We start from the raw sequence: 564,557 nt of genomic DNA, 5'->3' as shown, positions 1-564,557 counted from the left end.
GATAGAGATAGAATAGAGAAATAAAGTGTGATATTGACTATGAGCATATACATATTTCATTTGTCCTGAACTGCTACTGCTGGTTTTGAAACCATACAACAGCAGTATAAAAAAACTGAAATACAAAACTGCCTCAATTATCACATAGTCAAATCTGAAACTATATAACGTTATACTCGTTTCCATTCTCTTGTGATCTCTAATGGACTCTAGGGTCAGAGGAGAAAATATGACTTCAGGATCATACAGAAGTACATAAGCCCTGAAAATGGTGTCAACACAGCCACAGAGGAAAGGGCAAAAAGGAAAATACTAGCCTGTGGATTTTCTGTCACAGAAATAGGCATATTTGCTGATGGTGGAGGAGATGTCAGTCTGTTGAAAGCTCTGGTAAATCAACAAAGCAGAAAGACATTTGATGTAATCTTTTTCTTGTAACTTCCAAAACCCTTGCTGGTTTTGGGTATTCTCTCACAGGGATGCTATTAACAGTCCATGAAAAGGGCAGCCGAGACCATCTTCTATTAGAACATGACTCACTCATATTTTGCCCTGGGGATAAAAAAAAGTAGGGAAGGTGATTCAGTAATTAGAAGGCTGGCTTCTAGCCCCAGGAGGTGGCTTAGGAGCAGATGGTTGCAGAAACCAAACCAGGGAGATGGGACTTCTAGATCTAATAATTCTATGTGGGACCCAGGGACCTGGAAAAGGAAGTCAGTGTTGTTGAGCCGATAGGGAACAGCCACCACAATGCTGTCAGATTCAGTATCTCTGCATGCTTAACAAGTGACAATTACTAATGTAGCTTACATTTGCCTTCAGAAAGGGAAATTTCTCAAAGATGAGGGGGGGGATAAAGCGAGGAAGCTGAAAGGGAAAATCAAGAGAGTCAAAATGTCCAAGGTGGCTTGGAGGTTATTTAAAAACACAGTCTTAAAAGCTCAGCTGGAAATGTATGTTCCGCGAGGGTTAGAAAGGCAGCCAGTTCAAAAAGAAAGCCACCATGGTTAACAAGGGAGGTTGAGGTAATTATTAGGAAAAAAGATGTCTTTTAGAAAATGGAAGTCCAACTTTAACCACGATGAAGAATACCAGAGAGAACACAAATGGTGGCAAAAGAGAAGCCAAGTTAGCTGCAAGGGAGGCAAAAGGATTATGAGGAACGCATGGTTGCGAACAGTCAAGACTAGCAACAAACAGTTCCTTCAAGCTACATCAAAAAAGCAGGAAGCCAGCTAGGGAAGCTGTGAGGTCCAAGTTAGACGATGAAGGAACAAAAAGTGTGCTAAAGCGGCGTGACAGGAGATTGCAGAGAAGCTGAATGGAATTCTTTGCATCTGTCTTCACCCAAGAGGAGGTGAGGAAAAATTTCTGCACCTGAACCAAAGCTTTAGGAGAGGTGAATCCGAGGAACTAGCGAAGAGGTGGTAGACAAGGAAGAAGTTCTGGCAGCTACTGATAAATCCAGTCGCTACTAAATCCCTGGCCCAGATTGCATTCATCCAAGAAGTTCTCAAAGGAGCTCTGCTACGAAAATTACTGATGTTCTCACATTAATATGCAACTTATCCCTGAAATCAGGCTCCATCCCTTGAAGACTGGAAGATGGCTAATGTCACACTAATCTTTAAGAAAGGGTCTAGGGGACCCGGGAAATTACAGGCCAGCTCAGTTTCGACATCTGTTCCTGGTAAATTAGTAGAATCTATCATTAAAGATAAAATTATTAAAACATGTAGAAAAGCAAGATCTGCTGAGTGAAGAGTCAGCATGGCTTTTTTGTAGAGGCAAGTCCTGTCTTTACAAACTTACGCTAGAGTTCTTTGGAGGGTGTAAACAGACATGTGGATAAGGGGGAACCAGTGGACATTGGTTCTACTCTACTTCCAAAAGGCTTTCTTGACAAAGTTCCTCACCAGAGACTACAGTTGAGGAAAACTCCCTCAGCAATGAAGGAATAAGAGGAAGTCCTCCCATGGATTAAAAAAACTGGTTGAGAAACAGGAAACAAAGAGTGGGTGTAAAGGGTAGTTCTCACAATGGAGAGAGATGTAGGGAGTGGTGTCCTGGCAAGGATCCGCTTTTCTTGGGACCAGTGCCTTTTTTAACTTCTATTCCTATAAATGGACCTGGAAGTAGGGTGGGTAGTGTGGTGGCCAAGTTTGCAAGATGATACCAAATTATGTAGGGTGGTGAGAACCACAAAGGATTGCGAGGAGCTCCAAGCGGACCTTGATAAATTAGGTGAGTGGGCTAAGAAATGGCAAATGCAGTTCAATGTAGCTAAATGTAAAGTGATGCAATAATAGTGGGGCAAAAAATCCAAACTCACATAAGACGCTAAGCAGGGTCAGTGCTATCAGTCACAGACCAGAAGGATTTGGGTGTCTTAGTTGATAGTTCCATGGGAATGTCAACTCCAATGCATGGCAGCCGTGAAAAAGGCAAACTCTATGCTTGGGGATAATTTCAGGAAAGGAATTGAGAATAAAACTGCAAAGATTGTCATGCCCTTATATAGGAAGACACAGAAGCGTAATTCCGCGATTCTGTAGAGTAACTGTACTAGTTCTGGTCGCCAAGCATCTCAAAGGCTAGAAGATATCAAGAGATAGAAAAAGTGCAGAGAAGGGCAACCCAGATGATTGAAGGATTGGAGCACCTTCCTTATGAGGAGAGGCTGCAGCGTTTGGGACTCTCTTTAGTTTGGAGAGGAGACGCCCTGAGGGGGGGGATATGATTGAAGTCTATAAAATCATATGCATGGGTAGAAATGTTGACAGAGAGAAATTTTTCTCTCTTTCTCACAATATTTCAGGAACCAGGGGTATTCATTGAAATGCTGCTGGGGAAGAATTATAGGACTAATAAAAGGAAACACTTCTTCACGCAACGTGTGATTGGTGTTTGGAATATGCTGCCACAGGAGGTGGTGATGGCCACTAACCTGGATAGCTTTAAAAAGGGCTTGACAGATTTGCGAGGAGTAGCTGACCTATGGCTACCAATCTTGGATCCTCCTTGATCTCAGGATTGCTAATGCCTTAGCAGACCAGGTGCTCAGGAGCAGCAGCAGCAGAAGGCCATTGCTTTCACATCCTGCATGTGAGCTCCCAAAGGCACCTGGTGGGCCACTGCGAGTAGCAGAATGCTGGACTAGATGGACTCTGGTCTGATCCAGCAGGCTAGTTCTTATGTTCTTATGTTCTTATGTCCCTTGAAGTAATTAGGAAGGCTGGCTCTAGCCCCAGGAGGTGTCCCTTGAAGAAGTAGCAGCAGAAGAGCTGGATTATACCCAGCTTTTCTCTACCACAAGGAGCCCCAAAGCACCTGACAACTCCTTCCTTTCCACAACAGGCACCTTGTGAGGCAGATGGGGTTGAGAGAGTTCTGAGAGAACTGTGACTGGCCCAAGGTCTCCCAGCAGGCTTCAGGTGGAGGAGTGGGGGAACAAACCTGGTTCACCAGTTTAGATTCCACTGCTCATGTGGAGGAGGGGAGAAACAAACCCGGTTCTCCAGATTAGAGCCCACTGTTCTTAACCACTGCACCAGACTGAATGAGATCATAAACCCAATAGTGTGGTTTCAAAGCAGGGCAAGCTCAGTGTCCTGGATTTCCATTGCTTATCTCTAAAACAGGAGCTCAGTAGGTGCTGAGACATGATGTAGTTTTTTAAACAAGGTTTTGCAGACTGAGCAAATCATGGGGAGATGCTAGTGATGCCAGTTGCCCACTAGTAGCAGGTGGTCTCCCCTCCCTCCCTCCCTCCCCCCCACTCTTGCTTTTTGGAGTGGCAGAAGAAAGGCCCAGGACTGGAAATTACATCTGGAAACATGTGATGTCACATCTTCCCCAAAACAGGATGTGACTTCAGCACATCAGAGACAGCCAGAGCGTTGTCTGATGTGCTGACATCACTTCTAGGTTTTTGAGCACCCCTGAACATCATTTTCACCCATCACCCCTCCAGGAAGCTCCTGGGTTCCTTGGCTGGCAGCCTAGAGTCCTTGGGAGGCACGAACATTTAAACCTTTTCATTTCATCACCAGAACCCACCTCGCAGCCACTGATTCTACCTCTGCTGTGGAAGGTATACAAGTACCCATTTTTTTCCGCAGCAGGTGTAAATGGACCTCAGGGGGTAGCTTTTCTTAACAAGAGGCAAGGAAAGGGTTACTGTTATTTCCCCCACCCCCACCCCGATAAAGCAGCCCTGACATCTAAATTTGAAAAAGAAAAATATGAGCCAGACCATAATTCTCAGTTGATCTGTATTAATATGCCTCTTGTGGAGCTCCCAGACATTAAGGTGCCTGAAGAAGAAAACTGAAATCCCATATAAACTGGTTTGGTTGCCAGGTCCTCCCTTACCTGGTGACCTTTACTAGGTAGACTATGTTTAGGGGGTGCTTTGACATGGCCTTCCCCAGTTGTCTACGCTTTGCCACCAGCAAGCTGGCTATTCATTTTAGTGACCCCGGAAGAACAGAGGGCTGAGTCCACCTTGAGCGGGCTACCTGGAACCAACTTCTGTCGGGGTTGAACCCGGGTCATGAGTGGAGTTTTGACTGAAGTACTGCAGCTTGCCACTCTGCACCACAGGGCTCCTTCACCGGACAATGACTTACTAGGAATCATTTCAGCATAAACATGCAAATTGTTCAATACATTTTTCTGAATCTTCGAGGTCTGCAACCTGCGGCTCTCCAGATGTTCATGGACGACAAATCTCATCAGCCTCTGCCAGAATGCTGGCAGGGGCTGATGGGAATTGTCATCCATGAACATCTGGAGAGCCGCAGGTTGAAGACCCCTAACCTACTGTTCTTGTATTATGAGAAACAGAGGGGGAAAATCGCCTCTATCCATACTTTACTTTGGCTCATTCCGCACATGCAGAATAATGCACTTTCAAACTGCTTTCAGTGCTCTTTGAAGCTGTGCGGAATAGCAAAATCCACTTGCAAACAGTTGTGAAAGTGGTTTGAAAACGCATAATTTTGCGTGTGCGGAAGGGGCCTTTGTTTGCTTCTGAAGGTGCAATCAGATGGGGGGGGGTTGTTGTTGTTGTTGTTGTTGCTGTCTATTTGTATCCTAGATCCAGGTTGGGAAACTCCCGGAGATTTGGGAGGGGAGCCTGGGGAAGAGGAGGACAGGAACCTCAGTGGGGAACGAGGCCACAGCGTCCCCCCTCCAAAGTATCCATTTTTTTCAGGGGAACTGCAGTCTGGACAGGAGCAGTAATTCTGGGGGGTCCCCAGGTCCCACCTGGAGACTGGCATTCTTACAAATGGGGGACACAATCACTTGCAGCACTTATACAAGAAAATGTCCTGGTGGATTTTGCCCTGGTGGTTCTGTTCTGCCTTTTTCCTGCTCTGATACCTTAATGCCGCTGCCCCCGCCCCCCCAGTCCTTTGCTAGTGGAACCTTCTCACCTTACCTCAGGCAGTAAAGTTCTTTCTGTCTCTAAAAGTGCTGAGAAATCGTTGCTAATTACAATGGTATCGATGTGACATGAGGCAGGAGAGCCAAGAAACCCTTTCGCACAAGGCTTCTTTGGTTTTAGCTCTGAATCAATGAAAGTACAATTTGAAGTACGATTTGATCCCTGTTCCCACATCCCCCCTCCCACATTTTTAAGGAACTTAGAAACTTTAAAACTTTAAAGGCCAATAATTATGAATTTTCATTCTGCTTCCTCTCTACCAATCTTATTTCTACATTTAAGCCGCCATAAAATCTGTTTTGGATTTGGATCTTCAAGATATTATGGGGAAAAGTTTTCTTGATGGAAAGGTCTCGGTTCGTCGAATCCAAGATTTCAACGGTGTCCCTCACAGAGTTCTTCATGCCTCTAAATTTGCCTGATAAGCAGAATGTCAGTTGGCCCAGCAATACTTGCAGCTGGGCCACAAATTGTGAGAAATGGGTCCTTTTTAATTTCTGATTCATGGGGCTGAGAAATGCAGGACAACCTGCCCAGGGAGGGGAAAACACAGACACCTTTCCTTGTCAGTTTAGTCTCCTCCATTCTGATCAAACTCACTTTCTTTGATATTTAGCTCTACCTTGCAGATAAGCCCAGAAATATTACCCACTGGTTGAATACTCTTTGTGTATTCCAAGTAGGTATAAGCAGTGGTGGGATTCAGCAGGTTCGCACCAGTTTGGCAGAGCCGGTTGTTAAAACGGTGCTTGCAAACAACCAGTTGTTAAATCATTTGAATCCCACCACTGGTATAAGCCAGACAGCATCCTGAGAGCAACACACACCCCTCTTCATTTTCAGCAAGCAGCAAAAGAGGAGATTGCATGATCAAGGAAGTGGTTTCTTCTCTTTAACTAAGAACAATTTAAACCACAAGGGGAAAAAATCATGAATCCCAGGTTGCAAGAGACCAAGCTTCCTGTTGTGATCCTTTTGCTGGTTTATGTGAGAGATAGGCCCCCTCTGCACAGCAAATGTATAATGGGTTGCAGTCAGGATAAAGAAACCAATTTCCCTGTTTTCGTGTTCACATGCATCCGTGCAGGCAGCGATCGGAGCCCAGGGAAACAATCCAGGTTGCTGTCGTGCCATCTCACAGAGACATGCCTTTTTTAATCACTTCCCACACATGCGTAGCTATGCAGGCATGCACAAATGCAGGCATGCCCCCACAACCATGCCAATGTCTCATGGTACAACCATCTGCGTCTGCGTAGCTATGTAGATGCAAGCCACACATAAATTTTTTTTAAGGAAAAGGGGGGCAAAAATAGCTTTTTAAAAGCAATTTAAAAAAAACGGGTTGGGGAAAATAACACATGGTAGACTTGTTTTGGGTGTGGGATTTGTGTGAAGTCCCCACCCCCAATGATTATTTAGTATCCTACACCCGTGTTTATTGGCCTGTGCAGAAGGGGCCATGGTTCTGTGCTGTGATTTTCAAGTGTTTCCCCCGACTTCCATTTTTAATAGCAATGTTTCAGGCCTACCCAACTGTAGTTGAGGCTGAGTATGGGTTTTTGAAGGGCACACCAAAGAAATATACAACCCACGTAACAAAGTTGCTTGAGCCCTTCTGTGATGCTTGTGGCCCATTGAGATTCTCTAGGAATATCTAAGATCCTGACTATGCCCCATACCCTGATTTCTCTTACCAGGGTCTGCGGTGCCAGCTAGGGTTGGTAACCCCTTCCTCTGCACTGTTTTCCTGACCTGGAATGGTCCTGGGGAGTGCTATTTGGCCTGTTAATGAAATCCCCCAAACTCACATCTAGCTACTACTGCAGGTGGGGGCTCTGAAAGCAACCTGTGTGTAGTATAGTGGTGTTGTGGTTAAGAGCAGGTGGACTCTAATCTGGTTAACCAGTTTAATTCCCCACTCCTCCACATGAGTGGTGGACTTTTATCTGGTGAACTGGGTTTGTTTCCCACTCCTCCATATGAAGCTTGCTGGGTAACTTGGGCTAGTCACAGTTCTCTCAGTACTCTCTCAGCCCCACCTACCTCACAAGGTACAATACAGTAATCATTATTAGGCATCAAAAAGAGAAACACTGAATTAAAAAAGACAGGATAAGAAAACTGGAAGGAATGTCGAAAGTGTACAAACATAATATATACAGAGAGGGAAGTCCAGAGGATTATTTCAGAGTATTAATCAAGAAATTGGCTACCATTTCCAATAACATGGGATCCTGGTTATTCAGGAGATAATTCAGTTTGGAGTTAGGACAAGGACCTGCCAAAATTGGAGCCTTAAGAAAAAAATTGGGTCTAAATTCCATAAATGTTGGTCAGACAAAATGTGCTCTAGTGACTCTCCAGAAGTTAGACCAAATGCGTTCTGGTGTAGAGATTTTCCTTAAATCTCTCTCTCTTGGAGATACAGGGGTGTCTGTTGTGAGAGAGAAGAAGGGAAAAGGAATTTGTAAGCTACCACATGACAGACTACTTACAGGTGTGAGAGAAAGATGGGGTATAATTGCTCAGTGAACTCCCTCCTCCTCCTCATCTTCTGTAACATGTAAATTGGACACTACCTGATATACAAAAAACCAGATCATTAAATCTTCAGTGAGATACATTCTCCCAGGAGTGGTGCAGTGACACTTGAGGTGAAGTCTTGAGACAGATTTCAGCTGTGAATGATTTTCAGGAAAGTGAAATGCTAGGGTATATGTGGGAGCATTTATTTTACTTCAGCATATTGTTCCCCTCCCCGTAGTCTGTAAATTGCAGTCTTCTCTAAACCTTATTAGCCACATGATGTTCAGACCCAAGTATACAGATCTATAAATTCATTTTGGTTCTTGCAGATCAACAAGGCTTCATTTCACATTCAGCTATCTTGCCTTCATCTTGTTTTTGTGCCCTTTTTGCTGACTGGTGGAAGATGTTCAAGAGGCTGGCCAAGCAGCTGATTCAGGAGCTGGACTCCGAAAGGAAGCTAATTCCTCTGACCAGCCTGGCATATGCGGAGAACTTCCGGCCCCTCTCTTTGGTGACGAAAGTCGCTTCCAGGTTGCCTTGGCATTCTAGGAAATATTCCCCAACCCCTTTCAAGTTGGCAGATATACTCCGGGAAGGAGCAACGATGGAAATAGGTGGGTTGTTCACAAAACACCTTTGTGGGTTCGGGGTAGGGGCATACCTGCCAGAGGGACATGGGGTATCCCATGTCCCTGAGCACCACCCACCTGGCCAAGTGTGCCCCCTGGGCGCTCCTTGGCTCAACCCCGCAAGACAAAGAGGCCCAGCAGGGAAGACGCAGGGCTGCAGCCACCCAGTGGAGGTTACAGAGGGCCAGCAAGGGGGGTGGCAGCAGTCGGCCTGCCACCTCTGCCACCTCCCTGCCTCATCTTCCCTGCTCACCCCCACAAGAGGAAGAGACCTAGAACCACCCACCTGGCCAAGTGTGCCCCCTGGGCGCTCCTTGGCTCAACCCCGCAAGACAAAGAGGCCCAGCAGGGAAGACGAGGTGGTGCCACCGATGGAGGTTGGGGCCAAAGGGGGGTGGCAGCAGTCGGCCTGCCACCTCTGCCACCTCCCTGCCTCATCTTCCCTGCTCACCCCCACAAGAGGAAGAGACCTAGAAGGGAAGATGAGGCAGGGAGCAGCGGGCTGCTGCCAATGGATGTTGAGCTGGGGCTGGGGAGTGCAGGGGCGGCAGTAGCCAGTGAACCAGCAGCAGGCTCGCTGCGACCCACTGACTTCTGCCACCCCCTTCCCCACGGCTCTGGGGTATATATTGTCCATGTCCCAGGGTGGGGAACCAATCAGTAAGCGTTTGGGTGGAATGTGCTATGCAAAGGTGTGGTTGAGTGCATTGTAATGTGGGTGGGGTTTTTCAATCCAGGGAGTGATTCACATTTGCATTCCCTGCAGCAGCAACAGTTTTAGTGAATGCAAACCCTGTGTCTTGGTGGAGTCCATTGTCCATGAACCCAGCATGCCCTTGGCCTTTGATTCTGGTGTTTTTAAGTACTGGTAACACTTACTGATTGGTTCCCCACCCTGGGACATGGACCATATATACCTCACTAAACATTCCCTTCTCACTGGACCAGGGGCGAATCTAGGAAAACTGGAGCCTGGGGACAAAATCTGAGTTTGGTGCCCCCCCCCCCCAGGTATGGACTGCACCTCACCTCTCCCCCACAACGCACTCAAACAATGATTTTTTGCACCCAGCTCACACAAACCCCTCCCACCTACCAGCAAAACATACATGGCTTTCTCCCCACCACAACTCTCTTTTCCTTAATTTGTGTCCTCACACCCAACCCTATGAGGTGCAGGCTTGTTAGGCCTCCCAGAAAGAGCTCCAAGCCAAAGTGCAAGTGGGAATTAACTTTTAAGCATGTAAATCTCTCACTAAGTCACCCCCATCTGAGAAGGTTTTACCAAACAAATCACCTACCTACTCCCCTGGCAGTGAATGCAAAACAGGCATGGCTCTCTCTCCCCACCACTTTCCTAATTGTGTCCTCAACCCAACCCTGTGAGGTAGGCTGCTAGGCCTGAGAGAAAACAACAGCTCCAAGCCAGTGCAAGGGGAAGCCTCTAACTTTTTTAAGCATGTAAATCTCTCACAAGTCACCCCCCCATCTGAAGGTTTACTAAACAAAAGTCAGCATCATCTTCAGTTCTGCTTGCTGCTTCCCTGGGCTCCCTGCTCCAGCTGGCCCTTTTCCCTGTCCCACTGCAGGTTAAGGCTAATAAGGCTTGTCACTATAGGGTTAGAGGGAGGGGAGGCGAGCTCCCCAGTCCTGCTCCTGGGCGCCCAGTGGGACTTCTCCCCGCCCCTGGACACTCCAGGCCCACCCATTCTGACCCAGAGTGGGGTGGTGGGCTGACGACAGGCACCTGGGGTGGGAGCAGTCAGCCTGCTTCAGTGCCTGCTTGCTAGGGCTTGCTCAATCCCTCCCTGTGTAGGAGGATGTTTTGGCGCCCCCCACGTGACCTCAATCGATGCGCCTGGGACAAGGGGTACCCCATGTCCCTAGGCAGGAACGCCAGTGCACTGGACACAGCGTATAACAGACTTCCCTCTGTGATACACCTCTGAAGATGCCAGCCACAGATGCTGGTGAAATGTTAGGAACAAGATCCACCAGACCACAGCCACACAGCCCGGAAAATCCACCAGAACCAGTTGAATCCGGCCGTGAGAGACTTCGACAATACATCCACTGAAAAGGTTTTTGATTCTTGCATCATGGTGTTGAGATATGGAAAGACACATTTTGGACATGCATTTTATTTTGTCTTGTGCTTTTCCAGAGTTGAAATACTCCGAGCCACTACTGTTTTCTGTGAGCATGTCCAAAAAATCCGGAGCGAGGCTGAACCTTAAGATCCAAAGTGCAGGAGTGAACATTGGTGGCTTGGGTGCCACTTGTTTATCTTCCTCGCCAGTTTTGGTGAGGAAAACCTACATGGACACCAGAGACCTGTGGTGAAGCGATTGCACTTCTTCCTTTGTTTCCTACCACCAAAGGTGGGGGATCAGGGGAAACATGATTCTTCTCCATGCTCTCTTCAGAACACTTGCAAAACAGGGCAAAGAACCACCGTGCTGGTCAATTTGTGCAGGACAGAGGCCTGCTAACAATGGCCCTCCAAACATTAATGGATTACTGTTGATTGCTTAACTTACTGGTAATATATTTAGCAGAGAAGCAAAAAAGAGCCCAATAGACAGTTGCTGGTTTTTATGAATGAATTTACTATTAGCAATTCAATGTGCTCAAACAAAGAAACATACTTTATAACTTCTGTCTACGTGACTAGTCTCACATAGGCAATGCTTGGGTTAGCTGACCAATAGCTTAATCAATGGACTGGCCATAAAACTCTGGTCTCAGTAGCTAATTAGCATGCACACAGTTAACCATGTCTGAATTGTGACAGACTCTTGCAAATACCAAGAATTACGATTCCCATCAGCTTGTCCAATTGGCCATACTGGCAGGGGATGATGGGCTCATAGTCCATGAATATCTGGAAGGCCATCGTTCGGAGACCCCATGTGTAGGATATTAGCCCTCTTGAGGCATTCAAAGCATGAGCACTTCGCATGCACAGAGGAGAATGGACCCCAACCACAGGCTATGAATGACCTTAGAGACTCATGCATACAGTAGAAATGCTGAACATTTTTGCAGGGAATGTCTTTGATGGATGAATTTATTGTGGTTGACTGACATTCTGATATAAACTGACGACCAGGTCCCTTTAGTCTGCCACCAAACACCTCAAATACCTGCTGAACAGGTTTGCACCCTTTTTTCCCCAAAACTGTGGCAACAGCGCTGCCAATCTGGACAGATTGGCAGCTATTAATATCATTAAGGACTATTCAGATAAACACTAAATGATAGGATTTTTAAAAAAAGAACAGTGTTGATTTATGATTGATTTATATGATTTGCGACTAATTTGGCTATCTATTTAGACAGTTCTCTGCCAAGTGGAAGTGGAGCTGTACATGGATAGAGGGAACAGAATTTATACAAGGGTGTGTATGTGTGTGCACAAAAAGTCAATTGTGCTATGCCCACTGTTAGGAAATGCTACAGAGAAGCAACCTGCCATACAACCAGAAACAAGTTGAAAATAGAAAAATGTTACTCCTGGGCCTCTGGGAACTAGGTTGGGGGAATCCATGGACTCCCCAGGTGTGTGGAGCCAGTCTGCATCCTGGAAGGGCATCAAAGCGCTCGAAGGACTCTGGCAGGCCACCCTGATCTGGCTCCTCATTGCAAGCAACTGAACACAGTGTTTGGGAGTTTTTTCGTTCTGGTAGTGGGGCTTAACATTCTTTGACCCTCTTATCACCTTTAGGAAAGTCAAGACATCGCTTGGCTTGATCCAACAAATCTACCCAAAGCTGCAGTTATATGTTGTGACGGAGGTCTTTGAGATAATGGAGCCACTACTGATTGAAGAGGCCGTCCAGGGCGGAGGCCAGGGAGAGGTGACGGTTGTGGAGATATTTAAGATAGAGGTTTGTGGCTCAGCCTGTTTCTTTCCCCTTTTTATTCCATTGTTGTCTTGCTGATCCTGGAAGACCATTGTGGAATTTTGAAAATAGAGAGCAGATACTAAATGGCTGTCATGGTGGAGGCAGTGGTGGGAGTAGTAAAAAAATAATGACTGTCATGGGTGAAAGGTAGAATTGCTAGCTCTGGGATGGGAAGTACCTAGAGATTTGGGGAGTGGAGCATGAGAAAGGCGGGGTTGGGGAGGGGAGAAACCACAGTGGCCTATAATGCCACAAAGTCCACGTTCCAAGGCAGTCATTTTTTGAACTGGAAGGAGTCTCAAAGCAGCTTAAAAACTCCTTTCCCTTTCCCTCCCCACAACAGACACCTTGTGAGGTAGGTGGGGCTGAGAGAATTTTAAGAGGACGGTGATTAGCCCAAGACCACCCAGCAGGTCTTGTGTGTAGGAGTGGGGAAACAAACCCGTCTCACCAAATTAGAATCTGCTGCTCATGTGTAGGAGTGGGTAATCAAACCCAGTTCTCCAGGTTAAAGTCCATCGCTCTTAACCACTACACTACACTGGCTCCAAAAGTACCAACAGAGTTTGCTGACAGTTGAAAAGTGCTCTCGGTTAACTTGCTAATTCAGCAGGAAAGAGGAGTGATTTCACTGATACCGCTATAGGGCGAGTGAGTGACAGGAAGAGCTGGGTCCCTGGGCCAGGGATGTGGGGGGGGGGGGGGCTTGGGTTTAACCCATTGCATGTCTGGCGGGGGCGGGCGCTTTTGTGCACCCACACAGGCACAGCCTGCATCGCATGCTTGCAAGCTGCAAGCCAGCCGGAGCCCAGGAAAGAAAGTCTCGCCTCTCGTGAAGCAGTCTTGCAAGAGGCGAGACTTTATTTCCTGGGCTCTGGCTGGCTTGCAGGCTGGAGACGGGGCTTGGGGAGGCGGGCCCCCATCCCCTGCGCCCTGCCCCTGAACCCACCCCATAAAATTCTATACCTACATCCCTGCCCTGGGCCCTGTCTGCACTCAGCCCCCCGAAACCTGGAACTGACCCTGCAGGTATGGAACCTGTCCTTAATCCAGTCACAATTTGGCGTGAGGTTCTTTGCCAAACCCTTAACAATTTGTCCTTCAATCTCCAGGGTCTGGACACAAGAATGAAAAGGAAGTACCTGCAGATTCCCCGTGGCACAGTGGTGGCCTATGTGGTTGAGAAACTCCGCACCGCTGAGGAAGACCTCTGTGAGTGAAAACTGTTGTGCACTTGTATTAAAATGGGATTGGAGGCAGGGAATGTTTTCACAAGGGCTATTAGGGCTGGCAGTCTGCCACCAAGCTCCCCCAAGAGGTAGGGCAAGAGGTGGACATGATGTTGCATGACATATTGACATCACTTCCCGGGCCCCTTCCGCACATGCAGGGCAATGCACTTCACATATTTGCTTCAGACTTGCTGGTCCTGGTTTCTGGGCCTGCCCCTGCCCCTTTCAAACACTTGTCTTTGTAAGAATAGGTGGAGGGCCAGGAAGTGAAGTTCAGGCCAGCAAATATGTGAACCACATGGAGTAGCCCTCATTGTGAATTATCTAGTTCATCAAGTCAGAACCCCAACAATGCCACTCACACCTTCTAAGACCAGGCTTAGAGAGTATAACTCTGCTTAGAGGTGCACTGTGAATTTCCTCCAATCCTGTGGAACACCTTTGGTCCAGTGCTACATTTTGGAAGGCACAGAAGAAGCCGCCTCTGCTTGCTTATAACTCTTTTATAACTGCCGAAGCCGCCTCTGTTTTCTTGTAACTCCTTTATTTCTCTTTTCTCCCCAGTATTTAATTGCCGTCTGAGTCAGGAAAAGTCAGTTTCCCGTCTGACTTACGATGGTATGCTTAATTTTTTTTTGTTACTGGTTCATCCTATATAATAGTTGCCATCAATGTACATTGAAGGAGGCCACGAGGAGAGAAGGGGTGGAGAGAAGGGCGGAAAAGGAGAAATCAGCAAGGACACGAAGTCCAGAGCAGAGGCGTGTGAGGGCCATATGGTGTCCAGAGACAAAAGCCCCTCTGGGCACCCCCCCATGTCACCCTGACATGGCACCCCAGCAGCTGCGGAGCCCCGCCCCCACCCCTTCACCCCCCCACTTACCTGAGTTTGTGGGTGATTCTTTCCGCCAGGGCTGCTGGGCAGGGAAGAGAAGATGTCTGCGCTGCAGCCAGCCCCTCTTCTCTGCCCAGCATCACCGGACCAGTGGTGCGAGAGGGGCGAAGAGGGAAGCTGGCTGGCCTTCCCCGCTTTCTTTCCCCCCCGAGCAAGCAGCCCTCTTGGGGAGAAGGGAAGTTGCTGGAGGGGCACCTTCCCCGCTTTCCTCACTCTCGTTGTCGACAGGCCGATGGAGGCTGAAGACTCTGGGGTGGGGAAAGGCATCTGGTCACATGGTGGACCGATTTTGCACCCCCCACGTGGCCAGATTACCCCATGTCACTGGGCAGATACGCCTCTGGTCCATAGCTCTGTTAGTGACTTGGTTCAGACATTACCAGACAACCATTGTTTACCTAAAGGAGGACAAGTGCGAATTCTCCATCCAGACCAGGGGTAGGGAACCTGCGGCTCTCCAATTGGCCATGCTGGTAGGGGCTGATGGGAATTGTAGTTCCTGAACATCTGGAGAGCCGCAGGTTCCCTACCCCTGATCCAGACCATTCCATTAATTATGGTTAGTTAGGATCCTGTCCCAAGCAGGATTGGAAACCATGTCATGAAGTTGGTTTTTAACCACTGCTATACCCTTTTCCACAAAAAGATCTCAGGAGATGTGTGAATCAATCCACCACATCTTCCTGGATCTTTTTTGTGGAGGAATGCTCCGCTGGGGTCCTAGTGCCTGCCTTCCCTATTCCCCTTCCATTTATCTTGCACTATTAAAGCCAGCATGGTGTAGTGGTTAAGAGCAGATGGAGTCTAATCTGGAGAACCGGGTGTGATTCCCCACTCCTCCACCTGAGTGGTGAAGGCTTATCTGATGAACCAGATGTGTTTCTGCACTCCTACATTCTCAAGTTGCCAGTGACCCTTTGACTAGTCACAGTTCTTTGGAACGCTCTCAGCCCCACCTACCTCACAAGGTGTCTGTTGTGGGGAGAGGAAGGGAAAGGAGTTTGTAATCCACCTCGAGTCTCCTTACAGGAAAGAAAGGTGGAGTATAAATCCAAACTCTTCTTTTTCTTCCATAAGCACTGCTTTCATCAAAACCATTATCCTCTGCACTGTTAAACATAGCATTTTGATAAAAGAGCATGTATGTTGCTTTGAACAGCTATCATCAATGTTGTTTTTCTACAGTTGCACCCTCCATTTTGTTTCCCATTCAGTTTCTGTGCTGCTGCAGGAAACAAAATGGCAGGCGCAACTGTAGAAAAATGGAAGTGTTGTTGATAGCCATCTGGAGCAATATAAATGCTCTTTTATCGAACGACTGTGTTGAACAGTGCAGAGGACTACTACATTTTTCTCTTCTGAATTTTCCAATGCTGGAACTTAACTGGGGCTATGCAAAAAGGGCGAGGACCTGGAGATAAGAATCTGTGTTCACTATTTTTGCTAACTTTCACTGTTTTTTGGAGACAGTACGACAGGGTTGGTTCCTTTCTGCTCAAGACTAGTGGAGTTGAATCCAAATCACTGAGCCCTTTGCTTCCGTTTCCAAATCCAAATCTGTTTCTCTCTTTTCTCTTCAGCCTTCCAGGATGAGCTGGGCTCTTCACTGATAGGTAAGTGATTTTGGAAACAGCAAGAACAATGCTTAGCACTTACAGACTCAGAGCACTTTAGAGCGTTCGCACATGTGATCTTGTCATTGTTACAACAATCCTGTCAAACAGGTCAGGATTTTGCTGATGGTGGAACGAAGAATGAGAGGAAGCGGCAGGGCTGAGGCCTGTCTACATATTACACAGTAACCCATCTGTAGACTACTAGATGCTGAGTCCTTTTTTTCATTCCTACACGCACACTAATATGGGAGAAGTCTATATCCAGTAAGGTGCCAAGGGATTTTCCCACTGAGTTGGTAGCAATTCAAATCTTTCATCCAATTGTACAGAAGGACTTCTATTAGATGCACAATTATTGTGCAAGAGTCATTGTGCAAAAATATGGAGCAAAAAATGGTTTTATTCATAAAGGTAAAGATTCCAAAGAGACTTCCTCTCTACCAAACCAATTCCGCTTGAAACAGGGACTAACTCTCTAAGGCCATTCTCTTCTTGTGTAAGACATCCAATAGAATGCCTTCCACAGTATTCAAGTGTTTTGGGTCATAATTCATCAGTATTATATCACAGCAGCCAAAATTACTTAAATGAGTTCTGATAACCTAGGAACAGAATCATAAAAAAGGATGGTAGATATTTTGAACTAAAGAAATAATCCCCATACATACCAAAATTAATAATACATTAACATGACTTTATACACATCCTGAAAATTCTTGGTGTATAAATACAGTTCATAAATACATCTTATGTAATGAAGTTATATAAATTACTTCACTGTACATCAAAATGTGGCCTTCTCTTGCATGTGATCCCTGTGGGAGCTGAGATTAGTTTCCTGTTAACAATAGCATGTGTGCACAGCCTGATATTTAACTCAGGGAAGTGATTGAAATCAGTTGTAAACCCACTTAGAAATCAATCATAAACCCAGGAGTTCTCCAGCCCCCACCTGGAGGTTGGGATGCTTAGATGGAGATGAGTTTAGAGCCGGGCAGTGGCTCATAGAGAGAGGGGCTTAATCTTTTCCCTGCACCATTTTCCTGACCTGAAATGGACCCAAAAGAGGTGCTGTTTGCTCCACTGTGGGAAGTTATCTTTGCTACTTATAGGTTTGTCCAATAGGGCCAATAGCAGCTGCATATGTGGGTGTGTGTGAGTGTAAGAGTGAGAGACAGAGGCTTCATTGTGAAATGAGAATTTGAACCAAGATCTCTCAGATCATGGTCTGGTGTTCTGCTATACTCTGTCTCAGATAAAGATGTTAAGGTAACTGCTCCAGTTGAGGTGCAGCAGTTGAGAAGACTGTATACTTCCATATTAGAATACAGCCCTGAATGAATTATGAGATATCTTGTTCATTTTTATGCACTGTTTCTGTCAAAACTATTATTTTGTGCATTGTTGAATGTGATACTTTGATACAAGTGCATTTGTAGTTGATTGAACGACTATCATCAAGCTTTCAAACGGATGGGAGGGAGCAGGGCTAGGTAGGCACTAGGACCCAGGAGGAGCATTCGACAACAAAGGAGGTCCCGCATGTTGATTTCTGTGGCAGAGGAATGTGCAATCTACTAACATCTTTTTGTGAGACAGAGTATAGACTAGTTTAGGCTGTATCCCAGACAGAACAGTCGGATTCCCAATTCAGGTGACAAAGCTGCAGCATTTAGCTGGGGTGAGAAGTGGCAGTGAAAGGGGTGTTGCCTTTTCCAGTTCCAAGGCTGTAGAGAAATTCCCAGCCATTCAGGGTTACATTTACTCTTGTTGGCTTCCCTGAATGAATCATCATTTGAGCAGCCCAGGCTACCAGCCTATCCTCTGCTTTTCAAAAGATGGTAACTCAACAGCCAAAAAATGGCTTCTCCTGCCTTCAACCAGAAGTGGCACAGGCTAGGAAGTGCTCTTACTTCTCATTATTCTCTTGATCACGTGTAACTGTCAGTCTAAACCATCTTGGTGGCAGGGTTGCCAACTGGGTTAGAAAAAAATGTCCTATCCCTTTGATAGTGGCTTCATAGACAGAAAAGGGCAGCTGCAGCTTTTTGTGGCCTGGAGCTAAAAAGTATCACCTGACATGGCCAGAAGATCAAACTTATATTGAAGGGACAGTGAGAGGGACCAGCTGAAAAGTTGGCAACCCAACTTGATGGCTGGCCATGGACAAGGTGCTGGTGCTCCCAAATGGGTATCAAACTACACAACTCACAGAGCTGTGTAGTGGTTAAGAGCAGGGGTACTCTAATCCAGATGCTCCACATGAGCAGACTTTTATCGGAGAACTGGATTTCTTTCCCCGGTCCTATACATGAAGCCTGCTGGGTGGGGTAGTCACAGTTCTCTCCAAACTCTCTCAGCCCCACCTACCTCACAAGGTGTCTGTTGTGGGGAGAGGAAGGGAAGGAGTTTGTAAGCCACTTTCAGACAATATACGGCTGAGAATGCTCCAAGCTCTTCAACACTTCTTCAATTACTCCAGTCTGAACCCATTCATTGCACCTGATAGAACCCTGGAGGCCTCCCTCTGTACTGTGCCACAAAATATGGTTTCATTGGACATGCTGTGTGTGTAATTTAAGGAAGTGCTGTTCCAAGGCAGATGTCTAATCATTGTAATACTAACTTCTTTTAGGGCTGTCCAGCAAGTGAAAGATGCAGTCAGCAAAGGGCTTATGAGCCAATGCAGTGTACCTGAGATCCCAGCCCTGAGGGCGCCTTCCACTTTCTGGGAGATACTTTGGGATTTTCTCCTGCAGGGAGCCCGAAGATGTGGGCCTCGCTATTGTTGTCTCAGTCAGTGTAGTAACGTACTCTTTCTTGGTTAATGGACTGTTCTGGGAGCCCCTTGCCCAGATCTCTGGGCTGGGCTGTCTTTGTGTCTCCTTCTTCTGCTCCTTCCTCTTGACACACACTTGTCCCTGCTGTTCACCCCTCTTTCTAGGGGTGACACAACAGAACAGCAACACAGCAACCCAACAGAAATTGCACTGAAGATGGCTCACAGCACAGCACAGAAATTGCACTGAAGGCCTAGCTTCCACTGGTTCTACTTTTAGATGAATTCTTTGTTATATGTATAACTCGTGCCCAAATCCATAAGCAATACAACAGTACCGCAAAGTATCTGAAATACACACCCTAATGACATTGATTAAAAAAACCTGTGTAATACAAAGCAAAGATCCTGTGTAATACAATGGCAGTCCACCAAGCTAAATCGGAACCTGGATATGTTCTGGTCTCATACAACCTTCAAGGCCAGAGGAACATAAATTCCATATGTTTGTGCATCACAATAAGACAATAGCTAATATGAATGGCAGTGATCTGAGACCGTCAGGGGCTGCAGTCTGCTCTGAAAACTCTGGCTGCTTCAAAGTGTCCTTTAAATGTCCTTCATGCCTTTTTCTAAGCCTTGATCTACACATGCACGGGAATGAGGTGGCTGAGTGGACTGTACTATTTCAGATGGCAGGTGGGTGATTTTGTTTTTCCACGTTCCCTCACAGAAAACGCTCCCTGCAAGGGCTGCCATCTGCACAAAAGTCCTGCAACTTTGACAGCAGTGCCTGGGGAGGTGGAGTTTGGAGGGGGAACACAGGCGTTTTCCCCACGGACCATATAGCCTGGGATAAGGAGGTGAATCATCCCGGTTTGTCCATAGCTTCTGGGTCTAACTTGGGCCCGCCCCACAAGATTTCCCTTATCCTGCGGCTTTCAAAAACTGCCAGATTGGCGGTTCTTTTGAAAAACCCCACGCCGCTCCCGCTCCCATTCCCACCTTGCCGCCTGCTCTCCCTGCCCCACAGCTACGGCCAAACCAAATGTCGGAAAAACGAGACCGTTCGCGCATGCATGGAAACGTTGCTGTGGAAAATGAAACTAAACCGGGGGCCGTGCGTAATCACCTGGAGTTCTTCCTTCTGGTCTAAACGCGAGAACAGGTGGCAACGTGAAGAGAGAAAGCGGGATACAAACATCCCAATATGTATGACCCCAGTTTCCCCCCGGGATATATGGTCCATGGGGAAAATGCCACAGTGGGAATGGGATATCTGCTGTTGCCACCCTCCAGGCAGCCCCTGGAGATCTCCTGATATTTTAAGTGATCTCCAGATGGCCAAGATCAGTTCCCATCCAGTTTGATTTCACTTTGAATACTTGTGCAAGGAAAACTTTTATCGACTGAAGCTTTCATCTAACTTCTTGCTTGTTTCCCCCCTGTTTTCTTGGCCCTGATTCTGTCCATGGTAACTTCATTGAACTAGTGGTGCTGTGTATGTCCCAAAAGCCTTTGCTATTTAGCAACAAATATTTATCTCAGATAAATAATTCTGGATTTAGCTGCCAGTGCTCCATATAAATGGCTCAACTGCTACAATCTCTTCCCCAGCTGGAGCTTTCCCTGGCTGGAGGCGTTGCCAATCGATCCATGTTGGAGTTGCTGAATGAGGACCTCCGGCCTCAGGTGGAAACCCTCCTTTCCCGCTTAGAGATCTTCCAGACTACTGAGAAAAGAGAGAGCTGTGATCTCTGGCGACCTCTGCATTTCCTCTGCTCCTCCGTGGAAGGTATTGTGGATGTTTGGGGTTGGTTAATCCTTGCTTTCACAGGGTCAGAGGGGTCTTGGGAGAATGGCTTTGACAATAGGGTTGCCGTGCCATGCCTGGCCCCCAGGAAGAGCACTGGGGAGGGAGGCATTGGCATGTATGCTGCTACATCATTTCTGGGGAAAAACCAGAAGTGATGTAGGGTAGTTTTTGGAATTGTTAGGAATCATTGGAAATTCTGTGGTAAACCATACAGTTCCTGGTTTCTGTGGGATATAGGAGCTTTTAATTATTTAATTGTTGAATATTTAATGCCATCCGGTTGGAACCGTTTTAGCAGACTTAGATTTTTATTGGAATAAAATGATTTTATTGTATTTTATTTACTTTGGAAGCCATCCTGAGTCTGCAAGGGAAAGGGTGGCCCATACATGGAATAAGTAAGTAGGTAAGTAAATAAGTAAATAAATAAAATTGCTGGAGCTACTCTGTGGGGGCTTTCACACATGCCGAATAACGCACTTTGCACCTGGATTTTACTGTATAAAGCGGCAAAATCCACTTGCAAACTCTTGTCAAAGCGCATCAAGATCAGCTTGGAAGTGCATTATTCGGCCTGTGTGAAACACACTATGTCACTTCCAGGGAAAACCTGGCAACCAGCAGGAACACAGCAGTCGGTGCAGTGTGATGATGTCACTTCCAACACAACCTGGAAGGCCTAGCACTCACCCCAAAACATTACATAGCAGGAACCAGCACTCCCCGAATCTGGCCAACCTGCTTCCACCTGACCACCAGCCGAGTATCAGCAGGCAGAGCTGTCATTGTTGGGAGTTTGCCTGCCATTAGTGGGCACCTGGTAAGCCTTCAGGGTCCCATGCATGTAGACCTGATCGCTTAAGGTGTAGTATGTAAAAAAGCTTTCTGCTACACTGTCTCTCAACACCCCCACCCCCCAAAAGGGAGATTAGTTAGGAAAAAAGTTTTGGTGTCCATGCCTGCTGATTTAGCCAGCACCAACTAGGGACATTGCAATTTTTTTCATTGAATGTGCTCAAAGACTTATCATGTGCAGAGGTATTGATCACACTCCGGGAATGACTATATCACTTTATTATCACACCTTTGGGATTTGTGTTCACAGACTTAGACTATGAGCTCATGCCCTTGTTAGAGGCCATTTTGGAGAAGAAGAAAATAGCCAAGCATCTGGAGATGGTGAGGCTCTTTCTTGCTTAGTCCCTTCTGTGTGTTGTTGTGGAAGATAAATGCCATTCAACCCAGCATGCAACATATATGGATTAAAAACTTGTTGAGAAACAGGAAGCAAAGAGTGGGTGTAAATGGGAAGTTCTCACAATGGAGAGATGTCAGGAGTGGTGTCCCCCAAGGATCCGTTTTGGGACCAGTGCTCTTTAACCTATTCATAAATGACCTGGAAATAGGGGTGGGTAGCGTGGTGGCCAAGTTTGCATATGATACCAAATTATGTAGGGTGGTGAGAACCACAAAGAATTGCGAAGAGCTCCAAGTGGAACTTGATAAATTAGGCGAGTGGGCTAAGAAATGGCAAATGCAGTTCAGTGTAGCAAAATGTAAAGTGATGCACATAGGGGCAAAAAATCCAAACTTCACATACACGCTACAGGGGTCAGTGCTATCAGTCACAGACCAGGAAAGGGATTTAGGCGTCTTAGTTGATAGTTCCATGGGAATGTCAACTCAATGCATGGCAGCTGTGAAAAAGGCAAACTCTATGCTGGGGATCATTAGGAAAGGAATTGATAATAAAACCCACCAAGATTGTCATGCCCTGATATAAAGCAATTGGTGTGACCCATACTTGGAGTGCCAGTTCAGTTCTGGTTGCATCTCAAAAAGGATATTGAGGAGATAGAAAAAGTACAGAAAAGGGCAACAAGGATGATTGAGGGACTGGAGCATCTTCCCTATGAGGAGAGGCTGCAGCGTTTGGGACTCTTTTTTTTTTAGTTTGAGAGGAGAGGCTGGGCTGAGGGGATATGATTTGAAGTCTATATAAAATTATGCCATGGGGTAGAAGAATGTTGACAGAGAGGAGAATTTTTCTCTCTTTCTCACAATACCTAGAACCAGGGGGGGGCATTCTGATTACAGAAAATGCTTGGGGAAGAATTGGGACTAATAGAAAGGAAACACTTCTTCAGCACGCTAGCGATGGCTGATTGGTGTTTGGAATAATACTACCACAGGGGAGGTGGTGATGGCCCACTAACCTGGATAGCTTTAAAAAGGAGCTTGGACAGATTTCATGGAGAGAGAAGTGGGTTATGGCTACATAATGTCTTGAGTCCTCTTTTGATCTGAGATTGCACCGTTCTGTAATGCCAATGGACCAGGTAGGATTCGGGAGCAACAGCCGCAGAAGGCCATTGCTTTCACATCCTGCCAGGTGAGCTCCCAAAGCTGCACCTGGTGGAGAACTGTGACTATTACGGTCTTGTAACCCGGCTTCATATGGAAGGGATGGGGAATAGAAGACCTAGGTTCTCCAAGTAGAGGCTGCCTCTCTTAACCACTCACATAATGCCGTGCGACTCTTTTTGTTCCAATGCTGCTGTTTTATTTATGCAAGATGGTAAAAAATTCAATTGATTAAAAACACATAATGCAGTTCAGGTGACTAAAGATTTCATTAGTTAACTGGTTTTGCTTTAATTGCACTGTATCTTAAATGCTCGAGTATCTGTTCTCCTCTTCAAGGTGGAAGTGTCCCCAGTCCAGCCAATTTTTTTCACTCAGTGTTTCCTAATTCTCCCTCCATATGTTAAGGCTTCTGCTCCTTGTGTCTTTTTGTACAGTATTAAGAACATAGGAACATAGGAAAGAGCACTGCCCTGGATCAGACCAGTCTCACATAGACCCAGCACTCTGCAACTTACAGTGGCCACCAGGTGCCTTTGGGAGAAGTCAACATTAGGAGGTCATGTTGGGGAAATTCTATATCCTCACAGGCCCATTCAGCTGGAACCACCTGAAATTAGACAAATAGGCACACAGAGAAAGTGTCTTTTATAGATTTATGGCAGTTTCGGGTTACAAGGAGAGTGTTTCTCAAACCTTAGGAGATATTAGGACAAAATCTCTCAAAGCAAATACAGAAACATAAAAAGGTTTTATACTGAGAATAAAACAGATTACATCAGTAATGCGTATATCAAAGATAGCCTCCTCAGTAGCCTGAAGATTTCAATTTTTTTACTGATGTTATTACAACCCTCCTAAAAATGTCATCACATTCCCCTCTAGAGAGCAAGATATGTTTTCTGTGTAAGTGCAGAAGATGTCTTTCTACTAAGGCTTTGTTTATCTATTCCTTGTTTTAATCATTTAGCCCCTGGGTACAGTATTAAGCAGCCATGTGGTGTAGTGGTTAAGTGCTTGCACTGCCACTCCACACTGTATCTAGGAGTTTGAGCCACCTGTGGGTCAGATATCCCTGGCAGCTGGCTCATGTATTTCTCTCAGCTCCAGCTACATCCATCCCATTTCCCTTGGTCGGTGAAATGAGTGCTACCTGGTCCTCATAGCTAGGGGTAAGAAGATAGCCGGGAAAGCAATGGCAGAGCTACCCACAGAAGAGGCTTACCTATGAAATTACTATTGCTTGGTGTGGAAAATCTCCTTAGGTACCCCCAGAATTAGGACCACCGACTGAAGTTGAAACTTTACCTTTTACTTTACAAAAGTAAAAGTAGATAGTCTTTATTGCAGAACAGGGTGACTTTTGATTCAGCAATTGTCCTGTTATAGTCCAGATAATTAAAGAGACCAATGTGGCTTCTGTCTGGCTATTTCTACACACATGACCCTGTATCCCTATTGATTAGCTAATTAATTGATAATTTCCTCCCATTAGTCAGCACTTTGATAGCCATCATCATAGATCATTTTGGTGGTCATAGGGACTATTCCTGCTACCTTCTTTACCAATAAAAAAAAGGTTTGGATCGATTCAACCCCAAAGACTTGGCATAGGGAGCCTCTAAGCCCAGTGGTTTCCCCCCACCTGGGGGGTCAGGACCCCTTGGGGATTGAGCTTGATCCTTTCCCAGGGAATTAAGCCAAAGAGACTCTCTGCATCAGTGTTCTCCATCTGTAAGAATGGATAAATGTTGGGGTTGGGGGTCACCCACAACATGTGAGGGAACTGTATTAAAGGGTCACATGACATTAGGAAGGTTGAGGAACCCCTGGCCCAGCTAGCCAGTGGCAGGAAATTGACTGCCAAGAAGTCCTCATGCCCAGAGAGTCTGGGAGAATGTTTTCACCATGAGAAATGGTATATGTGAGAATAGCCCCTTCCATGGTTTTACTCTCTGTCTTCTCTCTTTCCTTGATGTTGAAAGATGGCTGCAGATTTTGGAGATGGATTCTCTTCCGGGTGAAGAAGGGGAAGCACATTACGTTGATCCAACACATTCCTTGGCAGATGGCATCAGAAACAACTGGCAGTAGGAGATGTAGCTGCAAGTTGAGATGTTAAAAATTTGTGGGCTAGAGTCTGAAGCACAGAGCCAGGAGGCTCATTACCTGCCAGTGGAACAGCAAAGCATGTTCTGATCTGGCTGGCAACCTTTTGTCACTCAACCTTATATGCCCTGCAGATCTTAAGTGAGAATTGAAGTGGGACTAGGGTTAAAACAGAATCCAGACAAATTGCAGCTTCTCCTACAGAGGGTCAGTGGGAATTTCCCACAGAATTCAGCTACAGAGATTCAACAAAAAATTCAACAGCCATGGTGTAAGCAGGCTTGAATATGCTTTCACCCTCTCCCAGACCAGCTGGCATTCTCTCTGTTGGTGGAATGGAGAGACCACTGCCCACATGGTGGGCATTCCAGCCCTACTTAAGGTGAGGCCTGCTATCTCCTCCTGCCACCCTCAGTTCCACAATCCACCATCCCTGTTCCATCTTTGTGGAATTGCATCCATACAAAGAGGCCAGGATGCCTGCTCCTGGATCCCTAGGTCCGGGTGGTAAAATCAACATTTTTCAGAAAATCTTCTGTGAGGGCTTGGAAAGGTTTTCCTCACAAGCCAGCGCCAATGTGTGAACATTCTCTCCCCTCAGCAATCAATAAACCGAACTGGCTACATACACGGTTATCCCCATGTGGATCTCGATGTTGAATTTTATGGAGAATCTTGCTGAAATGTGGACCCAGCTCCAATCAGCTCCCCGGCAACTGGTCTGGAGGGATGGGTGAGAAAATACAATGATGAGTTGACTTCACAGTGACAGATTTGGCACTAACTTTGGTGAGGAGCTTTTCAAAGAGTTTCTAACTTTGTGGCATGGAACAACTATTTTTTAATTAAAAAAAAAGAAATCATTTTGATTTGCTTTTCGACTCATGGATAGCTCAGAGTCATTTGCTATTGTGACTGTCCTAAAAGTGGAGGTCTGAGGTGGTTTGCTTTATATGGAAAGCAGGTCTCTGGAAGGCAGTATGAGTACATTGTATAAGTAAATAAACTTGGGAATTTAGTTTAAGATTAACCTACCTTGAAGATTTATATCAATTGATGTACTTAAAGTTAATGCTAGACTGCTTCCAAGCCAATACTAGTATGGTTTACTCAATTCTATTTATGTTATTTTATTTAACTATGTTTTTCACAAGTCTTCCTTTCCTCACTGAAACTTCGTGGATTAGAGACTACAGGCATGAAGTAGAGAGGGGTTTGGATTTATACCCCCCCCCCCCTTTTCTTTCCTGTAAAAGGAGACTCAAAGGGCTTACAAACTCCTTTCCCTTTCCTCCCTCACAGCAGAACACCCTGTGAGGTGGGTGGGAGACTGACAGCTTTTAGCCACTGGAAGGAACTGTGACTGGCCCAAAGTCACCCTTGGCTAGTGTGTGTGGGAGGTGCTCAGACTATATCCTGAATCCCCCCCAGATAAGCCTCACACAGCCTGTAGCAGAGTGGCAGAGCGAGGGAATCAAACCTGGTTCTGCAGATTAGAGTGCACCTGTTCTTAACCACTACACCATATACTGGCTCTCTTTAAGGCAGTCCACTTGTCATTCTATAATAAGTATTATTCACTGAAAGAGTATTATTCTGAAATAGTATTATTCTTGGAAATCATTTGATTTTACAGTTCCAATCCAGATGGGGTGGGATAGCCCCCAGGAGGCTGACATTGGTTAGCAGTGCTGATGAGTTTGCCCTCAGCCAGCCAGCATAGGGAGGGCAAAAATGGGAGGCAGGGCAGTGGCTAAAAGCTCTGCAGTGCCCAACCTACTTGTGGTCATAGTTCTTCTACAGCTGCACCTGCACCTAATGTGGAGGCCGATGCAGCTGGGAGACACTACTGGAGAGCAAAGCCGACAGCAGTAGTCTGATTCCACTTCGGCTTTGATGCTGGGGAAGGCATGGCAGGACCAGTTGATGAACTTACAATGCACTTCTCTTTGTGCTGTGTAACTCTGTTAAAGCCCGTGCAGAGGGATTTTCAGCTTTTCACTGCCTCTCTAGGGCCACCTAGGAAGCCTTCTGGAGATAGCACAGTGATGCAGCAGCAACACAGGCAGCAGTGCCATCCCGGCCGCTCCTAGAGGGTCTGGGTTGAGGCCAGTTAGAATTAGGAGAAGTCCTAGGAAGAAAATAAAGAATGCCAAAATATTAATATACTTTTAATGCGGGGCCTGGAAATAGCTTGCTTTTAGAAGTGTTTCCCCAGACTCACATCTGGGAGTTGTTGTGAATAGGTCTTCTATCCCTAAGGGACTATTCTGCCGATGATGATAATTTTACTGGGCTGATGAATATTGTCCTGTGGCTTATTTATAATCATTTTTTTCATTCCTAGTAGGTTTGTGCGTTTGTTTGTTTGAATTTTATTATACCTGTATCTTTATTTTTTGTGATTTGTCTTGGAGCTGGTCTCCAGATAAGCACCAATATAACATTTCTAAATAAAATGAATGTGGATTTCTCTTGGCTTTGATCATTGTGTTTTTTGGGCTATCTGCATTCATGAGGCTAGAAACATGGACTGGGGAGCATACAAGATCACAGATGTTCCTTGGGTCCCACTACTCCCTACAAGAAGGGTGGATTATGAAAATTCCTTAGAAAGTCATCCTCTCTAGAGTTGGAGACAGGAGAGCAGAAGCGTGACTTTTCATTCATTTCATCCCTTTACTATTGCGTTGTACAGGGCCAATCCACTTAATCTTCAGAGGAATTCCCCTGATCTGCCTACTGTTTTTTCTGTTGGAAGAAGAGGGTCTCTTTAGGAGCAGTAGGAACTGTTGTTGCATGAAGAGCTGATAGTCTCAAAAATTAGGTACATGGAACACTGACTGAACACTGAAATAACAGAATAGGTGGAAACAATCTTAGGAGAAGATCTGAGGGAGGAAGATTTGCTTTTTATTATTATAATCAATATGATTTGCATCACATTTAGCTTGATGATCAGCTCACCTCTGATTCTTAATGATAGTCTTACTCTTTGTTGTTAGGGATCTTCCTACTTTTTATTCCCTGTGATATGATGCTGCTGACATTTTAGATCAAATGCGTTTTAGTGGCATATATGTGTTAGTTATAGTGGAATTTCTGAATGGACAACCTACCCCCAATGGGCCCAGGATGATGAAGAATGCTAAAATGAGAGAGAAGGGAATCATCATAAATGGAAACAAGTCTTTTCTTCTTCTACAACTGTGAGATGTCTTAAATGTTGATTACCTCTAGGAGTCAAGGGCCATCGTAGGTAGGGGGGGGGGGTCTTCTGGTTCTAACCCCATTACATGTTCGAGAGCCCCACCCCGGTTTTTTGTTTTTTTACTGTAAATTTTTTAGTGTTTTTCTCTTTTTTGGCCTGCAGCCGAGACACCTAGGTTTTTTTTTAGGCTACTTGTACCAAAATTTCAGGGATTTGTTGGGAGACTCTCTACCTGATGATGCCACTCAGGCTTGGTAGAGGTTTTGGTTCAGGGGTCCAAGCGTTATGGACTCCCAAAGGGGTAAGCTCCTATCCCCCATTGTTTCCAATGGCCGAGCTAATAGGAGATGGGGGCTACACATTTCAGAGGGGTCCATAACTTCTGGCCCCAAGAACTAAACTTATCCAAACCTAGGTGATATCATCAGGAGAATCTCCTACTGATACCTACCCAAGGTTTTTTTGAAGTTTGGTCCAAGGATGTCCAAAGCTAAGTGGACTCCCAGTAAGGGGTGCCCCATTGTTTCCAATGGCTAGAGCTAATGAGGAGGCAGGGGCTACACATTTGAGGGTCCATAACTCATTGGACCCCTTGAACAGACAAACTTCACCAAACTCCCTAATATGGGTATCATCAGGAGGAGTCTCCTAAAAGATACACACTGAACGTTTGGTGCTTCTAGCTTAGCAACAAGTGCACTCCCATTGATAGCAGGTACCCCCTGTTTCTCCCCAGATTCTCCTTTTAAATCCACCCCCCTCTCGAGCATGGATTTAAAGGGGAGAATCAAGGAATCCCAATTTAAACACTAGAAAGTGAGTGCTGTTTCAGGGTGGGGATAATCCCACCCCAAACAGCATCACTTTCAATCATTGTTAGCGAACTAGGGACCCCGAGTCTCCCTTTAAAGGTGGATTTGGGGTAAGGAGAATCTGGGCTCTAGCCTAGTTTAAACACAATTGAAAGTGATGCTGTTTGGGGTGGATTCCAGCATCACAGCTTGGCCGCCCAGCTGGGGAAGTGCTTGCATGCAAAACCGGGCTCCATTTTCCCCTAGCTATGCACTTCTCAACTGGAGGCCCAGGAGGGGCAGAAGGAGACTGTTGTCAGGAGCCCAGCCAGGCTGGGGGGCTGAGGGAGGAGTCTGCCACCCTGGCCTTGGAGAGGCTGCTTTTATAAGCATAGAGAAGGTTGGGGGGCGGGGCTTGGGAGAAAGGCAGGGCCATTGCCCAAAGAGGTGGAGTGGGGTGGCCCTGCCCCTGAATCCCTCCCATTAGAAATCTATACCCCTCGTCCCTGCTCTAAGTAGGGTAATATGTAGTGACTACATCCCAGTAGCAGAGAGTCAGGGTGGATGATCTGTGGTGCACATGCTGGAACAGACAGCAGCCACCAGACCATTTTTGCCTTGGCAAACCTGCTCCCTTCTTCCATCCCTAAAACCAAGGGTTCCAGTCAAGCTGGGAGAGTTAGGGGTTTTTCTGGACACTCAGGTCGAAGAAGGGGTGCCTTATTCTTGACCTAGAAAGTCAAGCTCGAAACCCTCCATTGGAGAAAAAAAAAAAATTCCAAGGAACAACAAACATACTTCTCTGCTTAGTATGCTGGAAAGCCACCATCTTGTCACCCAGCCTGGTGAGGGTCACTCAGCCCAGCTCTGCTTACCTTCTGAAGGGGGATCACTGCCAGAGAGAAGGGTGCAAACGAGAGCCTCCTGGCCTGTGTTTCCTCTGGTGGAGTGAAAACCAGAAGCTTTTCTCCTTGCAGCTCCAGGGATGACCAGAGGCAATCAGAAACACTTTCAAAGGGAAGTTCCACTCAACCTGTAATGTTTGGAAGTGAGGGAGGTTGGGATTCTTGTGCCCTGACTTGTGTCCTACACTGTAATCGTCAAAGTTTGGCTCTGGGATCAGACTTGTCAGGAGAGGTGCCAGCTCAAAGATCCAAAAAAAGAGAACAGCCGGCTCAATGGAAGGCCAGATTAGAAGGCAATGGGTGGATTTTCCCAAGAGTCCAATTTGGAAGCCATAGGCATCATGCTAGCATTTCTGTCTCTGTTTTGTTCCAATTATCTGCTTGGAGCTTCGGGGTGGCTATAAAAAAACACAACCTAGCATCCTGGCAGGAGAGGTGGACACTTACCGCTGGAGCAGCCACATCTCCAGCACTATGACCCTCACTTCTAGCAGGACCCTCGGAAGTCCAAGTCGATAGGCGCCATGGGAGTGACACCTCCTCCCGATTCACACCCAAAACAGGATCCATTCCACCTGATACAGGATATCTGCTTATAGGTGCACCAGAAATGACACCATCATGGCCTGGGGATGCTGATTGCCTCAATTCCACCTTGGGAATGTCCTCCTACTGCCATCCATCTGAGCAGTATGATGGAAAAGCAGCAGCAGTGGCATCTGCACCCCAAGATGGAGAGTAGGGGACCCTGGACACAACCCGGTTGTAAGGATTTCCAGTGGATTCTTGTTTCCCGCACAGCCTAATAACCTGGCCTTTGAAAGCCGGAGATTCCTTTGGCGAGGCGTCCGTGCCAGGACCTGCAACCCTGTACACCAACAGAATGCCTTTATCTCGCTTTTAGTATAGGTAGAGATTCCCGTTCCTCCATGAGAGCGGGGCAGAAGGATGGGTCAGTCCAGCATTATAACCTGTTATTTGAACGGCCGGGGTTGCTTCCACTGTTTCCATGCCATGTCGGAGTATTAGTAGTGCTTTCCAGGATACGTCTGAATAAACGGACTTATAATCAAAAAGCCTTTTATTTCTCTTTTGGGAGATTCCATTACATTATGGCAGGAATCCTAACTCATTTCTTTCTCTTGACTGTGTTTGGATCTCTGGTGTTCTAACATGCAGAGATTGAGTACTCTTGATGACCATGTGGAAGGAACGATTAGCCCCACTTAGAGGGGTTTCGAGCCTTCCCCTTCCAGGCTCGAGGATCCAGGGGGGATGATCCAGCCAGCTAGTGACTCTCTCCGACCTCGGTCCAGATTCCGAAGTCAGCCCTCTCTTCCCTTGGAGACTGATGCGACATGGTTCAGATGGAGTGTGGAGATGCCTTAATGAAATCTTTGGGAACGCTATCTATGATCGAGCTTACTGTTGACCGATTCATTTCCACCCGGCAACGTGTGGATTACCTGGAAAACCCCAGATGCAGCCAGTCCCTAGGGAGTTTGGATTATCTACCATTCATGCTGATACCTGCAGAAGTCCATTGAAAGGTTCCTGGACAAATACTTCGAGGATATTCCCAAGATCAGCACGGTAGCATAGTGACACGGGCTTTCGGCCCCAAAGTTACAGCCCGGAAGCAGAGGGGCGATAGCGAGGGTTGGATCGATGATCGGAAGAGGGTTCCACCACCCCACCTCGGCTGTACACAAACCCGAAGCCGAGCACGCAATGAATGGGTGGAAATCACTGGCAAGACAGTTGGGCGTGGAGGAAAAACCATCAGAGGAGGAACTGGATCCCCGATCCCTAATCGTTACCCATGCCCTCGAAAGCGAAGAAATTGGGACAATGCGCGGTGTTAGCCACCGTGCTGCCCGGGGCGTAAGAAACTGGTGCCTTGGGAGCGGTATGGCGAGCCAACTGTGGGAAGGAAGGGGAGAACGCGAAAGTCACCACCTTGGGACCGTGAAAACAGCATAAAGCAAGGAAATCCAAATGGGGAGTTGGGCCGTGAAGAGAAGGCCGTTAGCGTCAACAATATCAACAGAATCCTAGCGATTCATGACAAAGTGCTGGATCAGGTCAAACTGGATTTACAGAAGCGCCATATTGCCCGACAACTATCTGAAAGCCATTCAAACCCAGAATGAACTGGACTTTGGATTTCCAGCTCAACGAGCGAACGAAAGAGCCAAATTAGGTGGATGCGAGAGGTATTGCTTTACGCAGCATCAAGATACCTACAACAACATGACGAAGAAAGGGGAATTGTGGCTGAGGCGGGGAGCAAACTCTACGATTGCGGCAACGCGTGGGGAGAAGCGTTGGTTAGAGCCCCAGTGGTGGTGCCTACCACCTTCACCCTACACCGGCAGCCCCTCCCTCCTGCTGGGTATGGCGAAGCTTCAGCAGCCCAGTTCAACAGCTTTTCAACTTAGAGGCACCCTCCTCAACCCCCCTGCTCCTCAAGCGCCCCTACCCTGTCCAGATTTACAACAACCAGGTTACGTACAGCAGCAGCAAACCCTGGCACGCACCTGGAAAGAGCCGCATTGAAAGAGGGTTCTACAGACCCCCATCCCAGCTACGCTTTTGATGGTGCAGCACGTCCAAACTTCCCTTACTTTATTCTGCGGCTTTCGATGCTCATATGCAAGAATTTCATGATCCTATATACTGTTCTGAGCAGCCAAAAAAATCACGAGACATTGGAGTGCGGTGTTGGATGGGATTGCCCGCTAGAGTGGTTTATTCACTCTTTACGGAATTGAGTGCAGAGGGATCCCGATAATCTTTATCGCTTGGTAGCGGGCTTCCTCAAGCGTTAGCATCTCGCTTCCCAAGATCCCAATGCTTTAAGCGATTGCCATCCGTACAGTAAAATCCATCCAACAGGGCAGACGACGCTCCTTTTACTGATTTTGCCCGTGAATGATGCAGCGCCCAGCGACAATTAAGCGCTCCACCGGATCTGGCCCGAAGCGCATAGAAATCTGATATTATTTTTTGCGGCTTAATGGATATTAAACTTACGTGAAACAGTGATCCTTATTCCGGATCCCGCAAGCGCTTGCCAGTTGGATCGAGCTTCCGGCTGCGCTGGAGTTGCCTGCCCGTCTTGCCTATGCTTACGCTGGAGGCCGCTTCGCCGAAACCAAAGCCAACATGCCAGCGCCGGCCGCTAAGAAAACCAAGTCCGGCCCAGTGGCACAGGCCGAGAACACGTCGGAACGCCGTCGCCGCTTGGGGGATTGTGCCTCTATTGGAGGTCCACTGGCCACCTGGCTGCCAACTGCCGAAGAAGCAGAAGCCTCCCCCCCCTCGAGGCCCGCACTCCGGTCTGCCAAGCCTCCACGCATAAATCCAGCCTGCCAACTCAAGCGATCAGATCCAAGCTACTTTTGATGAGGATGTAGCCGAAGAGGAAGGCTTCAACTGCGATGCTTAGTCTTTCAGCGCACCCATGGATCTTAATCGCTTCTCTCTGCAGTCCGGTGAAGTGAAAGGCAGCACACCCATTACTATTTTGACTTCCTTAGCCAACCCAATGGCTGAAACATCTGGCGCATTTTAGCTCTACTGCACGCAATGGACTCAGGTTGTCTCACCTCGTCTTACTTGAAACCCGCATAATATGGCAGAGGAACTCAGTTTGAGACCGAGGGAGTTCCGTTGATGAAAATTATTCCGACTTTCGCAAATGGGTGGTAGCCCACTGGGTGGTGAGGGGTCCGGCCGGTTCAAAACCAACCCGGTACTTCTCCGTTTACCCAGCGATCATTGGGGAAAAGATTAGTTTCATTCTCTTGCTCCAGTTGCAAAACACTCCATTGTATTAGGTATGCCATGGCTACTTTTACGACACCAACCTTAGTTTGGAAGGAGCGAATACGCTGATCAATTCTCAGATCCCCCTACGGAGATCCTGCATGGATGGGGAAGATCCATCCCGGGTAGGGGAGGGGAAACGAACCATCGCTACAGCTTTTCAATGTACTAATTGTCGGCTCCCCTTGCTGCTTAGAAATCCAGAAGGCGTATCAAGACCTATCCAGAGTCTTCCAGGAACAGGAGTCTGATCGAAGCTTCCCCCCATAGAGATACCGATTGCAAGATCCTGCTACAAGCCAGAGCCCAATTTACCTAAGGGTAGGATCTATAGCATGAGTCCCACCGAGGAAAAGGAGCTCAGCGCCTTCTTAGATAAAAAATTTAGCCCATGGGATTCATACCGGCAATGCCCAGTACAAGAACACAACCCATGCAGCCCCTGTTTTGTTGTTAAGAAAAAAAGGCGGTTCGTTAAGACTTTGTACTGATTATAGGTGGACTAAATGCTGCGTTTCCATCTCCAAACAAATATCCTTTGCCCTTAATAAAGGGACCTCTTGGATGCCCTAGGCAAAGTATCGGGGATTTTACCACCAAATTGGATTTCTTGGGGAAGCTTATTATAGGTAGATCCGCATCCATGGAAGAGTACACAATTGATTTAACAGCATTTAATACAAAATTCCCGGGCAATATGAATATTTAATAATGCCCTTCGGTTAGCTAGAGACTAGGGGGGCTTTCACATAGCCCTCATAAAGCGAAATTATTACATGATTTGGTTGTACAAGGGAGTAGTCATTATATTTGGATGATACAAGTTTTGATTTCTACTCACAGACCCTATGGAAGAGCATGAGGCTTTTAGTCGGAAGTTTACAACGTTTACTCTGATAACTCCCTCTTTGTAGGATTGTCAAAGTGCTGTTTTTCACCAAACCCTCCACTTAGACTACCCTGGGCTGCTCAGATATCCTCTGACCGGTCTAGAAATGGACCCGGCTAAAGTAGCCGCGAGTGGTTGACTGGCCTGCCCCAACAATAGAAAGGGAATTACCAATCTTTCTTAGGCTTTGCTAACTTCGCCATCGTGACTTCATTCCCCATTTTGCCAAACTTGCCTTACCGGGCCACTGATCTTTTACTAAAGGAAAGGACGCCTGGCGGCCAGGCTTGACCCCCTCCCTGGTCGCCAGGAATTGCCAATTAAGCGTTCCAAGCAATGAAAACAACTTTCACAACTAGAGCCAATTCTGGCCACATCCGACCAGCCTGAGCTTCCTTTCATCGCTTCGCGTGGATGTAGCGGACAAGGCTGCCAAGCTGCCCTCTGGGTAGAAAGTAAAATAAAGAATAATAGAATTGGTACCCGTGCAGGCTTATTTATCCAAAAATTTTCTGGTTTGAACTAAACTGGACTGTCGGAGATAAAGGGAAACGCTGCCATCAGGCTTCGCGTTGAGCGCAGCAGCCATTAGTTTGAAGGAGCCAAGCACCCCTTTCATAGGATCTGGGTAGGATCATAAAGAATTTGTTTCGCGCTTTCCACACCCCTCAAAATGTCCAGCTAAACAATTACGTTGGGCTGAGATTTTTTTTTCTCTAGCCTTTCCTTCACGGTCCATTTTTTCCCGGTAGAAACAATAAACTGTTGGATGGACATTGTCCATACGGGCCCGGGGAGGCGCATCCCTACGGGATATTCCCATGCACCGCTTCTCTCTCCCTCCCAGCTGGGATTGGCTGTCACCAGCTCACAATCCTCACGTCACCCCTACCCACATCCCAGCCATCATCTCCCCTTCCTTCAAAGAACCTCAAGGAGAGGTGGATTACGAGAGCTGCCAACAGAGGAAAAGATGCACCTTCACGCTTTGGAGGATGGTGTCTGGAAAGGGGTGTTGGAAATTACGTTCCACTCCCCTCCGAAAACTTAGGTTCTTCAAGCATGCCATGATGTCTTTCGTCAAGGCTGGGCACCGGGTTTGTGAAACCCTTCATCTAACCCGCCCGCTCAGTTTTGAATGGCGCTCTATCGCAAGGGCGCTTTTGAGTCTTACACTTCAAAGAGATTGTTCCATGTAATGCGGAGGCCAAGTCAATACCTGGGAGAAGCCCTCGCGTTACTGGGAAACCTAATCCCGTTGCCTCCAAAACCCTGGCAGGTTATTTCAATGCGTTTTATCACTGACTTGCGGGACAGTCAATGGAATTACTGTTTTGTGGGTGGTGGTGGATCTCTTTTCCAAACGAAGCTTATTTCATGGCCCCTTTGCACCACCATGCCTTCCAGCTCCCAAACTAGTCCGGTTGTTCATTCAATCACATCTACCGCATACATTCCCTCTCCTGAGGTAGAGGTGGTATCGGATAAATGGCCCTCAATTCATTTCGATTTTGGAAGGCTTTCCTGGGTTATTGTTGGGAACCACACCACAGTCGTGCGCCGCCCACCACGATCTCAAAGTGGCGGGCAAAGTGAGCGGACGAACAAGAACACTAATTAGAGCAATATTTACGTTGTTATACTAAACTACCATCAGGACAACTGAGGGTGTGAATTTGCTTCCCTTCGCCCAGAGTATGCTTACAATAATGCAATTCATAGCAGTACGCAGAAAACCTCCATTCGAGTAGTCCTCTGGCCGATCCTTCCCGCCAAGGTTGCCCCAGCTGTCGGGCGGAGGGTAATGCAACCACCAGAATTCAATCAATGGGATTCGTCACTAGCTGAAGGCTGGAAATCAGTTCAGTCTGCAGCAAAACGGGCTCCAAGAAGCCCAAAAGTTTCGAACCCGGATGTAAACGCAGCTCAGAATTCCCTTAGGTGGTTGGGGCTTCTGGGTTTATTTGTCCACTAAAACCTTCCAGGCGTGCACAAATACTCAAAACTTGGCAAGAAATTACATTGGGTCCCTTTCCAGATTACAAAAGTGATCAATGTGATGTGTTACTGCTCTGTTTAAGATCTGCCTAATTCACTAAGTAACATTCATCCCTGTCTTTCATTTCCAGCTTGCTCAAGGGGAGGCTCCCTGCTTCAGATGCCTGGTACGGCCCTCCGGAGACAATTCCCCTGCCTAGTTATAATTGATGGACATAAGCGTATCAAGGAAATAGATGCTATCCTGGACTCCTTGCTTCTTTCATAGCGTCTACAATATCTGGTGTCATGGGTTGGCTATTCTTACAGCCATAATCAATGTGGGTGTATAAGGAGAATATCGATGCCCCTCTTTACAATTGTTGCATTTCACCAAGCTTTCGGACAAACCCGGGGAGGGGAAAAGAGGAGATTTCTTTAGAGAGGGCAGAGTGTAAGGGATCTCAATCGTTCTTGTTTCCTTCTTACAGCCCTAACCTGGCCTTGACGTGGAGATTCCTTTGGTCATACGGCGTCCGACCAGGATACCTGCACCCAACTTTCTTAATGAGAATGCTTATCTCGCTTTTGTATAGTAGAATTCCGTTCTCATGAGAACGGGGCAGGGGGGGATGGGTCAGTCAGCATTATAACCTGTTGTTTGAGCGGGGTTGCTCATTCCTGCCATGTCGTGTGTGTGTGCTTTCCAGGATGTCTGAATAAACGGACTTATAATCAAAAGCCTTTTTATTTCTGCTCTTTGGAATTCCTTACACCGGTGTTCTCTATAGTGTGTAAATCAGCTGTTTGTCTGGGCAATGGCCTGATTCCAGCTTTGCTCTGCTGCTGTTCCTTCGCCTTGCCCCTGATGTCTTTCTGCCTGTCCACCTGCTTGCATTGTAGTCCCAGCTTCTCTTTATAACCAGGCGTCTGAGCTTCGCCCCTGGCCTGCATTTGATTCTGTTTCCAGATTGGTCCTCTGGCATATACAGCAGGCATGCCTCTGAGAACAGAAGAGAGGTCATTACTCATAACTCGGCAATGAAAATGTCCTACCAGGATCCCCTGATGTTTCCTTTGCAGAAAGAGCGCTGGCGAAAGAGGCGGGAAAATCGCTGCAAATTGGCACTGAAATCTGCAGCAGGCAAGGCTGCTGTGATAAAAACCCTCTCAAGGAGAATTTCTGATCCATTGGCTTAGGAAGGCATTATTGTCAAGCTGTCTGCCTAGACTTCTTCCATCTTCAACCTCTGACAATAGGCTTGGTGGCGGCGGCAGGGGCGGGGCGAGGGATCCCGTGTCTCTCTCCTGTGTTTGGACTCCCTCTACCAGTAGGAGCAGAGTCTGTCCTCCCAGAGGTTTAATTTCACACAGCAAGCAAAGAAGGTGATTTCCCAACCCTGCTGCAATGTCATGCAAGATTAAGGGCGAGACTGGGAAATTCCATTTTTGGAAGCTATTAAAGTAAGCTCTTATTTCACTCTTATTTGAGTGTTCGAAGCACACTTTGCGTATAAAGCCAGAATAATCTGCCCAAGAATTTTATAGGGTGAGTTGCAGAAAAAGGAGGAAGGGGGCATTTAATAACAATAACAATACACTTTAATATCAATCTTTTATGATTTTGAAACTTGGTTAAAATATTAATATTTTGTGCCAAAAGATCTCCCTTGACTCTCTTTACAATATCAGTGCTCGTTATCAAAGGGTCCCCTTGGCAGGCCCTCTCAGAATTGTAGGTCTATAACAGGGGTCGCCAACCTTTAACACCCAAAGAGCCATTTGAACCCATTTTTCACGGGAAAAAACACACTTGGAGCCGCAAATACTTTTTGACATTTAAAATGAAGATAACACTATATATTTTGTTTTACCTTTATGCTCTGTATAAACAATTATATCTATATGTAATATATAATTATATTTACCCCCAAATGTCCTGGGATTTGCCCACCAGGAGTTGGCAACCCATGATAACCATGGCTGAGGATGATTCCGGCCTTCCTCCCTTCCATGATCTACAAGCTTACCCTCCACTGGCTAACTCTGAAGTAAACCTTCCAAGATCCACGTGCAAGGCTTTCCCCAAGAAGGACCTGGGGGAGGGGGAAATGAGGCCACCCAAAGCAGGGTCAACCCCTGACCCCTTCATTCAAGGGGGGCGGACTGAGGTTAGGATTGCGCTGAAAATCTGTGCTCCTGCAACTCTCTCCCGTTTCCCGCCCTTCATCGCTCACCTGTTCAAGAGGATCCACCAGCGGTGCTCCACCCCCACCCCGTGCCATGACCACCGGCATCAGCCAACCAGGCAGCTGGGACAGGGAAGCCGGAAGTGACTTGGGATAGCCATCTTGGGCTGTGCCTCTCTAGGAACGGGGACTCTTTCCTATTAACCCTTAGGGCGACTCTCCGAACGAGGCTGAGAGGACACAAGCCTCGCAGAGCCGCAGTACAAAGATGAAAGAGCCACATGAGGCTCTGGAACCGCAGGTTGCAGACCAGGGTCTATAAAAACCAGGGTCTATAAAAACTTGGCCCATCTGTCCCCTCCACCCTGTTTGGCCTGACAGGAATGTAGGAGTGCAGAAACACATCTGGTTCACCAGTTAAGCCTCTGCCACTCAGGTGGAGTGGGAAATCAAACCCAGTTCTCCAGATTAGAATCTACCTGCTCTTAACCACTACACCATGCTGGCTCTCTGCCATGCTGAGGTCCCTGTTCCCCCCAGGCTCCATCCCCTAATCTCTAGGAGGTTCCCAGCCTGGATCTGGCAAACCCACACTCCACCACCCCCTGGCAACTCTGGCATGCATCAGATTTGCCCCAGCCCTCTGGCCTCACTCCCCCCTGGACAATCTTTTTGGCCTTTCCTGTCCTTGCCTTGCGGAATCCTGCAAAAACTAGCACTGCAATAAAGATGGAAGAAGGCATCAAATGTTTAGCAATAGAGAAAGGCAAATGTTATGCTGCCCAAAGGGGCAACTGTGTATTTAGGTCTCTTCCCTCTTTGCTTCTAGCCAAACTTACCTATGATTTATTATCAGAGATAGCATCGTGATTTGATTTCACAACATTCTCCCTGCACTGACACGCACACACACACTGCAATTCGCACAGGAGGGAAATAACAAGGTTTTCTGCTGACAACTCTTCCCTTTTTCCTTCCAACTTTATTTAGCAAGATTTTGCTCCATAGAATGTAATCCGAATGTTGGTACATTTGAGACAAACCACCTCGTCGTTGGGGCTGTAGGTCCCTGGGTCACAGGCCACTGCAAAGTGAAAGGGCCAACAGACACCAGGTCAGGAAGAAAAGGGTTAAGCATCACTGAAGCTGTAAAAACTGAAAGGCAGAAAGGAGGACAGACGTGCTTTAATAGGCAGGCGGACAAAAGCAATCCAAGACCATTGTCTTGGGCTGCCAGTTCCTGGGTGGGAAATACCTGGAGATTTTGGGGGTGGAGTCTGAGGAGGGGAGGGTCTTTGGAGGAGTGTAATGCAATACAGTCCACCTTTCATAGAGATGATGTTGGAAAATTGCTGGAGATTTTGGGGGGGGGGGTAGAGCCTGGAGAATGTAGGGATTGAGGATGGCTGGGACCTCAGCAGGGTAAAATCCCATAGAGCTTTAATGGCATATCTTGTGGGGGAGAAGGGTCATTTGATCCAAACGCCATTTACCTAGGTCACTTGGGGGTCATTTGATCCAAACATTTACCTAGGTCACCTGCCCTGCCCAGCCTAACCTGTTCCACTCTTTGTCTAGGTGCTCCGCTCTCTCCCCGCCTGTCCTGACCAAGCCCTTTTGGACTTAAGAGTCTGCATGCCTTGGGAGGCAGGGGGGAGGGGCTTTCTTCCTGGATCTCTCCTGCAGCTGGACCTGGAAGGGGAGGGGGAGAAGTCTGGGATAAGCCCTGGGTGCCATTTCAGCTAGATACTCCCCATAGGGCTCACCCTCCAAAGCAGCCATTTTCTCCAGAGGACCAGGTCTCTGTGGTCTGGAATTCTGAGAGCTCTCCAGTAGTGCACCTACATCCTTGGTTGACAATCCTACATCCTGCAGTATTTTTACCTAGAGGAAGTATTTTCCACAATGGTTTTCTTGGAGTCCTGGCACACTACAGAGGACTCTGGAACTTCCTGTCCCTGTGTCATACCCCACCAGGCCTACGGAGCCTCAGAGCCACCCGGAGCAGTCAGAGTTTGTATCTAGAAGACACCCCTCAACAGTCTCCTATGGCAGCCTACTGCAGACGAAATGGGTAGTGGTGGGCAGGCTGATTTTTAGGGGAGCACATCTGGCATTAACTAAGACACTTCCGTTAAACTTCAGAGCTCTCTGGATAGGTATGAAAATTACTATCCTATACCAGTTTAATATTGTTACCAGTGGCCAAAAGAAAATCGTATTTTATTTTGTCTTATTATTTAGTTAGATATATTCTGTTAAGTTTTAAAAATCTGTTTCTGTAAAAGATATGTTCCTATAAGGTTTTCCTGCAGCCTGAAAAACTAGTTTCCTCCTCATGTAATTGCTCTCTGCACTGCTCCCATTGTACTCTTGATTGGATCAAGCTACCGAACAATACACTCTCATACACACCCCCTAGATAAGGTTTCCCTCCAAAGGAAATCTCATAGGAGCAGGTCTTGCAAAGCTGGCTTTGCTTAATGGTCCTTCTTTTGTTGTTTGTTTTGTTTTTCTGCTATAACACCCCAAAACACTATAAGAATCCTGGACTTTGCCCAGGAGGGGGGCAGTTGCTGCTGGAGGCTTGCTACTTTGGGTCCTCTGTTAAAAACTCTCCCCTCTGCTGGGCCGGGTTGCTGCTACCCAGAATTAGGAATAAATTATTTTACTTTATTTTATAAAATTGTGTTCTGGTTTGATTAATTGTTGCCCAAGCAGCGGGTAACAATATAACCAGGGCATTTCTGTGGTGCAGGTGTGGATATATCAGCAACTCAGCATGCTGGAGATAAATTCTCAAGATTAGAGATAATATTTAAATCACAGATTTGACTACTACCAACCCTTGTGAAATTCCCCTGTCTTATCTAGCAGGTACAAAATATACAGTGCCATCTTAAGCAGAGTTCTGCCCTTCTAAACCCACTGGCTTCAACAGAAGGGTATAACCCCGCCTGGGATTGCGGAGGAGGTGGTAGAAAAGAGGCAAGTTTCTCTAATGACTTGAACAGGGAACCCAAGTGGAGACTTAAGGATGTTCCGATCACTGGGTGTCTTTGGACAAGTTGTGCTTGTCTCAGCCTGACCTACTTCACAGAGCTGTGGTGAAGAAAGGGGAGGGGGAACCAGGTACCCTGCCTGAGGAGACGGGGCAGCAAAAATCGAAACAAACAAATACCACAGCAGTTTGTGCAGTCATTGTGAGTGACATCGTTTTTCCCAAATCCTGGGTGACAGCTGTCGAGGCGAGTGACTTGGAAACTGTGGTCTACGTAATGAATCACAGGGGTGTTCTGAAATTCATGTTTCAAGACATACGACTGCTTGCGGAAAAACTCTTCAATCAGCCATCGGGCCTAAAACATACAAAGATATCAAGACTCCTTATAGATATTTATATATATATTAACTTCTGGACATCCCTAGAAGGTTGCTGAGCGCTGAAGAATGGTGATGCTAGCCACTCACACTGACAAGTTTGAATCCCAAAAAGTATGAAACAGAATCCAAATCCAAAGAGTGTGCCATTAACTCTAAGTGTATCAAAGATAGCGGTCAACCTCACAGCATTCAAGCACTCCCAAACCGCTTGTAATGAACTCTTATATTGCTCAGTTTTTGTAAACTATGCAAACGTGTATTGATTAGTGCAGGGATCCCCAACCCTTTTGAACATGTGAACACATTTGGAATTCTGGCATGGCACAGCGGCCACAGCCTCAAACAGCAAAAATAGGGACAGGGATTTACCAGGGATGGAGACCAAAAAGCCATCCCAGGAAACAGGGACTGTTAAAATGGCTGTAAAGTGAATCCCCACCCCAAAAAGGTAGAGCATTCCAATTCCATTCAGTCCTTTCAGGACAATTGCAGGCTGTCTGCTAGGATTCCCAACTCGAGTTTGGAAATGCCTGGAGGTTTGTATTTCTCTCTTCAGTATTTCTCCTTGTGGATGTGGTCTTCAGTCCTGGTATAAGTAACACCCCATTTCCTGAAGCTATTCTCACGCTTCCTTATTACTTTGGTTAGCTCTTGTATGTATTTATGTGTGTTTTTCATTTTGTACCTCTTTCTCTACAAAAAAGCAACTTCCGGTTGAACATTGGCCTGGCTTATTTAGAAAGTTTTGCTGGGACAATCTCTGTCTTTCTGTCTCCACTACCACCTTTAGCACAATTTTTAGCTCAGCCTCCGGGCTAAGTCCCTCACCTCTCAAGAAGACTACCTACTTAGGATAACAAAGGCATAAGTTTGACCAACAAATATTTCTGACCTCTTGCACGCGGCTGTTTGTCACGTCTTCACAGTCTTGGGTGGTCTTCTGGCAGGCAACTTCCCAGCCGGGGGCAAAGGGGTTGACTGTAAGAGAGGCAAGAGAAGGCAGAAGGTGTTTTTGCCAATGAGCATTCACTTCCCTCTGAGTTATGCATCAGGTTATTAAAACACCACAAAGAAGAAGTTAGGTCTAACTTAGTTTCTGTTAAGTCCTGATTATCGGAAAGGGACTGACTCCCAGGTAAGTCGGTGTAGGAAAACAAGCCTCCCAGCAATGTCATCTCTGGCCTGCAGCAGTGTTGCTAGTAAAGGACTGTCGAGCCAAGAGATAGATAGGCTGTGTTGCAGCTCCATCTTTGGGCCAACGAGGGAGGAAAACATCTAAACTCTGATGGCGAGGAGGGAAGCAAGGGATGAATACAGGAAAGGGCTGGTTCCTATTTCCTATTTAACTATACCTGCACATCATGAAGGCATTTTCATCATTGCTTTGTGGTAGTGACTTTTAAAAACCAAATGCCTCTGAGAGAACATTTCCTGTGCTGAAAAGGACCCCTCTGCACTGCCTAGGACTCTGGAGCAGCAGATAATTTGGTGCTCGCTTAGCTGCTTCCCTGTAGTGAGGATTCTCCATTTTGCATTCATTGCTGCTTGCGTATGGAGACAGATGGGCACGGGCAACAGAGCTTCCATACAGGAGTTTTCTGTGTATTTTTCCACCTTCAGGTGCAATTTTTCCTACATCCCCCACCCGCAGCTATATCACTGTTACTTCTCTCTATGATACTCCTCTGAAGATGCCAGCCACAGATGCAGGCGAAACATTAGGAACAAGATCTACCAGACCACGGCCACACAGCCCGGAAAACCCACAGCAACCAACATGCTATGATGTTTATTGGTCCTTTTTTGTGTCTGCTCTAGGTTTGTCAGGCAAACAGGTATGGATATTTTCTTTTAAAACTTAGATTCACAGGTGTACAAGATCTCTGTTCATGTTGGGGCCACATGATGTGTGGGCTTACACTTCCCCTCCCCAGTGCTGGTATTCTGACTGGGGAACCATTATTTGCCTTTTTGGGGAAATCTCTATGAACGAGTGGGCTACATATAAGGGTTTCCAACAGGACAAATTGTGTATCCCTCAGTTCATATCAAGTTGGGAAAATGATGGGACTTAAAACTTAAAATGAATGTGGCTTAAAACACCCACTGGCGAATGCTCATTGCCATATGGGCAGCAGCCCAGGTATCACTTCTTTGTAAGTATATCAAAATGCTGGGTTCGTTTTGGCATTTTAGTGTTTTTTTACCCGTAATGCAGTTTGATCATCATTAGAGTCTACGCCACTATTTCCAATGGGTTAGTTAGAGGGTCCACCAACCAACTGTGCAGCACTGAACCTGGGTATCATTAGGTCTCTTATATTCCAGCGGAGACTGTGCTCTTCAGTCATTATAGAAGAAATCAGATTTTGCAGGAGGGTATTTGATTGGATTAGTTCGTACTTGTATCATCTGAATCAGAGCCTTCGTCCAAAGTACCTAAGAAACTAAAAGTTTCAAGCGGTAGCTGTTCCTACAGCAGAAATGTGGAGGTAAAAATTTCTTGCAGTCCATAACTGGACCCCTAAACAAGGGTGCACCAAAACCTGGGGTCCCATCTACAGTGTGATGTGCAGCTAGCCCAGAAATTTGGCGCTGATACATCAAAAAATGCGCCCCTTCAGGAACATCATCCTAGAGATTTGCCCAAGACTCTTTGTTCTGGCATTGAGGATCCCCACTGCCCACCCCTGCTCTGCAGTTCCCTGAAGATACAAGGTCTCAAAGTTTCATAATTATCAGGTAAACCTGGATTGTGGTTTTGCGCAGTTTGTTCAAAGCAGTTGACTCTCAAACTGTGGTGGTTCCTTAATCATTAGCTCCCATTGGTACCGGGGATGTAATCTTTGGGAGTCCATAAATTTGGACTTGAACCAATACTACTGACCAGACATGGGGAGTATATACATGACAGTATCCACATCATAGATGCTGAAATTGTGGTGCTGATATGTTTAAAAAATGCACTCTGCGGCACCAATGTCCCAAGTGCAAAAGAAATTTGGTCGTGAGTGTAATACCTGCTGGGGCATCCAACTCAGGGTTTTCCAGGGGTACAGTTTGCCCAGGGCTGCCTTAGCGCCCAGTCATCTACACTTTCCTCCAGCAAACTGGGCATTCATTTATCTGTCAAGCCCTGGATCTGGATCAATATCGGACTCAATGATTATGATCAGAAGTCTTTATTGACAGACATGGCCTAGAAGAAGCCACTTCTAAACACTGGCTCTTCTAGCGCCCTTTTAAGCTGAAAGCACAGAGAGACCACTCATGGGATCCCCACCCCCACCCCTGCTCTGCAGTTCCCGAGGAACTTCAAGGCCAGTCAAAAGGTAGGCGTTGTTTTGCGGTATAAGCAACGGGCCAATACTACTGACCCATGGGAGGACATTACAAAGCAAGAAGGTGAATACCAGGCAGACTGTGTTTAAGGGGTGGTTTGCCACTGCCTTCCCCAGTCATCTACACTTTCCTCCAGCAAACTGGGCATTCATTTATCTGTCAAGCCCTGGATCTGGATCAATATCGGACTCAATGATTATGATCAGAAGTCTTTATTGACAGACATGGCCTAGAAGAAGCCACTTCTAAACACTGGCTCTTCTAGCGCCCTTTTAATGCCATAAAGGTGTCCCCCTCCCTTCTGTCCCGAGGAACTTCAAAGAAAAGCATTACAAAGCAAGAAGGTGACAATTGTTCAATTCTCAAGCCGGTGGAGAGGGTTCTCAGCCCAACTGGTGCTTGGGCACAATCTACATACTATAGGCTACAAAGTACAAAGGCAGTAGGAAGCTGCAAGTCAGGGAAGCACATTAGCATTGCAGAAACCATAGCCCCGTTTGATGTTGGGGCGCTTTGATGCCAGGGGTAGTACTGACATTACCAACCTCGTAAAGATGGTAAGTTGAGTCAATCTTGAGCTGGCTACCTGAAACTGACTTCTGTTGGGATCGAACTTGGGTCATGAGCAGAGCTTTGACTGCTTATCATTCTGCGTCATGGGGCTCCCTGTAGGCCCCTTGCATAATTTCATGATGATCACACACACACACACCCCACACACACCCCACACACCCCCACACACACCCCACACCCACTCCATGCTGTTACCTTGAAAAGTAACAAACAGCTCCTCCATCAGCACATGCTTGGGTCTCTTGACGGAGTGACATTTGTATGATGAATCTATGACATGGCAGGTCAGGTGGGAAATCAAATGGTTCAGGACTTTCTCTAGATCTTTGAAGAATTCTTCATTGGCTTTCAAACTGCAGTCCTTGGTGGTATAGTGAACAGACACATGATATGTGTAATCCGGCTCCCGATATGCTTTAAAAAAAAGAAAGCAAAGGTGTTATATGGACACACCATATAATTTGTCTCTATTGATAATATTAATCTGTAAAACTCCTACAGTAAAATAGGATTTAAAGTAGGAGTTTAAAGACCAGCCAGTGTGGTGTAGTGGTTTAAGTGTCAGACTGGGGCCTGTCCAGACCTAGAGTCTGCCCTACCCCTGTGTAACACCAGTCTGGGAAAAGCCCGATCCAGAGGCAGTGAGGCCAGTTTGGGATTAGTGTGAGAGAGGGAGGCTTGTATGCCAGAATCTCACAGGGCATAGGCTGTGTGTGTGTGTATTCAGTGGGTTGTGGATCAGAAAGAACTAGTGTCTGTCTGTGAAGAAACTTAGTAGATCTAAAGCAAAATCACTCCTGAAGAGACACCTGCGTGTGTCTCTCTGTGTGTGAAACCCTATGGGTTAACATCTGAAGCTTCTGCTTAACTTTCTGCTAAGTGAAAAGAACCTCTCTGAAACCATCATCAAGCCGTTAGTACCTCTTCTGAGCCAGTGTAAAGAAGACTTTCAAGGTTTGCTTTTAAAATAAAGTTCATCTCGTTGTGTTCTGCAAGTTACTCCTCGTGAAGCCAGCCCTGGGCGCTTGTTTGTGTGTGAGAGGTTGAAGAGTGTCTGTCTGAGAGACTAGAATCCCAGCCAATTTGAGTTCCCTCCATTTTTTTGATTAAGGGACTCTGAAGGACATTCCCCTCAAATGTGAGGTGGGATCCTTTATTATGCGAATGTGAGGTGGGATCCTTTATTATATTTGGCAGCCAGCAGCAGTTTTGGGATTCCTCTTTAATGGTGGCAGCAGAGTAAAAAGCAGATCCCTGAACACTAGTCTAGGATATTTTGGGTGGCAAAGGAAACCCCACTGGTCACTCTGTTACACATGTCAGGGAGAAAGAAGAGTGCAGAGGGACACTCCCACCCAAAAAAACCCCACATACAATGTAAAGCATTCCTGTGTCTGTGAGGTGGAGCAAAGCCAGGACTGGTCTGGGAAAAGAAGGAAGTAGGCATCAGGAAACGAGCTGGTAAAAGCCATGATGTAAATGACTGGCTTATTGCAAGGCCGGAGGAGGGATAGGAACGGGTCAAGGCTCCGTTTCACTTACCATAAACCATAAATTTGTATGCCTGGACTTTTTCTTGTTCAACTTGCATGTCCCCTTGGACAACTCTGTAAGTAAGCGTGCAAGTATAAGATCCGGACAAGTTTTCGTTAAAATTGAGCAGCATCAATTTTCCGGTTTCTGTGATGTTCACATATTTCTGTCCTGAAAAAGAAATGTGAAGCCAGGTCAGGGGTGTAACTGTGTGGCCTTAGCCACATCATAGCAACACAGCCACAAAGGATCCAAGGTCACAGTCAAGTAAAAGGGGACTTGCTCTCTGGCCTTAGAGACTGGCTGCTAGTGGAAGCTTGTAATGCGCCCTGCATGCAGAAGGAAGAAGAATTCAGCCTGGTTTTTGTTCAGCGAAATGGCGGCTGAGGGTTTAATTGCACATTAGGATTCTTTGGGGTTATTTTAAGTCCTCCCCTTTGCAAATGCAGCCTTGGATCTGCTTTATCCTGGAAGAGAGGAGGAAACGAAATGGTGGGAAACTTGCCTCTCCTGCAACTGGAAAAAGCCAGCACCTTCACTGCTTTTACCCCCAGCTGAGGAGAAAACATGGGCGCTTGTAAGTGTTCCCAGGCTGAAGTAAAGACTTCCTGAGGGTGGCTTTTGAAAAAGGGGAAATGGGCAGGGAGGGGAGGGGAGGGGAGGGGAGGCTTTGCGTCTCCCCCTCTCCCCTCCCCCTCCCCCTTCCCCTCCACCCCACATTCTCTTTCTTATAAAGCAATACTGATAGCTGCATTAGCCAAATGTCACAGAAGCACAGAAGTAACTGGGAGAAGAAAGAGGAGGAGGAGGAGGAGGAAGAGTTTGGATTTATATCCCCCTTTCTCTCCTGTAAAGAGACTCAAAAGGGCTTACAATCTCCTTTCCCTTCCGCCCCCCGCCCTGCCCCCTCCCCCCGCAACAAACACCCTGTGACAGTGGTGGGATCCAAACATTTTAATAACAGGTTCCAATGGTGGTGGGATTCAAACAGTGGCGCCGCCGCACACACGCACCTCCAGTCCCTATTGGGCAGGGAGGTTGCTTTAGTAACCCCTTCTTGGCACTCGGAAAAAATTAGTAACCACTTCTAGAGAAGTGGTGAGAACTGGTTGGATCCCACCTCTGCCCTGTGAGGTGGTGGGGCTGAGAGAGCTCCAAAAAGCTGTGCCTAGCCCAAGGTCACCTAGCTGGTGTGTGTTGAAGTGCACAGGCTAATTTAGTTCCCCAAATAAGCCTCCACAGCTCAAGTGGCAGAGCAGATAATCAAACCCGGTTCTCCAGATTAGAGTGCACCTGTTCTTAGCCACTACACCACTGTTGGTCAGTTCATGCATGGGGTATGAGATCACTCTAGTCCAGAGTATCAAACTAATTTGTTATGAGGGCTGGATATGATATTAATATGACTTGGTCAGGCTGAGTCCAGATGTATGTGTGTGGGGGGGAGGGGGTGGCTGCCTCGGCTGGTGAATTCCCAGCAGGCTTGCCAGCCCCGATCAGCACTGGGTGGGAGGGAATGTCTGTCTTATGTGGTGAACCCATGATTGGTTCACTAGCCCAGAGTGGCACTGGGAAGGGCAAGGTTGTCGCCTCAGCTGGCGAGCATACAGCAGTCTCACCAGCTCAGATTGGGACAGGGGTGGGTCGGTGGCAGAGGTGGGATCCAGCAGGTTCTCACAGGTTCCTGAGAGTAGGTTACTAATTATTTGTGTGTGCCGAGAGGGGGTTATTAATTGGTGATTTTGCCACGTGATTTTTGCCTTAGTTACGCCCCTTCTCTCAGCAGTAGCGTGCAGAACTTAAGCAGTCTAGCAGGAGGTGCACCGGTGTGCGTGGCAGCCTGTGCCTGCATGCATTCGTTTCCCGCCCAACGACTGGCGCAGCGGCTGTGTCCTTCCCACAGCCCCGCCCAGGAATGCCCCACCCCCGGAATGCCCTGCCCCACCCCTGTTGTGCCCCGCCCAGCCCCATTGGTGCTACACCACAGTTTGAATCCCACCACCATGGGAACCTGTTACTAAAATTTTTGGATCCCACCACTGGTTGGTGGGATACACCAGGCCAGATCAAGAGCTGGGTGGGTGGGTACATGGGCTGGCAAGCCCACAGTGGGATTACCAGGCCAGATTGGTAGCTGGGGGGGGATGTTACCTCAGCTGAAAAGCCCTCTCAAGGGGTCAGATGTGACCCCTGGGCCACATGTTTGACACCCCTACTCCAGACTATAAATGTACAATGGACATTTAGGGGAGGGGTCTAGCTACTTAAAGGGGGGGGGGAAGAAGAGAGGTGAACAGTTGTAAATTCATCTTTTGCAACTCTAAGTAGGAAATCTGCAGGAGGGTGTAGCTCCGACTGCTTGGAAAGAGATGGGTGAGACTAAGCATTGCCATGTCCCTCCAGGCCACCAGGGGGGGATGGGGAGCAAGGTAGCCAGATACAGATTGGGAAACTACTGGATATTTGGAGATAGAGCCTGGGGAGGACAGGGACCTCAGTGGGGTACAAGCGGGCCATAAAGTCCATCCTCCAAAGCATCCATTTTCTCCAGGGGAACTGACACGTCTTTTTACCCAGGCATTTAATTTTTAAAATTCTTTTTCCAGATTTTTAATGTTCAATTTTTTTTCAGCTTTTTAATTTTTTTCCAGCTTTCTGATGGCCTGTTTCTGTTTTATGGACTGTTTTGTGTCTAAGGGTTCAGTTTTTAATGGCTTGTTTTTCAGTGGCTTCTTCATGTTGTTGTTTTTAAATACTGTGTTTTTGTATGGTAAGCCACGTAGAGCAGGACTCTGAAGAGACAGACCAGAAATATTCTAAATAAATAAACAGGTCACAGGCTGTCTTGACCATGAAAATTGTGGTTGTGTCTCAATTTGCCTTGGGGGCAATACTGAAAGGGGAGGGGAATTTAATCCTTCAATCCCCTCTTGACTTCCCTATTTGAAACTGCTGTATTAATGTTAAAAATTGCTGTACTAAAATATGTGATTTTTCTCCTTTTAAAAAGATAAAAGCAAGGTGTGTGGAGAGGGAAGGTAGATGGAGAGGACAAGGACCTCAGTGTGGTAGGATGCCAGAGTCCTCCCCCTGATCTCTGTAGTCTGGAGATAAGTTGTAATTCCAGGGGAACCCCAGGTTCCACCTGGGGGATGGCATCCTTAGCTCTTACCTCTTTCCATGTATAATTTGATTTGTTTAAAGGAGACACTCACCTCTTAGATCCTGTCCCTGTGGCCCAATCCATAGGTGATTGGGGTCTAAGACTTCACTTTGGGAAAGAGTCAAGTCCATGCAGACTAGAAAGGGACTATCTCGGTGCACTTTCACGTAGACATTTACTGGAAGACATGGAGAGGAAACAGAAACAAATGGTTGCTACAGGGGTCTCAGGGAAGCAGCAGGCTCTCCCAGGGAGATGGGCCCCTAAACTTCCCCTCAGTATATTTATTCCTACATGGAGAGAAATTCTTATAGTGCAGGAGCAGCCAATCTTGAAATCTCAACCTGCTCTCTGAGGGCTTAACACCACAATGCCCCATTTCCCAGTCCACACTAGTTTGTATCACACCAGGCATTCTGAAACACAATTCCACCCATTTGCAGACATTTTTCATTGAGAAAACAGTGTGTGGGGGAGAAAAGGCAAAGAGTACCCCTCTCCTTGTGTGCCATAATACAAATCCAGATCAGGGCCGTGTATGTTTAGGATTAATTTCCCAGCACATAACTGGCAATACATGCTTGCTGGGATTTGGAGTTTTTCCAATGAACTTGCACCAGGCTAGGAATGAGCTGTATTTTTTTTCCTTTGGCAATTTTCTGTACCTATATAAACACGCGCCCACTGTTTACACAGCCTTCATTCTTGAGATTAAACATAAAATGTTACCTTTATGTTCTGTGTTGCCGTAAATATAATTCTTTGTAATGAACTTAACAGAGTACGGTTCCTCGTCTGCTCCATTTTCTGCTGCAGGGGAAATAACAAGCATTTACTCCCATACAATAACATGTATACCATGTTGATGAACTGATTATGCTTTGACTTGAGAAGCTAGCATCCAGCCCCACCATAGGCTTTTCATGGAACTCCCTGGACAATTTCAGGGCTAGGGCTTCTCAGTCTAAGCTACCGTACAGGCTAGTGCAAGGATCAAAACTCCTTCATGGAACTGCTTGGACCTTACATTAGAAAAGTGAGAAATTAGCCCAAGGATAAGAGGCAGGAGTGGAGAGGTCATTTAATCTGCAGGTGGTAAGAAACTGATGGAGCAGGTGATGTCTGGTGACCAAAGAAGAAGAGAAGAAGACCCTGCAGCGGGTAGCCAGAGGGCAGTTAGGCAGGAGAATGAAATCAGCATCTCCTATTAAGTGTCTTATCTCCAGATAGATACTCTAGAGCAGTGGTGGCGAACCTTTGGCACTCCAGATGTTATGGACTATAATTCCCATCAGCCCCTGCCAGCATGACCAATTGGCTATGCTGGCAGGGGCTGATGGGAATTGTAGTCCATAACATCTGGCGTGCCCAAGGTTCGCCACCACGACTCTAGAGGGCAATATCCTCCTCCTTCTTTGAAGTTTGGCCCTTTCCACATAAATAACCTGAAATGTTTTTAGAACATTTTCAGTCCTCCCCTTTACCAGGATGTTTGTCCACATTTACCACCTCAAACCAAGTCATGGCTGCCATTAGGGGTCCCCCACCCCACACTTTTTGAATTATTTGTTGAATCGATGCTTCAGCACTTCAGTGCTCCTTGCTACAATTCTCTATAGCTTGTATAATTACATGCTCTTTCTTTGAGGACTTTACACAAGGCATGTGAGAAAGCTGTTGACTGTCGTCCCGGAAGAGCCACAGTCAAATATTATTATACACATATTATACACACACTATGAGAATTTTGTATATTAGAGCTGTCAGAATTGGACCATTGAAGGAATTTCGAAACCAAATGCACCGGAGTTTGGTCAGCCCAAACCCAAACATGATTGTGAAACTTGGATAGATTATTTACAAGGTGTCAATATTTGTATTATTTACATTGTAAGCTGATAGCATTATTTGGTTTAGAAGTTTCAAGGAGGACTTTTGTATGTATTTGTTGTTACAAAGATTTACAGTGCATTGCTGTCTCAGGACAAGCGTGTTAGCCTTCAGGGTGTAAAAGTGATTTGTCTGTATGTGCTCAGTGCACCCACCCCACATTTTTGGAATATGGTGGATCCACCTGGGGGTTGGCAGCCCCGACATTGTGTGTCTGAGTGTGTGTGCGCCTCATGTGCTGAATTCATCAAACAAATTTATTACCTTCGGCCAGGCCTGTGAGAGTCTTCATCAGGACTCCCACAGCGAGAAGGAGAATGTGGGGGCCGATGCGCAGGGGAAGGGACAACCGACTGCTGCCCCCTTGCATGGTGCGACAGAGAGTCCATCCCACCCTCCTACTCTGGTCTGCTCAACCTTCTGTCCATGTAGATAAGGGGAGAAGAGTCTCCCGTATCCAGTCACCCAGAACAGCTGTGCCAACCGTCGCCTTGGCCCCTGGTAACCATGCCTACCTCCCCCCTCCCCCCAGCTTTCACACCGTGCTCCATTCCAGAGAAGTTCAGGTTTCCTTGGAGGCCATTGTAAAGGAGCATCAGCTTGTTCTAGGGCAGCAGCCACACATCGCTGTGTCCTGTGTTTACCATTATAACTGTTTGCCACTGAGTGGTCTTGCTCACACAGGAAACCACTGTGGTGAATCGTCACTATGTCTGTTTTTTGACTGTAAAGTCACAGCTGACTTCTGTGACCCTGTACCGTTCTCAAGGCAAGAGATATTCAGAGGTGGTTTGCCACTGCCTACCTCCATGACATCCTTCTGGTAGTCCTTGGAGGTCTCCCACCCAAATACCTGCCAGGATTGCAGCTGTCAGTGTGTGACTGGCCCAAGGCACACAGCAAGTTTCCATGGCAGAGTGAGGATTCGAATCTGTTTTTCCCAGGTCCCAGTCTCATACCTTAACCAGGGCATATCGGTGGGGGGGATGGCGCCTAGAGACAACACCTTCTCTGGGCGCCCCCCACCCTGTGCCCAGGGGAGTGGCATGGAGCCGAGCCCTGCCTGCTGCCGAGCCCCGCCCTCAGCCTCTGTGCAGGCCGGGGGTGGGACTTGGCGGGGGCGGGTGCCTCAGCAGGTGCCCCAACGGCACACCATCAAGCCCTCCCCCCACCTCCCTGCAGGCTGGTTTATGTGGGTGGGGGGGACCCGGTGCCCCTCCATGGCCTGAAAGGTGTGTGCTCAGGGACATCGGTGACCTGACCCCATGTCTGAATAGAGACCATACGCCTCTGTCCCTTAGCCACTGCACCACCCTGGCTGTCTTATGATAATGATAATGTGGTATAGTGGTTAAGGTATGGGATCAGGATCTGAGAGTCCCAGGTTCAAATCCCCACTCTGCCCTGGAAGCTTGATGGGTGGCTTTGGGCCTGTTACACTCCTTTAGCCTAATCTGCCTGACAGAGCTGTTGGCTGGATAAAATGGAGGAGGGGAGAACGCATAGCCCTGAGACCCTTGGGGGAGCAGCAGGATGAACATCTACGCAATAAAGAAATCACAGGGCTGCCAGCTCAGGATTGGGAAACACCTGGAGATTTGGAGGGTGGAGCCTGAGGAGGGCGGGGTTTGGGGACGGGAGGGGCCTCAGCAGGGTTCAGTGCCAAAGATGTATGCCATAGAGTCCTCCTTCCAAAGTGGCTGTGTTATCCAGATGAACTGATCTCTGTCTCCTGGAGGTCCGTTGTAGTAGTGCAAAATCTCCAGCCACCACCTGGAAGATGGCAATGCTACTCTCAGTTCACATGGGAAACTGTAGGACACATGCAGGATTGTCTTGAAGGCATGGGGTCTTATCAGTTAACACCCTCCAACCACCCCTATTTGGAAAGTCCCATTTTTCCTCAACAGAAAGTTGATGAAACTTTTCCTCTGGGAAATAAATAATAAAAATCGTGTGCGCCTCTTGAGAGCTGACGTTTGCACTAGATCGGCCCCCTTCCCCCACCACCTGGGGGTGCTCTGTTCCTACACATCACACACCCATTTCCTGTCCTTGTCAAGTCCTGGTTGTCACTGTTACAATGCAACTTGACTCGTTTTTGAAGCAGAAGCTTTTCTGGTTGGGAATCTTCCTTTTTTTCTGAAAGGCAGAAGAATCAGAGAAGCTAGAAAAGGAGCAGCTATTGCTAAGCGTGATGGAAGGTGAGATTTTGCTGGAATTCTGGTGGGGTTCAGTTTAGTGAAACACATGTCCTCAGATTATTTTTATTTGCAAGTAATGCTTTGATATGCTCCCTCCTCGTTTGCTTCGTTTCAAAATGTTGCTTTTTTTGTATGTTTATCCTGGCTAGTAAAAAGAAATTCCACCAGGTTCAATTGGCCAAGAATTTTTTTAAAAAAACTAACAACCAAAAAGGGGCATAGGCAGCTATGTCGGAACGAAAGACCATCTCCCATTCTGTGAAAATTATGGGGAAATCCACTCTATTGTCTGATTTTTCATAATTTGCTTAAGTTTTCTCCCACTTCTGCTAAGATTATTGTAACAACATATATAAATAAGAAAAACTTTAAACCTTCTTGAATTACATGCAAAAGCTAGAACTCATTCAGAAATTGCCAGGTTTTAAAAAGTCATCCTCTGTCACCTCGATAGATGCTAGCTTATTCCTAGTTACTAAAATGAAGTGAATTTCTAGGGTAAGAAGGTAATATATAAGATGTATAAAAAGCCATCCTCCAAAATACTTAAGTTAAGGAGGCAAAGCATTGGCTCTGTTAGCTATATAAAATGTGCATTAAAATTGCAAGACAGGATGATCACGGGCTACAGTTTGCGAATTTAGTTTCTTTACTTTTTTTTAGTAGCCAAAAGTGTGATGGTTTCTATTTGTATTTCAACTTGTGCATATGTAATGGAGATCCAGCAACCCCCCCCTTTTGCAGATCAAAACTGTCATGTCAAGCGATTGTACACAAAACATATTACAAATATAATTACTTGCACACTTGTTTGAGAACATTGTTTGAGACATCAACCAAGAATGTGGTTGATGTCAGTCACAAGATTTACACTCAGGTAACATACGTAGGATTAGTCTGCATAGTTCCCATTCTCCTTTAATTTTTTTTAAAAAAACTTTCCCCCTGCATCCAAAACCACTGGTGAATTACAGATTTTAATTAATCTTTCTCCTTCCAGAGTCAAAAATTCAGGAGAGACCTTTGATTTTAAAATGTTTGTTGTTTACTTCATCAATGCTCTGCTTTGAGGACCCAAAGTGGTTTATATAATTTCCTCTCCCTCTATTTTAATTCTCACAACAATCCTGTGATGTGGGTTAGGTTGATCTCATCTTTGTATTTTCTCGATTTGACCAGTGAAATTTTGCTTGATCATTGATGATTTTACCAAGGACACTGTGGTTCCATCCACACTTAATTGGATGTTGCATTAATTTGTGATATTATGACATAGCACAGCAATAATTTGCAACTGAATTGTCTTGCCCACACAGGATAATTTACTTGCAAAGGGTCACACAATCCAATGATATGTGAATGAATCCAGAAGATCTATAGCACGTAATCTTCATTTACTTCATTGGTGATTCATCCTTTCTTTCTGAAATCTGATAGGGTGGTAAAACAGCATTGACAAGTTTCTCTGATTATTTTAAAGTTAAAAGTAAGGGAAATTTTAAAAGTTTCATTCCTTTGGTTATATTCATCCATGTGAATGTCTGTCTGTCTGTCTGTCTGTCTGTCTGTCTGTCTGTCTGTCTGTCTGTCTGTCTGTCTGTCTTTCTTTCTTTCTTTCTTTCTTTCTTTCTTTCTTTCTTTCTTTCTTTCTTTCTTTCTTTCTTTCTTTCTTTCTTTCTTTCTCTCTCTCTCTCTCTCTCTTTCTTTCTTTCTTTCCTTCTTTCTTTCCTTCTTTCCTTCTCTCTCTCTCTTTCTCTCTCTCTCTCATTACACTTGGCCTTTCAGATCTAGTTCTCTGCAGTGTTGTTATAGAAAAATTAGAAGTGACTGTGTTGTAGGTCTGTAAATCAAAGGCCTTTCTTTGTAATGCTATTCATTGTAAAATCTCCTTTAAAAACAGGCAGCCATTTTGCCGTTGGATCTTGGCAGGTCGCTATCCCTTGTCACGGCTGCCCTCCCTGCAATGCTCTCAGTTCTTCTATCCCCACCACAGACTGAAAAATGAAATGGCAGCCTCAGCCATTTGCAAACTGTAAATATTTTGAGGAGCAGACTCCCCACTATCTGTAGCATGAAGCTTTGACAATTCTCGATGAAAAGCAGACTTGGGGAAACTTTGATTTTAGATTAATGGGATGGAGGAAAAATGGGTCTTAACGGTTAATATTTATCACCTCTGCTCTCTGCCACCCATTCATCAGCTTCATCCTCTCCATGGATATTACATCTTTGAAGAGTAGAATTGCAAACCTGGAAATCTCCTGGGATTACAACAGATTTCTAGGCAACAGAAATCCATTGCCATGGAGAAAATGGTTGCTTTGGAAGGTGGACTCTATGGCATTTTGCCCCACTGAGGTCCCTCCCCTCCCCAAACCCTGCCCTCCTCAGACTCCATACCCATAACCTCCAGGTAGAATCATAGAGTTGGAAGAGACCACAAGGGCCATCAAGTCCAACCCCCTGCCATGCAGGAACACACAATTAAAGCACTCCTGACAAATGGCCATCCAGCCTCTGCTTAAAAACCTCCAAAGAAGGAGACTCCACCACTCTCCAAGGCAGTGAATTCCACTGTCGAACAGCCCTGATGGTCAGGAAGTTCTTCCTAATGTTTAGGTGGAATCTCTTTTCTTGCACCTTGAATCTATTAGTGTCCTAGTCTCTGAGGCAGCAGTAAACATATGGCAACCCTTCAGATATTTAAACATAGCTATCATTTCCCCACTTAACCATTGCTTCTCCTGACTAAACATCCCCAGCTCCCTAAGTCTCTCTTCATAGGGCATGGATTCCAGACCTTTTACCATTTTGGTTGCCCTCCTCTGGACACGTTTCAGCTTGTCAATTTCCTTCTTAAATTGGGGTGAACTAAACACAGTACTCTAGGTGAGGTCTGGCCAATGCAGAGTAGAGTGGTACGATTACTTCCCTCGATCTAGACACTATACTCTTATTGATGCATTCCAGAATCACATTGGCTTTCTTGGCTGCCATTATCACACTGTTGACTCATGTTCAGTTTGTGGCCTACTAAGACTCCCAGATCCCTTTCATATGTACTGTTGTCAAGCCAGGTGTCACTCATTCCTATATCTGTGCATTTCATTTGTTCTGCCTAAGTGTAGAATCTTACATTTATCTCTGTTGAAATTCATTTTGTTAGTTTTGGCCCAGCTCTCAAATCTGTCCAGATCATTTTGAATCCTGCTCCTGTCCTCCAGGATATTAGCTACCCCTCCTAATTTGGTATCATCTGAACATTTGATTAACATGCCCTCTATTTCATTATCCAAGTCATTGATAAAAATATTGAATAGCACGGGGCCTGGGACAGAACCCTGTGGCACTCCACTACTCACTTCTCTCCAGGATGAAAATGAGCCATTGATGATCACTCTTTGTGTTCGGTCAGTCAACCAATTACAAATCCATCTAACAATTGCATTGTCTAGTCCACATCTTTTCAGCTTACTCGCAAGACTATCATGGGGCACCTTGTCAAAGGCCTTACTAAAATCAAGGTATGCTACATCCACAGCATTCCCTTAATCTACCAAGTTTGTCACTCTATCAAAAAAAAGAGATAAGATTAGTCTGGCATGACTGGGTTTAGTCTGGCATGATTAGTCTGGGTTTTTGAGAAACCCATGTTGATTTTCATTGATCACATTATTCCCTTCCAAGTGCTTACAGACTGTCTCCTTAATGAACTGCTGTAGAATCTTTCCTGGTATTGATGTCAGGCTGACTGGGCAGTAGTTGTTTGGGTCCCCTTTTTGGAGACAGGGACAACATTAGCTCTCCTCCAGTCCACTGGGACTTCTCCTGTACTCCAGGAGTTTTCAAAGATTATAGCAAGCAGTTCTGAGATTACTTCTGCCAGTTCTTCTAATACCCTGCAATGTAGTTCATCAGGCCCTGGATATTTGAATTCATTTAAAGTATCCAGGCAATCCTGTACTAGCTCTTTATTTATTTTGTGCTGAATTTCCCCTACTGTATCTTCTGATCCATTTCCCCTCAGTTGAGCACTGTTTTTCTTTTGCGGGGAAAAATAAGGTGTTGAGTAGTTCTGCCTTTTCTCTGTCCCCTGTTAGAATTTGACCATCTTCTCTATGCAGTGACCCCATCATATCCTTTTTCTTCCTTTTGCTACGGACATAACCCAAAAATCCCTTTTTATTGTTTTTAACATCTCTCGCAAGTCTGAGCTCATTGTGAGTTTTAGCTTTTCTGACAGTCTCCCTACATGTCTTGGCTATTTGTTTGAATTCCTCTTTAGTAATTTCCCCCTTTTTCCATTTCTTGCACATGGTCCTTTTATATCTTAGCTCACTTGAGAGTTCTTTAGACATCAGTCCTGGTTTCTTTAGACATCTCCCATTTTTTCTCCTTATTGGAACTGTTTGAAATTGTGCCTTCAAGATCTCACTTTAAGAAACTCCCATCCATCTTGTACTCCCTTCTCTTTTAGTATTCTTAACCATGGGATAACAACCAGTAGTTTCTTAAGTTTACTGAAATCAGCATTCTTAAAATCTAGAATGCGTGTCCGACTAGACTTGGCATCCCCTTTCCATTGTATAATGAACTTAATTTTTACCCAGATGCTCTCAACCTGGTTCATAGGATTTAAGTCATGGACCTGCTCACAGGTGTAATCATCCCTCACATATAGTGCTACTCTCCCACCTTTCCTAGTTGATCTATTTCTCTGGAATAGGTTGTACCCCTCAATTATTATCTCCCAACCCAGACCTAAAGAGAGAGGGAGACATCTTCCACATGTAAAGATGTCAGCCTCCAGGAGGGATCTGAAGATCCTCCAGAATTACAGGCCAACTCCAGACTACAGAGGTCAGTTCCTCCTCCACATAAGCGGCAGACTCTTATCTGTTAAACTGGATTTGTTTCCCTGCTCCTATACATGGAATCTGCTGGATGACGTTGGTTTAGTCACATTTCTTTGGAACTCTCTCAGCCCCACCTGCCTCACAAGGTGTCTGTTGTGGGGAGGGGAAGGGAATGGAATTTGTAAGCCGCTTTACAGGAGAGAAGGGGGGTATAAATCAAAACCCCTTCTCCTCCTCCTTTGTCTACTTCATCTCTTCCTGACTATTCTATTATCCCATCCCCTTAATGGCATATCCAGATTGTAAATGTCTGCTGAATCTTAGCTGTTCCGTTATAATCAGGTCTATTGTGAGATTATGCCTTTGTTTGAGAACAGAAACATTTTCATTTAGATACATAAAATCATGGACGCAAAAGGTAGATAGCAACTGATTTGCCCCTAGTCTGCCCCTCCCTTTTTGAAAACAACTTGGTTGAATTCAGACAACATTTAAATTTTCAAATAACTAAAAACAAGAAAGAAAAAATATTGCCGGAATCCTTGGAACTGGGAGATCAAGAAGGTTCAGAATCCACCCCCTCTGATGTATTCATTTCTTTAAAAAAAATTATATCCTTCCAGTAAAATCAAACAATAGAATACCATCAGTAAAACCACAATGGCCAACATACAGTCACGATCGGCAGCAAAATATTCCCCACAGCACATGCACAGCCAAAGAGAAACTGAAAGGCAATGCTGGATTACTGCCTAAGGCAAGTGTATGTCGAATGTTTCCTTGACCTGCAGGGTTTCATTCAAATGGCAATGATTATCTTTTTTCCTGTCCACACCGTGACAAATGCAGAAGCAATTGTACAGGCAATGGAGCACAGTACAGTACACCTTTCCCAACATTTTCCATGCAGTCTTCTCCATCACACCACTGTTGGTCTTCATGGTATTTTCCCCATGGACAAAATATCCTGGGATAGACCCGGGATCATATATCCCAGTGTGTTTTTATCCCGGTTTCTCCCTTTGCACGGCTGCTCATCAGCGCATTCAGGCCGGGAGGAAGAACTCCAGTGAATTATGCATGAGCCCTCGGTTCATTTCCATTTTCCACATAAACGTTTACGTAGTTTGCATATGTTTACGTAAATTCTGTTTTTCTGATGTTCTGATTGGCTGCAGCTAAGGGGTGGGGAGAGCAGGTGGCTAGGCAGGAGAAATAAACCAGTCCGACTCCCACGGTGTTTGCATGGGAGCGGGAGCGGCGCAGGATTTTGAAAAGAACCATCAAAATCATCATTTTTTGAAAGATGCGGGATAAGGCAAATCTCATGGGGTGGGCCCAATTTAGGCCCAGAAGCCCTGCAGAATTCATGGCCAAACTGGAATGGTACATTTCCTTATCCCAGGATATATTGGCCATGGGGAAAATGCCTATGAGGGCTTTGCAACAAAAATCAGTTATTGCTAATATGCTACAGTGGTCTACAGTGTTATAATGATCTATTGCTGTTAGTTGCTGAGATATCAGGGGAAAGGTAGACAAAGGGAAATGGTGCCAGCGAGCAACTTTCCATCTAGATGACTATTTATTTATTTATTTGTTTATTTGTTTTTTATTATTAGTCTTATAGACCCCCAAAGGGCTCAGGGCGGTGAACAACCAATATAAAATACAACTTTAAAACACAATAAAAACTAATATCATTTAATTGAAACCAGGAACCATGTAACATCAGATGGCGTCATCCCTCCCCCTCCTCCCCCTTGTGCCCATGGGAGGCCAGATGGAACGGAAGCAATGTTCTTATCCAGGCTGGCCAAATGCCTGGTGGAACAGGTCCATCTTGCAGGCCCTGCAGAAACTCTATAAGTCCAGCAGGGCCCTGATCTCCTGTGGGAGCCTGTTTCACCAGGTTGGGGGACAGGTATATAAAAGCCCTGGCCCTTGTGGAGGCCAGCCTGATTGCTTTCGGGCCAGGAGTCACCAACAGGTCCTCCTCTGAAGAACAGAGGGGCCTGACGGGGCAATATGGGGAGAGGCAGACCCTCAGGTATGCAAGTCCAAAGCCGTGAATGGCCTTAAAGGTGAAAACCAATACTTTAAACATGACCCGGTACTCAATAGACAGCCAGTGCTGATGGTATAGGACCAGCATAATCCGGTCCCAACTTGATGTTCCCGTAAGAAGTCTGGCTGCCGAATTCTGTACGAGTTTCAGTTTCTGGATCATGGCTAATGGTAAGCCCGCGCAGAGCCAGTTACAGTAGTCTAACTTGGAGGTGACCCGCGTAATCCGCTAACATGCTTGGACTGAATTATTTCGGAAAAACTCATAACAAAGCAGATTTGATTGCATGGAGGACTGCAAGGCTTAGAAGGTCGACTATTAAAGGATGGTATTATTATTTATTTTGACTTAATATTGTGCAGATGTTGCAAAAACACCAGATACGTGGAATCCAAGACAGAGAAAAACATTCATAGGTATCCTAACATTGAGTGGTTGCATAGAATGTTAGCCTGACCTATGCTCTGTCTCAGATAAAGATGCTAGTTTGGTCAGTTGAGGTGCAGCAGTTGAGAAAATTGAATGTTGCCGCATTAGAATATAGTCCTAAACGAATATGAGAATTATCATTCACTTTTACATGCTGTCTTTGTCGAAACCATTATTTTGTGCATTATTGAGAATGGTACTTTGATATTGGAGCCTTTATGCTTCATTGAATGACTATCATCAGACTTTCAAGTGGATGGGAGGGAGCAGGGCCTGCATGTTGAGTTCTGTGGCAGAGGAATATACAATCTACTACCATCTTTTTGTGAGACAAAGTATAGAAACCGTTTTTCTCCTGTATCCTAAATATATAGCTACGAGGCCTGTATATAGTTATGGGAGGGGAAATTTTGTGCATGTTCAAAGGAATTGCTCATCTTAATTTTTTTTATTTATATTAAAATTTTCATTAACAAAAGTTAATAGAACAGGAAAAAAGATATAAAGAAATACAGATCCTGCCATTGTTATAGTTCTAAATACTGAGAGGCAACAAAATTATATATAAAACATTCTACAAAAATCTTAAAAACTCCAATTATATCCATCTTACTTAATGTAATTATCCATTTATCTGTCCCTCTTTAACCCATTTTTAATGTCATATATTCTGTATCTTTACTGTTGCAGTCCATGTTCCAGAACTGAACTCTCCCATTCTGGGGCTCAGGTTTGGTGACTCAAATGGAGCAGAATTATTCTGTGTTTCTCCTAATGAACTGTACATTTGGAAGCGTCAGAATTTTTCTGTCTGGAATGTTTGCAGACCCCCTTTCTAGACCTGCATGGGGCTCACAACCACAAAACCAAACAGGCAGGAAAAAATGAATGATCAGTTCAGGCAGGGATGAGTCACCGGTGCCCCGTCGCCACCACCTGTCTGGTTCCACCTCACTAGGTGAAGTCTTGTGTTGAGATTCTGAGGGCTGGCCATTCTACAGCAATTGAAAGTCTTTCTCCTGAAGACCTAAGCTGATTCCACTTGAGGGTTTTCTCCCTGGTAGTCCCCCCGCCCCCTTTAATTACAATAAGAGTACTTATAAAACAGCAGTCAGGGACTTAACAGATCTCTTGGCAGTATAATTAATCTTCACACACCACAGAGATCAGATCAGTTCCCTTGGCGGAAATGGCTGTTCAGTGGGTGGACTCTGTGGCAACATCTTCCCTCTCCAAATCCTGCCTCCAAATCCATCCCTCCACCCCCACTTTTTTGGAATCTCCTGTTTCAGAGCAGACAACCCTGGCAGCACCCCCAACTTGTATTATATTTCTCTCCTCTTTCTTAGCTAGAACTGAGGAGCATCTTGGGAAATGGAAGCCTCTGTCCATGCAACAGTGTTACATCACATCCGGGAAAACCTGGAAGAGATGTAAGTTTGCTCTAGGAATCACGAGAAGCTCTACGGTTTTACCATAGAATTTCTGGCTATTCCTAAGGCAGTCAGATGCCACTCCTGGGTTGTCTTTGGAAGTGTTACATTGCACTAAGTGCTTTTTAAATAGTTTTTTCTTCCATTGGCTGCCAGAGCAACAGCAGGACATAGGAGCAGGGGGTGGAACATTCCCTGCCCACAATAGGAACTGGCATCCCTATATCATTTCAGGGAAATGTGTTGTGGTCATTGATTTGTCTCCAAGGTAGTGTGGGCTACAAGGGGCTGTTTTCTCACCCGGATGAGAGTGGCTTGTTGGAGCAAGCAAAACCCTGTTTCTGTCTCAGCCTGCTTGAAATTTCCCTGATTTTTTGGGCCATTCCTAAACTGTACCATTACTAGACAGAGGCAGAGTTTGTTCCTGCATACATCAGTTCTGTGAGGGCAATGACGAAAATGTCCACATTCTAAAATATCCTGATGTGCTGGCTACAAAGATAATTTCCCTTGGGGGAAAATGGATGCTTTGAAGGGTAGACTCTTTAGTCTTACACCCCACTGGGGTCCCTGTCTTCTTCGGTTTCCATCCCCAAATCTCCAGGAGTTTCCTGATCCAGACTACAGAGATCAGCTGTCCTGGAGAAAACTGGTGCTTTGGATGTTATGGTGTCGTGCCCCACTGAGGCCCCTGTCCCCACCCCAGGCTTTATCCCCAAATCTCCAGGAATGTCCCAACCTAGATATGGCCACCTCCCCCCACAGCCCCTGCCAGTGGCCAGAGGAGAACTGGCAACCTTAGGGCTGAACCTTGTCTATTCTGGGGGCTGGACACAGCTGCTTCTAGCAACCCCAGACACATCCTTTCCCCTGACTTGTCCAGCTGCTGACCAGAAAAGAAAAGATCAATTACTGAATTGCAACACTAACCTGTCCCTATCCTTGACCACCCCCCCACCTCCCACCCCAGCTCAATCTTTGCAGGGGACAGGATATTGTGTTGTTAATGCACAATCCATGAAAGTAAAACTGAGAGGGGGAAAAATTAAAAGGTTGATGGTGGTTTAGAAAGGTCTCCAGTTACTGAAACTTTTGTGCTCAGATGTTACTTCGGCCCCAGCTATGTTCCATAAACCTCGGTGGTGAAGCAAGCGTAGCGGTTTGCACTTCCCTGCTGCTTCATGTGAGCAGATTTTTGCAGTTATGTAACAGCCAGGACCAAGGATTTTTCTTTTAAAAAAAAATCAACAAGCAGACATAAGATTCTCTGATAAGGAGATCAAAGGAAGAAATAGAGAGGCAAAGAGAGACAAGAAGGGAGGTCACTGCATTACATTGGAAGTGAGACCCATTCAATTTGCCTCTCTGACAGAGGAGCCATTTTCAATTTGTATTCATCTAAAGCTTATCGGGGGTTAAGGAGATCAGTCATGACTAGGCTTGGCAACCTCCAGGTCGTGGCTGGAGATCTTCTGCGATTACCCCTCTCTTCCCCCAAAGTGTGTCCTTCTGAGGTTCCATCATAGAAAGTGGCAGGTATTCCCCAACCTGAAAATAGACATGAAGGATAAACAACCTGTCAGACAAATTGCCTGCCGTTATTGGTCTTCCCACATAACAGCGAAAAATCTTTGCATTGCCAAATGATCCCAGGAAAAACTTGGCCTGGCTGGACTATTCATTTTTACATGCATGAGGAGATTTAGGAAAAGCAAAGGATGTATTTCTTCCAGAACAAGAAACAAAACTTGTGTAATAACTTTTGTTAAGGCCAACTAAAATGGAACATAACATTGTGCAAAAGTTAAAAAAAAAACAAAGAAGAGTTTGGATATATACCCCACCTTTCTCTCCTGCAAGGAGTCTCAATGCAGTTACACACTCCCTTCCTTCCTGAAGAGGGAGTATTGTGCGACATCTCCTTCACTTTCCCTACAAAGCCAGGGGGGAAAGTCACACTTCCCTTGCTTTTGGAAACTGAGGGGATTCTCTCATCTGTGGCACAGCGAGTTCAGGGGCAGGGGAAGTGTGTGCGCAATCGAAAATCTGATCCAAAGAAATGGTATGTTCACTGCGGAGCAGACCCCAAGTGCACAAATGGTCACTGAGATTACTTCAGAACTAGACAGAAATTAAGCTCTCTTTTATTGGCAATTGTGGAGTGGAAGCTCAGGAATTCTCCGGCTTTGGTTTCCTGCATAGAGCAGAGGGCTGAACTCTGAAGCAAGAGCTGCTCCTCTTCTTGCTCAGGGATGATTTTCACCTCCTCGTTCCAGGCAAAGCAGGGCCAGTATAAACTAAGTTACATCAGGGCACAAGAGACCTTTGTCAGTCCCATGCCTGTCAGTCACATGCCAAAGGCACATGTAGAGGGCCTGTCAAAACATAACTAAGGATGGCCTGGGTGGGGGGGTCTAAGAGGAGTTTGTGAGGTGTCATCAGGCACATAATGCAGAAAGGAGTGTTGTGGCAGATGGTAACGATTAGAGATAATCCCTTCTATTTCATCAGCTATCACATACAAAGCTGTTCATGCCCTTGGGCCCTTATATCTGCAAGACCACCTCTCCCCTTACGCTCCATTGTGACACTTTTGATCATCAAAGCAGGGTCTTTTTCAGGTGTCAACCTACAATTGGGTAAAATCAATGACTGTCTGTATGATTTTAGGCCCCTTAGAGAGGGGAGAGATTCAAAGAATTGTCACTGATCCTTGGACAACTTTTGGAGGCTGAAATGTTTTTGGATGGTTTTTTCCAGGGTCACCAACTGGCATGGACCTCAGCCGTTCCCGGGATCAGCAGGAGGCTACAGGTATTGTACCTTTCTAAGGTTGCCAAATCTGTGCTGGGAAATTCCTCCGCAAAGTTCTTTCCTAGCCTGCTTACTTGCACCTATTGAGGTAACTCACTTAACATAAGAACATAAGAACAAGCCAGCTGGATCAGACCAAAGTCCATCTAGTCCAGCAGTCTGCTACTCGCAGTGGCCCACCTTTGGGAGCTCACATCTGCCTTTGGGAGCTCACATGCAGGATGTGAAAGCAATGGCCTTCTGCTGCTGCTGCTCCTCCTGAGCACCTGGTCTGCTAAGGCATTTGCAATCTCAGATCAAGGAGGATCAAGATTGGTAGCCATAGATCGACTTCTCCTCCATAAATCTGTCCAAGTCCTTTTAAAAACTATCCAGATTAGTGAACATCACCACCTCCGGCGGCAACATATTCCAAATACCAATCACACATTGCATGAAGAAATGTTTCCTTTTATTAGTTCTAATTCTTCCCCCCCAGCATTTTCAATGTATGCCCCCTGATTCTAGTATTGTGAGAAAGAGAGAAAAATTTCTCTCTGTCAACATTTTCTACCCCATGCATAATTTTGTAGACTTCAATCATATCCCCCCTCAGCCGCCTCCTCTCCAAACTAAAGAGTCCCAAACGCTGCAGCCTCTCCTCATAGGGAAGGTGCTCCAGTCCCTCAATCATCCTTGTTGCCCTTCTCTGCACTTTTTTCTATCTCCTCAATATCCTTTTTGAGATGCGGCAACCAGAACTGGACACAGTACTCCAAGTGCGGTCGCACCACTGCTTTATATAAGGGCATGACAATCTTTGCAGTTTTATTATCAATTCCTTTTCTAATGATCCCCAGCATAGAGTTTGCCTTTTTTACAGCTGCCATGCATTGAGTTGACATTCCCATGGAACTATCAACTAAGACGCCTAACTCCCTTTCCTGGTCTGTGACTGATAGCACTGACTCCTGTAGCATGTATGTGAAGTTTGGATTTTTTGCCCCTATGTGCATCACTTTACATTTTGCTACATTGAACTGCATTTGCCATTTCTGAGCCCACTCACCTAATTTATCAAGGTCCGCTTGGAGCTCTTTGCAATCCTTTGTGCTTCTCACCACCCTACACTTCTTTCTTTCTTTCTTTCTTTCTTTCTTTCTTTCTTTCTTTCTTTCTTTCTTTCTTTCTTTCTTTCTTTCTTTCTTTCTTTCTTTCTTCCTCCTTCCTTCCTTCCTTCTTCCTTCCTTCCTTCCTTCCTTCCTTCCTTCCTTCCTTCCTTCCTTCCTTCCTTCCTTCCTTCCTTCCTTCCTTCCTTCCTTCCTTCCTTCCTTCCTTCCTTGCCTTCCTGCACAGGGCTGACACCTTTGAAAGCTTCTAATGATCTTTTGCTGGTGTCAAGACATCTGAATTATATTTATACTCTTGGGAAGTCTGAGTTTGAAACTGAAGTATCATGATTTGAATTGCATGGACCTGCTTTGTTGGCCATTGTTAGGGTTGCCAGTTCCGAGTTGAGATATACCTGGGGACTAGGGAGTGGACCCTAAGGAGGGCACAGTTGGGGGAGGGGAGGAACTCGTGCACATGTCCTCCTTCCAAAGAAGCCATTTTTGCCAGGTGAACTGACTCTGTCACCTGGAAATCAGTTGTAATCTCAGGTCGCCAGCCACTACCAGGAGGTTGGCACCACTAGCCATGGTAGGCCTCGGTTTCCTCCACCTGTGAAATGAGTGTATTGATATTATTTACTGCATTTATTTAGAATATTTGTTTGCTACCTCTTACACATTTCAGAAGTGGCTGTTTGGTGTTAGGGCAAACAATCTTAAAGCACTTGTAAAATGCTGCATACATGAATCAGGTTTGTGTTTTTTTAAAAAAAAATCTATTAGGTTATTCTTTAAAAAAAAAAACTTACAACCTTCTTCCAGAAGTCCAGGACATTTTGGCTGATGCTAGTTCCAACACATCCCATGAAATGGAAAACATAGACAGTGCTGAAGATACAAAGGAATATCATCTGACTAATGGAGGAGGAGGGCGAGACGGTAAGTAGTTTGATAAATAGCATGTGAAATTAGGGCTACAGCTTTTAATCAGTTAATCACACCAATTAATCAATTAAAGACATTCCAAACAGTTACCAAAGTGCCCTTAATTAGTTAGCCGCAATTTTAGATAAGGAAGTCTCTGGTTGATTCCACACAGTAAATAGGTAACAGGTTGCAGTCATGATAAAGTAATCCATTTTCCTGTTTACACGTGTACCATGCACGCAGTGATGGGAGCCCATGGAAACAATCCGGGGTCCTTTCCACGGAGACACTTCTCTTTTTAAAAAATTTCTGGCAACATGTAGCTACGTAGCTACACAGGCATGCAGAAATGAACCCCCACAGCCATGCTGATCGCCCACGATACGATAGCTATGCAGATGCAACACACAATTTTTTGTACCCCCCCCCCCCCCCCGCAATGGCAAGCAGATTCTCCCTGACTGTAGACAGCGAGGTGGAATGGAGGGGGGAATGAAGGGCACCAGCACCAATCTGGGATTTTTCAAAAGGATGCTGATTTGGTGATTTTTGAAAAACCTGGGTTGAGAGTAATAAAACAGGGCGGGATCTGTGCAAAGTGCTCCCCACAAAATGGGTTAAAGAGCATCCTGCACCCGTTGTATTTCCCCTGTGAGGAATGTCTCTCTCTCTCTCTCTCTCTCTCTCTCTCTCTCTCTCTCTCTCTCTCTCTCTCTCTCTCTCACACACACACACACACACACACACACACACACACACACACACACACACACACTCTTCATTAGCATCTGTGTAGTCTGGAGGTCAGTTATAATTCCGGGGGACCTCCATCCCTCACTGGGAAGCTGGCAACCCTATATTAAATCCATCATGAAAAGAGCACCTCTAGTGGTTGGCGGACTCAGCAGCACCCATTCATGGAAGTCTTTTTGCTGCTGGGCTAGAATCCTGGTTGGCAGATGGCCGGGAGGTATGGCTCCATGTGGCAGCAAGCCCTGGAGGCGAGAACAGAGTGCTGCCACTGTGGAACTTATGCCAACTGAAAAATAAAGAAAGATATAAGCATGTTTGAGCAGTCCCCTCTTTTGTAATGTGCCCCAAACTCACAGGTTGCCTACTAACTAATACTGCAGTTAAGTTGAGAGCTGAATAAACCTGGATTTGGGTGTGGGGAAGGGGATGTACCTCAGCAGGGTGTAATGCCATAGAGTGTACCCTCCAAAGCAGCCATTTTCTCCAGGGTCATCTAAGGAACAGAGCTCTCCAGGTGCCAGCTGGAGAATGGCGGCCCTCTGTGGAGGGAGGGGTCATCAGCCCTGAGGCAGGGACCAATTTCTCATCAAGAGATGGAATCTTTCTCTTAGGCCAAACCGCCTAAGGCTGCAAATGAATTGCAGCCTAGAAAACATGATGGATTTCTACAGGCAAGGACTATTTTTATGGGAGAGCTCGCAGCCTTCTTAGCTACCCCCTACTTCATTCTAGAGCCATGGTGGCGAACCTTTGGCACTCCAGATGTTATGGACTACAATTTCCGATTGGCCATGCTGGAAGGGGCTGATGGGAATTGTAGTCCATAACATCTGGAGTGCCAAAGGTTCACCACCACTGTTCTAGAGCCATAGCAAGGGGGAACTGCGCCCGGGGCACATGTGTGCCCTCCGCCCCTGCCATGCCCTGGACCGCCCCCACTATTCCCCTGCACCGGCGCACGCCAAGTGCAAGACACCCCCCTTCTCCCTGGGCGCTACGCCACTGCCTTCATCTAGGGTGGCCAGATATCTGCTTTTTCAGAGAACGGTCCCCTTTTTTGAAGCCTGGCCTCTGAAATGTCTGTTGCTTTCCTGCAATTTGGACTGAACTAATTTTGGAGGCCCAATCCCTGAAAAACCTCTGAATTCAGTGCAGGTAGAAAAAGGCCTCTTTCGAGTGAGTTAAAGATGGGGTTGTCAACTTCCAGATCTCCTGCTATTACAACTGATCTCTGGACAATGGAGAGCAGTTCCCCTAGAGAAAATGGAAGGTGGCTTGTATGGCATATTACCTTTCTGAAGTCCCTCCACAACCCCCGCCCTCCCCAAGCCCCACCCCTAACATTTCCAGGTATTTCCCAGCCCAGAGCTGACCACCCTTGTTAAGTAGGATGAGCCAGAAGGAGGGAGAACAGGGAGGGGCATTGCACAGGCCTGTGCCAACAGTTTGCACCTGGACTGTAGATGGAGCCAACACACTGAATTGCATTTCTAGTTAAAATATAGGAATACCATGTCTAAATCTGCATTTGTGAATATCAGCCTGTGCAAATTTTACCCCTCTTTCTTAGAGCTGTTCCCCTCTACCTGCCACTGGAAGTGCTGAACTCCAGTCTACCCCCCCCCCCCACAGCAGGGGATGGGGGTAGGGTTGCCAGATGCAGGTTGTGAAACTCCTGGAGATCTGGGGATGGAGCCTGGGGAACTCAGTGGGGTACAAGGCCTTACAGTCCACTTTCCAAAGCAACCATTTTCTCCAGGGAAGCTGATCTCTGTGGTCTGGAGATGAGCTGTAATTCTATGGGATCTCCAGGTCCCACCTGGAGGCTGGCATCTAATTGCAGGGTTGATCCCCTTCAGGAGAATGAGGCCTAGGGTTTCTGTTTTTCCACTAGCCTTCTAAAAGTCCTCCCACCTGCCAAAACTCCAGCTTCCAGGCCCCACTCGGCAGTCTATCCTCCTTGCCAGCTTAACTGAAAAAGGCGAGTTGTGATCTGCCCTCCTGCACTACCGCTCTTTATCCCTTCCCAATGTCAGCCAGCCAGTCCCTTTCTTGCCCCACCAGAAGTTGGTATGGAAATGTCAATTGTATCTCTTGCATCTGCAGAGGCAACAGGACAGCAACTGTCTGTACTGAGACAACAGATAAGGGGCTGAGCAGATAATGGGAAGCTTCTCCTCACCCCTCCCTCACCCAAGAAAAGACTCTGAGTGACGTGGCTATTTTAGAGATGCAAGACTCCCCTCAAAAGGCAAACAGCGCTGTTTTCTTTCACAAAAGAGCAATAAGGGCCAATCCACTTTTTACTGTACATAGGGCTATACATCAGCGGTGGGATTCAAATAATTTAACAACTGGTTCTGACTTTGAGTCTCCTTGCTGGAGAGAAAGGAGGGATATTAATCCAACTCCTCCTCCTCCTCCTCCTCCTCCTCCTCCTCCTCCTCCTCCTCCTTCTTCTTCTTCTTCTGACCTTCTCGTGTTCTTTTTCAATGACCCTGCTGTCACCGGGGACTGCTATGTCGATGATGCTCACTTTCTTGTCCTCGATCATGGTGATGTCTGGTGTACTGTGTTTCAACACTTTGTCCATTTGGATTCGAAAGTCCCACAGGATCTTGACCTTCTCATTTTCCATTGCTTTCTCTGGACAATGTTCCCACCAGTTCTTAGCTGTTCTTATGTTGCAATTCTTGCATAAATTCCAGTGGATCATCTTGGCCACTGAGTTGGTGTCTCCTGTTTTGTACTCAGTCTGGGCAATCCTTTCTTTGCAGCAGCTGAGGGACATGATCTACAGTTCATCCCATCAGCTTCTTTGCATCAATCTGCATTTTTCATTGTCCAAGCGATTTTTCGATTTTGGCCTTTGATCAAATTTGTTCTAATGGCTTGCTCTTGAAACGGTACTAAAACTGTGCAGGGGATTCAGTTTCCTTTTTCAGAGTACCAGTTGTTAACCACAGCCAAGCTGTTATTCCTTTTCTTATTGTCCACCTTTGTCCTTGATTTTCTCCAGAAATTGGCCCGATACAGTGATTTGTTGTGCCAGCTTTCAGTCCCTCCTCATTTTTTTAATCACATTTTTTTTCTGTATTCTTGTTGTTTGGTTTTCTGGGTTTGCAGCAAATGTCTGTTCTTCACTTCAATCAATGCCTGTTCTTGACTTTCCTTCACATAATCGGCCAGTGCATGCTTCTCCTCTTCCACTGTTTGCTGTACTTGCAGTAAGCCTCTGCCCCCAGACCTCCGGGGAAGGTATAATCTATCGAGAGTATTATCACTGTGTGTGGGTGTAAAGCATGGTGCATTGTCATAAGCGTCCGAAGTTTTTTCTATCCAATGTATCCAACTCAGCCTGTGTCCAGTTGATGATTCCAGCAGTGTACCTGATGACAGGTATGGCCCAGGTGTTGATGGCCTTGATGGTACTCTTACTGTTTAATTTAGATTTCAACATTTTCCTGACTCTCTGGGTGTACTCTCTGCTGACAACAGTCTTCACTTTCCCGTGCTTGATGTTATCTAACTGCAAAATGCCCAGGTATTTATAAGCTGCCTCTTGGTTGCACTTGATGAGTTGGCCATCAGGTATTTCAATCCCATTACTCTCGGTTATCTTGCCCCTCTTTATTGCCACAGTAGCGCACTTTTCCAGGCCAAACTCCATCGAAATGTCTGTGCTGAATATTTGGACTGTGTTTACTAGTGTCTGGATTTCTGATTTCCCATACAACTTCAAATCATCCATGTACAGCAAATGTGGGATTTTTTTCTGAGTCTTTGGCCATTTGATAGCCCAACTTTGTTTTCTTTAAAATTACTGTTAGTGGTATCATGGCAATGATAAACGGTAAAGGTGATAGTGAATCACCTTGGAAAATTCCTCGCTTAATGTTGACTGTTCCGAAGTTTTCATTTCCGACTGTCAGTTCAGTTTTCCACTGTATCATAGCTTTTTCAGTGAATACTCTAATGTTTTTTGCTGACGCCAATTGTTTCCAAGCATTTCATGATCCAACTATATTATTATTATTATTATTATTATTATTATTATTATTATTATTATTATTATTGTTATTATTATTATTATTATTATTATTATTATTATTATTATTATTATTAAGATTTCATAGACTGCCCAATCCCCCAAAGGGCTCTGTACAATGGATGTCAACCAGCAGGGTTTCCTTCGCCCTCAAACTCCACAGTTTGAAGCTCAACCCAAGTCTCACTGAGGCCAGGATCAAACTGAAAAGCTGGGGCTGACCGGCTCCAGATTCATACTGTTGTTCCCATAGAGCCAGTGGTGGGATTCAAATAATTTAACAACCGGTTCCAGAGGTGGGATTCAAATAATTTAACAACTGATTGTTTACAAGCAGCATTTAAACAACCGGTTCTGCTGAAGTGGTGCGAACCTGCTGAATCCCACCACTGCATTCTCATCTTTCAAAGCGGCCATTTTCTCCAAGTGAGCTGATCTGTGTCTCCTGGAGTTCAGCTATCATCTCAAGAGATCTCCAGCCAACCTTATCAGTGCTGCAGTTCCTTTGCCAACCTAGATGCTGTTTGTAAAATGGGATAGTCAAAATAACTGTGCCTTGGAGCTTCCTGGGGGCCAACTGGCCTGTGTGTGCATCTAAGAATGGAAAAGAGGGACCATCAAGCCTGGGGAATACACCAAACACTTGTTTGTGCACATGGCTGAGCTTGCAGCCTCTACTGCCCGAGATGAGCTGTTGCTGAGCTTGGGAAGGAAGTGCTGCTTTTTAATCAGAATATTATATCTCTCGTGTCTGCTAGTGGGACAAAGTGAAGGGAGGGGCTTATCTTGCAACCTTGGCAGCACTTTCCTTCAAAGCCTCACTGAACAGGGGATTTCACAAAAAACTGAAAAAACAGAACACAGTAAAATGCTGCGACTCTTGAACTGTGACTCCCTTTTCTCGTGGCTTCTGATCTGAAAGTCACAGCAAGGGCTGCGTGCTCTCTCTCTCTCCCCTACCCCTATATGTGTGTGTGTGTGCGCGTGCATGCGCGCATGCACTTACCCAAATTCTGCACCAAGGAAACCCAAACTGTGCCCAGAAAAGATGAATGATGCAATTTTTTAAATGTTTATTCAGGTAGTGTTATCTGTGTAGGTGACACTTTATGGAGTAGCATGAGCTAAACAGGAACTTTCCTTGAACAGTGAGGAGGCAGGGTTGTCAACCTCCAGATAGGGCCGGGAGTCATCCCAAATCACAATTGGTCTCCAGACTACAGAGATCAGTTCCCCTGGAGGAAATGGCAGTTTGGACAGTGGACTACAGTGTATCTAGAAGGAATGGAAATCCTAGAGAGACATCACATTCCTGCTAAGTGCTCACCCTTTCCATACCTGCTCTCTCCAGGCACTGCCTCCAAATCTCCAGGTATTTCCCAAGCTGGAGTTGGCAACCCTAGAGGAGTGGAAAGTGAACATGGCAACAGATTTTTTTGCTTTGTACAATTTTGTTTTCTACTCCATTATGCATTCTAGCAATCTACCCAGAATGCAACATTCCTGGGTTTTTCAGCAGCAAATTCATGGAGAACAGGTTCCTTGAAGCTATACTCTTTAAAAGTCTCTTACAGTGCAATCCTAAAAAGAATTACTCCAGTCTAAACACATTCTTTTCAATAGGCTTAGAATGGGAGTAACTCTTAGGATTACACTGTTTGGCCCCTTCCTCATGGGCCAATAAACACGGGTTAATGATGGTTTAAAAAACCCGGGGGGGGGGGGGGCTTTGCACGGATCCTGCCCCTACAGCGAGTCTGCCCTGTGTTATTTCCCCTAAACCTGGTTTTTCAAGAATCACACTATCCACCCATCTTTTTAAAAATCCCAGGTTGTAGCCACTTGTGAGTGAATGGCTGGGCAGAGAGGCGCTTTATTCGGCTGCGCTTTCCTTTTAAAAAATTTCCTGGCTGCCATCTGCATAGCCATGCAGATGCAAAGGGTCATATTGTGAGACATGGCTGTGGGAGTTCACTTTTGCATGCTTGCGTAGCTACGCATCCGTGGGAGGTGATTTTTAAAAAAAGATGCGCCTGTGTGCAAAGGCACGCCAGCAACCTGCATTGTTTCAATGGGCTCCGATCACTGCCTGCATGAAGGCATGTGAACGCAAAAACGGGAAAGCGGGTTACTTTATCCTGACTGCCACCCGCTGTACATGTGCTGTGCGGAAAGGGCTTTTGTGTTGTATTTACTCCTGTTCCAGAACATGAAACAGCGTCAGGTGCCCTCAAGACTTTCCACGGCCCAGTGCTGAATTCTCAGCGGTTAAAAATATTTTTTTTCCTGATTCTTTCTGCAATCTGCCTTGTTTGTTTGTTTTGTTACCTGAGGTACTCGGGGAGGGGAAACCAGTTGGCTAAGCATTCGTGCTCAGCCAGGAATTCAGAAAGCTTTGTTGCTATTTTTAGTACGGCAAAATTTCCACCAGGTGCTGTTAACTGTCTGTTTGGATTCACTGAGGCGTCACCCTAGAAATGAGTGGTTTCAACCAAACCCAAGAGATCAAAATATCCCCCCCCCCCTCCACTCCATCCAGCCCAAGGTACTGGGAGCACAAGAAGCCCAGTTCAGAACGAGGCCTGATCAGCAAGCTGGTATTGATTTGGGGTGTGGGATCTGGAAACTGTGGGGATGTGGCTCGTCCCCTTGCTGAGGCAGCACGCCAAAGATCTGGTTGCACATCAAATTCGTCTTGTGAAAAGGAGCCATGCACAAAACAACTTTTGGCTGATCTCTCAACTGATAGCTACGGCATTTTCCCCTCACAGCTGAGCAATGCTTTAGCGTTCTGAGCATGGGGAAGGCATGGTTACTGAGCATGCATGCTCTCTGCGATTCAGCTGCTGCCCTGTTCACCTGCTGCAAGCAGAGACCCGATTTTTCGACAATTGGCTCTACTGGTTGTTGGTTTGGTCGAGGGTGTTCGGCAGCCTGTTTCAGTGTATTCCTTCCTAACCATGCGGTTCAACACAATCAGCTTTTTGTGCATTTGTGTCTTCACAGAGCTGCCCCCTGTTCATGCTTGCTGCATAGCTGCTCCACCTCTATTCAACAAGCAATTTCTTAAATAGACAAAGAAAAATCATATAAATCAATCATTAATCAGTCCCATGTTTTAATAGGACTTGGCCCATCTGTGTTTGCCAGAGAGCCGGCAGCATGTAGTGGTTAAGCAGACTCTAATCTGGTGAATTGGGTTTGATTCTCCACATGAGCGGCGTACTCTAATTTGAACTACGTTTGTTTCCCCACTCCAACACATGAAGCCTGCTGGGTGATCTTTCACAGTTCTCTCCGAACTCCCTCGGCCCCTTCTACCACACAAGGTGTCTGTGGTAGGGAGGGGAAGGGAAGTTGATTGTGAGCCGCTTTGGGACTCTTTGAAGGTAGAGAAAAGTGGGATATAAAACCAACACTTTTTCTAACTAGTCCTTAGAGACAGTGGTGGCCACTGATCAGTTCAAATCTGCAGTGTCTTTGCATATTCGCAGATTTAGGAAAACCTAATGCAAACCAATTTGGCAAGTAATTGTGACTGCTTGGTAGAAACCAAACAGGCCAAGCGATTGGCTCACCTCCATTCGCCACCTTCAGACAGAAAAAGTTTGAGAGTCTTAGCAGAATTCCTAATGCCTGCAGTGCCAAGAAAGTAAGGCATGTATCTCCGAGTTGTGTCTAGTGATGGTCAATTGAGAAGAGGCAAAGACTCACCTCCTTGCAAGTAGAGACTTATAAAATATTTTAAGTTTCCCAACCATGTGGGCCAAAATTCTCAGCCACTCCTATTCTTGTCCAAAGAATAATCCAGTTTGTTTCTTTGGCAGAAAACAATGGCAAACAACTCTGTAAACAGCCTGGTTAGTAATATTGTGATGTGGCATCACCCCACGAGTCAGTAATGTCCCCATTCTTGCACCTGTACCTTTAACCTCCCAGATTCAAAAGTCTGACATTAACTATTGCACCAAGCTGGCGTTAAACCACACATTATACTTCTTAACACTAAGACTTCTTAACAGTTGCCAAGCAAGAGTTGTGCTGTGTTTTTCTACCAGTGATGATTTAAAGGACTGAGAACATTGGGGTAAAACTGGTGCTAGAATTAAGTCAGTTTTGGATCATGGTGTGTGGGTGTGTGTGTGTGAAGTGCCGTGAAGTCACAGGCGACTTATGACAACAGAATCTCTTTTACCCTGTGTCAGTTGCGTAGCGCCAACAGGGTGGGAGGGGGGTGACAACCTGGGCACATACCAGTGTGGGGATGTGGCCGGGATGTAGAGGGGGCGTGGCATGGCATTCCAGGGTGAGGTGGGGCGTAGCAGGGGCACAGGGGCACAGTTCCCCCTCCCTCCGCCCGTTTTATTTCTGTGGACCTCCTTGATGCAGCAGGAAAGTCTGCCCGGAAGACTGTGAATCATTTCTTTCTGACTTCCTTTGAGTTACTGGCACAAATTCCCTCCTGAAGCTTCTTTTATAGCTGTGATGGGCAGGGGAGATCCACACTAGTGTGAAATATCTGCCCAGTTAAACATACTCTGCAAACTTGACTGAGCTGAGGATGGTGGCTGTTTCAAGGTCCCTTTGGCCTCTGTGGTCACCTTGGAAAAAGCAAGCGAATTGTACATAGAAAAACCATTGGCAAATATATCCTTCTGTTATAGGGTTTTCAAGGCAGGAGACTTCCTTGGACTTCCTTGGGGTTGCTTTGCAGAGGCTGGCAATAGCAAACCGCCTCTGAACATCCCCTGCCGATGTACAATTATCAGAAAAGTTTAAAATGGAAAAAGATCTTATGGCTTTGAGCAAGCAAAGTTCTAGTCTTAAGGATAATTTCTATAAAATTAGCTAAAACATATAAAGGGATTTTGAATGCATGCTGGGAACGTGTACGACAGGAAGGGACATTTTATGGTGAACCTATAGCGAAGCCAAAAAAAACTGGAAACAAATGGACTCACTAATTCAGGAGATTCTACAGACTAATGTACAATTTAAACCAGAGGCTTTTCTTTTGGGGCTAATGGACAAACAGCTACAAGAGTCATGGAACTTTGTTTTTACATATCACTACAGCATTGAGATAATTGTATTCTCAAAATTAGAAAGGTCTCACATTACCTACAATAGAAGAATGGTTGGTCAAGATGATGAAATTTGCAGAGGTGGCAAAACTTCTTTGATCAGAGAAAAACAAACAACAATATATTTTTTATTTTTTTACATTAAAGAATCTTTAAATAAGAAAAAAACTCTATAAGTCAGCTGTGACATGATGTCAAAATAAACAAACCTCACTTTCTCTCTGAAGCGTTTTAGCTTCACCAACCCACCGGCCATCTCATATGGGTGGCCATTAGTAACTCCTTGTTTAAAAGTTGTCTCTCACACGTTCTTGTCCATAAATGCAACATTTTCGTTGTAGCATGAAAAGGCTCAGAGATGCTCCATGAAAATCTAACGTAACATCCTCTGTAGACTCTGCGAGACCCATTTTAAGTTCCCATCTGCCTTCTTTGTTCAATGTAATTCCTAGCATGTTCAATCTAAATATAAATTGCTTCCTCTTTTTCCTTTACTGCGCCAAGCTCTTAAATCTAATTAACTGCTGTCAAAACATTGTTAAACCATTTAGGCAAGCTCACTTTTTTTTAATTGGATAGTTAGGAAACAACAACGGACAAATAAAGTTGCTATCTATATCATATACTTTTTGGGAGGAGAGTGCATGTCTGGCTGAACATCTGCGAGGATAAGGTCTTTTTATCTCTGAATTGGTCTAGGAAATCAGATATGTCGTTAACTCGTCACATTATGATGATTAAATTCCTTTCTTATCTAGATGGCTTTAAACATCCCTGTTTTTATTTTTTTATGTCACATTTAAATGCAGAGTTCTGCAACTAGGGTTAACTAGGATGCTGTATCGCCTGCAGGCTGATAAATCCGATTTTCTGGAAAGGCCTCAGCAGTTTCCCATTAATGTGGCTGACATTCCTGCTATAGTCATGATTGGTGTCTGGAAGATGGAGGTGACCTAGTTGTAGGGATGCCAGCCACCAAGTAGTACCTGGGAATCTCCTGGAATGACAGCTGATCTCCAGACTGCAGACATCAATTCCCCTGAACAAGATGAATGTTTTGGAGATTAATCCATGGAATTATACCCGGCTGAGGCTTCTGCTCTCCCCAGTCTCCATTCCCAAGTATCTAGGAATTTCCCAATCTGGATTTGGCAACCCTAATCCCCACCCCCACCCTCTGTCACTTGCCCAGGTGATCTGGCAACCCTACTTAGATGGTAGTTAAGAATAGCTGTTCAGTGTCTTCTGTTGGGAAGAGCTTGCTTATCCCTGTAAGTCATGGGGCAGCTAGAGCTCATGGGAACACCTAGAGCACAAGGGAAGGGAAACTCAGAGGAAACACAACAGAACACATCTGAGAACAGAAATCGGCAGCCTTTCATGAGTTAAGAACCAAACGACATCAAAATTCACAGCAAGAGATCAGCATAGAGGCAGAATAAGGAAGCCTATTTGCATAAATGAAAGTATAACACTTAGCCTTGCTGACACAGAATAAATCGAAGTCCAGGGACACTTTAAAGACCAACAAAGTTTATGCCAGCATAACCATGATACTTAGCATGCTGATTAATAATCCATAAAGTGCCTGCAGCCCAAACACTGTTTATTGCAAGTTTTTTTTATTATAAAGTGGCAGACACTAGGTCTCACAATAAGTAATAAATGTACGCAGAAGCACCCTGCACAACTGTTTTAGTAGACAAACCTGTGCATGACTCACACTTGGGAATTGATAGAAGTAAACAATTTCCAAGAATCCATGTTACCTGCTTCTAGCCATGCAGGCAAACTGGGCAGTTTCCTAGGGTGCCAGGGGTTAAGGGTTGCCAAATTAAACAGAAGTGCATTTCTTTTCTCTATTATACACACAGCCACATAGACACACTAGTGGGGGACCCACAAGGACTTGCAGAGGCCATCTCATCCCGCCCCCCGTATTCCCCATCTCTTCTTTCCCTCCCCTGGTGGCTCCCATAACCTCTCCCCTTTTCCTGTTTCCTTTTCTCCTTCCAATTCACCAGCCAACCTACCTTTATAATCCCCACCCCCATTGTCTTTAGCTTTCCCTCCTTGCCTTGTTCTAACAACCTCTGCTCAATAAAAGTACGGCCAAGTTGCAAAAGCCACATACCTGCCAGGCTCCTTCTAGCAGGATACTCAAGACAGAAAGATGGCATCACTTTTCCTGGGGTCTATTTGTTCGCCCAGTCCACCTCTGCTCTTACAGAAACCAAGGCATGGATGGCTTGGCACTGTTGCTGTGGTTGCGTAGCAATCTCCAATATGGCCACTGAGAGCTCAGTAGCAATTCCTTTATTAAAGCTACAGTTGTTGTTTCTACTAATATGGGGAGTTGTAATCCCCCAATGTACTTCTTTTTAGATTTCTGGTTTTTCCCCCCTGCAAACCTGTCACTTCCTTTAAGTTTGTAGAGAAATTATCAATTTCTAGAAAAGAGATGTCAGGTGTAACTTAGTTTGGAAATAGGGTTGCCAATGTCCAGGTGGAGACTGGAATTACCACTGGTCTACGGTGAACAGAGATCAGGTCCTGTGGAGAAAATGTCTGCTTTGGAAATCGGTCTGTACTGTCAAGTAGTGCCCCTGACATCAAAACGCCCCGAAATCAAATAGGGCTATGGTTCCTGCACTGATAATGGGCTTCCCAGAGTTGTGGCTTCCTGCTGCCTTCATACTTTGTAACCTATATGTAGATTGCGCCCAAGCGCCAGTTGGGCTGAGAACCCTCTTTGTTGGCTTGAGAATGGACGATTGTCACCTGCTTGCTTTCTAATGCTTTGATGTTCCAGGGGACGGAAGGGAGGGGGGCACCTTTGGGGCATTAAAAGGAAACTCGGAAAGAGCCAGTTATTTCAGTTCCTTAGAATTGGCTTTGCAGCCTTCTAGGGGCCATGTGATGCTGTCTGCCAATAAAGAGACTTCGACTCAATGGTGCTACTTGAGTCCGATATTGGTCCAGATCCAGGGCTTGACATGTGCAGCATTACACTTTTCTGAAATCCTTCTGCCCCCAAGCCCCAGGCTCCCCAGGCTCCACCCCCCAAATCTCCAGGAATTCCCCAACCCAGAGTTGGCAGCCCTATCTGGAAACAAAGCCTCTGACTGGCTTTGTTTCCCCTTAGAGCCTTCCCCTTAGAGCCTGCCAGTGCTGAATGCCATGTTAACCACACCTAAGCCACGGGTGGCTCCCTCGACTCTAGACGGAGAAAATTGGAGGAGATAGAAATCGCAAACTCAACTCATGCTCATGCAGAGTCCTGGCTTGGTTTCCTTTCAGTATCTCTCTTCCCTTATCTTCTGAGAAGCTGATTTCCCTGCCTCCTCTGCCCCCTCCCAGATCCTAAGGAAAATGAGTTGCTCAGAAGAGAGATAAGGGGCCATAAAGAGGAAACAGGAAGTCAGCTACAAACCCCCTCCTGCCTTGCGTGCATGATCTCTATCCCCGCCACCTTTTCTCTGCTTGTGAGCGAGGAAGCCTTCAGAAGGCTCCCCAAACTCAGCTCTCAGTTGGTGAGACGGCAGCACTCGAGGCCTGCGGTGTGTGGGCTATCCTGACTCAGGGTTGCCAGCTCTGGGTTGGGAAATACCTGGCCATTTTGGGTGGTGGAGTCTAGGCAGCGCAGGGTCTGGGATGGGGAGAGACCTGAGCAGGTGTAAGGCCATAGAGCCCACCCTCCAAAGAAGCCAGTTTCTCCAGGGGAACCGATCTTGGTCATCTGGAGTTCTATTATAATAGCAGGAGAACTTCAGGTACTACCTGCAGTGGAGGGTGGCAACCCTATGACTCAGGGGTTAGGGGAAAGTACTCTGGGCCTCTTTTGGCCCCTTCATTTGGTTTTTTTCCTTAGCATGTTCCAGCCTCGACATTGAAAACTGATGCCAAAGAGCCCTGGGACAAATTCATAAATATGTATGCTATTGCTCATTCACATAAAAATGTGTTAATATGTTAGGTAAGAACCTTTACCAATGAACACGGTACAGAGGATGTTATAACACTAATCACTGCCAGACTGGCAAAATATGGGCAAAAGCAGAGGCGTAGATGCAATGGGGACATCCGGGGCGGCTCGCGTGTCGGGGGCGAGGGAGGTGTTAGGGGCGGGGGTTTCAAGGGTAGGGTTGGGCGGGAGGGGGCACGTGGGCAGTTTCTGGGCACAGTTTCTCCTCTTTTCGTAACTGGACAAAAGGCACTCCCACCTGGCAAAGAAATACAATCATACCTGAAAAAATTTAGAGGTGTGAGCCCAATAATCTAACAAAGAAAAACAAAACACTCTCCAACGGCCAATGTTGTGGTTATGCTGTTAATTATAATGTGATATAAAGTGCAACAAAATAATACATTGCTGTTAAATTAACAAATCTAACAATCAATCTAACAATCAAATATCTGTACCGATTGCCAAGCTGGGCTCAGTTGCAGAGCGGGACACCCAGCATGATGTAGTGGTTAAGAGCTATGGACAAGGTTTGATTCTCCACTCCTTCACATGCAGCCTGCTGGGTGACCTTGGGCCAATCACAATGCTCTCAGAACTCTCTTAGCCCCTCCTACCTCACAAGGTGTCTGTTGTGGGGAGAGGAAGAAAAGGCAATTGTAAGCCACTTTGAGCCCCCTTGAAGATAGAGAATAACGGGGTATAAAACCAACACTTTCTCTTCTTCAAGGTCTTGTATGGGGCACCTCAATTTCCCCAACACCCTCTCCCTCATTATTTCCCAGTTTCCTTTTCCTGGCAGCCCCCCATATCCTCCCCTTTCCCTGCTTCCTTTTCTTCTTCCCTCCCTCACCTGTATCTAGAATACTACTTACTGTGTGGTGTGGTGGGGAGGGTAGAACTTCGTGCCCCAATCTTCTCAGTTTCCAAGGAGATCCTGCTTGTCATCCTCACAGATGTATTCTTAGTTCTCCTTGGGCTGTGTCAGAAGGGCATCTCCCCGAAATCTTAATTCCCAGGCAGGAATTATGGACAAAGATAGTTTTTGAGATAACCCAGTCTGAAACCATGTAGGTCTTTAAAGGACAAAACCAGCATTTTGAATTGGACTTGAGAAGACATGCTTCCAGTAGCTGTCCTCAAGCAGCTGTCTGGCCTCAGCATTCTGCAGCAGCTGCAGCTTCTGAATACTCTTCAAAGGCAGCCCCAAGTAGAGTCCGCTAGGAAGTCTCCAGGGGCTTTGCAAACGGGGAGCAGGCAGGAGCTTAGCAGGCTCCCGACTCCTAGGTACTGGCCCAGGCAGAAGGACGAAACGTTGGCAGCGGCAGCAAACTGCTTCCAGATGTTGGTTTGGTCAAAGCTCGTTCCGCCAGGGTGGCCGCACCGCCACTCTGGCAGGAGTGGCGCAGCAGAGCAGGCAAGCTGAGATGGGTGGCTGCCGAGTTAGGCAGTGGAAATGATTGCAAGAGGCGCACAGAGGTTCTCAGGAAGCTGTCTCGGGAGTGGCTGCTTGCTAGGCGCAGCAGCTCTTGAGCTTGGCTGGCGGTTGCTTTGACATTCCCCCAGGTCATCCGGGTCCTTGGACCGTCTGGGCGTCGGTGGCGGCGTTTCCGTTGAGGCCGCTGGGACAGGATCCTCCAGAGAGATGCAGGTTCACATCTCTCGGGATGGGGCTTGTTTTTTTTCCTCCTGGCGCCATTCCATGGGCTGGCCTGTGTCATGGCGAAGTCAGGGATCCCTACATGTGAGATCTGTAGGAAGGGGAAGGACTGAAACACACCCCTTCCCCAGGTTATAGGAGGGGCCGGTCCTGCCAGGCTTGGAGAGCCGATGGCGGGAGGTCAAAATCAAAGTTTTGTTGGATTTAGTGCGTTTCCGATATAAGACGGCATCTTCATATTAATGGTTCTTCATCTTGCAGCCTGCGTAAGGGAGTTGCTTTTAATGCAAGTCTACTGGGGGGCAGCCCACTCCTCTTTCTTTAGATTGTTTTGACAGGAAGGGCAGAGGGTAGGCGCATCCTGATGGAAGCTGGCTTCAGAAGCCGTCATCAGGGTGTTAGCCAGAGCTGCAGGGTCCGAAGCCTCTCTCCCGAGGAGGAGGAAGGGGCAAGCGGACCCTGGGGGAATTGTGGTGGGTATGCATGCTAATTTGCAACATAAAAGAGGGCTTCTGGGATGCGCTTTTGGGTGGTGGAATGCATCCGGGGGACAAGGCAATCAGGCGATTTAATAGAAGGGTAAACTTCACACATACATAAAGGGAGGGAGGCCTTTCTTGGCAGGGAAATGTAATTTTACCGTGACCTTGGTGGTTAATGCCAGAAGGCTGGAAATGGTGCTGAATTTGGTAATCGACCTATATTGAGGAATTACATGCCGTAAAACAGCTAACCTTAAGGGCGGTTTCCGCTGCTTCGGCTTTGGACGTAGTATTGGTAAAAGTTGCCAGGAAACACTAGAGCAGTTACAACTCCAAACAGGTTTGGGTATTAGAGAGGGCATGAATGGTGGCATACCGCGCAGCCCTTTTAACCTGGGAGGCTCTGTCCTGTGCAGTGCTGCGGTGACCCAGGATGGGGCTCCAGATTTTAATCCTGAGGAAGGCCAGGGGTCAAGCCAGGTATTAGCCCTCCCGGGCCTTTGCTGGTTGAAAAATAGAGGGAAGAGAAAAGGAAAAGAAAAGGGGGAGTAGTTTCTCTTGGCGGAAGTTCGAAAATGAGTTCAGGAAGGCAGCACAATTAGGATCAATAATTCTGTGTGATAGGGTTTATCCATCCTGAAGCAGACTAGGGGTCGCTTTGACTCGGCCTGGCTATGAGGTCCCTTCCCCAGAGATTGACATGGATGTCCAGAATGATGGGGAAGCGGACTGTGAGCTGCCGCTCGAGCCCTGGGCTATAATGGACCGCGTGAGCAGGGCGGATGCTCCCGTCTCGCTGGGTTTGTTTTCCCCACCCCCAGATGTGCGGATAGGCCTCGCTGGCCCACTGGCTTCAGCTTGCCACTGAGCTGCTGCTCTGATGACGGTCACATCAGCGCGTGGTGTCCACCAGGGCTCCCTGAACAGGACACCTCCATGGTGAGCTCCAGATACGGGCGGGAGCTTCCGGATGGGTGTTTCCACCGGCCATGCCCGATGGTGGTATTTCTGGCTGCGCTCTGATGGCTGCCGGGGCCTCGCGGTGGCCTTTATGTGCGCTCGATGGCGGGCAGCGCATGATGGGGCAGGAGTGATCAGCTGTGTGCAGCGCTGGTTCCGCTGGGCAACTCCCTGCGCGGATGTCTCGGTCCAGACTTTGGGAGATGGATGTGGGTCCCCCCTGGTGCGTGGAGTCAATTATCTCCGGGGACGATGAACAACTCCCTGTTCAGCGGGCGAGGCCTTTGGCAGCACCAGCCCAATGAGTCCCGTGTAGGGATAGGGGTCGCCATAGTGGGTTGGGCAGCCACGAGGACACTCGTGGGGAACTTTGGAAGGAGATGGGCTGGGTGCACGTGAGCTTGAGATGTCCTGCCACGAGGAGGAGGGGTGTAGCTTGGGTGTGGGTCTTGGGTGTTTGGGCCAGCCTGTTCCTAGTATCACTCTCCTCCTTGGTCCTGGGCTGAAGGGAGATGCCCGGCGCGCCGAAGCCTTTAATTCCGGACACGGCAGTCGCTTCTCCAGTGAAAGCCTTCTGGCACCCGGGGCATCGGGTTTTGGCGGCCTGCGGGCCTTTCGCTCTTCTTGGGGGAGGATTCTCCTCCATCGGGATTGTAGACCCCCCCGCCGGGCTGCCTACACTCCCTCCGGAAGTGTCCTGACCTGCCGCAATTAAAGCAATCATCTCTGGGCTGTCCCCTGGCGGTGGAGAGTGCTACTTGCGGCAAGGGAGGCTAGATGTAAGGGGAATTCCATAGACGCAGAAATAAAAGCAAGGCTTTGGGAGTAAAAGTCCATTTATTAAGACATCTTAGAAAGCTCAAAGTAATAACGCCAGTGGCAGGAAATGGCACTTCCCCGCCAGAAGCACAGGTTATAATACCATTCACCCCATCCCCCTTCCTTCCTGCTTCCTATATGGGAACAGAGTCTTCTATCTCAGCTCGCTGCTAAAGATAAAGTCTCCTCGGCCGATGCATCTGGGCCCATCGCCCGGGCTGTGGGAATGTACTCCAAGTTACTTCCACTATCAACACCATTGAATCCCCTTTACAGTTAGCTTGGTGGGCAGAGGATCCACTGATGTCCTGGCAAAGCCTTAAGCATGTCGACCAGTTCAGGATCCTTGCTCTAGGCCATCGTGATTGCTCTAAGCGCACTCAGTGGAGGCGTTCTCCTTTACGGCAGAGAGCAGCATGAGGAGCTTCGTTTTGGGCCTCCCTGCGCTATCTACCTGTCCCTCTTGGAGAGCCTCCTGGAGCCTGTTCACAAATTCAGCCGTGAGGGGCTCTTTGGGGGGGTTTTTTTGTGGCCGGATAGGCATGGAGAAACTTTGGGTTGGCTGGTCGGGCATTGGGAACCTTGATAAACACCTTTGTAGAAGCGATTCAGAGGGCCACCCGTAAGGGTGGCCTCTGGCAGCGACAATCTGATCGTTGGGGTTGGCGAGTATAGGAGCATCGGGCTTACGTAAAGTTGCGCTGGCGGTGTAGGCGCCTTCAGAGGCGTCCCCTAGCTTAAACATTGCTGGTGGAAACTCAGCTTTCCCAGATCACATATATTGTGCAGGGCTCAAAAGCATGCGAAAAGCGTGGTCTTCCAGTCATCCGGAACCATTAGGGTGATTCCTTTGGCGACCGCTTCCCAGCATGCCTCTCACATAGGGGCTATGGTGATCTCCTACGTCCCGCCATGCATCGGCTTTGCGGAGCTCGGTGGAGGATGTTATAGCAGCCTAAAGGAAGCGTACTCGATAACCCTGGGCCGGAATAACGCCACCCTCCCCCTCGGTATCCGTGTGAAGTGAACGGGGCACAGGGGCGAGGATATCGGCATCGCCTATCCGTCAGGGGAAGTTTCCTTTTTTCGCGAGGTCGCGGGTTATTAATAACGCTCTTACAGGGTTTTGAAACCTCGCGCCATTACGCGGCGCTTCGACGGAGGTGCTACATGGCTTCAGAAAATGAAGGCGGAGCAAGGGGAGGCTACCGAGTTTCGCTGGAGAATTTGAAGGGGGCAGGGGAGCAAGGGGGGCAGAAGGAGGACAGGCATCCAATTTAGAGGATAGAGAAAATTCCGGGGGTGAAACTGAAGCTGAAGGGTCGAAAGGAGGGCGATCTACAGCAAGGGAGCCATAGACCTGCAGGCTGATGGCGACATAACACTGTCTCCACGTCAGTAGCAGTGACATCGCCGAGGCTCTGTGCGCTTAAGAGTGCTTCCGATGTTTTCCCAATCCTTAAGATTCAATGTCCCCCCCTCCGGGTACCATGGACATTGAGCTTCAATCTCCTCAACCAATTCGCGCAGCTCCCCTCTCTGTATGGGGCCCCTGCAGCGTTTAGCTAACGCTTTTAGTTCGTTAACGTGCTTGTGATCATCCCTGCTTTGCAAGCTCCCATACTTACCGGTGTTCGATCGGAAGAGAGAGTGTCCTAGGACTAGGGTCCCTGGATGCGCCGATCAAGCCGACGGGCGATAACGAGAGGTGGGTCCCTGGATGCGCCGATCCAGCGGACGTCGGTACCGCGGCCCTTTCCCAGGCGACGGTAAGCAGGGTGGAGGTTCGAGGATTCCCGGGTTTCGGCACCAGCTTGTAGTCGTGACCGCGAGGTCAGCGCAAGAACGAGACGAGACGCGGTGATAACATCTGGTGGAGAGCGCCAGCAGCGGGAGCGCGGGTGTCCGTGTTCCTAGCGACTCTCCCGCGTGCTGGTTCCTGGTACCTTTTATTATGATTCTAGCGGGGGTGTGTAGAAGGGCGGAACGGGGGGAAATCCGGGAGAGCGGGAGAGCGGGAGACTGAGAGATCATCATGTGATGCATGATCTCACCTGGCTGCTACGTGCGGAGAGGAGCATCAGCGTCTGGGCCTAATCCTCACCTGGGGGCAAGACCATTGTCCCTTTGTCTGGGACACCTGGTGGTTGTGAGCCAGGTGGTTCATGACCCGTGACTCATCGGGGGGTGAGGAGTGGGGGAGCGGTGCGACCAGAAGACCGCAGGAGCGCCGGTGTGCCAGCGCTCTACTTACGGCGCTGCTGGGTCAGCAGCTCATCCCTACAGAGTTCATTTCAAAATTCCAGTCAACATGTCTGGATCCCTATGGCTAGATCTGACTAACCCAGGAATGGATGCAGTTGATGCACCAACTGAAGCTGGGCAAAAGCATTCCAGACCACCACAGCTCCCTGGTTTCCTAAGGTGACTGCTCTGCAGATTAGCACTTCCGTCTTTGAACCTGACCTTTCAAGGAACATACAACCCCTCACAAAACAGGAGAGATCTGATGTCCTTCGTCTGCCTTTCTTGTCGTGGTTAAGTCTCAGCTTGTTCATCAACTCATTACTGCGTCCAAACACAACACTGATTTAGTATCTGACAAAGTGAATATCGAAAACATCAACTCTGGAAAGTTTTGTTTGGCTCCAAGGTGCTACTACAGATTAACATGGCTGCCCACCTGAAATGGATGATCCCAGTGTTCCAGCCAAATGCTGTATAATATAATCAGGAGGGGTTTTTAAAACTGTTGGATGCAGTATATAGTACGCTGTATTTTAACTGGGTTAGCTATTTTAATGTTACAGAGCCATATTTATATTTATGATTACGATTGTCCGATAACGATTGTGCTCTTCCTCTTATGTTATGTCATTTTATGTTGTACACCGCCCAGTGCCCTTTGGGTGTGGGTGGTAAAGAAGAGAGTCAGTAGGTGTTAGTATGGCGGGAATTGGCTGCTTAGCGGCCCTTGACTACATTTTCCATGAAGCCCGGGCGACGGGCCAGCTCCTACGGCGGAGACCTTATCTCTGCGAGGGAGATGAGACCTCCGTTCCCATGGGAAACTGGGTGGGGGATGGGATGGATAGAGTTATAATACCTGTGCTTCCTGGCGGGAAATGCCATTTCCTGCCACTCGCATGTCATGCATTGGAAGCTTTCTAAAGATGTCTTAATCGCGGTCTTTTACACACCCAAAAAGCCTTTTTATTTCTGCTTCTATGGAATTCCCTTACTTACATTTGTGGCGAGGAGATCCCTAGTTCATCTATATTCCTAGTGCAGTGATGGACCTCTGTGGTGATAATCTCGGCATGGAGAGGTTGAATATTCCTGTGCTGGAAGAGTCGAAATTGTAGCCCCAAAGAGGAGCTCGAGCTTTCCCTTCTGGATTTGGAGGAACCGGCGGGAGAAGCGGGTCGCTGGTAACTCTTTCCGATCCTACGTATCGACATATAGAGACTTCCCTATACTCCGTTGGCCTTTTGTGGCGAGGGGACGAGGAGGCGATCATGTGAGACTTACATGGAAAGTGCGTTTGGGGCGCTGTCTGTATGGATCGGCATACCTGTGGATCCGGATATCTGCCCGTTTCCATGTGGATTCCTCACAAACCTCCAAGGTGCAGCCTGTCACCCGGAGGAGCGGGTCTACTGACAGCCACACCTTTCATCGCGGCGACAGCAGGAGTCCATTGAGCGATTCCTGGACTACCGTATTTTGAAGTGATGCTCCCAAAGAATCCACCGTGCCCCCAGATCCCGGATTAGCAGCTGGATCTGAGATGCCCGATGGAAGCCACCCGATTGGAGGCCTTGCGGCGTCCTCGCGCGATTCAGAGGAAGAGGAAGTCCGGAGAAAGCCTGCACTCCCTTTCGGATCTAATTCCCTCTCCCATCGAAAGAAGGCTGGGATGAGGAAAGTGGGCCGACTGCGAGATTATGCCCAGAAGCCATGGAGCCCGTGAAGCGGCAGCTAATGGGAAGGAAGGAGCGAGAACAGCTGCACGGCAAGAGCGTACCAGAAAACCTGCAAAGAGACCGGGATGCATTGGCTGCGCCAAGGAGAGAGAGCTGGCTGCCTTGGAGAGGGAACTGGAAGAAGCAGCCAGAACAGGACAACCCAAGTTGGAGTCTGCAGCAGCTGTCACTGGTACAGCCGGCAGCCAGAGGCGGCGACGCTGCTGGGTCACCTTCCAAGGACCCGGCTCCCCACCCAGAAGCATGCTTGTATCACCGTAGGCGATTCAGGTACCTCCCACCTCCACCGATTCCAGCCCCCCCTGCGCAACCGCTGCCTCAACCTCGCGCAATAACCGCAGCACGCCCTTACGGGCGCCAAGGAGCGACGTGGAGAGAGGGATACCTGAAGCCATCAATACCTGCCACGTTTCGATGGGACCGCTTCCAAACTTCCCTCGCTTCATCTTGCGACTTTCGATGCCCACATGGAGGACTATGAAAGCGATTTATACCCGGTCCTGAAGCTGGCGAAAAAATACGGGACATAAACGGCTCAGTCCTGGATAGGGGAAGCTGGCCAGCCAACTGGATTTGTGACTCTTTGAACCTGCAAGAGATGAGGATACTCGCGCGGTGCGCGCATTCCTCCAAACGCCTTAAGGGCTTTGCAAGCTTCCAAGATCAGATTGCTGAAAATGAAGCTATCCGCACCATCAAATCCTATCCAGCGAAGGCAACGGCTCGTTTGCAGAATTTGCCCGTGAATTTGCGTCGCGAGAAACATCGGCTGCTCTCAGCTCCCCTCCTGGAGTGGTACCTGGCGCATGGGAAATCGGAGAATAACTTCTACCGGATGCTTTAATGCGGCGGCAGAGTTCGCGTGCAAAGCGGTGTTTTAATTGGATCCCCGCACCATTGCTGAAGTTAGGATACGAATTAGGATCCCCCAGAAGATAGGCGTCTCGTTTGGAATCTACGGCTGGCGTGCAAGGGCGCCCGCCCAAAGACCAGCCACCTCCCATGACCACTACTGCGACCACCAAACCAAGCCCAGCCGCCCCTACCGAGACCACCTCCGGCGTCGTCGCCGGCTGGGATTGTGTCTTTACTGCGGAGGACCAGGTCATCTAGCACGTCAAACTGCCCGAAAAGAGCAGAAGCCACTACGCGCCATAAATCCGGGCCGCCCCCAACGAAGCGTTCAAGGCCCAGTTATTAGAAGGCGACCCAGAGGTGGGGAAGCAGCTGTGTGCCTTTCTTCAGCCCCCATGGACGCCATGGAGTTGCGACTCCAAGGCAAGCGGTGAGGTGAAGGCAAACGCCCCCATCCCACAATCCAAGCGTTTCTGGCCAACCCGCTAAGCATACCGTGAATTATAGCCTCGAAGCCGCTTGTAGATTCTATGGCTGCTCCCATTTGTATCTTAATGCGGCTGAGTGCCCAGGTGAAGCGGAGGAACTGGAGTCTAGACCAAAGTCCCCTGGCTAAGCCCATACCATTCGCACCCAAATGGACGGCAGTCCTCTCGGGAATGAAAGAAGGGCGGGCCCAGTTCAAAAGCGCATACCCGGTTCTCCTCCGCTTCGCCGACCATTTGGGAGAAAAATTAAGTTTTATTCTGAGCGCCGGTAATACAAAACCCACTCCATAGTTCCTGGGCATGCGCCATGGTTATTTGTTACATGAACCAAAATTCCTTTGGAAAGAAAGGATCTTGGAATTCACTGAAGCCCTCCCTCGCGGGGAACACTTACATGAGATTGGGGGGAAAACTCGAGCTTCTCTATTTTGAACTTGGCTATCATCAGCGATTGCTCCAGATTCTACCCGGCATCCGCACGATACCAAGATCTAGCCAAGAGTATTTCAGGAGACAAGAATCACGATCGAGTTTACCACCCTATGAGAGACACTGACTGCAAAATCGTAATACCACAGCCAGAACGCAACTGCCCCAAAAGGGTAGAATCCCTGCAGAAGTATGAGTCCCAATGAGGAGAAGGAACTTCGTGCCTTACATATAGATAAAGAACCTCGCTTCGCTGAGTTCATCGGCCGGAGCTTCACCAAACACACATGCTGCTCCTGTATTGACTTTGTAAAAGAAAGATGGCTCTTTACGGCTCTGCACAGATTACCGCAGTCTCAGTATGCAGTCTCCTGTCCAATAGATACCCTTTGCCTTTGATCAGGGACCTTTTAGGCGCGTGTATTGGGCAAAGGGGCAACATCTTTACTAAAGTTGGACTTGAGAGAAGCTTACTACAGGGTCAGAATTGCTGAAGGCTATGAACACTTGATGACTGCATTTCTAACACCAAGAAGTTTGGGACAGTTTGAATAGCTTTCATAATAATGCCATTCGGGTTAGAGTGGGGCCCCGGAGGCTTTGTATGGCGCCTTTTATCCTTGACTAAGTTCTCCATGAGTTTATTGTACAAGGGAGTAGTGGTGTAGCCCTTAGATAGCGACGCTTTTGATTTTATTCACAAACCATGGAAGAGCAGCATGAAGCGATTGGTTCGGGAAGTATTGAAAGCTTCGCTTGCTCAACAACTCCCTCTTTGCCAAACTTTCGAAATTCCTGTTTCCACCAAACCTCTATTGACTATTTGGAGTTACCGGATCTCGCCCGAGGGGCCTCAAGATGGATCCTGCTAAGATTGATGCAGTCCCTCTCCAGTGGCCTGCCCCTACCAACAGAAAGGAGCTCCAATGAAATCTTTTCTGGGTTTTACTTAATTTCTATCGTGACTTTATACCCCAATTCGGCTGAACTGACTCTCCCCACTCACGAGACCTCTACTTCGCACTAAAGGAGTAAAGATCCATTGACTGCCAAAACCCGGGCCCCCCTTACTCCATGGTCTAAAGAATGTCAGACAGCCTTTCAGCTATTAAAATCAGCTTTTTACCACCAGAACCCTTATCCCTGAAGCACCCTGATCCGGATCTCCCATTTGTAGTTCACGTGGATGCCCTCGGACAAAGCTTGCTTGGGGCAGCTCCTATTTAGCAGAGAAAATAAAAGAAGATGGTAAGGCTGAACAAATTCCGTGTACTTATTTATCAAAGAAAATTCTCTCCGATGCTGAGCTCAAAGCTGGACTGCTAGGGATAAAGGAGACTGCGGCCATCAAAGTAGCACTCTCCACTTGCCGCCACTGGCTGGAAGGGGCTAAACACCCCTTTCAAAGTTGCTTGGTGGCGGATCCACAAAGAACTTGGCATACCTCTCCACCCCTCAAGATGTCCGCTAAGCAACTTCGTTGGGCCGATTTCTTTCTCGTTTCTCTTTCACGGTACATTTTTTCCCCGGAAACACCAATAGAACTGGCTGATGCGCTCTCGCGCCTGCCCGGGGAGGGGGGTGGTGCTGCCTTACGGGACATTCCACGCACTATTCTCTCCCCCTCCCAATTGGGGCTGGCTGTCACCCGATCTCAGACGTCCACCCCTCCTCCTCCGCCCATTCCCAGCCTGGTCTCTCCTTCCCTACGGGAACTCGAGGAGGCGGGCTGCACGGAAAGCCACCGGGCGGAGGAAGGTGACTCCCACCAGTGCGTTTGGAGAATGGTGTTTGGCTATCGGGAATGTTGGTACGATGCCTCTCCCTCCGTAAGCAGGTTTCTCGAGGCCTGTCATGATGCCTCGGCTCAGCTGGACATTTTGGCTTTCTCAAAACTCTACATTTGGCCCGCCGTCAATTTTGGTGGCGCGCAATGCGCAAGGACATTGAGACATATATTAAAGGTTGCTCTGTTTGTGCGGAAGCCAAGAACGTTCCAGGAAAACCCCATGGCCTATTGAAACCTCTCCCGGTGGCCTCCCGCCCTTGGGAAGTCATCTCCATGGATTTTATTACAGATTTGCCAGAAAGTCATGGCAACACGGTCTTGTGGGTGGTGGTGGATTTATTTTCTAAACAAGCCCATTTCATCCCTTGTACTTCCATCCCCTCCGCTCTAAGTTAGCGCGTCTATTCATTCAGCATGTTTATCGCCTACACTACCAAGTAAGGTGGTCTCCGACCGCGGGCCCCAATTCATTTCTAAGTTCTGGAAAGCTTTTCTAGGGTTATTGGGGTCAGCCCCGGCGTTAGCCGCTCCTACCACGTGCAAAGTGACGGTGAGTCAGAGAGAACGAACAGAACCCTGGAGCAGTATTTACGTTGTTACACCAATTACCACCAAGACAATTGGTGCGAGCTGATCCTGTTTGCAGAATACTTCTATAACAATGCGGTTCACAGCAGTACAAAAAAGACCCCCTTCGAAATTGTGTCTGGTCGCTCCTTCCCTCCGTTGCGCAACTACCTCGCGGAAACATTGGACCCACCGGAGTTTCAGCAATGGATTTCATCTCTGGCGAGGGGTGGAAAATGGTCCAGCCTGCTTTACAGCAGGCCAAGGTCTCCCAAAAGCCTCAAGCAGATAAGCACCGCTCGGATTTCCCTCTGCGTGTGGGGGCCTGGGTGTATTTATCTACCAAGAATCTCAGAGACGTGCATAAATTTTCAAAATTGGGCAAAAGATTTGTGGGACCTTTTCAGATTACCAAAGTAATTAATGATGTCACTGCCCGATTGGACTTGCCTAATTCTCTTAGTAACATCCATCCTGTCTTCCATTCCAGTTTACTCAAAGAGGCTCCCGTTTCCGATGCCTGGCACGACCCGCCGGAGAGACCCCCACCGACAATTATTGATGACCACAAGCGTTACGAACTTGGTGCCATCCCTGGACTCGCTCTAATCGCAAACGCTTACAATATTTGGTCTCGTGGGTGGGGTATTCCTCTGGGTATAATCAATGGGTCTATTCCGAAAATATTGACGCCCCCGCCCTCATTTCTGCTTTCCATCGCGCCTTTCCGCACAAACCCGGGGGGGGGGGAAGTCTTTTTTAAGGGAGGCAGAGTGTAAAGGATTCAGTGGTGTTGATGAGCGGGTCGGCTGCTTGGCCTTGACTACATTCCACAGCCCGGGTGACGGGCCAGCTCCTACGGCGGAGACCTTATCTCTGCGAGGGAGATGAGACCTCCGTTCCCATGGGAAGCCGGGTGGGGGATGGGGTGGATAGAGTTATAACCTGTGCTTCTGGCGGGAAATGCCATTCCTGCCACTGCGTGTACGTGAGCTTTCTAAGATGTCTTAATAAACGGTCTTTTACACCCAAAAAGCCTTTTATTTCTGCTTCTATGGAATTCCTTACAGGGTGGTATATAAAATTAATTAACAACAACAACAACAATAGTAATAAATGTGACCAAAGTATGATAGGGAACATAAGAACATAAGAGCCTGCTGGATCAGACCAAAGTCCATCTAGTCCAGCACTCTGCTACTCGCGGTGGCCCACCCGATTCCCTTGGGAGCTCACATGCAGGATGTGAAAGCAATGGCCTTCAGCTGCTGCTCCTGAGCACCTGGTCTGTTAAGGCATTTGCAACCTCAGATCAAGGAGGATCAAGATTGGTAGCCGTAGATCGACTTCTCCTCCATAAGTCTGTCCAAGCCCCTTTTAAAGCTATCCAGGTGAGTGGCCATCACCACCTCCTGTGGCAACATATTCCAAATACCAATTGCTTATTGCGTGAAGAAATGTTTCCTTTTATTAGTCCTAATCCCCCCCCCCCACCCAGCATTCTCAATGTATGCCTCCTGGGAGAGCTCAGGGGTAGGGTTGCCATATGAGAGATTTGGGGTGGAGCCTGGGAAGGACAGAAACCTCACTGGGGTGCAATGACTTAGAGACCGCCTCTAAAGGAGCAGTTTTCTCCGGGAGACCTCATCTCTGTAGTCTGCAGGTGAGCTATAATCCCAGGTGATTCCCCTCCTGAAGGTTGGTATCCCTTATGTCAAATACAGAAGCGTAGCTCCAAGGGGATGGGGGTGCATGATGCACCGGCGCATGCCCCTGTGTGGGTGTAGCAAGGGTGTTCCGGGGGCATGGCAGGGGTGTTCCAGGGCAGGGTGGGGGCGTTCCGGGGCGGGATGGGGCAGAGGACGCACCAGTGCACCGGGCGCTTTCCCCCCTTGCTACGCCTCTGGTCAAATATCAAATATTCTGCAAATCATCAGACACCCAGGGACTCCCAGCTTATGCAGAGGATATTATCAAAATCTGCAGGAGAAAATTGTAAGGATTTTTACGGAGTCAGTGGATAGGTAAAATCTCCCAAATGTTACATGGATGCTTTCTGTCTATCCAACAAGCAAAAAAAATGTAATTGGTTTTTGAGTCATCATTCACATTGCTGACTCATATGCAAAATGAGATTTGCTGATTACCTCTTGATCTTTGCCTGTGATGTTTGACCCAAGCCATGTTTCCCTGTATTTTGTATCTGTCTTAGTCACAGTTTGTTCAAAACTCTCTCAGCCCTACCTACCTCTCATGGTGCCTGTTGTGGGAACAGGAAGGGAAAAGAAGTGTGTAAGCCCCTTACAGGAGAGAAAGGGGGAGTATACGCTGGCGTACCATGGGTGGCAGAGGGTTGGCAATCAAGTACATAAATCCCTCACTATGGTGACTGGGGAAGGGGCCCAAGGCCACCCATCTGGAATGTAGGAGTGGGGACACAAATGCAGTTCATCAGATAAGACTCCACTGCTCATGTGGAGGAGTGGGAATTAAACCTGGTTCTCCAGACTAGAGTCTGCCTGCTCTTAACCACTACACCATGCTGGCTCACGGAAGCTTCTCTTGCATTTTTGATACCTCCCCCCCCCCCCGAATCTGGTGCTCTAGGCAATCAGCTAGGTTTGCCTAGTGGTTGGGGCAGGCCTGAAAAAGAAATGCCAATAAATCTGAGCAAATAATGTTAGAATGGTTTTAAACACCATTTCCAAGGGAGAAATAGTGTGGGTGTCTCCTTCCTTCTGCCTCATGACTTTTGCCCGCCCTATTTCTTTGCTTTGCTTTTCTGTGACATGTCTTCTTTCTTCCTGCCCTCATCTGCAGTCAAGGGCGAATATGCTGAAAAGGAAGTTTGCAGTTTGAATCCAGAGCCGATGGAAACCCGAGAAGATTCTGGGATCCTTTATAACTGCCAGCAAGATTATGGAGAATATGAAAACATCAAGCTAGAGAGACATTCCGGGCCGTACGACCTCGTCAGGCCAGCTGGCGGAAAGATGACTTGTGACATCTGTGGACTGGCCTGCGTCAGCATCAACGTTCTGATGGTTCACAAACGAAGTCACACTGGTAATTGTTTTTAGGCCTTTCCCAGGCAAGAGTGAAGTCAAAAGCATTTGATCAGAAGCCAGAACCATAGCGAGGGAGAACTGCGCCTGCCCTGAGCCCCTGCCATGCTCCCATCCATCCCTGCCATGCCCCGGAACGCCCCGGAACACCCCCACCCCCACCCTGGCGCGAGTCCAGTGTAAGACACACACCCCGCCCCCTGGGTTCTATGCCACTGTCAGAAGCAGTGGTGTACCGGTCATAAAATGGCACCTGGGGGTATGACCACCTCCCCGTGTCACCTACTGTCCTGTTCCCTGCACCCCACTTATGGGAGCCAGTAGGGAGGCTGGGAGGAGGGCAGGGCTCAACGGCAGGTGGCCACAAAGAGCATTGTTGGTTACCATTTGTCAGTAAGGTTCCCAGACCCCCAGTGGGGGCAGAAGATCCCTGCTTTGGGGCCCCTTCCCCAGTCACCATTCAGCTGACTAGTGAGGAATTTATAAGCAGTGAACTGAGGCCTAGGCAACGTTATCTGGCAACGTGGCAATATCATTTCTGGCACACACTAGAAGTGACATCATCATATTGTCGGTGGTTGATTCCCCACTGAGCATTAGATGAGTGCTTGTCACACAAAATGTCCAGATTTCCAGCAGAACTCCCCACTACACCAACACCGAACACGCTTTGATCCCATTTCTGCCCTCCCCCCGGCACGTGTTATTTTAGAACCTGCAAGAAAGTAGACCTTTTCAAAAAACGCGTGGGCAATCTGGAGTGGTGGGGAAGTTTAAGGTGGGGTGAATCCGGATTCATTTTTCCCGCTGCTGGTAGTGACGTGGAGCCTCCCATCCAATGAGAACGCAGTGGGCTGTGTGCGATGTGCGCACAGCCTTTTTTTTTTTGCGGACTGGAGATCCACGTGGATATGAAGCAACATGGGGCCGGTTTTAACTGATTGACTGAGTAGAAGGCAATACAAAGCAATGCTACACGTATCCACGTGGATCCGACTACATGGAGGTGCGCAGAAACGGCTTTGCTTTAATTGCCTGTTTCTTCATCTCCACGTAGAGTTGTTCTGCGCATGCTCGCACAGACATGGATCTGCAAGGTTAAAAATATTTTAAAAATTCCCACCTCAACACAACGCAGCAGCCAATCAGGGTAGCCCCTGAGCGGATCGCGTGTTCAATCTGCCTCAGTGGGGAATCCTTCATTGCTTCTGCGTTTCTGGGAACAAAGATCGTTTGTGGGGCAAAAGCTGCAGTGGGGACACTGAAACCATGCTCAAAAGGTCTCGGTTTTTCCCCAAGCGGTTAGTATCTACATTCATTTTTCCAGTGGGGAATTGACCGGTGTCTACAGGGATGCGCTGGTGTTTGGGCAAAACTCTGGTTAACAAAAGCTTCTACCATAGAGTTTTTGCCTAAACGTCAGACTGTTCCCACAGTGTCAGTGACATGGTGCTCACTGTATGTCACTGTATTGCCAACAACAGTTTGCTGCTGGTGCATCACTCCACCCATTCCCCACCGTCCTCTGGCGGCAACCCTACTTGTCAGACACATTCCTACAAAATTGCTAAGAGCAATGATAGGCAAGTCAAACATGATGGATGGGTGGCGTATTCACAGAACAGCTACAGTATCACATTCTCAAACTTCCCTCCTAAAGTTGGGTCTGGAATATTATCTAGGGCTGAAGCAGTCCACATGATCTGATCTGGCCTATCATCATTAAGATGCTTCCGGGCTGGCCTGACAGGAAGCCTGGTCTCAGCTTGATTGGCAATTCTGGTATCAAATCACATTCTGCTATTTGGGTGGAGACTCATGCCAGGCAAATCAGGTTTGTGCCCACCAGAGTAAAATTACATTCTGTCTGTATCAGGATCCTGCAGTTCCAATACAATTTTTCAGTTAAAAACCAGACATTCTGGGCTGGGTATCACTGTAGTCCAATAATCCCCCCCCCCCCCAACTGCATGCTGGGGCATACTGGAACTCCTGGGGGAAAAAACATGACGTGTATGTTACAAGGAATATAGTAAATCCAGCTCTCTATGATCTTCAAGTAACTCCTTGCTGGGAACCCCACCTGCTGCATCTCTGTATGACTCACTGCTCTTGTTTGGATCCTTCCAATCAGTCTCCACTAGTGTGCTTTCTGCACATGGACAGATATGTATAGTTTCCCACTGTTGCTTCTTCTTCGTACAATTGGTAAAAATATCCTATACAGGTAAAAGGGTAAAGTTTCCCGTTTTGAGGTCTCATTGTTTTCCTTTTCCTCAGCCAGAGCTGGGTACTGCCACACAGATTGACAGGACGATCCTGTATTAAGTTATTCTAATTTAAGCATATTGATTTCAGTTGATTTAGACTGGGCTAACTCCACATACAATAGCAATGCCAATTTACTAGCCGAATACCCTTTAGGGCAGAATTGGGTGTGGGGTGGGATATGCCAGAGTGGTGAAGTAGTTGCAGTCTCAGACTAGGATCCAGGAAATCTAGGTTCAAATCCCCAACTCTGCTACAAGACATAGAAACATAGAGCGAGAGGGGGCCTCGAGGGTCATCTAGGCCAACCCCCTGCATAATGCAGGAAATTCACAACTACCTCACTCCCCGGTGACCATCGGCTCTATAACCAGAGGAAGGCAAAAAACACACAACTCTCCAGGATCCCTGGCCAATCTGGCCTGAGGAAAATTCCTTCTTGACCCCAGAGTGGTGATCGGCATCACCCTGTGCATGTCAGAAAGGGCCACAAGCACCCAGCACTGACTCATCCCATCCTGACCCCCTTCTCATGATCTGCCTGAGCTCACAGGAATCAGCATTGCTGTCAGATGGCCATCCAGCCTCTGCTTAAAAACCTCCAAAGACGGAGAGCCCACCACCTCCTGGGGAAGCCCGTTCCACTGAGGAACCGCTCTGAGTGTTAGGGAGTTTTTTTCTAATGCTTAGCCAAAAACTCCTCTGATTTAATTTCAATCCGCTGGTTCGGGTTCATCATTCTGGGGCAACAGAAAACAACTCCGCTCCATAGACCTTGGGTTATTCACTCTGTTATGTCCTAGCCTGCCTCACAGGGTTGTTGGAGTTGAAATGGGGCAAGGAGAACGGTAGGAGAAAGGGCAGGCCAAAAGGTATGTGAGAGGAAGGCATTCATGGCTGTCCCACTAACCATTAAATGCTTCCTTCTCTCTCTTGCTGCTGTCATTTTTAAGGTGAACGGCCCTTCCAGTGCAACCAGTGTGGCGCCTCTTTTACCCAAAAGGGTAATCTCCTCCGCCATGTTAAGCTTCACACTGGGGAGAAGCCATTCAAATGCCATCTGTGCAGTTATGCCTGCCAACGGAGAGATGCCCTCACTGGTCACTTGAGGACACATTCTGGTAAGTGGCTTCAACAACGCATCCGTTCCCTGTAGGCTGTGTGGATCCACTTCCCTGTGCAAATCCACTTCCGCCACCCCTTTTTGTATGTTCTGTATTCCAGAACCTTCAAAGGGTTCATGCATAAGCACCCAGGTATTTGCTACTGAAGATTCACGGGGCAGTCCTATGCAGAGTTACTGAAGGGCAACAGATATATTTCTACATGATCCTGTTAGCAGAGTTAGCAGAATGTAGCTTTGTGCGCCACTTTACGATAGGAACAGTTATCTAGCTAAAGACCAGCCTTTTAACCTCAGAAATCATCAAACATAAGAGAGCTTTACTTAAACTGAGAGAGAAACAGACTATATATACATACAAAGTATCACTTATTTGCAGATGCATTCACAGTTTGTTTGGTTACAATTGCAATCATAGTCTACAATATTAAACATTTCAGTCAGAGCCTTTTGGTTAAAATAGAATGCATAACATCTTTCCTCAGCAAGAGTCAGGGAGCAACTGTTTTCAACAGTCACCTTTAGAATGTTCGTAGAGATCTCCCAGAATTCCCTGCTGCTGCATGCAAGCAAGGCTGTAAATTCCAACAGTTACTGCAGTTGAAGCCCATTGATTTCAGTGGCACTAGACTGGAGTAACTCTGCACAGGACTGCGCTGTAAGGAGATCAGTATACAGGGCTGGCTTGAGACATACTGGGGCCCAAAGCTATGTCATGTTTCAGGCGCTCTACAACATTAGGCCCCCTCACTGAAGTCTTAAGCCATGTGTCCCCAATGTGTTACTCATGGGCACCTTTTCTGCTGCCCACACGGGTTTTTAGGAAGTGAGTGAGGTTAGGTAGGGCTTTTGCCCAGTAAAACGTCTGATGGACTATTGGAGATTTGATTGGCTGTGCAGATGTTTTAAAATGTTGCTTTGGCAACAGCTGCTACCCCAACACAACGATCTGCACTGTGTGGCTGAAGTTAAGCAGTGGCTGGCCCCACCTCCTGTGGCAGCCATTTTGTGGCCGCCATTTTGTTGCTGCACCTGCCATGCCGTGTCAGAATTCCAAATGTGCTCACAGGCTCGAAAAGGTTGGCGACCCCTGTCTTAAACTATATTTAGCTTGTGCATAGATTTAGCTCTGTCCAAGTGATTGATGCTGATGTGTTCAACTTGCATGGAACCCTTTGAGGCTGCCAAAGAGAATAGGAAGAAGAGATTTGGATTTATATCCCCCCTTTCTCTCCTGCAGGAGACTCAAAGGAGCTTACAATCTCCCTGCCCTTCCCCCCCCCACACAACAAACACCCTGTAAGGTAGGTGGGGCTGAGAGAGCTCTGAGAAACTGTGACTAGCCCAAGGTCACCCAGCTGGCATGTGTGGGAGCGTACAGGATAATCTGAATTCCCCAGATAAGCCTCCACAGCTCAGGTGGCAGAGCGGGGAATCAAACCCGGTTCCTCCAGATTAGATACACAAGCTCTTAACCTCCTACGCCACTGCTGCTCCATTTTCTTTGGTCAAAGCAACACAGAGAATCAAGAGAACTGGTTGTTCTTCATCGTTCCGGATAATCTATACTGTATTATGCTTGTGGAGATAAATCCTCTGATGGCAACTGGCTGAACTGCTGAGTTCAAATGCATTGTTGGTGAATTATTTTGATTAACAATAGAGCTGTCAGTGAACTTACCAGGGAGCACAGTGGTTAGCGTGTTTGCAGTCCAGCTTCTGTGACTGAAGTGAAAGTTGTCAGTCTGGCTGGGAATAAAACTTGACACATGCTGCAGGGACAGCCGTAGATTTGCTGTGCCCATCAAGGACTGGAAAGAGATCCCAGGAAGTAAACAAGTTGAAAGAAGAATGAGATGCAACATGGAGTTCTGTTAACATTTTAAAAGGCTCCCCCCCCCCCTTTTCTAAATGCTAAAGCAGGAGCTTCGTTCCTCAGAGGCTCTGGAACCCATTTTCTGTCTTGCTGTTTTCCCACAGAAAACTGCTACTTCAAGTTGCTTTGACCCCCACTGAGGAAAATAATATTTTCCCCCTAATGGAGTACAAACAACTTGTGACGGCAGCATTTTCAAATAGGATGCAGCTGAGGAGGACAGGGTTTAAGGATCCCTCTTCCCCACCCTGTTCTCCCCCAGAAAAAGAAGATTCATCCACTGCATTTGGAAAAGGCTGGAAAAGGGAGAAAGAACCATTCTTTGCCCCATAAAGAAAGGAATCTAGAAAGAAGGTAGCCATTGGAAGCATGCAGAGAACACATTGGACTATGAAAGAAGAGTCTGAGGGAACGGTCAGAGTTAGGAAGTGTAAGGAATAGGTGAGAGAAGACAGGAAACAGATAGGCCCTACCTACATGATAGATTGTTTCTGGGATTGACATAAAATAGCCTTTGGGGAAATCTGCATGTCCTGATGGGCTGCATACTAAGAACATAAGAACAAGCCTGCTGGATCAGACCAGAGTCCATCTAGTCCAGCACTCTGCTACTTGCAGTGGCCCACCAGGTGCCATTGGGAGCTCACATGCAGGATGTGAAAGCAATGGCCTTCTGCTGCTGCTGCTGCTTCTGAGCACCTGGTCTGCTAAGGCCTTTGCAATCTCGGATCAAGGAGGATCAAGATTGGTAGCCATAGATCAACTTCTCCTCCATAAATCTGTCCAAGCCCTTTTTGAAGCTATCCAGGTTAGTGGCCATCACCACCTCCTGTGGCAGCATATTCCAAACACCAATCACACGTTGCGTGAAGAAGTGTTTCCTTTTATTAGTCCTAATTCTTCCCCCCAGCATTTTCAATGGATGCCCTCTGGTTCTAGTATTGTGAGAAAGAGAGAGAAAATTTTCTCTGTTAACATTTTCTACCCCATGCATAATTTTATAGACTTCAATCATATCCCCCCTCAGACGTCTCCTCTCCAAACTAGAGTCCCAAATGCTGCAGCCTCTCCTCATAAGGAAGGTGCTATACCTCTACTGATGGATAGAGGTGCCAAGGCTGGGTTAGGAAATACCTGGAGTTTTGGGGTGCAGCCTGGGGGGACAGGGTTTAGGGAGGGGAGGAACCCCAGCATGGTGCAATGTCATAGAGTCTACTCCAAAGCAGCCATTTTCTCCAGGGGAACTGGTCTTGGTCATCCCCTGTAATAGTGAGGAATCTCCAGGTACCACCTGGAAGTTGACAACCCTAGTCAATGGGTTAAACAGACTTTTTCCCAACAGGGACTTCTGGTCAGAAAAACAGAGCAGAGAGGAGACTTAAGCCCCAACTGTGCCCCAACTGGACCCCAAATGCTAGAGAGTAGTTTCTCCACAAAAGGAAGTTTTGAGGAACAGTTATCAAAACAATTGATGGAAAATGGGGGGGGGGGGGGGGTTACTACTTTGAAGAGAGATATTTGTGTCTCATACCAGCAGTCGGTAATGGTTTTATGTCACTTGCAGTGAAAAAAAAGGTTAAGGTCATGTGGAAAGGTCTTGTGTTAAGGTGGAAGGAAGTGGTGAGAGGGTGGATATGCAGAACACAAATGTTGGGTTGGATCCAGACTAAATTTTCCATCTGCTGAATGGAACTTTCTCGCCCTTCCCACCCCTAACTACAGCCCACTGATCTCCATGAGATGGAACTTCTGGGGGTAAGGGACACGGAGGAATGACGTTATAAGGGTCTGCAATAGAAAGGGGGGATTAAGGTAAATTGCCAAATTTAGTCAAAATCCAACCTATTGTATGGGAAAAAAATGGCAGCTTGAGTTTACCATATGTGCATCAGATCTTGACAAGGAAGAATTATCAGGAGTTATCGTTCTTGGTGATGATGCCATTTCTTTTTCTGCCTCAGTTTTCTCCATCTGTGAAATGGGGATAGGAAGGGGAATAATTCCTCATTGTTACCATCAAATATTTAGACTCATTAGACAACTGAGCAACATATTGAGGTACTTTGATGGACAGGTCTCAGAATTAACATGGTTAAGATGCTAGTGGCTTAGTGGTTAAGAGCAGGTGCACTTTAATCTGGAGAACTGGGTTTGATTCCCTGCTCTGCCATTTGAGCTGTGTAGGCTTATCTTGGGAACTAGATTAGCCTGTGCACTCCAACAGATGCCAGCTGTTAGGCTAGTCACAGCTCTATGCTAAAAGATCAAAACTACAAAGGGTGGGAGAAATTTAAAACTTATCTTAAAAAGGTGGGGGAGCTCAACAAAGAGTGGCTGCTCGGCATTCCCACTGGAACCATCACAGGGAGGGGGGTATAAATCCAAACTACTGCTCCTCCTCCTCCTCTTCTTCTTCTTCCTCTTCTTCATTTTGATGCCAGGATATGAAATTATAAGGAATAAAATGGTTCCTTTGTCTATTTATTTTTTCTAGTGGAGAAACCATTCAAGTGTGAATTCTGTGGACGGAGTTATAAGCAAAGAAGCTCACTGGAAGAACATAAAGAGAGATGCCGAACCTATTTGCAGAACACCAGTCTCGAGGAACCTAGTAAGAACCTCAAATATAATGAATGTTAACTGGGTCCTTAAAATTCAGAATTGAACTGAAATGCTAACAGAAAGCGTATGGGATGGAGGAATTGTCTCCCTGAAGAAGGGAGGTTTGAGGACCCCTTTTGGTGACTTCTGGGGGAATCAAAGAATCATAGGAATGTTGGGTGCATTTTATGCAGGAGTTATGGAAGCCATTGGCTTCGAGCCAGCAAAGTTCAAAGTTCAAATTACATTTAATGGCATTCATTCAATTTTACATACATAAAATTAAAGGACACATACTAACATTTGAAACAATACAATTCAGTGCATACAAGTTTCAGTTGATTCTCTGACTTAAAATTTCAGCAAGAAAAGTTACTGCGGACATGGTGAAGTGAGGGTCTTGATCCCTCAGCAAAAATTGAGTTGGCATGGGGTTACTGAGACTGTTCTTCCCATAATAATAATAATAATAATAATAATAATAATAATAATAATAATAATACCTTCCCCGGAGATCTGGAGGCAGGGGCTTACTGCAAGTACAGCAAACAGTAGAAGAGGAGAAGCATGCACTGGCCGATTATGTGAAGGAAAGTCAAGAACAGGCATTGATTGAAGTGAAGAACAGACATTTGCTGCAAACCCAGAAAACCAAACAAGAATACAGAAAAAATGTGGCACAACAAATCACTGCATGGCCAATTTCTGGAGAAAATCAAAGACAAGGTGGACAACGAAAAGACCTGGCTGTGGTTAACAACTGGTACTCTGAAAAAGGAAACTGAATCCCTGATTTTAGCCGCCCAAGAGCAAGCCATTAGAACAAATTCGATCAAGGCCAAAATCGAAAAATCCTCAGATGATGCAAAATGCAGATTGTGCAAAGAAGCTGATGAAACTGTAGATCATGTCCTCAGCTGCTGCAAAAAGATTGCCCCGACTGAGTACAAACAGAGACACAACTCAGTGGCCAAGGTGCTCCACTGGAATTTATGCAAGAATTACAACATAAGAACAGCTAAGAACTGGTGGGAACATTGTCCAGAGAAAGTAATGGAAAATGAGAAGGTCAAGATCCTGTGGGACTTTTGAATCCAAATGGACAAAGTGTTGAATACACCAAACATCACCGTGATCGAGGACAAGAAAGTGAGCATCATCGGCAGAGCAGTCCCCGGTGACAGCAGGGTCATTGAAAAAGAACATGAGAAGTCACTAGATGCCGTGATTTGAAAATCGAGCTTCAGCGTCTCTGGCACAAACAAGCTGAGGTCGTTCCAGTGGTAATCGGCACGCTGGGCGCCATCCCAATAACACTAGGGCAGCACTTGAAACATCTTCGAATTGACAAAATTAACATCTGTCAAATTCAGAAGGCAGCCCTACTGGGATCCGCATGAATACTACGCCGATACATTACAACTTCCTAGGCCTCTGGGTGAGGCTCAAATTGTAATGAAGGTCAACCAGCTAAAGATCTGGCAGCTGTGAAATCTACAATAATAATAAATATTCATTAAATAAAGAAGGGGTTTACGGAAATGATTGAATACAGAACATTCCAAAATTATATGGGAAACTGTGTTGAGGTGTTAGATCCGCAAGGGCAAAGTTACTCATGGGGGGAGAAGGGGATGCTTGCGAATTTTCCTGATAAAACACTGGAGGGGAAGACATTGGAGGGGAACACATAGGAGCAGCAGTGGCGTAGTGGTTAAGAGCAGGGTCACTCTAATCTGGAGGAACCGGGTTTGATTCCCCGATCTGCCACTTGAGCTGTGGAGGCTTATCTGGAGAATTCAGATTAGCCTGTGCACTCCAACACATGCCAGCTGGATGACCTTGGGCTAGTCACAGTTCTTCTGAGCTCTCCCAGCCCCATCTACCTCATGGGGTATTTGTTGTGAAGGGTGAAGGGAGAGGAGTTTGTAAGCCACTTTGAGTCTCCTTACAGGAGAGAAAGGGGGGATATAAATCCAACTCTTCTTCTTCCTCTTCCTCTTCTTCTTGTGATAAAATATTGGAGGGGAAGACATGGCTTTGGGCCAACAATTATGCAGCATGGTGCCATTCTCAGAGGGCACATTCAAGGACATGAGTGTCATACTCTAATATAGAGGTATCAATTTAAATTTCCTCAGGTAGTAAGATAGGATATTGCATTGGAAAGCATAATGTCTGCCTTGAGGTTGTCAAGGGCCCATAAAACAACAGTCCAGTGGCACCCTAAGGCATTGGTTCCTAATATGGCGCCATTGGACACTATGGCACAAGTTAATACCTTTCCGGGCACACGCCAAGCATTTTTTTAATGGACAGGGCCAGGGGAGGCAGTTGCCTAGGAAGGCTTCTGACCGATCTGTGGAGATTTAATTGGCAGGTCACATTTTCAACAAAAATAATTTTTTGTGAGAGCAGCTGCCCCCATAGCGTAAGGATCTTCACTGTGTGACTGGAGGTAAGCTGTGGCAGACATTTTGTGGGCAGCTCCACCTTCTGTAAGCAGCCATGCCCTGAGAGGAGGGGTCAGAAGGCAGCTTTCAGGTTAAGACAAAGAAGATGAAGAAAAGAAGAGTTTGGATTTATATCCCGCCTTTCCTGTAAGGGGACTCAAAGGGGCTGATAATCTTCTTTCCCTTCTCCCCCCTCTCCCCACAACAAACACCCTGTGAGGGGGGTGGGGCTGAAGGAGCTCCATAGAGTTGTGACCCAGGTCACCCAGCTGCAGTGACAAAGGGAGGGGGAACTGTGCCTGCAGCATGAGCTGCCCACGTGCCCCTCCCACCCCACCTCAAAATGCCCTGGCCCCGACATGCCCTGGCCCCACCCCCGACACATGACGGCAATGGCGGCACCTGGGACAAGCCGCCCCAGATGTGCCCATTGCCGCTACACATCTGCCCAGCTGGCATGTGTTGGGGTGCACAAGCTAATCTGATTCACCAGATAAACTTTCACAGGTTAAGTGGCAGGGCGGGGAATAAAACCTGGTTCCCTAGATTAGAGTGTACCTGCTCTTAACCATTACGCCAGTGGTGGCGAACCTATGGCACTCCAGATGTTCATGAACTACAATTCCCATCAGCCCCTGCCAGCATGGCTAATTGGCCATGCTGGCAGGGCTGATGGGAATTGTAGTCCATGAACATCTGGAGTGCCATAGGTTCGCCACCATGGCACTACACTATTCTGGCTCTCAAAGAGAGCGACATGCCATTCAAAGACACTTATATATGCTTAGAGTGATGTGGGGCCCCCTATGTCTAGGCATGGCTCTGCCTCACATACCAATTCCAGATTACAATTTCGTAATCATGGCTGAAAGAATTAAATCCATCTTGGTGACCATGAACAGGGTAGGCACTTGTACATAATTGACTTTGACTACCTGTGGGAATTTTGAATTGTACTTATTTCCTCTGAGGTCCATTGGCGCTTGCTGGTTTAAAGTGCCCTTCTGGAATTTGTTATTGATGACATTTGCACAACCACACTGATGGGAAAGGGGGGAAAAGCATGCCGCTGTGGCTCTGATGCTCAATCAGCGATGCTTATCGGGTCATTGACTTGTTTTTTTGTTCCATGTGCTATCCCTTACTGACCACATCTTTTGGTGTGACAGGAAGCAATGCCTGTAGTTTGGGTCTCACTTAGACTTTGAGGTTTTAGTAACCAGACCTGCTCGCTCTGAAAAATGTGAAACTGACAAAAGTCACACATTGGGAACTTTTTGAACTGCCTCCTAAGAACCCACACTTGCCACTGTGGCATTGCTAGAGTGAAGGACCAAAGGTTACAAAGAGAAAAGGAAATATAAAGCAAGCAGTTAAAAAGTAGAGAATTGGAGACTGGGCTTTTCCCAACCACTTGGCTCTCCTGCCGCTCATAGTTCCTTCTGATAACCCATCTTGAGCCTAAAACCACATCATCTGAACGTATTGTTCCTCACATCATCTGAACTTGTTAATATTCTATGTCTGTCCCTTTACATTATCCTTGAACATCTTGTGGCTCCACAACAGTAGCTCAGTGGATGGCTAGGAAGACGCGGGGAGCATTTTGTAAGATAATGTCACACTTGAAAAAAAATAAGACTGCAAACTTTAATTAGAGGCTGACAGCCAGACCCAGATGTAGGGGCTAAACATTCACAGGCGGAGGCTGTGCCAGTGTGTTTTACACCTCCACTGGCCACTGGTTCAGGGAGCACCTCTGCTGGCAGAAGGCCACGTCTCAGCTACATAGTGCCGACACACAGAAGTTCCGTTGGAGTGATGCCAGTATCTGCTTGGGCATTGGGGTGGGTGAGTGGGCTGAGGATGGAGTCAAAAGTGCTGCATAAATGGGGTGATTTGGGTGGTGGTGGGGATTTTGCATTTCCCTCCCTTCTGCACTGCTCAAAGTTCCTTTGGAAGTGGCATGGTGCTGCGTTCACCATGCTGCCTCTGGCCACACCATGAATGATCACAGGCCATAAAAGAATTGAAAAAGGGACCTGACGGTTCCAGAACCTGACGGTTTAACTGCAGAATATTACAAATGTATGGAAGAAAAATTAATTGTATCTCTTCAAGAAATGATGATTAAGCTTTGTCTTGAGGGGAACTTTCTCCTGACTTGGCACACATGACTTTAATTCATACAGAAAGAAATGATCCAGAATTGCCACAATCATGTAGAACAATATCACTGTTGAATGAGGATTACAAACTATTTGCAACTATAATGGTGATAAATTAATAAAGTGTATTCATAAAATGATACATGAAGATCAGACAGGTTTTGTAAACAATACCTGAAAGGCAATGTACGATTTGTAATTGATGCTTTGGAATTTGTTAAAATTAAGAAAAGGAAAACAGAGTTTATCTTCTTGGATGCAGAGAAAGCTTTTGACAATATTTCATGGACATTTATGTTAGAAACATTAGAATATCTGAAATGTGGACCTAGATTTTTAGACAGGATAAAGAGAATATACACCAGACAAAGAGTGAGAATATTAATCAATGGCAATGCTTGGAAATATCCCATGCAATTCAAGTTGTCTCTCCTTGGGCTGGAGAATATGCAAGAGGTTCTTGAAGCGCCTTTAAACTGACTCTGAAATCACATTCATATCAGCTCCAGTATCTATTCTGAATTCCAAAGTCAGGCCAAAAATTTGCAAGGAAACCATCCATGGATCAGTTATGGGTTTGGAGCAGCTGACTGGTCCCAAAAATATCTGATCAATTGCACCCTCTTTCAATGCAACTTCTCTTACAACAAGAGAGTTGCAAATAATAGCAAATTATAGTTACTTAATTTGCTCACTAGGGTACTTCTGGAAAGGTCTGGGACTTTTCCTTACTGGGGTGGAATGTTTAGGAAACTTTGCAGTTCTAGAAACCTCTTGAAGTCCTTTTGGAGAACTTTGTTCATGGACTTGTTCTTTAATCAGTTCAGAGTTTCTAATTAGTTGGATTGCAACATCTAGTGTTCGCTCACCTTTAAACTGCAGCTTCTGAGAAAAGTCTTTATCTAGAATACCCACGATTAATTGGTCTCTGATATTTTCACTTTTGCTAGCCCCAAAGCTGCAATCACCTGCTTGCTGATGCAGCCATCTTATATCAGTTTCTGCAAATTCACCAGGTTTCTGTTTCCTCTGGTAAAAGCAAGCCTTTTCATGGAGTTGACTGCATTTGGACACAAAATATTCTTCAAATTTTTACAGGACTAGGTCAAATCTATTCTTATCCCCTCCTGCTGCAAAGATGAAGGAATTGGGGATCTGCTCCATAGCATAAATCAGTTGTGTGCCGCCCACAGCTAGAAGACATTTAAAAATCAACATGCAGCATAACAATTCACATGACAACAGTCTAAAACACATGTTAATGGCACCCGGTCTTAAGGCTGGGAGGGGCTGGCAGCGCCCAAAGATGAAACCAATAAGGGATGACAAAATATGGCAGGGGCTTCATGAAGGGGCAGCCACTCTGCGGCCAGCCCCACCAAAAGCCCGGTGGAACAACTCAGTCTTACAGGCCCTGCAGAACTCACCAAGGTCCCACAGGACCTGAACAGATAGAGGAAGAGTGTTCCACCAGGCAGGGGCCAGAGCCGTTAAGGCCCTGGCCTGAGTAGAGGCCAGCCACATCATTAAGGGGCCAGGGACTTCCAGTAACTCCGCCATCGCCGAACGTAGCGGCCTATTCGGGACATATGGGGTGAGACAGTCCTGCAGGTATGAGGGCCCCAAGCCGCGAAGGGCCTTAAAGGTCAATACCAACACCTTGACGATGATCTGGAATTCCACCGGAAGCCAGTGCAAACGGCACAATACGGGGGTAATATGATCTTGATAAGTACCCCCCGTAAGAAGCCGAACTGCTGCATTCTGGACCAGCTTCAGCTTCTGGGTCAGCCTCAGGGGAAGGCCTGCGTAGAGCGAGTTACAGTAGTCCAACCTTGAGGTGACTGTCGCATGGATCACAGTGGCCAGGTCAATCTGGGAGAGGTAGGGGGCAAGCCGCCGGGCCTGGCGAAGATGGAAAAAAGCTACCTGGGTAACATGGGCCACCTGGATCTCCATGGAAAGGGAGGAATCTAGGCGGACCCCCAGACTACAAGCCAGGGAGGTCGGGGCCAACATGACCCCTTCCAGAACCAATGGCTGAAAATCCCTAGGTCTCTCACCACGGCCCAGCCAAAGGACCTCTGTCTTCAATGGATTGAGTTTTAACCTGCTTTAACCTTATTCAGTCTTATTTTCACAGCCATAAGAACTATGAGCTTCCTTTTAAAAATGGAGGCTGGGGTTCTCAGGGTGCCAAATTCTTCACTTCATTAACCAATTCTGCACTTGCTATGAACTCTAGGGGAGGTTTGGTGTGTGTGTGTGTGTGTGTGTGTGTGTGTGTGTGTGTGTGTGTGTGTGTGTGTGTGGTGTAGTTGTGTGTGCTTTCAATCACGGGAAGGTTCCAAAAGCGAAAGAACCGTCACACAGTGATTCAACCTGTCCCCTTCCCTTCATCCCTTCTGACTCATTTTCTGAGCGAGATTTGGGAGAGGCACGCTTTGATGGCCCCTGGCCTGTAGTTTCAAGATGTGGTGTGAAGTGCAAGCCTGCAAATTAAGTAATCTTTTGCGGGTCCTTTCTGTGACTCATTTCAGTGATGATTCAAAGAGATCTGAAGGAGGCGTCACCTTGAGCAGCCAAAACAAGCAAAGGGTTAACTTGCGGAATTGCAATTCTCGGTATTATGCTTTGGTTGGAGACAATGTGTTCTCTTCTCCCACCCCCCTAAACTCAGGATATGAATCTTTAGCCTTACTTCCATTTACAGCCCACTTCACCTGTTCAGCAAGGTGCTTCTTGTCCTCACCTGGATGGCCTAGGTTAGCTTGATCTTGTCAGATCTTGGCTGCTAAGCAGGATTGACCCTCGTTAATAGTTGAATGGAAAACCACCAAAGGAGTCCAGGGTTGATAAATACTTTGGCTGATTCCTCATGGTCAATTAATCGTGTGATACTCATGTGAAATATCAAGGATTCAGGAAGAACTCCTGACTGCCTGATTGATGAACAAGCATTCATCCCGGTTCTGGCCCTCATTCTCCCCCTTATCCCGCGTGTTTGCTGAACCTGCTTGAAAGTACTACTTTTTCAAAAAAACTCATCTTCGATCCAGTTTTGAGGGGAGAGTCGGGGGTCTCATCCGGGTTCAAATTTCCCACCGTGGAGATTGATGCAAATGCCTTACAACTAATCAGTGTGTGTGGTGCTGTTCTCGCAAGAGCACGAGAGAATGATAACCAACCAGAAACTTGGGTGGGGGAGATGTGATGATGTCATAATGTGAGCACGTTTTTGCGGGAGAAAAAAAGGTCCCGCCCCAACACGGCACAACAGGAGAGACCCACCAAGCCTATCGTGTGGTAGTGGGGATTGTTACATTTCTTGAATCCAAGATAGGCCTAGATGTCTTCACTGGAAACATGCTGCGGTGGGGAGGTTGAAACCTCGATGAAAAGATGCAGTTTATTTTCAAACTTGGTTTGATCTAGATTGAATTTCCCGGTGGGGATTCGGCCTTTGAAAACCGCTATGGTCAGTCGGATCTAACTTGACATCACTTTTCACCACCAACAGTATTTTTCAGTTAATTACAGTTAATTGGTCTTGTTGTGTGAGTGTCCTTCTGTGGAAAAATCAGGGTTGCCAACCTCCAGGTGGTTACTGGAGATCTCCTGGGATTTCGACGGGTCTCCAGACAACAGAGATCAGTTCACCTACCAAAAAATGTCTGCTGCATTAGAAGGCGGAATGTATGGTGTTATACCCCATTGACGTCTTTCCCCTCCCCAAACTCTCCCCTCCTCAAGCTCCATCTCCAAAATTTCCAGCTATTTACCATCCCAGAGCTGGCAACCCTAGGAAAAATCCCCCATAGCTGTTGAAAAGGGGTACTTGGTCATGAATATGTAGACTGATTTTGGAGGGTTCTTCCTAAGTCCTTGTGTTTGTCATCTGCAAGTTTAAGGATGCATCCGAAGTTTGTTGTACAGAGAGACGATGCCAGAAGGATGAAATTTTACATGCATTTTCACATTAATTCAAAATAGTATGGGGGCATGCATTAATGTTTGTGTTGTTTATTTTGTTTTTTCACTTTCAATTGTTTTGCAATGGAAATGAACAGCAAAATTAATTATGAGAAAAGACTAAGGCGTTTGTTGTGGTGTTCCTTGTCGTGAGCTGCAAGAAAGGTGCTCATCCTTAAGGTGACACCGGAGTATTGGTTTTTGCTACATTCTGTGGGGCATTCTAGGCTGACTTCTCAGCTTCTGTGCGGCCGCAGCCAGACCTTTCGGGGCTGCTATCCCCCTCTACAAACTGTCCTACAATTGGTCCAGAACTTCCTTCAACTCATAAAACCCAAATAGTCCTGCCAACTCTAGCTTGGAAAATTCCCAGAGATTTGGGGGATAGTACTTGAGGAGGGCAGGACATGGGGAGATAGGCCTATACCCCCTTTTATAGATCTTTGAATTTTTTCAGCTTTTATTCCATTTTAGTATTTATGTTTTTGTCCTGTTCCCTTTATGTTCTGATACCTTATTGTGTTCCCAGTCTCCTTTTATCACTAGGATTTTTTCATGTTGGTTATATACTTACTGTTTTAATATATCTTATCTTTTTAGTTTTATTTTATTTATCTTATGCTGATCTATGAGACCAAAATAAAGATTGAGAATTATAATGATGATGATAAGGGAGCTGAGTGGTGATACCATTTCTTGGAGCAAACTGATATCTATGTCCAGCTGTAACTTTGGGAGAACTCCAGAGGGCTGCAACAGTATTCCTTAAAGAAGAAAGAGAAGAAGAGTTTGGATTTATACACTGCCTTTCTCTCCTATAAGGAGTCTCAAGCCAGCTCACAAACTCCTTTTCCCTTCCTTTCCCCACAACAAACACCTTGTGAGGTAAATTTGGTTGAGAGAGTTGAGAGAGAACTGTAGCCCAAGGTTACCCAGCAGGAACGTAGGAGTGGGGAAACAAATCTCGTTCCCCAGATTAGTGTTCATTGCTCATGTGGAGGAATGGGGAAACAAACCTAGTTCTCAAGATTAGAGCCACCTGCTCTTAACCACTACACTGGGCTGGTATTGCCTTGCAAAAGGCTATCTGCTGTTCTGAATAATCTCATTAAGGAATCGCTGTTAATTTATCTGAGGGGCCCCCTCATAACTCACCTTTGTAGATAGGGGTTGGTTGGCCATTAAGGCCACTGGGAATAGCCCAATTTGATTAATGGTTGACAGTCCCTTTCCAGGGGGGCCCTGGCACCAAGCAGGTGGCCTTCACTCTGTGTGTGGTAGGTCAAAGCAATTGCTGCCACAGGTCAGTGGCTCAGTCCTGCATATCAGGGATGGATCTATGGGGAGCACAAAAGGGCAGGGACCCCAGGCACCAGTTCAGTTGGTCATGTGGGGATGCATTACCCCCTCCCAGCAGGAGCAAAGCTTCTAGGTTGAGTTGCACCCCTTGGCTTCCCCTGAGCTGGTGGCCTTGCGGCTGCATTCATTCTTTACTTTCCCTTCCTTCCTCCCCCACCAGCAAGGACATTGGGGTACTCCACCAAGGCCACCAGGTGGAGACTCAGCCTGGTAGCCTTGTGCCCCATGCATTCCCTGTAAAATGCCCTCTTAATTGTTGACTGTATACTTCAATGTCAAGAACCAGTCAGCCATTGCTTCACAACAGGAAAAGGTCAAGATTTCGTTCAAACTCTATAGTTTCTAGCTCACAAGGGTGATTATCATCTGAGGACTGAATGTTTCCTCTTTGCCTGCCTGCCTTTGATATATCTGGCCCAACTGCAGGTGTCTCGCAGTTTTACTCAAAATCAAATGGAAATTTGAGCGGGAGGGGGGAAGGGCCAAGGTTTCCATCTGCGTTGCACAAGCTACCAGCTCCAGACTTCATTAGCAAGGGGACAAGTACAATGGAGACACCGATTTTGTGAAGTTCTTCTTAACTCTGAGCTTTGCAACGTGTGTGTGTGCGCTGGCCATAGAAGTATGAGAATGCGGGAGAGGGTTATCCAGTACAATTTTACTGTCCTGGTGAAGCCACTGGGGGCAGTTACATGGACATTTCCTCTTCAACGTTTCCTTTTCTGTGTTTTCTTTTTCATCTGATCCCCAACCTCCCCTTTCCCAATTTAGAAGGTGTGGAAGGAAGGCACGTCAAAGTCGAGATGGGCACCGAACGGGCCCTGGTGCTGGATCGCCTAGCGAGCAACGTGGCCAAACGGAAAAGTTCCATGCCCCAGAAATTTATCGGTAAGAATGTTTTCTGAACAGACTCTCTTGTGTACGCTGCCTTTTAAAGGTGTGGAAAGGTCAGTAGTTTTGAATGGTTCTTCAGCAAAGCTTGATTCAGAAGCTTGCATTTGACCGGCGCAAGAATCTGTCCCCTGTTGTATGCAGGAAATTGTGTTCATTCACAGACAGAGTCCCGTGAAGTTTGTGAAATGTGCGTAGTGCCTTTGTGTCTTTGCAGTCTTTACTGTGGAGTGGACAGCTACTTTCTTTCACATTGCAGAACTGTTCCACCAGGTATATGACAGAGGCAGCCACAGTTACTATATCATCTGATGATCTCCCTCCCCCCTCCCCTCTTTTTTAATGTTTACATTCTTGATGGTGATGCCTAATATCAAAAATGTGTTTGCTTTTAAGTTGGTTGGTTTGCCACCATCTATGTTTTTTATAATAAAAATTTATTGTATGGTAATGAAATCAAATGTAGTAATCATTGGTGGATTCTGCCCAGCACAAGTACAATGTCTTTAGGACATTGTGTTTGGGGGAAGTTCACACAGCTGTCTTCCCCAATACAACTTAGGAACATTATATTTCTCTCAACCCAGGTTTTTCAAAGATCATTAAACTAGAGATACACCCCCCCCCCCCCCCGGGTTGAGAACAGTTCCAGCCCACTGCACAAATGCCAACAAGCAGGAAAAGCTTTATTCCTCCCGGCCAAACCACTTACTTTCATTTCCACGCTTACGCCTGCCATTTTGTGTGCTGCAGGAGATTCTCGTGGAGATTCCCCACAGAGGTTTCCTCTGCTTGCAGCTCATCCATTTGCTATTTTGCTGTCAAAAGTAAATGAATCAAGTTTGTTCAGCCTAGTGATCCTATGCATGTGCTATTTTTCCTCTTTTTTGTTTTGAGGGAGCTGTCTGCAAAGCTGTGGCAACATGACAAGAGAAGCTGCAATGTGCACACATGCACAGGATCACTAGGCTGAACAAACTTGATTTATCTACTTTTGATAGCAAAAAGTGGGAGGCCACTGTGAAACTGACAAGATCTCTGTGCAGTGGGTGGGGAAAAATCAATTTTGGTTGATAATGTATTCTGTGAATTTTGTTATAATGTCCTCAATATAACATTATATTTATGTTGTGCAGAATCCATCAGAGTGAATATATGTGCTGTTCACCCAGTTTTCCAACATCATTACATTCTATTTCAAATTTTTAAACATCTGATAATTAATATAACATTCAGAAATTTCTTATCCATGTTGCCCTTGATGTCTATGGTCGCCCAGATCATAATTTATAAGATTATTCAATTTATTGTTCACTGATTTATATAATCCAAAAAACCCCTTTCCATCTTCTCTCGTACTCACCACCATCTAGACTGTATTTTAAACAGAAATGTAATGTGATTTCATTGTTTATGTTGTACTGTTTTTCCATGTTGGAAGCCTCCCTGATCCCGCAAGGGGAAGGGCAGCATATAAACCAAATCAGCTAACGAAGTAACTAACTAACCAAATTCTCGGACTGTCGAAATTAATGGCAAAGCTCTTGAAAGGGAGGGGGGAGGTTAGTTTCACTCTGGGTGCCCCCACTATGCCCTGCAGGTATCATAAGGTATCTATTGAAGTCATTGGCACTTTTTCAAATAAATAGCCTGCTTCCTGAGAACCAGATTCCAGAATATCCATGGACTATTGGATGATGCAATTGAGATTCATACAGATTCTTAGGGAGTAGCAAATACAATTCTTAACCCATTGTTCCACCGCTGGATGCAGTCTTAGTTTGTGCATGCCCTTCTGGCTTCAGGTAATGTGTTTTTGATTAGGCTGTCAGTCAATTTAAAGCATTTTAGTTTGCCTATTAGCCTGTTAATTGGTTTAGTTGATCAGCATTGAATAAATTAACTTGTTTCCAAAATATGCTTTTGAAATATGGAAGCAAGTATGACGTAGCTTATAGTTTAATAAGATAAATCTCACGGTGAGAAGAGAAGGTTGGTTTTAATATTTTCTTGGCCATTCCCTATTGCAGTCAGGCACCAGAGCCGAAATAATGTTAAAAAATAATCAGTATTTGTCTCATTTATTCACAGCCCCCACGACCCAGTAATTAGAATTTACACACACTGAGTTCAAAGGTCACCCTACAAATTAATCAACAAAATCTAGGTGATTAATCTTAGCAATTAAAGTTTGCAGTCCTAGTTGGGGTTTTGTTTTTGTTTTTTGCAGAGAGGTTGCTTCATTGGGGCAATTTTCCGTAGTCATATTTGTGAATTGTTCAAGCTCTCGCTCTGTCTATAACGTATGCTTTGCGGAAAAAAATTTTTTTGCTTTCAGTTTGGTTGTTCTTTGCATGCTCTTAATACAAACTATTAACTGAGTATTTTTATAAAGGATAAAATCAGTTACAGAAGCTATCACTGATCAATTAACAGTAGGATCAGTTATTGTACCAAGTGAACCCATGATTATTTTTGTTAGTGTTCATGCTATCATGTACAATAAATATTGGCACTGTTAGTATTAATGTTAACAGCATTTGTACTATTTTCCATATTGTTTACTTCACTGGTGTTTGTATTGCTACAGTAGGATTCTTATGATATTCCATTAACAACATGTTTGCACAGCTTGAAGCCAAACTACTCATGGTCTTTGGAGATTCATAAATGGATCCCCTGCTTTTTGATAAGCATAAATAAAAGCTGCAGGAAGGGCACTGATTCAGACACAGTTCTTTCCAACGCTCTTAGCCCCACCTACCTTGCAGGGTGTTTGTTGTGAGGGGGGAAGGGAAAGGAGTTTGTAAGCCCCTTTGAGTTTCCTTACAGGAGAGAAAGGGGATATAAATCCAACTCTTTTTCTTCTTCCTACTTTGAATGCCTCAAACAAAAATGAAATTGACCTGAAAAATTTGCCCAGTCTTTGCAAAAGCCGGGAGCAGGGGGCACAATTGTTTACTGTTGCCAGGGGTAGGAGTGTTGCCAGGTGTTGCCAGGGGTAGGAGTGTTGCCAGGTGTTGCCAGGGGTAGGAGTGTTTTGTGGGGTTTATTTATAGACCCGTCCTGAAGGCAGTTCATAGCAAAATACAGTACAAGAAAATAAAAAAGCCCAGTAAGAGAGAATAAATACAGAATATATTAAAAAGCAATAAAATCAACAGAAATCATAAAGCACCATCAAATGAATAAAAAGCAGTATTCTCCAAAATCGAGCTGACTTCTTGATTATGACACTTTAAGGTGCAGAAAAATAAGAAGGAAATACATAAATAGGAAGGAAACTGTATTGGACAGCTGCTGCTATTAAATTCCCAGACTCGTCCAGTAGCTGCACCTTCCTTCACCCCCACTTTGGCTACCTGCCACAGATGGGCTTTGCCCCACTACCAGAGGGCCATTCATTTCTTGTACACATTTTGGAATGTTATTACTTCCACAGAGTTCTTGAGAGCTATTTCCTACAAATAAAATGCATTGAACCTGTCACAGCCCAAGACTAATGCAAAAGATCCATGCAGCACAGTTGCACACTGCATTTGTGCCTGTGGCGGAATGGGCTTGCTTTGCCTGGCAGGCCCTATTCCGCTCTCTGCACTCTCCCAGGGGTTGCCAACTTTTCCTGGGGAGGGCTAGCTTTCTCTCTGGGTAAACCGCTGCCACCACCTGATCATTTGAGGACTGCCCGCTGGGGAAGATCAGGATTCCCCAGCTTCCTTTCCAACCGTGAGGCCTCTGCCTCAGTTTCCCCTTGTTTTCCCTCTCCTGGGTTCGATTGGAGGTTCTGGAGGAAAAGCTGCTCAGCCTTCCTCTCTCTCCTGTTTGGAAAGTGCATCCAAGACAGTGGGGCATTCGTGGCACAGAGAACCATTCTCCACATCTAAAGTTTAAAAGTATTTATTAAAAATAAAAATGGTTACCAGTATATTTTAGCACAGCACCAGATTGAGCAAGGGTTTCCAAAACAAAGGAGATGAAACCGCAAATCCCCTGCCCCTATCTCTTAACTTGCTAGCAGTTGTTGAAAGTAGGGTTGGCCATTAAAGCTTAGAAGGCTTCAATGTTCAAAGTGTTCCCATTACCTGGCAGACTGAGTGAGCTCCCTGGATAAGCACATGGTCCAAAAATGGCTGCTGCCTTCACAGCCTAGGCCAGAGGTCTGCACCCCAGGAGAAGGGAAGAGAGAGGAGGCCTCGCCTCTCCATTCCCAGCAATTTACCAGATCCAAGACCCCACCCTCCTTTGACCTAGTCAGGCTGGGTCAAGATATCTTTCCCCCTAGGTCAGGTAGCATTTCCTGATGTTCATCTGGAATTTCTAAGTCCTCCAAATCTAAAATACCTGATAGGAGGAGGGGAGGAGGAAAGAAAAAGAAAATGAGGGGAAGGAGCCATTTCTCCCCAGTGCCAAAGTGTTATGCAGGAAGGCTACTGAATCACGATTTGGGCAGTGTGAAATCTTTATGAGGTTTCTCTTCCCTACTTTCGCTGTTTACAGTCTCACCCACAGAGACACCATTTTCTGGTCTGCCATTTCCCACAGTGACAATAATATATTTTTCAAAAGAAGCAAACTATAGTGATATATTCTTCTAAGAAATCATTGTGGATCATCCACGCAGCACGTGCCAATAAAAAATAGATGAGAGAAGCCAAAGGGGTTTTTTTAAGAAGCCAAAGAGGTTTTTTTAAAGCCCCACATCTTCTTTTCTAAAGGCAGGAAGGTTATTGTCCAATACAATCACATTTGGGTGATACTCTTGCCTCTGAGATCGATTTTAGAAACAATAAAAAAAACAATTCTCTGTCACATTAGTGATATAATGTAAAGGCAAAGACACAAACCAGGTCAATTATACTAGTTTTGTCAATTTTTATCATGATGTCACCTTAAGATGACATAACTCATTCGGGATGAAATTAACCAAACTGATACAATCAACCTGGCTTGTGTCTTTGCCCTTACATTACATAACTAATGCGATAGAATTTTTTTTTAAAAAAAAAAATCCTGTCAAAAACAGAGGATGAAGGGAGGTGGAAGGGGAGTATTATTTTTCTGGGCCAGCACCATTAGGAATAATACATTTTCGTCAGTAGTGTGTGAAATAAATGCAACAGAAGAAACAAGGGGGGAAATGACAAGAAGAAAGGAGGTGTGTGTAATGATTTCACAGAAAACATTCCCAACAAACAAGATCTGACCATTGGGAAAATGTGTGATAAGCTGTTCATGTGGAAAAGGTCTAGGCTGCTCAGTTGGAGTTGCCAGCTCCAGGCTGGAAAATGCTTGGATATTTGGAGGTGAGACCCGGAGAGGGTGTGCTTTGGGGAGAGAAGGGACTTCAGCAGGGTGTAATGTCCTAGACTCCACCCTTAAAAGCAGCCATTTTGTTCAAAGGAACTGATCTGGAGATGGCTCATAATTTGGGGAGATCTCCAGGGCCCACCTGGAGCTTGGCTGCTCATGCCATGTTTAATGGCTTCTTTGCTTTGTTTGGGTTTTTGAGTTGTGAGTCTCCTTGAGCAGGTCTTGGGATACACATTTTCGAAACCAAGAAATAAGCTCAGCTACCTGAGCTGCAGCTGGCCGAAGCCTGGTTTCTTCGGGCAATCAGACTTAGGGGCTTCGTGGCTTGCCGTTTCCATGCAGTGTGGATTCTTGCAGAGCGGGCAAGAAAGATAGATATATGGGGTGTCTCAGCAAGGCTGTTCTCTGAAACCTTGTTTTCTTTTTTGGATGTTGTGGTGATGTTGTGTAAGATGTGATTTTTTAAAAAAGTGTGACTCACTCGTGAGCTCTCTTTGATCCTTTATTGTGTGCTGCCACCAGCCCCCTGTCTGCCCTTAACTACTTCTTAGGAAAGGCTCTTTGTGCACAAAGGAACAGATTAGACACCATTGTGTGGGCAAAACAACCAAGGGTTCCTTGAATCTTGGCTCAGGGGTATAATGTGATCAGCCAACAGAGGCACATGATGATGCTGGAAGTTCCAGTCCTGCAGATTCTGAAATTCAACAGAAATTAGGGAGAGAAAAAAAATCAAGCCCAGCCCATCTTCTCCCCAGTGGTGCTAGTTTTCTGCTCGCCGGAAGTTTAATGTGTGGAAGAGTATTAAAAAATGTGATTTCCCCACCTGCAGCCTGAAGTAGTGCAGTCCATGCCTTTCTGTCTTCAGACTCTGCCATCTCAGGGCCAATAGAGATGCCTCGTAAATACAATGTGTGGTGTGAGATTATCCCCCATGTGTTGGTCATGGGGGCACAGCAATACAAAAAGAGATGACAGCTCCCCATACATGGTATTTTACTAGATGTTACCAGGCAGGGGGGCAAATAAAGCCACTACTGTGTAATGCTTAACGTAGGACTAGGATGCAGAAGATCTGGGTTCAGATGATCATGCTACTATGGAAGCTGATTTGGATCAGTCTCTCTCTGTGTGTGTCTCTGTCTCTGTCTCTGTCTCTCTCTCTCTGTCTCTCTCTGTCTCTCTCTCTCTGGTCAAATCCCCACCAGGAAATTCAATCTGGATCAAACCAAGTTTGAAAACAAACTGCACCTTTTCATCGAGGTTTCAACCTTCCCTCCGCAGCATATTTCCAGTGAAGACATCTAGGCCTATCTCAGATTCAAGAAATGTAATAATCCCCGCTACCACGCGATCGGCTTGGCGGGTCTCTCCTGTTTAGCTGTTGTGCCATGTTGGGGTGGGACCTTTTTTTTCTCCTGCAAAAATGTGCTCATGTTATGACGTCAGCATGTCTCCCCCGCCCAAGTTTCTGGTTAGTTATCGTTCTTTCATGCTCTTGTGAGAACAGCACTGCGCGCACTGATTAGTTGTAAGGCATTTGCATCACACTCCACGGTGGGAAAATTTGAACCAGGATGAGACCCCCGATCCCCCCCCCCTCCAAACTGGTTCGAAGACGTGTTTTTTGCAAAAGTAGTATTTTCAAGCAGGTTCGGCAAAGACGTGGGATAAGGGGGCGAATGAGCACCAGAAACGGGATTAATCCTTGTTCATCAATCAGGCAGTGGGGAGTTCCTCTCTCTCTCTCTCTCTCTCTCTCTCTGTTATTTCACATGGTTGTTGTAAGCATAAAGTGTGGGAAAAAGAAAAGAAAAACCAAAGGAGAACTTGAGCGCTATCAAGGAAATTTTGGGGGAAATGCAGTAGAGACAGCCAATAGCCCTTCACCTCCAGTTGCTTCCAATTGAGTCCTGAGAAGAATCCTGTAATGGTAAAAAAGATTGTACCACTTCAATTTGCAGGTGTGAAATTTTTGGGAAATTCTTGAACTTTCTCTACATACAAAAATCCTCTCCTTGCAAGCAGAAAGCTACTCAATCCAGAAACGTGCCAGGCTAGAACTTTCTCTCCTAATATGCTAGTTTTTTTAAAAAATGGCAAGTAGAGTTGTTCTATAATGCAAGGGAATATTTAAATATAGTATCTGTAAGCCTGTTTATATGCAGGCATATTTGTTAGAATGAAGCAGGTGGTAGTTTGAAGTGGTATCATTTTATGGTGTAGCCAGGGGGGTGGGGGGGATCATTTTTTTGACTAAAAAAACTCTCCATCAGTGAAAGATAAGATGCGTGGTATAATGGTTAAGAGCAGGTGGATTCTAATCTGGAGAACCGGATTTGATTCCCCACTCCTCTGCCTGAGTGGTGGAGGTTTATCTGGTGAGCCAGATGTGTTTCCGCACTCCTACATTCCTGCTGGGTGACCTTGGGCTAGTCACAGTTCTTCGGAGCTCTCTCAGCTCCCCCTACCTCACAAGGGGTCTGTTGTGGGGAGAGGAAGGGAAAGGAGTGTGTAAGCCACCTTGAGTCTCCTAATGTAAGACCGCAGTCCCAAAATAAAGCGACCTGTAGTTTTTCTTTAAAAAACAAAAGACTTTATTGAGGACTGAAGCATGTAAGAGATAGACGATTTCTGAGGAATATAGAAAGAACCAAACCTTAAATCCCTGCTGCCCTTGGCCCGCCCCTTGCCAGGCCTAAGAGCTGCAGTTACAGTAAGATAACAAAGGGAAGAATACCAACAGTCAAATACAGAGTTAACATTACAAAAGACAGGGGCTTGGCCACACCTTGGAGAGTTGTGGCTGCATTTTAGCTTTTGTTTCCTGGAAGGCTGGAAGGGGGAGGGGGGATGAGCCAAGGGACCCATCCTGACACCTAACAGGAGAGAAATGTGGGGTATGAATCCAAACTCCTCTTCCTCTTCCTCTTCCTCTTCCTCTTCCTCTTCCTCTTCCTCTTCTTCTTCTTCCTCTTCTTCTTCTTCTTCTTCTTCTTCTTCTTCTTCTTCTTCTTCTTCTTCTTCTTCTTCTTCTTCTTCTTCTTCTTCTTCTTCTTCTTCTTCTTCTTCTTCTTCTTCTTCTTCCCTGCTGTATTTGATAAATAGATGAGGGGTAGATGGATTGCTCTGAACCTGGCCGGCCCAACCTCAAATAAACCTTAGCAGAAGGGGGGGGGGGGAAATAAACATATCCTAAATGCATTCAAAACTGCCCCTCCTGCAATAATGTCACACACCACACACGTGCACAGTTTGATTCTTTTCTTTTTTAAAAAAATGCTCTTGATTGCAGCTGAGATGGTTCCCATGTTTTCTGGGTCATCTTGTGGTGTGCCACCTGTGATTAAAATACATAGGAATGTGCAGCTGGTGTGACCTGATTAAATAGATCCAACTGGGTTCAAGGGAACAGGTGAAAACTGAACTTTTCATGTCTCCCGTGGTTCACTGCCTCAACCTTTCCAGTTTGCCTTTGGGGGCAAGGTTTACACATTTCCGTTTTGCCTGTTTTCTGTGAATGCATCATATATGGGGCCTTCCTTTGCTCCGTGTTGCTTTTCAGAGGTGTTTCCGGGGCAGAAAATGGCAGAATCGGCACCCAGAGATGCCCAGCTATCCCTCTCCCAGTCTTTCCCTCTAATCTAGTGGGATTGGAGAGACAAACCTTCTTCCTACTAGAAAGGAATGCTTTACTCAAAGTTGCTCTATGATTCTTCATATTTTAATGAGGGCAATGCTAAATGCTTGCCTGTAATTTTTTTAAAATTGCATACTTCTGAATATTTGAGTATTCAAGAGTAACATTTTCCCCGCAAACAGTCCTCTGACAAAGACATTACAAAGGTAAATTACAAAGCCAAGATTGTTAATTTACAAACTTAGAACAATGGATGAACACACTCACACAAATGGGCTTAATAGAGACATAGGATTCATCTCAATATAGTTGCTAATTTTCAGCCCCCAAGCATTTCCTTTCTGCTCTAAACAATCTGATTACAATATACATTGTACCTGCTGCATCCTTTACAAGCGTTTAAAACACGCCTCCCTCCTTCTATCATGAGAGGGTACAGAGTTCTCCATTTCTGCTTGTGTCTGCTGAGGAAGAGAGTTTTGACTCTTAAAAGCTTATACCCGTAAAATCTTGTTGATTGCTAAGGTGCTACTGGGCTCCAATCTGTTTTACTGCAGACCAACACAGCTACCTTCTCAAACTATTTACCCCTTAAATCTCATCAGCAGGGACAAGATCCTGCCACAATTAAATTTTCAGAAAATCAGATTCACAGGGAGAGAGTAAGCCCCTCATTAAATCTCTTCCGCTAAAATCCCCAGGCCCTAAAAATCTTGACTTTAGGCAGCCAACCAGATTTGGCCATAGGAGGACATCCTCGAGAATGAACGTTTCAGTCTGGGATTCTTTCTCCTTTCTGTCCTCTTTCCTTTTGATGAGAGCCCTCCCTAAAGGTGACCAGAAGGAGGGAGGTTGCTTTCTGCAGCTGCCAAAAACCTCTTCTCTTTTAAAATATCTCAGCCCTGTTTTAATCGATGTCAAGACAGGTATTTTGATTGGGAATATTTATTTTATTTACTCTGTACTTTGCCTTTCTCCCCAGTCGAGCTTAACGTCATTCTCCTTTCCTCCATTTTATCCTCACAACAACAGCAGCAACAACAAAATTGCTTAGTCTAAGAGAGCATAACTGGCCCAAGGTCACCCAGCAAGCTTCCAGGGCAGAGTGGGAATTTGAACCCAAGTCTTTCCAGATCCTCGTCTGTCATTCTAACCACTATGCCACACTGGCATTTTCAGGCATCCCTTGAGAGGATCAGAAGAGCAGACAGGTGACAGAGTTTTCTGCCAAGCAAGGACCTCCGACTCTCTTGCACAGCATCACCAACTGTGAACCCAGAGGCGTAGCTGGGCCATACTGCACCCTGTGCACACTCCACGTTCCCCCTTTACCCTGTGGTGCCCCGCAGCACACACACCCCAACATACACTTACCTTAGTTCAGCCTAAAAGTGCAGGCTGGAAAAGCAGCCTTTTCACTTGCGGCTGAAAACGGTCTGGTGGGAACTACACTTCCCATGAGACCTTGGGGCTCACAATGTATAAACAGAGTTAGTGATAAGAGCCCCTGAAGGAAAACACAGAACATTATTCAGCACAGAGGCCATTTATGCACTTGTGGTCTGCTTTGCATTGAGCGTACATTCCCTTCGGGTTGGATACTCTGTTACTCACACCTTTTCCCATCTCCTGAACAAAATGTGCCTCAGTTCAGAGAATCTCTGCAGTTTCCAAAACCTCTGGAAACATGACTTTTCCTCTCACTTTGCAGGGAAAGCAAAGGGAGGCAGCATGTCTTTGACTTGCATCAGGTTTTCTTCCTCCTCCCTGCCTACCCCCACCAACAACCGTTTGTTTTTTTGAAGCAGCAATTTGGAGCAATTGGAAGAGCTTTCTTTCTCTCTTTTTTTAAAACTGTAACACTGCCAGTCTATCTCTGGAGAAATAGACCAATGCAATTTACATGGTCTAGCAAAATAATGCTAAACTCAAGATGGCATACACACAAACACACAAAAACAGCAGAGAGCAACCTCCCCAGCTAGAAGTTGCACAGAGAGAACAGGTGGGTAAAATGGCCAATTGGCTCATCTGGGGATACTTTGCTGTAGATGAATCCTGTTTAACCATGAGAAAAATCTCCTGCAAAGATGGTGACCGCAGGATAAGCACTGCATGCATACATAAAGGGCCAAGAGACCTAAAACTCTTTTGTGTGTGCCCATCAGAACAACGGACATTTTGCTAGCTAAGTTCCAGCTGCAGTTTCAAAACAAAGCAAAACTAAATGCTTGACATCCCTTGAAGTCCTCGCCTAAGAACTTTGTTGAATTTGCCTTTTGTAGAAGTGGTGTTATGAGTCACAGAGAAATATCATGCCAAGGGGGATTTTTTTTCTTTTGCAATTCCTTTTAACTGTCTGATGGAGCCCAAGATTTGCAGCTCTATCTCACTGCAGAAACGTGAGCAGGTGGTTTCACTCCTATCCACAGCACTGCTTGGTGAGTTTCATGGTTCTTGACTCACAGAACTGACCTTGATAACTATCTCGAGGGTTTGACATTCAAGTTTCAGTCAGCTTGGAGGATATGAATGCTAGCATGTGCAGTTATGTTTTGTACAAGAAAACAGCTGATCTGCAGAATTCCATTTTCTTGGGACCAAGGCTAACTTTGGTGATTCTGTGACTACAATCACCCAACATGCAGAATTTCATATTGGGTATGGTGTTAATAATCTTGAGATTCCCTCTATCTTAGAACATTAAGTCTAAGTGTCTAACATTACTTTTAAATATCCGCCACTTAACTTAAGTGCCCACCTTTGTCTTCCCCAGGAAGACAAGAACCTTCCTTTGTCCTGGATAGATTAAGCTCTGTTAGCTTGGCTAGAGAGTACTGATCTTCCCTATAAATTAGCTGTCCATCCTGGAGTCAGTGCTCAGCATTTCTGGACTAAACCTCTAGTCTAGTTGTATTGCACACAGTGTACTCTGGGATGCCTTGATTCAGTTATACTGCCTGCCAGCTTACTACTCTGTCTTCTAGCAGTGCTCAGCACAGTTTGCTGGACTCTTCTCAATGGACCATTCTGCTTCTAGATTAGTTGATTATTGCCTTTATTCCTTGCAGATCCCTCACTTTTCCAAATCTTTTCCCTCAACACTATCTATCCTAGGATTGTGGGAATCCTGTGTGTTCTGATTATTTGTGTGCAAGTACATTTATTATTTTTGCCCCTTTAATAAAAATCGTTAAACTTTTATACTTGTTTCCTGTGGATTCCTTGCAGAAACCTGTCTTTGTAAACTTTGGTGACAAAGATCTTGAGCTTAGTTGACCTCTCATTAAGGCACAGCAGCCATTTGCTAATTCCCCACTCTGAAAGGGACAGACCCCAGCATTTTGGGTAACGACTTAGTAATGTGTAGAACTGCTGTTTTAGGACAGGGTTCCCCAACATTGTGCTTACTGAAACCTTTACTGTCAGGAACCAAGTACTTTTAGAAAGTGGGCACTAGGTGGGAATTGGCTATGCAGATAAAAGCCAACATGGTGTCATAGTCAGTGGATTCTACTCTGGAGAACTGGGTTTGATTCCCCACTCCTCCATATGAGCAGTGAACTTATCTGTGAACTAGATTTGTTTCCTCACTCCTCCACATTAAGCCTGCTGGGTAATCTTGGGCTAGTCACAGTTCTTCGGAACTCTCTCATCTCCTTCTGCCTCACAAGGTGTCTGTTGTGGGGAGAGGAAAGGAAAGGTGTTTGTAAGCCACCTTGAGTCTCCTTACAGAAGAGAAAGGCAAAATATAAATCCAAACTCCTCCTCTCCCTCTTGAAATGTTGAAGAGGAATTATTAAAGTTACTAGCACTAAAGCCCATTTTGAATTAAAATAACATGGGCTCAGGGAGGGAGAGGGACCCCCTCCTCCTTCCCTCCAGGAGAGCAGTTCATATTGTTTGGGGTGGAGGAGGCTTCTGGGTTGGGGGAAGGTGGGTAGAGAATGGGATGGAATGTTGTGAGTCCTGCACACCCATTGGCTGAAGGTTTGTTGTCAGACATTCCATCCTCAGTTTGCAGTGGTATTCCAGCACTTCCAGATGCTGTGGACTGCTGTTTCATCAGCCTGAGACTTCCAGATGTTGAGTGGATCATACTTTTATCAGCTTTCCATGGCCAATTGGCCATGCTGGAAGGGGCTGATGGGAATTGTGGTCCATAACATCTGGAGTGCCAAAGGTTCGCCACCACTGCCTTAGGCAATCATGTATAAGGATATATAGTCTCACTACCTGCCATTTTGTGGTTGATGCTACCTTCTGTAGCAGCCATTTTGTGATTGGTTCCATCTCCTGTAGCAGCCATTTTGGGATTGTGCCCGCCACCCTGTGTTAGAGTTTCAAAGGTGCCCACAGGCTCAAAAAGGTTGGGCCCCCCTGTTTCAGAACATCAAATAACGGCTCAAGTGTCCTTCTCTTTGCTGTAGGTGAGATGAATTACAGCCCCAGCTTTGTATATGAAAAGGAGAGGGACCCCATGATGCAAGGATGCATAGTGGATCAAGCCATCAGCTATCTTGGCACAGATTCCTTGCGCCCTCTTGTGCAGACTCCAATAGCCCCGACGTCTGAGATGGTGCCTGTGATCAGCAGCCTGTACCCCCTTGCACTCACCCGCAGTGAAGCGCCCAATGGCAGCCCACAAGACATGGAGAAGAGCCATACCCAGCTGAGGGACAAGACAGTACCTTCTGAAAGGGATCTCTCTCCAAACAACAGTGGCCAAGATTCCACAGACTCAGACAGCAACCATGAAGAACCACAGAGACATGCCTATCATCAAGGCCAACTGGGTCCTTCTCCTGCACTGCAAACCCATAATGGTCTTCTGACCTTGAAGGAGCACATGAAGGTGTACGACCTCTTCAGGCCACCCCTGGTCTGTCCCCGTGATGTCTTGAAGGTCTTCAACAAGGACGGTGAACCCATTGGGGTCTACCGATGTGATCACTGTCGAGTCCTCTTCTTGGATTATGTGATGTTCACCATCCACATGGGATGCCACGGCTTCCGTGACCCTTTTGAGTGTAACATGTGTGGTCACAGAAGCCACAACAAATATGAATTTTCCTCCCACATAGTCCGTGGTGAGCACAGAATAGGACTCAAATGAAACTCCTCTATCATGTGTCGTTTTTTCCTTGGCAGATGTCAAGTGAATGTCTACACCACAAACGTAAAACTTGTGTGAAGCTTGTTTAAGCATTGTAGCTTCTCCCACAATCACCCTAGGAATCATGGTTTTGTGAGGCTGCTGCAGAGATTTTATTAACATCCTAACAGTGCGACCCTAAGTAGAATTATCCCCTACTAAATCTATTGAAGCCAATGGCCAATTTAGGATTACGCTCCATATTTCATTAAGATATTAAAAATGCAAACAGATTTATGCCCTTCTAAGACCCGACCTAGGTCAATTGAAACCAATGGACTTAGAATGGCACAACTCTGTTTAGGAGTGCACTGCTAATCTTTGTAGAGCTATAGTCTCCAGGATCCTTGACGAGCTCGGAGAATAAAACTGGGTTTGACATTTGTAGTGTAGACACATCTCAAACAATCTCTTTCTTTTCAAACTTGTCTCAACAACAGTATCTCCAGCGGGTTTTTTTCTATATCATTTATAATGTAGCTGTTCCACCACTGGTATCAGCATCGCATGCTGAATTTGCCTTCCTGGCATGTCATTTTTCAACCTACAGAGAACAGCATCAAGGCTCACAGTTGAGTATCAGATGTTTGGGAGTGGCTGAGCATATTCTCTGATGATGGGGAAGTACTTTGTACATGTCCCGAGATTATTTTTACATGCTCAGAGATGCTATTCTCTGATGATGGGAAAGTACTTTGTACATGCACAGAGATGCTGTTGTTTTAACTTTGTATTGTGTATTCCAAGACCTAGGACCAATTTACACAATCTGCAGAGGGAGCTAGCAAATCTTTCCCAATCTTGTTAGTGCTATCTTAAATAGAATTACTTTAGTAAAATTACTCCATCCAGAAGTACTCCATTAAGTAGAATTACTCCAAGTAGAATTATCTTAAATAGAATTGCTCCACTGACTTTAATGGAGTTAGAAGGGTGTAACTCTATTGAGGACTGTTGTCACGTTGCAAGTGTCCAGGGTTCAGATATAAGGTATCTGTCAGACCCAGGCTCTGGAAAGGCCCTCAACCTGATACCCTGGAGAGCTGCTGCCAGTCAGAGTAGAGGGGTCTGCAACCTGTGGCTCTCCAGATATTCATGGACTACAATTCCCATCAGCCCCTGCCACCATGGCCATGAACATCTGGAGAGCCGCAGGTTGCAGACCCCATTAGCTTGATAACAAAGGTCACCACCTGTTTGATGGAGCAAATTGTTGGATCTAGCCAGTTCTTTCACGCAATCTCACCCGATTCTCCTGGTAATGACAATCCCAATTCCATGTGGCTTTTGTCCACAACTTATGACCCTCAGGGCAGCTCTTTAGGTGGCCAAAAGGGGACTTCATACCTAATTTTCCCCTACCAGAAAAGCCAGTGGGATCCAACCCAATGAACTGAAATGTGTAACTTTATTCCAGCTCTCAAGTCAAATTTGGAGATTCCTGATTAGGCCTGAGCAATTTTGAATGTGAAATTCTTCAGAAGTGTGTGGGAGTGCAGTTGAGATTCCTCACATCATGAAATTGCCACCCACTGTGGCCCTAAAGTGACTTTTCAGATGGAATTGGAAGGTTTCTGGGGTGAAACAAATGGAGACATCTGAAGGCAGCAGAACCAACTTGTCAAAGTTGCAGAATTTCTGAGTTGGGGGAGAGGAGTGACAGTCTGTGGCTGACTGCTTGGGAAACTCTTGCGTGAATTCTTTTCAGAACCCTGGTCAAGATGAAACCTCTGCAAGACACGAGCGCCAGCGGTTGTTGGCATTCCGAGATTCCGGAGCAGCAAATTCTGTTCTGCTGCCTGCGATTCTGCTTACAAATGCCGCTTTGTGTGAACTTCTCCAAACGGCTGTTCAATTTTTTTTTTCAGACTCTTTTTCTTTTGAATGAAACTTTTTTTTGGAACTGTAGCTCTGCTTTTGGGTGTGGTTTGATTGTTTTGATAATGCTTTTCTATTGTGTAACATGATGGATGTATTTTTTTAAATACAAGTGTGCTTTTCAAAATGTGTGGCTCTGTGTTTCAATTTCAGAGTTTTTTTCCCCCCAGACAGGTAATGAAGGGCATAATTTTGGGAGGAACCGCCCAGTGACATCCTGAACTGAAAAGAGTAACTTTTGTGCCTTTTGGGGGGTGGGGATGGGGCAGACTGCTTCTCTAAGGCAACCTTGTAAGTTTAGGACTGATGTGAAACTGGACCTTTGCATTTTGGCTCACCCATAAGCAGTATATTCCCAGTGCCGTCCTAAGCAGAATTACACCCTTGTAAGCTCATTAACTTCAGTAGACTGAGAAGAAGTTCACTCTGGCTGGGACTGATTTCACTGTGTTGGATTCTGCACAAATAGAGTGTCTTTAGGATATTAAAAAAGTCATACAGCTCTCTTCCCCAAAATGGGTTTAGCCTGTTTTATTTCTCTCAACCCGGGTTTTTAAAAAATCACTAAACTAGCAAACTTTTCCTTCCAATCCAAGTTGAAGATGATTCCTGCCTGCCGAGTGAACTCCAGCAGGCAGGAAACGCTTTATTTTTCCCACCCAAACCTATTTCGTTTCTGTTGCTCACAACCACCATTTTGTGTGCTGCAGGAGATTCTCTGTTAGAGATTCCTCGTGGAGGTTTCCTCCACTTGCAGCTCATTTGTTTGCTATTTCACTGTAAAAAGTAGATTAATAAAGTTTGCTTAGCCTAGCAATCCCGTGCATGTATCATTTTTCCTTTTTTGTTTTGAGGGGGCTGTCTGTGAAGGTACAGCAACACAAATATGCACATATTGCAGTTTCTCTAGTTGTGCTGCCATAGCTGCAGAGACAATCCCCTCAAAACCAAAAAAAAAAAAAAAAGGAAAAACGACACATCTCCAGGGAGAATCTCCTGCAGCACACAAAATGGCGAGCCCCACTGTGAAACTGACAAGAACTCCATGCAGGTGGGAAAAAAGATCCATTTTGACTGACAGCACTTGTGTTCTTCCATGCTGTGCGAACAACAAAATCCCCAAAAGGATCTTTTTAATAACATCCTAAGGATGTTAAATTTATAGTGTGTGGAATCCACCTGTGCTCCAACTCTTCAACACCTGTATGGAATACACATTTTCCCACCAACTCAGCTTGCATAGATGTTCACCCCAAATCAGAAACTGTACCTCAGGATGCTCCATAACATAAATCACTCTGTTTGAAAGTCTGTCTTCACATCAGTCCATAAAAAATGCAGAACGGAGGGCAGAACTGGTTTGTTTAGAAAACATACTTCCCTCTATAGAGACCTGCATGAGTATCACAAGATAAAAATCAAACATTAAAATAATTTTTAAAAGCAATGTAATAATGACCAATATGATTAAACATGTCATGCTAACAACATAAAGCAGCCCCAAATTATACCCATATAACTTCTCTCATGGCAGTCAAAAAGCCTGGATCTCAGTGCGTGCTGGAGCTCACAGCAATAATCTTATGGCTAGCTAATGAAATACTATCACAGGTTTGGAAGAAACTCTGAGAAACCCAGTAGCACTAGCGATTAGAAATGAAAATTATTCTAGAAGAACCATACACTGCATCAAAGCAGGAGATTTAGGTATGAAATTGATTCTTAAGTACTGAAGGGTCTGAGCATGTATCAGGAGTCTACAACCTGCGGCTCTCCAGATGGTCATGGACTACAATTCCCATCAGCCCTGCCAGCTTGTTCATGGACTACAATTCCCATCAGCCCCTGCCAGCTGAGCTGAACACTGACTGGGAAGTCTGGCTGTCCAACAGTGGAAGCAGGGACACATGTTACCTGCCAGTAGCAGCTCATGCCCACCATAAGAGGCCTGGGAGGTGGAACGAACCTGTGAACCACAGGCCCAGGCAGGGGCTGCTGGTGGCTCACTCCCCCTGGCAGCAAGAGGAGTTCATCCAGAGGCATAGCATAGGCGGAGCTACCACAGAGCGGGAGGGACAAACATCCTGGTCGCAGGCATGGGAGGCGGAGAATCGCTCCCCCCACCCCTCCCCTCAGACCAACCCCCGTGGCCCAGAGCAGCCTCCTTGGACCAGAGCAGGCTGCTCTTTTAGCTTTTAAAGGTAAGTGAAGCATTGGGGGGGCGCACGGGGTGTGGGGGGTGGGCACCATTTTGCCCTGGGCACCAGTTTCCCCCCTCAAGGCACTGTCCAAAGCCCAGATGGCTCCCACTATCTTGCTGCTCCAGGCATTGGTGTTTTCCCCCATGCATTGGGCTGGGGGGGTGGAGTTATTACTGGGGGACAGCAGGCGTGCTGCCCAATTCTGGATCTGTCCCCTATGCTGCGCCCAGGGACGTAGATATAGATTTTTATGGGGTGGGTTTGAGGGGCAGGGCCAAGCCCCCGTCCGCCCCCGGGGGCATGCCCATGCCTCCCCAAGCCCCGTCCCTGGCCTCAGTGCTTATAAAAGCAACTCTTCAAGGCCAGGGAAGGCAGACTCCCCTGCCCCACCCCCTGCCCGTCCCACAGACTTGGCTCCCAGCCAGCAGCCGGCCGGCCCTTCTGCCCTCCCCTACAGGCAGAGGTGTAACTAGGAAAAATGGAGCCCGGAGCAAAATATGAGTGTTGTGCCCCCGTCTGCCCCCCGGGGGGAGCTGCTGTGATGCTGGAATCCCCCCCAAACAGCATCACTTTCAATGGTGTTTAAACTAGGGAGCCCAGATTCATCTTTTAAATCCACCTTAAAGGGAGAATCTGGGGTCCCTAGTTAAAACAACATCAAAAGTGATGCTCTTTTGGGGTGGATTATCCCCCACCCTGAAACAGAATCACTTTCAATGTTTAAACTGGGGGCCTCAGATTCTCCCTTTAAACCCATGCCGAAGGAGGTGGTGTCAGGATGATGAGATGTGTGTTCTGTCCTTGACTTTTTCCCGCCTGTCAGCCCTGGCTCTCTACCTGGACTGAGGCTGTTTTGCTTTCACGTTATCTCGGCTTGACTGTGTGAAACTATGTACTGTTGATTTTCATTTGGCGGGAAGGGGGTTAGCTACTGTGTTAAAACTATTATCAAAGTTCAGAGGATCTCAGAACTCGCATTGCCTGTATTCGACTATGACTGCCAGTGCAATAAAGAACTGAAAACAGTTACTTTTGCCTGGACTTTACTAGCTCATTACAGGTGGATTTAAAAGGAGAATCTGGGGAAATTTGGGGGTGCCTGCTGTCAGGGGTGCAATTGTTAAGCTAGCAGCACCAAACTTTCAGAGTATCTTTAGGAGACTCTCCTGATGATACCACCCAGGTTTGGTGAAGTTTGGTTCAGGGGTCCAAAGTTATGGATCCTCAAAGGTGTAGCCCACACCTTCTATTAGCTTCCATTGGAAACAATGGGGGATAGGGCACCCCCTTTGGGATGTCTATAACTTTGGACCCCCTGAACCAAACCTCACCAAACTTGGGTGGTATCATCAGGATAATCTTCCAAAAAAATCCCTGAAATTTAGGTGTTGCTAGCCTAAAAACTGCGCCCCCTAAAGGCCAACAACTGAAAAAACACTTTAAAATACAAAAAAACACAAGCAGGGGGCAGAGCTTCAGACATGTAATGGGGGGTAGAACCCGGGAAATCCCCCCTTACCTATGTCCTTGGCTGCCCCTCTGCCTCCTTTTGCCAGCACCCCAATAAAACAGTTGTGACCAAATTTTACCCACACATTGGAGTTTTCTGTGACTCCTTCTGCACTCTCGGACCGCTTCCTCCCCTCCTCAGGTGGCAACATCAGTTTAGTAGATACAGGAGGGATGGTTGTTTTTAAGAAACTCCTACGTATTCCATGAAGCAACACAAGAATACGCAGGCTCAAACTGATCCAGATCTGGGCCTGCCTTTCCAGTAACAGGAGCCGTAGGAAGACATATCGCCATTGTAAATCACTGCCTGTGGCAATGTTAATGCTTTGTGTATCCACAGCCAATGAGGAGGAGGAGGTGGCAGCAGATGAGGGAAAGCGGCAAGTGATCACGCAAAGGCAGCTATCTGCTTTCTGCAGTCAGACATGGTCATCTGTTAGCATACAGGCAAACAGTCTGTCCAACATTCAGTTGTGATCACTGTATGACCGCCAGATGAATGGCTGGATGCTCAAGCACCCTTAATGCCAAGGAACCCCTGGCCGCTGTAAAAAAAACTTGCTAACAACATTTCTTGTGTGGCACCCCTGTGTCTGTCCAAAGTACTGGTTACAGTACAGTCCATAAAGGGAGGTTTGAAAGCTTGTACTCCCCAAAGCTTTGTTGGTCTCTAAAATGCTACTGGAGTCAGCAATGAATGGTTGACTGCAAACCGACATGGCATCATTGGCTCATCTCTGAAACTCTGCAATGCAACCCATTTCTCTCCTCCTCCTCCTCCTCCTCCCTTGCCTGCCAATAGGCCAAACTGTGCTTTAAACCACCCCACCCACACGCCCTTTCCCACCATGGGAGAGCAATCTAGCAACTACTGCAGAGGTGATAACTTTAAGAGGGCTGTGATCAAAATCCTTTAAAGAGGTTTTCACAGCCCTTAGCGAATATCTTCCAGACGTGGGGTGGGGGCTGGAGGCAAAAACATAACATCTTGGTCATCCCACCAGACATTTTCTATAGATAGTATCAAAGAGAAATAAGACTGGCTGGGACATCATAAGGATTAAGGTTACCAACTTTGAGTTGGGGGGTTTCTGGAGGTTTGGAAGCAGGCCGTGGGGAGCCTGGGGAGGAGAGGAACCTCAGCAGGGCATAATGCCCAAGTGTTTTCTGAAGCCATCTCAGCCATCTGGTGAACAGCTGTAATTCTGGGGGAAAGACTTGGTTTTTATACCTTGATTTTGGTAAGGAGTCTCAAAGTGGCTTACAAACTCCTTCCCTTCTTCTCCCCACAACAGAAACCTTGTGAGGTAGGTGGGGCTGAGAGGGTTTGGAGAGAACTGAGGCTGGCCCAAGGTCCCCCAGCAGGCTTCATGTGTAGGAGAGGAGATTCAAACCTGCTTCTCCAGATTATAGTCTACCATTCTTAACCACGCTGGCTCCCCCACTTGAAAGTTGGCGACGCTACATAAGAACAGAAGAGCCTCAGTGGATCAGCAGGTGGTTCATTTAGTTCAGTTTCCTGAGTCATTATTTTATACATTTATGGGTTTGTATTTTGTTTTGTTTGTTAACTGTTCTGAACTGAGCCTGGAAGGGGAGGGGCAGTGTAGAAATTTAACAACAACAAAGAATAATAATAGCTGAGGTCGTCCCAGTGGCAATCGGCACCCTGCGCGCCATTCTGAAAACACCAGGGCAGCACTTGAAACATCTTCAAATTGACAAAATCAACATTTGTCAGATTCAAAAGGCAGCTCAGGAACGGACAGTGCCTTGTTGAGCAGTTCTCTAGGAATCCCCCAAATCTCTATGATGAAGACCATTATTGATTGGGGAAGTTACTAAAGCACTGCCCTAAGCAGCAACACCTTCACTTGGAAGTGATGTTGCCACATCACATGACACTCCTCCTCAATAAACATCTTCTATTTCCAGGCCCAGGCTTGTCAACTAGAGTTGCCAACCTCCAGGTGATGGCTGGAGATCTCCTAGGGTTACAACTGACCTCCCAACTTGAGGTGACAAAGATCAGTTCACCTGGAGAAAATGGTTGCTTTGGAAGGTGGAGTCTATGGTATTATGCCCCACTAAAGTCTCAACCTCCTAAACTCTGCCCTCTTCAGACTTCACACCCCCAAATTTCCAGACATTTCACACACACTGGTTTGACCAAAGAACAGCAACAGAACACATGAAATTATTGAATGTTTCACAGGGAACAATCCCTTTCTCGTTCTACTTCCAACCCCCTTAAAAACTGTCGTCTGCTTACAAGCAAAAGATACTGTGGAGGAACTATTGTGAGGGAGCGGGCATGAAAGGGTGAGAGGGGAACACAAGAGAGAAGCTATTGGGAGTGCCTGAAATGTGGAGAGATTGAGCAGTAATAAATGCCAAAAGAGGACTGGAAACTTAAAAACATAAGAACATAAGAACATAAGAACATAAGAACAAGCCAGCTGGATCAGACCAGAGTCCATCTAGTCCAGCTCTCTGCTACTCGCAGTGGCCCACCAGGTGCCTTTGGGAGCTCACATGCAGGATGTGAAAGCAATGGCCTTCTGCGGCTGTTGCTCCCGAGCACCTGGTCTGCTAAGGCATTTGCAATCTCAGATCAAAGAGGATCAAGATTGGTAGCCATAAATCGACTTCTCCTCCATAAATCTGTCCAAGCCCCTTTTAAAGGTTAGTGGCCATCACCACCTCCTGTGGTAGCATATTCCAAACACCAATCACACGCTATGAAGAAGCAAGCCTTTATTAGTCCTAATCCCCCCCCCCCCCCCCCGCCAGCATTTTCAATGAATGCCCTCTGGTTCTAATATTGTGAGAAAGAGAGAAATTTTTCTCTCTGTCAACATTTTCTTATCCCATGCACAATTTTATAGACTTCAATCATATCCCCCCCTCAGACATCTCCTCTCCAAACTAAAGGGGAGTCCCAAACGCTGCAGCCTCTCTCCTCATAAGGAAGGTGTCTCCAGTCCCTCAATCACCCTCAAGGTTGCCCTTTTCTTGCACCTCTTTTCCTATCTCTCTTTCTCCAGTATCCTTTTTTGAGGAATGTGGCTAAACCATGAACTGAACACAGTACTCCAAGTGCGGTCGCACCACTGCTTTATATAAGGGGCATGACAATTCCTTTGCAGATTTATTATCAATTCTCTTTCCTAATGATCCCCAGCATAGAGTTTGCCTTTTTCACAGCTGCCATGCATTGAGCTGACATTCCCATGGAACTATCAACTAAGACGCCCAAATCCCTTTCCTGGTCTGTGACTGATAGCACTGACCCCTGTAGCGTGTATGTGAAGTTTGGATTTTTTTTGCCCCTATGTGCATCACTTTACATTTTGCTACATTGAACTGCATTTGCCATTTCTTAGCCCACTCGCCTAATTTATCAAGGTCCGCTTGGAGCTCTTCGCAATCCTTTGCGGTTCTCACCACACTACATAATTTGGTATCATCTGCAAACTTGGCCACCACGCTACCCACCCCTACTTCCAGGTCATTTATGAATAGGTTAAAGAGCACTGGTCCCAAAACAGATCCTTGGGTGACACCACTCCTTACATCTCTCCATTGTGAGAATTTCCCATTTACACCCACTCTTTGCTTCCTGTTTCTCAACCAGTTTTGAATCCTTAGGAGGACTTCCCCTCTTATTCCTTGATTGCTGAGTTTGCTCAATAGTCTCTGGTGAGGAACTTTGTCAAACACCTTTTGGAAATCCAAGTAGACAATGTCCACTGGTTCCCCCTTATCCACATGCCTGTTTACACCTTCAAAGAACTCTAGTAAGTTTGTAAGGCAGGACTTGCCTCTGCAAAAGCCATGCTGACTCTTTCTCAGCAGGTCTTGCTTTTCTACATGTTTTATGATTTCATCTTTAACGATAGATTCTACTAATTTACCAGGAACAGATGTCAAACTGACTGGCCTGTAATTTCCCAGGTCCCCCCTAGATCCTTTCTTAAAGATTGGTGTGACATTGGCCATCTTCCAGTCTTCAGTCTTCTCTGGACATACTTCTCTGGACACAGTGTATAAAGACTTCCCTTTGTGATACACCTCTGTAGATGCCAGCCACAGATGCAGGTGAAACGTTAGGAACAAGATCCACCAGACCACGGCCACACAGCCCGGAAAGCCCACCACAACCAGAAAACAGTTATAACAACTACAAATTGTTATAAAAATGCGGTGCAGAATTCGCCACTGTCCCTTCCAGTGACTCAACTGAGTTGTTGTTTTCTTATGAACTCCATCATGGTTTAAAAAGAAGTGGAAGCCCCGTTCAGCTTCAAAATGCAGTTCCTCTGCTTTGCAAACCACAAACTTGGGTTCCTCCACCTATGCAGCACCTGCCTGTTCAGTCCAGGGCCATAAAAAAAAAAGGTTGGTCACCGCTAAGTAAATTCTTTATCGCTTTAACCTCAAACTGGCTAAAAATATCAGGTCAGGGTTTAATAATCAGCTCACAATGGAGTTATTTCTGGCTGAGACTTGGGAACTGAAACTCCTGAGCGCTCCTCACGAGCCGTGAGCCTCAGGATCATATGACTGAACCAGCACAGTGGCAGGATGGTGCCCTCCCTCCTTCTTGTCCCATGACTAGGGTTGTCAACCGCCAGGTGGTGACTGGAGATCTCCTGGAATTACAGCCGATCTCCAGATGACAGAGATCAGTTAACCTGGAGAAAATGATCACTTTCAAAGGGGTGCCCAACTCTGATGCCCCAGATGTTCATGGGCTACGATTCCCATCAGCCCCTTCCAGAACGGCCAAGGCCACCTTTCCAAGTCACTGTCTCCCATATGTTTAACATCCCATCCAATGAGTGACCCATAAGGTCCATAGCAAAGGCTGCCATTTCTGACTTCTAATTTTATAGAGTTTCCCAATCAAATGCAGTCTACCTCTAGATACCCGTGCTAGGTGGAAACATCAGGGGAAGGTCTTGGCCAGCCCTGTTTGCTGGCTTCCCAGGTCAGCTAACTGAATGAAACAGGATTCTGGGCCAGATGGACCACTGGTCTGATCTAGCGGGGCTTTTCAGTGTGGTGTGGTGGATAAGAGTGTTGGCCTAGTAACCAGGAGACCCAGATTGGAATCCCCACCTGTGCCATGGAGATTGGAATCCCCACCTGTGCCATGACCTTGGGCCAGCCAGATGCTCCCAGCCTAATTTACCTTACAGCGTTGTTGTGGGGATGCAACAGAGGATGATGTAAACTGCTCTGGGAAGCAAGGCAGGCTACAAGTGAATTAAACAAATAAAAACATTTGATCTGCTCTAAAAGATGGTAAGTTTGTCAGGCCAAAAGCCTGTTCATTCTTTTGCATGTTCCTTTGTAAAATACCATGTAGACAGTTGCCGTAATGCCGTAATGATAATTAAAAAATGAATTTCCAGTTCTTCAAAAGGTCCCTATCTCACCCTGATGGTCATGAGGCATTCCACAGCGGTTCTCACAGGGGTCGCCTAAGACCATTGGAAAACACATATTTCCGATGGCCTTAGAAACCGAGACACAAATAATTTTATGGTTGGGTGTCACCACAACATGAGGAACTGTATTAAAGGGTTGCGACATTAGGAAGGTTGAGAACCACTAAAGAGTCGGTCTTCAAAATTCACACTCAGGAAAGGGCCAAAGGCAGGTATGTCCAGGTGCCCTCCCTGGCCAAACCACATGTCTGCCCCCGACACATACCCACCTGCCCACAGAATTCATGCCAGAGCATCTCAAATGCAGGACAATTACATTACAGATAAAGGGTCACGGGGCAAAGCGCACCAGGTGACTCAGGCCTGCTAATTCAAACAAAACCATATTCCCAGTATTGCTCAAAGCGGCTCCCTTCCTGCGCATGTTCATCATCTGCAATTGTGGAGAAAACCTTGCAAAGGAGTGTCAAGAGAACTATGTAAATCAAATCATGAAAGGTAACCGACGAGCCCCTGTGGTATAGCAGTGAAGAGCAGTGGACTCTGGAGAACTGGGTTTGATTCCTCAGTCCTCCACATGAAGCCTGCTAGGTGACCTTTTGCCAATCACGGTCCTCTCAGAATTCTCTTTGCCCAGGCAGAAGCAAGCAGTGGCAAACTAGTGGCAAACTACCTGTGAATGACGCTTCCTTGAAAACTTCAAGGGATCACCATAAGTCTTAGCTGTGACTTGACGGCCCTTTCCATGACCACCGTGGACTCACTCACTGAAGGAGGCCATGTCTCTGGCCTTGTTCTTGCCTTTTACTAATCAGTTGGAGGTGGGCAATTCTACTGTATGTCTGACCAGCTATTCATTTCTCATGCAGAGAAGCAGCAGAATCCTCAGCCTTCAAAGGAAAATGCCTACAGCATAACTTTATGAGTTGCTGATCTTGATTTGCTTCCTTCTTGTCGGTTGCCCAGAACAGTGACTCAGACACATCAGAAGGTGGGTAATTCTTACTCTTGCACATTCTACCAAATAATTTTTTTAAGTGTTTGAATTAGAGTGCATCTAATTTTCATTTTAAAATGTGTACTTCAGCTTTCAGAAGCCTGAGAAACTCTGCCCTTCCAAATGTGAACAAGAGGAAAATGCCTTTAAGGCCCTAAATCTGTTGATAATTTAAGTTTGTAAGGAGCAAAATCCCACCCAGCGAAGTTTCTCAAGGAAAAATGGTGGGGGGGGGGACGGGGGGGGTTGTTTCCCTAGATCAGTGGTGGCGAACCTACGGCACGGGTGCCAGAGGTGGCACTCAGAGCCCTCTCTGTGGGTTCACGTGCACAGAGTTCAACATATGGGGGGGAATTGCCCCCCCCAGACACATCTAGGCTGGCCTGGGCTGCTGGACTTGATGTGCATGCACCTCAGCGAGCAGGGAGGACTCGGCTGGCAGGCCTGGTGCTTGTTTTCCAGGTGACTGCTGCCCGGGGAGGGGGGGGGCAGAGGCGGCAGAGATGCTAGAGAGGCACATGTGGGACTTGCTGGAGGCTACAGCAGGCTGGTCCCTGCTTGAGGGGGTTATTCAGATTAAATTGTCGTGTTGGCACTTTGCGATAAATAAATGGGTTTTGGGTTGCAATTTGGGCACTCAGTCTCGAAAAGGTTCGCCATCACTGCCCTAGATCAAATCAAGCCTGAATTTTACCCTAGTAAAATTACAAAACTGAGACTTTTGTATTTGGCCACATTGTGAGAAGACAAAAGTCACCGGAAAAGACAATACTGCTGGGAAAAGCTGAAGGCAGCAGGGAAAGAAGAAGACGACCCAACAGGAGATGGACTGACTCTATAAAGGAAGCCACGGCCTTCAGTTTGCAAGACCTGAGCAAATGTCGTGAAGAACTCAGGATTAGTACATGATATTCTTTTTTGAAGTTCTATAGCAAGATATTGGCACATAGGAAACCATGGACAGATCAAAAACACATGACAGGAAGTGTATTGATATACCCACAAGAGCCCCTCCCAAGCCAGGTGGACCCAGTTGAAGTAGACACTGTAACTTAACTGGTTGTTTACATAACGGCAAGCTAGGTTCTCAGAGGAAAGCTGCCTGGGTTATCACTACAGCGAGGCAATGGAATGTGAGCTAAGAGGTCTACGAGAGACAAGAGAGACAGCGCAGTGAGGCACACACACCCACACACACCCACACACACCCACACCCACACCCACAGAGAGAGAGAGAGAGAGAGAGAGAGAGAGAGAGAGAGAGAGAGAGAGACCCAGGAGAATTCCCAGACTCCCGGCAGAAGCGTCAGTAACAGACAATAGACAGCCTCCCAGGCCTGTAAGGAATTCCATAGAGCAGAAATAAAAGGCTTTGTTGGTTGAAAGACCGTTTATTCAGACATCTTAGAAAGCTCACGTACACGGCGTGGCAGGAATGAAGTCTTCCCGCCAGACCCACAGATTATAACTTTCTCCGTTCCATCCCCCTCCCGATTTCCCCCGTCCCATTCTCATAGTAGGAACGGAACGCCTCATCTCTCTCCATTGAGATAAGGCCTCTGCCAGAGAAATCGCGAGCTTGGCGATTCTGGCCCATCGCCTCGAGTCCCAGTGGAATCTACTCAAGGCCAAGCGGGTTGCTGTGCTGAGTAATCAACACCATTGAAATCCTTTACACTCACCAAAGCTTCCCCTAAGAAACACTTCTCCCTGGTTTATTATTGGGAAGGCACGATGGAAAGCAGCAAATAAGTGGGAGGGGCTGTTAATATTTTCTGAATACACCCATTGATTATATAACCAGCGGAATACTCCCACCCAGGAAACGGAAGATATTGCAAGCGTTTAGCGGTTAAAAGCGAAGAGTCCAGGGATGGCGATCAATTTCATAATGCTTGTGGGCCATCAATTATAGTCGGCGGGGGAATCTCTCCGGAGGGTCGCGATAAGCCAGGCATCGGAAGAGGGGAGCCTCACTTGAGTAAAACTGGAAATGAAAAGAACCAAGGATGGATATTACTAAAAAAGAATTCAGGGCAGATCTAACCGGGCAGTAACATCATTAATCACTTTACTGTAATTCTAAAAGGTCCCACCTAATTTTTTGCCCAGTTTTGAAAAATTTATGCTACGCGGCTCTCTGAGGTTTTAGTAGACAAGTAAACCCAAGCCCTAACACGCAAAGGGGAAGTGCCAGTCCGATGTTTATCCACCTGGAACTTTTGGGAATCTTTAGCTTGCTGTAAAGCGGTCTGAACCTTTTTCCACCCCTCAGCCAGAGATGAAATCCACTGCTGGAATTCTGGAGGATGCAGCGCCTCCGCGGGTAGTTGGGGCTAACGCGGTGATTGGGAAGGATGCTGACCAGACACAATCTCAAAGGGGTTTTTTTGCGTACTGCTATGAACGGCATTGTTATAGGCATACTCCGCAAATGGAATTAAATCGCACCAGTTGTCTTGGTGATAGTTGGTGTAACAACGTAAATACTGTAAATATGACTATAGCCTGTGCTGACATTTCATTTTATTTTATGATTTTACATTTTATGTTTTTATTACTATTGATTGTTTCCTGATTGCTTACTAGACCGATATGACAATCATTAAGTGCTGTACCTTATGATTCTTGACAAATGTATTTTCTTTTATGTACACTGAGAGCATATGCACCGGAGACAAATTCCTTGTGTGTCCAATCACACTTGGCCAATAAAGATTCTATTCTATTCTATTCTATTCTGTTCAAGAGTTCTGTTCGTCCTTTCTGACTCACCGTCACTTTGAACGTGGTAGGGGGCGGCAACCGCCGGGGTAGCCCCCAACAGACCCAGGAAAGCTTTCCAAAATTTTGAAATGAATTGGGGCCCGCGATCCGGACACCACCTTGAGGGGGGAGGAGTGTAGACGGTATATATGTTGAATGAACAACCGCGCCAATTTGGGAGCGGAAGGAATGGAGGTGCAGGGGATGAAATGGGCTTGTTTGGAAAACAGGTCCACCACCACCCACAAGACTGTGTTTCCCTGGTTCTCCGACGCAAATCCGTAATAAAAATCCATTGAAAGATGACTTCCCAGGGGCAGGAATGGCTTACTGGGAGAAGGTTTTAACAGTCCATGGGAGAAACTTTCCCGGGATGGATTTTGGCCTCCGCACAAACCAGAGCAACCCCTTGATATATAAGCCTCGAAATAATGCCTTGCGCATAGGCGCCACCAGAATTGACCTACGGGCTAAGTGCAGTGTCTTGAGAAAGCCAAAATGTCCAGCCCTGAGCGGGCATCATGGCGAGGCTTCGGAGAACCTGCTTGTGAAGGGGGGGCACGTTAATTCAACATAATTTCCCCGCTTCCAAACACCATTCACTAAAGCGCAGCTGGGAGTCACCCAACTTCCTCCCGCCCGGCAGCTCATGTGAAGACCAACCTCGCCTCTCGAGTTCCCGCAGAAAGGGGAGACAAGGCTGGGAAGCGAGGCAGTTGGAGGGAGGAGCGGATGCTCTGGGATGCGAGTGATGGCCAACCCCAGTTGGGAGGGGGAGAGGACAGTCGCAGCGGGATGTCTCGATAAGGCAGCTCCACCCCCCCAGGAAGGCTGGCTGATGGCGCATCCAGCTCAGTTTGTTGGTTTTTCCGGGGGAAAAAAATGAATGACGGTGAAGGAAAAACGGGAAAAGAAATGTTGACCCAAGCGTGGTTGTTTTGCAGACATTTTGAAGGGGTAGAGAGCAGCTAAGGTTCTTGTGGATCCGACCAAACCTGGAAGGGGTGTTTAGCCCCTCAAGCCAGTGGCGCCAAGTGGAAAGCGCTGCACTTGATGGCAGCAGTCTCCTTTATCCCTGATACGGTCCAGTTGGAGCTCATGCGCCGGAGAATTTTTTGGATAAATAAGCATACCGGAACAAGCCTACCATTTTTTATTTCTCTGCAATAGGGCTGCGCCAAGCGCTGCTTGTCCGAAGCATCCACGTGAACTAATGCGAAGGGAAGGGTCTGGGTCTGGGTCAGAGGTGTCTTTGAACGACAGGCTCGGTAGAAGGAAAGTCGATTTCAAAAGCTTCTGGAAGAGCTGTTTGACATTCTTGAGACCAAGGGAGGGGAGCTCCGGGCTTGGCAGTAGCTTGTGAGTCTTTACCTTTAGTGCGTAATAGGTCTGTGAGGTGGAAGGGGTTAATTCAGCAAAGCGGGGTAATTTATAAAGTCCACGATAAAAAATTAGCAAACCCTAGGAAGATTGTAGCTCTTTCCGGTTGGTGAGGGAGCTGGCCATTGCTGGACCTGCTTCAACTTTTGCAGGATCCATTTTTAAACTAACTTCGGATGAAAAGGATCCTGTAGCCCAAATGAGTCTATGGAGGGTTGATGAAAGCAGCACTTTAGACAAGCCTTTTTCGCGAAGAGGGAGTTGTTGAGCAAAGCGTTGTAATACTCTCGAACCAATCCAGCCTCATGCTCCTCCACGGTTTTGTGAGTAAATTAAAACATCATCTGGCAAGTACACAACTACTCGCTTTATATAATAAACGTCAGTGCAAAACTCTCCATTTATGAGAGCCATGAAAGCGCCGGGTGCCCCAGCTAACCCGAATGGCATAATTAAGTATTCATATTGTCCGAATTTAGGTGTTAAATGCTGTCAAATAGCACAAGTGAGCTTCCTTCTACTGAATTCTGACTCTGTGGTAATGCTTCTCTCAAATCCCTACAACTTAGTAGAAATCCGGGTCCCTTGCCCAATGCATCTAAAAGGTCCTTGATTAAGGGCAAGGGGTATTTATTGGACATGGAAACAGCATTTAATCCTCGGTAATCAGTACAAAGTCTTAAAGACCCGTCCTTCTTCTTTACAAACAGGACAGGTGCGGCGTGCGTATGTTTGGTAGCCCGTCGTATGAATCCGCGAGCAAGGTTTTATCTAAGAAGGCACGGAGTTCTTTCTCCTCGTTGGGGCTCATGCGATAAATTCTACCCTTTGGTAGTTGAGCCCCGGGCTGTAGTATGATTTTGCAGTCAGTGTCTCTATGGGGGGTAATTGATCACATTCCTGTTCTTGAAACACTCTGGCTAAGTCCTGGTAAGCTGGAGGAATGTCTGTGGAATTGAGAGCCATTGGGGTGTGCACCGCTGAAGAAACCAATGGATTTATCTCATTGGATGGGGGGTTCTCCCTCCAATTCATATGCTCTCCACAGGGGGGATCAGTGAATTCTAGAATCCGTTCCTTCCAAATAATATTTGGTTCATGTAGCAATAACCATGGCATGCCCAGGACAATGGAATGTTTACACCTGAGCAAGTATGAAACTAATCTTCTCCCAATGGTCAGCGCAACGAAGGAGGACAGGTTGCGTTTTGAATCGAGCCGGGCCCTCGGCTCCGAGTGGGCTGCCGTCCATTTGTGTGAACGGTATGGGCTTTGCTAGAGGAACTCGGTCTAAACCGAGCTCTTCAGCCACTTGGGGCCGCATTAAGCAATGGGAGCAACCAGAATCTATGAGGGCCGAGGCTAAAATACGTGTATGCTTAGCAGGGTTGGCCAGAATCGCTTGAACAGTAATGGGGACGCTGCCTTCACTCACCGCATCTGGAGTAGGGTCCATATCCATGGGCGCCGATGAGAGGCAAACTGCCACTTCCCCCTCCTCGGTGTCACCCTCGGTAACCGCTTTAGACGAACCCGTTGGAGGAGGGCCGGATCTCCGTGGTGGCTTGGCAGAGGTGGCGTGTGGGGTCGGTGCGGTGGGCTTCTGTTTTTTCGGGCAGTTGGCAGCCAGATGGCCTGGTCCCCCGCAATAAAGGCACAATCCTAAACGTCGACGGCGTTCAGAGGTGGTTTCGGTAGAGACGGCTGGGCTTGGCTTGCGAGTTGTAGAGGTGGTCGTAGTGGCGGGTTTCGGGCGCGGTCGCCCCCCCCAAGCGAGCGTAGTCCAAACGAGCCGCTACTTGCGATCCCAAGTCGATCCACTCAGCGATAGTGCGCGGGATACGGATGAGAAACACCATCTCTCGAAGTTTTACGTCGATGGCATCAGAGAAGTATTCACATTTCATGCGTTCAGGCCACTCCGGAGGAAGTCGAGCAGCCGCTGCCCGGAACTCACGAGCAAATTCGGCAAAAGAACGGTTGCCCTGTTGAATAGATTTTATGGTACGGATGGCTTCATTTTCAGCGTCTGGATCTTGGAAGCGGGCTCTTAGGGCTTGAAGAAAGGCAACCACTGTGCGAGTATCATCCGCCTGCAGCTCAAAAAGGGTCACAAACCAGTCAGCCGCCACCCCGTCCAGGACAGACCCGATGTCCTGTATTTTTTCACGTTCAGATCGATATAAGTCATCATATTCCTCCATATGTGCATCGAGTTGCAGGATGAAGTAGGGGAGTTTAGAAGCGGTCCCATCGAAACGGGCAGGGATCGGGGGCCTGTAGTATCCTCTCTCCACGGCCCTCGAAACCCGCTGGGGCTGCGGTTGCACAGGTTGGGGCGGTGGAGCAGGAGGAGCAGGAATCGGGGGAGGCACGGGGCCTGGTGCCGCTGGTTCCCGTTGAGTAGCAGGACCTTGGAAGGCGGCAGGAGCGCGAGTAGCAGGACCCAGAAGCGTCGCCCCGATAGGACGGGCAATGGTGTCGGGCGCTCGGGTAACGGTGTAGGCGCCAACTCGAGTCATCCTGTCCCGCTGCTTCTTCAGCTCCTGTTCTAAGGCAGCTAACTCCCTCTCCTTGCGAGTCAAGGCATCTTGATGCGCGTGTAAAGCTGCCTTCTCCCGCTCCAGTTTGTCAAGTTCGTCCCGTTGAATAGCTGCAGTCAGTTCACCTTGCGTCCGGATGGCCTTAATACCTTCGCGTTGACGTTCCAGGTCCATCCTAGAGTGCTCTAGGACCTTATTGTGGATCGATAAATCTTGCATATATTGCCGTTGCAACGCGTCTTTGGCTCGGTCCAATTCAAGTTGGACGCCTTTTGCTGTTGTTCCGCGATCTTTTTGCAGGTTTTCACGCTCCTTCTGCAGCTGTTCTCGTTCCTCCTCCCATAGCTGGCGTTCACGGGCCCACGCTTCTTGGGCATCTCGCAGTCGGGCCACTTCCTCGTCCCAATTTTCTTTGGACGGGAGGGGAAACAAATCCGGATGGGGAGGCAGACTTTCCTCGGATTCCTCCTCATCGGAAAGTAGCACCTCCAGTCCACCGACGGCCCCGCGGGGCGCCTCTTGCGCATCAGCTACCCTACGTCCGGGATCTGATGGGCCAGATTGGGTGTCGGCACGGAGCCCCCTTCCAATCATCGAACCCGATCTCGACAAGGACCCGGTGTTAACTGCAGTTTTAGGACGGGCTCCGGTGCTATGCCACTGAGGATTCTTGGGAGCATCATCGAAATACGAGTCCAGGAATCGTTCTATTGATTCCTGGGTTGCCGCATGAAAAGTGGTCAGGCCCATCTCCTCCGAGACAGGGTGCATCTGAGGTTTGTAATCCACACGTAAAACGGGTAGAGATCCGGCTCCACAGGCGCACGATCCATAGACAGCGCCCCAAACGTCTCATGCCACTCCGCATGATCGCTTCCGCGTCCCTCATCCCAACGAAGTAAGGGAAGACTCGTGTCGAGGCGAGGACGGGAGAGAGTTACCAGCGAGACCCGTTCCCCCGCTGGTTTCTCCAAGTCAGGAAGGGAAGGCTCGGAACCCTCTATGGGGGCTACCGAGCCTTCCTCAGTTTCAGGAATATTCAACCTCTGCATGCCGGAACACCAGAGGTCCACTGATTTGTAGAAGTAAATGAGGATTAGGATTCCTGCCACAATGTACGGAATTCCATAGAGCAGAAATAAAAGGCTTTGTTGGTTGAAAGACCGTTTATTCAGACATCTTAGAAAGCTCACGTACACGGCGTGGCAGGAATGAAGTCTTCCCGCCAGACCCACAGATTATAACTTTCTCCGTTCCATCCCCCTCCCGATTTCCCCCGTCCCATTCTCATGGGAACGGCATGCTCATCTCTCTCCGTGAGATAAGGCCTCTGCCAGAGAAATCGCAGCCGAAAGGTGGACGAGGAAAGCAACTATTTAGCAAGACCATCAGGGCATGACAGCAAGCCTGTTAATGATAGGACAGTTTGGAGGCCGTTGATTCATACAGTCGTCATGTCCGAAGCAACCTGAAGGCACTTAACACACAAATCAAGTCTGTGCCACCCACAACTGTGGCAAACCCCAGCAATGTATTGACATAGTTTCTGGGTGAATGGAGAAGTGAATGGAGAAGCACACTGGAACACTGCTGACGCTCATCCCATTTTGGCACCATTCCACACACACACACCCAAATACACACACACCTGCCAGTCAGCTGAGCAGCAGTGGGAGCTCCCCATAAGGAGTGGGAACCCTAGTTGTTAATCTTTAATGTGTCACAGGGATTCTGTTTTGTTTTTCTACAGTAGACTAACTTGGCCACCCCTCTGGAATATCATCCCTTTGCTTGGTTTTAAAGCCGGTATGAGGTAGCCATTCCCTATCACTGTTAGTCATAACTGGAGCAAATTTATACTTCTCAAATTTATTCATCTCAAAGGGCCAGGAAGCCTTACTTTTTCTTTTTCTTTTCTTTTTCGCTGGGCAAGTGTCATAGGTGGATTCCGCACAGCACAAATAGCTCTAGTGTGGAAATATCTGAAGCTGTTGATATGTTTTTGCTCGGTGTACTGCAAGTTGAGCAATAATGATCTTTTTATTGTATTTGAAATTCTTGGCACTGGTTTTATGCCTAATAAAGGTTTTAAAAAAAACAGCACAAATATAACGTCTTTAGGGGGCTCTAAAAAGCTCAGTTTGGGGTGTTAATGTTCTCACAGCATGGGAGAACACAAGCATTGTCAGCCAGAACAGCCCTTTTGTCCCGCCTGCTGCATGGGGCTCTTGTCAGTTTCACAGCGTGCCTGCCATTTTGCGTGCTGCATGAGGTTCTCTGTGGAGATTCCCCACGGAGGTTTCCTCTGCTTGCAGCTCATCCATTTATTATTTCACTGTGCAAAGTAGATGAATCAAGTTTGTTTAGCCTAGTGATCTGGTGCACATGTCATTTTCCCTTTTTTTTTATTTTGAGAGGACTGTTTGCAAAGTTACCGCAACACAAATATGCATATATTGCAGCTTCTCCAGTCACGTTGCCGTAGCTTCACAGACATCCCTCTCAAAACAAAACAAAAAATGGAAAAACCGCATGCTTGGAATCTCTTGGCTAAACAAACTTTATCTACTTTTTACAGTGAAATAGCAGATGGATGAGCTGCAAGCAGAGGAACCTTCCGTGGGGAATCTCCACAGAGAATCTCTTGCAGTACATGCAATGGTGCGCATCAGCAGTAGGAACGAAAGTTAGAAATTTGGGCAGGAGAAATAAAATGTTTCCTGCTTGCTGACATTTGCTCAGCAAGCTGGAACTGTCTTCAACCTGGGTTGAGGGGGAAAGATTGCTAGTTTACTAATCTTTGAAAAACCTGGATTGAGAAATATAATGTCCCTAAGTTGCTGTGCGAAGTTCTTCCCCAAAATGCTATGTAGAACACCCTGAAGAGGTTATATTTGTGCTGTGTGGAATCCACCGTAGTTAAATAGATCCCTGCCCTCTCAAGAATGGAGCAAAGCATTATCCAAAGGAACCGCTAGGTGTCAGCATACCCACGGGTTCATCCACCAAAGGCAGATGCCAGAGTTGGTTGGGAAAGTTTCTCAAGTTCCCAAGTTCCTGGGAGAACTCATCCCTGACTTTGAATTCTCCGCAGGGTGTTGTCCCTGTTTATGTTAGTGGAGTTCTTACTTCAAATTCTCAAGAACAAAGAAAAGCTCTTAGGCCTGCACAGTGGGTTATTGGGGAAATCAAAGCTTCCGGCCAGGGGGATGCAAAAGAATCCAAAGTCTGCAGCGAGTTCTGATTTTGTGCCTAAGAAAACTGAAATCTGCAACCTCAGCTAATGATGGAAATGACAAATGTAGATAGTGTTGTTTATATTGTGCCATATTTTCTGAGCCAGGCATCTGTGTCTGTCTCCCACCCAGTTCTGGTGCATTTGTTGTTCGTTTAGTATTTGTGTATTTCACATATTGATAGGCCCCCCTTTCTCCCAGCCATTTCTAATGCCTGACAAGAGACGTTTCTTGGAAATTCATGGCTGCACCAAAGACCCGAACTTGCTAGAGCACCAGTTTCCAGCAGTCTGCCTACAGAGATCCCTTTCCCAGTGGCGTAGCTACCACAGGGCCTGGTGGAGACAGCCGCCCCAGGCGGACACCATTGGGATCGTGGGGAGGGGGGGTGGAAAATTGTGGCCTGGGATGAGGTGGAAAACTCGGAGTCTGCCCTGGGCTCCCTTTTTCCTAGCTATATCCCTGCCCTTTCCACATGGATGTCTGCCATGGAACCCCCTATGCCCGTGGTGGTGAACCTATGGCACTCCAGATGTTCATGGACTACAATTCACATCAGCCCTTGCCAGCACGGCCAATTGGCCATGCTGGCAGGGGCTGATGGGAATTGTAGTCCATGAACATCTGGAGTGCCGTAAGTTCGCCACCACTGCCCTATGCATTGCTTGGGACATGTTCCACCATATACTTCCTCAGTTCTGCCAAAGTAGCAGATGGGTCTAGTGGACCTTAATGTCACCCTACAAAAGTTGAGAGTATACTATAGCACCTGTTGATGCTATAGTGCCAAAGACCTTTCCTGCCACACACCAAGTGTTTTTTGAAAGTGGGTGTGGCCAAATGGGGTTCTAATAATGGGAGATCTCCAGGTGCCATCTGGAGGTTAGCACCTAGGAGAATAGGAGTCTGACTCCAAAAGGGGGCGGCATATATGATGAAGCAGAAAGGGAAGAGAAAGCAGCACAGTACAAAAGTGGGTCAAAAGGAAGTAAAAATACTTGTATGCAAATTAGGGGGTTAAAAGGTGTGAACGAAAGGGAGGCTTACAAAGGCGTTTGTGTTTTATTTCTTCATTTGCTGTGCAACCAGCTCTCTTCCTTGTCTGCCAAAGGGGTCTTTGACAGTCAAAAGACGGTTCTCAGGTGGTCTCTTCCATCAGGCCCTGCTCACAAGCAGAGCTCAACTGCAGCTGCTCCCATTCCTGCAATTTTATTTATTCCAGCATTTACAATGTCGGTCATGCGGTTCTCCCCTCCATTTTATCCTCAGAACAATAACGTTGTGAGGTAGGCTTGGCAGAGAAAGAGTGAGCAAGATCCAAAGGCTGTGTCTGAAGAAATGGAGAGGGCTGGCTTTGATAGGGATCCCAGCCTGCAGATGGGGCCTGAGGATCACAGTTCATCTTCAGATCACAGAGATTAGTTCCCCTGGAAAAAATGGATGCCGGGGTGGATGCTGGCATTGTACCTCACTGACGCCCCTGTATCATCCCCCACCAGTGGCCATGGGGGACCTGGCAACCCCATCCTTTGACCACCCCAAAAAGCTATGCTGGGGATCCTGGAATCTGCAAGGACAATGCCATATGGGATGAAAGATGAGCTATGGAGGGAAAAACTGGATGGATCCAATTGAATGAGTGGTCCAAGGTCACCCAGCAGGGGTAGTTCAGTTAGGAGCAATAAATGAAACAAAAGGGTATATTGTGCAGCAGTAACTTAAAATAAACACCAGAACACTCTACCTAGTCTGCAACATTATGCAAATCCATCCAAGCAATGAGTATATATTTATTAAATGAAAAGCCTGCAAAGTGAAAACAGGCAGATCTGCAGCTCTCAATGTTCTCTAAGAGAACTGTCAGGTCTCAGATGCCGATCCTACAAAGAGAGTCCAAATTCATATGAGCTCCGCAGTTTATGCTCGTTTCATGGATGCCCCGTCCACTTCCTCAGCATCATATTGCAGGCTTGCCCATAATATTCCGGGATCACTATCGTTGGAATGTATTTTGCACGGATTAAACGCAGTCCTGTAGATGTGTCTCCACCTCATCGGGCAAAGCGACAGGCAGATTTGCTCTAGGTGATTCAAACTTAGGTCTCCCAGATTGTTGTTTGACACTTTTCACCCTCACATCACACCACCGACCCTGATCCCCGGCCATCGGGACAATACGGCCGGCTTTTGAAATGGAAAACGTTGCAGAACAGTTACTTATATGCTCCATGACCAAAATACATAAAAGCTATAAAATAGTAATACAAGATAATACCAAGACATAAAATCAACATCAGTTACAAAGATGTTACATCAAATATCCACCTAAACTTTAGGAAGAACTTCCTGATGGTCAGGACTGTTCGACAGTGGAATTCACTGCCTTGGAAAGTTGTGGAGTCTCCTTCTTTGGAGGTTTTCAGAGGCTGGATGAACATCTGTCAGGAGTGCTTTGATGGTGTGTTCCTGCATTGCAGGGGGTTGGACTTGATGGCCCTTGGGGTCTCTTCCAACTCTATGATTCTATGCTAGGTGTTGGAATTGACTGTATGTAAAATGTAAGGTGCAAAATCAAATAGCAAGCAGGTATAAAGAGTCTGGATTGTTAAAATACAAGGGTTAAAATAGGGTGGTTCAAACAGAAAGTGCATGAATAAATGACAAAGTCTGGCAAGGTGAAACGGAGCAGAACGGCTCCCTGGATAAGGCTGCCAACCTCCCGGTGAGGGCTGAAGGTGTCCAGGAATTGAAACTGCTGGACAGACCCCAGAGATCCGTTCCTCTGAAGAAAATGGCTGCTTTGGAGCATAGACTATATGGCATTATACTAGGGCAGGGGTGGCCAACCTATGGCACTCTAGATGTTCATGGACTGCAATTCCCATCAGCCAATTGGCCATGCTGGCAAGGGCTGATGGGAATTGCAGTCCATGGACATCTGGAGTGCCATAGGTTGGCCACCCCATACTAGGGTTTACAGCTCTGAGTTGGGAAATACCTGGGCATTTGGTGGGGGGTGGGGGGGGTGAAGCCTGAGGAGAGCAGGGTTTGGGGAGGGACCCCAGCAGGGTATAATGCCATCAAATCCACCCTTCAAAGCAGCCATTTTGACCAGTTGAATTGATCTGTCACCTGTAGATCCATTGTAACCCCAGCCACCACCTGGAGGTTGGGAACCCAACATTATATCCCAGTGAGTTTCTTCCCCTCCCCAAGTCTCACCCTCCCCATGTTCCACACCCCCAAATCTCCAGGGGTATCTCCACCTAAGTTGGCAACCACAACCGACTCTTCTGGCCTCGGGGCAGCCTCACCGGAAGCCCAGCAGCCGGGCCCCTTGCCGCATTTTGTGGGCCGGCCAGCGGATGAGGCGGATGGCCTTCAGGCTAATGTGCAGGAGGGTGTCGTACTTGAAGACCAGCTTGTAGAAGGAGTCGGTCATCAGGGCTCCGGTGGGGTCGGCGTGCTTGAGGGCAGTCATGGGGGTGTAGATGGCATTGGTCTGGTGGCGGAAAGGGGGCCTGGCCATGCTGAGGACTTTCAGGATGTGCTGTTATGGGGAAGAAAACAGAACGGTGGGAGGGAACCAAATGATGTTCATTCCAGGATCTCTCTTTCCGGCAGCTTTGGCGAAGTACGGCGACTCCTGCTTTCCTGGAAACTCACACCCTTCTTACCATGAGATCTCAGGCATGTGGGCGCCGCACTTCCTCACTGGTGGAGCAAAGGGACTCTGAGGGCTGCGACATCTGGATGAGCTAATTTTATGTCGTTTAACTGATTAACTGATAAATCAATTAAACCCGCTACTGACATTTGCTTATGAGTAAAACCAGTCATTCTGAAGGAGGAGCTTACCACGTATTTGGGTGAGGGGTTGGAAGGGAGGATAAAATGGAGGAGAGGAGGATTTTGTAAGCTGCTTTGCAGGAGAAAAGTGGGGTACAAAGGAAGTAAATAAATAAGAATTCTCCGTTTGCGAGGAATACTTAGTCACTCTTTAGCAGACCCCGTTTGTCTCTGCTTTTCCATCTGTAAAGAACTCTGCATGTTCTCATGCATGTCTGCCATGATCGCACTCACGCAGGGTGATGGGCTGTGTAGTGGGCATCATTTACCAGGGTCAGCTCTTTCTTGAGCACTAAGGCATCATGACCCCCCAGCTAAGTTTACAGAGAGCTGGAGGCAAGGAACTAAAACTCGGAGGACATTGTCCCGTTTTATATGCCAATAAAGGCTTGTGTTAAAAAAAACTCGGAGGACATCCTGCAGCTCAGAGGGGCTTAAAGCCCTTGGGAACTGGATTAGGAGGATTATGTATTAACAGGAGGAAGGAATTAATTTGCAAACTAAAACACAGGAATTGAGAGTTTACCTCTGAAACAAGTGAGGGTTTGGAGTAGCTGCATTTATTTCAGCGCCCCAAGTTTTTGTCAGTCACTAGTATACAGAAGCCCTGTCTCCCAAGATCTCTTCCCACTCCTCAGTCTCTTCTGTATCCAGAAGGTCTTGGTCTCTATGGCCTACCTGTGATCCTCCCCCCCCCCCCGCCCCGGGACTTCTGAAAGGGAGGAGAAATTACTCAGGTGGTTGCCAATTTCCAGGTGGTGAAAAGAGTTCTCCTGGAATTGCATCTGGACCCTGGACTACAGCAGTCAGCTCCCCTGGAGGAAAATGGCACCTTTGGGGAGCAGACTTCATGGTGCCACGTCCTTGCTGAGTTTCCTCTCCTCACCAAACTCCACCCTCCGTGTAACTACCACCAAAATCTTTAGGAATTTCCAAACTAGAGCTGGCAAGGCTAGATCATTGTGGGAGCCTGGGTTGCCAACCTCCCGTTGGTGGCTGGAGATCTCCTGGGATTACAGCTGACCTCCAGGCGAGGGAGATCATTTCATCATGACAGCCTTGGAAGATGGACTCCATGGCGTTATACCCAGCTGAAGTCCCTCCCCTCCCCTCCCCAAACCCCACCTTCCTCAGGCTTCACCCGCAAAACCTCCAGGAATTTTCTATCCCAGAGTTGGCAACCCTAATGAGGGACCATGGAACTAAGCAAGGTGCTCCTGCTTGTGTACGGTGATATTTCCAAAGCTCTGTTTTGAGAGAGAAAGCGGATAAGGAAGTGTGGACTCTTCTTTTTTGGAGATTTTAAAGCAGAGGCTAGATGGCCTTCTGAGAGGCAGTGGGGTATAGTGGTTAAGAGGGGCAGACTCTAATTTGGAGAACTGAGTTTGATTGCCCACTGCTCCACATGAAGCCTGCTGGTAACCTTGGGCCACTCATGGTTCTCTCAGAACTCTCTTAGCCCACACAGAGGCAGCCAATGGCAAACTACCTGTCAATGTATCTTGCCTTGCAAACTACAGAGTTGCTTTGATGGTGCTTTCCATCACTACCAGACAGCTCTCTGACAGCAAGGCTGATTCTGTGAACGTAGGTAGATCATGAGAGGGAGGGCAGGAAGGTTGAGTCAGTGCTTGGCTCTCATGGTCCTTTCTTACAGGTGCCAATCACCACTTTGGGGTTAGGAAGGAATGTTCACCTTCCTGTAGGCATAGAGCAGGGGTCACAGGGGGAGTGGGGGGGAGGCAGCTGTGAATTTCCTTCATTGTGCAGGGGGTTGGACTAAATGACCCTTGAGGCCCCTTCCAGCTTTATGTTTCAGTGGCCGTTTCCCCACTCACTGTTTGGTGTGGGGTACTCAGGGCAAGTAACCCGGGGTTGCGGTGCACTCCCCACTGCACCACTGACGACAACGCAGCCACCCCGATTCTGCCGCTCTTCTGGCTCCTCAGCGCGCGTCTTTTCCGCTTCTGCATGGAAGGGTGCCTTTTGGAAAACCTTGCGCAGAGCCTTTCCCCTCTGCTGGCTCTGGGCATGGATTGCCCTCCCCCCCCCCCCCGGGGTTGAGTCGCCGGCGCTGCAGGCTGGAGAGCGTGCGAGGGAAGAACGGTCGCGGGAGGGAGGGAGGGAGGGAGGGTGAAGGCTGACTGGGGTGGGGAGGCATTAACCCGCGCTCAAGAACACCCGTTTCTTATGAGCACGGTCTGCCTCCGCTTTCAATTGAAGTGGGAAATCGGCCTATGTTATCCTTGAGCTAATCATTGCCTAAGCTGTCTCACAGAAGGAAAATGGGGCAGGTGGTGGTGGTGGGGACTCTACAAACAGTGCCATAACCTTAGAAGAACAGAATGCTCCCCCTCCAGAATGGAGCACACAGAGTAAACCCTATTCATGCTGGCAACAAGTCATGAGATTCATAGTCATGTAATATCTGGATTGAGTCTGGGTGGCATGAATGAGGGTCAGAAGAAAACTGTGTCTGGAGGAAAACTTTGTCGAGAGGTTCAATAGGCGGCTCTCATTCCATTCAAACAATTTATCCTTCCCTCCCAGATACTGGACTGCTGACACAGCTTTGTCCTCTGAAAGTCTGGAATGTTCATGAACGTCATGCCTGCTCAGTCAACTGGTGAGAGAGATCAAGAGTGAAATGAATGGGATACCTATCAAAAAGGGCGCTTTAACTTACCCTGTGGCTGTTAGCTTTGCAGTGTTTTTCCCCCTCTGTGTGTGTGGGTGTGTGGGTGGGTGGGTGGGTGGGTGGGTGAGTCTGTGTGCTTAAAATCCACAAAGAAGGCATTAGGAGACCAAAAAGGGAGTCAAATCCAAATAGTGGGGTCGTTTCTGCATGGCAAAATTATACCTGTGAACCATCATTTTTAAAAACCTGGGTCTATTTTATCCTGGGATGTCCGTCTGCACTGCTGCCCACTTTTTGAAGGAATGCATTGAAAACCAAAAGGAAATACTCCAATTTCTTCTGCACGAGCATGCCCACGTTCTGATTGGCTGTTCTTTTTTTTAGTGGCAGCTGCAAGCATCTCTGAGCATGCCCAGTGTCCCACGTTCTGATCAGCTGTTGTTTTTGAATGGCAGCTGGGCAGGGAAGCATTCAGGCAGCTGGGCAGGAAAAATTAACCAATCGTGCTCCCGATTGGTTTTCGCATGGTAGCAGGCACAAGCAGGGTCACACTGGGATTTTTTAATAGAACCTCCAAACTGGCAATTTTGGGAAATCCCGGGGTAATGGAAATATCGCAGGGCAACACTGGGGCAGGCCCGCTTTAGCACCGAGAACTGTGCGGAATGTGCGGCTGCACAGGGATATTTACCTTGCTCAACCCACAATATTTTGACCATGCGAAAACGGCCTAGGAAGGGCTCAAGTCAGAAGTCTATTTTCTTCACTGTCAAAACTGTTAACATCATACAGCTGTTTCCTTCTTTCCTCCAGCCCCCCTTCCCCTTTTCAACGACCTCCTCTCTCCCTCTCTACAAAACCCTTCACTATCTTTCTCCAGTATCAACTAATGCAAATAAAAAACCACCATATCTATCCTGCTAATAATGTCACCAATTAACTTATGAAATATCAGGTGTTCTACACGAATGAAAGCACAATACATAAACAACAAATTCAGAGGTCCCTTCTGTAAGTTCTGCTTGTGGCCAATTTGTGCTGCCAGTGCAGTGAATGAATATGCAGCTATTCCAATGGTATGGCCTTACAAACCCAGATACCTCTATTAGGACTTCATAACTGTCCCTGTAGAATGACGGTCTGGAGGTCTGGAGGATATGCCTTAAACTCAGCAATACCCCAATAATAGGTGGACTAAAGCCAGTCTGTAGTCAGATTCACGATCTCCCAGTAAGTAAGCCCAGTATTACAAGACTTGGTAATTTACTTTCTTCTGTCAAGTTGGCAAGTAGCAAGAACGCTGTTCGTGGTAATCTTGCGTTTTCAATAATCTTCATCAGTTCTTATATCTGTCATGCTTCAAAATATAGGGGTAGTTATAAGAACTAACTTAGAGATCCCCTTCTAGAGCATATTCACCCCCTTTCTTTTGTGACTTACCTCGTGTTTAAAGGGACACCCCCTTTAAATCATTACACTCCCTATCTCTTAGAAGGTCACCATGCAGAACCAATGCACAACAGTTATGTTTCTAAGACAGTGATCCCGAACGTGCCCATTGATGGTATCTGTCAAGTGTTTTTAAGAAGTGGGCGGGGCCAGGTAGGGCTTTTGCCCAGCAAGGATTCTGATTAACTATAGAAGATTTGATTGACTGTGCAGCAGTTGCCACCATAACACAAGGATCTGCACTGTGTGACGGAAGTGATGCTGTGGCAATCCTTTGATGGTGGGCTCTGCCTCTTATGGCAGCCATTTTGTGGCAGCCATTTTTTTTTTCAGAACCCACCATGCTTTGTCAGAATTCCCAGGGTGCCCACAGGATCAAAAAGGTGGGGGATCACTGCTCTGGGGCTTCTTACATGGCTGAAAAGCTTACAAAAGGCCCCTCCTTCTCATGCACATATACATGAAGACAGTATACCTCAGCAATGTCTTCAGGCCTCTGACCCAAGCTGGAGAAGATGGCTTTGGAATTCTTCAGATATATATTGGTGAATATCTCGGCTGTTTCTTGGTCAGTCTGGGAGTAGTCAGCTTTTCCCGCATCTTCGTAGACCTTCATCTCAAACTCGGTCTCCACGGGGCCTGGCTCAATCATGCTGATGCTTCAAAGCAAGCAGATTGATAAAGCACAGCTGGAGGAGAGATGCCAGAGACTCAGTAGGTGGCGTCTGGCCTCTTGCTAGGAAGAGGTTTGCTTGGGGGAAACTCTGCCCGTCGGAACTGCTATGAGTGGTACAAAGAACAGTTTGGATTTATATCCCCCCTTTCCTGTAAGGGCTGACAATCTCCTTTCCCTTCCCTCCACCCCCACAACAAACACCTTGTGGGGCTGAGAGAGCTCCATAGACCTGTGATTAGCCCAAGGTCACCCAGCTGGTGTGTGCTGGAGTGCACAGGCTAATCTAGTTCCCCAGATAAGCCCCCACAGCTCATGTGGCAGAGTGGGGAATCAAACCCAGTTCTCTAGATTAGAGTACACCTGCTCTTAACCACTACACCACTGCTGCTCCCAGTCCCTCTTACTTCTCACCTTTTCAGACATATTTTCTTTCCCCCAATTTAAAACTGGGGGGGGGGGCACTGCTTTATTCTAAAAATAAATCTTCTAAAGAATACATGAAGTTCATCGTTTAACTGTGCAAATAGTTAATCGTTACCTGTGTAAACCATGAACGATTCAAAGTTACATGTTTGACTGTTTAATGTTTGCATCCCCTTCTGCTGGCCGATCGCAAAAGTGGAAATGAAACCAAGGAAAGGCTGCGTGTGCATTGTAGTGCTAATTGGTTGCCCGAATTCCACGTCCCGCTCCAGGGCGGGAAATGAGTCAGGGTTTCAACCCTCATCCTTCCCCTCGGATCAGCGCTGAACCGTGTTAATGGGGTCTATGCCACTTGCAACCAGGCCCTGCCGGAATGCGGATTAACGAGGAAAACGAGCGCCAGAAACGGAATCTGCCATGCAAGCAATGGGGAGGTCATCCCTCAAACCTGGTTAGTTTGTGTTCTGAAACCTGGCTAAGACGGTAGTGTGGATTCGACCTTTGTGTTGTAAGATTATTTTGGTTACTTATAAGTAAATTGCTACTCCAGTGGAAGACAAAATATTTGAAGCAATTATTGTAGCCTGGTTGGTACAAATTTTCTTCTTTTCACTACGTAGCTACCAAGACATGACCCCTAGAGAATTGCAGCATGAGGCTTTGAAGCCTTGTAGTATTGGAGCCACGGAGTTAAAAAACAACACCACCACCACATGAATGACAACAAAATGGTGGCCAGGAATTGCCTCAACGGGGTGAGGGCAAACGATGGGTTTGAAAACACTTTGCAAACATTTAGAAAACATTTTCAGGGGCTTGTGCGGAAAGGACATCTGCAACCTGCCGCCTTCTTAGACAATACATAATTTTGCAGCTTTCGTATACCAGGGTGACTAATGGTCCAGCTGATACAGAAATGGGGAGGTGTTACCCCATGCTCCCTGGAGACTTCTTAGAAGGAAGCAAGGCCTGAGCAATTAGTCAAGGATAGTCTCAGTGGACATTGGTGGGTAGTTTGGGCTCACAAGACATGTGGTGTTGCATACCTCAGGGTTGTTGTGGTCTCCCAGCCTCTGGCGGGGGAATAGGCTGTAGGGTTGCCAGCTCCAGGCTATTGCGGTAAGCAACAAATTGCAGTTAAAACTAGTCTAATGTTTATATCAGCACTGATGCAATCATTTATATTTTATAAATTTGTTTTGCAGAAGAGGGTCCATAGAATTTTTTATTATAAACCCATAAAATAAGGACATATTTCATTTAAAATAGTAAGTATAAGTGGCTAACATATGATTATATGTAAACTTGGGTTAACAATCACTATATACGTTTGATGCATTTTTGTTTATTTTAGGAGGGGCCTAAGAAGGCATTACAAGGTAAACCAATACCAAAGGTTAACTAGCCCCACCTTTTGTGTTTATTTTGAAGCAACAACTTATATATGAAGCATCATTTTGTACATAATTGTACTTACTTTAATATAAATTGGAAATGTACTTTGTATATGATTGTACTCATTTCAATACAAATTGTAAATGTATAAAGTTGTGAAAATTACATCATATAAATCATTGCTTATGCTGTATTGTCGAAGGCTTTCACGGCCAGATTCAACTGGTTGTTGTGGGTTTTCTGGGCTGTGTGGCCGTGGTCTGGTAGATCTTGTTCCTAATGTTTCGCCTGCATCTGTGGCTGGCATCTTCAGAGGTGTACCACAGAGGGAAGTCTGCTACACACTGTATTCAGACACACACTGTCTGTTACACACTGTGTTCTGGACACAGTGTGTAGCAGACTTCCCTCTATGATGTGTGGTCTGGACACAGTGTGTAACAGGCTTCCCTCTGTGATACACCTCTGAAGATGCCAGCTACAGATGCAGGCAAAATGCTAGGAACAAGATCTACCAGACCATGGCCACACAGCCTGGAAAACCCACAACAACCATTGCTTATGAAATTGTGTATTATACACTGTGGATAAAATTGCCCACATGGTTCGTGGTTTAAGCCATTGGATACAGATCTGTATTGTTGCCAGGTCTCCCAGCTTCTGGCAGGAGATAGGCTGTAGAGTTGCTAGCTCCAGGCTGTGAAACTCCTGGAAATTTGAAGGCAGAACCTGGGGAGGACACAGAGTTCAGTGGGGTATAATGCCACAGAGTTCATCCTCCAAAGCATCCATTTTCTCCAGAGGAGACGATCCCTGGAGTCTGGGGGTGAGCTGTAATTCTGAAGGATCCCTGGGCCTCACCTGGAGGCCGGCATCCCTAGTTAGGAACTTACGTGGTGAATTGGTTTCCTTTTCAAAAGTGATCCCTCAATTATTATTTGAACATATAACTCACAATGGCAGCTGCAGCCCAGCAGGAACCCAGGTTCTTTTGGCCACTAACACAGGGATTTGTGTATCAATCAACTCACAAGATGTTGAACTTGAGCGTCTGTACAACCAGGCTTTCGCAGAACCCCTCAATGGCAAATTTGGATGCTGCGTAGATCTCATTGAACATGATGCCTGAATGGAAGATACCAAAGAGAAGAGATTATTCATTCATTCATTCATTCATTCATTCATTCATTCATTCATTCATTCATTCATTCATTCATTCATTCATTCATTCAATTTATATGCCGTTCTTCCGAATTGGCTCAGGTGTGCAGCAAGCTCATCTTCAGACTACAGCTAAAGTCCTTCAGATGGACAGGTCAAACATTTTTGGTTCTGATATTTATAAGTGAATAGAAATTATTTTGGGGTATGATTTCAAATTTAGACCAGAAATGTTTCTGATAAATATGTTGGATCCTGCCATTAATAAAAGGAATGAGAAATTGGTATTGTGTATGATTTCAGCAGCTAGATTTATACTAGCGAAGAATGGAAAATGTCAGAAAATCCTCTATGTGAAGGAAACCTAACCAGCTTACCTTGCAAACCCATAACGCTGCTGATGACTAGAATGTGGCCGCTCCTTCTCTTCTTCATGTCAGGGAGGACTTCCTTAATCATCCGCACCACGCCAAAGAAGTTGGTCTCCATGATGGCCTTCATCTCCTCCATCGATTGGCATTCAATAGGCCCAATGAGGCCCACCCCGGCATTGTTGACTACAAGGGATGGCAAAGAAATCCATCTTGACTAGTGATGCAGCCTCCAAGTGGGACTTGGGGATCCCCTGGAATTACAGCTCATCTCCAGTCTACAGAGGTTAGTTCCTCTGGAGAAATTGGCTGCTTTGGAGGGTGGACTCAATGGCATTGTACCCCTCCAAGATCCTTGTCTTCCTAGGCTCCACCCCAGTGGTGGGATTCAGCCGGTTCGCACCGCTTCGGCAGAACCAGTTGTTAAAATGGTGCTTGTAAATAACCATTTGTTAAATTATTTGAATCCCACCACTGCTCCACCCCCAAATCTCTAGGATTTTCCCAACTTGGATCTGGCAACCTTACCACCCCACTCAGGGAGGACTTGGCAACTTGAGACGTAACCTACTCCCCATCCAAGGAAATAAAACTGTAAATGGAAATAGGCAAACCAGGCTAAGCTCAGATGTCCTACAAGCCATGGTTTAATTCAACCATGAACACAGGTTAGTCCTCTGTTGATGGCTAGGTTTAGTGTTTGTCAAACCAGGGCTTCAACCCAGGGGTTTCAGTTGGTATATTATTAACCACAGCCTTGTGTGTGGAGGTCTTGCTCCAGCTTCCTTCCTTCCTTCCTTCCTTCCTTCCTTCCTTCCTTCCTTCCTTCCTTCCTTCCTTCCTTCCTTCCTTCCTTCCTTCCTTCCTTCCTTCCTTCCTTCCTTCCTTCTGCACAACATGTCACCAATGTGGATTTTCTCCAAATGAACCACAACTTTCCCCAAATCTACTTCAGTACAATCTTTCTGGGAAGATCATACTAGCGAACATGAAATGTGACTCATTAAAGAGCTAGAATGGCATTCTGTTGGAGTGTCATACTACAGTCTGGGGGACCCAGGTTCAAATCCCAACTCATGCCATGGAAACTCAACTGAGTGACCTAAGAGCTGTCACTTACAGTCCCTCTAACCTACCTTGTCTGATTGTTGTGAAGATAAAATGAAGGAAAGGAAAATAGCATCGTAAGCTTCTTTTGGGTCCCCAACAGGGAGGCAGAAATTTTTAAAAAGATGCTAAAGCATTATGTTTAAGGAGATGCATGGAAATTCTGGTTATGTTTAACCTTTAAAAAACCTGTTTACCACCTGTAAATTGTCAATAAACCTGCTTATATGAAGCACTTTGCGGTAAACTGGTGAGCTGTGAGCTAGTTGGTGATTTCCAGGCAGTCTGACAGTTAAAGGTTGCTGTTAAAGTTTCTCAGTCCAACAGACTCAAGACTGGGTTTGATACGACCAGAAGTCATGAAAAGAGAAGGAATTGGGAGGGAGGACTTCTCACACCAGGCTCTGTTGTTATGTAATTAAACAGGAAAATCCTCTGCCCCCCCCCCCCCCACACACACATATACATTATCCCTCAAATCCCCTTTCCTGCTTTCCACACATTCCTGACCTAAATCTACCTACGGGACCGTCTCACCCCATATGTCCCGGGTTAGGTATCCCACTCCAGCTCTCTGCGGATGAAGCAAGAGCTTGCTAGTGGTCCCCTGCCCCTCTATGATCGCGGCTGGTTTTCCTCCCACATCGTGAGCCAGAGGCAAGTTTACTGCCCTGGCTCTCCTGCCTGGTGGGAACGCTCTTCCTCCAGCAGTTAGGGCCCCTCTTGGGACAACTTTGGGAGTTCCAAGCGAGGGCCTGTCAAACCGAGCTGTCCAGGCTTTTGGGCGGACCGGCCAGCTGATTCCATGCCTCTTCTTATTGCCTCCTGTTTACTGGCTGTGCAACCCGACCATCTGACCATCTGCCAGCCCCCTCCCAGAATTTGTCCACTCCCAGGTCTTGATCGCCAGGGTGTGATGCCAGACGCCCCTTATTATTAATTATTAACTATTTATTGTGGATTGCTGCTGCTATAGTTTTAAGATTTGTATTTTAACTGGGGTTATTCGATTTGTTTTATTATGGTTGTTCTCGTTTTGTTGTACACCGCCCTGAGCCCTTCGGGGGTAGGGTAGTTTATCAAATCGAATTAATAATAATAATAATAATAATAATAATAATAATAATAATAATAATAATAATAATAATAATAATAATAATAATAATATCTCTCAGATAACCATAATACGAAGGCTGCTCTCGTCTACTGATTTTTTAAACTGTACCTTGATACAAGAAGCTGGGACATTCCGAATTACAAAGGATCAGCTGAGCTCTTTTGCCTTTCCTGAAGCTCCCACCCACTTCTGTTCGCTTTATAGAATCATAGAGTTGGGAGAGACCCCAAGGGCCATCCAGTCCACCCCCCCCCATGCCGGCACACATAATCAAAGCACCCCTGACAGATGGCCATCCAGTCTTTCTTTAAAAACCTCTAAAGAAGGAAGAAGAAGAAGAGTTTGGATTCATATCCCCCCTTTCTCTCCTGTAGGAGATTCAAAGGGGCTTACCATTTCCTTGCCCTTCCCCCCTCAAAACAAACACCCTGTGAGGTAGGTGGGGCTGAGAGAGCTCCGAAAAGCTGTGACTAGCCCAAGGTCACCCAGCTGGTGTGTGTTGGAGTGTACAGGCTAATCTGAATTCCCGAGATAAACCTCCACAGCTCAGGCAGCAGAGCGGGGAATCAAACCCAGTTCCTCCAGATTAGAATGCACCTGCTCTTAACCACTGCGCCACTGCTGCTCCTCCACCACACTCCGAGGTAGTGCATCCCACTGTCCAACAGCCCTTACTGTCAGGAAGTTTTTCCTGATGTTTAGGTGGAATCTCCTTTCCTTTACCTTGAACCCATAACTCCATGTCCTAGTCTCTGGAGTAGCAGAAAACAAGCTTGCTCCTTCACCAACATGAGTTTGAAAGACTTGACCCCAGCAAAAGAGACCTTGGAGGCTAAATAGAATTCATGCACATTCTGCACCATTTGTCAGGGATCATCTTTGTGTGAGCCCCATTCCTAGTAAACCCCCATCTGAAATAGAGCCAAGGACCCCTAAGGATGCCTTGTCAGTGGTGGATTCCCCACAACAGAAATATAACATCTTCAGGAAGTTAAATACAATGTTTTGGGGAAGAACTTCGCACTGGTCTTTCCCCCAAAATGACTCAGTCCCGTCATATTTCTCTCAACCCAAGTTTTACAAAAAACACTGAACTGGCGACCTTTTTGCAGCATCCCGGGTTGAAAGCACTCCCGTGCTAACACAACGCTTTAGCTTCCGCCCCCCATTTCAAAAAGAATCTGCCCACCCGCCAGTTTGTGCAGTTCAACCAGCATGTTGTAGGCTGATTCTCTAAGCGGCCGCCATTTCACAAGTCCCCCCAACATGTTTTCTCCCCGTGGCAGCGACTATGATCACCATGTCACTCATAGATCTACAGCAAAACATTCCTTATTGCCTGAGACCATTGCAGGAAAGTGTCTTTTTTTAAAAAAAAAAATTGCATGTTGAACATGCAAAGCTGATCAAGTGCAGTCAATTAGATTGCGGGACAATCGGCATGGCTGCAAGGGTTCGTTTCTGTATGCCTCCGCAGCTATGCATGCGTTTTGAACAATTTTTTTAAAAAAAATAGTAGCGTTTTTGTGCAAACTCAGACAATCCCTCCTCGCCCTGCTCCAATCTGGATGCCAAAGCACATCAAAACCACACGTAGGAGCTGTGCATCCCATTTTGATCCCAGGTGATTCTGAGTGAAAGCAGGACTTTTGGGGTACTTACCAAGGATGTCTATATGCCTGTTGGGGATGCTGTTGATGCAGCTGCGGATGGATCTCTCATCACAGACGTCCAGCTGCTTGATCTCCAGGCTCCTGTTGAGAGCAGCCCCAGCAGCTGCTTCCAGCTGTTCCTTCTTGGTCACGTTCCTCAGAGTGGCAATCACTGCAACACAGGTGCTACGTCCCACAAAGGCCAAAACCATCCCAAGTCCAGATCGGATTTATTTTGCATTCAATGCCTTGATTTTTAGAAATCAAAACTGTGCCCAAGGTGACAAAGAAGAAGAAGAAGAGCTGGATTTATATCCCCCCTTTCTCTCCTGCAAGGAGACTCAAAGGGGCTTCCTTCCCCCACCCCCTCCAATAACAAACACCCTGTGAGGTAGGTGGGGCTGCGAGAGCTCAGAGAACTGTGACTAGCCCAAGGTCACCCAGCTGGCATGTGTTGGAGTGCACAAGCTAATCTAGTTCACCGGATAAGCCTCCACAGCTCAAATGGCAGAGTGGGGAATCAAACCCCGTTCTCCAGATTAGAGTCCACCTGCTCTTAGCCACTACACAATGCTGGCTCTCTCAAAGATTTACTTTCTTAACACCCTGGAGTCCAATGTGGGTTATGTCTCCAACTTTCAAGCTGATCTCTTTCAGCTCTGCTTTTTAAACAGCAGATCTGCAGACATTATCAGACAATAGTTTGCTAACACCTAACTCCAAACCCTGAAAAGCTTAACTTGCTGATAAAGATCAAGTTGCTGTTAAATGCACAAGAGCAAACCGAACTGGTTCTTCCTTATGAAGCCAGGCACCAATATATCAAGGGAGAAAAACCCAACACTATACAATGGCTATAAGTTATAACATGTGTATACTAATGCATGTGTTTTTAATATTTTTTAAAAGCATCCATATAAACATCTTCAGTACAAATCATGGAGGTCCAAGTATTAGACATCCAAACTGTAAGTCCATAAAATGGATAACAAATGGGACCTCAAGAAAACATTGGAGGGGGCTGGACTTGATGGCCCTTGGGGTCTCTTCCAACTCTACGATTCTATGATTTTGAAATCAGGTTCACAGAAGCATAGTAACAGGTTCATACATTCATAAAATTAAAGGTTCACGCATATAGATAGCTTCCAAGCACCGCTTTTGTCTCCCAACACATCGTATCGTTCAAGCTATTTTAATGGAATAAGTTGTTATTAAGATAGTGTTCCTATACTGCTATGGGAAGGACAATATACATTAATTACTGATGAAGTGGAACGTATGATCCATAAAACAGGAACGCTTTGGGATACTGGTCTATGTGTGTGAACCTGTAACTTTATGAATATGTATGTGTAAGGCAGCATCAAATCACAGTCTACTTCTAGTAACCCAGTAAGGTTTTCAGGGGAAGAGACCATCAGAGCTGGTTTGCCTTTGTCTTGCTCTGCGTAGCAACACTGGAATTCCTTGGTGTTCGCCCATCTGAGTTCTAACCTTAGCTTCTGAGATCTGACAAGATCAGGCTAGCCTCAATCATCCAGGTCAGCACAGTTTCTATATGAGCCTTCATCACTGTATAAAAGAAGCAGCGGTAGTTTCCGGCACCTCTTTCCAGTGAAGGTGTTCCTGCCAAAAATGCCCTCATCTATTCAGTTTGCACAACCTGTGCCTCTCCATAAGAACTAGCCTGCTGGATCAGACCAGAGTCCATCTAGTCCAGCACTCTGCTACTCGCAGTGGCCCACCAGATGCCTTTGGGAGCTCACAGGCAGGATGTGAAAGCAATGGCCTTCTGCTGCTGCTGCTGCTGCTCTTGAGCATCTGGTCTGCTAAGGCATTTGCAATCTCAGATCAAGGAGGATCAAGAGTGTTAGCCAAAGACTCCATGTTACTCTCTATACGCAAGGACCTAATTTTGTGGTGTGTGTGTGTGTGTGTGTGTGTGTGTGTGTGGCCCTTTTCGCACAAACCTTTGAAAATGTTTTGAGGCCAGAAATAAAAAGTTTTCTCATGGAGTTCCGCATTGTTCCATCCCTTACCTTCCAAAAACGTTTTCTTTCCAGCTTCAAAATGTTTTAAATGAACCCCCTTTCAAAACAATTCTTTAGCCTGAAATATTTTCAAAACATTTTCACCTGCTGGGCTGTCTGTTTACTATGTTTTTCATGCCTCTGGGCCATTTCTAAACTTTATACTCAGCAATATTTTATTGTGTTCCCCCTCGTCTGTTTATTTTTATCATTTCTGTGTTTAAAATTTTTTTGGGAAGGTAAAATATTTGATTCATCAGTTGTACGAGCTATGCAGAATTGCAGCAAGAAGCACTGATTCAGCAAATAAAAAGGGAGGGGGAGCTCCTCACAGCAGCCTTGAATCATTTTTTTTTGGGGGGGGGGGTGAGTGAGGACAAATATTGTAAAGGCGGGGATCGAAAATATTTTACAAATGTTTTAGGTGATTTGTGTGGAAAGGGCCCATGTCTTCCAATAAAAGATACACCTCCTACATCTGATGAGATGAGCTCCAGTTCACAAAAACTTCATGTTCCAATATATATGTAGTAAGTGTATCAGTAACAAATCCGTTCCAGTTTGCCCTTGTTACCTGAACCTTTACTTGGCACAAAAGCAGAGGCAGGCTGGGTTATTTAGTGGTGCTGGGTCAGAATTACTGGGGTCACTGGGATTTCTGCAAACATTGACTCACAAGATTGCCCCGTGTACCATGCAATGTGAGGCTTAATGCGAACAGTAGCGAAGTAATCTTTACAAAGGGCTAGTAGATGTCCTCAAAAGACCGTAACAACAAACCAATATCTGAACAGTGTTTAAAATGTAATTAAGTCTAACTTGGGGTGAGGAGAAGGAATTCTAACTTTTGTTGCACATGTGCAGCCACCAAAACCAATTAACATTCCATGGCCACGCATATAAAAAGAGAGGAGAATCTTATTACTACTTCGATGGATGTTGGGGAAACAGTAACTCTCCCTTCCCCACCTCCTGTTCATTAAAAGGTGGGAAAGAAATGAAAAAAAGGCTTTTTTGGTTATGTCCGTAGCAAAAGGAAGAAAAATGATAGGATAGAGTCACTGCATGGAGAAGATGGCAAAATACTAACAGGGGATGGAGAAAAGACAAAACTACTCAACATCTGCTCATCCAGGAGAAAATGAAACAAAAGATACAGTAGGAGAAATTCAGCAGAAAATAAAAAAAGAGTTAGTGCAGGAACACCTGGCTACTTTAAACGAATTCAAATCTCCAGGCCCTGATGAGCTACATCCCAGGATATTAAAAGAACTGGCAGAAGTAATCGCAGAAGAAGAAGAAGAAGAAGAAGAAGAAGAAGAAGAAGAAGAAGAAGAAGAAGAAGAAGAAGAAGAAGAAGAAGAAGAAGAAGAGGAGGAGGAGGAGGAGGAGGAGGAGGAGTTTGGATTTATATTCCCCCCTTTCTCTCCTGCAGGAGACTCAAAGGGGCTTACAATCTCCTTGCCCTTCCCCTCCCCCACAACAAACACCCTGTGAGGTGGGTGGGGCTGAGAGAGCTCCGAGAAGCTGTGACTAACCCAAGGTCACCCACTCACTATCATCTTTGAGAACTCCTGGAGAACAGGAGAAATCCCAATGGACTGGAGGAGGGCTACTGTTATCCCCATCTTCAAAAAGGGGAAAAAGGAGGACCCTAATAATTACCGATGGTCCAGTCAGCCTGACATCGATACCAGGGAAGATTCTGGAGCAGATCATTAGACAGATGGTCTGCCAGCACTTAGAAGGAAATACTGTGATCACAAAAAGTCAGCATGGGTTTCTGAAAAACAAGTCATGCCAGACTAATCTTATCTCTTTTTTTGATAGAGTGACAAGCTCTATCAAAGGGGATGCTGTGGACGTAGCACACGTTGATTTTAGTAAAGCTTTTGACAAGGTGCCCCATAATATTCTTTCAAGGAAGCTAGTGAAATGTGGACTAATGCTACTGTTAGATGGATTTGTAATTGGTTGACTGACCGAACTCAAAGGGTGCTCATCAATGGCTCGTCTTCATCCTGGAGAGAAGTGACTAGTGGGGTGCCACAGGGTTCTGTCCCGGCCCAGTGCTATTCAATAGTTTTATCAACAACTTGGATGATGGAATAGAGGGTGTGTTAATCAAATCTGTAGTTGACACCAAAATAGGAGGGGTAGCTAATACCCCAGAGGACAAAGTCAGAATTCAAAATGACCCGGAAAGATTAGAGCCCTGGGGATGGGGCGGTATAAAAGTTTAAAAAATAAATAAAATAAATAAATAGAGAGCTGGGCCAAAACAAACGAAATGAATTTCAACAGAGATAAATGTAAGATACTACACTTAAGCCGAAAAAATGAAATGCACAGATATAGGAATGAGTGACACCTGGCTTGACAACACTACACGCGAAAGGGATCTGGAAGTCTTAGTAGACCACAAACTGAACATAAGTCCAGTGTGATACAGTGACCAAGAAAGCCAATGTGATTCTGGGCTGTATCAATAGGAGTATAGTGTCTAGATTGAGGGATGTAATTGTACCTCTCGATCCTGCATCGGTTAGACCTGCCCTGGAATATTGTGTACAGTTCTGGGCACTGCAATTCAAGAAGGATATTGACAAGCTGGAACAGGTCCACAGATGGAACTACTGTTTTATATTTTATTGTATGTTTTAATTATGATGTACACTGCCCTGAGCCTACTGGGGAGGGCAGTCTAAAAAAATAATAATAAATAAACCAAAATGTAAAAGGTCTGGACTCCATGCCCTATGAGGAGAGACTTAGGGAGCTGGGTATATTCAGTTTGGTGAAGGAAAGGTTAAGAGCCATCTAGTCCTACCCCCTGGTCAATGCAGGATCAGGCTAAAGCCATGTTTAGATGTTTGAAGGGATGTCATGTTGGTGAGGGAGCAAGCTTGTTTTCTGCTGCTCCAGAGACTAGGACCAGGAGTAATGGGTTCAAGGTGAAGGAAAAGAGATTCCACCTAAACATCAGGAAAAACTTCCTGACAGGAAGGGCTGTTTGACAGTGGAATTCACTGCCTCGGAGTGTGGTGGAGTCTCCTTCTTTTTAAGTTTTCAAAGAGAGGCTGGATGGCCATCTATCAGGAGTGCTTTGATTATGTGTTCCTGCATGGCTGGGGGTTGGACTGGCGAGGGTGAGGGGGGGGCAGGAGCCTTCTGGGCATCCCACAGGTGTGCGCCTGGTGACATGGGTGCCTCTGCCTTGGGGTCTCTTCCAATTCTATGATTCTAAGAAAGAAAGTGGGCAAAATGAAAGAGGACCAAGGTGTTGAAAAGAGAACAAAAAAGGAGGAGGAAGAATGGTCGCTTTATTTGATGACAACATACTCCCTTTGCATGATCTGGATAAGCAGGTACAGAGTTGGGTGGAAGGGAAAGAATTGGAAAATAGACTGCTGGACACAGAAGCTCTGTTAGTATACTGTGCAACCTGTCAACTATGGCAGCAGCCACCAGCTGTAAATGCTTGCCTCGGGTGTAAACGTTGCTAAAAGGCACAGCCAGTGGATAGTCTGCCTCTGTTTGCTCTGCCTTTTCTGCACCCTAGTGGCTGCAGGGCAGAACTGCATTAAAGTAAAATAAAATTGAAATACATTAGAGAGTGACTGTAGCCTGATTCTGTCTTCACAGACCCTCAAGCTGACTTAGGGCCCTGAGAATTTTGTCCCCACTCCGGGCGGCCCTGTCTATATCTGGTTAGTTTGGTGGTTAGCACTGCGAAAGCACTGCTATCTAGTACAGTTAGGCGGAATACCTTATCTCCACTGAACGGTTCACAGAAAACTGGTTACCTGGCCTTTTTAAGTTCAGCCCTCATAGTATGATAATTTAGTTTCTTATGATTTGCAATGCACTTACAAACACAATTATGCTCTTCTAAATCCATTGAGTTCAGTGGACCTAGAAGAACATAGCTCTGTTTAGGATTGTAGTGGTACAGAATCATAGAGTTGGAAGGGGCCAAAGAGGCCATCTTGTCCTACCCCCTGGTTAGTGCAGGATCAGGCTGAAGCATCCCTGTCCAGTTTGTCCAGCTGTTGCTTGAAGGCTGACAGTGAATTTGAGCTCACCACCTCCCTAGGCAGCCGATTCCACTGCTGAAATACTCTTACACCCAATTCAGAGTGGGCTTTGGCATTGCCCAGGCCCCTCCAAAGGGCTTTGCCACAGCATGGGAAGCCTGAAAACATTTAAAACAACCCCTCACCTTAAAATACCCCAGGGACTGACTGGGCTCTGGAGGCTAAGGTCAGCCCTCCGCCCAGAACGTCCCATTGCACCAGTGGGCCTGGGTGACTGAAGACCCTTCTGGGTTGGGCACCATGTAGCTGCCTGGGTAAGTTGCCCCTCCATTGGCCCCTTGCTCCTGGGGAATGGGCACTCACGCCAACACAGGTGTGCACCAGCGAAAGTGGGGGATTTAGCTCCCCCACCCCAGGATTGGGCTGTTGGTGTAAAAAAAATACTGTACAATTTAACTGTACAATTTTTGTAAATATCCAGCCAGTACCATGATTTACACCCATTATTATGAGCCCATCTTCTGCTGTGAACAGGAATGGCTCCCAGATCTCCTTTCAAATCCTTGAAGAAGACAATCATGTCCCCCCATCAACCTCCTCTTTGCCAGACTGACCATTCCCAGGTCCCTCAGCGTTTCCTGGTGGGGTTTGGTCTCCAAGCCGCTGATTCCCCCTCCTTGCTCCATTCTTTTCATATCCTTGTCGAAGTGAGGCCTCCAAAACTGCACATAGGACTCCAGGTGCAGCCTGCGCCACGTTACCCCCACTATATAATCTGCATAGTGCAAATCTCAGTCGACACCTTACCTTTGAATCTCCTCTGCTTGTCTTGTGCCAATTTCACAGCCAAGGCTAGCCCAATGCCAGACGAGCATCCCGTGATGAGGACGGTTTTGGGAGCCATGGTGGCCGAGTGCAGAGACAGACAGTTTGGACTTCTAGCAGGTCTGAGCTTTACCCTCACATCTTCCCTGCAGGGTCCCCTTTCACGGCTCCTAAAAAAGGCCCACTTTGGGCAAATACAGGAGGCTTTAATCTCCTCACTGGCACTAAACCCCAAGCGGATCTGTGTGACTAAATCCCTCTAGGCTCAGCCACTCGTGATGCCTTAAGAGAACCACAAGACTTGGCAGGTTTGTGTGGGTGGAGGGAAAGGATATATCCCACAATGCCTTGCAAGCAGCAATGCCCAACATGTGCTGCACGATTAGGATCGCCACACACCAATGCCTGGATTCTCCCTAGATGCTAAAATGACTGAACTGAGGCAATCATACTTTGGTCACATTTGTCAGGATGTGCCATCTCCTGCCATCAAAGCACTGACCTAGATGCAAGGACTCACACCTGATGGTGGGAGGGGGGAAGCTGTCTTCACCTTCTGTTATGTTAATGGTCCTTTCTCTTTCCTTTGATGCTAGCAACTGTAGTTAACTAGAGGCAAACCTAGTGCCTTCCCCAGCGGGAGGGGGTGGCAGGTGGCTGAGAACTCTCGCTGTGCTGGCCTTGAGATGCTCAACTCCCAAACATCTTTCTTTCCTGTGCGTTATTCTCACATTCCATGGGAATCAGGGAGGGGGGGATTCTGGTGGGAAACTCTGAGGGGATAAAGGCAACTGTGTTTTCCTAGCTTGGCAGAACTGGCTTTCTGAAAGACAGGTACTTGCTGTTATCAATAAAGACCACTGATACAGTATCCAGAGTCTGTTTATTGCAGTCGCATAGCTACCATGGGGCAGGGGGCGGTGCTGCACCCCGGGCGCATGCCATTGGGGTCACATGGAGAGTGGAAAATCGCCCCCCATTGGGGCCTGGGGGGGGGTGTGAGGTCCAGGCACTTTTTTGCCCTGGGTGCCATTTTGCCCCCCCCCCCACTGGTTTATTGGTTTCAGTCTCAAGTCCTGACAAATGGTCTTTCCCCACTCAAAGCAATCCCCCCTATGCCGCGCGCTACTCTCAGTGCGCAGCATCCCTGGTGCGCGCCCAGGCGTCCCCACGACCCCCGCGCAGAGAGCGTTGGGTCATCAAAAGGCACAGTTTTCTCCATTGCCAGGGAAGCCGCGCGCTGAGGGGGCGCGACCGCGGCAGTGTCGGGGCGGCTTCGCTGTGGCCGCCCCTGTCATGGGGAGTGCCCAAGGACACCGCGCTACTTAAAGAGAGTAGCGCGGGGCTTAAGGTAAGTGGGGAAAGGCCCAATGTTATGAGAAGACAAGAGTCACTGGAAAAGACAGTAATGTTAGGTAAAGCGGAAGGCAGCAGGAAAAGAGGAAGGCCCAATATGACTATAAATCATTTTACAAAGGAAGTTGTAAGAAATCTGCCAGGAAGAAAAAATTCCTTTGAAATGTGATGGTGGAAGAGGATGTGATGGATACCGTGAACCATTAAAAAAAAAGTGGGTTCTAAATCAAATCAAGCCTGAACAGTCACTAAAGTCTGAAATGACTAAACCGAGGCTGCCGTACTTTGGTCTCATTATGAGAATACTGGAAAAGACAGTAATGCCAGGAGCTGAAAACAGGAAAAGAGGAAGACAAAACATGAGATGCATGAACTATAAAGGAAGCCGTGTCCCAGAGTTTGCCAGACCTGAACAAGGCTGTTAACAATAGGATACTGCAGAGGTCCTTGATTCGTAGGGTCACCGTAGTTTGGAAACAACTTGATGGCGCTTAACACACAACACAGGTCCAAGCTTGAGAGCGGCAACAGAGTTGCCTGAGAAAAATCAAGGACGTTTTGATGCAGTCTTTCACACATTAAGATACCTCAGTGATCCTTATTCCCCCTTCCCCAAGATGCACTGCAGCATCTGAAGATCCCCCCCCCCCCCAACTGTGGCACTAAACCAGGCGTGTCCAATTGGCTGATGGGAATTGTACTCCATGAACCTCTGAAGAGCCAGATTTGGACACCCCTGCACTAAACAGTCAGGCATCCAGTGGTGGACTCTTTATTCTTGCCAAAGGGAAACAAGGAGAGTATGAAACATAAACTTTTATTTACCAGTAAGAAGTTTTGTGTCTTAGATAAATAGAAAGATAAAATAATCTTTTGATTCTTTACACAGTGACACTGGCTATTCGTTTCAACAATTGCTGGTAATCTGCTGTAGCGTCTTCCTCTCACAATTGATTTGTGTACAAAAACCAATCAAAAATATGAAAAAATAACATTTTGTCATCATCACCTCTCTCTATATATATATACACACACAACTCATCACAGTTAAGACTGGCCAAAGATCGCTCTTCCGCTTCCACTCCTCCCTCTTTCAGGGTAATTTTTAAACCTCTTCATGCAGGAGAAAAAAACAGTTCTTCTGACCTCAGGTCACAGACCGAATCTGTGGTGCTCGAGGCTAAGAGTACCAGCAGGCCCACAATCTATCTCAGCAACTCAGAGGGAGAGATGGGGGGACATCACGGCGCAGTGATTTGAGCCCCATTTGCCAAGTCCCCAGTGCAGTGGCTAGAGGTGTAGCTGCAATGGGAACATCTGGGGTGGCTCACCCCAGGCGCTGCCATTGCAGTCACATGTTGGGGGTGGGTGTTTCAGGGGTGGGTCGGGGCGAAGGCGAGAGGGGGCACGCAGGCAGTTCATGCCCCGGGCACAGTTCTCCCTCCATCACTGGCAGTGGCCCTGGGAAAATCTTGAGAGAGTGACATGCAGATGAAATGGAGCTAAAGGGATCGCTCCAGTATGTCTGCATTGGAAATCCTTGGCATCAGAGCTCAGCCTCCTCTTGGCATGAGCCTCCCAGGACTATAGATTGAAAAACTATGATGCTCTCCTAGGCTCCAGAGTAACCCCTCCTTTCTTCCCAGACCTAGAAGGACCAAGGAAACTTCTGGGCCAGGTCAACAGCTGATGCCATCATCCCCGGCTCTGTCTGCTCTGCCTCTGGTCCAGGTTTCTCACACCCACGACCTCGCTAGTCACCCACAGCCCAGTGCCAATGCCAGGGCCAGACTTGGACACAGAGAGAAAAGATTTAGCAGCTAACAAAGAGGGCACCGAGAGAGCTGAACCCTGTTGGAGAGAAGAATTGCTTCCTATGATTTACACCCAACTGGTCACACCTGAACCTGAGCAGTCTGTTTGCCAGAGGCAAGAGTCAAATGAAGGCAGAAACCACAAAACAGACTTCGCCACCTTCTCTCCCCGCCCATCTATTCTCCTGCCTTGGTCTTCCATTTGCTAGACTGGACACAGAACAGATATTCATGGGAGACATGGATCATATTAAGATGAAGCTATTTTAATTTGGCCTTTAAAACAGGGATGTCCTCAGCCAATATACTTCATCACCACCAACATGGGACAAAGAATGTCATGACCTGCAAGAATCCGCATTCGGGAAGGGCACCAGAGCACTTCACCACTTCATACATCCCTTTCCTTGGAGCAAATTCTCACAGTTGCAAAACCAGGGACACTGAGCAATTCCCAGCAAATGGGGACTCTGTGGTGGGCAGACAGATTCAAGACCTGAAGAAGCAAAATCCCCCAAATGGGAGGACAAAGAAAGACTTCAAGTGGACACTGAGTGGGCTGTGGGGCACATTTCCCCCTTGAGAGCCACAGGCCACAAAAAGCACCTGCCAGACAATTTCCCCCTTCGGCATCACTGCGACTCCCACCCCCCAAATCCACACTTGAGCTTGCTAAGAATTGCGACTCTTCTTGGAAGGTGTTGGAATGAGCGGGTTCAGATCCTCGGACACCTGGTGCAGGCAAAGCCAAAGGCAAGGTCAAGGAGTGGCTGAACGTTCAGAGCCAGTACAGGGTGTTCAAAGGTGCCTGCCCCACTGCTCTCCTCCCCTGGTGGAGGGCCACAGCCAGCCACAGGGCGGTGTGTGGGGAAGGCCACCGATCACAAGGCGACGCATGTGCAGTAGTGCTTCAGTTTGCAAGGTAGGATGCCCCGGTTGATCTGGTGGAACTCCACAAGCTGGATCAGGTCAGCAAAGCGGGTCTGCCCGTCGTCCATGGTGTAGTAGAGGCGCCCCTCTTCCTCGCTCTGGAATCCACAAAGAGTGGCTGGTTATTGCCTCCATCTCACCCAGTTCTCCTCCTTACTACAGCCTCCATCCCACATGGCTTTTATTGACACAGGTCTCACAATTCCCAGGGTGGCCTTTTTTGTGGTCAAATGGGACACCACCCTCCTTCCTTTTGCACCGGCTGAAACTCAACTTTAACTAGAATGTGTATTAGACAGCCAGCATATCCCGGACTGTGCTGACACACATGAACCAGAGTCAGCATTCATTGCTGAGTAACTTGACCCCCACCCCGTCCCCCCATCTCTGTGTTCTTCTTTTAAAAGAAGAAGAGTTGGATTTATATCCCTCCCTTTCTCTCCTGCAGGAGACGCAAAGGGGCTGACAATCTCTTTGCCCTTCCCCCCTCACAACAAACACCCTGTGAGGTGGGTGGGGCTGAGAGAGCAGTCAGGAGCTTGACAATATTATCTAAAAGATGGGTGTCAGATGTTGGGGGGAGGGGCAATTTCAGTGCTTTCCCTGTGCACCATTTTCTGTAGATACATCCCTGACTATTACATCCTTCAATCTCTAGACACTATACTCCAGTTGATGCAGCCCAGAATTGCATTGGCTGTCTGGGCTACTGCATCACACTGCTGACTCGTGTTCAGTTTATGGTCTAATAAGACTCCTAGATCCCTTTCACATCTCAAGGCAGGCATCATCCATCCTATATCTGTGAATTTTCTGGAGGGTCGGTTTATCCTTGATTGAAAATAATGAGTCTACCCATTGCTTCTTAATGGGAAGTGTGTTTCTGGGAGGGGGTTGGACTTGATGGCCCTGGTGGCTCGCTTCCAGCCAGTTGTCACGCATGGCTTGGCTGGAAGCGAGTGCTGCAGGGTGATTGTTGTCGCCATGCATTCCATTCTTGCTGAATCATGTTTTAGGATGAATGGCCACAGCAGCTCTTTTAAAAAAAACCTGGGAGTTGCATTTTGTGAAGGTGAGATTATAATTCTGTGTTAGAAACAGCCTGCCCTCCAGAATTATGGTGTCCAATGAAATTCGAATTAGCTGAAGCCTGTAGTATAGATACCCCACAGGCTAACCACAGGCAGTCTCCTAAACCCACCCCTGTCACCATCTGAAGAGAAAAATGGGAATGAGCTAGCTTGCACTCGGGATCTCTGCCAAAGCAGTCCAACGGTCTTCAGAGCCTTCTCCCAGGGCTGACCTCTGCTGGCAGGTCGGGGATACTGCCCAGAAGTCTTCCCTGTTCAGGGTACCGGGAAATTATTACTACTTTTTGGAAGGGGCTGGGGTTTCTAGCCACATTTGTATTTAGAATCTCTCTTGCCAACCCCAAATACGTCAGGGCTTGCTGGGATCAGGGAAATGTCCTCCACGTACATTCATCCACACTCTGCCTCTAAGGGATTGAACACTGATACACAAATGAAATGCCAGGCCCGGATCAAACTAAAGGCTGATGCCGAGTGTATCTGCTTCCAGTATCTGTATGCAGAAGCAGGAGCGCTTACCGGAAGTATAAGATAGTGCTTCACTTTCTGCAGGTGACAGAGGGACAAGACAAAACCTTTCGGGTTCCGCTGGCTCTCCCGCACCAGGAACACCCTGCAGGGGCCAAGAAGCAGGAAAGCAGGGGGGTTAGAGAGGCAGTACTTTGCATGGCCACTTCTGCAACCACGGTCCCCTACCCCAGTTCCATCCACACTCCCCTCTCCCCAGATGTTTCTCCCCCATAGAAAACCCACAACTACCACAAGTGTTTAATCCCGGTCCCTTTCCAATTAATTTGTAGAGTTACTTGTACAGGTGATACCTCTTGGTATAATTTTGTATTTCTGGAAGGAAGGAAGGAAGGAAGGAAGGAAGGAAGGAAGGAAGGAAGGAAGGAAGGAAGGAAGGAAGGAAGGAAGGAAGGAAGGAAGGAAGGAAGGAAGGAAGGAAGGAAGGAAGGAAGGAAGGAAGGAAGGAAGGAAGGAAGGAAGGAAGGAGACGAAAAGGAGTAGGAGTAGGAGTTTGAATTTATACCCCACCTTTCTCTTCTGTTAGGAGATTCAAGGCAGCTTACAAACTACTTTCCCTTCCTTTCCCCACAGCAGGCACATTGTGAGACAGCTGGGAATGAGATAGTTCTGAGAGAACTGTGACTGGTCCAAGGTCACCCAACAGGCTTCATGTGGAGGAGTGGGGAAACCAATCCAGTGGGAGGGTGGTGGGAGGGTGGGCAGGGGAATGGGGAGGCTGTTACCAGGCCCCAGGGGGAGAATGGTGGCTTACTGCCGCTGTCCAGCTGGCCCGGCTTGATGTTGGGCCAGGGGTGGGTGTGTGGGGGAACGGGCAGAGTGTTGCCAGGGCTGGCTTGGTGTTTGGGCCAAGGGGCCCTAGGCACTAGGACCCAATGGGAGCATTTTACAAAGAAGGAGGTCCAGGAAGTGGTGGCAGATGAACTCACAATTCCATTGAGATCTTTTGAAGGAAAAGAGCAGAGGCCACCTGCAGATGAATTAGAAGGACCCAAGAATTGAACAGATACTGCAAGACTCTTACCCATCTACCAATCCCTGCTGGATGATGAGGCGCTGGGTATCTTCTCTAGATATGTGTCCGTGGAACCATGGCTGAGTTCTGTGGATGGCTGGAAAATAAATGGGAGGGGGTTAATTTGAGAAAAGCTGACCTTGAGACTAGGGAGGAGACTGTGCAGTTGCCACAAATATTTACAGCAACGAGAAATGCTGGGATCTGAGATGCCAGGGAGATCCATCCCCTCGCTGAAAAGGCCGCCTGCACATCCTCAGAGACCTGATTTTGCCTTTTTATTTTGCATATTACAAGAAATGTTGGAAGCCGCTCTGAGCCCGCTAAAGGAAAGGAACCATATAAATCAAATAAATAAGTAATGGCTCCAGAGTCCCTTTGGGTGGGCCTAGGCAAAGCTGCTGACTAAAATTTAGCCCTTCAATCTGTACATGTTCATAAGCACCCTTGACCACTTTGCTCCTTCCCACGTTGCAACAATGGGATTCATAAAAGGTCCCAGAGCTAAGTGTCAATCTGAGCCCTGACTTCAAACAAGCCCTTCAGAACTGCTTCAGGAATGAATGGAGGAGTGAGAACCAGAGAGATTCAGACCCTCTCATAGGAATAAGAACAGTTGGTTTTTATACCTCGTTTTTCTCTACCTTTAAGGAGTCTCAAAGTCAGTTAGAATCACTTCCCTTCCCCATAACAGACACCCTGTGAGGTAGGTGGGGGTCACCCAGCAGGCCTCATGTGTAGGAGTGGGGAATCAAACCGGGTTCACCCGATAAAAGTCTGCCGTTCATGTGGAGGACTGTGGCATCAAACCTGGTTCTCCAAATGAAAGTTTGCCAGTCATGTGGAGGCATCGGGAACCACACCTGGTTCACCAGTTTAGAGTACATGCTCATGTGGAGGAACAGATTATAATCCACCACTCATAAAGAGGAGTCGGGAATCGACCTCAGTTTTCCACATAAGAGTTCCCCGCTCACATGGAGGAGTGGGGAATCAAACCTGGTTCTCCAAATTAGAGTCCACCACTCTTAATGCTGATTCCTGCATGGAAATGCCACGTGGGATGGTATTTGTTCCATCCGTGGGCAGTCTGGCTTCCCCCATCTTAGGACCCGCCACCACTAATGGTCCCCTGGACATTCTATCTCGTTTTCAAGTTAAGGAACTCCGGGTTACATATAAAACCAATTTCTTATAACTGACACTCACCAGCACTGAGTGGGGAGCTCTGGAATGGAGTCGGCAGGCTGTACCGGTGACTTGTCTTCTTCTGTGGTACAGAAAGAAAAAATATCAAAGGGGCAGCAACGAGTTCCCTGGTGGCAATTCCAAGGAGATCAGTTGTGCTTGCTTTTGCTGCGGACCAAGACCAGAAGTTTTATTGTGCGGCAAAAGGGGTTTTTTCACCGCAGAGCATCATTGTCAGGTGTCTCTGCAGAACTGGGTTTCATAGCCACAAAAACTTGAGCCACAATCAATCTTTTTGCCATTAAGGGGCCACAAGATACCATTGCCTAGTCTACAGTTCATACCAACAACATACGTGAACACGATCAAAAACCCACTCCAGTAGAAGTGGTTAGGTCCAAAGTGATTCCCAATCACCACCTCCTGCTCGCCACAGTCTCTAAGTGCCAAGCAGTTGACTCACCCTCCATGCCTGCGCCTCCTCCAGAGCCACTGTCAGAACTTCGTTGGGGTTTTCAATCACTCGCCCCGTGCAGCCTGAGAAGTCCATGGCCACCAGAGTATTGTCAGACACACTCCGCTGCAGGAGTTTTTTTAAAAAAGGATTCAGCAAGACATCTCTTCAATAATAACCAGTTCTGGTCCCTAACAGCAACATATTTCTGCTTCTCATGATTTTTTTATTTATATAAAAACCTGATTACTGAGATAATAATTATTTAAAAGTCAATTATGATAAGCCAGGCAAACCTGAATTTTACTTTTTATTTTTTTCAATAAACAGGGGAACTTTAAACTCTGCTACCAGTGATCTTGGCCATCTGGAGCTCAACGGTGATAGCAGGATATCACCGGATGCCACCAGAAAGGGGGCGGTCTCATTCATGTGCTCAAGAAGGTTCTGCACTTGTGCAAATGTGGTCTGATCCCTAGCGTGGCTCTCACTCTTGGCCTGCCCCACCTCCATTTCATGACAGCTATCCATTACCTGATTAAAGAAGCTGCAGAGGCGAGATCATTTGTTTATATATTAATTCTTGCTTCTTGGAAAACAACAACCCTCTAGCAAACATTTTACAAACCAATGCAAAAAGCATCCAGGAATTGTGAAGGGTGCGGCAAGGTACATGGCGATGTTACAAGCACTGGCCTATCTGTCCTATCTCTGGATATCTTTGAGAAAGTTGTGATATACTCAGGGCCTTCTAAAGATCTAAATGGGAAGCAGACTTCAAACTGGAGATACCAACTAAACAATAGGAAAAAAATCTATAAAGGTATATATTGTCGAAGGCTTTCACAGCCGGAATCACTGGGGTGTTGTGTGTAGAGAAAAATGAGGTATAAAAACCCCACTGAGGTTTCTGGGCTGCATGGCCATGTTCTAGTTCTAGTAGCATTTTCTCCTGAAAGGTGTCATGCAAGGGACGGGACAGGATGGAAGGGGGCCCGTCATCTGGACATGGCCCACCCACCCTAGGGGAGGGAGGGGAGGGGTGGCATGCAAGGGAAGGGGAGGGAGGGAGGGGTGGCATGCAAGGGAGGGGAGGGAGGGAGGGGTGGCATGCAAGGGAAGGGGAGGGAGGGAGGGGTGGCATGCAAGGGAGGGGAGGGAGGGAGGGGTGGCATGCAAGGGAAGGGGAGGGAGGGAAGGGTGGCATGCAAGGGAGGGGAGGGAGGAAGGAGAGGGGAGGTAGGGAGAGGGTGGCATGCAAAGGATCTGGCATCTGGACATGGCCCATCCACCCTAGCAGAGGGAGGGGGAGGGGAAAGAGGAGTGGCATGCAAGGAAAGGGGAGGGAGGGGGAGGAGAGGGAATGTGGGGTGGCATGCATGGAAGGGGAGGGAGCACTTCTCCTTGTTCAAAATGAACCATGGTGTAATGAGTTTCTTCAGTGCTTGTCCAAGTCACATCTGGACCGATTGGACTTAGGATTTTTTTAAACTGCCCGAAATTCCTTATGTCTGTCTTTACCATCAGGTGATGACAATTGTCGCAATGTTATTATTCAGAAAGCTTACCAGAGGCATGGTGCCAATCCAGGCTGTTTCACTTTGCCGTGCCTGACACTGCTGGTAGTTCCGGTAGAGCTGTATGCCGTACTGTGGAAAGAGCAATCTTAGTTACTGTCTGGGCAGCAAGAACATCAGTCTAGGGTGAACAATATTCCTGACTGGGATCCAGAGGCCTGTGCTGTTCTTGTTTGCAGGAGGTGAGAATTTTATGTCTTAATATAGCTGTAAAAAGTCAGTATTTTTTTTGAAGATCATTTAACAACCTCCTTAAGTCCACAGATCTACAAATATGAATCATGCATGCATAGGAAACAGGCAATATGCTTCGTAGGTAGAGACTGATACCAGTGGGAAGCTGACTTTCAGGGAATGTTATCTGACTCTGCTGATCTAACTGAAGAATTCCTAATAGGCATCTGAGGAACCGTCAGCCTCCTCTGAAAATTGCTGGAATCTGCTTTAGAAATCAACAATGATGTGATCTGACTATGGGTTTGGTTATGGATACAGCAGGAGGCAGGGTTGGGGTCTTTGTTGGGGAGCCTGGCGTCATATTTAAGATGCCCTGATCGCCTCAGAGCTCAGGGCTGGCATCTTCAGAGGATCTGAAGATCCTCTGAAGATGCCAGCCACAGATGCAGGCGAAACGTCAGGAGAGAATGCTGCTAGAACACGGCCATACAGCCCGGAAACCACACAGCACCCAAGTGTTTCCGGCCGTGAAAGCCTTCGACAATACACAAATCCCTTACTTTACCATAAAGCTCACAGTCTGGGTCAAACTAGGAATCTGGCCTGCTTCACCCAAAACATTTTGCAGACTTGCTTGTTAGAAAGATGAGACAAAAATTATCATCAGCTGGAAAGAAAGCTACAGAAGTGGTACCATTATAGCTGTCCAGAGTAGACCATAAGGGTTTTTATTTAGTAATGAGTTGTCTGTTTCTACTTCCTGATCAAACTGAAAATTCTATTTACTGATCTAACACCTTAGATCCAATCCTACCTCAAGGTGCTCAGGAAAGCATATGTGCCTCCCCTGCGCCCCGCCCCCATTTTTAGATGAAGAAGCAATCTGTAAAGCAGTGGATGAAAAGGGAAGGAGGGGTCCCTGATGACCACACAAAATGGCTGTGCTGGGGATCGTAGGTCTTCCATGATAAAGGGCTTTCCCACATTCTCATTTTCCTCACTTGCAAGTTCCTATTTCTTAGGGGATGTTCCTGTTCTGCATAAGTTTTGCTCCCTCTAGTGGCTGATTCAATATTATGTCAGCTTATATCCAGCATATCTCCCTGCAAATTTAAACTGCAGGATTTTCCGGTGTAATATCGAATCAACTACTAGAGGGAGGAAAATACATGCAGAACAGACTGCCCCCCCCCCCCCCAAAGAAAAGAAACAAGAACTTACAAGCGAGGAGAAAGTGGAAAGGCCCTAGAAATCGTGTAGGATGCAGATGAGGCACAGTTGCCAGTCTCTCAGAATTAGAACTGGTCACCAGGTTATAGAGATCAATTTCCCTGGAGAACATGGCTGATTTGGAAGGTGGATCGTCTGGCACTGTACCCTGCTGAGGTCCCTCCCCTCCACAACCCCCGACTCTCCCCAGGCTTGTCCCCCAAAATCTCCAAGAATTTCCCCACCAAGAGCTGGCAGCCCGAAGTTGGGGTAAGGAGAGGAACTGAGACAGGAAAAGCTGACTGCACCCAATCCTGTGTCTTTTTACAATTGTTCAATTGCCAAGTATATATGAGGACATGTAGTTCATGCTTTCTAACCTACAACAGGTTTTACTTCCTTGTAGGATTGTAAGCTGCCTTGTGTTCCATCAAGAAGAAAGGTGGCTAATAAATATTTTAAATAAATAAAGGGCAAAATAATTAGAGTGGAAGAAGCTATGGAAATAGATCTAACCGTAGTAAGAGAAGAAGAGGAGTAGTAGTAGTAGTAGTAGGAGGAGTAGTTTGGATTTATACTCCACCTTTCTCTCCTGTAAGGAGACTCAAGGTGGCTTACAAGCTCCTTTCCCTTCCCCTCCCCACAACAGACTCCTTGTGAGGTAGGTGGGGCTGAGAGAGTTTGAAGAGAACTGTGACTAGCCCAAGGTCATCCAGCAGGAATGTAGGAGTGCAGAAGCACATCAAGAAGCACATCAAACACTCTGCCACTCAGGTGGAGGAGTGGGGAATCAAACTTTGTTTAGGATTTCACTATCAGATAGGGATAGAGGTAGTTTGGACTTGGGAGTCACTGACATCCTGTTTCCCAGAGACCTCAAGGAGAGGCAAGAATGAAACAGCAGAAGGGTGTGGTAGGGATTCAGTGAACCAGCACCTTGAAGAGACGGAAGGCAGCCATCCAACACGTGCGGCTCTGCTCATCTTCACTGCAGAAGAGCTTCAGACCTTTGGTCCCACTGCGTGCTTTGAAGGGCTGTGGAACAGAGACAAAATCAAGAACAGCCTCAGTGATAGTGCATTTCTCTCATTTCTAAAACATGCCAGCACTCTGCACATGCATAGAGGCACTGTGCTTAATCCATGGCTGCTTATTTTCAGTGGCTAAGGTACAGCTACAGAACAGCCTCCCTTGATCAATCAGATCAGAATCCTTTCTAAGAGAACGTGTAACAATGAAGCCTGCTCCCAATTTTAATTTTGGGTGGAAGGAAAACATCAGAACATGGTTAACATTCAGTCCACAGCTTAGATTTTTAATGGAGGGTTCCGATACCCATATTTTGGATTATGGTGCTGGAAAGTGCTGTCAAGTTTCAGCTGACTTGTGACAACCCTGTAGGATGTTCGCTGTCAGAGGTGGTTTGCCATTGCCTGCTTTTGTCTAGCAACCCTGGTGTTCCATAGTAACCAGGGCTGACCTGCTTAGCAGCCAAGATCTGACAAGATTGGGCTAGCCTGGGGCATCCAGGTCATGACACCTTAAGTAATACTGTTTTAAATTTAGAGCTCCCCTAACCCTTATTAGTTTAAAAAAACAACCCAAATGAGGTATGATTTTGGTGTCCGTCTTATCCATCTGATCACCTGCTTTAACCAGGGACATGTGAAGCTGACCCCAACCTGGATGGCTCAGGCTAGCAGGATCTCGTTAGATCTCAGAAGCTAAGCAGGATCAATCCTGGCTAGTACTTGGATGTGAGACCACCAAGGAATACATGGTTGCTGTGCAATGGCAAACCACCTCCATTAGTCTCTTGCAATGGCAAACCACCTCCGTTAGCGTCTTGCCATGAAAACCCTCCAGGGTTGCCATAAGCCAGATGCAACTTGACGGCCCTTCGCACACTCACACACCTGAAGCCCAGTTTAGCGTGGGCTCTACTGGGAAGGGCTCCTCCTCTTCTTACCTTGATGCAGAAACCAAACTCAGTGGGTGGGCTGTACTGCTTTTTGCCCTGGGTGATATAGTAGATGTTGGATTCATTCACATCAACGCAATATTGCAGATGCCGAGGGTCCTAGTGCGGGAAAGACAAGAAGACAGGTAAAGCTGTGTCCTCAGCATGTGATTTTGCCCCATCTCAATCAAACCAGAGGAGGAGCTGGGCTGCATACGCGTGGTTTTCTGCCTTCTGTTGCTGCTGCCCGCCGTGCTTCCTCCCCGGAGAGTTTGTTTTAAACTTTGGCAACTGACATATCCCTATAGTGTTATAGTATCATAGTGATTTACCTACTATCTCCATTAAATCCCCAGCTTCAATTTAAAAGCCTCCGGCCCCTGCCATTGTGGAGATTCAGTGGGAAAGGCCTATCTTCTTTGATGTGAACTTTCCCAGATCTGGCTTGGTATGATCTTTTGGGACAGAACAGAGTCAAAAGTCCTTTGCATGCCGTATGGATGGGAAGCTGTGCATTTTGGCAGATCCCTGCCCCAGACCCGCATTGGAACCACTTTCCTTTCTCCTGCCAGCAAAGGGCTTTTAAAAATCAGCATATTACTATATTTATTTATTCTCATATTTCTACCCCGCCCATTCCCTGTAGGGCTCAGGGTGGCATACAACCACTAAAAATGGATATAAAGATATTATAATGAGTTCTCTACTAGCTCCTCCACATTCACAACTTTCCTTTTTAAAAATCTCCAGCAGTTTTCATTCTGGAGTTATGAAGAGAAATGTTCAGACAGTAGCTTTCCACTTATACCTCCACAATAATTTGTCCTACATCCTTTTTTTTTTTAAAAAAAAGAACGCTGAGAACTGATATTTTGTTGTTATTGATCTTTATAATATTATAATACTATGGCAACCTAGTTATTACTTTAAAAGTCGAAAGTCCTCCAATGAGGGAGGGAATGGCCACTGTTGGGACTAAAAGGAATGGCTCCAATGTGGGCAGAACTTGCAAAAATATGGATGCTCCAGTCCAAACAGTGCTCAAAGGGTCTTTCCAAAAAGATTGCACCAAACCAGGTATGCAAAGGTGTGGGGGAAAGGGGAGAGGCACAGAAGCAGAACAAACAGGATGATATCACGTGAATGCTGTCCAATCAAAGAAGCTCATTTGGAGACAAGGTCTTTTCAGTGGCAGCCCCACAATTATGGAATAGTACTCCCCAGGGAGATGTGGCTAGCCCCCTCACTCAGTCTTGAAGAGACAGTTGAAGACAGTTTTATTTAGGATGGCATTTGATGAATTCAGTTTCCACATTTTATTGGTCTTAAATTGTGATATTTAATTATGGCTTTTTAAATGTATTTTTTTTGGTTACTGCTTGTTTACATTGTAAGCTGCTTTGTGTTCCATCAAGAAGAAAGGTGACTAATAAATATTTTAAATATATAAAGGAAGGGCAAAACAATTAGAGTGGAAGAAGCTATGGAAATGGATTGAACTGTAGTAAGAGAAGAAGGAAGAGGAAAAGCAGGAGAAAGACTCTCAAAGTGGCTTATAAATTCCTTCCTTTCCTCTCCCCAAAACAAGCACCTTGTGAGGCGGGTGGGGATGAGAGAGTTCTGAGAGAACTGTGACTGGCCCAAGGTCACCCAGCAGGCTTCATAAGTAGGAGCGAGGAAGCAAATCCAGTTCACCAGATAAGAGTCCACCAAGGAGTGGGGAATCAAACCCGTTTATCCAGATTACTGTTCGCCACCTTTAACCACTATGCCTCGGAGATGGAAAGATACCAGCTGAATATTAGGATTTTTTTTTTCAGTGAGAGTTGTTCAGCAGTGGAATCCGCTGCCTAGAGAGATGGTGAGCTCGTCGTCACCGGCAAACATTGGCTGGAGAAACACTTTGTCAGGGATGCTCTAATCTGGGCTCATGCTGCATCGAACAGAAGGTTGGATTAGTTCCAGGGGTCCCAGACCTTCTTTCCAGGGATAGCTGATGGACTGTTTCCTTATCAGTTCCCCTGCCACCATGGCCAATTGGCCATGCTGGCAGGGGCTGATGGGATTTGTAGTCCATCAACATCTGGAGAGCCGCAGGTTGCAGACCCCTGGACTAGATGGCCTGTATGGCCAGTGGTGGGATTCAGCAGGTTTGCATCACTTTGGCAGAACCGGTTGTTAAAATGTTGCTTGCAAACAACCAGTTGTTAAATTATTTGAATCCCACCACTGTGGGATTCCCTTCCAACACTATGATTCTTTGATTCTAAGGTAACAGAGAATGAGGTCAGAAGAAAGAAGAAACTATAAACTGGGTTCACACATAGAGAGAAAAACCCCTCCTCAGTAAACTGCCTTACTTTTGAAGTGCCTTTTGTTGAATAATACAGTCCGGAGCGCCGCAGGGAGAAGTAAAACCTTTTCCACACTTTACGCCCAACTTCCTTCATGTGCATGAACCCTTGGATTTCAGGGCAGCTTCCTGAATTTAGTACATTCTGAGCAAGAGAAACAGGGAAAGAGAAACAGGGTGAACAGTTCATTAGTAGTTCCATCTTGATTTCCGAACGTACTTCTATCTTGTCTTTCTGCCCACAAGGCTAATATGTTAGAAACACCTGCAAACCTTCCATGATGACATCAAAACATAGAACAACGGTGCAAGCCTCTGTGAAGCTACACCATTCTAAACAAGCTGACATCAGCTGACTCAGAAGGTTGTTAACCCTGCAAGTGTTAGGGTTAGGGTTAGTGTTTTATTTATACCACACTGTACAGGATTTGCATAAAACCAAACCACCGAAAAACAGTTTTTTATTTTATTTATTTTATTTTATTTATACCACACCCATTTCCGGCCAGGGCTGGATTTAGGGCGGCTTACAATAAATTAAAACATCAATAACTTAAAAACCGATATAACATTAAAACCTAACATTTAATTTTTTTGTAATAACTCTTTATTGAATTTCCACAAATATATGGAAATTCCAACACATCCCAAATCCACTCCAAAACACCAAGCAACCTATTTATCACTCAAAAAGCCATTATACACAATTTACACAACCATAAAAAACAACAAAACAAACAAAAAGCAATACACAACTAGTTCACTTCCTACTAGCCTCACATTTTCATTATAATTTCTAGCAATCCTTATATAGAATATTTTATGCTTTTCGCCATCTGATAGTTTTGATAATTCTGTAGTATCTTGTACTGTTTTAACTGTATTTATGATTTTATGTTTTATTTGTAAGTTTTAACGTATTGTGTACACCGCCCAGAGCCCTTCGGGGGTGGGCAGTATAATAAATTTAAATAATAAATAAACTTTTGGTTTAAAAAATGGCCAAATTGATGTAATATAGTGGGTATAGTAGGAGTAATTTAAAATATAGTTGCTAAGAATTGTTTATACACTAATTTAGAAAACTGTAATAATCTAGATCATAGGTGTCAAACTCGCGGCCCTGCAGATGTTATGGACTACAGCTCCCATCATCCCCTGCCAGCATCATGGGAACTGTAGTCCACACACACCCCTTGGCTCCATCCCATTCCCAGCCCTTTTGCCAGTTTTCAAGACCACCCCACTCCCTCATAAGGCAGAAGCCTTTAGAAAACTGAAAGTAGAAGATCATATTTTCTTTTAAAACCTACCTCCACAATTTTCAGACCAGGCATGAAGCCAAGATCGCCCCATTACGGCAGCCATTTTTGTTAAGGGCGGAAGCTATTTAGGGTTTTACTTGGCTATTACTGTACCATTTTTGTTAAGGGCAAAAGCTATGGGCTGCAGAAATGAGACTTATCTTAGGGATTGTCTGCCAATTCCTATCTCGCTCTGAAACGAAAGTAAGTGTGTGGGGGTGGGGGTGGGTGCCACGGGGTGGGGGTGCCATAAGGGCAGGGGGGCTGGTGGGAGCCCTGGGGGGTGATTTTGTATCCCCCACTTGACTAGATTTGGTGCACCCAGGGACAGAGATTACCCCCTTGTCCCTAGTGGAGTTAATCATTAACAACCGGTTCTCCAAACTGAGAAAATTTTAACAACCGGTTCCACCGAATAGGTGCGAGTAGGCTGGATCCCACCTCTGGATACAGTTCAAAAGGGGAAGACTCATGAAGGCTGCTAGTGATATCGGACATCATGTGGACATTCCTCTTAAATGCGGGGACTTCCTGCTCTCAACAGGGAAAAAAAATCCCTGCGTGGAAGCAGTGTGTATGTCTGTGTAAAGTGTCATCAAGTCACTGTCAATATAGGGCAAACCAGTAGGGTTTTTGAAGGTGAGGGACTAACAAGGGTGGTATGCATAATGGCTTTGCATAACAACCCTGGTATTCCTTGGTGGTCTCCCACCCAAGTACTAACCAGAGTGGACCTGGTTAGCTTTTGAGATCTCATGGGATCGGACTAGCCTGGGCCATTCCGATGAGGGCCACGTTGAGGCAGCCCCCTTTTACTGTCTTCATTTCTAAGCAAAACAGACCCAGTGTGTTGTCGAAGGCTTTCATGACCAGAATCAACAGGCTGTTTGGGATTTTTTGGGCCACACAGCTCAGAAAACCCGCAACAGCTAGAAACAGATCCGGTTTTGTTCCCGTTTCCTACAAAAATGCTGCACATGTGCAGTGGAGGGAAAGGACACCTGTAACAGGGTTGGGAGCAAGGAGGGAAGGGCAGGACAAAAACAGGAGGTCAGTACCTGGATGAGTTCGGAATGGGACATGCCCTTGTCGGCCGCATCCAGGCAGCTGGAGACCATGACTTCAGGGAACAGCGAATGCTGCGGTTGGGGAAGAAGGAAAGAACTGAAGTTTGAAGGCCCAACTAAGATCAGCCAGAGCAGGGTCCAAAATTTCCTTTCCCCGGTATAAAAGCTGAACCTATTCCACATGGCTAATCACACTCCAAATACTTGGTATAAAACAGCTACAAATTCATCATAGTATTCCAAACGCTTAAAGCAGCCGAAGGGTTGCCCAGTGTATTTTTGGTTGAGGTTGCCCCTTGGTGAAATTGTCCGCCCAGTGAGGCCAGGAAGGCTCCTGAACTTTATCATTCTGCAAAAAAATGTAAAACTGAATCTTCAGGAGGGCATTTTTATGAAGGGAGTAAGAAGAGTTGGTGGCCCTTTTAAGTCCACTGAAGTCAGTGTTCAGGATGGCACTGTTAATTGCTACACATTCGAAGCTGTCTCACTGCACTGATCATTGCAGGTACTATACTGTACCTGTGATGCTGTTTTTAAAAATGTAATGTCCACTTTTAGTGAGAAAGGTGAACTTTTAATGAATAACATAAAATCCCACAAAGTCTAGGAAGTAAAAAAAAATCTTGTTAGGGGGTTCGGGTTAGGGGACCCGTCATCTGGTTGTGGCCCACCCATCCTGGGGAGGAGGGGGAGGGGGTCCATCATCTAGTCAGGATTCACTCTGTGGAGGAGGGGGAGGGGGCCTGTCATCTGGTTGTGGCCCACCCCCTCGGAGAGGAAATGGGAGGGAAGGAAGAGAGGGGGCCCGTCATCTGGTTAGGGTTTGGGGCTCAATCTCCCCTTCTGGGTTATGGCCCATCCATCCCACGTACCGGTGAGTTCTTGAACAGCTCGTACTTGGCGTAGTTCTTCCGGAAGACAAACCTGCTGTCACCCCCGACAGGCCATGTGGCTTGGACCTCCACCACAGACTCATGGTCTTCCAGGCACCGCTCTGAGGAAGCAGAGTGGGGACGTTGTAGAGCATCCGAATATTCCTAGCAGCCCTTCCCTTACTGCACTTTGCACAAAGTGGGGAGCAAGGGCATTAAACAAGGCGACTAGAATTTTTTTAAAAGATGCACCTTCAGGAGAGCTGTGAGTGGATCTCCCCAGTGGATTTCAATAGTAAATCACAGTTGTGCTCGTGACCATTTTGGATCCCATCATTTATGGCTGGTGAAAACAGCCCCTTGTTGGGGTGTGCTGATGCAGATGCAAGGCACAGATGCAGGCAAAAATGTCAGGAGCTAAAACTACCAGACCGTTTTCTCCCAGGCCTGTTGGAAACCCTATGGAGGGCCTCATCCGCACACGCAAAATAATGCGTTGTCAAACCACTTTCACAACTGTTTGCCAGTGGATTTTGCCATTCTGCACAGCTTCAAAGAGCACTGAAAGCAGTTTAAAGTGCATTATTCTGCATGTGCGGAATGAGCCGAGGAGTTCGTTTATTGATTTGTTGTGACATCAGTTTGGCCTGTCTGTTTTAAATGGCCATGCCTCTTGAGTTATTCTGCCTTGACTTGCTCAAAAAGGGTCGAGTTAGATGAACCACGGGATGCTGTGCTATTCTCAGATGCTCAGGAGAAGGGCGGGCAGGCAAACTTTTAAATCATTGCACAAACAAGCTCTGTGATGGTGTCCTCCAACACACCTGCCACCATTCCCTCCCCCATTCCCCTGTTCTCATTCGGAGTTCTCTCTCCCCAACTCACCTAGAGCCAGGTGCTGATAGACCTCGACTAGGGACCAGCAGTCGTCATGCAAAGCATGGGTCTTCTGCACCAGCATCTCACAGACGTGGCGAGCCGTGGTACCCGCGGTGACCTCCAGTGAGCGGCACGTACCATCTTCACTGTAGACCTTGACCACCTGAAGGGAGAAAAGATGGGGAGAGGAAGGATGCTGAAGCAGGCAAACTTTTGAAGTCTGGTTTGGTCCTCTGAGAACGACGGCCCATCAAGAAGAGCCTTGGCCAGATCAAACCATTTAACGCAGGGGGCACCGTGGCTCCTGCCGACACCTTTTCTACTGCCCACCAAGTGTTTTTAGACAGTGGGTGGAGCCAGGTGGAGCTCTTGCCCAGCAAGATTTTTGATTGGCCATGGGATCTGATTGGCTGTGGCGATTTTTAAAAAGATTATTCTGGCAGCTGTTGCCCCCACAGCACAAGGATCTTCACTGTGTGACTGAAAGTCAGTTGGGGCAACCATTTCACAGCTGGACGCATCATGTGCGGCAGCCTTTTTATTCCAGGCACTGTGAGACTGTGCCCACCACGTTGTGACCTAATTCCAAAGGTAGACTCAGAAAGGTTGATCTAATGCAATAAGAGCAATTACCAGACTAATGCACCTCCCTCCATTTTGAAGTCTGTTAAAACTACCCACGGCATTGGCCCATCACTGTACCTTACAGTGGCAAATTCTGTGTAACAATCATGCATTGTATAACTTGCTCCCTTTCATCTGTCTTAAATCCCCTGCCCAAATATTGTTAAGAACATAAGAACTAGCCTGCTGGATCAGACCAGAGTCCATCTAGTCCAGCACTCTGCTACTCGCAGTGGCCCACCAGGTGCCTTTGGGAGCTCACGTGCAGGTTGTGAAAGCAATGGCCTTCTGCTGCTGATGTTGCTCCCGAGCACCTGGTCTGCTAAAGCATTTGCAATCTCAGATCAAGGAGGATCAAGATGGGTAGCCATAGATCGACTTCTCCTCCATAAATCTGTCCAAGCCCTTTTTAAAGCTATCCAGGTCATCACCACCTTTTGTGGCAGCATATTCCAAACACCAATCACACGTTGTGTGAAGAAGTGTTTCCTTTTATTAGTCCTAATTCTTCACCCCAGCATTTTCAATGTATGCCCCTGTTCCTTAAAAGGTTGCAAATTCTAAGTGTACAGCTTAATCCAGTCAATCACAGATATCTCCTGATGGCCTCCAAATCCAGACTACGAACACTACACATTTTTAGCGGGTATTTCCATAGAGAAAACTCTCTTCTGCCTGGTCAAAGAAACCTGTGGGCCTCTTTAAAGAAGAAGAGTTTAGATTTTTACGTCGTCTTTCTCTCCTGTAAAGAATTCCAAGGCAGCTTACAAACTCTTTTCCCTTTGTCTCTGCATAGCAGACACCAAGATATTAGCCCAAGGTCACTCAGCAGGGTTCAAGTGTAGCAGCAAGGAAACAAATCAGTTCACCAGATAAGAGTCCGTCATTCGTGTTGCAGAAGAGTGGGGAATCAAAACCGGTTCTCCAGATTACAGTCCACCTGCTCTTAACCACTACGTCATGCTGGCTCTCAAGTCCCTCCATCTGCAAACCAGGGAGATGGCTTCGCATGTGGGAAAGAGCGGTCTCCCCCCAAACTCGGCAAAGTTTTCCACTGTCACCTACAATCTGGGCACTGCTGTGACCAACCGTTCCACAAGAGGGAGTCAAACAGCCATCCAAACCATGCTGGTGAGTGAATGCCAGTTGACACAAGGCCAAGTATCCTAAATGAGATGACTGGGGGAGTCAGTGGCAAACCACCCCATAAAAAATAGTCTGCCTAGTAAACGTTGTGCTGTGACATCACCCTATGGGTGCTTGCATAGGGGACTACCTTTACCTTACCTAAATCTGATATGAGTTGTACACAGATAAACATTCCCCTCTAGTGAGCCATGAGCCCAGCAGCTACTTCTTTAAACCAAGTTTGCTCTCTTACAACACAACCCAGACATGCCAGGGACGGGCACCCTAGGCAGGTACCATGCTGTATGTATCAATTCACACATGATGGAATACACCAATTTTGTGGGGTCCCCATTTGTGGGGTCCCCATCCTGCGCAACAATCAGATGTGTGTCATGAGTTCTCCTCAATTCCAGCATGCACAGTACCCAGTTCGGGTCAGGACTGTGATGCACACTTGAGGTGTGTGGGCCTTCTCCCTCACACCACTGTCCATTAGAAAGGGCTGGGGAAGGGGACCCCTTTTTGTCCTATTGAGGAAGACGGAAGCTAGATGATCATTCCAGGACCTGATTTGGGCCCTGCTTGTGTGGGAAGCGGGGTGAAGCGACAACTCGTGCTTGACTACTACAGTAGATGGCACCCTAGAGCCAACCAACATACTTTGTTATGACTGAATTAGCCTCAGGGCATGCTGATACTGCATGTAGTATCAGGTAGTGTCCCTGGCATCAAAGCATCCCTGACATCAAACGGGGCTATGGTTTCTGCACTGATCGTGTGCTTCCCAGACTTGCAGCTTCCTGCTGCTTTTGTACTTTGCAGCCTCTAGTATGTAGATTGCGCCCAAACGCCAGTTGGGCTGAGAACCCTCTCTATCGGCTTGAGAACGAACGATTGCCACCTTCTTGTTTTGTAATGCTTTACTTCAATGTTCCTGGGGACAGAAGGGAGGGGGGCACCTTTGGGGCATTAAAAGGGTGCTAGAAGAGCCAGTGTTTAGAGCTGTCTGCCAATAAAGACTTCTGATCATAATCATTGAGTCCGATATTGGTCCAGATCCAGGGCTTGACATGTGGCAGGGCTGGGGGCCACACTAGAGGGCAATGCCTGACTCTGCAATCCAGAAGCAGCACTACGGTATCACATACACACACGCCCTATCTGACGAGGGCGAAGCGTCCCAGAGGAGGTCAGGGACCGTTTCTTCTTCCCAGAAAAGGAGGTCACAGAAGGTTGGGCTGACCTGGCTAGCCAAGAGGGGGACAAACTGCAGCCGATGCTACCTGGAACTAGGCCTCATCCATCAAGGGCAAGGACTCACAGGGGGAGCGAAGAAGAGCTGGACTTTGGACAGCCCTGTGTCCATTTACCCTGCTGGCCTATGCAGGGCAGCTCTGGGTCCTGGATCAACCTCTGCAGGCTGAGAGAGATGAAACTCGGCATATGAGGATCAACTGGCTTGACCAGAACAGAGAAAAGGCTGCCCGCCCCCCCGCTGCCCATTCTGCACCCACATACAAAGGACGGTCAGATACTCCAGAACCACACAGCCTGCTTTTCTGTTTGCACTGCTTAATGGTCCTATTTTGTCTGCTCCATACCACATACCCATCTCTAATGCACATAATCTGTGGTTTATTTATTTGTACTGCATGCACAGGATACTATACCCTTTAACCACCAGAAGACAAAGTAAAATTGGAACTTCATCTGCATTTCCTCCTCCCCCCCCCCATGCCCCCCATTCGTCATCTAGTCCGGACCAGGCTGTGATGAGTGGGGTGTGTGGATCACATGGAGGCAGGACAGAAGTGAGGGGGAACTGTGCCCGGGGCACCTGTGTGCCCTGCCCCCTTGCTACGCCCCCGTCACACCCCATAATGCCCTTGCACCAGTTTGCTCCCGGTGTGCCACCCCCCATCCCCTTGGCGCTACGTCACTGCGTGGAGGGGGGGTGCAGGAGGAAATGGTGGATGAAGTTCCAACTTTACTTAGTTTTTCTGGTGGAAAATGGTATAGGTGCTTTACAGAGTAACGTAAGCGGGCGCGGGGGCTCCTTCTATGAGATGAACTTATGCAGAAAAGGGTGGGAGAAATGCAAAGACAAAGGGCAAACTTCTGCTGTGTTTCAGCTGAGGAAGCATCGAATTAAACGTTTCCCCAGTTAGGTGGGTTTTGAAGGACGAGGCGGGCCAGGGTCACCGGCTCTGGGTTAGGAAATACCTGGATATTGGGGGGAGGGGGGGAGGTTGGGGGAGTGGAGCTTGAGGAGGGCGGGGTTTGGGGAAGGAAGGCACCTCAATGGGTCATAATGCCATAAAGTTCACTCTCCACAGCAGCCATTTCCTCCAAGGGGGCTGATCTCTGTTGCCTGGAGATCAGCTGGAATCCCAGGAGGTTGGCAAGCCCAATTGTGGGGCCGTCCACATGTCCGCAGGGCCAAACCTTGAGTCAGCTCTTTCCATTCTTGGAGCGATTCTGGGAGGGAAAACTGATACACCAAAGGGGTGGGGGAAAGTGTGGGAAAGTCATTAGCCTCTTTAAAGAAGCGGCTCCCGGAATAGCATCTGCCACCCTGGCTCAACTCCCAGGGGACAGATTAGAGTGCCCCCCACCCCCCCACGCCCCAGCAGCCCTCTCGCCCTACCCCAGATGAAAGGAAAGGCCAGAGTCTGGCTGTCATACTTCACATAAACACCTCCATGGTCATCTCTGCCTGCCAGTAAAGCTAGAAACTGGCGGGGAGTTCTAACAGCTTCAAAATACCAGACAGGCTGACGGAGTCGGGCTTTTCCTAGAAGAGGCCCGTACTCGCTCCCCTTCTCAAGATCAGGAGCCTGGGGGTTATTAACCTCTTCCCTACAACAGATGAAAGGAATGATGTTTGGGGCACTTCTTTCTGATCTGTTCTTTGGGTGGGTATGTATGGTTGAACTCGGGATCGGCTTAACAACTCCTCTGTGGTTGAAGCACCCAGCCAGGGCCTGTCCACAGTATTCTGTCCTCCAAGCACAGTCACCCATCGTTTGGTTTGCAAGGTCCCCCTGGCCATCGGCAGTGGATAGGGAGGTAGGGTTCCCAAATCTGTGAAGATTTGGGGGTGAAGCCTGGGGAGGACAGAGACCTCGGGGGGGGGGGGGCAATGCCATAGAACCCACCCTCCAAAACATCCTTTTTCTTCAAGGAAACTGATCCCGGTATTCCTGGGAATCCTCACCTGGAGAATGGTATTCCCATCTACCACTTTCTGAACCCAGCTGGTGGAAATGGGGGGGCATGAGGGGAAACTAGTCCATTCCGGCGCCACTTGATAGCTGAGAGACCCAGTAGTTCATTAGCTGTGTCCCCCCCCTCAAGCAGTTGATCAGATGCGTTGGTTGCAGAACTGTCCCTGATTTCCCACCCCTTTCCCCTTGTAGGTCACTAGCACGGGAACGCCCTGCTGAATAATAGGGATTCTCTGCAGACTCAACCTCATTATTTGAGAATTCTGCTGTCATTCCTTAACTTAGTGGGAAACCTTGCCTTTACAGCAGCGGGTAGGGCTTGCTCCTTCCAGATGGGCAGCTTCCACTGACCTGGCAGGGTGCTGTAGAGACAATGGCTCTTTGTGTGCTGACTGTTCGCAGCACGGCTGTGTGGTTTGCAATAGGGCTTCCCGGTGGTTTTCCATTTTATTTATTTGTTCATTAAATTTCTATACAGCCCTCCCCCAAGGGGCTCAGGGCGGTGAACAACAATAAATAACAATAAAACATATAAAATAGGTATTATAAAACAGCAGCAATTCAGTAATCCACTTAATAAAACAAGAACCATTATACATTATACATTTTGATTGGATTACCCCAGCCCCATTTTTCCTGCCTATCTAGGAAGCTGCTCATTGCCCTGGGGAAACTTGTATGTACTGATGGACCATTTCAGATTGGGGGAAATGGTGCTGGGAGGGGGCTCTCTCTCTCTCTCTCTTTCTCTCTCTCTCTCTCTCTGAGCTGCAGTCCTGCTCCTCATTAGATCAAGCCAAAACCAGATGGGGAGCCAGGGAAAGGTATGAAACAATAAGACAGGGGTCCCAAACTTTTTCAGCCCTTGGGCACCTTTGGAATCCTGGCACTTCAGCTTAACTTCAGTCAGTGAAGATCCTTGTGCTGTGGTAGCAGTTGCTGTCAAAGCAACGTATTTAAAAATTCGCATGGCCAGTCAAGTCTTCAAGGGTCAGTACAAAACCTTGATGGGCGAAATCCCTACCTGCCCACGCCCTCTTTTGAAAAACACTTGGCGGGTGCCGTGGTGCCCATGGGCACCATGTTGGAGTCCTCTGGATAAGATATGGGGATGAGGGTTTGGTTCCCCTCACCTGCCTGCATTGTCTGTTGTAGATCTGCCATTCAAATAGGAACAGGGCAGGGGCAGGAATATATAAATGGTTCCTGCCCCCCCACAGATCAAGTTTGGCTGTGGGAAAAAAGGAAAATCTGTGCAAAGAAAAAAATGCACTTTCCGGATGGCTGAACCCCGTCTGCTTTGAACGTAACTTCCCTGGACACAAACAGGTAGCAGAGAAGCTCCTTCATCTCTTAATTGGCTAATCTAGGTCATTCTTTTTGTTTACTCCAAATACAAAGTGAGCATCTCTTGTTTTCCTCCATCAGAGAGGGGAAGGTGTGGGTGAGGCATCTGTGTTGGGCCCTAAGAGGCCTCAGGTGGGTTGAAATACTTCCAACCCTGCTGCAAACTTCCCGTTCCATAATTACAGGCTCTCCAGTGGAGGCCCACAGGCTGGCCAAACAAAACCTGGGAGCCTTGTCAACAGTCCCCATGGCAACTGGCCTCGCCCTCCCATGCCTAGCAAGATCAGATCCTTCAACTGTAATTCTAAGGTTCTCTGTACGTGACGGGGGCGGGGGGTGGAGGACAGTGAGGAAGAGCAGAAGCCAGAACGTCTTGGTTCAGTTCTCAGTTCTGAAGAGAAACTGAGGTCCAGTACCAGGGCCGGATCTTGGGGGGCTGGGGGGGGGGCAGCTGCCCCAGGCGTGGGAAGAGAGGGTGCAGCAGCAGAAAGGGGGATGTGGCAAGGCTGGAGCTGAACCACTGGTCAGAGGCTCTGGGCCAAGGGCAGAGCGAGGGGGAACTGCACCCGGGGCATGCACATGCCCTGCGCCCCTGCCGTGGCAGTGCCCGCCCCCATTCCTCCACGCCCCTGCACTGGCGCATGCCCAGGTCATCACCCCCTGTCCCATTGATGCTACGCCACTGCTCTGGGCTGCTGTGCACCCAGCAGCTGAACATGCTGTCCTGCTGAGCATGTGAAATGGAGTGACAATCCCCCTCCCCCTTGTGGCCCGTGTATCTGGCGAGCAGCACAATGGGCCTACAACCTGGGTTGAGGTGCAGCTGGGCAGCCCAGTCTTGACCGTCACAGCCCCAGTGTCTCCAGCAGTTATGACCCAGCCCAACTTGTCTGGGGACTCCTCGGATGAGGACTCAGATGAGGGAGAGGGCACATCTTTGGCCCCAGAGTCCTACGTAAAGACCAGGCTCAGATCCTGCACCCAGTGGCATAGCACCCAGGGGTCAGTGTCTTGCACTGGGCGTGCGCTGGTGCGGGGTGTGGGGATTCCAGGGCCCCGGGCACAGTTCCCCCTCGCTACTGCTCTGCCTGTGCCTCTAGTTGTATCTGCAGGACCTGGCCCAGAGGCTCAGGCAGAACCTTCAGTAGTGCCTGCAGGACCAGGTCCAGAGGCTCAGAGCATGCAGGTTGGGAGCCACAGTCAGGCCCCAGCTCTGTAACTCCCCAGCCTCTGGTCACCGAACCAGGGAGGCCTTGCCAGCTCTCTCACCCCCTTTGTCTCCAGAGCCCCGGGAGCAACACCAGAGGAAGCTACGTGCCAGTTTGCAGGATGGAAGATGCAGTGGCAGGCTAGCAGCTCTGGGGCCAGCTGGTCTCAACGAGAAGTCTCTGAAGGAACCAGACTGAAGCAATGCAGCTGCGTGAGGTTTTGTACTGTGGGCGGGACATTTGGCATAGATGGGGTTGGAAGTCAAGCTGTGTTGTGGCAGCAATGTTGTGTTTGGGCTTGAAAGCCTCTGTTTGTGTTTCTGTGGCTTGAACCCGGTTTTGATCTAGCTTTGGACTTTGGACTCGGCTGTTACACCCTTCCGTAATTGATCCTTCAATTAAACTAAACTGCTGAACCGGCCATGAGCAGCCTCTGCCTCTGCTTGGTGAGGGTCTGCCAGCCCTGCTGTCCCCCACTTCTTAACTGGGGTCCAACTTCCTCCTGACTGGGGGTTACTTTAGTTTGCAGCCTGGGATGGGGGTAGGAGACAGTCAGGGTGCCTGAGGGAGGAAATAAGAGGTGACCCTTCTTTCGGGGAGGGGGGACGGGACGGGACGGTAGAAGAGGCTAGCCTGGTTTCTTTTAAAGGGTCATATTTCCTGTCTGCCTGCTGCATCCCACTTTCCTAGCCTTACTGCCTTTTCCAGTGCGAGGGTATTTCAGTGTAAACTTGAATGAAGGTCTCACCTACTAGAGTTCGATCCCAGATTTGTCATGGAGCCTGATTGAGAAAGCGGCGGCGGCGGCGCGAGCGGGGGGGGGGGGGGGGGGGTTAGGGGTAAGATTAGGTGATGGTTTATTCACGCACCTTGAAATCTGCCTTGCCCACCCCAGCTACGAAGTGGAAATTTGGGGGATTCTTGTGTGAGAATGAGATGGGTGGGGTGGGTGATTCAGACTAGATCTGTAGAAGACTTTTTCCCCTTTCATCCTTCATACCTTCAGCAGAACGATGAGACCTGAACATTTTTGCAGGGTGGGGGGCATTTTCTTCCCAGTAACCCTGCTTCATCATACTGTCTGATCGAAATCTGAACTGCAGGAACAGAACTGTTTTTCTATCATCTTTGTTCTCAAACTGGAGATGTCTGTTTCCATCACCAACCTACAGTTGAAACACCTTGTAGGTCTTTATCAGTGGGCTTTTCTAAATAATTTATTTAAAATGTTTTGCGGCAGGAAATGAAATGTTTCCTCCATGGAGTTCCACAAAACATTTTATTTTCCGAAATCCCCCTTTAAACGATTTTTGAGGCTGAAACATTTTCAAAATGTTTTCACTTGCTGCGTGTATCTCTTTAAAACATTTTAGAAGCCTCTCTGCCATCCCCGAACTTCCACCTGAGTACTATTTTGTGTGCTCATTCTCCACTCCCCCTCGCCTGTTTATTAGATGGTTCCTTTTATTTATTTGGGGGGTAGTCTTTGATGCATTGAGGATACGAGGCACGGAGAATCACAGCACAAGGATATGAAACATTGGAGCCTCGACTCTCCAATCATCTCAAAAAAGTGGGGAGGGACCACAGAGCATGAATCTTTTCCAGGGTGTGAGTGTGGACAAATGTTTTAGGAGATTTATGGGGAAAGGGCTATCCCAGGGGTCTGCAACCTGCGGCTCTGCAGATGTTCATGGACTACAATTCCCATCAGTCCCTACCAGCATGGCCAATTGGCTATGCTGGCAGGGGCTGATGGGAATTGTGGTCCATGAACATCTGCAGAGCCACAGGTTGCAGACCCCTGGGCTATACTTTTAAAATATTGCCCTTCCTCCTAGGAGTTCAAGGTGGCATTTTTCATTCTTCCCTTCTCCATTCCATCCTGTCAGGTAGGTTTGGTTGAGAATATGGGTTGCTCAAGGTCACCCAGCAAGCTCCCATGGTGGAATAGGGACCTGAAACTGGGACTTCCAGATCCAAGTCCAGTATTATGCCACTACCCTATTCTGGAAGGTAAAAATCTGAATCAACTTGCCATTATTATTATTGACATAAGATATACGAACATCAAAGCTCTATTGGATCAGACCAGTGATTGATCCAGTCCAGCGTGCTATCTCACATTGTAGCCAAACATTTCCTGTGGAGGTCAAACAACAGGGCATACAGGCTGAGAATAAAGACTTTGAATCTATTTTCTTTGTTTGGGTAGTGGGCTTCCTTGGTTGGAGTTTAAATTTATTCCATCATAATGAATTCTCTTCCACATTTTCATCTTACTGGGATACTTAGTGGCTTGAGCTTGCAAATGCTCTGGCTTCATGCGCTCCTCTCCCTTCCAGCATTCTTGCCATGGAATGCCTTCCATCGTGCCTCTGTTCATTAAAAGTCTGTCTTTATACCATCTAACATATTTGTCTGGCTGTGAACTCCCTTGGCTCCTGACAACAAAAGGAATTCTAGGAGGAATTCATAGATATTAGATGGATAAGGTAATGTAAAAGTATAATTATTCATTAACAATTCATAGAAGTCAACATAATTTATTCTATTGTTTAAAAGAGTTGTTGATATAATTTAAATTAGAGTTGTTGATATAATTTAAATTTAAATTAAGAGTTGTTGGTATATTATAAATATTATTTCTAAGCAGAGCTGCACTTTTCCAGCCCTACTGACTTCAACACAGCGGGGAACTCTGCTTAGGATTGTACTACCAAAGGCACATCCATCCTGGACGGTGGAGTCAGATCCTTTTATTGAAGCTGCGCATTTCACGGTTGCTTTTGCTTTGCTTTGCAGGCTAAAAGTCTGTTTTGTAAGCATTAACAGACGTATTTGGATTCTGGCCATTGCCTGTACTTTCCCCCTGTACTTTCCCCCTGTACTTTAAACAGAAGTTGGAGAAAAGAATGGTAGAAGGAGTCCTCCTATTATTATCTTGGCATGCTGAGGGAATTGTAGCTAATTTAAATTTTGAAGGTCTTTAATGTATTTGAGTGTATGTTCTTATGGTTTATTTCTTAAACTGTTGACCAATGTATGTTATGTTTGTTGTTAGCTGCCTTGAGCCCAGCTTGTGCCAAGGTATAAATTTAATAAAATAGAGTTTGGGAGACAGATTGTTAGACAAATAAAAAATGTGTCTATAATATGGGTCATTTTTTTTACTTTTGTCCGCCATTCCAAAAAAAAAAAAAAGTAGTTCAGGCCCTGCTCAGTGTTAAACCTACCCTTTTAAAGGTCTATTCCATAGTAACTCCTTCCCCTGTTCCCTAAATAACAGGGTTGCCACCAGTGTTTCTCAACCTCCCTAATGCCACGAGCCTTTAATACAGTCCCTCATGTTGTGGTGACCCCCAACCCTAACATTTATCCATTTTACAGATGGAGAAAACACTGATGTAGAGAGTCTTAGGTTATGACCCACAGGTTGAGAATCGCTGATAAACCTCCAGGTGGTGGCTGGAGATCTCCTAGGATTACTACTGATCTCCAAGTGACAGAGGTCAGTTTATCTGGAGAAAACTGCCACTTTGGAAGGTGGACGGCCTGGCATTATACATTATGGAAGTCCCTGCCCTTTTCAAACCCTGACTTCTTTAGGGTCCCCCCACCCAAATATCCAGGTGTTGCCCAACCCAGAGCCAGCAATTCTACTAAATCAGGGGTGTCCAACTCTGGCGTTTCAGATGTTCATGGACTACAATTCCCAACTGGCCATGCCAGCAGGGGCTGATGGGAATTGTAGTCCATGAACATCTGAAGCGCCAGAGTTGGACACCTCTGTACTAAAAAAACAGGGTGAGAGAAAGGAGCTGAACTAGGGAAAACTGGGAGGGTGGGACTCAGTTTCCTCCTCACTCAGATCCTGCGACCCCAGAGTTCTGGGATGGGAGGAGTAGAAATGTGGTTCCCACCTCCAGGTTCTCTAGCATACTCTGGTGCCTCTGTGCTGGTATCACAATGAATTAGCAGAGTAAATAATAGGGCAGAGATGCAAGTGTGTTGTTTTGTAGAGCTTTACTACATAACAAAGTAAAGGTACACTAAAGATAGGAACAGTAAACTCTATCTATGTAAGCGCTCAGCCTTGGTGTCTGTGCAGTCTATCTGTGCCTCTGTCTCCTCTTTTGCTGAAGAAGAAGCAGAGAGATCTTCCCAGAAACTCATATGATTCTAGGCATGTGACTTCAGTATTCTATCTACTTACTACAACAGTTAACTCTCGCTTGACTGAATGAAGCAGGCACTTGGAAAATCCTAACACTCTGGACATCTGACGGCCTCATAATCTGCCTCCAGGACCGATTGTGCTGTGTCAGCCCTTGGCTAAGTATTTGAATAAGGCGACAGATGGCTCCATTGGCCCTATCCCATCAACCTTCTCTGAGCAAAGTCTAATGTCTGCATCTTGCACCTGATGGATATATGGCACAGGTAGCCTGGCTGAGGTGGAGGGGGCGATCCATCGAATGGCCAACCTCCAGATTTCCTGGGATTACAACTGATCTCCAGGCAACAGAGATCAGTCCACCTGGAGAACATGGCCACCAAGGAAGGCAAACTCTATGGCATTATACCCCATTGAAGTCCCTCCCCTCCCCAAACCCCGCCCTCCTCAGGCTCCACCCCCAAAATGTCCAGATATTTCCCAGCCCAGAGCTGGCAACCCTACAATCTAACCCAACAACCCCCCACCCCTGACCTGAAAGCTTTGCAAAATTTAAGTCCTTTTAATTGATCATGTGTTTCTTATGCTCCAGCATGAAACCTGCCCCCCATGGAAAAAAAATGCCAAGGCTAAGCCTTGCTGAGCGTGATTTCAGACACCTTGACCCAATCTCTGCCCGCCAAATACAAATGAACGCACTTACGTGAGAGCCGCCTTCTCGCTGCGAACCTGAACCCAGGGAGGAGTTGCTAAGGATGGGCGAATTGGAGGGGCTGCAAAGCTCTGGGAAGGGGTTTGGAATGGAGGGCAGGGACAAGGCCCGGGGCTCCTCCTCCTCCTTTGGTTTCCTAGGGGAAAAGAAGAAGGACGTTTGGGAAGGTCATCAGACAGTACATGGGGGCCGCAGACCTGGAATGGTGGAATTACTAGGTTAGAACGTCAGGAAACAGGACATTTATACTAGAGATTCAGTGCTGTGCATCCTCCACTCTAACAGTACTAAATATTCCGTGGCCAATTCTGTATCCTGCCCCCTCCCGCCCACACCAAAGAACTGAATTTAGGATTTTTTAGGATATCTAGCAGGAACTGTACTTGCAGTGTAGGTGGGGTGGGTTTTAGTCCTAGGTCCTTTAAACTGTAGTGTTTGGTTAGGATGTTGCCATCTGAGTCCTTTCTAAGTTGTTATTACTTGATTATCTATAATGATGATGTTATTCATGTTTGATGTTATTAATTTTGATGTTAGGAAATATTTATTATAGTGGCTAGGATGGGATGATATTATGATGGTATGCTGTTATATTGGCTACATTATGAGCATTGTTGACAGTGATGTGTTATATTGTTGTTATGGATATTATGCTTACTAGTACTGTTTACTATGCTTATTATTCATTTTATATTGTTGTAAACGCCCTGAGCCCTCCGGGGAAAAGTGATATAGAAATTAAAAATTCAATTCAATTCAAAGGAATCCTATGATTTAAAAAATCACATAATTTTGCTGCATTTTCCGTATTTTGCACTACTTATTCTGGTTTTGCTAGTCCGGGGGCGGGGAGGGAGGGAATGCTCACACTCAGCCATTAGAAATCTCATTCGGTTGACTCTCTGAGATTCCAGCAAGCGTGGCCCACCCCCTGAAAAGCATGCCTTTGCAATAATAGCGTCCAAAAAACTCGCTTTTAAAGATCAGCCCAGAGTTTCCCAAGCAGTTGAATGGTGCACTAAAGGTCTTCTGCACTTTGCTGCCGCAAAGGCACGTCATGCATGCCTGCCTGTCTGTGGCTGAATATGTGGCTGGACATTTCAGATAAATTCAGCTCTGCCGTTTGCTTGCAGAGGCCAAAGGTGTTCTTGGCCACCACCACACTTGGCAACCTTACTCTGTCCCATCTTGCCCTAATGCTGTGAGCTAACCATTACCATAATCCCCTTTGCCTTTTCTTCCTGATGCATATCTATGCAGGGAATCAAAAGAAGAAGAGTTTGGATTTATATTCCGCCTTTCTCTCCCGTAAGGAATCTCAAAGCAGCTTACAAAGTCCTTCCCTTCCCTGTCCCCGCAACAGACATTGTAAGGTAGGCAGGGTTGAGAGCGTTCGGAGAGAACTGTGACTAGGGAAACACAACGGGTTCCCCAGATGAGAGTCTGCTGCTCATGTGAAGGTGTGGGGAATCAAACTCGGTCCTCCAGATTAGAGTCCACCGGTCTTAACCATTACACCACGCTGGCTCTCAAGTCTGAAATCACCCAGGATGGGCGTGGAGCAGGGAGAGAGTAAAATGGAGCTCCAGAAGCAGCCACAAAGGAAAACGAGCCACGACTCTGGAAGGCAATCTGCACCTGGAAAACTGTGGTGGAGGGAAAGAGTTAACTACCACCACCACCGCCCCCAGCCAATCCTAAAATGGCAATAATCTCTCCCTGAATCTTGTTTGGCACTTCATAGTGAAGCAGCTGGGATCCCTGATATCTTGCAAACAGATATGGATCAGGCCAGCTCGGGGATAGAATGAAGTCGGGTGTTTTCTACCGATGGATGAATCCTCCCTCCTCCAGTCTATTCCACCATCTTTATCAAAGCTCTTTTTCTTCCCCACAAATTCCTCTGGCATTTGACCTCAGAAGGAGTCACCAACTGGCAATGGATCTGGCTGGAAGCAGCATTCTGCAAGGGCTCCACCACACATGACTGGATTCAGATGTCTGCATTGGGGCCTTCCTCTTAAGCAGCCCAAGAGCTGCAAACTCATTCAGGAATCTTCCTATTCTAAAAGGGAAATGAATACAGTTCCTGCGAGGAGCAATTTCCTCCGTGGATTGAGGGGAAAGCGGGGTAAAAATTCAACCTTCATGATCTACGTCCTGGCTCTGCCCTGGCATGGAACCCATATGAGCCACGATACAAACAAAGCCCCTCTGTGACAATTGTTCCCCACATTTTCCTCTGAAGCAGAAGAGGCCTCCTCTTCCATGCAGGCAGTGGCCAGCAACACCCACCCTGTTTTGCCCCATCCCCACATACCTGTGGCTTTGGATGAGCAGGGGCTGAGAACGCTTGACAGTGTCGGCCGCTGTCAGAAGACTGGCCTCCTCGCCGTTGGAAAGGGTCCTGAGACTATCAGATTCGGGGCCCTCCTCATAAACGTTGTCCAAGGTGCTGTGAACGTTGTTTTGGAGAGTGCCCAGGTCCATGTCATTATCTGTGACAAAGGAGGAGAGAATGGGGAAGGTTATTTCCCCCCAACCATTACCTTGCCTGTTTTCCCACACCCAACAAACAACTTGTTTCACCCCAGCAGGAATGCGAAATCAAAGTCTGTGTCTAGGGATGCTGGTTCCTCTGGAGAAAATGGCGGCTACGGCATTGTAATCAACTAGGGTTCCTGCCCTCTCCAGGCACCACCCCTAAATCTTCAGGAGTTTCTCTGCCTGGCCAACCCTACCCCCTCCCCATCCTCTGCCTTGGGGTGGGGGGGTGGGAACCTGGCAGCTCTTTCTGTGTCTCTCATGTGCAACATCTGCCAGTGAAATAGCTGAGACTTCTGGATCATTGAAGGCAGCTATGGTGATTGCTGCCTTTTTCAGACCCTTTAAAAATGTAAACATTGTTTTAATGTTCTATTGCAGTGGTGCCAAACCTATGGCACGCCAGATGTTCATGGACATTAAAGCCAATGGTTTTCTTTTTTAAAAAAGAACACTATAGAGAAGACTTTCCAATTAACATAACCCCTGGGCCAAAGTTCTACTGGTGCTGGCATGTGCAGACTTGACCTGATCAAGTCAATCATCGATTTAAGACACTAAAAGCCCCATTCAACCAAATCAATGAGTAACCATGCGGTATGTAACAACTCCTATTTCTTAACCAAAGCCAATATTTTAGATTGTGTGGGATGATTAACCAGATGTGGCCAAGCTCTTTGAGGAAAAGCTGAGGGATTTGGGAAGGTTCAGTCCATGTGCGCCACATTCCCCACTCATCAGAAACGACATCCTGAATTTGTTTCGCAACACGACCAATATTTGGCTAAGGGCATTCAGCTTTGGCAACTCAGCCACCCGCAACGGGAACCCTCCTGGCAGGCACTGGCACCGTTTTGTGAGAATTCTGCCTTTGCTGCGTGCGAACAGCTCTGGAACGCATGAACATATTCCCTCACAAATCTGGTGTTCTGCTCATGTGTACCGAAACTATACGCAAGTGGGAAATATATATGGTGCTTTGGGGGATGATATATCCACAGGGGGATGGAGATCTACAGAACTACAGCTCCATACTACAGTTCCCCTGGAGAAAATGGATGCTTTGGAAGGAGGAGGAGGAGGAGGAGAAGAAGAGAGTTGGATTTATATCCCCCTTTCTCGCTTGCAAGGAGACTCAAAGGGCTTACAAACTCCTTACCCTTCCCCCCTCACAACAACACCTTGTGAGGTGGGTGGGGCTGAGAGAGCTCCAAAGAACTGTGACTCGCCCAAGGTCACCTAGCTGGCATGTATTGGAGTGGACAGGCTAATCTAGTTCACCAGATAAGCCTCAACAGCTCAACTGGCAGAGCGGGAATCAAACCCGGTTCTCCAGATTAGAGTGCACCTGCTCTTAACCACTATACCATGCTGGGTCTCTGTGGCCTTGTACCCCACTGAGGTCCTCGCCCTCCCCAGGCTGCATCCTCAAATGTCCAGGAGTTTCTCAGCTTGGATCTGGCAACCCTACCTACCCCGCACTGGCAACACTGGTGACCACACATATTGGTAGGATCACATGTGATGAGCTCTCACACACTGCCTGACTGGAGTGCCAAAATCTAATGTCTGAAAAGGACTAAAGGCTCTTCTAGCCTCTTAAAGATTAACAGATTAAACTGCAGCATTCAGCTTTCTTAGGCAAGAATGTGTCCATGCTAAGACGGTCATCTCATTAAAGAAATCTAATTTAATGAATCATGTTATTATAGGGACAGAACGTGAAGAAAAGTATCCTTCCTTTCTTTTGAGAAAATGTTGTTACCGGAGATCCCACCCTAGCAGAAGCAGCTCCAGTTGTGTGAGAGGAGGGGAGGCATACGTCTCTTGGCACCCGTCTTGCATGAAACGTGATTTCAAAAGTCTGCTGCCCCTTTTACGTCAATCAAGTGATCTCAGTCAGGGAACTGTCACCAATCAGTCCACTAAATAGCTCTGGGGATTATTCTGCAAAGGGGGATTTGAAACAGTAACTGGAAACAGATACCCTGTAGGAGTCGGTCAAGCAAAATAAATTGTATGCAGCTGACTTCGGCGTAGTCAGACCTTTCAGCCAGTCAGAATAGACAAGACTGTTGCAGATAGACCAAAGGTCTGACTCTGCTGAAGTCAGCTGCATACAATTTATTTTGCTTGACCAGCTCCTACAGGCCTTGACCATCTGCCTGACCCCTTTTTACTGGAGATACTGGGAATTTTAAAAAATATATATTTTTAATTTTCTCACACATAAAACAAAGAGTACAGACCAAAAAACAAACGAACAAAACCCACTACCCGTCATATGCCGACTTTCAGCTCTCTCATTTTTGATTAAAAGTTATCTCTAGGTTCATGCATATATAGCTAAGACATTAATTTAGCAGTTATTTCTTAAGTGCATTCTAATGGTTACAATCTACTGTTTTCTTTTAGATTTCAAACCCTGCCACTGCTTCCCTATTTGAACAGGTTTTCAAAAGGTATTCTGTAAAAGATTTCCAGTTTTCTAAAAAATTGTCCAAACTATCGTCTTTTAATAATGTCGTCAACATTGCCATTTCTGAATATTCCGTAACTTTCGGTATCCAGTTCTCTTTTGTTGGGATCTTATTGTCTCTCCATTTTTGCGCATATAAACTTCTTGCTGCAGTCGTCATATGCATAAACTATATCACTTAGAAAATTCCTCTCCCATGATTCCTTGGAGATACTGGGAATTGAACCTGGGAATTTCTGAATGCTGAACAGATGCTGCAGGAGAGAATGCTGCTAGAACATGGCCATACAGCCCGGAAAACACACAGCACCCAAGATGCTGTTAAAACTGCCCGGTCCCTTCTGGCCACCAGCAGAGGATGAGGAGAGTAAGGTGTTTTCCAAACGGACCATCTAACCTGAGATAAGGAGGTGAAACATCCCGGTTTGGCCATGACTTCCAAATGGCTTCCAGGCCTAACTCGGGCCTGCCCCGCAAGATTTTCCTTACCCTGGGGTTTTAAAAAACGCGATAAATTGGCAGTTCTTTTTTTTTAAAAAAACACACTGCAAGAGATGGACCGGTTTATTTTTCCCACCTCACTGCCTGCAGCCAATTAGAACATTGGAAAAATGGGACAGTTTGCACATGCGAGGCAACGTTGGTGAGGAAAATGAAACTGAACCGGTGCAGTGCATAATCACCTGGAATTCTTCCTCCCGGCATGAACGCACTGACGGGCAGCCCTGTGGAGGGAGAAACCGAGATACAAACATCCCAGTATGTATGATCCCGGTTTCCCCCCGGGATATTATGTCCATTTGGAAAACGCCTAAGATTGCCAGATCCAGGTTGGGAAACTCCTGGAGATTTGGAGGTGGGACCTGAGGAGGTCATCAACCTCAGTGGGATACAATGCCAAATATTCCGCACTTCAAAGCACCCATTTTCTCCATGGATGTAATTTGGGGGGGGGGGGGAATTCCCAGGTCTCACCTGGGAGCTGGCATACCTAGATGCTCTATCTCTGAGCCTGGACCCCTCTATATAGTTATGCAGGATGAACGACCTGATAGATATGAATTCGTCAAAGCACTGGCAGTCTTGCAGTCTTGGATCCAATTTGCATGAAACCACGTGCAAGTCTATCTTCTGAACCAGCCTTGCTTTTTTCCATTCAAATCGTAATCCACAATAAAGGTGTCAGCCTTTCAGATGCAATCGGGCAAACGGGTGGTTCACTGTCACCTTTCCACCCTGTCACCAGCTTCCAGTGTGACTCAGGCCGGAGTTTTCAAATTCTCAGCAACAACAACAACAAAAATCTTCCAATGGGGTTTCGTGTACACACACCCTCCACCTGCTCTTCTGCATTCATTGAGCTGCCTTTTGTTTTTGTTATGAGAACTAGGTGAAGTGACTCAGAATTTCTCTCTGGGTCAGAGCCATGATGAAATCCCAGGTCACCAAGCAGTTTCAGTGGAATGCATAAAGGAACTATCAGAAAGTCACACTTCAAATATGTCCCGGAGGGAACAGGATAACCACAGTGTTGGCCTGCTGCTCTACTACCTTTGTGAAAGTAAGCCAAAGGATATATATAGGCAGTGCCAGCTAAAGAATATCAAAACGAGGAGCAAAGGAATTGTGCAAACCATAATATGGATTTGTCCCAAGTCCTTCTTCTGTGTCAGCTATTTCTTTGGAAAGGGGAATCTGGGTGTCAAATCTTCTAGGTTCTATGGTCCCGCATGCTCTCCGCATATTCACAGGCACTGTGAGGGCTCTCCCCACCCCTCTCCTCCCATCCCTTTACAAAGCCAGGATTCAGCTTTGCAAACAGAGGGGGAATGCTTGTGGAGAGAACGGGATCCATCTTTCCAAAGGTGGGGGACTTTGACCAACCTATGGCAACATCCCTATATGGAATGCTGGAAGGGAAATGAGAGAATACAAGGAATGCAACAGAATATATGAAAAGCAAAAGATCATAATCAGAAAAGACGTTGCACACTTATTCTGCTATCGGCAATTTTTATGTATATAAATGCAATGTGTGGAAACGTATATATACTCTATATTACCTCCACCTATAAACCACTCTATAGCGTATAACACAAAATACAAATACCAAATAAATAAATAAACACAATTTATTATAAATAAATAAACACAATCCTCCAACAATATCAGCTTAATGTATATCTGTTCATAACCCAGTTGGTCTGGTCACACAATTTCACTCCGTGATCATGTCAAAAGTTCCTAGCGGCTACTTCCCAGTATGTGTGTATGTGATGACACGCGTAATAAGCCACACCTGGTAGGCTCTTGGAAGTCACAAGTTAACCTTGGATGTTGAAGTTGCTGGAAGTGCTTTTCCAGTCTTGCTGAACTGCCGGGAGCTTCCACACACCACATGGGGGAATTTCCTTGGAACGCCGGCCGCACAGATTATACACTTGAAGGAAGACTGGAGTACCAGGTGCGGCTTATTACGTGTGTTTGTTGGGACTGTTGTGTCAATGCAAATCAAACTTGGATTATGTCACAAATCTGTTGAGTAACTGAACATCTGCCCCGAAGGGAAGATGGGCTTGCCACGAGGAGAAACCCTATGCACAAATGCCCTTAATTTATAATACTTTCGCCAGCCTGGAGATTCCCTGGAATGACAGCTCATCTCCAGACTTCGGAAGAAGGACTCTATGAGGTCCCTGCCCCCCTCCCCACATTCCATCCCCAAATCTCCAGAAGTTTCCTAGTCTAGATCTGGCCAACTCATTTCCCCATCCCCTGATGGCGGCCAGGGAGGACTGGGGAGCCCGAGCACCGCCCCATACCCTTCCAAGACTATTTCCTCAGCCATAAGGACTGGAAACTTAGTTGGATAGATTCAGTTCCCAATCCCAAATTCAGCACGTGCAGAAGCAAGGAATACCCACAGCCTTGCATGTGAGCAAACGAAAGTGGCAAATCCTATTAGGTGGCACGAGGCGTTTGTGGCACCATTAACAGCCTGAAACCAAAGACAAAACAAGCACTCAACACTTTTGATTCACAACTCCCTTCTTGCTAACCTGGAGGCAGTTATTACTCACTGCAGGGGAATAAATGAGGGCCTGTTTACAATCTTGGCCTTCACAAGGACAGAGGTTACTGGAGGAGATGCCACGTGGGACCGAGGGATCCCCGGGACATACTGCTCATCTCCAGGCTACAGAGATCAGAATGCTTTGAAGGGCAGACTCTGTGGCAAGGGTGTCCAACTCTGGCACCCCAGATGTTCATGGACTATGATTCCCATTAGCCCCTGCCAGCATGGCGCCAGAGTTGGACACCCCTGCTCTAAGGCACTGTCCTTCACTGAGCTCTCTGTCCTCCCCAAACCCCATCCCCAAATCTCCAGGAGTTTCCCAACCTGGATTTGGCAATTCTACCTCCCTCCCATCCCCTGCCAGTTGCCAGGGGTACCCAGCAACCTCCCTTTCCCCTCATCTTTGCAGGGACAGCTTCCAGTTCATTCCTTTGGCCTCGGTTGAGACGGCATCATGTGAAATCCCTTCGAGACAGAAGTGCCCCTGACCCAGGGAAGATCATGCGCAGCCAGGACATCCTGATATCTTGTCCCGGAGCATATAATAGCATTCATTGCTATGGGCAACTAGCTGGGGAGCGGGACTGCAGCGAAAGCTATTAACATTGACTACTGTAGCAGACCCTTCAGCAACAAGGCATTCTGGCACGTAGGCAAAAGGCACGGTTGACTAGTGGTTACAGTGTAAAACTAACAGCACCATCCAAAAGTGGGGGGCAATCCACTGGTGGAGCGGTGTGGGGCCATGCTGGCAGATTTGCCCCGGTGGAGGTGGGTGGCCGCCACAGCCCTCCCCAGCGGTGGGAAATGGCTCTGAATGCTACAACAGCGTTCTTGGGGGCCCCTCCCTGCACTAGCATAGAGGGGCAGTCTGGGGGTGTGGCTGGAGGAGGAGCCAATGTGAGTTGGCTTCCTCCCAGCCACTGACCCTATTGTGCGGTCAAGTGGGGCTTTGAACACCGCCAGAAAGGTGACGTAACCTGAATGGGGGCTTCCTGGAGGCCAGAGGCTTTCCCCCATTTTTCCATGTCACCAGGTAAGCTCCTTGGGGGTGGCGGGCTGGGGTGGCCGTGGTGCTGCTGCCGGGTGCCCAGCCTGTGGGATGGGACTGCCTGGCTGATTGTGCGCATCGGCCTCCTTCGCGGTCAGCGTACATTCCCTTTGGTTGGATTCTTGGTTACGCACACACTTTCCCCTCTTCAGAACTCAACTGTGCTTTCAGGTCAAACAGTCCTGCAGTTTCTGGGATTGGTTAAAGTGTGACTTTCAGGGGAAAGTGAAGGGAGGTTGAGGGGAATCAACCTGTGTTTGCTTCCTTTGGGTTTCCCCACTCTTTCCAGCTTTCCCTGCCCACGCTAAAGCAGTTTCTCCCAATCAGACAGAACAAGAAAGTGGGGGGCAGGGCAAATGGCGGATCTCAGGGATAGAGCGAGGGGGAACGGTGCCTGAGCATGCATGCACCCTGCGCCCCTGCCACGCCCTGGAACACCCATGCACTGGCACACGCCCGGAGCATCTCCCCCCCCCCCCCCCCGCATTGGAGCTACACCACTGGCGAATCTGCTCTGCTGTGGACACTTTGCAGCAAGAGAAACCCATTCAAACAGAAAACCACGGGAAACCCCACTGCAAATCACACAGCTGCAAGGTAAGCCCAGAATGCACAAAGGCCCTAAGATCTGGCAGTTCAGGGTCCAAATCTCCACTTTTCCATAGACTCTCACTAGGCCGCTTGGAGTCGATCACTTTCTCTCAACCTAACCTCCCTCACAGGGTTGCGGTAAGGATGTAACAGAGAGGGCGGGAGAACCACCGCACAAGCTGCTTTGGGTCTCAGTATGCTGAGGCCCAGTGCTAGAGATCTACAAACTCAAATAGAATAATGAATCAGGGGGGGGGAACAAAAATATGTATATTAACTTTTAAAACTTAAAAAAATATATTTTAAATGAGACATATTTGGGAGGGGGTTTGTTGTAACGGTTTCATAATACACTGCATCGTGTATGTTTCAAGTTGGCCACCTTGGCAGCTCCTGTTAGGACAGAAAGGTGGGACATCTATTTTTGTAAATAATACTAATAAAATACGGAAAATTTCAAGAAATATGTTATTGTTTAAACGTGACTAATTGATAATGCTGCTAATTGGACCCACTCTGACCTATGGCATTGTTTTTTGGATCTGTCAAGTTCAGGGGTCTGCAACCTGTGGCTCTCCAGATGTTCATGCTGGCAGGGGCTGATGGGAATTGTAGTCCACGAACATCTGGAGAGCCACAGGTTACAGACCTCTGGTCAAGTTAATGGGAGCCCTACCATGGAAATAGCTGCTGAAGTTCTGGGAGCATTCAAGCTTCTGATGGCCTTTCTCCAACCCACCCAGGGCTAGTTTTCTACCATCTTTATTATTATTATTATTATTATTATTATTATTATTATTATTATTATTATTATTATTATTATTATTATTATTATTATTAAATATCACAGCTGCCAATTCTTTCATTGCAACTCAAGCCTCACTCAGAGGCCTAGGATGTTGTAATGTATCGGCGTAGTATTCATGCAGATCCCAGCAGGGCTGCCTTCTGAATCTGACAGATGTTGATTTTGTCAATTTGAAGATATTTCAAGTGTTGTTGTTGTTGCTATTATTATTATCATCTTCTTCCTCCTCCTCCACCTCATTTTTATAGATGCCAAGATGGCCTTTGCAGACAATTACTGCAATCAGCCAGGCATGACTCACCAATCCACTGGACCAGTTTCAGCCGGCTTATCAAAAAAAAATTGCATGGGGAAGTCAACTCCCTTGTCAACGGTGAACAAATGGGCTCGATGAATGCCAAAGCAACAAACCTGCGTCTGACAACCAAGCAGTCCCTTTCTGCCATGCTGATCTCCTGGCACCAGCTGGTCCCTCGTCTGGAGCAAACACATGAGGATCTCCCACACGCTTCCTCACTGGATCCAAACAAAGCCATGAGTCAAAACACAGGCTGGTGACTCAACTCCGACACCCCACCCGTCCTGCTGGCCTGAGCATGTTCTGACTCCAGTACACCTTCACCCTTCTGTCTCCACAGACTCCTACGACTCTTTTCCCCTTCCTGCTCAGAGGGCTGCAGGGAACGCAGGGCCAGTTTGACTCGCTCACCTTGCCTCTGGGGCAGTGGCTGCCAGTATGCCCAGACTTGGTGCCTCTGACCAGCCAGAGCGAGAGACACTGGCATGATTCACCTGTCTGGCACGAGAGACATCTGCCCCGCCTATCAACTCACCTGAGCAGCCGCTGAAATGTCCCCAGCAGGAATTCCTACATTGTTTTTGTGTGTGTGCTGTCAAGTCACAGCTGACTTATGGCAACTCCGTAGGGTTTTCAAGGCAAGAGACGTGCAGAAATGGTTTGCTGTTGCCTGCCTCTGCATCCCATCCCTGGTAGTCCTCGGAGGTCGCCTGCCCAAATTCTAACCCGGGCCAACCTTGCTTAGCTTCTATGATCAGACGAGATCCAGTTGGTCTGGGGCTGTCAATGTCAGGGCAGATCTTCTATTACCAGGAATACCATATCTTGTTGGGGCAAGCAAATAAATTATGCTCACCCCTTTCTGTCGGAATAGTACCGGAACAGGGGCACATAGTCAAATATCTGAACCCCAACAGAGATGGATTATAACAAGGGCCAGATGCAATACTTTTCCATCTGCCATTACGAAGGGTCACTACTTATCTATCCCTCTCCAGGATCGGGATTGTCCACACTGTAAAAACCAAGTGGAGACTCTTGCTCACATTATACTCGACTGCCCAAGATATGAGGAATTTCTCTACTCGGCTGGCCCTAGACAAACCTGAAAGAGACTCTGGCAGTTCTGCTGTGGAGCTTCTGTTAAACAATACAGATGTTGTGCTCTTGGAAAAAGTAGCAAAATTTCTTTTATGAGTGACAGAACTTTCTAAGTAATGTCCAATGCTAGATACAGTTTCTTTGTGTTTTGAATGTATTCTTGTTTTGTACTTCACAAATGTCTGGTAATGCTTTAGAGCCTATTTTATATGCCTAATAAAGGTTGTTGTTGTTGTTGTTACTCAAGTGTACAAAAACAAGAAATTCTATGGCAGGGGTGTCCAACTCTGGCCCTCCAGATGTTTACGGACCATGATTCCCATCAGCCCCTGCCAACATGGCCAATTGGCTGTGCTGGCAGGGATTAATGGGAATTGTAGTCTGTGAACATCTGGAGGGCCAGAGTTGGACACCTCTGCCCTACGGCATGCAACCATGTAGCGCAGCATTCTGTTCCCCGCAATAGCCAGTACAATTCTGCTAGGAAGCCCACAAGCAGGGCATGACTGCAACAACTCCGACAGTTTTCAGCCACCACCAACTGACTACCAGAGAAAACTGCCTTTGAATCTGGAGGTCCACTTAACTTTCAGGGGTAGGAGCAATTCAGGGGGGAAACGATGTCAATCGTATAAAGGTGGCATTATTAGTGGAGCAAACAAACAAAATAAAGCTATCCTCCATTAATCTGACTCACACACTCAGAGGTATATCGGGGGGAATGGTGCCCGGGGGCAACATTGTCCCGGGTGCCCCTCCCCCCACACCCACTGGAGATGTGGGGGGCAGCCTGGCAGCTTTTGCCGGCCTGACCACCTCTATTGGAGACCAGGCTCCTAGGGAGGTGGGGGGAGCAACCCAGCAGTAGCCTGCCATGGGCCTGCCCACGCTCCTCAACTCGAGGGGCACCCGGCGGGCCCACAGCAGGCTTCAGTGTGTGTTTGTGTGGGGCCTACACGACTTACTAAGTGATGCATGGGGGAACCCATGGGGGGCCCATATGACCTACCGGGTGGTGCCCGGGGACAGGGGATACCCCCTGTCCCTCTGGCAGGTACACCCCTGCACACAGCCCCTCTTTAAAGTCATCTTTACCAGTAGTTGTTGGTGTATCTTGGGGCAGAGAATGTTTGGAATATGAAAGTGAAGAAGTATGGTGTTTTCTTGAACCTGGCACCCCATCAGCCCACTGCCTTGAGCATCAGGGCCAGCCTCAATGGCAACCTGGGACACGCTCTGGAACAGCCGTATTATCAAATTTGAATTGAACTGCCCAGCTCCCATGCAAATCCCCCCCGAGAAAAAGGGGATGCCCTAAGATCGGCAGGCATTGAACAAGACTGGAAAAGTTGTGCACAGAATTCATAATGACAAGCGGAAGCACCAGCTGTCATGGGAAGGAATGCCAGTTGCCCCAAACGCTGCCACTTGGCCACTGGGCAACCACAGTATTTCCACAACAAAATAATCCACTTTCCTCAGGCTCCACCCCCAAAATCTCCAGGTGTATCCCAACACAGGGTTGGCAAGTCTACCAGTGCTCCATCTAGTCCAGCATCCTGTTTTACACAGAGCCCAAACCGCTTTCCCAGCGGGCCAACAAACAAAGCGCAAAAGCCCCAGGCGTTCTCAAATGTTGCCTTCTGACTGTGATGTCCTGAGATTTACTGCCTCTGGAGGTGAAGAATTCTCTTTACTTACTCTGGCAGGCAGTCACGTTTTCCTCCATGAATCCAACTTCCTTTTAAAGAATCAACTGGATTCCTATTTCATAACTTATCGAATATTAAATACGTTCTTTGGTCTGTACTGAATCTGTCACCCATCAACTTTACCAGATGCCAACAAATTCTCGTATTATGAGAGGGAGAAGATTCTTTCCACCTCCTCCACCCCATGTAGGTCTCTACTATGTCCCTTCTTTAGTAATCCAAAGCTTTGAAGATTCTCAGCTGATGATCTAAACCAGGGATCCCCAACATTTTTAAGCCTTTGAAATTGTGACACAGGGCGGAAGGCGGAACCACAAAATGCTTGCCATACACATATCTGGAGGAAGTCCAAGTGCAGGGGAGAAGGGAAACTTTTAAAAAGACTCCAGGTAAGAGGAGAACGAGAGGGAATAAAGCTACCGCCAAAGCAACAATATCATAATCTGCACAGCCACACTTGTCTGATCTGCGCTATTTCCTTGGATTTTCCCTTCTTTCCCCTTCCACTGGGTTGTTCTTTTGTTGCGCAGGTCTTGCTTAAACAACCGTTTTCCTTATTTTGCATAAGTTTCTTCTCTGACACCAATGTGCACTTAAGTATAAATACCCCTCCATTGTTTAATTCTGTTTTGGAGTGTAGTGGGGTTTCCGGGCTGTATGGCCGTGTTCCAGTAGCATTTTCTCCTTACGTTTCACCTGCATCTGTGGCTGGCATCTTGAGAGGATGCCAACCACAGATGCAGGCGAACCGTCAGGAGAAAATGCTACTGGAACACGGCCATACAGCCCGGAAACCCCACAACACTCCAGTGATTCCAGCTGTGAAAGCCTTCGACAATACACTGAACATCTCTGTTTTGTTTTGTTTCTCTTGGCAACTTCCTTGTGCCTTGTATCCACTTTTTCTGTAGTGGGCGCATTCAGCAGCTACTCCCTGATGGAACGTTGGTATGATTAGGGATTGGGTGGCTTTTATTTTTCGGAATGTGGTTATGTCTCCAGGGTCACTTTTTTTCTGTCTGGGGGTGGGGGGGATGCAGTGCGTGTGTTTGGATAGTAGGATAGTAGAATTGTGGAGCTGCTGCCTATTTAGATTTTCAGCATGTCCAGTTCTATCTTGCAGTCGTTTTCCGTTGTTCTTAGAAAGCTTATTGGCTTTGAATGTTATGGCTACAATAGTCATGATAACCCTGCTTTGTTGTTTTTTTTTCACCCCTCCTCCCCTCTATATTTTATTCTTTGACCTTGAAATATATTCCCTTATTGTCTTCAAAGATCCTCTGAAGATGCCAGTTACAGATGCAGGCAAAACATCAGGAGAAAATGCTACTGGAACACGGCCATACAGCCCGGAAACCACACAACACCCCAGTGATTCCGGCCATGAAAGCCTTCGACAATACATTGATTACAATTTGTTAGTAAATGGAGAAGTGTGTCCAGCACACGGCGTCTGTGGAAGCGGAGTCTCTACTGAGATGGCATTTGCTGTATGTTACATTTGATGGAAATGCAAGGCGATGTACAAACTCCTTTCCCTTCCTCTCCCCACAACCTTCACCTTTGAGGTAGATAGATTTAAGAGAGTTCTGTAAGAACTGTGATTAGCCAAGCAGGCTTCATGTGGTGAAGTGGGAAAACAAATCTAGTTCACCAGATAAGTGCCTACTGCTCACATGGAAGAGTGGGGAATTAAACCCAGTTCTCCAGATTGGGCTCCACCACTCTTAATCACTCCACCACACTGGTTCCAGCCACTTTCTGAAAATACTTGGCAAGAACCAGGTCAGGTGTTACCAGATGCAATGGTTCCTATGGATATTACTCAGGGGACCTCTGGTCTGAACTATTCCCATCAAAACCTTTTGCACGGAAAATGGCAGCTATAAAAGCTCTGCACATCATGATAAGAAGATTCAGGTTTCATGTTTACAACCAAAAACTTATGGGTTCAAATCCTGGCCTGTCTCAGCAGAAGAGCCTTTAGAACTTTAGTGACTGGTGACCTAATTCTCCACTGGCGGATTAGCAATTGGGATCCCACTGACATACCTATTATTGTAGATGTGTGTATGAGATAATTAATACTTTGCAATCGGGAAGAGCTTTTGTAAAACAGAGAAGGCAGGATTAAGAACGACAGCTCTCAAGCCTTGGAGGGAAAGAGACAAGTGGAATGATGAAGACAAATGGGTCTTCCAGAAGCACAGCGTCACATCCCAAGAGATAAACAAACACACCGGGGATATCAGTCTAGCAACCCGGAGAATTGCATTTTGCCAGTTTCCTTCTCAGTGATTTCCCAAGGCCTAGATTTGCAAAAGTCTGTTTCAGTATACGGCATCTGAGGAATATGTTTGTGGCCACGATCAAGCCTGTCCAGTCTAATTATTACTAACATTGTGTCACGGTCATTCCAACTCTACTTTTGATCTATGTGTTTTGCAAACCAACGATCCCATATTCAATCCCAAGTGTTTGTAGTGAAAAGGATCTCATGTGGACAAGGATCTCAGGTGGATAGGCACAACCAGTCAGAATAGGGTCACATTCTTCATCGGGGCTATATGGACCCCTAGGGACTGATCTACAAATCTTGTTGGCCATCCTGAACTTTGGGGAGCAAACTGGAGGGAGACAACTGAGATCCCGAGCAGCTCCTTCTCCTCACTCTCAATGGCTTCAATGAGTTAGCAGTAGCAAGTTGTTTTCTACTGTATTGTCGAAGGCTTTCATGGCCGGATTCAACTGGTTGTTGTGGGTTTCCAGGGCTGTGTGGTCTGGTAGATCTTGTTCCTAACTTTTGCCTGCATCTGTGACTGGCATCTTCAGGGGTGTATCACAGAGAGAAGTGTGTTACACACTGTGAGAAGGGAATGTTTAGTGAGGTATACATTGTCCATGTCCCCACCCTGGGACATGAACAATATGCAGGCGAAACGTTAGGAACAAGATCTACCAGATTACAGCCACGCAGCCTGGAAAGCCCACCACAACCAACTGGCTTTCTACTGTTCAGCCCATCCTGAAGATAAAACCCCCAGTTCTCAACTTCTCTATCAGGTAGGGTTGCTGGGTTCTCTCTGGCCTCCAGTGGTGGATGGGGGGGGGGTGTAGCGCCAAGGGGGTGGGGGTGCGCGACGCACCAGGTGCACGACCCTGCAGGGGCGTGGCAAGGGTGTTCCAGGGCATTCTGGGGCATGGTGGGGGCATCCCAGGGGCAGAAGGGGGCACAGGGCGCACGCATGCACCAGGGCCAGTTTCCCCTCACTCCACCCAATAGAGGGTAAAATTGCCAGCTCCAGGTTTGGAAACATCTAAAGATCTGAATGTGGAGCCAAGGGAAGATAGAGGCCTCAGTGGGGCACAGTGTCACAGAGTCCACCCCCTGAAGCACCCATTTTCTCCAGGGGAGCTGATCTCTGCAGTCTGGAGCTGAGGTGTCCTTCTGCGAGACCTCTGTGTCCCATCAGGAAGCCGCCATCCCTACACCCAAGCCCTTAAAAACACGGCAGCACAGAGGCATCAAATTCATGAATTACACGGTCGACATTCACCTCACAGGTCTGCCTCCCCTTTGCTTCTGGCCCAACCAGTTTCGCATGGAGATCTCCAAGCAGGATGAACAGATAGCCCCTCCCTTGTAAATACCTGGTCTCTGGCACACTAGGCAGGAAGGTTTGTTTTGGATGCCACATAGACCGATCTGCAGATCTGTAAACATTGGTGGGGAGGGCGGAGATGGGGGAGGCAAGAGGGACAGAAGAGAGTCCGGCATTGTCATGCAGAGGAGGAAATTGCTCTGCGAAGCTGGGAGTCTGGCCTGCTCCACCACAACATGGTTAGGAAAAATACACATTACTGGCTGGTAGCAGATTAGCCGAGTGGTCTGGCTGTGGACCGACATCCAATTTTTCAACAGATTAAGAGTCCCCCATCTAGGGTTGAAAGTTCCAGGTTGGGAAATACCTGGACATTTGGAGGGTAGACTCTGGGATGGGCAAGATTTGGGGAAAGGAAGAACTTCAAGTGGGGTATAATGCCATAGAGTTTGCCCTGTAAGTGAAGGACTGTGCGCAATCTCTGACCCAAGGGCACCCGGCGTTCGCCCGGCACCCCCACCCCAGAACGCCCCTGGAATGCTCAGACATGCCCACGCCAAGCCCGCTCACTGGCACGAGCCTGGGGCAGCGCAGCTCACCCGGCCCCCTGGGCCCTAAGCCACTGCTCTGACCTTAGTGTCAGAGGGCACAAGACTAGAGTGTTGGGTGGGTGGGTTACGGTACTGGGCATCGACAGGGGTGTAGTGTTAAAATGGTGCCCAGGATGAGCCCTGGGCACCCCCCTCAGCTGTGCCCCGCCTCATTGAGGACCACAGCTGAGTGCCAGTGAGCAGGGCTTGCCCCACCCCAGGGGCGGAGCAAGGGGAAACTGCGCCTGGGGCACTTGTGTGCCCAGCACCCCTGCCACGGCACCACCTGCCCCTGCCCTGACCTGGAAAGCCCCCGGAACGCCCTGGCCATGCCTCCACACCAGGGGCGCCCGGGGTGTTGCACCCCTCCCGCCCTGTGGGTGCTACGCCACTGCCCCACCCCCATCTCCACGTGGAGGCTGGGTATGAGGCCAATCACGCTCAATCTCCATGTGGAAATGAGCAGCAAGGGCCTGTTTGAGCCTGGCCTCCAAGCCTGACTGAGGCCAGGCTCAGACTGCACATACAGCTGGTCTGCCTCTACATTTGTACTGTTGGCTCTGCCCCCAAGCGCCACCTGACTGGTGGAGTAAAAAAGTACATGAGGACTGGCTGTGTGCTTAGCTTGCTACTGGCCTCAGCAAGGCCTGGGGCCAGCCGAGGGGGCTCAGAGCAGGATGACACGTCCATGCATACTTCTTCTCCATCTTTGCACTGGGCAGGTGGAGGTAGGAAATGCAGACATTAGAGAATCTCTCGCTTTACTTTTTATCAGCGAACTCGATTCTATTACTTTGAAACTACAAACTGGCTCCAATTTTGTTTTGTTCTGAGCACACTCGCACACCCACGCACACTTCTCTCTGTGATACACCTCTGAAGATGCCAGCCACAGATGCAGGCGAAACGTTAGGAACAAGATCTACCAGACCACGGCCACACAGCCTGGAAAACCCACAACAACCATTTCTGAGTCAGTTTCATTCAATCTGCAGAAATGGTCTGTTTGGTTTTTTTTTCCATTTGGGTTTTTTCCCACCCCCTATTGCTGCCCAGCAACACCTACATCCAACCTCTCCAATTATTCCATACCTCATTCCTGCCTTCTCCCTCTCCTCCACCCAGGCCTTCCTCGATCCCTTTATTTTTTAAAAAAAATTAAATGTGCAAGATTGACGACCGAATACTGAGGATATCTGCTGGCACATATTGAGGCTCTTCTGATCAGCCAGGCAGCTATGAAACGGACCAGAAAGTCATGCAACTGTGAAACTGACTAGAAGTACACAGCATCACATTTTTCCATATCTTCTCTGAGATCTGACCAATTTCTGTCACGGGTTTTCAAAACAGCCATAAAATATCACTAGATCATTAGAGCGTTAAGGCAACAGGCTTTGAATGTTTTCTGAATTCCCAGATTGATTGATTGATATTGATTGATTGATTGATTGATTGATTGATTGATTGATTGATTGATTGATTGATTTCAAGTAAGTCTCTCGTCCTTTCTCTCGTGGTGCTGTAGGGAAAAAGGCCGATCTCTAAGAGGGAAAAGGCTAGAGGCGTAGCTTTTTGAAAATAAAAGCTGACCATTCAGAAAACCTGCTAAGTAGTGCTTCAGTGCTCCAGGGATCAAGAAGCATTGTATTGCCTTTTTAACAAGAAAAATGACAAGAAAAATGACAAGAAAACACCCATTGGAGGGGGGAGACATTGATCCTTCACGTACTATTTAAAAGGGCACTAGTTAACACCTGCTCAGGAGCCATTTCCTTTATCTTTCTGGTCCCCCACTCTACTTGCACTGGCCGCTCTATAGGGAGACGGCTTCTGTTAATTACTACTAAGTGTTGAAAGAGTTTTGCTTCACAGGCTGAAGATGCACCAGGCATCTGCTGCACAATAGGGGCAAATGTGTGTTGCCACAAGATTTCTTGTACGGACGTGTTTCCTCAAGCCCCGCTTTCCCTTTTGTATTCTCCCTGTGGCAAGTGAGACCCCTTCTAGAATGAATGAAATGTTGCTTCGCAGCCAGAGCAGGCAGAATTGCCAGTGAGCACAGCTCTGCCCTGAACCTCTTCCCACTGCCCACAGCCAGCCCAACCCCCCACCCCCACACTCCCTCGTGCTGCTTTGCATGCTTCCTCCTCTGCCTCTCTAAATGGTTGTTTCCATACATCGATAGGAACAACACAAGCCGGGTTTCTTTCTGGCTCCACCCCACCCCCCTCTCTGCTTCTGCCCTCTCTGATGATCAGGAAGGCATTTTAAAATTTTTCTTCCAAACAAGTTTCTCTTTTAAAAACAAGCCTCTCTCTTTAGCTTTTGCAAAGGAACAACTCAAGCAGAGGCTGTTTTTGCCTCCAAACCACCTCCCATTCTGCTTCGGCCCTCCCTGGTGACCGGGAGTGCTTTTTACAACTTCATTTCAAACAAGACTGTATTTGAAAACAATTTTCCTGGCTATAGCAGTGGCAGGAGAGAGAGTGTGTGTATGGAGGGGAAGATGGGAGAATCTAGTATATGGTCCCCTTTTTCAGCAGCATGTGGTCCAGGGAATGGCCTTGCCTCTTTCTTGGGGGTGGGGGGTTATGTTGGGAAAGGGGCTACAATGTCAATATACCTGCTATCACAGGTATATCAATGTAAATACACTTTAAAAGGCTTTATCAAAGCCCTTTATCTTGCAATTATGGGTGTGATTAGATCTGTGTCTTTAAGAGGAGTTGATGTGTAGAATTAAGAGAATCACGAAATGGCCCATTGAGGCCAGCAAGCTAGCTATGGGGCAGGCAGAGAATGGCTCCTCGCATGTTAACAGAGAAAAGTGAGGAGAGCCCTCTGCAAGTCCACTGCACACTGAAGAGCCCCCTAAAGAGTCCCGAGGTAAGAATTCTATGCATAATGGGCCACATTATTTAAAATGGCTGCAGTTAATGCCGGGTCAGGAGCTATTTTTTGAGTGTTCTCTGATCTTTCCATATGTGTGCTGTTTGTCCAGTCGGTAAACAGAGAATTGCCAGTGACAGTAGTTTTAGTGGAGGAAGAAATGTCTGAAGCGTTTCTGCGCAGTAGCGCTGCACTCCATGTGCAAAAAGTAAAAACAGGGGGGTGATGCCATTGGTGACACTCAGCTGGACATTCCTGTTTATTTAGCCATGTGCAGAAGAAATACGCTAACTCCACAGCAGAAGAGGAAAGGGCATGCTTGCAGAACGATTTTCCAATGATTTAAATGCATGTGGACTGACTGCTGTGAAAATCAGGAGCAATTTGTATATGTGAAATAGCCCCAAGTGATGCCAGATTAATGTTTTTGTTTTTTGCTTTTGCATTGCCAGGAGGGCGAGTCGGGAAGGCAAGCTGACTCAACGGATGTCGGCTGCGCGATGCAAAACAAAACAGATTTGCAACAGCCCGTCCAAAGAATGTTAAATGCCAACTCCTTTCCAAACTAGCTCCACATCCCGCCCAAGCAGTTAGCCCCCGCTGCTGCGTTGCAGCTCAAGGGATCCCCAATCCAGACGTGCTTCAAGAAATGTTTTTAAAGTTTACACACTGCTGATTTGGGCACGCAAATGTTAGCTAAGCTCTTCCAGAGCACTGGCGGACAAGGCCCTTTGACGACCAGCCAGCTCCTGTCACTGGAGTGGGAGCAACACAAACAGATTGTTCTGGCCTTCCTTTTTGGCTCAAAGCCTCAGCCCAGCTATTTCCCAATAGTCTCAAGGTCATGCGACAAATGGCAGGGGAGGGGTGTACGAATGTGAGGGAGAAAGACTCGAGGAAAGTTCTGTTGGGATTTTGAAGTATCTGTCACAACTCAGTTTAAAAAGGGTTAACAGTTTGTATGTAAACAAGTTGCTGAAGTCACTGTTTATGACCTGATCTATTGATTAGCTATTGGTCAGTCAGATAGCCATCGCTTACATGTTAGTGAGCACGTACATCTGAAGTTGTAAAGTTAACACTGTTTCTGTGTTTGAGCAGACACAACGCCCGGCCCCACACGACCACGAGACAGCAGATAGGTACCAGGATGTAACCAAACATACAGTAATGTAGATGTATAACAGGAAAGAGAGGATTTCTTATTTTATCTCTATGTAACCCTCCCTTTATAGTTAGTAAACTCATACACAAAAAGCAACTGAGAATCTGTCTCTTCTGTTCTACTCTGCAAATATATATCTGAGTTTTCTGCCCTGCCTCCTGCTCCCCGCCCCCCACCCCGTATGGGCGGCCAACCTCCCCCTCAACCATGACCAAACAACTTTTTTTGGACCAGGTCTTGAAGTCAGTGTATGGACTCGTGGGGGGGGGAGGAGGAGGGGGGGGGGCACAGCCCGGGGACATTTGAACCCATATGTCCCCCTGCCAGGCAGCTTCCTCTTCTTCTAGGGTTGGCAGCCTCCAGGTGGGACCTGGGGATCTCCCAGAGTTACAGCTCATCTCCAGACTACAAAGATCAGTTGCCCTGGAGAAAATGGACGGTTTGGAGGATGGACTGTATGGCATCGTACCCCACTGAGTCCATGACCTCTGCAGGCTCCACCCCCAAATCTCAGGCTTCACACGTAGGAATGGGGAACTGAATCCAGTTCTCCAGATAAGAGTTGGCCACTCAGCCAAAGGAGTGGGGAATCAAACCTGGTTCTCTTGATTATAGTCCACACCTCTTAACCACTACACCACGCTAGAATGCTGCCGATAGTCCTTTCTGGGTTAGATGATCCAGGGCAGGGGTCTGCAACCAATTGGCCATGCTGACAGAGGCTGATGGGATTTATAGTCCATGAACATCTGGAGAGCCGCAGGTTGCTGACCCCTGATCCAGGGTTTTCATTTATTTAAGACATTCTAACCCACCCTCCTCTGATAATCAAACTGTGGCTCTACCATGGGGTCAAGCAACTTTGCATACTAGGATGAGGAGAGGGTTCAGAGGAGGGAACAGCCCAAGTTTAGTAGGAGGTTGTTCTCGATATGTTTTCAGAGCCACCCTACCCAGAGTTCCATTTTTCTTGGTCCATTGAAGCTCAGAGACATGTAACTCTGTTTAGCATGACAATAGCTCCCTTTTTAGTATCCCCCCCCCCCCATCTCATATTTTCACTTCTGCTTATTTCCTCATTCTGTTTCTAGTGTACACTTGGGACAATTTCCCAAACTGTGTTCGCTGGGGTAGAACACACAACACTTCCCTGGCCTGAGGCCAAATGCAAGTGAGCTAATATCAACAGACTCCTGAAGCTAAAAGCAAACAGTCAACATACCATACGACCTTTCAGAGGACTCCCAGCATTTTGCAACATGGATGGGTTTCTACAGCCCAGAATTCAAGAGAGCCAGCATGGTGTAATGGTTAAGAGTAGGTGCACTCTAATCTGGTGAACCAGGTTAGCTTGTGCACTTCAACACAAGCCTGCTGGGTGACCTTGGGCTAGTCAACAGTTCTTCGGAGCTCTCTCAGCCCCACCCACCTCACAGGATGTTTGCTGTGGGGGGATGGGATGGGGGAAGGGAAAGGAGATTGCCAGCCCCTTTGAGTCTCCTTACAGGAAAGAAAGGGGGGATATCAATCCAAACTCTTCTTCTCTTCTAAATCACAATCAAGTGAGGTTCCCTAGCATATTATAGTGCAAGGGGTCTGCAACCTGTGGCTCCCCAGATGTTCATGGACTACGATTCCCATCAGCCCCTGCCAGCACTGGCAGGGGCTGATGGGAATTGTAGTCCATGAACATCTGGGGAGCCACAGGTTGCAGACCCCTGTATAGTGCCATAGAATCCACCCTCCAAAGCAGCCATTTTCTCCAAGGGAACTGATGTCCATAGCATTTAGGTCAGGTTTAATTCCAGGAACTAACCAGCCATCACTTGGAGACTGGTAACGCTGCCCTTCCGGCAATTCTCTGCCAAAGATCCACTGAGATCCGGGTTCAGAAGAGGAATCTTCAAGCAGTTGCTGGTTGAAATGGGGAAAACTCCCGAATGCAAATTGGAGGACTTTGGAAAATGTGCCACTTGTGGCTTGCAGGATTCCACTTCTTCTGCTGACTGTGAAGGGGGCAGAAGGAATTCTGCAACGAAAACATGGCTAATAATAAATCTCATTTATCTAGTACTTCTGGGGGCTTCAAAGTGCTTTGCACATGTTGTTTCAATAAAAGCTTGGAAGAAGAGAAGTTTGGATTTTCTCAACTGTTAGGAATCTCAAGGTGGCTTACAAATTCCTTCCCTTCCTCTGCCCACAACAGACACCTTGTAACATGGGTGGTAGCTGAGAGAGTTCTGAGAGAACTGTAAATAGCCCAAGGTCACCCAGCAGGCTTCATGTGTAGGAGCAGGGAAACAAATCCAGTTCACCAGATGAGAGTCTGCTGCTTAGGTGGAGGAGTAGGGAATCAAACCTGGTTCTCCAGATTAGAGTTCACTGCTCTTAACCACTACCCCATGCTAGCTAGAATGCCACCCTTGCAAAGGAAAGCATTGTCTCCCTTTCCTAGGGTTGCCAATCTCCAGGTGATGGCTAGGGATTACTATGGGTCCCCAGACAACTAACATCAATTCCCCTGGAGATTTGGAGGGTTGATTCTATGGCATTATATGCTGTCGAGATCCCTCCTCTTTGTCAGGGGGATGCTATTTAGGTGATTGAGATACATTCCTGGAACCATGTAACTGCTTAAAATAACAAATTACTGCTGCTAGAAGGATATATGTAACCAGCCTGCTATATGTGCATTCTTTCCTTGATCTTTACTTTATGGCTTCACATGTTTGGTCGACAACTAGGCTTCTCCTGGTACCTCTGTTCCATGGGAATGGAATTAGAAGAAGAAGAAGAAGAAGAGTTTGGATTTATATCCCCCCTTTCTCTCCTGTAGGAGACTCAAAGGGGCTTACAATCTCCTTGCCCTTCCCCCCTCACAACAAACACCCTGTGAGATGGGTGGGGCTGAGAGAGCTCAGAGAAGCTGTGACTAGCCCAAGGTCACCCAGCTGGCGTGAATTCCCCAGATAAGCCTCCACAGCTCAGGTGGCAGAGCTGGGAATCAAACCCGGTTCCTCCAGATTAGATACACGAGCTCTTAACCTCCTACGCCACTGCTGCTCCTTACATCTGTTATCTCATAAGGCAGGAAGCCAGGTGGCTCTCTCTTGCTATCCGCTGCCGACCTTGGGGAGCCTTAGCTCCAAAGACTCACAAACTCTTGGGAAAAACGGGAGGGGGGTTCTCCACGGTGGATAAAGGGGACTGTGAATGCCAGCTTTGTCAGAACTGGCTATGCTAAGTGCGGTGCTTCGATGTCTATTCAATAAATGCTACTGATCAATACTCCAGAGTCCCTTTATTGGCATAAGGTTGCGAGACCTAACACTCTCCCCAAACCCCAGCCTCTCTAGGCTCCACCCCCTAAGTCCCCAGGAATTTCCTGACCCAAAGCTCATAACCCTACTACCACCACACCACATTACAAAGAAAAGGCTTAACAGTGCAGAGAAACATTTAGAAACACACACAACCCTCCACATTGCAAGCCCTGCCCCTTCACTAGCATTACCCCACAGGAATCAGATTTCGGAAGACACCTTTGGCAAAGCGATAACATGCCACTCTGACCTTAGAGAATACTGACCTATCTTGATGCTATGGCTAGAGGCTGAAAGACAGCCATTTGCTTAAAGCCACCTGACGTTATTTTACGATCAGGATTTGAACAAGAGGACTATACACATCAGGGATGTTTTGTAATGCTTTATTCCCCATTAAGAACTGTTAACATTGTTTTGTACATAAGGAAGTAGATATGACAACAAACACAGCTTTTGTGAGCCTGGATGGTCAATCTCCAGGGAGGGCCTAAAGACCGCTCAGCGTTACAATTGATCTTCAGTTAAGGGACATCAGTTCCCCTGGAGAAAACGCCTGCCTTGGAAGGTGGACTTTATAGCATTGTACTTTGCTAAAGTCCCTCCCCTCCCAAAACCCCGCCCTCTGCAGGCTCCACCCCTGAAATCTCCAGGTATTTCCCAGCCTGGAGCTGGCAACCCAACATTCACCCTCCACACAGCCAGCTGAAAGCCGAACTGAAGCTATGTTTTCTCATGACAGTATATTGGCCATTAAAAAAAATATGTCCCCATGAACAAGCTCTTCCTATATGTCGACTTGTAAGCACATCCCAGGCAACAAAGGCCCCATTTCCTCCTGCAAGTTTCCTTTGGTTCACAATTAATTAATTCCTTCCTGTTTTCTTGGGGCCGCTTGAGCTCTCTTAGCATTCATGAATCAGCTGTAAACGATCACTCCTTGCTTGTAAAGGTGATGTCAGGCATTCCTTCTTGTTTCTTAAGTCAACTGAAACCACTGCTGATTTCTTTTTTTAAAAAAAAGATGTACTGTTTATTATCATAATCTCTTGGATTCCAGAATAGCAATAACAAATAATAATAAAGAACAGCAGTGGCTTTGGATGGCTGCAAAGTGAAAAGCAGTAGTTTTCCATCTCCGCCTCCAATGAAAATGGCATTTAAAAGGAAAATAGCTCACAGCAGTCTCAGTAGCACTTTGACTGGGAGTTGGAAGGGCTGGATAGACCACCTAGTTTGGGGTCCCCAAACCTTTTGAGCCTGTGAACACATTTCTGGCACAACATGGTGGGTGCAGCAACAAAATGGCTGCTGCTGGAGGCGCAGCCAGCCACAAAATTATTACATAAATTGTCTCACATAAAGATGGAACCTTAATTCTGAATTAATCCACAGGCACTGAAGCTGACACAAAATGGAGGGCTCGGTTATAAGAAAAAGGCAAGTACTGAGAATAGTCTTTGGACGCACTGAAAATGCTCTTTCATCTAAGTAGCAAGCTTAATAGTGCACAGAATAAAGATTTCGACATAAGCAGAATTTAAAATAACTTTTTAATATGCTGTCAGAGAATCAGGACTTTTTAGAACTGTGGGAAGACAGTTCACTTCCACGAAGTAACACACGACCTCATTTTTTTCTTTCATTGAGACAATGTTGTATAGCATAGCTTAACTTGAGTAACACAGTGGAGATTCTGATGCTGTGGCTGCAGCAAATGCCAAAGCAACATTTCAATACACCTGTACAGCCAATCAAATCTCCAGCCGTCAATCAGAATCCTGACTGGGCAAAAACCTTATCTGGGCTATTCTAAAAAACACTCAGTAGGCAACAGAAAAGGTGTTACTTCCTTACAGTCAGCCACAAAAAAATCAAGTACCGATCATTACAATTCCATCACACTTAAAGTGTATATGCAGAAACAAAGGGGCGGACCACAGAGTATTCACTAAATGCACTAACTTAAAAACACACACACACAAACACTCTCACACAAATACAATTTCTTTCATTCTTAGTATTCAGAACCTTACATAATTTTTCAGTTTACAAACCTGGGTACAAAAACTAGCAGCTACGCGTGCTGTTTGATGGCCTGCTAACGTTTTGATGTCTTACTGTGACATGCCTCTGAAGATGCCAGCCATAGGGTAAGGGAGAAACGTTCAGAGCAAAAACTACCAGACAACAGCCACACAACCTGGGAAACCCACAACACCCAACTAAATAGGACAATTCCACTGATTCCTGATGAAGACCCTGTTCATACCACTCCTCTCAAAAACAGCATTCTGGGTGGGCTACAGTTGGAGGGTAAAGGTGAGGAAGTTCTATTCTGCCACTGAAAAATGAAGTCTGGATTAACCCCATGTCATATTTCTAACCTGCAAAGTTAATAAGGAAGAACTATTATGGCTTTCACTGCACGGAATCCTGAAAAATATGCTTTTACGATGGGGAGCTATGGAACTCCATGAGAGAACTTTTAGTACCCCCCACTAAAATTGCCACAAACAGGAATTTCCTGCCTTCTACTACCCTGGGAATGGAATACACTGGGGCTTATTATTTAGGGTTGCCGGCCTCCAGGTGGGACCTTGGAATTATAGCTCATCTCCAGACTACAGAGATCAGTTCCCGTGGAGAAAATGGATGCTTTTGCGGCCCTCCAGATGTTATGGAGTACAGTTCCCATCATCCCCTGGCAGCATGCTGGCAGGGGATGATGGAAACTGTAGTCCATAACATCTGGAGGGCTGTGAGTTTGACACCTGTGCTTTAGAAGGTAAACTCTATGAAATGAGACCTTTAATGGCATATCAGTTATACAATGGAAGTTAGATTAAACTCTATGGTAAACTCTATGGCAGTGGTGGCGAACCTTTGGCACTCCAGATGTTATGGACTACAACTCCCATCAGCCCCTACCAGCATGGCCAATTGGCCATGCTGGCAGGGGCTGATGGGAATTGTAGTCCATAACATCTGGAGTGCCAAAGGTTCGCCACCACGGCTCTATGGCATTGTACTTTACTGGGGTCTCTGTCATCCCCAGGTTCCACTTCTACATTTCCAGGAATTTCCCAGCCTAGATCTGGCAAGCCTATCCTCCCCCCATCTCCCACTGGGGCAGTGGTGTAGTGCCCAGGGGGCATCTTCCATTGGCCGCATGCTGGGGTGGGGGTGGGGCGAGGGTGTGGCATGGGGCATGGCAGGGGCGCAGGGCACACACGTGCCCCGGGCGCAGCTCCCCCTCGCTACGGCTCTGCACTGGGGGACCTGGCAATACTATTGCCAACAGAACTAAGCCACCAGCAATTGAACAGTGCTGCGGTCAGCAGTTGTGGCAGAGTAAAGTTCAGTTCCAAGCCCTGATACAAAAGAAGGAGTCATCAGGAGCCCTGGCACTGGTTCCAAACTTGGCAACTGAACTGAACTTGTGCCCTTCCCTCAGCCCTCCCCGTCTGCCGACAGAGAAATATCATGGGGGACTGCTGCCAAGGCCATAGTCAGAAAGTAGTAGTCAGAGGTCAAAGTTCAGTGATTAGACAAAGGCTGCAAGCACGGCATAACCGGCATGTCAGGTGAAACACCGCAGAGCTTGTTCCTGTCTGGATTTTTGCCAACGGTTTATCGCGTTTCTGAGCTTCCTCATAATATGGTGCAACATATGTATAAAGTAACCCTGTTCACATGCATTCTTCTGCTACCCTCAAGTTTAACTTCCCTCCTCCTCTTTGCTGAAATTTAGGCTCCACAGCATGACTGACAGTTTCTACAGACTCCTCTGCATAACCCTGAAAAATATCTTCTCTCCACAGAGCTCACTCAACATGCCAAGATATCCGCAGCATTAACATAATTTGTATTTTACCACTTTTTATATGCCATTAAAGGTATTGTATTTGTATTTGATATCCACAGCAGGTAAGTTAACATCCACATTCATTTGGCTTTTGGTTTCCAATTTCGCAACCGTCAGTCTATTGAATTGCCAAGGACGTTTGTCCAAAAAGTAGGGTTGCAAACTGCAGGTTTAAAAATATGTGGCAATTTGAGGGTGGAGGCTGGGCGGGTATGTCGTCATTCCATCCATCTTGAGCAGCAGTGGCATAGTGGTTAAGAACAGATGTACTGTAATCTGGAGCTTGAGCTGTGGAGTCTTATCTGGGGAATTCAGAGTAGCCTGTGCACTCCCACACATGCCAACTGGGTGACCTTGGGCTAGTCACAGTTCTTCAGAGCTCTCACAGCCCTTCCTACCTCACAGGGTGTTTGTTGTGGGGGGGGGGAGGAGATTGTCGGCCCCTTTGAATCTTTTTACAGAAGAGAAAAGGGGGATATAAATCCAACTCTTCTTCTTCTTCTTCCAGAACAGCTGTTTTCTTCAGGGGAAGTAGAATAAATATTTCAGATAAATAATAAACAAACTGGGGTGTTGTGTGGTTTCCGGGCTGTATGGCTGTGTTCTAGCAGCATTATCTCCTGATGTGTCACCTGCATCTGTGGCCGGCATCTTCCTGGTTTTTGTGAATCCCTGAAGTTTGTGCAAGGCCAGAAGAAAGCTGCACTTCTTAACCTTCGTTTGGAAAATAAAGTTGGTTATTGGTCTTGGGGTTTAATCATTCATCCACTTCTGGTGATCTTTCCTCAGTGTATTTGATGCACGAAGGCACATTTCACTGGCCAGGACATTTTGGGTCAGTCTCAGGCCAGCTGCCTCCCCAACAGTCTGCCCCATGCTAAAGTCCCAGGGCTTTGCTAATCACTTGGGCAGAAAGTTCACATTCTGCTGCAAAGTCTTCCCCCACCCCCACAAAAAAAAAGTGTAAAAGAGAATGAGCACACAACACTTCCTCCCAAAAAACACTTCCCTGAGAGTAAGGCCCTTCTGCACATGCAGAATAATGCACTTTCAATACACTTTGAAGCTGGATTTTACTGTGTGGAATAGCCAAATCCACTTTCAAACAACTGTGAAAGTGGACTGAATGTGCACTATTCTGCATGTGCGGAAGGGGCCTAAGTTCCATTGAACAGACTAGGAGTAAGACAGCTTAGGATGGTTCTCAATGGCCATTTATGCGTATGCACTACTTAGTACTGTTCCTTTCCCAGTGGGGTTTCCCCTCTTTTTTTTTGCCCCGGGAGACTCCTCCTGCTGAGGTGCCATTTTCCCTGCCCCCATGCTTCCTTATCCTTTCCGTGCATCTGGGGAAGTTGCCTGCCTCCTTTTTTTATTGCTGCCTTGGGTACAGCATTACTTTGATAGACCGTGTCAATTTCACATGAATTTCATAAGGTCTACGGCTGCAGCGATAGACCTTCAGCATGGAAATAAAAAGAAAGTAATCCCCTTGGATCCTTCTGAAATGGTGGCCCAAAGATGCTGTGATATGGGCAGGAGAAGGAAGAGGAGCATGAAAATCCAAAGAAATCTTAAGGCATGCTCATCTCCTTCGCTTTCCCTGCAGTGGGAGAAAAAAGTCACACTTTCAGAGCTTTCAGAAACCATGGGGATTCTCTGATCTGAAGGTGGGGTGACAGCTAAAGAGGGGGAAACATGCACATAACTGAGAATCAAATCCAAAAGGAATGTACACTCAATGTGAAGGAGACCAACAAATGGCCAATCCAACTAATCTGCAGTATGCCACCAAATCTTTACCAGATCCATTATGCACCAAATTAAACATTCACAAGATCTCTGGATCTAGATTTTGTCCAGACCTGAATTCCCAGAAATTAACAAAAATTCTGCACTGTAAAATCCACTCCTTCATTTGCTCTCCTCTTTTTAAGTCTAGCAACATTCTTAACTGTTTATTATCTGCTATTATTTAGCTCATTCTTATCCAAAGAACTCAGGGGAAAGTATACAGATTTTGCACATATGCTCGTACCCCCCACCCTTCTTCCCAGGATATCCTTCCAACAATCCCTTGTGAGACAGAGGCCCCTTCCACACATGCAGAATAATGTGCTTTCAATCCACTTTCACAACTGTTTGCTAGTGGATTTTGCTATTCCGCACAGTAAAATCCAGCTGCGAAGTGCAGTGAAAGTGGACTGAAATGCATTATTCTGCATGTGAGGAAGGGGCCAGAGTGACAGTGACCCAGACAGTGGAGCTTCAGGGCTCAGCCCAGATCTGAAACTGGGTTGGATCTTCCTGATTCAAATCTGGCTTGCTCTGCACCATCCCGCTTTGCTATAAGAGAACAGTATTTATTAAAAGCAAAATCTTGCTCCAAAAAAAGATCACTGGACAAATGATCATTTGTGTAAATTACACTATTTAACAAAACTTTAAAGGAGAATTAATGGAAACCACAAATGATTAATAATACAGTATGCAATGTAGGTTCATTTATTCAGGGATACTTTTATCCCACCCATTCTCCAATGGACTGGTAGTGGTGTGCTCTCCTCGGGTATTTTACCCCCCAAAGGAGCCACCGAGGTAGGCTAGGCTGACAAAAAAATGGTTCAAGGCCATCTGGTCACCTTCAGGGCAAGCAGAGATCTGAACCTAACACTCCCTGGTTCTAGTCCAATGCAGTGAGTATCAAAATTCAAGTCCAGCTGTTCCTTAAAAGGCAATCCCAATTTACCAGGGTGTGGTGTAGCGGTTAACAGCTTCAGAACTGAGTTTGTTTTCTCCACTCCTCCACATGAAGCCTGTTGGGTGACCTTGATCCAGTCATGGTTCTCTCAGACCCTACACAGGTCACCATAAGTCAGCTGTGATGATACACCCACAAGCTTTCATGAGTCAAAACTCACTTTGTCAGATACAAATGAGAATGGAATCCGTCAGTCAGAAGGAGGGAGGGAGGGGTGAGAACCAGTATGTTGGAGGGCTTAAGACCGAGGAGACCACTATTAATATCACTGGCTGACTTCTGGCTAGTCATTCCCGGTCTAGACTACTTCATGGGGTTGTTGTGAAGAGAAAATCAGAAGTGGGAGAACCATGTATGCTTCCCTGGGAGGGTTTAAAATCAGTTAAATAAATTGTCCAACTCATGGTCATTACAATAGTGCACTAAACTGCATTTCAGAAAGAATAAGAAAATATAGAATAGGCGGGGTGTTGTGTGGTTTTCGGGCTGTATGGCTGTGTTCCAGCAGCATTTTCTCCTGACGTTTCGTCTGCATCTGTGGTTGGCATCTTCAGAAGATGATAGATCATATAGAACAGGTAATTTTCAATCAAGCTAAGCCCTCTGCCGATGCCAGGGGAAGTCTGGGTTTTCAGAAAGGTAATTCTCAGCTCTTGCAGCCTCACAACAAACTGGGGCATCAGTTAGGCCATACATTTATATTGATAGTTTAACAAAAGCTTGACTTTCATCGTGCTGTTTACAATTGAAAGCACAGTCCTTGTATCTGCTAAGTCAATCTTTGCATAACACAATAAGAGGACAGCAGGATTAGATCAGTGGTCCATCTGTTCCAGCATCCTGTTTCACACAGTGGTCCTGCAGTTGACCTGAAGGGCTTTCAAACAGGGCACAGAGGTCCTGCCCTCCACATCCTGGGATTCAGAGGCTGGCTGACTATAGATGTGAAAGTGTCCCAGGTCTGACAAAGTTGAAAACCACCACCCTCGAAGGTGCAGGGAAAATCAGTTGTGTTTAGCCTCCATCTCCTGTCTGTACAGTGGAAATAGCAGCCACCTGTTGTTTCCCACAAGCTGGTCAATTAGTAGAGCTGCTCCTGGAGATTTTGGGGTGAGGGGTGGGGGAGGCAGGATTTGGGGAGGGGGACTGACCTCAGTAGGATATAATGCCACAATGTGCAGGAGGGGCTGTGCAGTAAAGTGGGCTTAATGATTCGAAGCTATAGCCCAGGGGTGTACGAGGGTGGTGGAAAATACCATCCAGTCACAACTAATAGATGACAACCCTGTGGAGCTCTCAAGGGAAGAGACATTCAGAGAAGTGTGCCATTGCTTGCCTCAGAACAGGGACCCGGAACTCCTTCGTGTGCTCCCACCTGAATACTAACCAGGGCTGGCCCAGCCTAGCTTTTGGGCTCTGATGAGATGGTGTTGGCCTGGGCCATCCAGGTCGGGGCACTGTAAAATATACTGTCTGCTAGAACTGAACTACAAACAAAGCTGGGTTGCACACTTTGTAGTTCCGCATACGGGGTGATCCTGTTTGCATCCCGTATCTCGAGGCTCTCAGCTCCTAAGCCTGCAAAGGAAGACTTGGAAGGGTGCAGTCCGGGTCCACTGGGAGCTCAGAGTGAAGGCTGAGCAGGACTACCGGCCAAGTAGTGGGTGCAATGGAGAGGCTTCAGCATCCCTTCGTGGCCCTTCCCTTGTTGCTGCTACCAGAAGCTACATACGCCAAGCACAAAAATCCCGTTTACAAAAATGAACATTTTACACAAGGCTCCTGAAGCTGCAAAGATTCAGCTTCTTGAAATCTCCAAATTCAGTGAGGAGTCGGCCTGAAGAAAGTGGGTCATTTTCAGCTTGGCTTTAGAGCCTTCCACCATTTGCCCTCTCCATCCATAGCCCTTGGGCCCACACGCAGGTCACCTAGGATGCCAGTCTCCAGGCAGGACCTGGAGACACCCCCCCCCCCCCCCGCAGAATTACAGCTCATCTCTAGATTGCAGAGATCAGTTGCCCTCGAGAAAATGGATACTTAGGTGGGTGGACTCTGTGGCATTGTATCACAGTGAGGTTCCTGTCCTCCAGTGGCATAGGGGGAGAAAATGGCGCCTGGGGCAAAATGGCGCCCATGCTCCACGGCATTCCCCCCCCCCCCCCAACTCACCTTAGTTCAGCTTGAAAAAGCAGCCTGGTGGGAACTACACTTCCCAGGAGACCTTGGAGCTCGCAAGGTCTCCTGGGAAGTGTAGTTCCCACCAGGCGACTTTTTCAGGTTGAACTGAACAGGCCGCTATAAAGTAAGTTGGGGAGGGGGCATGGTGGGGCAAGGGGAAGGGTGTAGGGGCGATTTTCTGCCCCCCATGTGACCCCAATGGTGCGCACCCTGGGCGGGGCGACCCCCCCACCCTGTTGCAGCTATGCATCTGCTGTCCTCCCCAGGCTCCACCCCCGAACCTCCTGGAGTTTCCCCAACCTGGAAGAGACCTGATAACCCTCGAGGCACCAGACTTAGCAAAGAGCTGTTTTCCACACTCCCACCTATAGGCTGATCTGCCAGGGACAAGGATTGCAGAGCTAGAAGGCTCCAGTTTATCCAGTTTGCAGAATTCAGTGTTTCTGGGGACAGAATTGTGATCCCTTTGGCTTCTCCCCACCCATCCGTGCAGAGCCTGACAAAATCTCCACCTTCCCTGGGCAGCAACCCTTCCCCCAGTGAATCCAGGAGACGGCTCTATATGGCATCAGACCCCCTGTTCATCAACCCCAGAATTGCCTAATCCGACACTGAAGCCTTTCCCAGAACAACTGCCACAACCCCTTTAACTGAAGGGGCTGCAACCTTTTTTGTGTTAAAACTCCTAAATTTCAAATAGATTTCTGTCCATTCCACAACAGGATCAAAACCCAACAAAGAAAAAATCAACAAGGTCAGTGACAAACAGGCCCTAACTTGGCTGCGGCACTTGGCTGCGGACACAGAAGAACCCAGATACACCCCCAACTCATAGGTCTGGTTAATGTGCTTAAAGTTTAACTCTGCCTGGCCGTGGCTCCGGAGATGACGGAGGCCACGGCCAAGAGCGGGCCACTTAGGAAGCCTTCTGAGAGAACGGCCTCTTTTGTCGGGCAGCCCTCGTTGACTTGAGATCTGTCTGCTCCCAGATCGGCCCTAACTAATTAAACTTTTATGGCAGGGAGTTGAGTCCCACCTGTTTTGGTTTTTTAAATTAACTGAACACCGTGTCCCTCTCCTGAACCACCAAGTCATGGCCTTCTGGAATTGGCCCATGGCCAACTGGCATTCTGCAGGCCAGACACTGCCAGCAAACTTTCACTGGATGGGAATGCCTCAGAGAGGATTTATTTCCCACACTGCTGAGCTAAACCAACTGACCCTGCGCATCTGGGGTGGCCACGTCCCGTCTGGCTACCAGTGGGGGAAGGGGGAGTAGGGTTGCCAGATCCAGGTTGGGAACCACCTAGCGATTTGGAGTGGAGCCTGGGGAGGACAGGGACCTCAGGTGGGGGGGGTTACACTGCCATCCAGCCCACCCTCCGAAGCACCCATTTTCTCCAGGAGAACTGATCTGTGTCGAAAAGTAAATCTACTTTCTCCTTGTCACCATAAGGGATGGAGTAATGGAATCATAGAACCACAGAGTTGGAAGAGACCAGAAGGGTTGTTCAGTCCAGCCCCCTGCCATGGAGGAAGACACAATCAAAGCTCTCCTGACAGCTCGCCATGCCTCTGTTTAAAAACCTTCAAAGAAGGTGACTCCACCACACTCCAAGTGCATTGTCAGGAAGTTCTTCCTAATATTAGGTGAAATCTCCTTTCTCATTGAGGAGACTAACTTCAAAACAAGAAAGCTGAGGATTCAGAGCAGCTGATGGACAGACTGTTATAACTCTACAGCACTTTGTTGATGTCTGATTTCTGATTCCCTTGCTAGCCTCGGTGTGGGGTTCAGAGATCTCCCGGAACTACAACTGATTTCCAGATGACAGAGATCAGCTCTCCTGGAGAAACGGCTGCTTTGGAGGACAGATTCTGTGACATTATACCCTGCTAAGGTTCTTCTTTTCCCCAAACCCCACCTTCCTCAGGCTCCATGCCCAGATCCCAAGAATTTCCCAACCCAGAGCTGGTAGGCCTACTTGCAAAAGACATCTGGGGAAGCTGGAGGCACAGAATGGCCCCTTTAGGAGACTGGGTGTAGGATTGCCTGCTCTGAGTTGGGAAATACTTGAAGATTTTGTGTGTGGAGCCTGTGGAGGGCAGAGTCAGGGCAGGGTCGAGAGCTCAGCAAGGTACAATGCCACAGACTCCGCCCTCCAAAGCAGCCATTTTCTCTAGGGACTTGATCTTGGTGATCTGGAGATTGTGATGGCAGGAGATCTCCAGTTGCCACCCGAAGTTGGCAATCCTAAATAGGAGACTGGGACAGGGGAAATGACCCTGAGGTAATGGACTGGAAAAGCACTGGATGTCACGCAGCCCACGCCGCAGCAGTTCTTGAAAGACTCCGGCCCTTTCAGCACAAAGCACTGAAAATGTTTCTAAAAATTTTAACCCCCCCCCCCCCACACACACACACACTTAACACGATGTCTGTTCACACTCACCCCCTCAAAACAATCCATGGCTGCCATTACGTGATCTCCTCCCTTTGTTTGGAGTTCACTGTTGAATCGAGGCCTCACTGTTTCACAGCCTCACGCTCCGATTCTCTGTGCCCCGGATCCTCGATGCATCAAAGATTATTCCCCCCAAATTAAAAAAAAAACTCACAGAAATGATCTAATAAATAGGCAAGGGAGAACGGAGAGTGAGCTCAGAAAATGGCGCCGAGGAGGAAGCTCAGGAGGGTACGGAAAACGTCTTAAAGAGATCGCACAGCAAGTGAAGTCTTTTATTTATTTATTTATTTATTTATTTATTTATTTATTTATTTATTTATACTTTCAGCTTTTATACAGCCCTGTCCCCTAAAGAATCATTTTTAAAGGGGATTCACTGAAAACGTTTTGAGGCTGCAAATAAAATGTTTTGGGAACCAAAGGGGGTCAAAATGATGCAGAATTCCATGGAGGAAATGTTTTATTTCCTGCCTCAAAATGTTTTAAAAGGTTTGTGCGGAAAGGGCCTCTAATAAACCAGTTTCTGAAATATCACATTGAAGCTAGAGGGAAGCTGGAAGGCGCACCAGACTACCATGATGTTGCACGCAAGCAGGGGAGGCAACCCCACTTTCCACCAGCAGCTAAGCTAGACCCATAGGTGGAGCTACCATGGGACAGGGGGGACAAATGCCCCGGGTATAGGCGTGCACCCCTCCCCTCAGGCTGCCCCCATGGCCAGGAGCAGGCTGCTCTTTTAACTTTAAAAGGTAAGTGAAGCATGTTGGGGGGCGGAGGCATGTGGGGCACACATGTGGGGGGCATGGGCGCTATTTTGCCCGGGGTGCCAATTTCCTCCCCCCCTACAGAACTGGCAAGGCCAAATGCCCAGTGCAGCGTGAGCCTAGCCACAAATGAAGTTTGTGCTCCAACCCAGAAAGATGATTAGATATACCCGTTAATTTTGGAAGAAAGTACCGGGGAAAGGAGTGGAGGTTTAACATTTATAACAGGGGCGATGCTGAGGACGGGTTTGTGAAAGATAGCGGCCCTTCTCGTTTTCAGCTGCAGAACTCTGGAGACCCAGAAAAGGAGATGAAACTCTGAAACTTTCAGGTCAGACCTTGGAATAGGGTAACATGACAGGCATTTTCAAACCTAGCAGAGTAAAAGTGGGGGTGGGGGGAGTGGAGAAGCACAAACTGCTTCCTCCTCTAGGGTTGGCAACTATCAGGCGGCACCTGGAGATCTCTGGCTATTGATCACCAGACAACCAAGATCAGAAAAAACAGATGCTTTGGAAGAGGGACTCCACGATATTATATTCTCTCCACCCTGAATCCCACTCTCCCTGAGCTCCTCTCCAAAAATTTCCAGGTGTTTCCGAACCCAAAGCTGGCAGCCCCACCCATCAAAATAGTGTTCTATTTTAAAGGGGGAGGAAGCCCCTCAGAATTTGGTTTTATGCTTTTGTATGGAAGGTCAACATCCAAATTTGTCAGGGTCATGAGAACTCTGTCATCTACATCCCCTACAGGCAGTGGTGGGATTCAAATAATTTAACAACTGGTTGTATACAAGCACGCTTTTAACAACCGGTTCTGCAGAAGTGGTGCAAACCAGTTGAATCCCACCTCTGCGTACAGGGTGTTTTTATAAACTTCACATCAGGCCCGTGGGGCTTCTAATTTGTTTGGAAATGAGCCTCTGATGGGGGTTGTATTCATGGAGGGAGCTCCTTTTTTTTTTTTTAAGAACCAATCTTGTAAGCGGGAGCTGCAGATCCCCATCCCCCTTTCAGATTGCAACCACACCGTGAGGGAAGAGAGGGATCCCACTATTTCCCCCACGTGGTTTTTGTGAGGCCTGTCTTTGCCACATGAGAAAACCCCTCGGTACCATACAAGCATACACGCTCTCCCCCTCTTTGTGGTTCCAAATCAAATTAGGCGTCTCCTCAGGGATGCTACTCATAAGTGTCTGAGTTTTAAGGAGATCTTTTCACAGGCTTCCTTTTGCCACTTCGAGTCTGGGTCTAAATCTTCCTCTTATGATAAAAGAGTCCACGGGACCTGGTACTTTGCTTTCTCCAACCTTATTCTTCCCTGTCTCACCCCATAGTGAACAGATTTTGGGAAATAGATTTAGATCAGAGAAACAGCAATGCCCCCTTCCTTGTATCTCGTCCCTACTAGATCAGCAACGTCATGTGGCAGCTTTCAAAATATATATATATTTAAAATTATAGGAGATCCATCCTGCTATCCTACCCAGTGGGGACCCAAAGCAGCTCACACTGTCCTCTCTTCCATTTCATCCTCACAACAGCCCTGTGAGGTAGGCGGAGATAATCCCACAAGCTTCCATGGCACGAGTGGGGATTGAACTTTCAGATACTAACCGGTACACCACCCTGGCCCTCGCACCGTGGCTCCCACGCTGGCTTTGATCTCTAGGCCAGGAGAGGCAGGATTCCCGGATCGCAAAGCGCAATCTGCAGGCACCGCACATTTGTTATGCCAACCTTGGAACAAATCACACCCTACACAGCTGCTTGCCAGCTGGTCCCGTGCCCTGCCACCCACTGCGATAAACAACGAAAGCCCAGCTCCGGCAGCTGATTCCCCTTTCCCACGTCCTGCTTCTAAATTGCGCCATGTATCTGGGCGGAGAAAAACCAAGGTCTCAACTACTACCTTTGGGTTCATGCTCCCAGCAGGATTGCTAATCTCCAGGTGGGGCCTGGAGATCACCCAAAATAGCAACTGATCTCCAGACTACAGAGATCAGCCCCCCCCCCCCCCCGCCGGAGAAAATGGCTGTTCTGTATCTCTGTAAGCTTCCCCCTCCTTTCCCAAACCCTGCTCCCCTGGGTCGACCCCAAAATCTCCAAGAATTTCCCAACGCAGTTTCCCAAGCCCCAGCTCCAAGCTATTCAGGTGACTGAAGTCCCAGTTTCAACTATAAGCACACCATTCAAAAGGCTGCTCTACTATCTGCTTCAGTTGGGAGCATCTACTGCACAGAGTTCTCCAAAGTAAACTGACCAGCTTGATGCACTCTCGAGGACGAGTCCTACGGAGAAAACATATTTGCTCTCCCCACCACCACAGCAGCCCAAAAGATACACCAACAAGCGCACGCACAAAGGAAAAGAGACGTTTATGTTGAGCTCAGGATGACAGGCTGGAGGACTTGAGGCCAAATCTGGTTCCTGTCAGTTGACCCAGACACAAAGGTGCATCTGGGCATCCATGGAAATGGCCAGAAATCCAGGGGGTGGGGTGGGGGTGGGGGGAACCTGAAGTCCCCAGGGCCAATCATGCCTGTGCCAAAGTGGCCCTCCAGTGAAAAGGAGTTGCTAATCAGGAATCTATGCCAAAAGTATAGCTACAATTCAATGCTTCCTTTTGTTTTATGTTATGTTATGTTACCTAACCCCCACATCCCACCACCCAGATACATATTTTCCAAAGTCAAAGCACCACAAAAGAGGTAACCCCGACCTCAGCCATTCTGAGCTGTCTCATTCATTAAGAGTGGTTTTTTCAGCTCACCGGGGTTTTTCAAAAGGGCATCCTTTCCGCTTTCGCTTCAAAGGTACGAAGGAGAAAGAGGAACAAAGTGGGGGAGGAGGAGGGGGTATAACTCTTGTGAAGCAGAAGCAAAAGAGAATCGCAGTTGAAAAGGAAAAGGAAAAGAAAAGAGAGGGCACTCAAGAAACAGCGAAGGAAAGGCAGTTTGGAAACTCAAAACAGGAAAATCCAACAAAGGAAGGCCAGAACAGTCCTAAAAGTTACCAGAAAAAAACAGAAAAAAGAGAATCCCATTATAAAATGCACCCCAGTGAAAGAAGTAAAAGGGGGGGGGGATTCCAGAGCCAAGAGACAACAACACAGATGAAAGCGCTAATGAGGATTTGGAAACCTCTGAATTCCTGGCCTTTCAACATTGGGGCGGCAATCTTCCGCTCACGCTCACCTGGGAGCTAGCACCGCCGAACTCGGCAGGACTTCCATCCAGGTAAACACACAGAGGCTTGGGGCACGAGTCTTCCCTGCTCCCCAGTCTGCAGAGGAAGGAGAGAAGCAAAGGCTGGCCCCGAAGGAAGCCAGTTGACTTACCTGGCCCTGGTGATCCAGCCTTCCGCTGCTGCCGTGACTCTCAGAACTGGGGGATCCTGTTTAGTTTGAATCTTTTATCTACCTGCCTGTAAAGCAGCCACGCCTCCTCCTCCTGACATCACACTGGGCAAAACACACACACTCCCACAGACACAGAGAGGGATCAGTCAAAGGTGCTCCAGCAGGTGTACGCAGGGCCCTACCTGCCCCCTAGTCTGATGTTGAACTTTCTTCAGGGCTTTCTCTCTCTTCCAAAGATCATGATGATATTAATCTAGAGTACTGACACTCTGCCAGCTAGGAAAAAAAGGTGTTGCTTACCAGCTAGATTAAGGGTGGCCAACCTATGGTGCTCCACATGTTCATGGATCACAATTCCCATCAGTCCCTGCCAGATGTTCATGGACCACAATTCCCATCAGTCCCAATTGGCCATGCTGGCAGTGGCTGATGGGAATTGTAGTCCATGAACATCTGGAGCAGCATAGGTTGGCCACCCCTGAGCTAGATGAAACCAGACCTGACAGCTTGGGAAACGGGGAGATTGGAGGGGGAAGAGTGAAAGACCATTTTTTCCAGTTGGTCTGCTGACTTTTCAAGAAGACACATTCCACAAAAGCAGCCACATCAGGCTTAGGTTTTCACTAAGAAAGGTAAACCCATAGCATGTGCACTTCAGGCTGTATTGGGATTGGGGGGAGATGCTTCACACTGTCCAAAGTTCCTTTGTACATAAAGAAATGCTCTCGCATGAACTGGATCCTAGGGAGGCTAGAGTTAGGGTGGGGCTGAGTAGGGTACAGTAGAAGAAGAAGCGTTTGGATTTATACCCCCCCCCTTTTGTCTCCTGTAAGGAGACTCAGACGGGCTTACAATCTCCTTTCCCTTCCCCGACCCCCCCCTACAACCAACATCCTGTGAGGTGGGTGGAGCTGAGAGAGTAAGGTGGAGAGAGAGCTCAGAAGAACTGTGACTAGCCCAAGGTCACCCAGCTGGCATGCGTTGGAGTGAACAGGCTAATCTTAGTTTCCCAGATGAGCCTCCACAACTCAAGAGGCAGCATGGGGAATCAAACCTGGTTCTCCAGATTAGAGTGCACCTGCTCTTAACCACTATGCCACTGCTGCTACACTACCATACCATAGAATCCAGTCTCCGAAGCAGCCATTTTCTCCAGGGGAGAATTCTCCAGGGGCATAAATCTCTGTAATCTGGAGGTGAGTTGCAGTTCCAGGAAAACTAAATACTTCCTACTAGTGTGAGACAGATGGAACATGCTGCTGGGACTCCTGTCAAGTCTTATCATATTTGAGGCATTCAACCCCCTAGGGATGCCAGCCTCCAGTGAGACACGGGAATCCCCCAGAATTAGAGCTCATCTCCAGACTTGATCCCCTGGAGAAAATGGCTGATTTGGGGGATGGACTCCGTGGCCTTGTACCCAACTGAGGTCTCTGCCCTCCTCCCCAGACTCTATCCCCAAATCTCCTGGAGTTTTCTAACCTGGATCTGGCAACCTCATTTCCCACTGGTGGCTGGTGGGAGTGGGGAGCACCTGCTAATCTAACCACCACTGTAAGGAATTCCATAGAAGCAGAAATAAAAGGCTTTTTGGATGTAAAAGTCCGTTTATTAAGACATCTTAGAAAGCTCACGTACATGTAGTGGCAGGAATGACACTTCCCGCCAGAAGCACAGGTTATAACACCATTCACCCCATCCCCCCTCCTGCTTCCCATGGGAACGGAGTCTTCATCTCAGCGCAAAGATAAAGTCTCCATGCGATGAAGCTGGCCCATCGCCAGGCTGTGGAATGCACTCAAGGTTACTTCACCATCAACACTATTGAATACTTTACACTCTGCCTCCCTTAAAGAAGACCCCTCCCCCCCCAGGTTTTATGCGGAAAGAAGCGGTGGAAAGCAGAAATAAGGGTGAGCGTCAATATTTTCCCGGAATAAACCCATTGATTATACCCAGAGGATATCCCACCCAAGAGACTAAATATTGCAAGCGTTTGCGATTAAAGCGAGAGTCCAGGATAGCGTCAATTTAAGTGCTTGTGACCATCAATAATAGTCGGTGGGGGCCTCTCCGGCGGTGAATTCGTGCCAGACATCGGCCGGGAGCCTCCTTGAGCAAGCTGGAATGGAAGACAGGATGAATGTTACTAAGAGAGTTAGAGCCAAATCTAAAGCGGGCAGTGACATCATTAATCACTTTAGTAATCTAAGAAAAGGTCCCACGAATCTTTTGCCAAGTTTGGAAAATTTATGCACGTCTCTAAGATTTTTTGTAGACAAATACACCCAAGAGCCCTGCAGAGGAAATCCGGCGGTGTTTATCCGCTTGCAGCTTTTGGGAGTCCTTAGCTTGTTGTAAAGTGGTCTGGACCGTTTTCCATCCCTCGGCTAGGGATGAAATCCATTGTTGAAACTCTGGAGGGTCCAAAGCTGCGGCGGGTAGTTGTAGCTTGTGGCGGGAAGGAGGCGACCAGACACAATTTCAAAGGGGGTTTTCTTTGTACTGCTATGAACGCATTGTTATAGGCGTACTCCATAAGCGGAATAGCTCGCACCAATTGTCTTGAGTGGTAGTTGGTGTAACAACGTAAATACTGCTCTAGGGTTCTGTTACGGTTCTCTCCGTCTACGCCGTCACTTTGAAGCGGTGGTAGAAGCGGCGACGGCTGGGGCGGCCCCAACAACCCCAAAAGCAGCCTCCAGAACTTTGAAATGAATTGGGGGCCGCGGTCGGAGACCACTTTATAGGAAGCGGAATGGAGGCAGTAAACATGTTGAATGAACAGTAGTGCCAACTTAGGAGCGGAGGGGATGGAAGCACATGGAATAAAATGAGCTTGTTTAGAAAATAAGTCCACCACCACCCACAAAACCGTGTTGCCATGACTTTCGGGCAAATCCGTAATAAAATCCATGGAGATGACTTCCCAAGAGGCGGAGGCCACGGGAGAGGTTTCAACAGTCCATGGGGCTTTCCGGGATGGTTTTGGCTTCTGCACAAACCGAGCAGCCCTTAATGTATGCCTCAATGTCCTTGCGCATTAGCGCCACCAGAACTGTGTGGGCCAAATGCAGAGTTTTCAGAAAGCCAAAATGTCAGCCGAGTGGGCATGTGGCAAGCTTCAAGAACCTGCTTGTGGAGGGGGGAGGCGCGTGCCAACATTCCCCCCTCCGTGAAACTCCCATTCTCCAAGCGCGGTGGGAGTCACCTTCTTCCGCTGGAGGCTCGAGCAGCCCCGCCTCCTCGAGTTCCCGCAGGAAAGGAGAGACGAGACTGGGAATGGGGTGAAGGAGGAGTGGGCGTTTGAGATCGGGTGACAGCCAGCCCAACTGGGAGGAGGAGAGAACAGTCGTGGAATGTCTGGTAAGGCAGCTCCACCCCCCCTCCCAGGAGTAGCCGAGGCGCGTCAGCCAGTTTATTGGTCTTTCCGGGGAAAAAAATGGACTGTAAAAGAGAAGCGAGAAAAGAAATTGAAGCCATTGTGAGAGTTGTTTTGCGGACATCTTGAGGGGTGGAAAGAGCTGCCAGGTTTTGTGATCCGACCAAACCTGAAAGGGGTGTTTAGCCCCCTCCAGCCAGTGGCGCCAAGTGGAGAGTGCTACTTTAATGGCTGCAGTCTCTTTATCCCCTACAGTCCAGTTGAGTTCAGCACCAGAGAATTTCTTAGACAAATAAGCACACGGAACCAGCCTACCATCTTTATTTTTTTTCTGCAACAGGGCTCGCCAAGTGCTTTGTCAGAGGCATCCACGTGAACCACAAGCGGGAGATCTGGGTCAGGAGTGCTTTAGGATAGGTTAGGTGGTAAGCATGAACTTTAAGAGTTGAAAGGCTGTTTGACACTCCTCGGACCAGGAAAGGGGCCAGGCTTGGCGGACAGTGGATCTTTACCCTTAGTGCGTAAGAGGTCTGTGAGAGGGAGAGTCAGTTCAATGAATTGGGGTATAAAGTCACGATAGAAATTAGCAAAACCAAGAAAAGATTGGAGCTCTTTGCGGTTGGTGGGGGCAGGCCATTGGAGGACTGCGTCAATCTTAGCAGGATCCATTTTCAAGCCCTCGGGCGAGATCAGTAACAAATAATAGTCAATGGAGGTCTGGTAGAAACAGCATTTGGAGAGTTTGGCAAAGAGAGAATTGTCGAGCAAAGCGTTTCAATACCTCTCGAACCAATGTTTCATGCTCTTCTATGGTTTGTGAGTAAATCAAAGCGTCATCTAAGTATACCACAACTCCCTTGTACAATAAATCATGGAGAACCGTTGATAAGGGCCATAAAAGCCCGGGGGCCCCACTTAACCCGAATGGCATTATCAAGTATTCAAACTGTCAAACTTTGTGTTAAAAGCGCAGTCAAGTGTTCATAGCCTTCAGCAATTCTGACCCTGTAGTAAGCTTCTCTTAAGTCCAATTTAGTAAAAATCGCCCTTTGCCGAGTGCATCTAAAGGTCCTTGATCAAAGGCAAAGGATATTTATTGGACAGAGAGACCGCATTGAGACCTCGATAATCTGTACAAATCGGTACAGACGATTCTATGTGTTTTGGGAACAAAAAGGGAGCAGAGTGTGTGGGTTTGGTAGCACGCCGTATGAACCCGCGGCGAGGTTCTTATCCAAGAAGGCAGCCTGGAGTTCCTTCTCCTCATTGGGACTCATGCGGTAGATTCTACCTTTGGGCAGTTCGCCCTGGTTGTATAACGATTTTTGCAGTCAGTGTCTCTGTGGGGTGGCAACTGATCGCATTCCTGCTCCTGAAAACTCTGGCTAAATCATGATACGCAGGTGGGATGCCAATAGAATCGGGAGCAATCGCTGAAGAAGCCAGGGAGGGTGTGTCAGGAGGAGTTGGGTCTTCCCAATTCATGTGTTCACCGCAGGGAGGGTCAGTGAATTCTAAAGATCCGTTCTTTCCAAATGAACTTTGGTTCATGTAACAATAACCATGGCATGCCCAAAACTATGGAGTGTTTGGCCACTGGCCAAAATAAAACTAATTTTCTCCCAATGGTCGGCGGAGGAGAACCGGCTGTGTTTTTGAACTGGGCGGTCCTTAGTTCCCGAGGGGCTGCCCGTCCATTTGGAGTGAATAGTATGGGCTTAGCCAGGGGAATTTGGTCCAGACCTAGCTCCTCTGCCACCTGGGCGCATTAAACAGTGGGAGCAGCCAGAATCCACAAGGGCCGAGGCTATAATGCGAGGTGTGTTTAGCGGGGTTGGCCAGAAGCGGCTTGGACAGTAATGGGAGGCCGCTGCCTTCACTCACGGCGTCAGGAGTCGGGCCCATGTCCATGAGGGGCTGAAGAAAGGCAAACAGCCGCTTCCCCTCCTCTGGGTAAGCCGATGACCGCTTTAGAGCGAGCCCGTCGGGCCCGATCTCGCGTGGCGGCTTGGCAGATGGAGTCAGCGTAGCTGGAAGCGGTTGGTTTTGTTTCTTAGGACAGTTGGCGGCTAGATGACCTGGCCCTCCGCGGTAAAGACACAATCCCAGTCCGGCGGCGGCGTTCAGAAGTGTAGTTTCGGTAGGGAAGCGGCTGAAGCTTGGCTTGGTAGAGCGCAGTGGTGGGTTTTGGGCGTGGGCGGCCTCCGGCACAGCGTATTCCAAGCGGGGCGCCACCTGGGACCCCAACTGGATCAATCCGCAATGATGCGAGGAACCCGAATTAAAAACACCGTTTCCACGCAGCTTGCCGTCCACAGCATCCGAGAAGTATTCGCATTTCATGCGTTCAGGCCACTCAGGAGGAAGTCGAGCAGCCGCCGCACGAAATTCACGGGCAAATTCTGCAAGCGGGCGGTTGCCTTGCTGGATAGATTTTGATGGTCGCGGATAGCTTCATTCGGCCTGGATCTTGGAAGCGCTCTTAAGGCTTGGAGGAATCCCCGGGCACTGTCGCGAGAGTCTTCATCTTACAAATCAAAGAGTCACGAACCAATGCGGCTGCTGCCCATCAGGACTGAGCCGATGTCCCGTATTTTTTGGCGCTCAGAGCGGTATAAATCATCGTAGTCTTCAAAGTGGGCATTGAGTTGCAAAATGAAGTAGGAAGTTTGGAAGCGGTCCCATCGAAGCGGGCTGGTATCGAGGGCCGATAGTAACCTCGTTCCACGGCTCTTGGCGCCTGCTGAGGCGGTGGTTCTTGCGGGTTGAGCAGGTTGGGCAGGCAGCTGTTGTCACAGGGGTGCCTGCGGAGTCAGGCGCTGGCCCGGTGCCGCTGGCGTTTGGGTGGCAGGACCCAGATGCATTGGCCCCTGGCGCCAGCGTGATCAGTAACAACATAGACTCCAACTTGGGGCTTCCTGGTCTGCTGCCTCCTTAGCTCCCTCTCCAACGCAGCCAGCTCCCTCTCCTTGCGGGTCAATGCATCCTGGAGTGCGCGTGCAGAGCAGCTTTCTCGTTCAATTTAGCCAGTTAGTCCCGTTTAAGAGCTTCAGTGAGCTAAGCTTTGCGTCGCGCAGGGCCTGAGCAGCTTTTCGGCGTTGCCGTTGTAAATCCAGTCTGGAGTGTTCCAGGACTTTATCATGGACTGACAGATTCTGGAGCATATTATCCGTTGGGCGCATCTTTGGCACGGTCCAACTTCGAGCTGGACTTCTTTCGCGTTGCGTTCCGGTCCCTCTGCAGGTTTTGGCGCTCTTGCTGCAGCTGTGCCCGTTCCTCCTCCCATAGCTGGCGTTCCGGGTCCATGCTGCTTGGGCATCTCGCAGTGAGCGCCCCACTTCCTCATCCCAGGTCTCGCTTCGATGGGAGAGGAACAGATCTGGCTGGGAGTGCAGGCTTTCTTCGGACTCTTAAGTCGTCTGGAAGCGAGACGCCGGAGACACCGTAGCCACCGGTGGCTCCCCGGAGCACCTCAGATGCGATGGCTGGCCGGGATCCAGGGGTCGATTGGAAGACGAATGCGGATACCCTCCCAATCCCAGGTTTAGTCCCAGTATCGCCGAGACGGGCCCCAGTGCTGTGCCACGGTGGTTCTTTGGGAGCATCACCAAAATACGAGTCCAGGAATCGTTCAATGGATTCCTGGGTTGCCGCATGAAAGGTGGTCAGGCCCGTCTCCTCCATGACAGGTTGCATCTGAGGTTTGCTTAATCCACAGCGGGCAGAATCCGATCCACAGGCGCTCGATCCATAGACCAGCGCCCCAAGCGACTCATGGAAGTCCCCATGTTGCGTCGTCCCGTCCCTCGTTCCAGCGGGTAAAGGAAGACTCGTGCTGATCACGAGGGCGAGGAAAGAGCCACCAGCGAGGCCCGTTCTCCTGCCGGTTCCTCCAGATCCAGAAGGGAAAGGTCGGAGCCCTCTTTGGGGGCTACCGCACCTTCCGCAGTAACATTCAACCTCTCCATGTCAAGACACCAGAGGTCCACTGTACTAGGAATATATTGAAATGGATTCCTGCCACAATGTAAGGAATTCCATAGAAGCAGAAATAAAAGGCTTTTTGGATGTAAAAGTCCGTTTATTAAGACATCTTAGAAAGCTCACGTACACGTAGTGGCAGGAATGACACTTCCCGCCAGAAGCACAGGTTATAACACCATTCACCCCATCCCCCCTCCTGCTTCCCATGGGAACGGAGTCTTCATCTCCCGCGCAAAGATAAAGTCTCCGCCGATGAAGCTGGCCCATCGCCCGGGCTGTGGAATGCACTCAAGGTTACTTCACCATCAACACTATTGAATCCTTTACAACCACCCTATGAGGTAGGGCAGAGTGGTTTTATGATAGCTTGCCAAAGACCACCCAATACACGTCCAGGTTGGCCAAAACTCTGATCTGGGGGCTTTCCTAAATCTTTATTCGCCAGTCCTGATGGACTCCTAAAACATAACACTTGCACGACCAAAACAACAGTCAGGCACTTGCCCCCAACCCCAAACAGCCTCAAAGGAAACACCTAACGTAGCGTGTCACTTCCTATCATGCGAATGGGACATCTTCAAGCCTCAGCTCCCCACCCTGCAGAAAGGCAGTCTTGCAAAAATAGCATGCAAAGGAAAAAATGCTCTCTGGGATAGAAGTAGATCCAAACGGGTAGCTGTGTTAGTCGGTCTGTAACAGCTGAAAAGAGCAAGAATCCAGTAGCTCCTTAGAAGCTCACAAAATTTCTGGCAGGGCATGAACTTTTGTGAGTCACAGTGAGCTGAAACTCATGAAAGCTCATATCCTGCCAGAAATTTTGTTAGCCTTTAAGGGATGCTTTCTTTTGTGCTAGGATATGAATTTTATTCCCTGCAGACCACCGTGTGGAAGTTTCCCCAAAAGAAATGCTGCCTTCAGTTGTGGGGTTAGGTTCTTGCATAGCAGAGGTATTATAGACCCAGCCTGAGGCACCCTTTAGCAAGCAAGCTATCCCATTCCCTCAATCAAATATCCAGGGCTGCAAATTGCTCCCTCTAGCGACAGCCGTTAGCATTACTTGGTATTTGTATCTGTGTGCATATATAACACACCAACACACTCTGTGGTGATTATCCAGGAGTTCCCCATTAGTTGTGTCTTTATTCCTTACCAAGATAAACAACTTTAGGTAAGGTTGCCAGTTCCTGTCTAGCCACCAGTGGGGGATGGGGGAAAGGGTTGCCAGATCCAGGATTTGAGGATGCCTATGGTCCATTCTCCTAAACAGGGGTGTATCTGCCATTGGGACATGGGGAGTCAAATGTCCCCGGGCGCCCCCATTTGGTCACGTGGGGGGCACAAAAAATTCAGGTTCGCTTATGTGTGTTTTGTATTTTTTAGTATTTTTAGTTTTTGGCCTGCAGGGGGCGCAGTGTTTAAGTTAGCAGCACCAAATTTCAGGGATCTTTCGAGAGACTCTTCTGATGATACCACCCAGGTTTGGTGAGGTTTGGTTCAGGGGGTCCAAAGTTATGGACTCCCAAATGGGATGCCCCCATCCCCCATTGTTTCCAATAGGAGCTAATAGGAGAGGGGGGCTACACCTTTGAGGGTCCATAACTTTGGACCCCCTGAACCAAACTTCACCAAACCTGGGAAGTATCATCAGGAGAGTCTCCTAAAGATACCCTGAAATGTTGGTGCTGCTAGCTTAACAATTGCACCCCTGACAGCCGGCACCCTCCAAATTTCTCCAGATTCTCCTTTTAAATCCACCCCCTTCAGCATGGATTTAAAAGGAGAATCTGAGGTCGCCAGTTTAAACATTGAAAGTGATGCTGTTTTTTTGGGGGGGGGTCCACCCCTAAACAGCATCACTTTCAATTTTGTTTTAACTGGGGACCCCAGATTTTCCCCTTGGTGGATTTAAAAGAAGAATCTGGGCTCCCTAGTTTAAACACCATTGAAAGTGATGCTGTTTGAGGGTGGGTTCCACTGGAGGTGTTTTGTGAGAGATGATGCTGACATTTGTTTGGTAAATGTTTTGCTGTGGGTGATTTGTGAGAGATTTTACATGCTTCATACCCACTTGCACAAGCTTGGAGCTGTTTCTCAGGCTAACAACCTACCTCGTAGGGTTGGTGTGAGGACAAAATTAGGAAAGAGAGTTGGTGGGGAGAGAGCCATGTAATGTTTTTCTGGGGGTGGGAGGTGTTTTGTGAGCTGGTGCAAAAAATCATTGTTTGGTTGTGGTAGGGGAGGGTGGATTCCCATACCAGTGGGGGGCAAACTCAGGTTTTGTCCCCGGGCTCCAGTTTGCCTAGACACGCCTCTGCTCCTAAGCATCCATTTTCTCCAGGCAAACTGATACCTGAAATGTGGAGATGAGCTGTAATTCCATAGGTCCCACCTTGGTGGATACAGGAAGTGGTGGAATTCAGCAGGTTCACACCACTTTGGCAGAACCGGTTGTTAAAATGCTGATTGTAAACAACTGCTTGTTAACTTATTTAAATTCCACCACCGAAACCAGTTGTTAAATTATCTGAATCCCACCACTGTATACAGGTACCATCTTCCTGATGTCTATCATTTTTAGTCCTTCAAATCTGTGATACCTGCTTAGAGAAGGGTGTGCGCGTGCACGTGCGTGCCTGAGCTTAACTCATCCCACTGTCTCTCACTATCTGTATTAGCAGCTCAAAAGGGTGGCTGGATGGGAGTGGCTCAGAGAAAAGGAAAAAATATTTAAAATATTCCCTTCAGACATCAACAGGGGGTGGGAGCCATTTCTTCACACAAGCTTTGCTGGCTGCCAAACCAGTGTCCCAACTTCAGACTCATGCTGTCCTTTTAAGAATATTTTATGTATTTATTTAATGTATAAACCGCCCTTCCTCGCAGGGCTCAGGGCGGTGAACAACAAGAATAAAGCAACGAAATCAACCATAAAATACCATAAAATAGGAAACAATAACAATAGCAAATGGTGAAAAACCACCCCCTACTGTACCCACAAGAGGCCAAGATTAAAATATGGGGTTAATACAATCAGCCTGGCTGGCCAGATGGAAACGCCTGGTGGAATAGTTCTGTTTTGCAGGCCCCGCAGAAACTTTGCAAATCCCACAGGGCCCTGATCTCCCTAGGCTAGGGAGCCTTCTCCACCAGGTAGGGGGCAGGGCCGTAAAAGCTGGGTGTCTTTCATGCCAGGGACCTCCAACAGGTTCTCCGAGGAGCGGAGGGAACTGACAGGGCAATGACTCTGTAAGATTTGAAAAGATCTCAGGAGGTGGACAACGCGATCCCCTCACATTCCAATTGTTCTCCATAGTACAGAGATCAGGTTCCTTGGAGAACACGGCAATTTTGCAATGTGGACACCATAGAACTATACCCTCTACAATCCCCAACCATGCCCTTCTCAGGTTCCAATCCCCAAATCTCCAGGAATATCCCAACCTGGAGTTGGCAACCGTAGACTAAATGAATATAAATGTATTAGACAGCCAGACAGACAAACAACCATAACCCCTAATACTTGATAGGACTTGGCTGCTGCAACTGCCAATTTGCCAGCAAAACGAAAATACCTTGGCCTGGTGTGCCCCACGCCTTTGGCACACAGCAGTCAGCAGGTAACACTTTCCATGGCACTGGAGATAAGAGTCATCACCTGCTGCTATCAGCAGATCATAACACTTGTTCGAGACAGATGCTGGTAATAAAAGTTAACGACTCCACGCAGGGCACTCACTAGCACAGCTTTGTGTGGCCCCGCCAGGTGCAACCCAACATTAATTATGATTCTTACTATTAAAAATTAATCATCAGAACTACATATAGTAGACCCACAAGAAATTGGCCCTGCAAACAGCAACAGTCAGCATTTGTGCACTTGTGGACTTGTTCACATCGAGTGTTCATTCCCTTTGGACTGGATTTTTGGATGCACACACATTTCCCCCTGGCCTGAACTCTTGTGCCTCAGCTCAGAGAATCTTCACAGTTTCTGAAACCATGACTTTTTCTCTCCCTTCTCAGGGAAAGTGGAGGGAATCAACATGCATTTTGCTTTCTTTGGGTTTTCTCACTCCTCCTGGTTCCCCCCCCCCCCCCACACATACAGCAGCAGTTTCTCCTATTTTTCCAGAAACCACCTCAGAAGAATCAAAAGGGCTGGTTTTTAAAAATTCTATTTTCACACTGAATTTTCATTGCTCAATAGACCCTTCAAATTGATTTAAAACTTACATGGTTTAGAAAATTTACACTAGACTGAAAACAGCACCCCCCTAAAAAACCAAAGAAGGCAGCCGGCAAAGATTGCATGGGTAGAGAAAGGAAATGGAGGGAGGACAAAATAATTGGATTGGTTGTGGACACTTTGCAGCCAGGGAATCCCTTGTTTAAACAAAAAGTAGGAAAAAACCACTGCGAAGCAAACAGCAACGAGGATGATTGAAGGATTGGAGCACCTTCCTTATGAGGAGAGGTTACGGCGTTTGGGACTCTTTAGTTTGGAGAGGAGAAGTCTGAGGGATATGATTGAAGTCTATAAAATTATGCATGAGGTAGAAAATGTTGACAGAGAGAAATTTTTCTGTGTCACAATACTAAAACCAGGAGGCACCCATTGAAAATGCTGGGGGGAAGAATTAGGACTAATAAAAGGAAACATTTCTTCATGCAATGCGTGATTGGTGTTTGGAATATGCTGCCACAGGAGGTGGTGATGGCCACTAACCTGGATAGCTTTAAAAGGGGCTTGGATAGATTTATGGAGTAGAAGTCGATCTATGGCTACCAATCTTGATCTTCCTTGATCTGAGATTGCAAATGCCTTAGCAGACCAGGTGCTCGGGAGCAGCAGCAGCAGCAGCAGAAGGCCATTGCTTTCACATCCTGCATGTGAGCTCCCAAACGCATCTGGTGGGCCACTGTGAGTGGCAGAGTGCTGGACTAGATGGACTCTGGTTTGATCCAGCAGGATCTTTCTTATGTTCTTAGCTTCTGGATATTTTCTGGCTTCAGCAAATCTTTGGAGGATCATGAGTGCATAGTATTTACATAGTATGTAAATATGTGTATTACTTTACAGTCTATGGCTGCTACCCTTATTGTGTGCAAACAAGTGCTTGCTTGATGACTTCAGCTGCACACACGCACACACTTTTAATGTTCATACTATGGATTATGAGAAGGCAAAGACCTTTTCCCTTTGCCTGGACCTCCCAGACACACTGAGCCTTATTAGCAATAGCAAAGCCTGCTGTAGGGTAAGAAATACAGCAGGCCTGGATAGGGCAGGGGGTGAGGGCAGGGAGGGGCCGGGAGGACTTGCTGTGGCGATGGGGAGGGTGAAGGGGCTTTTGGAGCTTCAGAGCAGCGGCGGCAAGGTGCCACTGCTCCAGGTAAGGGATGGAATGTTCGATGACAAACCCTCTACCAATAAGGGAGCAGGACTCGTGAGTCCTGTTCCCTTATTGGTGGAGGGTTTGTCATCGAACACTCCATCCCTTAGCACTTTATTATTGGTAAGATTGCCTGGGCCATGCCACCCACAGACAGATCACTCATCCACAGTATCCTGCCCGCTGTCATGTCTGGGCCCCACAGGCTGCTGACACATCCCCCTTTCAATCTTTTACAGCTGCTGCGGCAGCACCAACTGCAACGATTAAGCGGTCTCTCTTTCTGCCCAGATTAAAACCTCTGGACTGGTGGCTTTTTTCCACAACAAGCAGATATATATCAGTAGCCAGCTACCAAGAAAGCAGATGAACTGAGCAAGATGCAGAACTGAGCAAGATGGTCATGTATTCCAGCCACACAACACGCAACAATTACCCCTTCCCTATATCATTTGTCTTTGTTGGATATAGTGCATTTGCAAACTCTTTGAAGAAGCAGGTAAAGTTGCTGTTGGTGCTCACAAGCAGTCAGTTCAGACAACCTATTGGCCCACAGTCGCACACGGCTTCCTTGTGGCTGTTTTCATTTATTGCAGCTCCCAGTCACTTTAAATCAGTGATCCAAGCAATGTGACTATATCATGTAAATGTTTGGCGATTGTTTGTATGTGTATGTTTGAAGTTCCCAGCTATGGACAAAGGCTTAAAACAGAGAGGTATAGCAAGAGTGTGTTGGTGGATCAGGGTCCTTGAGGCTGAAAAAGAAACGCTGAAACATCTCCTACCTTTACCTGGACTCTGGGCTCCAAGGCATTGTGAGCCTCCGTAGATCCACTCCTGAACCTTGAGTCCTGACGTGGCTGACCCCTGGTTTTCCTACAGATGGTAAAGTGGGGGAACATGAAATACCCCAGTTTGGCAGGAGTCACCAGGTCCTTGGCCAGTCTTTTCTACCCTTCTCCTCTCTCCTCTTCTCGGCTCCGGTGTATACACCAGAAGGTAATTGGGACAAGAGTGGAAAAACACATTACTATCTGCTAGCAAAACAATAAAACAGAGCTGCAAATAACTAAATAAATATATCTTGAACATATATGAACCAAGTAAGTTCAATCTTTGGTCTGACTATAGTATAACATCTTCATAACAGAAATATAATATCTGTTCTGATATCTGGTCTTTCCTAGCCCTGCTACTCGGGGTCTTCACTGGATATGCCAAAAACTGAACCTGGGAAATTCTCAGGCAAAGAATTAGCTGCAGTCCTTCTGCTCAGTTATCTAAAATGCCCATTGTAGCCAGTGACGGAGGGAGGGGGAACTGCGGCTGGGGCATGAACTGCCCGCATGCGCCCTCCCCACCCCAACACGCCCCACCCCCAAAATGCACCCAAATGCCCCAACACGCCCCCGAAATACCCGAAGCCCCCCCATGTGACTGCAATGGCAGCTCCCGGGGCGGATGTCCTCATTGTAGCTACGCCTCTGATTGTAGCAGTAGCTTTGCATTCAAGCACAATAACAGTGCACTCGGTCACCATGTGCAAGTAGGGTCGCCAACAGAAGTAGCTGGAGATTTGAAGGTGGAACTTGGAAAAGTGAGGTTTAGGGAGTGATACAGGGTTACCAACCTCCAGGTGGCACCTGGAGATCTCCTGCTATTATAATTTATCTCCAGAGGACCAATATCTGTTCCACTGGAGAAAACAGATGCTTTGGAGGGTGGTATCTATTGCATTACACCCTGATGAGGCCCCCAAATCCAAGTCTGACATTCCAACCACTGAGATGTCCAGGAAGAAGGAGCTTCATCCAAGAATGTCCTCCAGGCAACCAAAGCAAAGGGGCAGTTTTTTTAAAAAAAGAAAGAAATCCAAAATTTGTGGGAAGAAACAAATGGGAAGGGGGGAGAGAGTCCTTGTTGGTGGATGCAATCGATTTTTTGTGTAGGCTACATTGCCCGGTACTGAATTTTCCAACAGGTTTAAAAATCAGGCATTTACAAAGCACTATAGTGCTATAGCCACCTCCAGGTTGCAGAAGAACTCCTGGTCCTACCTGGAAGATGGCAACTTTAGTTACCATAAGCTTGAGCTAGCAGCTTCATGGCTGCAAGGATAGAAACGTATGGAGCATACAGCAACTGGGAACATTACGAATAAGAAAACCTTTGGTCTCCAAACACGGAGAGTGGCAGACAAGGCAGTCTGCTAAAATGCCAGCTGAGCCATCAATCTGATGACGGTTACACGGCCCGGACAGCTGCAAAGCATTTGAACTGCACTGTCATACTAGAGCTCTGGGCTACATGAGGTGCCAGAGTTTCGAATCACCAGTAACCCGAGGCCTTGGCAAATTCACCAAGGAAGGGCTTATTCTGACGCCGTCAAAGCCCAGACACCCCAACATTATGAGTAATATCATCCTCAGGATTTTCTTTGAAGGGAAGGAAACTTGGATCCCAATGCCCCAGAGAAGATTTTAATCAAAATATATTGGGGGTCCTCCCTGCGTTCTTCAGAGATTATTTTTTTCTATTCAACATTTGCCCGAGGACTGCCTGTCACCTGGTTTCTTTCTCGACACCCCCTCCACCTCCAAGTTTAATTTTAATTATTTTCCCCATGCAAAGTATGGATGGAATATTATGTGTGATTATACAGTTAAGAAAACTGTAAAAAAAGAGGGAGGGGGAAGGATCTTTTTTTTTTACTTGCTGCACACACGACCTGGTTTCCCACCCCCCAGTAGGGTTGGAGATTCGGACAGTCCAAATCCGAATTTTTACCGAATCTGAACTGATTCGGACGGATTCGGACAAGCAGGGTCCGAATCTGAGCTGTCCGAATCCTAACAGATCCGAATCCATGGGATTCGGATCACCAGCCGAATTGCGTTTTTATTTTTTGGTGTTTTCTTCACGTTTCGGCCTGCAGGGGGCGCATTTTAAAACATAACAACACCAAAATTTCAGGGTATCATCAGGAGACTGTCCTGATGATACCCTCCAAGTTTGGTGCAGTTTGGTTTAGGGGGGCCAAAGTTATGGACCCCCAAAAGGGGTGTCCCTATCCCCCATTCTTTCCAATGGGAACTAAGGAGATGAGGGCTACCCTTTTGAGGGTCCATAACTTTGGCCCCCCTGAACCAAACTGCACCAAACTTGGAGGGTATCATCAGGACAGTCTCCTGATGATACCCTGAAATATTGGTACTGATACATCTACAAATGCACCCCCTGCAGGCACCCCCCAGAAATTTGCACAAGATTCTTTGTTCTGCAGTGACTTAGCTGCATTGCTGTCAATAGGGAATTTCTGATAGAGGGCTGTGGAGTGCACATTTTTCATGGTAACCCACAAAACTTTCAGGGTATCTTCAGGAGAGTCTCTGGATGACACCATCCAGGTTTGGGAACTTTACTTCAGGGCAGTGGGAGATGGGCCCCACCCTTTGGGTCCCATAGATTAAACCCCCCTGAAGCAAAATTCCCCAAACCTGGATGGTGTCATCCAGAGACTTTCCTGAAGATACCCTGAAAGTTTTGTGACCATACCTTCAGAAATGTGCACCTCACAGCCCTCTACCAGAAATTCCCCATTGACAGCAATACAGCTAAGTCACTGCAGAACAAAGAATCTTGGGCAAATTTCTGGGGTGCCTGCAGGGGACGCATTTTGAGATGTATCGGCACCAAATTATCAGGGTATCATCAGGTGACTGTCCTGATGTTGCCCACCAAGTTTGGTGAGGTTGGTTCAGGTATGGACCCTCAAAAGGGGTGCAACTATCCCCCATTGTTTCCAATGGGAGCTGATAGGGGATGGGGGCTACACCTTTGAGAGTCCATAACTTTGGCTCCCCTGAACCAAACTGCACCAAACTTTGGGGGTATCATCAGGACAGTCTCCTGATGATACCCTGAAAGTTTGGTGTCACTAGCTTTAAAAATGCTGGTTTGCGTGTTTCACCGCTCAATCACTCCAGCAGGCTTCATGTGCAGGAGCGGTGAAACATGAAAATCGGAATTTTTAAAGCTAGTGGCACCAAATTTCAGGGTATCATCAGGAGACTGTCCTGATGACACCCCCCAAGTTTGTTGCAGTTTGGTTCAGGGGGCCAAAGTTATGGACCCTCAAAGGGGGGGGGCTCTATCCCCCATTGTTTCCAATGAGAGCTAAGGAGATGGTGGCTAACATTTTGAGGGTCCATAACTTTGGCCCCCCTAAACCAAACTGCACCAAGCTTGGGGGTGTCATCAGGACAGTCTCCTGATGATACCCTGATATTTTGGTGCTGATATGTCTAAAAATGCGCCCCTGCAGGCACCCCCAAAAATTTGCCCAAGATTCTTTTTTCTGCAGTGACTTCTGCATTGCTGTCAATAGGGAATTTCTGGTGGAGGGCTGTGGGGTGCACATTTATCAAGGTACAGTCACAAAATGTTCAGGGTATCTTCAGGAGAGTCTTTGGATGACACCATCCAGGTTTGAGGAACTTTGCTTATGGGGGCAGTGGGAGATGGACCCTACCCATAACATTGAACCCCTTGAAGCAACGGTCACCAAACCTGGATGGTGTCATGAAGAGACTCTCCTGAAGACACCCTGAAAGTTTTGTGGGTTTACCATGAGAAATGTGCACTCCACAGCCCTCCCACAGAAATTTCCCATTGGCTGCAATGGAGCCAGCCAGCCACTACAGAGCACAGAATCTGGGGAAATTTCTTTGGGTGACTGTGAGGGGTGCAGTTTTAGAGCTACTGTCACCAAAACTTCAGGGTATCATACAAGTACTGTCCCTATGATACTCCCCAAGTTTGGTGAAGTTTGGTTCAGGGGGTCCAAAGTTATGGACCTTCAAAAGTGTAGCCCCATCTCCTGTTAGCTTCCATTGGAAACAATGGGGGATGGGGCACCCCTTTTGAGGGTCAATAACTTTGCCCCCCCTGAACCAAACTGCACCAAACTTGGGGAGAATCATCAGGACAGTCTCCAGATGATATCCTGAAAGTTTAGTGCTTCTAGCTTTAAATTTGCACCCCCTGCAGGCCAAAACGTGTAAAAACACAAAAAAATCAAAAAAATAATAAAACGGACCCGAATTTTTCGGATTTACCCGAATTTTCGGGCATATCCAAATCGGCTATGATTCGGATTCGGGCATACAAATCATTTTATGCCCCAAAATACCCAAATCCGAATTTTACCGAATTTTTTTATTATTGACCAACCCTACCCCCCAGAGATTGTATCCATAATGTGATCATCATTAAAAAGTTTCTTTTTCCAAATCATCCCATAAGAAGAAAATTTAGCAGGTGACTGCATATACCTCGATGAATTTCCAATAGTTTTGCCTTTCATTTGATATATATTCAATCTGCTTAGTGGCACAGTGGTTAAGAGCAGGTGTACTCTAGTCTGGATGAACCGGGTTTGATTCCCTGCTCTGCCACTTGAGCTTTGGAGGCTTATCTGGGGAATTCAGATTATCCTGTGCACTCCCACACACGCCAGCTGGGTGATCTTGGGCTGGCCACTGTTCTTCTGAGCTCTTTCAGCCTCACCTACCTCACAGGGTGTTTGTTGTGTGGGGGGGGGGGAGGGAAAGGAGTTTGTAAGTCCCTTTGAGTCTCCTATAGGAGAGGAAGGGGGGATATAAATTCAACTCTTCTTCTTCTGTGTTGCTTTTTTTCCAGTGGGATGCAACGGGGCTGAATAACCCAGTGGTGGGATTCAGCAGGTTCGCACCACTTCGGCAGAACCGGTTGTTAAAATGGTGCTTGTAAACAACCAGTTGTGAAATTATTTGAATCCCACCACTGGAATAACCTTCAGAAAGGGTATTGGGAAAGCAACAGAGTAACCCTAATCAGAGCAACACCCTTCCAATGTCAACTCTGTTTAGGACTGCACTGTTTCTCTGTTGTTTTCCGATTCCAGACTGTTAGGAACCAAGCAGAGACGTTGGGTTGATCATGGTTTTCCAGTTCTCTTTGGAGCTCATCTACCTTTTGAGCTGTTATCTTTGCCCAGGTGAGGCTAATGTCAGGCAGAAATTATAAAGGAGGCTTTTAATCTCTTACTGGAGAAAGATTTGCCTGTTACATTTCAGCCTTCAGTGCAGCTCTTCTATGTATTGGCCTCACCAGGGGCGTACCTGCCAGAGAGACAGGGGGTATCACCTGTCCTCGGGCACAGCCCATCAGGTCATGTGGGGGATTCAAAATTGGTCCCCTACTCACCAAAGAATGCCACAGGCCTGCGGGGCGCCCCTCAAGTTGTGGGGCACTTCGGAGGGCTTGCAGCAGGCTGCCAGTCTGGCACCAGCTTCTTCCAGCCTCCCAACGCTATTGGGGTGGGGAGTGCAGGAGCCGGCGTCAGGCACCCACTGAGTCACTCGCTGCCTCCCAAGCCCCCCCCACTTGCAAAGTAAGTGGGCCATGGGGGGTGAGGGGAGGCGCCCGGAGCAGGTGATGCCCCCAGGCACTATCTCCCCCCCCCCATGTGCCTCTGGGCCTCATAATGAAAGAGAAAGGCAGGCACCCTAGACCCCCCCAGTACACATAAAGGCTGCCAGACGAGCAAGCTGTGCAGAGACTCAAGATGCAAACCTAAACCAATCTCAGTTAAATTGTCAGGCAAACCGTCTCTTTAGTCTGACACGTCTCCTGTGACTTTACCAGATGTCTGGCAACCAGAAATCCAGCTGGTAAACCATGCCTACACCATGAAAGGGAAACCTTTTCCCAAACCGTTTCGAACTTGCTTACAAAATGATTCCCATCCTCCAGCCCCAGGTTCAAAAAGGGAAAGTGTTTCTTTGGGGACGCATAGGTAGGTGAACACGTACACAAATCAAAGCACGGGCTGTCTTGAATTCTTACATAAAAACAAAAGTGTGCTCACATTACTGGCACGCATATGTGCCCTGTCAAATATCTCACTAAACACTTATGTAAAGCCTGTGTTCACTGGTTCGTTATGCACAGGCTCATAAACAAAAGCACAAGTAGATGTGTTCCACAAACGAACACACAGCGTTGCCTGATAGCCCCAAGGTTGGAGATTTGGCTTGCCAGATCCAGGCTGGGAATCCCCTGGAGATTTAGGGGTGGAGCCTGGGGAGGACAAGGACCTCGGTGGGGTACAATCATCCATTTTCTCCAGGGGAACTGATCCGGAGATGAGCTGTACCTCTGGGGAATCTCCAGGGCCCCCCCAGGGACTGGCATCTTCAGGGATGAGGGGATCAGAAGGGATTGTGCTCAGTGGTGAGATGACGCATGAAGCGTCCCCACACTTACACCAAAAGACATCTTGTGACCTTCAAGCAGCACGGTCCACCCTTTCAGAGATAAAGGATCAGTTTCCAAAGTGCAGCAATTACCTTATGGCGGAAAGCAGTGCTGCGGCTCCTCTTTTGCTCAGGACAGGAGTGCGCCTTGCCTGGGGCTACCCGCTTGCGGAGGCAGGTGCAGCAGAAGACGACCCCCACGGCTCTCTTCCAGTGCAACCTGTGGGTGTCTTCCATCCCGCGGGTCTCTAAGCAAGAGCCTGCGGGTCCCTTTCGTCAACACGAGGCTCCCATCCACCAGAAAAGAGGCTCTGCCGTCCCTTTCCACCTTACTCACAAGTGACTCAGCCCACAGCTGCATTTGTCGGCCCAATCCACACCCACTGCTTTCTGCCCCCCGCCCCACCCCATCATGGTCTGCTGGAGTCCCATATGCTTCACACTCGGCTACGATGACAGGACTGGATGTTTGAAATGGTGACAACTGCAGCGGATCCATCCGGCACAGCTCACGATGTACCAGTCCTCGTCTTCTCTTCTCATTCCTCTCCACCAGTGTCACTTCTGCTCCCTTCGCCCCAGTCCCTGGGGAAGAAGTTTGCCCCAAAGGACCATTGAGGAGAAAGTAGCAAAGGCTGTGGCCAAAATATGTCTCGTCTCTCCTTATGGAGCAGAGACGATGAATAACTCCAAAGCCACATGGTGCCAAGCTATTTCTGTCTGTCTCGAAGAAGAGGGTGGCAGGGCGAAGTCAGTCAGGCAAGCACAGAGGGCAAACCAAAAGAGGTCGGAAAGAGGGGAGGGCTTTCTCTCAACCTGGCTTTTCGGTTCTGCAAAGCAGAGCAGCTCACTGCTCTCCATGGGTCACTCCCTTGAGGTCACCTAAGGCCTTCTAAACTATAGCAGACAAAGATTCTGTCCTCCTGCTTACCCCTGGCTGCCTTCCAACAAACCAGATTGGCTCTGGTAAGGGAAAAATTAGCCAATCTCATCCATTTGCCCTCTCAAACCAGGCCTGCATGGATCAACTTTTAACGAGCAACTAGCCAGCCTTCACCCATTTTTTTAAAGTACAGTTCTGACTAAAAGAGCAGCCATGTTTCACTCATGACACTGGAGTGGCAAATGCCAGCTTTGGTTTAGGAAACATCCCACTTTAAGCAGCAGTCTTATTCAACGTAGAAGACCTGCTATTTGTCCCTTCCGGGGCCCGATCATATGAACGGGATGCTGTAAATGTGCTTTAGCGGATACTTTAAACGTTTTCAGTTTTGTAAGATTGTGATCTACGATTGCATTTATATGACTGTTAGCCACTCTAAGTCTAATAATAAACTGAAAATGAAAAAAATTGGGGAACGGAGCCTGCGAAGGGCAGGTTTGGAGAGGGGAGAGACCTCGGCAGGGTATATCGTCCCCGCGTTCACCCTCCAAAGCAGCCTTGTTCTCCAGGGGATCTGATCTCTGTCATCTGGAGATGGCTGTAATTCTTTGACATCTCAAGGCTCCACCTGGAGGCTGGCAACCCTAAACAGAGAGTTTTGTTCACACTTTCGCCTGGAAAGTGAAATGTCCAAACACCACACACTTTTCTGCAGATGGGACATAAAGATGTCGCCCAAGGCAGGGTACCGGCATCCCTTCTTCATAGAAATTCATAAGGAGACCCAGCTTGGGTAGATAAGAGTTTCTCATAGTATGATTTTCAATGTGGACTCTTGGAAACAAGTTGTGCTTAGTTCAGTTTGCTTTGCCACCTTGTAGACACACCATAAGTCTGCAACCTCAGTTCCTGTGCGTGGATTTGCAAGAGGACAAGTCTAACGCAAGCTTAGGTAGCTGTGAATATGCTCAGTCTCTGTGTTCTTCAAAGGTTCTCAAATTGCAGGCAAATGGTTCCCATAGCTTTAACCCAAGTTGTCCCTCCCACCTGATTTCTCCTGCAATCTATTACGACCTTTACAGTAAACAGAGTTCTGTGCTTCCCTCCTGCAGTTTTAAACACCCAAGTCTGCAAGTTGGCTGCATCAGAGCCAATGAAAAGTAGTGGAAGGAAGTGGTTTAAACCTTTCCCTTCCTGTCCCTTCCAGCTCAGACTCACCCTCCCCAACCAGCTTTTATCACCTATGGCAGAAAGGAAGATGAAATTAAGATAAAGGACTTCATTTCTTGGTTCCAGCTGATGATAAAGAATCTTTAAAAGTGAGATTCTGAGATTTTAAAAAAACCCTCAGGAAGGTGAAGAGTTAATCCCTGCTAGTACAGATACAGTCTGTAGCAAATGAAACCTGATCTGTTGGGACTTGGGAATTGATCTCTGGAATTAAAATATAGAACTTTGTTTTTTGAATATGACAGCAGCTTCAAGAATATTATACATAGCAGAAATGCTATTCCTCCAGCTATTCTTACAATTGAACAATTATGGGTGAAGGTATTAAAGCAGGCAGAGATGGCCAAGTTAACATTGCTACTCAAAGAAAAGAACTTAATTAAGTTCATGGACAATTGGAAAGCCTTGATAGAGTATTTAGATAAAACAGGAAAAAATAAATTGATGGTTAGTGGCTTTGAAGCTTAAGAACTGCTAAAATAAGAACCAATAGAGAAAAATGAGACTTCTGTTGGTCATGATGCTAAAGATTCAATTGTATCTTGGTGGGTAATATTTCTACTAGTCGTCCTTATGGAATAAGCACTTTGCAATTTGGTGGGGGGTTTTCTTTGTGTGTGCATTCTTCTGATGTTTGAAAAATTTTGAAATACTAACAAAATTTGAAAATGTGGGGTGGGGGGAAAGATTAAAATGAAACCTTCTACAAGGAGAGAAAACAATCACCTAATGTGTAGTTTGAGCCAGTGAGATAAGTGATAAAAGCAATCATGCCTAAGAGGCATAGCAAGTAGAAACGTATTAATCGGCAACGCCAAAAATAAGATAAACTTCTGCAGCCCAAGCTGGATCTTTGTGCCAGCGATTCCAGGAAGTGGAAACTTGTCCAGCTTCTGGGCAGATCTCCAGCAGCCTGCTAAAGAGCCCGACCAGAGGCTACCTTGAATGCTCCACTGAAAAAGCTGGGTTTTCAGAAGGGTCGCCGCAAAAAGGGTGGTGACAATTCTGTTGAGAGCTCCTCTCACAAAGAAGTCACCGTGAAAATGACCAAATGGAGAAAGGAAATCGGGGCTGCCATCCAGAAGATCCTGTGCTTGCTTAAGAATTGCAGAGAAGCTCAGCAGCAGCTGTGCAAAGGTTTAGGTACCCTGCAGTCCTTCCAAGAGGAAGCAGCCATGGAATTCAGGACGATACATTGGTTTTTGTATGACAAAGAGACCTCTCTCACTGGCGAGAACATAAGAACAAAAAATCTTTGGAAGTATCTCCACAGTAAGAACACTGAGGCCAAGCCCTGATTTATCAGGGGCAGCATTAAAAACTTGATACCATTGGCATGAATTGACACACTGGTTGTTTCCACATGGTGATGATTCCCCACTGTGTCCTTATTGCCACAGAAAATGCGGTGGCATTTGCAGCAGCAACAGTGTTTGCCCAGATGGATCCTATTTACTTTTCCTGGAAACCATCTCGCAGCTACTACTCCATGGTAATTCTCCATTTTTCCGGATTTTTTTTTAAAAATAGCTATTTTTATACTGCTATATTGGAGAGGAAGTTAAAATATGTACACCTTGCTAACCACATGGCATGCAAACGCACTAGGATCATAGTCTTTGCAGAGCAATCAATCGTAAGCAAGTTTGGGAAACATCCAGTTAGCGGAAACAAAGGAAAAGTGGCCAAACATGGAGCAGCAGTGGCGTAGTGGTTAAGAGCAGGTGCATTCTAATCTGGAGGAACCGGGTTTGATTCCCTGCTCTGCAGCCTGAGCTGTGGAGGCTTATCTGGGGAATTCAGATTAGCCTGTGTACTCCAACACATGCCAGCTGGGTGACCTTGGGCTAGTCACAGTTCTTCTGAGCTCTCTCAGCCCCACCCACCTCACTGGGTGCTTGTTTGGGGGGGGGGGGGAAGGAGATTGTCAGCCCCTTTGAGTCTCCTACAGGAGAGAAAGGGGGGATATAAATCCAAACTCCTCTTCTTCTTCTTCAAATGGAAGGTTTTGGGTGGATGCTTGTTGGGGGAAGGGGGGTTGGTGCTCCAGTTTGGGAAACACCTGGAGATTTTGAGAGTGGAGCCTGGGCAGAGTGGGGTTTGGAGAGGGACCACAGCAGAATACAGAGCTTACCCTCAAAAACAGCCATCTTCTCCAGGGGAACAGCTCTCTCTTAGCTAGAGATCAATTATAATTGCGGGAGATCTCCACGTGCCACCAGAAGGGTGGCAACCCTAAAGGCAAAGAAAGCAAAGCATCCACAGGGAAAGAACAATCACCTCAGTATGAGGAATCGCCTCACTGAGGTTGAAACCCTGCAGTCTGATGGCTTTCCAGCACCACCGAAAGGGTAAAAACTGTGAGGCTCCAGTGGCTTGCTTAAGGTTAAATGTTCACCTAAGGAAAAGAAGTGGTGATTTCTTATGGGCAGGTAAACAATAAGGACTGGCTTGCGGGTGCTGAGGATGGTGCATATGTGTTTATATCTGGGAGACACTGGTTCAAAACCTCCTGCCATGTCTCCCACTGACCTTGAACTAGCAGTGAACTACACATAGTAAATCCCCACCCCTACTCCCATTTCTCAGAACTGATCAAAGCAGTATTTTCCCTGGAAGCAATTTTGCCAACCTCCAGGTGGTGGCTGGAGATCTCCTGGGACTACAAATGATCTCCAAGTGACAGAGATCAGCTGCCCTGGAAAAAAAAGATACTTCAGAAGATGGACTGTATGACATTATGCCTTACTGAGATCCCCCCCACCTCAAACCCCGCCCTCCTCAGGCTCCACCCCCAAAATCTTCTGGGATTTCCCATATTTGGTCATTGACTGTAAATAAAGTCTTCTTCTTCTTCTGGGATTTCCCAACCCACAGCCGGCAACCCTATCTGGAAGTGACCTCAAGTCTAGGAATCACCAGAAAATCTATGGTTTTACTATAGTTCCAGCAATTTCTAGAGTAGGGTCATTACATCCTGGCCATTTCCCCAGAAGTGACATCATGATGTTGCCAACAGCTGCATCACCTGCATCCTGCTGGTTTCCAAGGCAGACCTCGCAACCCTAACCACTGTTGTGAGGATAAACTTTTGTGAGGATAAACCAGGAAAACGAAAAAAGGATGTTCCAATGGGTGGGATAAATAAAAACACTGTCAAATATGAGTGAGAGGCTGGGCTGTCCTATTATGGTGAAAAGAACAGATTACGGGGAGGGGCGGGAGCTGTGGTGTTAGTCCTTCCCCCATATTGCTTAAGGAGCTTGTTTACACTTCAGGCGTTGCTATGGTAACTGAAGGGGAATGGGCGGGGCTAAAGTTCCCTCCCGAGGCGAAGCTTCTCCATTAGACTCGGTAGGGGGCGCCAAACCTTGCTACAGCGAGGGCGCGAATGGGACCGGAAACGGACCTTTTTCAAAGGCCAAGGTTCGACACAAACCCGGAAGCAATTTGTTTACCAAGCCTTCCTTTGTACGTGATGAGGAAAATACCGGAAGTCCATCTCGGCTCCCAGCCTCGGGAAACTCGGATAACGGGGCGTTAGCGGAGAGACTGACTCGAAATAAGCGCGATGAGCGACGGCTCCGGTGAGCCCGCTGTGGAAGCCCCGCCCGTAGCCGGAAGAGGAGTCCGGATCGTTGTGGAGTACTGGTGAGAAGGGGAGGGGCGAGAAGGAATGAGGCTGTGGGCGGGGCTGTTGAAATAAAAAGAGGCTGCGCCCGCCCTCTTATAAGCCACGCCCACCTCCTAATTTCCGTTAGCTTTCTCTGTTGGCTCCACCCACTTGACCCATTGTCCCGCCTTTTTAACCGTTCCCCCTCGTGTGATAGACAGGCTCCATTTTCTGCCCCCCCCCGGCACATTTTATTATTTATTAAACAGCTTTAACAAATTAATGACAAATAGTGTTAATAGTCACATTCTAATAAGGAAAAATAATTTTTAATCACACTATTAATATGCAACAGGAAATTCTATTATGCTAGTTATTAGTTAATAACCGAATAAAAATAATTGAGTACATTGATGACGAGTTGCTAATTAATGCTGGTGCACTGTGGTTGTCACCGCTCTGTACCCTAAAGAAGGGGACCAAATGGGAATTGCCCCAGTGAGGGAGATACTTATTTATAATGTATTGTTAAAACCCTCACTTGCACCAATTTCCCTCCATTTCCAGAACAACAAATTAATAAAAATCTGTTAAAACAACATAAACATGCGAGAGCCGGCATGGTGCAGTGGTGAAGAGTGTCAGACTAAGATCTGGGAGACACAAGTTCGAGTCTCTTCTTCTGTTGCAAACTTGCCAGGCCAGTCACACACTCTTCGCCTAACCTACATTACAGGGTTGTTGTGAAGATAAAATAGAACAGAGGAGAAAATTAGAAGCCTCTTATACTAAGCACGAAGCAGTAATGTAACATGTTCAGAACCTCCCATACCTGCATGCAGGACAGTGGAGAAAAGTGGAATGGCTGATAAGGCCAAATCTTTCCTTCTGTAACCACTGAAATCAGCTTTGTGTGCTGTGAGTGCTCTGATAGAATGGCAGTGTGTGTTCATACAAATACTATAAAATATTTCTGTTTTAATGTAGCATTGATCTGTTTAAATATTTAAATATATTAAAATATTTATATCCCACTCCCCTCCCACAGGCCCAGACCACTGGCAGAGGGTGGGGCAGGTAGGGTTGCCAAATCCAGATTGGGAAACTGATGGCCATTTGGGGATGGGGGATGGAGGGTGGGCATCTCAGTACTGCATAAGGCTACATAGTTCTCCAAAGCTTCTCTTTTCTCCGGGGGAACTAATGAGCTCCAATTCTGGAGGTTGACATTGCCACTAATTATCCTTGCCACTAATTATACAAAATTTTGCAAAACAGCCTCCTTCAGATGGCCAAGCTGTCAGCCATTAATACCAAAATATTGTGATCAGCTGCAGGCTCTCTGAAGTGACTCCCAACAGCCAACGTAAAAATTGCCGTTCTGACGATTCCAAAGTGGCGGGGCTGACACTGAAAAGGCCTGGGGACAGTGTGAGGAAGAACAGATGTTCTTGAGCAGGTTGCAAGAGTTCTTGGGGTGGAGCCTCCTTAGCTGATGGATCCATGCAGTGTAGGTGGGCCTTCAGGCCCATGGATTCCAGCTCATGAAGACCTTTAGAGGTCCAGCATCTTAAACTGAGACAGGAACTTAGCAAGCAACCAGAGAAGCTGCTAGAAAAACAGCAACTAGTTTTAAACAGCTTCAGCTCTGGGTACTTGAGAGGGAGTATCTGCCCATATATTCCTGCCTGGACACTGAGGTTGGAGTGGGAGTCCCTCCTGGCTGTCCTTAGGAGAGGAGGGTGTGGAGGCAGCCTACAGGGCCTTCTCAACAGTGGCCCCTGCAGTGTGGAATGCCCTCCCACCAGAGACCTGCCAGGTGCCTACCCTCCTGGAGTTTCACCTGGCCGTTCGGCTGATTTGAAGAGCTGTCAGTTACAGAAGGGTAGAGGGATTTCCTGTTGGCAGAAGAGGATAGGATTCACAAGAATGGGTATAAATTACAGGTGGAAAGGTTCTGGCTGGATGTTAGGGGAAAACATTTTCACAGTAAAATTAGTTCAGTGGTAAGCTGCATTACTGCAGTCAAAGTTATGCTCAGTTTGAACCAACGGAAGCTGGTTTCAGGTTGCTGCCTCAAGGTTAACCCAACCATTTATCCTTCCCAGTTTGGTGAAAGACATACCCAGCTAGCTGGGGGCAATGTGTAGATAACTGGGGAAGGCGATGGCAAACCACCCCATAAACAAAATCTGCTGTCACCCCATGGGTCAGTAAGACCTGGTGCTTGCACAGGGGATTGACTACTTTTACCTTTAGTTCAGCTGCTTAGAGAGGGTGTGAGCTCCCCCTCGCTGACTGTCTTCAAGAAAAAGCTGGACGAACACTCATCAGGAATGCCAGCCACAGGTACAGGAGAAAATACTACTGGAACACGGCCATACAACCCGGAAAAACCGCAACATCCAAACCAGTTAGCCTACCTCACAGAGTTGTAGTGAAGACATCATGGGGGAAGGAAATACAGTGCAGGGTCGCCTGAGTGCCTCAGAGGAAGGGCAGGGTCATGTCCCTTCCATTATTATTATTATTTATTCAATTTCTATACCGCCCAATCCCCAAAGGATAGTAATGTACTTAACATAGTAATGTACTTAACAAATGCACTTAACAAACATAGATAGTAATGTACTTATGTGCATAGTAATGTACTTAACAAATGCAGGCTCTGATCCCTGACTACCTCCATTGGGCATTCCTGTCTGAACATGTGAATTGTTTCAGTGACGCCATTTCCAAAAGGAAGGCATGCAGACAGCATACAGTACATACCTGCATCTGTCCTGCATTGTTTGCTTGTTCGTCTGATGGAAACAGCTCCTCCCTTGGAACTGGCTGCCACTTTTAACTCCTATTTCACACCCTACGTACCTTTTCTTTCCCAGTAAACCCTGCGGCTTTGAGTCTGCCTACCTGGAGCTGGCAAATGCAGTCAAAGAAGAGTATCCGGATGTGGAGATTGAGTCCCGACTCGGAGGAACAGGTATGGCCCCTGAGAGGCTTCCACACTGACTTTGTAAGACATCATTCTTCGCACGATGCCCTTCGCCCTGCAACTCACACAGCAACAGTTCCACAGAAGCACTGAATTATCAAGCATTTTGTACCTGTGAAGCCCTCAGAAACACACTATGGTACCAAAATGCTTAGGCTGAGTTAACAGTGCTGGGACTGGGGAGTTTGATGCTCAGATACTGGCAGGTGGGACTTCACTGCTGATGTGTGTGAACTGAGACCACACACTCTATAGTCGCTGGGAGATATAAGACAGAAATATTTGAGGCAATTTTTATTTTATAAATTTATTTTATAAATTTTATAACTATTTCACAAATTTTATACATTATATTCTTCTTTGCAAAATTTAACTTTGTATCTGTTGTCTGGCCCAGATCACAGTATTATGCTACTGGTAGCTAAGTTTTTGTGGGTGGTAATTAAATGTAAAAGGAGTTAATTTATTTTGGGGGTTATATTAGCCAGATGCAGCTTGTGGCCAACGGGCCACTAAAGCAGTATCATTCAAATAAGTAAGGCTGTACACTCACATGTGCCTGGCATGTTCCCATGGCTACATGTACAGGGGAGGGTGAGCCACAAACAAACCGTCTCCAAAGAAAACATCTGTTATTCCTTGTTGAGGAGCCCCGGACAAGGGTCTTCAGGGTATCTGAAACAGCCAGTGGCAACCCCTTCTAAGTGTTGAGAGGGTGGGATAGTGTTTTAGTTAGAAACTGGGGTGTGGGACGGCACCCTGAGGGAGAAGCAGGTGGCTTGGTGTGCTTTAGGCAAGCTCAGTGGCTTGGTTCTTTTCTGTAAGGGAAGGGAATCTCTCCCAATACAAGGCAGGTTCTGTGCACTGGAAAGAAGCACCTTGGTGGAAGGGAACTGTGGAATCCGATGCCGGGTGCGCAGTCTCACTTGTGGCCCCATGTCATCTCGATTGCATGGGTTGATACTTGGGCAGAGGCAGCTGTGCCTTGGCATTGACAGTGGGGGAGGGGCGTCAGAGCTGGGTTTGAGACTGTTCTTCCTTCCCCATTTCTCTTTTTGGGTACATTTCTGGTTTTTGCTTTTTTCTCTTCACAGGTGCTTTTGAGATTGAGATAAACGGCCAGCTGGTCTTCTCCAAACTTGAGAATGGAGGATTCCCTTACGAGAAAGATGTGAGTGTAAAATAACCTTCAAGTTACAACAACCTCCATATGAATCCTAGCAGAGTAGGAGATTCCTGTGATCTCCTGCAGCCAGAATAACAAAATGCCTTGTGACCCCTTAAAGATGAACAGATTGATGGTGGCAGAGCCCAGCTGAACATAACTCTTCCTGCCTCTGGTGAAGCAGAATCTGCTTTACCAAATTCGCTACTGTGGTGAATGCCTTTAGTTTTTCAGTGGCCACAAGAATTGGTTGTTTTTAATCTTGGAGTAGGTGAAGTGTAAAAATTTAACAGAAATAAAAGCTGTCGATCCCTGGAGAGAAACCGTCTGTCCTGATTACAAAATACTTGTTTCCATAGTTGTGGATGGAGAGGAAGGTGCATTTGAAAGAATACTTTTATTCTGAATGTACTCAGTTATAGTTTCCCCATGTGTGGTTCCCTCTTTGAAGTAACTTAATTTCTCAGGGTACTGAGAATCATAGAATTGGAAGAGACCACAAGGGCCATTCAGACCAACCCCCTGCCTTGTAGGAACACACAATCAGAGCACTCCTGACAGATGACCATCCAGCCTGTATTAAAAAACCTCCAAAGAAGGAGTCGCCATCACTCTCTGAGACAGAGCATTCCACTGTCGAACAGCCCTCACAATCACAAAGTTCCTCCCAATGTTTCAGTGGAATCTCTTTTCCTTCACCTTGAACCCACTACTCCTGGTCCTGGTCTCTGGAGCAGCAGAAAACAAGCTTGCTCCCTCTTCACACGACATCCTTTCAAATATTTCAACATGGCTACCATGTCACCCCTTAACCTTCTTTTTTTCCAAACCAAACATACCCAGCTCCCTAAATCTCTCCTGATAGGGCTTGGATCCCAGAGGCTTTACCATGTGGGTCACCCTCCTCTGGGCCTGTTCCAGCTTGTCAATATCCTTAACAGGGACACCTTGACAGTCTTGCTTCGTAGTACAGATGAATCCTTTTGCCTGTCCTTGAAGGAGTCGCTTTTCTCTCTCCCCCTTCAGCTCATTGAAGCCATCCGGAGGGCCAGCAACGGGGAACCTCTGGAGAAGATCACCAAGAGCCGTCCACCGTGTGTGATCCTTTAGCCTGTCCAGTTCTTGTCTTTCGCCCCCCCCCCTCCTCTCCCCCAGCTTACTTCTAGCTGTCCTGACCTCTGCCTTGAGGTGCGATGATTTTACTGGGTGGGTATTTTGGGGTTCTTAATCCCAGAGAGCCTTATAGGCAAGAGCCACAGGAGGGGATTGTGGGTAGGGACCACAGGCCCTTTCAAAATATGCTGGGGAAGTCTTTCTCCTTCAGGGAAGTTCCCCTCAGTGCTCATTTTTAGATGAGACACTTGCTATCTGCCTTCTCAGATATGAGCCCCTATTTTTTCCCCTGCTCCTTTTATAATTTTGCCTTCTTTGTTGCATGTGACTTCGTGACTGCGTTCATGGGACGCAGACCCCTTTTCCTCCCCCTTCTGACCAGGAGCCTGAACAAGCCAGTGTCCAGCCCGCCTGGTTTAGTGACTGTTCAGAGCCAGAAGAGTGGATCTTACAGGATCCATTTTCCCCAGGAAGTCCTCCTTTGTTGTGTAGGATAGATCAAATGCTTGAAGGGAGGGCCAGGGCATGGCTTAGCATAGGGCAGGGCCCGGGAGGGGAATATCCCATCAAGATTTTGCCATCCCAGACTGGATCCTCGGGGGCAAAGGAGAGGCAGAGACCGATTTTTTGTTTTTGCCACGCCCGCCCAACTCATTGTTTGCCAGCCAAGTGCTGTGACCCACCACCCCCATTTATACATCAGCCTGACTCCTGGGATCCATTTTAAGCATTTTTTAAAACATTCCAGTAATTTTGGCTGGATCATGCTCCCGTTCTCCCTTGCCCCTGCTGACTACTTTTGAAAGATGGTAATTAAATGCCCATTTGCATCCCCCACTTCTTTCCTTCCATGGGGCACGTCTCCATAAAGCCAAAACCGTGATATTAATTTCTCATACTGTGCAAGATTCAGCTCATAAAACGAAGCTGCGTAGGCAGAGATGAATCTCAGTCTCCGACAGGTTTCCTTTTTCTACGGCAGAGGCAGCGCTGAGGATGCTGTGTCTTTCTTCTCATGCCTAGTTTGTGAAGGACAAGTCTAATCCCTCCTTCGCCCCTCCCTCCCTCTTCCAAGCTCCTGGGTTTTCAGCACCCAGTGTTCACCTCTTCAGCTGGCACCTTGTAACTTTGGCACATCTGGCACCCTAGGAGTGCGAAGAGGCCAGGTCTCAGCGGTGCTGCAAACTGTGATGAAAACACAGATGGCCGGGAACTGAGGACGGAAAAGTCGGCTCTGCTTTTTTGCCTCATTTGCTGAGAACGTTGATGAATCCTTTTGATTATATATAAATGTATAATTACAAATAAAAGTTGAAATGCTTATGGTAATTTTTTTACGGTTAGTTTTTTTTTATGCTGTCATGTCACAGCTGACTTTTAGCGACCGGCACAGGGTTTTTTAAAGCAAGAGGCACTTGGAGGTGTTTTGCCCGTGCCTGCCTCTGCATCAAGATTCCTTAGAGGTCTCCCTTCCAAACACTAACCAGCACCAACCCTGCTTAGCTTCCAGGATCTGGCAGGCTTGGCTGTCCTAATCAGAACTGGTAGTAAAGAGTATGGAGGAAAAAGAACAAGGACAGTTTCAGTGAATACTGTGAAGGTGATAGGGAAGGGGGACCAAACACTGTTTCAGATTTCAAGAGTGAGGCGCAGCTGATGTCCTTAAGGTTCAAGGCTCACTCTTGGAAGCATTTAAAATTATACTGCAAAAAGAAGAACACCTGATAAAGTTTTATTGTGTATTGTCGAAGGCCTTCACTAGGGTGTTGTGGGTTTTCCGGCTTGTATGGCCCTGTTGCAGTAGCATTTTCTCCTGACAGTTTCGCCTGCATCTGGCTGGCATCTTCAGAGGATCCTCTGAAGGAGAAAACACTACTGGAACAGGGCCATACAACCCGGAAAACCCACAACACCCAAAGATTTTCTTATCTTCGCCAAAACTACAGTGTTGTGGTCAAGACAGGAGAGTCACCGAAGTCCAGTTTTTGGGCAGAAAGATTTTGTATCTGCAGCAGGCTCCCCTCAGCCATAGACCTATTTAAGGGTTTCTGGTTTACTCCATGTGCAAAAAGTGGTGAAATGGCTTCTGGGGAGCAATCGCATTGGACTAAAACTCAAAGGGGGGGGGGGTTGCTCTTCTCTCTACAAAGGTTCTCCTGCTTTTTTCAGAACAGAGACACGCTCTTGAAGTTCACCAGGTTTGAAGTGTTTTTAGGTTGCTGTCTGTGGGTTGGCCAATGCCTGGATATTTTGGGGGACGGGGCAGGGGTGGAGCCTGAGGAGGCGGGGTTGGGGTGGAATTTCAAAGGAGTATAAAACCAATAGAGCTCACCTTCCAAAGCAACCAGGTGAACCCCCAGCCCTGGTGGGTGGAAGAATCCATTTCCATTCAGTTCAGCTTGCCTAGATCTGGAGAGGGAGCAGAGCCTCAAGGGTGGAGCATCCGCTGCACCTGCCAAAGATCCCACCTCTCTCCCTGACAGCTCCAGCATTTTTCCAGGTGAAGCAAGACTTTTGCTTGCAGCGCACCACTGCCTCTCAGGCGAGACCATGGTAAGACCAATGGCCTGACTCAGGGGGAGACACCTGCATGTTGGGTCTGTGGCTTGATGCCAGAGTTAGCTGCTTTGCCTTTGGTAGCAGCAGTGGTATAGCCGTTAAGAGCAGGTGCACTCTAATCTGGAAGAACTGGGTTTGATTCCCCACTCTGCCGTTTGAGCTGTGGAGGCTTACCTGGGGAATTCAGATTAGCCTGTACACTCCCACACACGCCAGCTGAATGACCTTGGGCTAGTCACAGTTCTTTAAAGCTCTCTCAGCCCCATCTACCTCACAGGGTGTTTGTTGGGGCGGGGAGGGAAAGGAGATTGTCAGCCCCTTTGTGTCTCCTTACAGGAGAGAAAGGGGGGATATAAATCTAAACACTACTACTTCTACAGGCAGTTCTGGGTTTGATACCAGTGAAAGGGTCAGATTGGAAGTGGTGTCAAAGGTGCCCTGGGTCTCTACTGCTCAGAGCAGTCAAACATAGACTTGTCTGATAGGTCGTTGCTGGAGTATAGCTAAGCCAGCTTCATGTGGTCTGACCTCATAGCAGCAGCCGGTGTATTTGCTGGGATGCTACCCCTGGGCTTCCCTGCATTTTTCCATAGTTCACTGTTCCCAACTGCCTGCTCGAACAGCCTCTTAGTTATGATGTCTCACGGGTAATTTTATTTGTGCCGTTGCATGGAAAGGGAGATGACAGAAAAAAACATGGGCAAATACCGTGTGCCAGTGGGGAGATGTTAGGCACCAAGTTCTGTCATTTTCCCACAGACTCCTACCCCCCCCCTTTTTTTTCTGGCAAAGCTTCATTTGACGGGGCTTGCAGATCTACTGGGAAATAGCTCTGGCCTCGTGCACCAGGAGCAGCTAAGCAGGTGGGTGATGACATTCCTTGCCAGTCCCTGAGGGAAACCAGAGGATTACCGGGGGTAAATGGCAGCTGGAGACAAATTGTCTCTGGACGCCCCCCCAGGCTCCGCCACTCACTGCTGCCTGTGCCCTCGACCCTGCCCATGTCCATGACACATGGGCAGGGGCGAGGGCGCTCAAGGACAATGGGGCAGCAGGACTTCCTGCTCCCTCATGGCTCTTGCATCCTCGACCCTGCCCATGTTGCCATGGACATGGGCAAGGTCTAGGGTGACCAACTCCCTCCCACACCCCGCTGTGCTCCCAGCCAGCAGCCCCTTCTGACCTCCCCTCTGGGCAGGCCAGAAGAGACTGCAGTCCCCGGCTTCAGAGACCTGCTTTTATAAACACTGAGGCCAGGGTGGGGTTTGGGGAGCAGGAAGGGGTGAGACTTCCTGCTCCCCAAGCCCCACCCCCAGCCTCAGTGCTGGATCTCTGAGGCCGGGGACTGCAGTCTCTTCTGGCCTGCCCAGAGGGGCGGTCAGAAGGGGCTGCTGGCTGGGAGTCCAGCGGGGAGTGGGAGGGAGTTGGGCACCCTAGACCTTGCCCATGTTTATGGCAACATGGGTGGGGTTGAGGGCGCTTGGAGGCAGCAGGAAGTCCGGGGTTGAGGGCGTGCGAAAACCACGAGCCAGCAGGACTTCCTGGTCACTTGGGGGGCCGATTTTGCGCCCCCCACGTGACCAGAAGAGTGGCGCCTGGGGACAAGGATAGGCCACTGTGGTTAGGCCACTGTGGGAAACACCTGCTATTCTAGGGTTCTGTGCATCATCATCAGTCAATGGTATGCCAAAGGCTCCGTATGCGCCTTCTATGTTCTGACTGGCTGTACAGCTCAGAATGTGATCATGAGGGGAGATCTTCAACTAAGGTTGCTGGGCACAGGGCTCTGATTCAGAGCTTCAGAATTTGGCTGCGTCTTTGGGGGCTGAATGGGACAGAATTAAACCTGACAATAGAGAGCCAGTACCTGGGGAGGGGGGGGGGGTGTGATGCATTTCCTACAGATCCTTTCCCCACCTCCTTTTGCTCCCGCAAAGAACGACTCAAGCCAAGAAGTAGAAAATGAAAACTGATGTACAAATCTCAGATATACAAATACTGGTGACATAGCTGGTGGTTTTGTTTTGTTTTTTAAGTCATGGACAACCGATAACCTTGGATACACCAACAGGCACACAAGTTTAGAAACAAAGGTTTCAGAGAGACGGCAAGGGTGAGGAAGGAGTGGGCTTCATAAGTAGAAGGTATTTTATCCCCTCCCCCCCCCCCACCTCAAAAAATCTGCAGGGTTTCCACCTTCTGTGATTCAACGAATTTCTGCAGAAGATGCCAATGACAACACGATTAGTACATTTGCCCTTAAAATGATTGTCCATTTCTGGTTCTAGTGGTGATCAAGTCACTCAGCTGACTTTGTTTTAGAGTAAAAAATGCACACAGTTTCCCTCATGTTGCTTATTTCTTCCACATTCTTCTCGGTAAAGAGGAAAGTGGGCCGGGGGAGGGGTGTGTTAGTGGCTCTGTGCAAATCCAGCTACTTCATAGTCCCCAGGTGCTTCCCATATATTCACCTTGTTCCTCAGCACGACGATTTGTCCTGCACAAAAGCACCACAGTGAACAGTCAATCTTGATTGACATAACAGGCATGCAGGAAGCATGCATGCAATAAGCAAAGCTCGGTGCAAGGAGGGAAAGGAGTGGGGGGGAATACGGGGTAAGAAACTATTGGCCTGGGTAAAATGCTCCAAATGGAATTAGCGTAGTCAACTGCAAGTCTCCCCTTAATGGCCCATGGATAGCTCAAGGCAATTTTGGTGCTCCTGAAAAACACAAACGGCTGTCCCATAAATTAGCATTCAGGCACAATCTACTGAGATGTTCTCCTGTTGCGCCCCTTCCCCGAGGCTCCCCCCTCCTTAAATCAGGAGAGAGGCAAAGCATGAAAAAGCAGGGTGGATTGGCAACCCAAATCTTAGTGGTCTTTCTCCCCTCATGAGATGATCTCTTAAACAAGGAAGGCATCCCGCAGCCATTCTTTTAGTGGACGAGGTGAAAGGCATGGTTTTTCTGCGGCTTACAGACATCCTCAAAATGAGTGACTGAAGATCGCTCCATGTCCCTATTCCAGAAGGACCTGTTTCACACGAGCAGATTCTTAGAAGGAGGATAAGTCCGTCCGCAAGAAAGCTTTTGGGCCTAGGAGTACGGGCTTCCTACCTTGGATGGCTGCAGTTAGACAAAAGTTCAGATTGCAAGAAAGCAAGTTTCACGGCCTTTGCCATGGGAGTAAAATCAATCCCCTCTGATGAATGCTCCAAGAAAAAGGCTGATCACACAATTCATGGTTGTTTAAAAGAATAGCTCAGTCCTGTGATCAGTATAAGTTATGTGCACTGGGCAAATCAGCCCGGTTTCTATTGCATAGCATAATTTATCTGCTGGTTTCTACTCTTTCCTTAATGATGGGACATGTAGCCGGAGGGGTGTGAAACCCTGACGCTCCACCCCAACATGGCTGTCTTGTTCGGCTATCCCTGGTTTCTGAGACTTCAGCAGATGGGCTCTTCCTGCCATGCCCTGTATGCCACTGTCAAACACATCATGGCTGCCAGGGTTAGAAACCTGCTGTTAAGAGCAAGAAAGAAAGAGGGGGAAAAAGTTCTCGGGAACTTAAATTCTGTGCCTACAATCACATTCTGCTGTTTTCTTAGCCTCCTGTGTGATTGTGGTATCCAAAAGCACCCTGACCTACTTCAACATAATAAATATTCCAAGACCCTCAATAAAGCAAGCGTTTGATTTCTGTAGGACTGGCATGACTTGATCTCTTCCCCCATCCCATCCTGATTGCCAAACGGTTCTTGGTTTTTGATTCTGAAGCCTCAAAAGGAATAGTCACAACTGCTGGGCCACAGACCCCAGCACTAAGACAAGAACATAATATTGAGTGTTATTAAAAACAGGAAAACTCCCTGAACTGTTTCAGATTCTCTCCAGACCGAACTGTCTGCAGCACGAATCAACGGCAATTTTAGTTCCTCATTTGACCTTTTTCTTGCATCTTTTTTCAATATTCAGAGGGTACGAGAGAAACAAAAACACAGTTTGGTTTTGTCCCTCGGCAACATTGTCTCCCCACACCCTTACCAGAGAGGGCTTTGTGTCCATTCCACCACAATATTACTTCACCGTAACCCCTCGGAAGGTCAGTCTTTTCTGATCAGAAGGTCAAACGTTCCCTTTTCGCCATTGCCATTAAAACAGACAAAGGTTATAAGATATGCCCACACCTGGACTTCAGTTTTTCTAAAAAAGAATGTTTTTTGCTTCCTAGCAATTCAAATTCCGCCATCCCTCAAAAGTTTCATCAACTGTTTCATCGTTCTGGTTCTTTAGCTCTTTACCTGACCTTTTTTCTTTTTTTGTCTCGAGATCCAAGGAGGAAAAAAGGCAGGGACTGAGAGGGGGCAGATTGAACAAACCCTCCCTTTTGTTTCTGCGCCGAACTAAAGCGGCTTTGCCCAAACGACACGATCTGGGGACCGGCTTGTCAGTACAGTAGCCCAATGGCTAAGAGGAAAAACAAGTCCACTCAGCCCTGAGAAGGCCATCAAAGCCGTAAGGAATTCCTGCCATCTTATGTGCACTGATAATTTGTTATCTTGTGTCCTGAGCTGCATAGAAGATAAAACTCGATTTCACTGGCGATGGGGAAGGAGGTCCTTTAGGCCTCCTCCTTGGAATGAGGGACTGACTCTGCCAGGCCGAGGTACTCCAGGTTCTCTGCAGTAGGGGTCGTGGCGAAGCTGTTAGTGGCGGCTGGAGCAGCAGAGGCAGAAAATAATTCTGCAGGGAGGATCTTGGGAGTCTCCTGATTCCAGTAATAGAGGTTGTCAAACGCCTGTGGCAGCGGGCCAGCTACGGGGATATTGCGCGGCGTCAGATACTCTGGGTTCTCCACCACATTGGGGAAGCTGCTCTGGAAGGCACTCTTTGGTTCCTTGATGAGCCCGTTCTTGACCAAATGACCCTTTGGCTTTTCCGGCGTGGATCCTGGTGTTCGCAAGCTTTGGCTGGGCGAGAGTTTGTTCTCGAACTGGTTCACGTATTCTGCAGGGAAGGAAGGAAAAAGTTGAAAGGAATGGAAAAGGCCGGCTGCAGCCGCTGAATGGGGACTGTCTTTTCCTATATATCACTGTGCCCCAACGACAGTCCTTGGGCAGCCCCCATGTGGCTGCCCCCTTCTTAAGGTAGTCCATTTGGCATCAACCAGAGCCGACACTTTTTCCAGTTCCAGATTCCATTTCGTGGAACCACCTCTTGGGGCAGGGTTAGACATTTTCAGGGGGTAAACAGCATAGGGAGAAGGGGGATTATTTTGTACATTTTGAATGGTTATGTTTCTAATAGTGGTGTGTCAGCCACCATGGAGAGCCAGTGTGGTGTAGAGGTCATGAGTGGCAGACTCTAACCTGCAGAGCCAGGCTCGCCCCCCCCCCCTTCTGCATAAAGCCTGTAGGATGACCTTGGGCCCAGCAACAGTCCTCTCAGCCCACATGGAAGTGGGGAGAAGCAAACCATGTCTGAACATCACTTTGAAAAATCCCAAAGGGTTGCAATAAGTCATCTGGGACTTGATGGCACACATACACAAACCACCATGGGGGAAGGCAGGCTATCAATACATCAATTAATAAATCAATAACCCCTACTCAGCAACTTTCATTCCCTTTCATTTTCAGTTCTTAGCATCTTGTGACTGACATGTTAAACAAGATCTTCACAGCCAAGAGGACTAGAAACTTCCTTTAGAAACAAAACTAAGCCTACGTTCATTAGGCCCAACCTTTGGTTGCCCAGGTACAGAATGCATTTTATTCAATTAATTTCTTCATTTAATTGATCCCCACCTTACCCAAAGTGACTGACATCATTCTTCTCTCTTCCATTTTATCCTCACAATCACCCTATGGCCGTGGTGGCGAACCTTTGGCACTCCAGATGTTATGGACTACAATTCCCATCAGCCCCTGCCAGCATGGCCAATTGGCAATGCTGCCAGGGGCTGATGGGAATTGTAGTCCATAACATCTGGAGTGCCAAAGGTTCGCCACCACTGCCCTATGGGGTAGGCTTGGTTGAGCGCATGTGACTGGTCCAAATCACCCAGCGAGCTTCCATAGCACAAGTGGGGATTTGAACCTGTGTCTCCCAGACATTAGCCTAGGGGTGGCCAACCTATGGTGCTCCAGATGTTCATGGACTACAATTCCCATCAGGGGTTGAGAGTCCAACACTCTTAACCAGTAAATCACACTGGTAGCCAGAAGTAACAAAAAGCTAGATTGTACCTGGAACAACTCCACAGGGTACAGGTGAACAGTAGTTTTTGGCTTCCAAACTCTCGTTTTCATTTATCAAAGCGCTGGTAGGGTCTTCGCTGTAGCGCTGGAGAGTGCCGGGCTCTGCCGGCAGCGGTAGAATCCGCAGCAGCTTCCTGCCTGTGTAGTCATCCTCCAGGGTGTGGAGGGGCTTGGGTTCTAAGTGTTCTGGAAGATCTGGGCCCAGATAGGGATACTGAGCCTCTGCCTCCACCTCTTCTGTGTGCATTTGAGTTTCTGATGCGCTCTGGATGGAAACAGATAGGGAAGGATGCTTAAGTAATGGATAGTGAATTCATGAGGTTTAAGTAACTTGATCCAATCGGATTTGAAAAGGCAAGTTGAAATATGGACAACCTGGCCCAGAAGCAGAAGAGGAAGAAACAGAGATCCAAGAGAAGATTTCAGGGCTGCTTTGGAGCCTGCGGATGAGTGGAGGAGAACATCTGGAATTTCATAACTCATACATGCCTTGGCCTATGCCACCCAACCAACAGCTAACCAGCAAAGGGGAAAACCAGGAAATTCATGATCACACTCCAACTGTGCATCTGTGCCTCCAAAAGGAGGGGAAAATATAGTACATTAGAAGCTCTAGAGTGGTCAAGAGAAAGGCAGGAGTTTCTGAGCCTTGTGCTTACTCTGGTGGAGGGGATCCTGGACCGGTAGTCAGACGACATCTCGGCACTGAAGAAGCCCTGGTGGGGGACCAGATACTCTTCAGCATCCACCAGGTCCTGCATGTCCTCCTCCTCCAGCAACGTGCGGTAGAAAGTGCTGTCAATGGGACTTGCTAAGCCCGTCATGTCATCATTCTGTCAAGGAAGACCAACCGCAACATGTTGGAAAAATGAAAACGATAATTAGAATTGTGAGAGGGGATAGGTAGGAGGAGCGGAGTTGCGCCAGGGAACAATGAATTGTAGAGGATTAAAGCCAGTGATGCGGGTCATGTGCCATGGTAGGACATCAGGCATCACAGAATCATAGAGTTGGAAGGGGCCATACAAACCACCCAGCCCGACCCCCTGCTCAGTCTGAAGTATCCCTGTCAAGTGCTTTCCTGGTCACTGCCTGAAGACTGCCAGTAAGGCAGAGCTCACTACCTACCTAGGTATTCAATTCCTCTGCAGAATCTTACTGTAAATGTTTTTCCACCCAAATTTCCACCCATAATTTATACCCATTATTGCAAGTTCTATCCTCTGCTGCCAACAGGAACAGCTCCCTGCCCTCCTCCAATTGACAGTCTTGTCAGCCAGCGGGGTGCAGTGGTTAAGAGCAGGTGCACTCTAATCTGGAGGAACCAGGTTTGATTCCCTGCTCTTCCACTTGAGCTGTGGAGGCTTATCTGCTGAACTAGATTAGCTTGTGCACTGCCACACACGCCAGTTGGGTGACCTTGGGCTAGTCACAGTTCTTCAGAGCTCTCTCAGCCCCACCTGTTGGAAAAATGTTTGTTGTGGCGGGGGGAGGGAAAGGAGTTTGTAAGCCCCTTTGAGTCTCCTTACAGGAGAGAAAGGGGGACATAAATACAACTCTCCTTCTTCTTCTTCTTTGAAATACTGAAACAGAGCAATCATGTCCCACTGAACCTCCTCTTCTTCAATCTGAACATCCCCAAGTCCCTCAGCCTTTCCTCCCAGGGCTTGGTCTCCAGGCCCCAATCATCCTCGTCGCTCTTCTCTGCACCTGCTCCATTCTGTCTCCACCCTTCTTGAAACAAGGCCTCCAGAACTGCACACTCAAAACCTTTCAACCCATCTGAATTGCAATCATTTTTCCCCTTCTTCTGATCAGCAGAACCCTCAGTATGGAACAGTTCCATTGACACCTGCAGTCCCGTTTACACAGCAGCTTACAAACCTGCCTCAATGTCTTCAGAAACCTCAAAATGCCTGTAGCAGCAGCTGCCACTATCAGAAGCTGCAGGAAGCCCCATTGGCATCACTGCTGGATGGTCTGCTCATCTTCTAGAAAGGTCCAGTTCCTAGCAATTCGCAATGCAGATGCTGATGGTAACAACAGGAGGAGGAGGCTGATTTCAAACCCTGCTTATGAGTACCCAGTGAAGAGGAAGAGTTTGGATTTATATCCTGCCTTTCTCTCCCGTAAGGAGCCTCAAAGTGGTTTACAAACTCCTTTCCCTTCTTTTCCCCACAACAGACACCTTGTGAGTGAGGTGGGACTAAGAGAGTTCGGAGAGAACTGTGACTAACCCAAAATCACCCAGCAGGCTTCATGTGTAGGAGCGGGGAAACAAATTGTTCCCCAGATGTCCACTACTCATGCAGAGGAGTGAAGAATCAAAGCTGGTTCTCCAGATTAGAGTCCACCATTCTTAACCACTACACAATGGCACTGCAGAGGCCACCCGCAAAGACAGAATGCTGGATTTAGTCAATAAGCTTTGTTTCAGTTTGTAAGGGAAATTGTACATTCTTGTTCCTTTCTCCCCTTTTCTCCCCTTACCCCTGCTACTTTAGTAATACAATTACTCCACGAAACAATACCCAGGAATGTTATGAAATCCCGCAGGACAAGAAAGCAGGATTGCTTTCCTCCCCACCTATGGTTCTGGCTCACCTGGATGACCACAAAGCGCTGTGGGTCCCTGGCCATCCGAGAAAACTCTGTGACCAGCTCCCGGAACTTGGGCCGGCATTCCGAATCAATCATCCAACCTGGGTGGCAAATGAAGCACAAGCATATTAACATCCTCTTTATGCAAACGGAACGATACTCTTTTCCACCAAAAGATCTAAGTAGAATTGAACTTCATCTGCCACATGCTGCACCATCTTTGTTTCAGAATGCTCCGCTTGGGTCCTAGTGCCTACCCAACAGAACTAGGTAGGGAGTAGGACCCAAGTAGAGCATTCTAAAACAAAGATGGTCCAGCACGTGGCAGATGAAGTTATAATTTTACTTAGATCTTTCAGTGGAAAAGAGTATAGTTTTTCCCACCACACAACCAAGAGCAGGTTGCAAAAAACAAAGACAGTCATTGGGACCTCAACTGGTTTGTGTGCCCCATTACAGAATTCAGAAGTTTCAACATAGTGAGATAATCTGTTGTTAAAGGTTTTCACGGTCAGAATCAATTGGGTGTTGTGGGTTTTCCGGGCTGGTCTGGTAGTTTTTGCTCCTAATGTTTGGCCTGCAGTTTTTCCTGGCTTTTCTACCTGTGGGGAAGGACATGAAGTTATGAAGAACACCTGGCACTCTGTCCACAAACATTAAAAAATCTCCTTTGAGGTGTTCAGCCAGCACGGCCTCCACACTTTCAAATATAGAGTTGAAGCCGTAATGTTCCCCCTCACTCTGGCTCTGGGTGCAGGTAAGCAATCTCTTCCAGAGCTCCTATTACAGTATGCCGAGGCCAGCAACATAATAACCACTATTTCGCACGGAAGAATCATCTTCCCTTCATGATCCCGTACATTTCACCATGATCATGTAGACATCAATGGTACAGATCGGGGGCTGGGGCAACCGCTCCCCTTTCTCCAGTAGATCAGGGATCTCTCGGGCTGGGATTCCGTCATACGGCTTGGCACCAAATGTCATCAGCTCCCACACGGTGACGCCTGGAGGGAGAGGAGGTTCCAGCCAAGAGTTAAGACCAGAGGCGTATCAGGGGAAATGGCACCCGGAGATAACTCCTTCTCTGGGCACCCCCTGTGCCCCCACCCCCACGCTTGGGGGCATGGCTTGGAGGGGAGGGGCCCCCACTGCTGAGCCCCACCCCCAGGCTCTGTGCAGACCGAGCCCCCGCCCCCCTGGCCTTTGTGCAGGCCAGCAGGGCCTGGGGAGGGCAAAGTCAGCCTGCACAGAAACCAGGGGGAGGGTTGGCAGGCGGCCCAGGTGGGCGCTGCAGCTTCCAGCCGCCAAGCCCCAGCCCCCCCTTCCTGCAGGCCGGCTCCTGAGCCCCGCCCCCCATATGACCAAAAGGCATGCGCCAGGGGACATGGGTGACCCCATGTCCCTATAGGCCATACACCTCTGGTCAAGACCATCAGGTGTTCTTAACAGGAGAGAGCAAAAAGGACAATGCTTTGAGACACCACATACCATAGCTCCATACATCACTTTGGTGGGTAAATCGTCTGCGCAAGATGGATTCCAACGCCATCCACTTGATGGGCACCTGGGCAAGACCAAAGAATAACACAGTGATAACCAGGTGGCATCAAACCATTCTGCTGGGGATTGGGGCCATGCACAAGAACTCCTACGGGAACTGCTACATGCTTTGGTTTATTCCTATGTCTTGGATCAATCAGACAGCAGGAGGGAGCACACACAAAGGGATGCTCCTCTACACAAAAATCAGCCCTTGCACACAGAAATCTAGGGTTCCAGGGGGAAGAATGGGCTACAACCCTCTTCCATAAGACACTAGTTTTCTATGTGGAGGGAATGCTGTATGGAGGAATATTCTGTCATGTTGGTCCCTATCTAAAGTATGAAGTGACACGGGCCAGAGTTTACCACGGTGACATGTAAGAAGTCGGCTTAAGGCCGGAGAATAAAGACAGCCCCACTACTCAGCCTCCATGGCGCCAGCTGAGTTCATACATGGCAGCATTAGAAGCACCAGTATGTGCTTAAAGGTTTAACCTTTTTAATGTTAATTTTTTATATGTTGATTTTTTAATGTTGTTTTTAACTCATTTATGTGGTTGTAATGTTGGAAGCCCGCTGTGAGAATCCAAAAAACCCAAATAAATAAACGTCCTTTTTTGGCCCTGAACTGGTTTGAGGGTTGATTCTTCACTAATCTAGTTTGACTACAGCCATTATTTGATAAGTTTCATAAGATGAAGAAGAGCAAAAGAGGAGTTTGGATTTATACACCATTTTTCTGTCCTGTAACCAGTCTTGAAATACTTGACAAAATCCTTCCTCTTCCCACAACAGACACTTTTCTGAAGGGGGGGGGGGGGGCTGAGAGAGCTCTGAACGAACTGTGACCAGCCCAGGATCACCCAGGAGGAATGTAAGAGTCGAGAAACAACCCAGTTCTCCAGATTAGAGTCCACTGCTCTTAACCACGCTGCTTGGGAGAATGAATCATCATATTAAAATAATTAACTACATTTAAAAAATAAACTAAATAAGCACTAAGAGAATACCCCCCACAATGGGAAGGGAAGGGAAGGGAAGCTGGCAATTATGACAGTCAGGATAGGAAAGCAGAAATGGTGCATGGCTGCACCCTGTGCAGGTGTTTTCAAGGGATTTGTGTGTATGTTTTTTTTTAAACACACAGATGATTATTTTGATTATTTCCATCTGAACTTACACCTTTTACTGTTGTAGCAGCTAGTAACATGCCAGCAGTGTGTTGGGGGATGTGTCATACTAAAGAAATGGTAAGGCCACACTAGTATCTTCTCACTAGGATTGAAATGCCGGATCCTGTACTATTTGGGGAAACCTGCAGTTGTAAATCAGCAGGAATCAGTTTGTTGATAGGAGCCCCCAATTTTCTGTACAGACAAATAATCTCCAACCTGCTACATGTTGCACCTGCACACCACCACCACTTGTGTTCGAGTGCTCCCCTGCTCAGCATCCAAGCAGGATCTTGGCCTTATCTATCCTCTGCTCTTCTCACCTTCCCTCCGTCAGCGTGATATTCAGTCTCATCTATGTCCAACAGCCGGGCCAAGCCAAAATCTGTGATCTTGACATGATTGGGGCTCTTCACCAGGACATTCCGAGCAGCTAAGTCCCGATGGACCAGACGAACATCCTCCAAGTAGTTCATTCCCTACGCGGGGAAGAAAAAAAAATATAGCCATTAGGGGAGTTATTTTCTCAAGCTTTGAACAGATGCAGTAACGCAGGTTTTGGATGGATGCCTACCTCCATCCCTCAGTAGCAGAACTGCAAGGGAGAATGTTAATTAAAATTAACGCTACCTCTTGCGGACTCACAACATGCCTGCTCAACTTACTTTGAAAGATGAGTCTCCAGAGACAACTAAAAAGGAAGATGGGAGCATTTATGCTCGTTCACATCTGGCAAAACTGGTTTATTCTTTCTTAAATAGTGTAAAAAAAAGACATCAGAATGTAGCAACCCCATTTATCATGAGTCAGTTCTTGAGTCCATCTCCACCCTCTACCGCCTGTCAAGTCACAGCTGGCTTATGGCGATCCCTGCTGGGCTTTTCAGGACAAGAGACACTCGGAGGTGGTTTCCCATCACCTGGCTCCCTATCATGCCTCTGGTATTCCTTGGAGGTCTCCCATCCAAATCCCTGCCAGGATTGAGGCTGAGCCGGTGTGACTGGCCCAAGATCACCCAGCAACTTTGCATGGAAAAGTGAACATTCTACTTGGGTTTTCCAGATCCTAGTCTGATACCTTAACCATTACACCACACTGGCTCTCCAACTTGGTGTAGTGGTTAAGAGCAGGTGGATTCTAATCTGGAGGAACCAGGTTTGATTCCACCTGAGTGGCGGAGGCTTCCCTGGTGAAACAGATGTGTTTCCGCACTCCGACATTCCTGCTGGGTGACCTTGGGCTAGTCATAGTTCTTTGGAACTCCCTCAGCCCCACCTACCTCACAAGGTGTCTGTTGTGGGGAGAGGAAGGGAAAGGAGTTTGTAGGCCACCTTGAGTCTCCTTACAGGAGAGAAAGGTGGGGTATATAAATCTAAACTCTTCTCCTTGGTTCATCTAGCCAAGTAGAATCTGTTCCAATTGGCTATGACCCCAAGATCCTAGGCCAGTGGTGGCGAACCTATGGCATGGGTGCCAGAGGTGGCACTCGAAGCCCCCTCTGTCGGCACGAGCAGAGTCGACCCCCCCACACACACACACACACATCTAGGCTGACCTGGGCCACTGGGCTCAATTATTAGCATTAAACCTAAGCTCTAGTTTTGGGGAAGCAGTGTAGGTAACCCTATTAAGTGCTGTTAAACCCCATTGATTTTCATGCAAAGAACTAAAGCATGATCCTTTGCCTGGGAGTAAGCTCAGTTGCTGGCAATGGGGCTTGCTTCTGAGCAAACCCTCCTAGGGTCATGATTCACCAGTTGGAAGAGTTGCAAGGTTGCTTCAAAGCAAAGCCACTGACTACCACCAAGCTTACTCCCGAGTAACGCACGCCTTGGAGCCAACCGTTTTTTCTAAACTAAAACCTCTGTATTCAGGTTAAATTGCCGTGTTGGCACTTTGTGATAAATAAGTGGGTTTGGGGTTGCAATTTGGGCACTCAGCCTCAAAAAGGTTCGCCATCACTGTCCTAGGCAGTTCAGCTCTCTGAGACTCCTCCTCAGATAAAGACATTCTGTAAACAAACTATGATCACCAGATGGGCCGCTGCTATAATGCTCCGCCCCTGCCCTGAAGCTCCACCTACCTTTGCAATCTGCACACACCAGTTCAGAAGATCCTGGGACCCGATGCGATCCTTGTTTTCCCTGACGTAATCCAGTAGGCAGCCGTACGGCATCAGCTGTGTGACCAGCTGTACCGTAGAAGTCAGGCAGATTCCCAGCAACCGTGAGACGTATGGGCTGCCCACACCAGCCATGACGTATGCTTCCTGGAGGAGAGGAAAAAAGGAAAGGGGTTAAGAAGATGCCCTCTTTTGGAAACAGAACTGAAAAGGAGTTATGGGCTAGCCTTTCCTAATGGCCAACCCTGCCCTTCCCCCCCTCCCCCTTTCTCTCTTTTTTATTTTGGATTTATGTCCCCCCTTTCTCTCCTGTAAGGAGACTCAAGGTGGCTTAAAAGCTCCTTTCCCTTCCCCCCTCACAACAAACACCCTGTGAGGTAGGCAGGGCTGAGAGAGTTCCAAAGAACTGTGGCTAGCCCAAGGTCACCCAGCAGGAATGTAGGAGTGCAGAAACACATCTGGTTCACCACATTAGCCTCTACCACTCAGGTGGAGGAGTGGGGAATCAAACCCGGTTCTCCTTTTGGAAACCAAGATCCGACCTGGGAAACAATATCTTCCACATCATACAGCTGTTGGTATTTTTTCTTCATTGCATACACATGTTGATCAAGTAAAACATGTTCTGATGGTTACTAGAATATGTTTCTTAGCATCTTATGGGGGGATAAGAGGGAGTCATGGAGAAGGAGAGAGTGGTCAAAGGCTGGAATATGGCCTCCACATGCCATGCATCTCTGAATGCCCCTTGCTTGGGGTTCATAATGGGGGCAGCTCCACCCACTGTGCAATTTGTTTTGGTTTCTCAAAAACAAAGGCATGGAAAGGCACGGTAGAAATTGGATTGCTGGACCAGAGGGTCACAGCTTGGCTGGTAGGGAAAGTGCTAATTTTCCGACAACCCCTTGGAGTTTTCAAGGCAAGAGACATTCAGAGGTGGTTTGCCATCGCCAGCCTGTGTGTGGGCTGAGAGAGTTCTGAGAGAGCCGTGACTGGTCCAAGGTCACCTAGACGGCTTCATTTGGAGGAGTGGGGAACCAAACCTCTTCACAGTTTAGCTAGAGTACCAAAAACCTTGGGCCAGTCTTGTACGGGTCACCATGCCAAATAAATTTAGACTTGTGGTCTCCATATTGAAGAAGTTGGGAACTGTTGGGTAGTTCACTTGCAAGGGCATGTGACCCATTGAAGGAGTGTGGGATGCAAAGTGTTCTGTTGTCTTCTGCTGGCAGAAAGACACCCCTGAGGCGGGCTGTCAAACCTCTTCCACTCACGTCCAAAATCTCCTTGTTGGCTTTGGGTGAAGTATTTTCCCGCAGGACTTTAATGGCTACTGGGATCTTCACACTCTCTCCATCAGGAATCCAAACCCCCTGAAGAGAGGACAGGGAAGCAAGAGGAATACAGTCAGTAGGGATTTCTTAGATTATCGGGGTGGGGGAGCTCCTACAAAAATCTTGCCTACTGTGTAGTTAGTTTCTCAATGGAGGTAATGGGAAGGGTCGTCACAACATGATGCGTAGGATCGAACAGAGCTGACTAATTGACTGGGAAGAGGAACACCCTAAGGCATAGGTGTCAAACTCGTGGCCCTCCAGATGTTATGGACTACAGTTTCCATAATTCCCCACCAACATCATGCTGGCAGGGGATGATGGGAACTGTAGTACGTAACATCTGGAGGGCCGTGAGTTTGACACCTGTGCCCTAAGGAGACACCAGTTCCCATGGAGAGTATAATATCCACATTGCTCCAAAGGCAGGGGTCAGTAGCAACTAGTTTTGTCCTAAGACGCCAATCAATTTTTTGCTTTCCCTTCTTCCAGGGAACTAAAAGCATGCATCTGTGGTTCCTCCTTCCTCCATTTGATCCTCACAACAATCCTGTAAGGTGGGTTAGGTTGAGAATATGTGAATGACCCAGCGTCATCCAGCAAGCTTCCACGCCAGAGATAGAATCTGAACCCAGCCCCTCCATTGTGTCATGTCAGCTCTCCGGCACTGCTAGATTCAGGCTTCTGTTCATTCTCTCTTTGCAGGCTAAGCTGCCACATGGTTGCAACTCTGGATGAACTGTGAGATTCATGTGCCATGTTGCCTCAGACACTCACACAAATGTATTGCAAACCATGCTCTAAATTAGAGCTCCACTAACTCGTCAAAACATCACATTGACAGCCTCTTGTGGGTATTGGGAAAACACAGTCAACCTGGGCTCAAAACACTTCAGTTGTGTGCCAGATTATTATAGAGCCATGTGTTACCTGGGAGAGTTTCCAGGTCTCCATCACTCAGCCCCTTAAACCCTCACAGCTGAGCAACTTCCACTCTGCTCACCTTGTAAACCGTCCCAAAAGCGCCGGACCCCAAAACCTTGACTTTTTTCAATTCCGTCTCCTTGAGAATGCGCATCTGAGCCTGGTTAGGCAGGGCTCCGCTGGGGGTCAACGGTTCCACCAGCTACCAGCCATGGGCAAAGAGGAGAAGGTACCAAAAAATACAGAGACAAAAAGAGAGGGAGATACTTTTTCTATCAGTGTCCAATACAGGAGAGAGTCATCAGAACAGCCCTTTCCACACAAACCTGTCAAAATTTTGAGGCAGGAAATAAAAATGTGTCCTCCATGAAGTTTGGCATTGTTTTTACCCCCTTTGGTTCCCAAAACGTTTTATGGGCAGCCTCAAAGCATTTTAAATGAATGTCCTTTTAAAACAATTCTTTGCTGAAACGTTTTTCAAACATCTTCAGTTGCCTGGACGATCTCTTTAAGATGTTTTCCACTCCTCTGAGTTGCCCCAGACTTCTTTTTCAGTGCCATTTTCTGCGCTCACTCTGTTCCCCCTCACCTGTTTATCTGCACCATTTCTGGGGGTTTTTTTAATGGGGAGGGGGTTGAAAACATTTTAGAAATGTTTTAAAGTGATTTGTGTGGAAAGGGTCATAATCAGACTAACAGGATACAAGACACGAGAGCAATAAAAATAATAAAACAGATAACTACAGTAAGAGGATATATCAATTAAAACCCCAGGCTACCAGGAAGGTTGCAGTCTGGTGTGTCAAATCCAAACAGTAGGTGCGGGGCAGGCCTGAAGGGGTAGGGCATTCCAAAAAAAGACTGTTGTTATGGAGAAAACCCCCTTCTAGTTGCGACCCACTTCACTTATGTAGGATCAGGGAAAGAGAGCAGGGATGAAGATGAGGAAGAGACCATTTGGGGGGGAGGGGCAAGTCCGAAGCCATTAGAGCTTTCAATGTGGCATTCATTCCCACAAGCTGTTCAGCATCTCTGCGAGGATTATTCATAAGGAGGCTTCTTTGGGTACATTCAAGTATACTTTATAAACTACCTGCTAGGTCCATCCACTCCAGTACTTTTGTTGTCAAAGGGCAGCCAACATGATGTTCTCAAGCAGGGCATGAAGGGAAAAGCCTTCCCCAGTTGCTTGCCCCCTGCCCAACAGCTGACATCCAGAGGTATACTGCTCCTGAGCAAGGAGGTTACATGACTACATGGACCGTGCATGCATACAACCCTCACCATCACTACAATTTAAAATGCTAAGCATTAATTTGCACAAAAATCTAGGGAACCAAGATGGCTGACAAAAAGCCCAATAAGGAAATAAATGTTAATGAATTATAAATGATAAATTAGAAAACTTCCATGCATTGTGAACAGGTGTAATGTTGTTAACTTGCTTACTGAATGTGGATATACACACTGTCGAGCCATGATTCACTCTGACCTTGCTTACTGAGATGTTTGGACCAGGTATAACAACCCTCTGATAAATGATTCTTTATGATCCTAATCGATTCCAAAAATGAATAATGGCTATCCAGTTAATGAACTGGCCCTACTTCTTTTATATGCTTTAAAGCTTAGGTCAGTAAGGTAGTATTTTGTAATTTGTATAATTTTATCTTATGGTGTGTATTTTAAAAATTTGTACCATGGAGGAAGGCTATTGGCCAAAACACATTTCACTTTAATTATTTTTTAAAAACTATTTGTAATGTTTTAAAAGTTTTGTTCATTTATTATATGTAACCTATTAGCATTTGTTCCGCCATTAGGTTTTCTCTTTGTGTCAACGTTCTTTGTTACCTGGTTTTCGGGGGCCAAAGAGTTTTTTTCCCTTTCCCTTTCTATTTTGATTTTGCTACAAGCATCTTGGGGTCAGGTCCAGCCAGCTTTTTCACATCCTGCCCAGCAACCCTCCTTACTACAATCCAAGTCCCCCAAGGTTTTTCATTCATACAGATCGCACGATTCCCGGCATCGCCTTTTTGGGTGGTCAAAGGGGAGCCCACATTTCTTCCTCTGCAGCCAAAAAGCTGACTGGACCCTGTCCTGTTTCAGGCTGGCAGCAGGAAGTCATACCTCTGTCTCCTGGAGGAGACGCCGCATCGTGTGCTTCCGCTCCTGCTGCTTCCGCCGATTGATGCAGATGATAATGAGGAAGAAGAGGACCAGGGCGAGCGCAGCACCCACCACTCCAGCGACGATGGAAGTTGCTTGGCTGGGCAAAGGAAGACAGAGACAGAGAGAGAGGAAAATGGAGAATGCTTCTAGGCCAGGACAACCTTGATTTCTTTAGCAAGGGGCAAGTGTCACAGGCTGGTTTACCTCCTGTGGGGATTGGGACCAACTGAGCAGACAGAGGAGACTCATCAGTTGCTAGTCACCTGTGAGATCTGGGGAATCCCATCACAACTTAGGTCTCTCCCTGAGCACAACCCTATTGCTCACATATGGGAAATTACACTATATGGTTTATCTGCAACATTCGGAAAGCCAAAAGGCTGCTCTGTTTTTAAATCTTTTTAAACTGAAATGTGCATTAAAAAAAAAACATTAGCTTCCCTGACATTCTTGAACATCTGCATAGCTTTTGTCCCTACCCTGTGCCCTCCACATATCCCACAAAATGTGATATCCCATCCAAATATAAACATATCAATCCGCTGCCACTGGATTCTAAAATGGGAAACAGTACAGGTGGCAGCAACAAATGGTAGTATTCTTTTTGCCACTGCCATTTCTAAAATGCCATCCCCTGCATTACATTTGTATTCCATCTTATGTTTAGACCACCCTCGTAACATGCTATGGATTGCAACCAGAGCCCTCCGGGGGTGGGTGGTATAGAAGTCGGAGAAACAAACAAAGAAACAAACAAACAAACAAACAAACTTGAACTGTGATTCCACCATCTGACAATTTTATGGTTTGGAAATTGGTATTTGTTTTTGTGATTTATGGTTTTAGCATGTTGTTACTTGTTTTATCTGTGAAGTTTTTAATATGTATATTGTACACCGCCCAGAGCCCTTCAGTGGGGGGCGGTATATTGAATGAATGAATGAATGAATGAATGAATGAATGAATGAATGAATGAATGAATGAATGAATGAATGAATGAATGAATGAATGAATGAATGAATGAATGAAGTATATTTCAAGTATAAATGTACTCTGGGTGTACCGCTGGGCCTGTTTTATCTTGTTGCTCTACAATGCAGTTCAGTACCTTGGCTTCTGATCCACTGGGCAGCCAAGTTCATCTCTCAGCGTGCATCTGGAAAGAGACACATCTGGTAAGCTGTGCGATCATTCAACGTGCTGTCAGTCCAAACATCCTGTTAAACTTCATGCACAACTCACAATTATATGGAGTGTCAGCGGACCAATTTTTAGAATAGGAAACTCCTTAGATGAATACCTGGGAATCCTTTATTAAACCCATCTTCTTCTACTTGTCCTGGCATTTATAACTTGTTGTAATTTTGTTTAAAATATGAAAAACAATACTACTTATAATTCCATTACAACATTACTCAGATGTAAGCTTGCTACCATTCCTAATTTCAAGGACGTGTTCTTTACTCAGTATTAAAATAAAATGGCGTGTTCCTTACCAAGTTTATATTCTAATAAAAGTATTGCTACTGTTCAGACACCCATTTTCATATGGTCCAATAATGTGTTTCTTATTTTGGAGCTAGCCATCTGGCAACCGGACTCTAATGTTGCAAAAGGGGTACATGAAGAAGAAGAGTTGGATTTATACCCCCCTTCCTTTCCTCCTGTAAGAAGACTCAAGGGGGCTGACAATCTCCTTTCCCTTCCCCCACCCACAACAACAAACACCGTGTGAGGTAGGTGGGGCTGAGAGAGAACTGTGACTAGGCCAAGGTCACCCAGCTGACGTGTGTTGGAATGCACAAGCTAATCTAGCTCCCCAGATAAGCCTCCACAGCTCAAGCAGCAGAGCTGGAAATCAAACCCAGTTCCTCCAGATTAGAGTACACCTTCTCTTAACCACTACACCACTGCTGCTCCATTTTAGTTAGGGTTTATAGAATCCACAAACTTCTTGAAACATTTCACTGTCCTTCCTTCAATCATATTCAGTAAGTTTTGCCATTTGAGTTGGTGCAGGAGACCTTCCTGGTGGGGAAAACCAGAGGCACAAGTCTCCAAATAACTAACTAAATACTACAATCCTTGCCCTTTCTGATGAGGACACCACACCTGGAAGGGAGGCGAAGTCTGTGTGACAAGAAGCCGCTGCTGTACGGAGCCAGACCACTGATCTGTAAGAGTCAGTCTTGTCTGCTCTGACCAGCAGCAGCTGTCAGGTAGAGAGGCCTTAGGGATCATCAACAACCGGATCCTTTTCTGGAGATGCCAGAGACTAAACCCAGGACCGCCTGTGAGCAAAGTGGATGCTCAAAATTGTTGTAATTTTGCCATGACCCCAAGGCAGAACTGAGGTTGCGAGAGATCTGAGGCAGTGCCACTTGGAAAACTGCTTTGCATGATTTTGCAATATTATAGGATCACACAGGCACAGCTAAAGCTCGTTGAATATTTGTGGATTTCCTTGGGACAGCATCCTCAGACTCTGCCTTTCCACTGCCTCTACAGCAGTGATTCCCAAAGTGGGTGCCACCACCCCCTGGTGGGTGCTGCAGCGATCCAGGGGGGCAGTGATGGCCACAGGTAGAAACATTAATACATATATCTTTCTGTTTAATTGCTATTAAAATTTTAAAAAAATTAATTTCCAGGGGGCGCTAAGTAATATTTTTTCTGGAAAGGGGGCGGTAGGCCAAATAAGTTTGGGAACCACTGCTCTATAGGCTTTATGCAGCCAGCGCCCTTTCTGAAAGTACTGTGTTAAACTACAGTTATGGGAAAGGTAGGCTGTGTAGAAAATGCTGGTTTTTATTTCTTAATAATACTCAAAATGTGGACTAAAACTAGGGTTGCTGGGGTAGGATGGAAGAGAGGACTTTCTGGCAGCTAAGTGAGGCCTAGGTGCCATGCTGCCAACCCCTGCAGCCTCATCCCTCCCCCTGCCTTTCTTCCTCGCCAACTCACGAGTGGGTGCAGTTGATTGGGCAGAGCTGACAGGTGCCCTCTTCATCAGGATACTTCCAGATAGGCACAAAAGAGGCATCCACTTTCACGCCACTGGGACATCGCTCCACGCAAGAGAGGCCGTCCTTATAATGGGCACATGCCACACACTGCTCTGCCTCCTACGAAAGAAAGAAGGAAGTTTCTCAGTTGGATTCAGACTACATATCCCATGGATGAGAGGCCCACAACTGGGACAGAACTTTCACACACACACCCGCCCCCACCTCCAACCTCTCCAAAATGTTGCTCTTGAGGCCAAAGGACCCTCAGGAATGGCACAAGGGGCATGTTAGGTAGGGATGCCACTCTCCAGGAAGCACTTTGGGATCCCCCAGAATTACCACTCATCTCCAGACTAAAGAGATCAGCTCTCCTGGAGAAAATGGGTGCTTTGGAGGGTGGACTCTGTGGCCCGCTTGTACCCTACTGAATTCCCTGTCCTCCCCAGGCTCCACCCTCATAACTCCAGGCACTCCAGCAGTTTTCCAGACTGTGTTGAGGGAAAGGAACCCTGATTCCAAGAAATTTAAGCATCTCTTTACAAAAAGTCCCAGGGCAATGTTGGGATGTGCTCTAACTTTGCACAGAATTCCTTTGACACCAACAGACCGTCAGTGGGCCGTGTGAACAATACAGTCACCTTACCAAGCCACAGAACATTTGTGATGCTCAGCCAGTTCACAACAGGTACCACAGGGTTGCTCAGCAGCCCAGCTCAAGGACAGGGGGTTCAATGAACAATCTGAAAACCTTGCTCTCAGAAGCACTGGAGGCATTATCCATAAACACAAATTTGTGCAATAAGGAAAAAAATTCCGCTCTCGCAACTGCCAATGCTGCTTGCACCGCGGAAGAATAAAAAGTTCCTCGTATGACTGAAGATCTGAGAGCTGGAACCTCAACAGAAATATCGGAGGGGATGGATACTGCTTTGAACGTGCACGACAGAAATGAATCAAGTTGATGGAGCCAAGGAAGACAGAATGACAGTGGAAATGCTCTAGCCTAGCTTGCTTCCAGTCTCTGCCCTTACCGATCCATAACAGGTCTCCGTCCCATTTTGGGGCAGGCATTCCAGGTGGCACGGAAGGCACTGAGTTCCATTGACGTGCTCTCGGATCTCTCTGGAAAGGAAGGCATTGCAAATCAGCCCAAAATTTAGGAAACTGCTCAGCTTCTCTGATCTTCCCAAAGGCAACAACCTCTCAGCAGAATAGCTGTATCATCCAGACCATGTATTTTATCGTGCTAATTTTTTTAAAAATGGTGATAAGGTTAACCAGGACAAGAAATGGGGGTGATGTGATATTTCCATGTTTCCTGAACCGTCCATGAGAACACAGATTCCACTAACTAGCACCAAAACCCAAACTTCAAAGAATATTCACTTGCACAGTCCAGAGCAGGTCAGTGGGTCAGGGCCCTGCCCTCTCCAAAGGGCTACCCCGTGGTGCAGAGAGCCCAAAAAAGTAAAAAACCAAAAGCAGCCTCAAGAATCCCCCATACGGGACAGAGGAGATAAACCATGAAACTCGAGGAATATCTCCAAAGCTGGCTCTGCTGGCAAACAGGGGCTGGAGGGGCAATGGAAGACGATTAAGGTCAGATCCACCCCTGGCCTGTCCCTGGCCACCCAGCAGCCTAGGCCTACCAGCCCCCACCCCCCTTAGATAAGTTCCCCCTCCACATTTGCCTCTTGATCCACCCCCCAGATTCAGCTGCAACACCTAGCAAGTTTGCAGGCTTTGAAAAAGGTGAATGGACTTCTTTTGAAACAGCTTCTTCCAGGGCACCAGAATGAAAGTTGCTCAGCTGCAAGGGCCAAAGGGGTTGACGGATGAGCAACCTGGAAACTTGCCCAAATAACATGTAGCTCACTAATAACCGAGCGTGCAGTTGGTTTTTCCAAAAAAAGAAAAAGTATTTTGATTCTGTTTTCCCAGCACTCAATAGCAGGGAATCTCCAACCCTTTTGAGTCTGTTTGGAATTCTGACATGACAGGCAGAGTGCAGCAAAAAAAAAATGGCTGCCACAAAATGTCTGCTGCAGGAGGCGGAGTCAGTCACAAAATGATTGCCATAGCTGAATTTCTTTGTGTAGATCCTTATGCTGCCAAAGCAATATTTTTTTAAAATTTGCACAGCCAATTATATCTCCATTAGTCAATTAAAACCTTGCTTGACAAAAGCCCTACCTGGTCCCATGCACTTCCAAAAGTTCTTTTTGGCTCTAGTCTGGCAGAATGCTCTGTCCAGTGAGACCAGAGCCCTGAAGGACCAGTTACACTTTTGCAAGGCCTGTAAAATGGGGGCTATTCTTATGGTTTAGGACTGCAACAGTGCCAGTCTAGCTGGCTTCCCTTTTCCATCTCCCCCATCCCCTTCCTTTGGTTGTGCTTGGACAGATTTATGGAGGAGAAGTGGATCTACGGCTACCAATCTTGATCCTCCTTGATCTGAGATTGCAAATGCCTTAGCAGACCAGGTGCTCGGGAGCAGCAACAGCAGCAGGAGGCCATTGCTTTCACATCCTGCATGTGAGCTCCCAAAGGCACCTGGTGGGCCACCGCGAGTAGCAGAGTGCCAGACTAGATGGACTCTGGTCTGATCCAGCAGGCTCTTTCTTATGTTCTTATGTGGTTTTGTGTCCGCATGGGAGGCTGCATTTGATGCGTTATTCCGCCTGCCCTGAGATATGATGGGAATATATTACTGGTTTTATTTTCACAACTGTAATAATACCTGTTATAAGATACCTGGAGCCCTCCCAGACAAGGGCAGCCTATAAACTAACACATAAATAAATACAATGAAATGGTGGGCACCCAAAAATGTGTTGGTGTGCACCACACTGAGGCCCCCTGACCATGATGCTTTAGCCAGCTAGTGGGGCTCCAGGTTAGAGCCCTGTTTGCAACGCACTTGCCCGCGTGTCCTAGGCTACATGGCGCACAAATCTCACAGAGGCTCCAGTGTTGCAACAGTGTGGATGCCCAGGCTGCAAACAGGAACCTGAACCGAGTGGCACTGAGCATTGCCGAACTAGACTTTCACTCAGACAGGACCCTAATTCCACCAGCCCCCGTCTCACATACCCGTTTAGGACATTGCAGCTTTCTACGCATTCCTCTCTGCGCAGAAACCCACTGCAAGACACACACTGAGTTGCCGCGGGTCCCCAGCAGTGCCCCTTGGAGCAAAGGGAGAAGCAGGTCTGGCCGTGGAGCTCTGCAGAAAGGAGAAACGGGGTAAAACCTGTCATTTCACTGCCGTTCCATCAGCAGTGGCCAAAGGTTTGCCGGGGGCCTGAAACAGAAGTAGACGGAAGAGAGGGAGGGGCAAGAGACCTCATGCTTCGCAAGGAGGCCTCTCAGTCTTACACATAAATGGCCATTCTCACACAGTGGCAATTTTGCTCCTGCGTCACCCCAAACACTAAGGTCAGAATGAGAAAATGGCGGCAGGCTTGCACAGTCAATCCTGTCCCCCGTCCCCTCCCCCCCTTACCACACTGTTCCGCCGGCTTGTTGTTGTTGTGGAAGAGCATCTGTCGGGGGTTTCTAAAGATGTCTTCCCAAGGTACGTTCCGGATGAAGCAGAGGTTGGGGTTGTGGTGGACAAGGACCATTCCGCTGCTAATCTCATGCAGGGAACGCAGGCCCAGCGAAGAGATGGAGAGGTTTTGCAACGTCAGAGAGTATGCCCCACTGGCAAAAAAAAAAAAAAAAAAGAGGGGGGGAGGGAACGACACCTCAGTCAGGAAGGGAACGACTACAGTGCCAAAGATACCCATCATCAAATCTCCAGTCTTGCCAGCTCAATACTGAGGCTTCTTTTCTTGGTGATATTGCAACTTTAGTGCAGAGGAAAAAGAAGAGTTGGCTTTCATGCCCTGTTTTTCTCGGTCTTTAAGGAGTCTCAAAGCAGCTTACAAGCTCCTGACCTTCCTTTCCGCACAACAGATACCCTGTGAGGTAGATGGGGCTGGGAGAGCTCCGAGAGAACTGAGACTAGCCCAAGGGTCACCCAGCAGGCTCCATGTGGAGAAGTGGAGGTACAAACCCACGTCACCAGATTGGAGTTCGGTGCTGATGGGAGCAAGTGGGGAATCAAACTGGTTCTCCAGATTATAGTAACCACTCTTAAAACACTACAGCATACTGGATGTGAGCCCAAATCCATTTTCATCACTGCTGTGACATGGATCCAGAGGTGGGATTCAGTCAATTCACACCGGGTCTGCAGAACCGATAGCTAACCGGCTGAATCCCACCATGGCACCACCCTGGCAGGCTGCGCCGCACATGCGGTTTGATTGGCCAGGCCCCACGGAGGGTCAGCTCCTAATTGCACTGTGTGTGCAGTGCGGCCTGCCAGGGTGGCTTGCTGGAGGCCACAGGCCGCACCGCTGACCCAGAGGTGCGCCACGTGGCCCAATTGGTGGTCAGCCCCCTGCCACCAGCCCCCTAAAGCGGCTGCCTTGCCTTCCCTCCCCGCCCAACATCAGAAAGGGGGGCCGAGGGCGCAGCAGCCAGGTAAGTGGGTGGTGGAGGGGCGCATGGCAGGGGGGAGAATCGGTGGTTGATCTGGTTGAATCCCACCACTGCCTGGATCCCAACCAAGGGGCCCTTGCAGCTCTCTGCTCAGCTTGGGTCTGGCTACCAGTTACCCTTGGGAACTTTCCCAGTTGAAGAGCAGCAGCCCATCCCAGCAAAAGGTTTGGAGAGGAAATTTTGCAGTGGAGAGAGGGCAAGCAAAATGGGGTGGGGATGCTGAACTTTTGTTCTTCTGCACCACCATACCTTTTTCCCCCCCATCTGACACCAATAAAGTATTGTGGGGGATGGGGGGGCAGTGGTAGTAACAGCCGTGGAAAACATAATGAGAGGGAAGGGAAGCACACAATTACCAAATGGCATCCTTTCCACAAAATTCGCTAAATGAACAGTTTTGACCAAGGAATTGAACACATTGGGCCCGTTGGCTTCCAGCTGCTTATATATCAAAGTTTTTAATTGATTTATATATGGTGCTTTTATATCTTATTAAACCCACACATTTGGATCCCTTCCGCACATGCAGAATAATCCACTGTCACAACTGTTGGCAAGTGGATCTTGCTATTCTGCACAGCTGCCAAGTGCATTGAAAGTGGATTGAAAGTGCATTATTCTGCAAGTGTGGAAGGAGCCTTAGATACAGCAGCATCTGTGAGTAATCCAGATGCATAAATGTCTCCTTTTCTCTGAAATTCAGGTGGAAGCGGAAACACAGTTCTATCCTCCGTTTCCACAACCATGCAAAGAAAAGCAGCTTTTTAAATGCATGCCCACCACTGTCAACTGATAAGCAACTTATGTACATTACATTTGTGAACAAGATAGTAAATAGTGTTAACAGCAATGTATCACTCTGATTATAACGTTTGTAACAACTATCACTTTAAGCTGCCAATCTGGGTTCAAATACCGACTTCACCATGGACACTCGCTGGGTGACCTTGGGCCAACCACACATACTCAGCCAAACTATTGCCTGCCTCCAAGTCATGCCCCTGGTACTTCTTGGTTGCCTTCCACCCAAATACTGGCCAAAGTAAACCCTGCTAATCTCCACTCTAAGCCCACCAAATTCTGCAGATCCTGTTGGGCTTGACCACACAACAACATAGATTTTACACTGCCAAATTCCTGGGAGAAAACCTACTTATAGAGCGCTCGTCCCCGGATCTTCTGGAGATTCTGGAAGGGGCTTAAGTCTGGCAGGTTTTCTGGCCAGTACTCAATAAATAAGAAACCTGTGGACAGAAACACAAAGTCAGGGGTGTCTGATTCAGAAACACGATCCCAAATATACAAAGGATGCTACCTTCCATAATGATATAGCAGTTACCTAGCTTCTTACGTACCTGTTAGATCCTTCAGGTTCTCAAAAGCTTGAAGTTGTTCAGGGGCCAGAGGTGGGGTATTTGTGGAAGGATCCCTGGATGGAAAGGAAAGGGGAAACCAGCAGTGAAAAATAAATGGTGAATACATAAAACTTTCCCTCTGTGCCTCTACTTCTTCTTACATTATTATATAAAGTTCTGCACTGCCAGTAACTGAAGCGGTAACTAATAACTTAGGTTCTTGGCTACTGAGATGAGTGTGGTCAGGGGTACTGCAGTGGATTTTTACAGGGAAGTCTCACCCTAAAGCAAAACAAACCAAAAAACACCTTTCGGTCACTCACCCTAGAAAGGTCTCTTTAAGAAATGCTAAGCTGCCAAAAATCTTGGTGCAGCCAATAAAGTGCTTTATGTTGGAGGCGTTGACGGCCCGTACTCCTTTCAGGAAATCCATCCCCAAGCCATAGCAGACTGCGTGAGAGAAAGAAAAAGGTATGAACTACATGGAAGCGGAGGCTGAGCCTAGAAATCAGCCTGGAAACCTGTTCTGAGCCAGCTATCTACCTAGGCCAGGCAAATATGTGGAACCAGCAGCTGAATATAGGACTCCCAATAATGGGTTGAAATTATGGGCAGAAAGGAACTGGCTCAATACTAGGAAAATAAATTTTTCAGTAAGAGCAGTTGAGCAGTGGAATTGGCTGCCTAGAGAGGGAATCTTCAAGCAGCGCCTGGATGAACATTTGTCAGGGATGCTCTAAGCTGTTCTAGGGTTGGCCTAGATGGCCTGCTTGGTCCCTTCCAGTCCCATGATTCTATGACTCTGGAGTCTCCAGGAGCAGCAGTGGCGCAGTGGTTAAGAGCAGATGAACTCTAATCTGGAGGACCCAGGTTTGATTCCCTGCTCTGCCACTTGAGCTGTGGAGGCTTATCTGGAAAACTAGATTATCTGTACTCCAACACATGACAGCTGGGTGACCTTGGGCTAGTCACAATTCTTCTGAGCTCTCACAGCCCCACCCACCTCACTGGGTGTTTGTTGGGGAAGGGAAAGGAAAAGAGTTTCTAAGCCCCTTTGTGTCTTCTTACAGGAGAGAAGGGGGTGGGGTATAAATCCAAACTCCTCCTCCTTCTTCCATCCCGTCCCTCCATGAACTCAGTAATAGTGAGCTGGGTGAACCGAAGGGGCCTTCAAGGCCTTAGAACAAACACAGAACAACCCCTGCAATTCTCCTTTTCATCTTTCCAGCTCTCTCCTGTGCAACCTCCACAGAAAAGCCACCAGCAGTCTTCTTCCCAGATCTCTTATTTATTTATTTGTTTGTTTATACTTTAGATTTGTTAGCCGCTCTCCCCCGAAGGGCTCAGGGCAGCGCACAACACAGTAGACTGTTAATAACATAATTTAAAACCAATACAAAACAACTTTTTAATAAAACCAGAATAAAACACAAAATATAACGCAAATGGTGATTTTAAAAACCCCTCCCTTCCCACCCTGAAGCCCACCGGAGGCCGGGACAATGGAACCACACTCAGCCCAGCTGGCCAAATGCCTGGAGGAACAGGCCTCCCAATCCCTGCACACCCCTGGAAATTTCTAACCGCTCCCCAGGGCCTTGCAAGTGGCAAAAGGCCAGGAATAGTTCCCTGCCTCCATTCTCTGCCCCTCTGGGCCCTCCTGGGACACCACCCATCAGTTGACCAGGCAGTGCTATCCGCATGAAAGCAGAGTGACTCCATGTTGGCTGCCTCCCCTGTTCAAGTAAATCCAGGACTTACTTCCCCTACTCGCAGAAGCATGCCTTGAGTCTGAGGGCCTGGACTTCTTTGGTTGTCTCCATCCAAGTACTAGCCAGGGCTGACCCTGCTTAGCTTCTGAGATCTGATGAAATAAGGCTAGCCTGAGCCATCCAGGTGGCCACCTGCTCTAGGGCCACTGGAAACCATACGACTGCCTTCTGGTTGAGATAACCAGACATTTCTGCTGTTCATGTGGGGGAGCAGGGAATCAAACCTGGTTTTCCAGATTAGAGTCCACCACTTTTAACCACTGAATCACACTAAGTAGTATATCTTGCTCAGAACAACAAAACACCTTGAACCACTCTTGCAACTTCAGACAAGAGATCCCTGGTCCCTTGTCTATTTAGGGCTAGCAAAACATCACCGTGAATTGAGCCACATGTGTCAGCCAGTGCCCCCTTTTTTAGTGTGTGTCAAATAAGCTCAAATGGTCATTCCAGTTAGTAGATTTGCCACATTCTGAAGATCCGAGGAAGATTCCAAGGGCAGCCCTGCTGATCAGGTCTCATAGTAATCTCATGGCTGGAAAGGCACAGCACATACACAGTAGCCTACCAAGCACTACAATCCTCCTGAAACAGCCTCCCAACCCCTCATCTCCCTCCCTCTCCTCACAAACCCAGTGTTACCTTCTGGACAGGGTTTGCTGCATTTCTCACATTTCTGAACAGCGCCCACCGTCACCTCCTGGCTGTTCCGAGGACACACCAAAGTACAAGAGCCAACCTCTGCAGCCAAGTAGTTATCTGTAATTAGAAGTGGGGGGAAAGTGAGAGCATTGACTCAAGATATGTTGAATACCACATGTGGAAGATGAAAAACAGCCAGGAACCAAGATGCAGATGAACATGCTACAACCCTGTAATTTTTTTCCCTTTTGCCATCAAGTCGCAGATGACATAAGGCAAATCTGTGCAGTTTTCAAGGCAAGAATCATTTGGAGGTGGTTTGCCACTGCTTTGCCACCAGTATTCCTTGGAGGTCTCCCATCCAAACACTAGCCAGGGCCGGGCTGAGAGTGTGTGACTGGCCTACAGCCTCCCCACAAGTTTCCATGGCAACAGCAGGATTCGAACCTGGGTTTCTCAGATCCCAGTCTGACACTTAACTTATGGCTCTGCCACTGCCCTTGAGTTTTCCATCTATTACATTTTTATTTTACTGATCTTTCAGGGATCTCACCACCCTGCGAGGTAGTCCAGGCAGCGAGGGAATGGCTGTCCCAAAGTCGATCAGTAAGCTTCCATGGCAAAAGGGGGCTCAAATCTGGGTCTCCCAGATCCTCAAATTAAGTACCAAAAGGTCAAGAGTAGTCAAGGGCCACTAGATTTAAAAAACTGCTTGATAGTGAAAATATATATGCATTTATTACAAACTAAAATCATCACATCATAGCAGAAGGCCCACGATAGCATGTGCACAAAATCACAATGCCACAACACAAAGAATTCCTATGTCACACTTGTAACATGGGAAATCAGACACGGTGCGTCCCACTGGCCTTCATCAGTGGTCAAAAGTGATAATTCAATGTATTCGCTACCAGACTATAAATACAAATAAAACACATGTGTGACTGAGATCAATTATTAGAAAGTTGTATAAAACTGGTCCATAGGTCTTCAACATAAAACCAGGGTCCACTCAAAAGGTATAATGTAGTCTGCCAATCATTTTTCACTATCAAGCTGTTTTTTTAATCTAGTGGCCATTGTCTACTCTTGACCTTTTGGTTGTTAACTTTTTTTTAGGGTTAAGTTTGTTAATTTCCCCTTTTCTTATTGGCTCCCAGATCCTAGCCCAGGTCACCAACCACTTCACCACACTGGTTTTCCACTACAATCTTACACACAGCGGAACCATTCTATGTTCACAGAGGTCCAAGAGTTTAGAAGGATGTGCCTCTGCTTAGAAGAAGAGTTGAATTTATATCCCCCCTTTCTCTCCTGCAAGGAGAAAGGGGCTTACAAACTCCTTTCCCTTCCCCCCTCACAACAAACACCTTGTGAGGTAGGTGGGGCTGAGAGAGAACTGTGACTAGGCCAAGGTCACCCAGCTGACGTGTGTTGGAATGCACAAGCTAATCTAGCTTCCCAGATAAGCCTCCACAGCTCAGGCGGCAAAGAGGGGAATCAAACCTGGTTCCTCCAGATTAGAGTACACCTGCTCTTAACCCACTACGCCACTGCTGCTCCTCAGGGTTAACTTCTTAGACTTCAGAACAAGCCTGTGGTTCAGGTAAATATTCACCAAAGGCCATCTAAGACATACAAGAAATCCTATGAAACTGACAGCTGCTGACACCTTTCCAGCACATACACACCACATGTGTATATGTGCACTGTTAATGTATGCAGCAATCTATGTGGAGGCTCAAACTATTTTCTGCAGTGAATTACTTTCAATGTCTCAATTGCCCATGTATCCACTGGTTCCAACGGGCCTTCACCAAGTCTAAATCTCAGAGACTGTTTGGTTGTTCAGAAAAACTACCAGATCACGTAGCTGCAGGTCTGAACAACTGGCACTCTCCCTACCCATGGAAAGCTAGTTGGTCAAAGTGAAAGGTACGGAAAATCCTTCTCTTTAACCTGCTAGTTTTCTTCTTGTAAAAGGATATCACTGTGAAGCATCCACACTCATCTTCCTATGAATTCAGAGGCTGAAAGAGAATTGCTTGTCTAGATTTGAGGCAAGGGTAACATTTGAATCCAGAGCATTCAGTTCTGCCATTTGTTCTCTTATGCTCTCCAAAAGATGAGTGGTACAGAGACAGTGGAGAAAACGTGCCCACTGTCGTAATACTAAGACAGGGGGTACCCAGTGAAATTGATTGCCAGTAGATTCAGGACAGAAAAAATAAAATAACTGCACAATAATTTTAGTACTTGAAATTTACTCCCCTCACCCACCCCACCCACTGCAACTGGGCTCCTAGTCGAGAAAGTATAAACAGACCCTCAGAACAGGGGGCAAAATGGAGTTCTTCAATAGGAAGGGAAAATTGGTGGCACTGCTCTTACAAAAACTTTAGTGCCCTTAAGTTTTTTTTGGGGGGGGGGGTAGGGTTGGACAGAAGCCAACAATCTCCCCCCACCCCTTTCCGCCAAGTTGCCATCATTTCACAAAGACTCAAAATGTCAAATCTGAAACGGCAACTAAAATCAGCAAGAGAACTGCAAATGTATTCACGAGCAACAGCAATGGCAATGAACCAACAGCAATGAACTCATGAAGGTGCTTGCTTCTCTGGGCTGTCCCAGTGCTGAGGCAGGGTTACACAGCTGAATGTTCCCTGAAAATGGGGAAAACAGCCTGCATGTAGAAACCAAGCATGTCAGGAAGACTTTTCCCATCCAGTTCACAGTGCAAGGAATTCTATCAGCATGGAATAGCATTCAGTTTAATGAGAATTCAGGGATAAAATTGTGGAATTAAGTCAATGGTCATCAACATTTCAGGGATTTTTCAACTCCAAAATCTGCCTCCCTGTCCCCAACACACACATTCATCCTTAGGGACTAATGTAGACTTACAAGGGCATTTAGTAACACATGTGGCTCCAAAGGTATACCGTCCGTCTGGATTGGGAACAGATTCAAAGTTGTCCTGGATGTAGTGGAAGAAGAGCGGGCAGTGTTGCTCACAGATCCCGCTGTGGTTGAAGTGTAGGCAGGCCTGGGGGGAAAGTTGGCAGTTTTGAAAAACAAAAAAGGCAAACTCGCTGTAAGGACTGGCCATTGTGGGTTTTTGGGGCGGCATGGCAGTGGTCTGGTAGTTTTTGCTCCTAGCATTTCAGCTGTATCAATGGCTGGCATCTTCAGAGGCAGCTATAAAAATATTCTCCAACAGTGGTAATACCACACAATGCACAGTAACGTCACGGTAAGATGTGTTTCAGGATATGCCTCTAAAGATGATAGTCATAGATGCAAGTGAAACATTAGAGGTAAAACCTACCCGACCATGGCTACACAGCCCGGAAAACCCAAAACAGGCCGTTGATTCCAGCCACAAAAGTCTTCAATGATACATCACTTCGAGAGCTTCACTGAAACTCAGAAGAATTCTGGACCTGTATCCTGATTAGGGCCATTCTTGGGACCCTCCTGAAAGCTAACATCTTCACTGCAGACATGTAATGTAGGCAAAACCTAGCAGTAAAGTGGTGGACCCCTGTGTGGAAGATGAAGGCAGAGCAATAAGGACACCTGCAGATGTGGATACGGGAGGGGTCTACAGGAGGAGGGAGTCTACAGAAATATAAGTAAAAGGAGAGTAGGGAATCTCAAGAATATGCCAATGAAGTATCAAAATACTCCAGGAGTACAGAAATGTCAAAAACATCAGAGTGTCAGTTCAAGAAAAGAAGCAGGAGGGGGGGAAATCATCCTATGAAAGATCTAAAGCTTTACACAACACTGAGGACATTCTAAAGTACTGTACAAATCTTAAATGTTGCTATTTGGCCAGGATCTGCCTGTCACCTGCTGTGTTCCACCCCAGGTCTGTCCCCACTATGGTAGATCTCTTGCGGCTGTGCCTTCTGGTGCTTATCAGGAAGGAGGGTGTGGTCAGTATTTTTGCAATCAAAACTTGGCAAGACTTTTGATTAATGAGAAACAGACGCTGCAGCAATCTGGAGAAGGAGGCCACGGAAGGCACGCACTCACCAGGCAGTCCGAGTGCTTCGGTCCCGTGCAGCCTGCCGCACATTGCTCATGGCAGCAATCTGTGGGGAGAGGCCCCTTGCACCTCGGGCAGCTGCTGGCGCAGATTGTGCTGGTCACTGGCAATTGCAAAACAGAAAATGGAAGGCATAAGCCCACGTTCCTTCTCGGTACACACAGAGGGGTCTCCTCTCCACAACACTCTGCAAGAATGGAGCAGCTGCGTCCCAAGCGGCAAGCGACCCCCGTACAGGGAGCCAGGAGCAGCAGCTAAAACAGGGAGGAGAAAATCTAGGGAGGTCTTAAGGAAAGATGCCCTTCAGGGCTCTTGCACAAAGCACAGTATCCTCACGGTGCACGCACACTCCTTCATGCCCCTTTCAGCTCTGCTCTGCACTGCAAAGGCAAAAAGGAGCATGAAAGGGGTGCACTCTGCTCCCTGCGGGCACCAAATTCTCTACAGCTGGAGCTCACTTGTTTGACAGTTCTGTGTTGCTTCACCCCAGCAGTGGCCATCGGGGCAGATGCCTGGGCAGTCGGGGCCTGGAGAAAGAGAGAAAAGTAAGAGGTCACCACTGAAAGGTGGCTTTCTGCAAAAATCGGATAAGAGGGACCGAGGACACTCTAAGAACGGGTAGTGATGGCAGCAATCATGTATGCCATGAATCCATGGAAACATAGGAAAAGCCCAGGAAGTAGCAGCGAGTATGAAATTCTATTTCTAGTCCAGAGGGTTGTGTAGACACAATTGTATGGGTACACAAGCCAGAGGGCTTACCAGAGCAATGATGTTTGCTTACAGATGTCTTCACAAGGGACCAAGGGGAACAGAGAAAGGGGCCTTGAACCTCATTCCCCCAGCTTGGTGTAGTGGTTAAGAGCAGGTGGATTCTAATCTGGAGAAGCGGGTTGGATTCCCCACTCCTCCACCTGAATGGTGGAGGCTTATCTGGTGAACCAGATGTGTTTCCGCACTCCTACATTCCTGCTGGGTGACCTCGGGCTAGCCACAGTTCTTTGGAACTCTCTCAGCCCTGCCTACCTCACAAGGTGTCTGTTGTGGGGAGAGGAAGGGAAAGGAGTTTGTAAGCCACCTTGAGTCTCCTTATAGGACAGAAAGGTGGGGCATAAATCCAAACTCTTCTTCTTCTTCTCTTCTCTGGACTTGAAATTTGCCCCGTTGGATGCGTTATAGGTTACATTTCCCCAACAGGAGAAATAGTTCCCTATTTTGCCACTGAAGGGCAGGAAACCAAACATCTACATTCCTTGTCCCTGTGCACCACAGTCTGGATCTGTCCCACACGGGTCCAAAAAGTGTGGAATTTCAGAATATTCTACTTTACTCAGGGACATCCCCGGGGAAAATGGAATGTACAGTTAGGCCCTCTGACTTCCAGCATTTGTGGGGCAGAGCTTCGGGGCTTTCGCTGTGCCCATAAACAACAAAAACACCTTCTATAAATTAAGTGAAATTATGAAAATATGCCCAATTAGCATAATTTTCTGAGACAGGGCTTTCCTTGGCATAGAATCTGAGTTGCTTGAGTGTAGAATACACACACACACACACACACACACACACACACACACACACACACACACACACACACACACACACACACACACACACACACACACACACACACACACACACACACACACACACACACACAACATCATCATCATCAATAATAACAATATCATCATCATCATCATCATCATCATCATCATCATCATCATCATCATCATCATCATCATCATCATCATCATCATCAATAACAATAACAATAACAACATCAATATCACACATCATCATCATCATCATCATCATCATCATCAATATCATCATCATCACACCTGATGCCAGCAAGCAGTCTAGCAGGGCTATCCAAAGCAAAGCGACATGCTGCTTCTGGGTCCACTGACTTCCTTCCACAGTCTCAGACGGGTATTGTTCTGCTTCGGATGACATGGCAAGCGATGGCACAGCTGGCCTACCAAGTGGGCAGGATGATGTCACCCAGACCCCAAATGGGGAATCCCCAGGATTTTGGAAATAGAGCCAACCTTGATTCATGCAGTCAGGGTGAGCCAGTAGTGGTCAGCCAGTTACAGAGGAAGCGGGAAGTGACTGGGATGCAGTTAACAAAGCATGACTAACTCACGCAACTGCACAGACCATAGAAAGGACCAGGGGCACGGGAGGAGTCAGAATCCATTGTCCTGAGAAACCAAATGTTCATTTTTGATGGGGGTTTTTTAAACGTTTCTAGTTCTTATGGAAGTGGAGATAGATTTAGAAAGGGTTGGAAATGTCTGGTTATCTCAACCAGAAGGGAGTCATATGGTTTCCAGTGGCCCTAGAGCAGGTGCCAACCTGGATGGCTCAGGCTAGCCTTATTTCATCAGATCTCAGAAGCTAAGTAGGGTCAGCTCTGGTTAGTATTTGGATGGGAGACCCCCAAGGAAGTCCAGGGTCACTACGCAGAGGCAGGCAATGGCAAACCAACTCTGGGAGTCTCTTGCCTAAAAAATCCAACTGAGTTGCCATAATTTGGCTGTGACTTGACGGCACTTTACACACAGAGACAGGGAGCAGTGGTAGGCAACTTTTTTGGGTCAAGTACCCAAGGACTGCAGCATCTACCTGTGCAGATGTTAACGTGCCCGCAAACAAAATTGGGAGTGGGTGAGTGAAAGATGAGGATTGTAGTTGGCCAGACACACTTGGAGAAAGCCCAGTCCCAGGGGTACTGGTGGCATCTCAGGGATTCCACATGTGGAAGTCTGGGGAGAGCTGACAAGCACATGCCACATCTCCAATAGTAACAAGAAAAAGGAAGAGTTGGTTATTGCACCCCACCCCTCTTTTCTCTCCCTTTAAGGAGTCTAGAAGCGTCTTACAAACTCCTTCCCTTCCTCTCCCCACAACAGACACCTTGTGAAGTAGGAGGGGTGGAGAGAGTTCGAAGAGAAATGTGACTAGCTCAAAGTAACCCAGAAGGCTGCATGTGGAAAAGTGGGGAAAACAAACCCGGTTTTCTGGATTAGAATCTGCTGCTCACATGGAGGAGTGAGGAATCAAACCTGGTTCTCCGGATTAGAGTCTGCCACTCTTAACCACTACCACACACTGGCATATATAGGCCAGTTTGCATAATTTAAATAGGTGGCACAATCCAGGTAGGTTTTGGATTTGTGTGTGTGTGTGTGTGTGTGTGTGTGTGTGTGTGTGTGTGTGTGTGTGTGTGTGTGTGTGTGTGTGTGTGTGTTGCAAAGTAGGTGGGAGAGATCTGAGAGAACTGTGACTAGCCCAAGGTCACCCAGAAGGCTTCATGTGGAGGAGCACATGAAGAAATCCAGTTCAGCAGATAAGAGTCCACTCCTCAGGTGCAAGAGTGGGGAATCAAACCACTTTTAACCACTATACCACGCTGATTCTCTCAGAGGTGAATTGCCATTCCCAGGCTCTGTGTGGCTACCTTGGACTTCCTTGGTGGTCTCCCACACTATTGAGCAGGGCCAACCTTAATAGCTTCCAAGATCTGACAAGGTTGCCTGGGCCATCCAGGTCAAGGCAACAGACAAGCAGAGATGGTTTGCCACTGCCTACCTCTGTCTGTTGACCTTAGACGTTCTGGATGGTCTCCCATCTAAGCACCAACCAGGGCCATCCCTGCTTAACTTCTGAGATCTGACTAGATCAGGCCAGACTCGGCCATCTGGGTCAGAGCCTTGTGTGTATGTACAAAATCATAAATTGGTGTGGCACTGTTTACACACATCTCTTATTAAAACTAAAACTTTGACTCACGCCCAGAATATAACAATACAAGAAACAAACAGAAATATCAGACCATTGGAAGAACGTGCCTCTAGAAACCCAGGAAAGTGAGACTTAATTTTAAGCCATTCCCACTGAGTTTTCACTTTCATCACCCATATGCGGCCCAGGTTACTTACACATCCGACGGCGACCGATGTAGCTGATGTATGTGTAGTTGTGAAAGTCATTGTGTTTGTGGAAGATGTCACGCCATTCAATGGTCTCTTGGAAGCACAGTTGGGGGTTTTCATGAACAATTACTCCGCCTTTTAGGATTTCTGCAGAGAAGGTTGCAAAAAGAAACAGGAAGGACAAGTGAGCAAGTAATAGAATCATGGATTGGAAGAGATCACCAGGGGCATCAAGTCCAAGCCCCTGCCATGCAGAAACAAAAAAAGCCTTCTTTATTATTTTTAACCTCTCTATCAAGCCTGAATTCATTTTCCCCTTTAGCTTTTCTGACTTTCTCCCAACACATCCTGGCTATTTGTCTGAATTACACTTTGGTGATTTCCCCCTCTTTCCATTTCTTGTACATGTCCGTTTTAAATCTTAGCTCAGTTGAAAGTTCTTTAGAAATCCACCCTGGTTTCCTTAGACACCTCCCATTTTTCCTCCTCACTGGAATTGTTGGAAATTGTGCCTTCAAGATCTCACTTTTAAGAAACTCCCATCCACCATGCACTCCCTTCTCTTTTCGCATTCTTAACCACGGGATCACACCCAGTGACAATGTTGTTTTAATGCTGTTTTAGTGGCTTAAACCATTTCGAAAGCTAAGGAGGCTTTTAGCTGAGCTGAAACAGTCGCAGCCTTTAAGTTACTATATAAATCCACAAATATTGCTTTGTTGCAACCCTAACAACAATCTTGTGAGGTAAGTTAGATATACTACCTTTCCAAAGTTTCCAATTCTGGAAGAAGGTCAGAAAACTAGCAGTGGCAAGTTATGGATTAGATTAGGCTCATTGGCGTTTCACCAGCATGGCCAATTGGCCATGCTGGTAGGGGCTGATGGGAATTGTAGTTCCTGAACATCTGGAGAGCCGCAGGTTCCCTACCCCTGGACTAGGATCTGGGGACTTAGGGTTCATATCCCCACTCTGCCACAGCAGCCTGCTGGGCGATCTTAGGTCAGTCACATTCTCATTCTAAGTTACCTCACAGGGTTGTCATGCGGATGTAATAAAAGAAGCGGAGTTTGCATTTATATTCCACCTTTCTCTCCTGCAAGGAGGCTCAAGGTGGCTTATAAACTCCTTTCTCTGTCTCTCCCCACAACTGTCATCCTGTAAGGTGGATGGAGCTGAGAGTTCTGAGAGAACTGTGACTAGCCCAAGGTTACCCAGCAGACTTCATGTGGAGAAGTGGGGAAACAAACCCAGTTCACCAGATAAGAGTCCACTGCTACACCATGCTGGCTCTCAAGGGATTTATGCTAGTGCATGGACTCTTTGGAATAAGGGTGGGATAACAACCCACTAGCTAAATAAAAAGCCTAAGGCTGAGAGGTGGTGTTTTGCATTCAGGCACACAGTGAGTTCCTAACCAAGGTGGGACTTGAAAGAACCATCTCCTGGCTCACAGATAGTTTTCCTTACCCCTGTGCTATATTAGCTGGGCAGAAGCGCTTATTCCCACAAAGGACCACCTAAGTTCCACTCTGGAGCATCTCCTAACTTAGAAGGTAGAGACATTTCTAAAAAAAATTAAAGTTCGGCCATTATCATTTATTCATTGTATGGCCTGCATATCTCATAAGCAGATGTTTAAAAAGCATTTCTGCAGTAAATCTTAAAACCAATTCCTAAAAACCACTACACAATATTGCTGTCAGATTCAGTGAAATAAAATACAATCACTAAAAACATTACCCAAACAACATTGCCATGATAGATCAGAGAAAGATAAGTTTTATAGTCCCACATCTAGATTAATTATACACTCAGTAAGTTTTGCCGGTGTATTTAATAATTCCCAGACTTCGCCCTTTTAAGCATTGGATGCGATTGACTGTTAGTCAGGTGGCTCTGCAATCACATTCTGGGGATTGGAGCACGCTCCATATACACAGAAAGTATCATGTAGCCAGGTGCAACATCCAGCGTGCAGGAGACAGAAAACAAACATGATTTTACAACCGCCACTCAATGAAACACATGATCTCTTTTAACTCTGTTTTTGTTTGGTTTGCTTGTTATGAATTGTTGCTTGGTAAAGAAACCTATGAGATCAGCAGTTGTAAACTGTCATACAAACACATACAGCTACTTTAAGAAGAAGAGGAGGAGTTTGGATTTATACTCCCCCTTTCTCTCCTGTAAGGAAACTCAAAGGGCCTTACAATCTCCTTTCCCTCCCCCACCCACCCCACAACAAACACCCTGTGAGGTGGGTGGAGCTGAGAGAGCTCCATAAAGCTGTGACTCTTCCAAGATCACCCAGCTGGTGTGTGTTGGAATGCACAGGTTAATCTAGTTCCCCTAAACAGTGGAGCAGTGATAGTCAGTTTGGGAGCCACCTGTGGCTCTTCTGAGCACCAACATGACACCTGTTTCATGTTTCAGGAAAGCAGACAAAACAGGAAATTCAGAAAGAGGTTCTAACAATCCTGTGTTGCTGGAACACTGGAGTTCAATTGAAAGAGAATTTTTAAGACAGAGACAGAATGTATTTTTTAACATCCAGCCTAATGAAGTATTCTGGAGAATCGAAAAGCTTGCACGCGGTCCTGTGTCCTAACTCCAATTTGCAAACCCTTTTTAAGGGCTGGAAAAGGTTTGGCAGTGGTGGGGAGTGCCATGTTCTCAGTACACTGGTAATTTTAAAAGGTCACAGTTAAATGTTTATACCTTATATTGTTGAGGGAGTGTGCATGTGTGTTTTTGGTGAAGAGGCGCAAAGAATATACAATCATCTTTGGCTCTTGTGACTAACAGCAATTGCAAATGTTGATCTCTGTGAGCCATACAGCAAGTATCACTGTGCAGAGCCTAGCTAGACACCATTCCCTTGTGGTCATCTTCCCCCACTTATTGTGTGACTAGTAATGCAGCCTCAACATCAGCCTGCCCAGTCCTTTTTTAAGTGTTTCTTTTAAAGAACATGGTCTCCTTCCAAACCTGTCAGCTTCAACATGCCCAGCTCCTGCAGTCCCACATTTCCACTTGGGTCAGCATTTCCCAGGACAGCCAGGGCATATTTTTCCTCATATAACTGTGTCCCTCGAATGATGAGGAGGCTCGTCAGTTGCAAGAGACGCACTTGGTTCTTGGCAATCAGCACATACCCCTGGACCTCTCGGATGTTCTGAGAGAAACAAACAGAAAGAAGAATCAAGAGCGAGGAATTGGATGTTCAAGACACGGAAAGCAGGACCGCTTCTCTGGCCCCAAGCGGTCACACGGTGCAGCAAACATGAGAAACATGATTACATACAACTGTCAGGTATCTTTCTCGCATGTTACACAGAATACACAGCTTGGGGCTGGTCTCCCATTCTCAGTCAGACGTGACATATTCCCTTGTGAGTTGAGGTTTCTCCTCAATTCCTGCATGAGCAGTGCTTCATTAGGGTGAAAACTAATGGACCAGGAAAAGGGGGCTTCAGCCTTCCCTACAGCATCATTTTCACGGTTTAAAACAGCCCTAAAAGGAGGATGCTGTTGGGCCTGCTGAGGAAACCCAGACAGATCTCAACAACAGAATTACAGTATGAGATAAGTGGCTCTTGGTTTACAGAAGGAAATGTGAGGCGGAAGGATAATGGCTTGCCCACAGCCACGAAATCAGATCATCTCTAGGTGTGCGATTCATCACATCCCACAAGACGAGTGGGGCCTCCCAATGTAACCCTGCCCACGAAACTAGGGCAGCTGCCTAAGGGAAGCAGTGACAGCAACAGGAGACAGCACAGGGTACCACTAAGTGGGTAGGGCTACCATGAGAGATGCTATCGTATTCCCCTGTGGGCGGAAATGAAGCCACTATTGTGCAATCTGCCATTTTTCGCAACTTTCTGAGCATTCACTCTATACAGGAAACTGCGAGATAGCCACAAATGTGCACCAGCTCCCACTTTCTCCTGTTCCTTCCACTCCTCTGTTATCACAAAAACAAAAATGCATTCGATTCCCACATCATGCCTACCATGAGAAATGACGTGTCCACATCAGCTGGCAGATAGGTGATCTCCAGGTTGCCTTGTACAACATGGCAGTTCTCGTAGAGTTTTCGGAGAGTGGCATAGTGGTTTTCCGGGCTGGATGGTTGCTGCAGCTGCATGTCTGTCCCTGTGCATACTGAGGAGAAGGAGAACAGATGCCAGTGAGGCTGAACTCAGTGTTAGCGGCCCACATGTTCCCCTGGGAGAAGAATGGGAAGAATGGCCTGGGAGAAGACAGGTCTGTTTAATTTCTTTTCTTCAGTACTGCCCTAAGTACCTTTATATAAGATCCGTCTTGGGCTTAAATAGATTTGGGGGTACACACACACACATATTACATACAAACAATTCTAATCCATATTTGTATTCAGGACTGTGTATTTCCTTCACACACACATTCCCCTCACATAAAGAGGCACACAATTGAGATGGGGAAACAAATTCAGCACCTTGAGAGTCTTCAGTTTGTTTTCTTTACTTTGAGTTTCTAGATTGTAAAGTTTATGGTAGCGTTAAAAGAGTATGGGCAATACATGATAAAGTTTGGAAGGCAATAGGAAAAGATGAACAGGATTTCCAGTTAAGAACCCCCCCCCCCCCGCCCGAACACACACACACAATTTAAGGTTTCATACAGCTTAACAGTAAAATGGGTGAAACATTAGGAGCAAAAACTACCACACCACGGCTGCACCAGGGAAAACTATTTGGAATTTGTGTGTATCCAGGAGATCAACAGAAGAAAATCCTTTCATTTTCTAATCAAATTGAATTATTTATTACAATCAAAAAAGCAGAACTAAAACGTACAAAGTACCAGAATTGGTTACATTTAAAAGATGATATTAAAGCCATTTCATTTTTATCATTAAATGAAAAGCCAGCAAGCTAGCGCACAAATCCTGCTTGGAGCTTGGAATCCATCCAATCCAAGCAGGAACTTCTGTCTTCCTTTTTCAGACCTCCCCCCCACACACACACACACACAACTTCCTGTGCTTCTCCCCCATTTTTTGAAAACTTAAACCAATCTTCGTTGATGTCACCACATATGGCCGTTGGCCAGGATAGAAAATCCTCCCCCAGATTTTAGACACCAAATACAAGCATCAGCCCTCATAGGAAATGCCACACACGCCTTTTAACGCCAAGAAAAAAATTCAATAGTTTCCAACGGATGTCCTGCATTACCCCAATGACTTCCAGCAGCGCGGCCAAAGAAACTCCACCTGACCCATGAAATGCTGCAGGTTAGAAAACGTCAGGTTGACGAGGAGAGGATGGATTGCAAAATGGTGTCATGGGCTTCGCTTTTGGACAAACTGTTGTGAAATTGGATTGGGGGGAGGGGAGGGTCAGAATCGCAGGCTAAATGGAACAAATAATGGTAAACGGGGTAGGTTTCCCATCCATAAGGCAAGGAAAAGATCTTCCAAGGGCAAGCCATGACACTTTAAAAGGGCTTTCAAAAGCTCCTTTTCAAAAGAAAAGCCTCGATGCCTTTTCAGCGTTTACTTCTATAGCATCTGGAAGACCCAAGTTCAAATCCCTACTCACACTATGGAAGCCCTTCAGGTGATTCAAGGCCAGGGTTGTTGTGATGATAACTGGAGGAGAGGAGAATGATGAAAGCCATCTTGGATATAAATGAATTAAATATTTCTCTTCATCAGAGTTTTATAATATGGTTCCTCAATGAGTTAAGCCGCAATAGAATGAGGGTTACAGAAAGTGACAGGTGCTAACACGGATTCTACAGGGGGAGGGTTTCGCACAGTTGCCCAGAATTGACAGGTACCCCCTGGCCACAGGTGGGGGTAAAAGGGGTATAGGTCTGCCAGATCCATGTTGGGAAACTTCTGCCGATGTGGGGATGGAGCCTGGGGAGGACAGAGACCTCACTGGGCACAATACCATAGAGGCTACCCTCCAAAGCGGCCATTTTCTCCGAAGAGCTATTTCAGCAGGGCTGGAGATCTCCAGGTGCTACCTGGAGGCTGGCAACTACAGTTGTCACAGGAGGCCCCACGTCATCCTCAGCAACATCCAAAATGACACCTGTCACAGGTTCCAATTTTCTTGCCCCACAGAACAAAGACATAACATCACACCTGTTGTACGACTAGAGATTAGCAAAGGGGTGAGGGGAATGCGTGAGGGATGAGGTAACTTTGTTCAGCTGCAGCCAGACCTCGCTTCTATTTAGGGCCTAGCTTACCCCTTTCAGGGACTCATTAACTGAAGAGCCATCTTCGAAAAATCCTTCCTACATCCCCTTAAGAGCGCAAACACTCAAAAACACACGGAGAGACTCCATTTTCCTCACACTGAGTGGCCTACCAAACCTCAGGCCAATTCGCATCACATCACAAATTTTGGGTGAGGTGATTGACAGGCCACTCCAAATGTAGCGGATTGTACAAAAGGTGTCATTTGGTTTGGGAAACACCTGGATATTTGGGAATGGAGCCTGGGGAGGACAGGGACAGAGCCACAAAGTACACTGGGGTAAAATGCCACAGAGTTCGCCCTTCAAAGCAGCTATTTTTTCCAGAGGAATTGATCCCACTTGGAGGCTGGCATCCCTAGGTACCATTTTTCAAGGCCCGGAGATAAAAGCTACTTCCAAATGGGGGCAAGAAAGTATGCCCCCATCACAGTGACAGCTACAAGCAAAGTGGGAGCGGGCGGGAATGTCATCTGTGGCCGCCACCCACTTTTCACACAACTTTTTTGCACCTCTACCTTGCTCTTTCCATGTCACACCTGTTCAAAAGCAGACACAATAGCGATTTTGCTGGGACCCTTCATGGTCTGAGCCCCTCAATGCAACTTGGCAGGGCAAGAGGAAAAGGCCATTTAAAGGTAGTGTTGCCAACTTCCAGCCAGGGCCTCTACCCCCAAATCTCCAGGAATTGCCCAGCCCAGAGTTGGCAACCCTATTAAAAAGGCTAAAGGTCTTAGAACATATAGTATTGATTTGTTGATTACTGTGATGTTATTGTCTTTAAATATGTAATGCTGCTCAGAGCGTGCCGAGGCCGGGGAGAGTGGGGTAAAAATCAAACAAATAAATGGGAGGGGGGAAAAGGGACAGTGAGACACTATGGGCCATTTTGACAGCAGAATTAAGCCCCCCAGCCTTTCTGGGGACAGTCCACCTGCAGACACTCTACACTTTCTTTTAATAGAGCAAAATATGGTTATATTTTCTCGAGAATAAAGAGGCAAGGTTGCCAAGTCCCTCTTGGCCGCCAGTAGGGCTGGGGTGGGTAGGTAGGTAGGGTTGTCAGCTCCAGGTTGCAAAAGTCTTGGAGATTTGGGGGTGGAACCTGGGGAGGCCAGGTACCACAGTAAATTCAAAAGACTCCACTTCCAAAGCAGCCATTTTCTCCAGGGCAACTGGTCTCTGTAGTCTGGAGACGAGGTGTAATTCCATGGGATCCCCAGGCCCCACCTGGAGGCTGGCATTCCTAGATGGAATCCAAATGAGCTGTGCACAGATTGGGCATGATATCATCTGGAACTTGCTCCTTAGTTTAGGGGCTTCCTGTGTGGAAGCAACCAAACAGAACCTTCCACTCCTGATCAGTTTCATCTGGATTAGCAGGTTGGTGTCAAAGGCAGTCTTATCATGAGTGCAGCTGTGATGCCCATTTCAGATAATGGACGGTAGGTGCCGCACAGGGAAGCAGCCAGAAATAAGCCAAGGGGCCCAATCCACCATGAAGCTCTTCAGCACAAGAAGACCCAAAATTCTAGCTCATTGAAACAAGCTCAGAGATGCGTGTTTCGGCAGGACTTGTGTGCGAGAATTTACCATCAGATCGCCTCACAAGTTCTAAGCGTGGTCTAAACAAACACCCAAAGTGTTAAGCCTGACCTATCTTACTAGTATATTTTTACCCCATCCTTCATTTGAAATAGTCAACATAGTATGTATGGTTCTTTCATCTCAATTTTCTCCCACACCAATCTTGTGAGACAGATTCTCCCACACCAATCTTGTGAGAGAGAGAGGCTAGCCCAAGGTCACAGAGGAAGCTTCACAGCAAACAGAATTTATTTATTTATTTTTATCTTTCTAAGCCGCCTATTCCCACAAATGAAACAATATTAAAATACAATTAAACATAAAACCATAAAATCAGTAATACAATAACCATAAAATCAGTAATACAATAACAACCCTGATGTTCAAAGATGGCGAACCCTAATCCCCAATATCTAGCACAACACTAAAATCACTATGTACGCTAGGTCTGGTAGTTGTTCTCCATTTCCAGAAACTTCTGTCATGCACACACATAACCCTCCAGATCAGCAGCTAAAATCTTCATTCACATCCCACCAGAAATGGGGAGAAGTATGAGCTTTACAACTCTCTCCCACACATTGTACTGCTTTGCCCCATCAACTACATTTTCTTATTTCACATCTATCACCTACTTTGTGGCTACATGGCTGACTTTTAAACCAATCTTAAATGTTTTTAAAAAATATAATCATTTTAATAGACGCCACCCTGAAGCAATGCTGGAAAAGTTGAAAAACGAAACTCAGGAATGGTATAAATAAGATGTAGTTTTCTGCAAGTGGGAAACAACTCTCTCCAGGACTAGAGATAAGGAAAGGCGTGTCACAGCCCTGCTATTGACTAGGCCTTAAGTAGGGATTGAATCCTGGGCCCTATTTATGTACAAAGCATGCCCTCTGCACCTTGCTGCAGTATTTCCAGGAATAATACTTTACTTAAGAAATAACAGACCAGTTATAAAATGCAGGGCAGGTGAGGCGCAAGCTTGTTTGTCTGGTTGGGACAGCTTCTTTCTCCCCCTTGTTTACTCCCTTCCCACGCGAAGGCTTTTACGCAACCCTCTTTCCTGCACGGGCAAGCACCCAGCAAAGAAGACGAACTGGTCTCAGACGACAGGCAACAGAACTCCCAGAGCCCATTCGCGGCTGAGGGACCGTTCCCACAGACACGGCCCGCCTCCCGATCAGATAAAAGTTCAGTCGGCGAGGAAACCGAGACATTGCAGTTGCCGGCAAGAGGGCAGGTCCAGTTGGTTCTAAAACTCAGGTGGAGTGAAGCAATCAGAGGGGCGTGGGACTAATAACTAGATCAAAAAACAAACAAGAGCACAGTGGCCATTCTCATTGGCAATAGACTACTCTGAAAATCACCTTGGAGGATGCCCAACATGTCTTCAAACGACTAGGATGCCCAAGCAGCCCTCTTCACCAGGGGCCATGCCTATTTTTCGTTAATAACAATTCTCTTCATATTGTCGAAGGCTTTCACGGCCGGAATCACTGGGGTGTTGTCCGGTTTCCGGGCTGTCTGGCCATGTTCTAGTAGCATTTTCTCTTGACGTTTCGCCTGCATCTGTGGCTGACATCTTCAGGGGATCTGAAGATGCCAGCCACAGATGCAGGCGAAACGTCAGGAGAAAATTCTACTAGAATACGACCATACAGCCCGAAAACCACACAACACCCCAATTCTCTGTATCTTGCCTTTTGGGGCAGAGTCTGGCGACTGCTGTTCTATGAAAAACAAAAACTGTATGCCCACACATGCAAAGGATTTGCCTTTCTTGGAGCTTCAATCCCTCCCTCTGAAGTGGGGGAATGAATCCATCATGACTCTACTACACATGAACCTGAAGGCACGCACATGAACATGAATGCAATGTGCAGGGCTGCAAGCCCGGCAATGTCGCTTCCAAAGCTGGTGAAGTTCAGTTTGAAATCTTTTACAGACGATGCCATATTTAAGGAAATTAGTTGTTTCTAGCATAATCTCCTTTTGGCACGTAAAGTGGAGCAGGGCAGGCTCTTGAGGAGTAAATATTTATTATTAGATAGTTCCACCAGCAATGAGCAATGAGCAAGAAGGAAGGGTCAACTCAGTAACCACAGCCGTGAGAACTGAACTTGCACAAGCATTCAAGAGCCGGGTCAGAATTCTGAATGAGCCCACTGGCTCAAAAAGACTGGGACTAGATTGCCTTTCTTTAAAATCAGGCAGGGAACACCCTGGAGGCTCTGGGCTTCTGCAAGGAACGCCTGCACCCACAGAGGCTGCTTAGCCCTTCTCACTACTGCCTCTCCAAGTGTCATTCGTTCACCCCCAGGCAGTTGGCGAGGTCTGAAGACAGAACTGCTTTTTCAAGCTGGGCATGTTGTAGAAAGGAAAAGTGACTCTCTGAAGAAATGCCTGTGGAGCCAATACACCCCGCCTCCGACGGATCTTGGCCGAGCCCAACGTCGCTCGCACCAGCCAGAATCGAGAGCTACAGTCCCAAGTCATCTGCCCTGTTTCCACGGGGAGATCTAGATGTGCAGAAGAGAGAGGAATGGTCAGACAGACGCAGAGTGGGCAATTCTTAGCACAAGTGAAAGGCCCTTTCGCTAAGCTGGTTGCTGAGTCAGACTGAACACAGGAAGCATAATTTGGGGACAGGGCGGCTGTGGGTATCCAAGAAGTTCTGAAAATCACCATTGCTACAGTGAAAGTTCTTTCCAGATGCAGGGGTTTGATGTGATCACTCAGCAAAGAGGGGAAAGGTACCATATAGACCAGGGATGTCCAGCTCTGGCGCCCCAGATGTTCATGGACTACGATTCCCATCAGCCCCTGCCAGCATACCCTGTTTCCCCGAATATAAGACATCCCCGGAAAATAAGACGTAGTAGAGGTTTTGCTGAAGTGCGAAATATAAGGCATCCCCCAAAAGTAAGACGTAGCAAAGTGGAGCAGCAGTGGCGTAGGAGGTTAAGAGCTTGTGTATCTAATCTGGAGGAACCGGGTTTGATTCCCAGCTCTGCTGCCTGAGCTGTGGAGACTTATCTGGGGAATTCAGATTAGCCTGTACACTCCCACACATGCCAGCTGGGTGACCTTGGGCTAGTCACAGCTCTTCGGAGCTCTCTCAGCCCCACCCACCTCACAGGGTGTTTGTTGTGAGGGGGGAAGGGCAAGGAGATTGTAAGCCCCTTTGAGTCTCCTGCAGGAGAGAAAGTGGGGATATAAATCCAAACTCTTCTTTTTCTTCTTCTTTTGTTCGGAAGCATGCCCGACAAACAGAACACAGAAAAATAAGACATCCCCTGAAAATAAGACATAGCGCATCTTTGGGAGCAAAAATTAATATAAGACACTGTCTTATTTTCGGGGAAACACGGTAGTCCATAAACATCTGAGGTGTCAGAGTTGGACACCTGATATAGACAATGTGTCTACCTCACTGATGGTAGTTGAGACTGTAGGATGTGTCTGCGCAAATTTTGATTTATTTATGCCTATTAACAGTTAATGAAATGAAATGTATGTATTTGGCAGGAGAAAGCATTACAGTTGATCCTTGCAGCTTTGTAAACAAAAGGGCTATGCAAGAAAGCTAGCCCCATCCGTCTTAATAGCCCGCCTAAGGTTAAAGAATGGATAAAACCAGCTGCAAAACAAGGACCACGGTCCCAGGAGTGAGCCACAGAAGTCAACAAACAGCATCCTTTCCAGACACAGGTCAGATGTTTAATGGACCCAGTCAGACACCAGGAGGGCAAATGTCAAAATCAACATGGATCCATTTCAAAATGAGGTAGAGAGTCAGAAATAAATGGGTTTGTGGTGTGCAGGGTCCTGGAAAAATAATGAACGTATTTTCACAGAAGCCTAACAGGGAGAAAACACAGAGGAGGAAGGAATTGGGGGGTGGGGGACAGCAGCAGGAGCAAGAGGCACTAGAACAGGGACTGTAGATACTGTTCCCACATTGTTTACTGATAGTGCCACGTGAGGGTGGGGGGGAGCACATTTTTGAGCTCCTGTTTGGAAGCAGGGTTTGTAATTTAACCAAGAGGAGAAAGCAAAAAATTGAACTGACTGTGCTCCAAGAAGCAAGCAATGTTGACAGCAGAGACAGTTTTAAAGGGGGAAAGGATATGTGGGGAAAGGATAGAGGCTCAGGCCCCTAAGAGCTTTTTTTATATGAATCCTCTTGGTGAGAGGAGGAAATCGCTCTCTGAGGTTTCCCTTTAAATTCCCAAGCGATTCCCCAAAAACCTCCAACTTCTAAAAAGCCTATCAGCAATATCAACAAGCCTTCCTCTTTTACGCAAGAACCTTTCTTTAAGCAGCATTCAGAGAGGGACACTGCTTAGCGTTGCTCTAAACCTTGCTGGCAGGAGAGATAAAAGACATACAGCAAAAGAGTTGTTCTGAAAAAAAGGATGCACATACATCGCCCACGGCAGATGTGCCAAGGGGCTGACCCCTTAGCAACTGTTTCCCTTGCTGAAGGCCAGTCTCATTTCCCCAGATCTGAGCGTAAGGCCGTGACTTTCCTACATGAGGAACCATTGAAGGGGCCAGTAATAAAGTCAACTCCCATCTGCTGGAATTCCAGGCATGTCAGCCAGCTGTCTCCCAGCAACAGTCCACAGAAGGCCTCAGGCCTGGGCCACCCAGAAGAATGGAAAGGGACGATTCTTCTCTACTGCTGGGGAGAGGGGGCAGCTTTTAAAATTAACTTTGGCCGCCAGGCTTCTTTAGGGCTAGCAAAATTCCATTCTGGGGAAAAGATTAAGTGGTAAAGCAGTCTAGGCATCTGGAAACAAATAAATATCTGACAGAAGAAAGCACATGCAATTCCACAAGAAACTCACAATATGCTCAGAAGAAAGAACTACTGGCTCGCCCCCCCGTCCCCCAGCTCCACCTGCAAAGGTCAGGTGGAGCTTAGGGACTGAGCCAGAAGTATACAGCTGGAGCAGGTCAGTGCCAGTACTCAGTTTCTGTCTGGCTGAGTCAGGCTTTAAATTTGACCCAGACAGGCTGAGCTTAGCATTAAACAGGCATGCCTGGCCCCTGAACTCCATGTGGAGTCCAGGGATGGGGCAAACCCAGTTGAATGCAAACCTTGATCTGGCTGATTTCAGTGTTAAAACAGGTGCGTCCAGTGGCCTCTCAGAGGCTGAAGGGCATGATCCAGCACCCCCTTCAAGTGGTGTTGCCCTGGGCACATGCCCTCCCTTGCCTCTACCTTGATACACCTCTGCCTGTCTCAGACACAGTCAGGCAAGCCATGTTGATCCATGCTATAAATAACCGTGACACCAGCCTCCTGTAATATCCTGTATGTGGGACTGCCCTTGAAACTACAATTGATTCAGAAGGTGGCAGCCAAATTGCTAAGTGGGGCTAGAAGGAGCTTGGCCTGACTTGACAGGGCTCTGGTCTTGTTTTAGTGCATACTCCATACTACCATGTGCTAAAATATTTCCACACACATCCATCTCCCCATTAATTTCTCCCTCAGCTTCTTCACCTCACTCAGTCATGCCAGAGCTCCAGGAGGAGGAGGAGCAGTGGCGTAGTGGTTAAGAGAAGGTGTACTCTAATCTGGAGAACTGGGTTTGATTCCCCACTCTGCCACTTGAGCTGTGGAGGCTTATCTGGGGAACTAGATTAGCCTGTGCCCTCCAACAGTTGGGTGACCTTGGGCTAGTCACAGCTTTTCAGAGCTCTCTCAGCCTCACCCACCTCATAGGGTGTTTGGGGGGGGGAAGGGATTGTAAGCCCCTTTGAGTCTCCCTACAAGAGAGAGGGGGGGGGGTATAAATCCAAACTCTTCTTCTCCTCTTCATACAAAGCTTCAAATGTTAAAGAAAACACCAACCAAACCATCTCTCCACCAATTCAGTGAGAGATCAGTGACAGACCTTCTGTTTTGCACACAGAAGGTTCCATCTTGAAACCCCAGCATCTCCCATTAAAAGGATCAGGCAGAAGTGATGTGAAGGACCTTTAACAAGATAGGGTTGCCAACTTCCAGGTGGGACCTGGAATCTCCCACTATTACAACTAATCTCCAGAAAACAAAGATTTGTTCCCCTAGAGCAGGAGTGTCCAACTCTGGTGCTTCAGATGTTCATTGATACAATTTCCATCAGCCCCTGCTGGCATGGCCAATTGGCCATGCCAGCAGGGGCTGATGGGAATTGTAGTCCATGAACATCTGAAGCGCCAGAGTTGGACACCCCTGCCCTAGAGAAAATGGATACTTGGGAGGGTCAACTCTGCGGCACTGTACCCTGCTGAAATCCCTCCCTGCCCCGACCCCATCCTCCCTAGGCTCCACTTCCCAAATCTCTAGGTATTTCCCAATCTACAGCTAGCAACACTAAGCTGAGACCATGAAAGCCTTGAGAGATCTGAGTAAACAATACCGACCTCATGGGACAAAGGTCTGAGTCAATATGGCAGCTTTGTTTATGGGGAGGAGGGGGTTAGCTCAATGGCAGAGAATCTTCTATACATCAGAAGATGCCAGGTTCATTCCTTGGCATCCCCACTTAAAAGATACCGGCGATGTGAAAGCCCTCTGCCTGAGATCTGGATGAGCAGCTGCCACTCAGAATAAATAATACTGACCGTGATAAACCCAGGGTCTGACATAGCAGAAGGCAGCTTCACCTGTACCTTGCCTCTCCACCAAGGAGATGAGGCTCAAAGTAACACATGAAGTTTAAAATATGTTAATGGACAACTGCTGTCCAATCAGTGGCACTCACAGTGATGGATATGAGCACGTTCCTACCTCTAGCCCTCCTCTGAAAAAGATTACCAATGGGGTTATACTGTTCCATTCCAGTACATGGGGGCAGGCAGGGAGTGAATTCTGCAGTCAGTCACCATGGGTGTTTTAATTTAAGGTCCCTCAGCTGAGGCTTCACTGGGAACTTTCTAGATCCAGAGATTGCCAGTGCATTTGAATTAGTGCATCTCCATGCCCTAAACCATCCAACTGTGAATACCCAGGTGTTTGTGTGGGGTGATGCATAATAAGTATACCAGCATACCATACAGGGTTGCTGCAAAAATACGAAAATAATGTGTGAAATCCTTCAAATTCAGAGGGACTATTACACAAAACACCACTATAGCCTATCAAAATCCTGCCTCTAATTATGAAGTCTGAGTTTGGGTCCCGCAATACTGTAAAATAAAGTTGAGTTGGTCTCCCAGACATGTTTATTATTCTTCAAGTGGCTTTCCTGAACCCATGGTCATGTACCAATGAGTCCTTGCAAGGAAACAAAGCACAAATAAAACATTTTCAGGATGGGTGGGGGAGGCATTTTGGGGTGGAATTCTGTACCATTTTCCCCCTACAAAGTTTTATTTCCAGCCTCAAAACGATTTAAACGAATCTCCTTTTCTAGCTTGGCTGAAACATTTTTAAAAATACATCACTGTGTGCTTTCCTTTTAAGACACCATTTTGTGAGATCCCTATTTGCCTGCAGAAGTTCTTTGCCCTGTTTTTGGAGCATTTCAGAGCATTTTTGACATTGGAGGGAGAGGGCTTAATCTTCACAGAATCCACTACAGACGACTCAGGGAACTGCAGCATGATGCTGTGTAAAGCATGGAGCACCGATTTGTCCACGCACTGGGAAAAAAATAGGGAAAAACAGAAAATGGCAACCAGAATCATTTGAAGGGGGTGGGTGTGAACAAAAGGGGGTGGGGGTGAAAATGTTTTACAAATGTTTTAGGAGATTTGTGAGGAAAGGGTCAAAGTCAAAACCAAGGGTAAACATCAGCTTTCAATTTCCTCATCATTCTTCAGGTTCTCATTTTCTGATACAATCTGAGAATCGGTAAGCAATGGAGAAGAGTTGCCAAGAGGTGGAAGGGAGGGGTATCACAGGGCATATAGAAGCCGGCATGCTTCCAGCAAGAGAAAAGGGGTTGCGGACAGCTTTGTAACCCTCTTTCAGTGGGTTGATGGAAGCAGAATAGCCAAGTCCTGAGCTTTGGGTGTGAGGTTATGTGGCTCAGAATGGTATGGTGATTAAGAGCAGGTGGACTCTAATCTGGAGAGCCAGGTTTGTTTCCCTGTCCTCCACATGCAGCCTACTAGATGACCTTGGGCTAGTGACAGTTTTCTCAGAACTCTCTTAGCCCCACCTACCTCACAAGGTGTCTGATGTGGGGAGAGGAAGGGAATGAGTTTGTAAGCCACTTTTAAGACTCCTTACAGTTGAAAAAAGCTGGGTACAAAAACCAACTCTTCTTCATCTGATTCTCATGGCTGTAGCACAGTTCTTCAAAGCCACCCAATTGGAATACATACAATTGCAGCTCACAATAGTGCATGGGAGGCTTCTATTAGAAGCAATATCATTGTGTCCGGCTATTCACTGTGACATCCAAGGCTCTACCACATGAATCTTAGGGTTTGGGATGCTGGAGATCAGGCAAACCTGAACAATTGAACAAAGGTCCCTGAATGCCGTGTAGACAAAATTCAGCCTGAAATGCTACAATTTTAAAAGAAGCAAACATGAACATCATTGGATTGTCAAAGGCTTTCATGGCTGGATTCAACTGGTGGTTGTGGGTTTTCCGGGCTGTGTGGCCGTGGTCTGGTAGATCTTGTTCCTAACGTTTTGCTTGCATCTGTGGCTGGCATCTTCAGAGGTGTATCACAGTGTGTAATACAGTGTGTAACACCAGCCACAGATGCAGGCGAAACGTTAGCAACAAGATCTACCAGACCACGGCCACACAGCCCAGAAAACCCACAACAACCAGATGAACATCATTGTTTGCGTTTAGTGTGCACACATCACATAGTGACCAGGCACACACAACAGCACTAAATCATTTGCTTCACCTTTAAAAAGATAAAGGAGGAGACAAAGGAGGAGTTGAGCAAAATAATTTGGTAACATAAAAGAGGTGCGATTCTCTAGTTATACATGATAGTTGCTGAGAGGACAGAGGTTCTGCACAGAAGGTCACAGAGCTCTTTGTGGTTCTAAAATTCCTTCGAAGCAGCTTTAGGAGACCCTGATCTAGAACAGGGTGAGGGGCATTAACCCTCTCCCCTCACTCCACAACCAATAAAAATGCCTTGGCCAAACGGTTATTACCATCTCCCACACACTGTTGCTATTAGTAGAGGAAAACTGGCAAGCTTTTTATCAGTTACGCTGAACACTAAATTAACATGTTGTGACAACACTCACGGATGTATATGAGTTTGCCGGATAGAAAAAAGCAGACAGCCAAGGCAGATATTTAAATAAGAAACATCTTTGCCAACAGGCCTAAAGAAAAAGTGTCCTGCCCCTTTAACAGGTAGAAATGGGCAGTTGAAGCTTTGCAGGGCATCAAGGTAAATAACATCATCTGGCAAACTGTCCCATTTAAAGGGACAGGGCACTTTTCTCCAGCCATGATGGAGAGGGAGTTAGAGCTAGAAATGTTAGAGCTAGTTGGATGGAGAGGGAGTTAGAGCTAGTTGGATGGAGAGGGAGTTAGAGCTAGAAATGCCTTTCCCATTGAAACCAGCAGAAACCATATCCAAACTGAAGAGCCAAATGAATAGGCATCTGGTAGGGTGAGGTGCTTAGTGCAGTGCTGTCAAACAACCTATCAGGCTGGCAAGCCAACCCCTCCCTTGCTCCCAATCCAGGCAGCCACCCCACCCTGCTCCCAATCTGTCCTGGCAAGCCACCCCCTCCACCCCCATGCCAATCTGGGCTGGCAACCCCACTGCAGACTTGCCAGTTTAGGCAGCCACCCTTCCACCTCCCCAGTGCTAACCACCATCCCCAGGGCTTGCCAGCCAAGGTAGCCACCCCCTCAGTGCCAATCTAGGCTGGCAAGCCTGTTGTAAAATCTCCAGGTGAGGCAGCCACCACCACCCTTCCAGTGTCGATCTGGGCTGGCAAGAATGCTAGGGGGCTAACCAGCCGCCGCCACTCCATACCTAGCCCAACCAAGTCACATGAATGTCATATCCGGCCCGCATAACAAATACCGCACCGCCCCCGCCCCTGCCCCCGCCCTTCATAAAATATCTGCCTGGTGAGGATCCATTTGATCCACCTGTAGCCCACAAGACCTTATGCTAGAATGAACATTTTGTTAGCCTTTAAGGTGCCACAAGATTTCTGCCCAGATGAGCATTACCAATTTGTACTTAGGTTTGGGGATGTGAGATGCGCTTTCTAACATGATCTTGCCTTTCCCTTATTTATCTGTGCTTGCGTGTTTGAAAGCTTGGGAAGTGGATCTATTTGTAGGATGGGAAGGAACCAGCCAGTATACTGTCCTAACACTCTTAAAAGGGATGTTGAAGAGGAGGCAACCTATGGAGACAAGCTCTGTTTGTTGAAGAGTTCTGTGTGACTTTCCAAGTGTGTGTATTCCAGGTTTAAATGACCCAGTGTACTATAAAGTGGCATAGTGGCATGTTTTGTCAGATGCAAAAAGGGCTTCAAGTTAAGTTGCAAGCCAAGAGTCTCTGAATCCATTATTGTACCCAGGGGAACTCCACTTTACAACGACACAGGTCTGTTTCAGCAGGAATGGGATTGCTGAGTTACTACAAAAGACTTTTAAAAAAACCCATCAACTATTTCCCCAGGGTTGCTATGTGACTTGTTTTCAGTTATTCTAACCCTGATTTCCAAAATGCCAGTCTGTGCAACTCCACGGTGATAGCTTTGTTCAGGGAGGTAGGAGGGTGCTCTGGGCTCTCTACTCCCCTTCAGCTACTGATGTGAGTGTGTTCCCCCGTCAGACCAGAGGTGCCGTTTCAGATTTCAGGGTGGTAGGAAGGCAGCCATTTGGCACACGGAACCAGTGTGTGGGGCCGGACAGGAGGAGGCACATTATGGAGTCAGATCATACTGAGCACATGATGTAAATATTGGGTTTCGTTGACCATTACCACGTCCGGTGTGCTTGGGGATTGTAAACCCTGAGCTAGTTTTCAGCGCTCGCATACCCAGACATGTTGAGTCTATGAGAGCACAAAGGTGAGGTGTCGAGTGGGTGAAATAAATTAATACTGTGGTTAAAGTGGTGATTTGGCATGTCCAAAAAGTCACCCACAGATAATTTGATTATATCATCTCCGATATGATGCTTTGAACACGAGCTTTTAGCAGCCAGTCTTCACAGGTTTAGGTACTGTGAGATATACAGGCACCCCTTGTGAAAAGAGGGAGATTAAATATGGAAAACCAATACTGCACCTTCCCAGGTGCGCCTTGCTTGGTTTGATGACCTCCTCAACTGACCTCACGCTGAGCGAAGGAGGCTCTTCTCTTTCTTCTGCCATTTTTACTAGCAAAAGGTTACACTGAAGCTTTTTTGTATGTTCCAAACTTATTAACCAAGCCAGAATGTGAAATGTCTGCCTTACAAAGGAACACAAACAAGACTATTACAAATAAAGCCAAAATGTCACCCTGAATGCAACATGTCAAAAGTACAAAATCAGAAATAAGCCAAATGTCCAAAAAGGGGATGAATTCCACAGTGTTCCATGGTTGGCTTTTCCCACTTCATCAGCAGTTTAGTTGATCTCGCCCCTAAAACCAGTGTGGTGTAGTGGTTAAGAGCAGGTGCACTTTAAGGTGGAAAACCGGGTTTGATTCTTCACTCTGCCACTTGAGCTGTAGAGGCTTATCTGGTGAACCAGATAAGCTTGTGCACTCCAACACATGCCAGCTGGGTGACAGTTCTTCGGCAGTCTCTCAGTCCTACCTACCTCACAAGGTGTCTGTTGTGGGGGGGAAGGGAAAGGAGATTGTCAGTCCCCTTGTGTCTCCTCACAGGAGAGAAAGGGGGGATATAAATCCAAACTGTTCTTCTTCTCTTTTAAATCTTGGAGTCACTATCTCATCATTTGTCCATGCAATATTTAATATTCAGACTCTAGGATGTGACATCCTCATTTGGGCTTAAGTCATTCTGTGCTTTGAAGCATTTTTGGACTATTTGGACTTTTGGATTATTTCTGATTGCGCACTTTTGTTGTGTTGAATTACTAGTGACATTTTGGCTTGCAGTCTAGTTTGTGTTTATATGCTATAGTTTGTGCACTCTTTGTACTAAATCTGAATGTTCAGCAATTTGTGTCGCCTTCGTATAGTGTTGTTTCCATTTTTGTTGTCTTACGAAGGAAACTAGTTTCAAATGGATAAGATACAACGGTCCTGGCTTCCCCCAAGTTTGGAGTTAAGGAGCTGAGAATTCTGTTAGAGAACCCTATGAGTTTCCAATTTTAAAAAGTAGAGTACATTTAGAGGTTCATTCTTGATACAAGAGTGATTCGAGATGAATTTGGGGTCATTCTGAAAACCAGCAGAGAAGAGGCCTCCCCCTTGTAAAAAGCAATGAGAAAGTGGAGCCTTGAAAATCTTTGCCTTTTACAATGTCATCCTAAGCAAACCTTCTCAGAGATAAATCCTCCTGAGTTTAATAGGAGGATTTAAGAGGGAAGAGAATGGACATTTACTCTCAAGTCACTGTGCACAAGATCTCCCACAAATCTCCCTTCCCTCTTGCTTAGAAGGATGACAGCAATAGGGCATGCAAACTCCCTTGCTCGCAAGGTGACCTTCAAACACAGCCTGAACCAGGATTGCTTGGGTCTCTCCTACTCCCACCCCCCTTCCCCGACTTTTCTTCCATTGCAGCTGCTGTTAAACATTAAACTCTTTAATGGTCTTAACAACAGTGAACAAAAAAACCCTCCCATTTTCTCCCCCCACCCCAAGTAATGGAAGAATTTCCAGGTCGCCTTGCCACGCTCTGGGCTCCCAGAGATTCTTCTACTGCTACAGTCCTGGAAAGGGGAGGTGGCAAGGGCATAGGTAAGTGGGGGGGGGGGGTTTCCCGGGTTCAACATTACATGTCCGAAACTCCCCCCCCCCCCCAGTTTGCGGTTTTTTTATTTTTAGTGTTTTTTCCAGTTTTTGGCCTGTAGGGGATGTAGCTTTTAAAGTAGCTAGCAGCACCAAAATTTCAGCGATGTTTTGGGAGACTCTCCTTATGATACCACCCAAGTTAGGTGAGGTTTGGTTCAGGGGGTCCAAAGTTATGGACTCCCAAAGGGTGTGCCCCATCCCCCATTTTTTCCAATGGGAGCTAATAGAAGATGGGTCCATAACTCGGGGGAGGGCGGTATATAAAACTAATAAATAAATAAATAATATGTAATTCTACTAACATCTGCTGCTGAGACAGACTAGTCTGATACTCTAAGCCAGTGATGGTGATCCTTTTTGAGGCCAAGTGCCCAAGTTGCAACCCAAAACCCACTTATTTATCGCAAAGTGCCAACACAGCAATTTAACCTGAATACTGAGGTTTTAGTTTAGAAAAAACGGGTGGCTCCGAGGTGTGCGTTACTCGGGAGTAAGCTTGGTGGTAGTTGGTGGCTTTGCTTTGAAGCAACCGTGCAATGGGTGAATCATGACCCTAGGAGGGTTTACTCAGAAGCAAGCCCCATTGACAGCAACCGAGCTTACTCCCAGGTAAAGGATCATGCTTTAGTTCTTTGCATGAAAATCAGTGGGGTTTAACAGCGCTTAACAGGGTTACCTACACTGCTTCCCCAAAACTAGGTCTTAGGTTTAATGCTAATAATCGATCCCATAGGCCCAGGCCAGCCTAGATGTGTGGGGGAGGGGGGCAACTCTGCATGTGCCCACAGAGAGGGCTCTGAGTGCCATCTCTGGCACCCGTGCCATTGGTTCGCCACCACTGCTCTAAGCACTACATTGGCTCTCAACATCTTGTACACAAGGACTTTGCTTCCTTGTTCAATCTAGGGATACAAGGAAGAAGAATAGAACACGCGCAGCTTATTATTTTATGGCAGTTGTTTTGATGGCTGCTGTTTTATCATTTCATGGATTGGTGGAAAGGGCTGTCAAGCCACAGCCAATTTATGGTGACCCCTGGAGGGGTTTTCAAGGCAAGAGACATTCAGAGGTGGTTTGCCATGGTCTGCCTCTGTGGACTTCCTTGGTGGTCTCTATATTCAAGTACTCACCAACACTGACCCTGCTTTGCTTCCAAGAGCTGACGAGATCAGGCCAGCGTGGACCATCCAGGCCGAGGGTTGGTGTAGAGGTTAAGAGTTCATACTATTGTCCTATTTTTCTGAAATCTGCTCCATATGTTGTGGAACTGGAAAATGCATTTTTAAGTAAATAAATATAACCCAGGGAACCTTTCAACCTCTTTCTCCTTGGAACAAAGAGCAAAGGTAAAAATAGCATTATTTACAAGCAAGGCAACCTTTTCCTGTTACACACAGAGATGCAGCCACAGACTAAAACATGCCAAAGGGTAAGGAGCCAGCGTCCTGAAGGTGATCTAATAATCCTGAATACGCAATCCAGAACACCTCATCATGCTTCTTGCAACATTCCCAACAATCCCACACATTGTGATCCCCTGCCTAAAATAACAATGATGACTTATCTTGGGCAAACATAAACCCACCTTTAAGTACTTAAAAGTGTGAGGGGAAAAACAGATTGCAGCTAGTTGGCCAGTTGGCCAGAGCTAGAGGTACAATCAGCATTTTAAAATGGTCAGAATTCAAAACCCAAACAACATTGTTGAGAGTTCTTCACCCAAATCTGACTCACTAGAGATGTACATTCAGATCAAACCCCAAAATTAAAATACCCCAGATATGATAACAAGTCTAGATTTGGGGGGGGGGGGGGGGGGATTATGACAGTAACATTCAAGCCAGCACAGCATTGGACTAGGGTACCCAGGAAGCCTGCTGGGTAACCTTGGACAAGTCACACACACTCACTCTAACCTACCTCACAGGGCTATTGTGAGGGGACAATACAAGAAAAGAAGGCTCCTTCCAGGCCACCCAATTACTGGGGAGTAAGGGGGGATATAAATGAAGTAAATAAATCTCACTGCTATTTTGACTTTTTAAAGTTTAAGATGTCAGAAGTAGAGATGAGTGGTTCAGCAGAAAACAACTGACAAGTATGTATACCAGTCACCAAAGCCACACACAGATTTTGCCAAAGAAATCTGCACTGGTAGTTTTGTTTTTTCAGAGTGGGAAGAAGATCCACCACAGTAGAAAGCAAGAAAAGACTGCATTTAAAAAAAATTCTCCCTCTCTTCTGGACAATGGAACTCTACATGGAATCAAAACAAGCTACATGAAATCAAAACAAGTACATTGAGAAAAGGATAAGGCAGAACACCTCTCCCTAATATGCTGACTCTTCACAGTTCTTCATGAAAGGAATGTTTAAGTCTGGGGTTCCCCATGCACCCCATATGTGTGTCTTCTGATGGTACAATCCTCAGAGGACTACACCACATAAGGATGCCAGCCTACAGATGGGGTCTAGGGATCCCCTGAAACTGAAGCTCATTTCCAGACTACAGAGATCAGTTGCCCTGGAGAAAATGGATAATAAGGAGTGGAGACTCTATGAACCACTTGTGCCCCACTCAGGTCCCTGCCCTCCCCACACTCCATCCCTGGATCTCCAGGAGTTCCCCAACCTAGATCTGTGACCTAGGGGGGGCTTGGGGGGCTTGGGAGCCCTATCAGCACATGGGGTTCTTTAAATGTATAAACTAACCCCTAGCCTTTCCGCTGAGGACATGAAAAAATTGGCTCCTGATGAACATAATGACCAGGTCATGACAGGATAGCCCTCTTTCCCTGCATTTTGATCCTTAAATCCCCAGAAAATAATCTTTGCACATTTCCATACATAATTGCTCCCTGAATTACAGGCTGCAAATCTGGAAAGGGAGACGGGAGCATAGTATTGAAACAAAAGCTGCATTCCCACAGCCACAATTTCCAGATATTCTACAAAGACAGACGCATGTGAAGCGCTTGACGGTCCTCCACTCAATGTTACCAGGGAATGTACCACAACATCAAGTCTTTGGCTGTCTAGGAGTAGAGGTGGAGCGCTCAAGGGGACATGTGGGGTCACATGTCCCCAGGCGCATGCCAGCTGGTCACATGGGGGCAGAGAATTGCCCCCCCCCCACACACACACACACTCCTCCCCTCAGCCTGGCCCCGCCAGGCTGCTCCTTCAGGGCCGGGCCAAGGGGTGGCCTGCAGCAGACTCCCACCGGCTTAGGTAAGTGGAGCAGGGGGCACCCAGAGAAGGAGTTACCCTGGGCACCATCCCCCCTGCCTGTACTTTGTATACCAGGGAAGCTGAGGGTGTGGTTTCATTGAAAAGCACCTGCGTTTGTCTACAAAAGATTCCATGTTCAATTCTGGGTCTCTCCAGCAAAAGAAACTCAAAATCTTCCTCTTATTGATATCCTGCAGAGCTCTTGCCTGTCAGAACAAACAAGACTGATTTTAATGGCTCTGTGGCCTGATCCAGGGTTAAAACCGAATCATACGTTCATATGAGCTCTGCTTCGCCCTAACTTGGGTGGAGCAGCCAACCTGAACAGTTCAGGAAGGCTCCTACATTGCTAACATTTCTCAGAATGGGCCAAAAGAAGCTGTTTAGGAAAGCATTTTTATGAGGAATAACATTTTTATACAGCTTTTTCATCTATATCTGACAGCACTGTTGGTTTTTATTTTCTGAAATCCATTTTGGATCTTTACTACAAAGGCAAAATAAAGTCAGTTAGCTATTTCCAGGGCAGCTCCTTATGATCATGTCCCAGAACTGGGGTCAGAAGAAACTTCAAGTCTATTTGTTTCCTTATTTTTTCCCCACCTTTCTCCCCAAACCAGACTGCGTTGCTCCCCTCTCCTCCATTTCATCCTCACAACCATCACTCTGTGAAGCATTCAGGCTGACAGGATGCGACTGGCCCAAGGACACCCAGCACACTTCCATAGCGGAGTTGGGGTTCAAATTTCGGACTCCCAGATCCTTCTCTGGTACTCTAACCATTGCACAAACCACAGTCCTTCAGGGGCAGCACAAATTCATCCAAAACTGGCCAACCACCCTCCACTACATCTACTAATTCCCCACTTTCAACAATTACCACTTTCCCAGGTTCAGTTTGAACTTTTAAAGCTGTATATTGCTTGGCATCTGCATACCTGGAGGACCACCTACTCCTTTATGAGCATGCTGAAGGAGGAGGAAGAGGAAGAAGAGGAAGAAGAATCTGGATTTAAATCCCACTTTTCTCAACCATGAGGAGTCTCAAAACAGCTTCCAGCTCCTTCCCTTCCTCTCCCCACAACAAACACCCTTTGAGGTAGGTGGGGCTGACAGAGTTCTGAGAGAACTGTGGCTAGTCAAGGTCACCCAGCAGGCTTCATGTGAAGGCATGCAAAGGAATCAAACCCGGTTCTCCAGATTAGAGTCCATCACTCTTAACCACTACACCACGCTGACACTGCTTTAGGTTAGGTTTGCCAGCCTTCTGCCAGTGGCTCCCAACTCCCACCGCCACCACTGTGGTCAGCAAGAAGAATTTGTTTAAAAATTAAATCCCTGTCAGTGATAGTGTGACATCACTTCTGTGGAAAACCTGGAAGTGGTGCCAGTCTTCTCTAGTAATCACTAGAAACTCCATGATTTCACTGGCCAGCATGATGTCACTTCCCCGAAAGTGGAACCATGCTATCACCAACAGCACCCCCACATGTGCCTGCCTCTTTCCTAGGTCTCCAACTGGTGGCTAGGCCAAGCCTGGCTACCCTACTTTGGATACTCCTGCCTTCTGAGATTCAGTGGGAGACAACCCAGGAGAGGGTCTTTTCAGTCCACCAGAAGTCTAGAACTCTCTCCCCAGGAAGACTCATCTGTCTCCTTCTATTGTTGTCTTCCTCCAGCGGGTGAAGACTTTTTGGTGTAGTCTGGCATTCCCTCAGTTATCCATTCTTCCAGCTCTATATTCTAACTGTGGTTTTTATGTTTTTGTATGTGTACTTTAGCTCTGGTTTTTTTAATTATATGTTTTAATGATTTCTAAGGTGTGTTTTTTAAATACTTATTTTACCTGTTAGCTACTTTGGCAGCCCTGATGAGGTCAGAAGGGTGAGGGATACATGTTGTAAATAAAATAAATACTAGTGTTGTTGAACTTCAAGGGTTGACTCCTGTAGCACCAATTACAAAGTCTGTTGACCCATCCTGGGCTATTCCAGACTCCTCAGTTGTACTGGGTTGGCTAGGAAGCCAAGTCCTTGCAGACCAACTGACTTTTAAAGGATGACCAGATTCATACTTTTGAAGGCTGACGGACACTTTGTAGTTTTAGGCTCCTTTGCAATATTGCCAGGATGAAAACTTCAGGGTAAGAAGAAAGAATCAAGAATCACACAATTTTCTGCAAAATTGATCCTATCAGGACCCAGTCCTTGACCTATAAAAAATCCCTCTGCAAAGTCTCAGAGTCTGAGCACTTGATACTTGGCTATTCTGTCCGTCCTTCTGTCCCCATAAGAGAGTCTGTTGAGGGACGATAATGATGTACAGATGTTTGTGTGAACTTTCCAGATGTTCCTTTTGCTGTTAATTAGGCTCAATTAAACATCTGCGAGGGATCCTGTCCCTATTCCAGTTTCTTGCAAAAGCAAGATCAAGAAAAACAAAACAATTTGGACCAAAAGCAGCAGAAGCAAAAAAATTAGTATCCTTCACCTGTAAATACTCTAGGCCTAGAACAGGCTGGCATAACTGACAACATATCAGATTGTTTCGTTTAGGGCAAGTTCTCTGTCCAAGGCAGGGGTCTGCAACCTGTGGCTCTCCAGATGTTCAGGGACTATAATTCCCATCAGCCCCTGCCAGCATGGCCAATTGGTCATGCTGGCAGGGGCTGATGGGAATTGTAGTCCATGAACATCTAGAGAGCCACAGGTTGCAGACCCCTGGTCCAAGGCAAATCCCAGTGGTGCTGGCAGAGGCGCTGGGACCAGCAGTGTGGAAGTAGGCAACAGGCATGATTTGTTCCCATCATAGAGTTGGCAAGTCCCCCTCCCGGCCACCTGCAAGGGGAAGGGGTAAGGCTACCTGCTCCAAGCTGGGAAACCCCGGAGATTTGAGGGTGGAGCCTGGGAGGACAGGGAACTCATTGGGGTACAAAGCTATAGAGTCCATCCTCCAAAGCAGCCATTTTTGCTAGGGGAGCTGGTCTCTGTAGTTTGGACTTTAGCTGTAATTTCTAGGTCCCTCCTGGAGGTTGGCATCCCTATCCCATCACCACATCCTACACATGCAGCTGCCAGTCAGGAAAGGTGAATGGTGGAGGCCCCACCTGTCACTCAGGAGCTCAATGTGTTCCCTACACGTCCAAGCCAAGAGGAATCCACATTTCTGCCCTCCCATGACGGTTTGCAAGCCCATCATCTCCAGGAAAAGTGTGGGATTCACATGCAGAAGAACCCTGGCATGTGCAGATAAACACACCAGGTAGCAGCTGATGTGAAATACTTTGACCAAGATCCTGAACAGCCTCTGCCAGTTAGGAGTACAGATATCCCTTCACATAATTGGGCTTTGGGGCACAGCGCCCCCCGTAATCTGGAAATCGAAGTAAAAAATGTTGGCCCTCCCATCATACCAGAGAAAAAGTCTGATTTTTTTCTTTTACTTTAACTTTTAAAAAAGGAATTGTGTATATTTATGGTATTAAAAGATAACATACATTGATATTATACAATACTATATGTATATTGCATGCATTTTTGAGTTTCTAAACTTTTCCTGTGTTGTCTGCTGGCCTTCACATGTCTTCTGCAGCTTCCGCAAAACTCCCCCCAAATTCCCAAATCCCCATCAAAAGTCACGATGGGGAAGGGATAGCTGAATCAATTTTGATAGACCGGGGGTCGGACTCAGCCCAAAGGAGCGTCACGTGTGAGCTGAAGGGCTTGCCTTTGGTGAAAAGGATTGGCCTTCTCCTTGTACAGTTTCATAAGAAGAGGAAAAGAACCCACAATATTCCATTAGAGAGGACAAGTACTTTTTGAGGCGGGAGGCTGAAGACAAAAGATACAAAATTGTATGGAGACACAATGCAAAAGTCAGAGATGGACAGAAAGGGGATCTCGGCCAAGTTATGGATGATTAACTAATTTCCACTCCACCAGCAAGATCAAAATAATTTAACACAGAGCCACATTGCCTGAGCTGCTGACAAGGGCTCTTAACTCTACATCAACCACTGAATGTCCCCCATCAAGAATCAAGTAAAAATCAACAAAGAAAAACAGGAATTGGACAAAGCGACTTCAGTATCCTGGGTTCAAATCCCCATTCATGCCATGCAAGATCGCGGTGTGACCTCGGGCCAGTAACTCTCTCAGTCCAACCTACCTCACAGGGTTGTTGCAAGAATAAACTGAAGGAGAAGAAATTAATGTAAACTACTTTGGATTCTCAGTGGGGAGAAAGATGGGGTACGAACAAATAAAATATAATAAACAAACAGTTACACAGCTCAGACCCACACGCCTAATGGCCATCAACCCGCTTCTTGGGTTTCATTTCTATTTGTTCTGTGTCCACCTTTTTTAAGGGCCTGGGAGAAGAAACTGCAAGGCTGCAGTTTCATCCTCAAGGTGGGTTGAGCAGAATAAACACCTGTCCCCTCCTGGTTGTCAGAGCCCATTGCAAGCAGGAAGATGGGGCTGTCTAAAATTCAGAATTGCCTATTCACACCCCCACCAATGCTCCCTATTTCTAATATGTGTAGAGGTGGGGGCAAATGGCCTCTACCTTAAGAAATTCCCCAGTGTGAAACTTTGCTAACAAAACAGGTTGGTGGGTTGCTCTACCCAAGAATTCAGCAAACCGCTGGACCACCCATCCCACCCAAAATCCAGAATTGCCTATTCGCACCCCCACCAATGCCCCCCATTTGTAGATTTTTGTAGGGGTGGGGGCATATCGCCCCTACCTTAAGAGATCCCCCCCAGTGTGAAATTTTGCCAACGAAACAGGTCGGTGAGTTCTGCTCAAGAATTCAGCAAACCGCCGGGCCGCCCATCCCACCCCGCGTCCCAGGCCTCGCTACTTCGCCCACGCAATCCATAAGAGACGATCTCCTTTTAACCCGGAGTTATTGGTCCGACTCCGGAGTAGCCACCAACCCACTCCGGAACCCACTCCGCAAGGGCGGGGTCGCCCACCGCACGACGATCCGGCAGCAGAGCCGCCCGGGAGAGGAGAGGGGGAGAAGGCGGCGAGCCCGCTGCTTCCCACTCCGGGGTAGCTACCACGCCCCAAGCCCACCCGCTTGACAACTCCGGGGTAGCGAGCGGAGCGCGCGGCTTCCTTCCGAGGGCAAAGCGATCCGGCACGGCAATGGCCCACCGCCGAAATCCAACCCCGCAAGAGTTTCGCCGTCGCGATATCTGGGTCGGGGGTGTCTCCCCCACCCCCCAAATCCCGAGACGCAGCACGAACGCCCGGGGTAGGTTTTCTAAAGGCAGGAAGCCCCGCAAAAGTTGGGCCAAAGTTGAGCCAAAGTTTCTCTCCGGCTCTTGGCCAGGTCCTCCCGCCCCGTTTCCCAAAGGAGTCCCGGGCCCAGCTGTGCCCCCCGCCCCATCCCAGCAGCCCTTACCTTCTGTATTGCCAACGACCGGCCGCAGCGAAGCCCAGAGGAGCCCCATGCAAAACCAGGAGGGGCTGAGAAGGGGCCCCATCGCGTCTCATGGCAAAGCCTCCAGGGAGAGGGAGCAAAAGGGGGCGAGGAGCAGCTCCCCGGCAGCCTCCCCAGCGCCCCCCGCGCCCAGCTGGGCTTGGCAACCCCACTTTCTTTCCCGAGCCCTTTTCCTCCGACTCAGAGCCAGGGCGCCACCTCCTTTCCGCACTCGCACCGGCTGCCGGGAACGCGCCCCGCGCGCCCCCGAGGAGTCCAAGTCCCTCGGGAGTGGCAAACCGGTTCTGCGCCGGAGCGGCCGGACGGCGCGCGTGGGAAGACACGATAAAAGTTTCTGGGCTCCCCCAAAAGTTTTCCTTGCGGACGTTCCCCTTCTTCGCCGGTCAGTCTTATTTGGAGAGGCTTCCCTTCGCAGGCTTTGAAGAAAGGAAAGGAAATAATTTTTTTATTAATTTTCTCAAAGATAGCTTAAAATCAGAAAAGAAAATATAGAAAGAGAAAAAACGAAAACACAGTTACCTATAAACTATGTATAGGTAACAATCATATACATAAATATGTGTGTGTGTGTGTGTGTGTGTATCTGTGTGTATGTGTGTTCTAACACATGGAATCTTAGAATTACAAGACTGATATCATTCAGAGAGAACCTTATATCGTTTTAAAATTCATTACCTTTTAACCTTTACTTAAACATACATATACTTCACATACCAATAGGTAACATACATATACATAAATATGTGTGTGTATGTTCTAACACATTGAATCTTAGAATTACAAGACTAATATTCAGAGAGAACCTTATATCGTTTTAAAATTTGTTACCTTTTATCCTTTCGTTTCAAAACAACAGTAAGTATCTAGTAAGAAAGCAACTAATTTTTACTCTTGGTTCAAATTTCATTTCAGTTAGAAGCATTGGTTCTTGAATGACTAAAGAACAACAAATAACATCCAGGATTTTTTCAAAAATCTGTGGAGGAAAAGTAAAAAGCTGGGGGGGGGGGGAAGGGAAGTTGTTAAAAATAAAGAAAGGACGAAGGGAAAGATGAAGATAACTATGGCCCTAAAGAAGAATGAGTCTTTATTTAGGGCTTTGAAATCTTCTAATCTGAGTTCTTTTTGGAAGATAATTGCAAAGACCAGCCCTTTCAGTCTTTTCAGATCTTGGCTTCCACGTGGAAAAATTATTTCATCCAGCTCTTTGCTGTTTCCTGTCCTATAAACCTAAAGAAGAGTCTATCTAGGAAACTAAGAAAAGAGAAAAATGAAATATTAAATGGAACTATCACACCATTTGATCTGACAGAAGTTTTGCAGAAAACTCAGTCGGGGAAGATGCCCAGTCCAGATGGTTTTACAGCAAAGTTCTATAAAACCTTTAAAGAGAACATGACACCATATTTGCTGCAAACAGGGAAAAGTATTTTAATAAAAGGAGAAATATCCAAAACATGGAGAACAGATAAATTACTTTTGATAGCTTAAAAGGCAGATGATTTCAGTGACTAACATGGATATATTATCAAAGGCTTTCGCGGCCGGAATCACTAAGGTGCTGTGGGTTTTCCGAGCTGTATGGTCTTGTTCCAGTAGCATTTTCTCCCAACGTTTCGCATGAAGATCCTCTGAAGATGCCAGCCACAGATGCAGGCGAAACGTCAGGAGAAAATGCTACTGGAACACAGCCATACAGCCCAGAAACCCCACAATACCCCAGTGATTCCGTCCGCGAAAGCCTTCGCCAATAATAATAATTATTATTATTATTATTGTTGTTGTTGTTGTTGTTGAATTTTTACCCTGCCTTGTACAGAGGTCTCTAAGCAGCTCACAATAAAATCAAAATAATAACACATAAAATATCAGGGCTAATCTCTGCACAATAATATTAGCAATGAAATTCATACTTGGTGTTGAGATCCCACGTTAAAGTGTTAAACGACATTTATAATCATTATCGTCTGGCCAGCTGAAATGTGTCAGACTAGGATCTGGAAAGCCCCATTTCAGATTCCCACTCTACCACAGACAGTCGCTCTCACAACGTAACCTACCTCACAGGATAGTTGTGAAGGTAAAATGGGGAAGGAGAGAAGGGTAGAAAGGAGAAAGGGTGTGTGAAAGGAAGTGTGTAGATTGGGTAAGTAAAATTAAATCACAGTTTTTAAAACACCCACTAAGGTTGGTGAGGAAATATTTTTATCCCCATTCTGCAGATCTGTTGAGGAGCTGACTGAGGCTCTAAGGCTGTCTAGTGACTTCATGGGAGAAGCCAGATGTGAAGCTGGACTTCTTGGCGCTCCGCCTGTGCATTGCCTGGGTATGATGTAATCATCCAACTGAAAATACCTCCCAGCATTTTTCAGGGGTGCCTTTCTCACTCAAGAGGATCAAGGCCGAAATTGCAACTGTCATGCGGCAGCCGTACTGGGGCATTTCACACTCTTAGGCCAAACCAGGAATTAAAAAAACAAAACACTTTTGTTATGAACACACATTTGGCAATAAAATAAGTTTGCGTAAAGGAGGAAGAGAATGAAGCATGTGAACCTGAAGTAGGCTAGGTGAAAAGGAAATGTTTGATATAAAAGAAAAACAATTATGCAGGGCTAGAATGTCTGTAGGGATCGGGTTATGAGTAACCAACAAAAGCATCCAAAGGGGGTTATACCAATTTGGTAAAGCATGAAGGAACAAAAATCAAAGGCACAAAAATAATTGGTGCAAATTCTAGGAGTGGTTAAAATTAAAAAGGATGGGCAAGATTGCTACTATTTTCTCATGCAGTTCCCACTCATTTCAGTGGGGCTGGTCATTGTGAACTCAGCCTTTATCATTAGGAAAAACTGCTGGGATTACCTTTATGCAGGCCAAGTGTGCCTCTGAACAGGATCTGGTGATCTCAATGGATGCATCCTTAGGGGGCAGAGCACTGGTCTCCAACCCAGTACTTAAAATGCAGTGGTGCCTGCTGACGATGGTCCAATCCAGGTAGATCCTCAAGGGACTAAGAGGAGGCTTGGTCCCTCAGACAGTTCCCACTCACAATTCCATCATGAAAACTATCAAATTGTATTCATTGCCATTAATTCAAACGGTCATCCCCCATAGTCCTCTAAGCAACTGAGGATACCTGAGCCAGTTCTATAACATAAGAGTTTAAGGAGATACTGAAGGCTAAATCCATGGCCACATTTAGGGGGCCATATCTCTCCAGTGTTGGCCCATCCCCCCTGGCTTCCAATCTGTTTTCAGAATTTGAGGTTCTGGTTTTGACCTTTAAAGCCCTATGTGGCAGAGGTGTCTAACTCTGGTCTTCATATGTTCATGGCCTACAATTCCCATCTGCCCCTGATGCTATGTGGTTTAGGATCACCTACTCCCTTATGAACCCGCCCGACCACTTTAGTCACCTTAGGGGGCCTACTTCCTGTGCCTTTGCCTTCTGATATAAGGCAGGTGGCAACCTGGAAGAAGACCTTCTTGGTCATGGCACCAAAGCTCTGGAACTCTCCCCAAGAGTCTGTCCCCTTCTGTCCCTGTCATCCACCAGAGGGTGAAGACTTTGGTTTTGTTTTGAATTCCTCCAGTGATCCCTCCCTCCTAACCAGAGTAGTGTAGTGATTAATCAGCAGTGGGCTCTAATCTGGAGAACCAGGTTTGAGTCCCCACTCCTCCACGTCAGCAATGGTATGACGAAAGCAAGCCTGGGAGAGCCAATGCTTGTTTCAATAAAGACCTGGGTCCTTTTCTTCAATAACTCCAACCAGCTGAGTTCTCAACGATTTATTGTAAAAGTTCAAAACAAAGAAATAAAACTTAAATGCAATTACTCAGCTGAATTCAGTCTTATTTGGAAGTTCTTTGTCCCCATTCCGGGAACCCATAGTCCAGAGATCCTTCTCTGACCACGTCTCAAGATGGAATCCAAAAACCTTTGTTTTCCCCCTCTCAGGAAAACTCTGTTCAGGCCACGAGGTAATTTAGGCCTTTGAAGTTGCATCCCGGCACCTCTGCATCAGGTTTCCTGTCCTCCCTCCAGGAGATCAAAAGGCAAAGATGCTTTTCATAGTCATATGTGACTTCCCTTTGTGATAGCATCATTCCATGACAAATGGACTCCTATCTGGTGAACCAGGTTTGTTACCCCACTACTCCACATGAAGCCTACTGGGTGATCTTGGGCTAGTCACTGTTCACTCTGAACTCTCTCAGCAGTGGTGGGATTCAAATAATTCAACAACTGGTTTCAGTGGTAGGATTCAAATAGTTTAACAACTTCTTGTTTACAAGCACCATTTTAACAACCGGCTCTGCCGAAGTGCTGCGAACCGGCTGAATCCCACCACTGTCTCCCAGCCCCACTTACCTCAAAAGGTATCTGTTTTGTAGGGAGAGGAAGGGGCGGAGCTTGTAAGCTGCTTTGAGACTCCTTACAGTTGAGAAAAGCTGGGTATCAATCCAAACTCCTCCTCTTCCTCCTTCAGTGTTTCAACTGCTGTTTTGATGTCTTGTATTTATTTTGACTCTGTTTTTCATTGCTTTAATGGTGTATATTTGGGGAGAGCATTTTAATGGTTTTAAAATGTGCTTTTTATCATGTCTTTCATCATGAGCCAGCCGGGTTGCCTTTGTGAGGGCAGAAAGGCAGAATATAAGGATTTGTATCCTGATAAATAACTATCCAACAGATTAAAAGTTTTATTTAATAACTAGGAAATCAGAATCATTGCTCATTCAAACACCAAGGAAGATATTAAATCTGGCCAGTAGGGCAGCTTTCTTTGACACAGTGGGCAGCCTTGTGCGTCATTCTCCTTCAGCTCTAAACTTAACATTAGCCAACAAATAAATAAGGATGATTAGCCCCATCCCAGCTGTTTCCCAAAGAAAACTCCCACCTGGGGAGCTGAATTGTTGAACGTTGGAGTCTCGTTCCTCATGGAGGAAAAGTTGCCAGGAGTGGCCAGAGGCTGACCTCTCACTTGATGGCTTGTGCCAAGCAACACCATAGAAGGCAACTGAGGAAAGGCAGTCAGGAAACTTCATGCAAACTGGAGTACAACAGCGGTCGTTAGCATTTGAACTGAAGAATCGAGGAAAGGACAGACTTCAGTCTCCAAAGCTTAGCAGGTGAAAAGGCTGGGAAGGATACAAGTCAGAATCTAAATGTCAATGCACATCTGCTCAGCACACATCTGCTCAGATCTGAGGCAGACTTGGGAACCATAGTTTAGGCCTGACCTGTCAAAAGCAGCGTAAGCACAGTTGAAGAATCGCTAGACTAGATCGTTCTGTGTACGAGTAGCTCTCTTCTAAGCCCTTGCCAACAAAGATTGGCTGAACCCATCTGAGAGCGTGGCAAAGTCTCCATTGTTTTACAAGTCACAGCTTCGACTGAAATAAGCAACATGTAGCAGACTTGGCTGCCTGTGTGATTTGGGCTCAATGGCTGGATTGGTGTTGCTTTCTGTCAGTTACGAAAGGCCAGGGGGTGGAAAGAGAGCCTTGGCAGAGGGGGCTGTTGGCTTGAGAGACTGAACCCTGGGGAGGAAATTCTTGGAACGTGAAGGGCGGGCTGGAGAATGGGCCCTTTCATGACTGTTGTCAAACCCTGCAGGCAGCCAGAAAAGGGGAGGGGGAGCCTCACTGTTCTTAACGTCCTTTTCTCTCCTTCTGTGCCTGTTTTTTTTCATGCCCTGCAGCTGTTTGCAAAGGGTCGGTTTATTGCTCACCATCAGCATAACTTCCTACCTGAAAGAGACAAAAATACCAACCCTGGCAACCTCCTTAATGTTGGGAATCCTGATGCTTACAAAGACCTATCCATGTGGGTAGGAAGCCAGGGGACCCCACAAGAGAATTCTCGGAGGCAGGAATCACAGAAGAGAATTCTTGCATGCAATTTCTCCTTGTTCTGGGAGCAAGAGAGCTCTACCGCGCTCCCCCCCCTCCCCATTCCTGCAGCTAGGCTGGCAAAGCAGAGACTGAAAGCCTTAACAGTTTGCCAGTGAAATCTTTATTAAACTTACATTGCAAAGTTAAGAAAGAAGAAAATGAGATGGTAATGAGAGATTTGTTGCGGGTCTGGGGCTCTCATTGTGACAACAGGTCACCTGCTTTGCCACAGAAACCAAACTCTGTAACCTGGGCGACATGGCTTGGGCTAATCATAAGCTTGTCTGAGCATTCTTATCTCTGTTAGTGCCCGCCAGCCATAAAGACAGATTTTTCCCTTCCTGTGATGAGTTCAGATCGCCTTGTGGTTGGGGTGCAGGCTTAGCCGACAAGCAGCTCCCCCACTTCCCAGCCTCTCAAGGATATATTTTACAGCCAGTCTCTATTTGACCAAATTAGCAGAAATCATTTGTTTAACCGGACTGTATGCATACCAATGCTTTAAACAATCGGTTACATCTTGCATTCCACACACATGCAGCAATACTTGGAGACAGGCCCAATTCCTGCAACTACATGTTGAGATTTTTTTAAAAAAAAATGTAGATAGCCACATTGGTCTGTAACAAAATTTAGCAGTGTTTGAGGTTGTGAGTTCTCCAGAACTGTTAATCAAATTGCATTTTTTAAAAAGGGGAATGATATTTGATGCACAGTATACTGGCAAAGGAGGCTTATGACCACGGTCCAAAAAGATCTTTTTCTCCGAGGTGTTGTGTGGTTTCCGGGCTGTATGGCCGTGTTCTAGTAGCATTTTCTCCTGACGTTTTGCCTTCATCTGTGGCTGGCATCTTCAGAGGAACTGGTGGTAGTAAAGCAAGTGCAGTATATATACCAGTGGAATGTCCAGGGTGGGAGAAAAAACCATTTGCCTGTTGACAAGTGTAAAGGGTGCAGTTATCAAGCTTGATTTGCATGTGTTGGGTGGGATCCACCCATTTAGCATATGAGTAACCATGAAGATAGCATAATCAATACTGAGGGCATCTGTATTGTAGTAATCTGGCCTTTTGATCCCACATGTCAGGAGAAAATGCTACTAGGACACGGCCATAGAGCCCGGAAATCACACGACACCCCAATGATTCCATCCGTGAACGCCTTCGACAATACATCTTTTTCTCCCTTTCCCTTCTTTGTTTTTAGCATCCTGACCAATAAAGAGATCTGGAGAACCTGAACGCTTGCATGCTGCACTGTCTTATTTTGGTGGTATGAAATGGCTTTTGTTTGGGGGTTTGGAGTATTGATGTCATCTTATATTTGTGCCATGTCCCACAGTGGCGCAGTGGTTAAGAGCAGGTGCATTCTAATCTGGAGGAACCAGGTTTGATTCCCCGCTCTGCCGCTTGAGCTGTGGAGGCTTACCTGGGGAACTCAGATTAGCCTATGCACTCCCACACACACCAGTTGGGGGACCTTGGGCTAGTCACAGCTTTTCGGAGCTCTCTCAGCCCCACCCACCTCACAGGGTGTTTGTTGTGAGGGGGGAAGGGCAAGGAGATTGTAAGCCCCTTTGAGTCTCCTACAGGAGAGAAAGGGGGAATTAAATCCAAACTCCTCCTCCTCCTCCTCCTCCTCCTCTTCTTCCTCTTCTTTAAATGAAAAGTTTTTGGAAAACACCAAGAATTCTGGCAAACAATGTGGCAGGGCCAACAGCAAACCCAGGAGCTGACGCAGTTGGACTTCTTCCTTGCGGAAGCCTGGCTCAAATTGCCCCTCACACACCCCTCTGGGCAGCTCTGCCAACATAAGACAATGGGAAAATACAAATTCTTAAGAAAGGATCTAAAAACAAACAAAGCACAACCATACCATTATTTAATTCCATATTGCATCCACACAGCTCTGACCTCCTGTCCTTCTACCCCAAGAAATCCCAGCAATATAAACAAAAAAGGACAATCCAGTGTTGAGTGGGGGGGGGGGGGACTAAGTGTCATCCTAAGAACTATATAACTAAGTGTCATCCTGTGCAGTCAATAATTGGACAGTAGGTTCATACTAACAGGTGTTTGAAGGACTGTATTATTATAGAGAATGTGCTTATTTTGAGAACATAAGGCCCATCCTCAGCACTGTAACACCTGAAATGATACATAAGTGTAATTAACAAATACCAAAGTGCGCAAAAACCCTTCACAAAACAACACAACCATCAACATCCTGATAGCAGCCAAGGAAAATAAACCTCAATTCAGCACTGCAACAAGAGGACATGAATTAGCCAAGTTTTTAGTCTAGCAGCAGACACTAATACCATTAACATATATTTAAATGAATTAGAATTAACTTGAGCGAGAATAAACTTGATTCCACGCCCTTCCCCACCCCCCCAAATAAGGTAGGATAGATATAGCCATTATCAAATTCCAGCAGGATTGCCCAATATATTGAGGGCCTGAGAGATATGGTAGTCTGTGCATCTATGCCAAATTCTGTCAGTCCAGATACTTTGGAAGTTCAGAGCTGAAATCTAAGAGCCCCTTCCCACTGTTTTCCAGACAGCCCCGCCAAGATCAACTATTTGAACCAAAGAAGAAACTGAGACACACCTCATCAGTACATGGCATGACCCCAACAGGCCAAACAGTGGTTCCTCAAGGCTGTTTCAGGTTGTTCGCTGAACTGGCCTCCATTCACCTAAGGATGAGCTTTACTTCTGGACTTAGCACATTTCCCGCTTGCTGGACCCTAGAATGCTGTATCATGTTGTTAGGCCCAAAGATGCACAAGGAGGTGGGTGGGAGCAGTAAGCTCATTTCAGGCAGACAAGATGATGTAAAGCTGGGGGCAGAGTTGCCTAGAGGGTCAGAAGAAGCTTGTGGTGATGCTAAATGGTGGGAGATGGAAGAATTGAGCTGGAAGAAAAAGCAAAGGTTTTCAAGCCAACCTAGGGTTGCCAGGTCCCAGTGGTGAGATTCAGCAGGTTCACACCACTTCGGCAGAACGGGTTGTTAAAATGGTGCTTGTAAACAAACAGCTGTTAAATTATTTGAATCCCACCACCGGAACCGGTTGTTAAATTATTTGAATCCCACCACTGCCGGGTCCCCCTGGTCTCCAGTGGGGGATGAGGAGTTCCCAGCTCTAGGTTGGGAATCTCCTGAAAATTTGGGGATGGAATCTGGGGAGGACGAAGACCTTAGTGAGTACAGTGCAACATATTCCATCCTTCACTGCATTCATTTTCTCCAAGAGAGCAGATATCTGTAGTCCGGAGATGAGCTGCCTGGAGGCTGGATTGCTGTCTTGATATTTCTGCTTCCCCTAGAGATCCCAGGAAAAAGCTAAACCGTGACTCTTTGACCCAACCCATGGACCACCCTAGCTCCTTTCCCCCCAAAAGTTATCCCCCCCCCTCCTTTGCTTCCTGCAGCTGCTGGCCCCAGCTGCATTGCAAGCAGAAGTTGAACAAGTGCATTTAAGGGAGGAGAAAACAGTTCCCTTTGCTCTATTTCTACACCATTTAGAGTTGGGAGACAGAAATACATTTGATGAGGTTTTCTCATCCCTGCAGATCTAGGCTGGGGAGAGCTGCACCCATTGAATTACTACCTGCCTATTCCAGGCACATGAAATCAACAAATAAAAAGCCATGAAGGCGCCTGCAGTGCTTCCGTGCAAACTGCCCCTTATTTTCTTTCATGGCTTTCTTTCTAGTTGAAAGTTTCACCGCAGAAGTTCTTTCCAATAAGAAAGTACCCTCTCCCTAATCCTTCGCTTCCTGAGGCTGCAGGGGTGGAGTAGGGAAGGTTTGCTCAGATGTAAAGAAACACCCGTTCCCGCCCCTAGCTGCACTGCAGGCAGAAGTTCAATAGGTGCATTCTTATTTATTTGTTTTAGGAATGGCCAGGGTTTCCCCTAAAAACGCTCCCTTTACTCTATCTCTACATGGTGCAGAGTGGCGAGGCACAAAAGCCTCCGGGGAAGTCGTCTCGTCACTGCAGCCCCAGACAGGGGAAGCTTGACCTTATTCCAGGCATATTAAATAAAACGAGACATGGGAACTCCGTCCCTTTATTTTCTTTCATGCCTTTTTTAGTCGAAATAAACTACCTTTCCCACAATTCCCTGCCCTGCTCTTCGTACCAGGGCGGAATGATTTTGCAGCGGCAGTACACCTGGAGGAAGATTATTAAACGGATAACTTCCGCCGTGTACCGGAAGCGGTGCTTCTTGCCTCCCGGGAGGCGGGATGGCGGCTCGAACGGCGGTGCTGCTTCTCCTGGGGGCGGCGGCGACTGGCCCGGCCCCTGTGCAAGGGTCGCGGGGAGACCGGGAGCCCGTCTACAGAGAGTGCCTAGGCCATTGCGAGCAGCGCAACTGTTCCGGGGCTGGACTGCGGCACTTCCGCTCCCAGCAGCCACTCTACATGAGCCTCACAGGTACCGGGAAGGGAGGGCCACGCCCACTATATATCCTAATTTGCATATCCACGCCTATAGGGCCTGCAGTGCCCCGCCCATTTCTCTGTCACCACCTCTGTGGCTCCTCCCATGTGCTCTCTTTGACCTGCAGCCCATGGGAGAGCGTCTGTGCTTGTGAGGTGTGCATTTCCCAAATCAGATCTTCTTTTCTTGTAAAGGCTTCTGAGAGACAGCATTGTGTAGTGGTTAAAGTGCCAGACTAGGATCTGAGTTCGAATCCCCACTGTGCAATAAAGCTTGCGGGGTGACCTTGGGCCTGTCTCACGCTCTTACCCTCCACCCTGACAAGTATTTGGATGGGAGACCTCCAAGGAATACCAGAGGCGTGAAGCGGAGGTTGGCAATGGCAAGCCACTGCTGAACGTGTCTTGCCTTGGAGGCCCTCTGGGTCCACCATGTGAACTGTGAATTGTCAGCAAAAAGCAAGAAGGAGTCAGGCAAAAGGGTTCCCAAGGAAGCATGAGGACCAGCGCTGAGCATGACTGCTTCCTTCCTCTTATTTCATGCCATCGTTTGTTGGACTCCTAGACATGCTGGCTCAGTTGAATCTCTGGCCCACCAATTACTACACTGTTTCAGATTTAAGGAAATCAGATCCAAGTATGTGAATCTTACTCCTCCATATTTACCCAATCTCCCCAATTTATTTAGATTACACTACCTGCTAGACAATCCTGATCCTTCTCCAGAGGTGGGATCCAGCAGGTTCTCACCAGTTCCTGAGAGTGGGTTACTAATTATTTGTGTGTGCCGAGAGGGGGTTACTAATTGGGTCTGCTTTTCCGTTAGAAATTCCATTAGGTCCAGAAATCATAAAGTCCTGTTGTTTCCTATGTGGCTGGTTAGTGAAGGTAGAAAACGGGATAATTCTCCCTGTTGGGTTGTTTTAAAAACATGTTTTAGAAATATGGTAAAGTTCCTTGTTTAAGGAAAGTATCCTTCTTTGGATTTCTAGAAACAAAATTAAGTATTTGAAAGTATTAAGTATTTGACAGGCAGTCAATTGGAGGAGAAGTAGTTGTTTCTGTTGGGAGTAGACGATAGGACTTGCTATAATGAGTTTAAATTATGGACCAAAAGATACCAGCTGGAAATTAGGAACTTTTTTTTACAGTAAGAGTTTTTTACAGTAACAGAAATTATTAATGCCCCGCCCTCGGAATGCCCGGCCACGTACCCATCGTGCCCCGCCCCATTGGTGCTACGCCACTGTTTGAATCCCACCACCAAGGGAACCTGTTACTAAAATGTTTGGATCCCACCACTGTCCTTCTCTCTGTATGGCTCATTCCGCACACGCAGAATAATGCACTTTCAAGCTGCTTTCAGTGCTCTTTGAAGCTGTGCGGAATAGCAAAATCCACTTGCAAACAGTTGTGAAAGTGGTTTGAAAATGCATTATTTTGCGTGTGCGGAAGGGGCCCATGATAGTGGCAGACTTTCTTCTGGAAATTACTAAATGCCAGTAGATTTCCTTCCTCTTAACATTTATTTCCTGTACTGTATATGTTTTTAATCAGTTTTTTACTATTGTTGTACTGTTGTCTATGCCAATAAAGGCTTGCCGGGAAAAAAAGTATTTATTTATTTATTTATTAAATTTAGTGTACTGCCCACCCCCAAAGGGCTCTCTGGGCGGTGTACAATAAATCCATCAAACAATACAAATAAACCAATGAGTAACATAATGCAAATCAGAATAAATACATTAAAGTTCAGTAGCAACATAACTCAGACTTAGATTTTAGATGGCATCTGAGATTCCCACCCCCTGGGAGGGGACCAGCAGTTTGCCGCAGTGGCGTACCTAGGCAAACTGGAGCCCTGGGCAAAACCTGAGTTTGATTCCCCCCCCCCCCCCATGGGTGGCCACCCTCTCCCACCGTGACCAAACAATGATTTTTTCCACCAACTCATTTCAAAGACACCATCACAGTATAGTACATGCCCCAGCTCACAAATCTGAGCACAGCAATGGGCTATGCCACACAGCAAAAAATATTTTTTTGAAAACATTTTCAAAATGCTTTCAAAATATTTTATTACTGCTAGGAAAACCTTTTATGGTGTTGTGTCCAGTCCCCCCAATTGGGGGAAACAGCATCACTTTCAATGTTACTTAAACTGGGGACCCCAGATTCTCCCTTTAAGGTGGATTTAAAAGGAGAATCTGGGCTCCCTAGTTTAAACAAGTGATGCTGGAATCCAACCCCAATCAGCATTATTTTCAATGGTGTTTAAACTAGGGAGCCCAGATTCTCCTTTTAAATCCACCTTAAAGAGAAAGGGAGAATCTGGAGATCCCCAGTTTAAACCACATTGAAAGTGATGCTGTTTTGGGGTGGATTCTCCCCCACCCTGAAACAGCATCACTTTCAATGTTTAAACTGGGGACCTCAGATTCTCCCTTTAAATCCATGCCGAAGGGGGTGGATTTAATAATAATAATAATAATAACCTTTAGTAGGCATTGAGAGAATAAAAGAAAGAAAGAAAACAAGCATTGGCAGGAAGGGGGTGGATTTAAAAGGAAAACCTGGGGAAATTTAGGGGGTGCCTGCTGTCAGGGGTGCAATTATTAAGATTTCAGAGTATCTTCATGAGACCCTACTGATGATACCACCCAGATTTGGTGAAGTTTGGTTCAGGGGGTCCAAAGTTATGGACCCTCAAAGGTGTAGCCCCCATCTCCTATTAGCTCCCATTGGAAACAATGGGGGATGGGGCACTCCCTTTGGGAGTCCATAACTTTGGACTCCCTAAACCAGTGGTGGTGAACCTATGGCACTCCAGATGCTCATGGACTACAATTCCCATCAGCCCCTGTCAGCATGGCCAATTGGCCATGCTGAAAGGGGCTGATGGGAATTGTAGTCCATGAGCATCTGGAGTGCCATAGGTTCGCCACCACGGCCCTAAACCAAACCTCACCAAACCTGGATGATATCATCAGGAGAGTCTCCCGAAAAATCCCTGAAATTTTGGTGCGGCTAGCCTAAAAACTCCGCCCTCTGCAGGCCAAAAACGGAAAAACACTGAAAATACAAAAAAATCCTACAAACGAACCTGCAGTTTTTGCGCCCCCCACAAGGGGGGGCGCCCTGGGAAACTCCACCTTGCCCAATGGAAGGAATGCCTCTGGTTTGCCGAGTAGATGGTACAAATAGATGGTACACAGGACATTGGTTAGGGGGTGGTGAACAGTCAACGGCCAGCCTCTCCAAAGGCCCGGTGGAACAGTTTGGTTTTAAAGGCCCTGCAGAAGTCACCAAGGTCCCGCAGGGCCCTAACAGACAATTTATTGGTCTAAATAGACAAAGAACACAGACCCGGTTCACTGCAAAGAGCTTATCTATTTTGGCTTGATAAACACCAGACATTTGCAACATGTACTTGCAATGAAAGCATTTTTAACTACAAACCCTGGGCTTTGACCCTGGCTTTTCTGCCTTACAATCTAAAACAGACGTTGCTATTTCTTTGTCCAAACCAGCAGTACTATTTGTCCCACAATTGCTTAGAATAAAATGTGTATTGCAATTCTGAGCAACTCCCAGTCACTTCAAAATGGTTGCATTGGACTATGTTATTTCTAGGTAACGTTAGAAATCTGGAAGGAGGAAAAAGCAATGTAAACTAGTTTAGGATGGAATCCCTTTTTTAACCTGAGGAGTGGTTTTTTCCTTTTTTTGCAGCAGAATCATTGGAAATTTTGGGGAGAACTAAAACGAAACAAAACGCAGCACATTTCAGAATGAGGAAAATGCTTAGCAAGACCAGGATTGCTCACTCGAGTGTTTGCCATACAAGACGGTCTACTGCATTAGAGAACAATAATTTCTGAGCATATGCAACATATTTCCAAGATTATTTTTGCTTAAATATGATTAATTTTGTCAATTTGCCTTAATGTGCATGATGATGATATATTGTTGAAAAGGTCCATGTTTTTAAGTGTTCTAAGCTGGTAGTCTGTTGATGTACTTCTTCCTAAACAATACACTTTTTTTGATACTGCAAAATTTGCATTTTCTATTTTCAGCCCCCCTCCAAAAAAACCCCTTAGATGACAAAAATGGAGATGTGTGTAGTATAGGATACAGCAGTTTCTCTTTCTAGTATTGGGTATTGTACTTTTTGTAATTTTTAAAATTTCATAAACATGCCAAATTGCACAATTGTGTAGGCTAACTAAATTATAAACTCTGCACTCTATGTTAAAGCAGCAGAATAACTTTAGATTTCATAAGAAAGTATTGCACATAGCTGAGATTTTCCCGACATATTTCTGGGTTTTGTCTAAATACTTCAAAATTTCCAGACATTTTGCATCTTTAGGTATTACAGAAATGAATGACTACCTATTTTTTTTCTCTCCATACATGTTTTAGGATGGACATGCAGAGATGACTGTAAATACGAATGTATGTGGCTTACAGTGGGCCTTTATGTCCAGGAAGGATACAAAGTGCCTCAGTTTCATGGCAAGGTGAGTGCTATCCGTGAGTTCAGTCAGCTCAGGGTTTTTTGTTGATATCTGGGTTTCTGTGAATTAGCACCTCCCCCTGCTACATGGTCTCGTAGTAAAAGAAGCCAGAAGGGAGAAATCCCATTGGAAGCACCAGCTCTCTTTACCAGGCAACCTGTGTTCTATGTCCCTCAACTCAGGCTTGAAAAAATTGGGGATCTATAGAGAAGCAGTGCTAGTGACATAATTGGGGGGGGGGGGGGGGGGGATGGATAAGAACTTGGGATCATAAGAATTAAAGATTATAATGGGGATCCCCAAAGTCAGTGAACACCACTTATGTTGTCAGGTGCAGCAAGATTTTGGTTCTCAAAAAAAGCACCACCTGGATCCTCCTCTTAAATCTTCCTCCACAACCTTGAGGACTAGAAACTTTTCTAAAATGGAAAGTATAGATGCTGCAGTGTTCTTAGGCCTGGTGATAGTCTAAGATTCCTAATGCGGCTTTGAATCTTCGGTCCAGTATCCAAGAGACTATATGTTTCTAAACACTCCACCCGACCTCTAGCCACTATGTAGGCACATCTTGTAGGACCAGAACAAACCGTTGGAATTGCAGAGATTTTCCACACAGTTCATTTGATGCTCCATCTGGAATTTGGAAAGGGTGAAGAGTTCAGAGTGGAAAACTACCGTCAAAACTCTGCTCATGACCTGAGTTCAATCCTGATGGAAATTGGTTTTGGGTATCCAGCTCAAGTTGACTCAACCTTCCAAGATCGGTAAATAAGTACCCAACTCGCTAGGCGTAATGTGTAGGTGACTGGGCAAGACAGTGGCACCCCATAAACAAAGTGTGCCTAGTGACTGTCATGATATAATGTCATCCCGTGGCTCAGTAATGACCCAGTGTTTGCAGTGCTTCCTTTAAAGGACATGATCAAATTAATAGTTTTGTACAAGGGGCAAGGGAATGGATTTGGAAATAGGGCATACAAGGTTGTATTCTGAATCCTTCCATAGGCATTTACTGGATTTTGAGCTTTTGAGGTATGAAGCTTTTGGATCCCCTGCTTCTAGTGTAGAAGCTTTCTTCCTCTACACACTCTATGAATTCCATGGTTGTAGCCCACATTTCCCCAAATTAGCTGGGTCTCTCCTAGCCTAGCAGCTAGGGAAACTTCCTGCCCACCCCTTAGAATCTGAGCCTTACCCTAGTCAAGATGTGGCCCTTGTCACGATGAGAGCCAGCGTGGTGCAGTGGTTAAGAGCAGGTGGGTTCTAATCTGGAGAAATGGGCTTGATTCCCCACTCCTCCACTTGAATGGTGGAGGCTTATCTGGTGAACCAGTTGTGTTTCTGCACTCCTACATTCCTGCTGGGCAACCTTGGGCTAGTCACAGTTCTTCAGAACTCTCTCAGCCCCACCTACCTCACAAGGTGTCTGTTGTGGGGAGAAGAAGGGAAAAGGAGTTTATAAGCCACCTTGAGTACAAGAGAGAAAGTTGGAGTATAAATCCAAACTCTTCTTCTTCTTGTCAGCCTACTGAGCTTACTTTTTGAGGCTGTTTTTTGCTGCTGGATTCCTTGTTGCCTTCTCAGTTCCTTTTAAAGCTTTTGTCATAATGGTTTAGAGCCGTGGTGGCGAACCTTTGGCACTCCAGACGTTATGGACTACAATTCCCATCAGCCCCTGCCAACATGGCCAATTGGCCATGCTGGCAGGGGCTGATGGGAATTGTAGTCCATAACATCTGGAGTGCCAAAGGTTCACCACCACTGGTTTAGAGGCTCTAACAATGATAACAGCATCTTTGTTAAAGAGGAAAGCTGATCAGGAGGTCTATCTTGCATTAATTTCCAATGAAGTTGGGCCTGTTTTCTTGCACCTGTTCTAAGCATCCGAATTGCTAGTCTTTTAAACCGGCTTCCACCACAACCATAAAGACCAGAAACTTTTCTAAAACAGAAATATTATGTCACTGTGACTCATCTCAGATCTTGGAAGCTAAGCAGGGTCAGCCCTGGTTAGTTTTTGGGTGGGAGACCACCAAGGAATAGCAGGGTCGCCATGCTGAGGAAGGCAGCAGCAAACCACCTTGAAAACCCTACTGGGTTGCCGTGTTGGCTGTGACTATACAGTGCTTTTACACACGCATCTTGTCATGTGCTGAAGTCAGAAACCCAGCCATTTGCAGATCTGCCTGTCTTCCTTGAGGTTTCTGTAGGGCTGTTCATCTTCTTTCAGGTATCCTAGTTTTAGTCCTTGAAATAATTCTGGAAAACCTATACAGACGTTTGCATTTTGGGTTGATTATTTTTCCCCCCTCCTTGTTCTGTTTTTCCTCCCTTAGTGGCCCTTCTCTCGTTTCCTGTTCATTCAGGAACCTGCTTCTGCCTTTGCTTCATTCCTTAACGGAGTTGCCAATTTAGTCATGCTGAAGAGATACAAAGCCGCCGTCCCGCCTTCTTCTCCCATGTACCATACCTGCATTGCCTTTGCTTGGGTAGGTGATTTCCTGGTGTTTTTTAACTAGAAATAAAAGGACCACACTGTAAACAATAAGGCCAAGGTCAGGGGTGCAAAATAAAGTAAAATATATTATCACCACAGTTAAAATCCTCCAGATTCCTTAAGTGTTTCACCAAGAGGGTTCTTCAGGGAAATGTCTTGCAGTAATTCTTCCCAAAACATACAAGATAATAGCCAGTATCTCCTGGTGTTTTGTTTTGTTTTTAATTGTTTTATTTGATGGTTTTGGTTTTGTATCTTTTGCTCTTCCAGTCAAGGCAGGCTCAGAGCACCAAACAAAAGCAGCGTCCAATCAAGTAAACAGATGGCGTCCTACTAACAAATCCCCTAAAAGGAAAGGGGGGGGGGGGACGGTAGGATCCACAGATGTTATAAAACGAAGAAGGTGGGAGGGGGGGCCATCAGCGGCCGGTCTCCCCAAAGGCCCGGTGGAACAGCTCAGTCTTGCAGGCCCTGCGGAACTCATTAAGATCCCGCAGGGCCCGCGTAGCTGGAGATAGAATGTAAAAGCTCTGGCCCGGGTGGAGGCCAGCCGCATCATTGAGGGGCCAGGGATCACCAGCAGATTGGCCTCTCCTGACCGCAGAGGTCGGTTTGGGACATATGGGGCAAGACGGTCCCGCAGGTACGGAGGTCCCAGGCCGCGCAAGGCCTTAAAGGTCAATACCAACACCTTGAAAATGATTAGGAATTCAACCGGTAGCCAGCATAGGCGGTGCAACATGGGTAAAATATGGTCTCTAGCGGCACCCCCCGTGAGCAGACGGGCCGCCGCATTCTGGACCAGTTTTAATTTCTGGATCAGACGCAAGGGAAGGCCCGCGTAGAGCGAGTTGCAATAGTCTAGTATATACGGTAATTGAAACCCATTGGTTCTGGTCCGACCTCCTGGGGCAACAGAAACAGAAACAAACAGAAATATTTCTGGCAGGCAAATAACTAAGCGACTTGTTTTTGTATATTTTTGTAGCATTTGTGTGTCAAAGCCTAACCAAAGATTTCTGGTCTCAGCCTGTGAATTCAGGATATTTTCCCCTCCCTCTTGTTTTCAGGTTTCTTTGAATGCCTGGTTCTGGTCTACCATTTTTCACACTCGAGACACAAATCTAACTGAGGTGAGTGGTGTTGGGACATGAAAATGTTGCATGATCTGATAAATACTTGGGGAGGGTTTTTTTAAGGTATTGTGAAAAAAAAATCACTCCAGTTCTGTTGGTAAAAATGAACCCCTTTCCTCCAGTAACTTTAAGAAGAAAATAAGAACAAGTCTTAAAAATATTGACAGCAGAAGGCAATGAGTGCTGCTTCCAAATAGTTAGGTGTCGTTAACCCACCAACAGTTTTCTAGAGCCTGTTGTGTTTGTTTGTACAGTGGGATTCACCGCTAGTCACATAATACATTCCATAACTAGAATCACAGAGTTGGAAGAGATCCCAAGGGCCATCAATGGAGGAACACACAATCAAAGCACTCAAAAGTATTACAAACAGTTTTCATCCCTTATGACTTGGGACTTCCTGTCCTCTCCTCCCCACAAACCAGTGATGCTAAGAAGAACTGCCCTTTTGTTTTTAAGCCAATTACCTAGCATGGAATAAGAGCTGGTTCATTTCTGAAGCTGAATTTCTTTTCCCTCAGAAAATGGATTATTTCTGCGCATCTGCTGTCATTCTTCACTCTGTATATTTGTGCTGCGTCCGGTGAGTCTCCCCTCCCACACCCTCCCATTTCCTTGGCTTGGCATTAGTCAGAGGGGTGGGAAGATGCCAACATTTGTCTAAGCCAGGAGTCCCCAGCCCTGTGGAAATTGTCCACCCTTTTAGAACTTTGAGAACAGTTAGGGCGGGCCTTCACAAAATGGCTGCCTTGAGAACTTGACTTGGCCAACCACAAAATGGCTGCTGTGAGGGCTCAGTCAAATGACAAAATGTTGGGTGGTTCCATAGAGCATTAAGTAGTTCCAAGCCAAACGTCTTCCTGCTATGGAGGCTCAGTCCAATGACAAAATTATATTCAGCAGTTCCCAACCAAGTCATATTTCCAAGGTGGGAGCTCCCTGCAGTCACTTGGGTAATGTCCCTGCTGTGTTCTCTGAAGCACCTCATCCAGTAATGTGGAGGAAAGTCAGTCTTGGCTGTTTGCTTTGGTCAGAAGATGCTTTGGGGAAGAAGCAAATGAGCACCTCATTCCTGTGAGGTCAAGGGACTGGCCTCCACAGAGCTCCCTTTTCCACACCCAGAGGGAAAACAAACAAATCAGATCCTCCCAGCATGCCGCAGCCTGCAGTGTCTTTCTTAAACACTGTCCGTTTCTTGTCACAGGACCCTAGGGTTGAGACGTCCAGCTTTTGCCACCGCCCTTGGGAGTTTCCTGCTCCTCTTCTTGGCCTGTCACATCTCTTACCTGACGCTTGTACGCTTCGATTACAGCTACAACATGGCTGCTAACGTGGCCATCGGTGAGGCCTGCCTGTTGTTTCTTTACATTTAGACAAAGGAGGGGGAGAAAATTCCAACACAGAACAGTCTAGAAAGGTTGAAGAGAAAAAAGAAAGAGAAAAACTATATAGGATTATCGCTGCCAATTAAAATATCTAAAATCACAATACAAAAGCTTTAATCAGATTACAAATACTGAAACTGTGAACCACAATTGAGCTGTCTTTGGTTATGTACACATGTACCTTCCCTGTGTGTATAAAACCTCTTTAGTAAAATTGCATTTCAAAGCATGGGGGTGCCATACAGGCGCAAGCCTCATTCCTATGGCCAGGTGCATTAACAAAAGTTGTAAAATACATACAAATATATATTTTACAAAGGGCACCTGTCACCAGAAACGTCCTTGCCTCAGTAGCCATTACTTCCCAACAGGACATAATAAAGTTCAAGACTTTTTCCTGCTCCCTGCAACACCAGAAAACCTTGAACATGCCGCGCCCCCCCCCCCCCCGGAAAGCCCTTTTGGAGGTGGCAGAGCGGCCCAGATTAGCACCGCCACCCGCCACCTCCAGGTTTGGATGGGTCTGCCCATCAACCTAGAACTGACTATCTGAAACTGATTTCCATTGGGATTGAACTCAGGTTGTGAGCAGAGCTTGAACCGCACTACTGCATTTTACCACTCAATGCCATCAAAAACAATGTCATAAGAATAGCATAATCCATTCAGCAAACAGTCCACAAAATTGCATTACAGAATCAGAGAAGACTCTCAAAACAGTATAGTGCATACACAGAGCAAACAGTGCACCGCCAAAACGAGATTACAAAATTGGGAAACCATGCATTGAGTCCCTCTCAGGGCCAGGCTAAGTTTTACCCGAATCCCACAAAGGAACATATGCCCTAGCATAGCTGTGGGAGTGGCCGTTCTGCCGTCCACTTAAGACGTAGGCTTTTCAGCGGTCCCTGGTTCAGTTGCAAGGGAGAGACCTGGTTCACGTTAGTGGGACTGTGTCTCGGTACTATAGCATCTGCTTTGCATGCAGAAAATCCTGGGTTCAGTCCTGAACCCCTCCAGGTAAAAGAATCAGGTAGCAGGTGATGAAAAAGACATCTGCCCGAAACCCCGAAAGAGTTGCTGTAACAGAGAGAAACCGGTACTTTCACCACCTTGCTGTCCTGCTTGGAATTTGTTTGGAATATGCTGCCACAGGAGGTGGTGATGGCCACTAACCTGGATGGCTTTAAAAGGGGCTCGGACAGACTTATGGAGGAGAAGTCGATCTATGGCTACCAATCTTGATCCTCCTTGATCTGAGGTTGCAAATGCCTTAGTAGACCAGGTGTTCGGGAGCAGCAGTAGCAGCAGAAGGCCATTGCTTTCATATCCTGCATGTGAGCTCCCAAAGGCCACTGCGAGTAGAAGAGCTGGACTAGATGGACTCTGGTCTGATCCAGCAGGCTCTTTCTTGTGTTCTTATGCTTATGTTGGGTGGTGTGGCCTGGCAAATGCACTCAGAGGACTGGAGCCGAGGGAGGATCCACCTGGTTCTACTGCCACACGTGTTGTATGCTTTACTATTGCATCCACATTGATTGCCACTCTGCAGCCACATGCATTGAGGTCTAAGGTCTAAGTCAGTAATGCTGATAGCAAACCTGAAGGTTTCCTTCTCTGTTTTCTTATCTCCCTGCCCCCCACAGGCCTCCTCAACCTCTTCTGGTGGCTGGGCTGGTGCATGAGGAACCAGCAGCGCCTGCCCTACGTCTGGAAGTGTGTGGCGGTGGTCCTCCTCCTCCAAGCCTTGGCGCTGCTGGAGCTGCTGGACTTCCCACCGTTGTTCTGGGTCTTCGACGCCCACGCCATCTGGCACATCAGCACCATCCCGGTCAACATCCTTTTCTACAGGTCAGGCACCGCACTCCCTGCCCCCTCCTGCTTGTCCAGCAGTGGTGTAGGAGGTTAAGAGCTCGTGTATCTAATCTGGAGGAACTGGGTTTGATTCCCAGCTCTGCCGCCTGAGCTGTGGAGGCTTATCTGGGGAATTCAGATTAGCCTGCACACTCCCACACATGCCAGCTGGGTGACCTTGGGCTAGTCACAGCTTGGAGCTCTCTCAGCCCCACCTACCTCACAGGGTGTTTGTTGTGAGGGGGGAAGGGCAAGGAGATTGTAAGCCCCTTTGAGTCTCCTGCAGGAGAGAAAGGGGGGATATAAATCCAAACTCTTCTTCTTCTTCCATCCCCAGCAGCACTCTGAGACCCCTGTGCAAAGGTGGTTGTCCCCTCTGCAGGCCCTGCCTCATGACTGACCCATCACATCGCCACATTGGGCAGGCAGACTGTGTTTACAGGGTGGTTTGCCATTTTCCTTACCCAGCCATCTACCCCCAGGAAGCTGGGTACTCATTTTACCGACCTCAGAAAAGGTAGATCCACAAGGATCTTATAAAGATGAAGGTACTTTCCCTGTGAAAGTACCCGGTCGTTACTGACCCACGGGATGACATCACGCCACAGCATTCATTAGGCAGACTGTGTTTACAGAGGTGGTTTGCCTTCCCCAGTCTTTACCCCCGGGAAGCAGGGGACTCGTTTTACCAACCTCAGAAGGATGGAAGGCTGAGTCAGCCCTCAGGCAGCTACCTGAAACCGCTTCTGTTGGGACTGAACTCAAGCTGTGAGAGAGTTTGGACTGCAGCACCTCAGCCGACCTCTCTGTGCCATGGGGGTCCTTCTCTAAAACTACGGAAGTTCATGAGGATGTGGTGTCCATGCACCCATAACTTTTGTCTGCACTTGTGTGGTACAGCTCCATAAGTTCGGAATGCAGGAGGATGCTGCCCAGAGTTCTGAAAAGCCCAATTCTGCCTGGGAGGTTTGTCTCTCTTGACCCGAAGACAACCAGCCTAACCTTACTTTTCTGCCTTTAACAGCAGCTGGATGTGCAGAAGCAGTCAGGAGGAAGTTTTTCCCTGTATGGCAACTCTAGTGGCACGCCAGTTTCTGCCCATTAAGCTATAGTTGAAGATGAGAGCAAGAAGGCTGGTCGACAAGCTGACAGTCATTCCTGTCTATGAAGAGAGCTAACATGGTGTAGCGATTAAGAGCGGTGGACTCTAAACCCAGAGAACTCAGTTTGATTCCCCACTCCTTCACATAACTGCCCCACAAGGAGTAGGGAACACTCTAATGTGGAGAACCAGGTTTGATTACTTGCTCCTCCAAATGAGCAACACACTCTTATCTGGTGAACCGGATTTGTTTCCCCACTGCCCCTCCACTGCTGGGAAACCTTGGACTAATCACTGTTATCTCAGAACTCTCTGGGAGCAGCAGTGGTGTAGTGGTTACGAAGAAGAGAAGAAGAAGAGTTTGGATTTATATCCCCCCTTTCTCTCCTGTAGGAGACTCAGTGGGGCTGACAAACTCCTTGCCTTTCCCCCCTCACAACAAACACCCTGTGAGGTAGGTGGGGCTGAGAGAGCTCTGAGAAGCTGTGACTAGCCCAAGGTCACCCAGCTGGTATGTGTGGGAGTGTACAGGCTAATCTGAATTCCCCAGATAAGCCACCACAGCAGGTGCACTCCAATCTGGAGAACTGGGATTGATTTCCCGTTCTGCCACTTGAGCTGTGGAGGCTTATCTGGTGAATTAGATTAGTTTATGCAATCCAACACAGCTGGGTGACCTTGGGTGAGTCACAGTTCTTCTGAGGTCTCTCAGCCCCACTCACTTCACAGGGTGTTTGTTGTGGGGGTTGGGGGGAAGGGGAAGGAGAATGTCAGCCCCTTTGTGTCTCCTACAAGAGAGAAAGGGGGGGTATAAATCCAAACTCCTCTTCCTCCTCCTCTTCTGCTTCTTCTTCTTCTCCTCGTTGTCATCGTTATTCTCCTCCTCCTCCTCCTTGCTGAGCAAATCTACATCACAGGTTGCGTGTGTTGGGGTGGGGGGAGAAGGTGACTGCAAGGTGCTTTGAGTCTAACGCTAGAGAAAAGTGTGCTATAATAAGCAACTCTTCTTCCAAAGGCTGGTTTGTAGCTCTTTCCTCTTAAACCGCAGCACATTTTGTAAGCCTTTTGTAAAGGATTCAATGGTGTTGATGTTCAGGACAGCCGCCTGGCCTTGACTGAATTCCATAACCCGGGCGATGGGCCAGCATCTGCGGCGGAGACTCTGGCGGAGACCTTATCTCTGCGAGAGAGATGAGAACTCCGTTCCCATGGGAATCCGGGAAGGGGGATGGGATGGACAGGGGATTATAACCTGTGCTTCTGGCGGGGAGACTTTATTCCTGCCACGTGGGTGTGTACGTGAGCTTTCTAAGGATGTCTGAATAAACGGTCTTTTACACCAAAAAGCCTTTTATTTCTGCTTCTATGGAATTCCTTACATTGTGGCAGGAATCCTAGTTCATCTATCTTCCCAGTGCAGCGGACCTCTGGTGTCTCGGCATGGAGAGGTTGAATATTCCTGAATCTGTGGAAGTTGCGGTAGCCCCCAAAGAGGGCTCCGAGCTTTCCCTTATGGATTTGGAGGAGACGAGGCGGGAGAAACGGGTCTACGCTGGTAACTCTTTCCCACGTCCTACATTATCAACACGAGTCTTCCCTTACTCCATTGGGGACCCGAGGGGCCGAGGGAGGCGATCATGTGGACTTGCATGGAGTGCGTTTGGGGAGCTGTCTATGGATCGGCGCCTGTGGATCCGGATATCTGCCCGTTTCCGTGTGGATTACAAACCTCAGATGCAACCTGTCTCGGAGGCAGACGGGCCTGACCACCTGCTTCATGCGGCAACACAGGGAGTCCATTGAGCGATTCCCTGGACTTACCGTATTTTGGTGATGCTCCCAAGCATCCGCCGTGGCATAGCACTGGGGCCCGATCCCTACAAGACCACCGTTGAAACCGGGACTACTACCCGGGGGGATTGGGAGGGGTATCCGATTACCGGCTTCCGATTGGCGGACCCCCCAGATCGGATCAGCAGCTGCACCATGCACAGAAGCCCCGATGGAGCCGCCCGGTGGACACGAGTGCTTTGCATTCTGATGAAAGAGGAATCCGAAGAAAGCCTGCCTTCCCATCGGATCTATTCCCCCCCCTCCCGTCAAAGAGGGAACTGGGATGAGGAAGTGGGCCGACTACTGCGAGATGCCCAGGAAGCATGGAGCCCGTGAGCATCCCAGCTATGGGAAGAGGCGGGAGCAGCTGCAGCAAGAGCGTGAAAACCTGCAAAAGACCGGGAACAGCAGCGCAAAGAAATCCAACTTTTCCGGGTGGACCCGTGCCAAAGGCAGCTGCAGCGGCAATATATGCAGAATCTATGCAGTCCATGATAAGGTCCCACTGGAACACTCCAAACTGGACTTAGGCGTCCAGCGAAGCGTTAAGGCCATCGCGTGCATAAAGTGGAACTAACTGCAGCTATTCCAGCAGAGGCGAACTGGCCAAACGGGAACGAGGGAAAGCAGCTTTGCATGCGCACCAGGATGCCTTGACTACGTTCCAGGGAAGAGACTTAGCCGCCTTGGAAAGGAGCTGAAGAAGCAGCAGGACAAGATGCCCCAGAAGTTGGAGTCTACGCTGTCACTGGTACAGCAATAGCATGTGGAAGGCGGCGCTGCTGGGACCTGCTACTTTCGGCGTATCTGCCACCTTCCAAAGACCTGCTCCCACTGCAGAACACCAGCGGCGCCGGCGTTGGTGCCCCACCTCCCACGATTCCGGCCCTCCCTGCGCGCCGCTGCCTCAGCCTGCGCAACCGCCGCCTCCGAAGCCGGAAAAGCCAAGGGCCGATGGAGAGGATATTACAGACCTCCAATACCTGCCACCCGTTTCGATGGGACCAGCTTCCAAACTCCCCTACTTCATCCTACAACTCGATGCCCACATGGAGGACTATAGCCCGATTTGTACCCGGTCTGAACGCCTTGAAAAAAATCACGGGACATCCGGTTCCGTCTTGGATGGGCTTCTGGCAGCACGACTGGTTTGTGACTCTTTTTTTGAAGTCTGCAAAGGGAGGGATACCATGCGCCGCGGTGCCTGCGTTCCTCCAAGCCTTAAGGGCTTGCGCTTCCAAGATCCGGGTGCTGAAAATGAAGCCATCCGGCACCATCAAATCTATTCCAGCAAGGCAACCCGCTCCTTTGCGGAATTTGCCCGTGAATTTACGATGCGGCGGCTGCTGCGGCTCCCTCCTATGAGTGGCCTGAAAACGCATGAAATGTGAATACTTCGGATGCCGTCGGCCCGGCAAACTGCGTGAAAGCGGTGTTCCTTATTCGGATCCCAGCACTATTGCTGATTGGATCGAGCTTAGGATCTCAAGTGGCAAATCTCGTTTGGATTACGCTTGCGTGCCGGGGGCCGCATACGCCCAAAACCCGCCACTTCGACCACCGCTTTCACGACTATCGCAAGCCAAGCCCAACAGCAGCCTCTACCCGAAACCACCTCCGGCCGTGCGCCCGTCTAGGATTGTGTCTTTACTGCAGAGGACCGGGTCATCCTGGCGTACCAACTGCCGAAAAACAGAAACCAACCGCTCTGGCCGCTGGCACCCCATCTGCCAAGCCACCGCGCAAATCCGGGCCGCCCCAGCGGGCCTCATCTAAGGCAGTTACGAAGGCTGACCCAGAAGAGGGGGAAGCAGCTGTTTGCCTCTCTTCAGCCCCCCCATGGATATGGAGTTCGACTCCAGATCACGGTGAAGTGAAGACGGCGAAAGCTCCATTCACGATTCAAGCGATTCTGGCCAACCCCGCTAAAGCACGCACTTTCGATATTATAGCCTCAGCCCTTATGTAGATTCTGGAATTGCTCCCATTTGTTTAATCACGGCCCCAGGTGGGCTAGGAGGAACTTGGACTAGACAGAGTCCCCCCTGGCTAAGCCCACATACCGTTCACCCAAATGGGCTGGCAGCCACTCTCGGGGCGAGAAGGACCCGGCCCAGTTCAAAGCGCATGGCGGTCCTCCTCCGCTGCGCTGACCATTGGGAGAAATTAGTTTTTTTTATTTCTGAAGCCCGGTGGCCAAACCTCCATAGTCCCTGGGCATGCCATGAAGATTTGTTGTTGCATGAACCAAAATTCATTTTGGAAAGAGCCAGGGATCTTAGAATTCCACTGACCCTCCCTGTAGGAGAACACATGAATTGGAAAACTCACCCTCCCTAATGACATACCCCCCACTGGCCGTCAGCGGTGCAGCGGCTCAATTGCTCCCGAATCTACGGCATCCCACCGGCTTACCAAGATTTAGCCAGGGTATTTCAGAGGGATCAGAATGCGATCAATTGCCACCCCATAGAGACACTGACTGCAAAATCATTATTATTAGCCACAGCCAGGGGCTCCAACTGCCCAAAGGGTAGAATCTACCGCGATGAGGTCCCAATGAGGAGAAGGAACTTCGTTAGTCTTCTTAGACAAGAACCTTGCTTGCGTGGGTTCATACGACGAGCTACCAAACACACACACATGCTGCTCCTGTATTATTTGTTTAAAAAAAAAGGACGGGTCTTTAAGGCTCTGCTACGGATTACCGAGGACTCAATGCGGTTTCCCTGTCCAATAAATACCCGTTGCCATTAATCAAGGACCTTTTAGATGCATTGGGCAAGGGGCAGCGATTTTTACTAAGTTGGACTTCTAAGAGAAGCTTACTACAGAAGGGGTCAGGATTGCGATGGAAGGCTATGAACATTTTGACTGCATTCAATACAAAATTTGGACCAAGTATGAATGCTTCAATAATGCACATTCGCGGGTTAAGTGGGGCCCCGGAGCTTTTATGGCCCACTTATCAACGAAAGAGTTCTACATGATTTATTATACCAAGGGAGTAGTGGGTATACTTAAGATGATGGTTTAATTCATTCACAAACCATGGCGGAGAATGAAGCCCTGGTTCGGGAAGTATTAAAAAGCTTGCTCGACAACTCCCTCTTTGCCAAACTTTCTAAATGTTGTTTCCACCCAAAACCCTCTTACTCGACTCATTTTGGGTTACTGGATCTCTTCCGAGGGGCTAAAAATGGATCCTGCTAAGATTGAAGCAGTCCTCCAATGGCCTCGCCCCTACCAATCGGGAAGGAACTCCAATCTTTCCTAGGGTTTGCTAATTTCTATGCACGTGGACTTTATACCACCCCAATTAAACTGAACTGACTCTCCCACTCCACAGACCTCTTTACAGCGACTAAGGGTAAAGACCCACAGGCTGCCAAGCCCGGGGCCCCCCCCTTCCTCCTGGCTCTAAAGAATGTCAGACCAGCCTTTCAACATTTAAAATCAGCTTTTACTACCGAGACCTATCCCTAAAAACACCCTGACCCAGATCTTCCTTTTTTTGTGGTTCACGTGGATGCCTCGGACAAAGCGCTTGGTGCAGCCCTGTTGCAGAGAAATAAAGATGATAGGCTGGTTCCGTGTGCTTATTTATCAAAGAAATTCTCCGGTGCTGAGCTCAACTGGACTGTAGGGGATAAAGAGACTGCGGCCATCAAAGTAGCATCTTTCCACTTGGCGCCACTGGCTGGGAGGGGCTAAACACCCCTTTCAAGTTTGAATTGGGATCACCGCAGAACTTTGGCCGCCCTTTTCCACCCCCCCTCAAGATGTCCGCAAAACAACTCCACCGTTGCGGCCGATTTCTTTTTCTCGTTCTCTCTTTCACTGTCCATTTTTTCCCCGGAAAAAACCAATAAACTGGCTGATCGCCAAGGCTTTCAGCGCCTGCCGAGGAGGGGTGGAGCTGCCTTACGGGATATCCCAAGCGCGACTGTTCTTCTCCCCTCCCAATTGGGGCTGGCTGTCCACTCGATCTCAGGCGTCCACTCCTCCGCCTCTCCACCCATTTCCCAGCCTGGTCTCTCGCTTTCCCTCACGAGAACTTCGAGGAGGCCCGGAGGCCTGCGCGAGCCACCTGGCCGGAGGAAGGTGACTCCCAATTGCGCCTGGAGAATGGTGTTTGGCTGACAGGGGGGATTGTTGAGTGCGATGCCTCCCCCCCCTCCGTAAGCAGGTTCGGAGGCCTGTCATGATGCCCGCTTCGGGCTGGACATTTTGGCTTCCTTAAGACTCTGCATTTTGGCCCACATGCGTCAATTTTGAGTGGCAGCGATGCTTTACGCTAAAGACATTGAGACATATATCAAAAGGTTACGCTTTCTGTTATTTGTCTGCGGAAGCCAAATCCGTTCCGGAAAACTCCCATGGTCTGTTGAAGCCTCTCCCGGTGGCCTCCCGCCCCTGGGAAGTCATCTCCATGGATTTTATTACGGATTTGCCAGAAAGTCAAGGCAACAATCGGTCTTGTATAGGTGGTGGTGGACTTATTTTCTAAACAAGCCCATTTTATCTCCATGTGCTTCCATCCCCTCCGGCTCCTAAAGTTAAGCCCGTCTGTTCATTCCAGCATATTTATCGCTCGTTTACACTCTCGCCCCACGTTAAGGTGGTCTCCGACCAAGCGCCCCAATTCATTTCAAAGTTCTGGAAAGCTTTCCTGGGCTTTGTTGGGGTCAGCCGCCCGGCAATTGCCAGCCTCTACCACGTTCAAAGTGGCCAGCGGTGAAGTCGGAAGGAGAACGGAACAGAACCCTGGAGCGAGTATTTACGTTGTTACACCAACTATCACCAAGACAATTGGTGCGAGAAGTTAATTCCGTTTGCAGAATACGCCTATAATAATGCGGTTCATAGCAGTACGAAAAAAAACCCCTTCGAAATTGTGTCTGGTCGATCCTTCCCTCCGTTGCCGCAACTACCTGCGGAAGCGTTGAATCCTCCAGAGTTCCAACAGTGGATTTCATCTCTGGCCGAGGGGTGGAAAACGGTCCAGACCGCCTTACAGCAGGCTAAAGACTCCCAAAAACTTCAAGCGGACAAGCACCGCTCGGATTTCCCTTTACGTGTGGGCGCCTGGGTGTATTTGTCTACCAAAAATCTCAGAGACGTACATAAATTTTCAAAACTGGGCAAAAGATTCGTGGGACCTTTTAAGATTACTAAAGTGATTAATGATGTCACGGCCCGATTGGACTTGCCTAATTCTCTAAGTAATATCCATCCTGTCTTTCGTTCCAGTTTGCTCAAGGAGGCTCCCGTTTCCGATGCCTGGCACGACCAGCCTGGAGAGACCCCCGCCGACTATAATTGATGGCCACAAGCATTACGAAAATTGACGCCATCCTGGACTCTCGTTTTAATCGCAAACGCTTGCAATATTTAGTCTCTTGGGTGGGATATTCCTCTGGGTATAATCAATGGGTCTATTCCGAAAATATTGACGCCCCTGCCCTCATTTCTGCTTTCCACCGCACTTTTCCACACAAACCTGGGGGGGAGAAGTTTTTCTTAAGGGAGGCAGAGTGTAAAGGATTCAATGGTGTTGATGTTCAGGACAGCCGCCTGGCCTTGACTGAATTCCATAACCCGGGCGATGGGCCAGCATCTGCGGCGGAGACTCTGGCGGAGACCTTATCTCTGCGAGAGAGATGAGAACTCCGTTCCCATGGGAATCCGGGAAGGGGGATGGGATGGACAGAGTTATAACCTGTGCTTCTGGCGGGAGACTTTATTCCTGCCACGTCGTGTACGTGAGCTTTCTAGGATGTCTGAATAAACGGTCTTTTACACCAAAAAGCCTTTTATTTCTGCTTCTATGGAATTCCTTACACCTTTATTAACCAAAGAAATGTGCAGCCTGTTGGCAGGAACATTGACATGGAAGCTGGGTAGTCCGTGCAGCTGGTGGAATGGAGCCTGCGAATTTGCTGAGCAAATTGGGAGTCTTCCTCCAGTCTGGGGAGACTTCTGCCTCCTGCTGAAGGAAGACTCCTGGGACCCAGGCCACTGTTTCTGGCAGTCCCATTTCCGCAGTTCATTGATCTACTTTAATTGAGCATGCATGAAGTCCTGGGACATGGCGAGTGATGAGTGGGCAGGGTGGAATCAGAGCATAGCAAGAAGTAGATTCCTCACCAAATCTTTGGAGTCTGAAGAGAAGGGAAGAGTTTTGGTTACGTTCCACTTTTCTCACCCGTTGGAAGTCTCAAAGCGACTTGCAAACTCCTTTCCTTCCCCTCCCCACAACAGACCCGCTGTGAGGCAGGCAGAACTGAGAGTTCAAAGAGAACTGTGATTGGCCCAAGGTCACCCAGCAGGCTTCATGCGTAGGAGCGGGGAACAAGCCCAGTTCACCAGATAAGACTCCTTTGTTCTTGCGGAGGAGTGGGAAATCGAACCCTGTTCTCCAGATTAGAATCTACCGCTCTTAACCACTTCACCGTGCCGGCTGTCATGTGGATGTGGGTTCCGCAGGCTGAGTGGTTAATTTTGTTCAAGGGCTTGTAACAAACCCAGCTAACCCCCCCTCCCCCCAAGACAGCCAAACTTATCCCTCCTTCTTCTTCTCTTCACAGTTTCCTCGTGGACGATAGCCTGTATCTCTTGAAGGCCAACTCACACGTTCTTAAAATAGACTAAAGCCTGTGGTGGAACGCAGATTGCGGAAGAGCGTGGGCCTCTTTGGAGGACACCCACCGACCACTTCTCGCGCCCGAGGACCCAGGCCTGCATTGTTTTGAGGAGCGGCAGTCGGCCCTTCTTTTCCTGTCCTTATGCCCTTGAAGTGTCTGTTATCTGGATTTGGTTGCCATGACGTGATTCACTGTTTGCCTGTCTCCTGGATGTATCAGGATACACATTTCCCCTCCCTAGCAACGGGGCTTGGGGGCTCTTCATTCTGCCTTTTAAATTTTTGTGTGTGCTTTTTAGAGAGAACCAGGAACACTCTCGGTCTCGGCTCGCTCTCCACGATCCCTTTTCCTTTCAGTGTGGCTCAGTTTTGCAAGTGGCCACTCAGCGTAGGCTCAGCTAAAGAGGCTTTGGACGTATTGCAGAAGGGGGTGGGGGGCGGGCTGGAACATCCAGGCACCTCGTTTGTGCTGTGTCGAGAGCTTCAGCAGAAGAAGAGCATCCAGTTGCTTTCTTGAGAGATGATCCTTTGCCTTCTCATCAGGAACTGCTGTGAATCCTGTGGGGAGTGTGGGGATTCATTTGATAAAAGGAAGATTCCGGGTCCAACTCCGGATGATGTCTGCTCCCTCTCACATGATCCACTGGAGCCCAATTCGGTCTTCTGTCTGAGCAAACTGACTGTGATTCCTCCCAGATGGCATGGATACTTTGCTAGTACTCAGCCACACTCTGTTCATTATAATGCTGGACCTGCGACCTGGCATTAATAATCAGGCTCCAGGGCTTAAGCCAGTGAGTCAGATTAAACCCAGCTGGGTGGAGAAGAAGAAGAAGAAGAAGAAAGAAGAAGAAGAAGAAGAAGAGTTTAGATTTATATCCCCCCTTTCTCTCCTGTAGGAGACTCAGAGGGGCTGACAATCTCCTTGCCCTTTCCCCCTCACAACAAACACCCTGTGAGGTGGGTGGGGCTGAGAGAGCTCAGAAGAACTGTGACTAGCCCAAGGTCACCCAGCTGGTGTGAATTCCCCAGATAAGCCTCCACAGCTCAAGCGGCAGAGTGGGGAATCAAACCCGGTTCCTCCAGATTAGAGGACACCTCCTCTTAACCAGTACGCCGCTGCTGCACTACGCTTGCCAGGATTGAGCTCATTTAACAAAGGGGGAAGGATGTTCATCACAGTGATCGTTCCTACCAAGCTGTGGAAAATCTTGTTTTGGGAGGTTACTCAGGCCCAAACAAAAGGCCTACTCAGAGAAGAGCGCACGGAATAGCTGTCTTTTTGTTTGACCTTCCTGGTCTCAATTTCAAAGTAGCAGCAGAGATGTCGTCGTCGGGGCTGGGACCTTTTTGTGGTAGGGGGGTGACCTTCCCACTTCTAACCAAAGTTTTGTCTTGCCCAGTTATTTATGTGTCTGCAGCTGCCCCTGAGAACATTGTAAGTGATGCTGGGGGGTGGGGGGTGGGGAGAGAGCCAGCCCCTGTCCTTGGTCTCCAGTCCCTGATGCAAGGAACGTTGCTATCTCAGGTTCCATTTCTAGCTACTGTAGCCAATAGCCATAGCTGGACTGATCTGCCTCTGTGAAGACCAAGGAGGGATGTCCGGGCAGCGTTATGAGCACTGATTTCAAGTCTTCCTGCTGGTTTGTCCTGCCTTTGGAAACTGTTGGAATTGAGGATCCAGATCCACCAGTCTTAAGCTGCCTGGGTAGTTCAGGCGAGAAACAGTAACCCCTTTTGCTTTCTCGCACCTGGCTGGAAACAGGAGGCCCCCTCTTAGCCTGACGTCCACGTTGAATTTGCACAGCTGCAAGCCTCTCCACTTTTGATCTCTGCAAGAACAGAAGATCCCAGCAAAACGAGCATGGGACGCTGGAGCCAGAACAAGGGGGGACAGCAGAGCGGGGCCCGAGTGCCTTTCGTGCAAACAGTGCCAAAAGTTCACCGAAGAAGAAAGTACCAAAGGAGAGTAAAAGTGGGCCCGGGAGCCAGCCAGGCGAGGCGATGAGAGTGTGTAGCGCTATAGCCAGCCACTAGGTGGCAGTGCTTGCCAGGCCATTGGAAATGTGCAATTCACATCTGGCTTGCTTCCCCTGTCTGGCTGGATGGTTTGCAGTGGTTTTCAAACTGCTTTCTGTTAACCCTGAGGTCGGGGTTCCTGAGGTGTTCCTCAATCAGCAAGTTCAAAATTGCTCACCGTGACCTCATCTTCTCCTCCTCATGCGTACTCACAGGGGTGTATAGGGTGTGTTCTAGGTCAGTGCTGATGTGGGTCAGTGCAGCGTAAGTGATGTCCCATAGGAACAGCGTGCATGCCAGCTAGAACATGCCACAAAGTCCTCTGTAACATCATGGGGTTCTTTTGCAGGCAGCAAGAAGGGTTGAAGGATTCCTTCATTGTAGCAAGCAGTGGCATGGGGGGGAATGGCACCCGGGGCAAAATGGTGCCCAGGCCCCGCCCCCTGCAGCACCCTTCCCCCATGCCCCGCCTACTTACCTTAGTTCAGCAAGAGCAGCTGACTGAAAAAGCAGCCTGCTCCAGGCTGTGTGGACTGGCTGGTGGGGCAAGGTGTGGGGGTGATTTTCCACCCCCTCCGTGACCCCAGTGGTGCGCACCCAGGGCATGGCGCCCCCCCCCTACCCCGTTGTAGCTACATGACTGGTAGCAAGTATCAAAGCCACCGTCTTAGCCGGTCAAATTTATTGTAAACAGTTTCAGACAGGAAAAATGTTTATGGGGTCAGGAGAGTCCAGAAGTCATTTTCATCCTGAAGCGGCCACCTTTCTTTCTCAGCTGGCAGAAATTTGTCAAGAGGGAAATTTTCTCCCCATCTGGGAGCGACAAATGCCAGGCAGCTACTGAAGGCACCTGAACCTCCCCAAGAAAAGAGGGGGACCCCTCCTGTCTGTATGTGTGGGAGCGTCCTCCATGTGTCAGCTCCCTTCTTCACTTGATTAATCCCCATAAAGGTGACCACCGCATGCTACAGACCAGGAGCAAGCAGGGGAAATCACACGTTGCCAGCAGAACAGAATGCGGAAAACTGATCATTTTGAAGGGGCCAAGTCCAGACCCTGAGAAGGCCCCTGTGCCTCTTGAGTGTTGCAGGGCACCAAACGTGGCCTGTTGACGCTGCACTCCTACTGTCTGATTCAGGGGTGTCCAACTCTGGCACTTCAGATGTTCATGGACTACAATCCTCATCAGTCCCTGCCCCGGCCAATTGGCCACGCCAGCAGTGGCTGATGGGGATTGTAGTCCATGAACATCTGAAGCACCAGAGTTGGACACCCCTGATCTATGTACATGGCTTCAAAGGAATGGAAATGAAACGTGGAGGATGTTAGGAGCTGGGAGGAGCCAAATTGTCCCAGGGTGTCGGGGTGTGTGTGTGTTCACATTCAACCCCCACTCTGTAGTTTTACTTGTGATGCTCTGTGCAAAAACTATAACCCTCCCAAATTGGCCATGCTGGCAGGGGCTGATGGGAATTGTAGTCCATGAACATCTGAAGCGCCAGAGTTGGACACCTCTGGTCTAATTGTTATGCCAGGATGTGCACACTCCTGCTGGCAGGGGCTCTGGGCCCACTCAGAATGTGTCCCTGAATTTAGCACCCACTGTCTCTTGCGTCATCGAATTCTTACTATGGGCAGGGAGAGAGAGGCTTTGGCCGGTGAGTGGTGAGGTCCCAGAAAACTGAAAGGAGGCCAGGGAAGCTCTTCAGGGAGCAAAGAGGTGGGCTTCAGCGGCCCATAAAGTTATCTGCACCTCTCTGATTAGCAGAAGTCAAATACTTGAAAGCAAAATAAGCTGGTCTACGCAGGGCTGCCCAGAATCCGATTCCCCCTTGATGCAGTTTTGATTTTTCTGTTGAGATTTTCCAGGGTAGGATGAAGATAGCGCCTCCCCTTCCTGCTTGTCATCTCCCCCCCCCCCCCCATCTCTTTGTTTTGCATTTAGGAAAGTTTTCAGGGGCTTTCTGCCAGTTGCCAGGTACAGTTTGAGGCCTTTGCCGTTCCTGACTGCTTGGATTTTTGTATTCCTGCTTTGATACAGTATCCATTTTCTGACTAGATGCGTCTATTGGATTAACTGTAATCCCAGCTGCCCCTGTCAAAAATCTATCCGCTCCCCTCCCTCCCTCCCACCCTGTCCCTGACCCCTGCTGACAAAGGACTGCACATTCCTCGAGCTTTGCCAGTCCTTTTGGCCAGGGGCTTGGAAAACGGAGGGTGGCTGAAGGTGACTTGTCCAGGCTTGTTCTGAAAGCCTGTCACATTTTGGCTAAGTGACCGGGAACTCTGGGAAGCGGGGCGGGGGGTGGTGGTGAGGGGGTTTGTCATAATTTAGGAGAGTTGGTTGCGCTTCCAAATTCCCATCAAAACAAGGCCAGGCAGCAGCAATTGGGACCAGGTGCCTTCTACTCCGCCACCCCCCCCCCCCGGTGATGCAAATGAATGATTTGCAAAGGAAGATAACTGATTGAAGTAAGCAAGGTTGCACTTGTCTATATGTTGCTCGTGATCTGTTCATTGATTGTGCTTTATTATTTAATGCCTTTTTGTTTATTGATTGCATTGATGTCTCCTCCTTACTTACTTCACGGATCCAGAGGACTCTGACCTAGGATTCCCACGAGATCTCCTCTGCAGGCATCACAGGTTGCTGATTTTCAGCACAGGGGCTGTAAGGAGCGCCTTCTGACCTTTCTGGTGGGTTCCACTAGCCGTGTGGGACACACCATTGAGGAAGAGCATCTTCTCACGATGCCCCTCCCATCAGAACTGGCAAAACTGGTCATCTCCTGCATCCAGTTTTTGTGCCTGCAAAACATTCACTCGAGGTCAGCAGCACAGTAGGAAGTAGAGTTATCCGTTGAAGTCAGGGGGGCACAGACGGTTGCAGCCCCGCTCCTGTTCAGGACTGATTTTGCTTTTTTACAAAATGAAGACACTATTTTTGTTTTGTTTTTAATTTCATGTTCAGAATTCACATGTAATAAAAATGCTACCTTTGAGCTGTGACGACCCGGTCATTTGGATCGCTCCTTTCGTGCTGGGCTTGGGAACTTAAGGCAGGGGTACACCAGGAAGCTTTTTATTTGTTAATTTGCGTTTCAAAATCCAAAACAAACCCAAAGAAAGAAATTCCCCAAATCATAAAATATTTATTTCATAGAAATTTCCAGTTTCTTGTGCACTGAATTTTCACCCTTCAACCCCACACGTTCAGCCCTTGGCCATTAAGCATCAGAATGAAATGAAATCTTTAGCCTCATTATTATTAGTAAAATGTCTCACTTTCCTCTATTGGGGTGTCAATTTTTAAAACTTCAAAATCAAAGTCCAAAACACGACAAATTCACCAAGTTACAAAGGATTTATTTCAGAAAGACTTCCAGTTTCTCCTGCACCAAATGTTAAGCCTTATGCCCCACACGTTCAGCACTTGGTCATTAAGCATCAAAATGAAATTAAATCTTTAGCATCGGTATTAATAAAAGGTCTCACTTTACTGGGTTTTATTTAACAATCCTTGGCGTTCAAAACCACTCAGCATCCATTTCCCCCATCTCATCTAGATAGGCTATCAAGGATTTCCAGTTGTCCATGAACTTAAGTTCTTTGCTTGAAGTAGTGAAGCTAACTTGGCCATCTCCCTCGCCATTCTTCAGTTGCAGGCATAGTTGGAGTTAGAAAGCTTTTCCCATGACATTGTGGCTCAAAAAACAAGAATAGGATGTGTGGTTTTTCTGGAGGAAGGCCGGTGTCCACACCCACGGATGTGTCTGCCACTAGTGTGTGGTGGAGGCTTTTAAGCTTGTGGCAGCGTTTGGCTACAGTATGTAAGAATGTGCATAGCAATAACAACTGATGCCGCCTTCGTTTCTTGTTTAACCTGGGAAATCCATTGCTGTCTGGCCAGGGGGGGGGGGGGGGGCTGGTTCGGAATGGGTGGTGCACGTGGTCTCTCTCTCTCTCTCTCTCTCTCCCCCTCCTCTTCCTCCAGGAGAAATCTGCAGCCCGCCCAGCCCCATTGGCACTACGCCACAGTTTGAATCCCACCACCATGGGAACCTGTTACTAAAATTTTTGGATCCCACCACTGTTCGATCCCCATTAAATCTGTTCAGGGAGGAGAGGGAGCCCTGAGGAATGACTTGAGGGGAATTTGGCAGTGGGAAGTGTGAATTCATAAAAATTGCCAGCATTATCTGTTTGGCGCTAGTCATACAGCACTGATACAAGGACAAGAATGCCACGCAAGCTGAATTCCTCGCGACATACAATGCAGTGTGATTTCCCCCCATCCCCTGGCAAGCAAAGTGAGAAGCCAGACAGCCTAGAATCAGGTGGACTTCTGAGCATGGATGAAGAAGATCCCTTGCACGTCATCCACGCCGATCTTCAGGCTTGGCGGCATGGTGTAGGAGCGGAAGTTGCGAATGTGGTAGCCATTTTTGGTGAAGGCTTCCTGGACATGCCCCTCACTCACAGGCACCACCATCAGTTTGGCCTCTCCGGCCAGGTAGAAGGACTCTTCCAAAGCCCCGATCATGAGGAAGTGGCCACCAGGCTTGAGCAGGGTGGTGACGTTCTTCAGGGCTTTGTCGAAGCTCTGCTGATCCGGGCTCACCGCCTCCAGGCAGAAAGAGGAAACCAATGCATCAGCTGGTTGGCTGAGCAAAGAACCTAGTGGGTTGGGTTGGTGGACATCAATGGGAAGGATCTTCTTCAGCTTCTTCTTCAACTTTTGCTCTTTTTCTTTCCAAGGCTCCCTATAGTAGCCAAGAACAAAAGATAAGGACAGAGGCAGATGTTAGGTTTTTCAGTAGCAAAGTGGAAAAGCTCCATGGTTGCCTCCCCTGTCTGGTCTCTGCAAAACCAAGGAGGAAAGATAGGAAGAACTGGGCATGTTCTGTTAGAAGAAGACAAAAAAGGGCCATAATGGTTCTCCATCTACCTGAAGGACTTTCCCACTAAAGAGGCGAAAGACTTGTTCTCTGCTTCTCCAGATGGTATGAACACCTCCAGTGGGATTATGTCACAGGAGGGCAGATATCAGTTGAACGTTGAGGGAAACTTCCTAATGGTAGGAGTGGTTGAGTGATGGAGCTGAGCTCTCCCACAATGGAGATCTTCAAATTACAAGATGCCTCATGGCCCATTGTACAGTGCTTTGGTCAGGCCTCACCTGGAGGACTGTGGGCAGTTCTGAGGACCTCACTTCAAAAAGGGTGTGGGCAGAATGGACGAGGGCAGAGGAGAGCCACAAGGCTCATCAGGGGAGGTACCAAGCCCTACAAGGAAAGGCTGAGAGACTTGGGAACATTCAGCCTGGAGAAGAGGAGATTGAGGTGGGGGGAGCATGACGGTTCTCTTTTAAGTATCTGAAGCACTGTCATTTAGAGGGGGGGCAGGGAGCTGCTCCTATTGGTAGCAGAAGATAGGACTCACAATAATTAGTATAAATGACAGGTGGAGAGGTACTAGCTCAGTGGTGGCGAACCTTTGGCACTCCAGATGTTATGGACTACAATTCCCATCAGCCCCTGCCAGCATGGCCAAATGGTCATGCTGGCAGGGGCTGATGGGAATTGTAGTCCATAACATCTGGAGTGCCAAAGGTTCGCCACCACGGTACTAGCTGGACATTAGAAAGAACTTTTCCTTACAGCAAGGGTAATTCAGCTGTGGAATCAGCTGCTCAGGGAGGTGGTGAGGTCCCCCTCAGTGGCAGCCATCAAGGAGCAGCTGGGCAAAGACTTGTCGGGGTGCCTTTGACTGATCCTGCATTGAGCAGGCGGCTGGACTAGATGGCCCTCATGGCCCCTTCCAACTCTATGATTCTACGAAACAAAGGCTGGACAGTCATTTGCTAGGAATGTTCTAACTTTGGGATTTCCTGCATTAAGCAGGGATTGGCTACAGGCCCCTTTCAACTCTACAAGACGTTCCCTCATACGTATCGGCCCCCTCCTCCATTGCTGATGCAAGTTTGGCTGCTGTTGTGCTTCTCCTCGCTGAGTCCCACTGCCCCTTCCCAATGCCAGGCACGCCAGCAACTATAATAAGGAATTGGGGCCTTTCCAAAAGTGGCTATGCTGCCATTCAGCAATACACGCAGTCCGAGTCCCCGGAGCGGGGCCCTGTTCTTTCTTACCCTTTGCCCTCAATCTTACAAACATGCTGGATGTAAGGGGACCAGTCAAAAGCACCGGGTTCTTCACCACGGACCCAACTGCGGATCACATCCCGGTTCACTTCCAGGTAGTCCGTGGCCACAATTTCCTCAAAGAAATCGCAGGCACTGAGGAGTTGGTAGATGGTGGGGCCAGTCCCGATGTCGACCAGAACACGGCCGCAGATTTCTCCTGGAGGAAGGGGAGAGAGAGAGAGAGAGAGAGAGAGAGAATAAAGCACTGAGAATAAAGCACCTATGGTGAACATTTTCATGACCATAAAACTTTGTTTAAAAACGTGTGTTGCTATTTGATGGTGTGGGAATAGGGCTACCAACCTGCAGGCGGGCGCTGGAGATTTTTTAGGAATACAACTGATCTTATGACTACCGAGATGGCTTCCCCTGGAGTCAGTTTGAAGGTTGATGTTGGGTGAGTGTTCTAGCTATTGTTTGAAAGCAAAACTATGTGCGGAAGCCAGCCAGGGGAACTGACCTAAACTTCTGGATCTGCAAAATGGGTGGTCTCCAATCACTGCCTAAACATGTGAATAGGGAAAACAAAAACAGGTTCCTTTATAACCACTGCAACCCACTATACATTTGTTGTGGAATCCACCTAAACTGTGCAGTTCATCACAACTTCCTATAAATATATGTGTGTGTGTGTGTGTAATAATTCCATTCAGTTAGTTACTTAAGACTCTCTAGATTCTTTATTTGCTCAGTATGTTCACACTTGTTAGCATAATAAAGTCGTTAAAATTTTTGTCGAACATAATTCTCACGAGCTAAAAACCGGAGCTATTACAGCGCCTGCTGGGAAGGCCTTTGATCTGCATTGTCCTGGCCTTAGAGGTAAAAATGTTGTCTACTGGCAATAAGAGCCCTCCGGGGATGGGGCGGTATAAAAGTCTAATAAATAAATAAATAAATAAATAAATAAATAAAAATAAACCTCAGGTCTGAGCTTTTTTGCAAATGTTTGTGTTGTATATATTTACAGGAAATGCAGAGTTTGCACAATTAAAGAAGCAGAGTCAGTTGCTTTAAGGTTAAAGTTTGCTAACTATAAAAGGGAAGAGTAACGGGTTTAAAAACAACGAATTACTTTCTAACTAGCTAGTCACTTGAGCTATCAACCTCTAGCTATCACATGGTTTAGAACAATGATCAGAGCATAATCAGGAAAAGGCAGATTCATCTATATCACCTTTGTCTTATGTGCGGTACAGCATTCAAGCCATGCAGGATTTCACTGACCAACTGGTTGGTCACTCACCTCTGACCTCATTAACTAATTAGCACACACAACATTAACTCCTTCATAACTGGATTGTGTGACTGGCACTTGCCAAATCCCAACAAACCCCTTCTCAAGTGTCAGTCACACCATCTTTATGCCACCATTTCCTCCGAACGACAGTACTTGCTCTGAAATAACTCTCATAGCCTGTCATCAAAGGTTTCATATGGGCCAGCTCTGTCCCCTCCAGCATCTTTAGAGGTTTTAACAATGTATAAAAGGAGCAGAAATCTTGCAAGCTCTGTTTTGATTTAGCAGCTGAGCTTTTTGCAAGCTTTTTAGCATCCCAAGGAGCTGAACTGTCTTGCAAAATGCTTCCATTCAGCATCCTGAAGTTTATCTTAAATAGACAATAACACCCTCAAGAAATTTGAAAAAGTCCAAAGATTTTCCAAGCATGTTTGAACAGCCCGTGTCTCCTGGCCTGCGTTGGCAAAGAGGGCAGGTCTGTCCCCTACCTGTTGCAAAGGTATCTGCCAGGCAACGCAGCTTCCAAGGCACCACAAAGTCCTCGCTGGCAAAGTTGGCGCGAGGTGGCATGTAGTTGTTCTGCAAGTAGGCCCTGGGGTTGAACATCTGGTAGCTTTCTGCCACAGCCGATAAGCTACTGGTGCTCATGGCCAGGGGAATGCTCTGCTGCATCCAGCGCGCTTGCTCTGCAGGGCTGCGCGGGTGGATTTTATAACCCCATTTGGCGAAGACATCCGAACATGCTAATGGACCCAATGCAATTAGATCCGAGTACTTTGGGCTGATATCATCAGGGACTCTCCTGTAGGGTATGTATAAATTGAGGCCATTTCTCCATCTTACACGCACGACCTTCTGCCACGGAGTAATTGAGAAGACCTTTCCAAAGGCTTGATGGAAGCTCCGGCAGTGCTGGAGGGCGAGGGAGCAGATCGAGTTATCTCTCACCAGGTAGTCGTTTAATAACTGTATTGAAAGGACACTTTATTGAGGCTGTTCATCCGGCATAACCAAATTAGTGTCAAGGAGAAGGGAGCCCAGGGGGGTGGGGGGGAGGGGGATGGCAAACAGCGCTGTTGCTCAGAGAAAAGACTTGAGAGCAAATTCTGGATGGCCCATGAATTTTACAGATGCCCAAGAACAGAGAGTTGGATGGTCAGCATCTGCAAATTGCGACTAACCTCCGATAATAGAGAGAGTAAGATTTCAGTACCATTCATAAAGTCTGGAAACAAAAATAATGATGGTAGCTGTTACTGTTTCCACGAAAATTTGCTTTAAAGTTGGCTGAAATTTACAACTCTGGTTTACTTTTCTTAACATATGACAATTATCAAACATTAACATTTAACTTAACACTCCAAGGTCCTGGTCAAGTTTCATTCCAAGACCTTCCAATTGCAGTCTTATGATGCCAAGTCCATTCTTCCTGCTGGTGGTTGGCTCATGGAGACTCCAGAGGCTTGGTGAACTGGATTCAAGATACTGAAGGTCCCCAGAAAAGCTCTCACCACTTACATACACAAAAACCCTGAAACAATAAATTCGAACATTTACAATATAGCAAAAACAAACAACTCCCTTCCCACTAGTTCCCAACAACATTGCAGTTACCTTAACCAAGGTGTTAAGAGCTTATAAAATTCAATCAAGGTCCCAGCCTGGATAGCCTAGTGTAAGGTTGGTGGATAGTGTGTGTGTTTCTGCTCCACCAACCGGACCTTGGCACATTCTTTGCTCTGGGCTCTGCGCCCAGGTTGCTTAGCCTTGCTATGCTTATCGTGTGTGATTGCAGCTTGAGTCTTTAAAAACCTGCTTTTACTCTGTTGTGGGAACTGTGCTTGGGAGTTTGGGGGGAGTTCGGAGAGGGGGGCCATCGTGTCCATAAAAGTGACATGTTGGGGCTGTGAAGTCAGAATCCGCATTCCGTGTGTGTGACCGTTGAAGTTTATGGAATAAATGAACTGAACTCAGTTGCTTTGTTTCAAGTTCTTTGAGGTTCCTTACACCTGGCTTCCTCCAATGTGAGTTCTGCAGCCTTCTGCTCTTTTCAAACTCCACCCCTTTCTGGGTCATCCCATTCTGAACATAGGGGTTACACAAGCACCGGGTCACTCCTGCCCCATGAGGTGATGTCACGTCAGGACATTTATTAGGCAGACTTTATTTATGGGTGGTTTGCCATCGCCTTCCAGCTGGGTACTCATTTTATTGACCTCGGAAGGATGGAAGGCTGAGTCAACCACCCAAATCCCCAACCCAGAGCTGGTAACCCTATTACAACCCGCCCGCCGCCCGCCCCCTGCCCCCCGCCCCCGCCTAGGGTTGGCAGCTCCATGCTGGAAAATTCCTGGGGTGGGGATGGAACTTGGGAATGGTGGGATTTGGAGAGGGGTCCTCAGTGGAGTATAAGGCCATAGACTCCGCCCTCCAAGTAGCCATTTTTGCCGGGGGAGCTGATCTCTGTGGCCAGTGGCTAGCAATCAGTTGTCATCCCAGGAGATCTCTAGGTTGCACCTGGAGGTTGGCAACCCTACATACACATGCACATATTCTCCCCGCAGTGCTTTAAAGCTGTATTTTATACTTCCCAGCAGGAAGAACTCCACATGAACGAGGTCATTCCAGAGCCACCACAAACCTGTCAACAGCAGTAACTGGGAAATGTCTCCCTGGTTCTCAGATAAGGACATGCCTGGAGGGTATTTAACTATCAGCTTGTGTAGTGCAGCTGGTCTGATTGTCATGAGTAATTCCTGGATGGGAGGGCAAGAATATTTTGTTCAGATAAATATGTTCTGTTCAGAGTGAGCAACCGGTTGCAGGCAGCCCCATAACCTACAGCAGGGTTCCCCAACAAGGTGCCTGGGAGTGCATCGTCTTTTCTGGTACCTGCTGCCAGGTGTTTTTAGGAATTGAATGGGGCCAGGTAGGACTTTTGCCCAGCAAGGCTTCTGATTAATCATTGAAAATTTGATTGGTTGAGCAGATTTTTAAAAATATTGCCACCACAGCACAAGGAACTGCACTGTACGACTGAAGTTAAGCTGCAGCAATCGTTTGTGACTGGCTCCGCCTCCTTTGGAAATCATCTTGTGGCAGCCATTTTGTTGTTCAACCACCATGTCAGAATTCCATATGTGCCCACAGGCTCCAAAAGATTGGGGTCCCCGATCTACAGGGATTCATACTATATAAAATAATAGTGGCCATTAAATAAGTCTTTTCTTAAAAAATCCATATTGTATCCCATGAAATCTGCAGGTAATGAAGAGAGAGGAGTAGCAGCAGAAGAGACTTGGCCAGGAAGAGCAGAGTGACCTGCTGGTGTTCATTTTGGAGGGCTTTTCTCAAAGCCACAGCTTTTAAAACAGTGTTATTTTAACAGGGGTTATCTCTTTTTCTCCTTGTAAGGCTGCTGAATCTGGAAGGTGGGGCTTAACAGGGGTTACCAGAGTTCATCTCTTGTTCCTCTTTGTCCTAAGAGGTGGGGCTTTTGTCCTGAGAGGTGGGGCTTTAATTCAGTCTCTGGAACCAGCAGAGAGGAGTAGCAGCAGAAGAGACTTGGCCAGGAAGAGCAGAGTGACCTGCTGGTGTTCATTTTGGAGGGCTTTTCTCAAAGCCACAGCTTTTAAAACAGTGTTATTTTAACAGGGGTTATCTCTTTTTCTCCTTGTAAGGCTGCTGAATCTGGAAGGTGGGGCTTAACAGGGGTTACCAGAGTTCATCTCTTGTTCCTCTTTGTCCTAAGAGGTGGGGCTTTTGTCCTGAGAGGTGGGGCTTTAATTCAGTCTCTTGTTTTTTAAATTAATAAGGACGTATTTGACAGATAGTACGTGCAGATAGCTCCAGGGGGGCAGTGACTAAAAGCTTAATATCTAAATATCTAAACAAATCAGCTATGAAGGCAGAAAGCCAGCAGGGGGATGGGGGCTTTCCAGTGTTTTGCTCTGAGTGTCACATGTATGATTATCTGCCACTAGGACAGAAGTCGTGGGTGTGCCCTCGCTGCAATGAGCTCCTGGCACTCAAGGAACGTGTGCGTTCTCTTGAAGCCAAGGTGGCAGACCTGGAGAAGCTGAAAGAGGCAGAGAGATGACAGACGAGGCTTTCAGGGACCTAACAGCCAGGTCCCACTCCCAAGGTGACATCTCTTCAGATGTCATGGAGAATGAAGGCCTTGGGGATGGAGGGTGCCAGTCTGAGGTGGGGGAAGATGCTCCCTTAGATGGGATCCCTTCCTTAACTGGTGATCAGCTATCCTCTCAAGACTGAGGATACCCCTCGGGAGGTTGGGGGGCTCCTTGTAGTGGGTGATTCGATCATTAGAAATGTAGAGAGTTGGGTTTGTGAGAGGTGTGATGACCGCGATGGTGACTTTGCCTGCCTGGTGCGAAGGTTGCGGATGTCACGCTTCGCTTCTAGATAGGCTTTTAGACAGTGCTGGGGTGGAGTCAGCAGTTGTGGTCCACATTGGCACCAACGACATTGGGAAATGTAGCCGGAAGGTTCTGGAAGCTAAATTTAGTCTGCTAGGAAAAAGGTTGAAGTCCAGGACCTCCAAGGTAGCATTCTCAGAAATGCTACCCGTTCCACGCCAAGAGGGCTTAAAGCTAGGGCAAGCGGAGATACAGGGTCTCAATGCGTGGATGAGAAGGTGGTGTAAGGCAGAGGGTTTCAGATTTGTCAGGAACTGGGGAACCTTTTGGGACAAGGTAGGCCTGTACAAACGGGACGGGCTTCATCTTAACCAAAGAGGAACCAGGCTGCTGGCGCTCAACATTAAAAAAGGTGGCAGAACAGCTTTTAAACTGATCACTGGGGGAAAGCCAACAGGAGCTGAGGTGACTTCGGTTCGGAATACAGTATCTATGGGGATGCAGACAGAGAGGGTGGTTTTTCTAAATCAACCACATACAAGCGAGGAACATAGCAATGTGCATGTGACAAGGGATAGTCTTGAGGGTAAAGCACATAAATCCCAGCTTAAGGACAGAGACAGGGTATACAGGTGTCTCTATGCTAATAGTAGAAGCATTCGACCTAAAATGGGGGAGCTAGAGTACAGAGTTTTGAAGGAGGACTTTGATATAGTGGGCATTACAGAGACATGGTGGAATGAGGAGAACCAGTGGGATGCTGTTATACCAGGCTACAGGCTCTATAGGAAGGATAGGACAGGGCGCATTGGGGGTGGAGTTGCCCTTTACATCAAAGAGAGCATAGTATCACATAAAATAGACAATGCAAGGGGAGCTGGTTCCCCTACAGAATCACTGTGGATATCAATACCAGGTGTGAAGGACAGTTTAATATTAGGAATATATTATCGTCCCCTGACCAAAGTGCACAAGAGGATTCTGAGATGGAAAAAGAAATTAGAGAGGCCAACAAAACAAAAATGTAGTGGTAATGGGTGATTTTAACTATCCCCATATAAACTGGAAAAATGCATGTTCAGGTCATAGTAAGGGAGAGCATTCCTGGATATGCTAAATGACTGTGGCTTAAGAGCAGATGGTTGTGGAACCAACCAGGGAGAGGTGATCCTAGATCTAATTCTATGTGGGACCCAGGACCTGGTGCAGGAAGTCAGTGTTGTTGAGCCGATAGGGAACAGCGACCACAATGCTGTCAGATTCAGTATCTCAGCATGCGAACAAGTGGCAACTACTAATGTAGTTACATTCGCCTTCAGAAAGGGAAATTTCTCAAAGATGAGGGGGATAGTGCGCAGGAAGCTGAAAGGGAAAATCAAGAGAGTCAAACTGTCCAGGATGCTTGGAGGTTATTTAAAAACACAGTAATAAAAGCTCAGCTGGAATGTGTTCCACAGGTTAGAAAAAGGCAGCACCCAGTCCAAAAGAAAGCCACCATGGTTAACAAGAGAGGTTGAGGAAATTATCAGAAAAAAGAAAATGTCTTTTAGAAAATGGAAGTCCAGTTTGGCTGATGAAGAATATGAGAGGGAACACAAATGGTGGCAAAAGAGAAGCAAGTTAGCTGTAAGGGAGGCAAAAAAGGATTATGAGGAACGCATGGCTATGAACATCAAGACCAGCAACAAACAGTTCTTCAAATACATCAAAAGCAGGAAGCCAGCAAGGGAAGCGGTAGGCCCGTTAGATGACAAAGGAACAAAGGGTGTGCTAAAAGATGGCAGGGAGATTGCAGAGAAGCTGAATGAATTCTTTGCATCTGTCTTCACCCAAGAGGGGGTGAGGAACATTCCTGCACCTGAACCAAGCTTCTTAGGAGGCTTAATCCGAGGAACTAGCGAAGATAGTGGTAGACAAGGAAGAAGTTCTGGCATCCATTGATCAACTAAATGTTACCAACTCCCTCTGCCCAGATTGCATTCACCCAAGAGTTCTTAAAGAGCTCAAGCATGAAATTGCTGATCTTCTCACTTTAATATGCAACTTATCCCTGAAATCAGGCTCCATCCCTGAAGACTGGAAGATGGCCAATGTCACACCAATCTTTAAGAAAGGATCTAGGGGGGGACCTGGGAAATTACAGGCCAGTCAGTTTGACATCTGTTCCTGGTAAATTAGTAGAATCTATCATTAAAGATAAAATTATAAAACATGTAGAAAAGCAAGACCTGCTGAGAAAGAGTCAGCATGGCTTTTGCAGAGGCAAATCCTGTCTTACAAACTTACTAGAGTTCTTTGAGGGTGTAAACAGGCATGTGGACAGGGGGGAACCAGTGGACATTGTCTACTTGGATTTCCAAAAGGCTTTTGACAAAGTTCCTCACCAGAGACTGTTGAGAAAACTCAGCAATGAAGGAATAAGAGGGGAAGTCCTCCTATGGATTAAAAACTGGTTGAGAAACAAGAAACAAAGAGTGGGTGTAAATGGGAAGTTCTCACAATGGAGAGATGTAGGGAGTGGTGTCCCCCAAGGATCCGTTTTGGGACCAGTGCTCTTTAACCTATTCATAAATGACCTGGAAGTAGGGGTGGGTAGCGTGGTGGCCAAGTTTGCAGATGATACCAAATTATGTAGGGTGGTGAGAACCACAAAGGATTGCGAAGAGCTCCAAGCGGACCTTGATAAATTAGGTGAGTGGGCTCAGAAATGGCAAATGCAGTTCAATGTAGCAAAATGTAAAGTGATGCACATAGGGGCAAAAAAATCCAAACTTCACATACACGCTACAGGGGTCAGTGCTATCAGTCACAGACCAGGAAAGGGATTTAGGCGTCTTAGTTGATAGTTCCATGGGAATGTCAACTCAATGCATAGCAGCTGTGAAAAAGGCAAACTCTATGCTGGGGATCATTAGAAAAGGAATTGATAATAAAACTGCAAAGATTGTCATGCCCTTATATAAAGCAGTGGTGCGACCGCACTTGGAGTACTGTGTTCAGTTCTGGTCACCACATCTCAAAAAGGATATTGAGGAGATAGAAAAAGTGCAGAGAAGGGCAACAAGGATGATTGAGGGACTGGAGCACCTTCCCTATGAGGAGAGGCTGCAGCGTTTGGGACTCTTTAGTTTGGAGAGGAGGAGGCTGAGGGGGGATATGATTGAAGTCTACAAAATTATGCATGGGGTAGAAAATGTTGACAGAGAGACATTTTTCTCTCTTTCTCACAATACTAGAACCAGGGGACATTCATTGAAAATGCTGGGGGGAAGAATTAGGACTAATAAAAGGAAACACTTCTTCACGCAACGTGTGATTGGTGTTTGGAATATGCTGCCACAGGAGGTGGTGATGGCCACTAACCTTTATAGCTTTAAAAGGGGCTTGGACAGATTTATGGAGGAGAAGTCGATTTATGGCTACCAATCTTGATCCTCTTTGATCTGAGATTGCAAATGCCTTAACAGACCAGGTGATCGGGAGCAGCAGCAGCAGAAGGCCATTGCTTTCACATCCTACATGTGAGCTCCCAAAGGCACCTGGTGGGCCACTGCGAGTAGCAGAGAGCTGGACTAGATGGACTTTGGTCTGATCCAGCTGGCTTGTTCTTATGTTCTTATGTTCTTAGAGCACTAGTGCAGTTTTGTCAATGCTGTCAGGAGCAGCAGTGGTGCAGTGGTTAAGAGCAGGTGTACTCTAATCTGGAGGAACCGGGTTTGATTCCCCGCTCTGCCACCTGAGCTGTGGAGGCTTCTCTGGGGAATTAGATTAGCCTGTGCACTCCCACACATGCCAGCTGGGTGACCTTGGGCTAGTCGCAGCTTTTCGCAGCTCTCTCAGCCCCACCTACCTCACAGGGTGTTTGTTGTGAGAGGGGAAGGGCAAGGAGATTGTAAGCCTCTTTGAGTCTACATATAGGAGAGAAAGGGGGGGATAGAAATCTAACTGTTCTTCTTCACAACAGAAACAAGCAGGGAAAATTAATGTATTAATCATTTATGCTGTGATAAATTAATAAAATAATTGAACTAACCTCTGAGCCTAAAACATTCACCCACAGAGGAAGCTTTATGGTCTCGGAATGATTGCCTGCTCATGTCTTCGCTCCTTTTGATCAGCCTCCTAATGGAGGTAAGCTATGCTTCTGCATCTGGTTTGATTAAATGGGCCAGCCATTCTAAATGCAGCATCAGAGGAGGCTGCCTGTTGCATCTCTGTTCAAGTTACTGCTCATTCAATTAGCAACAGTAGGTGAACTCTTCTAACGGATCATCTCTCTTCCTCTTTCATACTCTAAAAAATAAAACCTGTCAAGTATAAGAGTATTGCAGCTTATTGCGTGCCTTCAGTTTTAATTCAGTGGGCGAAAACTTAAACAGAGTGTGTAAAAATTTGAAAAACACTGAAAGATGATTAGGGAATTAAAACAATGAACCAGCTCCAGAGGAATTAAGGAGGATCCTGTGAATGATATTTTCTCACAGGGATCTTTCACATTGACTTATGGAAGGCATCTCTGCCACCCTATGCCATTGATATCCTATTCCCTGGAACGGCAGATGATGGGAAGACTTTTTTCCCTATCTGGAACCTACCACTCACAAGCACAGCAAGAATAAAGGTGAATATGATCTTGTATTGTTTGTTTCTAGTAAGAACCAAGTTGGTCATGAGAATGCAGATTTATTTCTTCCATACCAGCGAGGTTTAAGAACAAGGGTTTGCTGCACAAGGTACAGTTTATAGTCTGAACTGAAGAGGGCATCAGATTTCTCACTGGGGCCTTTCCCAGCTCACAAAAACTCTAAAATTGTTTGAAAATTTTATACAGCAATCTTAAGTCCTGGGAAGGAATGTATGCTACAAGCCATGTAGGGCTTTAAAGGGAAAACCAACATCTTGAATTGCGCTTGGCAGTGGATTGGTACCCAGTGTGATTGCTGTAGTATCAGGGTCATATGGTCCCAATAGCTGCCCCAGCCAGCAGTTTAACCACAGCATTGTATACTAGCTGTACCTTCTGAACAGTCTTCAAGAGTAGCCCCAAGTAGACCCTAGTGCAGTAGTCTAATCTAGATGTAACTAAGGCATGGATCACTGTGGCTAGATCTGATGGAACCAGGAAAGGATTATTTATTTCATGATAATCGCATTTAAAAATTCCTTCTTTCTTGTCAGGGGCCCAGGGGATTCTCCATGGTTCTCGCCATTTTTTAGCTTCACAACAACCCTGTGAGGTATTATAAGTGATAGTAGAGCAGCAGTGGCGTAGGAGGTTAAGAGCTCATGTATCTAATCTGGAGGAACTGGGTTTGATTCCCAGCTATGCCGCCTGAGCTGTGGAGGCTTATCTGGGGAATTCAGATTAGCCTGTACACTCCCACACACGCCAGCTGGGTGACCTTGGGCTAGTCACAGCTTTTCGCAGCTCTCTCAGCCCCACCTACCTCACAGGGTGTTTGTTGTGAGGGGGGGAGGGCAAGGAGATTGTAAGCCCCTTTGAGTCTCCTACAGGAGAGAAAGGGGGGATATAAATCCAAACTCTTCTTCTTCTTCTTCTAACTGGCCTGAAGTCACCCACTGAGCAGCAGTGGCATAGTGGTTAAGAGCAGCCGAACTCTAATCTGGAGGAACCGGGTTTGATTCCCCGCTCTGCTGCTTGAGCTGTGGAGGCTTATCTGGGGAATTCAGATTAGCCTGTACATTCCAACACCCGCCAGCTGGGTGACCTTGGGCTAGTCACAGCTCTGTGGAGCTCTCTCAGCCCCACGGTCAATTAATCGCGTGATACTCACGCGAAATATCAAGGATTCAGGAAGAACTCCCGACTGCCTAATCGACGAGCAAGGATTCATCCTGGTTCTGGCGCTCATTCTCCCCATTATCCTGTGTCTTTGCCGAACTTGCTTGAAAGTACTACTTTTTCAAAAAAAACATGTCTTCGATCCAGTTTTTTTGGGGGGGAGGATTGGGGATCTAATCCTGGTCCAAATTTCCCGCCATGGAGCGTGACGCAAATGCCTTACAACCAATCAGTCCACGCGGTGCTGTTCACATGAGAGCACGAGAGAATAACCAACCAGAAACTTGGGTGGGGGAGACGGGATGACATGCTGATGTGATGACATCATAACATGAGCATATTTTTGCAGGAGAAAAAAAAGGTCCCGCCCCAACACGGCACGACAGCCAATCAGGAGAGATTGCTGATCGCGTGGTAGTGGGGATTATTACATTTCTTGAATCCGAGATAGGCCTAGATGTCTTCAGTGGAAACATGCTGCGGTGAGGAGGTTGAAACCTCGATGAAAAGGTGCAGTTTATTTTCAAACTTGGTTTGATCTAGATTGAATTTCCCAGTGGGGATTCGGCCGGTGAGGGGGATGGACAATGAGCTCAGGTGGAAATTAGCAAATCCCAAAAACGATTGTAATTGTTTGGGGGTTTGGGGGGCTTGCCAATCCAACACTTCCTTAACTTTGGATGGGTCCATTTCAATCCCACCCCCCGACACTTGATAACCCAAAAAGTCTAGTTTATCTTTGTGGAATTCACATTTGGAATGAGCCAAGCAGGAGGTTCGGGGATGGCAGAGAGGCATGGAAAATGTTGTAAAGTGGAAACATTTTGAAAACGGTTCAATCTCAAGAATCATTTAAAAAGGGGATTCATTTAAAATGTTTTGAGGGTGGAAATAAAACGTTTGGGGGTAAAATCAATGCCCAGCTCCGTAAAGGAAACATTTTATTTCCTGCCACAAAACATTTTTAAACGAATTGTGCGGAAAGGCCCTTCGTCTAGCAGACGTCCCGTGTTCCTCTAGTCCCCATCTCTTCTCAAGAGATGATTCAGGACCAGGCAGGACATTTTCTTCCAGGGAGACCAAAGTTTTGAAATAGTATCTCGGAGTCTGGGAAAAGAGGCTTCCAGCTGGCCCTCGTATATGTGAGGGGGAGGGATGCGTGGGTGGACGGGTATCTTCTTCCAAATGACTTCATCTCCCAGGCATCCCCCCAGCCTGGCTCAGTGCAGCCCCCTCCCCACTTCACAAACCATTGAATTTGACACCCTCTGCCCTTCCCTCTGTGGTTTTCCCCTGTGCAGCTTTCCCCTTCACCTCAGAGCACCTGAGTCCATTTTGTGTTCCGATGCCAGCAACATTGGAGCGGAAAGTTCGTTTGGTCTTCTGATTTCCCGTGTGAATTTTCAGCCTGATTTCGGAATCTTGCAAATGTTTCATTTTGAGATCAGCTATCCAGAGGCAGAATTTGACACTCCACAGGCAATAGCAGGTGTTGGCTGATAGCATTTAACAGATGGCACGCAAGGGTTATTAGCATATTATGAAATCTCCTTTGGGAGGCCTGCAAACCCCCCCCCCCCCATCAAGATATACCAACAAACCTGAGTAAAATCTTTGGATAGAACTGCCCAAGCAAAATTTGAATGGCAAAATTTGGTGGGAATTCAAATATTTGCAAACATTTGGTTTAACGTGAAGGAGGAGGAGGAAGAGGAGGAAGAACAGACCTTAGGTGAGGAATTGTGGGGCAGCTTTAACTCCTGTCCAGTGCAGATGCTGAGGATGTTGGTTTCAGATGTTTAGGGCTGCCAACTGGAAAATACCTGGAGCCTGAGAAGGGCAAGGTTTGGAGAGGGACCTCGGCAAGGTACAATATCACAGAGTGGCTCCAAAGCAGCCATTTTCTCCAGAGATCCCTGTAGTCTGGAGATGAGCTGTAATTGTGGGAGATCTCCAGGTCCTACCTGGAGGTTGGAAACCCTATGATAACCCAAAAATAACAAATGCACTCTGTGCACGCTCTCAGATGCTCTTCTTGAATGCTTCCCAATTTGCTTCCAAAGGCTGAGGCCACACAGTGAAAAGAGGTTCTGGTGAATGAAAGGTTGACTTCGGCAACCAGTTTGCCAAACCAACAAAACCTTATTGGTGTGGGTCCAGAATTCCAGCTAGGAACCTCCCTCCCTCCTAGAGTTGCCAGTCTCCAGGTGGGACCTGGAGATCCTTTGGAATCACAGCTCATCTTCAGACTACACAGATCAGTTCCTCTGAAGAAAATCACTGCTTTGGAGGCAGAGGCATAGCGAGGGGGGGAGGCACGGAGGCAAAACCTGCTCTGGATGCCCCCCTCACCACCACCTCCCACTTACCTGGCTGGGCCACTGCTGGGTGCCCCTTGGCCCCACCCTACCAGGCTGCCACCTCTGCCAACTGAAGAAGCAGCCTGGTGGGGTGGGGCCGAGGGGAGGGGGGTGGGGCCAATTCTCCATCCCATGGGACCAGCTGGCATGCGCCTGAGGACACGTGACCCCACCTGTTCCCGTGAGTGCTCCGCCTCTGTTTGGAGGGAGGATGTCTGACTGAGGTGCCTCCTGTGCCCAAACCTGTTCTGTCCAGGTTCCAAATCTACAAGGATTTTCCAACCCATCATTGGCAACCCTAATATCTGGGGGTTGGAAACTCTGGGTTGGGAAAAACGTAGAGATTTTGGGAGTGGAGCCTGAGGATGGGGGGTACATTGTCATAGCTCCACCTTCCAAAGGATTCACCCTTCAGGGAAGCTGATCTCTGTTGCCTGGAGATCAGTTGTAATAATAGAACTCCAGTGACCACCTGGAGGTTGGCAGCCCTACTAATATGCCATCATCATCGAGAACTCTGTCCTGTGAGGAAGGTCTTACTGTTCCAGGGTCGAATGAGTAGAAAACATTACACCTTTGGAGTTCAAAACGTCCTCTCGGTCTTCAGTACAAAGTCATTAAATTACCTATCGACAGCCGCTGGTTCTTTCTAAGAAGGATGGGGATAAGAGGAGATAAAAATATGACCACGTCACAGACTTAGTTCCCAGCAACAAACATATCCTGGGGGCGGGTGGGGGGGGATGCAGAAGAGGTGTCCGATATCAGAATGCTCCACCAGTGACTTTGCAAGACCAATATAGTGACAGACGCCAAGCCTTTCAGAATCTGCCCTCGGAAGACTATATAAATCACCCTCACAGGGGACAGCAGACCAGACAGAACTAAGACGAGAGGAAACCTTCCCAGCTCAAGCAGAACCCCAGACATCACGATGCACGGCAAGAGCGTGGTCCTCCGCAGTTCCGGAAACCTGACAGCAGCCGAACTGGGTTGCCAAGTATCCGAGAAGGATACGGCACGGAAAGAATCCTTCTCCGCCATATGGAAAGACCTGTCACTTAGCACCAGGCCAGAAGAAGGGTGAGTTTGAAGCTACGGTAAAGCTAAGATTGTCACAGGCTTGATCAAAGATATAGTGCGTTGATCCAGGGAGGGAGAGGGGGCAGGCTGCTGCGGTGATGGAAGGCAACGGGCCAAATGCTACAGCTGGGAGCCTCCTGGTCAGTGGAGAGAAATCAAGTCACGGTAGACCCAACTGACCCAGTCCAACCTAGTCAAGCCACAGCAGAGAAGATATGTGATGGATCAGCTTTATCACAGCTGTGAGAAAGGGGTTTGCGCTCAAGAAAATTGAGAGGTGGGCAATTCTCTCTTCATGAGAACCTTTTCACTTCCACTTTTGTGCGTGGAATTGACGTCAGGTTGGCTGGAGTGCTGGGAATGCCACAGTTAGATGGTGATTAACACAACACCCTCCGTGCGTAGGGCATTCTACAGTGCAATTTGCCTGGCTTATCGTGTACATAAGTGTCAAAAGGAGACCAGGGAGAAGCACATGAAACAAGAATCTGAGGAAATGCAGTTATGCGTGGACAGGCTTTGTTTTAGAGACAGGTTAAAGGTGAAGAGGCAAAAACCAGAGGAGAAAGTCAAACAGGGCCTGTACTTTCCAGCCAGGTAGGGTTATCTGGCCAATTGGCCATGCTGGCAGGGGCTGATGGGATTTGTAGTCCATGAACATCTGGAGAGCCGCAGGCTGCAGACCCCTGTAGAGGGTGGGGGCCCAGGAGGGAATGGGTGGACCTTGCTTGGGGCGTCAGGGGTCCTTGATTCAGCCGTGGTGGGGGGAGTTCATGGGGCGAGAAAGGCAGAGGAAAGGATTTGTGTCGTTTTCTGGATTCTTCCAGTTACCAGGGGTGATTAACACAATTGCCATTTAACAGATCACATGATCTTTTCAACCAAGGTGGGTTCAAATTGTGATTCAGAATTAGATTTTAATATAAGCAAGGTGGTTAATTTCTCCATTTCAGATGTGTACATACAGTTGAGATCAAACCGATTGCTTTGCTGGGCGTCTTGTTCAGCTTTCCATCTCCATGAGTGGCCAGAAAGATGGAAGGTGTGGTGGAAGGAGCTGTCCCTTGTTTGTCTGCAGCATCTAATGTATACTGCCACTGCACATGGAAGCCCAATTGTTAGCTACCATGACGAGTTGTCACTGGCAGGCTAAGCCTCCCACAAGTTAGCTAATTCTACAGAGACATACCATAGTGTCAGAGGAATAATGAGTTTTGCTTCATCAATCCAGTATTCATTTGTTAATTACCGTGTTTATACATTACTTCCCCCCAGTCCAAGGTAGGGATGCCAGCCTCCAGGTGGGACCTGGGAATCCCTCTGGAATTATACCCCTGGAGAAAATGGAGGACTCTGTGGCATTGTGCCCCAGTGAGATCTCTGTCCTCAAGTCTCCAAGAGTTTCCCAAACTGGTTCTGGCAACCCAACTCTCCCATTGGCTGCTGGTGGCCGGGGGTAGGGGGGGGTGGGACTCAAGACAGCTTACAAAACAATGCTAAATATAGAAAATGATGTCTTAAAAATGCAAACACAGACAATGCACCCAGTATTCAATTCGCTGCCATCCTCAGGTTGGGGAGGGGAGGGCAGGGCAGGGAAAGATCAGCAGCATCAACAAATTACCATGATGAATAGAAAGGCCTTCCAAATGCCTTTGAAACCTTTCCCCCCTTGCTGAGGGAAACTATTCCAGCAGGCCGGCTGTACAGCAGCAAATGACCCAGTTTGATCACAAATAGTCAACATAAGAGAGAGCAAATTAACATGGCGCAGGGGTTCCTTCGATGGAGCTATTGAATCGCATCGGCCACGATGGCGGCGGGCTTATGGGGCATGTGGGGTGAATCTATTCTGAATCCAGTCTTTGCTTCCCTCTCTGCAGCTGGTCTTGGTCTGAGGTAGACAGAAGGCGGAAGGAGACCTATCACCAGCAACAGGAGGCTCGGGTCGTGGTGCAGCGGTCTCCGTGGGGCATCCTCCGTCTAGGGCTGCTGGGGGAACCCTTGACCTCCTACCACCTGCCGTATCAGCGGGCCTTGCCTTTGCCCATCTTCACTCCTGCCAGGCTAAGTGGCAAGGCCGAGCGGGAGCTGACGCCGACTCCTTCCGAGTCAGTGGAGTCCTTGCCAGCTGCAGGCGTGTGTCTCGACAAAACGCCCCTGGTCGAGATCACCAAGGAATTGCCGCCTGTCGTTCAGCCCAGCCGCCCCGACTTCAGAAAAGCCGGCCTGCCCCGCTCCTTGTCCCGCTCCATGTCTCAAGAGGCCCAAAGGGGGTGAAGCGGAGAGCCCCCCCCCCCAATGCACTGCTTTTTCTTTTGGGACTGGCTTGGATGCCGTGGCCCCCCCACCTGCTGCTGCATGAGGCCTATAGGAAAGGGGTCAAACACGTAGAACAGTCTTTGTAGGATCAAACCCACACCGGCCATTCAGACTGAGAACACTGGGTGGGGTTGCCAGTTCTGGGTTGGGAAACACCTGGAGATTTGGGGGTGGAGTCTGAGGTGGGCGGGGTTTGTGGAAGGGAGGGAGTCCAAATCGGCCAGGTTCTCCAGGTGAACTGATCTCTGTGACCTGGAGATCAGTTGTAATCCCAGAAGATCTCCAGGCACCACCTGGAGGTTGGCAACCCTAACTCTGGTGGGGGCACCAACTGTGATTCTGTCTCTCTGTGTATATCCAATTAGATGTACAGTGCCATGCACTTCTATCACCTGTGCTTATATTGCTACACCTAGGTGTGTATTTTGAAAAAAACAACAACTATTCCCCTGGGATACAGGGGAGCCCATTGCTGTAAAAGGTGAGCAAAAGGGAGTCGCGGTCCTAGGTGGTTCAGAGGACTCCCTAAAACTTGATAGTGCGCAACTTATTTCAGTCCAGTGGTTTTAAAGAAGGAGATGGGGGCTGTTAGCACGAGAGAGCTGAGACTCCTGGTCCCAGTTCTGGAAGGAGGAGTGTGACTTGGTGGTTAGTGGTAAGTGGATGAGATGGAAGAATTCTGGTGATGTTCCTGGGTAAGAAACAGAAAGGAATTATGGCGGTCCAGGGGATATGCTTGAAGCACTTAAATGTGACACTTGAGGAGTAGAAGGAGGACCGTAGGACGAAGCCTGGCAAGTTGAGTTCCTGAGTCTTTTCCCTCGGTCCCCTGGCAAACTTTGTGGCAGATTCAAGCGGTATCAGAATGCCCCAATGCACAAATGCTTGCCATGCAATGAAGAACAAGGGCATTCGCCTTGGGGAGGTGGAAATCCCAGGTTGCATGAAAAGGCTTTGGTCTGGCTACAGTAAGGAAGACAAGAGAAGGAAAGGGCTTTGGTCTGGCTATGGCAGGTTGAAGCAGCAGTAGAGGTTTGGATGCAATCCCATCTCCCTTGAGATGAAATGACAATTGCCCTTAGAAAGGCAATTCACCAACAAAGGTGGAGAATAGCATTGTGAATAACAAGCCGCACAGTTTTTGTCCTTTATTTTCTTTAAAGGTGTGTGATTGAATGACTGTATTTTCCTGTATAGCATTCTTACAGAGTAATAAAATCTGGAAAACCTCAATGCACTTGTCTTCATTTCAAGAAACTTGTGCGTATTCCACACAAGCAAAGTGACCAATTTCTTGATTGTTAACCTCACGTTTAAATTCAACCAGCGAACATGTTTATGAGCAGCACGGATTTCTTCATCAGATATTATTATCGTCGTTGTCATCGTCGTCGTCGTCGTATTTATTTATTTATTTACTTACTTACTTACTTACTTACTTACTTACTTACTTACTTACTTACTTACTTACTTACTTACTTACCAAATTTATATACTGCCCTCCCCCGGAGGGCTCAGGGCGGTGTACAACATAGAAACATAGGAGAGGGCCGTTTCATAGTAAGCGAAGGTGACAGCTAACTAACTTTATGCCTCTTTGGGCTCTAGATGTTTAATATTTCTCTTTGGAGATACAACCCACCCACCCACCCCGCCCCATTCATTCAACTTCTGTCACTAAAGGAACAAAGATCCAAATCACACCATATTCTATCTCAGTAAAAGGAGAACTTCTAATTTTTTCCCCTTGTAAATATGTGACTGGAGCCTCAGTATTTAGGTTAAATTGCCGTGTTGGCACTTTGCAATAAATAAGTGGGTTTTGGGTTGCAATTTGGGCACTCGGTCTCAAAAAGGTTCACCATCGCTGCCCTATCCTCTCCACAGGCAAAATGGCCATCAAAAATCCAAGCCAAAAAACCTTCCATTATAGTCACAGCAGGTCAGTCTTGTAAAGGGGTGAGGGTAATGGCAGCCCCTTCTTCCCTTGTTTTAGGCTACACAGGATTACGAAGGAGACAGGAACACATGCAGCTGCCTTACTGAATCGATATTGTCTGATCTGACTGGCAGCAGTTTTCTAGAGCCTCAAGTGAAGGTCTTTCACACCATCACCATCTTTTCACCAGGAGATGCCCAGAGCCTGGGACCTTCTGCATGCCAATAGGTCCTCTACCGCAGAGCTAGGAGTACTTCCATAATAATAAAAATGATTTTAAAAATCATTTGAAGCACATGACTCTTGTGTAAGCCCATTTTTATACAGGGGTTATCCAAGTCCAAATGGGATCTAGGATGATTCACCTCAGCCGACCTTCTAGAATGTTCTGCCTCATCTTCCCCCTAAAAGAGCAGCATCAGGTACTACAGAATGTCTGCACACTAAGAACACAGAGCTGGTTTCTCTCCTCAGGAAGAGTGAGTCCTCTCCAAGAAGGCTGCATGTGGACTTACCCCACCCATCCCTTGTGGCAGGTCATGCTGCTGGAGCATTCTCATGAGTGAACCATTTAGCTCTTAATCCAGACAACAACAACGACTTGAGGAACTCATCTTTCCTCACTTTAACTCTTCTCTCCAAGCCAAGCAAGCAAGCGAATTGTGTGATGCGGGGGTGTATCATGGGAAAGAAGCTACAAGCCGCAAATTCTGGGGCATGAAGGATCTGAGAGACTCCAGGTTTGAATCTCCCACTCTGCCATGGAAGCTTGCTGGGTGATATTGGGCCAGTCACATGCCCTCAGTCCAACATTCCTCGAAGGGTTGGTGTGAAGATGAAATGAAAGAGAGGAGAATGAGCTAAGCAGTCTTGAGTCTCCTGGAGAGAATGGCAGGGTGGCGATGGGGTAAAAATGAAGTAAATAAAATAAATGAATCAAACTGATACAAGCAACAAAGGCTGTGTGGACGCAGGTTGGAAGGACTGGAGCAGTTGTTTCCAAATGGAGCTATGAAAAATCAACATCACAGCTAGACAAGAGTGATTGAGATATCGGTAACTGTTTTTATTAGAAAACTGAACTGTTTTGAACAATGGGCTTTCCTTTGCATTGAGCGAGCAGTCGCTTTGGGTTTGATTCTTGGTTAAGTACACTCCGTTACCCCCTTCTGCAGTCACTCCGTCCTCAGATCAGAGAATCCCTCCAGTTTCTGAAGCCCATTTAAATGCAATTTTTTCTCCCTTCACAGGGAAAATGAAGGAAATCCATGTGTGCTAGGCTTTCTTGCTCCTCCCCACCTTCCCCCATCCACATCACAGGGGTTCTTCCCACCCTTTGGGCAACCATTTCAAAATAATAATAAGGGCTTTTAAAAATGCTGAAGTTGACATGAAATTGACATGGTCTAGTGAAGTAATGCTAGACCAAAGATGCCCCTCCACCAAAAAAAGGTGGAAGGCAATTGCTACCCAAACATAGGTTGCACTCAGTGGCGTAGCACTCACGGGAAAGGGGGTATGATGCCCTGGGTGTAGCCATGACAAAGGCATGGGGGGGCATGGGGGGAGCATTCCAGGGCATGGCGTGGTGGGCAGTGCTGTTGCAGGGGCGCAGTTTCCCCTTGCTCCACCTCTGGTTGTACTTAAAGAACAAGAAAGTGGTTGGGGGACAACCACTGTGTAAGCAAAAAACTGGGCAACCAGCTGGGGGCCAATGATTAGAATTCTCCTTCCACAGCAGCCATTTTCTCCAGGTGAGCTGATCCCTGTCTCTGGGAGGTCAGCTGCAATCATGGGACACCTCCAGCCACCACCTGGAAATTGGCAACCCAATTTTTGGCTCCTCTTTTCTCAACATACCCAGGTCCTGGAACACTCTGTTGCCAAAAGCCATCTCAGGACAAACGTCAGCTGTGGCCCCAAAGCTGGCCAGAGACACTGGCTGCAGCCCACCCCTGGCCTTTGCAGTTTGGCCGCATGTGTCTGTGTCCACATGTAGTCCAAGGTCACCAGGGATATCGACGGAGGAGGGCCAGCCAACAAGCTGGCAGTGTCAGGGAGGTGGGATGAGGTGGGGGTGGGGCAGGGTGGGGCAGGCCCTATGGAGAGGGCAGGGAGGGAGGGAACAGTTAATCCAAGCTTTGGAGCCAGCTTCCTGATGCCAAGACAGGAGCCAGGACTCCAGTTCTGGGATAAGGCTCTGAATGGCCAGGAGGGAGTTATGTCATACAAAACAGCACAGCTGCCAGATAATTCCCCTTCAACTTTGCCTGGGAACAGGCAGCGTGACCTGGGAGGCTCAAAGGAGGGCTAAGAATAAGGTTGGGACTGCTGAGCAAGAGCCAGAGCGACCTCTCCGCTAGGGCCCTTGTGGGTCCTGCAACCCGGCTTTGAACAGAAGAAATGCCAGCAGCGGCCCTATCCTCTTTTTTGGGGTGGGGGGGGGTGGGGTGTGTGTGTGTCAATTTTTAAAATTTGTGCTTCAGAATCGAAGTCCAAAACACGCACAAATTCATGAAATTTCAAAGGATTTATTTCAGAAAGACTTCCAGTTTCTCCTGCACCAAATGTTAAGCCTTAAACGCCCTCCACGTTCAGCACTTGGTCATTAAGCATCAAAATGAAATTAAATCTTTAGCATCGTTATTAATAAAAGGTCTCACTTTTCTCTACTGGATCTTAATTTAACAAGCCTTTACCTTCAAAACCACTAGGCATCAATTTGATCGTTTTCTGTTCCCCCAAGAGTTTGGGAGAAGGGGCACAGTTGAATGCTGAGCCAGAAAATACGTGTCCACCCCAAACTCCACGTGGACCCAAACACTGATCAGGTGGCGCTTGGAGCGGCGGGGGTGGGGGTGGGGTGTGTGTTGCAGTGGTGGCAACAGTATGAAGTTGGAGTTGGACACCCCGGCTTCTCATGTTGATCCTGGGCTCAGCGTGGCTTGGGTCAAGCTTTAAACTGTGGACTCAACGCCTGCAGTTTAAAGCTGGACCTGGCCAGGCCAAGCCTGCTCTGCTCCAAACTCCACACGGACCAGCTCAGAATTCAACTCCACCCCTGCTCCAAAACTCCATGTGGAGTTCGGGCGGGGGCACAGTTGGGTAGGGGGCTCACCATCATGCCCCCCTCCCCCATGTCACCTAACCAAATGGTGGGTGCGGAAAGTTATTGTGGCTGCCCTGGGTGCCATTTTATTATGTTGATCTTTATATTTCTACCCCTCCCATCCCTGAAGGGCTCAGGGTGGCATACGACACACGTTAGTTAGTTACGCCCCTGCCAGTGGCGAGGAATAGGGGGGCAGGATTGCCTGATCCAGGCTGGGAAACTCCTGGAGATCTGGAAATGGAGCCTGGGGAGGACAGGGACCTCATTGGGGTACTCTGCCATGCAGTCCACCCTCCAAAGGATCCATTTTCTCCAGGAGCAGCAGTGGCGTAGTGGCTAAGAGCAGTGGCTAAGAGCAGGTGCACTCTGATCTGGAGGAACCAGGTTTGATTCCCCACTCTGCCGCTTGAGTTGTGGAGGCTTATCTGGGGAATTCAGATTAGCCTGTGCACTCCCACACATGTCAGCTGGGTGACCTTGGGCTAGTCACAGCTTCTCGGAGCTCTCAGCCCCACCTACCTCACAGGGTGTTTGTTGTGAGGGGGGAAGGAGATTGTAAGCCCCTTTGAGTCTCCTACAGGAGAGAAAGGGGGGATATAAATCCAAACTCCTCCTCCTCCTCCTCTTCTTCCTCTTCTTCCTCTTCCTCTTCTTCTCCTCTGTTGTCTGGAGATGAGCGTAATTCCAGGGGATCCCCAGGTTCACCCTGGAGGTTGACATCCCTGGTCTGCGGTAGTGAGTAGAAGGGAGCGATCACATGAGGTTTTCTTACCCCAAGCACCAAAGCATCTTCCGACAGACCTGCGGAACCACTGTATTTTTGCTCATGGCAAAACATGAAGTTGTTACCACTGCTGCTCGGGTAACATTAAGCGATTTTAGCTCAGGCAACGTAGTGAGGCGCAGGAAGCTGGTGTTCTTCGAAAACATAATATTTTTATTCAAAAGTGATTGCTACAGCTCAGGCAGGGGATTGCGCCGCCGTAGCCAAGGGCAGAACCTTTTGTACATGAAGATCAAAAGAGGGCAAGGGGGCAACAATAAAGAAACATCAACACATAAAAGAGAGGTACAATCACAACTTTGTGAATGGAACCATGAGATCTCGCTGTCAGGCGTCTCCCCGTGAGACTTTACAAGAGCGCAGGAACAGGGAGCGGAGAGTGTCCATTCTTAAAACTGGGTGAGGCTGTTAACGCACCCAGGTATCTGGTTATCAGGTGGGCTGCTTCCTTGAGTTATGTCCTGAGGCTCCCACACCTCAGTCCCACAACAAAAGAAAGTTCAAATGGTCCAATGGTGATCTTGGTGTGTTCTTCAACGGCTGGGATATCCGGGGTGCCGTCATCAGATTCAATTTGTAATTCCAAATGGGTCTTTGTTTTCGCTAAAGAGATCAACCGGGTGTGGGTCCAAACTGAATTCCAGGACTAACTTCCCTGGACCTCAATATCAGCTGCTACAATCTATTGCTTTTACTAACAGATACAAATATCTAAAGTAACACTTCTAATTTAAACATTAGATGCAATCCTAAAGAGCTTACAATATAATAAAAAGCACCTTATATATGTGAACAAGAATATCCTAAACTAACATTAATAAACCTTGAGTCGACTGGAAAACCTAGCTAAGACATAAGCATAAACATTAGGCAAACAATAAATCCAACACTGAGGGGCTAAGTCTTAAAAGAAATAAAAGCAGGAAGAAAACCATGTGAAACATTGGCACAACCACATATACACATCCTTTCCAGACCCTATGGAGACTTTCGGGTAAGACTGGTCTCTTTGCTCTGGTCCTTAGCCAGTGCAGTCTGGCGATAGGCTTAGGAAAATATTTTTTATATTTTCCTGGCGGTAACAAAGTGAATCTTGATGTGCAGCAAATGTTATGAGACTCCAGCCCTGGAGGAACAGTTGGTTTCTTTATAATATCTCCTGAGGAATTGCCTCAGCAGATGCTTAACTTAGCAGGGATATTTTCTCTCCAGCTTTGAAAACAGGGGGTTAGTGCCAACAGTCTTCCCTGTGACTAAGTGTTGGTAGATTTACATTAGTAGCAGAGTTTAGTGGACACCTTAAAGACCCAGATACTAGTGAGTTGCTTAATATAAAAGTTTGCTAGCTAAAAGGGTAGGGTAACTTAGAGAAAAACAATGAATACTATACTGTACTGTTGCCTCAGCAAGCCCGTAGCCATGGTGGGGCAAAAGGATGCCCCACAATCATTGGTCATGCCCCTCCCATCAGCGTTAGGGGTTGGTGTGAAATTTGTCACATGTCTTTAAGTGTAAACTCTCTATGTAAAGGGAAAAGGAAACAATTGAAGCCAAAAAGTATGAACCCTGTCATAAATCTTTCCAAGTGTGAATAAGCTGACTGCAAGCAAACTTACGTTGGAGTAGACAGTAGAGAGAGAGAGAGAGAGAGAGAGAGAGAGAGAGAGATTAAGTAATGAAGAGCTAAAAATCATGTTGTACCAGACTCTGAACAAAGCAAAGAAAAAGACAGAGAGGACAGGTCAGTGTTCCACAATAGTCCTGAAGAACTCTTATTGCTGGGGAAATTATTTTTGACAGGACAGGAGACAAATAATAAGGCAGTGAACACAAATCTTTTGCTAACTTATGTGACCCCACGGGGATCTTATTCACAGGGGAGAGTTGTTGTTTCTGCTGTGAAGATGGAAAGTTCCTGGGAAACGTTCCCTTCACTGTGGGCAGCTCAGGGATCATGCCACTGTTGCTTGACATTTGTGTGTTCACTTAGCAAAGAACTCTTCTTTGAATTAGTGTGTTGTGGGTTTTCCAGGTTGTATGGCAGTGTTCCAGTAACATCTTCTCCTGACGTTTTGCCTGCATCTGTGGCCAGCATGCCTGCATCTGGTGTCCCCATGTCCCTTGGGCGGTACGACACTGGCAGGGTGGAACCTGAGGAGGGCAGGGTTGGGGATGGGGGTGGGGTGGGGATGGACCTCAGCAGGGTACAATGCTATCGAGTCCACCCTCCAAAGCAACCATCTTCTCCAGAGAAACTGGTCTTGGTCATTTGAAGATCAATTGTAACAGCAGGAGATCTCCAGGTGCTACCTGAAAGGTAACACCCCCAGGATAACAGGGGACACTTTGCTCATTTCTCACTTGCAGGCCATCCCCTCTCAGACACCCACAGCAGCTTTCTGCTGACAGTACAAGCTTGCAACACCCTCCCCTCCCTCCGCTTCTGAATGTTTCTGGCAGATAACTGGAGTGCCTTTCCAAGCACATGCTGATACCGGCGTCCCCTCTTTAAAAGGCTGTTTGTACTTCTGCACTGGGAAGGGAATAGGATGCTACTGTTTAATCTCTCTTTAAATGGGACTCGGCTTTAAAAATAGACAGAGAACTTGGCACAGGCATTTTGAGTTCTGGAGAGAGAACCAGGGGATGTGTGTTTGGGCATGTGATGGCTTCCAGAGGCCGAGGGATGCGCTATAAAAGGATAACGCAGGCGGATTACACCGCACATGTGCGCTCACACACACAACTCAAGTTTGCTGGCCGGACCCTTGATTTATTTGTTGTTATTTTTAAAAGGAGACATCGATTCCCCCAAAGCCCTCCCCTCCCCAGGGGACCACTTGGAGCTACCACCACAATCCCTTCAACGTGACCAAAGGTCAGAGCAGCCCACACGTGGGGAAACTGGGGGAATGTTCAGGGAGCCAGCCGGCCAGCAGGAGAAGGGAGCGGAGGCAGAAGGCTTCTGCTCCAACCAGTCGTGCTGATCTGCATTATGCTTTGCCAGCTCTGCGTTGGGAAACAACTGGATATTTTGGGGGGTGGAGGGAGCCTTTAGAGGATGGGGTTTGGGAAGGGGAGGGGCTTCAGTGGGGCATAATACCATGGAGTCCACCTTCCAAACAGCCATTTTCTCCTGCTGAACTGATCTCTGTCACCTGGAGATCAGTTGTAATAGCAGGAGATCTCCAGCCATCACCTGGGTATTGGCAACACTCACCCCAGACTCCATTTGCAGGCATCTTGGAAGGCTCTGAGACCAAAATGCTTGAGAGAATGCAATAAACGGGGCAATGGCATGGGGTGAGGCAGAGACTGCTGTTTCCGCAGATATCCTGTTTATAAGAGGTTCTTGCCCCTCCTGCAAGATCGGAACTCAGAGCTCCATCCCAGGGTAGAGAGATTACTCATGCACTGTAATGCAAAGGGTGATGGAAATTTGACTCCTGGCCATGCAGGAAGGCATTTTTAAAATATTTTTAAAAGTTTTTTTTAGTTCCTTCAGTGTTTCCATACATGCAGCGGAATTACTGACAATACTCTTTTCCACCAAAAGATGACAGTAGAATTGTTTATTAACCCATCATTTCTTGGACCTTCTTTGTTCTCGAATGCTCCGCTTGGGGACAGAACTAGGTAGGCACTAGGACCCAAGTAGAGCATTCTAGAACAAAGTGGAGCATTCTAGAACAGGGGTCTGCAACCTGTGGCTCTCCAGATGTTCATGGCCATGCTGGCAGGGGCTGATGGGAATTGTAGTCCATGAACATCTGGAGAGCCACAGGTTGCAGACCCCTGTTCTAGAACAACAAAGGTCCAGGGAATGGCAGATTAATATACAATTCTACTGTAATCTTTTGGGGGGAAAGAGTACAGCAGTTGTAAGGGTGCATTAAAAACAATGTAATTTGTACATGATTTTGGGAGCTCACTGAATATTTGTGAACATGCCACTTTGACAATCAGTGTTAACACTTTCTACTATCAAAGGCTGGTGGCTGGAATCAACCAGCTGTTGTGGGTTGTTCAGGCTTTGTGGTGGTGGTCTGGGAGTTTTTGCTCCTAACGTTACTCTTGCATCTATGGCTGGCATTTTCAGGGGCAGGTCACAGCGAGATGTGCCTCAGTCTGTGCCATTGAGAGGACCACATCTCACCATGACATACCTCTGAAGATACCAAACTACAAAGACTACCAGACTAGGGCTGCATAGTCCAGATAACCCACAATGGCCTGTTAACACTTTCTTTTCTGAAACCTGCTCAAGGCACAACTATTGTTTCATACCTTTCACATTATCTTTTTTTTTTCAAACCTCCACATGTAAAGACATTCAAGATGTTGCATTTCCTGGCTACCAAATTTATATGTTTCTTCAACTATGCTTTTTGATATTTAGAGTTTCTAAATTTCTATAAAGTAGTTTTTCCCCTCCCCCCCAACAAACACCTTGTGAGGTAGGTGGGGCTGGGAGAGCTCCAAAGAACTGTGACTAGCCCAAGGTCACCAAGCTGGCATGTGTTGGAGTGCACAAAGCTAATCTGGTTTCCCAGATAAGCCTCCACAGCTCAGCCCAACATGAGATGGACGGAGCTTGCAATACCTGAGCGCGCGCGCACACACACACACACACACACACACACACACACACACACACACACACACACACACTAAATTGGCAACTCTAACATATTCTCTCTGCTCTGCCTTTTGGAGTAGCTTTTGGGGATGCCTTTTAAAAAGGCTGATAAGCAGAAGCTGCTGAATGTGCTGTCGAAGGTTTTCATGATTGGAACAAACTGGCTGTTGTGGGTTTTCCAGGCTGGGCCACCATGATCAACCTCTAAAGATGCCAGCTGTAAAAGCAGGTGAACTGTTCGGAGCAAAAACTACCAGCTCACGGCCACACAGCCCAGAAAACCCACAACAGTCAGAAGCAGCTAAAATTGCCAGTCTTCTATTTTCAGCCATTGTTGAACCTCTGGGGTGGGGCATTGATGCCTCTTTGCACATAACTGGCAAGCAGGCTGATTCCCCTGCAGAAGCTCTTTGCAGGCGGTATTTAGCTCATTTTTCCTCCCAGATGGTCTCAGAGTCTTGAAATAAAGCCACGTGGGAAGAAAATGGCCCGGGGGAAGAAAGAATTAGCTGCCTTGGAACAAATACTGATCCCAAATTCTCCCCCTCGCATGAGCTCTGAAAATGCATGGGTAGAAAAAAAATATATTTTGCTAGTTTGAGAAAATATTTGCCAAGGTAAACAAGTTGCCCTTTCTGCAGGGACCCAGCCTGCTGGAGCACATGCTGGGGCGAACACAATTCATTTTTGAAGCTGTTAAGGAAGAGACTGTTGTGAGATCATTATTTTTCTTGTGTATCTTTCACTGAAAGCAGAGGGGCTGTTTCTAAACCAGAACAGGAGGAGCTGCTGGAGTACAGAAATACAGCCTTGTGAAGAGGCAGAATCTTATTCAGCCACGTGAAATGACAGGGTGGCCATGCAGGTAATTGCCTTGATAGGAGAAGTAGAGGCATGAAGCATCTACAAGCATGCCTTGGTTTTCCTTTGCGAAATGTCACGTCCAACATACATGAAGTTGCCTCCAGTGTGCTACAGTGGTTAAGAACGGTGGGCTGTAATCTGGAGAACCAGGTGTGATTTCTCACTCTGCCACGTGCAGAGACGGAGCGCTCATGGGGACAAGTGGGGTCGCATGTCCCCAGGTGCACGCCAGCTGGTCGTATGGGGGCGATTCTTCACCCCCACGCCCCCCCTTGGCCCTGCCTGTTGAAGGAGCAGCCTGGCTGGCCTGCCGCTGGGCACCCCTTGGCCCCGCCAGGCAGCCGGTGGAGACTCGTCAGCCGAAGGAGCAGCCTGGCGAGGTGGGGGGGGCCGAGGGATGCCTGGCGGTGGCCCAGCCAAGCGGCTCCTTTGGCCAGCGGAGGCTCCGTCAGCTGAAAGAGCAGCCTGGTGGGGTGGGGCCAAGGGGCATCTGGTGGCAGCCCAGCCAGGTAAGTGTGGCATGGGGGGTGGGGTAGGGTTCGGGGGTGGATGGGCGCCCAAATCAGGTTTTGCCTGGGGTGTCGTTTTCCAACCTTATGCGTACCTATCAAATGCATACCTATAAGTGCATTTAAAACCTCAGTAACTTAAAGCATGAATAGAATTTGAAAATGTAACATTAATGCATAATTTTTGAATTGTAAATCATTTTCAAGCTTTTGCAGCCATACTTGTGCTGTTCCTGTAAAAAAGCAAAATGCAACTCCACCACAACAAGCTGGATTCAAAGCACACAGGAACTGTTTAGACCAAGCATTGGCTCCTAACAACAATAATGGAACGTGGACGTGAGAAGGGCATTAAAACTGCTGTAGCTTTTATAGACTTAATGTGTGCCTATGATCCGATTTGGAGAGAGGGCTTTATATACAAGCTCCTAAAAATGATCCCAGGTATTCCGCACTCCTATACACAAAGCCTGCTGGGTGACCTTGGGCCAGTCACAGTTCTCTCAGGAATCAACCCCACCTACCTCACACAGTGTCTGTTGTGGGGAGAGGAAAGGAAGGAGTTTGTGAGCCTCTTCGAGACTCCTTATGGTAGAAGAAAGTGGGCTATAAAAACCAACTCTTCTTCTTCCTGTGGCATCAGCTCTTGGAGCATCCGAGTCAACCTTATCTCCTTGGACTGGGAGCAGCAATCTAAGAAGACCTATGAAATCACCTGTTGTGTGTGTGAAGCGTCATCACGTTGCAGCTGACAAATAGCAACTCAGGTGGGGTTTTCAAGGCAAGCAATTAAGCAATGGTTTGCCATTGCTTTTCTCTGCAGAGTCTTCTTTTGAGATCAAATTATACTATCCCATTTCACATCCTGAAATTACCTGTTATCAGATCATAGAATCATAGTGTTGGAAGAGACCATAAGAGCCCTCGAGGCCAACCCCTGCCATCCAGGAACACACAATCAAAAGCACTCTCGACGGCCATCCAGCCACTGTTTAAAAACCTCCAAAGAAGGAGATTCCACCACCTTCCAAGGCAGTGTGTTCCACTGTCGAACAGCCCTTACAGTCAGGAAGTTCTTCCTAATGTTTAGGTGGAAACTCTTTTCCTGTACTTTGAATCCATTACTTCTTGTCCCAGTCCCTGGAGCAGCAGGAAACAAGCTTGTTCCCTCTTCAACATGAACTTTGTTGATTCTTTTTACTGGAGATGGCAGGCGTTGAACTGGGGGTCTTATCGCACGCAAAGCAGACACTCCACCACTGAGCCAAATGTTGGAAATGAAACGTTTATAACACGGTCAGACAGGCTGTGTGATAGAGGCTGAAGGTCACACTGCAGAGCTGTTGTAAAGACTGCAAAGCAAACACTACATCAGAACACTCATTTGGCTCACTGGCTTTCACAACACCCAGAGAATTTGCTGTGCCTCGCTGGCATTCGCAAGCTGCTTCTGGCTCGTCCTTTCCCACCCATTTTGGAAAAGGATTGCCCCGGGGCCAAGACGATGCAGCACCACTCACATTGAACGGCTCAACGTGCGCCTGGTGGGGTGGAGGCAGCCTAAGGTGCCATGGGGACAAAATAAAATAAATAAATAAATCCACCCTCGTGTTCTCACCCCTCCTCTGGCCCTGGGGAGATATCACTTATTTCACTGTCCCACTGAAGGCCACCAGCCAAGAACAGCAGATTAGCTATTTCTATCCCACCTTGTAAAAGATCACAATACACTTTCTGTCACATTAAGGAACAGCTGACCTTTGGTCAAGCTGAGAAGGGGGGAGTGAGACTGTAAAGCTTTGCCGATTGAGAAGAGGCGCCTGTCAAAACCAGAGCCTTGCAGAGGGGGAAGCCAGAGAAGATCTTACTGTTTTTCCCCCAATTATGATTGTGCTGGATCAGAAAAAAACAGGCTCAGCTAGCAAAAGCCCATTCTTTTCATTAGCAGTGTCTTTGAAAGCACATGGTCAGGTCATGAAGATAATAACCCCAGCACCACATAAGGAGAGACCAGAATAAAGCCGCCAGGTTCAGATGCAGTCTATCATAGCTACTGATCCATTCATCCTAACTGCCTAGTGGCCCTTGTGATCATATTGGGCAGCAGGGCAGTTCAGAAATGAATGATGTCTTATGTTAATGTCACACTTTGTTTTGGCAACACTGCAGACCTCCTCTCCTCCACAGCCCCACCATTAGAACTCAACTGCCAGTCAATTAAATGCATTTAAGGGAGCCAGCTGGTGTAATGGTTAGGAGCAGGGGGATTCAAATCTGGAGAACGGGGTTTGATTTACCACTCCTCCACCTGAGCGGCAGAGGCTTAACTGGTGAACCAGATGTGTTTCTGCACTCCTACATTCCTGCTGGGTGACCTTGGGCTAGTCACAGTTCTCTCTGGACTCTCTCAGCCCCACCTGCCTCACAAAGTGTCTGTTGTGGGGAGAGGAAGGGAAAGGAGCTTGTAAACCATCTTGAGTCTCCTTACAGGAGAGGAAGGTAAGGTCTAAATCCAAACACCACCTCCTCCTCCTTTCTTCTTTTCCTCCTCCTTCCTCAATGCAATTGAATTCAAGAAGGAAAAACTTTGCCCTCCATCATGGTCCCCAACCAACGTCTCCCCTCAACTAAAAAGCTCCCAACCCCTTCCCCTTCCATTACAGAGAGAACGTTACAATACCTTTGAAATACTTCTATCTCGCTCAATACACATATTGGCTTGGGGGTGGGGAAGGAGGGAACGACAGGACTGTGTAGCCAGCACTCCAGCAGCCATGAGCAGGGCTTTGGAAAGGCAGCACAGATCTCTCTAGGGATGCCATCCTCCAGGTGGGGCCTGGGGACCCCCTGGAATGACAGCTCATCTCCAGACTACAGAGGCCAGCTCCCATGGAGAGAATGGCTGCTTTGGGAGGTACTGTCCCTGCCTTCCTCACCTTCATGCCCCAACGTCCAGGAGTTCCCCAGCCTAGATCTGGCAACCCCGGGACTTTCCCAAATAACCGTGCCTGCCGCTTAGAGGTATACAAAGCCATAGTTTCGTTTTTCATTCTTGTGGATTTTAATGTCAGACACCGCACCCCTGTGTCTTTCTCCAGTTAGGCACGCCGGGAGAGCCACCACTTGCATAGTGACAGAACCCAGAGCTGAGGCAGGCAAATGTTATTGGGGGGAGGGGGGGAGGTGAAACAACAGGCAAGGCTGCTTCAAACTGCCTAGCATGGCCCAGCTGCTAGGAGGAATGGGAACAGGAGGGGCGAGCACAGAAATCTGTAATGTGTCCCACAACAGCCTCTGGGCCAGTGCTTGAATGATACATTCTTGCTGAATACATTCTTTCTTTCCTGATTTTTTTTTTTTTGGGGGGGGGGAGGAGAAAGGATGGAATTTTTCCTCTGCTAAGCTTTTGTTCTGGGCCCTGCTATTCAGAAACAGGAGCCAGAGGGATTAGGAAAGGACGGGGCATCACAAGTACCCAGACATATTTGTGTAGCAGAAACAGTTGATACATGGGAGCCAGGATCGGTGGCAGAGAACAGGTGGCCGGAAGCCCAAAAAGTGGAAGAGAGGAGAACGCTGATTCCTTCTTGCATAACATACAAGGAAGGCTCTTCCCAGCCAACTGTGGCCATTATTTCAAAGTTCATGTACACTGCACACTTTAAAAAATGTGCATGTTGGGGTGCAGACAATCATAGCCTAAGGCCCCTGCCAATAGCAAACACTGTTAGTTAAACAAACTGAACACTATAGACTATAGTACTGTAATACTATAATGCTGGGGGGGGGGGGGGGGATTAGGACTAATAAAAGGAAACACTTCTTCACGCAATGCCCGATTGGTGTTTGGAATATGCTGCCACAGGAGGTGGTGATGGCCACTAACGTAGATAGCTTGGACAGACTTATGGAGGAGAAGTCCTCTTGTGGAATGGGAAGAGGGGTTTTATAACATTGTCTGGAAAGACTCCGGCCAAGGAGATGTGAAAAGATGGCAGGAATATTCCAAACACCAATCATGCATTGCGTGAAGAAATGTTTCCTTTTATTAGTCCTAATTAGTCCTATCTATGGCTAGCAATCTTGATCTTTCTTGATCTGGGATTGCAAGTGCCTTAGCAGCCCAGGTGCTCAGGAGCAGCAGCAGCAGCAGAAGGCCATTGCTTTCACATCCTGCATGGGAGCTCCCAAAGGCACCTGGTGGGCCACTGTGAGTGGCAGAGTGCTGGACTAGATGGACTCTGGTCTGATCCAGCAGGCTCTTTCTTATGTTCTTATGTATAAGTTCATTGTCACCCCTTCTATTTCCCTCTTTCAAGACCAGAAACATGTACTTTAGTAGACAACGAAGCTGTCTACTAGGATGCCAAATGTCCTACTTCTTAGGATGCCAAATTCTGAACTGAAATTCCACATTCCAGTGGTTACTCAGAACAATCAGTGGCGTAGCGCTTACGGTAGCAAGAGCAAGAGCAGCAACGTCAAATGTTTGATGTACTTCTGGAGCTGGAGGTTTGGGCCCCAACAGCCACAGTCGACCTTCTTAATTGTAAGTCTGCTGATCTCTGCTCTTCAGACATCAGTTGAGTAACTCATCCGCAGTGGCAGAGCTGCAAGGGGGCAAGCACATTGCACCTAGTGGGCGCAAAAATCGAATCCAAACGGACAAAGTGTTGGCACATAATACACCAGACATCATAGTGATAGAGGACAAGAAAGTGACCATCATAGCAGTCCCCGGTGACAGTAGGATCATTGAAAAAGAACATGAGAAGGTCACCAAATACCATGATCTGAAAATCGAGCTTCAGTGTGTATGGCACAAACCAGCTGAGGTCGTCCCAACCCTGGACTCCATTCCGAAAACAATAGGGGAGCACTTAAAACATCTTCAAATCAACAAAATTAAACATCTGTCAGATTCAGGAGGCAGCCCTGCTGGGATCCACACGAATACTTTGCCAATACAATACAACTTCCTAGGCCTCTGGGTGAGGCTCAAATTGTAATGAAAGGCCAACAACCAGCTAAAGAACTGACAGTTGTGAAATCAACAACAACAATAATAAATAAGTCTATATGACCCTCCCCTTGTGGGTTCCTGAGAGCCCGTTGGAGAGCCCATTCAGAGCCCACAGAAGATTGTGCAGTGTGGAAAATGTGTGCAGCGTCTTATTAACTTTATTGATCCCCCGCAAAGCAACTTAATTTTGACAGAATTTCTCCCTAGCTCTCATTTGGAACAAAGACTTGCTAGCATTTAGGAAACCAAAAATTCCACACAAGTTAGTAAGTAGAAGACATTTCCTGCCATCTTTTCACATCTCCTTGGCCGGAGTCTTGCCAGACAATGTTATAAAACCCCTCTTCCCATTCCACAAGAGGACTTTTAACATGCATTTAACCCCTGAGTCCCAACCTATTGGTGGAGATCTTCTAAATATTTACAATAACCTTCAGCCAGTTTCAGAAGAACCTCTGAAGGGTGTACAGACACAGGATACGGGAAACTTTATACAACCGCACTGATCAGAGACAAAGAAGTCTACCACATGCAAAGCCTCTTGGATGACTTTTAATAAGGAAATCACAAACATATTAGTCCACCTGCATCTTCAGCAACAGGAGAGGAAGGTCTTGAAATCCCCATCCCCAAGCAAGAAACAAGTTTTACTACATACAGTTTCCCAGCATCTATCTACAAATCTTGTATCCTTAACTCCTTTAAACAATGGAAGGATGAATGAGAGATTGATTTGCACAAAAATCCACCGCCAAGAATTAAATGGACATATAAGCTGAATGTCAAGGTGAACCAACTTGCCAGCTCTCACAGCATACAGCAGGGGTCTGCAACCTTCGGCTCTCCAGATGTTCATGGACTACAAATCCCATCAGCCCTGCCAGCATGGGCTGATGGGATTTGTAGTCCATGAACATCTAGAGAGCTGCAGGTTGCACATCCCTGGTATAGAGGCTGTGTATAACAAAGTTTCCAGTGCAGTGGACCCCTACGATGCCTGCTACCTATATGATTCTCTCTTTCATTTTATTATCAAAGCTCTCCAGCCAACAGTGAATGCAATCCAGTCTCGTCAAGGAAAAGCATACTCATGCCTGACTTGATACCGACTGCCTTTTTTCTGAAACTCAACTGCGAGCCATCTTTGTTGAGTACTGTTGCAGTAGGAATAATCACCTCTTGAACATCTATGTTGCCCAGGGATAATCATTTCAAGCCAAGATATTAGAGAATTAAAAAAACATCAAATTAAAAGCTGGTGGAGGCTGCTAGGTCAGGAAATCAGATGGTTTTGGGACTTAATTTCTTGGGACTTGGGAGATACAAGCCACAGAACCCTATGCCCAGTATCACCACAGACCTGGTCAAGGTATTTGGCTGACCAGATTTTAGATCTAAACAGTTCTGCATTAGCCTACTCAGACCTTATTCCATCAGACATTGCAGAATGGGCACCTGTTGAGCCAGAGGAAGTTATAAATGACATCACCAGACTGAAAAATGGGAAAGCACCAGGGCCAGATGGTCTTCCTTCTGAATGACTCAAACAGCATAAGGAGTGGTGGGGAGGTGTGCTTGTGCCCCTCTCTACCTCCATTGATTATTATGGCATCTTACCTGACTCTTGGCTGAATGTTCTTAGAGTTCCTATGTATAAGAAAGGTGACCCCAAGTCGTAAGACAATTATCGTCCTATTAGCCTTCTTTCAATAATTGGTAAGCTGTATGCTAAACATCTGCTGAATAAATTACTAAAATGGAGAAGAACAAATTGGTTTTTATAAAGGTAAATCAGTACTTGATCATTGTATGACATTTTCCTATTCGGTAGAGAAATACAGTGGTACTGGAAGATACTTTACATGGCTTTTGTTGATCTTAAGGGCGCCTTTGACTCTATCTTCAGCAGTATTCTCTGGTATAAGCTATCTGAGCTAAGTATTGATGACTGACTTCTCTTCCTTATCAGGAAGCTGCATTCTTCCACAACACATCTAGTAAGATGTAATATTGCTGGGCCATATAACACAAAATCCCAGTTACCAAGGGAGATAAGCAAGGGTGTATTTTGGCACCCTCTCTTTTTAACTTGTATTTGGGTGACCAGGCCCCCTCGCTCCTATCTGTCAATAGCCATTATTCCCAACATTGGTCACAGACCTGTTCCCTTTCTATTATATGTTGATGATGCGATTTTACTATCTCGCACTCAGAACGGTCCAAACACCTCTTTAGGGCAGTCTCACACTATTGTGAGACCAACCTACTGAAAATTAATGTTGGAAAGTCTAAAGTAATGGTCTTCACTAGTACGTGGAGAAAGCAGAGATGGCAGATTAATAATGAGACTATTGAATAAGTGAAACAGTACAAATACCTTGGTATTCACTTCCAATTTAATCACAGATGGGTCAAGCAGCACATGTATGCCATTGTGTTAGCCAAATGTAGCTCAGCGACAACAATTCAGTTTTTTCATCAAAGATGGAATCATTATATTTGTCCGGCCCTTTAAGTTTTCAATAGTAAAATGGCAGCCCAACTGCTCTTTGGGATACCAGTATGAATTGAGGCATTTAATAATAAAATTGAAAGTGTACTAATTGCTGTATTTGTTAAAGGAAAACCAAGCTTGCAGACTGATTAAGAGACAATTGCCGTATGTAGAATTACAAAAGCTAGAATCCCTTGCATCAGGAGTATGTGCCCCTCGGTCGCTGGGCATTTTGCCATTATGCCTGTTACCTTACCTTAATAATTTAATTTCCTCACAACAACACGACTTTTCATTAGCCAGAATGAACACGTTACCTTTGACTCTCCTCCAGGGAAGATTGAACAAAATCCTACTTAAAGACAGACTCTGTCCTTGTTCCTCGAAGGAGTTAGAAACTGTTCAGCATGTGCTTTTGCTTTTATGCAAACATTCAGAAAACTTTAATTCCTCCTCTAATAAACTCATGTAGCACTTCATCTGATGAGAGAACTGTGATCCATTTATTAACTGATTTTAATCCAATATAGTAGCTAAATTTCTTGCCTTAGCTATAAGATTATGAGAACAACAGTGTTAGTTAAGCTGATTTTAAAGTTTTGTATTTCACTTGTTTATGTCATTAAAGGTAATAATGTTGATTATTAACCTAATCCATCATTTTATTAAAAGGTATAATATGAAAAAGTAGCACACAGGAAAGAGAGCGAGGCCAGTTTCCATGAGCGCCATAATTCGTCATGAAGCCATTTGACCATCTGCCAGTCTGCTGGAGCTCCCAAGACATTAACTTCCTGGACTCTTCCATTCAGACATCAAGTCTGTGCAGCTTTTTCTCCAGCCTCCTCCTCCAGCTCATTCCTAATCTGTTTCATACACCTCATCTTCCTCATCTTCCTCTTCTTCCTCTTCCTGAGCATCACTATTCAGTTTGACCAAGACAGGATCTGGGCTAGAAAACCCTTCGTTGCCAGAAGATACACCCTCACTTTCCTCTTCCACTGGGTAGAAGTGCCGAGCTGCTGACAGGAAATCTTCTCCCACATCTAGGAGTAGAAGCCGGTCCTGGGATGGGAGGAGGGCGGTGGTGAAGGGAATGGAAATAAATACAGAAGGAGATGTTTGGTGGAGACAGAAATATTTTGGTACTGGATGTGCCGAAGCCAAACAAGATTCTTCCCAAGTCCACCAGCAATAAATATGTGATGCCCCAGAAGTGGCGTAGCACCCAGGGGATGGGGGTGGAGGTGTCTTGCATTGGGCACACACTGGTGCGTGGGCGTGGCATGGTGTGGGCATTCTGTGGTATTCTGAGGCAGGCGGGGGTGTGGCAGGGCAGAGGCAGAGTTACCAGGGAACTGGGGGGGTGTTCCACCGGGCGCACGCATAGGGAGGTGGAAAATCTCCCCCGCGGTGCCCCCACCAACACTTACCTTAGCAAAACAGTGCAGGCTGGAGAAGCAGCCTGTTCCCTTCAGGCTGAAAACAGCTGGGTTGAAAAAACACTTCCCAGAAAACCTTGCGAGCCCCATGGTCTCATGGGAAGTATAGCTCCCACCAAGCCGTTTTCAGCCTGAAGGGAACAGGCCACATTTCCAGGCTGAACTAAGGTAAAGTGGGGCAGGGTGCCGCGGGCAGTGGGGGGACACAGAGTATGCACTGGGTGCACTCTGGCCCAGCTATGCCTCTGGGCATGGGCGCAGGGCATACATGTTCCCTGGGTGCAGTTTCTCCTTGCTATGGCTCTGTGCCCCAGGCATTGAATCTTAGAGTGTCCTGTGGAAGTCTTGTGTGGAAACAATGGAGGAAGTGAGGAGGTAACTTCAAATGGGTCTGTGGCTCAGTGCTAATTTTTACTGTTAATTTATTTGGTGGTGGCAATAACTGCAGTGTTTCCCAAAACAGCATGACCACACAGAGCTGGGATTTGCAAGAGTCTTTCATAACCATTCATGTGCTAAGTATCTGCTTGTATGTAAACAAGATGGTGAGGTCACATTCTAATGAGCTGACCTATTGATTAGGCATTGGCCAGGGTAGTAGCCAGCGTGGTGTGGTGGTTAAGAGCAAGTGGAGAACTGGGTTTGATTTCCTGCTCTGCCACTTGAACTGTGGAGGCTTATCTAGTGAACCAGATTAGTGAACCAACACATGCCAGCTGGGTGACTTCGGGCTAGTTATAGTTCTTCGCAGCCCCACCACCTCACTTCGCTTCCCAGCCCCACCACCTCACTTCGCTTCCCAGCCCCACCACCTCACAGGGTGTTTGCTGTGGTGGGTGGGGAAGGGAAAGGAGATGGTAAGCCCCTTTGAGTCTCCTTACAGGAGAGAAAGCGGGGGAGGGGGATATAAATCTCTTCTTCATTTGTTACATGTCTATGAGCACATGTGCCTGAGGTTATAAAATTAAATAGTTTTTTTGTTCTATGCTCAGTTCTTGCCATGTACTGAGGCAAGTGTAAGAATGTAACAGTACAATAGTGTTTATTGCTTTTTTCCATCCATGTTACCCAACCCTTTCAGCTAGTAAACTTTTATATTAAACAACCCACTAGTATCTGGGTCTTTACTGCTATCCACTAAACTCTGCTACTAACTTAAACCCACCAACGCTTTAGGCCACAAGTTCAAAGACTGTCCAGGGGTTCAGGCAGTAATATGGCTAGTTGATATGCTAATTAGGTCAATTCACAGAAGACTGACCACACTGGAAATAGTTGTATGGACCACCTGTGAAGCAGCCTGATACCCAATCAGATCATTGGTCAATGAAGGTCACCCTTGTCTACTCAGACTGGCAGCTGGTCTTCAGGAGGAGCTTTTCCACATCACCCCGAAGAAGAAGAAGAAGAAGAAGAAGAAGAAGAAGAAGAAGAAGAAGAAGAAGAAGAAGAAGAAGAAGAAGAAGAAGAAGAAGAAGAAGAAGAAGAAGAGGAGGAGGAAGAGGAGGAGGAGGAGGAAGAGGAGGAGGAGGAGGAGGAGGAGAGGAGGAGGAGGAGTTGGACTTGGATTTATCTCCCATCTTTCTCTCCTGTAAGAAATATCAAGGGGGCTTACAAACTCCTTCCCCTTCTTCTCCCCACAACAGATACCTTGGGAGGTAGGCGGGGTTGAGAGAGTTCCAAAGAACTGCTGTGAGTAGCCCAAGGTCACCCAGCAGGCTTCATGTGGAGGAATCAAACCCAGTTCTCTAGATTAGAGTCCACCACTCTTAACCACTAAACCACACTGGACTTATTGCCTAGTCCTTTTTTAAATGGAGACACCAGGGATTCAACCTGGGACTTGCTGCATGCAAAGCAAAGGCTCTTCTGCTGAGCCCCTCCCTCAAGTTCCCATTGACATATTATCTCAAGAAAGCTCGGTTGCTGCTCCCAACTTCTACAGCTGCTCCTAACCCACAAGGGGGCACATCCACAATGTTATGTACCACATAGGTGGTGACACCTCCCCCCCCCCAGCATGGGTGTTTCTCCTGAGAGCCAGAGTGGTTCAGAGCAGTGGACTCTAATCTGGATAACTGGGTTTGATTCCCCATTCCTCCACATGAGTGGCAGAGTCTTATCCAGTGCCTCAGATTTGTTTCTCCATTCCTACATTTCTGCTAGGTGACCTTGGGCCAGTCACAATTTTCTCTAAACTCTCTCAGCCCCACCTACTTCACAAAGTGTCTGTTGTGGAGAGACGAAGGAAAAAGAGTTTGTAAGCCACTCTGAGTCTCCTTACAGGAGAAAAAGGGGGGTATACATCCAAACTCCTCCTTCCTGTAGCCCATTCCCACTCACCAGGACAAAGAGGTATCTCTCTGGTGGGCCACCTCGATGACGATCAAAAATAGTTGTCTGCTCAGCCAAGGCATTGTTGAGCCTGCGGGCTTCTTGGGGGTTACGAAGGGATTCGTATGAGGTGCCGGAGGTGATTGCCAGAAGTCCGTCTGCTTCAGCTTTGAATCCTGAGGTATAATAACAAGAATTTAAAGATTAATAGAATGTGCTAAACGGATCTGTGAACCACAACATCTCTAAGGAACTAAAATGGGCTTCACAAGCAAATGCGTTCTCCTTGTCTGAAATCAAAAGGGTCGTAACACAAACGAAGAAAATAGATTATACACTTGAGGAAAAACAACCCCGCATGAAAAAGGGAAAAGTATACTTATCCTATATGAAAAGGATCACTGACAAGATAGGAAACTTGATGAAAAAGGCAACCTACAGCCAGTCTACAAACCCACCAAGAAAATAGGATGGGTGGCAACACTACACGTGATGGGATCTGGGAGTCTTAGTAGACCACAAACTGAACATGAGTCAGCAGTGTGATGCTGCGGCCAAGAAAGCCAATGAGATTTTGGGCTGTATCAATAGGAGTATAGTGTCAAGATTGAGGGATGTAATTGTTCCTCTCTATTCTGCACTGGTTAGACCTCACTTGGAATACTGTGTACAGTTCTGGGCACCGCAATTCAAGAAGGGTATTGACAAGCTGGAATGGATCCAGAGGAGGGCAACCAAAATGGTAAAAGGTCTGGAGTCCATGCCCTACGAGGAGAGACTTAGGGAGTTGGGTATGTTTAGTTTAGTGAAGAGAAGATTAAGAGGTGACATGATAGCCATGTTTAGATATCTGAAGGGATATCATGTTTGTGAGGGAGCAAGCTTGTTTTCTGCGGCTCCATCAGGAGTGATGGGTTCAAGGTGAAGGAAAAGAGATTCCACCTAAACATCAGGAAAAACTTCCTGACAGTAGGGGCTGTTTGACAGTGGAATATGCTGCCTCAGAGGGTGGTGGAGTCTAGAGGTTTTTAAAGAGAGGCTGGAGGGCCATCTGTCAGGAGTGCTTTGATTGTGTGTTCATGCATTGCAGAGGGTTGGACTTGATGGCCCTTGGGGTCTCTTACAACTCTATGATTCTGTGAAATACAACTAATGTTACTATCAGTACAAAGACGAAAAACCCACTCACTTCTGCAGGTGTTTTCCGCATTCCATGCAGCTGTGAACAGGTGTACATTTGAACTACAAAACGCTATGTTCTACAAATCTGAGCAAGAACTTCTCAAACTATTATAATACGGTACGTTTTAATGTACAAAAAATTATATGTATTTGTCCATTAATTCAATTTTAAATGTAATCAATGAGAACATAGCAAGAAGTGACCAGATTGCTAATGATTAATGACTAAGGTTGTTCTAGTCAGTATACTAGCTAATGTTAATTTATTTTAACAAGATCATAAATGAAGACTTATTCTAATCATTTTAAAATATATTATCCTTATTATTGTTATCACAATTGACTTTCTTCTCCTGTACTCTTTTTTTGATAATATAAACATTATTTGAAAAGAAAGGAGCTACAAAATGCAGCACTATCACAAGAATTAAGGAACATGAAAGAGACAGCAGACTTTACCAGCCTGAGAAATGTGAAGTGGCAGAATATACACTAACTCAAACCAGACTCAAAATCTTATTTGAAGAAACAGAAGTGCTTGACAGATCCAACAGTTACTTTGTCAGATCACACAAGGAAGCCACTGAAATAAATAAGCATCAACACAGTTTTAATAAAAGGGAATAAAGTTTGAAAATAAACAAAATCTAGCTACCTGTAGTAAAAGACTTCAAACCCAAACTTCAAAAACTCCAAAAGACACTTCAAAAAGTCCAAAAGACTTTTCAAACCCAAAATTCAAAAACTCCAGAAGTCTCCTCTTCCTTGAACAGACAGTGAACATCATGTGCACTCCACACTCACCACTGTGAGACAAAACTTTTAGAGAAAATCTTGGAAGATGTTAGCCACAGAGGCTGGCAAAATGTCAGGAATAAAGATATTCAGACTACGGCTACCTAACCTGAAAATCTCACAAGTATTTTTTTATGGTTTATTGTTTTTTTTTATTGTTTGTAATAGAAAAGTCTTAACAATAAAAATTTATCACACACGCACACAGACACACACACACACACACAGAGAGAATTTTTCATACCAGTGCAAGAATCAATTTATCACAAGTTTGTAAATTGTGGTATGTAGTCAGTGCCCAGTTTTGATTCCTGACAATCTAATCTTTTGTTTAACCAAGGTCTAGGGATGCATGAGGCCTGTCACCAACTTTCTAAAAAGCACTTGGCAGATACCACATTGGGGACCCCTTCTTACACTGCTTAATTGTGCGGTGCCCATGGTGCAACTTTTGGAGAGTCATAGTTGCAATTATTGACATGCCTATTAGTCACCTGACAAATTTAGACTTGAGTGTCAGTGTAAGCTATTTTTATTGATTGAGAGGTGTGAATAGTATATCTGTCTGGCATTGACAACGCTGAGAATAACCAAGTAAATTGGTAGTTACATTCTCCAGTAGGTTCCCTACCCCCAGAGCTTCCCAAAACTGAAACCGTTTGCTGGGCACAGAGTTCGTCAAGGTCAGGGAAGCTAGTGCAAAACGGATACAAGAAACGGCAATAAGTAAGTATTATACTTTGTGCACCAAGTGGAGTGATTGGAGGCTATCTCCTCGTCTCTCCTCAACAGGGAGCCTCACAGCTTACCTGCTCTTTTGGTAGTGGCTATTTCGAGGTGCAACCCCCCCCTGCCATCTACAACCTCCACTGGGTCTTGGAGGTGTCACGCTGGGGAACGACGCTCAGAAGAATCACAGGGCTCTCCAGTCACGTAGTATCAACACTAGTCTGTTGAACCTCTGTTGGAAATCTTTGATCCGTAATGCAAGAACATCATACCTAAAGCTTCCAGGATTTGCTTCCACCGGTCCTTCACCTTCCGACGGATCTGTCGATGCGCACTGATATCAAAACTCACACGTCGGTAGCCCTGTAGTGAGACCAAGAGATGAAAAACAAAACGTGGAACCATCCAGTTTTGATTAAAAGCAAAACCCCTCCACCACAATGCATAGAATGTGGAGGAAGCATGAGAATAAAAATGGAGAGGACTCCAGAAATCCAACAGGTTTCCTGCAGTTTTTGAAATGTAAGAAACACAGTGAGAGAGTCAGCAAGATGTAATAGTTAAGGTGTTGGACTAGGACCTGAGAAACCCAGGTTTGAATCCCCTCTTGCTTCACGGGAGTTTGCTGGGTGACCCCTGGGCCAGTCACAAACTCTCAAGTCCAGATCCTGATTAGTATTTGGATGGGAGACTGCCAGGGGCTGCATCCAGCGATTTGGGAGTACTTTCACTTCAATGTAATTGTTGCAAGATATCTGTAACCTGATTGATATGTAAAGGGCCTTTCTCTCTCTTCTTCTCTCTTCTGATCTTTATGGCTTCAGCGTGGATTGTAGATAACTAGGCTAATGACTCTGGAGAGCTAATCCCCAGAGAAACAGGACGTGCCTGTTGCCCTGAGTGGGGAGGCAAACCAGGTGGCTGTATCTATCCCTATCGAGACCTTGGGGCGCCTAAGCCTCCAAACAACTCTCTTCACACTTTCTCTGGGAAAACGGGAGGGGTGACTGGTTGGGGATAAAGGGAACCAGGAAAGCCAGATCTGGCAGAACTGGCTTTCTCAAGATGGGTACTCCACAACCTTTCAATAAACACTACTGATCAAGAATCCAGAGTCTGTTTATTGGCTGAAGGTCCGAGACCTAACAGAGACCTCCAAGGAATACCAGGGTGCTGAGGAGGCAATGGCAAACCATCTCCCAAGGTATCTTGCCTTGAAAACCGTACAGGGTCACCATAAGACAGCTGAGACTTTAAAAAAGGAATAGACAATTGCCCCCTGCCTCAGTCTGTGAAAAATAAGATACTAGACTGCCTTTTCCTCATTCTTTCATCAGTGATGATTTCCACACAGTAGAAATAAAACGTTCTGCAGAAGTTTTTAAAAGATCCGTTTTGGCTTTTTTAGTTCGCACACAGCCTGCCAAAAATAGCCAGCCAAAAGCGTTGCCAGTCAAAACGGATCTTTTCCCCCACCTGTTGCACGGATCTCCTGTTAGTTTCACAGTTGCGCCTGCCATTTTGCGTGCTGCTGCAGAGATTCTCCGTGCCTCCGCCATTTGGTGAAAGTTTTCCACAGAGGTTTCCTCAGTTTGCTGCTCTTCCACGTGTCACTGCCATGTAGATGAATAAAGATGAATACTCCATGCCTCCAGAGATGAAAATAGATGAATATTTCATCTACTTCCATGTAGATGAAGTAGATGAATAAAGTTTGTTTTGCCTACTGATCCTGCACAAGTGTCATATTTCCTTTTTTTGTTTTGTTTTGAGGGGTATGTTTGCGAAGCTACGGAGACACAAATATGCGCTATATTGCAGTTTCTCTAATTGTGTGGCCGTAACTTTGCAGACATTCCCCCTCAAAACAATGACAACAAAAAGGAAAAATGACACATGCATGGAGTCGCTTGGCAAAACAAACTTTATTCACCTACTTTTTACATGGAAACCATGTGTGGATGAGCTGCAAGCAGAGGAAACCTTCATGGGGAACCTTCAGAGAATCTCTGCTGCAGCACACAAAATGGTAGGCTCAACTGACGAAAATGAAAGAAAAAGTTTTGGGCAGGAGAAATAAAGCTTTTGTTCACTCAGCAGGTAGGAAACGTCTTCAACCCAGGTTGGGGGGAAAGTGATTTTTTTAAAAACACGGGTTTAGAGAAATAGAACATTTTGATGACATTTGGGGGAAGAGAACTGTGCAAACTTCTTCCCCAAAACGTTTTTTAAAACATCCCCAAAACGTTTTATTTCTGCTGTGCAGAAATCACAAATATTGGCACCTACGTTAAAAAGTTGGTAAAAACACCTTAAATTTTAATTGTCAGGTCAATGAGATAGACATTAAATGATCAGAAGCGCCCTGCTGGATCAAACCTCCGTTCCATCGGGCTCAGCATTCCCATTTCACATAGTGGCTCACAACAGGTCATAGAAGCCAAAACCTTCCCCGATGTTGCCTCCTGGCACTGGTATTCAAAGGTTTACTGCCTCTAGATGTGGCAACTCCCTTTAGTTACTATGCCTAGCTGTCACGGATGAACCTCTCCTCCGTGAAGTTAATCCCTTTGGGGAGAAATACATTGTGATTTGGAGATTTGGGGCTTCACCACTAGTTCTAAAAAGATCTATCTCTTAGATCGTATCTTTTTCCAGTCTTAACCGGCAGTGCTTTAGAACTGCTAATGGTCTTCTTGGTCGCAGACAGCATGATAGACAGCTGTAGTATTATGTATGAATATATTCGTATACACGCAATCTCTCTTGATGTAATGCAGTGTGAAATCTCTATGTCTTATATATTAAAGATATTTCAAGTGGCATTATGGAGATTGACCCCTTAATTAAAACTGGGAAGTGATACCAGGGATCAAGATAAAATAGCATTTGGATGCACATTCAAAACCATAGATTACCACCAGCTAATTCCTCCCCTCTCTTTTATCTAGAACAGTGGTGGCGAACCTTTGGCACTCCAGATGTTATGGACTACAATTCCCATCAGCCCCTGCCAGCATGGCCAATTGGCCATGCTGGCAGGGGCTGATGGGAATTGTAGTCCATAACATCTGGAGTGCCAAAGGTTCGCCACGACGGATCTAGAACATAAGAAGAACATAAGAAAGAGCCTGCTGGATCAGACCAGAGTCCATCTAGTCCAGCACTCTGCTACTCGCAGTGGCCCACCAGGTGCCATTGGGAGCTCACATGCTCCCAATCTAATTGATATCCTAGCGGTAAGAAGGGCATTAGTTATGTTTTTCCCCTTTTGCACTGTTCCCCTGCAGTGTCTGTCTTGCCAAAATGGATGCATATGAGCTCAAGGATTCAGGAGGATGTTTAAGGGTGCCACCACTCTTGTGACCCTGAAAAGGACAACCAAACAAAAAAACCCTAACACTCTACTGCTTTTAGTGTGGCTTACAGCAAGCAGCAGCCTCAAAACCCAGGATGCTTGGGAGAAGCATGTTCCAAGTAGGATCTTGCTAGGAAGCAGCAAAAGTGGTTACGGACCTCTGACCCCCGGCGCATTTTGGACCTCTTCTGCAGCAGCATGTAGAGCTCATGGTCATCGTCCCGCTCCATGTGGGTGCTGTCTGCAGGCTCACTCCACAGGTTGACTGCCTCCGAGCGCCGTCGTTTCTGCAGCTTTTCAAAATACTGAAGGGTGTCCCTAGATCAACACATGGGGAGGATGTAAAATCAGCATAGCACAGCAGTGATTCCTTGAAACTAGAACTCTGGACTCAGGCCTAGTTCTTATTTATTTACTTCTTTTATTTACTTAATTTGTATCCCGCCTTTCTCACCAGTGGGGACTCAAAGCGGTTCACATCATTCTCCTCTATCTCAGTTTTATCTTCACAAAAACTCTGTGAGATAAGTTAGGCTGAGTGTATGTATGACGGGCTCAAGGTCACCCAGCAAGCTTCCATGTGATCTCCATACAAATCAGGAAAAGCAGCCTGTCAGGGGTGTTTTCCGGATGGACAACATATCACAGGGGAAAACGAGGATCATACATACTGGGATGTTTTATCCCGATTTCTCCCTCTGCACGGCAGCCCATCAGTGCAGTCAGGCCGGGAGGAAGAACTCCAGGTGATTGTGCACGACCCCCGGTTTACTTTCATTTTCCTGTCCGACATTGCCACGCATGCGCAAACTGTCCCATTTTTCCACTATTCTGATTGGCTGCAGCTGTCAAGGTGGGAAAAATAAACTGGTCTGTTTCCCGCGGTGTTTGCATGGGAGCGGGAGCGGTGCGTTTTCAAAAGAACCGCCAATTTATTGTTTATTAAAAGCTGCAGGATAAGGGAAATCTTGTGGGGCAGGCCCGAGTTAGACCCAGAAGCCATGCGGAAGTCAAGACCGAACTGGGATGTTTCACTTCCTTATCCCAGGATATATAGTCTGTGCAAAAAATGCCATGGAGATCGGTTCTAACCTAGCCTTCTTCCTGACATGCAAGTTTTCTTTTTCTGTGCAGGAAACTAACTTTTTAAATGGAAGAGCCTTTTCTTATGTAAGCTGACACTCACTGTCTCAGGTCTGTTCCACACAACTAAAATAAGACATCTGAGGATGCAAAAAAAAAGGCGTTCTGGGGAGGCAGGCCCTTTCCCCCCCAAGACGTCTTTAAGGTGCTTTATTTCTACTCAAGACGTCTTTTAAAAAAAACACGCTTCAAAGTACACCTTTTCCCCTAAGCCGCCTGCAAGACGTCATTTGCCTGATCAGTGGTTCGCTGTGGAGTGGCCAGGGCTGTTCGACAGTAAATTTCAGCGGGGTGGTGGTACCTCCTTCTTTGGAGGTTTTTAAACTGAGGCTGGGTGGCCATCTGTCTGGAGTGCTTTGATTGTGTATTCTTGCATGGCTGGGGGTTGGACTTGATGGCCTTTGTGGCCTCTTCCAACTCTTATGATTCAATCCTTCAAGGAATACCCCAGCCTCAAATGAGAACTGTTGGCTTGTTTGACACAAAGGCCCCTTCCGCATGGGCGGAATATGGCGGCCTGGGGACGGCAAAAACGCTGTTCCCAGGCCTCCATTCCGCACAGGCGACAGCTTTGCAGCCGCCATTGCCCTCGCGACCAATTCGGCTGGTGGCCAAGTTGGTGGTTTCCAAACCACGCCTTCAGCGTGGTTTTTTGAAATGCCAGTTGGAAGCTGCTGCCGTGCTTAACGGCAGCCCCCCCCCCACCTCCCTTCACTTACCTGCTCTCCGCCTTCTGGCACGCTGCCGGGCCTAAAGGGACACTTGCCTGCAACGGAAGCAGGCGCCAAGAGGGCAGGGGAGGCGGCCCTTGCGGCCCTGTTACCGAGGGCCGGAGAGCAGTGTTCCACCGGGCGACGCCCAGCGTTTCATTTTCCTCGTTTTCGGGACCGTCCATGGACGTCTCGGGCAGCTGCCGGGTCTAAGGCCAGCAACGTTACCTAAGCCCTTCCGCCCGCGGCGGGAAAGGGCCAATGTTTTCCAAACTGCCTCAGCAATCTCTCAATTCTCTTGCAACCCAACCGGCTCACAGACCAGTGAACTACAACTTCAGTTGATTGATCTTATCAAAGCTACTAAAAGTTAAAGCTTTAGGACAGTAGCAGCCCTGTCTTCAGCAGGACTCTGAAGGCAAGTGGAAAGGGCGTGAAGCAAACGGAAAGTGCTGTATAAGCCTGAATCTTTTGCAAATCTCCTGCAAAAAGCCCAAAGCTCTTGCGAAATCTCCCCGCCCCAATCCCCTCCACCTCCCAAGTCTCAAAGGTACATCCTGCAGCTTCCCCACATTTTTGAGGGGACCAAAAATACATCGTTGTATAGATCCCACATATTCCATTAGCAGGATCTGACATTTTAAAAGGCAGACAGTTATTAGTTTGTGATAAATACCTAACCACCAGTGGGTTCTTCTCCAGCTCCTCTTCTCTATGGCAACAACAACAGCAAACTTTGTACCAGAAATCCATCTTGGTCTCTTTCTCTCTCGGAAGAGTTAAAATAGAATTAAGGCCAACATTATTTTTAAAAAGTAATAAAAATAATAGCAACAGAAGAGGAGGGAGCACAACAGGGGCAGATGGTATCCTGTGTGGCAAACTAATAATGCTTGAAAAAATAGACAGAGGAGTTTAACATTCATTGTAAATATATCCACAAGTCATAAGCAGCAATCATGTGACCTCCCGCCTTGCCCTTATAGCTCAAGGCCTCGACCAAAAACCAGAGTATGACTTTGGGTGTTTATATAGAATGAAAACCAGACTTGTTTCCCATCTCTTCCGCAAGAAAGGGACCTCAACATTGAGCGTTTATGAACTACTGTTAGGGTCATCTGGGGAAACAAACTGATTAAGGACAGAATTAAGCATATTGGGAAACAAGCCCTACCAGGGAAGAATTAGCACGGATTATTCGAAGGGACTTCACAAGCGCATGCGTGAGGGCAACTCTGTAGACGTTATATTCTTGGGAGTTTCATAAACTTTTTGGCAAACTGCCTCGCCAGAGATTCCTGAAGAAATGTTGCAATCATGGGATGGATGCTGTTGTGGTTTAGAAGGCAATAACTGACAGGAAGGAGAAAGGAGGTATAAACTGAATTTTTTTTTACAACTGATAAGCAGCAGGGTCCCACAGAGATGAAACTTTGGAACCAGTGTTGTTTAATGTCTCCGTGACTTGGAATTGGGGCTTATCAGTGAAACAGTTTAAAACCGTGGTGAGAATTTTATATCTCCAGGATCATATTTAATAGTCTTCTGCCAGCATGGCCATCATTGCCAGCCATGGAATTGTAGACCATAACATCTGGAGTGCCAAAGGTTCGCCACCACTGGCCTAGCAGCTTGTGAAACTCACCGGAATATTCAAGATGGCGAAAACCAAAGCACTCTGTGAAAAACCCCAAGAAGATTTTTTTTTAAATGGGGAGTGGCTGGTAATATGAAAAATGAAATTCAAGTTAAGTTTAAGGTGATGCACACTGAGGCAAAACTCCCAATTTTTCCATTTTACCAATTTTTTCCATACCAGCATTTTTTGAAATTTGTGGAGCTAAGCTAATGCTGCAGGGCAGCACTGGGGCAACAACATGAAGAACTCCCGGCTGCACCTGGCATCCTCTCTGCTAACAATGGGGCATTTTTACCGTGAAAAATCAGCCAAAGAAAGTATTCCTTCATCAGAAAAGAATGTGAAGAATTCACTGACACAGAATATAGCTTTAGGCCACTTAACGTGGCACAGCTTTGGGCCGTGAAGACAAATTCTATGGAGGATCAAAGTGACTACATTTTATGGAGCAGCAGTAGTAGAGAGGTTAGAGCTCACGCAGTGGCGTAGGAGGTTAAGAGAGAGCCTGTGTATCTAATCTGGAGGAACCGGTTTTGATTCCCAGCTCTGCCACCTGGAGCTGTGGAGGCTTATCCTGGGGAATTCAGATTAGCCTGTACACTCCCACACACTGCAGCTGGGTGACCTTGGGCTGTCAGTCACAGCTCTTCTACAGAGCTTTCTCTAGCTCCCACCTACCACTCTGCCAGGGTGCTTCTATGGAGCAGAGGGAAGGGCAAAGAAAGATTGTAAAGCCCCTTCGAGTCTCCTGCAGGAGAGAAAGTGTAGGAAGATATAAATCCAAACTCTTCTTCTTCTTCTTCTCTTCTACATGTATGTTCCCAAGCAGTGATTTTCGCCAGCAAGATATGAAGGTTTGGCATATGAAACTTTATTTAATTTTCTTGTTTATAGCCCCCCCTTCACCCTGATGCTGTTTCCAGCAGCCCAGACTGGCACAGCTAGTAGGCCAATGGACTTTTCTTATCCTTTGACCTGCTGCCACCTGAAAATGGTTCTGCTCAAGAACCTGCCCCCTTGCCACCTAGTAAGCAGCCCTGCTAGGGCTGCCAACCTCCAGGGGGTAGCTGGAGATCTCCTGGGAGTACAATTGAGCTCCTGGTGACACAGATCACTTCATCTGGAGAAAACGGCCACTTTGGAAGGAGGACTGTATTACAGTATTCTCCAATGACCTGCTGAACACTCCATCCCCAAAATGCTCCAGGAATTTCCCAACCCAGAACTGGCAACCCTCACCATTGCTGAGCAGGCGGTTTGATGTAGGAACCAGCACACCCAAACGTAGGGCGTCTGACCTTTACTGGGGTCATCTGCTCCAAGAGTTATACTGTCATCGTCTTTGGAGGCTCTCGAGGGGCTGGGTAGGATCCCCTCCTTTCTTCCAGTACCAGAGAAGCGTGCCTAGTAGATTAGGTGCTGAGGAACACAAGCAGGTTAATGTTTCTGCAGATGTCTGGGTTGTGGGCTTCCTAGAAGCACTTGGCCAGCCACTGTGGGATTTTGTCTCATCCAGAATAGTTTTTCTTGTGTTCTTTAGTGGTGAGACAACGTGCACAGTATGAAGATGCCTCACTCCAACAGGAGGGGAGCGTTGGAGGGGAGTGTTAATAGAATAGCACCATACATCTCCTCTTCAGTTTTGTTTCAACTTGTCCCTCTGATGTAACTAGGCAATTCTTTCTCTCCAAGACAGCAGACCCGTGTCCTACTTGTGCTTAAGGGAACAATCTAGTCATAGAAGCAAGGTGACAGGTGATGAATTGGCAGCAACAACCAAGCTCCAAAAAACCCCGTTCATGCAAGTAAATCACTCCTGTGAGCGGTTGACAGTTGGCTATTGATACCTAGTTCAGTCTGTGAGATGGGAATAGGGGCCTACCTTGCAGGGCTCCTACATGGAAAGGAAGCACAACAGAGACAATGAAGCACTTTGAAAACCTTTGAGAGAACTGAAAGTCTGACGGGCTGTATGTGAGGGAGGCAGAAAAGAGGTGGTCTAAACCAAATGTGAAGCGAAACACTGTCAAAATGGGCGAACTGTAGGGAAGAACTCTCCATAAAGGGAGGTCAACCCAGCATTCCCCTCCAGTACAGAAGCCCGGGCAGGGATGGATCTTGCTTTACTTGGGTGGCAACTCAGCCCTGAAAGAAAAGGAGCAACCATGGCAGCAGACTCAGTCAGAGACAAGTGGTTTCTTTTCTGGTTAGTTTTTATTGGTTCAAGTTACAGAGACTCAAGGCAGAAGGCAAACGTGTTATTCAAAGCGGATTTCGTTTTTGTTAAAGTTACTTCCACCTTCCACTTCACAGATCAACAAATCCACAAAACAGTTTCTTAATCCCACCAAGTTTGCAGCCCCCCCCTTTCTGCAGTCCCACATGGGGACCAGCTTTGGATAAAACCTCCAAGGCGCTTCAAAGGGGGACAGCAGATTTATATATGTTTTAAAAATGGCTTCTCTCAGAAAAGGGGTGACTTCCTGTCAATCTCCCCAGCCAAAAGCACAGACACCCCTAGAGATCTGCCCCTCACTGTCATCTCTGGAGATCCAACATCAAGTCTGTAGTGTAGAACCTCTGCAGCAGTGATGTCTTGCAAGCTCCGCCCTCTGAACCAAAGACATGGGACTGTTGAAAGATCCACCCGATGCACAAGATGCACTAAATAAGATTCATTCACAGGGAAATGAGCAGACAGAGCCCGAGAGGATGGCTTTTGAAAACGAGGCTGGGCGTTGACATTGGGCAGACAAGTGAGATGCCCGGCTCTGGAGGAAGTCATGCGGCTCAAATCCAGTGCTGAATGCTCATCCTAGCTGTCCCCCCCTCAGCTGGCACTGAAAGGCCTCCAGTGAACCATCAGTGCACATCACTGGCCTCCTGTGAGACTCAAATTCCAATTGAACCCCAACACAACTCCCTACCACTTCTTCCAAAGCATTGGCACTGGAGGATCATGGGAGCAATCAGAATTTCAAAAGGCGTGCTTTTGGGTGCCTGGGTTGACCGGAATTGGAGACAGGGTGCTATGAAGTCCCACTCCTAAAGGCCAGGCTCAGCAGAATGGCTCCCACTTGGGGGTACATTTATCCCTTGGCAGACGAAAAGGAAGAATGCCCTCACTGCAGTTTCTGCTGCCCACGTTATGGGAAAAGCCACGTGCGCCTGGTACGGTCCTCAGTTGCAAGCAACCCTAGGGCCAGATAAGCATTCTTCAGTTGGACGTCCAAGCCAGCCTTCGACATGTAACTTTCCTGCCATCCAAATTCTGCCTTTGCCCACACCTCAATCAAGGAAATCAGTCACGTCGCTACTATATTGCACTTACATTTTAATATCAGTCTTCATTTCTCCACACACACACAGCCCCCAATCCCAACACCTAGCCTTGTAGACCAGACAGGGGTGGTCAACCTATGGTGCTCCAGATGTTCATGGACTACAATTCCCATCAGGATGCTGGCAGGGGCTGATGGGAATTGTAGTCCATGGACATCTGAAGCACCATAGGTTGGCCACCCCCGCTTTACAGTATCTGAAATGTCAATTCCATTCCAACTACCTGCTAGCCACAATCCCTTCTCCTACCTTTGCAAATTCGGAGACCTGAGTTTTGATGTAAAGTTCACAGCTTGAGAAGTGGGGGCATTATTATTATTTTTTAAAAATCAGCAGATGCATTCACACAGAAAGGCAACTTCAGGTTTTTTTTGGGGGGGGGGTTACTTTCCTGTCGACAGGCCTGAGCTGCTACAGTAAAGACATCTTCTGCCAGGGAGAACAGAACTACGCATGACAGGATTACCAACTGGACGAAAAGTCCAAGGCTGCATTACACTCACAACAACCTCACTGCATCACTATAGAGAAAGGTGCCAAGTTCCTCTACCACTATCCTAAGCTTTTTGGGGACATAAACAGACTGCAGGACTCAAGGATTGGAAGAGAGCGGAAGACAGACTCAAAAGCTGCCAGCCAATGTGGAATGGGTCGATTTTGACTGGGAAATGTGGGCGTTGATGCGTGTAGCTGAAGGGAGATGCGGGAAGCCAGGCAAGGGGGAACAAGCACAGAGACATGATCAATAGAAAAGTTACGTGTACTTGATGTGTACTTTTGCATACAGATGAGAAACCAGAGCGCAGGAACCCTGACAGTTGTCTCTCCAGACTGTTCCCAGAATTTCAGGAGGGAAGGCAACGTTAGGTTCTGGACTTAGCAGCACGCTAGAAAAGTCTCTGGCTTCAACCGCTGCATCCCCCCCCCCCCCCCCCCCCAAACTCCCCGCTGGACCTGCCAGGCTGTTCAACTCTCCTACAAAAGGCATCTTGAAAAAGTTTCTGGGCACACAACCATCAGAAACCAAAATGATCACGACCAGGGAAAGGAAAACCAAGAGTTATGCAGGTAAAGCACTCAGACGTTGGAAGCATGATAATGAAGGGATTTGGCACAGCTGAAACCCAGAAAGTGGCTCAGCATCCGGCGCCAACGCGAACTTTGATCATTCGAGGAAGACACTGCAGCACGTCTCTCCGATTTGCTCTTGTTGAGACCGACTGTGGCCTCACTTCAGCTTCGTCGTTGGATCATCGTCCCGGGCCTTTATTTCAAAAAGACTGCAGGCCCTTTGCTGACAGACAGCAGTTAAGACAGGATCGCTGCTGTCTGCTAGGAAAAAAAGGGACTCCAGTTCTTCAGCCCCCGCGGGCACTGAGAACCCTCCAGAGGTGACTCCAGAGCACAGAATCTCCAGAACTTAAGACTTTGCTGCGACCTCCATAACCCGCTTGCGCAAGTGGAACATGAACTCTGTCATGGTGGCACCCAAGCTTTGGTTGATGAGGTATCGGGGAAGGCGGCCCTGGAAAAAAAATTGCAAGAGTGAAAATGGAGAATTTGTTTTACATGTATATTATAAAGCTGTCTGTTTGAGTATCAGGCTAGACACGGGGAGGGGGGGGCTTAGGCTCTGCCACAAATCCCACTGCATGAACAGGGTCCACTCTCACAAACACAAACTTAGAGCAACCTACTCTGCAAGACTGTTGTGACGATCAAATGGGAAAGAAGGCCAACCTGGCCATACAACTTGGTCCACGGGCACTGCTTATAACTCAGGACAGATTAACATAAGGAGTTCCATAAACATCTCTCTTTTCGGCTTGAGTTCTTGTCTCTGCTCTCTATATTTCATTGAGTTAAATTCAAGGGCCAGCATTATAATTTGACCACAATTTACATCCCATTGCTGGGCATCACACTGACAGGGGATTTGGAAGGAAGACTCGTGACAGAAATTCCAAAACTTGACAAGGCGCAGATGTGCCACATAGAGGTCTGGGATGCTGGACCGTGGGCCACCCTGGCAGACTTGGCCCTTTTGGATAAAGGATGAGTTGGTTAAGACCAGACCGTCTATTTGTCATGGAAGTGCAGTGCTGTTTCCAGGTGCTTGATGGAGGTGGGATATGGTTCTGATTGGTAAAAGTCGCTTCTGACATTTATTTTATTTATTTATTTTTATTTATTTCTTAAATTTATATACCGCCCGATCCCCGAAGGGCTCCGAGATGGGGATTTGTGTGGGATTGGAGAAATCCACTTGTCACTCTTAGAAAGAAGGCTGACTTGGTCCATTTAGCATAAATATCTGCACATCTGGGATTTTCCCTTATCTTCACTTTTGAGTCTTCTGTGGAAAGTGGGTCCACAGGAAGCAGAGTAGGGGATAAGGACCCTTTAACTTTCTGTTACCACAGGAACTCTGCACAGGCTCTGAGGGACCAGCTGCAGCATAGGCAACGTGTTTGGCTGGAGCAAAGAGGGGGAATAGCCTCAGCTGACTCACAGGCCTGATAAGCTCTCTCAAGGGGTTCTGCTCTAGGCTGGTGAGCACGCTGTGAGGGCGCTAGCTGAGGCAGTGCCCCCCACCCCCAATGCTAATCTCAGCTGACAAACCTGCTAGGGGCTCACCAGCTGAGGCGGCCCGGCCCAACCAAATCACATTTATGATGTATTGGGCCTTTGTAACAAATGAGTTTGATACCCCTGGTTTAAGGGGAGGGGCTCAATGGCAGAACATTGCCGTGGCCTGCAGAAAGTCCCAGGTTCAATTCCTGGTGCCTCTAGTTAGAAAAGGGTCAGGGGAGAGGTGCTGTGAAAGACCTCGGCCTCAGTCCAGAGGCAGTTCCTGCCAGTCTGATGGACCCTCGGTCACATTCAGCGTTCAGCTGCTCATTTGTGTGCATGCGTACGAATAATATTTATGACAGTCACTGACTGGCGGCAAATTTACAAAACAGTTTCACACACTACTCTTACAGTGCCTTTCCTCAAAATAAAATTGTGCCGAAAATAAAATAATCCCAAGCATAATAAAATTCATTCCCCTTGTAAAAGTTCAACCAAATGCTTCGGCAGAGCCGGACAGCCAGCGTGGTGTAGTGGTTAAGAGCAGGTGCACTCTAATCTGGAGAACCAGGTTTGATTTCCCGCTCTGCCACTTGAACTGTGGAGGCTTATCTGGGGAACTAGATTAGCCTGTACCCTCCAACACACACCAGCTGGGTGACCTTGGGCTAGTCACAGCTTTTCAGAGCTCTCTCAGCCTCACCCACCTCAAAGGGTGTTTGTTGTGAGGGGGGGAAGGGAAAGGAGATTGTCAGCTCCTTTGAGTCTCCTTGCAGGAGAGAAGGGGGGGGGGGAAATATAAATTCAACTCTTCTTCTTCTTTTTGAAAGCCAACCAACCTTGCACATTTAGCAACTCTGAGGCAGCTCATTTTTCCTCTCTGAAAGAATGTCCCTTAGTTCAGCAGCTCTTTGGATGTCTGCAAAATCTAGCAGTATGGGTAGCAACAATTTTTGGCAGACGTGATTATGTACACCACAATCAAATATCACATGTTTGGTCGTCTCTCTCTCACACATACACTTGTGTGTGTGTGTGTGTGTGTGTGTGTGTGTGTGTGTGTGTGTGTGTGTGTGTGTGTGTTTGTTTGTTCAGGGCCACACACCCTCTTTGGAACCTCCTACAATGCCTGCTCTGTTTTTACCTTGAGGTCCGCATTGAGTACCCAGATCAAGGTGCAGAGATTCGAATTCGTGGGACATTTCAAGGCCACAAACCCCCCTGGCCCGTTCTCTGCCCTGGGAAAGGAAAAGAAAAAACAGTTGGCTGCTGGATAGAAGCAGGAAAGAGGGGCGTAAACAGTACAGCAGGCAGGACCTAGAGATCAATCAATCAATCCCTCCCTCCCTCCCTCCGCCCACCTTTACTGGCATATTATACAAGAAAAATAAATATTCATAAAACATACTCAAGAACAGGCTGTTGTGGGTTTTCTGGGCTGTGTGGCTGTGGTCTGGTAGATCTTGTTCCTAATGTTTTGCCTGCATCTGCAGATGCAGGCAAAACATTAGGAACAAGATCTACCAGACCACGGCCACACAGCTCAGAAAACCCACAACAACTAGTTGAATCCGGCCATGAAAGCCTCTGACAATACATACTCAAGAACAGCCTGTACCTGATCACTGTTTATACACGCATCTTGATGACATATGAGAAGAATTTGGTCAAAGTTGTAATCCAAAGCAGTGTACAACGAAATCATAAAATTTGCAAATAGGGATGCTTCAGGGTGTGTTTTTTTTTTTTTGCTCCTGCTCAACAACTGATATATCTTTTTAGGGAAAATATTTTAAAGCTCCACATTAAGAGTCTGAGAGAATTCACCATTTGGGCCTGCCACTGAAAAGTCTACACAGACGCGAATCAAGGGAGACTTCTCGGCAAGCACCCTCTCCTTCAAAGGTTGAAAGCCGTTCTCTCCCAGGATTTGCTGCTGAGGTGGCAGAACAGTGATGCTGGATCCAGGTTTAAACCCCCTGTTCAAAACTGGGCACTACCTTAAAAGAGGGCTTGCAAACAGGAACAGGAAGTGGGTGTTACTCCCGCCTTCTCCCAACTCCTACTACACAGATGGCCCAGCAAAAGAAGAAAGACAAAATAAAGAATTCTCCTGAAGATGAGTGATGCCTCCTCTGACAGCTTCCGAGTATTAGACATCAAGACCCCATTTCAAAAACTGCAGCAAGAACGATAAGTGCCGGGAATAGTTGTCTCCTTGAATGGCCGCTCCATTCTTCACACAGTGAGCCAAAGTCCAGAGGCCATTCCGACATGCGGAAGGACACTGATCGGCTCATAGATTTTCCCACCAGTCAAGCAGACACAGAGCTAAAAGCCGATGGCTTTTTAATGTGATTACTTGAGGAAACCAGAGTTGTTGAGTCCGGCCATCTCAGCTGGTCTCCTCCCGCTCTGATAACAAAGAGGGCTTGTTGGGAGATGCTCGGTCGGGAGGGTTGATAATCACAAGATAGCAGCTGGGAGCTGCGGAAGGGCCAGACGCTCAGGCACAGCAGTGGAAGAGAGGCACCGGCCAGAAGCGGCTCATGGTAGACCCACCCATGAGTTCAAAATGTATTAACTGTGCGCCACATGCAAGGCCCAGCGTGTGGCACGCTCACACAAAGTGAACAAGAGAAATTACGTTGACAAGCCAACGCTGGCAGCAATTGCTTGGTGGTGCAACACACAGCTTCAAGGAAAGGACCCATCTGACTATTATTTGCCCTCAAGGTTGCACAGAACAACAGGGAGACAGAGCAACAGACACACAGGCACAGAGCACCAGGCACAAAGTTTCTCCAGCTGGAATATCTCCGATTGTGTCCCACACATCCACTCAGAGGTTCGTCCCTGCAGTATAAAGAGCCTTATGTATAGCCAAGAGGTTCTTGTGTTGGAAGAGAAGGACTTTATGCCTTCTCCTGCCTCAACCACAGAGGGGTTTTTACTAGATAGGGACCAGTGATTGTTACCTTTACTGTACCATGCTGGCACTATCCCTTTGATGTTAGACTTTGATCTTAGATACTCTTAGAGACTTCCTTCTTTCCGGTTCTCTCCCCCCCCCCTCCATCTTGTTCTCTAATCTGCAGCACCATGTGTGTAGAGAGGATAGATGCTCAGTGCATCCATCCCCATCCAGCTAGATTAGAACAGAATAGTGAACCTATCTAGCTGCCTTTCTATCCAGAATGGAGTACACTAATAAATACTCTTTTTATTAGTTGGTTGTGGTAGGTTTTCCGGGCTGTGAGGCCGTGGTCTGGTGGATCTTGTTCCTAACGTTTCGCCTGCATCTGTGGCTGGCATCTTCAGAGGTGTATCACAGAGGGAAGTCTGTTACACACTGTGTGATATACCTTCCCACCACAAAAAACCCACCAAAACCAGTTGAATCTGGCCGTGAAAGTCTTTTTATTAGATTAGAAACTACAAACAACTCCGACTTTTTCTTTGTGCCTAAGCTCACACGCGTGTTCGGGATCTGCTCCGCTGTGCTCAGCCTCTGTGCACTCTGCTCGTTGTGTAAATGGGCAATCTCCACGGGGAGATTCTCCTACACTCTGAACCATGGGAAAGCACTGCTGTCAACAAAATGGATCTGTGGGAAGCAATCCCTCCAATGTTTCATAAACTTGCTCATGAAAGAGGCCACAGAGAAACATAACTAAATTTACAGGGGGCACCAGTGTTAACCTGCCCAAGATACCACCTCTCCCTCAGCCTCCCCCTGCACTACAAATACCCACTTCAGAGAACACAGAAGAAACACACTGCCCAGTTGAAAAAAACTAACAAGCCAGACCAATCCTTTCAACCTTTCAACAGGCCAGAGCAAAGATATCGGTAGCGGAGAGGTCTGCATTTGTGGTTAACCATTCAGTATTTTCAGCCACCCAGGATTCAAAACAGTTCCCGAGACAGGAAATGAAGTCTGAACTCGGCACACTTTTGGAGAGAAGGTCGGGGTTGCCAGCCAATACTTATTTGGCCTCACAAGAATGATCAAAGAAACAGACCCAGCTAGGACCGAAGGAGTTTGGGCAGGAGCAGACAGGAATACAGCTCACATGTACCCTGCACCCTCTTGGATCATGTCCGCCTAACTTTAAGATCAAAAGGGTTATGCAGACATGGATGAGAAGTGGGTGGGGCTTTTGCCCAGCAAGGCTTCTGGTTGGTTGGTTGTGCAGATATTTTAAAATGTTGCTTTGGCAGCAGCTGCCACTCACAACTCAAGGATCTAAATTACTTTTTATATATACAAAAAAGACATCCTAATTCTTCTCAAAAACAGGATTAATCTCTTCTGTGTCATCACTTGCTATTGTCATACTAATATGCTTATAATAATGTCTTATTTCTACTACAACTGAGCCGACCCACTGATATAGCAGAAACAGTATTCTGAGAACGTACATTGTGTCTTACGTTTTGTGTAAGTATACCTTTATAAGTAAAAGACAGAATTTTTAACTGCAAATGTTTAAGAAGAGATACGAGCTAATACAATGCAAGTGCTAAATCTGGACTTTCTTCTCTAGATTGAGAAGTTATGTTCAGAAATAGCATTCAATGGAGCTTTAATGATGTAATTCTGTTTTGTCTTTGAATGTAGAGGTTATTATAGGGCAAGACTGCTTTGCTCTACAAGAGTTACATCACATATTTCAAAGCTGCAGCAAGTGCATGTGATTTCTTAATAAGGTAGTTCCTGTGAGTTCTGATTGTTAGCTGAATGACTCAGAGTTACCTGGAGTGATAGATAGCTCATGAACAGAGGATTGGTTTAAAATGATTTCATTGTAGATTAGGTAGTGATGAGTTAATGCTAAAGACTGGATAAAAGCAGGAGTTTTAGTTCACTCAGTGCCCCCTTCCTGTCTTGCCCTCAAGCCAGACAGGAAAGATGCCACTGGGCACCTGGGACTCTGGCTTTCTAGTCAGATTACCAGATGTTACTGGATTCCTGGGATTTGGTCTTTGCCTGGCAAGAGATCCTTTGGATTCCTGCTGGGACAAATAGCCAATAAGCTGTCAGAATTCTAAATGTGCTTGCAGGCGCAAAAAGAACGGGGCCCCCTGCTCCAAAGCATACCACAGAATCTAACCATCGGAACTGCCCCTTCCTCCAGAGCAGAAAGTCAGGAGATCAGTTCTAATTCCAAGAGAACTGCCAGCCCCACCGTGGGGTTAATAACCCTAAGTGGAAGAAAGTATCATGTATCTGCAGGATCCAAACCAGTGGATAGATTTCATTTTTCAGCAGCTGCCGGTTGCTATTTGTACACACTTGCATCCAAGTATGAATGAGAGCCAACATGGTGTAGTGGTTAAGAGCGGGTGCACTCTAATCTGGGGAACCAGGTTTGATTCCCTGCTCTGCCACGAGTTGTGGAGGTTTATCTGGCGAATCAGATTAGCTTGTGCACTCCCACACACGCCAGCTGGGTGACCTTAGCCTAGTCACAGTTCTTCAGAGCTCTCAACCCCACCTACCTCACAGGGTGTTTGTTGTGAGAGGGGAAGGGAAAGGAGATTGTAAGGGGGGATATAAATCCAACTCTTCTTCTTCTCAAGGCAGACTGCAACTGAAAAATGTAAACTGTCCCTCAAAACACCAGACGTTGCAGAAGAAACAGAATGTTTCAAGATGGTCACCCACTGGAAACCTTTGTGATGGCCAAAGCCTAAAGGCAATAAATTGAGACCCCAACAGCCAAACACTTCTACCTGACGTATTTTGAAGTCGGCGGGCGCAAAATATGAACTGTTGACATCCCTGCTGAAATGTAGCGGTCTCTCCTTCTCTCAATCCGACGCACGTTGACAAAGTCCCTGGGATCACAGAGGGAGAAAGCAAGAGGTTACCAACTGAGTTTTAAAAAGGGCAGTCAAGGGGGGTAACCCAGTCTGGACCCACCTGGGCGATACAACACCGCCAGCGGCGCCTGCAGCCACATCGTAGGATATTGTCGTGTTGTCATCGACTCGTTGCAAGATCTGTGAAGAGAAAAATGAGGGTGAGTTTTCACCCATCTCTGCAGACAAGCCAGTAAAAATATAGTTTCGCGTGGGCTTCTTCATGGAATCCTGTTTTATGAGAAGGTCAAAGATTTCTGATAGAGTTTCCAGTACCTCTGTTGTGGTTGCAATGAGATCCCTTTTTTCCTCACTGAGTTTGCAAGATGACTAAGACTTTACACACCTGTTGCTTTTTTATCTGTCTATCTTAAATAGGTAGTTGGAACAGTTACAGAAAAAAGGTTAGCTTAATTGGGGTGTTGTGTGGTTTCCGGGCTGTATGGCCATGTTCTAGTACCGTGGTGGCGAACCTTTGGCACTCCAGATGTTATGGACTACAATTCCCATCAGCCCCTGCCGGCATGGCTAATTGGGAATTGTAGTCCATAACATCTGGAGTGCCAAAGGTTCGCCACCACTGTTCTAGTAGAATTGTCTCCTGACGTTTTGCCTGCATCTGTGGCTGGCATCTTCAGAGGATCCTCAGATCCACAGATGCTACTAGAACTTGGAGAAAATGCTACTAGAACAGTGATGGTGAACCTTTTCAAGACCGAGTGCCCAAATTGCAACCCAAAACCCACTTATCGCAAAGTGCCAACACGGCAATTTAACCTGAATACTGAGGTTTTAGTTTAGAAAGAACGGTTGGCTCCGAGGTGCACATTACTTGGGAGTAAGCTTGGTGAAGCAACTACGCAACACTTTGAACGGGTCATGCCCAGTGGCTCAGGCCAGCCTATATGTGTGTGTGTGTGGGGGCCATTTTCCACCCCCGCATGATGAACTCTGTGCGCGTGTGCCCATAGAGAGGGCTCTGAGTGCCACCTGTGGCACGCATACCATAGGTTCCCCACCACTGTACTAGAACATTTCTACTAGGAGAAAATGCTACTAGAACATGGCCATATAGCCTGGAAACCACACAACACCCCAGTGATTCCGGCCGTGAAAGCCTTCGCTAGTTTAATTGCTTTTAAAGAGTTGTGACTGGTCTTGCTATATCAGATGGTCTCATATGCACCTTCTGATTGGCTATGTGTACTTATGTTGCTTTCTCTTATTGAACCAATCAGACAGTTAGAAATAACCATATGACTGATAAATCAAACTCAGAGAAAGATAAGATTGCCTATTTATAGAAAAACATTTTTATGGCGAGCAAATCCAATTTTTCTAGCTGTAAGTCTCAGAAGAGGAGGGAGAATCTCTCACTGCACCTTCACATGGAGAATCTCTCCCGAAATTCTAAGCCAGCAAAACCAGTTCAATTTAGTATGTAGATATGGAAGACTCCTCATCAAAGCCAGAACAAAAGAACATTGTTTTTCAAAAAATTACCACTACGAAATGGAATTTGCCTGCTCTACCAGAATCATCTTGAAAAGAGTTTAACATTGGATTAGGTGCAATTATTTCTAAACCTGTTTTTTACATCAGTTCACCTAATTTTGCAACAACCCCCCCCTCCCATCCAGATCCCCTGAATGCATCAAGCCACATCAAGACAGCAACTGGCAAGTGACACAGCACCAAACACAGAATATAGCATTGCAGAAAGAATCCCCATCATTCAGGCCATAGATGCCAGGAAGGTGGACCAAGGCAAGTGGTGACTGGGAAGTTCAAGAAGGGAAAAAACAAATGGAAAACAAAACTAATAATAATAAGAAGCCTCCACAGCTCAAGCGGCAGAGCGGGGAATCAAACCCAGTTCCTCCAGATCAGAATACACCTGCCCTTAACCACTATGCCACTGCTGGCGTAGGACAAGAGGCAGCCTTAAAAGATGCTGCGTCCCATCCCCAGGCCAAATCAAGCTATAGCCCAGGCTCTTCTGAATGACGGCTGAACGTATAACTTATGGCTCTTCTCTGGTTGGTTCCTCATTGGAGGCGACAAGAGAGCAGGGTAATAACTTTAGAGGGCGAGTCTGTCACACCCTGAGCTGCATGGCCCGGCCAGCCTAGTCTCATCAGATCTCAGAAGCTAAGCTGGGTCAGCCTTGGTCAGTTTCTGGATGGGAGACCATCAAGGAAGTCTAGTGTTGCAGTGCAGAGGCAGGCAATGGCAAACCACCTCTAAGACGACATGCAGACAAAGCGAATGCATGAATTCTTTTGGCAAACCACCTCGAAATGTCTCTAGCCTCAAAAACCCCACAGAGGCATCAGAAGTCAGATGCAACTTGATGGCAAAAAAAAAGTATGTTGCAAAAAACTGAGTAGGCATCTAATGGCCCCTGTCAGACCAATGAAGTTGTATTCTAGCCTGTTTCCGTGGCCTTTTAGAGGCCACTGATTCAGAGGCATGGATCTGCAGAAGTGGTCCCTAGCCCTTAAAAGTCAATGCTGGAATACAACTGTGCTAGTCCTTAAGGGGTCCCTAGAACCAGAATTACCCCTGCCCAGTGGCTACTTTCGAGAACACGGTTTGGGTGGCCACAGGCTGATTCAAGCGACCAATCTAGAAATGTTTACCTGGCACGTTAACAAGGTTTTATTCCACAGGACCATCTTCTCGGGCTGCAGAATCATCTCCTGGTAGATAATCTCAGCAGGACACTGCAGGACAGCCTGCAAGAGAAGGAAGGCGGTGTTCATTCTAATGGCCAGCAGCCCGGCACAAACCTTTCCACGGCTTTCATTTGGAGCCCCACTTGGACAGCACTCCCCCTCCGCCCCCTTTTTTTTCTTGAAAGAAGACCAAAATAAAGCAAAGCAACAAGATGGAAATCAAGTCTCGAAACTTGCCAGGGCTCCTCATACCTCCTTCCCTCCCCTGAAAGTCAGTAATTCACTTGCTGACATGCACCGCTGCCGCCCTCAGCAATCCATTCCCGTTCTGTGTGAAGCCACTCAATTCTGAAAGGCAGCTGAAGGGCTAACGGGACCTGCACACTTTCAGTCATACTGCTCTCCTGGGCAACAAGCAGATGACCTTATTGTCATATTAGCACCCCCCTTCCCGGAGGGGATCAAGGAGAGTGTAGCTGGAGAGGCAACATCGCAACACCGGCTTTCCCTTCAAATCTTGAAGAAAATACTTCTTCAAGGAGTTAGTTCTGGCCCAGTAGTCCTATCCAGTTTAACTGGGAGTGGAGGAGAAAAAACTCTGCTTGGACTCCAGCTTAAGTAGAAAGAATATGAAATGGTCAAGGGTGGATACACAACAGCCTCTGAATAGGCAGGACACCACTTCTTGCTGCAGCGCTAGGTGCATCCCTTGGGTCATCCCGGCAGCTTACCTTGAGGATGAAAACCTTGCCATAGAACGGCATCTCAAGGCAGTGAACTGTGTCGCCAAAGTCCTGCATGAGAGGTGGGAAAGGCATGTAAGTTCCTCAGCCACGCACAGGGCACTCTCTTCTGCAGCAGGTCCCTAGCTGACAAGCACTCTGGGGGGTTGATTCACTATCGTTTGTGGCCAGTATATTAAACAAGCAACCCACCTTCTTCGCAGACCACAGGATGGGGAAGAGTGTGTGATACATGCTAGCTTACCCCTGACCTCCAAAGAGCCAACCTGCACCAAGTTATCCCCAGGACGTGTACCAGCTCAGACTTTGGTAAGTAGCCAGGGAAAAGATCCCAAAGAAGGGAAAGTCACCAAGAACACCTGTCTGCAGTTCCCTGAGTGCACCTAATTTGGTGCACAGAGGCGCACATCCCCAGGCAAGAAGAGAGAGCCAGTGTGGTATAACAGTGCTGGACTGAGAGAGAGGAGGTTCACGTGCGAATCCCAACTTTGCCTAGCCTATTTCACAGGGCTGTTGCGAGGATAAAGGGAGGCCAGAAGACCATGTGCATTGGCCCAAGTCTGCTGGAGGAACAGTAGGAGAAACACAACACCAGGCAGGCAGGTAGAGGTTGGTGATGGGATATTCCAGAAGAAACAGCCATGCTGGACATGGTCTGTTTTTGCTTCATGCGACTAAAAGGCAGGGATGCATGCATTCCATGCATGACATTCAGCACCACTTAAAACAACTTATGCAAACAGAGCTTAAATTATACAAAACTACCTACATGTATTTGTTTTTGTATATTTTGTTCAGCAAGTCAATGGAAAGGGGAGATCAGGAAAAACCTCCTGACCATCAGGGCTGTTCGACAGTGGAATGCACTACCTCGGAGTGTGGTGGAGTCTCTTTCTTTGGAGGTTTTGAAACAGAGGCTGGATGGCCATTTATCAGGAGTGCTTTGATTGTGTGTTCCTGAATTGCAGGGGGTTGGACTTGATGGCCCTTGGGGTCTCTTCCAACTCTATGATCCTATGTCAGGGAAGGACAGATTTGCCCAGCCTCCATCCCTGATCAGAGGAGACCTGCCTAGTGCTTAGACCTGTGCAGCCATGGATTAACGTCAGCATTCTCAGCAGCCGCCCTTGTTTTTCTGGAATTGCTTTTAGGCACCTACAGTTCTGCTCACTCCTCCATTTCCTCCTCTTGCATTTTAGGGCTGTAGAAATGAGCACTGCTCAGCAGGCACTGCTACCAGCTCACTGCCAGCACCCAATGATGAGCCATTTCCAGCTACCAAGCCACACCCCCTTTTGGGAATGGCAGGAGCACAATCTGTGGGTTAACGTTTACCAAAAGATTGAGGACAGGAAACCGAATGAGCCATCGGGCACCTCACAAAAGTTCCACCCATGTTAGTTTTCAACGTGACTTCACAGCAAAGAATTTCCCCGCCCCACCGCGTTCAGAGCCTGAGGTTGTATAAACAGGATATGAGTTTCAAAAAATAATTTCTAAAAGCTGTGCACAGCCTATTTATCTTTCACCGGGCTTGGGGTTTTATTTTTAAAAGTAGAAGAATGGCATCACTTGGTAACTCCTGTTTGTAAACACCGTGTACCTGAAGGGGAAAAGTGGATTTTGCCCTTTTTCAGCACATCTAAAAGAACTAGAAAAATGTCTCCTCTCAGGGTGATTTCCAGTTTAACAAAAAAGACATTTCAAGTTATTGGGGAGTTTGGCCCCCCCCCCCCCCCAAAAAAAAAAAAAAAATTACCCTGTAAGCTAGGGAAAGCTGTACTCCTTAAGGGCAGACTGCTATTTCTGTTTTTAAAAAACCCACTAGGATGACCCATAAGGGTCTTATGCCACCCATCAGTAAGGAACGGTCTGCTTACGCTGCATTTCTCAAAGGTCCAGTTCTCCTCTTGAGCTAAGATCTGATCCAACCCTTCCATGGCAATCTTGCCTTGCCGGACGTACTCCCTCTCCTAGGATGAAGCGGACATTAATTCCAGACAGCAAACGACTTAGTAACATGCACATTGAAGGATACTTGCTTCAAATTTATCCCAACTTCCTTGCCTGCTTTGATCTAATCTTCTGGGTAAACTACTATGGCAGGGAACCATTCATTCTGGGTAGGGTGTTGACAATTCTTTTTCAAAAATGACTTCTGCCTGCAAGCTCACCAGAGCCTCTTCTCATGGGGCGTCACCTTGATTTTTTCTATTGACTGGGACAGTCAATAGAAAAGTAATGCAAGTAATGCAAAAGAGTTTCCCTTTTTTAACTTTGTTTTTTAAAAAACCAGTGCATGGTTGCCCACCTCTGAGCTTCAGCAATACAGCATGATCCAGGCCCAGCCTTGCAAATCCACTTACCCCTCCTGTGTGCCCTGGCATTTCCAGCTGATCTCCTACTTCCTATCGCTCCAGTAATGTTTGCGGCCACTTACCGCAAGACAAACAAACCAGCCTGTCAATGTACAGTTCTTGAAGAGGAGAAGGAAGAGTTTGGATCTATACCCCACTTGTCTCAACCGCAAGGAGCCTCGAAGCAGCTTACAAACTCCTTCCCTTCTTCTCCCCTCAACAGACACCTTGTGAGGTAGGAGAAGCTGGGAGAGTTCTGAGAGAACTGTGACCAGGCCAAGATTGGCCAGCAGGCTTCATGTGTAGGAACAGGGAATCAAATCCTATTCACCAGATTAGAGTATGCCGCTCATGTGGAGGAGCAGGGAATCAAACTGGGCACTCCAGATTCAAGTCCCTCTGCTGTTAACTGCTGTGCCATGCTGCAGTGCACTTTCCCTGCTTGTCTGCAGTAAGCAGCAACTGCTGCCAGGGAGATGGAGATCCTTCAAGAATGCAATAAAGAGCCCACTGAGTCCCCAAGTTCTTCGAAAGCCACGTTTTGATGTAAGCAACAGTCCTTACTAATTACCACCTTAGGAAGAGACCGATGCTGCCCTCCAGTGGCTGACAGGCAACGACAACTATTCACAGCTACATGGTTTCCTCTATACCAGGGGTAGGGAACCTTTTACGCTCAAAGAGCCATTTGGATCCATTTTCCACGGAAAAGAAAACACATAGAGCCGCAAATACTTTTTGACATTTAAAATGAAGATAACACTGTGTATTTTGGTTATTTACCTTTACTCTTTGTATATAAAACAATTATAGTGTGTTGCTTATGAAATCCACGAAGTGCTACAGAGAAAAATATTTTTTATTTATGTAAAGAACACATTTTTAACATTTTGAACTTTTAAAAGAAAATAACTAAAAATTAACAAAAAAAACGTGACCCCCTGCCATCCCAAACGGCGGACGGACACCCCCCCCCCACGAATCCCAGCCAAGAAGGCTGCCTTGCGCCTGCCCTGTCCCCTGGGTGCTCTGGGGGTGTTTGGCCTGCTCGACGGGCAGCGGCGGCTTCTGCAGCCCTCCTCCCCTCCATGGCAGAGATGAGAGTTCCCCAGCTCTGCCATGGCGGGAAAGAGGCTGCAGAAGCCGCCGCTGCCCCTCGGGCGGGCCAAACGCCCCCCAGAGCAGACGGGGACAGGGCAGGGAGACTGGCGCACAGGTCACCCCCTCCCTCCATCCCAGGCCCCCCCCCCCGCGAATGATCGCAGCCATGAAGGCTGCCCTGTACCTGCCCTGCCCCCAGCTGCTCTGGAGGTCGGTTGGCCTGCTCGACGACGGCTTCTGCAGCCCGCCTTCCCTCCATGGCAGAGATGAGAGTTCCCCAGCTCTGCCATGGCGGGAAAGAGGCTGCAGAAGCCGCCAGTGCCCCTTGGGCGGGCCAAACGCCCCCCAGAGCAGCCGGGGACAGGGCAGGGAGACCGGCGCCCAGGTCACCCCCTCCCTCCCTCCCAGGTCGCCCCCCCCGTGCGAATGATCGCAGCCATGAAGGCTGCCCTGTACCTGCCCTGCCCCCAGCTGCTCTGGAGGTCGGTTGGCCTGCTCGACGACAGCGGCGGCTTCTGCAGCCCGCCTTCCCTCCATGGCAGAGCTGAGAGTTCCCCAGCTCTGCCATGGCGGGAAAGAGGCTGCAGAAGCCGCCGCTGCCCCTCGGGCGGGCCAAACGCCCCCCAGAGCAGCCGGGGACAGGGCAGGGAGACCGGCGCCCAGGTCACCCCCTCCCTCCCTCCCAGGTCACACCCCCCCGCCCCCCGCGAATGATCGCAGCCATGAAGGCTGCCTTGTACCTGCCCTGCCCCCGGCTGCTCTGGGGGGCGTTTGGCCTGCTCGACGGGCGGCGGCGGCTTCTGCAGCCTCTTTCCCACCATGGCATGGAGGGAAGGCGGGCTGCAGAAGCCGCCGCCGCCGTCGAGCAGGCCAAATGCCCTCCAGAGCAGCCGGGGACAGGGCAGGGAGACCGGCGCCCAGGCCACCCCCTCCCTTTCTCCCAAACGACGGACGGACACCCGCCGGCCGCCGCTTTTTTCTCCCCCTCTTTGCAAAGGGGGGGGGGATTCCCCACTCTCCCCAGGAAGGGGCCGGGAGCCGCACCACAAGCTCGAAAGAGCCATTTGCGGCTCGCGAGCTGCGGGTTCCCGACCCCTGCTCTATACAGCTAAGGTAGTTTTCGCTTTTGCAACAGTTGTGCAGGTCAGCCTGGCTTCCCGTAAACTTTGTCCTGCGTTAGAACTAGCCAAAGATCCCGAGCTTTCGGGAAAGCAAAGATCCAGAGCCAAGAACTCTGCGGCTTTCACTTCCTATTATGTTACGATGAGATTTAAAGAAGTGATTGTGTTAACAACCAGACAGCTCCCACAGGGCTGGACTGATGGCTAAACAACAACGGAAGCCACAGTATTGTTCTGAGAGACTTGCAAATGACAAAGCAGAACAGTGACCGAGTGGATGAATGCCAAGGCTGCGCAGCCCGTCTGATCTCCAAACTAGCACAGGGGTCTGCAACCTGCGGCTCTCCAGATGTTCATGGACTACAAATCCCATCAGCCCCTGCCACAGGTTGCAGACCCCTGGCCTAGCAGACTTCCGATTACAAAGGAAGGGTGACCCACAGAAAAAGTCCCACTTCTTTTTGAGATCCTCCTTCTGGTTGCATGGAAGGAGAACACCATGGATCGGTGAAAGAACATCAGAAGGTTCCAGGTTCAATCCCCAGCACAAAAGGATCAGGTAGCAGGTGATACAAATGACGTGTGCAAATGATACAAATGATCCTGTAGAACGCTGCCAGTCTGGGCTTTGCTCTGACTCCACAAGATGAGGGTCTGACTCCGATAGCTTCAAGAGTTCATTGCTGCCTTTCACAAGAGCCCCCTGAAACCAAATGAAGGCTGAGAGAATGTTTCTGGAGCACATCCAGTGAATTTGGGGCTTCTAGCCCCTGCCAGCCATGTTAAGTCCAACACCTCGGCTACTGACTTTAAGAACATAAGGAAGAGCCTGCTGGATCAGACCAGAGTCCATCTAGTCCAGCACTCTGCTACTCGCAGTGGCACACCAGGTGCCTTTGGGAGCTCACATGCAGGATGTGAAAGCAATGGCCTTCCGCTGCTGCTGCTGCTCCCGAGCACCTGGTCTGCTAAGGCATTTGGAATCTCAGATCAAGGAGGATTAAGATTGGTAGCCATAGATCGACTTCTGCTCCATAAATCTGTCCAAGCCCCTTTTAAAGCTATCCAGGTGAGTGGCCATCACCACCTCCTGTGGCAGCATATTCCAAACACCAATCACGCGTTGAATGAAGAAATGTTTCCTTTTATTAGTCCTAATTCTTCCCCCCAGCATTTTCAATGCGTGCTCCCTGGTTCTAGTATTGTGAGAACCTTTCTGGATGTCTTGGTGTGTGCACCTGTGCATCCACAGTAGGGCTGTGCATCCTTTGCGTGCACATGAGATGTCACCAAGGCCACGCTGGTGAGGCGAGTGTTGGAGGAGAGGGCTTCAACCCAGAATCAGAAGCACGCACCAAAAGCAGCCGCTGCCTCAGGCTTACCTCATCCGTGAGTGCCCTCTTTCCCAACAGCTCATCGTCGGAGTCATCTGATCCTAAGGGTGGAAAGGAAGAAGGAAAAGGTTTGGGAGAGCGAGATCGGAGAGTGTTTGTGGGAAGGGTGGGAAGAGGCCTTTCGAGGCCTGTGGCCCAAAGATGGCGCAATTGTTTCACCCAGCGCAAGATCAATACAGAACAGATGCTCGGTTCACTGGATTGAGAGAACGGGCTGGGCAAAGGTTTCTACTGGTGCTGGCTCTCTGGCAAGGCACCCAAGATCTGCAGAGAGGAAGGCATCGCATTGATGCCCCTCAGGGAGTTGGATGACAGCCAGGCATCAGCAGAACCAGAAGAAACTGGTGTTATCTTCTGAGTTTGCCTCACCCCTGCTAGCCAGGTCCAAGGCAAGGTCATGCAACAGTGCGGAGGGAATAGCTTAGAGCTGGGGAGCTGTGGGGCAGAGCCAGAAGGGGCACTTCAAACAGGGGGTGTGGAGAAGACTCTACTCCCAAAACAATTGCCCAGAAATTTCCAAAGCCAACATACAGAACCTGCACTCTTTGTGCTGTTCCCTTCTGAATTTCCCTTTCAACCCAAAAGAGGTACAGGGAGTAAGTTTGTGGTTCTGACGAACGGACTGCCAGTACAAGCCACCATTGGCTCACCCCACGCTCTGCAACGCAAGCAGAGAAGCATACCAGAGGGGCCCCCAAAATGGAAGAAGCATTCGTTACCTGCAGCAGATTCTGGAGGGGAATAGAACTGGCCGTCGGAAAGCGCTCCGGAGTAGAGAAGCGGGCCACGGGCCACAGCAGCCTGAGCCGCCAAGTACCCTAGAAAGCAAAGAAAAAAGAGTACTTGTGGTCACTCGTAATGGTTACCTCTTCATTCTAGTTTTGTCCCCCTATTCCTCCGAGGACTTCAGGACAACATAAAAGTCACTCTCCCCTTCCATTTCATCTTGACAAAAATCCAGTGAGGGAGGTTAAGATGAAAGAGAGTAACTAGCACAAAGTACCCGTAAGCATCCTGGCTGAGCAGAGATTTGGCTCTTTATCTTCCCAAGATGGATGTGGCATTTGCCACTGTTAATGACAAATTAGCAGCAGTGGCGTAGTGGTTAAGAGCAGGTGCACTCTAATCTGGAGTAGCCGGGTTTGATTCCCTGCTCTGCCGCTTGAGCTGTGGCGGCTTTTCTGGGGAATTCAGATTAGCCTGTGCACTCCCCAACACACACCAGCTGAGTGACCTTGGGCTAGTCACAGTTCTTCCGAGCACTGTCAGCCCCACCTACTTCACAGGGTGTTCATTGTGAGGGAGGAAGGGAAAGGAGTTTGTAAGCCCCTTTGAGTCTCCTTACAGGAGAGAAAGGGGGGAATATAAATCCAACTCTTCTTCTTTATGTGCGAATGCTCTTTGCAGACTTTAGTTCCGCATTTAATACAATCTCGCCACAAAGACTGGTGACGAAACTTGTGGATCTTGGACTCTCACATTCAATCTGTTTGTGGATTAGGGACTTCTTGTCTGGACGTTCCCAGAGGGTTAGACTGGGAAATCGGGTTTCCTCAGTTCTTACTCTAAATATGGGAATGCCACAGGGCTGTGTGTTGAGTCCTTTACTGTTCACCCTTTATACATATGATTGTACTCCTGTCTATCATAGTAACACCATTATCAAATTTGCTGATGACACAACGGTGGTGGGGCTCATCTCTGGAGGGGATGAGTCTGCCTATCGGAATGAAGTGGACCGACTGCTCTCATGGTGCAGGGAAAATAACCTGGTTCTTAACACTAACAAGACAAAGGAGCTCATAGTGGACTATAGAAGGAATAGCTCAGAAATTCAACCCTTGACTATAAATGGAGATCAAGTGGAGCGGGTGGCTAGTTTTAAATTTCTGCGCGTTATGATTAAAGAGGACTTGACCTGGGGCGTACAGACTGCCGCGGTGGTTAAGAAAGCCCAGCAAAGACTGTACTTTCTGAGACTTTTAAGGAAGCAACAACTAGATGGAAAACTTCTGGTGTCCTTTAACCGCTGTGCTATAGAGAGTGTCCTAACCTACTGCATCTGTGTATGGTTCTCCAGTTGCACAGTAGCGAATAGGAAGGCGCTCCAAAGGGTGATCACTAGTGCACAAAGGATTATCGGCTGCCCTCTTCCCTCCTTGGAAGAAATCTATAATTCCCGAAGCCTAAAGAAAGCCCAAAATATTCTGAGGGACCCGTCTCATCCAGCACACTCTCTTTTTAAACTGTTACCATCTGGCAGACGATACAGGGCCCTCAGAACTAGGACAAAGAGGCTTAGAGACAGCTTCTACTCTAGAGCTGTGGCTATGCTAAACTCCGCTGCTTCATATTGATGTATTTGGGGCTGTGTAGGGATGGGTGGAGGAAGGGGAAAGTGAGGATGATGTATGAGTCTGAAATTGTGTGCATCGAGGAATGCTGCTGTAAATTTCATTGTGCGTGCACAATGACAATAAAATGCTTATGCTTATGCTTATGCTTCTACTACTACGCTGGTCCCAGCATCATGCCCAGGGCTCAAAGCTGCACTGCCCCACATTTCTTTCAGGGAGAAAGACAAGAATGTGAACAAAGAGAGAGAAGTCACTTTGCTTCCCTGTAGGAGATGGGAACAACTGCTTCACTGGAGCCAAGCATGGCAGCCAATTCCGACAGAAAGGTCAGCAGAGTTTTATTAGCAGCACAAGCACTAGTGAAACAGCAAAACAACACACATGCTGCCCCCTAATCTCTCGAAGAGGGTGGGAAGGCAGGAGCTGGCCTCTTTGTCCTGTGTCTGCGTCCAAAGTCTCTCAGTGGTAGGTAGATAAGTGTGGGTCAGTGGGGCAAACGCTCCGAATGCGTGCTGCAGCCCGCTCCCAGGAAACGTTCACCAATTCTCCAAAGAGAGACTTGCCTGACATCTGGAGAGCTGAGAGGACTTTACAATGGATGCTTTGGTCCAAAGCCACAAGATAACTTGTTTACATGACTGCACATGTGTCAAGTTGCCATGCCCAATGCAAAATCTGCTGTCCATGGCAAATTTCGACATCTGAGTATCTTTGATGATGATGGCAGGTGTGAGACATGAGCAAAATGAAGTAGATGGCCGTGTTCTCTCCTTTTGTGTTCTAATTTTATAATAAATGTATATGCCAAAAAGGCTATGTATGTATGTACATACGTACGTACGTATGCATGCAACTCCAAATGTGCCCAAATGCTCAAAAAAGTTTGGCATCCTTGGTGTAAAGACTTTCTAGCCTTCATGGTTACAAGGAATGATATGGAAAATATCTTCAGGCCTCTCCCTGTCAGCCGTTTCTGTGTATCGAGTTCCTGCAATTTTGAATCACAGAATCCCACAAGACTAGCCAGTGTGTGAAGCTGCAGCCTACATTCTGCTGCACATGGCAGTCAAAGGGCAGCGCCAAGCACACACACCACACTTCCGCACAAAAGCAGGAATCTCTCCACATGGCCAGCCGAACAACTCAACCTTTCACATATATTTTTTAAAATCTGTGCAGAGAACAATGGCCCCTTTGCCTTCCTATCTACAAATGAATTAAGCCCCTAATGCAATAGAGCGTTTATCTCTCCCAAGCAGCCTTGTGTGTGTTCCTACCCCAAAAGTGGCATTAAAGTGTCCATTTGCTTCTGTCGTCTTTACTTTTAAAAAATTGGGAATTCTCCTCCGGACAAACCTGCTTTTCAATTGATTGATTTATTCTGATAATTTATGTGCTGCCTTATCAGTGATCTGCTCTTTTTCCTGCACAGGAAAAGAAATGCACACTAAGTGGCCTCAAGGCATCACCACGTAGGTTCCTCAATGCCCACTGCAAATACAGCCACTTCCAGAACAGTTCCCACCTGCCCCACCCTTCTGCCCAGCGAAATGTCAAAGGTTGGCCGATGGGCGCCAAGACCAGTTCCCCTCCTTCCACGCACAGACTCACACTGCTCTTCCTCGGCCTCCTGAGGTAGAACTTTGAAGTCCAAAAACCATGTTTCCAGCCAGGCAAGGACAAATGAGACAATGGGCAGGAGATAACCGAAGGCACCTTTGGCCAGGAGCTGCTCCAGCGGGTTGTTGGGAGGAACAAAGGAAGAGATGTTTCAAGTTAAACGCTGGCAATCATTTGCAGCACAAACCTCTGCGGAGTTCCACCCTTCTAAGTAATAAGAACAGAAGCAAAACCATGCTGGGTCAGACCAAAGTCCATCAAGTCCAGCAGCCTGTTCAAGCAGAGGCCAACCAGGGGCTTCTAGGAAGCCCACTAATAAGATGATCGCAGCAGATTACCCTGCCTGTGTGTGTGTGTTTATTTATTCATTCATCAAATTTATAGGCCGCCCTCCCCCGAAGGGCTCAGGGCGGCGGACAACAGAGTTCAGATAACGTAATGTATAATTTAAAATAGTTTTAAAACCCATAATAGTACATATAAAACCAGCAGGAACTATTTAAAACATAGGCAGATGGCGAGATAAAATCCCAACCCCCCTCCCTCCCCCAACTGAGCCCACCGGAGGCCACATACAAGCGAGTCATATTCGACCCGGCTGGCCAAATGCCTGGAAGAACAGGTCTGTTTTGCAGGCCCTTTGGAAACTCTGTAAGTCTTGCAGGACCCTGATCTCTCTAGGGAGCTTGTTCCACCGGGGCGGGGGGCGGGGGGGGGAGGGCCATAAAAGCCCTGGCCCTAGTGGAGGCCAGCCGGATGTGTTTTGGGCCAGGGACCACTAATAGGTTCTCCTCCAAAGATCAGAGGGAACTACTGGGGCAATACGGGGAGATGCGGTCCCTCCAGTATGCAGGCCCAAGGCCGCTTATAGCCTTCAAGGTTAAAAAGAGCACTTTGAACATGACCCGGAACTCGATGGGCAGTTCCACACCACCCAAGGTAATAGGCATGCTCCTCTGATACAGCAGAGAATCGGCATGCTTCATGATTAGCAACTGCTTTGAAGTCAGTGGACTCAGGCATTCGGGATCTGCTCAGGGATCGGAACTCTGATCGTGGACTCAATAAAAAGGTAAAGATGGGACCCTGTGAAAGCACCGGGTCATTACTGACCCATGGGGTGACATCACATCACGACGTTTGCTAGGCAGATTATGCTTCTGATTACTGCTGCCTTGCCCAGTCACGTACACTTGACCCCCAACAAGCTGGGTACTCGTTTTTCCAACCTCGGAAGGATAGAAGGTTGAGTCAACCTGGAGCCGGGTATCTGAGGCCGACTTCCATCGAGATCAAACTCAGGTTGCGAGCAGAGCTGCAGCTTATCGCTCTGTGCCACGGGGCTCCTTGACAGACTTGACATCCCTTCAAACACTCTTTTTTCATTTAAGAACATAAGAAAGAGCCTGCTGGATCAGACCAGAGTCCATCTAGTCCAGCATTCTGCTACTCGCAGTGGCCCACCAGGTGCCTTTGGGAGCTCACATGCAGGATGTGAAAGCAATGGCCTTCTGCTGCTGCTGCTCCTGAGCACCTGGTCTGCTAAGGCATTTGCAACCTCAGATCAAGGAGGATCAAGATGGGTAGCCATACATCGACTTCTCCATCAATCTGTCCAAGCCCCTTTTAAAGATATCCAGGTTAGTGGCCATCACCACCTCCTGTGGCAGCATATTCCAAACACCAATCGTTGCCTTTTATTCATCCTAATTCTTCCCCCCAGCATTTTCAATGTATGGCCCCTGGTTCTAGTTTTGTGAAAAATTTCTTTTCTTTTTTGCACAACCAGACTGGGTGTAGATTTGAGGACAATTTCCAAGGTTTTAATTGGCTGCCTTCAGGTACCCTTTTTCCCAGGCCACTCCTCATCCCAAGCTTTTGAAAAGTGTCTGTGGAGAGCAGAAGGGAACCCGTGGCTGCTACTCACGTCTGAGAGGATGACTTTCACTATCAGGAAGGCGCTGGACACCAAGGTTGAGACCTTGGGGGGAAAGAGAGAAAAAAGAAAGCCATCAGGAGTCACATTTCTCTTTCTCCAGCAGCTACAGTGGAATTAACAGGCTACCTTAAGAGCAAAATGTCAAACGACAGCCTCTTACCGCAATAATCCACCAGTGCCGGAGCCGTAGAATGGCATATCCCAGAAGCAGCAGTGAGAACCGGAAAACAGCTAAGAGCTTTTTTTAAAACAAGGGACAAAATGGCAACAGTGAGTACACAAACAAAAAAAGGAATACTTTTTTCAACCTAAATCGACAGAATCTGCTTGCTTTCAGAGTTTGCAGAACTCTAATCAGAACAGGAAAAGTTCTGTAAAATGCAAAAGTTGCCACCTGTTGTGGAATCAGTCTGACAAAACCCTTTTATTGACTTTAAATACATTTCATTGGAGTCACATATCCCTGATCATCAGCCTTCCCCTTAGTTGGACTTGCAAATCACATCTTCATCGGGATACTTACAAAGATGTCAAAAAAAGATGATTTATAGTTGTAGTTGATAATTTCTTCTTTCAAATTATACTGGATGCCTTTGGAGGTCTATGGATGAGCAAGATTCAAGGCAAAGAAGTTAAGAAATGTCAAGAGTTTGGTAAGCAAACAACAGCTAAATTGCTACTCTCTACTGCAGTCACTCAAGACGTAACCCATGAGGGAATGAAGTCTCCTCTTTCCCTACCGTCTCCCTGCATTCTTGGCTTTCTCTTTTCTTGTCTACAGTATTTCCTAAAGCCTGAGCTTGAACTGATCAGCCCTGTGAGAAATATAAACATATTAATCTCCAGTAAGCTCAAATAGAAGAGAAGAAGAAGAGTTTGGATTTATACCCCATCTTTCTCTCTTGAGAGATTCAAGATACCTTGCAAGCTCCTTTCCCTTCCTCTCCCCACAACAGACACCTTGTGAGGCAGGTGAGGCTGAGAGAGTTCCGAAGAACTGTGACTAGCACAAGGTCACCCAGTAGGAATGTAGGAATGTGGAAACACATCTGGTTCACCAGATAGGCCTCTGTCACTCGGGTGGAGGAGTGGGGAATCAAACCCAGTTCTCCGGATTAGAATCCACCTGCTTTTAACCACTATACCACGCTGGCTCTCACTCTCAGAGGCACTTGTTTACTCTATCTCTGCATGAGTCACTGCTCTGAGTTTGACTGTGTCCAACTAGAAGATGCAATCCCATCAGTGGTTTTTGGGGAAAAACCATGATGTGGGGGCGGTAGCAAATCCTTAACCTTATAAGCATTACCACCACCCCCCCCCCACGCACCCAGTTCCCACATGAATCTTTTTGAATAATAGGAGTGCAGTAGACCTCTAATTTTCTTTAAAAAAAGACAAGCGGTGTCTCTGCTCTCAGCAGTTTGGCAAAGGCAGTTCAAAGTCCTCTTTTGTCCCGTGACATGCTTCTCTACCACGAATGAAGAAGAAGAAGAGTTGGATTTATATCCCCCCCTTTCGCTCCAGTAAGGAGACTCAAAGGGGCTGACAAACTCCTTTCCCTTCCCCCCTCTCAACAAACACCCTGTGACTAGCCCAAGGTCACCCAGCTGGCGTGTGTGGGAGTGCACAGGCTAATCAGAATCCCCCAGATAAGCCTCCACAGCTCAGGCATAAGAGCAGGGAATCAAACCCGGTTCCTCCAGGTTAGAGTGCACCTGCTGCTCCCTTCCCAAAAGCAACCCTTTGGGAAGCCTCAGGGGCTGGCCTAGAAAGCTGACTGACTGAGGGCAGATAGGAATCCTCCCCTCTGTGACAGGCCCTGCCTCATGTCCCAGTCAGTCGCTTTCCTGACACGAGCTTGCAACAAATGCTGGCTTTCTCCAAAGGAGGCAGATCAGCCTGTGCGGATATCCTCCCTTCTGGTCAAGTGCTGGAGCTGCTCATTCCTTTCCCAGCCTAAGAGGAGCAACCATATAAAAACAATATTCTGAATAGAAGAAGTACAGGCAAGTAAGGGGAGCATGTGATGATTTTGGTAACCTTTGGGGATGAGCAGGCAGAGATGCCAGTCTCCCGAGGGTCTCCTTGACTCCAAGCAGCACTGCTTCTTTAACATCACGCAGGGCCCAACGTGATCCAGGCCAAAAGATGGGACTTATGGATGGCTTCTGACATGACACCAGAAGCGGCACATCCGCTAGCACATAGGTGTCAAACTTGCGGCCCTCCAGATATTATGGACTACAATCCCCCTCATGCCCTGCCAGCATCATGCTGGCAGGGGATGATGGGAACTGTAGTCCATAACATCTGGAGGGCCGCGAGTTTGACACCTGTGCTCTAGCAGGATCCAGTGAACAAGGAGAGGCACGGGGGAGTCGGGTGGCTTTTCAGGGCTACACCACAATGGGAGTGGATTTGCAAGGCATTTCTGCACTGCTCCTCGCTTGCCGCAGCAGCTATGCCCAGGAAAACATCGCTTCTACCATTCCTGAATGTTTTCCCCCAGGATTCCAAGAAAGAGCGAAGGCCCACTTCCCAAGGCCGGCTTCCCCCCAACTCACGTTCAGCTCGATTATCCAGAGAAGTGAGATGAAAAGGAGGTCGAAGGTCACAAAGAGGCAAAAGGTCCGCCGGACATCTGAAATGATCCTTCGCCTTTCCGGGGAGAAGTAGTGGTGGGGCGAGAAGCCCTGGCTGTACGAGAGTGAGGAAGCAATGGCAGGAAGGCTCTGCTCCAGGTCACCATTCGGCAAGCCCCACGGCTTGCTCATCCTTGGACGGGTTGGGGAAAGTCCTCAGGGGCTCATGCGTGGACACGTCATCCGGGACCTCACCCACGGCTCATCCTTTGGTACAAGACATAAAGCAGACAAGACCCCTTAGCACACAGGTGCCAAACTCATGGCCTTCCAGATTTTATGGACTACAGTTCCCATCATCCCCTGCCAGCCCCATGAGGTTGGATGGACTGAGAAAGCATGGCTGGCTCATGGTCATCCGTAAGATTCACAGCTGAGGGAGAAATACAAACCTCCACTAAACCACACCAACGCAGAAACACAGGGCTGGAGGGTACCTGAAGGGTCATTCGGTCTACAGTGGTCCATCTTGTTTCGTACAATGGTCAAGAAGATGTCCTGGGAGACCCACAATCCTTCAAAACTGGGATCCGCAGATATGGAACCTCTAAGCAGAGAGGTACCTAAGTCTCTGTGTGAATGCATTCTCAAAGGCTTTCAAGGTTGGAGTCAACTGGCTGTTGTGGGCTTTCTGGGTTGTGTGGCCATAGCCTGGCAAGTTTGGCTCCTAACACTTCGCCTTCATCTACAGCTGGCATCTTCAGAAGCACGTGACAGTGAGAGGTGTTTCTCCCCATGACATATTGTCCATCCATCTAGTCCAGGGGTCTGCAAACTACGGCTCTCCAGATGTTCGTGGACTACAATTTCCACCTTGCCAGCATGGCCAAGTGGCAGTGCTGACGGGAATTGTAGTCCATGAACATCTGGAGAGTCACAGTTTGCAGACCCCTGATCTAGTCAGTTCCTTCATCTAGTCAGCACCCGCTTCCTAAAAACACTTGGTGGGCATCAGAAAAGGTGGTAGTGGGAACCGTGGTGCCCACAAGCACCCTACTGGGGACTCCTGCTCTATCACCCCCCCCCCCCATCATCCTCTTTATCTTAAACTGAAATATTCCCAGCCTTTCAGTACAGGAAGGTTACTTCCAACTCTACAACCTGCTTGTAAAGATGAGATGATTAGATGAACAGACCCTGCCTGACCCGCGCCACACCTACGCTGGCTTGGATGAGAAGCTCAGAAAACACTGGGCCGCTCTCATTCTCCTTTATATTTGCCCAAACCCAGAGGGGGGCTGGGGGAAATGCACCTCCACAACAGCATCAAGAGCTGCAACTGTTCTATCAGATGGTGGTTTGGAGATTTGGAAAGCAGCAAAGGTCAGCTAATCCAGCTCTCTCCCCGATGGCGGAAGCAGGCCTGAAAGAAGTTTCTGCAGAAAAGAGGTGGCAGATTTTCAATGCAGTCAAGTCGCCAAGCCCTTCTGCCTGCTTCACGCAGCTCTGGCCAAGGACCGCTGCCAGCCCACGCCTCTCATGGATCAAACTGCGAAATCCAAGACACCACTTTTAGGCTCGCGCTCTCTCTCCCCCCCCCACCCCACCCCACATGGATACCCCAGAGGTAGGATCCAGGGATACAGGAAAAGGGTTCCAGGTCTACGAAGAGTGAAATGTCTGAAGAATGGTTCACTTTAGATCTGGGAAAAACAATCCCCAAACACAGAGTATATTCATACTTAATGGCTTTTGCCCAGAGTGACTGGGGTCTGCAACCTGCAGCTCTCCAGGTGTTCACAGACAACAATTCCCATCAGCCCCTGCCAGCATGGCCAATTGGCCAATTCTTGCATGATAGCACCATTCAGACTCTGAACAACAAGGTAAGTCAGTATGGGTGGAGGAAGTCCTTCAGATCCTAAGAGCCCAGGCTATTTTGGGATATTAAAGATTAATATCAGCATGCTTGATTAATATCAGAATGGCCAATTGGCCATGCTGGCAGGGGCTGATGGGAATTGTAGTCCATGAATATCTGGAGAACTGCAGGTTGCAGACCCCTGGCCCAGACTGATCTTCTCAGATCTCGGAAGCGAAGTAGGGTCAGTCCTGGTGAATATTTGGACAGGAAACCAATAAGGAAATCTAGGGTGATGTCACTGGCTCTCCTTATGTGCTCGAAGTGCCCTTTGTACTGCAGGTACAAGTGCTGCAGGTGTACATCCCATACTGCCAGGCAAGGCAGCTCTGTGCTAAGGTGATTTTCCAAGTCATTTTGCTTTACTTGCAGCGGCAAAGGGGCATGTCACTTCACATCACTCACAAAGAAGCGGTTCTTCCGCTTCCTGTTGGAGTCAAGAAGCCAAAGCACTTGTAAGGGAAGAGGTTTGGCCATCTGTGATTCCTGAACAGCATATGCCAGGGCCTCTGCTCAGCTTCTTGCTGACACCCCCCCCCCAAAAAAAAAATAGTCCAAAGACCAGCCACGCCAATACAGCCAGTTTCAAAAGGTCCAAACTGATTCACAATCTGATGTTTAAGGAGGGTGATTCCTCCCCCTCACCCCCAACGGGCCTAGTTCTCATGAAGGTGACAAAGTTAAGACTGGACTCTGCCACTACAAGCAGAGGCGCTCAGGACAGAACGGGCCAGTGGACAGAGGTTTTCTGAAAATCAGACAGAAATCAAACCTGTCTGGGAGAAAGGAAGGACAGAAGCCCCAGCTGCCTACGTGCAGGTGTAATGAGATTCTTTCCAGTGTCCTGTTAGAGGACGTGGCACAGACTTCGCCTGAGCAAAAGTGTTCCGTGGCAGAGTTCTCCAGGATTCTGGAGGGAATTCTGCATTCCAAACTGGCCCCCAACTTGATGGTTTGTAACCAGAACACCAGACAGAAAACCTCCAGAAATGTTAACCTTTTTTAAAAAAGAAGTAGAGTTGGATTTATTTCCCCCCTTTCTCTTCTGTAAGGAGACTCAAAGGGGCTGACAATCTCCTTTTAACGTATAGCGTTATTTCATGTTATAGAGCAATTCCATCAAACGTGTATCCATCAGTCCATTTAAAAGCTTAGTAACTTGAAGCATAAACACAATCTCAAAATACAGTACTAATTAATAATTTACAATCATGAATCAATTCCAAGCTTTCCCAAATATTGCTGTTCTGCTTCTGCTAAAAAAAAGAAGCAAAATCTCACACAGATGCTTGGTATTCCATTAGTGGACACTCCTTCACTATATGCTTTGCCATTTGTTTAGGATATAGCAAGATAAGAAGACCAATCTCAACTCTTAATGCTACTAAGAAGCAATTAATCTAACTTTTCTGTAACTGTTCTAATTCACTGTCCAAGATTTTGTGTGCTTAAAGCAGGAGTGTCCAACTCTGGAGCTTCAGATGTTCATGGATTACAATTCCCAACAACCCCAGTTCATGGACTACAACTCCCATCAACCCCATTGGCCATGCCAGCAGGGGCTGATGGGAATTGTAGTCCATGAACATCTGCAGCGCCAGAGTTGGACACCCCTGGCGTAAAGCAACTTTAAGCAAACAAAGTTCTTTGGCCATTTATACACTTGTAGTCTGCCCTGCAGAGAGCATACAGTCCCTTCAGGTCAGATTCTTGGTTGCATGCATGGTTTCTCTCCTCCTGAATTCACCATGCTGCAGTGCATAGAAGCTGGTAAAATGTGACTCCCCACTCCTTGCAGGGAAAGCGAAGGGAATTACTGTATATACTTGTGTATAAGTCGACCCGCATATAAGTCGAGGCACCTAATTTTACCACCAAAAACTGGGAAAACTATTGACTCCTGTATAAGTCTAGGGTGGGAAATGAAGCTACTGGTAACTTTCAAAAATAAAAATAGATACCAATAAAATGACATTTATTGAGGCATCAGAAGGTTAAATGTTTTTGAATATTTATTTCAAAGAAAAATAGTAAACTAACTCTGTAAGTGGAAAAAAAAGGGTCAACAAAAACAATATGGTCTCAACAATAACTTTAAAAGTACAAAAACCTTAGCTCAATCAGCAACCAAGCCAATACACAAGAGTTAAAATCCTTCAAAAATGGATTCCTCCTCACCATCTGTATGCCCAAATGTAACCCGACTCAGATTTTAAGAGGGGTATTATCAGAAATTGAAAAGGAGTTCAAGTCTTTGACAGTGCGATCCCACCTTGCGACCCTTAACATTCACCAAACTTACAACAAAAGAAACTTTAAATCTGTTTTCTGTTTCATAAACAATAGTGTGCAGTATAAACAATGAAATGTGGCAAATCAATACAGAAACAATAATCAACATATAATAGTTCTGGCCTGCTATGCAAAACAGACTAGGAGGGTCTCAGTCCTTTACAGGAAAACTCACTGCAAAGCACACAGCTGCATGGGGAGCAATAAATGCATAAATATCCACTGACTGTTGAAGACTGCTCAAACTCTTCATTAACTTGTAAACTCAGCAACTAAAAGTAGTGATATCGTAGCTACTGCTAGACAGGGACCTTTTCCTTGTGATGGGAAGTTCCCTTGCCTATAACTTGCTTAGTCAGAAGCCTGTCTCAATGGCAACTAGGACCTTGAGTGGTCCAACAGGGTGCCCACTGACACCTTTCCTTGCGCCCATTAAGGGTTTTGAAAAAAGGTAAATATTTGATAGGGTGCATATTTTTTATACATTGCTTTAGCAACAGCTGCCACCACAGCAAAAGGATCTTCACAGTATGACTGAAGGGAAGCTGCAGCAGCCATTTTGTGGCAATGCCCACCGTGCTGTGTCAGAATTCCAAAGGTTCCCACAGGCTCCAAGGTTGGGGACCCCTGGATTAGTGTCAAAGTGTCAGATCTGGAGGCCCCAGTTCATATCCCCACTCTGCTATGGAAGTGTGTTGGACTGCCTTGGACCGGTCACATATGGTCAGGCCAGCCTACCTTACAGGACTGTTGTGCATATACAAAAAAGGCAGGGATAATGTTCTAAGCCACTTTGGAGCCTTACTGAGGGGCGGGGGGGGGGGGTACAATTGAATAAAACAGACATTTGATTATGATTAGAAATGTGATTTCCTCCCCCTGAGTCTCTCTCTCACACACAAGCAGACAGAGAGGTAGAAGCGGATCACGTAACTCGCTAGAAGACCAGCTAACCAGCCAACCCTTTCTCTCTTGTAAGGAGACTCAAAGGGGCTGACAAACTCCTTTCCTCCCCCCCTCCCGCCCACAACAAACAGCCTGTGAGGTAAGTGGGGCTGAGAGAGCTCCAAAGATCTGTGACTAGCCCAAGGTCACCCAGCTGGTATGTGTTGGGAGTGCACAGGCTAATCTGAATTCCCCAGATAAGCCTCCACAGCTCAGGCAGCAGAGCGGGGAATGAAACCCTCCAGATTAGAGTAAACCTGCTCTTAACCACTACACCACTGCTACCTCATGTTAACAACCCTTGAGCATTTCAAGATGAATGAGAGGTTGAAATGAACCTATTCTTAGCAAACTGACTTGCCGTCATCCCAAGCCCAATAGCAAACTGAGAGGCCAGTCACAAAACAAGCAAAAACCCAGCTACAACGAAGGATCTCTACATACTGAAAAGTATCCGATTATGTAAAAAAAATACTTATCAAGAAAAATGGCAACATTGACAACTTTAATAAGAGACAGTAATACAGAGAAGTTTACAGAACACTGGAAAACCTTTACCGACTATCTATTGAAAACATATGGTGATATAGAAATAATTGCAGGATTTGAGATCTAAAAGAAAACAGCAGAATGAAAGAATATTATTAATGATACGGAGTGTATTTGATAAACTGTTTTATTATGAATATATAAACGAACCTAGATTAGAATTCAACAGTAAGATAGTGGGAATTCACTGTATGAGTGTGAGATGTTTAGTTAGTTATAACTGGTTGTGTTTGGATATTGTCAAATTTGTGTTTTATACTTCCCTGTGGCTTTTCTATTCATTATTTCTAGTCTGTATTAATGCAACTGTGGATGTGGGGGTGTATTTGCATTTTTCCCCTTTTTGTGTGTTGGAAAAATAAAAATGTATTTAAAAAAGAAGAAATGAACCAAGGAGGACTGAGTGTCCCCTCTGATGTTGCTGATATACGATTAAATGGGGGAATGGAATTAAAGGGGACAGGGAATTAGTTAATCTAAGCCCCTGAGAACTTAAGGAATCCCAGAGAGGGCATAGGAAATCTAAAATAGTAGCGTATTGTCGAAGGCTTTCACAGCCGGATTCAACTGGTTGTTGTGAGTTTCCCGGGCTGTGTGGCCGTGGTCTGGTAGATCTTGTTCCTAATATTTTGCCTGCATCTGTGGGTGGCATCTTCAGAGATGTATCACAGAGAGAAGTCCGCCAGACCACGGTCACACAGCCCAGACAACTTACAACAACCAGTAAAATAGTAACCCTTTCTCTCTGTGACTGATCACAATCCCAGGTTGTCAGCTAAACTGGACCTTCACAACACCCTGGAGTATCAGATGCTACAGCCAAACAATGAGAAAAGGTCAGCATCTTTGCGGTCCACTAGAGCAACCCAGAGGCATCCAGCTGAGGTCTGTCACAGAGCCGGACTGACCTTCCCCCCAGCCAGCTTACTCGCCAGCACACACACCCCCCCCACTGGCCCTCTTGCTTGCCATGGCCAGTCCCACCCCCCAACACTAGAATGAGTTCTGCGTGGCGATTGGCTGTGAGTGTGTCATCACCATGCTTTCCAAGGTTACTGAATTATATCTTAGGATAACCTACTTTTGCATTACTGCTACCACAAACCCTGTCCACAAAGATAGAATTTCTTCAGACCTGTGGCTCTTAATGGTTGTTCTTGGGGTCCTGTTCACAACAGGAATGGCCAACACAAAATTTGTTTAATCATTTAGTCACAATTGATCATTTTGTCCTTTATCTCACGGTTCATTTCAATTTTGATATTCAGAAGGAAGTCCTGCAATTGTAGATCATGCATTGAAGAAAGAGGGTTATTTTTAAAAATTCAGTTAAAATCATGGTTATTACACACACACACACACACGCGCCCCACCATGGTCACTGGTCTACAGCAGGCGTTTCTTCAGTTTAGGATTTAGAAAGACTCCTTTTTTCTTTAAAAGGAGCCCAACTTAGTTTTTCTACTTTTTAGTTTTTATATTTTAACTAGCAGTAAAGCCCATTGAATTAAAGCCATTAATACAATGGGCGCTAGAAACTTGGTGGGGGACAACCCAGCCTGCTTCTCTTCCCCAGCTTGGCCCCCCAGACCAGCTGCATCCAATGCCTGGACTACTCCCTGCTTTCCATTTGGCCACCCACCCCCCACCCCCCGGTGCTGGCCTGCTTGCTCACCCACCAGCCTCCCACTTGCCGCCCCACCCCCCCCACCCCAGGGGCCTGCTTGTTCGCCCTCCAGCTTACCCTCACCCTTCCCCCCAGCTGGCTTGCTCAACAGCCCCCCCCCCCGGTCGACCCTCTTGCTCGCCATGGCCAGCCCCTTCCCCCCAGTGAGTCCTGCGTGGCGACTGGCTGTGAGTGTGGCATCACCATGCTTTCCAAGGTTAGTGAATTGTATCTTTGGATGCCTTACTTTCTGTAAGGAATTCCATAGAAGCAGAAAGAAAAGGCTCTTTGGTGAAAAAGACCGTTTATTCAGACATCTTAGAAAGCTCAAGTACACGCAGTGGCAGGAATGACACTTCCCGCCAGAAGCACAGGTTATAACTCTATCCATCCCGCTCTCGGCTTCCCATGGGGAGCGGAGACCGCATCTCCGCAGCGCCCAGAGATAAGGTCGCCGATGGCACTATTATCGCCCGGGCTGTGGAATGTATTACTCAAGGTTAGGTGACTGCCCTTCCCATCAACACCACTGAATCATACACTCTGCCTCCCTTAAAGACCCACCTCCCACTCCGAAGGTTTATCGCGGCGGTGGAAAGCAGAAATAAGGGTGGGAAGCGTCAATATTTTGAGAATAAACCCATTGATTATGCCAAGAATATCCCACCCAAGAGACTAAATATTGCAAGCGTTTTGGGTCATGAGAGTCCAGGATAGTGATCAATTTCGTAATGCTTGTGTATGTAATAATAGTCAGTGGGGTCTCTCTCTGGCCGAATTGGTCGTACCAGGCATCGGAAGCGGGGAGCCTCGCGAAAGTAAACTGGAATGGAAGACAGGATGAATGTTACTAAGAGAGTTAAGAGCAAAATCCAATCGGACGCAGTGACATCATTAATCACTTTAGTAATCTGTGAAAAGGTCCAATCTTTTGCCTAGTTTGGAAAATTTATGCACGTCTCTGAGATTTTTGGTAGACAAATACACTTAAGCGCCCTGCATAAATCCGAAGGTGCTTATCCGCTTACACAGCTTTTAGGAGTCCTATAGCCTGCTGTAAAGGCAGTCTGGACCGATTTCCACCCTCGGCTAGGGATGAAGAAATCCATTGTTGAAACTCTGGAGAGGGATCCAATGCTGTCGCGAGGGGTAGATTCGCGACAGCGGCCGGAAGGAAGGCGACCGACCCACAATTTCAAGGGGTTTTGTACTGCTATATGAGACCGCATTGTTATAGGCGTATCTCGCAAAGCCGGAATGAAACCGCACCAGGTAATGTCTTGGTGGTAGTTGGTTGTAACAACGTAAATACTGCTCTAGGGTTCTGTTCGTTCTCTCCGACTCACCGTCACTTTGAGAGCGTGTGGTAGGGGGCTGGCGACGCGGGCTGACCTAACGAAACCCTAAAAGAAGCCTTCGAGAACTTTGAAATGAATTGTGGGCAGCGGTCGGAGACCACCTTAGCGAGGCGGAGTGTAGGCGGTAAACATGTTGAATGAACAACCGTGCTAACAGGAGGCCGGAGGATGGAAGCACATGGAATAAAATGGGCTTGTTTAGAAAATAAGTCCCACCACTACTTATAAGACGTTGCCATGACTTTCCGGTAAAAAAATCTGTAATAAAATCCATGGAGATGACTTCCCAGGGGCGGGAGGCCACCGGGAGAGGTTTCAACTTAGCCCCATGGGGCTTTCCCGGAATGTTTTGAAGCTTTCTGCACAAACAGAGCAACCTTTAATATACGCCTCAATGTCCTTGTGCATTCGCGCGCCACCAGAACTGACGGCGGGCCAAATGCAGAGTTTTCGAAAGCCAAAATGTCCAGCTTGGGCATCGTGGCGAACTTCAAGAATTACCTGCTGAATTGCGTACCAACACTCCCCCTCCGCCAAACTCCATTCTCCAAGCGCTTAATTGGGAGTCACCTTTCTCTCGCCCGGAGGCTTCGATTGCAACCCGCCCTCCTCGAGTTCCCGCTTGGGAAATAGAGAGCGAAGAGACTGGGAAGATGGGCGGTGAAGGAGGAAGTGGGCCGTCCTGAAGATAGGTGACAACCAGCCCCAACTTGGGAGAACAGTCGCGGTGAATGTCCCGTAAGGCAGCTCCACCCTCGGGTAGCCGCGAAAGCCCCGCGTCAGCCAGTTTATTGAAGTGCTTCCCGGGGAAAAAAAAAAAAAATGGACTGTGAAGAGAAGCGAAAGAAAGAAATGGAAGCCCCAGCGACTGGTTGCTTCGCCGGAACAGGACATCTTGGCGAGGGGTGGAGAGAGCGGTAAGTTCTTGTGATCCGACCAAACCTGAGAAGGGTGTTTAGCCCCCCTCCAGCCAGTGGCGCCAAGTGGAGAGTGCTACTTTTGCGATGGCGCGGTCTCTTTATACCGATCCACAGTCCAGTTGGAGTTCAGCACCGGAGAATTTCTTGAGTAAATAAGCTACCAGGAACCAGCCTATCATCTTTATTTCTCTGCAGCAGACTTGCCCCAAGCGCTTTGTCCGAGGCATAAGCCAACGCGAGACCACATACGGGGAGATCTGGGTCAGGGTGCTTTAGAGACGGGTTGCGATTGGTAAAAGCGATTTTAAAAGCTGAAAAGGCTGTCTGACATTCCTCAGACTTCAGAAGAAAGGGGCCCGGAGCTTGAGCAGGTCGAGTGGATCTTTACCCTTAGATGCGTAAGAGGTCTGTGAGAGAGGAGAGTCCAGTTCAGCGAATTGGGGTATAAAGAATCCACGATAGAAGTTAGCAAAACCCAGAAAAAGATTGGAGCTCTTTTAGGTTGGTAGGGGCGAAGGCCATTGAAGGACAGCATCAATCTTAGCAGGATCATTTTTAAGCCCTCAAGCTGAGATCAGTAGCTTAAATAGTCAATAGAGGTCTGGTGGAAACAGCTATTTGGAGAGTTTGGCAAAGAGAGTTGTTAAGCGAAAAGCGTTTCAATACTTCCCGAACTAATGCTTCATGTTCCCTCCATGGTTTGTGAGATAAATTAAAAAGCGTCATCTAAGTACACGACTACTCCCTTGTACAATAAATGGAAGTGAAAGAACTTAGTTGATAAGGGGCCATAAAAGCTCCGGGGGCTCCACTTAACCCGAATGGCATTATTAAGTATTCAAATTGTCCAAACTTTGTGTTAAACGCAGTCAAGTGTTCATAGCCCTCAGCAATTCTGACTCTGTAGTAAGCTTCTCTCAAGTCCAACTTAGTAAAGATCGTCCTTTGCCCAATCGCGTCTAAAAGGTCCTTGATTTAGAGGCAAAAGGGGTATTTCATTGAGGACAGGAGACTGCATTGAGACCCCGGTAATCTGTGCAGAGCCGTAAAGCCATTATTTTTTTACAAACAAAACAGGAGCAGCATGTTATTGTGTTTAGTAGCCCGCCCGTGTTATGAACCCGCGAGCGAGGTTCTTATCTAGAGAAAGCCGCACGAAGTTCGCTTCTCTTCATTAGGACTCATCGCATGGTAGATTCTACCTTTTGGGCAGTTAGCCCCCGGCTGTATAACGATTTTTTTGCAGTCGGAGGTGTCTCTATAGGGGTGGCAACTGATGCGCATTCTTGCTCCCTACCGAAAAACTCTGGCTAAATCTTGGTACTCTGGTGGGATGCCGGTGAGAATCGGGAGCAATCGCTGATGAAGCCAGGGGTGTCAGGAGAAGTTGAGTTTCCCAATTCATGTGTGTTCACCGCCAGGGAGGGTCGAAGTGAATTCTAAGATCCTTTCTTTCCAAATGAATTTTTGGTTCATGTAACAACTTAACCATGGCATGCCCAGAACTATTGAGTGTTTGGCCACTGGCGCCAAAATAGAAACTAATTTTCTCCCAATGGTGCGGTATAGCGGAGGAGAACCGGTTGTGTTTTAGAACTGGGCCGGTCGCTTGGTTCCCGAGAGGGCTGCTTGCGTCCCATTTGGGTGAATGGTATATGAGCTTATGGGGGAATTTGGTCCAGACCTAGCTCCTCTCTGCCACCTGGGGCGCGGTAAGCAATGGGGCAGCCAGAATCCCACAAGGGCCGAGGCTATAATGCGAGTATGCTTAGCGGGGGTTGGCCAGAAGCGCTTCGGACAGTAATGGGGCTGCCTTCACTTTCCACGGCGTCAGGAGTCGAACCCACATGTCCATGGGGGCTGAAGAAAAGGCAGAACAACTGCTTCCCCCTCCTCTAGTGCGCGCATTGGCGATGACTGCTTTGGAATGAGGCCCGTGAGGCGGTGCGATTCTTTGATGGTGGCTTGGCAGGATGGGGTGCAGCTGGCGTGGCTGGAAGCGGTTGTTTTTTATTTCTTCGGACCCAGTTAGGCTGAATGACCTGGCCCTCCGCCAATAAAAGACACAATCCCAAGTCGGCGGCCAGTAGCTCAGCGGTGAGGATACCGGTAGAGCACAGGCTGGGCCCCAGAACTTGGTGGGCGCCGTGGCAGGTTTTGGCGTGGGCTGGCCTCCCGGCACGCAGCGTATTCAAAGCGAGAGCGCCACCTGGGATCCCAACTGGATCCAATCAGCAATAGTGCGAAGGAACCCGAATTAAAACACCGTTTCCGCGCATGGCCGAGGGTGAAGTCAGGCCCGTCTACTTTCCATGACCAGGTTGCATCTGAGGTTTGTAATCCCATCTACAGCGGTGTGAATATCCGATCCACTGGCGCTCGATCCATAGGAACCCAAGCGCCCCAAGCATTTCATGTAAAGTCCCCCATGGTGCGTGCGTCCGTCCCTGCGTTCCAACGGGTAAAAGGAAGACTTTCCGTGCTGTCACGAGGGGCGGAAAGAGTCACCAGCGAGACCCGTTCTCCCGCCCGGTTCCCTCCAGATCCAGAAGGGAAAGGTGCGGGAGCCCTCTTTGAGAGGAGCTACCGCACGCTTCCCCAGAAACATCCAACTTACCTCTCTCCATGCCGAGACACCAGAGGTCCACTGCACTAGGAATATAGATGAATTAGGATTCCTGCCACAATGTATCAAGAATTCCATAGAAACCAGAGAAAATAAAAGGCTCTTTGGTGAAAAAGACCGGATTTTATTCAGACATCTTAAGCTCAGAAAAAGTACACGCATGGTGGCAGGAATGACACTTCCCGCCATGAAGCACAGGTTACATAACTCTGTATCCATCCATCCCCCTCTGCGGCTTCCCCATGGGACTGCAGGAGACCCCTCATCTCCAGCGCGTACCAGAGATAAGGTCTCCGCCGATGAAAACTATTATTGCTCAGCCGGGCTGTGGAATGTACTCAAGGTTAGGCGGCTGCCCTTCCCATCAACACCATTGAATCCTTTACACTTTCTCATTATTGCTACCACAAACCCTAAACCCTTCACAAATTTGTCTTTTTTTTAAGCTGTAAAAAAAATGATTTTGTTCATTAATGAGGTGACCCTGGCTGACATCACAACAAAAAGCCTCCATCTCTCACCTAAATAAGATCTGTTCTACTGAGACTCACCAGGAGGCAATTAGAATAACTGACTGATGGAAATTTGAGGTACCGTGGCAACCTAGCACCTGGGATTTGTTAAGCCCTGATCTATAAGGACTGGGTGGAAATCCCCCTGCATCCAGGAGGCAGAGCAATTGGGATAGGACAGCAATCTTCATTCACACAGGATCCAACGTGGCACACAGGGTGAAAGTCAAGAGCTTCACCTGTAACTACAGGCTGAAAATAGAGGCTTACCTGCGGAGTGGCCAATGTTTGTGAGCACCAGCAAAAAGTGAATTTAGCTTTAGCACACATTTGGCTCCCTGTAGGCACTGAAATGTGGTCAAACATAGTTTGCCATATTGATGACAGGACAGCAGATGTACAGCCAGTCTGAGAAATCAAATGATATCAATGTTAAGTCATAGATTTTTGTGGGGTTTTTTGGAAGAAGCCTTGGTGGCTTCATTGAGCCAAAATCCAGATGCTACTGTTGGGAGGGGGGAATTGCTGGGGAGAGCTTTAGCTTTGCAGGTGCTGCTTTATCTGTTTCCCTGGCCTTGGAGCTCGGTGGCTGGGACGAGACTTCAGGCTGGACTTTTGCTAACTGTCTTGGTTCACATGTCAGGGTGGAGATTTGCTGCAACATATTATCAACCGTTTTGGCGCCTTTTTGCCAGAACTGTCTTCTGCTGTCTTTCTCATGTCTTCAATAAAATCCTTGAACCCATCAAGTGAGTTATTGTCTGAATGGGGAAATTGACAACCAGCCACTTTGGTTGTGCAGAAACAGAACAACCACCAAGACATCTGCGAGAACGGTATAAGAAAACATAATTTTGCCAGATTGCAAACGTTACCACAATACCACCAGTTTATACATTGCAGGGCCATGGATCTCACTGAAGAATGCCAAGTTGGAGAAGACTGGAAACAGAACTTTATCAATCTCCCAACATTTCTTGGCATCAATTTGACCTCCAGTGCCTGTGAAGAGCAACACATGACTCACAGTGACTAGAAGATAGTAAAGCGCTGTCAAGTTTCTTCTGACCCATGACGACATATGAATCAATGTCCTCCGAAGTCTACCAGTAATAGCCCAGCTCAGGCCTTACAAACTGAGGTCCAGGGCTTCCTTGACTGATTCAACCCAACTCAAGTTGTGTCATGCTCTCTTCCTGCAGCTTTCAACTTCTCCTAGCATCGTAGGCATTCTTTTCCAGTGACTCTTGTATTCTCAGGATGTGACCAAAATACAATAGCCTCAATTTAGTAATTATAGCTTCTCAAGAGAGTTCAGGCTTGACCTGATCTAGAACCCACAGAGTGGCTTTTTCAAAGGAATCAATTTTCTCCCTGTCACCTTTCTTATTGTTCAACTTTCATACCATACATAGTAATGGACAACACGATGGTATGAATTAACCTCCATCTTGGTCGCCAATGACGCATCTTTATCCTTAAGAATCTTTTCTAGCTCCTTCACGGCTGCACTTCTCAGCTTCAACCTCCGTCTGATTTCTTGGCTGCAGTCTCCCTTTTGGTTGACAATGGAGACAAGGAATAGAAAATATTGAACAATTTCAATTTCTTCTTTATCCTTCAAGTTGTATAACTCCACAGTACTCATTACTTTTGTCCTCCTGATGTACTCTTACTTCAGTACTTTCTGCTTTAACCTTCCACGGGAGTCATTTCATGTCTTTGCTAGTTTCTGCCAGTAATGTGGTGTCAACTGCATTTCTCTAACTATTAATGTCCCTTCCACCAATTTTTACTCCACCTCCATCTAAATCTAATATGGTTTCCAATATTATATGAAGAAATAGGGAGATAATACCTCCATGTCTGCCAGCTTGGCCAACTGTGCATCAAAACAACCAGATGTTGGGGCAAACCAGGTTCTTTTAAAACCAACCACAGCTTCTCATGATCCACCCCGTCAAAAGCAGTGCTGTAATCTATGAAACACAAAGTGATTTTCTTCTGAAATTCTCTCACATGCCCCCAGTAACAAATGTAAATTTGCAAAATGATCTTGACGGCTTTTCCTTCCTTTTCTGATCACCAGCCATCTCTCGCTCCATATGTGGTTAACAATCTTTGTTGTAAGATTTTGAGAATCATTTTACTCACATGAGAAATTAATGTGAGGTTCAACAGTTGCTGCAGTGTTTTTTGGGGAATCGGAACGCAGACCAAGCATTTCCATCCTTGGGGTCATTATTTAATTCTCCATTATCTGTGGGCACAACCCTATTAAGATTTTGACTGACTCCGTTTCTGTGGCGTGGAACAGCTTTATCGATGCTCTGTCTGCTCCTGGTGATTTGTTCTTCCTAGTTGTGCTCAGCGCAGCTTTCACTTCGCTTTTTAAAATTGCAGTTTCTTCTTCATAAGATTCTGCTTTAAAGGAATCTGCCATCCTTTCATCTCCAGGCAGGCAAACCCTGACGTCCCACATCTATTCAGAGACGGCTGCCTCAGAAAAACACAGCCCTTAGCTAACCATATGTGCCATATGATTCAATTCAACGATATAGAGTTACAAAACAAATATAGGCTATGGAGTTAATATAAGAGATCTATTCCGGGGATCAGAGTTGTACAAGTATTTTAGTAAAGGATCCCAAACTTTGTAATAAGAACGATATGGTTCTTGAGCAACAGAAGTGTATAGGCCTATTGCTTCGGTACGTTGGATGCTGGAATAACCAGGATGTGACGGGAATGGCTATGCAACTTAGCTTACTTGCACTGGCTTTGTTGAATTCCTGTGCTGAATGTTCTGTAGCTTAGCTCTTTAATTATAAAAAAGCTGCTGACCCCTTCTCTTAGCCTTGATCAGATAATCGAGCCCCAAGAGGTCATTTCCTACCACCACCACAGCTGCCCTGCTATCAAATCTGCTGGCAGACAAACATTAACCCCTCCCACCCCCCCCACCCCCACCGCCCAGGTGCAGACTACAAAATACATGGAAGCCTGAGCCAACTCAGTCAAACTGTGGGAGGTGAGCAAGCATTTATAAGATGGCAGGAAGCATTTCTCTTGTAAGTGCTGCCAATGCTTTGTATGATCAAATAGGTCAGAACAGAGAGGGGGGATTGTTTTCCTAAAGAGGATTGGGGTGGTAAAAATCCTGGTGAAATTAAACAAAGAGTATTTCTTCTCAAGTCACAAACCATTATTTTAGGTGATGCTCTGTCAGTATCTCAGCATGTTTGTCTAAAGCAGAGATTCAGAATTAGACGGCTACATCGGAATTGCCCGGCACACTCACCCTGCCCAAACCAAAGTCCACCAATAAAGACAGGCTGTAGAAAGAGAAAGTGGTGAGTGGACGGGGGAGGGTAGTAGTGGGACCCTCCACACATGCACAGAGGCTGGATCGCAGCCTACCTGCATCTGTTGAGCTTGCTGGGAAAGCAGAGGTGCAGCTACAAGGGGACCGGGGGGGGGGGCGTTGCACCAGGCGCGCATCTGGTTGGGGGGCAGCAAAAATTTCAGGGTTTTTTTTGTATTTTTAGAATGATTCAGTTTTCAGCCTGCAGGGGGTGCAGTTTTTAGGTTAGCACCACCAAAATTTCAGGGAGTTTTCGGAAGACTCTCCTGATGATACCATCCAAGTTAGGTAAGGTTTGGTTCAGGGGATCCAAAGTTATGGACTCCCAAAGGGGGTGCCCCATCCCCCATTGTTGCCAATGGGAGCTAATAGGAGATGGGGGCTACACCCTTGAGAGTCCATAACTTTGGATCCCCTGAACCAAACTTCACCAAACCAGGCTGGTATCATCAGGAGAGTCTCCTAAAGATACCCTGAAATTTTGATGTTGCTAGCCTAAAAACTGCGCCCCCTGCAGGCCAAAAACAGAAAACGCTAAAATATACAAAAAACAAACCTGAAATTTTTGCTCCCCCCGGCCCGGACCTGGTGCAATGCGCACCCCAAAACTGGGGGGGGGAGGCAAAACTCAGGCTCCATTTTCCCTAGATACGCCTCTGTGGGAGTGTCAGAACCTGCAGGCTCAAGAACCAAATGGCCCATCGGGAAAGAGCTGCTGACAAGCCAGCCAGGTCAGCAGAAAGGCCTATTTATATCAATGGTGTCTTCAAAAAGGCTGTTCTTAAGCTCAACGGGAGATCAGAACAACTCATATTTAGGCTAGATCAGGGGTCCCCGATGTTGTACCCTTGGGTTGCCACAGGAGGCCACCAATGCCTTTCTCTGGTACCTAAGTGTTTTTAGTAAGTGGGCAAAATCAGGTAGGACTTTTGCTCAGCAAGGCTTTATATATACATGGATAGTGATGGAGTACTGGAGAGAGATCTGCATTTTGTGGCAGTCTTGGAATTATATGAAGACTCCAACAGCGTGGGTCTAAGTCAGGGGTCTGCAACCTGCGGCTCTCCAGATGTTCATGGACTACATGCTGGCAGGGGCTGATGGGAATTGTAGTCCATGAACATCTGGAGAGCTGCAGGTTGCAGACCCCTGGTCTAAGTCTATGCAGAGTGCCACCTGTCAGACCATGCGAGAATGGAGGAAGAGCTTCCAGAATAGGGGTGGAGAGGGGATGTGACTCCCAGAGTTTCTCTTGCCAAACGTGCCCACCAGTAGGTGAGCAGCCAGATCTGGCATGAACTTTGGATCCATGGATCCACTACACATGAACAGGATAGCACACAGAAACACCCACTGATAACTGCCCTGTGGCAGTTGTCCTTCACACACAACCCCCTTAACGGCAACAGATGGTCCCAAAACAAGCCCCGCACACTGGTGCCACCAGGCCTGACAGTTCAGCTGGCAGCCTCAGCACTGGCAAACTCAAAGATCATTGTGAGCAGACAACACCTGGAGGGGCACTTCCCCAAATCTGCCCTCTACTTCTCCATGTGCTCCATGAGAAAGTTTTGGGGGACTAAACTTTCCACTTCCACCTAGCAACCTGACTTACTTGTTAACTGCCCCCCACCCCCCGGATGACCTGTGGTTACCAGGACTCCTGACAACTGGATGCTTAGAGCAATGTCTTTGCCATTGAAAACACCCACACAGCAGAGGAGGTAAATCAGCCTGCTTAATTTGCCCATTCTCCTTCGGTCCCTGTGATGGAGCTTTTCTGCCCACGCAAACAAGCACAGAACTCCTTTTGCAATTCATTCACTTATCTGGCACTGCATGAAGCTCACACAAAACTCAGTGTTCCCAGGCCTGCAATTCATCAGCCTCCTACAGGTCCACCCATCTCTTTCCTCACTCAACCACCACAGTATCTATTCCTATTTTATTTATTTTTATTTTACTGCATTTATCCCCCACTCCCAAGGGACCTAAAGCTGCTTATGTTGTTCTCCTTTCCTCCATTTTATCCTCATAACAACCCTGTGAGGTAGGTGAGAAGGCGCGACTAGTAAAGCAAGTGACCCCTGGCAGGGTGAGAAATCGAACCTGGGTCTTGGGAATTCTAGTGTGACACTATCCCAGAGTTATCCAACTCTGGCGCTTCAGATGTTCATGGACTACAATTCCCATCAGCCCCTGCTGAAAAGCAGAGAGAAACCAATTGGCTTGATGCCAGCAGGGGCTGATAAGTGTGAATCCATGAACATCTAGCCTCAGAGTATCTGGCACCTGCTCTATCCACTACACCACGCTGGCTCTACACTGAAAACCTTTAAAGGATTTCTCTCGCCTTCTATATAGCCCAGTTAATAGCAATACTTCTCTTATTGCTCTGTGGGATGTGAGGTGGAGGCAATACTCAATTTGATCAACTCCTGGTCTTCATATTTTCAAGTGGACACTTCAGTTCTTGTTTTTTTCAGAATTCCAAAGATGTAACTTGACACCTTTTTAGCCATGAAACCGTGCTTAGCATTTGACAGGGGATGATTACACAATGTATGTGTTGCTGCTGCTGTATTTTAATTAATTTCAATGTTTATATATATATTTTATTACTGTATTTTATGTGTTGCCTATTGGTCTAACTGTTCACCGCACAGAGCCCTTTGGGGATTAGGCGGTATAAGAAAACTAATAATAAATAATGTGGCCTAAAACAGCTCGTTTGCAGATTCTTTTATGTTAGCTTCAGACAATCCTGCGTTCTATTTCCTGCAACCTCAATGTAGGAAAAGCAGTGATTGGAGTCAATTTATTTCGCAAGACAGGGAAACTTCAGGAGCATTCTCAGCTTTTCTCAAACTTACTTTGCTGTGAAGTTTTGGGGAAAATAGCCAAAAAGCTTGAATGACTGGAATGTCACCTTTACTGCTTCCACCTGGAGCTCCCATTCTCACACCCACCTGCACAAACTGGTGTAGTAGAAATCTGTCAGCAACTCACAACTTGGTCTAAAGCAAGTCTGTCCATTAGTAGCAGGGCAATAAGAATCTATCTTACAAAGAAGCAGAGCAAGATCTTTCTTGCCAATACTTCCATGAAATCTACTCCTTCCACCTGAATCTGCCCTATTTGCAAAAGCTTTGTCATATGCTGTTACTCACACAGGGGCTTTGAAACCAACTGTTACTTTCCCCAAAAATATCAAACATATTCCCTTCTTCTGGCCGACTCAAGATGTATGTATCTTCTTCTCCTCCCTTTACTCCATCTCTTTTCACCACCAAAAGTTTGGTCCTCATTTAAAACCAATTTCCTGGTATACTTAGTGAAAGATGCCATAAACATTTACATCATATCAATGATACAATATTGAGGTAAAAGAACAAACTGTATAAGAACAAATGAGGACTGTACATTTGGTGGTGGTGCAAGTCCCCAGTTTAAATCTTGCTTCCCACATAAATTCATTAAACAGCTGTGAGCAAGTTACTATTTCTCAGAATCAGCCCCCAACAAGCAGTAGGGAATACTGTTAATTACCTTATAAGGTTGTTGCAGGGATCCTTTCCATATTACTGTACATTGGCATATGCCATCTCTACACAATTCCAAAACTCAAGGTTATACACAAAGTGTTCCCAAGAGACCTCTCATGCAAACCCCAAACCAGACACCACCTGTTTAACATCAGGGTCATGATGCATGTAAATTATTACTGTTATTACCGATCAGTAGCTGCCAAGCATTCAAACAATATATTGTCGAAGGCTTTCATGGCAGGAATCACTTGGGTGCTGTGTGGTTTCCGGGCTGTATGGCCGTGTTCTGCTAGAACACGGCCATACAGCCCAGAAACCACACAACATTCAAACAATATATCTATTTTATCTGTAATTCATTATCACTGAATCAAGGCAAGTTACCAAATATAAAACAATCCAATAAAAACAGTATAAGAATAAGGCATGCAATAAGCAATGATAAAACTGGGTCATAAAAACAAGAAGAACATTCTGTAAAAACAAAGTAATCGTCACAACACGTGGAACAACCACTGTGATATAGCAATTGGAAGTAGGATCTGGGAGACCCTGGTTCAAATCCCCATTCTGCCACTGAGGTTTGCTGGGCAGCAGCCATACATTTTAAGCCTAACCTACTGATTAGAGTTGTTGTGAGGATAAAATGGGCGGTAGAAGAATAACAGAAGCCAGCTGGGTCTCCATCAGGGAATAATGTGGGGTATATATAATAAATAAAGACTACAATTCTAATTCCTTGTAAACAACTATCTTGGCCTTAAAAGGATGCACTTTGAGTCAAGAGGCATTCTTTAATATAATGGGACAATGATTGCAGGTCAGGAATGACACAATGTAGAGACTAGCAAACTGAACAGCAAATCCACAGTTCAAGTCTCACCTCTGCCATGAAATCCCCAGAATCCCTATGCAGGACACATTCTCTCAAGCCTTCCTCTGTGATATGGGAGCAATTACAACACTAAACTGCCTTACAGGGAGGCTGCAAGAATTACAAGATGCTGTACGAGAGCCGGCGTGGTGTAACAGTTAACAGCATCTGACTAGGACTAGAAGACCCAAATTCAAATGCCCAGTCTACCATGGGAGGTAGCTGCATGACTGTGGGCACACTCTCAGTCTCGCAAACCCCAGAAAGGGGGAGAAAGTTGTAAACCACTTTGGATTTCCCACACATTAAAATTGGGCTGTAAATTAAAACTCAAAAAATTGGACACTCAGGAAGCATGCCTAGGGTGATTTCTGTTTAAAAATCATTGCCTGAATCATCTTATAACACTCACAATAACCCTGCAAGGAAAATCAGAATTATTATCCATGGGTTACAGGTGAGGTCTCTTTTATTTAATTACAGATGACACCTGTAATAGGTATTTAATTAAAATACCCGTATGCTGCCTTTCCGCGCAACTCACAGGCAGCAAATGGTCACAACATAACAATTAACTTTAGAATGCAAAATATTACATTAGTTTTTGAAAATTAAAAAAAAACATGTATATAAAATGCATCATATGCCAAAACAACAAAAGGTGTGTGTGTGTAGTGGATCAAGCTAATTAAACCAAAGAATACCAACGACACCCAAGCTGCTGGCTAATGAAAAACCAATTATAATTAGATGAAAAGTGCTCAATTTAATAAATTTTATACATGAAGGTATAAAAGCCACATAACAAGCAAACAAAAGGACAGACAATAGTATGTACATGCACATATATGTGCTAACCAGCTGGCAAACAATACAAACGTCCTCTTAGGGGAAAAAAAATCAGAATGCAAAAATAAGCAGTAAGTCTTTAAGTATTCCAGGTAAGCAGAACAGCCACAATAATAAATGTGACATAACAGTACACATAGGATTTTCAGGATGACCCGCACTTTGCTGGGGGTGGCTTGTTCAGCAGGGCACAGATTTTATGGATTTGCCCAGAAAGGACTCGACATGGCAAGACTCAGGCAGTGAAGGGCAGCTTCTCTAAAAGCTCCCAACTACTGGGCTAAGTGCAAACAGATGTCTTCTCGTCAATCACATGATGCCTACCATTGCTACACTTTAACATGTATCGTGACAATTAGGAGGTTGAGGATTTGGGATGATGGGTGCCAGCTCTGGGCTGAGAGATGGGGGAGGATGCAGATGAGGGACCCCAGTGGGTGTGATGCCACAGAATCCACTTCACAAAGCGGCCATCTTCACTGGGGGAAGTCACAAGTTGTAATCTCAGGAGATGTCCAGCCACCACCGGGAGGTTGGCAACCCTGTCTGGTATTCATCACAATGATGTCCTGCCCTTGCATGCAGCAGAGGAGCGAGGGGCTCCAGATCGGACACTTACCAGGCTAGCTCCGACCTCATCCCGGGCCTCACTTTCCGCCCCTAACAGACACCAGGGCCACAAGGCGGAAGCAAACCCTCACGGCAGGAACCGGCCACCACTTCCGCTCACATGACCCCGGGGCCTGTTAAAGTGGCATCGAGCATCCGGCGTCCTAGAAGTCTCGCCCCGTTCTCTTGCCTTTCTATTGGTCGTGTCTCTGATTGGTCACTCTGCTCTGAGAGGCGGAGTCAAAGGTCGGGACGCGAAAAGTCCCGCCAATTCTGAGAGAAAACCGCCACACGAAGTAGGCGGGGCCAGAAAGGGAAAAGAGGGCCGTCTATTGGCTGATTGGGCAAGAGGGTGGGACAAAAAAAGAGGAAGGAATTGTGCTCGGTTATTGGCTGAGGTGAAGATCAATGTGGAGATATGCAGGGTTGAGCTCCACTCCCTGATGTGGTAATTTGTTTTCCAGATAAGGTTTGCTTTAATCTTTTAAAAAGAACCCCCCCCTCCTGACTTATTCCAATCTTTCAAATGAAAAAAAATGGAAATTTATGGGGACATTGAAAAAAAATACTCCTATGAACTGGTTGTGGTGGGCTTCCCAGGCTGTGTGGCCGTGGTCTGGTGCATCTTGTTCCTAACGTTTCGCCTGCATCTGTGGCTGGCATCTTCAGAGGTATATCACAGAGAGAAGTCTGTTTCACACTGTGTCCAGTGAGAAGGGAAAGTTTAGTGGGGTATATATTGTCCATGTCCCAGGGTGGGGAACCAATCATTAAGTGTTTGGGTGGGACTTGCTATGCAAAGGTGTGATTGAGTGCATTGTATTGCTGGTGGGGTTATCAGTCCATTTTTTAAGTACTGGGAGCCAGGCTTTGCTAATTTTTAACGTCTCTTCTTTCTTATTGAAGTTGTCCTGGTGTTTGTGAATTTCAATAGCCTCCCTATGCAGTCTGACATAGTAAGCTTCTGAATTGTCCAGAATTTCAGTGTTCTCAAATAAAATATTATATCCAGTTTTGTTTAACACATGTTCTGCAACTGCAGATTTTTCAGGATGGTTAAGCCGACAGTGTCTTTCGTGTACCTTAATACGGATCTGAATGCTGAACCACAAAACGCAGCATTCAGCAAGTTCCACCCAAACACTTAATGATTGGTTCCCCACCCTGGGACATGGACAATATACCACACTAAACTTTCCCTTCTCACTTAGACACAGTGTGAAACAGACTTTTCTCTGTGATACACCTCTGAAGATGCCTGCCAGAGATGCAGGCGAAATGTTAGGAACAAGATGCACCAGACCACGGCCACACAGCCCAGAAAACCCACCAGAACCAGTTGAATCCAGCCGTGATAGCCTTCGACAATACATTGTTCCTTAAGTTTACTAAGTATGACGCTTAGGTTACAACCCATCAATCATCAGTGACTAGAACACGCTGTATAAAACTCTGTGCTTTTGTTTGTATATGACTATGTACTAGCAATGAAACTGAGTTTTTAAAACAGTTTGAACCAGCTGACTTAAAATAGGCCAGGTGGCATTTCCTGGCTTCTATCTGTTGCGGAATACACCCTTTGGCCTTGACCCAAGAAAAAGAGCAGAGACAACATAATCCGGAGCGCCTAGTGCTTAACCTGTGAGCTAAGCCTTATGGCAGGGAGTTCTGAATGCACAGTGGATTCCTAACTGCTGTTTCCTTCGCCCCACATAGCCACATAATGCACATGCAGCAAACTTTTGTGCACCTGGTCTGACCAGCTCTTCACATAGATTAATTGATTATAGGCAATTGACATATTGTAGTGAAGACGGACACTCCTTAGAAATGGTCATTGTTCTTTCTGGATTAAAATTTATTTGCAGCAAAACCCCACTCATTGACCTCTGCCACACATATGGCCAAGCAAAGTTTTCACAGCTAGTAAATCTGTTTATGCAGATGTGTAATCTACCTTTGCATGCCATCTGGGCTGGGTTTTACCACAAGCTCTTGGCACACCTTTATAGAATGTACTTTTGTTCAATCTAAACTGGAGCAACTATTATTTATTTATTTATTTATTTATTAATTCGGCTTTTATACCGCCCGATACCCGAAGGGCTCCGGGCGGTGAACAGCAAGGATTCAGAGACAACAGGAGCAAAACACATATACAATATAAAGACATAAGCTCCATCTCATGTCAGCACTAAAATAACCTAAAACCAGCAGAAACAAATTAATACATAAAAGCATAAAAGCAGGCGTCCAACCTCAAATTTAAAACCTACCCCCAGAAAAAAGGGGGGGACGGTAGGCCCCTCAATATGAGGGGACCCTGATGTAACAGCCCTGAAAACCAGAGGGGCAATAAGAGAGCAGTAGGGGGGGCACCATATCCAGCTGACCCAGACACTCCCAAAGGCCCGGTGGAACAACACACAGTCTTTACAGGCCCTCTGCGGAACCTTCACCCAAGGTCCTGCACGGGGCCCAGTTGACAGTTGGAGGAAGGGTGTTCCACCAGGCCCCGGGGAGCCAGTGCTGTAAAGTCCTGGCCAGCGTGGAGGCTCAACCAGCATCATAGAGGGGCCAGGGGATCACCAGCAAATTGGCCTCTACTGATCGCCCAGAGAGGCCGAGTAGGAGATATAATGGGGTGATCGCGGTCCCGAAGGTAACGAAAGGAGTCCCAGGTCAGCTGCTAAGGTCCTTAAAGGTCAAAACCCACACCTTGAAGATGATTCGAATTGACTGGAAGCCAGGTGCAGCTGGGCGCAACACAGGCTGAATATATGGTCTCTAAAGGCGCCTCCTGTGAGCAGGCGAAGCCGCAGCATGCTGAGACCAGCTTTAACTTCTGAATCAAACACAAGGGAAGGCCCGCATACAGCGAGCTACAATAGTCTAGCCTAGAGGTGCCCGTTGCATGGATCACAGTGGCCAAGGTCCATTTGGGGAGAGAAAGGGGGCCCAGCCGCCGGGCCTGGCAGAAGATGGAAAACGCAGTCCGGGTTGTAAGGGCCACCTGGGTCTCCCATAGAAAGAGATGAATCCAGGTGGACCCCCCAGACTTTCTGCGAGACGAGGAGGAGGTCGGCGCCAATGAGACCCCCCTCCCACACCGGGCGGGCTGGAAATCCCAGCCCAGCCTCTCCCTCGCATGGCCCAGCCAGAGGACCTCCGTCTTCGATGGATTCAGTTGCAGCCTGCTCTGTTTCCAAATCCAACCAGCTACCGCCTCCAAAACAATGCTGGGAGAGCCACAGAGCGTGATCGCTCCCCCCCTCCATCAAAAGAATGAGCTGGATGTCATCAGCATACTGATGACAAATCAGCCCAAAGCTCCATACTAACTGAGAAAGGGGGCGCATATAGATGTTAAATAACAGCCCGGGGATAACAGTGCCACCTGAGGTACTCCGCAACGAAGCGGGCACCACCGGGAGGCTTCCATCCCCTCGCGACCTCACTTACTGGCTCCGGCCCCGGAGAAAGCGAGGCAATCCACTGAAAGGACAGGTGCCCCGCTTTACCCCAGAGGCGGCCAGGCGGTGGGTCAAAAGGTGCGTGATCGACCATATCAAATGCCTAGCGGTAAGATCCTAACAAAACCAGCAGCGCCAATCCGCCTCGATCAAGAGCTGTATGCGGTGAGCACATCCGTGATGGCATTAATGCGTGAGCAGTCTCTCGATCTCCATGCCCCAGCACGGAAGCCGGACTGGAAGGGATCCCGAGAAAGCCGATGTGTCATCCAGGGAAACCCTGAAGCTGCTCCAGCACCACTCTTCTCAATTACCTTCCCAGAAGCGAAAGATTCGAGACGGGGCGGTAATTGGCCAGATCCACTCGGATCTAACGATGGTCTTTTTAAGAGTGGGCGGACCACTGCCTCCTTCAACTCCATCCAGGAAGAGACTCCTTGCTCAAAGGGAGCCATTGATGATATTCAACAGATGGGGTCGTAGCTCCGCCTGACAAGCTTTTATAAGCCAGGAGAGACACGGATCCAGAGGACAGGTAAGTAGGTCTAACAGCAGCCAAGGCCCTGTCAACAGCAGCTGGCATCGGAGAGCAAGGGAGAACTATGGGCCAAACTTGGGTGAGATTCAAGACGACAAGGGAGCCTCCAGTTCACTAATTGTAGACAACGTGGCAGGAAGGTCCATGAAGGCGGAGCGACGTGACTTTATCTGCAAAAGCTCATAAAAGCCTCTACAGCCAACAGCCAATCGATTGATTTGTGGACCTCTCTGATAAGGGAGGTCAAAGACCGAATTATCACGGAAATAATTGTGCCGGGTGGGAGCTAGCAGATGGCAAGAGAGGGAGGAAAAGAGCTCTCTTTGCCTCGCTTCGTTGCCATCCTCATAGGCCTTCATAAGCGTCCCTATAAGATGTTCGCTACTCGTCAGTCAACGAAGATTTCCTCCACACTCACTCTATTAGTCGTCCTAATGGCGCCCGTTTCATATGGCGCAGCTCCCTCGGTTATACCAGGGAGCCTGCCGAATCTGACCGGGCGAAGAGGATGCCGGGGAGCAACAATCTCGATGGCATCGGAGAGCCGGGAATTCCAGTCCCTCCCACCTGCTTCCATCGAGGTGTGCCAGCGGGTTCAGGGTCCCATTAAGAGCATTCAGGAAACCAAGTGGGATCCACTTAAGTCTCCGCGGTAGAACGCATAAATCAGCCCCTTGCCTACAGAGCGGGGTTATTGGCGCGACAAGTCCATCCGAACCTTCAGGGCATAATGGTCTGACCATGGCACTCTATCTGGTAGAGGATAATCGACCCATATCAACCTCCCTAACCCAAAGACCAAATCGAAAGCGTGTGGCCCGGCCTCTATGAGTGGGGCCAGAGTTTACCAGGGAGGCCAGGATGTCACGCATGGATTAGACACTCAGGTCCACAGCCGCTGTACATGAAGCTGGCGGTCAGCATGGACATTGAAGTCCCCAGGACAATAAAGCCTGGAGGAACCGCAATGCCCAGTCCGCCACCACCTCCAGCAGCCGTGGCAGGCAGTCCCTCGGCGCGCTAGGGCTGACCGGGTACACGCAAGAGGACTGCCATCCCTCTCCCGCTGGCCAACCACTCCTAGACCTAACACACTCCATGCCAGCTTGTATCTCTGGGACAGGGGCAGCCACTGAAGGGAATGGAATCCCGGATGAACAATGCACGCATACCTCCCCGGCCCTGGTGTTCGCGTGACGGTGGAAACATCGCATGAAACCCGGGTGGCGCTTGGTTTCAGCCCAAGGCTTAACCGGTCTCACCCTCAGCCAAGCACCCAAGTTTCGGTGATACAAGCCAGGTCCATCTGCTGGGCTTCGAGATAGTCGCGAAGCACAGTGGTTTTATTGTTAATGGACCTGGCATTGATCAACACCAGAGACGAAGCAGAGTAACCCTGAACCCCATCACCGCCGTCCCTAGGGATAGGTCGGAGGTCAGAAGGCGAACGAGCATAGCCATATCTCATTCGTCTTCTATCATATGGCCCCCGCCTACCGCTATATCTACCCCGTCCCATCAACACCGGGATCCCCAGCCCCAATTCAGGTGCCCCCATTGCTCAATATTACAGAATGTACCAAGGCCAATGGCTCTCTGTCATAGTTTGTGGAGCTGTTCAAGTGATCAAGTGGAAAAGGGAAGCTTGGGGCATAGGGATGCCAGCCTCCAGGTAGGATTGGGGGATACCTAGAATCCCAGCTCATCTCCAGACCACAGAGATCCATGGAGAAAATGGATGCTTTGGAGGGTGGACTCTGTGGCCTCCTTGTACCCCACTGAGGTGTCTGTCCTCTGCAGGCTCCACCCCCAAATCTCCAGGTGTCTCCCAATGTGGAGCTGGCAACCGTAATCCCCCCCCCCCCACCCAATCAGTGGTTGAAGAGGACCTGGGAAAACCAAGTGAACAAGAGTGTCTGGGACTCTTGAGAGTCTAACTGACCAATCTGATGGAGAGCTGCTCCCATTGAAATGAATGGGCTTAGATAGGAATAATTCACCTTAGGATTGTACTGTAAGACTTGCCACGTTGTTTCCTTCTTAGCCTTTAAAGTGACAAACCAAATTAGTTTCAGAATGCACTTTTTTTTGCATTTCTGCATCCCCAGGGCTCAATGAAGATGGAATAGCTAGGCTTAGCACATAGTTAGCAATTTGAGCTACCTGGTCTAGCAAACTAATGCTGGACCAAAGATGGTAGGGGAAATGAAAGGAGATCAGCATGTGTCTTTTCTTTTGGGGGAAAACAGTTGAAGTGCAGAGCTTCAGTTGAAAAAAAAATTACCAGCTACTTCTAAAAAGTATGTACACATGAGACAGAAGCGTGGAGGGCTTGCAACCAGCTTGCACACTTCTCCCACAAACGCAGTGCTGGCTGGGGGCAGAGTGTCACAATTTGTGTGCTGAGAAACTGTGACCCTGACACAGTGCAGGTTTTAGCTAAATGATTGGATGGTTGCTGGACGTTTATGTATTATAACCTCCCCCCCCCCAAAAAAAACACCTTTTTGGGTTGGGGGGGTTTACCTAAAAGGGTGGCAATACAAGGGAGCTAAAAAATCAGATCCCCCCCCCCCCATGCGGATTTTTTTCCAGCATTTTTTCGGGTCCATTCAGTCTGCAGTCTTAAAAAAAACCCTCTCCCTCCCTTTCTCCCTTGCCTGTAGTCAGGCCAAGCCCAGAGTTCAACTGTGGACTATTGGCTTTTGGGGGGGAAATTTCTGGGTCTATTAAACCCGAGGCCAAAAAATGCTGAAGAAAGTGGCCACTCCTAATAAATAACATGGCAATCTGAATAAATAACATGGATCCTCTGAAGATGCCAGCCACAGATGCAGGTGAAACGTCAGGAGAGAATGCTGCTAGAACACGGCCATACAGCCCGGAAACCACACAGCACCCAACATGGCAATCTACTAGCTCCTTTGAATTCCTAGGTTTTGTTTCAAAAGAAAGCCCAGAATTCAGAGAACTTAGAAGACACTTATAATATTATGGTGACATGTCACAGATTTTAAATCTCTGGCAGGGTTGGGCATGTGGAGAGGAAATGGCAGCCATGAATTCCATGCCAGAGACATACGGCCTATAGGGACATAGGGTCACCCATGTCCCCAGGTGCACACCATCTGGTCACTTGTGTGTGTGGGGGTGCCGGGCGCCCCCCATAACCAAAGAGTGTGCACCCCAGCTGCGTGGCACCAAGCCCCCACCCCCCCGACTGCACAAAGGCTGGGTGTGTGGCTCGGGGTGCATGGACCCATCCCCCAAGCCCTGCCCCCGGCCTCTATGCAGGCAGGGTTTAGGGGGCAGGCCATGCCCTGAGCCCCACCCCTGAGCATGGGTGGTCACGGGGAAGGGGGGGTGCCTGGAGAAGGAGTTTCTCTGGGCGCCATTACCCCCCGATATGCCTCTGTTCCATGCACAAGGAAGTCAAGGGAAAACTGCCACATGGGAACTCACTTACCCTTTTCTATTGGAATAAACAATGAGTATAGACTTCTTTTTAGGGCAGGCTGAAGCACACTGGGCCACGGTCTGTGTATGAAGCCGAGGGCTTAGGAGAACCATGACAAAGCAGCCAACTGGGCCGCCTGATCCTGTCACGCTGCATCCCGGCCAGAAGATAACAAACTGCTACACACTCTGGGCAGCGTTCGTGAAAAGAATCAAGAAATAGGCTAGTCTGGACGAAGAGAAAACATGACTGAAGCCCAATTTGAAAACAGCTCTTGCCTCTTCCAGGGGAAGAGTGCCAAAGAGCTGCCCAGCTTGACTTGCTTCCTCCTTGAAGGTGAAACGTCCGCTTGCAAGTACTTCTTTGACAAGAAAGCCTGCTGCTGTACACAGTCCCAGTGGGGAGCTGCCATGGAAATAAATCCCCCTTTTTGAACTAATGCAAAGGGACTGCTCTGTTGGGAGGGCGATTTTCTTGTTTATGGAGAGCAGAGGTCGGGTGGAGGGAAAAGCGGGCCTTAGATGAAAATCAGTAGACTTCCCATGGCCTGTAGCTCCATCATGTTTCAGAGGAAAAGAAGGGGCATTTATTTCAGGAGAGTGGTTCACAGTTTGGAAGCACGCACATCAAATAAACAAACGGGTTCTTTGGGATTTGGTAGCAGGATATTCCCTGCTACGGACATTTAAAAAATGTTAATTTTCAAAATATGTATTCAATCACGAGGTGGAAAGCCCATGTTCAGTTTTCAGAAGGCAGACGGTTGCAGATATTTTCATCTCCCCCCCACACACACACCACCCACTCCCAAAATATTCAAGTGTTGAGAATTTTAAGCAGCTCAAAGCAGCTCAAATACAGATCTCAAATAAATCAGGTGCCGTTCTTTCCTTGCAGAAGGAAAAACAGAAGATGTCAGCGAAGTTTTATGATAAAAGAGACAAGAGTTAGTTGGAAGAGAAAGCGAGCAGTCTGCTTTTGTTACTTCATGCCGTCTTTTGGTTCAGAATTCCTTGGGGGGGGGGGGGATCCTGATCCATACACTCAGCTTCACCCTAGGGCTGCCAGGCCTCCAGGGGAGCAAAGCGTGGTGTCCATTTATTTAAATAAAGCTGCTTAAATAAAGCTTTCCCAATAAAAGAGTTACCTGGGGCTAATAGCACTTAGCACACTAAAAATAATAATCAAACTGTCCCAAGCTTTTCTTTGTTCATTGATATTAGCCTTTGAATTTATTAGCTTTTTGGTTTTTCAGTGTTCAGTCTTTTGACTGTGAAGCCAAGAGACAGCTTGTATTTAGGAATACTGAGCTTTCTGCACTGCCCTGCTTATTCGTTGGATAAACTCCCTGGTGATCTCCCTAATTTACACTGACCTTAGCCTACGAAGATCAGTTCCCCTGGGAAAATTTGGGTGGCGTTCTATGGCAGTATGGCCAGTGGTGGGATTCAGCCGGTTCGAACAACTTCGGCAGATCCGGTTGTTGAAATGGTGCTTGTGAACAACCAGTTATTAAATTATTTGAATCCCACCACCGGATCCGGTTGTTAAATTATTCGAATCCCACCGCTGAGTATGCCCCCTCTGGCCCTGACCTGGATAGCCTAGGTGAGTCTGATCTTGTCAGATCTTAGAAACTAAACAGGATCAACGCTGGCAAGTATTTGAGTGGGAGATCTCCAAGGAACACCAGGATTGTGACACAGAGGCAGGCAATGGCAAACTACCTTAACTGTCTGTTGCCTTGAAAATCCTACAGGGGTCGCTGTGAGAACTTGATGGCATTTAAGAAAAACAACAGCAGGGGTCCCTCCCAAGCCCAAACCCCATATTGTCAGACCCTCCCCCCAAACATCTAAGCATTTTTCCAAACCAGAGTTGGCAACCCTATTTCCAGCCCAGACTTCTGCTCGACCTACTGGCCATGCTAATCAGCTCATGCACTTACAGTTAACTTAAGGGGAGAGGGTGATCCAGGACCTGAAGAGCTGTGGAAAGCGGCCTTTCTGTGAGTCTTCTGGGCTGATGTAGGAAGGAAGAGCAGGTCACGTCATCGGTTGGCAGCCTCCCCTCCCCATTCCACACGCCATAAAACACACACTTGAAACACTGCACTTATTTACAAAGCTTTAATAGACCAGCGAGGCACACAGGAAGAGGTGTAGGTGTGTGCGGGGGAGGGGGTCAAAAGGCAGAGAGAGAGAGAGAAAAACAACCATTTCGGTTATGCAAGTGGATTGGACCTTGCGTCTTCTGCTTGGGGAGGTGTGAACAGAACATGGGGTCGGGTGGGAGGGCAAGGGTGTCAGTACTGTTTATGCTCCCAATCTGAACCCAGCGTCAAGATATCAGGTCATTTGTACATTTTCAAATTCAGTTTCCAGCAAACTCTCATCCAACTGCCCGAATTCCTTGGCTTCGTTCAGGGGGCCCCAGCCTTTTTGAGCCTGTAGGCACATTTGGAATTCTGACCCGGCACGGTGGGGTGCAGCAACAAAATGGCTGCCACAAAATGGCTGCTGCCAAAGGAAGTGTATGCAGAAAACAGTTGGCAGGAGCCAGAAAAGATGTTGCTGGGTGTCCTAGTGCCGGTGGGAACCCCTGGCTTGGATAAATGAAACTGGAATCCAGTGGCAACTTACAGACTCGTGCAATTTGTTCCAGCCTACGATTTCATGATGCAGACTTCACTGCATAAGACATGCCCAACGCTGCACTTCATGCCCTTTGGGAAGTCAGCCCTGAAATGGGAAATTCTACTGGAATAAACTGTGTTGACTTGTACGGTGATTTTTGGGTTAACTACTAAATAAACATACTGACTGACCTGTACGGTGTCACTGGGCCTTGCTGCAAACAGACTAGCATGGCTACCCTTCCAGAAGATTCCCCTGGATACTTAAGATTATTGGCTTAGTTAAGGCCACTGGTCACTGGCCTCGTAAAACATGGTTGTAGAATTTCTGATTCATAGGGTTGCTGGCTGTGGCTAAGGAAATTCCTGGAGAGGTGGGGGCAGAGTTTGGTGAGGTGGCAGAGCTAAGCCGGAATGTCGTGCCATAGAATCCACCCTCTGAGTTGGGGAATTCCTGAAAATTGAGGGGGGTGGGGAGTGGATCCTGGGGTGGGAAGGGTTGCGGTGGGGGAGGAAGGGACCTCTGGTGCAGGGTATAATGCCACACGGTCTTCCATTCAAAGCAGCCATTTTGTCCAGGAAGGTGGCTCCCCTCTGCCATTTGTCACCAGCATCTGGCCACCTGCCTCTGACCTTGGAGGATTAATTCCCTGCTGCTGTGCCTTCTAGGTGCCCTTCCTTCTCCCTCCATGCTAAATAATTCACTGAACACAAACCAAAGCACGGTCAAATGAAACACAAAGTTTAGAACAGAAAAAAAACCGAATAAAAGAGAAAGTAAATGATTCAATCTGTCTAGGTAAATGGGAGTTTTCTGCTGACGGACGAGTCTCCCACTAGCTCTACTCTTCATTTCTTCTGCTAGGTGGTTGTGCGGATAGGGGGTGGAGAGGAACGGGTTTCCAGGTCAACGGCACGAGGAGGTCTCTCTTCCCATCCAGACTGACTCAGTTCCATGACGTGATCTGCAGAAGGACAGCAAAAAAAGTTATATAGAAAAGTTCGCTTGAATATCACAACATATTGTCTTATTGTTCAAAAAGCACCCAGAATTCTTCTCTTCCACTTGTTGCTTTTCTATGTATTTCTTTTGTGCCAACTTTGTCACCGCCCAGAGCCCTTCAGGGGTTGGGCGGTCTATTAAGTCTAATAAAATAATAATAAAAATAATAATAACTTTGGCCTTTGTTATTTTATGTTCATTTTACTCCTTGCCAACTGAGCCAAAAGGCAGGAGATATCATGAACAGAAAAAGAGAGAGGAAAAATGTATTGTCAAAGACTTTTCACGGCCAGAATTTGCTGGGTGTTTTGGATTTTCTGGGCTATGTTGCCGTGGTCTAGTAGTTTTTGCTCTGAATGTTTTGCCCACATCTATGGTTGGCAACTTCAGAGGCATGTCACAGAAAGAAGTGAGCAATGGAGAGAAACACATCTTACCATGATATGTCTCTGAAGATGCCAGCTGTCGATGCAGGCAAAATGTTAAGAGCAACAATTACCAGACCACGGCCACACAGCCCTAAAACCCACAACACCCAGAGGGCAAAAAAGTCAAGAAGAGATATGGTAAGGACTAAATATGTAAGATATCCTGATGACAAGTAGATTCAGGGTTCAAGTGGAGAGAAACTGGCCGGCTGCTGTGTGAAATAAGTATGCTGGTTCATCTATTCCGGACTAGATGGGCTATTGCTCTGACCCAGCAGGGGTCTTCATGCATTTTTGTGAACTAGAACAGAAGTCCCCAGTTGGTTCTGGTGGGTGCCTTTGTGCCTACTAACATGTTCTGTGGCTAAGAGCAGGTGGATTCTAATCCAGAGAACAGGATTTGATTCCCCACTCCTCCACTTGAGTGGCAGAGTCTTATCTGGTGAACAGGATGTGTTTCCGCACTCCTACATTCCAACTGGGTGACCTTGGGCTAGTCACAGTTCTTTGGAACTCTCTCAGCCCCACCTACCTCACAAGGTGTCTGTTGTGGGGAGAAAAAGGGAAAGGAGTTTGTAAGCCACCTTGAGTCTCCTTACGGTAGAGAAAGGTGGGGTATAAATCCAAACTCCCCTTCTTCTCTGTTGCCTTGAGATCAGTTGTTAATAGCGAACGATCATCAGCTGCCACCTGGAGGCTGGCAACCCTACCCCACCCACTTCCTAGAAAACACCTGGTGGGGGCCATGGTGTCCAAGGTTTAGGCATCCCTTTGTGGTGCTTTGCCATTGCCTGGGACAGAAAGAGCCTTCCCGTTCTACCACCTTACCTGCAGGAGGTGGGTCTCCCTTCTCCAGCTCCTCCTCTGCCCCCTGGCTCTTTGGTCCCCCTTCTTTGGCACTTTCTTTCTCAGACTCATCAGGGTCGCTGGGCTCCTCTCGCACCTCCTCTACAGATCCAGCAAAGGAGACTTTCTGCCCACCTAAGGGGACCAAACCTCAGTGACAAACAAGAAAAAATATTCTTGGTCCCCCAGGCCTCCTCTGGTTCACCTTATCTCTGCAGTCATGAGCATTCCCGCTTCACAGTCAGCCGAACAAACCTTGCCTTAATTTCATTCTGTGGACTGAGGCCCCCTCCTTGATTCTTCTCCTGAAGGCAGGGGTGTCCAACTCTAGCGCCCCAGATGTTCACAGACTATGATTCCCATCAGCCCCTGCCAGCATGGCCAAGGCTGAAGGGAATCGTAGTCCATGAACATCTGGGGCGCCAGATTTGGACACCCCTGCCTTAAGGAGTCCAGACAGAGGAGCAATTCTATAATTGGTGCATTGATTGCAGTCGGGTTAACAAAAGAAGAGCGGCACCTGCTGACATAGATGGTCTGTGAAACTGCTGAAGAAATGTCACAATGGACAGCTGAAGGGAGGGAGGCCCAAATATGTTCTGTATGCCCACACCGGTGTCTAAACACTTGTTGCGGCAGGCTCTGAAAGATGTGAGTTCATTTGCCTTATGCCAGTGTGCACGTGGGGGGTGGGGGTGGGGGGGGGGAGATGACAGGGAATGAATACAAGAAATACAGGTGCATGTTCTGAAAATGTTGCACTGAAGCAATAGAATTCTGCCTCCCCAAAACTGAAATCTGTGACCTATATAACTTTGCAAACTATGAATATCTGCCTATTCTTACTGGCTTTTCATAACCTGCCTTTGCTATTCATATAGCAAGGCAAAGAGCTATACTGAGCAGCGCGGTTGCGGAGAAGATCCACAGTTCCGTTTCCATGGCAATAATAACTGGAGACAGTCAAGGATTTTTTGATTCTGTAGAGAATTGAAGGCGATATGGGGGGTGCATTTGGGATCGGAGTGCTGCTCTGCGCACCCTTGTCTCAGTTCACAGCTTTGTTAAGTCTTTGCAAGGCTTCAAGAAACCTGCAAACTCTTTTTGGCCTGAGTGGATCTCATGTAATGAGTGCATATATTATGGGTACAAAACTGCTAGGGAGGGAAGGCAGTGCGAGTGCAGTGCCTGATCTCATCCTATCTTGGAAATGGTGAAGGGTTGGTATTTGGAAGGGAGGCCGAGGAAGGCTCTGAAGGGGAAGGCAACGGCCAATCACCTCCGCTTCTCGCTTGCCTTGAAAACCCCTTGCTGAGGTTGCCATAAGTTGGCTGTAACTTGACAGCTCTTTACACACACACACACACCAACAAAACTGTGACCACACCTCCTCCAGTGATCTTAAAAACTATTTCTATCATCCAGACAAAATGGGTACCGCATGTCCCCGATGATCCAAGAGATCAATCCTCATCAACCCCTCTTACATCTGACACTGCGGGTCCCAAAGTTACCTTTCCGCTTCTGCGATTTGGAGAGAGCTGGATAGACAGGATGCTCCGATTCTTTGGGCTTATTTTCCAAGACTTCCCGAGGAGACGTAATGAAGGTTGGGAGAGAATGGAGAGAAAAAGGAAAACTGAAGAAATGCCTTTCCACAAAAATGGACAGGGAAGGGGAGGTAATGGGATAAATAGAAGAAGCATACTGGTTGTTGTAGGTTTTCTGGGCTGTGGGGTCGTGGTCTGGTAAATCTTGTTCCTAACGTTTCACATGTATCTGTGGCTGGCATCTTCAGAGAAATGCACGCACTTTTCTCTGTGATACACCTCTGAAGATGCCAGCCACAGATGCAGGTGAAACGTTAGGAACAAGATCTACCAGACCATGGCCACACAGCCCAGAAAGCCCACCACAACCAGTTGAGTCCAGCCGTGAAAGCCTTCGACAAGACATTGAAGAAGCATACGGGGCTCCAGATCATTTTGCGCATTCTGCTCCTTGCTCTGTACGGTCTCATGAGTTTCTCTGCTGAGGACTAAAAGATTATGTATCCAGATTAGTATTGAGTGGGATTTTTGTATCCAGAAGCCCACAGCCTATTGGCCAAGCACCAGGAGTGGATCTACAAAAAATAGCACCCGGGACAAACTTTCAAACTGCACCCCCCACAACCTCTTGCGATCTGGATGTTATGCCCCTATTGATACACCCCAAGATCGCATTAGCCTTTTTTACTGCTGCGTCACTCTGACTGCTCATATTCAACTTACTGTCCGCCTGTATCCCAAGATCTTGTTCCCACACACTACTACTCAGTAGTGTATCCTTCATCCAGAGAGGAAGCGGGTTGGGAGGAGAAAGAGGGTGAAGAGAGAGAAAGGGGGAAAGAAAGGGGAGAAGAGAGAGCTTCGGTGGCAGGGTGCGGAAAATGTCACCCACGTCGTCCCCTCCGCAGCCATCGCTCCTGCCACAAAAGTCTATGGCTGCTTTCAATTGTTAATTTTTAATTTTAAAGCAACCATGGGCATTTGCAGCAGTGGGGTGGGCGAGGGGGGAGGCCAGGGAAAGAGCGCCCTCCCTGGCCTGTCTCCATACCCAGTCCCCTCCTGGCCACAGCACTGCTAGCCTAGAAGTAAATAAACCTTAATTTTAAAGCAACCACAAGCTTTTTGTGTGGAGGTGGTGGTGGGGACTTCCCAGGTGACTGGTGCCTGGAGCAAGAATCCTCCCTCGTCCCACCCTGCATGCACTGGCGTAATGCCCATTGGGCAAGGTGGGCAGCTGTCCAGGGCATCACCTTGTGGGGGGCATCAAAATCCTGGGTTCGTTTTTGGGTATTTTAGTGGTTTTCCATATTTGGCCTGCAGGGGGGCGTAGCTTTTTAGAGTTATGCAGCGCCAAAAAAATTTCCAGCGTGTATCATCAAGAGGACTGTCCTTATGCTACCCCCCCAAGAGTTTGGTGAGGTTTGGTTCAGGGACTCCAAAGTTATGGACTCCCAAAGGGGGTGCCCCCTATCCCCCATTGTTTCCAACGGGAGCTAATAGGAGATGGGGGCTACAGTTTTGAGGGTCCATAACTTTGGCCCCTGGAACCAAACTGCACCAAACTTCTTGGGGGTATCATTAGGCAGTCTCCTGATGTGAACCCTGAAAGTTTTGAGACTGTGCCTTCAGAGATGTGCCCCCACAGCCTGCAACCCCCATTGACAAGCAATGCAGAAAAACTCCAATGCAGAAACAAAGATTCTTTGGGCAAATTTCTAGGGATGTTCCTTTAGCAGAGGGTGCATTTTGATGTAGTCGGCACCAAAATTTCAGGGTATCATCTGGAGATGATGGCACCCCCCCAAGTTTGGTGCAGTTTGGTTCAGGGGGGCCAAAGGTATGGACCCTCAAAACTGTAGCCCCCATCTCCTATTAGCTCCCATTGGAAACAATGGGGGATGGGGCACCCCCTTTGGGAGTCCATAACTTTGGACTCCTTGAACCAAACCTCACCAAACTTGGGGAGTAGCATAAGGACAGTCTCCTGATGATATGCTGAAATTTGGTGCTGATATGTCTAAAAATGCACCCTCTGCAGGCACCAATGTCCTGGTGCAAAAAAAAATTGGTCGTGGTGGAGTGGCCGCCCATGGCGGGGGCCCATCCAACTCAGGTTTTGCCCAGGGCTACAGTTTGCCCAGGGCTGCCTTGTTACGCCCCTGCCTGCATGGCAGGGGGTTGGATCTGATGGCCCTTGTGGTCTCTTCCAACTGTATGATTCCAGGATTCCCCTTCCTTATGACCTTGACAAGCACCCTCATATTAAAGCAAAATACCACAACCCAGTGATTGCCATCTGAAGGTATAAAAAGACAAAAACTCTATGGTTCTTCTGCAGTTCGTTTTTGTGGCACCATCTATTGTAAGAAAGGGGCTTTAGACCTTTTCGGTCAACATCACACAAACAAGGAGCCTATCAAGCGTGTGTGATCGGAGCTCATGCGTGGTTCTCCTGATGCACGGGGTCGCCACTTCTTGCCAACAGCGGCAGCATATGTATCTACCAGGCCAACACAGCGTTAGCTCGTGATTTTTCAAGGTTTGCAATTATGTTTACTGAACAGGTACGTGCCAGCTAACTATTTATCTTCAGAGCCCTAAATGGTCCGAGGCCTTCGTATCTGCTGGACCACCTCTCTCCACATGTTTCCCAAAAGAGCGTGACACTCCACAAATGACAACCTGCTGGTGGTCCCCGGCCTGAAAGTTGTCCAGCTGGCCTCAGCCCAGAACAGAGCCTTCCTGGTTCTGGCCCTAGCCTGGTGGAATGCTCTACCAAGCAGGGGTGTATCTTGGGGGATGGGGTGGGGGGCTCGAGCCCTTCGGGGATGAGGCGGCCTATAAATCCAACCAAATAAATAAATAAATAAATGACCCAGGGACCACTTGGATTTGTTATGGTGGGGGTGCAGATTTGTGGGGGTTGGCGCAAATTGGGGGGGGGGGGTGGGTTGGAAATTTAGTACTTGCCCTGGGCACCATTTTGCTCAGGTACGCCATTGCTGTCAGGTGAAACCTAGACCCTGGAAGACATAGTACAGTCTTACAGGGTCTGCAAGATAAGAGTTGTTTTGCCAGGCCTACTGTTGAGGCAGCAGCTGTATCTATCCGTCTACTCTAGCCAGCTTCCCCTCCCCTTCCCTGTGTGAATGTGGACTTTATCAGCAGGTAACATCTTAGGTTGTTTGTCGCTGTGAGGAGTTTAACAGAGTCAGGATAACAGCTTATTGATTTTATTGTTATATTTTAATGTTGTAAGCCACCCAGAGCTTGTATGGGGAAGAGCGGCCTATAAATAGAATAGAATACAGTAAAAGAAATACAGTGTCCTTAGTTAGGCTCCTGGAGTGCCTGAATGTAACATCCGGAAAGGGCTTTTGCTTGCGGGGCCTCGGGGGATGCCCATTCCTGTGAAATGGGAGAATATAACGCCGCAGCATTGTGCGACCTTGTCAGTCCATGGACAGGTGAGCGCTAAACAGCGCTGGCTGCATCTGGTGACCTAGTTCAGTGCATGCAGTTGATGCTCCAAGAATCAGAAGGAGTGGCATTTCACTCTGGCATTACATTCCAGCTACCCAGTTGTGGAGTTCAAGTCCAGCAGGACAATGCCAATCCAGGCATGTAAGGATGTGTGTAAGGATGCTACATGAAAACTGAAAACATGGCAGGAGCAATCTAGGTTTCCATGGTGTGTAGCAAAGTCAATGGCCTGCAATCTGATGTGCTCAAAACCAGTGGTCACTCTATCGAACTTGTCTGCCCGAATGAACCCATTTTTATTATTCATTTGCCCTTTCAAACTGTTGCTCTAAGCTCACCTGGTCAGTTCTGTTCTTAAGCATTCAGTGCAAAAATTAATTTCTGTCTCTGGAGAACAGCCTTTCTTACTTCTTAACCAACAATGTATCGACAGACGCAGTCCCAGACAAAGAGGACAGAAAGGCACCTGTATGTCTATTGGCTGACCATTTTGACAAGTGCTGCCTGTCATGCCATAATATATGTTTAAAAAGTACGTACTGAAATACCCTTTTTTTACAGAATTACAAAATGCCCAAAGGCTTCCTCCTTTACTACAGTTTTACCTCGAGTCTAGTGCTTATCACACTAATGGTGTAACTAAAGAAACCATGATCAAAATGCCATCTCTGGAGTGTGAAGAAATAGCATCCTTACCTGTGCATTGCCTTAACAAGGCGGCCTTGGTTCCTGAGCAGGTCTGAGATCCTGCAATATGGAACAAACTCCAATGAGCTGGGAGCAGAGTTGGCAACTTCTAGGAGGGGCCTGCAAATCTCCCAGAATTACAACTGATCTCCAGAAAAAAAGTTTAAGCCCAATGGCGCCTTTAAGCCGGCAAAGTTTTCTTCTTGGTGTAAGCTTTTGTGTGCACACAACAAGTTTATACCAAGAATAAAAATTCGTTGCTCTTAAAGATGCCACTGGCCTTAAACATTTTTCTGCTGCTTGAGGCCACCGTGGCTGCCCACCTGAACTGATCTCCTGCCGACAGAGGTCAGCCCCCCTGGAAAAGAAGTGACTGCTTTGGAAGGTGGACTCTATGGCATCCTATCCCACCGAGGTCCCTGGCCTCCCTACATCCTGCCCTCTCCAAGTTCTGCAGCCAAAATCTCCAGGATTTGAAACTCACGGCTGGCCACCTTAGCTAGGAAAGACAAGGTCAAGATATACTCCTCAGTGCCCAGTATACTTTTGCTACTAAACATAATATTAAACCATTGTAGCAGTATAACATTTTTTTAAAAAAGGAAACAAGTTTCTAGTCCCCATAGTTGTCAATCACAAGCTGCCTCTTCCCACTCTGAGTTTACGTATCCAAACAACATGCAACAGTCAAATTAAAACGGCTCTTCTTTTCCTCACCTGCTGATTGACTGATCGATTGATCGATCGATCGATCGATCGATCAATCAATCAATCAATCAATCAATCAATCAATCAATCAATCAATCAATCAGTAGTCTAATGCAGCCAGATTTCCATAGCTATTCAGATCCCCAATCTGTGCCTCAGAGCACCAGACACTTAGCCATCTTGGGTGCCAGACCTTTGCTCTGGAGCAATGAGAAAAAGTGTAAACTTGGACAGAGGGACTGGGGGCGGGAGAGAGAAGAGAATGCCTTGTATAGTAGCCACCTCTATCTTAATGCTCATTCCTGCCGGAGAAGAGAGATGGTTTCCTAGGACACTAGCGGCTTCTGTAGTGGGCTAAGGAGAAATGCTGTGTTGAGCTCATATCTGTATCTGTGAACGTTTACAGGTTCCTCCCTGACAGCAGAGGTGATAAATGAAGGGAAATGTATTCAGTACATGCCGTGCACCCCCAGTGAGTGGGATCCGTGGCAAGCAGCAGGAGAAAGCCCTTTAAATAGAATTACATCACCAAGGTAACAGCCTACGTGCTTGAGAACCACTTGACCTCAGAAACGGCACACGCCACACCCCTTTGAGATGTCACCCTAGGCGACAGCACATTAATATACGTTTGCTGGAAGAAACAGGGGGAAGGAATTCTGTAACTTCAGATTTGAAAGGACAGGGAGTCAAAATCTAAGTATTTATCAGGGATTGCAGATGCTCGGAGCTGAGGAACATCTGGAACAACAGTTTGGGATTCACTGGAACGTGTCGTGGGCCCTCCACCCAACACTTAAAAATTGTTTATTGCACTACATGGGACAAATCTGTTTCTTGGCTCAGTACTTTGTTGGAGAAGACCAAAGGTCCTCCTATCAGGGGTCTGCAACCTGCGGCTCTCCAGATGTTCATGGACTACAATTCCCATCAGTCCCTGCCATGAACATCTGGAGAACCGCAGGTTGCAGACCCCTGTCCTAGTTCAACCTGAGGGTGGGCTACACTTTTACAATGCTGGTGTCCCTCATATAGGCTGCGAATCATAAAGGTTTCTGATGTTTTAAAAACTATTAAAACTATGTTTTTAAAACTAAAACTATGTAGAGACCAGACATAGTTGAAGGCACACCCCTGCAATAATCTTCTATGTAAAAAAAGACAGCCATGATGCTGTGCGTTGACACTGGACTTCCAGAAACCAGAGACAAACTAAGCTTGAAGCTCATTTTATCTATTCCCAATGTCCACTGGTAGACTGGTTTTCTTTATCATTTCTCAAACCATCCAAGCTGGTTTTAAAATCTGTGGGGCAGGTAAATCTGTAAGCGAATTTTGTACAGTGTGAAATCCATTCTTTATTTTCTGTAACATGTATCTGCCCCAGCCAACTACAGACCTTATCAATATTTTATTATAGGGTTGAGAGTTATGAGTTGAGGGGAGGGAAATGGAGATGTAGGGGGTGTAGTCCGGGAAGGGTGAGGTTTGGGGAGGAGCTTCAAAGGGAGGGGGTAATGCCGTAACAGTCCACCTTCCAAAGTGGTCACTTTCTCCAGTTGAACTGACCTGTATCGCCTGGAAACCAGTTGTCATTTGAGAAGATCTCCAGTGACCACCTGGAGTCTAGCAATCCTAATTTAGTACTGTCATAGACCAGCAGAAATAAATACATCAGCAGTGTAGTTATGAGAACACACAAACACACACACAATTCCATTACATATATATTTTTTAAAAAACAATATGTGACTGATTGTGGTGGGTTTTCCGGGCTGTGTGGCCGTGGTCTGGTTGATCTTGTTCCTAACGTTTCGCCTGCATCTGTGGCTGGCATCTTCAGAGGTGTATCACAGAGAGAAGTGTTTAAGTCTGAAAAAGTGTACACTTCTGTAAAAGTGTACACTGTTGATTAGCTATTGGCCAGTCAGGTAGCCATTGCTTACATGTTAGTGAGCACGTGCATCAGAAGTTATAAAGTTAACTTGTTTTCTTTGTTCCAGCAGAGCAAGATGTAAATCTTAAGTGTATAGCTAGCACTGTAAATATAAAACTGAGCAGTACAGCATTTATTTGTTTTCTTTCGATGTAACCCTACCATTTAAGCTAGTAAAGTTTTATATAAAGCAACGCAAAATATCTCTGGCTCTCTTTGCTACGCAAAATATCTCTGGCTCTCTTTGCTGCTTCCGTATCTCTGTTAATTAAGTATCTCTTTTTACATATGCCTACACTGCCTCTTGCCTTACGGGCTTGTCAGAGACATCAAGAAATCCACAGCCGGGAATGGGAACAGATGGACGCCCTGGTCTGATCCAGTACAGCTCTTGTTATGTTTAGTGTGCCATGTTTATGGTTTGTTTCAACTGTTTCAGATTTCTGTAATCCCAATCTTGTGGCATTGTTCGTTAATGTCCCCTCTTGTCGATCATATTGACTTAAACTGTGCAGCCCGCCTGGTCTCTCAGTGGGAAAGGCAGACATGTAAATAAATAAATACAGTCCCGGTGAATGCACCTTTCTCCCTGTTATGGTTTTGGGGCTGGACTTTCATTCTTGCAGGACTGTGTACAGTTGCAGATAAATCTGGAGCAGATCCAAAAGGCATCCTTTCGTCTGGCTGTTGAGGGTTTTTTGGACTGTGTGACTGGGGTCTGGCAGTTTTTTTACAAAACATTAGGAGCAAACCCTACCAGACCACAGCCACACAGTCTGGAAAAAACACAACACCCAGTTGATTCCGGCCATGAGAGCCTTTGACAATACATTGTCTCTTCTTCCTTCCCAGGTGCGAGGTGGGATCTATAGCGCAAAACACACCCGAGGTGATCATTGATTTCTTTTCTCCCTCCTCCATGGAGGCAAATTTTTGCAACAGACAACCGAACCCAGCAAGGAACAATCCAATGGCAACGTCACTCAGGGCAAGGTCAACGTGCAACATAAACTTGGTATTTTGTGGAAAGTAACCCTCTGGAACTACCGGGCTAGTTCACAAAGAAACCTCAACAACCATCTAAAGAAGGCAGTCAATAGCAAGGCAGAGGTGTGTGTCTGTGTGTTCTCTGCTGCCCCCTGCTGGCTCTGACTCCCCGCTCCCCACCTCTCCGGTTCCCTGTTAATGCAATTGCTGTACCTTCCGGCTGACACAGGCCAGGCATTTCTCTCACGGTGTCGTCTGAGTCCTGAGCCTCTTCCTCGTCGTCCTCTTCATCTTCTTCATCTTCCTCGACATCCTCCGCATAGTCTTCTTCCATCCAGGAGCTGTTGGATTCCAAATGGCTCTGTGCTAAGCGCTGCATAGCTGTGATGCATTAAAAGAAAACAGATAAACACGGGAATACCCAGAGGGGTTTGAAGACACAGGACCGCCATTCCCCTAGCTTTGTATGCTTCCGGGCATTGGGCTAGTAGCTATGAAAGACCCTCACAATCATCAGAACCCCCAACTCTATCAGCAGTTTCATGCCAATCTCTACTTGTAGGGGAAAAATGTTTCTAGTCCTCCTGGCAGCTGGAAAGTTTCACTGAAATTCCACTGGTAGTATCTGCCATCAGTGGATAGCATGTGTAGGCCCAGTGAAGCCATATACGGTTCATGTCTTGAGTCTAGTTCATCATCATCTTAATGGCATAGTAAAACCAGAATAATGGCATAGTAAGACCAAAATAAATTAACAATTGAAGATAATATCACTCATTAAAGATAAAAAGGATAATAAAATATTCCTTGTAGGTAAAAGACATAATAAAAAGTAGTAATTACAAATTTTTAGAATGAATGGCCGTTTCCGCACGAAGGCGGAAATGGCCGGGTCGGCGTTTATGATGCCGACCCGACGACGCTGGGACCGTCCGCATGGACGGTCCTGGGAACAGCCGGGCAGCTGGCGCCACAGAGCGCCGGCGCCCGGCCGACCCGGCATGTCCCCGGGCCTCCGGCGCGTCGCCGAGGCCTGGGGAAACACCCCCCTGGCCCTGCGCGCCTGCTCCAGCGGCGCAGGGCAGGGGGGCGTGTCCCCAGGCCTCGGCGACACGCCAGAGGCCCGGGGACAAGGTGAGTGCTGGGTGGGCAGCGGCTTCACTGCGGCTGCCCACTGTTCGCTCGGCAGCGGCTTCACTGCGGCGTTTCCCCAAAAAGAGCGCTGGGAAGCGCTCTGGGGAAACGCCGGCTTCAGGCCGGGAGGGCGGCGCGAGGACAGCGCGGCTGCGTTGCAGCTGCGCCCCCCGTGCGAATGGCGGCCTGGAGACGGCGTTTTTACCGTCTCCAGGTCGCCATTCATTGCCCGTGCGGAAACGGCCAATGATAATAACGTGACAAAGAAACCTGGCCGTCATCTCTAACATATGTGTATCTTCATTGTTCAGTAGAAATACAGTCTTTTGCAAGTCGGATAAATAGTCAGTGCCCGCAAACAAGGGAAGTAATAGCTTGGCCCTAGCTATGCTGTAGACTGGACAATGATGCAATACATGCACTACAGACTCTTAGCAATTCATAGCGCAGATGCAATATGCAGAAGTTTTAGGGCCCTCTCCTGGCGTAGGGCTGAGGGTAGTACGTTGCATCTTGCAAGAGTTAATGCATGCCGAAGTTTAGGTTCAGGTTCAGCTAATAAAAATAAGTATTTGGCTGTTACAAAGGGACTAAAGGGAATCCCAAGGAAAAGTGGAGAACAAAACTTCTCAGCTTTACTCATTAGGGTCTGATGCTCCAAATCAAAAAGTCTTTTCCTAATAGTACGAACTATTTCTATGGGATGCAGCATACTTAGCGTCTCGAGAGATAAACCTAATTTGCAAATTTTGGTTTCAGTGCATGCCAACCAATTGTTAGTATGTACAACCAATCGTACCTGGGATGTGAGACTCATATTCTCCTGGTTGAAGCAAAGATGGATCCAGAATTTGAATGTTATACACCCTTGGGCAGCACATTGGAAACCCCTGGTTAAAATGTTGAACTAGGGTTGGGCAAAACCAGGTCCAACTCTCTGCTTGCCATGAAGCATCCTGGTTAAACTTGGGCCAGTCACTGTATCTCAGCCTCTCCTAACCTCACAAGGTTTTTGCTGTTTGGATAAAATGGATGCTGCCCTGAGATTCTTGGAGGAAAGTTAGGATAAAAATGTTGTATCTAGGTATTTAAGTCCCTGCAATGGCCAGAGGAGGTTCTCTAGGTGTCGCTTTAAAATATCCTTGAACTCTAATGAATCATAACGCAAGCAGAACGCAGCAAGGTTTGCATTACTCCCTCACCCGCATGAATTTCCACCTCCCCAAATGCAATTGCGTGAAGCATTTCTGTATTCTTCTCAAGATTAAGAAAAACCAGCTCTGCAGGGTAAAATCTCAGCAGAGCAAACAAACCCAGGAGGCGGAACAAAGGTCATTTGGGAATGCCCTGCGTAACACTTTCGGATTTGGTCTTTGCAGAACCGAAGACAGAACACCTGGGAGATGCTTTGCTTCCTTTGCTTTCAAATAAATTGGATGGATTTTCTTCTGAATTTTAAGGGTGCCAATGTACATTATGGAATGTAGGACATTTTATGGGTTCTTAAATGCTGGATGTTTTATGATGCTATATATTTCTTCCTTGTAAACCGCCCTGAGCCCTGTTTAGGGAAGGCTGGCCTGAAAGAAACATTAGGTTAGGCTAGATTAGCAAAGAAAGAAAGAAAGAAAGAAAGAAAGAAAGAGAGAGAGAGAGAGAGAGAGAGAGAGAGAGAGAGAGAGAGATGGAGAAAGCTGCTAGGATAACAGCTAATTTTCTGTTCCGATTTAATGTGGTTTAGATATAATGGCTTTAGGATTGTTCAGGTTAAAAAAATAGCAATGAATTGTTGGGAAGGTGGAGGAGGGATCCCTCCCAATTTGCCCCTTGCAACAGAAAAAAGGTTGAGTCCAGTGGCACTTTTAAGACCAACCAAGTTTTATTCTTGAGGTAAACCTTCATGTACACGGACACTTCTCCAGATACCCCATGCAGCGTGCACCAATTCTTCTCTTTAAGATCATGTAGTCTTCAGATGGGCCTGTCTATAACATTATCTTCTCTGTGTCCTCCAAGTGCAGTCTGGGAGTTCTTTGATTGAATTTTGAGGTGCTCAGAGATTAGAGAAAAGAGCCTTAATGCCCACCCAAGGTGGCTATTCAATTATTATAGTTTTAGTGATCCAGCTGTGTTTAACAGGAGATCACAGTATGCTTAACTCTTACAATATACTGCAGTCCTAAACAGTCTAAGCCTCTTCAGGATTGCACAGATAGTCGTTATTGTATATTAATACAGCAAGGTACAAACTTTCCAGCTTTGGTAGGAATGACTGGAAACCCAGATTTCTGAGGGTATGCGTTTACATGCACTGAAACCAAAATACACACATGTGCTCCTTTCGTACAAAATTGCATCTGCTCGTACTGGGAGAGTTGTAACAATCATTTATGCACCATGCAGTATTTACTTATGCACAATTAGATGCCATTGTGTGAGTTTGGAACACTCAAAATCATAGCAACTGAACAGGGCTTTAGGAGAGCTGGAAAATGAGATTGCCAACTCTGTGGTAGAAACTTCCTTGATTTAAGGGTGGCGCCTGGGGGAAGGGGACAGATTTTAAAGAGAGAGATTGGAAGAGACGTGCTGGCATATAGTCCACTTGACAAAGCAACCGTTTTCTCCAGGGGAACTGATGTCTGCCCGCTCAAGATCAGTAGCAAATCCAAGAAAACTCCAGGCCCCACCTGGAGGTTAGCATCTCTAGCTAGAAACCCTCTTTATAGATTTCAAGCAGAAGTAGAGACCCACCCACCCACTCAAATTCTGGCCAGTTATTTTGAATGAGCACATGAATTGAAATCAGAATTGGTCAGTGTTTTACCGCAACGTTCTTTGCAGGGTGAAAAAGCACCCCCTCCCTTTCCTTGATTTTTCAGCTCCACTTGCCAAAATTGCTTTCCGGTTGATTGACTGGACCCTGCCCTTCAACACAATGGCGTTTAGTGATGTTATCTCATAAGCATGCTGGTAACTAATCAGGGTTGTCTATTTGAGGACTGGGTTTAGGAACGGAAGGGATCTCAGTGGGGGACAGTGCCACCGATCCACTAGGACAGGGGTAGGGAACCTGCGGCTCTCCAGATGTTCAGGAACTACAATTCCCATCAGCCTCTGTCAGCATGGCCAATTGGCCATGCTGGTAGGGGCTGATGGGAATTGTAGTTCCTGAACATCTGGAGAGCCGCAGGTTCCCTACCCCTGCACTAGGAGGACCAATTTCTGTAGTTTGAAGATCAGTCGTAATTCCAGGAGACTCTACCTGGAGGTTGGCAACCCCATGATTGAACCAGGAAGGAGAACCTGTCGATCTGCCTGGCACATTTTCATCCCGCGCATCCTGCAAAGAACTCAGGGCAGCACTCATTTTCTCCTCCCTAAATTTTATCCTCACAACAACCCTGTGAGGTAGGAGAAACTGAGAGAAAGGTTGCCTAACCAGTTCCATGGCAAGAGCTGGAATTTGAATCTGAGCCTCCCAAATTCTAGTCTGATGTCCTAATCTGTACAGTACACAGTGGTGTAGAAGAAGCCTTTCAGGAAAGCAGTAGGACAGATTTTTAAAAAGAAAATATTTGCAAAATCAAGAGTGTAAGCAATATTTCTATCCCCCATCCAAATTGATCTTTTTTTACCCTACCACCAATGTAAAATCTAGTTCTCCAGGTAGATCAGTGGCATAGCACCCAGGGGGAGGGGGGCATCTTGCACCAGGCTTGTGCCAGTGCAGGGGCATGGCGGGGGCTTTTGGGGTGGGGTGGGAGGGTGGCAGGGCCACAGGGCACACAAATGCCCCGGGTGCAGTTCCCCCTCTGAGGCAGGAACTGAACCAGTCTCTCCGGCCCTTTACGCTTGCACTACTTATCCCATGGATGTTTGCTTCACAGTGAGTTTTCCCCACAGGTTTTTGTTTACACAGGGATTCCCCTTCACATAATATCCTTAGCTGAGCAAAACCACCATTTTGCTCACCCACCGCTTCCATGCTCTTTCTGTGCAGCCTCCATTTGGGGAAGTTGCCTGCCGTCCCTACTTTTTGGGTGTTGTTTCTGATCCAGAGTTACTTTACTAAATCATGTCAACTTCATCTCAGTTTCATCTTCAGTGGTAAAATAAAAAAACCAAAAAGTCTTTCTGATCATTCTGAAATAGTGGCCCCAAGAAACAGCTGTTGTGTGGGTGGGAGAAAGCTGGGAGGAGTGAGAAAACCCTAAGAAATCTTAATGCATATGGAACTTCTTTGCTTTCCCTGCAAGGAGAGAGGAAAAGTCAAACTTAGAGAGCGTTCGGAAACTGCGGAGATTCTCTAATTTTACAGCATGGTGAGTTCCGAAAAGGGAAAAACCGATGCTTTACCAAGAATCCGACCCAAAGGGACTGCATGCTCAATTCAGAGGATACCACAAGTGTGTAAATTGCCTCAAGCTAATCCATCTCACAGGATTGCTATGAAGATAAAGTGGGGACAAGGGAATCATGCATGCTTGTCCGAGCTCTTTAGAGGAAGAGGATGTTAAAAAGGGATTGCATAGATAGGAGAAGTCGCCAAGGGATCTTGCTTCCTGGCAATAGATTTATTTTAAAATATAATGTCTGCCTGACTATTTAGCAACCCTAGCGAAAAGAGGGTGGAGTATGGGGAAGGAAAAGACCCCAGCAGTAGAGGGAGAATACTCAGATGTTCATGGACTATAATCCATCAGCCCCTGCCACCATGGCCAATTGGCCATTCTGGCAGGGACTGATGGGAATTGTAGTCCATGAACATCTGGAGAGCCGCATGTTGCAGACCCCTGGTATAGAGCCATAAAGTCCACCTTCCTAAGAAGCCATTTTCTACTGGGGAACTGAGCTCTGTAGTCTGAAGATCAGTTGTTACCTCAGGAGATCTTCAGTCATCACCTGGAAACTGACAACCCCAACTTTAGCCACGCCCTCCCTCTGGCCAAAAGGATACAGCTCTTCCAAGGCATCCCTCTCACTTTGCCCCTGGCAACACAAAAAAGTTTGAGTCCAGTGGTGCTTTCCCTGCAGCCAAGCAGGATTTTCACGTACGTGGTGCAGATTGTTAGCATTGTATAGCCGACAGCTTCACTCTTGTCAACGGAATATTAACAAACATTCGGGGTCATGACCCAGGAGAGCCCACACCTGCAAGGTTTTTAACTGATCAGAAGGCTTTGTGCAATCACTGCATTTCTAAACATCCACATCCCACCCAGTGCTTAGGAGGGGTGACCAGGATATTAACAGAAGTTTCTTCACAAAAAAAAAAAAAAAGTAAACAGACCAGCGGCACTGAAAAAGCACAAGGCAGGAACTTTCTCACACTCCCAGAAATGAGACCAGTGAAAAAAATTGTTTCCTTGTTCATCAGACTTGGCAGTGACCTAGTCCTTAGCGAGGAATGTAATTCGCCTGGTTTGAGAAAGAGAAACATCAGCCTTCCGGGCGAAAGAGAGACAATATCTTCATTGTTGATGGAGAGATTTGCCTGGGTTAGCATTTGTCAATTTCTTTTTCCAATACCCTCTGGTCTCTTTGTCAACATGTTGCTCTGCTCAAGCCCTGCTTGTGTTGATTCAACCAAAGGTTAAAGGTTTGTTTAACCAATGATTAAATAACTCCGCTTTAAATGGCATTATTTGCTACCTCTTGCCCACCCCACCTCTGAGACTTTCCAGACTGGGAGGAAGAGGAAATTGAAATAAGTTTGCACATATGTTTGAGTGTAGTGAGAAGCAATTGGTCGCCAGCAAAGTCACTGTCAGGCTCTTGAAAAGGCATGCTGGTGCTGTTCCTTGGCTCCATCATCAACCAAAAGGGGGACTGCAACCAGGGAATCAGAAGAAGGTTGAGGCTGAGAAGAGCAACCATGAAGGAGCTAGAAAATATCCTTAAGCCTCACTGGTGACCAAGATCCAGTTAATTCATGCCATATTATTCCTCATTCCTATGTAGATGTGTGAAAGTTGGACAGTGAAGAAAGCTGAAGAAGAAGAGTTTGGATTTATATCCCACCTTTCTCTCCTGTAAAGAGACTCAAAGGGGCTTACAATCTCCTTGCCCTTCTCCCCTCACAACAAACACCCTGTGAGGTAGGTGGGGCTGAGAGAGCTCCGAAGAACTGTGACTAGCCCAAGGTCACCCAGCTGACTTGTGGGAGTGCACAAGCTAATCTGAGTGCACAGGCTAGTCTGAGGTAGGAAGCAGATTCCTTTGAAATGTGGCATTGGAAAAGATACCGTGGACAGCCAAAAAGGCAAATCAGTGGGTGGTAGATCAAATCAAGTCTGAACTCTCCCTAGAAGTTAAAATGACTAAACTAAGACTATTGTACTTTGGTCACATGACAAGACGACTCACTGGAAAAGAAAACCATGCTAGGAAAGGCAGCAGAAAAGGAGGAAGACCCAACATGACATGGATGGATTGACTCTAAAGGAAGCCACGACTTTCAGTCTGCAAGACTTGAGCAAGGTTGTTAATGATGGGACATTTGGGAGGACATAAATTCATAGGGTCGCCATAGGTTGGAAGTAATGTGATGTCACTTAACACACACAGGTTTGCTATGTAGTGATGTGGAAAGTACAATGGAGTTGGATTGTCGAAGGCTTTCATGGCTGGAATCACTAGGATGTTGTGGGTTTTTCGGGTGTATGGTCGTGTTCCAGTAGTATTTTCTTCTGACGTTTTGCCTGCATCTGTGGCTGGCATCTTCACTGATGCAGGTGAAATGTCAGGAGAAAATGCTACTGGAACACGGTCATGCAACCCGGAAAACCCACAACAGCCTACAATGGAGTTCCCTACATTGTACAACTGTGAAAGATACAGTTCTCCTTTGCCTCTGGTCAGCCGGAGCACCAACCATTTTTAATTTTCTGGATAAGGAACTTAACTGCAATGCTGAACTTCGTTGCTTTTTTTTTTCTTTTGGTTATCCCAAACTGAACAATCTAGATCGGAAATGGGAAGAGCACCGGCTGCATTAAAAATAGTACTGAACTATTTTTTAAGCCTCTACTGCTCATCTCTCCCACCAGGATTCTATTAGCTGAAGGCTTCACCTTTTACTTTATTTATTTAATTCAGTAAATGCAGATGCCGCCTCTCTAACCAACGGCTCCAGGCCGCTTCCAAAAATAACGCCAAACAATTGAAATGCCATTAAAGGAAAGTAACCAAAATAAAACTAACTCAAGTGGCAAAGAAATCCAGGACCCCATCAAAGCAGGAGCACTCGAGAGCACCATAAAAAGGTAAAAAAGCAGGACAGAACAAGGCAGAAAGCAGGATAAAGACGTGGTACTAAAATAGTGGGGTATAAGATTCAGTGAAAAGGCCGGACAAATAAGGATATCTTGACTTTGGCACCAGAATGGTAACAGCATTGCCAAGAAGACTGAACATTCATGTGCTCTCGATATTCCTTATTTCCTGGACAATTTTCAGTTCTTGTCAGATTGTTTGAGGAGGGGGTTGTTTTCTTTTCGTGTCTTTGGATCACACGATCTTATTTGTCTGGGGTCTCTCTTGCCTGTGCAAAATCCTGTTTTGTGGCTTTTGCTATCTGCACAGGGGCCATCCAGCTGCCCAGATATTAGATACAGTGACGACCACCCAGTTTTTACAGACTTGTATTAGATTAACTTGGAGAACCAATGTCTGTTGAATGTTTAAGTGCAGCTAAGGGGGCACAGCCTCGGCAGGAAAAAAATATTTATAATATGCCTGCATCCATGTCTCAATCCTAGCAGTTCTTGGAGATCACCCATCCAAATTCTAACCAGGGCCAACCGTACTTAGCTTCCAAGGAGAACAAGCTAGTCTGGGGCCATCAAAGTCAGGACATGAATAGAAATTAGCATATGCAAATGTTGCCCTGTTTTTGAAGACTCTTGTTGGGTCATCCTTATCTGGGAGTCTAGAATTCTTAAGGGTCAGCAGCACTCCCAGAATTCTCTGCGTATTACTTTTCAGAAAAGCGATTTCGCTCAGCTTTTCCCAGCAGTGCCAGAAGGTCAAGATGGCTTCGGGCCAGCAGTCACCTTGTAAACTGGAAAAAAAATATATTCTACACAAAATATTTCTATTTCTGTTTTGGTACAAAAATGGTGTGTGGGAGGGGGATGCTTTGAGTTTATGAAGGACAGACTTCTTTGTGGAGGGGCAGGGAACTTTCCCCTGAATCTACTGAGAGCAAAAGAAAAAAAATTGTTTAGCCACAAAGTTTATTATCCCTGTTAAAGTGGAAGTTTCCTCGCTGTTTCTGCACTCTGAAGGTCACCAATTAAAAAAGAAGGGGGAAAAAACCCTGTTTAATGAAATGTTTAGAAAGTTGGAGGATGAGGAGAAATCCTGGTTTTGGCACAGAGTGGAAGTTAAGACTCATTTCAGAAGATTCCAGACTAAGGGAAAACCTTTGCAACCGCAGCTTTACGGCATATAGGCCTGCTGGCCCAGGGTGGCTGGAGATTGTAAAGGATTCCATGGTGTTGATGGTGAAGTAACCTGAGTGTACCCGCACAGTCCGGCTGCATGGGCCAGCTGCATCGGGCGGAGACTTTATCTCTTTGCTGAGATGAGTAGACCTCGCTCCCATGGGAAGCAGGAAGGGGGATGGGGTGAATGGTGTTATAACCTGTGCTTCTGGCGGGAAGTGTCATTCCTGCCACTACGTGTAATGCGGAGTTTAAGATGTCTTTAATAAACGGACTTTTACATCCAAAAAGCCTTTTATTTCTGCTTCTATGGAATTCCTTACAGAGATCCTCCAGAATTACAACCGGACTCCAGATGACAGTTTGCCAGGAGAAAATGGAAGCTCTGGAGTGTGGGCTCTAGGACAATGCAACCTGCTGAGGTCTCTGTCCTCCCCAGTTTCTGCCCCCTAGGCTCCAGGTGTTTCCCAATCTGAATCTGGCAGCTTACCCCCATCCTCTGCCAGTGGCTGCAGGACTCCGGGCAACCCTATTCTGTTAGCTGATGAAAAAAGGGACTAATAGCCATGCCAAAGTTAAGTGTCCAGGTGCCTCTGTCTCAAACCCCAGACTGTGGTTGAATGTCCTCCTTTCCCCTGCCAAAGAAACTCTCCGCCGATGCCATTACTAGTACTCTCTGTACTAGTATTTCATTCTAGAACATTCTCAAACAAGTCATGTGACTTGGTCGAGGTTATGATAAAGGCAGCGATGCACAACAAGAAATACATGCTTTCCAATCACGTACCACTGTACAGTTCAAATTTTCAGTCTCCCAGCAGCTTAAAATGAAACAGAATTTGTGAATTTGGACTTTAGCAGGGAGAAGAGGGCTGTTTAACCTTCCTCCTCTTTTCATCTTCCCTTTGGAAACCAGCCTCCCAGTGGTGTAGCACCCATGGGGACACGTGTGGTCACATGTCCCAGGCAGAGGCCATTTGGGTCACATGGGCGCGAAAAATTGCCCCCCACCCCTCCTCCCTCTCCCCACTGTGCCCCATCCAGGGGCTCCCAGCCAGGCCCAGCCAAGGGGAAGGCTCAGCCAGCACACCCAGGGCTGGGAGCGGCGTGGCCAGTGCTGCGGAGGGCGCGCTGGCCAGGGGGAGGGCCTTACCATTTGGGCGCGCCAGGCAGGAAGGTGGCAGTGGGGCCAGCCTCTCCCCGGCCAGCGCGCCCTCTGCAGACCCAGCCACGCTGCTCCTGGGTCAGAGGGGGGTGCCGTGTGGGGGACTGATTTTGCCCCGCTGGCTCAGGTAAGTGCGGCGCAGGGGGGCGTAGTTACCATGGGGTGCAGAGGGGCGTAACTACATGGGACACAGTAGGTGTAACTACCACAGGGCGCGGGGGGGGGACAATTTTGCTCCAGGCACAATTTCCCCCCCGCTACGTGTCTGCAGCCTCCCCAAGTTGTATTTTTTCCTACAGGCAAAAGATACCACTCATGACACCATGAAGATTCTCCTCCCCGGATTTTATACAAAAGAGAGCACCTTTTAAAGCAACAGATATGAAGCCCTGTGAAAAGGGGTAGGCATGATGTGTGGGAAGGCAAAGTGCCAACTCCCCCTCAGAAGATCAAGTACTGTGGGGGGTGGGGGGGGAAGAATTGCAGAAAGACAGGTGTGAACCATGTAGCTGCGAGGGAGAGGCGGGATGGCAGCAGGGGATGATGGGAAATGGATGAGGGCTGACTTCCATCGGCAAAGGAGCCAAGGAGTATTTGTGTCAGGGAAGGAAAGGGTTGTCTTTCTTTTCCTGACGCAAATACTCCATGGCTTCTTTGCTGGTCGATGATCATCAGTGTGGAAAGGGCGAGGGACTATTCTCACATTCGTTATGAGACACAGAACGATTCTAGTGACAGATGATGTGCTCCTCTCTTTTGATTGGATGGCTAATGCAGGGGTGTCCAACTCTGGCACCCCAGATGTTCACGGACTACGATTCCCATAAGTCCCTGCTTATTCCTTTTCCAGACTCTTGCCTGCTCCACACTGCCTTTCTCCTTGTGCCTGTTCACCCATCTGATTTTAATTTCACTCCTTCTTTGTACCTGCTTCAGATCCAATTCATTCTTTTGGGTGGCCCAAAGTGGGTGCAAGTCTCCCAACAGCACCCTCACCAGGACCTTCTACAAGGCACCCCGTTCCCCCACCCTCAAGAAAATAGTTCCAGGTGGAAGGTAGGACAGAGCTGAGAATCCTGCTGGCGGCCAATCCCCGCTTTCCCGTGGGCTGCCTTCTGCAGTAATAATTGGCAACCTTCATCACACAAACAGCAGATTGTGGAAATGCACACAGCGGCAAAAGGAGGGTTTTTGTTGTCAAACACGTTCTGGGTTGCAGCCACCTTGGCGCTTCCAACCTCCATTGGGGGGGAGAAGCTCCTGATTGTCACGGGGAGGAAACAGGGGGATCGGGCTGACGCTGGTGCTAAATTTGGAAGGTACTTGCAGGCACTGCGTGCGAGTCCACACACACATATATGCACACAAGTCGCACCGTGCTGCTGTCACTCATCTCTACCTGGCATTACGTCAAAATCATAAACATAGATGTAGTTGGAGAGAGGAGGAGTAAGAAGTGACTATTTGAAACTGAGAGAGAGAGAGAGTCAGAAGAAACCAACAAAGACCCAGTGTGGTAGAGCTTTTTTGGCTCTGGCCACAGTCTGGTAGGACTTATTCGCCCTTTCAAGCGAGAACTGGGCCACGCAGGACTTATTACAGTTTCGCAGGACCTGTAAGGTGAAGATGTTCTGACAGGCCTATGGTTGAGATTAGCAACAGTTTCCAACTATACTTTTTTCAACATTAAGAAGACAGAGCAGTCACACATTCTTCGGGTAAATAAATGAGTGTTCCTCCATTACGTAAAGAAGATTCGATTCTCTTTGCGTTAGAATCATATTGAAGCACTGGTCCCGCCCAAACCATTATTCTTATTTGCAATGTTCAACATGGCGCTTTCATGAAAGAGCATATACAGAGCTGCGGACAGCTATCAGCGTTGCTTTTTAAAGGCGCTCGCTTTATTTTGTAAGGGGTCCCATGCTGCTGCAGGAAACACAATGGTGGGCACAACTGTAGAAAGGCAAACAAATTGCTGCTGATAGCCATCCTGAGTGCTCCAAATGCTCTTTTCTCAAAGTGTTGTGCTTTTAACATTGCAACAGATAGTGGACAAAACTGACACTTCAATACGATTCTATAACCTTAAAACAAAAATTGGACGGGGGCGGGGAGCCCTGGTGGAGCATTCATGCCCAAAAAAGGTCCTGAAGATATGGTGTATTCATTCCCACATCTCCTGTCTTCTTTATGTTTTAAAAAAGGTATAGCCAGCCTCCCCCTTCACCCCTTTCTCTCTCTCCTTTCCCCTCTACCTTCCCCCCTCCCCATTTTATATGGTACTTGGGTGCCCTGGTTTATAGGGAGGTTTGTTTTTGGTCTGATCTTGAGAAGGTTCATATTCCCCTTGGATATGATTTGAATGGCACTGGAATGTTGATTACAATTTTATTGTGGTTGGGTTTAATGTTTTATGATGAGGACTGTTGTCGTTGCTCTGTTCCCAAATGCGGGAAGGCAGCCTATGAGCCAAAAGATGCCCGAAGGACGTTAGATTGGCCTTGACCAGAGCCAGGCCTTTCTCTGCCCTGGCTCCAGCCCAGTGGAACTCTCTGTCAGGTGTCCTGTGGGACCTTAAACAGTTCTGCAGGGCCTGCAAGACAGAGATGTTCCACCAGACCTTTGGCTGAGGCGTCTCTCCCTGTTGCCTCGAATTCATCTGCTGGCCTCCCAACTCACAACCATATGTACTATTTATGTACAATGTTACCTCGGTTATCCTTGACTTCGGTTTTCATTGGTTTCGGGTTTTGTCGACCTTTTCTGGGCAAAATTTGTCTCGGTTTTCGTTGATTGCCTCGGTTTTCGTCCTCAAACCCAGAAAAAGTTTGCCCAGAAAAAAGTCCATGAAAACCAAACTAAACAAAAGTCCACAAAACCCTAGTCTATTGAGGTACTCCTTATTTGGGCAGTGACTCCCCGTGATGTCACTGCCCAAATAAGGAGCTCCCTCTGCCTCCCAGCTGGGGTTTGAGGAAGCCAATTAATCCTTTCCAGGCACTTTTTGGAGTGCCTCAAATGGATTAATTGGATTTACATTGATTCCTATGAGAATCCCCTTCGGGGATGGGGCGGTATAAAAGTCCAAACAATAAATAAATAAATAAATAAATAAATAAATAAAAATGGTGCCTCGGTTTTCGTCAATTTCGGTTTTCGTCGATTCCTTTCGGATGAATTATCAACTAAAACCGAGATACCACTGTATTCTTATTGATTGTGATGCTAACCCCTTTGGTTTCAGTTCTATTATGGTAATCTGGAATTTGCCCTGTTACCATCTTGGGGTTATGGTTTGAGTTAAATTATTTGTAATGCTATGTTTTAAACTCTGTAAGCCACTCCAAGCTTGACCTTGGTTGGGGAAGGTCGGAGACAAATTCAATAAAATAAAATATAAATAAATAGTATGGCAGCTAGATTGCTGAATGAGGATCTGGGAGACCTTTCATTTGCAAATCCAGAAATGTACCAGTAGCCATTGCAAATATAAACATAATGTATGTGTGTTTTCCTAGTTAATGTTTTCCTAGTTAAATCAATCTAGCTGCAGCATTTTGTGCCAGCTGCCATTTCCAAAACATCTTCATGGGTAGCTCCACAAAAATAGATATGGCGGTAGTCTAGCCTAGAGGTCACTGGGACACAACGGATCTCAGCAAGATCTCTTTCTCACTACAGATGCTTCATCAGCACCCCAGTTGTGTTGTGTGGCCCAGAAGCCATCTATCAGAACTATGGCTGGGTCTCTGTTTCATCTCCTACATGTTGGAGTTGCACTGAATGGCCAGCTGGCAGTCACCACAACAAGACAGAAGAAGAAGAATGGTTTAGATTGATTCCCTGTCCTTTTCTCCTGTAAGGAGTCTCCAAGCAGCTTATAAACTCCTTTCACTTCCTCTCCTCACAACAAACACCTCATGAGGGAGGTGGGAATGAGAGACTTCGGAGAGAATTGCGATTGGCAATTGCAATTGGTCACCCAGCAGGGAAGTAGGAGTTGGGAAAAAAAATCTGGTTGGGAAACAAATGTAACCAGACAAGAGACCACCACTCACGTGGAAGAGTGGGGAATCAAACCTGGTTCTTCAGATGATCCACTGCTCTTAACCCCTATACTAGTGGTGGCAAACCTATGGCACGCTGCCAGAGGTGGCACTCAGAGCACTCTTTGTGGGCATGTGTACCGTCACACCAGTTTGGGCACTTGGCAGTGGCATAGCATCAAGGGGGCGAAGGGGGCACGATGCACTGGACGTGTGCCCCTGTGGGGGCATGGCGAGGGCATTCCGGGGTCGTAGTGGGGGTGTTTCGGGGCATTCTGGGGGCGTTCCAGGGACGCAGGGGCATGGCAGGGATGCAGGGCACATGCGTGCCCCAGGCGCAGTTTCCCTTTGCTCCACCCCTGGCACCCGGTCTCTAAAAGGTTTGCCATCAGTGCCCTACACCATGCTGGCTCTCAGCAGCTTTGTACTCTTGGCAGCTGTATCATACAGCCAAGTCTCAGTGATGTTTGCCAGCTCACCTTCCTTGGCCAGGACCAAACAGGTTTGTTATTGTTTTCATGAGGACAGATCCAACATAAAACAGCACCAGTTCTAGGGAAGATAGGAAACTGCTTTGACCTCCATCGTTTCCCAAGATTAGATGAAGGACTGGACTTTGGGACTGGCGCCCAGTTGCCAGTCCCTCCTTCTCTTTAGATAGTTTGTACAAAGGGAACGGATCTGTATTTTGTCTTTGTGCTTCAGTTAATCTCCTTGTTTCCAATTCCAATTCCAAAGCCTTTATTGGCATTATAAACTACAGAGTTAGTAGAAAAGTAGAAAAGAGGCATTTATCTACTAACTGAGACATTAAAACATTAAAATGCATTAAAACATTAAATACATTAAATACATTAAAACAATGTTAAACGTTCACAACCACGCCTTGTAAACCGCACACATATAAATTAATTAACCATTACTACTATGTAGACAATGATTGCGCCTGACCAAATAGTGCCTCAAAAAACTTGCAACATTCTCACATAAGATCACAGGGACCCATTGAGTAGAAAGTTCATCACAGATGGTAACCTGACAGCTGCTGGAGCTTCTACCAATGGACAGATGTACATGGGAGCGTATAGGACTTCAGAGTATTGACACCTAATAGTACATGTTGAGTCATTCTCAACGTAAAATGTTACATTGACATAACCTTGATCGGACAACTCCCAAGGCCTGTGGGAGCAGCTTTTCCCTCCCAAGTAACATTCTCAGTTTCTCTCGCTCAACTAAAAAAATGATTTAATTTCATTATGAATTTGGATGGCAGACATAGTTTGGAACTAGTCAGCTGTTAAGCCCATGTTGTTAAGTTTCTTATCTATGTCAGCCAACCATTTCACAGATGTAGATTCTGATAAGAGTTGATGTATAAAACTATTGGGTCTGGGCTCAAAATGAATTTGGGTCCAGTACTTAAGTACTCTTGTCCATGCCATCAGTTCCATACTATTTTGTCCAGTTTCTCTGCATAGGGTGTCATATGGAACACCTTGGTGACCCTAAAATTCTTCGCAAAGAGTATCCCTGTACTGAGTCATAAGGTGATTTAATTGGAACCATATTGGGCCTCCATATAATAGTTGAGGGATTATCTTTGGCGCTGAAGATTCTCAGTGCAGCGGTGACAATTGGTGTCCTTTAGAGTAGAAAAATCGGAGAATCGCTGCAGCATTCACCCTAGCTTTGTTCTCTGCTTGTTTGCTGTGAGGGACCCAAGATAGGTTGTAACTGAATAGGAGCCCTAGATATCTAAACTGACTTACTTGCTCTAGGACATGGTTGTTCACTTTCCAGCTACATTTACACCTAGATTTTGCAAAGATCATGACTTTGGACTTGTCATAGTTAAGCGCCAGCTTATTTTACATGACAGTATTCTGCACTGCAGTTTAGTAGGCGTTTTAAGTTTCCAACGGGGAATATGACAAGAGAACAGCCGCCGGCCTCCGCATAAAGCAGGGTGGATATATGCAGCTTAACCTAAGCGCATGGATGGCCATCAATTTTAGTTAAGGTTGCAGGGAAGTCATTGAGAAATAGGCAAAATAGACTGCCAGTGGGCAACCTTTGTTTAACCCCTTTGTTAACCATAATTGATTCTGTTAACGTGCCATCTCTTGAAGTTCTTATTTGGCAAGTTGTATTCGTGTGGAACGCTTAATTAGAGCTAAAAGTCTCTGTTCCATGTTTAGGGTTTTTAATTTATGCCATAAAAGTTCCCTATCTACTCAATCAAAGGCACCTCTTCAAATCCAGAAAAGCAGCATAAAGCTTGCTTTTTCTTGTGCCCATGTATTTGCTTGCAAGATGTTGGAGAATTAGACAGTGATCTAGAATAGAGTTACCTGCCCGCCGATTTGTTCTGGGCCGAGTAGCTGATGTTTGTCTGTCCAGCTCTTTAATTTTTTCAGTAGATAGTTAGCATACAATTTGCCTACGATAGATAAAAGGCTGATCGGCCTATAATTAGAGGGACACTGGGGGTCTCCTTTTTTATAGAGGGGTATCTCCTTGTTTCTTCCCCTCCTTTGTGGCTCGTCATTTGTGTACTTGTGTATTTTTGTAGATTTTAACTGAGGGATATAATAAAATGACAATGAATGCAAAAAGTGTGGCAGGGTCATACTGGGCAGACCTGGTTTCCTAACCTCCACCCCAGCGGTGGGATTCAAATAATTTAACAACTGGTTGCATACAAGCACCATTTTAACAACCGATTCTGCCGAAGTGGTGCAAATCTGCTGAATCCCACCACAGCTCCACTCCCTCTGCAAAGCGGCTCTCTGGGTAAAGTTCGGCCAAGCACTTGGGCTCCACTTCTTTTCGTATTTCTTGTTCATTTCTTTTGACTTTTTTTCCCTTTGCCACAATAGCTGCATAAGCAAGGAAGATGATTTTGTGATGCGCGCAGTGGGTGGTTTTTACCCCTTTCCTTCCTTGCTGTTTGCTCTGGAAAAAAGGCACTCGATCTGCTTTTGCGTGTGTATAAAGTGCTGTCGAGTCACAGCTGACTGATGGTGACTCCAGCAAGGGGTTCTTCGAGGGAATGAGAAGCAGAGGCAGTTTGCTATTGCCTTTGGCCTGCAGAGCCTTCCTTGGTGGTCTCTCTTCCAAGTACCGACTTATGGCAAACCCAGCAAGGGGCTTTCAAGGCAAGTGATACAGCAGCGGCTTCCTTGGTGGTCTCCCTTCGAAGTGCTGACCCTGCTTAGCTTCCGAGATCTGATGAGACTGGCGTAGGAGGCTAAGAGCTCGTGTATCTAATCTGGAGGAACCGGGATTGATTCCCAGCTCTGCTGCCTGAGCTGTGGAGGCTTATCTGGGGAATTCAGATTAGCCTGTACACTCCCACACACGCCAGCTGGGTGACCTTGGGCTAGTCACAGCTTCTTGGAGGTCTCCCAGCCCCACCTACCTCACAGGGTGTTTGTTGTGAGGGGGGAAGGGCAAGGAGATTGTAAGCCCCTTTGAGTCTCCTGTAGGAGAGCAAGGGGGGATATAAGTCCAAACTCCTCCTCCTCCTCCTCCTCCTCCTCTTCTTCTTCTTCTTCTTCTTCTTCTTCTTCTTCTTCTTCTTCTTCTTCTTCTTCTTCTTCTTCTTCTTCTTCTTCTTCTTCTTCTTCTTCTTCTTCTTCTATACACAGTGGTGGGATCCAAAATTTTTAATAACAGGTTCCAATGGTGGTGGGATTCAAACAGTGGCGCCACCGCACACACACACCTCCAGTCCCTATTGGGCAGGGAGGTTGCTTTAGTAACCCTTTCTCGGCACTCAGAAAAAATTAATAACCACTTCTAGAGAAGTGGTGAGAACTGGTTGGATCCCACCTCTGCCTACCCCATGCTGCCTCCATCCCTGATTTGCTTTTACCTGTACCTATAATTTTCTTCCCATTCTGGTAAAAGTTGTTCAGGGATGGGAAAACGGCAGGAGAGGAAAAAATAGTAAAGCCTCTTCACATGCACCTGATAATGCATCTCTGGCTGCAAAATTTGCAAAAGTCCTCTAAAATCACTACGATATTCAAGGGCAGCAGCACCTGAAAGACCAAGAAAGGCTCTTAGAAGTCAGAGTTTGGGTTGTCAGATACTGGAAGAAATGAGCTTTGGTTCACAGTATGGAAAATATGTTTGGTCTTTAAGGCACTACTGGAGTCCAATGAGAACAAACTAACTGTGAAACCTTTATGTATACTTGAACTCTCAGCCCAGCGTACCTCACTGGGTTGGGATCAGAGGTGGGAATTAGGAGTTCACACCGGTTCTAATTTTTCGCCTAGTTCGACAAACCGGTTGAAATCCCACCACTAGCGCGGTGCTTGCCTGAGCCCCGCCCCTCGGCCTGTCCCTTCAGCCGGAGCAGCCTGGCATGGCCAGGCTGAGGGGCAGCCCATGGCAGGCTCCCCAGCTGCCCCTTGGCCGGGCCCCACCAGGCTGCCCAAGACCGCGCCTTCCTCCTCCACCGGCTAAGTGGGGCATGGCTGGGGGGGGGGGGGCGCAGCAGGAGGGGGGCGGGCAAACCAATTACTACATTTTTAAAATCCCACCACTGGTTGGGATGGCCTGTAGTTATTTCAGGTGCGCTCAACTGCTTGGATATCACCAGTGGGATTTCATCCTACTTTTCTCCCCTTCCAATAACAGCTCCGTGTGCCATATCACAGTTTGAACATACAGGGAACTGACATGCTGAATCGGACAATCATTCCATCAAAGTCAGTATTTCCTCCTCATATTGGCAGTGGGTCCCTGGGGTCTCATGTAGAGGTATGGCTGCCAATCTCTAAGTGGTGGCAGGGGATTTCCTGGGGTTGTAACTGATCTCCAGTCAACAGAGGCCCTTTCCGCACAAATCTCCAAAGACGTTTCTAAAATGTTTTTATTCCCCCATCTCAGTGGCATAGTGCCAATGGGGCCGGGGGGCGCCAATGAGGCCGGGCACATGTTGCGGCGTGGCATGGCAGGGGTGTTCCGGGGCGGAGGGCACTGCCACGGCAGGGGTGAAGGGCGCACGCGTGCCCTGGGTGCAGTTCCCCCTCGCTCTGCCCCTGCCCCACCTTTACTATGATCTATGTCTGCACTCACTCCCTTGAAATGATTCCTGACTGCCATTTTGTGATTTTGCTTTTTTGTGTGTATGTTGTACAATTGATGTTTCTATGCTTCACAGTTTCTGTGCCTTCTATACTCCCTCCTTCAAAGATCTGCCCCCCAAAACTAAAGAAACTCACATAAATGGTACAGGAAAAACAGGTGAGCAGGAATGGAGAGGGAGCTGAGGAGGAAGTTCGGGGAAAGCAGAGAGGCGAGGGAAACATCTTAAAGAGAGTGTACAGGCAAATGAAGCTGTTCTGAAAACATTTCGACTAAGGAATCGTTTTAAAAGAACATTCAATTAAAATGTTTTGAGGCTGTTTTGGGAACCCAAGGGGGTAGAAAAGGAGCAGCAGTAATGTGGTGGTTAAGAGCAGGTGGTTAAGAGCAGGTGGTTAATGTGGTGGTTAAGAGCAGGTGGGAAATTCAGATTAGCACTCCAACACACACCAGCTAGGTGACCTTGGGCTAGCCACAGTTCTTCCGAGCTCTCTCAGCTCCACCCACCTCACAGGGTTTTTGTTGTGACGGGGGAAGGGAAAGGAGTTTGTGAGCCCCTTTGAGTCTCCTTACAGGAGAGAAAGGGGATATAAATGCAACTCTTCTTCTTTTTCTTCTTCTTCTGCTAAAAAACAGTGCAGGACTCCATGGAGGAAATGTTTTGTTACCTGCCTAAAAATGTTTTAAAAGGTTTGTGCGGAAGGGGCCAGAGATCAGCCCATCTGCTTCAGAACGTGGACTTTGTGGTATTATGCCACAAACTCCAACCTTCTCAGTCTTCACCCCCAAAATCTGCAGGTATTTCCACTCTGGGGTTGGCAACCTTGTGCAGAGGGCTTTCATGTCACCGACTGCCTGGTCCTTTTACAAACAAACAGGAGATGCTGGGTGTAATGCCCCCAGAGAAGCTCTTACTATTTTCTTATTAAGCAATAAGCATCAGTTGTCTCTATAGCTTGTTTGAGTTTAGTTCCTTTTGTATAGTGTTCTAAAAGAGGGAACTTTAGTTAGACCCTGTCCCTTTAAGAAGCCCCCTAGGGGCAGTCTCCCTTTCATTACCCAGTAGTGGTCCTGTTCAGTTAATTTGGTCTAAGGTGCCAGTGGAGCTGGAAGGCTGCAATATCTCTTACGTCTAAGGTGTATAAATATAGAGCATTAAGTCTAAGGTGTTACAGAGAGTCCAGATAGAGGACTCTGAAGGAACCAAAAGAAGGCACAGACAAAGTTGACTTTCTTGGAAGAAGTCAAGGAAGAATCAAAGTCTCAAGCTTCAAGTTGTTCCAGTCAAGCAAGGACTTTGTTTTAGTCAGACCCTGGGAGGAGTTAGGATCTCAATTCTTCTATACAATAAAGCCTCTTTTTAAAAAAAAAAACTGTTACACCTTGCTTGTGAGTCTCCCACTCTGTTCTGGCCGAGTTCAGGGCACCTAAGATATTTGACTTGGGGAACAGACAGGACACTGGGGATCGAACCTCTGGGGGTGTCCTGACTGCCAAGCAGAGACTCTTCCACTGAGCCACTCCTTCTAAACATTTCAAACGGGCTTGCCATGTGGCCTGGGGCGGATTGCAGTTTGAGAAACATAAGATGAAAGAGCTGCATTGTTCTTTTGGATCCCAGCCATCATTGTTGTAAGGATGCAGGCGGGGAGAGGGACGCTGCACACGCATGGCTGTGAGTCAGCTCATCTCCATGGAATCCTGATTCTTTAGATCCAGAGTGACTTCAGTTAATGCACAATGGAGCAAAGTCTGGTACGTGAATCCCACCCCCCACCCCCCACCCCCCATGCAGATCCACACTGTCTCCCAACCCGGCAGAGCCCAACCCCAAGTCCATTTTGTTCCTGCAGGAGGGCTAGCTATCAAACAGATGGCATTGTCAACCGCTTGTGGGAAAATGTAAAAATAAAAGTGCAGGGCGGGGAAGAGGGGGCACTTAACACATCCCCGTTAAGCACCCAAGGGAATGGTTTTCTTAGCATCGCCAGTTCTGTGACAGCATGAAGAAATTCATCAGCAAGGGTGTGTCACGCAGGTCTAAGAAGAGCAGGTCATCAAGTAACGGGCACGTGTGGTTCCCATTTGCAAGGGTTTTGTTGTCGTTGTAGTTTGGGGGGGGGGATGTGCAGCTCGAATATATGCATAACAAAACTTCCCACTCACACAACCAGAATTCTGCAGTTTAGATCAGATCTGCATGTTTTCTGAATGTGCCTCACTGTTTCTTACTTTTCTCAACACAGCCCAGGGGAAGGAGGCAGGAGAAAGGGCACTGCATTGTGTTCCTGCATGGCAGGGGGTTGGACTTGATGGCCCTTGGGGTCTCTTCCAACTCTATGATTCTATGATTCTATGACATCGCTGGTCAATTCTGGAATTTGAGGAGCAAAATATAAGGTGGAGCATTCCAGTTGTGTGGTGTGAGGCAGTGTGGCCCCAGCATCTGGGGGATGCTCACAGGCAAAGCAGGCTCCCCCATAACCTCCAAATTGTGGGTTGTAAGGTTGCAAAGTAAGATTGCCAGCTTTCAGTAGCACCTGAACATCTCCGTCTATTTGCACCTGGCCTCCAAATGACCAAGATCAGTTCTCCCTGGAGAAAACAGCTGCTTTGGTGGATGGACTTTCTGACATTATATCCTGCTGATGTCTCTCCTTGCCCCAAACTCTGCCCTTCCTAGATGTCATTCCCAAAATCTCCAAGTATTTCCCAATCCAGAGCTGGCAACCTGATTGCCAATTCTGGCTTGGGAAATGCATGGATATCTGGTGGCTGGGGAGGACAGAACTTGGGAAGGAGAGTCAGTGGGGATGTGACATTGAGGACTTCTGTTTCTCCTAGAGTCTATGGTATACCATAGAGTTTGCCCTTTGAAGCTGCCATTTCCTCCAGGGGGGATGATCTCTGTAGTTGAGATCAGCTGTAATTCTAGGAGAACTCCACCAATTCGAGATTGATAGCCTTGTGTGTGTGTGTGTGGGGCGGGGGGGGGATTGCAAAAGCTTCCCCTGTGTGGATGCTCCATGCAGAACTCACGGAGCAAGAGATTTTGACTGGTCTTGGGGGTCCTGGCAACCACCTACCCTTGCCCCCTTCTGGAGCCAGCTGTGGCAAGCAGGGAGAAAGCATTTAAGGATGGATGGAGTGGGACTTGCAGTCATGGAGGAGCGGAAAGTTCAGAGATTTCACAAGGGCTGCCTTTAACAGAACCCTGACACTGATAAAGAAGCAGCTGATGTTTTAATTGCACTGGTGAAATTGGGGGGAGGAGTTAACTGCTACATTTTCTATGCATCTGGCTGCTTCTAAAGGTGCAGTTTCAGCTCAAGCATAGAAGAGCAGAGGAAGAAGAATTGGGATTTATACCTCCCCTGAAGGGCTCAGGGCGGTGCATAACACAAGAAATATAACAAATAGAGCACAACTAAAACATAATCAAAATATAAATATATAGAAATATAAACTCTATTATCATTAACATAACTAAAACCCCATTAAAATACAGCGTTCAAAAATATACAGTAAGTAGCATCCGACACTAACCCCTCCCAGAGGGGGAAACGGCAGGTCCCACCAATGTTATAAAAACCGCATAGTTTACAGGGAAAGAAGAGAGAGAGGAGGGGGTGCGAATCAGTGGCCGGCCTCTCCAAAAGCCCGGTGAAACAGCTAAGTCTTGCAGGCTCTGTGGAACTCACCAAGGCCCTGCGGAACTCACCAAGGTCCTGCAGGACCTGAACAGCTGGAGGGAGAGTGTTCCACCAGGCAGGGGCCAGGGCCATAAAAGCCCTGGTCTGAGTGGAGGCCAGCTGCATCATTGAGGGGCCGGGGACCACTACCAAACTGAACTGGGACATATGGGGCAAGGCACTCCCGAAGGTACAAGGGTTACCAATACAGTGGGCGGATACCTCCAAAAACAAAAAACAAATAAGTGGGTGCTAAATCAAATCAAGCCTGAACTGTCCCTAGAATCTGAAATGACTAAATTGTGGCTGCCATACCAAGGACGTAGGCAAGGGTTCAACCCCCCCATTACATGTCCGAAGTCTGCCCCCCGTTTGTGGGTTTTTAAAATATTTTAAAGGGTTTTTTTGGTTTTTGGCCTGCAGGGAGCACAATTTTTAGGCTAGCAGCACCAAGATTTCAGGGCTTTTTGGGGAGACTCTCATGATGATACTACCCAGGTTTGTTGAGGTTTGGTTCAGGGGATCCAAAACTATGGACTCCCAAAGAGAGTGCCCCATCCCCCATTGTTTTCAATGGGAGTTATAGAAGATGGGGGCTACACCTTTGAGGGGCCTTAACTTTGGACCCCTAAACCAAACTTCACCAAACCTGGGAGGTATCATTAGGAGAGTCTCCTAAAAATACCCTGAAAGTTTGGTGCTGCTATCTTAACAACTGCACCCCTGACAGCAGGCACTCCCCAAGTTTCCCCAGATTATCCTTTTAAATCCACCCCCTTCAGCATGTATTTAAAGGGAGAATCTGAGGTCCCCAATTTAAACATTGAAAGTGATGCTGTTTCAGGGTGGGAGATAATCCACCCCAAAACAGCATCACTTTCAATGTTTGTTTAAACTGGGAACCCCAGATTTTCCCTTTAAGGTGGATTTAAAAGGAGAATTTGGGCTCTTTAGTTTAAACACCATTGAAAGTGATGCTGTTTGGAGATGGAGTCCAGCATCACAGCGGGCCGCCCAATGGGGGGGGGGGGGCAAAATCTTTTGCACTGGGCTCCATTTTCCCCAGCTATGCCTCTGCCCAGAGGGGAGGGCAGAAGGAGCTGCCGGCTGCCGGCTGGGAGTCCAGCTGGTGGGGGGTGGGTTGGGGTTGAGGAAGGCGGGACAGGGAAGTCGGCTGTCCCCAGCCTCGGAGAGCTACTTTTATAAGCACTGAGGCTGGGGTGGGGCTTGGGGAGGTGTAACCATGCCCCCAGGGGCGGGTGGGGGCATGGCCCCACCCCCAAATCCCCCCATAAAAATCTATACCTATGTCCCTATGTCATACTTTGGTCACATTATGAGAAGACAAGAGTCACTGGAAAAGATGGTAATGCTAGGAAAAGTTGAAGTCAGAAGGAAAACAGGAAGACTCAATATGAGATTGATTGACCCTATGAAGGAAACCATGGCCCTCAGTGCAAGACCTGAACAAGGCTGTTAATGGGAGAATGTTTTAGAATATCTTTATTCAAAGAGTCTCCAAGAGATGGAAGCAACTTCATAGTCCTGAACATACACATTAATTGAATCTGCCTACTAAAATGTTGTGATGTGATATTACCCCATCGGTCAGTAATGCCCCAGTAATTGCACAGGGGACTAATTGGCTGCCTTTTAGGGTATCTATCAGAAAGCTGGGGTGGGGGAGGGGGCGGTATTGCTTATATATAACCTGGTAATCAGCTGCTATGTGTGTAGATAGCTGAAGTAGTGGATGGGGGAAAGTCACCATAGTTAGGAGTGCCTGGAGTAGATATGGTAGAAGAAAGATTACAGGGAGGGAGCTTACATTTATTCAGGTTATCTGCTTTTCCCATCCTCCTTTCATCCCAGGATCTTCTAAATGCCACATCAATGACTCTGGGTGATAAAGGGCTGCTGTAAAATGTCACGTTGGTAAATAGGAAAAGAAACAACTGGTATCTGGGATTTAATCCTGAATGAATAAACTGACCTGTCTTTTGTTACTGAGATCTAGTTCGATAAGGCACATACAATTAGTTTATCTCAGGGTGTAAACAGAGGAGTTGCAGCCTCTCCATAAAATGCAAACGGCTGGTTCATGCATCTGCTTCTGGCCTTGGCAGGGAAGGAAGAGGGGGTTTAACTCTTCAACCTCCCGTATGTTTTGTAGCTTCCCCAGGGATTACCATTTTGGTAGGGGGAAATTTGTATTTTTAAAGGAACTTTTATCTTTTAAAATGTTAATACCAGAGTTGGGAAGTCTATTAAATGGAACCTGAAGAGTTAACGCCTGCCTCCCTTCCCTGCATGTCCCCAAGGCAAATGGAAGATTCAGGAGATATCAATTTACATTTATAGCTGAAAAGGGAGATCTTGTGTGTGTTCAAGCTCTGAACTGTCTCTTCTAGGGCTCTTGGCAGATAAGTAGTATAGGCTCCCCTCTCCCAAACTCACCATACCTCAGATCAGAGGGTTTCTGAAACCTTTGAAAGCATTACTTTTCCTCTCACTTTGCAGGGAAAGTGAAGGAAGACACTTGTAAAGGGTTTGCCCATTCTTCACCACCTTCCCCTGCCCAACCAACAGCAGTTCCTCCCACAATTCGGGGCAGCAATTGATAGCAATTGGAAGAGCTAGCTTTCTGTTTAAAAAATTGAACACTGCCGGTCTGTCACTGGAACAATAGATTGGTGAAATCTACATGGGCTTGCAAAATAATGCTAGATTCAAGACGGCACACACAAACACACCAAAAAAAAGGTATCAGAGAGCAACCTCCTAAGTTGGAGGAGGTTGTGTGGAGAGAATGGGTGCATAAAATCGCAGCTTGGCTCAACTTGGCTCAACTTGACTCTTCAGAGCAGAAGAATCTCATTTAAACAACAACAAAAAAACCCCCCGAAAAATCCCACTGCGAGACGGTAGAAAGTCTGTATTGCCCACTATGAAGGCAAGGATCTACCAGAAACCTCCCCCGGAAGGGAAAACAATTCAACCACTGGTGGGCAGTATCATCCACAAACAGTCTCATCTGAGTTTCTCTTCCTTGTCTGCCTGTTGTGGGTTGTCTGTCCTGTAGTCTGGTAGTTTTTGCTCCTAACATTTCACCCGCGTTTACACCTGGCATCTTGAGAGGCATGTCACGGTAAGATGTGTTTCTCTCCCTGGCACAGTGTGGACAGATTGTGAGGTGGGGTACCTGTTTGGTCTACCCCGCAGGTGGGAAGGGTGTGTGTGAAGTGCATTTGCACGTGTCTCTAGGTGGAGTTCATTTGTAGTTGAATTTCACTTTCTAGGCTTGTCCACCTCATTATTGTCTCCATGCTCTCATTCCCTGTCTCAGATTATTCACATGACAAATTATCATTCACACAAACAAAAAAGAAACGGAGTTGGTTGCCAACTTTCACCCCAGATCTTTCTATGGCCTCTTCCAACAGGTGGTGAACAGCATGCTGCAGGGCTCCATGGGGTGCATGCCAACGAGACGAACAGCTGGCCCCCCACTCCACCTTCTCTAATGGAACTAAATTATCTCTCTCATCCAATTGGGTCGATTTCCCACTGGAAAAATGAAAGTGGGTACAAACCGATTTGATTCAGGATCTTTTCAGTGCGGTTTCATGGTCCCCAGTGCAGCAAGACGACCCCTGCTCTAGTCGACACAGCAGCCAGGCTGAATTCCCCACTGTTCGCGGATCTGCTGCACGATCTGCTCAGGGGCTTCCTGATTGGCTGTTGTGATGTGCTGGGGCGGGAATTTTTTTAATTTTTTGCACTTCGGATCCACGTCTGCGTGAGCATGCGCAGAAGAACTGCATGCAATGCCCCATTTCTGTGCTACTTTGTCTCGTATCCACGTGGATACGAGGTGTACCGTTCCTTTGTGTTGCAGAAAATCAGAAAATCATTCTAAACAGCCCCATGTCACCACGTATCCACGTGGATTCTAGCTACATGAAATAAAAAAAAATAAAGAGCCGCGCACAGCCCACTGTGCCCTGATTGGATGGGAGACTCCACGTCACTCGCAAGAACAGGTAGTTCGAATACGGATTCACCCTCCCAACTTTCCCACTGCTCCAGATTGACCACGCATTTTTCAAAAAGGTCTACTTCCTTTTAAGTTCTAAAATAACACGTGCTGGGGGTGGGGGGGGAGCAACAGAAACGGGGTGAATCCGCGTTCGGCGCTGGTGTAGTGGGGAGTTCTGCAGGAACCCTGGATATTTGGAGTGACGAGCACGCATCTAATCATGAGTGGGGAATCGACCCAAGAAAACCCGAAGCTATTCAGTCATCACCTATTTGCTTAAGCGCCTCGCCCAATTAGCCTTGGGCTTCCTAAATGCTCACAAATGCTTCTCGGTGTCCAGTAGCTATTTGGCACAGAGCAAAGCACAGCACAACACAGCAAAAATGGCCAGTGGAGATTTCCAATTGCGCTTCAACATTTCTACTTGACAAACAGCAAGGAAGAGAATATTCCAAGCTCCCTTACCTTTAAGAGAAGGAGGGGTGTAGGCACAGGGGGCGTTCCTTTTGTTCTTAAGGTGGTAGCCTTCGCCCAAAGCTCTCTGGAAAAAAGAAAAAGTCACCGGTTCAAAGACAAAACAAATCTCTGAAGGTTTCCCAGAGGATTTAGGATTAGGGACGTGAGTTGACATGTGAAAAAATCGAGAAAGCAAACAGATGAGTTGGTTAAATTAAGAAACTTGGTTTGCACCAAAGTGTTGTTGTGTGAGCGTAGATTTTGCCTGCACATGGCTGGGCTTTTTGCAGAATTTTTTTTTAACACAGCTGCTCCTCCACACTCCACCTTGAAAACTGATTCTGAAATGCCAGATTCCAGATTAAGAGTTGTAACCCAATGAATGAAACCTCAGTTGGTTAAGAATAAGTCTTGATCTATGAATCCTTTAAGTCTACGCACATGTCTGTATTCATAAAAAGGACACCCTGCAATCAGTTCTTTGCTTTCAGAGGCTGATTCCGCATGGGCCAAAAACAGCAGTGTGAAAACAGTGTGAAAACAGCATAAACCCTTTTAAACCAGTTTAAACCCTTTTGCACCATTTTCACACCATTTTCACACTGCTGTTTTTGGCCCATGCGGAATCAGCCAGAGTTTTTTTTTGTGGGTGGGGAGGCACCCCCTCCTGGGCATGAGGAAAGGATGTGTGTGTGTTCAAGATGGCACAAATCATCAGAAGATGCTTCTAAGTCCTCATGTTTAAAAAATAATGTATCCCACCCTTCCCTCTCCTGTCCAAGGGACCTTCATTTTCTTCTTTGAGGGAATGAGCTTCTAAATTGACTTCTTCATTCCCATCTGCCAAGCACATTTTCACTGAAGGACAGAATGGTTTATTTACTGATTTCGGCTTCATCCTGCACATAAGGAAGGTCATTCTCACGCTTTTATAGAATAAAGACATTTCTACAGTCAACACAGTAGGTTCAGATCCGGATCTGGGAGGATTTTTATTTGGGTAACTTATCATTCCAAGGTTAACACACACACACAAAAACCCTTGCTGGAATCAGACTTTGATCAGTTATTTCCTTGATGCACCAATCTACTTCTGAGTCCAAAACAGGGGGTACATTTTATGAACTATTTGCCCAGGGCTGCCAATTTCCAGGGTGTGTGGGGGGGGGGGATTACAAGTAATCTTCAGTTTTAGACCCGTTCCGCTGGAGAAATGACACCTTTAGAGGGATGACTGTCTGGCATTATATCCCTGCTGAGCTCTCTTCCCAAACTGCCCTCCTCAAATCTGCTGGAATTTCCCAAGCTGGGGTTGGCAGCCCTACGTTGACCCGCTATGAAAAGCGCCTTCCCCTTCAGAGACTTTTATGCATCTTGAAAGGGCGTGAAAATGTTTGCCCCTCGTCAGAGGCAGCTGGATCAAAAAACACATCCTTATCTTCTCACACTGGATCAGTGTGGTGACATTGAGAGCATCAGTTCAGTGGCCTTGGAAAAAGGGTTGGGTTCCCTCACACCATAAATGGGGTCTACATGGATCCCTTTTTCTTCAGTGAAATCGCCATGCAGTCACTCTGACTGGCTAGCTGGTGCCATCATGTTCTCTACCTGATCCCTGATAGGTTCGGATCCCAGAGCAAAGAGGGAAAGAAGTCCAAAGTGGAGGCATCTGATGGGTGAGTCAGCTAGGCTGAGAAAACAGGCCATATTCTTGAGGGTGGGTTGGAAAAGCATTTTTGCCCCCTCCAAAGGGCCCTTTTTGCTCAGCAGTACTTGGGGGGAAAGAGCACATCTGTTGGAATGACACCTGTGAGAAAATAACATGTGGGCCCACAACAGCCAAATTTTCATTGTTAATAGACTGCGCCACTTTGCCAGGCCGTAAAGTTAGTGGTGACGCTATTTTCTTGCAGGTCTGCTAGGAAAATAGTCACCTGAGTGTGGAGGAGAAGAGTTTAAAACAAAAGCATTTTTACTCTTGTTCTCTCCTCACTTTAATTTCTCTGACTCCTTCATTCCCACAGTCTTACATGACTTTTGTTAAACTCAAATCAAGAAGGGAATGAAGGACCCTAGGAACTGAACTGCAAGTTTTAGACCGTGGAGTGAAGAACCCAGAATATTAGTTTAAGGCAAAGAGACCCCAACTTTTTTGAGCCTGTGAATTCTGACAGAGCATGGTGGGTGCAGCAACAAAATGGCTGCCACAGAATTGTTGCCTCAGGATGCAGAGCCAGTAACAAGATGGCTGTCCCATTGAAGATACTTGTGCTGCGGTGGCAGCTGCCACAAAAGCAACATTTTAAAAAATGTGCCTAGTCAATCAAATCTCCAATAGCCTTACTGGGCAATAGCCGTACATGGCCTTACCTACAAACTAAAACAATTTGGCAGCCGTCAAAAAAAGTGTTGGCGGATGCCATTGTGCCCACAGGTACTACATTGGGGGAGCCTTAGTCTAAGAGCATACGAAGTTGCCATCTTACTAAAGCTAAACAGGTTTTCTGGGAATCTCTGCATGCCAACTTTCAATTCTGCACGGGGTTTTTGTCGCCTGTGCCAAACTCTGCTCCCTACCTTCAATGGAGTGAAAAGTAAGGGTGAAAATTCTATTCTCTGATATTCAAAATTAACAATTTATAAATAGAAATAGATGAGCTCTTTGAAAACATGGAGGCTATGGAAGACCAAAGTCAATGGTTGTGGAGATTCCAGGAGCCAGTCACACCAAGCTTCCCTTCACACCACTAGAGGAAGCCTCCACTGCCATTTTGATACCCCTCAGAATCTGGTGTCCTTGACAATTGACTAGGTTTGCCTAGTGGTTGGGCCAGCCCTGAACAGCAGATGTCAAACAGGGAATGGATGCCATCAGTCAACTGAGGCTGTCCTTGAGGAATCAGAGATGTCAACTTACTGGGGTTATTCGATTTGTTCCTTCTTTGTATTTGTAATTTATTGCTCTTGTTTGCCTTGTACACCACTCTGAGCCCTTTGGGGGTAGAGCGGTCTATGAAATAAATAAACAAACAAACAAACAAACAAACTTCCAATCTGTGGGGTTAAGAATTAAGTTCACACGTTTCAATTTTGAGAGCTAGTTTGGTTCTGGAGATTTGCTCTGAGAGGGAATTAAAAGGAAAATGTTTGAACAGGGAAAGAAACAGGGAATGACATGTTCTCTTCTAACAATGAGCACATTAGCGTTTGTGTGTTAAACTGCAAGTTCTCACACTTCTTTCACTACCTAAAAATAGACCGCTGCTTCTACTATTGCACAAGTCATTTTTCAATAGAATGTGTTAATTATGGAATGGATTCAGTAAAAAAGCATTAAATCTTCTTCAACCAGTCAGTAGTCAAGTTAGCTGACTGTTGTGCGCTTTCCAGGCTGTGTGTCTGTGGTCTGGGAGTTTTAGCTCCTAATGTTTTGCTTGCATCTATGGCTAGCATCTTCAGAAGCATGTCATGGGTAACGTGTTTCTCTCTATGGCACAATGTGGAGTGGTTTGTGTAGTTTTGTCAACCTCTGACATGGAAGAGGGGTAAAGTGTATTTGCATGTATCCAAAAGAAGTTCATTTGCAGTTGCATTTGTATGTAAATGTCCTGGTGGTTTGAATGTGTGTGACTCATCCCAGAAATTGGAGTGAAGTAAGGTGATGAAGGGGAGAAGAGGGAGGGAAGCAGTTTATAGCATCTGGGAGATTGTTGAATGGTGTTTGAAATATCCTCTGGTTTTTGGTTTTGGTGTTTTTTAGTACTGGTAGCCAGGTTTTGTTGATTTTCTTTTCTATTTTTTGTTGAAACTGTTCTGGTGTTTGTGGATTTCAATGGCTTCCCTGTGTAGTCTGACATAGTAGCTGTCAGAGTTGTCAAGAATTTCTGTGTCATCAAATAAGATCCAATGTCTGGCTTGGGTTAAACCACTTGGACATACACATTCAAAGGAAACTTCAAATGAACTCCACCTGGACACATGCAGATGCATCTTATCTCCCTCCCATTTCAGAGGTTGACAAAACAAATACCCAACTATTCAAAACACTTGACGCTTTTTCACAGAGAGAATCACATCTTACTGTGACATACCTCTGAAGATGCCACCTGTAGATGCAGGCAAACCATTGGGAGTTAAACCTGCCAAACCATGGACACACAACCTGGAAAACTCACAACAGCCAGTTGATCCTGGCTGTGAAAGTCTTGAAAGTTAGCCTTTCTCCATCTCTTCTTCACCTATCTGCTCTAGCTTTCCCCCTCAGATTCTGTTACATTGTTAGAAAAACTTAATCATGCTCTTTATTTTGAAAGAAGTCCTGGAGAATTCAGAGCCCACACACTGTTACGTGTCACTCGGTTGGTCCAAATAAAAGATACATGGATTGTGTTCCGAGCTTCAGTACTCTTTTTATTTTGGACCGGGAAACAGGTCTGTGTGTGGGGGAACATTCTACGTTCTGTCTGACCTCTGCTAGGACTTTACCTTAAAAAAACAAACTGCCGAATGGGAAATGGGGGTGGGAAGGCAAGCTTTCCCGGCCAATTAAAGGGATAATCTGATAAAATAACAGAAAAGTCATGGGGTGAGCTTGAAATATAGCCAAACTTTCCTCAAAGACACTAAGCTTCTGGCTGCTGACTTACCCCCCCTCCCCTCCACCATTCCACTGTGCCATGCATTTCAGAGGAATTTAATATGACTGAAGATCAAGAATAAGTCAGGGGAAAATGCCGGCAGAAATAAGCTTGCTCTGCAGGTGGTGGGTGTGTGCATGGGGAAAACAGTGAGCAAGTTTGGCTTTGCAGGGAACACTTTTTTGGCTGGTGTTTGGGTAAATTCCAAGGTCTTCCAGTGCAGAGAAGCGGCCAGTCCAGTAGCAGCACAAAAAGCAAAGGGCTTTCGGTACAGAAACACAGAGCAGCAGTCTGAGAGCCCTTGATGTCTCTCCTCCTCATCCCTCTGATGACTTCCCAAGAGACGTGGAAAAGGAAGTTGCATTTTCCCAGCCAGCCCTTGCCCAGACATTTACGTGTGCTTCCCAGCTTCAGATCTCAAAACACCCGGCTTCTCCCCTTTTCCTGCACCTTAGGGTATGTTCTCAGATCAAAGGGTGTCATGACCTCATAACTAACGGCTTTTGCATAATAGCCCTGCACATCCTAGTTCAACTGATATCCCAAACAAATGGGGAAAGGTTGTCTTCATTTTTTTACAGCCATTTGATACCATTTGATAGCCATTTTTATAGCTATTTGTAGCTTCTTGGTAGGAGAGAAGCAGAATCTGCAGACCGTGTTTTGCATCACTGTCTCCTTTATGCAGAGGCAAGAATGTCACTATTATTGCTCTATTTGAGCAGCACAGATAACTGGACTGACCAGCAAAAGACTGTATATTTATTAAATAACAACTCCAGAGCCATCCTAGAACAGACTGCAAGGTTATATAAAGCAGTGGTGTGACCGCACTTGGAGTACAGTTCTGGTCACCACATCTCAAAAAGAATCAAAGAGACAGAAAAAGTGCAGAGAAGGGCAACAAGGATGATTGAGGGACTGGAGCACCTTCCTTATGAGGAGAGGCTGCAGCGTTTGGGACTCTTTAGTTTGGAGAGAAGACATCGGAGGGGGGACATGATTGAAGTCTATAAAACTATGCATGGGGTAGAAAATGTTGACAGAGAGAAATTTTTCTCTCTTTCTCACAATACCAGGGGGCATCCATTGAAAATGCTGGGGGGGGGGGGGGGGGAATTAGGACTAATACAAGGAAACACTTCTTCACACAACGTGTGATTGGTGTTTGGAATATGCTGCCACAGGAGGTGGTGATGGCCACTAACCTGGATAGCTTTAAAGGGGGCTTGGACAGATTTATGAAGGAGAAGTCGATCTATGGCTACCAATCATGATCCTCCTTGATCTGAGATTGCGGATATTGTATTGTATTGTAGTGAGGGAGGGAGGGGAGGAAAATTACATGCTGAATTTCTGGGACAAGCATCTGTTAAAGGCACAGGGAAGAGCTGACCAGTGTGGGGGATGCCTGTGATCTGGTTCTTCCATCCATTCCCTATTTTTTTAAACCTCTGGGGAGTATGACCATAGGGTGACTACAGGATCATTGTGCATCACGTGCAGGGCCGGATTAGGACCTTCAGAGACCCAAAGCACAGAAAAGATTATAGTACTCCCATATACTGTGTAAGTAATCCAAATAAAAACAATAGAAAACTGTCAAAAATACATACATATTCTAATGAATAAATATCATTAATTGTATGAAACAAAACACCCATTCTTCCACTGATTTCTTGCCTTGAAGATACAAAGCATTTTCACTTACACGAATCAATGATGCAAAATCATGCTTATTGTTGCTTACTTATAACTTTATTTATACTACAAAAACTTTTCTCCTGCATTTTTAAACTGCCAAAAGTCTTTGATCATTTCCTCTAAATTAATCTGATGTAACAAATCTGCTTCAATATTTAGCAAAGAGGGGAAAAACCCTCTATGGGGCTGGAGTGTTGTGTGAAGATGGCAGCCACAGATGCAGACAAAACATCAGGAGAAAATGCTATTGGAACACGGCCATACAGCCTGGAAATCCCACAACACTCCAGTGATTGCGGCCGTGAAAGTCTTTGACAATATGTTGAACACCTCTATGGGGCCCTTGTTACTTGCGGCCCTAAGCACACTCTTATCTTTGCTTAATGGTTAATCCAATGCAGATCCCATCCCAACAGCTGTCACAGAAATTCAGCATGTAATTTCTCTCTGCTACCTATCTCTTGCTAAGAAAAGCTTGGGCAGATACACTTTTGTGCATGAAGCTGCTGTAAAAAAAACACCCCCCCCCCCCCCCCCCCGCCCAAAATGAAGACAACTTTCCCTGATTGCTTTTTGGGGATCTCCAGCCACCATTCGCAGGTTGGCGACCGTGCTACTGAAGTGGGCAGTGCCCCAGAAAGCTGTGCCGTGGCTCAAGAACAGGAAACCACAGGAATTGAAGTCCTTTAGGAGTAACTAAGCTAGTCCATGCTGACTGTCTACCACCAATGAGAGAATGTTTTTTAGGAATGAAGGGGGCTTGAATGCAGACTTTAGGAATGACTGTAGAGACAGGTGGGCACGGTGTAGTGGGTAGGGCCAATCGTGACTGATAACCTTGGTGGTCCCAGAGTACTGTGATGCATTATTGGTACTACCCATATATGTAGTAGAGGCTAGAACAGGGGTAGGGAACCTGCGGCTCTCCAGATGTTCAGGAACTACAATTCCCATCAGCTTCTGTCAGCATGGTCAATTGGCCATGCTGGTAGGGGCTGATGGGAATTGTAGTTCCTGAACATCTGGAGAGCCGCAGGTTCCCTACCCCTGGGCTAGAATGTCAGACTAGGATCTGGGAGAGCCAGGTTAAAATACCCACAATGCCATGAAAGCTTGCTGGGTGACCTTTCGCCAGCCACTCTTTTTCAACCTAGCCTACCTTGCTAGGTTGTTGTTGTAAGAATGAAATGGAAGAGGCGGGAATGATATATGCTGCATAGGGGTCCCTTTAAGGAGAAAGGTAGGGTATGAATGGAGTGTCCACAAGCGCAATGGACTCTAATCTGGTTAATCAGGTTTGATTCCCCATTCCTTCACAGGAATCCGCTCAGAAACTATCCTGATTGGCTGTTGCATTGTGTTGGGGCGGGAATTAAAAAAAACATATTTTTTTTGTGGAGCCATGTCAACACGCACATGCGTGAGTCGACTTGGAACGAAAACGACAGAGCAGCTTGTTTAAGCAAAGCTCCGTTTCCACGTTGCCTCTCTGGGAATTTTTTTTTTTAAAAAGGGCTGCATGCACATTGCTCACAGCCCACTGCGCCCTGATTGGATAGGAGGGTCAACGTCACTACGGCAGGAAATTCAACCCCCCTGATCCTCCCCATCGATCCAGATCCATCATGTTTTTTTTTAGAAAGGGTGCACATCCATCCAGGTCCGGGAAAACCCCGTGATAAGGCGGACAAGGAGCGCCAGAACCGTAATCGGCAGGAGAGTGGCGGGGGGTTTTGCATGAAACCTGGGTATTTTGCGTTAGTATCATGCATTTAATCGTCACTGGGGATTCGGCCACTGGGTGCTGTGGGTGTGGGGGGATGAAATTTACAAATCATTTCTTGCCCTTGTAAACAATCCACACTTCTTTTCTGCATTAAAACTAAAACTTTTCATTCTTATGCTCCCTATAAAAAGATTGACTTTTAAGGTTGCATTAAAGACAGAATTCTATACATTCTGAAGAGCCCACCCCCTTTGCTTCTTCCATGATTCACTGATGTGAGCGCCTCTTGTGACTGGAAAGTAACAAGCTCCGAACAGTGACTCATTCAGGCTCCTCTGAAGGTTAGCCACAGGACCTGTGGTTTAGCGGTCCTCTTAAGGCCTGCCAACCGGACATGCTCTTGAGGTTCCAGATGTGCAAGAGCCCAGAACAGATCAAGACTGTGGTGCACTCATGAGGAGTCCTCAGGCACTGAGATTCTGCACCAGATGTCAACGTGACATCAGGGGATCACAGGAGATCACTGATAAATATTGGTGGGAAACAAACCTCTGCCACAGCAGAAAGAATACATACTTTCCTTCCATCCCACAACACATACTGGTTTTATAACAATTATAGGTCCTCCCAAAGAATCCTGGGAATTATAGTTTGATGGGGGTATATGTTGAGATCTCTGATAGAACTACAATTCCCAAAATTCCTTACAGGCATAGTAGAAGAAGAAGAAGAGTTTGGATTTATATCCCCCCTTTCTCTCTTGTACGTGACTCAAAAGGGTTCATAATCTCCTTTCCCTTCCCATCCTCACAACAAACACCCTGTGAGGTAGGTGGGGCTGAGAGAGCTCAGAAGAACTGTGACTAGGCCAAGGTCACCCAGTTGGCGTGTGTTGGAGGGCACAGGCTAATCTGAATCCCCCAGATAAGCCTCCACAGCTCAAGCGGCAGAACGGGGAATCAAACCCGGTTCCTCCAGATTAGAGTGCACCTGCTCTTAACCACTACACCACTGCTGCTCATTCCATGGCTCACAGAAAGCTATATTTGCAATTAACTTCAATTTTAAAAGCCACATTTATTTCCATCCCTGGCAGAAAGTCTGCCCTTCAGGGAGACTTCCAGCTTATGAATCCCTCCAGTGGAGACTATTCCAAGGTGGGGGCCACCTGCCACAAGCCCCATCAGGCACAGGCCTGGTCTGTTGTTCTGGAACATGGGTAAGGTTGCCAACCTCCAGGTTGTAGATGGAGACCTCCTGGGATTACAACTGATCTCCAGGTGACAGCCATCAGTTCACCTGGACAAAAATGGCCATTTTGGAAGGTAGATTCTTTGGCATTATAGCCCATTGAAGTCCCTTCGCTCCCCAAACCCTGCCCTCCTTCGTCTCTAACCCCCCACTCCAGATTTCCAGGAATTTTCCAACCCAGAGCTGGCAACCCTAAACATGGGGCATGTGCCAACTTGGGCAACAGAGTTCCACAGGGCTACAGGTGGTGTGTCTACGAACCACATCTAGCTGCTACAGAGAACAAATGGCGGCTGAAAACTGCTTCAATTTTCTGTCTGGACCCAGTCTTTCCATGCACTTTCTGTAGTGATGTGTGCCTTTAAGAATTTGGATTGATGGGCAGAGTTAAGAGTCCCGGGAAAAGCAGTTGGAACTAAGACCTGCGAGAGTTAACACTGAGAGCTTTCTGTAAGCAGTTAACTGTTCCAATAGTTCACCTTGTTACCCATAAGTAAACTTGTTTTAAGCCACTATGATCATCATGTCACCCATCTGGACACTTTCCCCTCCAGTTCACCTCACCATCAGGAGAGTTCTAGGACACTGACCTGGTATGGAGATCCTTCATCTTCTGTAGGGAGGGTGACACAGGAAAAAAGAAAACAAAGCATATGGTCAGTCAAAGCAAATAGCCTGGACACCACTCACAGTATTGCTAGATGTCCCTTGTTTTTAAAGAATGTTCCTCACTCTTGAGCAAGGGTCTTCAAAAGGGTGCCTGAGGGCACCAGAGCACCCACCAACACTTATTCTGGTGCCCGCCAAGTGTTTTTAGCAGCAACCAGGGCCAAGTTGGGCTTTTGTTCAGCTTCTGATTGACTACTGGAAATGTGATTGGATGTTGCTTTGGCAACAACTGCCAGCACAGCCAAAGGACTGGCTGTAGTGCTGATGTTAAGCTGTGACGGTTCCTTATTGGCTGGCTCTGCCTCCAGCAGCTGCCATTTTACAGCCGCCATTTTGTTGCTGTGCCCACTGTGCCGTGTCAGTGCGTTCTCAGGCTCAGGAAAGTTCAAGAACCCTGCTCTAGAGTTTTGTAAATTCAGCACAGCTAATGAGCATCTTCATCAAACCTTGCACCATTCCAGACAGGTAGCCATCCAGATAATGACAGGAGTTCAGCTGTACCTGAAAGGCTAACAAAATTTGTCTAGCAGAAGCTTCTTGTGGGTGAGAACTCTGGCCGTTGTGGTTTTTTCAGGCAGTGTGGCTGTGGTCTGATAGTTTTGGCTCCTAATGTTTCGTCCCCTTCCATGGCTGGCATCTTCACAGGCTTGTCATGGTAAGACGTGTTTCCACTCTGCCACAGAGAGAAACACATCTTCCTGTGGGCGAAATGTTAAGAGCAAAAATGACCAGACCACGACCACACAGCCCAGAAAACCCACAACAGCCATTTGGCTCTGGCTGTGAAAGCTGTCGCCAGTCAGACGGAGAGTTCGTGCCCTCGCCAAGACTTCAGATGGATAAAAAAGTGCTACTACGCTCCTGTTTTATTTTGTTGTGGCAAACTTGTGTCAATGACCCCACAACCCAGATCAGCTAAACAAGCAGCTGGGCGGGAGGCCCTCTGCACAGGGCAGGCAGATCCAGATTGCAAACGGGTTGAATGAACTCTTGCTTTGGGTGATCTGAATGCAAGCCATAAAAAGGAGGGTTTTCAAAGCAAGCCCCCCATGTGAGCCACGCACACAAACAGCTTGCTGCGTCGAGCAGCCGCACGGCAGTTATCTTTCAATCAGCCACCCACTCATCTGCTTGCATGTGTGGATGGGGCTTGAGCATCTCCTCCTTTCCAGTAATGGCTCTATTAGATCTGCCGTGCATTACGTGGGAGGCAGAATGAATGCCCCGCCATCAACGCTGTTTAGAGCAAGGTACGCTAACAAACGAGGCCGCTTGGAGGCCGCTTGAATGTTAGCAAAGAGATGCTAATAACCCAGCTGGGGACACTTGCACATGCCTGGGATCAGCTGAAAGCAGACTGGTAGGGTGCCAACCTCCAGGTGGGGCCCAGAGTTCTCCTGGAATGATGATCTCCAGATTTCAGAAATCACTTCCCTGGGAGAAAACGGCAGCTTCCAAAGGTGCACTACTGTATGGAACCATACACACCTGCTGAGCCCCTTCCCCTTCCCCACCCCAAATCTCCAGAAATATCTCAATCTGGAGTGGGCAACCATAGAGCAGAATCATCCCCCAAATCGGAAGGGTTAGGGGTCCTAAAGCAGGCTGCAATTGGGCATTCTGATCACAAAACCCTGCTCCTTTCTCCCAGAAACAATCTCCCTCCAGTAGTGGTGTAGTGGTTAAGAGCAGGTGTGCGCTAATTGGGAGGAATCGAGTTTGATTCCCTGCTCTGCTGCTTGAGCTGTGGAGACTTATCTGGGGGAATTCAGATTAGCTCCAGGCGCATCTCCAATAATAACGCCAAATAAGTGACCTTGGGCTACAGATCACAGTTCTTCTGAGCTCTGGGTCAGTCTCCCCACCCACCTCACAAGGGTGCCGAGCCAGAGGAGGGAAGGGAAAGGAGTTTGTAAGCCCCTTTGAGTCTCCTTACAGGAGAGAAAGGGGGGATATAAATCCAACTCTTCTTCTTCTTCTTCTTCTTCTTCTTCTTCTTCTTCTTCTTCTTCTTCTTCTTCTTCTTCTTCTTCTTCTTCTTCTTCTTCTTCTTCTTCTTCTTCTTCTTCTTCTTCTTCTTCTTCTATGCAGAGTTTTGAATCCACAAAGGAAGAAGAGGAGTTTGGATTTATACCCCACTTTTCTCAACCATAAGGAGTATCAAGGCGGCTTACAACTCCTTTTCTTTCTCTCCACACAACAGACACCTTGTGAGGCAGGTGGGGCTGAGAGAGTTTGGAGAGAACTGTGACCAGCCAAAGGTCACCCAACAGGCTTCATGTATAGGAGCAGGGAAACAAATGCAGTTCACCAGATAACAGTCTGCAGCTCATGTGGAGGAGTGGAGAATCAAACCCAGTTCTCTAAATCAGAGTCTGCCGCTCTTAATCACTATATCATGCTGGCTCTCAACTACATGATATTCTGTTCGTGTCTATTTCCAGGTGTGCTTTGGGTCCCAGCAAGCAGGTTTGCTTGGGGGAATTCCCAGTTAAAAATTAAATTCTCAAGTATATAGGGAAAGGGTCAGACCCTGACTGCTGTTCTTAAGGAAAGGGAACTTAAGCCTTCCTTCCCTTGCTCTTTTCCTGACCCACACTTGCCTTATTAGGGAAACTTAACATGTATGGATGGGCTTCAAATGAACCAGTAACCTATATGTAACTTTCCCTTAGTGCAGAGGTGTCCAATTCTGGCACTTCAGATGTTCATGGACTACAACTCCCACCAGCCCCTGCTGGCATGGCCAATTGACCATGCCAGCAGGGGCTGATGGGAATTGTAGTCCATGAGCATTAGAAGTGCAAGAGTTGGACACCCCTATCCTAGTGGAATAGGTATGTCTGAAAATCTCTGTGACGAGCTCAAACAAAACTGAGGCTAAGGCCGTTTCTGCACGGGCATTTAATGGCGGCCTAGAGACGGCAAAAATGCCATCTCCAGGCCGCCATTCGCACAGGGGGCGCAGCTGCATCGCAGCCGCGCCGCCCTCGTGCCGCCCGCCCGGCCTGAAGCCGCCGTTTCCCCAGAGCGCTTGGAAGCGTTCTTGTTGGGGAAACGCTGCCCCGAAGCCGCTGCCGAGCGTAATCGGCAGGAGGCTTCTGACGCCCCACCTCGGCATCTTACCTGTGTCCTTTGGCATGGTGACCGCGTCGCCGAGGCCTGGGGACACGCCCCCCTGCCCTGTGCCGCTGGAGCAGGCATGCAGGGCCAGGGGGGCATGTCCCCAGGCCTCGGTGACGCGCCGGAGGCCCAGGGACATGCCGGGTCGGCCGGGCGCCGGCGCTCCGCGGCGCCGGCTTCCCGGCTGTTGCCAGGACCGTCCTTGCGGACGGTCCCAGCGTCGTCGGGTCGGGCGAGAAATCGTTGACCTTAGCCGCTTCATCGCCTACCGTCGCGGAAACGGTAGCTCTAAGTGTGGCCTTCTTGGTGGTTGCTCCCCTGCTCTGGAACTCTCATCATCCAGAGGATGGCTATTGAATTATCTTGCTCAGGAAAATCTTCAATGGACAGGACTTGAAAAAACAAAGGTTCCAGCAGGGGCGGGATGTGGGGGAACTGTGCTTGGGACATGTGTGCACCCTGTGCTCCTGCTGCAGCGCTGCCCACCCCAGAACGCCTTCCCTGAGGAGCGCCCAGGGCATCGCACTTCCACCCCGGCCCCGTGGGCATTACGCCACTGGGTTCCAGAAACATTTTTTGAATGAACTTCCTTTACAAAAATTATCCTTCATTTTTAAAACAGATTTCTTGTTCAGGAGGGCCACCATGTACTTTGAGACCCTTGTGTCTAGAGCACCACAGGCCTGGAGGAAGCATTGCACTCCCAGATGTTATTTGTTGCTTGCATGCAGATTTCTCTGTGCCGGAAAGCCAGGATTGGACATGAGAGTGCAGCATCTTGGAAAGGCTCAACCAGAAGGACTGGACAAGCTGAATTTGTGATCTTGCAATGTCTCCATACTCCTAGGGTTGCCAACTGCACCTTGGGAACTTCCTGGAGATTTAAAGATGGAGCCTTGAGAGGACAGAAGCTGAGGGTGTGGAGGGGACCTCCGGGCTGACTCTGTGCAAAACTGTCATTTCTTTCAGAGGGACAGAGCTCTGATGCCTGGAAATCAGCCAGCGTGGTGTCGTGGTTAAGAGCAGGGAGATTCTAATCTGGAGAACCAGGTTTGATTCCCCACTCCTCCACTTGAGTGGCAGAGGCTTATCTGGTGAACCAGATGTGTTTCCGCACTCCTACACTTCCCCCTGGGTGACCTTGGGCTAGTCACAGTTCTCTTCAAACTCTCTCAGCCCCAGCTACCTCACAAGGTGTCTGTTGTCGGGAGAGGAAGGGGAAGGAGCTTGTAAGCCACCTTGAGTCTCCTTACAGGAGAGAAAGGTGGGGTATAAATCTAAACCTTCTTCTTCTACCACAATTGCCAACTCCAAGCTGAAAAATAACTGAACATTTGGAGGGTGGAGCCTGGGGAGGGCGTGGCTTGGGGAGGGACCTCAGCAGAGTATAATACTATCTTCCAAAATGGGAAGTTGATGGGAACTGTAGTCCATGAACATCTGGAGAGCCACAGGTTGCAGACCCCTGCTCCAGATGAACTGATCTCTATCACCTGGAGATCCGCTGTAATCCTAAAAGATCTCCACCCACAGCTGGCGGTTGGCAATCCCATTCTACTACTCTTAGGCAACAGAACTACATGCCCAGGGTGGTATCATGAATAGCTGGACCAATCACGAGGGCCCAGAGTGCTACAATTTTGTTTTTTCTTTACTGTGTTGTGGCATAAGATGCAAAGCCTTGATTTGGGATTACAGAAACTCAGCATCCCAACACCTGACGTTTGTGGTAGCTGGCTTCTTGAACTAGTGAGATGTGTTTATTCTTAATCAGCAGGAATGTCTGGGCATGGGGACACAACTCACGGTTCCCTAGTTGGCATTCAATGCCTGAGCTCTGCCCTCTAAGATGTAAAGCAGCGATGAGAAGAGTGTCTCTCTGAGCACGTGCAGAGCTGTTTTTCTATCATCCACAACACACCCAGAATTTGAAGTAGAACTTCCAGAATAGAAGAATTGACTTCAGAAGGTGCATGAACATCAGATGGTCTCATTTCAGAAATGGAGGCCATGCTAAGTTCTCAGGGCCAGCCTTGGAATTTGAAATACAGCCAGCCACAATTTCAGCCAATTTCAGTGGGCCATTCCTTCTGTGAACTGTGTGCTGTTCCTTCTGTGAACATTTCTTGGCCACATAAACTTTGCTGGAGGATTTGTGAGGGAATGTTCCTTGGATGGAACAGAAGATATTCCATCCAGACTTCATGCCGTTCCCTGCACAACAGCAGAGTCTTTGTTGGGAGAAGGAGCTACCAAGAGCTAGGAGCTCTTCTGTCAGAAACCCCATGAGAGGCAAATCTGCCTCCAGAGCCCCCTCTGCTCCAGATGCCAAGGTCTCAAAAAGTAAGATGGGCATCTCAAAGAGCTGGGAGCGTATAAGATTATGGAAATTAAAGATCGTTTTTAGAAAACAAAACCCCTATTTCCCCAACTGACTTGAGAGCGAAAAGCAAAGCTCCAGGGATAATCTTCCTGAAAAACATGAAGTAAGCCCCGTGGTGTAGAATTGTAAGCTGCAGTACTACAGGTGTTGCCTCGGGCCCCATCCCCCCACCCCCCGTGCGCCTCCGGTCTCCACTATACAGAAGCAGCAGCTCCTTACCAAATGACTCTCAGTATAAATAGAGAAGTGGGACGTAGCCTTCAGTCAATAAAGAAATTCGAGCTAGTCAGCTCCCAGGGGACGCTTGGCCTCACAGGGTCTTCGCAGGCTCCAAAAATGGTTAGTTCTCCCACAGTCACCCCTTTCAAAACCCCTTTCTCTATATTTCCATTGGGACGGCGTTCAGTCTCAGGGTCTTTCGACTGCTTGAATGTCCTGATGGAAATATAGTGAAAGGGATTTTGAAAGGAGTAACTGTGGGATGCTGAGTAACAACTAACCATTTTTGGAGCCTACAAAAACACCACGACTGGGAGCCAACGAGCTCAAACTTCTTTATTGAGTGTCTAAGTGGTGAAGGCTAAGTCCCACTTCTGTGTTTATACTGAGAGTTATTGGGCTTCTGTATTTGCACTGAGAGTTATTTGGTAAGAACATCTGGAGCACCATAGGTTGGCCACCCCTACCTTACATCAAGCCCCCCTTTCCCTCTTTCTCCTTCTAGCCATATTTGGAAGACTCCAAACTCACCAGGGGATGAAGTTTCTGACAGCTGGAACAGCAAAGCTGGGGTCGGCCTCCGCCGGCGGATCTAGAAAATGAATGAGAAGGAAGGTTGCTTTTCTTTCTTGTCTTCTTGTGGGCAACACATACGATCTCAGACTGGGTTTTTTCATCTCTCCAGACCTGTCAATTGTGCCTTTCTAACTTCAAGACTAGGCAACTGCAATGCAGTCCTTCAGGAGCTGCACTTGTAGGCTGTTTGGGAGTTCTATTCTTCTGGGGAGTGGTAGGTTGCTTATTCTATTGCACCAGAGCTCTGGAGAACTTCAGAAGCTTCCTTTGACTGGCCCTTCCCTTATTTCCCATCTGGAGTCAGTTCAACTGTAGAGGCAAACTAGACATATACCTGAGGTGCCAGAATTCCTGTGATGGCTGCCTTTGCTCTGCACATGTCTTAGAGCAGGGGTCCCCAAACTACGGCCCGGGGGCCAAATGTGGCCCCCTGAAAGCATTTATCCGGCCCGCCAGGCATGGTGGCGATGGCTCCATTCATGTGCAGTGGGGGCTCGAGGGAGAGGAGGAACCGGCCCCAACGGCTGTTGATTGCAATTACATGATGGCACCCCCAAATCTCCATGAATGTTCTGACCCAGAGTTGGAAACCTTACACGTGGCAACTCCTGCTCTGCCCTTCCCTCTCGGCTACTCCATGTGTTGCTCTCAGGCTTTCTGTTCTGCCTCACTCCCATTGGCATCAGCCAGGCTGGTGAATCGCTCGCTGGCTGCTAGGGAGGAAGAACCCAGGAAGATACCTGATCCTGGGTTAGATGGAATGCTTCATTGGGAAAGTTCTGCTTTTTTTTTTACAGGGGAAGGTATGCCACAGCCTCCCCAACAATATTTGGAGCCCACCCTGTACTTGACATACTTTGGACACTGTTCTAAAAATAGACCGTGACAGAATGGCTGAAAGGTGAAATCAAACATTTTACAATCATTTGTGCATAGGAATTTGTTCATAGTTTTTTTTAGTCCGGCCCTCCAACAGTCTGAGGGACAGTGAACTGGCCCCCTGTTTAAAAAGTTTGGGGACCCCTGTCTTAGAGGAAGAGACCCTCAGTCCTTCCTTGGATGAAGAATACCGAGGTAGCTCATTCAGACTGGAGAGATCTCCTGCATTCCAGGGGACACCTTGGATTGGATCCTGCCTGCTTTGCCTACTGGTGAAAAGGGGAGGAATGGCTCCCTTCAGACCATGCAAAGGACTATGCTGGGGATCAAAGAACCCTCATAGACATAATCCACAGAGTACACAGGTTGCAGTGAAGAAAGGGATTTGGAGTGATTGAGTGAGTGAGGGGGAAGCTGATAGGATCCAACTTGTTCTGAGATCACCCCTGTGCAGTGGGCTAGCAGCAGACTACCTTTGCCATCTCTGGGCTGGGAAATACCTGGAGGTTTTGGGGGTGGAGCCTGAGTAGGAGGGGGACCTCAGTAGGGTATAATGCAGGGGTCTGCAACCTGCGGCTCTCCAGATGTTCATGAACTACAATTCCCATCAGCCCCTGCCAGCATGGCCAATTGGCCATGCCCTCCAATTGGCCATGTTGACAGGGGCTGATGGGAATTGTAGTCCATGAACATCTGGAGAGCCGCAGGTTGCAGACCCCTGGATAATGCTATAGAATCCCACTCTCCAAAGCAGCCATTTTTTCCAGGGAAACTGATCTTGGAGATCAGTTATGGTAGTGAAAACCCTACAGCCGGCTCATCTGCTGCCTGAAGCATTCATTGGCCACAGGGTCTATTGCAGGCAGAAACAAAGGCTGGGGAGGAGGGACTTTAGCCCTCCTTGGTCCAGAGCTCTTTGACCCTTTAAGTGAGCCCACCATTGGAGTCGAAAACTGCAAGGTATCTGGGACCCAGTATTCTTGCACAGCTTTCCTCTCATTTGGGAGACCAGCCAGTCAGCCTAATTTCCCCCAGTTCAATGCAATGTTCAATGGAAACAGCAAAGCCCTGCAGTCATTGGGGATTGTCCTAAAATTGGAGAATTTGAGCAGGATGCCTGAGGAAATGTCACAAAGGAAATTCTTGAGGCACTCAGAAGATTATGCAGATTTGCTGTGCCCTTCTCAGCCCACTCACTAGGGATGCTGGCCTCCAGGAGCGACCTGGAATTCCTGCTCATCTGCAGATTCCCTTGGAGAAAATGGATGCTTCAGAGCATAGGTGTCAAACTCGTGGCCCTCCAGATGTTATGGACTACAGTTCCCCCTGCCAGCATGATTCTGGCAGGGGATGATGGGAGCTGTAGTCCATAACATCTGGAGTTTGACACCTGTGCTTTAGAGGGTGGAGTTTGTGGCAGCATTGCCCCCCCCCCCCAGGTCCCTGCCCTCCCCAGGATCTATCCACAAATCTCCAGGAGTTTCCCAGCCTGGAGCTGGCAATTCTATCCCCCCATCCCCTGCAGCTGATCAGGGGGAACCTGACAACCCTACTATTGACTGAGAAGGGTGTAACTCTCCTTTAGACAGCTGTGGTGTCTGCTGTGGTGGCACAAACTTTTATAGGCAAGCGCCTACTTCGTCAGATGCGTGAAGCGGTATCTTCAGCTGACATATATACAGGCGTGCTGACAAAAGGCACAGAGGAAAAATTTAAAGAGCTCATCCTTTACGAGGTATCAGGAAGAGGCATGACATGGAAGAAGCATCCACCGCCTTTGAGGGCCACTGTTTTCAGTGTCTTCCCTGTGCCCATTTCTATCCATGTTCCTGCAAAGGATAACACTTCATGTGTTGGACAAAGAGGAAAGTTTATAGCTCAATTAATCTGCTAGTCTTTGAAGCTCTACAGGACCCTGCTGCTTCTGCTGGCCCGGTCCAATAAAGCTGCTCCTCTGGAATATGTCACCGGCAGGGCCTAGCAATTCCTTCGTATGCCCAAACCTAATGTAAGTTGATAATGTTTATACATGTTTTTAAAATAGACATTGTATATTTAAGTAGATAGTGTTATCTTTGATCTAACCAGCATCACATAGTAGTTCCATGGTTGGACCATCACTTTTATATTTCATGGATCTGTCGGGCAACCTGCCTACAACTACCTACAAAGAATCTATGGTCAATGTATTGTCAATACACTGGGGTGTTGTGTGGTTTCCGGGCTGTATGACCGTGTTCTAGTAGTATTTTCTCCTGACATTTTGCCTGCATCTGTGGTTGGCATCTGATGAGGATCTGATGAGGATCTGATCCTCTGAAGATGCCAACCACAGATGCAGACGAAACGTCAGGAGAAAATGCTACTAGAACACAGCCATACAGCCCGGAAACCACACAACACCCCAATCTATGGTCAGGCCTGTATATACTTTATTCAGGGATTTATGCTCTGCTTTTCTCCCCAGTAGGGTCCCAAAGCAGCTTACAATATCACTCCTCCCTTCTCAATTTTATTACAGGACAACAACAGTCCTGTAAAGTAGACTGGCCTGCAGAGTGACTGACTTAAGATCAGCCAATAGCATTGATGGCAGAGTGGGAATCTGAATCTGAATCTCCCAGCTCCTGGACTGACATTCTGACCACTAGACTACACTTTGGTATTGTGTATAATAAAAACAAGACATTCTGTACCTGGAGACCCCCACATTGAACACTGGAATTCTGTAAAACATTTGCAGGGCGTTTACAAAGTATTTGTTTATTTAGCATGATTTATTCTCAGCTGGCAATCGCAGGAATGAGTAATGCAGGGCGCTGAAGCCCCACCCCCTGCCCAAAGAGAATCCTGACCAGTAGCCCTCTTGTTGGTTTAGAGATTTCAACATGGTTAATGACCACACACTTCAAAGCCCACCTTCTAAGCCAGCAGGGCTAGAAAACTTGCTTTGCTTTTAAATGCAAGCCAATATTTCCAACATGCAGCTCTTTGCTTGTGCGAGTTTGCACCTGTGCAAACTATAAGAGTTCAGCATACAGGTAGGAATGCCTGTGAGTGTGAAAATGTATAGAGGTGCATGTAAGAAAGTACCGGAGGCAGGTCATTCTTGCCAGAAAGGCTCTTGATTTCTGGAACTGAGCATGAATGTGGATGAGCAAACAACATAACTCAGTGTGTGTACCTGTGCCTGTCAAAACAGCACAATTTCTGCCAGCAAAGCTTTTCCTTGTTTAACCCTATTAGTGCATTTTTGGTGCCTGCTCACAAGTTTGTCAAGCGCTCAGCACTTAACTCATTGAAATGCATGTGTTTGGTTCTTGAACTCTGCTGTGCGAATAACACACAGGGTGCATTATAGCCACAGAGAAAGATGCATAATGGAACATGTGTGTTCTAGACCTATATATACTTCTCCAATCTTCACCCAGCAATCGCACCATTCATTGAGAAGTGAAGCGCCTGTGTCTATTCCTCAGTGTTCAAAAGCATGCACAAGCACTAGATCTGCCGATTTGTGCCAAAGAGTGAAAGATTCGGCAGGAGAAATCTAACCAATCACTGTCAGCTCCAGCCCTTGACCTGGAGGACACCCCCCTCCATCTGTCCCCCTTACCATTTCGACTGCCCGAGGGTCCAGTTGGCTGGGGGGAGCAGGCACAGAAAACTGGATCTTCTTCCGCTCCTTGGGGTCCATCCCTGAGTCCCCGTCCGTTCCACTCCCAGCAGGAAAGTCTCCTACTCTGTTGCTGGGGACGTGGATGCTCCTCCTGGATCAAGCTCCGCTGGCAGAGTGCTCTGCCCACCCTGGCCCCTCAATAGCAGCAGAAGTCCCCGGTGCCAACTTCTGGCTCGGCACAAGGCAACTGAAGGGGGCAGAGGGAAAAGCTCATTCCTGCTGCGCTGGGGACTGGCAGTGTAGGTAGATAGGGGAGGGCAGGAGGAGGCTGAGAAGAGGAGGGGGGGGGAGAAGGGGAGGGACGCTGGGTCGCCCTCCCTCCCTGCCTCTCCAGCAGTTGAATTATTTAATCTTTTTCTCCCAAGGCAGGTAAGCATCAGGACTCTGACTCCTAACAAGTCCTCGGCTGGGTGCCCATTAAAACAGATGCCAGATAAAAGACACCGACCGCTCTCGTGGTTAACCCTTTGGTGGACCAGAAAACTGGGGCAGGAGGGGACTCGAGGCAACGGAAGACACCTTTCTCCACGAAAGCTGCACCACTCATCATCCCAAAGAGCCTGGGTTGTGTTTTGACTTAGGGGCAGCAGGTCTCAGAACACAGTAAATTGTTCCTTGCTTTGTCTACTTCCTGCTCACCCCACGCGACCCTGAATGAGGACCAAAGGGGCTCACTTTGTTCTCCTCCTTCCGCTCCCCTATTTTACACTCACAACAACCCTGCGCGCTAGGCTAGAGAGAGTGAGTGGGGCGAGATCACCCAGCGAGCTTCCACTGCAGAGCCTGGGCCTCCCAGATCCTGCGTCGACACTCTGGCCACAACACCGTGCTGGCTGCCATATGAACAATGAGGGTGACTGGAGATGAGCAGCATCCTAAGGCATAATAAGGGCAGCTGCTGAGCCTCTGCAGATTTGGGAGAAAGAGGGGGGGGGGGTTGAGCACCAGGGCCTTAATTAACTCCCGAGTAGACCTACGGTTAGGCCCTGACCTGGATAGTCCAGGATGGTCCAATCTTGTCCGATCTCAGAAGCTAAGCAGGGTTGGCCCTGGAATGGGTACTATTTGGATGGGAGATTTCCAGGGGATAACAGGGTTGTGACAAAAAGCCAGGCACTGGCAAAACATCTCTGAACATTGGGGTGCTGTCTGGTTTCTGGGCTGTATCTGATGATCCTCTGAAGATGCCAGCCATAGATGCAGGTGAAACCTCAGGAGAGAATGCTGCTAGAACACGGCCATACAGCCCGGAAACCACACAGCACCCCAGTGATTCCGGCCGTGAAAGCCTTCGACAATACATCTCTGAACACTGCTTGCCTTGAAACCTCTGCAGGGCTGCCACAAATCAGTTGTGACTTGACTCTTGACAGCCCAAAAAAGCAAAAAAAACCTATTTTGACCGGGGTGGGTTGCCCAGCCAGTGGGTCAACATGTCTCCCTATCAGTCATCAGGAGTATGGGTGGCAGTGCAGGGGGAAGCATTTTGGCTATAGAGGCCAAGCACCTATGGGAAGGGCCGGATAGATCTTATTTTGGGTGGCAGAATACCTTAACGGTCTGGGCGTTGGCCCCCTGGAACTTATGCACCAAATTGGTTGTGGTTTTTCCGGGCGGTGTGGCCGTGGTCTGGTGGATCTTGTTCCTAACGTTTCACCTGCATCTGTGGCTGGCATCTTCAGAGATGTATCACAGGGAGAAGTGTATAACGCTTCTCTCTGTGATACACCTCTGTGATACACACTGTGTAACACACTTCTTTCTGTAATACACCTCTAAAGATGCCAGCCACAGATGCAGGTGAAACGTTAGGAACAAAATCTACCAGACCACGGCCACACAGCCCAGAAAACCCACAACAGCCAGTTGAATCCGGCCATAAAAGCCTTCGACAAGACATTGCACCAAAGTTATGAGGGCAGGATTTTACAGCTATGAATGACAACCAGGCGGATATCACTTAAAGCTAACTTTGTCAACAGATAACTCGCCATGCCAAATTCCAGAGGTCATTGTTTTGATGTCAGGATGTTTTGAAACATGCCTGTGTGGTTGTGCCATGGATAAGAAGAAGAAGGGACAGCCCTTCCCAAGACTGTTTGCAATAGATGGGGGAGCTGACGTCAGCTGCCCATAACAGACAAATCAGGCAGCGGCCCTGGAGAGGTTTTGCAAGCTCCAGCCCAGCCTCTACTGTGTTTTATCGGCCTCTTTCTTCAGGGACTGTGGCAAAAAGAGAAATCTCAGGGCAAAGTGCCAGAATCAAGAAGATTATTTTCTGCTTGACGTGATAAGCTCTTTTGCTTCTGTTCACCCTCAGCCCTGCCTGCCTCGTGATCTGCCGGGGGCCACACCCTTTTCCCCAGAGAAATCAAGATGTCTCCGGAGTCAGTCAAGTGGAGCAATGTGGGGGTCACTCACTTTGGACCTGACCAACAGCGCTGGGTAAATGGTGAACCGACACCGATCACTGTTGATGCAGAAGGGTCTGAGCCCCATGCCACACATCACGTAGTCCTTACAGGCCAAGTCAACAGATGCCCTCTGGGAACTCCGTGCATGGAATTTAACTCTGGCACATTCAGGGGAATGATTTGGGCTGGGAGCACAGCACACAGGGAAGGGGGGCTTCAGCCGTAACCCCGCTCAGAGTTCCTGACCAGGCAGGAGGAATGTTAGCCTCCAGGAGGGACCTGGCGATTGCCTTGAATTGCAGCTCATCTCCAGCAGAGACGTATCTAGGGTGGGATAAGGCAGGGCATGTGCCCTGGGTACCACTCATTCAAAGGGGGCACCAGCCCATGTCCTGCAGCCTCCGAGTGCCGACTTGAATTGCACCCAGTGGTGTAGGGAGGAGGGGCATGGGGGGGGGGGGCTTGAGCCCCAGGTGCTACTTGAGAGGATCATGTGAGGGACACATTTGGCAGCCCACGTCCCTCCCTGTCTCCACTGGCTGTCGAATCAGGGAGTGCCCAACAGGCTGCCAGAAGGGGGCCTCAGAGATGCTTCTTTGAGGGGGTGCTCCAAGCAGCCCAGAGTGCCCCTCCCCCACAGAAGCATCTTGGACTTGGAGGCAAGTGGATGGTTGCAGAGGCTCCGTGGGCCACAAGGCAAGGAGCCGACTGCAATGTGCCGCCAAGGCGTGGGGCTAGGTGCTCCTTGGCAGGTCATTTCCTTTTAGCTTTTCCCGGCTGGGCTCAGCTGGCTGCAGGCTTCATCTCCCACCCAGCACACAGCCATCGGGCAGCCACTTCCCCACACTTTCGGGACTCAGAGCTGGGGCAAGAGCTGGTGGGGCAAAGCTGGAGAGGAGGAGTGCAACCAGGGACAGTACACGTCAGTTGTGTCAGGGGAGGGCCACATTCATGTGGCAGCAGCTTTATGGGCCTGGCCAGCCGGCTGGCCTCACTCATGAAAGGAGTCCATCCACCACGCTGCACTCCTTTCGGGTCAGAAAGGCTGCTAGCAACTACAGGCAGCTGGAGATGGAAAGGGACAGGCCAGGGCTGCCCCTCGCAGCGACTGGCCTCCTCTTGCACACCTCTTCCTTGGCCTCTTCCACTTCCTCCCTTCGCATGTGCTCCTGACCCACATGGTCCATCTTTGAGGGCGAGTGAAGCCTCCCTTCCTAGCCACAGAACTGCTGGTGTACCCAATGGTGTTGGGCAGCTCTTCCAGGTGTGCAAAGCAGGATCTGGGGATCAGGGCCTTAAAAGTGCTACAGGGGCATCGCTTCCCAGCACCACAGCAGATGTGCTATCTTGAAAGACTAGCTTCTCTCCCCCCTGTCTGCCCCCTGCAAAATTGAAGGGGAATCTCATGTTGTGGGCAGGGGTTCACCCAAGGACTGAGACATCCAGCAGACCCACCCTGTGTTCAGCATAAACGGCACACCTGTGCGGCCAGCCACAAACAGGTCCCAGCGTCTGCCAGCTGTGGGCAGGCACCTTCCGGAAGACTTGCAAGGATTCGTGACTGATGGTACAAAGATTCTCCAGAAGTGGAAAGTGTGTGAGCTAACCCCTTTGCCTTGAGGTCAGGGTGTGTGTGCAGAAACTGTGTGTGTGTG

At 47.2% G+C, this 564,557-nt stretch overlaps 13 protein-coding genes and 1 long non-coding RNA gene across 25 annotated transcripts; 5 read left to right on the top strand and 9 right to left on the bottom strand.

Moving 5' to 3' along the window:
- The first annotated feature begins 8,387 nt into the window (after positions 1 to 8,387).
- Positions 8,388 to 25,484, top strand: LOC125444905 (gasdermin-E-like). Its single transcript, XM_048517659.1, is given in 11 exon segments — positions 8,388 to 8,598; positions 10,778 to 10,952; positions 12,341 to 12,503; positions 13,634 to 13,733; positions 14,318 to 14,371; positions 16,229 to 16,261; positions 17,520 to 17,533; positions 20,661 to 20,838; positions 21,965 to 22,038; positions 25,361 to 25,438; positions 25,440 to 25,484. Coding segments are annotated over 11 exon segments (1,125 nt in total).
- Positions 25,485 to 40,111: 14,627 nt separating this feature from the next.
- On the bottom strand, positions 40,112 to 53,380 carry ZPBP2 (zona pellucida binding protein 2). The gene is made up of 8 exons (XM_048518389.1): positions 53,275 to 53,380; positions 51,850 to 51,930; positions 51,173 to 51,298; positions 47,967 to 48,128; positions 46,620 to 46,838; positions 43,402 to 43,487; positions 42,307 to 42,484; positions 40,112 to 40,209 (listed from the first exon to the last, which is right to left on the bottom strand). The coding sequence occupies exons 1-8, from the start codon at positions 53,378 to 53,380 to the stop codon at positions 40,112 to 40,114; spliced, it is 1,056 nt and encodes a 351-aa protein (XP_048374346.1).
- Positions 53,381 to 55,083: 1,703 nt separating this feature from the next.
- Positions 55,084 to 130,558, top strand: IKZF3 (IKAROS family zinc finger 3). Its single transcript, XM_048517651.1, has 8 exons — positions 55,084 to 55,214; positions 66,761 to 66,814; positions 68,728 to 68,844; positions 97,537 to 97,782; positions 101,003 to 101,170; positions 105,543 to 105,659; positions 116,373 to 116,489; positions 129,873 to 130,558. The coding sequence occupies exons 1-8, from the start codon at positions 55,208 to 55,210 to the stop codon at positions 130,556 to 130,558; spliced, it is 1,512 nt and encodes a 503-aa protein (XP_048373608.1). The 5' UTR covers positions 55,084 to 55,207.
- A 13,932-nt stretch (positions 130,559 to 144,490) lies between these two features.
- Positions 144,491 to 175,483, bottom strand: LOC125443982 (retinol dehydrogenase 8-like). 2 transcript variants are annotated; one of them, XM_048516417.1, is made up of 6 exons: positions 175,282 to 175,483; positions 168,415 to 168,576; positions 164,535 to 164,714; positions 164,028 to 164,121; positions 160,978 to 161,161; positions 144,491 to 144,627 (listed from the first exon to the last, which is right to left on the bottom strand). In XM_048516417.1, the coding sequence occupies exons 1-6, from the start codon at positions 175,376 to 175,378 to the stop codon at positions 144,547 to 144,549; spliced, it is 798 nt and encodes a 265-aa protein (XP_048372374.1). In that variant the 5' UTR covers positions 175,379 to 175,483; the 3' UTR covers positions 144,491 to 144,546. The 2 variants fall into 2 exon arrangements, with proteins under 2 accessions (XP_048372374.1, XP_048372373.1); XM_048516416.1 differs by lacking the exon at positions 144,491 to 144,627 and adding an exon at positions 155,554 to 156,116.
- A 1,973-nt stretch (positions 175,484 to 177,456) lies between these two features.
- On the bottom strand, positions 177,457 to 273,859 carry GRB7 (growth factor receptor bound protein 7). Of its 7 annotated transcripts, none has more exons than XM_048517297.1 (16): positions 268,281 to 268,767; positions 261,675 to 261,765; positions 209,820 to 209,997; positions 207,491 to 207,635; positions 195,080 to 195,236; positions 194,195 to 194,316; positions 193,314 to 193,394; positions 190,959 to 191,096; positions 188,608 to 188,718; positions 187,575 to 187,673; positions 185,244 to 185,324; positions 183,685 to 183,801; positions 183,243 to 183,303; positions 182,043 to 182,130; positions 181,010 to 181,103; positions 177,457 to 179,497 (listed from the first exon to the last, which is right to left on the bottom strand). In XM_048517297.1, the coding sequence occupies exons 1-16, from the start codon at positions 268,422 to 268,424 to the stop codon at positions 179,351 to 179,353; spliced, it is 1,854 nt and encodes a 617-aa protein (XP_048373254.1). In that variant the 5' UTR covers positions 268,425 to 268,767; the 3' UTR covers positions 177,457 to 179,350. The 7 variants fall into 7 exon arrangements, with proteins under 7 accessions (XP_048373254.1, XP_048373255.1, XP_048373260.1 ...); XM_048517298.1 differs by having other exon boundaries at positions 261,681 to 261,765; XM_048517303.1 differs by lacking the exons at positions 261,675 to 261,765; positions 268,281 to 268,767 and adding exons at positions 218,460 to 218,564; positions 248,110 to 248,131.
- On the top strand, positions 273,746 to 280,515 carry MIEN1 (migration and invasion enhancer 1). Its single transcript, XM_048517305.1, has 4 exons — positions 273,746 to 273,951; positions 276,799 to 276,896; positions 278,003 to 278,079; positions 279,100 to 280,515. Exons 1-4 carry the CDS (start codon positions 273,872 to 273,874, stop codon positions 279,181 to 279,183), a joined length of 339 nt encoding a protein of 112 aa, XP_048373262.1. The 5' UTR covers positions 273,746 to 273,871; the 3' UTR covers positions 279,184 to 280,515.
- A 3,186-nt stretch (positions 280,516 to 283,701) lies between these two features.
- On the bottom strand, positions 283,702 to 348,887 carry ERBB2 (erb-b2 receptor tyrosine kinase 2). Of its 2 annotated transcripts, none has more exons than XM_048517322.1 (27): positions 348,636 to 348,887; positions 323,228 to 323,379; positions 322,201 to 322,387; positions 319,216 to 319,356; positions 315,724 to 315,792; positions 315,253 to 315,368; positions 314,116 to 314,257; positions 311,209 to 311,325; positions 309,118 to 309,244; positions 308,795 to 308,868; positions 308,593 to 308,683; positions 306,394 to 306,593; positions 305,982 to 306,114; positions 303,920 to 304,010; positions 302,845 to 303,005; positions 300,989 to 301,036; positions 299,839 to 299,977; positions 297,788 to 297,910; positions 296,725 to 296,823; positions 295,412 to 295,597; positions 293,652 to 293,807; positions 292,103 to 292,178; positions 291,472 to 291,618; positions 290,615 to 290,712; positions 288,670 to 288,843; positions 287,999 to 288,275; positions 283,702 to 286,757 (listed from the first exon to the last, which is right to left on the bottom strand). In XM_048517322.1, exons 1-27 carry the CDS (start codon positions 348,715 to 348,717, stop codon positions 286,372 to 286,374), a joined length of 3,792 nt encoding a protein of 1,263 aa, XP_048373279.1. In that variant the 5' UTR covers positions 348,718 to 348,887; the 3' UTR covers positions 283,702 to 286,371. The 2 variants fall into 2 exon arrangements, with proteins under 2 accessions (XP_048373279.1, XP_048373280.1); XM_048517323.1 differs by lacking the exon at positions 348,636 to 348,887 and adding an exon at positions 332,973 to 332,978.
- A 6,571-nt stretch (positions 348,888 to 355,458) lies between these two features.
- LOC125443946 lies at positions 355,459 to 359,021 on the bottom strand. The gene is made up of 3 exons (XR_007246209.1): positions 358,731 to 359,021; positions 357,194 to 357,499; positions 355,459 to 355,510 (listed from the first exon to the last, which is right to left on the bottom strand). It is a non-coding gene; the product is annotated as an uncharacterized LOC125443946 (long non-coding RNA).
- PGAP3 (post-GPI attachment to proteins phospholipase 3) lies at positions 358,797 to 380,957 on the top strand. 2 transcript variants are annotated; one of them, XM_048516353.1, is made up of 8 exons: positions 358,797 to 359,026; positions 363,460 to 363,557; positions 365,891 to 366,043; positions 367,122 to 367,184; positions 367,709 to 367,770; positions 368,392 to 368,528; positions 370,219 to 370,423; positions 379,952 to 380,957. In XM_048516353.1, exons 1-8 carry the CDS (start codon positions 358,837 to 358,839, stop codon positions 380,013 to 380,015), a joined length of 972 nt encoding a protein of 323 aa, XP_048372310.1. In that variant the 5' UTR covers positions 358,797 to 358,836; the 3' UTR covers positions 380,016 to 380,957. The 2 variants fall into 2 exon arrangements, with proteins under 2 accessions (XP_048372310.1, XP_048372311.1); XM_048516354.1 differs by lacking the exon at positions 368,392 to 368,528.
- A 5,108-nt stretch (positions 380,958 to 386,065) lies between these two features.
- On the bottom strand, positions 386,066 to 390,116 carry PNMT (phenylethanolamine N-methyltransferase). Its single transcript, XM_048518084.1, has 3 exons — positions 389,957 to 390,116; positions 388,175 to 388,385; positions 386,066 to 386,789 (listed from the first exon to the last, which is right to left on the bottom strand). The coding sequence occupies exons 1-3, from the start codon at positions 390,114 to 390,116 to the stop codon at positions 386,360 to 386,362; spliced, it is 801 nt and encodes a 266-aa protein (XP_048374041.1). The 3' UTR covers positions 386,066 to 386,359.
- Positions 390,117 to 402,864: 12,748 nt separating this feature from the next.
- On the top strand, positions 402,865 to 406,648 carry LOC125445119 (titin-cap). The gene is made up of 2 exons (XM_048517978.1): positions 402,865 to 403,093; positions 404,977 to 406,648. The coding sequence occupies exons 1-2, from the start codon at positions 402,945 to 402,947 to the stop codon at positions 405,371 to 405,373; spliced, it is 546 nt and encodes a 181-aa protein (XP_048373935.1). The 5' UTR covers positions 402,865 to 402,944; the 3' UTR covers positions 405,374 to 406,648.
- An 18,028-nt stretch (positions 406,649 to 424,676) lies between these two features.
- Positions 424,677 to 437,525, bottom strand: MREG (melanoregulin). Its single transcript, XM_048517907.1, has 5 exons — positions 437,149 to 437,525; positions 434,778 to 434,937; positions 431,534 to 431,624; positions 428,565 to 428,731; positions 424,677 to 425,844 (listed from the first exon to the last, which is right to left on the bottom strand). The coding sequence occupies exons 1-5, from the start codon at positions 437,223 to 437,225 to the stop codon at positions 425,641 to 425,643; spliced, it is 699 nt and encodes a 232-aa protein (XP_048373864.1). The 5' UTR covers positions 437,226 to 437,525; the 3' UTR covers positions 424,677 to 425,640.
- A 2,781-nt stretch (positions 437,526 to 440,306) lies between these two features.
- Positions 440,307 to 489,989, bottom strand: STARD3 (StAR related lipid transfer domain containing 3). 2 transcript variants are annotated; one of them, XM_048517713.1, is made up of 15 exons: positions 489,834 to 489,971; positions 467,773 to 468,057; positions 465,729 to 465,806; positions 465,366 to 465,443; positions 465,194 to 465,247; positions 463,258 to 463,375; positions 460,009 to 460,107; positions 459,278 to 459,330; positions 455,197 to 455,289; positions 453,305 to 453,367; positions 452,538 to 452,633; positions 449,957 to 450,036; positions 449,767 to 449,871; positions 445,172 to 445,265; positions 440,307 to 442,978 (listed from the first exon to the last, which is right to left on the bottom strand). In XM_048517713.1, exons 2-15 carry the CDS (start codon positions 467,980 to 467,982, stop codon positions 442,874 to 442,876), a joined length of 1,326 nt encoding a protein of 441 aa, XP_048373670.1. In that variant the 5' UTR covers positions 467,983 to 468,057; positions 489,834 to 489,971; the 3' UTR covers positions 440,307 to 442,873. The 2 variants fall into 2 exon arrangements, with proteins under 2 accessions (XP_048373670.1, XP_048373671.1); XM_048517714.1 differs by lacking the exons at positions 440,307 to 442,978; positions 445,172 to 445,265; positions 449,767 to 449,871; ... (2 more) ...; positions 453,305 to 453,367; positions 455,197 to 455,289 and adding an exon at positions 457,691 to 458,598 and having other exon boundaries at positions 489,834 to 489,989.
- Positions 489,990 to 499,406: 9,417 nt separating this feature from the next.
- PPP1R1B (protein phosphatase 1 regulatory inhibitor subunit 1B) lies at positions 499,407 to 560,811 on the bottom strand. Of its 2 annotated transcripts, XM_048518210.1 has the most exons (9): positions 560,426 to 560,804; positions 555,886 to 555,946; positions 549,551 to 549,573; positions 539,652 to 539,727; positions 511,768 to 511,935; positions 507,933 to 507,983; positions 503,718 to 503,789; positions 502,186 to 502,338; positions 499,407 to 500,891 (listed from the first exon to the last, which is right to left on the bottom strand). In XM_048518210.1, the coding sequence occupies exons 1-9, from the start codon at positions 560,504 to 560,506 to the stop codon at positions 500,788 to 500,790; spliced, it is 789 nt and encodes a 262-aa protein (XP_048374167.1). In that variant the 5' UTR covers positions 560,507 to 560,804; the 3' UTR covers positions 499,407 to 500,787. The 2 variants fall into 2 exon arrangements, with proteins under 2 accessions (XP_048374167.1, XP_048374168.1); XM_048518211.1 differs by lacking the exon at positions 507,933 to 507,983 and having other exon boundaries at positions 560,426 to 560,811.
- Between the last annotated feature and the right edge of the window lie 3,746 nt (positions 560,812 to 564,557).

Source organism: Sphaerodactylus townsendi, linkage group LG15 (genome assembly GCF_021028975.2).
Source record: "Sphaerodactylus townsendi isolate TG3544 linkage group LG15, MPM_Stown_v2.3, whole genome shotgun sequence".
NCBI lineage: Eukaryota > Metazoa > Chordata > Lepidosauria > Squamata > Sphaerodactylidae > Sphaerodactylus > Sphaerodactylus townsendi.
This window is presented reverse-complemented; position numbering and strand designations above follow the sequence as displayed.

What these genes read in the sequence shown, in the direction of transcription:
- LOC125443982 (XM_048516416.1), bottom strand. Translation starts at nt 175,378, where the DNA reads ATGGCTCCCAAAACCGTCCTCATCACGGGATGCTCGTCTGGCATTGGG. An exon ending in CAAGCAGAGGAGATTCAAAG is followed by an intron (nt 168,577 to 175,281) that starts GTAAGGTGTCGA and finishes CCTGTGTTGCAG; the next exon opens with TGATTGCCACTCTGAGGAAC. An exon ending in CAGGCATATAGACATCCTTG is followed by an intron (nt 164,715 to 168,414) that starts GTAAGTACCCCA and finishes CATCCCTTGTAG; the next exon opens with TCAACAATGCCGGGGTGGGC.
- PPP1R1B (XM_048518210.1), bottom strand. Translation starts at nt 560,506, where the DNA reads ATGGACCCCAAGGAGCGGAAGAAGATCCAGTTTTCTGTGCCTGCTCCC. An exon ending in ACCCTCGGGCAGTCGAAATG is followed by an intron (nt 555,947 to 560,425) that starts GTAAGGGGGACA and finishes TTCATTTTCTAG; the next exon opens with ATCCGCCGGCGGAGGCCGAC. An exon ending in GGGAGACCCACCTCCTGCAG is followed by an intron (nt 500,892 to 502,185) that starts GTAAGGTGGTAG and finishes GTCCTTCTGCAG; the next exon opens with ATCACGTCATGGAACTGAGT.
- LOC125445119 (XM_048517978.1), top strand. Translation starts at nt 402,945, where the DNA reads ATGCACGGCAAGAGCGTGGTCCTCCGCAGTTCCGGAAACCTGACAGCA. An exon ending in AGCACCAGGCCAGAAGAAGG is followed by an intron (nt 403,094 to 404,976) that starts GTGAGTTTGAAG and finishes CCCTCTCTGCAG; the next exon opens with CTGGTCTTGGTCTGAGGTAG.
- PGAP3 (XM_048516353.1), top strand. Translation starts at nt 358,837, where the DNA reads ATGGCGGCTCGAACGGCGGTGCTGCTTCTCCTGGGGGCGGCGGCGACT. An exon ending in GGCTGCTAACGTGGCCATCG is followed by an intron (nt 368,529 to 370,218) that starts GTGAGGCCTGCC and finishes TGCCCCCCACAG; the next exon opens with GCCTCCTCAACCTCTTCTGG. An exon ending in GTCAACATCCTTTTCTACAG is followed by an intron (nt 370,424 to 379,951) that starts GTCAGGCACCGC and finishes TTCTCTTCACAG; the next exon opens with TTTCCTCGTGGACGATAGCC.
- IKZF3 (XM_048517651.1), top strand. An exon ending in TGGAGGAGGAGGGCGAGACG is followed by an intron (nt 68,845 to 97,536) that starts GTAAGTAGTTTG and finishes CCTCATCTGCAG; the next exon opens with TCAAGGGCGAATATGCTGAA. An exon ending in CATGCCCCAGAAATTTATCG is followed by an intron (nt 116,490 to 129,872) that starts GTAAGAATGTTT and finishes TCTTTGCTGTAG; the next exon opens with GTGAGATGAATTACAGCCCC.
- MIEN1 (XM_048517305.1), top strand. Translation starts at nt 273,872, where the DNA reads ATGAGCGACGGCTCCGGTGAGCCCGCTGTGGAAGCCCCGCCCGTAGCC. An exon ending in CGGATCGTTGTGGAGTACTG is followed by an intron (nt 273,952 to 276,798) that starts GTGAGAAGGGGA and finishes TTTCTTTCCCAG; the next exon opens with TAAACCCTGCGGCTTTGAGT. An exon ending in GATTCCCTTACGAGAAAGAT is followed by an intron (nt 278,080 to 279,099) that starts GTGAGTGTAAAA and finishes CTCCCCCTTCAG; the next exon opens with CTCATTGAAGCCATCCGGAG.
- STARD3 (XM_048517713.1), bottom strand. Translation starts at nt 467,982, where the DNA reads ATGAGCAAGCCGTGGGGCTTGCCGAATGGTGACCTGGAGCAGAGCCTT. An exon ending in CATCTTTTTTTGACATCTTT is followed by an intron (nt 465,444 to 465,728) that starts GTAAGTATCCCG and finishes TTTTAAAAAAAG; the next exon opens with CTCTTAGCTGTTTTCCGGTT. An exon ending in GCAAGGTTTTCATCCTCAAG is followed by an intron (nt 452,634 to 453,304) that starts GTAAGCTGCCGG and finishes CTTCTCTTGCAG; the next exon opens with GCTGTCCTGCAGTGTCCTGC.
- ZPBP2 (XM_048518389.1), bottom strand. Translation starts at nt 53,380, where the DNA reads ATGCAAGGGGGCAGCAGTCGGTTGTCCCTTCCCCTGCGCATCGGCCCC. An exon ending in ACAGGGACAGGATCTAAGAG is followed by an intron (nt 48,129 to 51,172) that starts GTGAGTGTCTCC and finishes TTTCTTTTTCAG; the next exon opens with GACAGAAATATGTGAACATC. An exon ending in CAAACAGCCGCGTGCAAGAG is followed by an intron (nt 42,485 to 43,401) that starts GTCAGAAATATT and finishes TGTATGTTTTAG; the next exon opens with GCCCGATGGCTGATTGAAGA.
- GRB7 (XM_048517297.1), bottom strand. Translation starts at nt 268,424, where the DNA reads ATGGAAGACACCCACAGGTTGCACTGGAAGAGAGCCGTGGGGGTCGTC. An exon ending in CCCATTCCGAACTCATCCAG is followed by an intron (nt 191,097 to 193,313) that starts GTACTGACCTCC and finishes TCTCTTGCTCAG; the next exon opens with AATGTACTAAATTCAGGAAG. An exon ending in GGATTGGCACCATGCCTCTG is followed by an intron (nt 183,802 to 185,243) that starts GTAAGCTTTCTG and finishes AAACTCCTGCAG; the next exon opens with CGGAGTGTGTCTGACAATAC.
- MREG (XM_048517907.1), bottom strand. Translation starts at nt 437,225, where the DNA reads ATGGATTTCTGGTACAAAGTTTGCTGTTGTTGTTGCCATAGAGAAGAG. An exon ending in GCAAATCCTGGAAGCTTTAG is followed by an intron (nt 428,732 to 431,533) that starts GTATGATGTTCT and finishes ATTATACCTCAG; the next exon opens with GATTCAAAGCTGAAGCAGAC. An exon ending in AGAGATACCTCTTTGTCCTG is followed by an intron (nt 425,845 to 428,564) that starts GTGAGTGGGAAT and finishes CTCCCATCCCAG; the next exon opens with GACCGGCTTCTACTCCTAGA.
- ERBB2 (XM_048517322.1), bottom strand. Translation starts at nt 348,717, where the DNA reads ATGGGGCCCCTTCTCAGCCCCTCCTGGTTTTGCATGGGGCTCCTCTGG. An exon ending in AGCTGCAATGTCCTAAACGG is followed by an intron (nt 304,011 to 305,981) that starts GTATGTGAGACG and finishes CTTCCTTTCCAG; the next exon opens with AGAGATCCGAGAGCACGTCA. An exon ending in AAGTGATGTATGGAGCTATG is followed by an intron (nt 291,619 to 292,102) that starts GTATGTGGTGTC and finishes CTCTCCCTCCAG; the next exon opens with GCGTCACCGTGTGGGAGCTG.
- PNMT (XM_048518084.1), bottom strand. Translation starts at nt 390,116, where the DNA reads ATGAGCACCAGTAGCTTATCGGCTGTGGCAGAAAGCTACCAGATGTTC. An exon ending in GGCAGATACCTTTGCAACAG is followed by an intron (nt 388,386 to 389,956) that starts GTAGGGGACAGA and finishes CCCTTCCTCCAG; the next exon opens with GAGAAATCTGCGGCCGTGTT. An exon ending in TGTAAGATTGAGGGCAAAGG is followed by an intron (nt 386,790 to 388,174) that starts GTAAGAAAGAAC and finishes TGGCTACTATAG; the next exon opens with GGAGCCTTGGAAAGAAAAAG.